Genomic DNA, 547,496 nt, shown 5'->3' with positions numbered 1-547,496 from the left:
TGGTGATGGAAGTCATATGCAGATATGGGGTTCCAGAAGTTGGTGAAAGTGATCAAGGTCCGGCCTTTTCTTCTCATGTGTACCAAAAAGTTCTGACAATGCTTGGATCCACTGTAGCCCTCTATACTCCGTACCACCCACAATCCAGTGGGGAAGTTGAGAGGTTGAATGGCACACTGAGGGGACAACTGACCAAAATGATGCAGGAGACTACGGCTCCATGGTCAGAGCTCCTACCCATTGTACTATACCACATTCATACTACCCTTATTGTAAAGCATGGCCTGTCCCCATATGAGATATTGTTTGGTACTAGGCCCCCAGTTGCAAATTTCCAGCCTCAGCAGTTATCAGAAGAGACTGACCGTGCTGTTCAATGTGTTATTCAGCTTAGTAAGAATCTTGCTAACACCTATGTTCTAGTTTCTTCTTCTTTTCCAGATTCAGCAGAAACTGACACCTGTCATAACCTGAAGCCTGGTGATTTGGTAGTCGTGAAGAGGCATGTCAGGAAGCACGGACTAGAACCCTTGTATGACGGTCCCTATCAAGTTCTCCTCATCACCCAACAAGCCAATAGCAAATAAAGGGGCATAATGTTTTGGTTTTTCGCATTTTCCATATTATTATTGGTAGAAGTTAAAAGTTAAAGTTAGAAGATATTCAATGACTCAGAGATCAATACGATAAAGACAATGATCGTACTAAGGACAGTTGGTGGTCAGAAACTTTCTCTTTTCTCAGTCCAGCCAATTGATTTAAGGGAATTGGGGGCTGGGTAGCTGGGATCTTACAAAGCTTGTGACACATTGCTGCCTGTATCTTTGTTGTATATGTGATACTAAAACTTGTTCTTTGGTGTATTTCTGTATGTATTAGGAAATTCTGCACTAAGACAGCTAATGATGATACCAAAGGTGTCGTTGCCCCTGCTCTTCGCTGCACCGATCTCAAAAGGCTACTTGATGAAGATGTTGAAGCCAAGCACATGGCTACCTACAAAAGATCTCCACCACCGTCATCAAAAATTGTTATTCGTGAACTGCAGTATACAGGGGGGACGGGTGCGCCGCGACAGCCATGACTGGTAACACAGCATCAGTCATGTGAAGACCAGTACCCCTCAAGCTGTTAGCTTGGGATAGCACCTCTGATGCTGCATATGTGTTAAAATTTATCTAGGGGGGGATGTGAAGGGTTAATACTAAAATCAGAGTTGAAGTTTCGTTTTATCCATTCTCTGGAGGTTTTGTTTCTCCGTTTTTGTTGTTGTAAGATAAATTTTTATAATTGGCATGGGCTGTCACGAAACCAGACTGTTCCCATCTGTATAAGATAAGGGAGGCGGGGGGTGTAAAACTCTGAAGAATATGCCATTATACTACTTCTACGCTAGGTACGGACATATATGTAGTTTCCGGTTTTCTTGCAATATTATTGGCTTACAAAGTGAAATGATGCTATTGGTACTTGAGAACCTTGCATAATTAAGCAAAAGATTATAAAAGATGTGACTAAAATAAAGGGGCTTAGTGATCTGCCTCGATCCTCCCATACAGAGACCCCAGTCTCCGTGTCGTCATTTGAGTTGCTAGCAACACTGGAATAATTTGGAAATCACTGGCTCAACCGTGAAGGGTTAATTTAGCCCTCCCAAAATAGCTACCTCGACAGTCTGATGAACTCCCTCTGCTGGTGAAGAGAGGTAGTGAAATTGATTGGGATGGGAAGAACCTGTCATCTGAACAGGCGGAGTGTGATTGGACATCTGGAATTTCTGAGTGGATATAAGGCAACCGACGCCCTGCAGGATTTGCTGGTGATCCTTTCTGCTCTGAGCTCTGGCATCCAGTTTTAGTTCCTGTCTACTAAAAGCTAAGTTTTTTCCCTACTATTATTCCATGAGATTTTGTCTGGGTTCCTTAGTGTTTGTATTCAGCCAGTCCTGGTTGGGATGGGCTGAATTCCATTTTTGTCTCTGATCAGTTGATCTCTGTCTTTGCTCTGTTTTCAGAATATACCTGAGTGCTGATATAGGGATTTTGAAGTCTAGCGACTTCAGGGCCTTTTTCCCTATCAGACGGTTGGGACATTTTTGGTAGGGTTTTTTTGCGGATTGCAGCCAGCATCTTTTCTGTCCTGTCCTATCTAGTTAGTTGGGCCCCATCGTTTGCTCAACCTATCTTTCTATCTGTGTGAGTGTTTTTTCATCTTGCTTCACCGTCATTATATGTTGGGGTCTGTCTATTACTTTGGGGTCTGCTCTGGGGCAGTTTAGATTTCCCCTTTCTTTCTTTAGGCTTATGTAGTTCTCCAGCTGTGATGAGGGGTCTAGGGCACTGTAGGAACCCCCCACGGCTACTGTTAGTTGTGGTGAATAGGATCAGGGGTCTGCAATCCGATAGCTACCAACCTCTCCGGTTTTCTGGACTTAGCTTGTATTTTTGTTTTCTCCTCCTCGGTGACTCATTCATATAATTCATAACCGGAAAGGATTAGGGGTTTAGAAAAATAGATGTAAATACTTATGTCCCCCCCAAAAATGAGAAAGGTATTCTGGGAGTGATCCCTTTATTGGCTGACCAGAGATGATAGCTGCAGCTTTCAGGCTCAGGCGGCCCCTTCATCAGGCATACAGTATACTGAGAAGAGACGGCACCATTTATATAGGAATTATACAAGGACCTGAGGTGATGCTGGAGACGGCTGAGGAAACCACATTAAGGTTTGTGTTACACATGCAGATGAGGTGGCAGTGTTCTATGAGAGATCTGAAGACCTTCTTGTGGAGGTGTGAGCTGTGTCCATGTAATGAGTCATGAATCCAGGGGTTACATCCTGTTGTTAGAGATTGAAACAGATTTATAAATTTGATCTCCCAGATTTTTCGTTCTCTGTCACTAGTGAAATGACCTTTCAATATTAGGACTTTTAGATCTGCCAAGCTGTATCCAGCTCTAGAGAAGTGTATCCCTCCGGGCGTGTCCAGCTCTAGAGAAGTGTATCCCTCCGGGCGTTTCCAGCTCTAGAGTAGTGTATCCCTCCAGGCGTGTCCAGCTCTAGAGAAGTGTATCCCTCCAGGCGTGTCCAGCTCTAGCGAAGTGTATCCCTCCAGGCGTGTCCAGCTCTAGAGAAGTGTATCCCTACAGATGTGTCCAGCTCAGTCTTTATCGTATGTGTATGCAGATTCATCCTTGTCTGTAGTTCTTGCTTAGTTTCCCCGATGTCTGTCCCTGCATTGCACCTTGTACACTGTATCATGTACACGACATTGGAGGATGCACATGAGTCCATGATCTTCTAGTCCTGACTTGTGTTGGGGACTTTATCTGTTGGTGATCTGTGGGTGCAGCTCTTGCATTTCTTACTGTTACAGGGGACTGTGCCCGTCTCTGGTGGTGATGTGAGGGCACTTCTGACCAGGAGATTCCTTAGGTTGGGCGGCTGTGTGTAGGAGAGCAGTGGCAGCTCTGGGAATATTGCCCTCAGTCTGTGGTCTCTGTGGAATATGGGTTGGAGGTCAGTGCCAATTTTCCTTACAATGCTCATGTGAGGGTTGTACGTGACCACAAGCGGCCCCCTGATGTTGTCCTCCTTCTGTCTGTAATCCAGGAGGCTGCTGCTTGGGATCCTTGTAGCTCTGTGGATCTGGTCATCTATGACCAGTGGATGATACCCCTGGTGTAGGAATGTTTTCCTCAGTGATAGTAGGGGTAGTTTTCTATCCTCGTACCTTAGAGCTTGACTGTAGATGATTGATTTTTGTGTCTCGGATGGAAGCTGTTCCATCTCAGGTATGCCGGACGTCCTGTGGGTTTATGGAAATGTGTTTAGAAAAAAAAAATGGAACCCTGGTCACCGCCCGTAATGGAGGGAATAATGGATTTAGTAATAAATTATATAAACTTTTGCGAGATATTTTATAAAACAAGCGAAAGAAAGGGACGGAGACTCGGGAGGCAGGAATGGTCCGGTCACATGACCGTCTGCAGCGCTGAGCCGAAATATCTGGGGTGGACAGCTGGAGGGGGGACGACATGCAGAGAGCAACACATGGAGATCACTCTGCTAGAAAATGGTTAAAGGGCACCTGTCACCCCCTCCAGGCGTTTTTCAGTAAAAGAGCCACCTTGTGCAGCACTAATGCTGCATTCTGTCAAGGTGGCTCTTTTACTTGGCCTCTGTTCCACCGCAGAAATAATCGTTTATAAAGTTGTTCCAAAATACCTGAAATCTGTCAGGTGGGCCGGACTTTCCTCCTCTGCCAGACGCCTCTCATCCTTCCTTTTAGACCTGGCACCGCCTCCTTAGTTTGCTTTTGAAAGTCTGGACAAGGTGGCTCTTTTACTTAAAAACGCGTGGAGGGGGGGTGACAGGTGCCCTTTAATCCACACCCGCAGTGGTCTCCATGTGGAATCTGCATATTGAACCACTTAGATGTTGCTCTTGATAGTTATAGCAGCATCTAGATGGTTAACAAATGGACTATGGGCTGAGAGGGTGGGCTCCACTATAACCTCAGGTGAGGTGGGCTCTCTCTGTAATCTCAGGTGGGGTGGGCTCTCTCTGTAATCTCAGGTGGGGTGGGCTCTCTCTGTAATCTCAGGTGGGGTGGGCTCTCTCTGTAATCTCAGGTGGGGTGGGCTCCCTCTGTAATCTCAGGTGAGGTGGGCTCTCTCTGCAACTCAGGTGAGGTGGGCTCCCTCTGTAATCTCAGGTGGGGTGGGCTCTCTCTGTAATCTCAGGTGAGGTGGGCTCTCTCTGTAATCTCAGGTGGGGTGGGCTCTCTCTGTAATCTCAGGTGAGGTGGGCTCTCTCTCTGTAATCTCAGGTGAGGTGGGCTCTCTCTGTAATCTCAGGTGAGGTGGGCTCCCTCTGTAATCTCAGGTGAGGTGGGCTCCCTCTGTAATCTCAGGTGGGGTGGGCTCCCTCTGTAATCTCAGGTGGGGTGGGCTCCCTCTGTAATCTCAGGTGGGGTGGGCTCTCTCTGTAATCTCAGGTGGGGTGGGCTCCCTCTGTAATCTCAGGTGGGGTGGGCTCTCTCTGTAATCTCAGGTGGGGTGGGCTCTCTCTGTAATCTCAGGTGGGGTGGGCTCTCTCTGTAATCTCAGGTGAGGTGGGCTCCCTCTGTAATCTCAGGTGAGGTGGGCTCTCTCTGTAATCTCAGGTGGGGTGGGCTCTCTCTGTAATGTCAGGTGGGGTGGGCTCTCTCTGTAATCTCAGGTGAGGTGGGCTCTCTCTGTAATCTCAGGTGGGGTGGGCTCTCTCTGTAATCTCAGGTGAGGTGGGCTCTCTCTGTAATCTCAGGTGGGGTGGGCTCTCTCTGTAATGTCAGGTGGGGTGGGCTCTCTCTGTAATCTCAGGTGAGGTGGGCTCTCTCTGTAATCTCAGGTGGGGTGGGCTCTCTCTGTAATCTCAGGTGAGGTGGGCTCTCTCTGTAATCTCAGGTGGGGTGGGCTCTCTCTGTAATCTCAGGTGGGGTGGGCTCTCTCTGTAATCTCAGGTGGGGTGGGCTCTCTCTGTAATCTCAGGTGAGGTGGGCTCTCTCTGTAATCTCAGGTGAGGTGGGCTCTCTCTGTAATCTCAGTTGGGCTGGGCTCTCTCTGTAATGTCAGGTGGGGTGGGCTCTCTCTGTAATCTCAGGTGAGGTGGGCTCTCTCTGTAATCTCAGGTGGGGTGGGCTCTCTCTGTAATCTCAGGTGGGGTGGGCTCTCTCTGTAATCTCAGGTAGAGTGGGCTCTCTCTGTAATCTCAGGTGGGGTGGGCTCTCTCTGTAATCTCAGGTGAGGTGGGCTCTCTCTGTAATCTCAGGTGGGGTGGGCTCTCTCTGTAATGTCAGGTGGGGTGGGCTCCCTCTGTAATGTCAGGTGGGGTGGGCTCTCTCTGTAATCTCAGGTGAGGTGGGCGAATCCCTACAGGCGTGTCCAGCTCTAGAGAAGCGTATCCCTACAGGTGTTAGGGATAGAAATTCTGAATACTTTAGGTATATAATGTTAGATCCGTCCCTGCATATAACTAATGCAATGGAACAGAGGGCCTTCTTAAAGGGATTTAAGTACTAAGAAATGGGGAAGAAAAACCTTAATAATAATAATAATAATAATTTTTATTTATATAGCGCCAACATATTCCGCAGCACTTTACAGTTAAGCGGGGACATGTACAGACAATAAATTCAATACCAGTTAAGACAATTTACACAGTGACATTAGGAGTGAGGTCCCTGCTCACAAGCTTACAATCTACAAGGATATGTGGGGACACAGTAGGTGAGAAGTGCTTGTTATTTCAGGTCTGGCAATTATAATAGGGCTTTTCATATAAAGCTGCATGATCCGGCCATCAGCCCGTGTGTTTAAGAACAATAGTCAAGTATCAAGTGCAGTTATCGTGTGCATGGAGGGTGTGGAGACAGATGAATAGTAGGGTGCAGATTCAGAATAATATTTGGAAGGAGGGAACAGGGCGAAGTTAGTTTACTGAGTAGTTGATGTGGTAGGCTTGTTTGAAGAGATGGGTTTTCCAAGTGCGCTTGAATAGGTCGGGGCTAGGTATCAGTCTGATCGTCTGGCGAAGCGCATTCCAGAGAGCTGGAGCAGCGCGAGAGAAGTCTTGGAAACGGAGGTGCGAGGTTCGGATTACGGGGGATGTTAGTCTTAGGTCACTTGTAGAACGTAGGGCACATGTAGGGCGATAGACAGAGGTGAGAGAGGAGATATTAGGCGGTGCAGAACAGTGGAGAGCTCTGTGGGTGAGAGAGATGAGTTTATACTGGACCCTGTGGCGAATAGGTAGTCAGTGTAATGACTGGCACAAGATGGAGGCATCGATGAAGCGGCTGGACAGAAATATGACCCTGGCTGCCGCGTTCAAGATGGATTGGAGAGGAGAAAGTTTGGTAAGAGGTTGACCGATCAGAAGAGAGTTGCAGTAGTCCAGACGAGAATGAATAAGAGCGACAGTAAGAGTCTTAGCAGTTTCAAAGGTGAGAAAAGGTCGGATTCTGGAGATGTTTTTAAGATGCAGGTGACAAGAGCGACTGAGTGATCGGATATAGGGAGTAAAGGAAAGTTCAGTGTCGAATATGACCCCAAGACAGCGGGCATGCTGCTTGGGAGTTATGGTTGAACCCTCCAGGGTTATTTCGATGTTAGGTAGAGTTAGGTTGGTAGAGAGGAGAAGGGGAGAACCTTAAAAAATAAAAATGAATTATGCAGTAAAAATGCCCCAGTTCCACGATTCTCCAGGCCGGCGCCATTATGGAAACACTAATGATAGTGGTTTAATAAAAAAATGTTACTTTTGTAAAAAATATAAAATGGTGACACAAACCCCAATTATTTAAGACTCGTAATCTTTTAATAAAAAAAAAAAATAATGCGAGGGCTTGAGGTTTTTTGTGGGGCGAGCCGGGGATTTTGTTAATGCCACTCAAGGGACGTAAGATGTTTTCATGTCTTTTTTTTATTGCGTTTCTTCTGATCGAAAAATGGCAAATTTGCTTTATTTTCTTTTTAAGTAATTTATTGCTCAGGTTCAGTCGTTCTGATTGACCGGACGGTACAGATACGGAGATAGAAAATACAGTGGGGAAAAAAAGTATTTAGTCAGTCAGCAATAGTGCAAGTTCCACCACTTAAAAAGATGAGAGGCGTCTGTAATTTACATCATAGGTAGACCTCAACTATGGGAGACAAACTGAGAAAAAAAAATCCAGAAAATCACATTGTCTGGTTTTTTTTCATTTTATTTTCATATTATGGTGGAAAATAAGTATTTGGTCAGAAACAAAATTTCATCTCAATACTTTGTGATATATCCTTTGTTGGCAATGACAGAGGTCAAACGTTTTCTGTAAGTCTTCACAAGGTTGCCACACACTGTTGTTGGTATGTTGGCCCATTCCTCCATGCAGATCTCCTCTAGAGCAGTGATGTTTTTGGCTTTTCGCTTGGCAACACGGACTTTCAACTCCCTCCAAAGGTTTTCTATAGGGTTGAGATCTGGAGACTGGCTAGGCCACTCCAGGACCTTGAAATGCTTCTTACGAAGCCACTCCTTCGTTGCCCTGGCGGTGTGCTTTGGATCATTGTCATGTTGAAAGACCCAGCCACGTTTCATCTTCAATGCCCTTGCTGATGGAAGGAGGTTTGCACTCAAAATCTCACGATACATGGCCCCATTCATTCTTTCATGTACCCGGATCAGTCGTCCTGGCCCCTTTGCAGAGAAACAGCCCCAAAGCATGATGTTTCCACCACCATGCTTTACAGTAGGTATGGTGTTTGATGGATGCAACTCAGTATTCTTTTTCCTCCAAACACGACAAGTTGTGTTTCTACCAAACAGTTCCAGTTTGGTTTCATCAGACCATAGGACATTCTCCCAAAACTCCTCTGGATCATCCAAATGCTCTCAAGCAAACTTCAGACGGGCCCGGACATGTACAGGCTTAAGCAGTGGGACACGTCTGGCACTGCAGGATCTGAGTCCATGGTGGCGTAGTGTGTTACTTATGGTAGGCCTTGTTACATTGGTCCCAGCTCTCTGCAGTTCATTCACTAGGTCCGCCCGCGTGGTTCTGGGATTTTTGCTCACCGTTCATGTGATCATTCTGACCCCACGGGGTGGAATTTTGCGTGGAGCACCAGATCGAGGGAGATTATCAGTGGTCTTGTATGTCTTCCATTTTCTAATTATTGCTCCCACAGTTGATTTCTTCACTCCAAGCTGGTTGGCTATTGCAGATTCAGTCTTCCCAGCCTGGTGCAGGGCTACAATTTTGTTTCTGGTGTCCTTTGACAGCTCTTTGGTCTTCACCATAGTGGAGTTTGGAGTCAGACTGTTGGAGGGTGTGCACAGGTGTCTTTTTATACTGATAACAAGTTTAAACAGGTGCCATTACTACAGGTAATGAGTGGAGGAAAGAGGAGACTCTTAAAGAAGAAGTTACAGGTCTGTGAGAGCCAGAAATCTTGATTGCTTGTTTCTGACCAAATACTTATTTTCCACCATAATATGCAAATAAAATGAAAAAAAAACAGACAATGTGATTTTCTGGATTTTTTTTTCTCAGTTTGTCTCCCATAGTTGAGGTCTACCTATGATGTAAATTACAGACGCCTCTCATCTTTTTAAGTGGTGGAACTTGCACTATTGCTGACTGACTAAATACTTTTTTTCCCCACTGTATGATTTTTAGTTATTTTTATTTATTTTTTATTTTTGTAAAAAGGAAAAAAAAAACCTTTTTTGGGTTTTTATTGACTTTTTCGTTATTTCACGTTATTTTACATCAATCATGTAAAAATAGAAAAATCACTTAAAAAAAAAAAAAAAGAACCCGCAACAGAAAAATGACGACCTCGGTGCTGCTACTAAAGCGGCTGCAGTAAGGAGAGCGCACAGCAGGTGGCGCTATCACCATGGTTATACGCGAGGGCCCAGCGGCGGCTTATATTAGGTGTATAGTCAGAATTTGCTCAGATTTTGGTTCGTCTTGTCTTATTTTCCGCCATTTTTTGTAATGAATAAATAAAGTGATTGGTTTATGGGTCGTTACAGAAGCGCTGATGACAATTACATTAAAAATCTTTCTATATTATCACTTTTTTTAAGGGAAAAAATAAGATTTTTAAAACTTTTTAGTATTTTTCTTTTTTTCTTTTGTTTTCCCACCGCAGGACCCGACCATAATAATATATAGTATTATCCCTATGAGTCCGTGTTCACACGCAGCGTTAACACTTTTTTTTCCAGAGATGTAAATACTTTTCTGTCCCAAAGTAAAAGTATTTGTGTATATGGGGGATGGGGTGAAGATTCCTATAGATAAGACTAGGAAATCAAAGTTAGGTGGTGGCAGTGATGGCGGAGTGGTCTGGTGTCCGTCTGGTGGAGGTGTGAACGGTGTCCAAGTACTGAGTCATAAATCCAGGTGTTACATTATTTATTATGCTTTGCTTATATAATTATATCATATTCCAGCATTTATAAACAAAATATACAAAAGATCTTACAAAAGGGAACAAAACAATTCAGCATATTGTATTACATGAAATAAAACAGGATTAACACTAGAGCTTACTGCACCGATCACAGAGAGGATTTAGCATTGACCACAGATCATAATTCGCCTTGATCTTTTATCAGAACCTGAGCTACACCCACACACCCCCTGTGATGACCTCAGGTGGGCCGAGTTGTGGGATGTCCTCATTCCTTCAGGATTTTGTGAATTTCCCAACTGATGCTATACTTCACTCCTGATGACTGCAGAGGTTTGAGATGGATGCCATATTTTTTACTTGGATTTTACCTTTCCTCAGAGACCAAACATGATCTTGCTGGTGTCAGTGATCTGCCCACTATTGATTTGTGGCTTATAGGCAGGGGTTACAGTTATGAGAAAATATGTATCTTCTTCCCCAATTCGTACTGAAACTGAAAATGTATGTCCCATCACTATAGGATCTATACATGCCCCATTATTCATAATTTTCTTTTGGAGACCCCATGTCTAGGTGGATCAATAGCTTCTTGCACTTCTTAATCTATGTGTAAACACATGTACCTTTGTTATCCAGCCCTCTTAAAGAACTTGTCCTAATTTAATTACCTGTTCAATCTACACTCACTGGCCACTTTATTAGGTACACCTGTCCAACTGTGTGTTAAGACTTAATTTCTAATCAGCCAATCACATGGCGGCAACTCAGTGCATTTAGGCATGTAGACATGGTCAAGACAATCTCCTGCAGTTCAAACCGAGCATCAGTATGGGGAAGAAAGGTGATTTGAGTGTCTTTGAACGTGGCATGATTGTTGGTGCCAGAAGGGCTGGTCTGAGTATTTCAGAAACTGCTGATCTACTGGGATTTTCACGCACAACCATCTCTAGGGTTTACAGAGAATGGTCCGAAAAAGAAAAAAAATCCAGTGAGCGGCAGTTCTGTGGCCGGAAATGCCTTGTTGATGCCAGAGGTCAGAGGAGAATGGGCAGACTGGTTCGAGCTGATAGAAAGGCAACAGTGACTCAAATTGCCACCCGTTACAACCAAGGTAGGCAGAAGAGCATCTCTGAACGCACAGTGCGTCGAACTTTGAGGCAGATGGGCTACAGCAGCAGAAGACCACACCGGGTACCACTCCTCTCAGCTAAGAACAGGAAACTGAGGCTACAATTTGCACAAGCTCATCGAAATTGGACAGTAGAAGATTGGAAAAACGTTGCCTGGTCTGATGAGTCTCGATTTCTGCTGCGACATTCGGATGGTAGGGTCAGAATTTGGCGTAAACAACATGAAAGCATGGATCCATCCTGCCTTGTATCAACGGTTCAGGCTGGTGGTGGTGGTGTCATGGTGTGGGGAATTTTTTCTTGGCACTCTTTGGGCCGCTTGGTACCAATTGAGCATCGTTGCAATGCCACAGCCTACCTGAGTATTGTTGCTGACCATGTCCATCCCTTTATGACCACAATGTACCCAACATCTGATGGCTACTTTCAGCAGGATAATGCGCCATGTCATAAAGCTCGAATCATCTCAGATTGGTTTCTTGAACATGACAATGAGTTCACTGTACTCAAATGGCCTCCTCAGTCACCAGATCTCAATCCAATAGAGCATCTTTGGGATGTGGTGGAACGGGAGATTCGCATCAGGGATGTGCAGCCGACAAATCTGCGCCAACTGTGTGATGCCATCATGTCAATATGGTCCAAAATCTCTGAGGAATGCTTCCAGCACCTTGTTGAATCTCTGCCACGAAGAATTGAGGCAGTTCTGAAGGCAAAAGGGGGTCCAACCCCTTACTAGCATGGTGTACCTAATAAAGTGGCCAGTGAGTGTATATGTCTTTGCCTACTCCCAATAGATATCATCCTTAACACTGCAGGGGTCTTTTGCATCAAAGGGAGATGCCTGCATTTTAATTAGGATTGTCACTTCACAACTATACCTAGTTTCCTTTAAGCCCCCGTTACACACTGCGATATCGCTAGCAATATCGCTGTAAAGTCACCGATTTTGTGACGTTATAGCGATATTGCTAGCGATATCGCTACATGTGATACTTACCTCCGACCGACTCCCCCGCTGATTATCGTTGGTCGCGTGAGAAGCTCCTGGTCCATTCCTCGTCAGCCACTTCCTGCGGCGCTTCCTGTGGCGCCGACGAGCGACATGTGGACGCGGGCGGGAGGACGTCAGGATCACCGCGTCTGACAGATAAGTAGCGATCCCCGACCGCTGCTATGTCGCTGGTGAGATCTGCCTGTGTCTGGCAGCTCACTAGCGACCACCTAGCGATGCACCAGCGATCCTGACCGCGTCATATCATTGTCGGGATCGCTGGTGCATCGCTAGGTGTAACGGTACCCTTATGTCAACAGGGCAATCCTATTTCAAGGCAGCTTAGATTGCAAGCTCTTATCCTAGGAGGAGGGAGGGGGGTGATTGCCCCTTCACTGCAGTGGCTTTAGAGACCTTAATATTTTCTATGACAACCATAAACGCACGTGACGTCCGGCACATCTGGAACAGCTTTCATCCAAGACACACACAAAATAATCCATCATCTATAGTCAAGCTCTGACAGATCTGTTTTGACAGTGAGGATAGAAAATTGAACCTGCTATCACTGAGCAGGGCTGGGACGAGGGGTAGGCAGGGTAGGGCTACCTCCTGCCTACCCAAGGGCAGGGGCGTAACTACCGGGATAGCAGCCGAAGCGGTTGCTTTGGGGCCCGGATCCCCGGCTCCGATCGGCACTACCTGGTAGTGCAAATGGGCGGACATACCGCTGCGGCCTGTTCAACCAGTGCTGCGATCCAAGAGGGAATAGCAGAAGCCAGGAGCGGAGCTGCAAGGGTCCATCCTGCTTCCTGCCCGGAGGCCCCGCTTCCTGTCTGACACAGGAGCGCCACTGAATGACGTCATCATTCAGCGGCCGCTGCAGCGAGGAAGAGCGGGCGATGCTGCGGACAGGTGAGAGGAGAGAGGTGGTGTATGTGTGTATGTCTGTCTGTGTGTGTGTATGTGTCTATATGTGTGTATGTCTGTGTGTGTATGTATGTATGTCTGTGTATGTATGTATGTATGTCCGTGTGTGTCTGTGTGTGTGTAGGTTAGCCTGGCCCTGGAGGAGATGGGGACATGAGGAGAAGACCGCGATGGGGAGAGAAGGCCATGATGATGCCTGGGGTGATGGGAGAAGGCCATGAGGGGTTAATGGGAGAAGGCAATGAGGGGGTAATGGGAGAAGGCAATGAGGGGGTAATGGGAGAAGGCAATGAGGGGGTAATGGGAGAAGGCCATGAGGGGGTAATGGGAGAAGGCCATGAGGGGGTAATTGGAAAAGGCCATGAGGGGGTAATGGGAGAAGGCCATGAGGGGGTAATGGGAGAAGGCAATGATGGGAGTGATGGGGTGATGGAGCAGGCAGTGATGGGAGTGATGGGGAGAAGGCAATGATAGGAGTGATGGGGTGATGGAGCAGGCAATGATGGGAGTGATGGGGAGAAGGCAGTGATGGGGTGATGGAGCAGGCAATGATGAGAGTGATAGGGTGATGGAGCAGGCAATGATGAGGGTGATGGAGCAGGCAATGATGGGAGTGATGGGGAGAAGGCAGTGATGGGGTGAAGGAGAAGGCAATGAGGAGAGGGCAATGATGGGGTGGTGGGGGAAAAAGAAATGATGATAGGGTGGTGGGGGAGAATGCAATGATGGTGGTGGTGGAGAAGGAGGAAATGATGGAGGTGGTGAAGAGGGCAATGATTGGGTGGGGGAGAGGACAATAATGGGATGCGAGGGGAGGAGGACAATGAGGGGTGTGGAGGATTGGGATTGGAGGAAGGGGGACTTATAATGGCCTTAGGAACAGGGGGAGGTGGAGGAAGACATTCTTATCGCTTTCTATGTCTAACACAGTCCCTTAGTATATAGTGTACTCACTAATTCTGTATAACACCATCCTTAGTTACATAGTTTCCTCTTTTATTATGTATAACACCATCCCTTATTACGTACCAACCTCTCTAGTTATATATGGTGCCGTCCCTTATTATATAGCTTCCTCTGCTGTTATGTATAGTGCTGTCTCTTACATAGTGTATTCTTGCTATTTACAGTGTCCTCTTTTATTACATACTCCTCTCAAGGGCCCCGCCACTCTGTACACAGCAGAATTCAGGCCAGGGTTCGCGGCAGAGGTCAGGTAAGCAGCTCCGCCGCGATCCTAATGTGACTCTAGTATGAATTATCGGTAAGAAGGTGCGTCTTGAAAGGGGTGTGTCTTTGAGGGGGCCCCATTTAAAAGTTTGCTATGGGGCCCAATCAGTTCTAGTTACGCCCCTGCCCAAGGGGGGCGCACTTTGAAAAAAAATGAAGAATGTTGGCACTTGCCTGACTTCCTGCGGTTGCAGACATTCAGCACACTGACACCGCTCACCCCACTCTCTGCCTGCTCCCTGTCTAATTCTAATGAAAGTGGTCATCAGAGTTTGCTATCGAGGAAAAAAGGGGAATCCAGCTCCAAGGAATAAAATCAATTTCTTTTATTTAATTCCAAAGATAAAAGTATGACAAAATCATACATCACTCAGATACCGGGTATACCGGTGAGAAAAAGTGCCTGGCTGACGCTGACCTGTGGTGGATAACCAATGAGCGGATTTAGGATTTTTTGGGGAATTATAAAATCTTGGAGGCGATTCCCCAAAGTGGGAGCGCGCCTAGCCACAATTATCATGCCACTTTTTAAAATAGCATCCCTGGTTTCATCATTTCTCAAAATATTTAGGTTGCCGTATATAATTTCAGAAGTAGCCTTGAAATGAGAGCTATCAGTAAGAACCAAAACAGGTTGTTTTGTAGTTCCATTATTCACGGTAGCATTTTTTTTCTAGTTTGTTGGAAATCGGATTGGTAAGACTCTCCCTGGTTCTTTTACCTACAATTTGAAAAAGCCCGATTAATGGTCCAGCTGGGGTGTTTCCTATTTGTAAGACGATATTTTATGCTATTCGTTTCAGCATTGAAAGAAGAAATACTACTACAGTTTCGTTTTAGGCTGTGTTCACATGTAGCGTTTTTTTCGCGGCGATTTTAAACGCACAATTTTGCAGCGAAAACGGAAAAAGAAAGCATCCAATGCAATCCTATGGCATTCCGCACATGCTGTGCTAATGCTGCGGATTTTTCCGCGGCGGAATTGCATCGTGGAAAAATACGCAGCATGTTCATTCTTTGTGCGGAATCGTGGGAAAATCCCAAAAATCCGCACCCATATGAATGCATCGTTCTGCTTACTTTCCGCATGTGGCTGTGCCCACCATGTGAAAAGTAAGCAGAACATGTGCGGATGGTACCCACGGTCCGGAGGAGAGGAGACTGTCCTCTGGGCTCCGGGCACCATATCCCTGTAAAAAATAGAATTGAAATAAAACAATCGTCATATTCTCACCTTCCGACGTCCCGCGCAGCGTCCCCAGGCCTCAACGATGCTCCTGGCAGGTCCCGTTCCCAGCGATGCCTTGCGAAAATGACCTTTGATAACGCCGCGGTCTCGCGGTACTGTAGCTGCCTCACGAGACCGTGACATCATCAAAGGTCATTGTCGCAAGGCATCGCTGGGAACGGGACCTGCTGGCAGCATCGCGATGATCGGGAAGGCTGCGCGGGACGCCGGAAGGTGAATATAACACGATTTTTTATTTTTTTTATTATTTTTAACATTAGATCTTTTACTACAGATACCGCATAGGGCGCCTCAATAGTAAAAAGTTGGTCACACTCGTCAAACACTATGTTTGACGAGTGTGACCAACCTGTCAATCAGTTCTCCAAGAGATGCTACAGATCACTTGCAAATCGCTAGGTTTTCCGCGGGAAATTAGCAGGAATTTAAAATGCGTTTTTCTCGCATACTTCCCGCGGAATGGAATTCCAGAATTCCCGCGGAAATTTCCGTGGCAATTCCGTAACGTGCACATAGCCTTACTCTCAATGTTTTCCTAATGGGATTGACTTAATTGTGTGGAAAGGGTGGAAACTCTGGGCATAAAAAATATATATGCAAGAAATATACAAAAAATGGACCTATATTAAACAAATATCAAAAACGCCAGATCAAGGTTGTTACCGTCCTTGTGTGTCTCAGAGGTTGAAAGCTGTGAGAGGCCTAGAGAGGTTGTTAGTGATAGAAGCTGGGATGCAGATGTGGAAGTAGGGCTGTTAATGGGGATGTTGAAGTCTCCAAGGATAAGAGTTGGTAGTTCTGAGGATATGAAGTGCGGCAGCCAGGCTGAAAAGTAGTCAAGGAGTGTGTGGGTGAGCCTGGGGGCTGGTATATGACCGCTACTCTGAGGGAGAGGGGACGGAAGAGCCTGATGGTGTGGACCTCAAAAGAAGGGAATGAGAGTGATGGAACTGGGGGTATGACCTGGAAAGTGCATTGTGGGGACAGGAGTATGCCGACTCCACCACCATGTCTGTTTGTGGGTCTTCGGGAATGAGAGAATTGTAAGCCACCATGGGAAATTGCAGCAGGGGAGACAGTGCCAGAACCTTGAATCTAGGTTTCAGTGAGGGCCAACAGATTAAGAGTTGTTCAGAAAGTAGTTGTGCAGGAAAGGAAGCTTGTTACAAACAGACCATGGATTCCAGAGGGCACAATTAAAAGATGTAGATGAGGGAGTGCAAGTAATATTGATAAGATTATTATGGTTTCGATATGAGGTAGGGTAGAGGTTGAGGTTGGGGGATGGTGGACCAGGGTTGGAGGAGATGTCACCTGAAATCAGTAGGAGTAGGAAGATAAAGAGCAAATAGTTGTTGGAATTGTAAGCAGTTTTTTTCTGCGCTGTGTTTGGGCAAGATGGGCTGAGGTTTCTCAGGAAGGTGAGAAGTGCATGAGAGCTGTATATGGGAGAGGGAAGTATAGAGGGGCTGATGTGCATGAGTCGTGATGGAGGGGGGATGGGGTGGTGAATGTAGATGGCAAGGGAGCACAGGAGGATAGGAATAAAGCACATGGTTAAAAGGGAAAGCAAAGTGTGGGTTACCTGACTCCTGCCCTGATTAACTGCCATGGATAACTGCAGTTTACTTGATGCTTAGCTTCTGTGATGCTTTGCTTATGGGATGCTTGCGTGCTGCACCCCAACACTTGCGTGCTTCCCCTTAGGAACTACTAAATATATAGGCCACACTACAGGGTCAGGAGAGCGGGATTGTGGGAGCTGGAAAGAGGGATTGTGGGACAGAATGATCTACTAGTGACTGTTCTGTGCCCGTCATTGTTTCTCAGCTGGTCTAGAGACCGGTAAACAAGCATCGGACAACTTCAATATTGTCGATCACACTTGTTTAACAGCTGGAACTGAGTGCATGTAAATAAAACCGAAATGCTTCTGTGTGATGTGCAATAAGTTAGCATTTGGGGGCCCCACTTTAAACTTTTGCCCAGGGCCACACTTTGTCTAAAACCGGCCCTGACAGTGTGTGTTTTCACGATGAGGAGAACTTTTCATCATCATAGTGCTGCAGGATCCCCCGCAGGTATACACTAGTGTCGAATAGTAACTCAATATGAACTTGAACAGAAGGAGCCAGCCATAGGGGAGTAAGGAGAAAGCAGAACTTGGGGAAAAGGGTAGGGGAAGGCAGAGCTTACTGGCTTTCTTTAGGAGTCATATTTACACAACTTTTTATATGAAAGTACAGAATGTAACCACATGAGATGATTTATCCTGAAGCATACCCCTTTCCAATCTATTCTATGTAGCCCTCACAATGAATGCCTAACACTGCCGCTATTTCGATTTAGACCATTTGGATGAATTGTATTCAACTTCCAAATCCAAAATGCCTCTTTATTTAACAGTGAGGTTTTTGGTAAGTGACATATTTCATCTTCTCTCAGGGTTTCGATCCCTTGAAACTGTAAATAACGTAGTTCACCGTTGTGGCGAGTTTGGAAATGCTCAGAGACAATAGAAGTATTTTCTGATTTTGGCTTTGAAATATCTGATGTGTTCCCAGATTCGTGTTTTCAGATTACGTTCAGTGTAACCGACATATCGCAGTCGGCACATTGTGCACGAGATTAAATATACCACATTTAATGAGTCGCAATTGATAAATTGATGAAGGTGATATTTTTCTTTACTTCTATAGGAGCAAAATTGTATTCCCTCCTCCATAAATTTACAAACCTTACATTGCCATGATTTACATTTATAACATCCATGTTCTTTTGAATGATTGCAGTTTTCCTTACAATCTAAAATGGGAGGTAAAAGTTCGCTGATGGCAAAAGGTCTCTGTGAAGCAGGAGTGATAAAGTATTTCTTCAAGTTACGCCGATCGTCTTCATTGTTTATCATGAGCTCTAGACTAATCTTTAAAGGCGAACGATTATATTCATCTCTGTCCTTTTTATCTTCTACTTCAATATTAAGTATCCTCTGTGTGTAGTCCTGGACCATCACACTTTGGGAACTCTCTGATTCTCCTGCTTCTCGCCCATTCATGAGACGTGTAATTGCCCTCTCCATATCTGGAGGATGGAAGCCAGAAGACATGTAGCTTTGCAGCGCCTCATTGCTTTCCACAAGTTTTAAAAACTGATAACGTAAATCTTCTATTTTCTCGCTTCCCATAATAATTATCTCCACAGCCGACCTTCCATACTCAGTCAGACTATTAGTGATCACTGATAAGTGTTGCACCTTCTGTATAACGCCCTGTGTGCATCACCACAAGTTTTGCCCTGCTATTGATAACGGGGGCACCAGAAGCCACTTCATATGGAAATGTTATAAGAGTTTTAGAATCTAATATTTTAAAATTATTATATATCGTTACCATATGGCTGAATGGAGGGAGACTCGGGTCCTCATGAAATTATTAATGTTGATCTCTGGACAATTTTCAATTTTCCTGCAAACTTCCTTAGAATTACCTATAACAGACAACGCTTCGTCTCCTTGTGGAGGTACCAAGATTTTTAATAATCCTGGACGTTTTAGAATAGGACTTTCCTTAACACGTAGAAATGCATAATCGTATTTCTTATCATGGAACACAATCTCGGCCGGTAAAAAACATCGCTCTGCTGCTATCGGATTAGAGTTGAAACTGATCTCAATTCTGTAATCAGGCGACGTCAGCACATCTTCCACCGCATGGAAACAGGTCAGGCCCAAAGATTCTGTCAGGAGGAAAAAATTGCCCGTGCTCACGACTTTGCCATTGTCTTTAACCAGGAGCAATGCAACATGATTACTGTATGCTGCAACAATCCCAATGTTTCTCGATGTTCTTGACTTACTATCCGCAGTGTTATTACAGGAATCCTTAATTTTGGTCTTGTTCTGGTCATTATACTGATCTCCAGTTGTTGTCTCCATCTTCTTGTAAGGATCTAATTATTTCGGTGGATCTATACCGCAGTGTTGGTGACTGGTTGTTTTAGAGCTGGTGAAATAGGTTTCTGTGAAATTTCCTGATATCTCCCAGTCGTCACAAGTCCGTCAGATTAATAATCGATCACTTAGAGAATAATTTGCTGCCTCTTCTCCTCCAGTTATAAATGTCTTATTGGACCCTAAATAAAAAAGTAAATCTTGTGTTTATATCGATGTAGAGTAAAATCTGTTATTTACTTACATTGTTCAAAGATTGTAAAACAATGATATAATATCAGTAGGGTTTCTATATCCATCCATTACAGTATATAACGGATACCAGCAAGGGCAAAAATAAAGAAAAAATAAAGTTTTGTGTAATGCGTTTTGCTGGAATTGTTGGGTGATTTTTATTCTAGAGGAAGATGTTGGATTTGTTTTCTTTTTGTAGCATGGAAATCTGGAAAAGCAGAGGAGTATGGGTGACGCAAAGGGGTATGAAGGTGGAAATAGAGGTCTAAACATGAAAGATAGGTCTGGTGGGAAAAGAGGAGACAGAAAAAAAGAACAGAGAGAGAGAAAGAGAAAGAAAGAAACAGAGGAAAGAAAGAACTGAGAGAGAGAGAAAGAACAGAGAGGGAGAGAAAAAGAAAGAAAGAACAGTGAGAGAGAAAGAAAGAGAAAGAAAGAAAGGGGAAAGAAAGAAAGAACAGAGAGAGAGAAAGAAAGAGGGGAGGGAAAGAAAAAAAGAAAGAACATAGAGATAAAGAAAGAACAGAGAGAGAAAGAAAGAATAGAGAGAGAAAGAAAGAACAAAGAGAAAGAAAGAGGGGAAAGAAAGAAAGAACAGAGAGAGAGAAAGAAATGAAAGAAAGAACAGAGAGAGAGAAAAAAGAAAACAGAGAGAGAAAGAAAAAGAAAGGAGAGAGAGAAAGAACAGCGAAAGAAAGGGGAAAGAAAGAACAGAGAGAGAGAAAGAAAGAAAGGACAGAGAGAGAAAGGGGAAAGAAAGAGAACAAAAAGAAAGAGGGGACAGAAATAAGAACAGAGAGAGAAATAAAGAAAGAAAGGGGAAAGAACAGAGAGGGAGAGATAAAGAAAGAGGAGAAAGAAAGAACAGTGAGAGAAAGAAAGAAATAGGGGAAAGAACAGAGAGGTAAAGAAAGAGGGGAAAAAAGAAAGAACAGAGAGATAGAGAGAAAGAAAGAGGGGAAATAAAGAAAGAACCAAGAGAGAGAGAAAGAAGGAAATAATGAGAAACGAGAGAGAGAAAGAAAGAAAAAAGGAAGAACAGAGAGAAAGAAATAGAACAGAGAGAGAAAGAAAGAAAGAGGGGAAGGAAAGAAAGAACAGCGAGAGAGAAAGAAAGAAGGGAAAGAACAGAGAGAAAGAAAGAACAGAGAGTGAAAGAAAGAACAGAGAGAAAGAAAGAGGGGAAAGAAAGAACAGAGAGAAAGAAGAAAGAACAGAGAGAAAGAAGAAAGAACAGAGAGAAAGAAGAAAGAACAGAGAGAGAGAAAGAAAGAGGGGAAAGAAAGAACAGAGAGAGAGAGAAAGAACAGAGAGTGAAAGAAAGAACAGAGAGAGAGAAAGAGGAAAGAAAGAACAGAGAGAGGGAGAAAGAGAGGAAAAAAAGAAAGAACAGAGAGAAAGAAAGAGAACAGGGAGTGAAAGATAGAGGGGACAGAAAAAAAGAACAGAGAGAGAAAGAAAGAGGGGAAAGAAAGAACAGAGAGAGAGAACGAGGGGAAAGAAAGAAAGATATACTTCCAAGGCGATCCGCATTGTCAGAGGAGGATGCGGTGATGGATCTGAAGCATTCCCTGAAGTGCCTCCATGGTTCCGTCACAATCTCCCAAAATTACCCAATTTCCGGTCCGCTTCTAGCATGTCATTTCCAGTAGAACATCACGTATGAGTTTTAAAGTGCTCCTCGGGGCTCCGCTGTATACTCCTGTGTCCGCAGAAAAAGTAAGCTCCCTGCTGGGACAGTGGGGAAGACTCTCAAAATCGGGACTGTCCCTCTGGATCCGGGAAGGTTGGGAGGTATGAATGCTCCCCACCATACACCTTGTACACGCATGGCGCCGCATACCTCATACACACACAGTTCCGCTGTGCATGCCTCATACACACATGGCTCCACTCCGTACACTCGCAGACACACACATGGCTCCACTCCATAAACCTCATACACACACGGCTCTGCTCCCCTCTCTACACACACGGCTCAGCTCTGTACACTTCGAACACACAGGGCTCCACTCCGTACACCCCATACACACATGACTCCGTACAATTCATACACACAAGGCTCCATTCCGTACACCTCGTACACACATGGCTCCGCTCTGCACATCAAGTACACACATGGCTTAGCTCCGTACACCTCGTACACACACAGCTCTGCTACATTTACACTGCAAACCTCTCCTGACCCCACACATAAACTTCCCCTCATCCAGCACCATGACAACCAGCACAGCAGAGTCCTGCACACACTGAGGCCCCTGATCATGTGAGCCCTGACTCCTCCCCTCCTGTGACCTCATCACAGGTCCTGTGTGCACAGAGCAGCACGGCGATGTCATTGCTGGGATTTATCAGTGAGGGGCTGCGGTGGGTCTCTGGGAGTGTGAGGAATGGATGGGGTCGGTGCATGGGGGGCGTGGTGGCTCAGTGCAGTGCCGCAAAGTAAAATCCTGGTCGGGACAGCGGGGCAGGCTGTGAAAATCGGGACTGTCCCGCTGGATTCGGGATGGTTGGGAGGCTTGCACCTGTGATTTCGTGCCTGCGGTCCCATACCTCGTCTGTCCACACTTGCGGTCCCGTACCTCGTCTGTCCGTAGTTCTTCCTGAATCTGTTCCAGTCCGTCCTCTCTGATCTTGGTCCTATTTGTCCTGTACCTGTTGCTGAACTGTTGTGGTGGTCCATGGCACAGTGGGTTTACGAACCACATGCAAGTATTACACTTTACACGTATTTAATATGTCCAAACCTGTGGATTAGTTTTTTTGTATACGAAAGGGGTGAGACAACAAATGTTGGGATATAAAGATAAGGTATGGAAATAATCTGCCAAAAGTGGAGTCTAGAGGGAATGGAAGCATCTGGTGTCTGCAGGAGGATGACAGAGGAGTCTGGAAGAGAGACAGATGAGTCATCTGGAGGAAACAGAGGAATCTAGAGGAGAACAGAGGTGTGGTTAGAGGATGAAACATTCTGGAGACTGAAGAGAAATCTGGAGAGGACACTGGTTTACAGTGAGATATAGAGAACCTAAAGATTTTGAAGAGTACAAAATCAGATGAGTCTAAAGGTGACAGAGGGGTGAGGAGAGTGGCATAGGAGTTTGAAAGGGATATACAGTTGAAACCAGAAGTTTCCATCCACTATATATAGACACATCTACAGGTTTTTCGCAATATCTGACATGAAATCAGAATAAACCTTTCCCGTTTTAGGTCAATTAGGATTACCATAATTATTAATATTTGCCAAATGCCAGAATAATGATAGACAGAGAATGTTTTAAGGCATTTTTAACACTTACTGCAAAGTCAAAAGTTTCCGTTCAGCTGCAAACTTTCGCTATGCAATTGACTGGATAAGGGGGAAGTCCCACTTTGCTAATGTACAGGTAGAGCAACAACTTTGTCATTAAATTTCATTAGCAGCCTTAATACACCTACATAACGAAGAAATTCCAAACGATGCTAAGGAACACCCAACAATCTGGTCCACAATTCTTACTTGGCGTAGGGATCAAAAACTATGTAGGCTTGATATCTACTCTTCCCCATTTCAGCCATTCATGGGTCATCCTCGATTTCTGAGAGGGAAACCTTCTTTGATATACAAAGTACTAGAGGCACAGGGTTGTACTAAGGCGGTAAATTTAATGAATGATGACTTTTCGCTGCTCACTTTCGACACGGCGTCAAAAAAAGGTTTCCAGTGCTTGAGGGTAAACCCTTTATCTTTCTACAGGCGCGTAACCTGGCGCGAAAAATTTGGAACCCAAATTAGGTAGGCATCTAGACACCTTTATTTAAGGAACTTTATCCCAAATTTCATCAACAAGCAAAATCTACTCAATAATAAGGATGCAAGGTCTTGGGAAGGGAAACTGAAGGGTCCAGTCAAGTGGAGAGAGGATATACCAGTATTTGAAATGGAATACTTTCTAAAAGCTACACTGACCCAAAAGAAAACAATAATAGCTACACTGACATGGCTCTGCTGATATTCTGCAGGGCATATATAACCCCTTACATACAATCAAAGATGTCTCCTGGGACTACCCATTCATGGTCCAAATGTGATTCAGCCAATACAGATATACTTCATCACTTGTGGGGGTGCATGCATATCCAAAAATTATGGAAAAGCATTCATTCATATATCCAAAATATTTATTGCATTACTTTTCCATTAACACCACAGTGGTCGGTTTTCAACATCCTGGCAGGTAGTCATCAAAATATATCGAGACAGATTAGATCATCACTAATTATTTGGGCCTCGGCTACGAGGAAGAGTATCCTCCATCATTGGTTAAACCCAGTGCCACCACCACTAACACTTATTCAATCTAAATTATATGTTTTTGTTTAAAATAGATTGGCTAGACACACTGACAAAGTAAAAATGACAGGGAACTCTTCGAAAGATGCCATCTATTCTGTGAAGTGCACCAACAACCCCACAACATGATATTGCCATGATACTGCCACCACCATGTTTCACAGTGGGGATGATGTTCTTAGGCTTCCAAGATTCTCCCTTTTTCCTCTAAATGTAATGATGGTCATTATGCCCAAAAAGTTCAATGTTAGTTTCATCAGACCACAGGACATGTTTCCAAAAATAAAGGTCTGTGTTCCTGTGCGCATTTGCGAACATAAATCTGGCTTTTTATGTTTCTTTTGGAGTAATGGCTTCTTCCCGGCAGAGTGGCCTTTCAGCCCATGTTGATAAAGTACTCGTTTCACTGTGGATATTGACACAATTTTAACAGCTTCAACTATCATCTTCACAAGGTCTTTGCTTTTGCCTTTTTGGGTTGATATGCACATGTTGGACCAAATCACGTTCATCTGTGGGACACAGAACCCATCTGCTTCCTGAGCGATATGATGGCTGGACATTCCCATCTTGTTTGTACTTGCGTATAATTGTTTGTACAGATGAACAAGGTACCTTCAGGTATCTTGAAATTGTACCCAAGGATGAGCCAGACTTGTGCAAGGCCACGATTCTCTTCCTGATATCTTGGCTGATTTCTTGAGATTTTCACATGATGCTTCACAATGAAGCAGCGTGTTTCAGGTGGGCATTAAAATACATCCACAGGTGTGTCTCTAATTTACTCAGATGTTGCCAAAAACAGAAGCTTCCAAACACATGACATCAACATATGGGCAGTCCAGAATTGTTTAAACGCATAGTAATCTTACTGTATGTAAACGTTTGACTTTGCAGTAAGTGATAAAAATGGCTGAAAACATTCTCTCGCTCTCATTATTCTGGCATTTGGCAAATATTAATAATTATGGTAATCCTAATTGACCTAAAACGGGAAAGGTTTATTCTGATTTCATGTCAGATATTGAGAAAAACCTGCAGATGTGTCTATATATAGTAGATAGAAACTTCTGGTTTCAACTGTAGTAGTCTGAGAGGGATAAAGAGGACTTCAGGGGCACCAATTAGATCAGAAGACTCTGAAGGGTGCAAAACCATCTGGAGAAAGACCAAAAAGTCTGAAGATAGCACAGGAACATGGAGGAGACAGTTTTCTAGAGGGAATATAGGAGTCTGGACGGTAATATAGCAGGCTGAAGGTGCACAGAAGTCTCTAGGAGGACAAAGCAATGTGGAAAGTACAAAGTGATTGGGAAAGGACAGAAAATTAGAGAGACAAAAGAAGTGTCTGGAGACAGTCAGATGAGTCTTTAGATAAACAACAATATGCAGAGGACAGAGAGGTCCTAAGACCTGATTCACACCTCCGTTTGTGACCATCAGTCGAGATCCGCCGATTTGAAAAAAAACGGATCCGCCATTTTACTTGGCGGATCCGTTTTTTTCCTCATAGACTTGCATTATCGGCGGATCTTGACGGATGGTCGTCCGTTTGATCCGCTTTTGTACGGATCCGCCAAGATTTTGGCGTCTGCTCAGCGGCCCGGACAGAGCATGTAACGTTATTTTGTTCTCCGGATCCGCTATTTACTAAATTAACCCGCATTTCTGCCTGGCTGCTGGATAAAATTCTCTCTCCTCCACGACATACTCCTCCACATCGCCGCTGCTGATCTCTCTCCTCCACATCGTCCACATCGCCGCTGCTGTCCCGCGAGATCTCTCTCTCCACGACATACCCCTCCACATCAGCGCTGCTGATCTCTCTCGTCCACATCGCCGCTGCTGTCCCGCGAGATCTCTCTCTCCACGACATACCCCTCCACATCAGCGCTGCTGATCTCTCTCCTCCACATCGTCCACATCGCCGCTGCTGTCCCGCGAGATCTCTCTCTCCACGACATACCCCTCCACATCAGCACTGCTGATCTCTTTCCTCCACATCGTCCACATCGCCGCTGCTGTCCCGCGAGATCTCTCTCTCCACGACATACCCCTCCACATCGCCGCTGCTGATCTCTCTCCTCCACATCGTCCACATCGCCGCTGCTGTCCCGCGAGATCTCTCTCTCCACGACATACCCCTCCACATCAGCACTGCTGATCTCTTTCCTCCACATCGTCCACATCGCCGCTGCTGTCCCGCGAGATCTCTCTCTCCACGACATACCCCTCCACATCAGCACTGCTGATCTCTTTCCTCCACATCGTCCACATCGCCGCTGCTGTCCCGCGAGATCTCTCTCTCCACGACATACCCCTCCACATCAGCACTGCTGATCTCTTTCCTCCACATCGTCCACATCGCCGCTGCTGTCCCGCGAGATCTCTCTCTCTCCACGACATACCCCTCCACATCGCCGCTGCTGATCTCTCTCCTCCACATCGTCCACATCGCCGCTGCTGTCCCGCGAGATCTCTCTCTCCACGACATACCCCTCCACATCAGCGCTGCTGATCTCTTTCCTCCACATCGTCCACATCGCCGCTGCTGTCCCGCGAGATCTCTCTCTCTCCACGACATACCCCTCCACATCGCCGCTGCTGATCTCTCTCCTCCACATCGTCCACATCGCCGCTGCTGTCCCGCGAGATCTCTCTCTCCACGACATACTCCTCCACATCGCCGCTGCTGATCTCTCTCCTCCACATCGTCCACATCGCCGCTGCTGTCCCGCGAGATCTCTCTCTCCACGACATACCCCTCCACATCGCCGCTGCTGATCTCTCTCCTCCACATCGTCCACATCGCCGCTGCTGTCCCGCGAGATCTCTCTCTCCACGACATACTCCTCCACATCGCCGCTGCTGATCTCTCTCCTCCACATCGCCGCTGCTTTCCCGCGAGATCTCTCTCTCCACGACATACTCCTCCACATCAGCGCTGCTGATCTCTTTCCTCCACATCGTCCACATCGCCGCTGCTGTCCCGCGAGATCTCTCTCTCCACGACATACCCCTCCACATCGCCGCTGCTGATCTCTCTCCTCCACATCGCCGCTGCTGTCCCGCGAGATCTCTCTCTCCACGAGATACCCCTCCACATCGCCGCTGCTGATCTCTCTCCTCCACATCGTCCACATCGCCGCTGCTGTCCCGCGAGATCTCTCTCTCCACGACATACCCCTCCACATCGCCGCTGCTGATCTCTCTCCTCCACATCGTCCACATCGCCGCTGCTGTCCCGCGAGATCTCTCTCTCCACGACATACCCCTCCACATCAGCGCTGCTGATCTCTCTCCTCCACATCGTCCACATCGCCGCTGCTGTCCCGCGAGATCTCTCTCTCCACGACATACCCCTCCACATCGCCGCTGCTGATCTCTCTCCTCCACATCGTCCACATCGCCGCTGCTGTCCCGCGAGATCTCTCTCTCCACGACATACTCCTCCACATCAGCGCTGCTGATCTCTTTCCTCCACATCGTCCACATCGCCGCTGCTGTCCCGCGAGATCTCTCTCTCCACGACATACCCCTCCACATCGCCGCTGCTGATCTCTCTCCTCCACATCGTCCACATCGCCGCTGCTGTCCCGCGAGATCTCTCTCTCCACGACATACCCCTCTACATCGCCGCTGCTGATCTCTCTCCTCCACATCGTCCACATCGCCGCTGCTGTCCCGCGAGATCTCTCTCTCCACGACATACCCCTCCACATCGCCGCTGCTGATCTCTCTCCTCCACATCGTCCACATCGCCGCTGCTGTCCCGCGAGATCTCTCTCTCCACGACATACCCCTCTACATCGCCGCTGCTGATCTCTCTCCTCCACATCGTCCACATCGCCGCTGCTGTCCCGCGAGATCTCTCTCTCCACGACATACCCCTCCACATCGCCGCTGCTGATCTCTCTCCTCCACATCGTCCACATCGCCGCTGCTGTCCCGCGAGATCTCTCTCTCCACGACATACCCCTCTACATCGCCGCTGCTGATCTCTCTCCTCCACATCGTCCACATCGCCGCTGCTGTCCCGCGAGATCTCTCTCTCCACGACATACTCCTCCACATCAGCGCTGCTGATCTCTCTCCTCCACATCGTCCACATCGCCGCTGCTGTCCCGCGAGATCTCTCTCTCCACGACATACTCCTCCACATCGCCGCTGCTGATCTCTTTCCTCCACATCGTCCACATCGCCGCTGCTGTCCCGCGAGATCTCTCTCTCCACGACATACTCCTCCACATTGCCGCTGCTGATCTCTCTCCTCCACATCGTCCACATCGCCGCTGCTGTCCTGCGAGATCTCTCTCTCCACGACATACTCCTCCACATCGCCGCTGCTGATCTCTCTCCTCCACATCGTCCACATCGCCGCTGCTGTCCCGCGAGATCTCTCTCTCCACGACATACTCCTCCACATTGCCGCTGCTGATCTCTCTCCTCCACATCGTCCACATCGCCGCTGCTGTCCCGCGAGATCTCTCTCTCCACGACATACTCCTCCACATCGCCGCTGCTGATCTCTTTCCTCCACATCGTCCACATCGCCGCTGCTGTCCTGCGAGATCTCTCTCTCCACGACATACTCCTCCACATCGCCGCTGCTGATCTCTCTCCTCCACATCGTCCACATCGCCGCTGCTGTCCCGCGAGATCTCTCTCTCCACGACATACTCCTCCACATTGCCGCTGCTGATCTCTCTCCTCCACATCGTCCACATCGCCGCTGCTGTCCCGCGAGATCTCTCTCTCCACGACATACCCCTCCACATCGCCGCTGCTGATCTCTTTCCTCCACATCGTCCACATCGCCGCTGCTGTCCCGCGAGATCTCTCTCTCCACGACATACTCCTCCACATTGCCGCTGCTGATCTCTCTCCTCCACATCGTCCACATCGCCGCTGCTGTCCCGCGAGATCTCTCTCTCCACGACATACCCCTCCACATCGCCGCTGCTGATCTCTCTCCTCCACATCGTCCACATCGCCGCTGCTGTCCCGCGAGATCTCTCTCTCCACGACATACCCCTCCACATCGCCGCTGCTGATCTCTCTCCTCCACATCGTCCACATCGCCGCTGCTGTCCCGCGAGATCTCTCTCTCCACGACATACTCCTCCACATTGCCGCTGCTGATCTCTCTCCTCCACATCGTCCACATCGCCGCTGCTGTCCCGCGAGATCTCTCTCTCCACGACATACTCCTCCACATCGCCGCTGCTGATCTCTCTCCTCCACATCGTCCACATCGCCGCTGCTGTCCCGCGAGATCTCTCTCTCCACGACATACTCCTCCACATTGCCGCTGCTGATCTCTCTCCTCCACATCGTCCACATCGCCGCTGCTGTCCCGCGAGATCTCTCTCTCCACGACATACTCCTCCACATCGCCGCTGCTGATCTCTTTCCTCCACATCGTCCACATCGCCGCTGCTGTCCCGCGAGATCTCTCTCTCCACGACATACTCCTCCACATTGCCGCTGCTGATCTCTCTCCTCCACATCGTCCACATCGCCGCTGCTGTCCCGCGAGATCTCTCTCTCCACGACATACTCCTCCACATCGCCGCTGCTGATCTCTTTCCTCCACATCGTCCACATCGCCGCTGCTGTCCCGCGAGATCTCTCTCTCCACGACATACTCCTCCACATTGCCGCTGCTGATCTCTCTTCTCCACATCGTCCACATCGCCGCTGCTGTCCCGCGAGATCTCTCTCTCCACGACATACTCCTCCACATCGCCGCTGCTGATCTCTTTCCTCCACATCGTCCACATCGCCGCTGCTGTCCCGCGAGATCTCTCTCTCCACGACATACTCCTCCACATTGCCGCTGCTGATCTCTCTTCTCCACATCGTCCACATCGCCGCTGCTGTCCCGCGAGATCTCTCTCTCCACGACATACCCCTCCACATCGCCGCTGCTGATCTCTCTCCTCCACATCGTCCACATCGCCGCTGCTGTCCCGCGAGATCTCTCTCTCCACGACATACTCCTCCACATTGCCGCTGCTGATCTCTCTTCTCCACATCGTCCACATCGCCGCTGCTGTCCCGCGAGATCTCTCTCTCCACGACATACTCCTCCACATCACCGCTCCTTTACGGCAACTTCTCCACAGCAGTGCACCTACTGATGCCGCGAACACCGCTGCTGCTCCCGCTACTTCACCGCTGCTGATCCCGCCGTGCCCACAGCTCCCGCGTCACCATGCCCGCTCCCGGACTGCGCTACATCGCCGGTATTTTTACTTTTTTTTTTCCACACGCGCGGTTCCTTTAATTTTTCAACTTCAGCGAATCCGTACATCTGCCGATCCGATGCCACCCGTTCCTGTCAGTCCGCCTGCGGATCCATTTTCCGCTATTTTGGCGGATTCAGATTGACAGGAAAAACTGAAGTGTGAAACCGGAGATAATCTGGAGATGGACAGGGGGATCAGGAATAGAACAGAGAAATCTGGAAAGGACAGAGCCTGAGAAGGACAGAAATGTGGAGGGGGATATAGTGGTCTGAGGATGACGCAGGAGTTTGAAGAGAACAAAGGTGTCTGGGAGGGAAGGAGGAGTCTTGGGGAGGTCAGATGAATCTGGAAAGGACATTGGAATCAGGAGAAGACATCTGAAGAGGACAGAGGAATCTGAAGGATAAAAAGGATTCTAGAGGGTACAGAGGAGTCTGACAATGAGCCTATCCAAGCATCCTGAAATGTTATCCCTGTGAGATCTTACACAGACAGCCTGACAGAGGGAGGAAAGCAATGCAGCCATCAGAAAGTGCACATAGCTAGATGTAGGGGGAAGAAGCACTCGCAATATTAGGTGCCGCACCCCAATAGAGAGGAGAAGTAAGAGCAAACAGCAAGTAGCTGCGACTTGCACTGACATTGGTGTCACTTGCTCCAAGAAGAGGAGACCTCCTGCTGGTACATGACCGGGCAGCTCATTGGGTTAAGAATGTGAAATATAAGAGTTAGAGGTTGTCGGACTATGTCCCAATCTTGGTAGAATTGAATGCGTCCCGCTATGCAGTCATACAAAATGTATCTTATAAGTAGATAACCGGATCATCAGGCATCCCAAACGAAAAGAACAGCAAATCCAACATCGAGTGTCAGATAAGGTGAATAATACCTCATAAGTAAAGGAAAAACTTGTGGACATTATAACCTATAAAATACAGGCAAAAAGATTAGAAAAAGTAAAAAAAAAACTATAAAAAAATGCCCAAATGGTACGATTCCTGTGTAATCCTCAGCCCTGGAGACCAGTCTATTACTGAAGGGCCCTCACAGATACAGATAATACATCAGCTGCAGATTATTATTATTATAATAATAATAATAATAATAATAATAATAATCTTTATATAGCGCTAACATATTCCGCAGCGCTGTACAGTTTGCACACATTATCATCACTGTCCCCGATGGGGCTCACAATCTAGATTCCCTATCAGTATGTCTTTGGAATGTGGGAGGAAACCAGAGAACCCGGAGGAAACCCACGCAAACACGGGGAGAACATACAAACTCCTTGCAGATGTTGTCCTTGGTGGGATTCGAACCCAGGACCCCAGCGCTGCAAGGCTGCAGCGCTAACCACTGAGCCACCGTGCCGCCCTATTATATTGGATAGTGAATAATTTGCGAGTTATTAATGTGCGGTGTATAATATATACATTATCTTATATATTATATGACTCCTCTCACCGCTCAGAAGAACCGTCCATCCATCAGTCACTCTCTGGCACCGGCTGCCTGTAACTTTCCTCAGAGTTGGGCGCTATATATCACTGTGTGTGAAGAGTGAACATACAATATCGTTGCTATGAAACCTCCATGTGTTACTGACCACAAACATGTGAACAATGGATAGAAAATGTTGGACATCTGCTAACTCGTTTGTATAGCGGGAGGTAATTTACTGTCAGGCTGTGGGCACACGTAGCGTTTTAAAAGCACAGTGAAAACCGGACTCCTTCCCAGAAATCGCGCGTTTTTTTCTGTGCGATTTTGCCGCGATTTTCGTGTGCAATATTCAAGCACTTTCCAAGCGATTTGAAGCATCGCTTGGAAAGTGATTGACAGGTTGGTCACACTCGTCATACATAGTGTTTGACGAGTGTGACCAGGTTTTTACTATTGAGGCGGCCTATGCGGCATCAATAGTAAAAGAAAGACTGTAAAAAATAATTAAAAAATAAAAAATCGGGGTATATTTACCTTCCAACGTCCCGCGCTGCATTCCCGGCCTCAGCGTTCCCAGTAATGCCTTGCGAGACCTGTGATGGTGTAGTCTCGCGTTACTATAGTGATCTCGCGAGACCACGTCATCACAGGACCTTGCCGCAAGGCATTACTGGGAACGTTGAGGCTGGGAAGGCAGCGCGGGACGCCGGAAGGTAAATACACCCCGATTTTTTATTTTTTATTCTTTTTTTTACAGGGGTATGGTACCCAGGGCCTGGAGGACAGTCTCCTCTCCTCCACACCGTGGGTACCAACCGCACATGAGACGCTTAACTTCGCGCATGGTGGGCATAGCCACATGGGGGAAGTGATTCTCATGCATTCCTATGGGTGCGGAATGGCGGCAATTCTTTGCGATTCCGCACAAAAGAATGAGAATGCTGCGATGCGGTTCCGCCGCGGAAAAAAGCGCAGCATTAGCACAGCATGTGCGGAATGCCATAGGAATGCATGGGGGGCGTTCTGTACACGATTTTTAAACGTTTTCGCGCCGAAAATCACGGCAAAAACGCTTAAAAATCGCATCGTGGGCACACAGCCTTAATGTTGTGTTATTGACCAATATGTCCATAAACGTATATATTTCCTTAGCTGTACATAATCCATAGTTACTGTTTATGCAGCAGAGAGATATAATGTACTGTAGTTGCATCGCTTTATATACTGGCCTCTGGCACTCGCCGGCAGGTTTCTGTTGACCGTGTTGTAATCATTGCCAGACCGGACTGCACTGGTTATTGAAGCACAAAAGTAATAAGACGCTCTCCACACATGCTCAGTGTCTCCTGGCCCCGGAGCTGATGGGGGCCAGACACGCTCTAAGGTGGGGATACTACATAGGGAAATAACTAGATTAATGGGCACTGACGGCGGGGAAAAAGAGGCCGCACATGGTAAAGGATCGAGAAGCATAACGAATGTGAAGAACTGGCAATAAAAGGAGATACAGAGTTTTGTATGCTAAAAGCAATAAACTAGGATTTTGTCAGATATGATTTGGAGAAGGGGAATAAATTCATCTCTCGAGTAGTGAAAAATTAAATGTCAAGCAATTTTATATTAAACTGTATGATATATTATTATTTTACAGACACACCAAACATGCATAGTTTTTGTTTTATTTAACTAGTGAAAAAAAAAATCTAAAAATTTGTAAAAAAATAAATTTTTCTTGTGACATCATTTTATAAGAGCCGTAACCATTTCAATTTTCAGGATATGGAGCTGTGTGAGGGCTTGGCTTTTTTGTGCCCTGAGCCGGTGTTTTTATTGACATAATAATGGGGCAGATACAATGTTTTTATCGCCTCTTATTACGTTTATTTGTTTTGTTACAGCAGCAGAAAAAACGCAATTCTCCCTTTTTAACCGTTTTTCTCATTACGCTATTTACCGATCTAATTAATTTATTTTATGTCTTGATAGATCAAACTTTTACAAACGCAGCAATACCAAATATGTATGTTTTTTTTTATTATTTTTAATGGGGGTGAAAGAGGGGTGATTTGAACTTTGTTAGGCTAGTTTCACACTTGCTTTTTTTTGCAGCGCGTTTTTCCCGCAAAAAAACGCATTGAAAAAACGCATACATAAGCATACAACTGCTGCGTTTTTTTCAAGCATTTTTATGAGCATGCATGAAAAAAACGCAGCATTTTTATGCGTTTGTATGCGTTTTTAGTGCGTTTTTACCGCGTTTGCGTTTTTTTCCAACATTTTTAGGTGGCCCCTCACACTACCCAAACCATGACTTTACTAACCCTAACCCTGACCCTAACCCTAACCCTAACCCTGACCCTAACCCTTAACCAAATCATACTTAACCCTAACCCAAACCCTAAACCCTAACTAACCCTAACCCTAACCCTGACCCTAACCCTAACCCTAACCCTGACCCTAACCCTAACCCTAACCCTAACCCTGACCCTAACCCTAACCCTAACCCTAACCTTGACCCTAACCCTAACCCTAACCCTGACCCTAACCCTTAACAAAACCATACTTAACCCTAATCCTGACCCTAACCCTGACCCTAACCCTTAACAAAACCATACTTAACCCTAACCCTGACCCTAACCCTAACCCTGACCCCAACCCTAACCCTAACCCTGACCCTAACCCTAACCCTAACCCTAACCCTGACCCTAACCCTTAACAAAACCATACTTAACCCTAATCCTGACCCTAACCCTGACCCTAACCCTTAACCAAACCATACTTAACCCTAACCCTGACCCAAACCCCAACCCTAACCCTGACCCTGACCCTAACCCTAACCCTAAACCCCCTTAACTAACCCTAACTCTAACCCAAACCCCTAAATTCCATGGTTTAAAAAAAAAATGCATATGCAAAAAAACGCATACATGAGCATGCCAGTGCGCACATATGCGCATCCATAGGCTATAATGGCCATTTTTAGCGCAAAACGTGCGCATATGTGCGCATGCGCTTTTTTGCAGGGCCAAAAAATGCAACATGCTGCGTCTGGAAAATACCAACGCACACCCCAAAAAAACGCAGCGCATGAAAATCGCATACATGCGCTTACAAGCGCGCAGGTATGCGCACCCATGTTAAATATAGGGGAAAAACGCATGCGCAGGTATGCGTTTTTTTCCAGCGCTAAAAAACGCAAATGTGAAACCAGCCTTATATATTTTTTTTATAGTTTGTAAAACTTTTTGTTTACTGTTTATAGTATTTGTTATTCCCCTTTGGGGACTTGAACCTACGACCATCTGATCGCATGTGCTATATACAGGCACTACACTACACAGTATTGCTGAATATAGCAAAAATTACGGGCTTCAAATTGCCAAAATGTCTTTAGAAGTTAAGAGGTCAGCGCTATACCCAATAGCAGGTTGAGTAATAAAGGCTGAGTATTACAAACGCTTTGTTAATAAGAAGCAGAACATTGCGCTGGTATTTATGCAACTTTTGAAACCTCCCTGGTAAATTTTCCATATTGGCATGGGGATCCAGGGATTTAAGGCATAAGATGCCTTACATTATATCCCAATTTAAAATGAAGAGGCAAAACATTGCATCTTATCCGTGAACATAAATTGTGGTGCTTTATCCCTTACATATAGTTCCATAGAACTCAAAATGCGATTCCATCGTAAATACATCTTCAGATCAGAATCCCGCCTAACCTGAGCCGAAATAACAAAACCCATAGTAAACCAAGGCATCAAGAACTCAGAAATCTTTACAGTAACATCTGTGATAAAACACTCCGGGATCGCCTTTGCTGGGGTCAAAGGTCACGTGCGTTCAGCATGAAACTCAGGCGCAGAGCTGGGATTCGTGTATAACTGACACTGGGTCAGGTTTATTAACGGTGAAAGCAATGCATAAAGAAATAAAACATAAAACAAATCCTTGCCTGTCCGGCACTAACTAAACAATGGACAACCTAACTACCAACTGGCGGGCTTCTCCCGTCCAGCCAAACCACAGTTGCAGTGGGCACTGCTTCCACTCACGTGTGTCTCTCACACAGACAAGCTCTCTGTGTTCCCAGGCTGAGACACTCACACAACCACCTGGCATCCTTTTATATCCGCCTCCCATTATTCATTAGTCACCAGGTGAGATACTGACCAGACTAGGCCACATAGGAAAGGAATCTGGGCGAGATATACCTGCCCTCATCCACTATTCCCACATGATTCTCACATATCCCCCCCCTCTGCTCAGACCACTCCGGTCGAGCAATGACACCCGCCAAACAATGCACCCGGGACAGGGCATCTGCATTCCCCATCTGTACCCCTGGGCGGTGCTCCACCATAAAAGTGTAGGCCTGCAGGGCAAGGAACCACCGGGTCACCCGGCTATTCCGTTCCTTGTGTAAGTGCATCCACTTGAGAGGGGCATGGTCAGTGATCAGCCTGAACTTTCGGCCCACCAGGTAATATTTGAGGGCCTCTAGAGCCCACTTAATGGCGAGGCACTCTTTTTCTACGACTGCATACCTTTGCTCATGTTTATTCAGCTTCCTGCTGAGATAGAGGACTGGGTGTTCCACTCCGTCCCTCACTTGTGACAGTACGGCCCCGATACCGGTATCAGAGGCATCCGTTTGTACCACAAACTCGCGCAGAAGTCTGGAGTCACCAGTACGGGTTGAGAGCAAAGTGCCCGTTTTAGGCTATGGAAGGCTTCTTCAGCCGCTAAACTCCATTTAATCATGACGGAGTCTTTCCCTTTGGTAAGATCCGTCAGGGGGTAGCGATGGCTGCAAAATTGGGTATGAACCGGCGATAATAGCCGGCGATCCCCAGGAAGGCTTGCACCTGCTTCTTGTTGACAGGTTGCGGCCAGTCCTGAACCGCCTGAATCTTATCGAGCTGGGGTTTAACAATACCCCTCCCAATTACATACCCCAAATACCGGGCTTCTTCTAGCCCGATGTGACATTTCTTGGGGTTCGCGGTTAGACCTGCATCCCACAGGTCGTCAATCACAGCTTGTACCTTCTGGAGATGAGTCTCCCAGTCCAAGCTGTAAATGACAATGTCATCCAAATAGGCCGAAGCGTACTGCCTATGTGGCCTCAAGACTCGATCCATCAGTCTCTGGAAGGTCGCCGGTGCTCCGTGCAGTCTAAACGGCATATACACATACTGAAATAGACCTTCCGGCGTAGCAAATGCCGTCTTTTCTCTGGCAGCCTCCGCCAGAGGGATCTGCCAATACCCCTTTGTTAGGTCTAGGGTCGTAATATACCGGGCTTTTCCTAACCGATCTATTAACTCGTCGACCTGGGGCATAGGATAGGCATCAAATTTTGAGACAGCATTCAGTTTCCTGAAGTCATTGCAGAACTGGATGGTGCCGTCCGGTTTAGGAATTAGCACAATCGGGCTGGACCACGCACTGTGCGATTCCTCAATGACTCCTAACTCTAACATTGCCTTCACTTCTCGGGAAACGGCTTCAAGGCGCGCTTTCCGGGATTCGGTAGGGTTTTACGGGAACTGTGACACCAGGTTCCGTTAAGATGTCATGTTTCATTACCGTAGTCTGCCCGGGTTTTTCTGAGAAAAACTTTTGGTTGTGAAGTAGAAACTGCCTGACCTCAGTCTTTTGCCGCTCCGATAGAGTCTCGGCAACCCGTACCTCCGGTACGGTATGCGAGCAGACAGGACGGGCTAGTTCCGCTGACAAGACAGACCGATCTTTCCAGGGTTTTATCAGATTTACATGATAAATCTGTTCAGGTTTCCGTTTACCTGCCTGGTATACTTTGTAGTTTACTTCACCAACTCTTTCCTTAATCTCAAAGGGGCCCTGCCACTTGGCTAGGAACTTACTGTCCACCGTGGGAACCAGGATCCGGGTGCAAATGTACGGATCTTGGCGCCCCTATCATAGATTCTTTTTTGGGCTCCTTGAGCCTGCATCATGTGTTCTTTGACGATAGGCATAACAGCCGCAATACGGTCCTGCATTTGGGATACGTGATCTATCACCGTTTTAAACGGAGTGACCTGACCCTCCCAGGTTTCTTTGGCGACGTCTAACAGTCCGCGAGGACGTCGGGCGTACAATAACTCGAAAGGCGAGAATCCCGTGGAAGACTGGGGCACTTCCCTGATGGCAAAAAGCAAATACGGAAGTAAATAGTCCCAGTTCTTCCCATCCTTGTCTATCACCTTTCTCAGCATCTGCTTCAGAGTTTTATTGAACCGTTCGTCCAACCCGTCTGTTTGAGGGTGATACACGGATGTGCGTAACGGTTCAATTTGTAACAATCGTCAGAGCTCCTTCATTACCCTGGACATAAAGGGGGTCCCCTGGTCGGTGAGTATCTGTTTTGGTATAACGACCCGACTAAACACATGCACCAGTTCCTTGGCAATCATCTTGGTAGCCGTGTTACGCAAAGGGATGGCCTCCGGGTAACGAGTGGCATAATCCAAGATGACCAGGATATGTTGGCAGACCATGGGAGGGGCCCAACTAAATCCATCCCAATCCTCTCAAACGGGACCTCAATAATAGGCAGGGGTACCAAATGGCTACAGAACCGGGGCTTAGGCGCAGAGGCTTGGCAGTCAGGACAAGACTCACAATATACACGAATATCGTGATGCATGCCGGGCCAAACAAAACAGTGTAATATCCTTTCGGTGGTTTTCTGGACTCCCAGGTGACCTCCCATCATATGTCCGTGGGCCAGGTCCAGCACCTGCCGCCGGTAGGGTTTTGGCACGACCAATAGTTGCACCGTGTCTTCCCCCTTTTTCTCTATCTGATAGAGTAAATCATTCTCCAGGACCATGTAAGGATATGCCAGCCTAGAGCCAGGTTCTACAGGTACCCCATTTATCACTTTTACATTTGTCCTAGCCTGAGAAAGGGTAGGATCCTTTATTTGCTCGCTTTGGAAGTCATCTTTCTGAACTTCCAAATCCAGCAAACGGGGAGGTGGACGGCTGTCGGCCTCCTCCTCTTCCCCGGTCTCCTCCGTATCACCCGCCATGACTGAAAATGGGAACTGCAGGTCATTTCCAGCAGACTCTTCCCCCGAGGCTTCCGGGGAGACCTCTTCCAGGGGTTCGGGACCCACACGCGCCCTGGGAGAAGAATCATGTACACTATCTTCAAAAAGGGGAAGAAGGTGGACCCAGGCAACTATAGGCCGGTGAGTCTGACTTCTATACCAGGAAAGATCTTTGAACAAATTATTAAACAACATGTATGTCAATACCTGGATAAGAATGAAGTGATTAAACAGAGTCAGCATGGGTTTGTAACTAATAAGTCATGTCAGACTAACTTAATTTCCTTCTATGACGGTATCACTGATTGGGTGGATCAAGGAAATGCTGTAGATATAGTATATCTTGACTTCAGCAAAGCATTTGACAAAGTCTCTCATACAATCCTTATTGAAAAAATGACTAAGTATGGAATGGACAAGGCAACTGTTAGGTGGATTCATAACTGGCTTAGTGATCGGACCCAAAGAGTGGTCGTAAATGGCTGCACATCCAGTTGGAAGAATGTCTCAAGTGGGGTACCACAGGGCTCTGTCCTGGGCCCTGTATTGTTCAACATCTTTATCAACGATTTAGATGAAGGAATTGAGGGTAAACTGATTAAATTTGCTGATGACACAAAGCTAGGAGGGATAGCTAATACTAGAGAAGAGAGAGAGAGGATTCAAAAATATTTAAATAAACTGCAGAAGTGGGCAGCAACTAACAGAATGGTTTTTAACAGGGAGAAATGCAAAGTACTACATCTGGGCAATAAAAATGAAAAAAGCATATATAGAATGGGAGGAATAGGGCTAAGTGACAGCACATGTGAAAAAGACTTGGGTATACTAATAGATCACAGACTGAATATGAGTCAACAGTGTGATGCAGCAGCAAAAAAGGCAAATGCAATTCTAGGATGTATTAACAGAAGCATACAGTCTAGATCACGTGAAGTCATTATTTCCCTCTACTCCTCTTTGGTCAGACCTCATCTGGAATATTGTGTCCAGTTTTGGGCACCACATTTTAAAAAAGACATCAACAAACTGGAGCAAGTTCAGAAAAGAGCGACCAGAATGGTGACCGGTCTGCAAACCCTGTCTTATGAGGAAAGGTTGCAGGATTTGGGAATGTTTAGTTTGCAAAAGAGAAGACTGAGAGGAGACTTAATAGCTGTCTACAAATATCTAAAGGGCTGTCATATTGTAGAAGGATCAACTTTATTCTCATTTGCACAAGGAAAGACTAGAAGCAATGGGATGAAACTGAATGGGAGGAGACACAGATTAGATATTAGAAAAAACTTTTTGACAGAGTGATCAATGAGTGGAACAGGCTGCCACGAGAAGTGGTGAGTTCTCCTTCAATGGAAGTCTTCAAACAGAGGCTGAACAGACATCTGACTGGGATGATTTAGCGAATCCTGCTTTGAGCAGGGGGTTGGACCAGATGGCCCAGGAGGTCCCTTCCAACTCTACCATTCTATGATTCTATGATTCTATTACCCTGGGGTATCAACTGATTCTCCCACAATTGCCAGAAGTGGGGAAAATCCCGGCCCAAGATAACATCATGCAATAACGCAGGGACGAGTCTGTGACGTCGCACTGCACGGGTTCAGTAGTGACCGGACAGTTCGCAGCAATGTGTCCCATCTCTTGGCAGCGGAAACACCTAACGGGCCCCTTGCTTAGACCAAAGTTCGTTACTCTCGGCCTCGCAGTGCGGGCAGTCCCGTTTTCCTCCCCCACTGTCTTAGGGATTTTTCCTTCTCCCCTACTCCCTGGAACAGTCTTACCGGTTCCACGTGGAGATGATGAAGAACGAGGTGGGGTAGCGTCGTCTCGGAGTCCTTCCGCCACGGAGTAACGTTCAACCAGATCCACAAGTTGATCTGCCGTCGTAGGATTTCCATGGCTTACCCACTTCCTCAGGGCTGGTGGTAGAACTCTCAGGTACTTGTCCATGACGACTCTCTGGATTATCTCTGGCGCTGTCAGCACCTCGGGTTGTAGCCACTTCTTCGTCACGTGGATCAGGTCGAACATCTGTGACCGCGGTGGTTTATCCGGCTGATAAGTCCATTGATGCACTCTCTGTGCACGGACAGCGGTCGTCACTCCCAGCCGGGCCAAGATCTCAGCTTTCAGTTTGTCAAAGTCCTGCGCGGCTTCAGGCTCTAAGTCATAATATGCCTTTTGGGCCTCACCGGAAAGAAACGGGGCAATCAGGCCGGCCCATCGTGCCTTCGGCCATTTTTCTCGCACCGCCGTCCGTTCAAACGTGGTCAGGTACGCCTCGACGTCATCTTCGGTCGTCATCTTCTGCCAGTACCGACTCACGTGAATCACTCTCGACTCGGCTTCCAGGTTAACCTCGGGTAAGCTTGCCAGGCGCTGCGCCACCTGCTGGAGAAGCGAACGATCGGTGTGATGGTGTGATATGTTATGTGGATGTCATTTTTTGTATATTCCTATTTTTAACAATTCCAGTTATTTTCATAGTGTTTTTCTTATTACATTGTAAGTCTACAGCCTCACTGTATCTGTCTCTTGATGCCCCCCTGTAGTGCATTAATCCCTAAAGCCTTTTGTTCTCCTCTGGGAGGCAACTTGTTGGACTACCCCTGGACAAGGAAGGGGGTGGGGGAAGAACAGCAGCTGGACAAGTCAGTTCCGGTATAGACATGATGGTGAAAAGGCTGCATTTCAGAGAGAAGGATCCATTTTTATCCTCTGAATGCTAGAGTTGTGGAATCTCGTTTCCCTGGACATTTTATCCTGATACTGGACTGCATTCTTATTCTGGACTATCTTATTCTTTGTGTGGTGGACTGAATATGGACCTTTTCGTATTTTTGCCTGAATAAAGGTCTTGGAATTGTTCACTCTTCGCTTGCTCTGTTGATTGTGTGATACCAGAGAAGGACCCCGTGACAACTGGTGGCAGCAGTGGGATGTGATGGAGGTGCCCCACTCTAGCTGGATGCGTTTGTTAGTGGGGCTCCTGAACGGAAGCTTGGCGGAGGCTTACCGAACCATTGATGCACTGCGGAATCGGGATTATAACATTGTAAAGCGGACTATCCTGGATTACCATGCTATCACCCCAGACTCATATAGGGCCAAGTTCCGAGACCTCCCATGCACCACGGGGGGATCGTTTAGGATGTATGCACATAAGATGTCCGAGGCATGTCGGAGATGGCTGGAAGCAGAAAACGCCTTTACTGTGGAAGATGTTATACAGGCGTTCCTTATAGAACAATTTCTTGCCAAGTGCCCTGCAGAGGTACGGGAATGGGTCCGGGAGCGCACGCTGTGTACCGTGGATAGAGCTGCAGCCCTGGCCGATGAAGCCCTTACTATCCGGCCGCAATGGAGGAGGCTTCTGGACAATGAACCACGGCCTGCTCCCGCTCCCCGTCCCCCTCCAATTATATCTGCCCTTCCACCTAGTCGCAAGCCGATGACAATCACGGCTCACAATCCTAGGCCCCAACAGTTCCGACCACGACCTGGGGGTATCACAGAGAGGAGGTGTTATGGGTGTGGGCAACCTGGACATTTGCAGTCTGGCTGTCCCTCCAAGATTCGGAGGGAGCCCCACGCAGCCCCACCTCGTCCAGTGCATCTTGTACATTCCACCACACCTGAGGAAGAGCTACCACCACCCCCACCAGAGTGGACCACCGACCACGGCACCATAGATACCCCTCCTGGAGTGTACGGACTCCGGCCTCTGTCCTTTAGCTACTCAGAGCAATGGCAACGCCACCTGCAGGATGTCTTTATTGATGGATACAAAGTGTCAGAATTTAGAGACACGGGGGCATTCTTGACTATCGCTGACCCCCGTGTGGTTCGACCCGAGGCAATTTACCAGGGTCTGGGAATTCCCATTGTCCTGGCGGGCGGTGCCCGCAAATATATACAGCGAGCTTCTCTGCGTTTGGATTATTGTTGTGCAGAAAAACTGTGTTGGATTGGAGTTATGGGAGGACTTCCTGCAGATATCCTCCTTGGGAACGACATTGGGGAGTTACAGTGCCAATTTGTGGGAGCAGTCACCCGACTACAGGCCCTTCAAGCACTACGTCATCCGGACCCCACCGGGGAGCAACCACCACGAACCGCATCAGAGTCGGTAAGCAATACTTTCGCTGGGAGAGTCTTGGGACAGAGAGGAGTTTAGGAGAGAAATAGAGGGTGACACTACCTTAGCAGCCCTTAGGCGAAAGGCAGAAACTGGGCACTTGGGAGATAATGGGGATGGCTTCACTCGAGAAAACGGACTGTATTATCGTGTAACAAAGGGCTGTGACCAGGGCAACCCTGACGCAACGACCAGGCATCTCATTGTCCCTCAGAAGTACAGGGCACAGCTACTTCAACTGGCCCATGACATCCCCTTGGCTAGGCATCAAGGGAGAAAAGGAACTGAAAAGAGACTCACCCAAAGTTTTTACTGGCCGGGCGTCTCGCAGTCTGTAGCGCATTATTGCCGCATATGTTATGTGTGACAGCGAATGCGGCATCCAGGAGCTCGACATAAGGTACCCCTGCAATCCCTGCCCATAATTGAGGAACCATTTCAACATGTAGCCGTCGACATCATAGGTCCTCTGGCCCACCCCAGCAGGTCGGGGAAAAAATATATCCTGACCGTGGTGGACTATGCCACTAGGTATCCTGAAGCTGTGGCCCTGTCCAGTATTACAGCAGTAAAGGTAGCCGAGGCCCTTGTTACCATCTTTACCCGGGTAGGGTTTCCTAGTGAAATATTGTCAGATCAAGGCACTCAGTTCATGTCAGATCTGGTCCAGTCCCTATGGCATACCTGTGGTGTTCGAGCCATTCGCACCACCCCATACCACCCGCAGACCAACGGACTATGTGAACGCTTTAATGGAACCCTAAAAAATATGCTGAGGGCTTTTGTTGATGTTGAAAAAGACTGGGAAAAGTACCTGCCACATCTCCTCTTCGCCTATCGGGAGGTTCCCCAAGAGTCCACAGGGTTCTCTCCCTTCGAACTACTGTTTAGCCGGAAGGTCCGTGGGCCTCTCACTCTTCTGAAAGAACATTTGGAGGGAGACATCTCTGATACCGGAATGCCCATCGTTCCCTATGTTCTAGAGCTCAGAGACCGTCTCGCCCAGCTAGCTACCTTCGCTAAAGAACATCAGCGAATGGCCCAGTCCAGACAAAAAACCTGGTATGACCGTAATGCCAGGAACCGGGAATTTATGGAAGGACAGCAAGTGCTCATGATTACTGCTTCCCCTGCCAACAAGCTTCAAGCAGTGTGGGAAGGCCCTTATCAGGTTGTCAAGAAAATTAATGACACTATCTATGTTATTGCCCTGGACTCTAGTGGTCGACGACAGAAAACCGTCCACATTAACATGCTGAAAGACTACCACGACCGATCTCTGCCTGTTCTAGCTGTCTGCCACCCCCCTAGTGATACCGCCGACGACGAGTATCTCCCAGATCTCCTCCAGGTTGCCCAAGCGGGAGGATCACTGGAACAAGTGCCCCTGGGCTCCCATTTATCGGATATACAAAAGGACGATATTGTCGCCGTACTAAGGCCGAGGGCTGCTGCTTTCTCCTCAAAGCCGGGGAAGACTACTCTCACCAGTCACCATGTGGAAACCCCCGGACAACGCCCCATCCAGCAGGCTGCCTACCGGGTTCCAGAGGCTGTTCAAGGCATGATAAAGAACGAACTGGAGGAGATGAAACAACTGGGAGTTATTCAGCCATCTCACAGTTCTTGGGCCTCTCCTGTCGTCCTGGTCCCCAAGAAGGATGGTACAACACGATTCTGCGTTGATTACAGACGACTAAATGATGCCACCAAGAGTGATGCTTATCCCATGCCCAGGATTGATGACCTATTGGATTGTCTGGCCAGTGCCCAATTTGTGACCACATTAGACTTGAGCAAGGGGTACTGGCAGATATCCCTAACGGAGGACTCTCGGGAGCGCTCAGCCTTCATTACTCCATTTGGGCTTTATGAGTTCCTGGGAATGCCCTTTGGGATGAAAACTGCCCCCCGCTACTTTCCAGAGACTGGTGGATCGACTGATACAACAATGTCAGGACTTTGCCTGTGCTTACTTAGACGACATCGCCATTTTTAGCACAACCTGGGAGGAACATCTTAAACACTTGGGCATAGTGCTGGATTGTATCCTTACTGCAGGACTGACCATTCGCCCTGATAAGTGCCAAATAGGGATGGCTGAGGTGCAGTACCTCGGGCATAGAGTAGGGGGTGGGACACTAAGGCCTGAGCCTGCCAAGGTGGAAGCCATTAGCAACTGGTGTAGACCCCAGACTAAAAAGCAGGTACTTGCGTTTTTAGGAACTGCTGGTTACTAACGCAAATTTGTTTCTAACTTCAGCACCTTGGCCAAGCCCCTAACCGACCTGACCCGCAAGAACATGCCTAGGAATGTGACGTGGACGACGGCATGCGAGGATGCCTTTTCAGCGTTAAAGACTGCCCTCGTCACTGCTCCTGTCTTGGCTTCCCCGGATTATAAACACAGGTTCCTTGTGCAGACAGATGCATCCACCTTTGGGATTGGGGCAGTACTTAGCCAAGTGAACACCGCCGGAGAAGAACATCCTGTTGCTTTTGCCAGTCGGAAACTACTGGATCGGGAAGTTGCCTATGCCACTATTGAAAAGGAGTGCCTTGCCATCGTATGGGCGCTAAAAAAATTGCAGCCCTACTTGTATGGCAGAGACTTCACAATTGTTACAGACCACAACCCCGTCACATGGCTGAACCGCGTATCAGGGGACAATGGAAGATTGCTACGGTGGAGCTTGTTCTTACAACCCTACAGCTTCTCCATCCAATACAAGCGGGGAAGCCAACACCAGAACGCCGATGGACTGTTTCGACAAGAAGAACCATAGGCTCCCCAGGCCGACCTACCCCTGCCACTGTACAAGGAACTATAAATAACTGAGCAATATGGACTAAAGTGAGCAGGCCAGAGGTCTGTGTAGACCTCATGGCGTGCTCACTCATTATGGGGGGGGAGAGGTTGTGATGGTGTGATATGTTATGTGGATGTCATTTTTGTATATTCCTATTTTTAACAATTCCAGTTATTTTCATAGTGTTTTTCTTATTACATTGTAAGTCTACAGCCTCACTGTATGTGTCTCTTGATGACCCCCTGTAGTGCATTAATCCCTAAGGCCTTTTGTTCTCCTCTGGGAGGCAACTTGTTGGACTACCCCTGGACAAGGAAGGGTGTGGGGGGAAGAACGGCAGCTGGACAAGTCAGTTCCGGTATAGACATGATGGTGAAAAGGCTGCATTTCAGAGAGAAGGATCCATTTTTATCCTCTGAATGCTAGAGTTGTGGAATCTCGTTTCCCTGGACATTTTATCCTGATACTGGACTGCATTCTTATTCTGGACTATCTTATCCTTTGTGTGGTGGACTGAATATGGACCTTTTCGTATTTTTGCCTGAATAAAGGTCTTGGAATTGTTCACTCTTCGCTTGCTCTGTTGATGGTGTGATACCAGAGAAGGACCCCGTGACAATCGGTAGCTGTCATGTCCACCAACTCCTTCAGCTGGGCCATCATCACCCGATTAGCTTCTTGCTGGACGGCGGTGGACTGTACCAGCGCTTTCACCACGTCCTCCATGCTCATGCTTCCAACGTGATGCCCGCGTTCTCCACCACAATGTGATAAAACACTCCGGGATCGCCTTTGCTGGGGTCAAAGGTCACGTGCGTTCAGCATGAAACTCATGCGCACAGCCGGGGTCCGGGTATAACTGACGCTGGGTCAGGTTTATTAACGGTGAAAGCAATGCATGAAGGAAAAAAACATAAAACAAATCCTTGCCTGTCCGGCACTAACTAAACAAGGTGCAACCTAACTACCAACTGGCGGGCTTCTCCCGTCCAGCCAAACCACAGTTGCAGTGGGCACTGCTTTCACTCACGTGTGTCTCTCACACAGACAGGCTCTCTGTGTTCCCAGGCTGAGACACTCACACAACCACCTGGCATCCTTTTATATCCGCCCTCCCATTATTCATCAGCAACCAGGTGAGATACTGACCAGACTAGGCCACATAGGAAAGGAATCTGGGCGAGATATACCTGCCCTCATCCACTATTCCCACATGATTCTCACACATCGGTAATATCCTATTTGCTCCTTGTAGGTTCTACTTTTTCCCAATAATATTTATAACATTTATTTTTGTATTTAATTGACATGAGCAAATCGAGTTGATGCAAATTGAATTCTTGTTGAATTTTTAGGAATTTACTTGTCCTGTTGAAATCAAACATTTTGTGATTTGTTTTGCGTGAATTGCCTAAAGTTGCCATTTTACACATGGCGGAAGAAAGCATCAAAAGAAGGCTCACATGACATTGGGCACGACCAGGCAGGCTAACCCTTAATGCCTTGCAGCTATCACATCACATGGTAGGGCACAGCAAATCAGGAGGGAATTTCATAGCCTGTATAAAAGCTAAAGAAGGGAATGCAGCAGCCATGTTAGGGTGACTGGATAGAGAGGACATCAGAGCTCAGCAATATATACAGGGAGAGAAGCCAGAAAACAAAGGATAATTTCAACAAGTAGTGTGTTGTCGAACAGCAGTGAAGAACAGTAGTGGGAGAGAGATAGGAAAGCTGGTCATAGTTGATTAGGCTTCTTGGATATTTTTTCTTTACAATTCCTGTCAAAGATCTTTGCTTTTTTATTGAAGTCTCCCAAAATCGTACAATTTTTCTTATAGGTTGGGATGATCAGAAAGAATATTAGGTCTCCAAGGTTTGTAATGTGCACTGTTCTATGTGATATTAATATTAATGTCAACTGACTTGAAACAAGTGATTTGCCGTTAATTGTGTCAATTTTCAATTTCAAAACAAAAATAATAATAAAAATTCAAAAGATATTGCATTTATAAATAAATATTTGAATGAAAATAAAGGTACACATATTTGGTATCGCCGCATCCACTATGACCCAACCTATAAAACTGTCCCACTAGTTAACCCCTTTAGTGAACACCATAAAAAATAAACGAGGCAAAAAACAATGCTTATCATACCGCCAAACAAAAAGTGGAATAAAACGCAATAAAAAAGACGAATATAAATAAACATGGTACCACTGAAAACGACATCTTGTCCCGCAAAAAATGAGCTGCCATATAGCGTCATCAGCGGAAAAATAAAAAAGTTAAAGCTCTCAGAATAAAGTGATGAAAAAATAATAATTTTTTTCCTTAAAATGGTTTTTATTGTATAAAACCGCCAAAACATGAAAAAAAGATAAATGAGGTATCGCTGTAATTGTACTCACCTGAAGAATAAAGCTGCCTTATCAATTTTGCCACACACAGAACAGTATAACTCCCCCCCAAAAAAAATCCCGAATTGCTGGTTTTTGTTCATGCTGCCTCCCAAAAATCGGAATAGAAAGCGATCAAAAAATGTAATTTGCCTGAAAATGGCACCAATAAAAATGTCAACTCGTCCCGCAAAAAATAAGACCTCACATGACTCTATCAGTCAAAATATGGAAAAATTATAGCTCTCAAAATGTGGTGATGCAAAAACTATTTTTTGCAATAAAAAGCGTCTTTTAGTGTGTGACAGCAGCCGAATATAAAAACCCAATATAAATCTGGTATCACTGTAATCGCACCGACCCGAAGAATAAAGTCACCTAATCACTTATATCGCACGAGGAACAGTGTAAAAAATAAATAAAACCAATTCTTCACCTGCTGTTGATTTTTTTTTTTCATTCTGCCTCCCAAAGATCACAGTAAGGCTCGGCGAACATTTATCATGAACTCTGCGGTGAGCGCTTGCAACAGGGTTTCCATGTAAATCTCTGAAATACATGATACAGGCAGATTCCCTATAATGAGGCAGATGCAGGCACTGTGGACGCCGTCTGACCTGTGATTTGGTGATGTCCTTCATTTTAGGATTGCATAAAAGTGCCGTCGGCCACAGTTTTGTGCACTTCTGAAAAGGACACTGAGGAACAGCGGCCAGATGGAGTCCAGATTAACTCTGCTGCCTCATTATAGTGAACAGATTCATCGAGGGTTTCAACTGAATCACGTAACTCAGAGATTTAGATGGAAACCCCAAAGTAAGAGGTCAACGTAGAGGGCCGGATAAATGTGATCCCAAATGTTATGTAAAATGTTCCCAATAAACTCTATCCACAAAAAAGCAAGTACTCACTCAGGTCCATCATTTGTTAATGGAAATATAGGCGGCTTCCACATTACTGGTAGTACAAAGGCTCTGGAAAAGCAAAATGGTTCCTCACTTGCCAAAAGAAATTCAGCAAATTCTGTGCTCCCGCTCAGTGGTATAAAATTCTGTGAGGCATATGTGATATCAATATGATCACTACACCCCTAGATGAATTCACTGGGAAGTGTAGTTTGTAAAATGAGTTCACATATAGGGGGTTTCTGTTGTTCTGGCACCTCAGGGGCTCTGCCAATGTGACTTGGCGCAAACCATTCCAGCAAAATCTGAACTCCAATATGTGAGGAAAATGTGATTTTATTATTTTCATGGCTCAACGTTATAAACTTCTGTGAAACACCTGGGGGTAATACACTGTGTTTCAAATTATTATGCACAAAGAGTTTGGGAGTGATAAGGTTAGAGTTTTTTTGTCCTTTACACTCATTGCTGGTGATGGGTGTCAGGGTCTTTATATCACTGAGAGCAATTGCAGACACCTGTGCACATTAGTTTGGCCGGTGTGTCCAAATAAAGACAAGACTACTGAAGAAGGCTGTTCCACATTATTAAGCAGCCGACATTTTTTGCCAAAATGGGAAAGAAAAAGGATGTGTCGGCTGCTGAGAAGAAACAAATTGTGGCGTATCTAGGTCAAGGCATGACTACAATCAACATTGCCAAGACACTTCATCGTGATCATCGCACAATCAAGAAGTATGTCGCTGATTCCCAGCACACACGTGTGCGGCTGATAAGGAAAAATGGAGGACTCTTTCCAACAGGCAATTGCGTCAGGTTAAAAGAGCAGCTGCAGAAATGCCTTGTCATAGCAGCAGACAAGTTTTTGAAGCTGCTGGTGCCTCCAACGTCCCCCGAACAACAAGATGCAGGGTCCTTCAGAGGTTTGCAGCTGTGCGTAAGCCATCCTGTCCACCACCTCTATCCACTGCACACAAGCAGAAACGGCTCCAGTGGCCAAACGAGACATGAAGACTTCCAAACTGTTCTGTTCCCCGATGAGCGCCGTGCAACGCTCGATGGTCCACATGGATGGAGTGGAGGATGGCTGGTTGATGGACACCCCATGAAAATACGGCTAAGGCGCCAACAAGGAGGAGGTGGAGTAATGTTTTGGGCTGGAATCATGGGGAGAGAGATTGTCGGCCCCTTTAGGATCCCTGAAGGGGTAAAGATGAACTCCATAATCTATGTGGAGTTTCTAAAACAGCACTTCCTGCCATGGTTCAAGAGGAAGAACCGTGCTTTCCACAGCAAGATCATTGTCATGCCTGATAATGCACCGTCTCATGCTGCAAATAACACATCTGCATCTCTGGCTGCTATGGGAGGACAAACTCATGGTGTGGCCACCATCTTCCCCTGACCTCAACCCCATTGAGAACCTCTGGAGAATCATCACAAGGAGCGTCTATGATGGCGGGAGGCAGCTCACATCTAAGCAACAGCTCTGGGAGGGTATTCTGTCCACAGGCAAAACAATGGAAGCACAAACCATCCAAAAACTGACAAATCCAATGGACGAGAGAGTTCAGAAGCTTCATTCCAACAAGGGCTCCTATGTGCAAATGTAACATCACCGAGAAGAAAGTTCTGACTTGAAAACTTTGATTTCATTTTGTAATAAGCTGATAATGCTTATCACTTCACAATTCACCATTTTTTTGTTCAAAATAAAAATAAAAAGGTTGAAAACTCTGCTGAGCATAATAATTTGGAACATGCATTTTGAGTGTTTATTATTTTTAAAAATATACTGTTTTCATAGGCAGTTTGTTCAAAGACATTGCAATTATACTAGAATATTAGATGACGGGAAAATAACAATGACGGCAATTCATTTAGGTAATTTAGAGAAAATAGGAGGAAATATTTTTTGCATAATAATTTGGAACACTGTGTAGATGCTCACCACACATCAAAATACATTCCTTGAAGGGTCTAGTTTCAAAAATGGGGTCAATCTTGGGGGGTTTCCACTGTTTAGGCACATCAGGGGCTCTCCAAATGCAATATGATGTCCACTAATGATTCCAGGAAATTTTAAATGACGCTCCTTCTATTCCAAGTCCTGCCGTGCGCCAAACAGGAGTTTTCTCCCTCATATTGGATATCGGCGTACTCAAGAGAAATTGCATAACATACTGTATGGTGCAATTTCTCATGTTACCCTTATGAAAATGCAATATTTTGTGCTAAAAACATATTTATGGGGAAAATTAGATTTTTTTTATTTTTACGGCTTAACGTTATAAATTTCTGTGAGGCACCTGAGGGTTCAATGTGCTCACCACACATCTAGATCAGATCCCTGAGGGGCATAGTTTCCAAAATGTTGTCACTTGTGGGGGATTTTAATTGTTTAGGCACATCAGGGGCTCTCCAAACGCGACATGGCAGCCGCCAATTGTCTCTGCAAATTTTGATTTCAAAAAGTTAAATGGCGTTCCTTCACTTTCAAGCTCTGCCTTGCACACAAACAGTGGTTTTCTCCCTCATATGGGGTATTGGCATGCTCAGGCAGGAGAAATTACACAATACATTTTGGGGTCCATGTTTTCCTGTTACCTTTGTCAAAATAAAAACCATTTGGATCTGAAGTCAATTTTTTGTGAAAAAAAAGTTAAATGTTAATTTTTTTTTTTCAAAAAATTCCTGTGAAACACCTAAGTTTAATAAACTTCTTGAATGTGGTTTTGAGCACCTTGAGGGGTGCAGTTTCTGGAATGATGTCAATTTTTGGAATCTTCTGTTATATAGACCCATCAAAGTGACTGGGAATGGGAGGAATAAGGCTAAGCAACAGCATGTGTGAAAAAGACTTGGGTATACTAATAGATCACAGACTGAACATGGGTCAACAGTGTGATGCAGCAGCAAAAAAAAGGCAAACACAGTACTGGGATGCATTAACAGAAGCATAGAGTCTAGATCACGTGAAGTCATTATCCCCCACTACTCCCCTTTGGTCAAACCTCATCTGGAATACTGTGTCCAGTTTTGGGCACCACATTTTAAAAAAATACATTGAAAAACTGAAGCAAATTCAGAGAAGAGCAACCAGAATGCAAGCAGTGTCCTATGATGAACAGTTAAAGGTTTTGGGTATGGTTAGTGTTATGAATTCTCTGGATCTGACTTCTGAGTCGGGGCTCCCTCTGGTGGTTACTGCTGGTAGTGGAGCTGGCCGAGTTGACAGAAGTCTGCCACCTGACGATGATGATTGGAAATCAGGGGTTACTGACTGGGAGGATAAGTGAGCAGGCTTCCCTCAGTTGTTGCTGGTGATTAGTTTCTTCCTGTGCATCTTGAGGTCTTCTGTCTCCTGCCTGATCCTGCATTTTTCAGTTAATTTGTTCATTTGCTAATCCTTTGCATCTGATTTGGTTTTGCCTCTTTCTGCTTTGCTGTTAGGGTTCAGCGTGCTCCCTGCTGGGGCTGTGCTGGACCCCGCTCCATATGTTACAGCTTGTGTTTGTTCAGTACCCTGTTATATTAGTCTCTTTTGCTTTGCTGCCAGTTCACACCAGAATGCTCATATAGTGGAGGAGAGGTGAAACCTGTGTTTTTGTGCACAGTGACACCATCTGCAGCAAGATGAGGCTGCCGGTCTTTGGAGGTGGTCTGTGGATTGTCCTTGACTGTTCTCACCATTCTTCTTCTCTGCCTTTCTGATATTTTTCTTGGCCTGCCACTTCTGGGCTTAACAAGAACTGTACCTGTGTTCTTCCATTTCCTTACTATGTTCCTCACAGTGGAAACTGACAGGTTAAATCTCAGACAACTTTTTGTATCCTTCCCCTGAAAAGCTATGTTGAATAATCTTTGTTTTCAGAACATTTGAGAGTTGTTTTGAGGAGCCCATGATGCCACTCTTCATAGGAGAATCTAATAGGAGAACTACTTGCAAGTGGCCACCTTAAATACCTTTTCTCATGATTTGATACACCTGGCTATGAAGTTCAAAGCTTAATGAGGTTACAAAACCAATTTAGTGCTTCAGGAAGTCAGTAAAAAGTAGTTAGGAGTGTTCAAATCAAGAAAATGATAAGGGTGCCCATACTTTTGCACCGGTCAAATTTTGTTTAAATGCAGATTGCACATTTTCTGTTAGTACAATAAACCTCATTTGAATCCAGCAATATAACTGAGTCCATCAGTTATTAGACATATGAAACTGAAATAGCTGTTGCAAAAAACAAAATTGTTATAAAGAAAAAAGGTTAACATTAATAGGGGTGCCCAAACTTTTACATATGACTGTATCTCTTATGTCCCGCTACGATGTTGACCCCAAGGAGAGTCACAGCTTCATTAATCAGTCTGATGCATTTCACGCTCCATTCTCATCTCTTGCCTTCTGACCAGACCAAGATAGCATTTATGGTCTACCTGCTGTCTGGACAAGCACTGGCCTGGGCTAACACCATTTGGGAGTGTGGAGGTCCTGAGACCTGCGATGTTGGGAAGTTACTGGAGATGTTATGAATGGTATTCAAGGTTCCAGGTTGCACCTCTTCAGCTGAGTCATCCCTGTTGTCTCTAAAGCAGAGCAGATACTGTGGTACAGTATGCCTTACCTTTCCATTTCTTGGTGTCGGAGCTGGCTTGTAACAAAGATGCCCTGGTGGCGACCTGACAGTACCTGTCTGGTCATATCAAGTATGATTTGGCTGGCAGAGACCTACCATCCTTGCTGGACATCCTTATACATCTGGCCATTAGGACAGACGTTTGCTTCCATGAGCGATCTCAGGAACAAGCTTCAGCATTTCCTTGTGCCAGAAGACCACCTAGACTGACTCCAGTCTTCTCATTCCCTTTGCTACCGCTAGTCGCATCATCAACCACTGAGCCGTTGTAGATTGAGCAGGCCAAACTTTCTGTACAGGAACGATAACGGAGGTGTAGAGAGAAAATTTGTATATACTATGTACTCCCGTCTTCAAGACTTTTCACGTGCTGCGCAATTTCTTTGGAATGCACTACCCAGGTTAATACGTTTAATCCCCAATCCCCAGTTTTAAGCGTGCCCTAAAAACGCATTTGTTCAGACTGGCCTATCGCCTCAACGCATTAATCTAAATATCTGTGTGACTCATTCATAATTTTTTACTATATCCAGGTTCCTCGCATCATGTTCTCACATGCTTAATGCATTTAATAGCCCTCTATGTCTGTACTGTTACATATATAGACTGTTAACTGGTTCATGCAGCAGCAGGAACTCCCAATTCTTACACTATGGCTGGTCCAAACAATGAAAGCAATTGTTACCATCCACCTGTCGTGTCTCCCCTTTTCCTTATACAGTAGATTGTAAGCTTGCGAGCAGCAGGGCCCTATTCCTCTTGGTAACTTGATCTGTGTGTTTATTGCTATGCTGTAATGTCTATTGTCTGTAGAAGCCCCCTCTATAATGTAAAGTGCTGCGGAATATGTCGGCGCTATAAAAATAAAATGTATTATTATTACTATGAAGGCAAGGGACATTTTGTTCCAACTGACCCTTGAAATCATCCACTGACTGTTGCCCCCATTAATGGACAACTCCTGGCACAACCAGTTTGATACATCACACTGCCAGTCATGCTGTGGTTTGCAGTCCTGTATAGTGAGGGTATTTCCTTCTACGTGCTACCCAGATCTGTGAATTCTGTTCTCCTAGGCCCTCCATGGCTGCGTCTAGATGCGCCAGTTGACTGGTCCTCTGGTCAGGTACTTAATTGAGGACCGCACCGTGCTTCCAACTGCTCAGTCAAGGTCATGCCCAAGATTCAGCCTCCTATCTCTTCAAACCTTGTTTTGCCGCCCATCCATTATTGTGCCCTTGCAAACGTATTCTGCGAAAATAAGGTTGAGGTTCTGCCACCCCATAGACTCTTTATATGATACCTCATATTTGCACACTGTCACCTTCTTGTTGCCCCTTGTGTTATGCCCTCAATTTCCTGGTATTTGTTCTCCACCTCACTTTGTTGTGTATTCCATGATAAATATTTCCATATATTGAATTTTTGCACATTTCTTTGGTTTTTTCCTTCGTTGATTATTACCAGCAGAACAGAGTAGAAGTCTGACACGTGGTGAACGACTGGAGAGGATGGTGCACAAGTATTTGGAGTTCAATATCAATGTAATCAAGGGGGATTTGGATCTTTTGGTCTTCAAAAATGGAAGAATGGTCTGAGTTCGCCTGTCACGCCTTGGGAGGTTTTGTCATGCCCGGCAGCCGGCATTTTCTCAGAAAGTGTCTTCAGCGCTGCTGCTGGTGTCCCGATGGATAAGCACATCCAGCTGTCTCCTCAAAGTGTAGACCGCCTAACTTTCATCAAAATGAACAAGCCATGGATCTCCGATGACATTTACACCCCAATCTGACAGACTAGGCCATGGTGTTGTTTTTAGTGCCATGTATTGATCTAGCATAGTTGCAGTCTGTGCCATCCTTGTGTCTTCCGTGCCTGCTGTTGCTACTGATGTTCCGAAAAATTTTTGGAAATGTGGAGACTGCAAGTTAGGTCTCCATCTTGTGGCTAGCCTGTAGTAGAAGGTGTGTCAGAGGCCTATATTGTTTCTACTGTGGAAATTGATGCCACTTTAGTGGTGTGCGACAATTAGTTTTAGAAATGTGGAGACACCAAATTGGGTCTCCATCTGGTGGGTTGCCTGTGTAAGTAGGGCTCCCACACAGGCAGGCTTGCACTTACTTTAAGTCAACAAGGAATTAATCCGCACAGCAAGAAAATGCATTCATTATGCATATGCCTGTGTGAACTGCCGCCTAGAAGAGCGTTCAGTATAAGAAGCTCTCCATGGACCGGGGTGCCACTCCAAAGCAATAAGCACAGCAACTTCACCAAAAAAGAAATACAGATGGCACTCACCGGTTAAAATCTGTCATGATCCAGGCTGGATCTGACAAGTTAAATGGACAAATTGAACTTATCTTCCTTTGGCTGTATGCCAAAGTGGTGTGATTGTCCCCGGTGGCCATTAGAATTATTACACGTGGTGTCGTTTGTTCTAAGTTGCCCCGGTGGTGGTGAGTGGTATCGCACTCTAGTACTTTGGTTAATGTGCACGTAATTATAAGACAGGTGTGAGGCTCTATAAAAGAGTGTCAGGTGTGTTTGATCACCGTTGGTGATAGTTAGTCATTCACAAGTAAGCCTGGGTGAAAGATGGAGCTGAACAAGAGTCCTGGGCAGCCCAGTCAGAGGGTTCGGGTAGCAGCTATGGAGTCTGCAAGAAGTGCTGGCATAGATTGGTGGAGTTCAACTATGATGTCTGCAAGAATGGCTGGCATGGCGTGGTGGAGTCGCAGTTATGGTGTCGGCAGGAAGTGCTTGCATGGCTTGGTGGAGTGGCAACTATTGTGTAGAGTTGCACTCACCATGCTGGACTTGGTTGCTGAAAGCTGAACTCAAGCATGCTTGACTTATTGGCAGAAAAGTTGGACTCGAGCATGCTCGACTTTTTGGCAGAAGCTGGACTCATCTTTTGGGCTCTGTTTACTGGACAGCTGCAACTGGTGGTGGACTCTGCTCCAAGGCTGCACTATGGAGATGGATCCGGTTGGAGGAGAAGATGCACCCAGGTTTTCCCCTTAGTGTAATATTGAAATTCGCCAGTTGGAGGCGGCGGCGTATCCAGCTGCACGTTTTATCATTTAAATTTGCCCCGCTGGAGGCGGTGTATCCAGGGTCATGCGTGTCATCTAAATCCACCATGCTGGAGGCGCTGTGTTCAGACACACGTGACCATGACAGTATCACCAACCCTACATTTTTTTTTTCTGGTGAGCCCTGGTCATGTGGAGACCTGTGAGCAATTGCCGTTGGGCCTCACTGAGGTGAGTGAGGAGCTGCATGGTATTGAAGCAGCTGCGGCAGCATTTATCAGGGTCTGGGGCCTTTGGCCATGTGGAGACCTGTGAGCAATTGCCGCTGGGCCTCACTGAGGTGAGGAGCTGCATGGTGTTGAAGCAGCTGCGGCAACAATTATCAGGGTCTGGGGCCTTCCCTCTGGCTCATCCAGAAAATCAAAATTGTGGCTCTGGCAATGAAGCCCCCTAGAGTCGCTGGTCGGGAGCGGGACTTGCTCATGCATGCGGAGGTACCCAGGCAGGTGGGAGGAGTTGGTGCCCACTGAGCTGCCTGGTATTCCCTGAGGTGAAGGGGTACGTGTTGTGAGTTCATTTTCCCCTTCACTACTCAGGCCCGATGAACTCCCTCTGCTGGTTAAAGAAGGTAGTGAGCCTGATTATCAAACATCTGAGACTAATGATGATGACTGGCTGAGTGGAGTCACTGACTGGATATAAGGCTGTCGACACCCTTCTGCCCTGCGGGTGATTTCTCTGTGGGATCCTTGGATACCAGTCTGTATTCCTGCTCTCCTAAAGCTAAGTTTTCTGCTTTGCCTTTTGCATTTGTGCTTTGACTTTTGTTTTGCTGGATTTTTGCCATTCCCTGCTGGGGTAAGCTGAATTCCTTTAGCTCTGTCTTCAGAAAATACCTGAGTGCTGATTTAGTTTTTGAAGCCTAGCTGCTTCAGGGCCTTTTTCCATATCAGCCTGTTGGCTTATGTATTTCATAGGGTTTTTGCAGATTGCAGACAGCAGCTCTCCTATCCTGTCCTATTTTAGTGAGTTTGGGCCCCATCGTTTGCTCAGCCTATCTTTCTGTCTGTGTGAGTGTATTTTCATCTTGCTTCACCGTCATTATATGTTGGGGGCTGCCTTTTACTTTGGGGTCTGCTCTGGGGCAGTTTAGATTTCCTTTTCTGTCTTTAGGCTATTTAGTGCTCCGGCTGTGATCGAGGGGTCTAGGGCACCGTAGGAACCCCCCACGGCTACTGCTAGTTGTGTTGTTAGGTTCAGGGGTCTGCAATCTGATAGTTGCCAACTTCTCCGGTTTTCTGGACTTAGCTTCTATTTTTGTGTCTGCCTCCTACGGTGACTCGATCATAACAGAATCACCCGCCATACCGCAGAACCTAGGGTACTCAATAGCAGGAAAGAATTGTAAAAAAAAAAAAAAAAAAGTGTGTATATTTTTTCCTCTATATCTCTGAGGCCGTATGGGGAATTTTTTTTTCTCTCAATGGAGATAAAGCAATTGTCTGATCGCGTGGAGCAGCTCGCTGCGGAAGTGCGGGGAATTTCCGCCTACCTTGCTCATTCACATGCTGCTGAACCAAAGATTCCCACACCTGATGTATTTTTTGGGGATCGGTCTAAATTTTTGAATTTCAAAAATAATTGTAAATTATTTTTTGCCTTGAAGCCTAACTCGTCAGGGAGCTCCGCGCAGCAGGTTAAAATTGTCATCTCTTTGCTGCGTGGCAATCCCCGGGATTGGGCGTTTTCTTTGAAACCTGATGATCCTATTCTGACTAATGTGAACGCATTTTTTCAAGCCTTGGGGTTGTTGTATGACGAACCTAATGCCATTGATCAGGCTGAAAAGACCCTGCTGGCATTGAACCAGGGTCAAGATTTTGCAGAATCGTACTGTCAAAAATTCCGAAAGTGGGCGGTACTTACTACCTGGAATGATAATGCCTTGGCTGCTCTCTTTCGGAAGGGTTTGTCAGAAGCCGTAAAAGATACTATGGTGGGATTTCCTGTTCCCTCTGGTCTTGACAATTCTATGTCATTAGCCATTCAGATTGATCGGCGTTTACGTGAACGCAGAGCTGCACGAGAGATGTTGCCACTTGTTGAACAAATGTCTGAACCTATGCAATGCGATAGAGTTTTGTCCAGAGAGCAGCGTCAGGAGTTCAGAAGGCGTAATAAGTTGTGTTTTTTCTGTGGAGATGCCTCGCATATTATTTCTGTCTGTCCTAAACGAGAGAAACGCCTTGCACACACGTTTTCTGTTGGTGGTGTTCAACCTAAGTTTCTTCTGGCTATTACTCTGATCTGCTCCCTGTCCACATTTTCTGCCAAGGCTTTTGTGGATTCGGGAGCAGCTCTAAACCTAATGGACTTGGATTTTGCTAAACGTTGTGGATTTTCGATGACACCTCTGCAGACGCCTATCCCTTTGAGGGGGATTGATGCTACTCCTTTGGCAAAAAATAAACCTCAGTTTTGGACCCAGGTGGTAATGCGGGTCGCCCCAGACCATCAAGAAAATTGCAGATTTTTGGTGTTGCATAATCTGCATGATACCATTGTTCTGGGGTTTCCCTGGTTGCAAATTCATAATCCAGTTTTGGATTGGAAATCTGTGTCTGTGGTGAGTTGGGGGTGTCGGTGTGCCTTTAGTGAGGCTCCGGTGTTTTCCACCTCTCCTCAGTCGCATGATGTTCCTGACTATTTGGCGGACTTTTATGATGTATTTAGTGAGAATGAGTCTGCGTCTCTGCCTCCTCATAGGAGTTATGACTGTGCAATTGAACTGAGCCCGGGGTGTAAATTCCCCAAGGGTCGGCTCTTCAATTTATCTGTACCCGAGCATGAGGCTATGCGATCCTATATTAAGGAGGCGTTGGAGAAGGGTCATATTAGACCATCCTCTTCACCCTTAGGTGCCGTTTTTTTTTTTGTAGCCAAAAAGGATGGATCATTAAGACCTTGTATTGATTATCGTGCCCTCAACAAAATTACTGTTAAATATCAGTATCCGTTACCCCTGATTTCGGATCTATTCTCTAGAGTTAAAGGTGCTTGCTGGTTTACCAAGCTTGACCTCAGGGGGCGTATAATCTTATTCGCATTAAGCATGGGGATGAATGGAAGACGGCGTTTAATACTCCAGAGGGACATTTTGAGTACCTGGTGATGCCTTTTGGGCTCACTAATGCCCCTTCAGTCTTCCAGTGCTTCATGAACGATATTTTCCGAGATTTTGTCGATAAATTTTTGATTATCTATCTGGATGATATTTTGATCTTCTCCAAGGATTGGGATTCTCATGTGGAACATATTCGGACTGTGTTCCGGATCTTGAGGGAGAATTCCCTGTATGTCAAAGGATCTAAATGCCTTTTTGGAGTACAGAGGATTTCTTTTTAGGGATTTATTTTGTCTCCGTCAACTATTGAAATGGACCCGGCCAAGGTACAGGCCATTTACGATTGGGTTCAGCCCACTTCTTTGAAGTCCCTTCAGAAGTTTTTGGGTTTTGCTAATTTTTATCGGAAATTTATAGCAAAATTTTCTAGTATTGCCAAGCCATTGACTGATTTGACTAAGAAGGGTGCTGATATGTTAAATTGGTCTCCAGAGGCTGTTTCTTCCTTTCAGGAGCTGAAGCGAAGATTCACCTCCGCCCCGGTTTTGCGGCAACCTGATGTCTCACTTCCGTTCCAGGTAGAGGTGGATGCTTCTGAGATTGGTGCAGGAGCTGTTTTGTCCCAAAAGGATACTGTGACATCTAAAATGAATCCCTGTGCTTTCTTTTCCCGAAAGTTCTCTCCATCTCAACGTAACTATGATGTGGGGAATCGGGAACTGTTGGCCATGAAATGGGCATTTGAGGAGTGGAGACATTGGTTGGAGGGAGCTAAGCATCAAGTCGTGGTCCTCACTGACCACAAGAATTTGATTTACCTAGAGTCGGCTAAGCGCTTGAACCCTAGACAGGCTAGGTGGGCCTTGTTTTTTACACGTTTTGATTTTGTGGTTTCTTTTCTTCCTGGAACTAAGAATGTCAAGGCAGACGCCCTCTCTAGGAGCTTCTTTGCTGATTCTCCTGTGGTGACCAAACCTGCTACCATCTTAGGCGAAGGGGTAGTTCTTTCTGCCATCTCACCCGATTTGAGACGTGCTCTGGAGGAGTTCCAGGAGGACAAACCTGAGGGTTGTCCCAGTGGAAAGTTGTATGTTCCTGACCAGTGGAAGAAGAGAGTGATGTCTGAAGTTCATTGCTATGCTTTGGCTGGTCATCCAGGTATTTTTGGTACTAGAGATCTGGTGAGTCGGTCTTTTTGGTGGCCCTCCTTGTCTCGTGATGTCAGGAATTTTGTGCAGTCCTGTGGGACTTGCTCCCGGTCTAAATCGTGTTCTCGCTCTAGTGGGTTGTTGATGCCTTTGCCTGTCCCCAAGAGGCCATGGACCCATATTTCAATGGATTTTATCTCTGATATGCCTGTCTCTCAGAGAATGACTGTTATTTGGGTGATTTGTGATAGATTCTCTAAGATGGTCCATCTTGTACCACTCCCTAAGTTGCCATCTTCCTCTGAGTTGGTGCCATTGTTTTTGCAACAGGTGGTTCGCTTGCACAGGATTCCTGAGAACATTGTATCTGACAGAGGAGTTCAGTTTGTGTCTAGATTTTGGAGAACTTTCTGTTCCAAGCTGGGAATTCAGTTGTCCTTCTCCTCTGCTTTTCACCCTCAGACCAATGGGCAGACAGAGAGAACAAACCAGACCTTGGAGTCATATTTGAGATGTTTTATTTCCGCTGATCAGGATGATTGGGTTTCATTTCTGCCCTTGGCCGAATTTGCTTTAAATAATAGAGCTAGTTCTGCCACTTTGATGTCGCCTTTTTTTGTAACTTTGGGTTTCATCCTCGATTTTCTTCAGGGCAGGTGGAGCCCTCTGCCTGCCCAGGTGTTGACACTGTGGTGGAGAGAATGCACCAGATCTGGAACCAAGTGGTGGATAAGTTATCTCTCTCCCAGGAAAAGGCCCAGCGGTTTTCCAACTGACATAGGACCATGGGTCCCCAGTTTAAGGTTGGTGATATGGTGTGGTTATCGTCAAAAAATATTGCTATGAAGGTGGCTTCTCCTAAGTTTAAGCCTAGATTTATTGGACCTTACAAGATTTTGGAGATTATTAATCCGGTCTCTTTTCGTTTGGCTCTTCCTGTCACATTTAAAATCCATAATGTGTTCCATAAGTCTTTGTTGAAGAGGTTTGTTGAGCCTGTTGTTCCGGGGATGGCACCTCCAGACCCTGTATTGGTGGAAGGTAACATGGAATATGAGGTAGAGAAAATACTGGATTCCCGTCTTGCTAGACGGAGACTCCAGTATTTGGTTAAGTGGAAGGGTTATGGTCAGGAGGATAATTCCTGGGTCTCTGCCTCTGATATTCATGCCAAAAGATTGGTGCGTGCCTTTCATCGGGCTCACCCTGATCGCCCTGGTGGCTTGGTTGAGGGTTCGGTGACCCCTCCTCAAGGGGAGGTACTGTTGTGAGTTCATTTTCCCCTTCACTACTCAGGCCCGATGAACTCCCTCTGCTGGTTAAAGAAGGTAGTGAGCCTGATTATCAAACATCTGAGACTAATGATGATGACTGGCTGAGTGGAGTCACTGACTGGATATAAGGCTGTCGACGCCCTTTCTTTCCTGCGGGTGATTTCTCTGTGGGATCCTTGGATACCAGTCTGTATTCCTGCTCTCCTAAAGCTAAGTTTTCTGCTTTGCCTTTTGCATTTGTGCTTTGACTTTTGTTTTGCTGGATTTTTGCCATTCACTGCTGGGGTAAGCTGAATTCCTTTAGCTCTGTCTTCAGAAAATACCTGAGTGCTGATTTAGTTTTTGAAGCCTAGCTGCTTCAGGGCCTTTTTCCATATCAGCCTGTTGGCTTATGTATTTCATAGGGCTTTTGCAGATTGCAGACAGCAGCCTTCCTGTCCTATTTTAGTGAGTTTGGGCCCCATCGTTTGCTCAGCCTATCTTTCTGTCTGTGTGTTTTTTCATCTTGCTTCACTGTCATTATATGTTGGGGGCTGCCTTTTACTGTGGGGTCTGCTCTGGGGCAGTTTAGATTTCCTTTCCTGTCTTTAGGCTATTTAGCGCTCCAGCTGTGATCGAGGGGTCTAGGGCACCGTAGGAACCCCCCACGGCTACTGCTAGTTGTGTTGATAGGTTCAGGGGTCTGCAATCTGATAGTTGCCAACTTCTCCGGTTTTCTGGACTTAGCTTCTATTTTTGTGTCTGCCTCCTACGGTGACTCGATCATAACAGGTACGTCCCAGTGGTCAGCAGACTGGTGTGATAGTCTGCGGGTTTACGCCAAATCTTTCATTCCACCTAAGCCGCCCCCTCCTGGTCGTTTGGAGGAAGGCGACCAGGGAGTGTATTTTTCCTCCATTTCCCAGGCCCTTCCCTCAACGGTGTGAGCAGCAGGTGTGCTGCGGGGGAGTGGGGGCAAATCTCAACCCTCGCCATTAGCCAACCCTGGGAGGTGCAGACCTCGTGGTGTATGGGGTTGGAGGGTGGTGTTCCCTTGGTGAATAGCGGGGGTGTGAGTGTGGTGACACAGGGGGACGCATCTGCTGTCGATCCTAGAGTGAGTTCACCGAAATATAACAAACGAATGTGTGGCAATAAATGTTCAGGTCCGGACCTGTGTGTGAACGAGCATGTATGGGTGGCCAGCAAAAAACATCCTGTGGAAGTGTGTTGCGGAGTCTTACTTGCTCATAACAAACATACACATACATAAACTCGTTCCCCAGGTCGGCGCTGTGGAGATGAGTGGTGCCTCCAGAACATGTATTGCCAATACCAGCTGTGCGTTTGTCATAAACCTGAAGTTTCAGGTGGTGGTGGGGTGAACCCAGGATCTGGGCGTCCCCGCTGTAGGTGTTTCCCTAATGAGGAGTGGTCATGAGGGTCCAGAGGCCCCTCAATAAGGAGGGGGTACTGTCACGATCCAGGCTGGATCTGACAAGTTAAATGGACAAATTGAACTTCTCTTCCTTTGGCTGTGTGCCAAAGTGGTGTGATTGCCCCCGGGGGCCATTAAAATTATTACACGTGGTGTCGTTTGTTCTAAGTTGCCCCGGTGGTGGTGAGTGGTATCGCACTCTAGTACTTTGGTTACTGTGCACGTAATTATAAAACAGGTGTGAGGCTCTATAAAAGTGTCAGGTGTGTTTGATCACCGTTGATGATAGTTCATATTTCACCCAGGCTTACTTGTGAATGACTGAGCTGAACAAGAGTCCTGGGCAGCCCAGTCAGAGGGTTCGGGTAGCAGCTATGGAGTCTGCAAGAAGTGCTGGCATGGATTGGTGGAGTTCAACTATGATGTCTGCAAGAAGGGCTGGCATGGCGTGGTGGAGTCGCAGTTCTGGTGTCGGCAGGAAATGCTTGCATGGCTTGGTGGAGTGGCGACTATTGTGTAGAGTTGCACTCACCATGCTGGACTTGGTTACTGAAAGCCGGACTCAAGCATGCTTGACTTATTGGCAGAAAAGTTGGACTCAAGCATGCTCGACTTTTTGGCAGAAGCTGGACTCATCTTTTGGGCTGTTTACTGGACAGCTGCAACTGGTGGTGGACTCTGCTCCAAGGCTGCACTATGGTGATGGATCCGGTTGGAGAAGATGCACCCAGGTTTTTCCCTTATTGTATTGATACGTGTAATATTGAAATTCGCCAGTTGGAGGCGGCGTATCCAGCTGCACGTTTTATCATTTAAATTTGCCCCGCTGGAGGCGGTGTATCTAAGGTCACGCGTGTCATCTAAATCCGCCCTGCTGGAGGCGCTGTGTCCAGACACACGTGACCATGACAAAATCTTCTTTATTCTATTTCTTTAAAACATCAGCATAGGGAGGATGGGAGCAGGAGTGGAGATGACAGCTGTTTTGCGCTGTAGTGGCGCTTCTACTGGTCTCCAAAAGAGATGTTTTAAAGAAATAGAATAAAGATTTTAACTGGTGAGTGCCATCTGTATTTCTTTTTTGGTGAACTTACTTTAAGTCAACTACCTGTGTTGCTTTCCTTACATTTTTCTACCAATAGTACTGTATGAAACTGATTGTGCAATCTGAGTGTGTCTGGATTAAAAAAAATTGGAGGTGTTGCATGAGGTATCAAGTCTCCCAACTAAGAAGTCTTACACTGCTCCCTTAACCACCAGGTCCTCATTAAAACTTTAAAGCTGTAAATGCTTGCCCTGACCCTAATACCTCATACATGGGCCAAAGCTGACTGCTTCTGTGCCATTATAAAAGGTCCTACTGTGGGTCCATTAATCAGTCAACAACCTGTGTTACTTTGCTTACATTTTTCTACCAATATTACTGTATGAAACTGATGTTTGTGCCATCTGAAAGTGGCTGGAATAAAAAAAATAATTGGAGGTGTTGCATGAGGTATCAGGTCTCCCAGCTAAAAAGGCTTACACCGCTCCCTTAACCACTACCGTGTTTCCCCGAAAGTAAGACCCTGTCTTACATTAATTTTACCCCAAAAAGTCCCACCCTGTCTTACTTTCGGGGGAGGTCTTACATTAGCCGAAAAAAAATGACAATTTCTTTTTAACCAATAAATTAACATTTATTAACATGCTGTTATACCCCATAACAGTGCCGTAACCCACTGCACACAGCCCCACACCCCATAACAGTGCCGTATCCCACTGCACACAGCCCCACCCCATAACAGTGCCGTATCCCACTGCACACAGCCCCACACCCCATAACAGTGCCGTATCCCACTGCACACAGCCCCACACCCCATAACAGTGCCGTATCCCACTGCACACAGCCCCACACCCCATAACAGTGCCGTATCCCACTGCACACAGCCCCATACCCTATACAGTACATGTTTCCCTACTTGGTTTTTAAATGCTGGACGTTTTCCTCTGCGGTGCGGCTGTGGGTGCGGAAGGCCTGTGCTGCAGGGAACGCTGTGCCAATCAGCAGGGAAACAGCGGTGACGTGGGGCTGGGGCGGCCAATTACAGCCCGAGCTGCTGGACCAATCAGTGCTCGAGCCGGGGGCCGGCGGTGACGTGGGGAACAGGGGCGGCCAATGAGCTGTTGAGCTGGGCGGATTGCGGGGTTAACACGGCGAGTTAACCCCATGAGCGCTGGACCCGCCCAGCTGCACCTGAGGACACCTCTGGAGCCTGGGGACCCAATGGGGGACAGCGGCGGCCCAAAGGTAAGGGCCTTACATTTCACAGCGGCCCCCAACCCTGCCTTACATTCGGGGGAGGCCTTACATTGAAGGACCCCCCCGTAACCCCCACCCTGTCTTACTTTCGGGGGGGTCCTACTTTCGGGGAAACACGGTAGGTCTTCATTGAAATTTCAATTCCAAGCTGTAAATGCTGGCTCAGACCCGGTCTCATGCATGGCCTATGCCTGACTGCTACGCCATTATAAAATTTCTACTCTGGGTCAATTGATGCCACTTTTCATGATGTCTGCCCTTACTTTTAGCTGTTTGAGAAGCATTTTGTCGCCTCTTAAGGTGTTGTCTATGCGTTTGTTTTTGCCTTCCATTGAATCTAATTTCATATCTATTCGCAAATGCTTCTGTGCTTTATCACCCTGATCCCAACAAGCAGTTTCTCTTGGAGGTAGATGCCTCATCTATAGATGCTGGGGCAGTAGTCCTCTAAATAACTTCTGGGAAATTCGTCTCTTGCACTTTTTTCTCCAAACTGTTTTCATCGGTTAAGTGCAATTATACTATTGGGGATTGTGAGCTTCTGGCTATTAAGTGGGCGCTTGAGGAATGGTAATATCTACTGAAGGGTGCCAGATCAATAAGAATACACACAGACCATAAAAATCTGACCTTCCTGCAGTCCGCCAAGCAGCTGAATCCTCGTCAAACCTGGTAGGCCCTCTCCTTCGCTCATTATAACTTTGAATTACACCAAAGTCTTGTGGAGAACGACAAAGCTGATGCCGTCTCAATCCTTTGATGTGAGATTCTCTGGATGAGCCTCATCACATCATTGCCCAGGCCAGGATTATTGAAGCAGCCCCAGTCCTTTTAAGAGACATTCCTCCGGGCACGACTTTTGTCCCTACTACTAAGAGGAGAACTCTGTCGGGGGATCACAAATCCAAGTTAGCTGGCCATATGGGCATACACATGTCCACTGAGCTGATTGCTTACTGCTTCTGGTGGCCCTCACTGGTGAAGAATATCCAGGACTTTGTCACAGGTTGTCCACAGTGTGCCAGGAACAAGTACTCTGATCCTGTGCTGCCTGCCCCGACCACAGGCCATCTAACTACGCCTGTTTGTGGTGCTAATAAAAATATGGATATCTTATAGCCTACATATTGTAATATATTGCTTATATGCTTTGATATAGTGTGGTCATTAGACCAAGGGTGGAAAGTATTGCAGATATGAAATATGGTTGTTTGAATCCAAACACTATATTGCAATATACTATGGTGTAATATCATTAATGCTGAACTTTGACACCGAGCCACAAAGCGTTTGCTGTGTCAATACCGTAAGACAAGGAATTGTTCTGTGGTCTTTGAAGCTCTGTGTTTCAAAGATTCATTATCCTGATTTGCAGGCAAGTGACCCCTGTTGACAAACAGTGATAGATACTGAATACTTTCACTTGGGGGGTGGTTGATGGAAAGAAGCCTTCCAACTAATTCTGTGTGGTATTCTAATATAAGAGTTGTGTGGTGCATTCTTACATATAAGCTAGGACAATAGGAATAACAACTGTATAGATAATGAATATTTATGCTGCTTGAACAAGGAAGTCCTGTGCTCAATAATAGTATGATTCTCGATTGACAAGAGACCAAAATGTTATGGTCTCATGTAGCAATATTGGGTCATGCATGACATCAATAATCGAGGACGGATTGTGATACACATCTTGACATGTATGAGTGTGTGTTTGAGTTACGATAGGTATCCAGTTTTCAGAATAGGTGATTATGGAAGTCATGCTGCCCATCTTAGAGCATTATGCTATGAGCATTAAGAGTTAACTTTATAACAAGCAAAATGTTGGACCTGGACAGGCAACATTGATTGTTAGAGGCAAACAGATCTTAGGTTATAATCAGTAGCAAAACAACCCTAATGCATTGTGCTATTGTTAAGAGACATGCTAATGGCAAACGAATCTCAAACAAACTAAGATTATAGTAGTCTACTGTATAACAAACAGACCTTGAGGTCTTGTGCAATTTCAAGACTGATGATTCAGCGTAAACATACTGCACAAATGTAATATGGGGGTGTTGTGTATAAAAAGGTGGACCCAGTTCAGTGAGGGGGGACATTTCCAGAAGCTATCGTGGGTGCACGGTTTCTGTGATGACAAGACCAGAGTATTTCCTTCTCATTTGACACTGTGGTCCCTCCAGAGGAGAAGTGATGTTGCAATACTACTTGGTAATGCATTGATGCTTATTTCTCTATGTAAACAAAACAGGGTACTATTATATTTGCCATTCCATAATTTAGCATTATCCTGATGTAATCTTAATAAATTGTTACATTATTGTTTTGCCATAAAACTGTATTCAGTGTGCCTAATTCGTATATTAGTGAGCGTTAAGTAAGTAAAGGCGTACCTGCCCTGTCACTTTGACTTGGCAAAACATAAATTGGCGTAGTCGGCAGGATACGCAGAACGCTCAGAAGTTTTTTTTTATTCTGTGTGATAGTGTGATATTGCGTATAACATGCCTGTCTTTAAGAAAAAGGTGTCTGTGTGTGAATCTATTGAGATTCCAGGCTGGACCAGGGCTCCATACAATATTATAGCACAGGAAATGCGTTTTTGTGGCTTGGCAGAACCCTGGGAGAATGAGGAGCTCAAAGGGTCAGCACCCACTGATGTTGTTGAAGTACTCAGGGGTGTCCCCGCAAAAGCGGGTGATGTAATGTCTTTAGGACGGCGTATGTGGATTTTACTCAGTGCATACCGAGATATTCATGAGCAAAACACCCATATGCAAATAAAGTTGTCGGAAGTGGAACAAAAATTGAAGGAAATCGAGGGGCAAAAAGTGGTACCGGAATGCAGCACTAGATTGCTCCCTGATAAGCTAGGACATTATCAAAACATTGCAGAAAGGGCTGCTGTAAAGGTAGCTCAAAGTATGTATAAAAAACAGCAGGAATTGGAATTACAGCTATGTGAGGCCCAGAATGCATTGGTGGTAGCACAGTGTCAGAATAAGTTAGTAATGGACAAATGTGTTGGAACTCAGCATGATGCAGAACAGACTGCTGCATGTGTAAAACAGTATAAGTGCAGAAAGAAGAGGGGGAAGGAGAAAACTTTGGCCATGGCCAGAGCAGAGATGGAGAGGAACCCAGATCAGTGGGATAGTGATGCACAGGAGTCAACTGACACCAACCCAGAACAGGGGGATGATCATTTTAATGGGGAGATGGAAATGGATCCTCTTCTTAACCCATTTAAAGCTCATCGTATTTGCCAGATCCCAGTTGTAGAGGCTACAGGGAAGCAAAACCAGAATGAGGTAGAAGATTGCAGTGTGTCTAATAGATCTGAGTTGCAATCTACCTTTAGTAGAAGAAATACTAGGGGTGGCAAGGCCCTGGCAAGGTTCAGATTCAGGCGATCTAATGATCCCATGTTGTTCTGTAGTAATTATTTGGCATTGTACAGAAATGTTTGCAATCATCCAGATATGTCTCAGAATAATCCTAGATTTCTATTTTCAATGGCAAATCATTGTAATGTAGATTATGCCACAAGAGTGTCTCTAAGAAATACCAGTTCATATGAAAGATTTGTAAAAGTATTAAATGAGTGGTGTCTTAAGTCAAAAGAGCAGGATGAAGTATCCGAGAATGTGTCTGCTGTTTACAGACCTAGGAATTGCTTTAAATGTGGGAACATAGGCCACATTAAACGTTATTGTAATACCAAACCGGAGAGCCATTCACTGCATAAGAATATTGATAGAATGGAGAATAAGGAAGAGCCTGCCATCTATGATACGGAATTTACATGTAAAAAAGCCGACTTTGCTACAACTGCACAAAAGTCGCAAGAAATGCAGATCCCAACGGTGGATAAGAGTGAGACTGGAAAAGAGCAGAATTTATCATATTGTAGACCCCAAAAAGATGGTGCTACTATTCCTGTGTTCTGTCTATGGGGCTGGATCATTTTTCCTTGGTCACCAGTCATTATTCCTGTGTTATTTTTTAAGACAATAAAAGGTATCCAGTGAGGTTGTTTGTTTGTTTTTGACCAGATAGGATAAGGGCAAAGTGCAGTATTTGCCTTGTATGTATTCTAACCTTCTCTTTGTATTTTCTTTTTCCAGACTGGACAAACCAGTTTTTCAGAGGAATCGGATTCAATGTATTTAGCTATATATATGTATATATAAGACCTGGGGGTTAGACAATGAGCTTAAAGGTAAAGGTTAAAATAATTGTTTGTAAACAATTACATTAGCTAAAAGTTGTGGTTTATTTTTATGTACGTTCTTAATCTTTATTTTCAATTAGGAACATAATAGGTTTGTAAAATCCATTTGTAAGACGTTTCACATTTCAATGAATGGAGGTAACGTGATAGATCAGATTTATCCAGTAACGTGATAGATCAGATTTATCCAGCAGAAATGTATGAATATTGAGTAATGTGATATGTCAATATTACAGAGAAAAGCTAGAATAGCTCAGTCAGTGGATTTCTAAAATTTGGTGGAATCAGGTGTCCTGAATCTACTCAAGTCATTTCTCAAGTAGCAGTCAATGATCTCAGATAATAATGTTTTGGTTTTCCCTTTAGATCAAAATCTGATCTGCAAGTGTTGTATTATTGCTTTCATCTTGTGCGACTGCTTTCAAGAGCCAAGCAATTTTCAGACAGATGCCAGCTATGGAAAGTGTGGATTTCTGAAAACCAAACAGAATCTATGGCTTTACTTGGCTCAGTGGACACTAGCAATTTTTGAAGGGCAAAGACCAAGAAGATGTGACCCAAAGTGTGAACTGTACTGGAGAAAATCTCTAATGGGAGAAATGATTAACAGAAGGATTCCAAGAATGATGCCAGCTGATCCATGCTGTCAGTGGACTTGTGATAAACATTTAAATATGATGAATCAGACTGGGGATGGGGAGAGGGCTATTATATGTGGCTCCAGTTCAGATAAAAAGTGCAAAAGTATGAGGGTGGAATAATATGACGTGTAACAGTATAGTGATCTCTCCATCATTTGCAGAACATGTAAGCTTGCCTAGAGGTGGGATGTTTTCCTTTGGAAATATCACTTTTCGTTATATTCCAACTAATGTAATAAATGTAATGTGGGGGTGTTGTGTATAAAAAGGTGGACCCAGTTCAGTGAGGGGGGGACATTTCCAGAAGCTATCGTGGTTGCACGGTTTCTGTGATGACAAGACCAGAGTATTTCCTTCTCATTTGACACTGTGGTCCCTCCAGAGGAGAAGTGATGTTGCAATACTACTTGGTAATGTATTGATGCTTATTTCTCTATGTAAACAAAACAGGGTACTATTATATTTGCCATTCCATAATTTAGCATTATCCTGATGTAATCTTAATAAATTGTTACATTATTGTTTTGCCATAAAACTGTATTCAGTGTGCCTAATTCGTATATTAGTGAGCGTTACGTAAGTAAAGGCGTACCCGCCCTGTCACTTTGACTTGGCAAAACACTGTTTCGCCCTCCTGTACCCCATACCCAAACCTCTGGCCCCCCAGTCAACTGCTGCAGACCCGTAATCTGCCCTGGAGTGTTACCTGGTGTCTACCGGCAGCCCAGCCTCACCATCAAAGGTTCTCGTGAATACACGGTAGACACTTAGTCACGCCCTTCTAGTGTAAGTCCGGCCCATGGCGCAGTGGGTCCTTATCAATCAGCGTTGATGTCACTGCTCTTTGCTGCTTATATAAGCAGTGCTCTTGTTCTGCATCATTTAGTACATATAATTGAATGATTAAGGCCTGGGTTGCTATACAATACCAAATCGGAGCTAGATCAAAGTTATATGGAGCAGGGAACTGATTTTGTTCTTATTTCACCCCCCCTCAAAAAAAAAAAAAGCTTTGTTCGAGTTTTAAGAGAAGATACATTAGGGAGAGTAAAGGAAGCAAATTAATTTTTTATTGTAGCATAAGAATATCAGAAATATAATCAGAAAATAAACCATCACTGATTTAACAAGCGACATATCCTTTGTGTATAGCAGAGAGATTCACATCAGTCCGGTCAGTTATCACATATACATGTTTTATTTAAAAAGGATCTGATAATTATGTAAAGGAAAGTTCTGGATTCTAGTAAATAGAGTTTAAAGGCTTAATCCCATCTTCATATATGGATATTTTTGGATAGTTAATGTAAAAACAAGCACTTTTGCAATTTAATATTTATTGAAATTCTTTTTGTGAACAGCTCATTGCCTAGGGAACAAATCACTGCTGTTATACAGTTTAAATGCACTGCACTCAGGCTGGCTGGAATTAGGAGGGTAATACAGTTGTGCTCAAAAGTATACATACCGCGGCAGAATTTTTGCTTTCTTGGCCTTTTTTTTTTCCAGAGAATATGAATGATAACACCAAGGCTTTTTCTCCACTCATGGTTAGTGGTTGGGTGAAGCCATTGTGACGGCCGTCTGTGAATCTGGGCTGCAGTAGGAACAGCACCCCGAGTAACCCCGAGACCCTTATACAGGGATCTGGAATTGTAGCAAGGCCCAGGGGGTAGCTGTTTAGAGGAGCAGTGGACCAGAGCAGGACGGCCGCCAAGGGGTCAAAACTAAAACCCGTAATCAAAGTCAGGAGTCAGAGGGCAGCAGAGGTGCGAAATCAGCAGTCAGAAGGAGAGTCAAAAGTCCAGGCCAGGGTCAGTAAAACCAGGAGGGCAGCAAGGTACAAAATCAGCAGGCAGAAGGAGAGTCGGGAATCCAAGCAAAGGTCAGCGTCAAAATATCAGAATAGAGGCAGAGGTACAAAAACGGCAGGCAAAAGAATGGTCAGAAATCCAGGCTGAGGTCAGAGTTTAACTATAGCAAATTACACAGTAGCACACAGGGGAACCAAGAATATATCCGGCACCTTGCAAGACCAGTCCCAAGGTATTTGAGGGATCAGGTTATCCCTCACAGGTTCCCGGACTGATGATGTAACCAGGACCGCCCCCAGGACCAGGCCAGACGGACATGCAGTAAGCCCTACATGATTGACAGAGGGGGGGAGCCTGCAGCCACCAGATGCCTGCACAGGGGCCTCTTCTCTGTCACCACCCTCCCCGAGGCGAACCACGGTGCCTCCCAGTGGTCGAGGCAGGAACAGCTGTCCCCGAGTCTGACGGCGACGTGACGGCCCGGCGCCTCCTAGTGACTGAAACAGCAGGCCCTGAGTCTGGCGGCGATGTGCCAGTCCGGCGCCTCCTAGTGGCCGAAGCCGGAACAGCAGGCCTTGAGTCTGACAGCGTACGTGATAGCCATTTATTGTCAAACTACTGTGTTTTCTCTTTTTAAATCATAATGACAACCCAAAACATCCAAATGACCCTGATCAAAAGTTCACATACCCCATTTCTTAATACCATGTATTGCCCCCTCTAACATCAATGACAGCTTGAAGTCTTTTGTGGAGGTTGTGGATGAGGTTCTTTATTTTCTCAGATGGTAAAGCTGCCCACTCTTCTTGGAAAAAAAGCATCCAGTTTCTGTAAATTCCTGGGCTGTCTAGCATGAACTGCGCGCTTGAGATCTCCCCAGAGTGGCTCAATGGTATTATATGGTGTATAGAGAAAGTGGTATAATGTACCATGACACATAAGTATCCACATTAGATGAGTGTTGGTTTCGCTGAGCCTAAGGCCTCTTTCACACTTCAGTTTTTTGCATCAGTTATAATCCGCCAAAAAGGCGGACAAGCGGATCCGTTCTCAACTGATGTGAACGGATGGCACAGGATCCGTTTTCAGACTGATCCTGAAAATGAAGAAATTTAAAGGAATCGCTGGCCGGGAAGGAAGGAGAGAGAGAGAGAGAGAGAGAGAGAGAGAGAGAGAGAGAGAGAGAGAGAGAGAGAGAGAGAGAGAGACAGAGAGAGAGAGAGAGAGAGAGAGAGAGAGAGAGAATTTTTTTTTTTTTTGTCCGGCACCCAGAAAGAAATTCGGGTTAAATCAGTGTTTGCAGGATCCGCCAGAGAAAAAAACGTTACAAGCTCCGTTTTGAAATTTTTGAGGATGGTGACGGACAGCAACTTTTGGCGGATCCTCACAAAAAACGGATGCAACGGACAGCAATCCGTCACAATCCGCCATTAATGCAAGTCAATGGGAAAAAAACGGATCCTCAAAAAAAATTTGAGGATCCGTTTTTTTTCAAAACCTGGCGGATTGTGACTGATTGTAAAAAACGGAAGTGTGAAAGAGGCCTAAGGGGTATTTCCAGTGTTGTGCAATATCCTTGTGCTGCGTGAAAGCATGTCCTCCCGTGACACGGCATCCACCGCTGGTCTATCCACCATATCATCAGCAGTCGGTAATTGAGGAAGGTCAATTTGACCGGAACGTTTTGTTGTTCACTACTTTCTTGTGAATGGCATTAAATATACCCTCTTAATCATAAGTTGAGTGCAAAGTTTATTTAATCTATATTTACGATATGGAAACCTGTGTCGGCACCAATTTCAGTAGTGCTTACGGTGTTTTTCTGTAATCAGACTGAGTGACTGCAGAAATTTATGAAGAGATCAGAAAATCCCTTTACATCAGTTGCAACAAAACAATATATCTGCATTTTTCAGACCAGCAGCTCTGGTACACTGCAGCTGCAGCCGGACTCTGCTCTTAATTTGTCCCATCTCTGTGGACATATTGTATACATAGGACTCCACATATATGGAGTAATGCAGTGATAGCCGGTACTTGTAGCCCGAGAGCTCAGCCTTCAGATGGTGCTGATATTAATAAACCACATAAAAGAGTTGCAAAAACATTATAACCTACAAATGTGATATAAAACAGAGAAATACACATGGGGGTATACGGACAATCATACATCATTGTTAACATCAGTTACATTCGCAGCTAAAATATTACAAAATCATACATATACACTCACTGGCCACTTTATTAGGTACACCTGTCCAACTGTGTGTTAAGACTTAATTTCTAATCAGCCAATCACATGGCGGCAACTCAGTGCATTTAGGCATGTAGACATGGTCAAGACAATCTCCTGCAGTTCAAACCGAGCATCAGTATGGGGAAGAAAGGTGATTTGAGTGCCTTTGAACGTGGCATGATTGTTGGTGCCAGAAGGGCTGGTCTGAGTATTTCAGAAACTGCTGATCTACTGGGATTTTCACGCACAACCATCTCTAGGGTTTACAGAGAATGGTCCGAAAAAGAAAAAAAATCCAGTGAGCGGCAGTTCTGTGACCGGAAATGCCTTGTTGATGCCAGAGGTCAGAGGAGAATGGGCAGACTGGTTCGAGCTGATAGAAAGGCAACAGTGACTCAAATTGCCACCCGTTACAACCAAGGTAGGCAGAAGAGCATCTCTGAACGCACAGTGCGTCGAACTTTGAGGCAGATGGGCTACAGCAGCAGAAGACCACACCGGGTACCACTCCTCTCAGCTAAGAACAGGAAACTGAGGCTACAATTTGCACAAGCTCATCGAAATTGGACAGTAGAAGATTGGAAAAACGTTGCCTGGTCTGATGAGTCTCGATTTCTGCTGCGACATTCGGATGGTAGGGTCAGAATTTGGCGTAAACAACATGAAAGCATGGATCCATCCTGCCTTGTATCAACGGTTCAGGCTGGTGGTGGTGGTGTCATGGTGTGGGGAATTTTTTCTTGGCACTCTTTGGGCCCCTTGGTACCAATTGAGCATCGTTGCAATGCCACAGCCTACCTGAGTATTGTTGCTGACCATGTCCATCCCTTTATGACCACAATGTACCCAACATCTGATGGCTACTTTCAGCAGGATAATGCGCCATGTCATAAAGCTCGAATCATCTCAGATTGGTTTCTTGAACATGACAATGAGTTCACTGTACTCAAATGGCCTCCTCAGTCACCAGATCTCAATCCAATAGAGCATCTTTGGGATGTGGTGGAACGGGAGATTCGCATCAGGGATGTGCAGCCGACAAATCTGCGCCAACTGTGTGATGCCATCATGTCAATATGGTCCAAAATCTCTGAGGAATGCTTCCAGCACCTTGTTGAATCTCTGCCACGAAGAATTGAGGCGGTTCTGAAGGCAAAAGGGGGTCCAACCTGTTACTAGCATGGTGTACCTAATAAAGTGGCCAGTGAGTGTATATTTCCAATAGTAATTCATATAAGCACACATTCTGAAGGCCCCTATGACTGCCATCTTGGTACTCCTGTGAAGCCCAGCCACACGATGGCCTTCATATGAGTGTGTGATGTACATTATTTATATAGCATTACTGTGATTTTGAAGTTTTGGGTATCACCAATCGAATGATCGCAGGTTCAAGCTCTCTAAAAGGATTAGAAAAAAGTTGTCAAAATAAATATTTTTTTTTTTTGTAATCAAATGTGGAGACAGACTCCTTTAAAAAAACAATAGCAGAATGGCTTTATTTCCCCATTTCATCCCAATTACATTTTTTTTTCCCATTTTCAGTACACTGAATGGTAAAATGAATGATGTCATTAAAACTACAACTTGTCCCGCAAAAACCAGTCCTCACACGGCGATGTCAACAGAAGAATAAAAAAGTTACGCCTCTGAAGTAGTGGAAGAAAAAACAGGATTTTTGGCTGCTTACCGTAAAATCTGTTTCTCGGAGCCTTCATTGGGGGACACAGGAACCATGGGTGTATGCTGCTGCCACTAGGAGGCTGACACTATGCAAATAAGAAAGTTAGCTCCTCCTCCGCAGTATTCACCCCACCGACTGGCGCTCAGTTACTCAGTAAGAAAGCAGTAGGAGAAGCAATAGAATATAGAGTAAACCAACAATTCAACTAGAACTATATTACATAGAACAAAGTACAGAAGTTGAAAACATGGGAGGGTGCTGTGTCCCCCAATGAAGGCTCCGAGAAACAGATTTTACGGTAAGCAACCAAAAATCCTGTTTTCTCTATCGCTTCATTGGGGGACATAGGAACCATGGGACGTCCCAAAGCAGTCCCTGGGGTGGGAAACAAAACTTCCATCAGGTCAGCGGACTCACCACCTGCAAGATACTTCTTCCTAGGCTGGCATCCGCCAAAGCGTAGGTGTGGACCTTGTAACATTTTAGAAAAGTGTGAACAGAGGACCAGGTTGCAGCTTTACAGAGCTGCATCGCAGAAGCCCTGTGGTGCACCGCCCAGGATGCGCCCACTGACCGAGTGGAGTGAGCCTTAATCCCAGAAGGGGGCACTCTGTTCTTTATCCGGTAAGCCCCTAAGATAGCCGATCTGATCTAGCGCGGAATAGTCACCTTAGAGGCCGACAAGCCTTTTCGAGCCCCATCTGGGATGACAAAAAGCGAGTCTGTCTTCCGGAACGCATTGGTTCTAGCCAAGTAGACCTTCGTCGCCCTGACCAGGTCTAGTCTGTTCAAGGAGCGTTCCCGAGGATGAACTGGAGCCGGGCAGAAAGAAGGTAGAACGATGTCTTCATTCAAGTGGAAAGCAGATACCACTTTGGGTAGGAAGGACGGTGGAGGCCGTAGAACATCTTTACCTTGGTGAATCACTAAAAAAGGAGGTTGACAAGAAAGAGCTGCCAACTCCGAGACACGTCGGATGGAAGTAATGGCCACTAGAAAGGCCACTTTCCAAGAGAGAAGAGATAGAGAAACCTCCTTGAGAGGCTCAAAAGGGGAACCTTGTAGAGCCTCTAGGACTAAATTGAGATCCCAGTGATCCACTGGAGCCCGATATGGAGGAACTGCATGGGCTGCCCCTTGTAAAAAGGTTTTTACCTGCGGCCGAGAGGATAGCGTCTTCTGGAAAAGAATTGAAAGCGCCGAAACTTGCCCCTTTAGAGAACTAAGGGCCAGACCCCCGTCCAAGCCTACCTGGAGGAATGCTAGAATAGAAGGAAGCGAGAAAGACATTGGTGAAACGCGATTGGACTCACACCAACGAAAATATGCCTTCCATGGTCTATAGTATATTTTGGAAGATGAAGGCTTCCTAGCCCGGATCATTGTGTGAATAACCCGATCTGAAAACCCTGACTTTTTCAGTACCGTGGTCTCAATAGCCACGCCGTCAAATTGAGCGACCGAGAATTGGGGTGGTAAATCGGACCCTGAGACAGCAGATCTGGTCTGTCTGGAAGTGTCCAAGGAGCGTCCTCAAGAAGGTTGACGATGTCCGCGAACCAAGACTTTCTGGGCAAATACGGCGCGATGAGGATGACTGGTACCCCTTCTGCCTTGATCTTCTTCAACAGCTTGGGAAGAAGAGGAAGAGGAGGGAACAGATAGGGGAGCGCGAACTGTGACCAAGGAATGGTCAGAGCATCGGCGCCCACCGCGAGGGGATCGCGGGCCCTGGATACAAACCGTGGAACTTTCTTGTTCGGGCGGGACGCCACCAGATCCACGCCCGGAGTACCCCAACGAAGGCAAATCTGATGGAAGACTTCCTGATGCAAGGACCATTCCCCTGCCGCGAGGCCTTTGCGGCTGAGAAAATCGGCGGCCTCGTTTTCCACACCCGGAATGTGTACGGTGGATATCGCTGGAACATTTCTGCCCAATTAAGTATCTTGATACTTCGGCCAGCGCCGAGGAACTCCAAGTCCCTCCCTGGTGGTTGATATATGCCACTGCTGTGGCATTGTCCGCCTGAATCCGGACTGGCAGACCTCTGAGCAGCTTGTCCCAATGAATCAGGGACAGGAAAATAGCCCGTACCTCTAGGATGTTGATCGGAAGAGACGCTTCCTGCCTCGACCAACGGCCCTGTACTGTGAGATGGCGAAACACTGCGCCCCAGCCCAGAAGACTGGCATCTGTCGTCACCACTTGCCAATGTACCGGAAGGAACGATCGGCCCTGGGCAATAAGAGGAGATGTTTGCCACCAATTGAGGGACAGCTTGACCCGAAATGAGAGTCGGATTGGATGATCCGGTGAGAAGACAGACTTGTTCCACTGTGACAGAATGGCCCGCTGAAGCGGTCTTGAGTGGAATTGGGCGAAGGGAATCGCCTCCGACGTTGCAACCATCCTCCCTAGAACTCTCATGGCTGATCGGAGGGAAATGATTCAGGGGCCCTGAAGCAAACGAACATCCCGCCGAAGAGTTACTCTCTTTTCGTCGGGAAGGAAGACCTTTGCCTGACGAGTGTCGAAAAGTATGCCTAGAAACACAAGGCGTTGTGTTGGAACTAGGCAGGACTTTTTTGTGTTGATTATCCACCCGAATCGAGCAAGTGTGTCGCAGACAATGGTCAGACTTTCGAGAGCCTGGGGCAAGGATGGAGCTTTGATGAGGATGTCGTCGAGGTACGGGAAGAGCACAAGACCTCTGATCCTCAAATTGGCCAACAATGCTGCCATGATCTTTGTAAAAACCCTGGGAGCAGTGGCGAGCCCGAACGGCAGGGCGACAAACTGAAAGTGATCCTGATGTATCGCGAAACGCAGGAACTTTTGATGACCCAGGAAGATTGGGACATGTAGATAGGCGTCTTGAATGTCTATGGAGCACAGGAATTCTTATGCCTCCATGGAAGCGATTACTGAACGAAGGGACTCCATCCTGAAATGTCGCAGACGGACCGTTTTGTTCAGTAGTTTTAAGTCCAGAATGGGCCAAACTGTGCCTCCTTTTTTCGGCACTACAAACAGGTTCGAATAGAAACCTGTGAATCGCTCTTTTTCTGGTACTGGAACAATCACTCCCGACTTGAGAAGAGAGGTGATGGCTGTAAAGAAACCCGGCACCAAGGCGGAGTCTTTCGGGGGTCGGGATTCGAAGAATCGATCCCGAGGACAAGAAACAAATTCTATTTTGTATCCTGAAGATACAACTTCTCTGACCCAAGCGTCTTCCACCGAGGCAAGAAGATGGCCGCCCACCTGGGAGCATGCTCCGGTGTTCTGATTCCAGTCATGCGGAGGAAGATCTTCCAGGTCTAGCTCTGGTAGATCTACCCTGGGAAGAATGAGATCGCCAGGAAGGAGTGGGCCTAAAAGAGACTCTCTTTCTATCTTGACGCGGTTGAGGCCTCTGCTGGTGGGAAGACGTATCTGCTGTTGTGAAGCAACGATAAGGCCGAAAGGGTCGATACTGACGTTTTGGAGGAGGCCGACGAGATTTTGACTGGGGAAGAAAGGAGCTTCTGCCCCCAGTGGCATCCTTAATGATTTCGTCCAGCCTATCGCCAAAAAGACGCGATCCCTGAAACAGTAAACTGGTGAGTGACTTTTTTGACAATAAGTCCGCTTGCCAAGCCTTAAGCCAAACTGTGCGCCTAATAGCCACCAAGTTGCTTGATGCCTGAGCTGCGCAGGATGCGGCATCCAAGGAGGCCGAGACCAAATAGTCATCTGCATGCGAAATTTGGTCGGCGAGATCTGCCAGCTGCTCTGGCTGGTCTCCGGTCAAAATGCCTTGGCGGAGGTCCATAGCCCATTTCGCTATGGCCTTAGAAGCCCAAGTAGAAGCGAAGGCTGGGCTTAGAACAGAAGACGCCGCTTCGAAGGCTGACTTAGCAAAAGATTCTATGACTCTGTCATTAGTGTCTCCTAGAGATGCTCCCCCAGAAATCGGAAGGACCGTGCTGTTAGATAGTCTTGAAACCGGAGGGTCCACGGCCGGTGAAGCTGACCAGTCTGCAATGAGTTCCGGCGTAAAAGGATTTAACACCACAAGGCGTTTTCCTCTTTGAAAACGCCTGGTCGGATTTTCTCTCTCTCTGGAAAGAATTTTCTGGAACTCCGAATGATGAGCGAAGACATTGGAAGGTGCCTAATATTAACAGGCTCGACCGGGGCATCCTGTGACCTGCTGGGTCCTGCAGAAGCCTGCAGTGGCAACTTATCCAGTACGGACACCAAGGTCTGGGACACCTTGGTGAGCTCCGCCACAGATTGAGACAGAGAGGAAACCCACCCTGGGATAGGGGCCTCACTTGGGACAACCGGGAGCTCCTGGGCGTTGGGTTCAGTGGGCTTGCTGCAGTCCTGACAGAGGGGAGAGGACTGACCTGATGGAAACTTGCGTTTGCACGAAGAACATGCAAAATGACTGACTACCACAGAAGAAGCAGAGCGAATTGGTTTAGAATTCGACATTATGAGCTAACCCACTAACAGTGCCAGACGGTTAGGGGACGGAGAGCTGAGGAGGGTGTCAGTCTGCAGCGCAGAGCTACTCACGGAACCTGTGTACACAGCACGCTGAAGCGAAGACGAGCAGCTGACAGGCTGAGTAAAAGCTGTGAGGTAAAAAGCGTGCTCCTGAAAGCTGTGGGCGGGAATCAGCTCACAAGAGAGGGGGCGGAGCTAACCGCTCTGTCAGGAGCATAAGAAAACTCCACTCACTCCTATAGGATGACTGGGAGGAGAGGGCGGGCCCCTGCGACATCTCTAGCCCTCAGTGAAGTGGTGGGCGGCGCCAGGCGTTCGGGACTGTTCCACAGAAGAAAAAAGCCCGCCTGAAAATGGGGGCGTGGCTTCGCCTCAGAACTAGGCCCGAACTGAAGATGGGGCCTAAATTAGAAACGGCGGCAGCCGGAGGGCGCGGAGGCCTAAAGAGAACCGCAGTTCCGCGGCGCTGAGAACGCTAAACACAGGTAATGCCGCCTAAGGAAGCTTGCCCGTTCCCCACCGCCCAGGGGGAATACTATCAAGGGAAGGAGAGAGGGGCCCAGCCTGCTGATACTTACCTCCTGCAGTCCTAACTTACCCCATATCCAGTTGCAGACCGTGTCTCCATCCACCGACAGGCTGTGGTAGGCGAGTGGGTGAGAGACAGAAGGTGAAAACGCATAAGTGTTCCTGGCCGGTAGACATATGAGGATACGGGGTGGCAGTACACGCCGTACTCATAGTCTCTTTGTGGGAATACAGATGTGATTATTCACTCTGTATCCCTCCGGAACCTGCAAAGAAACGACGAACACTGAGGTAGATAAGGGTCTAATGAAAGACCCGTGTCCACCTCCTACTGACACTAAGCTAAACTGAGTAATTGAGCGCCAGTCGGTGGGGTGTATACTGCGGAGGAGCTAACTTTCTTATTTGCATAGTGTCAGCCTCCTAGTGGCAGCAGCATACACCCATGGTTCCTGTGTCCCCCAATGAAGCGATAGAGAAAACAAAAATACAAAATGAAGAAAAAAAAATCACCTGATTCTTAAAGAGTTAAATAAACACAAGAATTCACATTTTTGGGGGTAAAATTCTTCCCAGTTAGGTCTGCGGTCTATTTATAATAATTTGGGGACGGGATGCTTTGGTGAAAATAATTATTTTGCATACTTATATTATGCAAGGTGCATGCAGCTTAATGAACACGGTGACTAGAACTCTAGGAAGGACATATTTTGCCCCAAAAAGCTGAGAAATGACTTAGAGGATGTTCCTATGTAGGCAAAACGCTGTTTTCTTCCGAGCAGGAAATCTGTTGAGTTTAGCAGTTCAAGTAGAGTGCATGTGATTTCATGAAAACTCCAGACACTTTGCATTTATGGAAGTGATGAACTGTGCATTTTTTGGTGCTTTTTTTCCACAAAGAAGTCTGAAAAACTCAGAATTTCTCTACTAAGGAATGCATAAAACAATGTTGCCTCAAAGACGCATAAAAAAGGGGGGAAATGCATCAAGAAATGGCAGCAAAAACGCAATAATCAGAGCAGATTGTTACTTTGTGTTTTGGAGCAAACACCAACATGGAAAAATGCAGCAGTTTTGCAAGTGGGAACAAAGCCTACAGAAGATCAAGTTAGCAGGTTATACAGTACATATTGGAAAGTCAGTTGAATGTATCCCCAAGCTACTTAGTACATGACTAATTCATGAGATTTCCATTGGTGAGTCAGGTATATCATCGACATCGACTCCAGGATCTGGCTCCATTTGGCTTTTACTTTCTTCCCCTGGCTCTATAGGCTGTGTGATGACTGGCTGCATGTTTTCTGGGTGCCCCTCAGGATCCGGCTCCAATTGGTTGTCGCTAACTTCCCCCAGTTCTACTGATTGTCTGACAACCAACTGCATCATTATCGGGTGACCCCCAGAATTCTGCTCCTCTTTCTTGACACTTTCTTCCCATAGCTTTTTAAGCTGTCTGATAACCGGCTGCATCTTTACCGGGTGGCCTCCAGGTTGCAGATACTTTGACAAATTTTCTTTTTTATTAACAAGTTTTCTGAAAGTGTCAGAAAGTTCTGGAATTTTAATGGCCCCGTGGATAATGATGTCCACGGCACTCCTTCCATACTCTATCACACTCTTCTTTTTTAGGTGTGTGTCAGCAGGATACCCCCCTGTGTGGACCGCTACAAGCTCTCCGTGATCATTCAACACTGGAGCGCCTGACGCTCCCCAATACAAGCAGGAATCGTAGGTCGTCAAGGTCTGGTCACACATACGTCTGAAGTTGTATTGTGTCAGTATGTGAATATAGGATCGGTCAGACAATAACGTGCCCAAAATCGATTCAGCACGCTGAGAAAAGGCGATCACTGAACATTTCGGATCGATTTGTTTGTGCTCGCCTCTGGGATGACCAATGATACAGACAGCACCCTCCTGTGGTGGAGGAGCTAAGTGTTCTAACAAGCCTGGAGGAGATGGGGATATCTCAATCCGCAGAATAGCGCAGTCAAGCTGCTCATTAAACCACAGAACCTTCTTGTATTTGCCATAGTATGGATTCGGATTTTCTTTACTTTCATAATTGAATATAACTTGAACATTTTTAGCGGTTCGTGACTTAATGAGCAATTTCACCACATGGTAACAGGTGAGACCCAGGGTCTCAGTAAGAAGGAAGAGGGTGCCTGATTTACTTCCACCATCAGTGTCATATGTGAGTAACGCGACATTGTCTAGATGCTGATACAGTAGTCGGAAGGTTGTCGCTGACATTGGATCCTTGTACAGAACATCTTTTGTGTAATCATTTAGAAGTCGAGACTGTAGCTCTTGCTGCCCAACGGTTGAAACAAGTTTTTGAAAATCATTTGAAAATTTGAAGCTGAGACGTGAAGAGACAAATTGGTCAGTGGGGTCCACACACGGCTCAGATCGAGGGGCTGATGTGCCAGGTAAGGGAGATGTGCGGCCCTCCTCCTTATTTTGTACATTTTTCTTTGCCAAAGTTTTGTTGGGTGATTTCTTATTAGGCTCACTAAATGTATCTCGTCTGAGCATGACAATGGTGTATATGTCAGATGTAAGAAGCTCAGATAATAATACATCACTGCTATGTCTGCCACATTCTGAATCTTCAAGGCTGAACTGACCATTTATTGTAAACCTTTTATCATTTTGAAGAGCCTGATTGATTGTCTGATCCCGGAAGCCAAAAACAGCCATGGGATTGTGGTTACAGTAGTACTGTTTCTTCCGGATGATTTTCACAGGTTGGCCCCCATTTGTCTTCCCATGCTGTTTCACTTTAAAAAATAAACCATTATGAAACGTGGGGTATTTAGAAGTTTCCGGGCCTACAATCTCATCAGTACCTGTTATTTTCTTGAAGCTTAACTCCAGTAGCTCATCTTTTTCTATGGCTCCACATGGCACCCAAGGGTTGACAATTGCGTTAAGTTTCTGGGCTAGGATAAAGAGGTAACCGAACTTTTTGGTTTGTGAACGCTTTGCTTTAAGAAGAGTTTTTTTTCCAAAGTCAATTATAGGTGTGTTAAAACCTGTAATGTCGTGCTCTTTGCCTTTGTTTTTCCATTTGTAGGACACACAGATTGCCCCCTTCTCTTCTGTTGTCGTAGGTTCAGTTCTCACTTTCTGCAACAAAACAAATGGAATATATAATCACGATTCAAATGTCTATTATTGTCATCAGGCTGTGATTGTCTGCAGCAGTGAGGGACAGCGCGTCAGAGAAACATCCGATGAAGCAGTGTTTAAGCCACGTCACTGCTGCAGTAATATATATATTATTAAGCCATTTATTCCATGGAGCTTTACATGTGAGGAGGGGTATACATAATAAAAACATGTACAGTAATCTTAAACAGTTTGGGCCGATATATGTTACAGCCATCGCCTTTCAGGGCTTATCTACAGGATTCTATAATGCTGTAGATAAGCCATTGATCCGACCTGCAAGAGAAGAAAAATAACTTTTATTATATCCACCTGCGCGGCGGTCCGGTCCGAGGGGTGTCGCTCTTCCTGGTCCAGCACCTCCCATCTTCTTACGATCCCTCCTGCTTGCTTCGTGTGCATGACGTGTCTTTGCGTCATCCACACTGGCTCACTAGCATCGTGCTCCTGCGCAGGAGTACTTATTTGGCAGAGCAAAATACAGCAGTGCACAGGAGCTGGGCCTCTCTGACCTTTCCCGGCGCCTGCACACTGTAGTACTTTGCTCTGCTCTCAACAGGGCAGATAAGTACACCTGCGCAGGAGTGCGATGCCGGGGAGCCAGTGTGGATGACGCAGGGATGCGTCATCCATATGAAGCAAGCAGGAGGATGGCAATCATAAGATGGGAGGTGCCGGACTAAGAAGTATGACACCCCTCAACCGGACGGCCCCGCAGGTGAGTATAATAAAAGTTATTTTTCTTCTCTTCCGGGTTGGAGGCTTATCTACAGCATTATAGAATGCTGTAGACAAGCCCTGAAAGGTGAGGGCCGTAACTTCTATAGGTCAAAACTGGTGACAGGTTCTCTTTAAACAATACAAGTCACGACTGTTCCAGGAGGAGAGAGGACCCTGCCAGTGAGGGCTCACAGTATACAAGGGATGTGAGAGGATACAGTAGATGGTCGTGGTCGTGAAACAGTTTGGTGGTTACTGCAGGCTGTAGGCATGTCGGAAGAGGTAGGTTTTCAGGTTCCTTTTCCTTTTGAAGGTTTCCATAGTAGATATCTGATATGTTGGGGTAGAGCGTTCTAGTGTACGGGGGATGTATGCGATTGTAAGAAGAGGACATGAGCAGAGTAGAGAAGGAGATCTTGTGAGGATGGGAGGTTACATGCAGGTAAGTACTGGGAGACGAGGTCGCAGATGTATGGAGGACACAGGTAGTGGATGGCTATGTATGCCATGGTTAGGGTTTTGATTTGGAGTCTCTGGGTAATGGGGAGCCAGTGAAGGGATTGGCAAAGGCCGGGGAATAGTGGGGGGGGATAAGTGGCTTAGTCGGACAGCAGAGTTTAGGATAGATTGGATGGGTGCGAGAGTGTTAGAGGGGAATCCACAGAGCAGGATGTTACAGTAGTCAAGGCGGGAGATGATGAGGGCATGGACTAGGGTTTTTGCAGATTCTTGGGTGAGGAATGTACGGATCCGTGAAATATTTTTGAGTCGGAGTCGGCAGGAAGTGGAAAGGGCTTGGATATGTAGTTTGAAGGAGAGATCAGGGTCAAGGATTACCCCAAGGCAGCGAGCTTGAGGGACTGGATAGAACGGGCATCCATTGACTATGATGGATGGGTCTGTTGGGGGAATTGTGTAAGATGATGGAAAGATGCTGAATTCTGTTTTATCCATGTTAAGTTTTAGAAATCTAGCAGAGAAGAAGGATGAAATAGCGGACAGACATTGTGGGTTTCTGGTTGGTAGGGAGGTGATATCCGGCCTAGAGATGTAGATCTGTGTGTTGTCAGCATAGACCTGATACTGAAAGCCATGTGATTCTATGAGCTGTCTGAGGCCGAAGGTGTAAATGGAGAAGAGCAGGTGCCCAAGGGCTGAACCTTGCATGACATCGACAGATAGGGGGCGCGGTGAGGTGGTGTGCGAGTAGGAGACGCTGAATGTCCGGTCTGTTAGGTATGACGCAATCCAAGATAGGGCCAAGTCTGTGATGCCAAGAGATGAGATATACAGTATTATATACATGCATGTATGTATATAGAGTATATCTGCACTGTTAAACACAGAAATTGCTAAATTGCAACACCAAGAAGGAAAAGCTGTATATTGTTATGGAAATCATAGGATTAATGAACATGTTAATGATATGCAAAGTGCATTTCTTGGGTCTGAAGTCTGTGCCTCGTGCACAAATCCCGACACTTCCAGCCTCGGCTTCTATCACTGAAGGCTATTAATGCCGCACTGAATGCACTTGGTCAAATCATCAGGATCCATTGTCGGCAGCTCCAGTGTAATAATGACCAATGTCGTTAATGATGTGATCGATGGGAGACAAGTCCGAAGATGCTGCAACCATGGGAGCAGGCTTAGGCCATGCGAAGTGCTGACAGTAGCATGAGGAACATGAAGCCTGGTGTTAATGTGTTGGGACGGCTCCTGGGACATTCTGAAAAAATGGCTGCACCACTGGTTCCATGACCAAATTAATGTAACAATGAAGCTTTAGTGGACCTGGAATGAAGACTAGAGGGGTTCAGCTACAGTAAATCATCCCACCTCGTACCATAATCCCAGGAGGTGGAATGGTGTCATGTTCCCTCGTAAAGCCCCTTCATGGCGTTGCCCATGTTGTCTCCAGACCAATCTCTGGCTTTCACTGGATCCAAGACAAAAGCGGGACTCATCACTGAAAAGGACAGACCTCCTGTCACGACACAGATGTCGTGTGACCTGGGACCAAGGGCTCCTTCCCTGTGCCTAACACTAGGGGGCGCCCTAGCTTGCCCTACTCCTCGGGATACATCTGAAGGTGAAGATGCCAGGGACTCCACCCTTGCCTTATCTTCTGAGTTAGCCCTCTATCGGTTCTCTTCCCCCACCCAGGGAACAGGAGCGCTACTTTGAATGTAGTACACCAATCCGACAAACAAGGCAACACAAACAAGGGTTAACAGAAAACTACAGACATACAAAATATTCACTAACATATAACAGAAGAAAGCACCGGATCGAGGAGATAGGGGAATAAACCAAAACAGAGAAGGATAAGGAATTACCACACACACAAACTAAGCAACAGTCACACATTACTCCTCTAACTCTCCTTTACTCCTCCAACTCTTCTTCTCATGAGAACTCCTCTCCTTCTGTTAGCCATGCAGTATATGCTAGCTCTGACAAGGATTTGTAATAGAGCACAGATTATAAAGGGGAAAGAAGTGGCTAACCAAGCTCAGTTGTGAACATAGGGATTTCCAACCTGGCCGATTAACCCCTGTTCTGCCAGAAGAAATAAACACATTTAAAATGAAGAAGTGCTTCTCAGCGCCGGAGTAGGAGCAATCAGACGCTGCGGTCTTATGGCTCCACACTGTCGCGGTAACCATGTGACACCTCCATTCCATCTCCTTTCTCCATCTGGAGACCACATGACCTTTGCTTGGCAGAACCTTCTTCAGACATTAACTATTAGTAACCTCAGTGATAGCAAACAAAGCTGTAGGTGCTGGGATTTCTGCACGTAGCTCAGGCTCAACACTGAAGACATTTTGAAAATGTTGTTTCCATTATTTCATAGTTTGCAGATCAGTGATGCGTCTAGCCAAATGTGATTTCATTCTTGGTATTGCAATTTTAATGCTGAGGCGTGTGTGCACATATTATATAAATATTTATATATGAATAAAAAATAATATGTATAATCATTAACAAATAAGTTGCACTCTGTAACGCTAAAGCATGCAAACATGAAATATATGAAATTGGAATAGCATTACTGCTGTAGAAAATAGGAAAAAACGAAGATACTTGGAGCATAAATTGGCCAATTCATGTATACCCATCAGTATCAGTCAGAGCAAGGCGATCTTTTTTAGGAACCTATCTAATGTGAATCCTATACTGGGTTGATAGCCTACATTTATATTGATATGATCCTACATGAAGTGGCAAATTTATATGCTAACAATTTTCATTTTTTCCTATTTTCTAGAGCAGTAATGCTATTCTAATTTCATATATGTCATGATTGCATGCTATAGCACTACAGAGTGGAACTTTATTTGTTAGTTATATATGGAGGTGGCTACTCTTAGAGAGCACTTGTTCACACCTGTTATTTGTTTGGAAGTGACAGGCAGTCTTTGATACTTGCATACATAGACTTATAGCGGTTTTAATAACAGAAGGATCCTACCTACCCATATAAATGTAGGCTATCAACCCAGGAGAGGATTCACATTAGAATAGGTTCATAACAAAAAAGACTGCCTTGTAATTGTCTGCTGGGCATACATGAATTGACCAATTTATGCACCATCTTTTTTTCTTCTTATTTTCTAGAGTAGGGGTGCATTTATGTACATGTAATCGAAGTACATTTGATCAAAGTACTGGCAGTTATACCATGGGACAATCTGACACTCATCTCTATTCTCTTCATACAGGTATTTAACTCATTCAATCTCCTGCACTGAATCCTGCATGTGTCAGCCATAGCTATTCATCTTAGCAAGCATATGAAATGGTATATGGTTATTTCAACTTACTCTGCTTGTCCCCTTATGCTGTGAGGTCAAGTAACTTTTTCAAAGTGGTTTATGATCCATGTAGGCCTGGACACTTGTTTATCTGTTCACTACATTTATTGTGTCCTGCTGTCTCAACTTAGTTTGATTGCTAATGAGAAAAAAAAAATGTGGATCACTTTGCCACCTGGCTTCCACATTTTCTCTCCTGTGACATTCCCACCATCATCATGGGTGATTTCAACATCCCCATTGCTCTTCCCCTCTCACCATCTGCTTCTCACCTTTTATCTCTAACCTCCTCTTTCGGCCTTTTGCAGCTCACTAACTCTTCTACACATGAAGATGGAAACTCCCTCGACTTGGTCTTCTCCCGGCTCTGCTCAGTGGATGATTTTACAAACTCTCCTCTCCCACTCTCTGACCACAACCTTCTTTCTTTCTCTATCAAGAACTGCCATCCCGCTCAGGTCACCCACACTTTCCAAACTTATAGAAACATACAGGACATTAACACCCAGAAACTTATGAAGAACTTGCAGTCATCACTGGCCCCTATCTCCTCCCTCTCATGTCCTGACTCTGCACTGAAGCATTACAATGAAACACTGCAAAGTGCCGTGGATGAAGCTGCACCTCCTATACATAGAACAACTCGGCACAGACGGCGACAACAGTGGCACACACTGCAAACACGCCAATTGTCTGTGGAGAAAACAATCTACCCGAAGATTTCATCCATTATAAGTTTATGCTTCGAACATACAACACTGCATTTCACCTCTCTAAACAAACCTATTTCAACACCCTCATCACTTCACTGTCCAATAACCCTAAACGTCTCTGACACTTTTCATTCACTATTCAACCCAAGAGTGCAGGCCCCAACCACGGATCTCCGCGCTGACTATCTGGCCAATTATTTTAAAGAAAAAATTAACCATATCCGACAGGAAATTATCTTCCAATCTCCTCATACCATGCACTGTCCTCCCTCCCCCACTGCATCTAGCTCACTCTCTGATTTTGAACCAGTCACAGAAGAAGTAATCATCTTCTTGCCCTACCACTTCCACCAGTGACCCCATTCTGTCACATCTCCTCCAGTCTCTTTCCCCTGCTGTCTCCACTCACCTAACATAAATATTCAACCTCTCTCTCTCTTCCGGTATCTTTCCCTCCTCATTTAAGCATGCCATCATACATCCACTACTTAAAAAGACATCCCTCGACCTAAACTGTGCCGCTAACTATAGACCTGTCTCTAATCTTCCCTTCATCTCTAAACTCCTGGAACGCCTGGTCCACTCCCGTCTTATCCGCTATCTCTCAGATAACTCTCTTCTCGACCCTCTACAATCCGGTTTCCGCTCTTTACACTCTACTGAAACTCCCCTCACTAAGTCTCTATTGATCTACTAACAGCTAAATCTAATGGTCATTACTCCATGCTAATTCTCTTGGATCTCTCTGCAGCATTCGACACTGTAGATCATTAGCTCCTCCTCACTATGCTCCGTTCCATTGGCCTCAAGGACACCGTTCTTTCCTGGTCCTCCTATCTCTCTGACCGCTCCTTTACTGTATCTTTTGCCGGTTCCTCCTCCTCTCACCTTCCCCTTACTGTTGGGGTCCCCCAAGGATCGGTTCTAGGCCCCCTCCTCTTCTCCTTGTACACTGCCCCTATTGGTCAAACAATCAGTAGATTTGGCTTCCAGTACCATCTCTATGCTGACGACACCCAATTATACGCTTTTCTCCTGAAATCAAGCCTGCCTTTCTAGAAAACACCGGCGATTGTCTAAACGCTGTGTCTAACATCATGTCCTCACTATATCTGAAACTGAACCTGTCAAAGACTGAACTCCTCATGTTTCCTCCCTCTACTAACCTACTTATGCCCGACATTGCCATTTCCATATGTGGTTCCACCATTACTCCCCAGCAACATACCCGCTGTCTTGGGGTCATACTTGATTCCAAGCTTTCATTCACCCCCCACATCTGATCACTAGGTCGTTCTTGTTATCTGCACCTCAAAAACATTTCTAGAATTCGACCTTTTCTTACTTTCAACTCTGAAAAAACTCTTATTGTCTCTTATTCATTCTTGTCTTGACTATTCTAACTCTCTACTAATCGGTCTTCCTCTTACCAAACTCTCCCCTCTCCAATCTGTCTTGTATGCTGCAGCTAGGATCATATTCCTCACCAATCGTTACACCGACGCCTCTACCTTGTGCCAGTCCTTACACTGGTTACCCATCCACTCCAGAATCCAGTACAAACTTAAACTTATTACCCTCACCCACAAAGCACTCCCATGGCTCAGCACCACCCTACATCTCCTCCCTCGTCTCAGTCTACCACCCTACCCGTACCCTCCGTTCTGCTAATGACTTGAGGTTAACATCCTCAAAAATCAGAACCTCCCACTCCCGTCTCCAAGACTTTTCAAGTGATGCACCAATTCTTTGGAATGCACTACCCAGGTTAGTACGATTAATCCCCAATCCCCACAGTTTTAAGCGTGCTCTAAAAACGCATTTGTTCAGACTGGCCTACCGCCTCAACGCATTAACTTAAATATCCCTGTGTGACCCATTCGAAATTTTTACCATAACCAGGCTCCTCGCATCATGTTCTCACATGCTTTATGCATTTAATAGCCCTCTGTGTCTGTATTGTTACATACTTAGGTTGATAACCGGTTCATGCAGCATTACATGAACACCTGATTCTTAAGGTACTGTCACACTTAGCGATGCACCAGCGATCCCGACCAGCGATGTGACGCGATCAGGATCGCTGGTGCATCGCTAAGTGGTCGCTAGTGAGCTGCCACACAGGCAGATCTCACCATCGACATAGCAGCGGTAGGCGGACGCTACTTACCTGTCAGACGAGGCGATCCTGACGTCCTCCCGCCCGCGTCCACGCGTCGCTCGTCGGGGCCACAGGAAGCCCAACAGGAAGCTGACGACGAGAAACGGTCCAGGATGTTCTCGCGCGATCAGCGATAATCAGCGGGGGAGCGGTCGGAGGTAAATATCAGACATAGCGATATCGCTAGCAATATCGCTATAACGTCACAAAAACCAGTGATATCGCTTAGTGTGACAGGCCCTTTACACTATGGTGATTGTTACCATCCACCTTTCGTGTCTCCCCTTTTTCCTCATAGATTGTAAACTTGCGAGCAGGACCCTCATTCCTCTTAGTATCTGGTGATCTATGTGATTACTGTTATGCTGTAATGTCTATTGTCTGTACAAGTCCCTTCTATAATGTAAAGTGCTGCGGAATATGTTTGGCACTATAGAAATAAAATTATTATTATTAAATAAAGGAGATAAACCAGGATCCACCATTCACAATAGGTGATGTCACAGCTCACCTCCTCCTCCTGTACAAAGACTGATAACACCTCTATATACTTTACAGCTGATAACACAGGATCCACCATTCAAAATAGGAGATGTCACAACTCATCTCTTCCTCTTCCTGTACAATGACTGATAACACCTCTATATACAACTGATAACACAGGATCCACCATTCACAATAGGTGATGTCACAGCTCACCTCCTCCTCCTGTACAATGACTGATAACACCTCTATATACAGTAGATAACACAAGATCCACCATTCACAATAGATGATGTCACAGCTCACCTTCTTCCCTCCCATCACAATGACTTTTGCACACACTCATTAGATTCTTCAATATAAAAACTAGGGTCAAACTCATTTTAAAATTTCGTGAAACAACAGAAAGTAGGAGTCTAAAGAAGCCACAATGGGCAATGTGATGTATATTTGTATAGTGCTGACACATTCCACAGCACTTTATAATTCAGAGGCAATTTGTACAAACAAGATAAGACATTACAGACTAAAGGCCCCTTTACATTTAGCGATGCACCAGCGATCCCGACCATGATATGACCCAGTCAGGATCGCTGGTGCATCGCCAAATGGTCGCTAGTGAGCTGCCAAACAGGCAGATCTCACAAGCGACGCAGCAGCGGTCGTTACTCACCTTTCAGACGCGGCGCCCATGACGTCCTCCGTCCGCGCGTCGCTTGTCGGCGCCAGCAGGAAGCGCCCGACGAGAAATGGACCTGCAAGATCTCGCGCGATCAGCGACAGACAGCGGGGGAGCCGGTCGGAGGTAAGTATCACACATAGCGATATCGCTAGCAATATCGTTGCTGCGTCACAAAATCGGTGACGCTTTCGCGATATCGCTATGTGTAAAGCCCCCTTAACACATAATTCACCTAGAGGGGTGAAGACCCTAATCACAAGCTTGTAATATGAAGGAAAAACATTGCCAAAATTAACAGGGAAATTCATTTAGGTTTCCCATACCACCCTTGACCAGCTGCTCCCAGTACTGCTGTAGCTAACTGACATGTATCTGCTGATATACAGACACGTACAATCATCTGCAGAAGCACTGGGAGCAGACCACTTTATAGTGTATTTTATCTGAAATGTCAGAGCTTTTCAAAGAAAAATATACTGGACTACAATTGTTTAAAAACACACATGAGCCATGCACAAAAAATGAACAAGTCGGTAGGACAGTGTTCACACCACCCAAAAGACTGTGATTTGGACCGCAATTGTGTCTGTCTCTGATGTGTGTATCTTCCGTGAAGGAGTACAGCAGCACTAACTTTTACTTTTGCCCTATAGACATACACGTAATTTTGCTCTGCCGATGACTGGCTGGGATCTTTTTCAGTCCAGTTAGTTTGGAGATCTGGTGTGCTCTGGTTACTATACAATATAACGGCTCTACCTTTTCCGTTGATTCATGTTTATTCACAGTCTCTTCCACTATGCCAGGACTAGGATGGCCTTGTTCCGTACTTTTCCTCAAGTTTGATGGATGACCCTAACATAAAAATAATAATAACAAATTTACAATATTGTAGGTATAGAATTAGGAAATCCTGTGTTTTTAAGGCTTTATTGTAATATTTTAAGCACAGAAACAATTCCTGATGTTTTCCTAGACTTGCGCTATGTAATAACACCATAGGCCATGTGCACCAAGCGTCCTTTAGAGAATGTCGCAGTTGCCGAGGTTTCCCTGTGGTCATTTTATTGAAGTGGCTTCACCAGAGGGTTTGCCATACTTCTTGCTGCATATTTCCCTTTGTGCTGTGAACAACAGAAGTCGTCCCAAGAATGAACATGTCACTTCTTTCAACCGCTTCAATGTTATGATTCTGAACAAAGAAGTGATATAAGACGGACATTTGCACAGTCGTTTTCACATACTGAATATAGATAGCTAAAGTGCACTACAGTATATATCATAAATAATAACTAGATAGGGGTACTTCATCATGTAGAGAAAGGACAATGTATATACATAAGAGAAAAAAGCACTGCATAGTGATGCGCACAGCTGAAGTTAACAAAACATAAAGATCAATTTTATTGGGAAATTTGGACATCTAAAAACTTTTAAGAAGACACATGCAATACACACCAAAACCAAAATCCTCTGATTGAAATATATAGATTACAAGCAACAGAAATAGTAAAAATAGGTATCGATATTACAGTCACAACTGTAATATCCCCCACAACAGATCACCGGTGGACGAGTTCACAATAAACGTGACCCAATGTATATCATGATAACAGTATACCTTACTTACAACAACATTATGATAGAAAAGGGTGTTGCACCTGGATGAATATTAACAGCACCTAGATACTGTCATTCCATATGATGTAGAGAGCCGCATGATCATAACAACTCTACTCTGTATGATAAAGAGCAGAATGTAGCACATAGACTGGACGTCCAGTACTCCGATATCCCTAGCTGCATGAGAAGATGGTAGTGATAATCACTTGATTCCCTATGAGTATATAAAATATGGTAGCATTGTTATACATTAAGTTAAAAACATGCTACAGTGGGGAAAAAAAGTATTTAGTCAGTCAGCAATAGTGCAAGTTCCACCACTTAAAAAGATGAGAGGCGTCTGTAATTTACATCATAGGTAGACCTCAACTATGGGAGACAAACTGAGAAGAAAAAATCCAGAAAATCACATTGTCTGTTTTTTTTTCATTTTATTTGCATATTATGGTGGAAAATAAGTATTTGGTCAGAAACAAAATTTCATCTCAATACTTTGTGATATATCCTTTGTTGGCAATGACAGAGGTCAAACGTTTTCTGTAAGTCTTCACAAGGTTGCCACACACTGTTGTTGGTATGTTGGCCCATTCCTCCATGCAGATCTCCTCTAGAGCAGTGATGTTTTTGGCTTTTCGCTTGGCAACACAGACTTTCAACTCCCTCCAAAGGTTTTCTATAGGGTTGAGATCTGGAGACTGGCTAGGCCACTCCAGGACCTTGAAATGCTTCTTACGAAGCCACTCCTTCGTTGCCCTGGCGGTGTGCTTTGGATCATTGTCATGTTGAAAGACCCAGCCACGTTTCATCTTCAATGCCCTTGCTGATGGAAGGAGGTTTGCACTCAAAATCTCACGATACATGGCCCCATTCATTCTTTCATGTACCCGGATCAGTCGTCCTGGCCCCTTTGCAGAGAAACAGCCCCAAAGCATGATGTTTCCACCACCATGCTTTACAGTAGGTATGGTGTTTGATGGATGCAACTCAGTATTCTTTTTCCTCCAAACACGACAAGTTGTGTTTCTACCAAACAGTTCCAGTTTGGTTTCATCAGACCATAGGACATTCTCCCAAAACTCCTCTGGATCATCCAAATGCTCTCTAGCAAACTTCAGACGGGCCCGGACATGTACAGGCTTAAGCAGTGGGACACGTCTGGCACTGCAGGATCTGAGTCCATGGTGGAGTAGTGTGTTACTTATGGTAGGCCTTGTTACATTGGTCCCAGCTCTCTGCAGTTCATTCACTAGGTCCCCCCGCGTGGTTCTGGGATTTTTGCTCACCGTTCTTGTGATCATTCTGACCCCACGGGGTGGGATTTTGCGTGGAGCACCAGATCGAGGGAGATTATCAGTGGTCTTGTATGTCTTCCATTTTCTAATTATTGCTCCCACAGTTGATTTCTTCACTCCAAGCTGGTTGGCTATTGCAGATTCAGTCTTCCCAGCCTGGTGCAGGGCTACAATTTTGTTTCTGGTGTCCTTTGACAGCTCTTTGGTCTTCACCATAGTGGAGTTTGGAGTCAGACTGTTTGAGGGTGTGCACAGGTGTCTTTTTATACTGATAACAAGTTTAAACAGGTGCCATTACTACAGGTAATGAGTGTAGGAAAGAGGAGACTCTTAAAGAAGAAGTTACAGGTCTGTGAGAGCCAGAAATCTTGATTGCTTGTTTCTGACCAAATACTTATTTTCCACCATAATATGCAAATAAAATGAAAAAAAAACAGACAATGTGATTTTCTGGATTTTTTTTCTCAGTTTGTCTCCCATAGTTGAGGTCTACCTATGATGTAAATTACAGACGCCTCTCATCTTTTTAAGTGGTGGAACTTGCACTATTGCTGACTGACTAAATACTTTTTTTCCCCACTGTATATTCGAAAGGTGAGTCCCATGATAGGGTATGGAGCCTCAGGAAACCTGTGCAAAAAGATGGAATATTACCTACTGGCACCTACGATGACAAGAACCTCAGAAGCAGGAATGAGCTAAGCAAGATAATAGCAGTAGGGTGAGATATGGATGAACCCACATGTATCACTGTGACACGCACAGCTTAGTTAGGGGAAATGCAGTCCATGTGACCCACACAACTTAAAGGTAACCTGTCATGTCCTTTTAGCGTGTAAACTGTCCCCAGTGCGTTGTTCGTGATGCAAGGTGCATCACTAAGGCTGGTTTCACATTAGAGTTTTTTTGCGCAGCGCATCGTGCGCGTCCATGCGCATGCGTACCTATGTTTAAGATGGCATGCGCATGGTCTTGCGTTTGCACTTGTTCGTCTGCCTTTTCGTGCCATTCGTATTTTCGTCGTGTGCGCCTAGGCGCGCAAGACGCAACCTGTTGCATTTTTGGGTCTGTTGAAAGGCGTCAAAAAAACGCTTGCGCACTGAATGCGATAAAATAACGCATTACAGTCTATGGGAGCGCAGGCGTGCGCATGGACATGCGATTGTTTGCGTTTTCGTGTGCATGCGGTTTTGGCGTAAATATGTGTAGACACTGGTTTTAACACCTAGAGAATGAATGCGCATAAAAAATGCAAATGATGCGCTTTTTGCATGCGTTTGTATTGCGCACGATGCGCTGCACAAAAAAAACGCTAATGTGAAATTAGCCTAACATGTTTTTTCAATAAAAACAGCGGTCTAATAATGTGCCAAAAAGTACTTTATATAGTTATCGGTACCTGCTCATTTAGTCATAGGGGTGTGCTTCATTTCATTCAGTCATGGCTGTCGCCACCCACGCAATTGCAATGATGTTCCCGGGGTTGTGCGGATGTCACTGAAATCCACCTTGAAAATTCCTGCGCTTGCGCAGTGTATCGTAGAGCCTGCGCAGTGTGGATAGGGGAGCTGCATATGCACCGTGACGAGTGGCTGTGTGCGCACTGAAGCTGTGTGTAGTACCCAGCTTCACTGACTGTGCGGCCGGAGCCGCTCGTTACGGCGCATGCATGACTCCCCGATCGATACTGCGCAAGGGCGGCTTTACAATACACTGCGCAAGCAAGGGATTTTTCAAAGAGGATTTGTTGTGTCCATAATATTGCCGCTGGAAACTTTAAGATTGTAAATTGGCCATACTTACAGAAATATCTGTTATAATAACTAGCGAGTCTGTGTTATATTTGGACCACTGGCTATCACAATGTCTGATTTTATGATCGGCCATTCTGAAGCATACATTTCTGCCTGATCACATTATTGATCTATGCAGACATGCCATGGGATTGGGGATCCTTTAGGCAGATCAATGCCATCTATGATACTTTTACTGACCACTGTGACAAAGTCACTGCCAAGGTGCTGGAAGGGAGATATGTTTCGCTGAGGTTAATGGCTTCAGTAATATAAAACCCAAATGTTTTCCTCCAGGACATTAAGTGTTGCGAGGAGTTAACTAGCCAATTTGTTTAAGGACTGGGTTTTTGTGGACATCCATAGAGTCCACCTTACGTCCACCCTAGGTTGTGGTCTGGGGCTTAATGCAACACGGTTCCTGGAGGCGGTACCACTGAGGAACTCCTCAGCCAGGAGTATAGCCCTGCTCATGTCCAAGGTAATGAGAGAGTTAAGTAAAGTCTTGCAGATTACCCAATTCAGGACATCTATGTACTATCCACAGACGGACAGCCTCGTAGAAAGGTCCAACAAGACCTTGAAGTCTATGCTTAAGAAAGTTGTGAAGGATGGTCAGGTCTGGGATTGCCTATTACCATACCTACTGTTCTCAATTACAGAAGTCCTACAGGTCTCTACGGGGTTCTCGCCGTTCGAGCTGTTATACGGATGGCACCCTCGGGGACTTCTGGACATTGCAGAGGAGACCTTGGAAGCGGAGGTAACACCCCACTGAAGCAACATCAAACATGTGGCCCAGATGCAGGACAGAATCGCGAAGGTGATGCCGATTGTGAGGGAGAGCCTCATTCAAGCTCAAGAGTCCCAGGCAAGGGTCTACAATCAGTCGGTGAGACTGAGACAGTTTAGCCCTGGAGACCAGGTGTTGGTGTTGATCCCCACGGTGGAAAGTAAGTTCCTGGCCAAGTGGTAAGGGCCAGACAAACTGGTTGAAAAACTGAGTGATGTCAACTACAAGGTCCACCAGCCAGGGAGAAGAAAGCCGTACCAAGTGTACCGCATCAACCCGCTCAAACCGCACCGAGACAGGGAATCGGTGGAAGATACATGCCTGGGGGCTAGACCTGAAGCCAGGGTCGAGGATTTCACAGTGGCAGAGACACTGTCACCGGCCCAGAAACAACTGTGTCATGAGCTGCATCAGCAGAACCGGGACCTGTTCACGGAGTTGCCAGGATGTACACAGGTTGTACAGCACAAAATCCTGAGTGAACCACATGTGAGGGTGAACCAAGGGCTGTATCGGATTTCTGAAGCCTGCCGCGAGGTGATCTCCAAGAAGGTATGGAGAATGTTGAGCCTGGGTGTCATTGAGGAGTTAAAGAGCGAGTGGTCCAGCCCTACTGTCCTTGCACTGAAGCTGGATGGAGAGTGGCACTGCTGTAACGACAGGAACTACAGGAAGCTAAATGAGATGTCCAAGTTTGACGCATATCCAATACCCCGGGTAGATGAACGCATTGAGAGGCTAGGGTCAGCCAGATACATCACCACCATGGACCTAACGAAAGGGTACTGGAAAATTCTCCTGTCCCCAAGTGCCAAGGAGAAGACTGCCTTCTCTACACTTGACGAGTGCTTTCAGTATACCAGGATGCCATTTGGACTACAAGGGAACCCCAGCTACCTTCCAGAGCGCCATGGACCGGATCCTAGCCACTCACAAAAAGTACGTTGAAGCATATCTGTACGACATAATGATTTTTAGCCCAGATTGGAGAAGTCACCTGCAGAAGGTCCAGGCGGTGCTGGATTCACTGAGGAAGGCAAGGTTTACCATAAACCCAAAAAAATGCACCTTGGGGAAAGAAGAGACAAAATACTTGGGCTAAGTCGTTGGAAGGGGCGAGATAAAACACAATTAGATGAGGTGGAGGTAATCCACACGTGACCGCAATTAGTCTCCAAAAAGCAGGTTAGGGCGATTCTGGGAATTGTGGGATACTATTGTCGATTTATCCCGAATTTCGCCATGATAGCCACCCCCTTGACTGATCTTCTCAAGGGCACAAAGACGTCGATGGCATTCTAAGAGTTGAAGCTCACCCTATGCAATCAGCCAGTCTTGGTCGCACCTGACTTCACTAACAAGTTCGTGCGCCAGACGGACTTCCCCGAGGTCGGTTTGGGAGCTGTGTTGTGCCAGGAAATAGATGGGGACGAACATCCAGTCCTATACTTGAGTAGGAAACTACTTTGAAAAGAACTATGCCATAGTAGAGAAAGAATGCGTGGCCATCAAGTGAGCAATCGAAACCCCGAGATACTACCTGTTATGCCGGAAGTTCAGGCTAGTGTCTGATCATGGGCTCCTGAGATGGATGCGGGAAAAGAAGGGGAAGAATGCCTGGGGATAAGGTGGTTTCTAGCGCTTCAGGACTTTAGTTTTCATGTGGAGCACAGGCCAGGGAAGTTACATGTTAACGCAGATGCCCTGCCCAGACTTTGCTGTTTAGTGAGTGAAGGTGCCAAAACCCCCTGACTTTGGACAGAGGGGGAGGGGATATGTGACAAAGTCACTGGCAAGGTGCTGGAGGGGAAATATGTTTCGCTGAGGCTAATGGCTTCAGCAATTTAAAACACAGAAGTTTTCCTCCAGCACATAAAGTGTTGTCAGGGGTTAATTAGTCATTTTGTTGAAGGGCTAGATTCTTGTGGACAACCATAGAGCGGGTGGGAGGTTGTCCACCTTATCTCCACCCCAGGGTCTGGTCTGGGGCTGAAATAGTCGGCCTCCAGAGGCAGCCAGTGTTCAGTAGGGCTGAAGAGAGGAACTTCAGCGTTTTGTGTCCTTAGAAGGAAAAACTGAACCTGTGGATGCTAAGTTCTCCGGAGCTGGCAGATTGCCGCACATGTAATTAGACTGTATATTACTTTGTTTTGCTTTTCCTGTTTTGCCAGAAGGGCTGTGTCTATTTTCACTTCAAGTTCTTTTATGCTGCCTGTATAGTAACGGAAGATGTAAAGAGAGGTGTTCCCGTTTCTACCTCCGTGTACCGCTGAGTGATCTATCTACCACACGTCTACGAGGATACTTTCTACACAAGTGTCCCTCTCTTCAAATCCCTCTCTGCACGAGTTACCACAGCGTGCAGAGCTACCACAGCGTGCTGTACTGAGGCCTCCCTAAGTCACTAATTGGGCAACCGCTCAAAAAGGGTGAGAACAGAGCCCAATGTAGCAACAACTTTCTGGTGGTCAAGAACAAAAGGGATGTCCTTACCTTGCCCATAATACATGGAAAAAGCAGCACCGCCACCACTGTACGAGGTAACACTACACAGGTCCCCAAGCCAGAATGTGCCATGTGGAAAACAAAAGTGTGATACAAGCAGCCAGCCATGCACATGGCACTGTTTACCAATTATATGCTATCACAATGTGCAGGCCAGACAGGCACAGTACTTCAGTTTTAGGACATAGTGATCACTGCCCTAATATTTGCCAATCAGGAAGGGGTGGGCCACAGTACTTCTGGAACTGAAAGTGACTGTATAGTCCCAGGAATACATTTCTTCAGAGAAGTCCCCAATTCTCTAAGGAAAGGAAGGTTGCAAAAAAGATGCAAAGTATGTTACAGAAGAGGGATAAGAAAGGAGACCATTTTTCCAGTATGAAACCTGCCCAGACAAACCTTGCCTTGAGTTACCACTCATCCATAGATTATTACTGTTTATTCCTGATTTATCTTGTTATTACACCATCCTATTACCCCCTGATGTACTCTGCACAACCTACATCTGCCACCACATTATATATCCAAATAACAATAAAACCCTATTTAACCCCTTCACCCCAAGCCTGTTTTCACCTTCATGGCCAAGCCAAATTTTACAATTCTGACCACTGTCACTCTATGAGGTTATAGCTCTAGAACGCTTCAATGGATCCCGGTGATTCTGAGATTGTTTTTTCGTGACATATTGTACTTCATGATATCCGTAAAATTTGTTCGATGTGACTTGCAAAATTTTTTTGAGACAAACAGAAATTTGTTGGAAAATTTTGCAATTTTCAAACTGTTAATTTGTATGCCCTTAAATCAGAGAGATATGTCACACAAAGTAGTTAATAGATAACATTCCCACATGTCTACTTTTCATCAGCACAATTTTTGAAACTTTTTTTTGTTAGGAAGTTAAGGGTTAAAAGTTGACCAGTGATTTCTCATTTTTCCAACAAAATTTACAGAACCATTTTTTTTTAGGGACCACCTCACATTTGAAGTGACTTTTGGAGTCTATAAGATAGAAAATACCCCAAAATTAACACCATTCTAAAAACTGTACCCCTCAAGTTGCTTAAAACCACATTCAAGAAGTTAATTAACCCTTCAGATGCTTTACAGGAACTAATGGAAGGAAAAAAACAAACATTTAACTTTTTTTCACAAAAAATATGGATTTAGACCCATTTTTTTACTTTTAAAAGGGTAACATGAGAAAATAGACCATACAATTTCTGGAGGGTTAACCAACTTCTTAAATGCATTTTTAAATATCGTGAGGGGTGTCGTTTTTAAAGTGGCATCATGTTTCGAGGTTTTATGACATATAGGACCCTCAAAGTCACTTCAAAAGAGAAGTGGTACCTAAAAAAATATGATTTGTAAATTTTGTTGGAAAAATTAAAAATTGCTACTAAATTTTTAACCCTTCTAAACGTCCTAATAAAAAAAAATAGGTTTTAAAATGACGCTGACATAATAAATAACATTTACCACAGGTCTGCTTTATTTATTTTGTGTGGTATGGACTTATCTGTTTTGAGGGCATAAAAATCTAATTCTAAATTTTCATTAAATTTCTCATATTTTCAGATACACAAATCGTGTCAACCTAAACTTACTGCTATTAAGAAGTACAATGTGGCATGAAAAAGCAATCTAAGAATCACTGGGACATGTTAGGCCTCTTTCACACTTCAGTTATTTGCATCAGTTAAAATCCGCCAAAAAGGCAGACAAGCGGATCCGTTCTGAACTGATGTGAACGGATGGCACAGAACTGCTGGCCGGGAAGAGGAGAGAATTTTTTTTTTTTTTTTTGTCCGGCACCCAGACAGATTTTGGGGTTAATTCAGTGTCTGGAGGATCCGCCGGCCAAAAAAACGTTGCAAGCTCCGTTTGGAAATCTTTGAGGATGTTGACGGACACTAACATTGTGGCGGATCCTCAAAAAAACGGATGCAACGGACGGCAATCAGTCAGGATCCGCCAATAATGAAAGTCAATGGGGAAAAAAACGGATCCGCAAAGAAAAATGGCGGATCCGTTTTTTTTCAAAATTGGCGGATCTTGACTGATTGTCAAAAACGGAAGTGTGAAAGAGGCCTTAGAGGTTTCCAGACTTATCACCACATTGACAAACTTGGCCTGATCAATATTAATAGAAGCGACACTTGTAGATTTGTTATTTCTATGTTGTATTTATCGTAACTTTTTTAATTTTCTGTCTATGGAGCTGTGTGAGTGTTTTTTTTTTTTTTACTCAGCAGGCTGATATTTTTATTGATACTATTCTGGGTGACATGTGATATTTTCATTTTATTGCATTTTTTTAGTGAAATATAGCGACCAAAAATACACAATTCTGATAGTTTGTAAAATTAGTCAGAATGGTAAATGCCCAAATAAAATAAAAAAATAGTAATTTTGTTAGAACAGACTTTTAAACCAAATGAACTTCTTATTCATTCTTTATTGTGTAATGATGAAAAAAAGGGGGTGGTTCATTATATATATATATTAAGTTTTCTTTTACCCTTTAAGGGATTTTAACCTGTGATTGAGCGCTTGTTCTGTGCACTGTAATATAAATGTACTGCAGTGCATAGAGAAAATGACGGTCTCCTATGAAGCCCAACCACGAGCCACAAGCTGGCCTTCTCAGAAGGACAATGACGAGCTGCAGCGCCCCAGGTGGCTGTGAAAGCCCATCAGCACCCTGTGATCACTTCTTTTAAATGCCGCAGTCAGTGACTGACAGCAGAATTAGGCCGGGGTCACACTGGCGAGGAATACGGGAGAGTGAGAGGCGCAAAAAGCACGCATTAGACACAGACCAATGATTCTCTATGGGGCAGCTCCCATCAGCCGAATATTTCTCCTCAGTATCCTACGCTCCGTGCCACTCGCAGCATGCTGCGATTGTCAGCGTACTACGCCCGTAATACGCCAATGCAAGTCTATGGGTGCGCAAAAAATACGGATTACACACGGACCACACGTGTGACTTGCGAGAAATACGCACCAGGTGTCTTTTAGCAAAGCCGGCAATTCAGTGCGCTATACAGTAAACTCACACTGACAGGTTTAATAAAGAAATGAAAGAATATATATATATATATATTGGGATGATATTGGGATGATTTAGCGAATCCTGCTTTGAGCAGGGGGTTGGACCAGATGGCCCAGGAGGTCCCTTCCAACTCTACGATTCTATGATTCTATATATATATATTCTATGTGTCTATATCTATTCTTTTGTTTCTTTATTAAAACTGTCATAGGGCTCCATTGTATGTCCATTTTGCAAGCCTGCGAGAAAATCTCAGCATACGGATTACATACGGATGCTTACATGCGCAAAATACGCGACCACACCTTGATTACGGATGACATACGGAGCACTGTTTAGGGGTCTGTCATCCGTATTACGCATGTAAAATACTGACCGTATTTTGCGCAGGTTAGTGTGACTCCAGCCTTAAAGGTTTACACTGCAGCGAGCAACACAGATGCCACCTGCCAGCTCATCTCATGAACCCACTCCATAGATGGGGACCCAACATACAATGCAATATTACGTGTTAAGTTGGGAAGGGGTTAAGTGATGTAAACATTGTTAATTCTTTTCATTACACCCAGAGTGACCCAGTGCTGGTCCATTCTATGAAGAGTCAGAGCCCTTGACACTTCTCCTGAGTTTTTGCTCTATTCCAGGTTAATACTTTTTACCTTTCCTGCTGCTTTTGCTCTTCGTGCTGCAGCCAACGGCTTTTTTCTTCTTGGGGTTTTCTCCACATTCTGAGTCTTTGGATAAAAAGATTCATGAGAATATGAGTGGCTGGATATTTCTACTCTGTCATCCAACAAAGATGATATTCACCATTTTTATCATATTAGTCATCATGTAAAATGGGCAGACACCAAATACACTGATAATGAGGGTAATACACAGTGAAATAAGGTGAAACACAAGTTGTATATAAACCCCTGTATATATGATAAGTGTGACAAAACACATTATTCCTGCGCTTCATGTGAAATAAGTCTTTGTACTTCCATCCCGTGACCCTCCTTACCCTGCAGAGGGGCCTTGTACAAAGAAGGCAGACATGGCGGCCTTTATTTTTCTCAGATTTGTGAAGTAAAACCACCTCGCTACATTCTCTCACCCAAACAATTCTTAGTACATTCCCACTTTGTGAAAACATGGATTTTTCTTCTGTGTATTTGCATGTGGAGAATCCTTAGCATACTTTACACACGGCAGAGAAAATCCGCTGTGTAAATTTGACTGAAATTGCAGTGACACCTTGTAACATTGGCTGTACTGTTTTCCTGTGATGTGCCATTCCAATGTGACACAAATGTTTCCCAATGTGTTACCTGTTCTGTTACCTGTTCTGTTGACAGTCGCAAGTCACACACAACACTTGCCATAGACTACAATATAAGTGGCATGTGACTGCGACTTGTATGTGGCTTATCTGTAACTTGGCCATTTTATTTTCCCCAGAATTATAGCTATACAATAGTTACGTGACAGGAAGGCGCAGACGGTTGCACAGATGTTTTCGTCAGAGCACTTCTGTCTCTATGTGGCTGTCGCCTGCAGAGAATCTCTCTCCACGCCCTGAATGTTGCCATGTACAGTGAATCCACCACCGAGCTACTGCTGAGACCATTTTACCTTTTCGCTCTTTTTTTCTTCAATCTTCTTTCTCAGCTCAGTTAACCAATTTGTATTATTTCCAGAATCGAGTTGTCCAGACACCTGAGGGGACATTAAATAACAAAAGGCTTTTGTATTCAATGGTGTGGTCCTATGAACCAATAATAAATACATAGATATCACAATCTGTGGCTATTATTTCGGATGTCTTTCCCCAGGGGTAAATTAAGCTCACCTAAAGTAAAGAAAAAAGAAAAAAAAAAAAAACAACTCAAAAAACAAATACGTCTTCTCCTCCCTCCTCCACGCCCTGGCCCCATGCAGTGAGTGGGTAGAAGTTGGTGAGAGGTGTAATCAGCTGTAGCCACTTCATTTATCTAGGCTATTATTCACACACGCAGTCATGCTACAGCTTTACAGCCCAGCATTTCCACTGTTTCCCTGCGCAATCATTTAATGGAGCATGGAAACGGCTGTTTTACATGAAAGATTCAGTGACTGTGCAAGAACACAGTGGAAAAGATGGATTTTAGGTTCTTACCGTAAAATCTCTTTCTTGGAGCCTTCATTGGGGGACACAGAATACCATGGTGTATGCTGCTGCTGCTAGGAGGCTGACACTATGCAAAAACAAGAAAATTAGCTCCTCCCCGGCAGTATACACCCACCGACAGGCACCAAGCACCTCAGTTGGTGAAAAAGCAGTAGGAGAAGCAACGAGAAAAACTCGAACCATATGTACCAACTCAACAAGGGACTCTAAGACCCAATACGGTACAACTTAAACAGGGAGGGTGCTGTGTCCCCCAATGAAGGCTCCAAGAAAGAGATTTTACGGTAAGAACCAAAAATCCATCTTTCTTTATCGCCTTATTGGGGGACACAGAATACCATGGGACGTCCCAAAGCAGTCCCAAGGGTGGGAACAGCAAAAAGGAACAAAAGTAACCGAAAGGCTCAGGTCGGCCGGTGAGCCACCGCCGCCTGCAGAACCTTCCTACCAACCACAGCATCAGACGAAGCCTGGGTATGAACCCTGTAGAACCTCGTGAAGGTGTGCAAAGATGACCAGGTTGCAACCTTGCAAATTTGCATGGCCGAGGCCTGGTGACGAGCAGCCCACGAAGCCGCCACAGCCCGGGTGGAATGAGCTCTTACTCCCGGAGGGGGCCGCTTTTCCTGAAGACGATACGCTTCCAGAATGGTAGAACGAATCCAGCGAGCGATCGTGGATTTGGAAGCCGGAAGGCCCTTCTGGCGACCTTCAGAGATGATCAGCAAGGAATCGGACAGACGAAAGGAAGAGGTCCTGGCAAGATAGACACGCAGGGCTCTAACTACGTCCAGTTTGTGGAGAGACTTCTCAAGAGGATGAGATGGAGCCGGACAAAAAGAAGGAAGGACGATATCCTCATTGATATGGAAAGCGGAAACCACCTTTGGAAGAAAAGAAAGAACGGGCCTGAGGACGGCTTTGTCCTGATGGAGAATGAGGTAAGGGGAACGACATGACAAGGCCGCCAATTCAGAAACTCTTCTGATGGATGAAATGGCGATCAAAAAGGTGACCTTCCAAGAGAGAAGGGACAAAGGAATGTCCTGGAGAGGCTCGAATGGCGCCTTCTGGAGCGCGCTAAGGACGAGGTTGAGATCCCACGGGTCTATTGGCGAATGATGAGGAGGAGCCACGTGGGAAACCCCTTGTAGAAAGGTCTTGACCTGTGGTAGAGAAGCTAGCTCTCTTTGGAAGAGGATAGAGAGAGCGGAAACCTGGCCCTTGAGCGTACTGAGGGACAGACCCGCGTCTAACCCAGCCTGAAGAAACCCTAGGATAGACGGGATAGTAAAAGACCAACGGAAAAAAGCCTTCCAGTACCTATAGTAAATGCGGGAAGAGGCTGGTTTCCTGGCTCTGATCATAGTTTGAATAACCTGACTGGACAGACCTGATTCCTTCAGAATTGCGGTCTCAACGGCCATGCCGTCAAACTCAGAGACTGAGAATTCTCGTGGTAAAGAGGGCCTTGCGAGAGAAGGTCTGGACGGTCCGGAAGCCTCCAGGGAACGTCCGCGAGCATGTTGACCAGCTCCGCGTACCAAGGCCGTCTTGGCCAATCTGGAGCGACTAGAATCACTGGTACGCCTTCCGATTTTATCTTTTTGACCACCCGAGGGATCAATGCCAGAGGCGGGAACAGATACGGAAGTTGAAACTGGGACCACGGAGTCACCAGTGCGTCGCATGCGACGGCTAGAGGGTCCCTGGACCTGGCTACGAACTGCGGCACCTTGTGGTTCATCCGAGATGCCATGAGATCGACATCCGGGGTGCCCCAACGGTCGCATATCTGAGAGAAAACCGCGGGGTGCAGGGACCATTCGCCGGACGCTAGGCCCTGGCGACTCAGAAAGTCGGCTGCCCAATTTTCCACCCCTGGAATATGGACGGCAGAGATCGTCGGAACGTAACGTTCTGCCCAGCGGAATATCTTGGCCACTTCTGACATTACTTGTTTGCTGCGCGTGCCCCCCTGATGGTTTATGTACGCCACGGCCGTGGCGTTGTCCGACTGAATACGGACCGGCTTGCCGGAGAGGAGGGGCTGCCAGTGAAGAAGGGCCAGGAAAATTGCCCTGATCTCCAAAAGATTGATTGGAAGGAGAGACTCCTGTGGCTTCCAGCGGCCTTGGGCCGCTTTCTGATGGAACACGGCTCCCCATCCTAGAAGGCTCGCATCGGTGGTGATGATTCGCCACTGAGGCGGAAGGAAGGACCTCCCTTGGAGAACTGACGCTGGCCGTAGCCACCAAGTGAGAGACTGCCTCACTCTGAGAGGAAGCCGAATAGGACGGTCCAAGGACCTCGTGGTCTTGTCCCAGGCTGATAGCAGAGACAGCTGGAGGGGGCGAAGGTGAAACTGCGCAAAGGGCACTGCTTCCATGGAGGCCACCATCTTCCCCAGGACCTTCATGCCGAACCGAATGGGAATGGGAGCAGGCCTCTTGAGAGTTCTGATGCCCTTGGACAGAGTTGTAAATTTTTCCTTTGGAAGAAAAACACGGGCTAGCTCCGTGTCGAATTCCATACCCAGAAAGGTCAGACGCTGGGTGGGGATCAGAATGGACTTCTCCTTGTTGACCAGCCAACCTAGGCGGCTGAGAGTGTCCAGGGTTATCTGAAGGCTCCGGAGACAGTCCTGGCGAGACGAAACTTGATCAAGAGATCGTCCAGATAAGGGATGATGAGGATCCCTCTGGAGCGAAGGATGGCCATGACGGTCGCCATCACCTTCGTGAAAACCCGGGGCGCTGAAGCCAGGCCGAAAGGAAGAGCTGTGAACTGAAAGTGGTCTCCCTGAAACGCAAATCGAAGATACTTCTGATGTCGCACACATATTGGAATGTGCAGATAGGCATCCCGAATGTCCACCGAGCAGAGAAATTCCCCGGGCTCCATGGAAGCAATCACCGACCGAAGAGACTCCATCCTGAAATGAAGAATCTTCACGTGGCGATTGAGCAATTTGAGGTCCAGAATAGGACGAAGAGAGCCGTCTTTCTTCGGGACTACAAAGAGATTGGAGTAGAACCCGGAAAACCGTTCGTCTGAGGGAACGGGAACAATGACTCCGGCGGAAAGAAGGGAGGAAATGGCCTGCAGAAAACCCGGAATCTGGGCCCGCTGTCGCGGAGGCCGAGACCGTAAAAACCGTCTGTTCGGGAGTGAAGCAAATTCGATTTTGTAACCGGATGCGACGAGTTCTCTGACCCAAGCGTCGTCTACAACGGACAGCCAAGCATCCGCGAAAAAGGAAAGTCTGCCGCCCACCCTGGAAGAAATTCCAGGTGGGGGTGACCCGTCACTTAGACGAAAATCTGCCGGAATTGGCTCCTGCAGATCTGGAATATTGTCCTCTAGATCTCCAGTGAGGAGCGGGTTTGTAGGAAGGTTTCCTCTGATCCCGCTCCCTGGTGGCAGGCGGCCGATCCTGTTGAGTGGCTCTCTCCGTGGCAGAGAAGGGACGAAAGGGCCTGAATGGTCGAAACCCCCTTCTGTTGAAGGGACGTTTTGGTCGAGACTGGGGAAGCGAAGTACTTTTACCTCCAGTGGCATCGGAAATTATCTGATCCAGCTTTGCTCCAAAGAGCCTAGAGCCATGGAATGGCAGATTGGTAAGCGACTTTTTCAAAGTAGTGTCCGCATTCCATGACTTTAGCCAAAGGACCCGGCATACAGCTACTATGTTGCTGTTAGCCCTTGCTACGCAGCCGGCCGCGTCCAAAAGGTATTTTCCCGCCTGGTTAATCTGATCTGCAAGATCTGCCAATTCGTCTTGAGGAGCTGACGCTAAGATGCCTCTGCGAAGAATTTTTGCCCAAGCGGAAATGACCTTCGTCACCCAGGCGGATGCGAAAATAGGGCAGAGAGAGGCGCCAGATGCCTCAAAGATAGACTTAGCCAGAGATTCAATCTGCCTGTCAGTAGGATCTTTGAGCGATGCCCCGTCTGGCAGAGAGAGCACCGTTTTAGAGGCTATCCGGGATACTGGAGGATCTACCTCTGGAGCCTTGGACCACTTTGAAAGCAGTTCTGCGTCAAAGGGGTATAGAACGTCCAAATACTTGCGGCCTGAGAAACGTTGCTCAGGGCGCTCCCAGTGTTTGGATAAGGTAGTATCGAAATCGTTGTGATTGGGAAAGGATCGGGACGGAGGTCTGGCTTGTCTAAGGAGAACCGAGCTTTCCTGAGCTGGAGCCTCATCCTGTTTAAGTTTTAGTGTTTGGAAGATAGCTGCAATAAGACTATCGACCATGTCCCGCGTTTTAGAAACGCTGTTCCCCTCTGAGCTAGCTTCCGAATAAGAATCATCGCCTGACTGAAGGCTGTCATCCGAGGAAGGAGAAGGAGGCCTGGGAGCGGAAGGGCCCTGCGAGCTCGAAGACGAAGTGGACAAAGCTCGCTTCCTAGAAGTCCTTCCCTGTCTGTCTCTCTGAAGGTCGCGGTCAGGTGCGGACGACTCACCCCGAGAGGTGGTCGGGGCAGAGGTGGCTGAGGATAGCTGAGGTAATCGTTCTAAGACCTGGACCAGCGACTGAGATAATTTTGTCAAGTCAGAAACAGACTGTGACATTGTAATGGCCCACTCCGGGGGGAGAGAGGAGGGAAGAGCGCCCTCCGCCCGGGACTCTGTGCGTTCCTGAGATGCTGACATATTGGAAGGACTGCAGGGGGGGCAGAATGGGGACGACTGACCCGATGCCCACTTCTTTTTACAGCGCGCACAGGCGTAATAGGTAGCGGTGGGCCTGAAGCAGAGATCCCCTGAAGGGTTGGGCATAAGTGAACTGCACTGAATGGCCGCAGAAATTAGGGAATAACTGCCGAGGAGAGCTAATCCCTGCCTCAGAGTCGAGCCTACTGAGATTCTGTGCGAGCAGCAGAAGAAACGCCGAAGTGTCCCCCAAGCAGCGCAGGAAGGAGTGAAAAACCAGGAAATCCTTGTGCTGGAAGATGGGGGCGGAGCTTAGCGGCTGCACCGTGATTGGCTAACAGCGACGGAGAGGGCATGACAGAAAGGGGAGGCTGGCATCTCAAAGAGAAAGAAGCCCTGTGATGGGCTAGAAAAGGCGCGCTGAAAAGAGCGCGCTCAGGAAGGGAGGAGGGAGCAGAGAAATTCCCCTCGGTCCGAGGATCGGATGCGATAAAAAAAAATCTGCAGGATGCGGGTACAGAGGACTCCCTTCCCCCCAGCGGCCTGCCGTTTCCCCGTGGGCCCCTGTTGTCATCCTCTTCAGGGACATCAGGTAAGTGCCTGTACGTTCCCTCCGGCCCCGCATAGGCTTCAGTTCATGGGAGAAGTTGGACCTTGGGATTACAGGTCCACAGTTTTTGAATCTCCCGCCCTTTCTGCCTGCCGTGCGCTCACACAGCTGTTTGCGTCCCTTCCCTTCCCCTTTTCTCGTCAGGGAGACTCTGTGGATCCCTTCACTCACCGCAGCAGCGTCGCAAGCAGGGGACCGCTGTCATATTGCTTCCTGAGCGCGGTATGTCGGGGTAGGCATAGAGTCACACACAACCAATAAAAAATCGGTCAGATTTTAACGGTACGAAATCGCACAAAGGTTTCTTGGCCAGATATCCGTCTGTCATCTCATTTTCCGGCGACGAACCGATTTTATTCGCATCTAGGCATCAAATTGACATCCAATGCCAATACCTGATGCTCTATCCTGTAGAGCTGGAAAAGTCTTGCGATTTTAATCGCAAGTCACACGTGTGGTGCGTTTTCCATGCGATTTTTTATCGCATCCATAGACTTGCATTGGGGAATCCGATCCGAAAATCGGTGACAATCGCAGCATGCTGCGATTGTCTCGGTCCGAGGATCGGATGTGATAAAAAAAAAAATCGCATGATGTGAGCTGCCCCATAGAATAACATGGGTTCGAATGCAATGCGATTTTTTATCACATTGCATTCGACCGTTTTTATCGCTAGTGTGACTCCGGCCAAAGAAGGAAAAACTGAAGAGATCCATAAAACAATCATTTTATTTAAATCTGAATATAAAAACCAAAGAAATAACAAAAAAAGCAGAATGTCTCAAATGAAGGACGAACCAGCTATCACACAAATAGACCAAAAAAAGGAAGTAATCCATATGAAAAAATACATAAATACTCTCAAGAGTTGAAAACACCCTTAATTAGACTATAGCCATAAATTATGCCATATAATTATACCCAATAAATAGAAATCAATAAAATGCATAGTGCAAACAAAAATCTCCGGCATAAAAATGGGAAAAATACTAAAGTCAGTACAGGGATGAAAGCCGAGGTAAGCCCTCACTTTGGGAGACAAATATTGAACATCATATAAAAAATAGGTCAAAAGCTATAATAAGCTAGAAAGGTAAATCACCTATAAGTGCCATTAGACTTATAATGCATACATGGCAAACACCCTCAATCAATGTAGGGTAACAATTCACCTTTATATGGAGCTGAGCTAAACGTCCATGCATTTGAGGCATTCTGCTTTTTTATTTGTTATTTCTTTGGTTTTTATATTCAGATTTAAATAAAATTACTGTTTTATGGATGTAACGGGGATGCGTGGGGCCAGCGGGAGACCAGCGATCAAAGAAATGTCCAGGGCTTTCCAAGAGCGATCAGCAATACCGGCAGCTGATCGCTGTGACACACACCGATCTCGCTGTTGCGTCACAAAACTTGTGACGGGGCCCTTAGGATTTGAGTATTTAATTTGGTGGTGAAGTGCCATTTTTTCATATATTTATTGGACATTATATTGATGGGCTGTAAATTTGTAGCATGAGCACCAAGTGTGAACACTGCCTTACACTGTGAGGATGTGTAATTGATGGCATCAGTATAGGGAGGGTCTCATACTGCGGCTTCCCCCATGATGAATGCTGAGTTTGTGGTAGCCTCTTTCTTGAATATTAATAAGCCCGTATATATCTTACACAGTGCGACTGCCCGAGCTTCTATGTCCCGCACAGTGCGGTGCCTGGGGGGTGAGAACGTGTCCCAGCGATTGTTCTTGGTGGTCTCTGACTCCCTGCACCCTGCTCCATCCCCTCAGGACCTGCACTTGGTATAACACATGTTGTCCAGAGCATTCCATTCAATGTTTATCTGTAAGGCTGGAGTCACACTAACCTGCGTAAAATACGGTCAGTATTTTACATGCGTAATACGGATGACAGACCCCTAAACAGTGCTCCGTATATCATCCGTAATCAAGGTGTGGTCGCGTATTTTGCGCATGTCAGCATCCGTATGTAATCCGTATGGCATCCGTATGGTGAGATTTTCTCGCAGGCTTGCAAAATGGACATATAATGGAGCCCTATGACAGTTTTAATAAAGAAATGAAAGAATAGATATAGACACATAGAATGCATATATATATATATATATATATATATATATATATATATATATGTATTCTATGTGTCTATATCTATTCTTTCATTTCTTTATTAAAACAGTCAGTGTGAGTTTACTGTATCGTGCACTGAATTGCCGGCTTTGCTAAAAGACACCGGGTGCGTATTTCTCGCAGGTCACATGTGTGCTCCGTGTGTAATCCGTATTTTTTGCGCACCCATAGACTTGCATTGGCGTATTACGGGCGTAGTACGCTGACAATCGCAGCATGCTGCGAGTGGCACGGAGCGTAGGATACTGAGGAGAAATATACGCCTGGTGCGAGTGACCCCATAGAGAATCATTGGTCCGTGTCTAATGCGTGCTTTTTGCGCCTCTCACGCACCCGTATTCCTCGCCAGTGTGACTCCGGCCTTAGGGTATGTGCACACGCTGCGGCTTCTGCTGTGGATCCACAGCGGATTTGCCTCCGCGGATCCGCTGCAGATTCGCAAATATTGTACAGTAAAATGTTATCCAATGGGTTTTCAAAACCGCAGTGCACATGCTGCGGATTTTTCTGTGCGGATTTGCTGCGGTTTTAAATCCGCAGCATGTCAATTCTTTCTGTGGATTGCACAGCGGTTTGACACCTGCTCCATTGTCCAGGTGTCAAACCGCAGGGGAAAACCACTGGCAAATCCGCAGGTAAACCGCAGGTCACTTTACCTGCGGTTTTACCTGCAAATCCGAGCGGAAAAATTCGCAGTGGAATCCGCACTGTGTGTACTCACCGTAATAATTCCTCAAATTAGATTTTATTTCCACATTATGTTATTATTATTTTTCTGACTTGTAATTGTACCTTTCTTGTAGATAGTGGAGAGTTTACCGCCAAGTTACATGATTGACTGTCCTATGGAAAGACAAGAAATACGATTATTGAGCGAAGGATCCTAAAGAAGATTCTACCCGTGGATTTACACTGACTGATGATTGGGGACCAGTGTTCCTGGGAACAATCGTTGCCCGACTAATGCCTCTTTCACACAACAGTTTTTTGCCATCAGTCACAATCTGTCGTTTTGTCAAAAAAACGGATCCAGCAAATGATTGTGCTGGATCAGTTTTTTCTCATAGACTTGTATTAGCGACGGATTCCCACACGTTTCATCCGTCGTCCGACGGATACGTCGGAAATTCTTTGTCCGTCGGCCGGAGACAACGGACAAAGTAATGTTTTTTGTTACGTCGAAAAGTCGTACAGTGACGGATCCAGCGCCATCCGTCGTTGGCTATAATGGAAGCCTATAGGCGCAGGATCCTTTGCTGTCTGTCGGAAAACGGAATCCAGTGACTGATTCTGTCTTTTAAAACTAAGCATGCCTGGAAGATTATCTTTTTCTTTATTTTAATCCCTATGGCTGCTTTTTCCATTCTGGCACAAAAAAAAATTCTCCCTTTCTCTCTGTTTTTTTGCAATCTTCACAGGATCCGTTTTTTTCACACTTTGACGGATTGTAACTGATGGCAAAAAACAGATGTGTGAAAGAGGCCTAACAGGATGTAAATAGGCAACAAATCATCCAACAAATAAGCAAAAACAGGATTTTTTAGGTTGCTTACCGTAAAATCTGTTTCTCGGAGCCTTCATTGGGGGACACAGAGACCATGGGTGTATGCTGCTGCCACTAGGAGGCTGACACTATGCACAAAAAAGTTAGCTCCTCCTCCGCCGTATACACCCCACCAACCGGCAGGAAATTCCTCAGTTAGTGAGAAAGCAGTAGGAGAAGTAACGGAATAGATTGAAAACAGAACGAACAACTCAACTGTAACCAATCGACAAACATAAGAACAGGAGTTGTAGAACATGGGAGGGTGCTGTGTCCCCCAATGAAGGCTCCGAGAAACAGATTTTACGGTAAGCAACCTAAAAAATCCTGTTTTCTCGTTCGCCTTATTGGGGGACACAGAGACCATGGGACGTCCCAAAGCAGTCCCTGGGGTGGGAAACAAACTTCCATCAGGCCAGTGGACTCACCACCGCGGCCTGCAGAATCCTTCTACCTAGGCTGGCGTCCGCCGAAGCATAGGTGTGGACCCTGTAGAATTTCACAAAAGTGTGAACCGAAGACCACGTTGCAGCTTTGCAAAGCTGCAGCGCAGAAGCTCTGTGGCGCACCGCCCAGGAGGCACCCACCGCCCGGGTAGAGTGCGCTCTGATCCCTGAAGGAGCTGCACGATGCTTGACCCGGTATGCCTCCAAAATTGCCGATCTGATCCAGCGAGCAATAGTGGCCTTTGAGGCTGGGTGACCTTTCCTTGCACCGTCTGGAATGATAAACAGAGAGTCTGACTTCCGCAAGGAAGATGTCCTGGCTAGATAGACTCTCAATGCCCTGACCAGGTCCAGCTTGTTCAAGGATCGCTCCCGAGGATGAGCTGGGCTCGGGCAGAAGGATGGCAGAACAATGTCCTCATTGAGGTGAAACGAAGATACCACCTTCGGAAGGAAAGAGGGCGGAGGCCGCAGAACTACCTTGTCCTGATGAAGTACCAAGAAGGGAGAGCGGCAAGAAAGGGCCGCTAATTCCGACACAAGTCGGATGGAAGTAATGGCCACCAGAAAGGCCACCTTCCAAGAAAGGAGGGCAAGGGAAACATCCCTGAGAGGTTCAAAAGGAGGACCTTGCAGAACCCCAAGAACGAAATTAAGATCCCAAGGATCCACGGGCGCTCGGTACGGAGGAACCGTGTGAGCCACACCCTGAAGAAAGGTTTTGACCTGGGGCCGGGAGGCCAGCGTCTTCTGAAATAAAATGGACAGTGCCGAAACTTGACCCTTAAGGAACTGAGAGCAAGCCCCGCATCCAGCCCTGTCTGAAGAAACGCCAGAACAGAAGCAAGCGAAAAAACCATGGCCGCAATGTCATTGGCCTCACACCAGGAGAAATAGGCTTTCCAAGTACGGTAATAGATCTTGGAAGAGGAAGGCTTTCTGGCGCGGATCATGGTATGAATCACTCGATCAGAGAATCCTGCCCGTTTCAAAACCTCGGTCTCAACAGCCACGCAGTTAAATTGAGCGACCGAGAATTGGGGTGGCAAATCGGGCCTTGCGACAGCAGATCTGCCCTGTCGGGAAGCTTCCAGGGGGCGTCCGCGAGAAGGTTGACAATGTCCACGAAGCAAGACCTTCTGGGCCAATGGGAGGGAACAGGTAGGGGAGCTCGAACTGTGACCAAGGAACGGCCAGAGCGTCGGCGCCCCCTGCCAGGGGGTCCCGAGACCTGGACACGAATTGTGGTACCTTCCTTTTGAGGAGAGACGCCATGAGGTCTACGTCCGGGGTTCCCCACCGACGGCAGAGCAGATGAAACACCTCCGGATGTAGGGACCATTCCCCTGCCGCGAGACCCTCGCGGCTTAGAAAATCGGCGGCCCAGTTGTCCACGCCGGGAATGTGAACCGCGGAAATTGTTGGAACAAAGGTCTCTGCCCATTGAAGAATTCTGGACACTTCCGCCAGGGCTGAGACACTCCGTGTCCCCCCTTGTCGGTTGATATACGCCACCGCTGTGGCATTGTCTGTTTGAATCCTGACAGGCAGGCCCTTGAGGCGCCGTTCCCAGTGGACGAGAGCCAGAAGGATCGCTCGTATCTCTAGGACATTGATCTGCAGAGCTGATTCCTGAGTCGACCATCGACCCTGAACAGTGTGATTGCGGAACACTGCACCCCAGCCGATGAGGCTGGCGTCCGTTGTGACAATCTGGGAAGAAAGGACCGCCCCGAGAGAATGAGGGGAGACGTCAACCACCAGTTGAGAGACCGCTTGATCCGGCATGAAAGACGAACCGGACGATCCAGAGACAGAGCCGACCTGTTCCACCTGGACAAAATGGCCTGCTGGAGGGGCCTGGCGTGAAAACTGGGCAAAGGGAACTGCCTCTATTGCTGCCACCATCTTCCCCAGAGTCCTCATGGCTGTCCTGAGAGATGAAAACCGTGCGATCTGTAGTGATCGGACGTCCTGCTGCAGGGAAAGAATCTTGTCTTGTGGGAGAAATACCCTTGACCGACGAGTGTCGAAAAGAAGGCCCAGAAACACAAGGCGTTGAGTAGGGATCAGACAGGACTTTTCCGGTTGACGATCCACCCAAAACTGGACAGGGTGTCTAGAACGATTGCCACACTTAGGCGGGCCTGATGAAAGGAGGGAGCCTTAATCAGAATATCGTCGAGATACGGAAAAAGAACAAGACCTCTAATCCTCAACAAGGCCATCAACGCCGCCATAATCTTCGTGAAGACCCTGGGAGCGTTGGCGAGCCCGAAAGGGAGCGCGACGAACTGATAATGTTCGTGGTGAATCGCAAACCACAGGAACTTCGGATGTCCGGGAAATATGGGCACGTGTAGATAGGCATCTTGGATGTCTATGGAACACATGAATTCCTGCTCCTCCATGGAGGCAATCACCGAGCGAACCGACTCCATCCGGAAGTGGCGGAGGCGAACTCTCTTGTTGAGTAACTTGAGATCCAAGATGGGTCGAACCGCCCCGTCCTTTTTCGGCACCACAAACAGGTTTAAATAAAACCCTGTGAATCGTTCCGATTCGGGAACGGGCACAATCACCCCGGAGCTGAGGAGAGAGGCGATGGCCGAACCGAACCCCGGGATCAAGGCAGGATCCCGTGGCGGACGGGATTGGAAGAAGCGATCCCGTGGAAGAGAAACAAACTCTATTTTGTATCCTGTCGATACAACCTCTCTGACCCAAGCGTCCTCTACTGAGGCGAACCAGACGTCGCTGAAGAAAAGAAGTCGACCTCCCAATTGGAAGGGACCCACGGAAGACCGATGATAGTCATGCGGACGTAGACCGTCCAGATCTAGATCTGGGTGGTCTTCCCTGGGAAGAGTGGGACCGCCAGGACGGAGTGAGCCTGAAGGAGACCTTCTTTCTTTCCTGACGTGCTTGTGGCCTTTGCTGGTTGGAAGGGTTTTCCGCCGCATTGAAACGGCGGAAAGACCGAAAGGGACGGAACTGACGCCTTGGAGGAGGTCTGCGAGACTTGGATTGGGGGAGAAGAGAACTCGTACCTCCGGTAGCGTCCTTAATAATCTGGTCCAATTGGGACCCAAAGAGACGCACTCCTTGAAAAGGCAGATTAGTCAGACTTTTTAGAGGACAAGTCCGCCTGCCAGGCCTTGAGCCAAATTGTACGTCGGATTGCCACGATGTTGCTTGACGCCTGAACCGCGCTAGATGCGGCATCCAAGGAAGCAGAAAGCAGATAATCCCCCGCATGGGAAATCTGATTGGCGAGATCGGCCAAATGCTCCGGTTGTGCCTTATCCAGAATGCCCTGCCGAAGGTCCTCTGCCCAAGCGGATATAGCCTTTGCTGCCCAAGATGAAGCAAAGACTGGACATACCGCCGCAGATGCCGCCTCGAAGGCAGACTTTGCTAGGGATTCTATGATTCTGTCATTAGAATCTTTTAGAGACGCTACACCCGACAGCGGAAGAACAGTATTATTAGAGAGTCTGGATACGGGAGGGTCTACTGAAGGAGAAGCGGCCCAGTTGTCCGTGAGCTCTTTAGCAAACGGATACAGCACGCCGAGACGCTTTCCTCTTTGAAAGCGTCTAGTCGGATCTTCCCTTTCCTTGGTAAAAATCTTCCCAAACTCGGAATGAAAGGGAAACACCCTGGAAGGTATTTCCGCCCGTCTGAACGAAACCTCCTGATCTGAGGATTTCGCAGGGGCGTCAGTGATGTCGAAGGTATGGTGAAACGCGGCAATGAGGTTCTGCACCGTAACCTTCATGTTCGCATCCTGATCCGAATCCAGCTCTAAGACCCCTTCAGATTCCGAAAGTGCTTCACTTGACTCGGGAGAGGAGGCCCGAGAGGGAGACTGCTGGGGAGTATGGGGTGAGGTAGGGCGAGGAGAGGACTCCGCCTGGAGATCCTGCCTGGGTCTCTTGCGACTGACACTGGCTGGCTCAGATGGGACGTCCTGGGACGTGCTAGGTCCCGCAGAAGCTCCCAAGGGCAACTTATCCAGAACGGCTACTAGGGACCGAGACACCTTGGTGAGGTCTGCCACCGACTGTGATAGGGAGGAGGCCCAACCCGGCAAGGGGGGCTCACTCACCCCTGGGGCTATGGATGGCTCCTGAGCGGCGTCGGGCTGTGCAGGGGAGGGCCGAAGAGCGGGTACGATCAGCCTTAGGGATAGACATTGTGAAAAACCTGAGGTAGTGCCGGAAGGTTGGGGGACAGAGGGCGGAGAAGGGTCAGTCTGCCGTGCAGAACTACTCACGGTCCGGTGTCCCCAAAAGCGATGCTGCTCGACCTGTCCGGGGATGCAGATCAGGGAGAAGTCCGGCTGGCCGTCCCAAAGAGGCAAAAAGCTGCTTGCAGAAACTGCTCAGGGGCTGGGGAGCCTCTCCAGCTGCGTCCGGCTGGCAGGCTGTGAAGATGGCGCCTGCCTGTAGAAAAGCGCGGGTCCCGGGGAAGGGCGGTCCTCGCAGGGTTAATAATTGCTGCCCTCTAGCCATAATATGCTGGGCAGGAGAGGGAAAGGCGGGGGGAGGGCCTGTGGAGAGTGGGAGTGAATCCCGCTTAGTAGAAAGGGGCGGGGGGCGTGGCCGCGACGCTGCGGTAGGACCGAACACAAGCCGGGGCCTAAATTAGTTGCGGCGGCCGCCTGTCAGCAGGGGGTCGGCGCGGAAGACGCGTCGCGACACCGGGCCGCGTCCCTGCCCAGAACTGCTCGACTCCAGCGCTACCCCTGCCGAGATGGAAAAAAGGGGGAAGCACAGAACGAGGCCCGTGAAGACCCGGGGCCTGCATGGATGCGGTGACCGTGGGGGGATGCGGGGCGTGCAGGGACCCTAACGTGGTCCCCTTGGCGACCGCTCCAAGAGAAAACGCCGGGGGAAGACTGACATACTCACCCAGGCAGGGGGCCTTACAATAAAGGTACCTGAAAATCCCACGCTGTCTGTCTCTATGAAATCCGCGCCTCATCCAACCTTCAGGCTCTGGTAGGCGAGAGGGTGGGAGGCGGGGGGCAAGGACCGTCCGTGCGGCTGGCACCTACTTGTGAGAGGCTCCTGGTCCTGCTCCGGAGACCTATGAGGATACGGGGTGGCAGTACACGCCGTACTCATAGTCTCTTTGTGGGAGTACGGATGTGACTGTTCACTCCGTATCCCTCCGGAACCTGCAAAGAAACGACGCACACTGAGGTAGATATGGGTCTAATAAAAGACCCGTGTCCACCTCCTACTGACACTAAGCTAAACTGAGGAATTTCCTGCCGGTCGGTGGGGTGTATACGGCGGAGGAGGAGCTAACTTTTTTGTGCATAGTGTCAGCCTCCTAGTGGCAGCAGCATACACCCATGGTCTCTGTGTCCTCCAATAAGGCGAACGAGAAACACTTGTTCTTCAAGTAAAATGATTTTCAAGCTTGCTTACGGGTATGTGCACACGTTGCGGATTCTAGTGCGAATCCGCAGCGGATTTGGCCCTGCGGATCCGCAGAAGAATCTCCTGCGTTGTACAGTACCATTCTATCCAATGCAAAGCAAAAAACGCTGTGCACGCTGCGGGTTCAATTCCGCAGCATGTCAATTCTTTGTGCGGATTCAGCTGCGTTTTACACCTGTTCCATTATAGGAATCCGCAGGTGTAAAAACGCAGGTGAAATCCGCAGATAATCTGAACTAAATCCGCAGGTAAAACGCAGGTCATTTTACCTGCGAATTTAGCAAAATCTGCGCGGAAATATCCGCAGGGTAATCCGCAACGTATGCACATACCCTAATAGTTCTTGGCAGCGCATGCTTGTGTGAACATGTGCTGCACAGAGCCTGATATTCTATGTGCACGTAACGATCACACATCGTGGGCTCAGCAGTGCGATCAACATGTATAAACAGCCTATTATACGCCGCGGGTTGGCTCATGCGTAGACGATCAGCGGTCTGATAACGGCCACAACTGACCAGTATACATGCAGCCTAAGAAATCATTTCTTTTTTATTGGAGATACCGACTTCAACTCTGCCCCTGCATCTTCCTGTAAGACAATTCCCAGCTTGCAAACTGTGAAATGACAATATACAGATGCAGTGGCGTAACGAGAGTCCCATGGACTCCGATGCAAAATTTGAACCTGGTCCCCACCTGCATGTTGGTCAGACGTATAGGGCTTTGTAGCGTTCTAGATGCTATAAAAACATACGTGTTCACAGTCTATGTAATGATGTCCCTATCCTGGCACCTTCCTGTAATAATCTCCGCCGTCCTGGCCCCTTCTGTGAAGGGTTAATACTAAAATCAGAGCTGAAGTTTCACTTCTCCATTTTTCCTGAAGGTTTCGTTTCTCCGTTTTTGTTGCTGTAAAGGCTTATTCACACGTCAGTATTTGGTCAGTACGGTATTTTGCATCAGTGTTTGTATGCCAAAGCCTGGAATGGAACTTACCAAGAAAAAAATATAATTGAAAGACTGATGTCTGTTCTTTGTTTTGGAGACACTGGCATACAAATACTGATGAAATACTGATCAAAAATACTGATGTGTCAAAGAGGCCTAAGATAAATTTTGTAATTAGGGAAAAATTCAAACTGTCATGAAACCAGACTGTTCCCATCAGGTGCAAGACAAGGGACGCGGGGGTGTAGAACTCTGAAGAATATGCCATTTGGATACGGACATATATGCAGTTTCCGGTTTTCTTGCAATATTATTGGCTTATATAGTGAAATGATGTTATTGGTAGTTGAGAACTTTGCATAATTAAGAAAAAGATTATAAAAGTGACTAAAATAAAGGGGCTTAGTGATCTGTCTTGATCCTCCCGTACAGAGACCCCCGTCTCCGTGTGGTCATTTGAGTTGCTAGCAACACTCTGTGGATTAATTTGGAAATCACTGGTACAACCGCGAAGGGTTAATTTAGCCCTCCCTAAATAGCTACCTCGACACTTCTTGGAATAATATGCCCTGTCCTGGTCTCTTTCTGTAAAAATGTGCCCCGTTGTAGCTCCCATCCTAGGCCTCATCCTGGTATAATGTCCCACTTTTTGTTATAATACCCCCCTATTCTATAACAATGTCCACTATCTTGGTAGAGAGTCCTTCATCCTGGCCCCATCCTGGTAAAGTGTGCCCTATTCTGGGCCCCTTCCTGGTATAATGTCCCCTACCCTATAACAATATCCACCATCCTGGTAGAAGATCCCTCATCCTGGTCCCTTCCTGGTATAATGTCCCCTATTCTATAACAATATCTACAATCCTGGTAGAGGATCCCTCATCCTGGTCCCTTCCTGGTATAATGTCCCCTATTCTATAACAATATCCACAATCTGGGTAGAGGATCCCTCATCCTGGCCCCATCCTGGTATAATATCCCCTACCCTATAACAATATCCATCATCCTGTTAGAGTCTCCCTCATCCTGGTCCCTTCCTGGTATAATGTTCCCTATCCTATAACAATATCCACCATACTGGTCCCTTCCTGTTATAATGCCCCCTATTCTATAACAATGTCCAGTATCGTGGTAGAGAGTCTTTCATCCTGGCCCTATCCTTGTATAGTGTGCCCTATCCTTGGCCCCTTCCTGGTATAATGTCCCTATCCAACAACAATATCCACCATCCTGATAGAGGATCCCTCATCCTGGTCCCTTCCGGTTATAATACCCTCCCATTCTATAACAATGTCCACTATCTTGGTAAAGAGTACTTCATCCTGGTATAGTGTGCCCTATCTTTGGCTCCTTACTGGTATAATGTCCCCTATCCTATAACAATATCCACCATCCTGGTAGAGGATCCCTCATCCTGGTCCCTTCCTGTAATAATGCCCCCCTATTCTATAACAATATCCACCATCCTGGTAGAGTCCTTCATCCTGTCCCTATCCTGGTATAGTGTGCCCTATCTTGAGCCCCTTCCTGGTATAATATCCCCTACCCTATAACAATATCCACCATCCTGGTAGAGTCCTTCATCCTGGCCTCATCCTATAAGAGTGTCCACCATCCTAGTAGAGTGTCCCTCATTCTGGACCCATCCTGGTATAATGTCCTCTATTCATGTGCAGCGTTCTCTTCTGTAGCCTACAGCTAACTTCAGTGTGCCAGCCAAAGGCGGCACATAACGTCACTGCCATGCAGTGCTTGTGACGAGCTCACCAACGTCTGATTGGACGATGACATGTATTGTAGTGCATGGCGCTGGCAGCTGTCTTCTCCTTAATACACTTCATCTGAATGTGCAACCTCGGAAGCACATGCAGCTGAAACAGGTTCTGGCGTCGGCAGGCCCCCCCTCTCACAAAAGCCTGATTGTACCTTCTGTGACTGCGATCGTAAGGCCGGGGTCACACTAACCGACGCAAAATACGGTCAGTATTTTGCATGCGTAATACGGATGAATGGCCCCTAAACAGTGCTCCGTATGTCATCTGTGATCAAGGTGTGGTCGCGTATTTTGCGCATGTATGCATCCGTATGTAATCCGTATGGCATCCGTATGGCGAGATTTTCTCGCAGGCTTGCAAAATGGACATATAATGGAGCCCTATGACAGGGTTTATAACAGAAACCAAAGAATAGATATAGACACATGGAATGCATATGTATATATATATATATATATATATATATATATATATATATATATATATATATATATATATATGTATTCTATGTGTATATATCTATTCATTCGTTTCTTTATTAAACCTGTCAGTGTGAGTTTACTGTATCGCGCACTGAATTGCCGGCTTTGCTAAAAGACACCTGGTGCGTATTTCTCGCAAGTCACATGTGTGGTCCGTGTGTAATCCGTATTTTTTGCGCACCCATAGACTTGCATTGGCGTACTACGGCCGTAGTACGCTGACAATCGCAGCATGCTGCGATTGGCACGGAGCGTAGAATACGGATGAGAAATATACGCCTGGTGCGAGTGACCCCATAGAGAATCATTGGTCCTTGTCTAATGCGTGCTTTTAGCGCCTCTCACTCGGCCGTATTCCTCGCCAGTGTAACCCCGGCCTTACACCCCTGTACAGATGCCTTATTTTGTTGTACATGTGAACAAATGAAAAAGCAAAGAAATAGCTCATCAAGAAATCTAGAGATACGCGTTAATGGGGCTACGCTGAAGTTTACCATAGAAGCACAAGACTCTCCAGCACTAATAATACTTAAGGCCTCATTTCGTCACATTTTAAATCCAAGCAATACAAAATAACAGGGTCTAATCTAATCTCCAATATAATGTCATCTCCAGGATTGGCTTCTGTGCTTTTTTTTTATTGCTTGGATTTTAATTGTGGTTTGAAAGTAGCCTCACGTTTTACTAAAAACTGGAGCTTCTCTTCAATCAATAATACACATTTTCTAGAATCAGAAACAGTTTGCACAAGACTGTGATGGAGGATTCCCAACTACTTAGTGACCAGAGATAAGGCTATAGCCTTCAGGACAGATCTTAGAGAATCACTATAATCAAACAACAGAAAGGATAATATTAGCAATTATCCAGTTATTTTATCTACTACAAGTCGTCCCCAGTATATACAGTACATCATAAAAAAAGTGAGATGACATAAAAAAAGATGATCGCTTTAAAGGGGTATTTCTTAAGTTCTTAAATTGTTTCTATTAGTGAGACAGCATGATAACCAACAGGATTGTAATTGACTTGCTTTTTTTTACCTGCTGTGTTCTCCTTCAATGATACTTTTTATCTTTTATAGTGTACAACTGGTTTCTATGGAGCTGGGCCACCAGAGGCCAAGAGTATCTAGAAGTTACATTCCAGGTGAGGAGTTAACTCTTAACACTCTAGTCATCTCTCTCCAGCCCACTGACTTCTGCACATCAGTTATCTGCTCACCCTCTCCTCCTCACTCACCCTAATAAAAACTTTGTAAGCTGTCAATTACAGTGGGTACGGACAGTATTCAGGCCCCTTTACATTTTTCTCTACTTGTTTTATTGCAGCTATGCTGTAAATTCAAAAAAGTTCATTTTTTTCTCATTAATGAACACTCTGCACCCCATCCTGACTGAAAAAGAGAAATGTAAAATTTTTTGCAAATTTATTAAAAAAAAGAATAGTATTCAGACCCTTTGCTCAGACACTCATACTTAAGTCACATGCTGTCCATTTCCTTTTTATCCTCCTTGAAATGGTTCTACTCCTTCATTGGAGTCCAGCTGTGTGTAATTACACTGATAGGACCTGATGTGTAAAGGCGCACACATGTCTATATAAGACCTCACAGCTCACAGTGCACATCACACCAAATGAGAATCATGAGGCCAAAGGAACTGGCCAAGGAGCTCAGAGACAGAATTGGGGCAAGGCACAGATCTGGCCAAGGTTACAAAAGAATGTCTGCAGTACTCAGGTTCCTAAGAGCACAGTGGCCTCCATAATCCTTAAATGGAAGAAGTTTGGGACCACTAGAAGTCTTCCTAGACCTGGCCGTCCAGCCAAACTGAGCAATTGTGGGAGAAGAGCCTTGGTGAGCAAGGTAAAGAAGAACCCCAAGATCACTGTGGCTGAGCTCCACAGATGTAGTAGGGAGATGAAAGAAAGTTCCACAAAGTCAACTATCACTGCAGCCCTCCACCAGTCGGGCCTTTATGGCAGAGTGGGCCGACGGAAGCCTCTCCTCAGTGCCAGAGATATGAAAGCCTGCATAGAGTTTGCTAAAAAACACATGAAGGACTCCCAGACTATGAGAAATAAGATTCTCTGGTCTGATGGGACGTAGATAGAACTTTTTAGTGATAATTCTAAGCGGTATGTGTGGAAAAAACCAAGCACTGCTCATCGCCTGCCCAATATAATCCCAACAGTGAACCATGGTGGTGGCAGCATCATGCTATGGGGGTGTTTTTCAGCTGCAGGGACAGGACGACTGGTTGCCATTGAAGGAAACATGAATGCGGCCAAGTACAGAGATATCCTGGATGAAAACCTCTTCCAGAGTGCTCTGGACCTCAGACTTGGCCGAAGGTTCACCTTCCAACGAGACAATGACCCTAAGCATACAGCTAACATAACAAAGGAGTGGTGTTATGAATGGGTCACCGAGGAGGAACAACAAAAAGCTAAGTCCCAGAAAACAGAGAGGTTGGTAACTATGCAGATTGCAGATCCCTGATCTTAACCACACAACTAACAGTAGCGCGTTCCTACGATGTTCCTAGACGCCTCGTCACCGCCGGAGGACTACATAAACCTAAAGCAAGAAAAGGGAAAACTAACCCAGAGCAGACCCCAAAGGAATAGACAGCCCCCACACATGTATTGACGGTGAAACAAGATGAAAACACAAACACAGGCAGGAAAATAGGCTGAGCAAACAATGGGGCCCGACTAACTAGAAAGGAAAGCCACTGTCTGCAATCTGCCAAAAAAACCCTACCAAAATAATGTCCAACACGTCTGATAGCAAAATTAACCCTGAAGTCACTAGACTTCTCCCACTATATCAGCACTCTGAAATATTCTGAAACAGAGCAAAAAGAGGCCAATCTAAAAAGGGACAAAAAGGCAAATTGGCAAATACAGATAAATAGGAGTGGAAGTTCAGCATAGCCCCAGCAGGGGCAAGCTGACCACACAAGAAACTGAACTGACCAACAAGCGCAAGTGTGAACATTAGCAAAAAACAAACTTAACTTGAGAAGACTGGAAGAGAGCTGAAGTCCAGGACCTGAGAAGCAGGCTGAATCACCAGCACCAAGATAGGCTGTCTTATATCCAGTCTGATACTCCAGAGATCCAATCGTTATCCTCCTCATCAGGTGGCAGATCACTACCACTTAAACCAACCTCACTACCTCCTGTCACCACCAGAGAGAGAACGGAAGGAGAACTCTCAACTGGTGGAGCAGAAAATGAGCTCATAACAGAGTGGCTTCAGAACAACTCTGTGACCATTCCTGACTGGCCCAGCCAGAGCCCTGACCTAAACCCAATGGAGTATCTCTGGAGAGACCTAAAAATGGCTGTCCACCAACGTTCACCATCCAACCTGATGGAACTGGAGAGGATTTGCAAGGAAGAATGGCAGAGGATCCCCAAATCCAGGGGTGAAAAACTTGTGGCATCATTCCCAAGAAGACTCATGGCTGTACTAGCTCAAAAGGTGCTTCTACTCAATACTGAGCAAAGGGTCTGTGTCATGATCCAGGCCGGGGTTTGTTTCTTGTTATTCTCTCTCTCTGGTCTGGTCATGCTGGGGTTAGCTTTCTCTGCCTCTTTTTGTGATCCGTTTAGCTATTTCAGTCCGCTGCTCCCTGCAGGCAGTGTCAGTTATGGTACCTGCCCCAGGCTGGAGAGGCTGACCCCGTTACATCTTGATTTGTCCTCTGCCCGTTCAATCAGACCATGTGCCTTCCCACTCCTGCTACCCCGCACATCTTAGTGTTTGCTGCTCCCCGTGCTGTGACCTCTTGGTATCTGATTCAGCTTGTCCTCTGACCTGTTTTACTGTCTCTTGTCTCTGGCTTCTCTGTTCTCGAATGGCTCCGACTTTTCTGGCTTGCATCTGACCACGTGTATTGCGGTTTCCCCTGGTACTGCGTTTTCCTGTCTGTTACTGACCCGGCTCGTCTGACCATTCTATCGCCACCTAGTGGTGCCTGCGCTGCCGCACTGTGCTGCTACGCTGTGAGTGCAACTTTTTCTCCCTCACCAGCACCCCCTGTTGAAGGTTGCGCAATACTGCGATGTGGCAGCATTACATTTTGAATACTTATGACCATGTGATATTTCAGTTTTTCTTTTTTAATAAATTTGCAAAAAATTCTATATTTCTGTTTTTTTCAGTCAAGATGGGGTGCAGAGTGTACATTAATGAGAAAAAAAAATGAACTTTTCTGAATTTACCAAATGGCTGCAAGGAAACAAAGAGTGAAAATTTTAAAGGGGTCTGAAGACTTTCTGTACCCACTGTATCTGTTTATATTCTCATTTCATGTATCTATAAACCATGAGGAATATCTGTGGATGTAAAAGATACTATTGCTTTTGTATTAATGGGGAAAATCATAGATGTCATTGGTTGTCATTTTTTTCTATTAAAGGGAAGGTGCCATCCAAAAACTTTTTTTTCAGCAATTGAAAAAATGTAAAGAGTTAATGTTTACATTTTCTTAAAAAAGATTATCATTTGTTTTTAATTTTGCAAAATATGAAAAATAATTTTAAAAAGTTTGGCATTTCCACTTGTTAACACTAGGGGAGCAGCTACTGAAATTTGACACAAAAAACTATTGTACAACTAGCTCACATTACTGCCCTGCAGTAATTATGGGCGGAATCTGCTGACATGGGTGTGGTGTCACTCCTCTCCTCCCCTTCTGGGTGTTTGCTAAGGGAAAAGAGAGGATGACATCTAGGAACACAGTGAGCAGCCATTTTGATGGGGCCTGCAAAGTTACTGACTGTCTTTGCATGCAAAGTCTGGATCAGAACAGGTCATCAATCAGCAGAAATGTTTCCTGGATTTCTGTGGAGCAGACAAGTAGACGGTCCATCCATGTGTATAAAACACAGCGCTCTATGTACAATCCCTGGCACCGAACAGGGTGCCCCCCATAGACCAGCACACTGCTCTCCTGAAATACTCTGTGCTGCTGTCACCCTGCTCCTTCCTACCATATATCAGGCCCCTGTCACCTCGCTTTCACACATCGCCAGGACAGGATCTGAGGAGAGGAATGGGGTCTTCGGTCACCGAGGATGGCAGGCAGCACAGAGTATTTCAGGAGAGCAGTGTGCTGGTCTATGGGGGGCACAGACCACAGAGGGAGATATATGGGGGAAGAGCAGGGTGACAGCACCACAGAAATCCAGGAAACGTTTCTGCTGATTGATGGCCTGTTCTGATCCAGACTTTGCATGCAAAGACCCCATTCCCCTCCTCAGATCCTGTCCTGGCGATGTGTGAAAGCGAGGCGACAGGCGCAGTCCGGGGTGACACTGGGAAGCAGGATGGGGGGAAATGTAGCCATTCAGTAACATTAAAAATGAGGCCCCTCTTCAGCTGCCTCACCAGCCCTCCCCTGACTGCACCTATTACCCCTGACCCGTGTGCAGGTGCTCAGCCAGAACCACCCTAGAATGGGTCCCCTTTTAGCAGATAATACTGCCATAGTATTCTCACATAATAGCGCCATATACTTCACACATAATGCCGCCATATAGATCATACACAATACCACCATGTAGATCACACATAAAACCAGCAGAGTGACAGCAGCAGAGTATTTCAGGAGAGCAGTATCACACGGGATAGGATTAGATACACGGCTCAGCAGTCAGTATCACACAGGAGAGGATTAGATACACGGCTCAGCTGTCAGTATCACACGGGATAGGATTAGATACACAGCTCAGCAGACAGTATCACACAGGATAGGATTAGATACACAGCTCAGAAGACAGTATCACAGGAGAGGATTAGATACACGGATCAGCAAACAGTATCACACAGGAGAGGATTAGATACACGCTCAGCACACAGTATCACACAGGAGAGGATTAGATACACAGCTCAGCAGACAGTATCACACAGGATAGGATTAGATACACGGCTCAGCAGTCAGTATCACACAGGAGAGGATTAGATACACTGCTCAGCACACAGTATCACACTGGAGAGGATTAGATACACAGCTCAGCAGACAGTATCACACAGGATAGGATTAGATACACGCTCAGCAGTCAGTATCACACAGGAGAGGATTAGATACACAGCTCAGCAGTCACTATCACACAGGAGAGGATTAGATACACGCTCAGCAGACAGTATCACACAGGAGAGAATTAGATACACAGCTCAGCAGTCAGTATCACAGGAGAGGATTAGATACACGGCTCAGCAGTCAGTATCACACAGGATAGGATTAGATACACGCTCAGCAGACAGTATCACACAGGAGAGAATTAGATACACAGCTCAGCAGTCAGTATCACAGGAGAGGATTAGATGTCCAGCAGATTGCCAAGTGTTTTGAAAGAGCAGGGAGCAGCTCCTCCTCTGTTTTGCAAGTGCAGGGGCTGCAGCTGGTCGGGTGTTTTGGAAAGAGCAGCTCGGTCCCCGGGAACTCATCCTGTATTCTGTCCTGCAGGTTGTATGTGCAGAGTGAACATCCAAGCTGTTATGCTGGAACAGTACAGCATCCAGGGCTTGCATCAGTGTGTAACTGGAAAGCACTGGGCTCTAATAAAATGGCGCCTGGCCACACCTACAGCAGTGAATTGAGCTGCCCACAGAGGCATGCCCAGTTCACAGCTGATGCTGCTGCAATGATACAGATAGGGGTCGGGAGCCGACTGTTATGTCTTATGCCCAGGGACTGCCGCAAATGAGCATGGAAAGTGTCGTTCAGCAGCCAGAAAGGTAAGATGGCAGCCCCCAGTGGCTGCATCACTACAGAAAAAAAAAAAAATCCATACACACCACTGAGTCAAGCTTAGGGGACAATAGCTTTTTATACTATTTTCTTTTTTACATTAAATTATGAAAAAACATGGCACCTTCCCTTTAAGCTTAGTGACATACTGGAATATATTGTACACCATAGTCCCAGGACATGTCCCTAACATAAAGCAACATACATTGCTTAAGAAAGTACTATTATTAATCAGGTTAAATCTGTAGCTATCATTTCGGTAGGACACTGTAACAAAAGTCAGTGGCCTTCAATGGTCACATCTTCTACATATTAGTCTTCCACAGAGATTATACTTACTTCTTCCATCCACATAAAACATAGTCGTATAGACTATTTCTTGATTTCAAAATTACTGATCCCCCATGTCAGCCCTTCCATTACTGGATGCTGGACTTAAGGCCCCGTCACACACAGCGACCGACTCCCCCCCCCCCCCCGCCGGGTATCGCTTATCGTGCAGGAGTGTCCCGGGTCATTTTTTGATCGTTGGTCTCCCGCTGGCCAGCACGCATCGCTGCGTGTGGCAGCGGGAGACCAACCATCAGCGAGCTCCTAGCGCTGTAAGCAGACACTGGGAGCTGGTATCCAAGGTAAATATCGGGTAACTAAGCGCACACGTCACTTAGTTACCCACTGTGTACCTTGGATACCTGCGTGCTGGGAGCTGGTATCCAAGGTACACAGCGGGTCACTAAGTGAAGCGCGTGCTTAGTTACCCGCTGTTTACCTGGATACCATCTCCCAGCGCGAGCACGCAGGTATCCAAGGTACACAGCGGGTAACTAAGCGACACGTACGCTTAGTTACCCGATATTTACCTTGGATACCCGCGTCCTCGCTGGTCCTGAACGCTGGTGAGAGCTGCCTGTTTGACAGCTCACCAGCGATCATGTAGTGAGGTACCAACGATCCTGACCAGGTCGTATCGTTGTCGGGATCGCTGGTGCATCGTTTAGTGTAACGGGACCCTTAGTCAGATCACGCTCCGATGGGAATCACAGTTCAAAGCCAATTCACCACCGGAAAAAGCTTTCTACATTGGATGTTGCACCCTGACCAGGTGCTATCGTGCTCCAGAAGTGTGGAATCGTAGGTGGGGAGCTGGATTTTTTCCCCTACCGCTTTACAACTAGTCTGGAGGCGTAAAATATCACCCGAAATTCTCCCTGAAAACCTCTCATGTCATCAGTGGATATATTTCCTTAGTAATGACAATACCCGTGTCTTCGATAAGGTCTTATCTACCCTATACCCTGGAACAACCGCAGTAGGTTGGAGATGTTAAAGGGATTCTCCAACAATCTAATAAAATGGCCCCTGTCACAATTCAAATGGCAGCTTGTCGTACTCATGTGTCAGGATGGGCTGTAGTCTAGAGAAACACAGCCTGTGTCTCAACTGACAGGAGCTGCATCGTACACACACTTACCGATGCCAGCGCTGCCTGATGGAGAAGTGAGTAACCGGAGAAGAAATCTTTTGCTCGGATGGCTGCGCATTCAGAACTGAGGTTGGAGAAAATATCCTTTGTGCCGTCAGCTGAGAGCACTGATTCTTGCCTCCCTCAGTTTGGACAGCATGAATCAGATGACAAGATCCATTTCAATTTGCGCAGTATTGAATGCAACCATTAAAATTGCATTGTGATATAGCATGATGCAGAAAGTTGTGCTTCCCGCATGAGATCACAGCATAAAAAAAACACATTTCAGGTGATCTGCCAATGTGGAACCCTGGTCTAAATCAGTGAAGGTGGAATCTCCCTTTAAAGTGGAGAACTTTTACCTGCAGAGGAGTTAGTATTGATGTCCGATTTGTTTGGTTTAGCTCCACTGAATTTGACTGGTTTTCCTTATCTAGGTGGGCACTTGGGTCCTATTCATGCATTAAAAGAAACAGAATCATTGTCTTGATCATGACTGTATATTATAATTTATAGATAAATCATATCTAACAAAGTCTCACCGGGTGGTTGCTGATGTGCTCGGCCATGAGGAAACTGTAAATTTTATTTGTGATGAAGACTGAAAAAGAACAAGAAAATGACATCAACTAAAAATGTAAAAAGAATCTGACACAAACGAAAGTTTCAATGTTACGAATAACAAAGTCCGAAAGCAGCGCTCAACCGGAGAGCGTCCATCAACTGAACTGACTGCCCCAGTATGAGAATATATTGTGTCAAATGTTGTAATATAGAGAGCGAATATCATAATGCAAAAAACAACAGTGCAGATGTCCAGGCGTGACGTTACATCAACGACTGTTATAAACATCATACAGTAGAGGGGCACAACCTGAGGACACCCTTCAGAGAGGCTGTGTGGCGGGAGATATTGTGGAGAGGGGCAGTGTATGGGGGGACATAATTGAGAGGGACAGTGTGGGGGGATTATATGGAGAGGGGCAGTGTGGGGAAATTTTATGGAGAGGGACAATATGGGGATAATATGGATAAGGGCAGTGTGGGAGAGGCATTATGGAATATTATGGAGAAGAGCAGTGTGTGTGAGAATATTATGGCGAGGGGTTGGGGGAATATTATGGAGAGGAGCAGTGTGTGTGAGAATATTATGGAGAGGGGTAGTGTGTGTGAGAATATTATGGAGAGGGGTAGTGTGGGGGGAATATTATGGAGGTTTTCATGCGAGAGACTCGCACAAGAATTGTGCAAGTCTCTTGCAAGTGAGTATGAGCCCTTTTGTTAGCGTGTGTTCACACTGATTTTTTTTTTTGGAGCAGAAACTTTCCAAATATTCAAAACTTGTCAGAAAACGCAGAGCATTGCAGTCTGTTTTGTATGAGGTAAGGCTGCAGCAGACCTGTCAGTGTGCCCATGCTGAGATCTATACACTACCTACATGCACATTATGACCATGGAGCAATGAAAGAAGGTGGCTTATAATGACTCCCGGTTTCCATCATGTGGACAGTCAGGGGAGTGCACATCACTCAGGGTACGTGCACACGCTGCGGATTGCAGTGCGTATTTGGCCGCGCGGTTTTTGTAAAATCCGCAGGTAAATAGACCTGCGGTTTTACCTGCGGATTAGCCTGCGGTTTTTCATCTCCACAATGGAGGAGATGGCAAACCGCAGCAGAATCCGCAGAAAGAATTGACATGTCAATTCTTTCTGCGGTTTCAAAACCGCAGAAAAACCGCGCGGAAAAATCCGCACCGTCTGCACTGCGGTTTTTTATTCCCATAGGGAATAATGGTACTGTACACCGCAGCAAAAACTGCTGCGGACCCGCAGCGGCCAAATCTGCTGCGGAGCCGCAGCAGAATCCGCAGCGTGTGCACACACCCTCACTTTGGAAAGAGATGAAACCAGGATGCAGTATGGGAAAAGGGGAAGATGGGGGAGACAGTATGATGGGGTGACGTTCTGCTGCCTTCATGTGGAGGTGACACTAATAGCAGCACCTTTAAGCAGGGGATAATGGTTGGTCAGGAAAAGTCTGAGGAACATGACAAATCAAGATGACTTGTCTGCAAATTCCAAGATCTCAAGCTGATCAATCAGCTGTGTGATTAAGCATTTAGTTATGGTTTATATCTTAAATTATACAATTCAACAGATTTGTCTTTACAATCTATTGTACGCAGTGAAAAAAATTCCGCAACAACATGTGAACGTACACCAAATATTCAAATATTTCCAGATGATCTCACCACTGAGATATTTGATATAGTGAAGAGGAAGGCAGGTTTTTCCACATCTGTCACTTACCCTACTCATAGTCACAGTCAGTCCGCCTAGCCAAAACGGCTGGTAACAAGGAGTAAAAGATTGTTATGATCTGTTCTACAGAAAGTCTATCCCCTGCCTCCAACTGCGGTTATTTGCACATAAAATGGGAGGCTGGTAAATCCTCTAATGTTAACAGGGTGAGTGGTTCACATTTACTATAACATAAAGCAGAATAGACTTTACAGTAAGGAACAAAGAAATGGGAGGTATAAGGGTGTGTGCACACGCTGCGGATTCTGCTGCGGTTCCACAGCGGATTTGGCCGCTGTGGATCCACAGCAGTTTTTGCTGCGGTGTACAGTACCATAATATCCTATGGATATTAAAAACCGCAGTGCATACAGTGCGGATTTTTCCGCGTGGTTTTCCTGCGGTTTCTAAACCGCAGAAAGAATTGACATTTCAATTCTTTCTGCGGATTCTGCTGCGGTTTGCCATCTCCTCCATTGTGGAGATGAAAAACTGCAGGGCAAAACCGCAGGTCTTTTGACCTGCAGATTTACCTGCGGATTTTACAAAATCCGCGTGGCCAAATCCGCACCCCATTCCGCAGCATGTGCACATTCCCTTAGTAATGGTAAAAATGCCAGGAATAAATAAGAATCAAAATTTGGCTTGTCAATTAAGTTGTAAATATTTTAAAGGGAACCTGTTATCAGGATTTATTCCTAGAAGGTAGTAGGAATGCTTTATCAGGCTCCTAATACATTTACATTACATTTAGCATTTAGGGCTAATACAAGAATCATCACAGAGGGTATTAGATACTGTCCAAATGCCTTCTAGGAGTAAATATTGAGGACAGGTTCACTATAACTTCGTTTTTAGTTAAATGAGGACATAGCACCAGCAAAATTGATTACGTTAAGGGGTAAAGTGCAAGACCACAGTGAGAACACTGCAGAAGCAGTGCACAATTTATAGCTCGCATTAAAATGAGAAATAAAGGTTTGTGACGTGAGCTCCCTCTAGTGGGGGTTGGAGATAGAACGCAGTACGCTCCCCCTAGTGGTGGCTGCAGACAATGCAGTGAACTTCCCCTAGTGGTGGCTACAGGTAGAGTGCAGTGAGACTCAGAGGACGTGGCTGCAGGTAGCATACATTATGTTTCTAAATCTGACACTTTACTATTTGATCACTCTGATAGCAGTATCGCAAGGATTTTGAGCTCTGTATCAGCTGTAACTCTTACATATGTTTTGCAATATCTCACCTTCCTTACAGTGATCATTCACTGTAGGTAACCGTGCTCCCTTCCTGGCAGCAATCTAATGTATACGCACTTTTCATGCTGGTGTCATGGCCGGTTTAGTCACCAGAAACCACAGTGCTGTCCCAGATCCATCGTACGGTCATGAATACGCCCCGTGGACCCAGTTTGGGATTCTAGACGTTTTTACGGTAAGAATAATGCCTGCCGGCTGTTCTTGCCATCAAAAGTGACATCAAGCCCAACTCATTGCAGTAAAGTGAACAGAGCGCAGTGGGGACGCCTGACCCCTTTATCCACAAAAGTGAAAGCTTATTTCCCTCTCCCCACTAAAAGTAGCAGAAGCTGCGTGATTATGGGGAGGTTGGGAGGAGAAATGAACCGCAGCTATTGATTAATCTTACCTGCCTGGAGTTTTGCCGCTGTCTGACACAACTCTGTATAGACTGAGACCCCGCTCTCAATCCGTCTTATAAGGCTGTGTGCACACGCTGCGGAAAAGGTGCGGATTCATCCGCGCGGATTTTGTACAATCCGCAGGTGAAACCGCAGGTCAAAAGACCTGCGGTTTTACCTGCGGATTGCTCTGCGGTTTTGCCCTGCGGTTTTTCATCTCCTCAATGGAGGAGATGGCAAACCGCAGGAGAATCCGCAGAAAGAATTGACATGTCAATTCTTTCTGCGGATTGAAAACCGCAGATAATCCGTGCGGAAAATTCCGCACCGTCTGCACTGCGGTTTTTGATTCCCATAGGGAATCATTGTACTGTACACCGCAGCAGAAACTGCTGCGGGTCCGCAGCGGCCAAAACCGCTGCGGAACCGCAGCAAAATCCGCAGCGTGTGCACACAGCCTAAGACCCAGGGCTAAACTGCATGAGCGGGAAGTTCAGATTCATAAGAAAGCCACACCTGCATCCACGGTCATGCTAATTTCTATGACTCAGCGACTGCTTACTGATGACTTATGTGTATGACAATTTAACCCCATATTATTCCACGTTTTAGACTCAGGTACTAGAAGACACACAATGCCTTCCTTTTTCTGTAAATGCTGCAGCTCTGTGGTGTTTGCTATGGTGTAATTATCAAAACGTGAATTTATTTCAGTTCTTCAGTACATAAAGTGACCCTTCTGTATTCTATAGAGTCATTACACACAGAGTGATCTATTCCACGTGTTTATTTCTGGTAATGTTGATGATTATGGCTTACAGCCAATGAAAACCCAAAAGTCATTATCTCAGTAAATTAGAAAACTTTATAACACCAGCTTGAAAAATGATTGTAAAATCTGAAATGTTGTCCTAATGAAATGTATGATCAGTAAATGCCCTCAATACTTGGTCGGGCTCCTTCTGCATCAATTCCTGCATCAATGCAGCGTGGCATGGAGGCGATCAGCCTGTGGCACTGCTGAGGGGTTATGGAAGCCCAGGTTGCTTTGATAGCAGCCTTCAGCTTGTCTGCATTGTTGGGTCTGGTGTCTCTCATCTTCTTGACAATGCTCCATAGATTCTCTATGGGGTTAAGGTCAGGAGAGTTTGCTGCCAATCAAGCCCAGTGATACTGTTGTGTGTACACCAGGTATTGGTACTTTTGGCAGTGTGGACAGGGGCCAAGTCCTGCTGGAGAATGACATTTCCAGCTCCATAAAGCTTGTCGGTAGAGGGAAACATGAAGAGCTCTAAAATGTCCTCCTGGTAGACGGCTGCGCTGACTTTGGTCTTGATAAAACACAGTGGACCTACACCAGCAGATGACATGGCTCCCCAAACCATCACTGATGGTGGAGACTTCACACTAGACCTCCAGCAGCTTGGATTGTGGCCTCTCCACTCTTCCTCCAGACTCTGGGACCCCTGACAACAGTCCAGTTCTTTATCTCCTTGGCCCAGGTAAGACGCTTCTGGTGTTGTCTATTGGTCATGAGTGGCTGACACAAGGAATGTGACACTTGACACAAGGCTGCGGTTATCCCGGTTGCTAGTGCACCTTTTTCTCCCACACTTTTTCCTTCCACTCCACTTTCCATTAGTATTCTTGGATACAGCGCTCTGTGAACAGCCGGCTTCTTTACCAATGACCTTTTGTGGCTTCCCCTCCTTATGGAGTGTGTCAGTGACTGCCTTCGGACATGTCAGGTCAGCAGTCTTCCCCATGATTGTGGAGCTACTGAAACAGACGAAGGGACCTTTATAAACTCTTAGGAGCCTTTGCAGGTGTTTTTTAATTATTCTAATTTCCTGAGATAATGACTTCTGGGTTTTCATTGGCTGTAAGCCATAATCATCAACATTACCAGAAATAAACACGTGCAATAGATCACTCTGTGTGTAATGACTCTATAGAATAGAGGAAAGTCACTTTTTGTGTTGAAGAACAGAAATAAATTCACTTTTTGATGATATTCTAATTTTGTGAGAAGAACTTGTATAAACTAATCTTTTTTAACCCTTTTGCGCCAGAGCCTGCTTTCAACTTTTGTGACCGGGCCAATTTTTACAATTCTGACCACTGTCACTTTATGTGGTAATAACTCTGGCGCTTCAAGGGATTCCACTGATTCTGAGATCATTTTTTAGTGGCATGGTGCACATCATGATATTGGTAAAATTTGTTCGATATGACTTGTGTTTATTTCTGAAAATATCGGAAATTTGGTGAAACTTTTAAAAATTTCACAATTTTCAAACTTTTAATCTTTATGCCCTTAAATCAGAGAGAGGTCACACAAAATAGTTAATAAATAACATTTTCCCACATGTCTCAGCACAATTTTTGAAACATGTTTTTAGTTACAAAGTTAGAATTGGTAAAAGTTGACCAGCGATTTCTCATTTTTTTCCATAAAATTTACAAAACCATTTTTTTAGGGACCACCTCACATTTGAAGTGACTTTGAGGGGTCTATATGACAGAAAATACCCAAAAGTGACACCATTCTGAAAACTGCACCACTCAAGGTGCGCAAAACCACATTCAAGAAGTTTATTAACCCTTCGGGTGCTTCACAGGAATTATTGGAACGTGGAAGGAAAAAAATGAACATAGAAATAGTGTAATCGTGGGCACCACCCAATGGTATAGGTATCAACCAAATGCATACCGTAAATACATACTACAGAAAAAAGAACAATAAGTGTGCATATAAAGGCATCACCATAAAAATCACAAAAATGTTATTAATACAGCAATATACATGCAAAAAAACCATACATTTAAAAAAAATTAAAAAGTCCAGCGGCTAAACAAATTCATGCCAAGAAAACCAAATAAAGTTGTAGTGAACCCTAAGACCAGAATATAACTTACCATGTGACATGCAAGGGTGTAAGTAAAAAACATACCGTATTTTTCGGACCATCAGGCTGGTTTCACATTAGCGCTTTTTAAGCGCACGCACGGCCGGGGGTAGCTCCGCCCCCGAGCCGGCTCTCTGCCCGGCGTGCCCTCCCCTTGCTTGTAACGCCGCCTCCTATCGCACAGCGGCGCCTGCGATCGGCGCACCCTATCTTTAGCATAGGGTGCGCAGATCGTACGCAGGCCGTGCGCTAGTTGCGCTTTGACCTGCGCTGCGCACTTTTGACGGTGCGCCGTGCGCGCCAAAATCAAACTTTTCGGATTTTGGCGCGCACGGCGCACCGTCAAAAGTGCGCAGCGCAGGTCAAAGCGCACGGCCTGCGCACGATCTGCGCACCCTATGCTAAAGATAGGGTGCGCCGATCGTAGGCGCCGCTGTGCGATAGGAGGTGGCGCTACAAGCAAGGGGCGGGCACGCCGGGCAGAGAGCCGGCTCGGGGGCGGAGCTACCCCCGGCCGTGCGTGCGCTTAAAAAGCGCTAATGTGAAACCAGCCTCAGACGCACTTTTTCCCAAAAATTTTTTTTGGGGGAAAATGGGGGTGCGTCTTACAGTCGCAATATACTTACATTCCTGTGGCTGGTGCAGGTGCAGCGGGGCTCTGTGGTGTGGTGGTGGCGGGCTGTGCTCTGGTGCAGTAGCAGCGGCTCTCTGTGCTTTGTAGGGGGCTCCACCGGCATTTCCTCAAAGCCCGGAGGCCCCCGCACATCCGTTGCTGCCATGTTGTGGTGGACTCCGGGAACATGGCCGCCTGTCCAGGGGCGGCACATGCTCAGGTTCAGATCTCGTCCCGAGAGACGACATTTCGTTGCCAAGATTTGAATCTCGTCTCCCGAGATCATGAATGACTAAGGGTGCTGTGACACCTAATACGTGTCGATAACACATCATATGCTGCTATCTATGCTGATACTTTTATCCTCCATGCTTGAAATATCAAGTGAATAAAGGATTGTTTTTTTTCCACTATATCGTGGAGCTGGATTTTTCCCTCATTTTGCTACGTTTTATGTCTTGACACGGCGGTTCCGTGCTCCGATTCCTGGGATGTCATAACTGGTGAGCTGGACTTTATTCTACTTAAGATTACCGTACTGTACTTGTATGTATTATGTATACCCCTCCTCACATGTAAAGTGCCATGGAATAAATGGCGCTATAATAATAAATAATAATAAAATTGTTCCACCATTATTTCATGGCATGTCATCATTGTTTATTGCTTTTTGTCTACATAAGTTATTATTCTTATATCACATTGCACTGTTCTTTGCACTTTTTGTTCACTACGTTCTTGTATTTTATATACGGTATTTTTTTTCTGCAACAGTATAACTTTCCTTGTAACCCTTAGGGTACGTGCACACGCTGCGGAATCCGCTGCGGATTAATCCGCACGGATTTTGCAAAAACCGCAGGTCAAAAGACCTGCGGATTATCTGCGGTTTTGCCTGCGGTTTGGTCCTGCGGATTCACTATCTCCACAATGGTGGAGATAGGAACCCGCAGTGGTTTCCGCAGAAAGAATTGACATGCAATTCTTTCTGCGGATTCAAAACCGCAGCAAATCCGCGTGGATTTTTCCGCAGCGTCGGCACAGCGTTTTTTTTTTCCCATTCATTTGAATGGTACTGTACACCGCAGCTAACGCTGCTGCGGGTCTGCAGCGGCCAAAACCGCTGCGGAAACGCAGCGGAATCCGCAGCGTGTGCACGTACCCTAATAGACCAGTTTCCCTCCCTAAGGCTGCGTTCACACGTTGCGTTTTTGCGGCAGTTTCTAATGCGCTTTTTGCCGCGAAAACGCAAAAAAAACCCCCAGCATCCCAATGGGATTCCGCAATGCTGTGCATTTTCCACCGGCGGAATCGAATCGCGGAAAAATATGCAGCATGCGGGGATTCCGCCCACATAGGAATGCATTGTTCTGCTTACTTTCCGCATGTGGCTGTGCCCACCATTTGCGGATGGTACCCACGGTCCGGAGGAGAGGAGACTCTCCTCTGGGCTGTGGGTATTATATCCCTGTAAAAAGTAGAATAAAAAATAAAAAAAAAATCGGGTTACATTCACCTTCCGGTGCCCGCGCAGCCTTCCCAGGCCTCAGCGCTGCTCCCGTTCCCAGTAATGCCTTGCGAGACCTTTGATGATTTAATTTTTTTAAAATTATTTTTAACATTCTATCTTTTACTACTGATGCTGCATAGGCCGCCTCAATAGTAAAAAGTTCTCCAAGCGATGCTACAGATCCCTTGGAAAACGCTAGCATTCTGAAAGCTAATTACGCTTGCAAATCGCTAGTTTTTCCGGCTTCCCTCATAACTTGGTATCCCTCGCTCTTTCCTCTGTCTATGGGCGCTCTGACTCTACTAGAAAGACTTATTTATCCTTGCTTGACACAGGGGAAAGTGCCAAACCGTTCCATCCTCTAACCTGCCACCTCCCAGCTGGTATATATGCCTAACTAATCCTCATTAACTGTAGCATATATACATGCACTATCCATTGTGTAATCGTGCTGACCCCAGAGGAAGACACACTTGTGGCGGTACGCGGGAGGGTTCTCTCCCTTCTGTGACCAGATCGTGCACTCGGGGGCTGTTTACTATGGAGTGGTAAGTATACATGCTGCCTGTTGTCTAGGGATATAGTGCCATTATTATTGCCTTCATTTGATTATGGTTTGATTCGTTTCCGGGGGTCTTCTGCTGGCATATTGCTGCTCTCCCTTGTACTGTGTGATTTGATTATTGTCTATATCCATTTAATAACATGGATGCATGTTACTGATATATGTTTTTTACTTACACCCCTGCATGTCATATGGCAAGTTAAAATATTCTGGTCTCTTTAGGGTCCACTACAACTTTATTTGGTTGTCTTGGCATGAATTTGTATAGTCGCTGGGTTTTTAAATTAATGTTTTTGCATGTATCTTGCTGTATTAATAAAATTTTTGTCATTTTATGGCGATCCCTTTGTATGCGTACCTTTTGTTTCTGTAGAAAAAAATGAACATTTGACTTTTTCCCACAAAAATGTTACTTTAGCGTCAAATTTTTCATTTTCACAAGGGTAATAGGAGAAAATGCACCATAAAATTTCCTGATTGCGCCGATACTCCATATGTGGAAGAAAACTACTGTTTGTGTGCACGGCTCCGGAGGGAAGGAGCGCCGTTTTGAGATTTGGAATGTGAAATTGTCTGGAGTCAATAGCTGATACGTTTAGAGAGCCCCTGATGTGCATAAAGAGTGGAAACCGCCCACAAGTGACCCCATTTTGGACCCCCTAAGGAACTTATCTAGATGAGTTGATGTTGAGCCGCGAAAAAAATTACACACACCTTTGACACAATAATGTTATTTTAGCCTCAAATATTTTACTTTCAAAAGTTAGCAAGAAAAAAATGGACCTTTAAGATTGTTGAGCAATTTCTCCTGAGTACGTCGATACCACATATGTGGGGGAAAACTACTGTTTGGGAGCACGGCAGGGTTCATAAGGAAAGGAGCGCCATTTGACTTTTGGAATACAAAATTGTCTTGAATGACTAGCCGAAGCCATGTCGTGATTGGATCGCCCCTGATGTGCCTAAATAGTGGAAACTCCCACAAATGACCCCATTTTGGAAGCTGGACCCCTTAAGGACTTTCTCTAGATGTGTTGGTGAGCACTTTGAACCCTCAGGGACGCCACAGAATTTTATAATGTGGAGAAGTGAAAATTAAACACATTTTTACAACAAAAATGTTGTTTTAGCCCCAATGTTTTTATTCTGACAAGGGTAACAGGACGAAATGGATGGCAAAATTTGTTGTGCAATTTTTCCAAAGTATCATTATTTACCTCACTGCTCCCCTGTACAGTGGCTTTCCCCCATTATTTACCTCACTGCTCCGCTGTACGGTGACTTTCCCCCATTATTTACCTCAGTGCTCCGCTGTACGGAGACTTTCCCCCCATTATTTACCTCACTGCTCCCCTGTACAGTGGCTTTCCCCCATTATTTACCTCACTGCTCCGCTGTACGGAGACTTTCCCCCATTATTTACCTCAGTGCTCCGCTGTACGGAGACTTTCCCCCCATTATTTACCTCACTGCTCCGCTGTACGGAGACTTTCCCCCCATTATTTACCTCACTGCTCCGCTGTACGGTGACTTTCCCCCCATTATTTACCTCACTGCTCCGCTGTACGGAGACTTTCCCCCCATTATTTACCTCACTGCTCCGCTGTACGGTGACTTTCCCCCCATTACTTACCTCACTGCTCCGCTGTACGGAGACTTTCCCCCATGATTTACCTCACTGCTCCGCTGTACGGAGACTTTCCCCCCATTACTTACCTCACTGCTCCGCTGTACGGAGACTTTCCCCCCATTATTTACCTCACTGCTCCGCTGTACGGTGACTTTCCCCCCATTACTTACCTCACTGCTCCGCTGTACGGAGACTTTCCCCCCATTATTTACCTCACTGCTCCGCTGTACGGTGACTTTCCCCCCATTATTTACCTCACTGCTCCGCTGTACGGAGACTTTCCCCCCATTATTTACCTCACTGCTCCGCTGTACGGTGACTTTCCCCCCATTATTTACCTCACTGCTCCGCTGTACGGAGACTTTCCCCCCATTATTTACCTCACTGCTCCGCTGTACGGTGACTTTCCCCCCATTACTTACCTCACTGCTCCGCTGTACGGAGACTTTCCCCCATGATTTACCTCACTGCTCCGCTGTACGGAGACTTTCCCCCCATTACTTACCTCACTGCTCCGCTGTACGGAGACTTTCCCCCCATTATTTACCTCACTGCTCCGCTGTACGGAGACTTCCCCCCATTACTTACCTCACTGCTCCGCTGTACGGAGACTTTCCCCCATGATTTACCTCACTGCTCCTCTGTACGGTGACTTTCCCCCCATTATTTACCTCACTGCTCCGCTGTACGGAGACTTTCCCCCATGATTTACCTCACTGCTCCTCTGTACGGTGACTTTCCCCCCATTACTTACCTCACTGCTCCGCTGTACGGAGACTTTCCCCCATGATTTACCTCACTGCTCCACTGTACGGTGACTTCCCCCCATTATTTACCTCACTGCTCCGCTGTACGGAGACTTTCCCCCATGATTTACCTCACTGCTCCGCTGTACGGTGACTTTCCCCCCATTACTTACCTCACTGCTCCGCTGTACGGAGACTTTCCCCCATGATTTACCTCACTGCTCCACTGTACGGTGACTTCCCCCCATTATTTACCTCACTGCTCCACTGTACGGTGATTCATCGTTTTCTGACAGTCTCGTTTCGCGCGCTTCGGTTTTGCAGTCATTGTGGATGTCTACCAGGAGGGGGCGCATTAGAGGGCGTGGTTTTTCCCTACAGCGGGCGTGTTTTCATGCCATGAGACCCCTCCCTCTGACCAATCGCTGGCCGTATGTCTCCGTGACGTCACGCGGAGCGGCTGTAGTATTTATAGATCGTATTTAAAGAGCCCCTGGGAGTCTCCGGCTGCGCGGCCTGGTGACTGGGCGTCCGGACGCGGCCTCGCTGTACCCTGTCTCCGGGCTGCTCTCACCGGGAGTGGACGGCTCCGCCACCGAGAGGAGTATGGACGTGTAGCCGGAGAGCGGTGAGTGCGCCGGGGGCTGAGGGCGGGTCAGTGCCGTGCTGCAGTGTGTGGGCGCAGGGGGCTCTGCTGCAGTCTCCCTCCTCGGAGGGCAGAGCGCAGGGGCCGCTGACTGCAGGGTGGGCGGCTCTGGCCCCGGCTGATCGGGCGATCATTATCCTGACTGGCTGGGTGATCATCTCCGATCTCCGATTTGTATTCAGCTGTGGATTCTGGAATCAGAAGTCCAGGTGGAAAATCTGCCACTGTGATTGGAGGCGCCCAGCTGAGGGTGAGGTGACAGGGCCCTGTGGGTCAGGCGATGGTGGGCCCCCAGCTGAGGGTGAGGTGACAGGGCCCTGTGGGTCAGGCGATGGTGGGCCCCCAGCTGAGGGTGAGGTGACAGGGCCCTGTGGGTCAGGCGATGGTGGGCCCCCAGCTGAGGGTGAGGTGACAGGGCCCTGTGGGTCAGGCGATGGTGGGCCCCCAGCTGAGGGTGAGGTGACAGGGCCCTGTGGGTGAAGTGATGGTGGGCCCCCAGCTGAGGGTGAGGTGACAGGGCCCTGTGGGTGAAGTGATGGTGGGTGCCTGGTGTGGGTGAGGTGACAGGGCCCTGTGGGTGAAGTGATGGTGGGTGCCTGCTGTGAGTCAGGTGATGGTGGCCCCCAGCTGAGGGTGAGGTGACGGGGCCCTGTGAGTCAGGTGATGGTGGCCCCAAGCTGAGGGTGAGGTGACGGGGCCCTGTGGGTGAGGTGGTGGTGGGCACCCGCTGTGGGTACTGTAAGAACTAGCCGTGCCATACTGGTAGGGGGACGCTCTGCGATGTGGCCAGAGATCGCGATTGACCACAGCACAATGTGACTGGCTGCGTTGTGACCCACAGGCTGCAAAAATATTTAATTGCAAGCATTGGTCCTATGTGTATATTGACTGCAGTCCAACCCGGTCAGGACGGGGCTCAACGTGCTATCCCGGAGGACGTCCGCACTTCCCGTCATCGCTAAGGATCTTCTGTTGGGTTCACAATAGTCTCTTATGTGCCAACGCTGATCTCCTCCATGCATTACTATAGATGATCTCTTATGGGCCGAGTGACGCTGATCTCCTCCGCATTACTATACATGATCTCTTGTGGGCCGACGCTGATCTCCTCCTCCGCATTACTATACATGATCTCTTGTGGGCCGAGTGACGCTGATCTCCTCCGCATTACTATACATGATCTCTTATGGGCCGAGTGACGCTGATCTCCTCCTCCGCATTACTATACATGATCTCTTATGGGCCGAGTGACGCTGATCTCCTCCTCCGCATTACTATACGTGATCTCTTATGGGCCGAGTGACGCTGATCTCCTCCTCCGCATTACTATACGTGATCTCTTATGGGCCGAGTGACGCTGATCTCCTCCTCCGCATTACTATACATGATCTCTTATGGGCCGAGTGACGCTGATCTCCTCCTCCGCATTACTATACATGAACTCTTATGGGCCGAGTGACGCTGATCTCCTCCTCCGCATTACTATACATGATCTCTTATGGGCCTAGTGACGCTGATCTCCTCCACGCTCTGTGGACGATTTCATGCAGAATGTCGCCTCTGGCGTGTCTGTCTCTGGGGTGGTCACAATCCACAAGAAACCCCTGTGATCACGGCTCTTGCTGTGGCTTATCGGTAGCAGCAGAAGCCATAAATCCAGCAAGACTTTAAATGTAAAAGGAGACCTCCACACACTCCGCCGACCTCTACATGGTCCGGGCTTCCAGTGATGCCAATCCAAGGCCGCAGTGGTCATGTCATCAACAGAGGCCAGGTTCACACTGCTGTGCAAGTGGTGTAAGCAGAAGAGGGTACATGTGACACCTCTGGCATTCACTACGCCCCATGAAGTTGTCACAGGCATCAACAATGCTGGCTCCAAAAATGAAGACTGCCAAGGAGGACCGGACGTATGTGTGATCCTACACTATTAGAATAATGGCACCCCCCGGTCTGTGTATTGTGGGCACAGGCAGTGCACTGGATTAGGCGACCCTAGAGATTGTTCTGGTGGATTTTCTATGAGCAGTGCCGCTCGCTGAGTCCGGAGGCCCACAATTCGGGCATAGCAGCGCTCTGGACACCGTTTATGTTCGCTGCGTACAAAGCGCTGCCGTCTGTTGACTACAGTTCAGTGAAGCAATGCGGATTTACCTGCACACATTCACCGCGTTTATACGTGCGGTCTGAAAAGACTCTGTAGACGCGAGATTTCTTGAAATCCCATCCACTATGCTGTAACAGCTGGCCGTAAGAAGTTTGACGCTCCAGAAGTACACAACGTCCAACCCGCAGCAACTCCGGATCGTGGGCACCTAACGGTATGCAATGTACTCCCTATTCTGCTCGGCTTGTGTGACTGAAAGTAAGTGACTTGCATAACAGCGGTCAGACTACGTTCTTACCTGCTTCTGTGTTGGTTCTTTTCCTGCAATCACATACTGGCAATCTGAGCCGAATCCTATCACTGCGTATATTACACACCTTTTGGGATTTGACAAGCGGCAATGTCCAAAATGTGTTGTGAGGTCCCAGATCCTGACCGTGATGCAGGGACCCAGCCCCAGGTCTCCTGCCACAAGATCATCAGCAGGGCCTATGGGTAGTCCGTGCCTCAAGGCCTAAGTAACGGCTGGTTTACACATCAGTGTTCAAAGTGCAAGACCTATGTGATCAGGAAATCTGTGTCGGGACTTTACAGACTTTTATGTAACTAGTAGTAATCTGACACGATTCCTCCGGCTTCGGTTTGCTGTCCTTAAAGTATATGAAGTGGTGTATGTCTTCTTGGCTAAACCTTGAAACCGATGGGGACTGGCGCATTTTGTGGTTTTAACTTCATATTGATTCCCTCATTGTAGATCACGAAGTGGGACAATGTGTTGGCGTAAAGAAAACTGCAAAATGCACAATATTGGGTCTGTTGCCTTACTAGCCTGATCTTTAGAAAGTGGACATTGCAGTGGTGAGATCTCGTGGCCACCAGGCTTGTGCAGAGCACAGAACGCTGCAGTTCCTCTGTGCTGCGGATAACCTGGGGACATCATGCTGATATGAGTTTCGTTCTCAGACTCTGTGTGGACCAGTTGGTCAGATACTCCAGTTTTATGATCGGGGAGGATCTGAGTATTCCTCTGTTACAATAAGATGATGGTTCAGTCATGTGTTTGGAGCATATGGCGCTGTGTGCATCAGGAGGATTCCCTAACGTGTTCCTCCAACAGATGCCAACGTGCGGGAACACCGTGACAGATGTCGCATGTAGGCCCGATATCAATGTTTGGCTGTATATATTCTGCCATATAGCTGAGTAACATTCCCTCCATCGGGTGAACGGGACCCTACGGACATGTCCAACATTTGTGCCAAGAGCTTTTCCGGAACAAGTGCTAAAAGTGACTACACTCAGATCCGCAGCAGACGAAAACACTTTGTATTTATGCAGGTGTAATCCACAGTGGAATATAGTAGCGGCAAGTGGGTGAGCGCATGGTAAACCCGTGCAAGTTAACCTGTGGTCCATCTCCACGTATCTGGTGGACTTTCTCTACAGACCCCACTAGAGCATGGCTACTCTGCATTAACGATAAGACCCCGCAGATCTGACTGCACGACGGGGCGCTGGGAGTATAGATGTGCTGCTCGCCAGCTCTCTGGTGTCTGCATCATGTGTCTGTGCAGGTGACCGCTTCACTCGTGGTCCATTATGAACATATAGTGGGGTCCGTGCACTAGCGATCTGTAGGATGCAGAGATGTGATGGTTGGTCACAGTGTCTTTTCAGAGTTCTGTTTAGATCAGAGAATTATACAAATGTAACAACCCCTCAGCTGTGGGAAGTATCGCATCAGCGCAGGATTTCTGGATGTAAACACTTGTTCTCATTCACTGACTGCACACAGCTGGTGAGGTTGAAGGCCCGCTGTGGAGCTCTGACCATGGCTTCTGCTTGCAGTCGCTGCTATGGCACTGCTATGTGTATATGGAGGTTTCTGGCTTCGACCGTGGCTCGTGTTGCCAGTGTACATAAACCGCGTAGTCTTCAGTGTGTGCCGGAGCCTGCTGAACAGGTTACCACGCCCGGCCTACACCTGTCTGCCACTCTTCCTGAAGTCGCAGGTGTCTCTAGCGCTCCCCGTCTACACATCGTGGTACGTTTACCCCCTGGAGAATCTTCAGTAAATGTCATCGGCAGGTGGTGTAACCAGAAAGCCTCCATCGCTGCTTCCCTTGTACAGAAGCTGGTCACCATGAACTCCGGGAACCGATCGCTGCGTGTTCCACTTCAGCTGTGGACTTTGTAACTGCACTTTCAGAAAGTTTCCGACGTGTCCAAGTGACGTGATAAGTTCTGATCCAAGGGGTCCGACATTGAAGCAGAAGCGCTTCGCTGTGCTCAGTCTTCTCAGGTGAGGGACTTGTCAGAAGTTTTACTTGCTGGCGGTCTGGATTAATTTGAGGGTCTGGAGCATCTACCTGGACTCTGATGTTTTTAGCAATTCGGAGGGGTCCTGAAATAAGAGCCTCCAACCAATCCAAACCTCTGACATGTTAAGTTTTCAGAAAGTCGGAGGTTTGTTTCCTTCTCGGATCCTCAACAAATCTGCCCCACGGGAAGTTTTGCCTGCAGATTTTTTTTTTTTTTTTTTTTTTTTTTCTTCCTGGATTGTGGATTAGATTTGGTACTCTTTCTATCGGGATTGAAAACTGCACAACATGTCTGCTCCGTGTGAATACAGTCTTTCAGGGGATTCTTGTATGACCATCGCAGCTACTTGTTGCCCATAAATCGACATCCCCAGTGATTAGGAGGGCAAGGATCCCTGGACATATGGGGCGCAGGAGCGGTGGCCGTCAGGATTATCACCTCACCTGGATGATTGTTGTTCCCTTGCACCCACAGTGTAACAATCTGGTCTGGAGCAGGGATGGGTTACATATATTCCCCATTGCATATGCCATAAATATGTGCCGAACTCCCATCCAACTGCTGAGGTGGCTATGTACCTGGACACTGGATGAAGATATGGCTGCCCATGGGTGCAGTTCTCTCCAATTTTCTTCAATGGGAATGACCATACCAAAGTCTCTATTTATTGACGGAAAGCAGAGAATGCATGAGGAGCATTAGTTGCTTTGTGTACAGAATTATGGCTATCCCCCCTTGTCTCCTGCCTGTCCTGGTGATGGCCCTATAATCTGCGCCTCCACCGCTCATGTGTGACCTTTGTCTGGGATCATGTGCTCACGGCGGAGACTTTGGAGTCCCCTACGGACCGGCTGCGGGTGGATAAGAAGCCTCAGGTGCTCGGGTTAATCTACAACGAGGATAATTGCGCCTCTCCACCATCTTCACTCCTGACTTTGGCTCGGCCGCGCTCTCCGACTCCAGGATGTTTCTGTTGCAGTTTTTCGGAATGACTGGTATTTAGTGAATTGGGTTTGGGGCTATTAGTAGGGTCCGGCCTGGAGGCACACGACGTCATGGCGTGATACAGTGATGCACTATTCTGGCGATATGATGTGCAATTAAAGGGGTTGTCCAGGACTAGTGATATTGATAACCTATCCTAAGGATATCACGGCAGGTGTCAAACACCACCTCCGCCAATCCAGTGGCTGCGCTCCTATTGCAGTTATGTGAACGGAGTTGCAGTACCAGAGACCGTCCACTACAGTGTGTGGCGCTGTGCTGTAAGGCTTCTTTTACAGAGCTGATCATGGACTCTGGTTTTCTCGATCAGGGGCCCGAACAAACCTAGGTTGTTGTCCACATCTCCCTCCACCCGTCTTTACTGTCACCATAGGACCCTCTGCAACCATTGCCTCACACTGGGCCCATTGATGGCGTCTCACCCTCCTCACTGTCCTGTGTACACGGCCGCCGCTGATTGCCGGGTGCACATTGCCTGTTTTCTGCATTTATAGACGATAATTGCAGCCGCTCCACTCTTCCACCTCCTGTTAACAGTGAGGGCCACATAGACCGCACCGTGGGCTGGGGCTGTATTAATAGAACTCGTCTTCCTGTTTTCTAGTCCTAATTTTACAACAGATTATTAATAACTTCTTTTTTTTTTTTTCTTCCAGATTGATCAAAAATGACAGAATATAAACTGGTGGTGGTCGGGGCTGGAGGCGTCGGGAAGAGCGCCCTGACCATACAACTCATACAGAACCATTTTGTCGACGAGTATGATCCCACTATAGAGGTGAGAGGCGCTGCCTATAGAACTCCTCATTATCTTGTCTTTTACTCCAGAGCTGCGATCACTATTCTGCTGGCAGCAGGGACGGGTTCTGGTTGTTGTTGACTTCATCCTCAGTCTTGCTGTTCTCTCTTCAGGACTCGTACAGGAAGCAGGTAGTCATCGATGGGGAGACATGCCTCCTGGACATACTGGACACTGCAGGTCAAGAGGAGTACAGCGCCATGAGAGACCAGTACATGAGGACGGGGGAGGGCTTCCTCTGCGTCTTCGCCATTAATAACACTAAATCCTTCGAGGACATTCACCATTATAGGTAAGGCTGGAAGAACATGAGGGAAAGCCTCTCCTATAACACGAGGGTCTCCAGGAAGCAGATATGTATGAACTATCCTGGACCCTGAGGGGTCTGCTGTAGGCAGCAGGTACTGGACACTGCGGGGGTCTGTCGTGGACGGCGGGTCCTGGACTCTGCTGTGGCAGGTGGTGGCTCCTGGACCTAGCACATGGTGTCCATCACCTTCTGTATTCTCTTTCCCTACAGGGAGCAGATAAAGCGGGTGAAGGACTCTGAGGACGTCCCCATGGTCTTAGTTGGCAATAAATGTGACCTTCCTTCTAGGACAGTAGACACCAAACAAGCTCAGGACCTTGCGAGGAGTTACGGCATTCCCTTTATTGAGACGTCTGCGAAAACCAGACAGGTAACGAGCGGCGCTGATGGGCGGCTTCAATGTACAGGGTGTGGGACGCCTCCTAATAAAGACAAATGACACTCGCAATGTGTGCTATGCATCTGACCCTCAGCACGTCTGTATCTGCAAATCCTGGGATAAATCAGTCTGCATGGGAGCTGTGTACACAATGTGGGAATCTGATCAGTGAAGGTGGGATTGTTTATATGATGCATTGGAAGCACTTTCTATTGGACCTCGTTTTTCCTTCTCTGCTTGTGGTTTTGCTAAGTGGAGGTGCAGAGATCCCCCACTAGACTTACAGAGGGGCAAAAGCTGCAGACTGACTCGACAGACGTTTTATCAAACCGGTCCTCAGTCTCTGCGGAGAACAAAGCTCCGCTGGGCGCTCCTGTCCTGCCATTTTAGCGATAGGGGTCTGGTGCTCTGCTGGGGCCCTTACTGGACATCGTCTCCCCATATGTGGCAGACTGCGGCGGATCCTGTTGCTATATTCCCCTGTAGTCTCCTGGTATATTGGGGGAGACATCCATTGCAGTGCGGGACATGCAGGGTCTTCAAAAGATGAAGATAGGTCTGGGCTCAGGGTAATGGGTGGCTCTCCTTGTGGTGACTGGCCCCAGAAAATCCTAAGATTTCCCAACTGTTTTCCCCGCACATCTCCTCGGTGTCCTGATATCTCGGTTAATGTGTGACTGATAATCCAGCGTCCTCATTAATGATTGGAGCGAACTGATAACTGTGCACGGGGCGGCCGCTGGCCCAGGGGAAGATAGTCACTGGGTAATGATCACTCGCCCGTACTGACCCTGTGCAGGTTACCGATGGACGATCAGAGACTGTATCTGCCAGAGGAGCTAAAGGGTCTGGCCAACGTAGCTGGGATGGACCGGGTTGGGGGGGGGGGGGGGACACTACAATATGGCACCCCCTGAAACTGAGTGTAAGAGGGGTAGAGTTTACCATGCTCCCTTATATAGTCCAGCCCTATGTAACGGCCCTGTGTTTCAACATCTCTGTTTGCTGTTGATTGGCATTATGCAGGAGGGTGGTCTTTCTCCTGCCTCTTATTCATGGCAGCCTCCTGCCATGTCCTTGCTGTATTGGGGCCTTAAACGCTTACTATCAGGTTTCCCTGCTGCTTTAACATTTGAGTTTGGTCAGAGCTGCAATCCCCTCTATGTTGTATTCGCTTTGGCCCTGACAGAACACTTTGCCCCCCCCCCCCCAGAAGGCTCCGACTTCCCTGTGTGATATCGGCTGCCGATATGAAAAATAGATTCAGCATTCCGACTTTGAATGCAGAAAATAAAAAAATACTCTAATACAGATATATCCACTGTATGGAAAACGTATGATGTTTTGGCCAACAACTAGGCCTTCATCGGAAATTGTATCGCCATCGAGATTAGAAGACATACAGGTCATTTTCAGCTGAGCAGTGTAATCTTCCTGGATCCGGTCTCGGATGGCGCTGCAGTAATGCACTGCCATGTCCACTGCACGGCACTGGATGTACCTGTATTGACAAAGTATTTTTTATTATCTGCATTCAAAATCGGAGTGCCTAATCTGTCTTTCATACTACTACGGAGTAGTATTGTATTCGTGCACCTTACAGAGGAGGGCCGCGCAGCCTTTTTAGACACTTGTCTCCAGGGCTGTGGAGTCGGTAAGCCAAACCTGCGACTCTGACTCCTCAATTTCCCTTACACCGACTCCACGACTCCGACTCCCACACATATTGCTTATATTTAAGTGAAAAATGTATTGTAGTGCAATGTGAACCTCAGACATTTAATCATTTCTATGATACAATAATCAAGACATTTAGATAGAACAGAATATATATTGGTGTACTACCCGGTTTTCATTCTTTTTGGTACAGATACGATATGGATAGACAGATATGGATAGATAGAGCAGATTTCTAATCTGCTTTTGCTATTGAAAACATTATCTATGAGCTCAAAAACCTTTCAGGTGATGCGGTTTTTTAAAAAGATGATCAGCTTTTGCAGCTGAAAAACGTATCCTCAAAAAACACAGGAAAAACGCTGTGTGTGAATGTAGCCTTAGATCAGGAATAGAACAGCCCTTTATAGGACATTTCATAACTTTCCCAAACTCCTATGAAAAAATATTCAGCACATCCTGCATTGAATTACTGTACCCAATTTATTATATATTTTAGGAGTCGGAGTCGCTCCATTTTATACCGACTCCAACTCCGACTCCACCAAAATGAGCACCGACTCTGACTCCACAGCCCTGCTTGTCTCCTGACATGTAATGAGTGGGGGGTCAGTGCTCCTCACTCTGGAGGTCACTTCTGTGCAGATGCATCTACCCTCCGTTTCCGTTCTGTGATTTCTGCTCTGGGGCCCTTCTCACTTTTTCTCTCAATAAATTCTATTCTCAGTGTTGTGTTTTTGTGGCTCACTTTTAAAGGAGGAATCCACCACTCACCCGGGGCAGCTGGGGTCTCAGAAACTGGATGCAAGGGGAAGCAGGAGCTTGATGCATACTACTGAGGGTCTGCACTCCCTCTTTAAAAGGGTCTTCCTGGCATAAAAACAAATACCGGGCAGCTGACTTCACTAGATAAGCCAGCCTCCTCTTTACATCAGCGGTGACGCAGGAGGAGGAAGATGGCTCATCTGTTAAAGTAAGCAGGCAGCCAGACCCCTTGATACCTCTCTTGTCACGCTCAGGGCACAAAGCTGAGCGGTTCAGGTGGATTTTTCCTTTACCAAGTTCATAACTGATCTGTTTCTTTATCATTGTGACCGCTCATGGGAATAATCGGGGTGACAACAGTGATCCTTGCTACTGATTGCATGACTGTCTAATCATAACTCAGGAGGCCCAGCCTCTCACTGGTGGGTACCTACGTGTGGGGCTTAATCCAGATGGCAGGGGGCTCTTCACTTTTGGGGGGCTCCAGCCTCGGAGGTGACACAACGGTGGGCTCTGCATTCTTGTATAATGATGATCTGCTTTGGCTGCACCTCCAATAATTCGCTGGGGTGATCTGATCGCAGCTCATGGTGTTTGGTCTTTTCTTCTGCTCTTCTCTCTGCATTGATAAAACACTCTGCTTCTCAATGATCCAAAGTCATCGAATCTCCAGCAACCTCGTAATTATCACTGGACCCTCCTGACACAAGCGGCCATGCACATGGGTGACTGCTGCATCAGAGCTTCAGCACTGCACAAGGAAAACTTATGCAACTTTCCAACGTAGTCCGTAATCTACAGTGGCATGTAAAAGTTTGGGTACCCATGGTCAAAATTATTGTGAACCGTTAAGGAAGTTGAACATGAACTGACACATTTCCTTTGTTTTTAAGGCAAAAATATATATCTTTTACCTATTTAACAATTACAAAATGGACCAATGCAAAAGTTTAGGCACCCTTGGAGACTTACATGCCTTGATAACTCTGATCAATGTTTCAGACCTTAATTAGCCTGTTAGGGTTATGGCTTGTTCATTGTTATTAGGAAAGGCAAATTTCCAACTTCATAAAAACCCAGCCTCCTCTAACCTTGTGCCAAAAACAGCTGCCGAGCATTCTGAAAATGGTGGAGGTCCACAAAGTCCTGTGGACGATGAGGATAAAATTAAATCTGTGGCCACAATGATCAAAGGTATGTGTGGAGAAAAAAGGCACAGAATTTCAGGAAAAGAACATCTCACCTACCATTAAGCATGGAGGAGGACCAATCATGGGTTGGGGTTGTTTTGTAGCTAATGGCACTGGAAACATTTCACGGGTCGAGGGAAGAATGGATTCAATGAAATTTCACCAAATTCTTGATGCAAACATAACACCAGTTGTAAAAAAGCTGAAGGTGAAATGAGGATGGCTGCTACACATGAACACACATCAAAATCCACAATAGATGACCGCAAAAGGTGCAAGATGAAGGTTTTACAATGGCCCTCACAGTCCCCTGATCTGAGCATCATTGAAAATCTGTGGCTAGACCTCAAAATAGAGGATGGCGGACGCCCCAGGAATCTCACAGAACGGGAGGAATTCTCCAAGGAAGAACAGAGGAAAATCCTGCAAACAAGAATAGGAAGACTCTCGTCTGGCTAAAAAAAGTGTTTACAAGCTGTGATCCTTGCAAAAGGTGGTGCTTCACCAGTAGGTACTATCCATGTAGGGTACAGAAACTTTTGCAGTGGCTCATTTTCATTTTTGTAATTTTTAGTGTGTCATCTGTAACTTTAGGCCTTTTTAGATCATTTCATTTTCAACTTGCTTAACTGTTCACAATAACATTACTTTTGACCAGGAGTGCACAAACTTTTCCATGTCACAGTACGTGATCTCTGCAGCCACCCAGCGGGTGCGAGATCCCTTCTGAGGACGGTAGAACATTACATATGAAATGTTAACAGGTGATGACCAAGCGCTGTCAGTCCACAGCGTGGAGTTAAAGCTCCTGCGGTATAGCAGGTCCCCAGTTGTCAGACACAGCCGGGGCCCCAGGGGCCAAGATGAAAGCTGTTTATCACCACTTCTATCTCCTCCCCCCCACTTCAGCTGCAGTGATGCATAGGAGAAAGTTGCAGAAGTTTCCATTCTGCTGGGATGAAACTTTCTACACACCGGAGATTGTCCACAGAGGGCGCTGCCGCTCAGACACGGCCTGACTCCCCCTGACCTCAGGATTGTATTTCCACCTAGGGAAGCAGGGTGCCGTCCAGTACGGCGGCCCCCCCGGGGTGGGACCGGTGCCCCCATGTGAGTGATAAGAGTTGTGTTTTACAATGCAGAGAGTGGAGGATGCTTTTTATACTTTGGTGAGAGAAATCCGACAATACAGATTGAAAAAGATCAGCAAAGAAGAAAAGACGCCCGGCTGCGTGAAAATAAAAAAATGCCTTGTAATGTGAGCCGGTAAGTGTCTACATCTGGGGGTGCGGGGAGGTCGTTGGGGGCTGCGGCGGCCGGTCCTTGGCTGTCGTACCCAGTAACATCACACACAGATTTCGGGGGCTGCCTTCTGCATGTAGTGGCGCCATCCCTGTCCACAGGGTCTATGTGGTAATGCAGCTCCGTACTCTTACCCAGCTGCAAGACCCAAGGACGGGGTGGCGCAGTTCCTGGAAGAAGGCAGCCATGTTTCTTCGAATCTCGGACTATCCCTTTAATGACTGGATACTTTTCTGCTACCCGGTGCTGTGCTAGGACAGTGGGCTTTGGGCTTAACTTTGTGCAGAACAACCCGCCGTGGCACAACCCCTTTTAAGATGCTTTCTGTCTTCATCCATATACGAGCTGGGGGTCTCTGGTTTTTGCCTTTTGCTGACCAGCCTCTCTTTTTTTTTTTTTTTTTTTCTGCCTTTTTTCAGGGGGTGGACGATGCTTTCTACACATTAGTACGAGAAATCCGCAAGCACAAAGAGAAGATGAGCAAAGAGGGCAAAAAGAAGAAGAAAAAAAACAAGTCCAAGTGTCTCATCCTGTGATCGGGGTCCGCTGCGTCCCCTCCGTGCCCACCTTGTACATTATACACTAAATTATTAGCATCTGGTCTCCCCCCACTTCTGGCGCTGCCCCCTGTGCCCATCGTGCCAGCATCATGGTGTCCGGGCGGTGGCGGTAGAAGACGTCTGTGCATGTACCGGGTGGCGCTCTGCTCGCCCTCCAGCTTCACACCCGAGATGGACTGAACCAAGACTTTATATCACATGATGTAGATGCCATCTCCGCTTGGGGGCTCATTGCACGAGACGTCTGGGACTTGTAGTGCTCCATCAGTTCCCTGCACGCCACCACTACAGCTGCATTGGTGACTTTATAACTTTACTAAATGTGCTCCTCACCCTCCCCCTGTACCCACAATGTGACACCGCGGTGCTAACGGCGATGATTGAAGCCTCGGGATTTATGCAGGATGGCAACACTCCACTCCTACAAAAGTCACAGCTTTGGTTTGACGGTTGGGTATCCATTATTGACCCTATTATATGCTCCAGAGCTGCACTCATTATTTCTGCTGGTGTCCATACGTTATCCTGTACATAGTCTTCTGCTGGTGAAGTCACTGAGTGCAGCTCTGCAGTAAAATACAGGATCAGTAATGCATGTACACAGTGACTGCACCAGCATAATAGTGAGTGCAGCTCTGGAGTATAATACAGGAGGTAACTCAGGATCAGTAATGTATGTACACAGTGACTTCACCAGCAGAATAGTGAGTGCAGCTCTGGGGTATAATACAGGAGGTAACTCAGGATCAGTAATGTATGTACACAGTGAATCCACCAGCACAATAGCGAGTGCAGCTCTGCAGCATAATACAGGATCATTAATGTAATGTATTTACACAGGGACTCCATCAACAGAAAGTGAGCGCAGCTCTGGTGTTTAATACAGGATAAATGTATGCATACGGTAACTTCAGCAGAATAGGGAGCGCAGCTCTGGGGGATAATACAATTACAAAGACAGCAGTGTAGGAGAGACTTTCGCTCTGCATTATGTATGATCCTGAGCATCTTGATACGTCTATGATATAATCTTACATCCATGCGGTCGGGTCACCAGCGGCAGCACTTCGTTATGCCCGGCTGCATGCGTCATGGTGGTACATTGGTCGCTGAGATTTCTTTTTTGGGTGGGGGCGGGGGGTCCGGTCAATCAAGTCTTCCATGATCTGTGCTGTTGATGTTGCGCCTCTTTCCTCCCCTCCCGGCAGGTACTTAGACTTGTGCCACTGAGTGTAGCCAGATATAGGACAACGCTCCCCGCCATTTTCTGTAGAGGAGGCTGGGAGTCGGGAAGATGAGCCCCCCATCGTTATGATCACATTTGGTGCCATTATCAGCTGTGTGTGCTGCGCTCCGCCGGGGGCCGACTCGCTGTGGGATGAATGGGATCGTCTGCCCTGTATACACTGTTGCATCCAGGGTGCAAAACTACAACTCCCAGCATGTCCTGACTACCACAGGCTCCTGAACTGTAGCCGGGGGTCTGCATCTACCTCACTGTAAGTATGACTGAGCACATCCTCTTAAAGGGAAAGTCATCAGTACATGCGGCCCAGCTCCGGGCGATGCTCACCAGCTGTAGCTAATCTTCATGATGGCGGCTCACCAGCGTTGTGCCAGCGCAGTCTCTGGCCAGCAGTCGCTGAGCTCTTCCAATAGGCTATTTCTCTCTATACTTTACACTGCAGCACTTCTTTATACAGGAAGTGTGTAGCCCACCATCCTTTACACTGCAGCCCTTCTCACCAGTACATCGAGAGCTGATCACATTACAGCAGGTGCAGAATGATCATAAACTGAAAGGAAGGATGTGATCAGGCATTGAATGACGATCACAGATCATATAGTGGGTGGAGTCTCTGGAGGGCGGGGGCTTGAGTTAAAGGCACAGTAAACTTTGGTTTTTTTCACATGTCCTTTATTAGCCTGTTAATCCAATAACTTAATGAGTTGGGGGCACTAATCTACCAATGGCTGATGTTTGTCACCGTGGATTACGGTAAATATTGGCATTTCTGGCTCTGAACGCAAGGACGTAGCTGCCGGGTGATACGTTGTAGGGTGACTGTAATAACACGCTGTCTCCCCTCCCCAGCTGTGCGTTTCGCTGTGTCTCGCTCATCCCCCCCCCCTGGAGATCCCAGACTCCATTTTCTTGGAATGTATTGAACTATTTTTGTATAGAACGTGCACATTTTGTACATTTGTGCTTTTTATTATCTGAGTGTGTTTTCATACTTTGTGGCCGCCGCGTGTTGTCATGACGGGACTACAGCCAGACAATGACCACTGTTTGTAGGGTTTTATAGGAGTTTGTTCCGTGGACGTCGTTTTATTTTGTCATTAACTGTAACGCTCCTATTTATTGTAACGTAATAAATAACTTCTGGTGACAGTGGCCGTGACGGTGGTGCTGATTCTCTGTGCTAAAGGCTGGATGGGAAAACCGAAGGAAAAAAACGAACTGTGTGGTCAAATAGACGTACAAACCAATAGGTGATAGTGTACAAAATGTATTGAAGACAAAAAAGGAAAGCAACAGATAAGACCACACTGTGTTACTGACACAAAGTGCGTACCTCCCCCCCACCAAAGACTTGATCCGAAACGTGCGTCGGGGTGGGTTCCTGCTAGTACCACCCAGACCACACAGGTATTTGCCCCTTACAGCATCTACTAGCTTTACTAAGCATTTTTGGCCATACCTGTCATTCTGTACTCCTATTGTACCTAGTCTCTGCACTGCGTTTAGGTTTTCCCACCATCATTATGGACATATGTATTTTTCCATTATGATTAGATCACCCACTTTAGTTTCACAATTGAATATGTCCATTGCACATGCACTTTATTTCTATCCTATACCTAGTGCCACTGCATTCATGGCTCTATGGATCCTTTCTGCCCTTTTATCATAACTAGGCTTAGGGCATATGACGTGCTGACATCCCATTTCATTTAGGCCTGTTTCACACATCCGTTTTTTGACGTCCATCAAAATCGGCTGTTTTGGAAAAAAACGGATCCGCCATTTTTATGGTGGATCCGTTTTTTTCCCCATAGACTTCATTAGTGGCTAAAGCGGATCCGTCCAAAAAATGGATCCGGTAGCATCCGTTTGTGGCAAAACGGAAACGGATCCGTGTTTTCACACTTTGGTGGACGTCAAAAAAACGGATGTGTGAAACAGGCCATACTCTTAAAGAGACACACGTACCCTTCTGTCTCCATTTGAATCTTTGGTGCCCTTTTTTTTTTTTTTTTACACTTAGGCTATGTACATATGGCTTATGATTATATTATCTTATCTCTGTGTACATGAAATCATAGCCTCCAGTTCCAGTAAATTCCTGGGCTGTCTATCATGAACTGCGCGCTTGAGATCTCCCCAGCTTGAGGTCAGGAGACTTAGATGGCCACTCCACAATCTTCACTTTGTTCTGCTGTAGCCAATGACAGGTCGACTTGGCCTTGTGTTTTGGATCATCATGTTGGAACGTCCAAGTACGTCCCATGCGCAGCTTCTGGGCTGATGATTGTAAATTTGCGTCCAGTATTTGATAACGTGCTGCATTCATCTTTCCTTCAACTTTGACCAAGTTTCCTGTGCCTTGTAGCTCACATCCCCAAAACATCAGTGATCCACCTCCATGCTTTACAGTAGGAATGGTGTTCCTTTCATCATAGGCCTTGTCGACCTCTCTCCAAGTGTAACGTTTATGGTTGTGGCTAAAAAGTTCAATTTTGGTCTCATCACTCCAAATGACCTTGTTCCAGAAGTTTTGAGGCTTGTCTCTGTGCTGTTTTGTAGGTGAGATACTTTGTATCATTTCCGCAGTAATGGCTTTCTTCTGGTGACTCGACCATGCAGCCCATTTTTCTTCAAGTGCCTCCTTATTGTGCATCTTGAAACAGCCACACCGCTAGTTTTCAGAGAGTCCAGTATTTCAGCTGATGTTATTTGTGGGTTTTTCTTTGCATCCCGAACAGTTTTCCTGGCAGTTGTTGGCGACATTTTTGTTGATCTACCTGACCGTGGTTTTGTTTTTATAGAGCCCCTGATTTTCCATTTGTTAATGCCAGTCAGCAGCGTTCAAACTGTGATTATCAGTTCCTTGGATATCTTTTTGTATCCCTTTCCTGTTTTATACAGTTCAACTACCTATTCCCGTAGATCCGGTGACTTCTTTTGCTTTCCCCATGACTCACAATGAAACATCAGTGGCTGGATGAAAGATGCAAGAGTCTGTCTGGATCCCAGAAACTCACTCAGCTTTTATGCGCACACACACTGATTACAAGCAAACAGGTCACAGGTGAGGATGTTACCTTTAGTAGCCATTCACACCCATGTGTGTCAACTTCTGTGCATGTTATCAGGCAAAAATCACCAGGGTATATGTGAACTTTTGATCAGGGTCATTTGGATGTCTTGAGTTGTCATTATGGTTTATAAAGAGAAAACACAATAGTTTGACAATAAATGGCTTCACCCAATCACTAACCATGAGTGGAGGAAAAGTTTTGGTGTTAACATTCATATTCTCTGAAAAAAAAGGCCAAGAAAGCAAAAATTCTGCTGGGGTATGTAAACTTTTGAGCATAACTGTATATTGTAACAAGCTGCACACAGGAGAGATGTCCACCACTGATACATTGTAACAAGTTTGCAGTATTAGGTCTCCTAGCCAAATCAGATCTCATGCTTTGCACTGATGAGGGCCAATACCCCGAAACACCGTGTCTCCAAATTGAGATTCTGATTTGACTTTTATACTAACGCACGTGATGAGGGTCGATATTGACTTTTAGGATTGCTACTTCCATCAGGTGGCGCTATTCTCGTAGTCTTCCTCTCCAAAGAGGCAATTTACACATTTAGTATTAGGATGTGCTCAGCCCTCTGAATGTAAATAATTGGAATCACTGACAGCAAGCAGACGAATAGTGGGAGCCGAGACCTCGGGGTGCAGTGATTGCGCTTTATTACCAATCTCTCGCCCCTGCAGACAATCGTCAGGCGATTTTTGCCTTTTACCATAATGCAGTTGGGCCGGGGCTACGCGGTGACTTTGGCCAACAGGTTTCAGTTTGCCGCTGCTACATCACAGAGCAGTAAGTGCAGAGGACGAGCGACGTGAATCCCTCAGGATGTGCGTCTCGCTGTACGTCGCTGGTTACATTGTGACTTCGCTCCTTGCACTGTGCTGTGATGTAGCAGCAGCAAACCGTGATCTGTGTCTCGGCCACAGTCGCCGTGCAACCTCGGCCGGGGGATGTAAGGCACATGGACCTTCCCTCCAGCCGCCGACCACTTCTGTGCTTTGGCCTCAGTTCACATCCTCATTTTCTAGGATCCGGGTCCGTCCTCGTAGTATCGCTGCTTCATCGCACGGTACTTGCGCAGGTAATATAACGCTTCCAGCTCTTTAATGACGAATTCCCCCCGAGAGATAAGTTCCCGGATCTTCTCCGGGTCGCTGACGTCCTTGTTCTTTATGAAGGCTTTCTTCAGTCGCTCCTTGAAGAAGGCTTCACCTTTGGGATATTCTCGTCCCAAGAAGAGAAGCTGCAGATGAGAAAGATGGATGGTCTTATACAGGGGAGGAAAGCTGTCGATGAGCTGACAACCACTAATGAGTGCCTGTAGGGGGCAGCACCCAGAATGGTGTATAAACCTGTATTATGTACAGTTACGCCCTCCAACCTGTGGTGTGTCAGTCTCCACTGAAGGCCTAGAATCCTATTTAAGACATACTCTGGACAAAGCACAGGTCAGGTCAGTCTGGAGCAGTAGAAACTGGCATACTATTCATGGGTCAGGAGGCTCTGGATGAGCAAGCTAAGGCAGTGGTAATTTCTGGGGGGCTTACATTCTTGTACAGCTTCACAACCTCTCCTCGCAAAGGATTCGCCATGTCCACACCTGAGGGACGGAGCTCTGCGGTCAGCACATCATGGAGGGTGCAGCTGAAAGAGAAGCAGATGGGTGTGAGGAGGAGGAAGGCGAGCCCGCCGGTGAATGCGCGGAGGAATAGTCTGCAGGAAATCTGCGCTGTGGATCACGAAAACCCACTCACTCGCAGGGGAGAAAACAGCGTAAACTGTCGGGCAGACTGTATGGACCCGGTGGGAGCGTTCCCTGCTGCTCTGGGCGGGGGCTGGGGTCTCCTACCACCCACGCTCCCATTGTTGCATCCTAAATCCAGAACGTTTGTATTTTTTTTTCGGCTTTTGCAGGATAAGTTACGTTTCTTGATATCACAATTTCTAGGTGATTAGAACTTATAATCAACTTTTATTAAGTTTCTAGGGAGTGACAAGAGTCAATTCATTGTTACTTTTTGTGCTTTTGTCCCTGGAATAAAATTGTTCCCAATAATTATGTCTCCTTCCTTATTTACTTGGCACCTTTCTTTATGTGAACTTGTTTTCATCTTTTATTCTTTCGGTTCAGCAGTACAGGGGTGATTTGGGGTATTTAGATTGTTTTAGCCTAATTTGATACAGGAAAGATATCTATCTTTGTACCGTGTTAGGCAGTAGATAGAAAAATATTCAGAAAAGTTATAAATCACTGAGGACTCAAATCTGAATATATTTTAGCCTAATTCACCATGTCACTTTTTAAAAAAAGACGCAAGTTTTTTTTCAAAATTGCGATAAAAAAAACCTGTTGTGTGACGTTTCTAATGCTCCAGGGCGCAGTCAGCGACCGTATAAATCAGAGATCATCCGCAATGCTCGGACTGGCCGGGTGAAATACATGAATCAGTCACACTCTGGTACGGAGAGCCGCAGCCAGTCCGAGCACTGCGGCCAGTCTGGAGAGCCACAGCCAGTCCGAGCACCGCGGCCAGTCCGAGCACCACAGCCAGTCGGGAGAGCCACAGCCAGTCCGAGCACCACAGCCAGTCGGGAGAGCCACAGCCAGTCCGAGCACCGCGGCCAGTCCGAGCACCACAGCCAGTCAGGAGAGCCACAGCCAGTCCGAGCACCGCTGCCAGTCCGAGCACCACAGCCAGTCAGGAGAGCCACAGCCAGTCCGAGCACCGCTGCCAGTCAGGAGAGCCACAGCCAGTCCGAGCACCGCTGCCAGTCAGGAGAGCCACAGCCAGTCCGAGCACCGCTGCCAGTCAGGAGAGCCACAGCCAGTCCGAGCACCGCTGCCAGTCGGGAGAGCCACAGCCAGTCAGAGCACTGCTGCCAGTCGGGAGAGCCACAGCCAGTCCGGAGAGCAGCAGCCAGTCCGAGCACCTCGGCCAGTCCGGAGCGCCGCGGCCAGTCCGGAGCGCCGCGGCCAGTCCGGAGAGCCGCGGCCAGTCCGGAGAGCCGCGGCCAGTCCGAGCACCGCGGCCAGTCGTGAGCAGCAGCCAGTCGGGAGAGCCGCAGCCAGTCCGAGCACCGCTGCCAGTCGGGAGAGCCACAGCCAGTCCGAGAGCCACAGCCAGTCCGGAGAGCCACAGCCAGTCCGGAGAGCCACAGCCAGTCCGGAGAGCCACAGCCAGTCGGGAGAGCAGCAGCCAGTCCGAGCACCGCGGCCAGTCGGGAGAGCCGCAGCCAGTCCGAGCACCGCTGCCAGTCGGGAGAGCCACAGCCAGTCCGAGCACCGCGGCCAGTCGGGAGAGCCACAGCCAGTCCGAGCGCCGCGGCCAGTCGGGAGAGCCGCAGCCAGTCCGAGAGCCACGGCCAGTCCGAGAGCCACGGCCAGTCCGAGAGCCGCGGCCAGTCCGGAGAGCCACGGCCAGTCCGGAGAGCCGCGGCCAGTCCGGAGAGCCGCGGCCAGTCCGGAGAGCCGCGGCCAGTCCGGAGAGCCACAGCCAGTTCGAGCACCGCGGCCAGTCGGGAGAGCAGCAGCCAGTTCGAGCACCGCGGCCAGTCGGGAGAGCAGCAGCCAGTCCGAGCACCGCGGCCAGTCGGGAGAGCCGCAGCCAGTCCGAGCACCGCGGCCAGTCGGGAGAGCCGCAGCCAGTCCGAGCACCGCGGCCAGTCGGGAGAGCCGCAGCCAGTCCGAGAACCGCGGCCAGTCGGGAGAGCCGCAGCCAGTCCCAGCACAGCAGCCAGTCCAGAGAGCCGCAGCCAGTCCCAGCACCGCGGCCAATCCGGAGAGCCGCAGCCAGCACCGCTGCCAGTCCGGAGAGCCGCGGCCAGTCCGAGAACCGCGGCCAGTCCGAGAACCGCGGCCAGTCCAGAGAGCCGCAGCCAGTCCAGAGAGCCGCGGCCAGTCCGGAGAGCCGCGGCCAGTCCGGAGAGCCACAGCCAGTCCCAGCACCGCGGCCAATCCGGAGAGCCGCAGCCAGCACCGCTGCCAGTCCGGAGAGCCGCGGCCAGTCCGGAGAGCCGCGGCCAGTCCCAGCACCGCGGCCAGTCCGGAGAGCCACAGCCAGTCCCAGCACCGCGGCCAATCCGGAGAGCCGCAGCCAGCACCGCTGCCAGTCCGGAGAGCCGCGGCCAGTCCGGAGAGCCACAGCCAGTCCCAGCACCGCGGCCAATCCGGAGAGCCGCAGCCAGCACCGCTGCCAGTCCGGAGAGCCGCAGCCAGCACCGCTGCCAGTCCGGAGAGCCGCAGCCAGCCCCAGCACCGCAGCTGATGTCTCTCCGGTATATACAGCTGACTGCGCCCTTATTCTGAGACATTTTACTTTTCTCTGGCACAAAACTGCCCTAAAAACACCCGTATTCGATCCTGCGCCCGTTCAGCACTCATCCTCCATACTCTGCGCCCTCCTGGTGACCAGTGATTGGCTGCAGCGCTCAGAGACTCTCAGGTTAGAGCACACAAGAAGGCTGCAGCCAATCAGTGCTAAATTAATGAAAACAATAATTGACCAAATTCCACTTTATTGTGGAATCTGAGAGATCTACAACTCCCAGCATGCCCCGGCGGCGGTGTGACCGGGGGCGGAGAGGAAGGATTTGGGGGCCGCTGCTCCCCGCACTGACCTCCAACCGACTTCCGGCAACAACGCGGCGCCTCCCAGTGACGTCACCGGCTGCGCCGAGCTCCCAGAAGACCCCGCGGTCTCTATGGCAACTTGGACGCTGCACCGAGAGTAAAGCAGCAACATGGTGAGAACGCGGGGAAGAGGAGGAATGTGGGGACGGCGGCCAGAAACCGGGGCACTGAGGGGAGAAAGCGGCCAGAAACCGGGGGACTGAGGGGAGAAAGCGGCCAGAAACCGGGGCACTGAGGGGAGAAAGCGGCCAGAAACCGGGGGACTGAGGGGAGAAAGCGGCCAGAAACCGGGGGGACTGAGGGGAGAAAGCGGCCAGAAAGCGGGGGACTGAGGGGAGAAAGCGGCCAGAAACCGGGGCACTGAGGGGAGAAAACGGCCAGAAAGCGGGGGACTGAGGGGAGAAAGCGGCCAGAAACCGGGGCACTGAGGGGAGAAAGCGTCCAGAAACCGGGGGACTGAGGGGAGAAAGCGGCCAGAAAGCGGGGGACTGAGGGGAGAAAGCGGCCAGAAACCGGGGCACTGAGGGGAGAAAGCGGCCAGAAAGCGGGGGACTGAGGGGAGAAAGCGGCCAGAAACCGGGGGGACTGAGGGGAGAAAGCAGCCAGAAACCGGGGCACTGAGGGGAGAAAGCGGCCAGAAACCGGGGCACTGAGGGGAGAAAGCGGCCAGAAAGCGGGGGACTGAGGGGAGAAAGCGGCCAGAAACCGGGGGGACTGAGGGGAGAAAGCGGCCAGAAACCGGGGCACTGAGGGGAGAAAGCGGCCAGAAACCGGGGGACTGAGGGGAGAAAGCGGCCAGAAAGCGGGGGACTGAGGGGAGAAAGCGTCCAGAAACCGGGGCACTGAGGGGAGAAAGCGTCCAGAAACCGGGGGACTGAGGGGAGAAAGCGGCCAGAAACCGGGGGGACTGAGGGGAGAAAGCGGCCAGAAACCGGGGCACTGAGGGGAGAAAGCGGCCAGAAACCGGGGGACTGAGGGGAGAAAGCGGCCAGAAACCGGGGGGACTGAGGGGAGAAAGCGGCCAGAAACCGGGGGACTGAGGGGAGAAAGCGGCCAGAAAGCGGGGGACTGAGGGGAGAAAGCGGCCAGAAACCGGGGCACTGAGGGGAGAAAGCGGCCAGAAATCGGGGGACTGAGGGGAGAAAGCGGCCAGAAACCGGGGGGACTGAGGGGAGAAAGCGGCCAGAAACCGGGGGACTGAGGGGAGAAAGCAGCCAGAAACCGGGGGGGGACTGAGGGGAGAAAGCGTCCAGAAACCGGGGGGGGGGACTGAGGAGAGAAAGCGGCCAGAAACCGGGGGACTGAGGGGAGAAAGCGGCCAGAGACCGGGGGGACTGAGGGGAGAAAGCGGCCAGAGACCGGGGGGACTGAGGAGAGAAAGCGGCCAGAGACCGGGGGACTGAGGGGAGAAAGCAGCCAGAAACCGGGGGACTGAGGGGAGAAAGCGGCCAGAAACCGGGGGGGGACTGAGGGGAGAAAGCGTCCAGAAACCGGGGGGAGACTGAGGAGAGAAAGCGGCCAGAAACCGGGGGACTGAGGGGAGAAAGCGGCCAGAAACCGGGGGGAGACTGAGGGGAGAAAGCGGCCAGAAACCGGGGGGGGACTGAGGAGAGAAAGCGGCCAGAGACCGGGGGACTGAGGGGAGAAAGCAGCCAGAAACCGGGGGGAGACTGAGGGGAGAAAGCGGCCAGAAACCGGGGGGGGGACTGAGGAGAGAAAGCGGCCAGAAATCGGGGGACTGAGGGGAGAAAGCGGCCAGAAACCGGGGGGGGGGGACTGAGGGGAGAAAGCGGCCAGAGACCGGGGGACTGAGGGGAGAAAGCAGCCAGAAACCGGGGGGGGGGGGGGACTGAGGGGAGAAAGCGGCCAGAAACCGGGGGGGGGACTGAGGAGAGAAAGCGGCCAGAAACCGGGGGACTGAGGGGAGAAAGCGGCCAGAAACCGGGGGAAAGAGGGAAGAAAGCGGCCAGAAACCGGGGGGAGACTGAGGGGAGAAAGCGGCCAGAAACCGGGGAACTGAGGGGAGAAAGCGAGAAAGCGGCCAGAAACCGGGGGGGGGAGACTGAGGGGAGAAAGCGTCCAGAAACCGGGGGGGGGGGACTGAGGGTAGAAAGCGGCCAGAAACCGGGGGGGGGGGGGGAGACTGAGGGGAGAAAGCGTCCAGAAACCGGGGGGGGGGGGGGACTGAGGGTAGAAAGCGGCCAGAAACCGGGGGGGGGGGGGAGACTGGGGAGAAAGCGGCCAGAGACCGGGGGGGGGGGAAACCGGGGGGGGGGGAGACTGAGGGGAGAAAGCGTCCATAAACCGGGGGGGAGACTGAGGGGAGAAAGCGACCAGAAACCGGGGGATACTGAGGGGAGAAAGTGGCCAGAGACCGGGGGGGGGGGGGAGACTGGGGAGAAAGCGGCCAGAAACCGGGGGGGGAAACCTGGGGGGGGAGACTGAGGGGAGAAAGCGGCCAGAAACCGGGGGGACTGAGGGGAGAAAGCGGCCAGAAACCGGGGGGACTGAGGGGAGAAAGCGGCCAGAAACCGGGGGGACTGAGGGGGAGAAAGCGGCCAGAAACCGGGGGGACTGAGGGGAGAAAGCGGCCAGAAACCGGGGGACTGAGGGGAGAAAGCGGCCAGAAACCGGGGGGACTGAGGGGGAGAAAGCGGCCAGAAACCGGGGGGGACTGAGGGGGAGAAGGCGGCCAGAAACCGGGGGGGGACTGAGGAGAGAAAGCGGCCAGAGACCGGGGGACTGAGGGGAGAAAGCAGCCAGAAACCGGGGGGAGACTGAGGGGAGAAAGCGGCCAGAAACCGGGGGGGGGACTGAGGAGAGAAAGCGGCCAGAAACCGGGGGACTGAGGGGAGAAAGCGGCCAGAAACCGGGGGGGGGGGACTGAGGGGAGAAAGCGGCCAGAGACCGGGGGACTGAGGGGAGAAAGCAGCCAGAAACCGGGGGGGGGACTGAGGGGAGAAAGCGGCCAGAAACCGGGGGGGAAACTGAGGAGAGAAAGCGGCCAGAAACCGGGGGACTGAGGGGAGAAAGCGGCCAGAAACCGGGGGACTGAGGGGAGAAAGCGGCCAGAAACCGGGGGACTGAGGGAAGAAAGCGGCCAGAAACCGGGGGGAGACTGAGGGGAGAAAGCGGCCAGAAACCGGGGAACTGAGGGGAGAAAGCGAGAAAGCGGCCAGAAACCGGGGGGGGGGGGGAGACTGAGGGGAGAAAGCGTCCAGAAACCGGGGGGGGGGGGACTGAGGGTAGAAAGCGGCCAGAAACCGGGGGGGGGGGGAGACTGAGGGGAGAAAGCGTCCAGAAACCGGGGGGGGGGGGGAGACTGAGGGGAGAAAGCGTCCAGAAACCGGGGGGGGGGGGACTGAGGGTAGAAAGCGGCCAGAAACCGGGGGGGGGACTGAGGAGAGAAAGCGGCCAGAAACCGGGGGACTGAGGGGAGAAAGCGGCCAGAAACCGGGGGACTGAGGGGAGAAAGCGGCCAGAAACCGGGGGACTGAGGGAAGAAAGCGGCCAGAAACCGGGGGGAGACTGAGGGGAGAAAGCGGCCAGAAACCGGGGAACTGAGGGGAGAAAGCGAGAAAGCGGCCAGAAACCGGGGGGGGGGAGACTGAGGGGAGAAAGCGTCCAGAAACCGGGGGGGGGGGGGGGACTGAGGGTAGAAAGCGGCCAGAAACCGGGGGGGGGGGGGGAGACTGAGGGGAGAAAGCGTCCAGAAACCGGGGGGGGGGACTGAGGGTAGAAAGCGGCCAGAAACCGGGGGGGGGGAGACTGGGGAGAAAGCGGCCAGAGACCGGGGGGGGGGGGGGAAACCGGGGGGGAGACTGAGGGGAGAAAGCGTCCAGAAACCGGGGGGGAGACTGAGGGGAGAAAGCGACCAGAAACCGGGGGATACTGAGGGGGGAAAGTGGCCAGAGACCGGGGGGGGGGAGACTGGGGAGAAAGCGGCCAGAAACCGGGGGGGGGGAAACCTGGGGGGGGAGACTGAGGGGAGAAAGCGGCCAGAAACCGGGGGGACTGAGGGGAGAAAGCGGCCAGAAACCGGGGGGACTGAGGGGAGAAAGCGGCCAGAAACCGGGGGGACTGAGGGGGAGAAAGAGGCCAGAAATCGGGGGACTGAGGGGAGAAAGCGTCCAGAAACCGGGGGACTGTGGGGAGAAAGCGTCCGGAGACCGGGGGGACTGAGGGTAGAAAGCGGCCAGAGACCAGGGGGACTGAGGGGAGAAAGCGGCCAGAAACCGGGGGACTGAGGGAGAAAGCGGCCAGAAACCGTGGGACTGAGGGGAGAAAGCGGCCAGAAACCGGGGGACTGAGGGGAGAAAGCGGCCAGAAACCGGGGGACTGAGGGGAGAAAGCGGCCAGAGACCGGGGAACTGAGGGGAGAAAGCGGCCAGAAACCGGGGGGAGACTGAGGGGAGAAAATGGCCAGAAACCGGGGGGGAGACTGAGGGGAGAAAGCGGCCAGAAACCGGGGGGGAGACTGAGGGGAGATAGCGGCCAGAAACTGGGGGGACTGAGGGGAGAAAGCGGCCAGAAACCGGGGGACTGAGGGGAGAAAGCGGCCAGAAACCGGGGGACTGAGGGGAGAAAACGGCCAGAGACCGTGGAGACTGAGGGGAGAAAGCGGCCAGAAACCGGGGGGGAGACTGAGGGGAGATAGCGGCCAGAAACCGGGGGGACTGAGGGGAGAAAGCGGCCAGAAACCGGGGGACTGAGGGGAGAAAGCGGCCAGAAACCGGGCGGACTGAGGGGAGAAAGCGGCCAGAAAGCGGGGGACTGAGGGGAGAAAGCGGCCAGAAAGCGGGGGACTGAGGGAAGAAAGCGGCCAGAAACCGGGGGGGGAGACTGAGGGGAGAAAGCGGCCAGAAACCGTGAGGACTGAGGGGAGAAAGCAGCCAGAAACCGGGAGGACTGAGGGGAGAAAGCAGCCAGAAACTGGGAGGACTGAGGGGAGAAAGCGGCCAGAAACCGGGGGACTGAGGGGAGAAAGCGGCCAGAGACCGGGAGTACTGAGGGGAGAAAGCAGCCAGAAACCGTGAGGACTGAGGGGAGAAAGCAGCCAGAAACCGTGAGGACTGAGGGGAGAAAGCAGCCAGAAACCGTGAGGACTGAGGGGAGAAAGCGGCCAGAAACCGGGGGACTGAGGGGAGAAAGCGGCCAGAGACCGGGAGTACTGAGGGGAGAAAGCGGCCAGAGACCGGGAGTACTGAGGGGAGAAAGCGGCCGGAAAGCGGCCAGAGACCGGGGGGGACTGAGGAGAGAAAGCAGCCAGAAACCGGGGAACTGAGGGGAGAAAGCGGTCGGAAACCGGGGGGAGACTGAGGGGAGAAAGCGGCCAGAGACCGTGGAGACTGAGGGGAGAAAGCGTCCAGAAACCGGGGGACTGAGTGGGAGAAAGCGGCCAGAAATGGGGGGACTGAGGGGAGAAAGCGGCCAGAAACTGGGGGACCGAGGGGAGAAAGCGGCCAGAGACCGGGGGGGGACTGAGGAGAGAAAGCGGCCAGAAACCGGGGGACTGAGGGGAGAAAGCGGCCAGAAAACGGGGAACTGAGGGGAGAAAGCGACCAGAAATCGGGGGACTGAGGGGGAGAAAGCGGCCAAAGACTGGGGGGACTGAGGGGAGAAAGCGGCCAGAAACCGGTAGACTGAGATCAGAAAGCGGCCAGAAACCGGGGGACTGAGAGGGAGGATGGCAGCCAAAAACCGGGGAGAGGAGAGGTTCAGGCACAGTCCGGGGGTCTCTCAGGTATTAGCAGTATTAATCTTGGGCAGGTGTGAGGGGTATTAATAGGTAGGGGGTCAGGGACAGTCCTGGGGTCTCTAGAGTATTAGCAGTATTAATCAGGGGGGAGATATGAGGAGTATTAATAAGGATGGGGTCAGGCACAGTCCGGGGGTCTCTCGGGGTTTTAGCAATATTAATCTGGCTGTAGGGATGAGGGGTATTTATAAGGAGGGGGTCAGGCACGGTCTGGGGGTCTCTTGGGTATTAGTAGTAATCTGGGGCAGGTATGAAGGGTATTAATAAGGGTCGTCGTGGTCACAGATGGAGAATCGTTAGTGATCGGTGGCGGTCGCAGGCTGTTTCTTTGGCTGCCGCTGATACTTTTTCTTTGTTCTCATTCATCTTTACTTCTTACTTTATTTCCTGATATTTAGATAAAGAAAAGGAAGGCGAGTAACGAGGGAGCGCCTGACACCATAAACATAGAGCCAGATACGAATAGTGATGATAGAAAGACGTCAGATCTGTGTCAGGCCGTGTTCACATGCAGCGTTTATTTCCTGCATTCAAGATGCCCGTTGTGCAGCATTTTTACTGTGTTTTTGCAGTGTTTTTTGGGGGGCAGTTTACATTTGCGCTTTATCTACAGTACATGTTTAATAAAGTTAGTTTTATGTGCTAAAAAAACACTGAAAATGCCGCAAAAAACATTGGTTGCGTTTTTGCTGCGTTTTTTCACTTTCTCATTGATTTCTATGAGTGAAAAAACTGCAGAAACGCTGAAAGAATTGAAGCGGCAGATTTCAAATTGAGTCAGGAAAAAGAATCCAGGCGCGTTGTGGATATTTCTGAGCTCTCGTACGTTCTGCTGGTCCAGTACAAAGCAGCTTTCAATCGCATGAAATAAAAGCTTCTGATCCGCTGCGTGTGAACATGGCCTTGTAACTCCATATAAACCGACTAGGGTTTTTTAGCACCAGCACAGTGGGCGAGGTTCCTGACGTTGCGTTCACACGCTGCTTAGCTTTTCCTTGCAGATTTGAAGCAGTTTCGTATTTGCAGCGATGTTTTCTTTCTGCATTTTCCCCCTTTTCTAATGATTTGGAATAAAAATTAATTTTTTTATGCAGCATTTTTCCTGCCAAGAGACACATTCTTGATGCAAAAATGTCTGCAACAAATACTTAACGTGTGCACATGTCCTTAGTGTGAAGTCATGGAGTCGCAGGCAGGTGTCTGGTGCATGTACGGGCAGCGACGTTTATCCTGTAAAGACAAGAATGACAGTCACAGACGCCAGAGATGACCCCCAAACCAGAGGCAGCCATAGTGCCTAACATAGTGCCAACCACTGCCCCATAATAGAGCCAGCCATACCACCTACTGTAACTGCCATAGTGTCATTATAACAGTGCCCGCTGCAGCCCCCCATAATAGACCAGCCATACCACCTAGCTGCCATAGTGTCATTATAACAGTGCCCGCTGCAGCCCCCCATAATAGAGCCAGCCATACCACCTAACTGCCATAGTGTCATTATAACTGTCCGATGCAGCCCCCCATAATAGAGCCAGCCATACCACCTAACTGCCATAGTGTCATTGTAACCGTGCCCGCTGCAGCCCCCCATAATAGAGACAGCCATACCACCTAACTGCCATAGTGTCATTATAACAGTGCCCGCTGCAGCCCCCCATAATAGAGCCAGCCATACCACCTAACTGCCATAGTGTCATTATAACTGTCCGATGCAGCCCCCCATAATAGAGCGCCATACCACCTAACTGCCATAGTGTCATTGTAACAGTGCCCACTGCAGCCCCCATAATAGAGCCAGCCATACCACCCCAGACTGCCATAGTGTCATTATAACAGTGTCCGCTGCAGCCCCCATAATAGAGCCAGCCATACGACCTAACTGCCATAGTGTCATTGTAACAGTGCCCGCTGCAGCCCCCATAATAGAGCCAGCCATACGACCTAACTGCCATAGTGTCATTATAACAGTGCCCACTGCAGCCCCCATAATAGAGCCAGCCATACCACCCCAGACTGCCATAGTGTCATTGTAACAGTGCCCGCTGCAGCCCCCATAATAGAGCCAGCCATACCACCTAACTGCCATAGTGTCATTATAACAGTGCCCACTGCAGTCCCCCATAATAGAGCCAGCCATACCACCTAACTGCCATAGTGTCATTATAACAGTGCCCACTGCAGCCCCCATAATAGAGCCAGCCATACCACCTAACTGCCATAGTGTCATTATAACAGTGCCCACTGCAGCCCCCCATAATAGAGCCAGCCATACCACCTAACTGCCATAGTGTCATTATAACAGTGCCCACTGCAGCCCCCATAATAGAGCCAGCCATACCACCTAACTGCCATAGTGTCATTATAACAGTGCCCACTGCAGCCCCCCATAATAGAGCCAGCCATACCACCCCAGACTGCCATTGTCATTATAACAGTGCCCGCTGCAGCCCCCATAATAGAGCCAGCCATACGACCTAACTGCCATAGTGTCATTGTAACAGTGCCCGCTGCAGTCCCCATAATAGAGCCAGCCATACCACCTAACTGCCATAGTGTCATTGTAACAGTGCCCACTGCAGCCCCCATAATAGAGCCAGCCATACCACCCCAGACTGCCATTGTCATTATAACAGTGCCCGCTGCAGCCCCCATAATAGAGCCAGCCATACCACCTAACTGCCATAGTGTCATTATAACAGTGCCCACTGCAGCCCCCCATAATAGAGCCAGCCATACGACCTAACTGCCATAGTGTCATTATAACAGTGCCCACTGCAGCCCCCATAATAGAGCCAGCCATACCACCTAACTGCCATAGTGTCATTGTAACAGTGCCCACTGCAGCCCCCCATAATAGAGCCAGCCATACCACCTAACTGCCATAGTGTCATTATAACAGTGCCCACTGCAGCCCCCATAATAGAGCCAGCCATACCACCCCAGACTGCCATTGTCATTGTAACAGTGCCCGCTGCAGCCCCCATAATAGAGCCAGCCATACGACCTAACTGCCATAGTGTCATTATAACAGTGCCCACTGCAGTCCCCATAATAGAGCCAGCCATACCACCTAACTGCCATAGTGTCATTATAACAGTGCCCGCTGCAGCCCCCCATAATAGAGCCAGCCATACCACCCCAGACCGCCATTGTGTAATTATAACAGTGCCCGCTGCAGCCCCCATAATAGAGCCAGCCATACGACCTAACTGCCATAGTGTCATTATAACAGTGCCCGCTGCAGCCCCCATAATAGAGCCAGCCATACGACCTAACTGCCATAGTGTCATTGTAACAGTGCCCGCTGCAGCCCCCATAATAGAGCCAGCCATACGACCTAACTGCCATAGTGTCATTATAACAGTGCCCACTGCAGCCCCCATAATAGAGCCAGCCATACCACCCCAGACTGCCATAGTGTCATTGTAACAGTGCCCGCTACAGCCCCCATAATAGAGCCAGCCATACCACCTAACTGCCATAGTGTCATTATAACAGTGCCCACTGCAGCCCCCATAATAGAGCCAGCCATACCACCCCAGACTGCCATAGTGTCATTGTAACAGTGCCCGCTGCAGCCCCCATAATAGAGCCAGCCATACCACCTAACTGCCATAGTGTCATTATAACAGTGCCCACTGCAGCCCCCCATAATAGAGCCAGCCATACCACCTAACTGCCATAGTGTCATTATAACAGTGCCCACTGCAGCCCCCATAATAGAGCCAGCCATACCACCCCAGACTGCCATTGTCATTGTAACAGTGCCCGCTGCAGCCCCCATAATAGAGCCAGCCATACGACCTAACTGCCATAGTGTCATTATAACAGTGCCCACTGCAGTCCCCATAATAGAGCCAGCCATACCACCTAACTGCCATAGTGTCATTATAACAGTGCCCGCTGCAGCCCCCCATAATAGAGCCAGCCATACCACCCCAGACCGCCATTGTGTAATTATAACAGTGCCCGCTGCAGCCCCCATAATAGAGCCAGCCATACGACCTAACTGCCATAGTGTCATTATAACAGTGCCCGCTGCAGCCCCCATAATAGAGCCAGCCATACGACCTAACTGCCATAGTGTCATTGTAACAGTGCCCGCTGCAGCCCCCATAATAGAGCCAGCCATACGACCTAACTGCCATAGTGTCATTATAACAGTGCCCACTGCAGCCCCCATAATAGAGCCAGCCATACCACCCCAGACTGCCATAGTGTCATTGTAACAGTGCCCGCTACAGCCCCCATAATAGAGCCAGCCATACCACCTAACTGCCATAGTGTCATTATAACAGTGCCCACTGCAGCCCCCATAATAGAGCCAGCCATACCACCCCAGACTGCCATAGTGTCATTGTAACAGTGCCCGCTGCAGCCCCCATAATAGAGCCAGCCATACCACCTAACTGCCATAGTGTCATTATAACAGTGCCCACTGCAGTCCCCCATAATAGAGCCAGCCATACCACCTAACTGCCATAGTGTCATTATAACCGTGCCCACTGCAGCCCCCATAATAGAGCCAGCCATACCACCTAACTGCCATAGTGTCATTATAACAGTGCCCACTGCAGCCCCCCATAATAGAGCCAGCCATACCACCTAACTGCCATAGTGTCATTATAACAGTGCCCACTGCAGCCCCCATAATAGAGCCAGCCATACCACCCCAGACTGCCATTGTCATTATAACAGTGCCCGCTGCAGCCCCCATAATAGAGCCAGCCATACGACCTAACTGCCATAGTGTCATTGTAACAGTGCCCGCTGCAGCCCCCATAATAGAGCCAGCCATACCACCCCAGACTGCCATTGTCATTATAACAGTGCCCGCTGCAGCCCCCATAATAGAGCCAGCCATACGACCTAACTGCCATAGTGTCATTATGACAGTGCCCACTGCAGCCCCCATAATAGAGCCAGCCATACCACCCCAGACTGCCATTGTCATTATAACAGTGCCCGCTGCAGCCCCCATAATAGAGCCAGCCATACGACCTAACTGCCATAGTGTCATTGTAACAGTGCCCGCTGCAGCCCCCATAATAGAGCCAGCCATACCACCCCAGACTGCCATTGTCATTATAACAGTGCCCGCTGCAGCCCCCATAATAGAGCCAGCCATACGACCTAACTGCCATAGTGTCATTATAACAGTGCCCACTGCAGCCCCCATAATAGAGCCAGCCATACCACCCCAGACTGCCATAGTGTCATTGTAACAGTGCCCGCTGCAGCCCCCATAATAGAGCCAGCCATACCACCTAACTGCCATAGTGTCATTATAACAGTGCCCACTGCAGCCCCCCATAATAGAGCCAGCCATACCACCCCAGACTGCCATTGTGTAATTATAACAGTGCCCGCTGCAGCCCCCATAATAGAGCCAGCCATACGACCTAACTGCCATAGTGTCATTATAACAGTGCCCGCTGCAGCCCCCATAATAGAGCCAGCCATACGACCTAACTGCCATAGTGTCATTGTAACAGTGCCCCCTGCAGCCCCCATAATAGAGCCAGCCATACGACCTAACTGCCATAGTGTCATTATAACAGTGCCCACTGCAGCCCCCATAATAGAGCCAGCCATACCACCCCAGACTGCCATAGTGTCATTGTAACAGTGCCTGCTGCAGCCCCCATAATAGAGCCAGCCATACCACCTAACTGCCATAGTGTCATTATAACAGTGCCCACTGCAGCCCCCATAATAGAGCCAGCCATACCACCCCAGACTGCCATAGTGTCATTGTAACAGTGCCCGCTGCAGCCCCCATAATAGAGCCAGCCATACCACCTAACTGCCATAGTGTCATTATAACAGTGCCCACTGCAGTCCCCCATAATAGAGCCAGCCATACCACCTAACTGCCATAGTGTCATTATAACAGTGCCCACTGCAGCCCCCATAATAGAGCCAGCCATACCACCTAACTGCCATAGTGTCATTATAACAGTGCCCACTTCAGTCCCCCATAATAGAGCCAGCCATACCACCTAACTGCCATAGTGTCATTATAACAGTGCCCACTGCAGCCCCCCATAATAGAGCCAGCCATACCACCTAACTGCCATAGTGTCATTATAACAGTGCCCACTGCAGCCCCCATAATAGAGCCAGCCATACCACCCCAGACTGCCATTGTCATTATAACAGTGCCCGCTGCAGCCCCCATAATAGAGCCAGCCATACGACCTAACTGCCATAGTGTCATTATAACAGTGCCCACTGCAGCCCCCATAATAGAGCCAGCCATACCACCCCAGACTGCCATAGTGTCATTGTAACAGTGCCCGCTGCAGCCCCCATAATAGAGCCAGCCATACCACCTAACTGCCATAGTGTCATTATAACAGTGCCCACTGCAGCCCCCCATAATAGAGCCAGCCATACCACCTAACTGCCATAGTGTCATTATAACAGTGCCCACTGCAGCCCCCATAATAGAGCCAGCCATACCACCCCAGACTGCCATTGTCATTGTAACAGTGCCCGCTGCAGCCCCCATAATAGAGCCAGCCATACGACCTAACTGCCATAGTGTCATTATAACAGTGCCCGCTGCAGTCCCCATAATAGAGCCAGCCATACCACCTAACTGCCATAGTGTCATTATAACAGTGCCCGCTGCAGCCCCCCATAATAGAGCCAGCCATACCACCCCAGACTGCCATTGTGTAATTATAACAGTGCCCACTGCAGCCCCCATAATAGAGCCAGCCATACGACCTAACTGCCATAGTGTCATTGTAACAGTGCCCGCTGCAGCCCCCATAATAGAGCCAGCCATACGACCTAACTGCCATAGTGTCATTGTAACAGTGCCCACTGCAGCCCCCATAATAGAGCCAGCCATACCACCCCAGACTGCCATAGTGTCATTGTAACAGTGCCCGCTGCAGCCCCCATAATAGAGCCAGCCATACCACCTAACTGCCATAGTGTCATTATAACAGTGCCCACTGCAGCCCCCCATAATAGAGCCAGCCATACCACCTAGCTGCCATAGTGTCATTATAACAGTGCCCACTGCAGTCCCCCATAATAGAGCCAACCATACCACCTAACTGCCATAGTGTCATTATAACAGTGCCCACTGCAGCCCCCATAATAGAGCCAGCCATACCACCCCAGACTGCCATTGTCATTATAACAGTGCCCGCTGCAGCCCCCATAATAGAGCCAGCCATACGACCTAACTGCCATAGTGTCATTATAACAGTGCCCGCTGCAGTCCCCATAATAGAGCCAGCCATACGACCTAACTGCCATAGTGTCATTATAACAGTGCCCGCTGCAGCCCCCCATAATAGAGCCAGCCATACCACCCCAGACTGCCATTGTGTCATTATAACAGTGCCCGCTGCAGCCCCCATAATAGACCCAGCCATACGACCTAACTGCCATAGTGTCATTATAACAGTGCCCGCTGCAGCCCCCATAATAGAGCCAGCCATACGACCTAACTGCCATAGTGTCATTATAACAGTGCCCGCTGCAGCCCCCCATAATAGAGCCAGCCATACCACCCCAGACTGCCATTGTGTCATTATAACAGTGCCCTCTGCAGCCCCCATAATAGAGCCAGCCATACCACCTAACTGCCATAGTGTCATTATAACAGTGCCCACTGCAGCCCCCATAATAGAGCCAGCCATACCACCTAACTGCCATAGTGTCATTATAACAGTGCCCACTGCAGCCCCCCATAATAGAGCCAGCCATACCACCCCAGACTGCCATTGTGTCATTATAACAGTGCCCTCTGCAGCCCCCATAATAGAGCCAGCCATACCACCTAACTGCCATAGTGTCATTATAACAGTGCCCACTGCAGCCCCCATAATAGAGCCAACCATACCACCTAACTGCCATAGTGTCATTATAACAGTGCCCACTGCAGCCCCATAATAGAGCCAGCCATACCACCCCAGACTGCCATAGTGTCATTATAACAGTGCCCACTGCAGTCCCCATAATAGAGCCAGCCATACCACCTAACTGCCATAGTGTCATTATAACAGTGCCCACTGCAGCCCCCCATAATAGAGCCAGCCATACCACCTAACTGCCATAGTGTCATTATAACAGTGCCCACTGCAGTCCCCATAATAGAGCCAGCCATACCACCTAACTGCCATAGTGTCATTATAACAGTGCCCACTGCAGCCCCCCATAATAGAGCCAGCCATACCACCTAACTGCCATAGTGTCATTATAACAGTGCCCACTGCAGTCCCCATAATAGAGCCAGCCATACCACCTAACTGCCATAGTGTCATTATAACAGTGCCCACTGCAGCCCCCCATAATAGAGCCAGCCATACCACCTAACTGCCATAGTGTCATTATAACAGTGCCCACTGCAGTCCCCATAATAGAGCCAACCATACCACCTAACTGCCATAGTGTCATTATAACAGTGCCCGCTGCAGCCCCCATAATAGAGCCAGCCATACCACCTAACTGCCATAGTGTCATTATAACAGTGCCCACTGCAGCCCCCATAATAGAGCCAACCATACCACCTAACTGCCATAGTGTCATTATAACAGTGCCCACTGCAGCCCCATAATAGAGCCAGCCATACCACCCCAGACTGCCATAGTGTCATTATAACAGTGCCCACTGCAGTCCCCATAATAGAGCCAGCCATACCACCTAACTGCCATAGTGTCATTGTAACAGTGCCCACTGCAGTCCCCATAATAGAGCCAGCCATACCACCTAACTGCCATAGTGTCATTGTAACAGTGCCCGCTGCAGCCCCCATAATAGAGCCAGCCATACCACCTAACTGCCATAGTGTCATTATAACAGTGCCCACTGCAGTCCCCCATAATAGAGCCAGCCATACCACCTAACTGCCATAGTGTCATTATAACAGTGCCCACTGCAGCCCCCATAATAGAGCCAGCCATACCACCTAACTGCCATAGTGTCATTATAACAGTGCCCACTGCAGTCCCCCATAATAGAGCCAGCCATACCACCTAACTGCCATAGTGTCATTATAACAGTGCCCACTGCAGCCCCCCATAATAGAGCCAGCCATACCACCTAACTGCCATAGTGTCATTATAACAGTGCCCACTGCAGCCCCCATAATAGAGCCAGCCATACCACCCCAGACTGCCATTGTCATTATAACAGTGCCCGCTGCAGCCCCCATAATAGAGCCAGCCATACGACCTAACTGCCATAGTGTCATTGTAACAGTGCTCGCTGCAGTCCCCATAATAGAGCCAGCCATACCACCTAACTGCCATAGTGTCATTGTAACAGTGCCCACTGCAGCCCCCATAATAGAGCCAGCCATACCACCCCAGACTGCCATTGTCATTATAACAGTGCCCGCTGCAGCCCCCATAATAGAGCCAGCCATACGACCTAACTGCCATAGTGTCATTATAACAGTGCCCACTGCAGCCCCCATAATAGAGCCAGCCATACCACCCCAGACTGCCATAGTGTCATTGTAACAGTGCCCGCTGCAGCCCCCATAATAGAGCCAGCCATACCACCTAACTGCCATAGTGTCATTATAACAGTGCCCACTGCAGCCCCCCATAATAGAGCCAGCCATACCACCTAACTGCCGTAGTGTCATTATAACAGTGCCCACTGCAGCCCCCATAATAGAGCCAGCCATACCACCCCAGACTGCCATTGTCATTGTAACAGTGCCCGCTGCAGCCCCCATAATAGAGCCAGCCATACCACCTAACTGCCATAGTGTCATTATAACAGTGCCCACTGCAGCCCCCCATAATAGAGCCAGCCATACGACCTAACTGCCATAGTGTCATTATAACAGTGCCCACTGCAGCCCCCATAATAGAGCCAACCATACCACCCCAGACTGCCATAGTGTCATTATAACAGTGCCCACTGCAGTCCCCCATAATAGAGCCAGCCATACCACCTAACTGCCATAGTGTCATTATAACAGTGCCCACTGCAGCCCCCATAATAGAGCCAGCCATACCACCCCAGACTGCCATTGTCATTATAACAGTGCCCGCTGCAGCCCCCATAATAGAGCCAGCCATACGACCTAACTGCCATAGTGTCATTATAACAGTGCCCGCTGCAGTCCCCATAATAGAGCCAGCCATACGACCTAACTGCCATAGTGTCATTATAACAGTGCCCGCTGCAGCCCCCCATAATAGAGCCAGCCATACCACCCCAGACTGCCATTGTGTCATTATAACAGTGCCCGCTGCAGCCCCCATAATAGACCCAGCCATACGACCTAACTGCCATAGTGTCATTATAACAGTGCCCGCTGCAGCCCCCATAATAGAGCCAGCCATACGACCTAACTGCCATAGTGTCATTATAACAGTGCCCGCTGCAGCCCCCCATAATAGAGCCAGCCATACCACCCCAGACTGCCATTGTGTCATTATAACAGTGCCCTCTGCAGCCCCCATAATAGAGCCAGCCATACCACCTAACTGCCATAGTGTCATTATAACAGTGCCCACTGCAGCCCCCATAATAGAGCCAACCATACCACCTAACTGCCATAGTGTCATTATAACAGTGCCCACTGCAGCTCCATAATAGAGCCAGCCATACCACCCCAGACTGCCATAGTGTCATTATAACAGTGCCCACTGCAGTCCCCATAATAGAGCCAGCCATACCACCTAACTGCCATAGTGTCATTATAACAGTGCCCACTGCAGCCCCCCATAATAGAGCCAGCCATACCACCTAACTGCCATAGTGTCATTGTAACAGTGCCCACTGCAGTCCCCATAATAGACCAGCCATACCACCTAACTGCCATAGTGTCATTATAACAGTGCCCACTGCAGTCCCCATAATAGAGCCAGCCATACCACCTAACTGCCATAGTGTCATTATAACAGTGCCCGCTGCAGCCCCCATAATAGAGCCAGCCATACCACCTAACTGCCATAGTGTCATTATAACAGTGCCCACTGCAGCCCCCATAATAGAGCCAACCATACCACCTAACTGCCATAGTGTCATTATAACAGTGCCCGCTGCAGCCCCCATAATAGAGCCAGCCATACCACCTAACTGCCATAGTGTCATTATAACAGTGCCCACTGCAGCCCCCATAATAGAGCCAACCATACCACCTAACTGCCATAGTGTCATTATAACAGTGCCCACTGCAGCCCCATAATAGAGCCAGCCATACCACCCCAGACTGCCATAGTGTCATTATAACAGTGCCCACTGCAGTCCCCATAATAGAGCCAGCCATACCACCTAACTGCCATAGTGTCATTATAACAGTGCCCACTGCAGCCCCCCATAATAGAGCCAGCCATACCACCTAACTGCCATAGTGTCATTGTAACAGTGCCCACTGCAGTCCCCATAATAGAGCCAGCCATACCACCTAACTGCCATAGTGTCATTGTAACAGTGCCCGCTGCAGCCCCCATAATAGAGCCAGCCATACCACCTAACTGCCATAGTGTCATTATAACAGTGCCCACTGCAGTCCCCCATAATAGAGCCAGCCATACCACCTAACTGCCATAGTGTCATTATAACAGTGCCCACTGCAGCCCCCATAATAGAGCCAGCCATACCACCTAACTGCCATAGTGTCATTATAACAGTGCCCACTGCAGCCCCCATAATAGAGCCAGCCATACCACCTAACTGCCATAGTGTCATTATAACAGTGCCCACTGCAGCCCCCATAATAGAGCCAGCCATACCACCTAACTGCCATAGTGTCATTGTAACAGTGCCCGCTGCAGCCCCCATAATAGAGCCAGCCATACCACCTAACTGCCATAGTGTCATTATAACAGTGCCCACTGCAGTCCCCCATAATAGAGCCAGCCATACCACCTAACTGCCATAGTGTCATTATAACAGTGCCCACTGCAGCCCCCATAATAGAGCCAGCCATACCACCTAACTGCCATAGTGTCATTATAACAGTGCCCACTGCAGCCCCCCATAATAGAGCCAGCCATACCACCTAACTGCCATAGTGTCATTACAACAGTGCCCACTGCAGCCCCCATAATAGAGCCAGCCATACCACCCCAGACTGCCATTGTCATTATAACAGTGCCCGCTGCAGCCCCCATAATAGAGCCAGCCATACGACCTAACTGCCATAGTGTCATTGTAACAGTGCCCGCTGCAGTCCCCATAATAGAGCCAGCCATACCACCTAACTGCCATAGTGTCATTGTAACAGTGCCCACTGCAGCCCCCATAATAGAGCCAGCCATACCACCCCAGACTGCCATTGTCATTATAACAGTGCCCGCTGCAGCCCCCATAATAGAGCCAGCCATACGACCTAACTGCCATAGTGTCATTATAACAGTGCCCACTGCAGCCCCCATAATAGAGCCAGCCATACCACCCCAGACTGCCATAGTGTCATTGTAACAGTGCCCGCTGCAGCCCCCATAATAGAGCCAGCCATACCACCTAACTGCCATAGTGTCATTATAACAGTGCCCACTGCAGCCCCCCATAATAGAGCCAGCCATACCACCTAACTGCCATAGTGTCATTATAACAGTGCCCACTGCAGCCCCCATAATAGAGCCAGCCATACCACCCCAGACTGCCATTGTCATTGTAACAGTGCCCGCTGCAGCCCCCATAATAGAGCCAGCCATACCACCTAACTGCCATAGTGTCATTATAACAGTGCCCACTGCAGCCCCCCATAATAGAGCCAGCCATACCACCTAACTGCCATAGTGTCATTATAACAGTGCCCACTGCAGCCCCCATAATAGAGCCAGCCATACCACCCCAGACTGCCATTGTCATTGTAACAGTGCCCGCTGCAGCCCCCATAATAGAGCCAGCCATACGACCTAACTGCCATAGTGTCATTATAACAGTGCCCACTGCAGTCCCCATAATAGAGCCAGCCATACCACCTAACTGCCATAGTGTCATTATAACAGTGCCCGCTGCAGCCCCCCATAATAGAGCCAGCCATACCACCCCAGACTGCCATTGTGTAATTATAACAGTGCCCGCTGCAGCCCCCATAATAGAGCCAGCCATACGACCTAACTGCCATAGTGTCATTATAACAGTGCCCGCTGCAGCCCCCATAATAGAGCCAGCCATACGACCTAACTGCCATAGTGTCATTGTAACAGTGCCCGCTGCAGCCCCCATAATAGAGCCAGCCATACGACCTAACTGCCATAGTGTCATTATAACAGTGCCCACTGCAGCCCCCATAATAGAGCCAGCCATACCACCCCAGACTGCCATAGTGTCATTGTAACAGTGCCCGCTGCAGCCCCCATAATAGAGCCAGCCATACCACCTAACTGCCATAGTGTCATTATAACAGTGCCCACTGCAGCCCCCCATAATAGAGCCAGCCATACCACCTAACTGCCATAGTGTCATTGTAACAGTGCCCGCTGCAGCCCCCATAATAGAGCCAGCCATACCACCTAACTGCCATAGTGTCATTATAACAGTGCCCACTGCAGTCCCCCATAATAGAGCCAGCCATACCACCTAACTGCCATAGTGTCATTATAACAGTGCCCACTGCAGTCCCCCATAATAGAGCCAGCCATACCACCTAACTGCCATAGTGTCATTATAACAGTGCCCACTGCAGCCCCCATAATAGAGCCAGCCATACCACCCCAGACTGCCATTGTCATTATAACAGTGCCCGCTGCAGCCCCCATAATAGAGCCAGCCATACGACCTAACTGCCATAGTGTCATTATAACAGTGCCCGCTGCAGTCCCCATAATAGAGCCAGCCATACGACCTAACTGCCATAGTGTCATTATAACAGTGCCCGCTGCAGCCCCCCATAATAGAGCCAGCCATACCACCCCAGACTGCCATTGTGTCATTATAACAGTGGCCGCTGCAGCCCCCATAATAGACCCAGCCATACGACCTAACTGCCATAGTGTCATTATAACAGTGCCCGCTGCAGCCCCCATAATAGAGCCAGCCATACGACCTAACTGCCATAGTGTCATTATAACAGTGCCCGCTGCAGCCCCCCATAATAGAGCCAGCCATACCACCCCAGACTGCCATTGTGTCATTATAACAGTGCCCTCTGCAGCCCCCATAATAGAGCCAGCCATACCACCTAACTGCCATAGTGTCATTATAACAGTGCCCACTGCAGCCCCCATAATAGAGCCAGCCATACCACCCCAGACTGCCATAGTGTCATTGTAACAGTGCCCACTGCAGTCCCCATAATAGAGCCAGCCATACCACCTAACTGCCATAGTGTCATTATAACAGTGCCCACTGCAGCCCCCATAATAGAGCCAACCATACCACCTAACTGCCATAGTGTCATTATAACAGTGCCCACTGCAGCCCCCATAATAGAGCCAACCATACCACCTAACTGCCATAGTGTCATTATAACAGTGCCCACTGCAGCCCCATAATAGAGCCAGCCATACCACCTAACTGCCATAGTGTCATTATAACAGTGCCCACTGCAGTCCCCATAATAGAGCCAGCCATACCACCTAACTGCCATAGTGTCATTATAACAGTGCCCACTGCAGTCCCCATAATAGAGCCAACCATACCACCTAACTGCCATAGTGTCATTATAACAGTGCCCACTGCAGTCCCCATAATAGAGCCAGCCATACCACCCCAGACTGCCATAGTGTCATAACAGTGCCCACTGCAGTCCCCATAATAGAGCCAGCCATACCACCTAACTGCCATAGTGTCATTATAACAGTGCCCACTGCAGCCCCCCATAATAGAGCCAGCCATACCACCTAACTGCCATAGTGTCATTGTAACAGTGCCCACTGCAGTCCCCATAATAGACCAGCCATACCACCTAACTGCCATAGTGTCATTATAACAGTGCCCACTGCAGCCCCCATAATAGAGCCAACCATACCACCTAACTGCCATAGTGTCATTATAACAGTGCCCACTGCAGCCCCATAATAGAGCCAGCCATACCACCCCAGACTGCCATAGTGTCATTATAACAGTGCCCACTGCAGTCCCCATAATAGAGCCAGCCATACCACCTAACTGCCATAGTGTCATTATAACAGTGCCCACTGCAGCCCCCCATAATAGAGCCAGCCATACCACCTAACTGCCATAGTGTCATTGTAACAGTGCCCACTGCAGTCCCTATAATAGAGCCAACCATACCACCTAACTGCCATAGTGTCATTATAACAGTGCCCACTGCAGCCCCCATAATAGAGCCAGCCATACCACCTAACTGCCATAGAGTCATTATAATAGGGCCCGCTGCAGCCCCCATAATAGAGCCAACCATACCACCTAACTGCCATAGTGTCATTATAACAGTACCCACTGCAGCCCCATAATAGAGCCAGCCATACCACCCCAGACTGCCATAGTGTCATTATAACAGTGCCCACTGCAGTCCCCCATAATAGAGCCAGCCATACCACCTAACTGCCATAGTGTCATTGTAACAGTGCCCACTGCAGTCCCCATAATAGACCAGCCATAACACCTAACTGCCATAGTGTCATTATAACAGTGCCCACTGCAGCCCCCATAATAGAGCCAACCATACCACCTAACTGCCATAGTGTCATTATAACAGTGCCCACTGCAGTCCCCATAATAGAGCCAACCATACCACCTAACTGCCATAGTGTCATTATAACAGTGCCCACTGCAGTCCCCATAATAGAGCCAGCCATACCACCTAACTGCCATAGTGTCATTATAACAGTGCCCGCTGCAGCCCCCCATAATAGAGCCAGCCATACCACCTAACTGCCATAGTGTCATTATAACAGTGCCCACTGCAGTCCCCATAATAGAGCCAGCCATACCACCTAACTGCCATAGTGTCATTATAACAGTGCCCACTGCAGTCCCCATAATAGAGCCAACCATACCACCTAACTGCCATAGTGTCATTATAACAGTGCCCACTGCAGTCCCCATAATAGAGCCAACCATACCACCTAACTGCCATAGTGTCATTATAACAGTGCCCACTGCAGCCCCCATAATAGAGCCAGCCATACCACCTAACTGCCATAGTGTCATTATAACAGTGCCCGCTGCAGCCCCCATAATAGAGCCAGCCATACCACCTAACTTCCATAGTGTCATTATAACAGTGCCCACTGCAGTCCCCATAATAGAGCCAGCCATACTACCCCAGACTGCCATAGTGTCATTGTAACAGTGCCCACTGCAGTCCCCATAATAGAGCCAACCATACCACCTAACTGCCATAGTGTCATTATAACAGTGCCCACTGCAGCCCCCATAATAGAGCCAGCCATACTACCCCAGACTGCCATAGTGTCATTGTAACAGTGCCCACTGCAGTCCCCATAATAGAGCCAGCCATACCACCTAACTGCCATAGTGTAATTATAACAGTGCCCACTGCAGTCCCCATAATAGAGCCAGCCATACTACCCCAGACTGCCATAGTGTCATTGTAACAGTGCCCACTGCAGCCCCCATAATAGAGCCAGCCATACCACCTAACTGCCATAGTGTCATTATAACAGTGCCCACTGCAGTCCCCATAATAGAGCCAACCATACCACCTAACTGCCATAGTGTCATTATAACAGTGCCCACTGCAGCCCCCATAATAGAGCCAGCCATACCACCCCAGACTGCCATAGTGTCATTGTAACAGTGCCCACTGCAGTCCCCATAATAGAGCCAGCCATACCACCTAACTGCCATAGTGTCATTATAACAGTGCCCACTGCAGCCCCCATAATAGAGCCAGCCATACTACCCCAGACTGCCATAGTGTCATTGTAACAGTGCCCACTGCAGTCCCCATAATAGAGCCAGCCATACCACCTAACTGCCATAGTGTCATAACAGTGCCAACTGCTGCCCCCCATAATAGAGCCAGCCATACCACCTAACTGCCATAGTGTCATTGTAACAGTGCCCGCTGCAGCCCCCATAATAGAGCCAGCCATACCACCTAACTGCCATAGTGTCATTATACAGTCATATGTAAAAGTTTGGGCACCCCTATTAATGTTAACCTTTTTTCTTTATAACAATTTTGGTTTTTGCAACAGCTATTTCAGTTTCATATATCTAATAACTGATGGACTCAGTTATATTTCTGGATTCAAATGAGGTTTATTGTACTAACAGAAAATGTGCAATCTGCATTTAAACAAAATTTGACCGGTGCAAAAGTATGGGCACCCTTATCATTTTCTTGATTTGAACACTCCTAACTACTTTTTACTGACTTCCTGAAGCACTAAATTGGTTTTGTATCCTCATTAAGCTTTGAACTTCATAGCCAGGTGTATCAAATCATGAGAAAAGGAATTTAAGGTGGCCACTTGCAAGTAGTTCTCCTATTTGCTTCTCCTATGAAGAGTGGCATCATGGGCTCCTCAAAACAACTCTCAAATGATCTGAAAACAAAGATTATTCAACATAGCTTTTCAGGGGAAGGATACAAAAAGTTGTCTCAGAGATTTAACCTGTCAGTTTCCACTGTGAGGAACATAGTAAGGAAATGGAAGAACACAGGTACAGTTCTTGTTAAGCCCAGAAGTGGCAGGCCAAGAAAAATATCAGAAAGGCAGAGAAGAAGAAAGGTGAGAACAGTCAAGGACAATCCACAGACCACCTCCAAAGACCGGCAGCTTCATCTTGCTGCAGATGGTGTCACTGTGCATCGGTCAACAATACGGCGCACTTTGCACAAGGAGAAGCTGTATGGGAGAGTGATGCGAAAGAAGCCGTTTCTGCAAGCACGCCACAAACAGAGTCGCCTGAGGTCTGCAAAAGCACATTTGGACAAGCCAGTTACATTTTGGAAGAAGGTCCTGTGGACTGATGAAACAAAGATTGAGTTGTTTGGTCATACAAAAAGGCGTTATGCATGCGCTGTATTGTTGACCGATGCACAGTGACACCATCTGCAGCAAGATGATGCTGCAGGTCTTTGGAGGTGGTCTGTGGATTGTCCTTGACTGTTCTCACCATTCTTCTTCTCTGCCTTTCTGATATTTTTCTTGGCCTGCCACTTCTGGGCTTAACAAGAACTGTACCTGTGTTCTTCCATTTCCTTACTATGTTCCTCACAGTGGAAACTGACAGGTTAAATCTCTGAGACAACTTTTTGTATCCTTCCCCTGAAAAGCTATGTTGAATAATCTTTGTTTTCAGATCATTTGAGAGTTGTTTTGAGGAGCCCATGATGCCACTCTTCATAGGAGAAGCAAATAGGAGAACTACTTGCAAGTGGCCACCTTAAATACCTTTTCTCATGATTTGATACACCTGGCTATGAAGTTCAAAGCTCAATGAGGTTACAAAACCAATTTAGTGCTTCAGGAAGTCAGTAAAAAGTAGTTAGGAGTGTTCAAATCAAGAAAATGATAAGGGTGCCCATACTTTTGCACCGGTCAAATTTTGTTTAAATGCAGATTGCACATTTTCTGTTAGTACAATAAACCTCATTTGAATCCAGAAATATAACTGAGTCCATCAGTTATTAGATATATGAAACTGAAATAGCTGTTGCAAAAACCAAAATTGTTATAAAGAAAAAAGGTTAACATTAATAGGGGTGCCCAAACTTTTACATATGACTGTAACAGTGCCCGCTGCAGCCCCTATAATAGAGCCAGCCATACCACCCCAGACTGCCATAGTGTCATTATAACAGTGCCCGCTGCAGTCCCCATAATAGAGCCAGCCATACCACCTAACTGCCATAGTGTCATTATAACAGTGCCCACTGCAGTCCCCATAATAGAGCCAGCCATACCACCTAACTGCCATAGTGTCATTATAACAGTGCCCGCTGCAGCCCCCCATAATAGAGCCAGCCATACAACCTAACTTCCATAGTGTCATTATAACAGTGCCCACTGCAGTCCCCATAATAGAGCCAGCCATACCACCTAACTTCCATAGTGTCATTATAACAGTGCCCACTGCAGCCCCCATAATAGAGCCAGCCATACGACCTAACTGCCTTAGTGTCATTATAACAGTGCCCACTGCAGTCCCCATAATAGAGCCAGCCATACCACCTAACTTCCATAGTGTCATTATAACAGTGCCCACTGCAGCCCCCATAATAGAGCCAGCCATACGACCTAACTGCCTTAGTGTCATTATAACAGTACCCACTGCAGTCCCCATAATAGAGCCAGCCATACCACCTAACTGCCATAGTGTCATTGTAACAGTGTCCACTGCAGCCCCCATAATAGAGCCAGCCATACCACCTAACTGCCATAGTGTCATTGTAACAGTGCCCACTGCAGCCCCCATAATAGAGCCAGCCATACGACCTAACTTCCATAGTGTCATTATAACAGTGCCCACTGCAGCCCCCATAATAGAGCCAGCCATACCACCTAACTGCCATAGTGTCATTGTAACAGTGCCCACTGCAGCCCCCATAATAGAGCCAGCCATACCACCTAACTTCCATAGTGTCATTATAACAGTGCCCACTGCAGCCCCCATAATAGAGCCAGCCATACGACCTAACTGCCTTAGTGTCATTATAACAGTGCCCACTGCAGTCCCCATAATAGAGCCAGCCATACCACCTAACTGCCATAGTGTCATTATAACAGTGCCCACTGCAGCCCCCATAATAGAGCCAGCCATACGACCTAACTGCCTTAGTGTCATTATAACAGTGCCCACTGCAGTCCCCATAATAGAGCCAGCCATACCACCTAACTGCCATAGTGTCATTGTAACAGTGCCCACTGCAACCCCCATAATAGAGCCAGCCATACGACCTAACTTCCATAGTGTCATTATAACAGTGCCCACTGCAGCCCCCATAATAGAGCCAGCCATACCACCTAACTGCCATAGTGTCATTGTAACAGTGCCCGCTGCAGCCCCCATAATAGAGCCAACCATACCACCTAACTGCCATAGTGTCATTGTAACAGTGCCCACTGCAGCCCCCATAATAGAGCCAGCCATACCACCTAACTGCCATAGTGTCATTGTAACAGTGCCCGCTGCAGCCCCCATAATAGAGCCAGCCATACCACCTAACTTCCATAGTGTCATTATAACAGTGCCCACTGCAGCCCCCATAATAGAGCCAGCCATACCACCTAACTGCCATAGTGTCATTGTAACAGTGCCCGCTGCAGCCCCTATAATAGAGCCAGCCATACCACCCCAGACTGCCATAGTGTCATTGTAACAGTGCCCACTGCAGCCCCCATAATAGAGCCAGCCATACCACCTAACTGCCATAGTGTCATTGTAACAGTGCCCACTGCAGCCCCCATAATAGAGCCAGCCATACCACCTAACTTCCATAGTGTCATTATAACAGTGCCCACTGCAGCCCCCATAATAGAGCCAGCCATACGACCTAACTGCCTTAGTGTCATTATAACAGTGCCCACTGCAGTCCCCATAATAGAGCCAGCCATACCACCTAACTGCCATAGTGTCATTATAACAGTGCCCACTGCAGCCCCCATAATAGAGCCAGCCATACGACCTAACTGCCTTAGTGTCATTATAACAGTGCCCACTGCAGCCCCCATAATAGAGCCAACCATACCACCTAACTGCCATAGTGTCATTATAACAGTGCCCGCTGCAGCCCCCATAATAGAGCCAGCCATACCACCTAACTGCCATAGTGTCATTGTAACAGTGCCCACTGCAGCCCCCATAATAGAGCCAGCCATACCAGCTAACTGCCATAGTGTCATTGTAACAGTGCCCACTGCAGCCCCCATAATAGAGCCAGCCATACCACCTAACTTCCATAGTGTCATTATAACAGTGCCCACTGCAGCCCCCATAATAGAGCCAGCCATACGACCTAACTGCCTTAGTGTCATTATAACAGTGCCCACTGCAGTCCCCATAATAGAGCCAGCCATACCACCTAACTGCCATAGTGTCATTATAACAGTGCCCACTGCAGCCCCCATAATAGAGCCAGCCATACGACCTAACTGCCTTAGTGTCATTATAACAGTGCCCACTGCAGCCCCCATAATAGAGCCAGCCATACCACCTAACTGCCATAGTGTCATTGTAACAGTGCCCGCTGCAGCCCCCATAATAGAGCCAGCCATACGACCTAACTGCCATAGTGTCATTATAACAGTGCCCACTGCAGTCCCCATAATAGAGCCAGCCATACCACCTAACTGCCATAGTGTCATTGTAACAGTGCCCACTGCAGCCCCCATAATAGAGCCAGCCATACCACCTAACTGCCATAGTGTCATTGTAACAGTGCCCACTGCAGCCCCCATAATAGAGCCAGCCATACCACCTAACTTCCATAGTGTCATTATAACAGTGCCCACTGCAGCCCCCATAATAGAGCCAGCCATACGACCTAACTGCCTTAGTGTCATTATAACAGTGCCCACTGCAGCCCCCATAATAGAGCCAGCCATACCACCTAACTGCCATAGTGTCATTGTAACAGTGCCCACTGCAGCCCCCATAATAGAGCCAGCCATACCACCTAACTTCCATAGTGTCATTATAACAGTGCCCACTGCAGCCCCCATAATAGAGCCAGCCATACGACCTAACTGCCTTAGTGTCATTATAACAGTGCCCACTGCAGTCCCCATAATAGAGCCAGCCATACCACCTAACTTCCATAGTGTCATTATAACAGTGCCCACTGCAGCCCCCATAATAGAGCCAGCCATACGACCTAACTGCCTTAGTGTCATTATAACAGTGCCCACTGCAGCCCCCATAATAGAGCCAGCCATACCACCTAACTGCCATAGTGTCATTGTAACAGTGCCCACTGCAGCCCCCATAATAGAGCCAGCCATACCACCTAACTTCCATAGTGTCATTATAACAGTGCCCACTGCAGCCCCCATAATAGAGCCAGCCATACGACCTAACTGCCTTAGTGTCATTATAACAGTGCCCACTGCAGCCCCCATAATAGAGCCAGCCATACCACCTAACTGCCATAGTGTCATTGTAACAGTGCCCACTGCAGCCCCCATAATAGAGCCAGCCATACCACCTAACTGCCATAGTGTCATTATAACAGTGCCCACTGCAGCCCCCATAATAGAGCCAGCCATACGACCTAACTGCCTTAGTGTCATTATAACAGTGCCCACTGCAGCCCCCATAATAGAGCCAGCCATACCACCTAACTGCCATAGTGTCATTGTAACAGTGCCCGCTGCAGCCCCCATAATAGAGCCAGCCATACGACCTAACTGCCATAGTGTCATTATAACAGTGCCCACTGCAGTCCCCATAATAGAGCCAGCCATACGACCTAACTGCCATAGTGTCATTATAACAGTGCCCACTGCAGCCCCCATAATAGAGCCAGCCATACCACCTAACTTCCATAGTGTCATTATAACAGTGCCCACTGCAGCCCCCATAATAGAGCCAGCCATACCACCTAACTGCCATAGTGTCATTGTAACAGTGCCCGCTGCAGCCCCTATAATAGAGCCAGCCATACCACCCCAGACTGTCATAGTGTCATTGTAACAGTGCCCACTGCAGCCCCCATAATAGAGCCAGCCATACCACCTAACTGCCATAGTGTCATTGTAACAGTGCCCACTGCAGCCCCCATAATAGAGCCAGCCATACCACCTAACTTCCATAGTGTCATTATAACAGTGCCCACTGCAGCCCCCATAATAGAGCCAGCCATACGACCTAACTGCCTTAGTGTCATTATAACAGTGCCCACTGCAGTCCCCATAATAGAGCCAGCCATACCACCTAACTGCCATAGTGTCATTATAACAGTGCCCACTGCAGCCCCCATAATAGAGCCAGCCATACGACCTAACTGCCTTAGTGTCATTATAACAGTGCCCACTGCAGCCCCCATAATAGAGCCAACCATACCACCTAACTGCCATAGTGTCATTATAACAGTGCCCGCTGCAGCCCCCATAATAGAGCCAGCCATACCACCTAACTGCCATAGTGTCATTGTAACAGTGCCCACTGCAGCCCCCATAATAGAGCCAGCCATACCACCTAACTGCCATAGTGTCATTGTAACAGTGCCCACTGCAGCCCCCATAATAGAGCCAGCCATACCACCTAACTTCCATAGTGTCATTATAACAGTGCCCACTGCAGCCCCCATAATAGAGCCAGCCATACGACCTAACTGCCTTAGTGTCATTATAACAGTGCCCACTGCAGTCCCCATAATAGAGCCAGCCATACCACCTAACTGCCATAGTGTCATTATAACAGTGCCCACTGCAGCCCCCATAATAGAGCCAGCCATACGACCTAACTGCCTTAGTGTCATTACAACAGTGCCCACTGCAGCCCCCATAATAGAGCCAGCCATACCACCTAACTGCCATAGTGTCATTGTAACAGTGCCCGCTGCAGCCCCCATAATAGAGCCAGCCATACGACCTAACTGCCTTAGTGTCATTATAACAGTGCCCACTGCAGTCCCCATAATAGAGCCAGCCATACCACCTAACTGCCATAGTGTCATTATAACAGTGCCCGCTGCAGCCCCCATAATAGAGCCAGCCATACCACCTAACTGCCTTAGTGTCATTATAACAGTGCCCGCTGCAGCCCCCATAATAGAGCCAGCCATACCACCTAACTGCCATAGTGTCATTGTAACAGTGCCCACTGCAGTCCCCATAATAGAGCCAGCCATACGACCTAACTGCCTTAGTGTCATTATAACAGTGCCCACTGCAGTCCCCATAATAGAGCCAGCCATACCACCTAACTGCCATAGTGTCATTATAACAGTGCCCGCTGCAGCCCCCATAATAGAGCCAGCCATACCACCTAACTGCCTTAGTGTCATTATAACAGTGCCCACTGCAGTCCCCATAATAGAGCCAGCCATACTACCCCAGACTGCCATAGTGTCATTATAACAGTGCCCACTGCAGTCCCCATAATAGAGCCAGCCATACGACCTAACTGCCTTAGTGTCATTATAACAGTGCCCACTGCAGTCCCCATAATAGAGCCAGCCATACCACCTAACTGCCATAGTGTCATTATAACAGTGCCCGCTGCAGCCCCCATAATAGAGCCTGCCATACCACCTAACTGCCATAGTGTCATTATAACAGTGCCCACTGCAGTCCCCATAATAGAGCCAGCCATACTACCCCAGACTGCCATAGTGTCATTATAACAGTGCCCGCTGCAGTCCCCATAATAGAGCCAGCCATACGACCTATGCCATAGTGTCATTGTAACAGTGCCCGCTGCAGCCCCCATAATAGAGCCTGCCATACCACCTAACTGCCATAGTGTCATTATAACAGTGCCCACTGCAGTCCCCATAATAGAGCCAGCCATACTACCCCAGACTGCCATAGTGTCATTATAACAGTGCCCACTGCAGTCCCCATAATAGAGCCAGCCATACGACCTAACTGCCATAGTGTCATTGTAACAGTGCCCACTGCAGCCCCCATAATAGAGCCAGCCATACCACCTAACTGCCATAGTGTCATTGTAACAGTGCCCACTGCAGCCCCCATAATAGAGCCAGCCATACCACCTAACTGCCATAGTGTCATTATAACAGTGCCCACTGCAGCCCCCATAATAGAGCCAGCCATACCACCTAACTGCCATAGTGTCATTGTAACAGTGTCCACTGCAGCCCCCCATAATAGAGCCAGCCATTTTGCCCCATAACTGCCATAACAGTGCTAACCACTGCCACCTTACCAGTGCCAGGCATCCCACCACATAACTGCTAGAATACTGTCTCAGCAGTGCCCGCTGCATCCGCCACACCGGAGCCCGCCATAGCACCAGCGACTATGCCCCAGAGATGCTCCTGGAGGCCGTGCCCTCTTTATGGAGGACCCATTCCTGAGTTCTCCACATTAGGACATGGACCCCCATCCCCTATGTAGATCCATATATCAGAGCCCCCATAGCCTCAGTTCTGTGCTTTTAGCCTCCGCCCGTCCTCCGCTCCGGCCTCTGTAGAAACGCTTTTTCCGTTTTCTGCTTTCCGGATTATTTTTCAGTTTTGTGTCCAATTTTCCGGATTATCAGACAGCAGAATAACATTGTTTTACCCCTCGTTTCCAACTAGTCATCAAAAGGGACATCGGCCTCTTCCCGGAAGAAAGGAAAACCCAGCAAAGCGGAGAAACAGAGGCTGCAGAAAGAGGAGGAGGAGCGAAGGCAACGAGAGGAAGGTCAGCGTCCGCACGAGTATCGGGGGGGGGGGGCTTTCCAGGGGGCTGCCCCCTATCAGATTATAAGATTTCACTCTTATTGGGTTTCCTACTTTGAGCTGTCGAGGCGTCACGTGACCTCATCACACCGCACTGATCATGTGATTATAATGCAGTCACTGGACCATGATGCATTGCTCCCTCCACACAGCCACGTGGCTCATACATTGCAGCAAACCTGCAGCTGTGAAAAGGGAATTAGGATCTGAGTGTCGAGAATGCTTACCTTCACTGACAACAAGCAGAGGATGTGATAACAGCCAGGTGTCACGATCCCGCGGCTGACACGGGTATGTCACGGACGGAGGGATGCGACGCACTGCCGACACACGGCTATCACAGGCTCAGTGGGGGCTTATCTTAGTTATCCCACCACTGACACCATGTGACAAAAACCACAGCAAGCTAGTCTTGCCCTAACAATTTATCGCAGGGCGGTTATTTTGGTTGTCCCACCACTGCTAACAATCTTCCACGAACTGCGGGGATTTATGGATATCCCACTTTCTCAGTTCCACTTTGGAACTCACAGCTCTCCGGCGCCCCCCTTATCCTCAGGTCAGTCAGGGAACTACACCTAGGATAATTAGTCGCCGGACAGGCTGCTTGTTGTGCACGGGCAATCAGGCCCGCTGCAGTGAGGGATTTATCAATACTCTGGCCACAGCCACCCAATCAGCATATAAAACCCTTCCGTCACTGCCAGCTAGCCCAACAAGCCAAAACACACCATGCCGCCACCAGCTCCAGATTTCTCTGCTTAAGTTATAGACTTAATAGAGGGGTTCGAAGCCAACCCAATCAGTAGCGTAATTATCTTAAAGGCGCTTAAGTTCGTTTCTTAGAGCGTGGAGACAGAGCTAATAAATTTTATAGTTTATTCCCCAAAAGGGGGCAGTGATTACACAGATAAAGATGTTATAAAGTTGAGACATTAAATATGTACATTGCAAATATAAAATAACAAGGATTAAAAAACAGAGATTAACACTTACAGTTGCTTAATGATCTTTAGGCAAGCCATGTGGCCGGAGGGGGATACTTAAAGCCAGACATTCCCGTTCATCTGCGAACCTCTAGGCATGAAGTCTCAGACAGAACTGACTGGTTTGTTCAAGGGAATGCCTTATGGCCTCTGTTGTGTGACATCACAGAAGGGGCAGTCTGGAGAGGGCCAGCTCCCCTACTCTGCAAGTTACAATCTACTTAAATACTTCTAACGATTATACCTCGCTGAGGGTAACTCGTATTGACCAGTACATGGTATCATTTTTCGTAGCTCGTTGAATATAATAATTCAAAACCAAACATGCAGTAGTTATGTTACACCGTTTGGGAGTAATCCATATCTCAGTTTCTGGGGGTGTTAGAACCATGAAAATTAGGGATCAGAATACTGGGTTCGTGCCCTACGCAGAGATGTGGTTTTTATATCTCTGTCACATATGGTTCATGCGATATGACTTCTTTTAATACTTCCCATAGCTGGATTCAAGCACATGGTTGAGAACAAAAGAAATCCTTTCACTTAGCTAATCAACATTCCTTGCAGGGGGGGGGGGGGGACAAATGCTTGCAGAGGAAGTGTCCGGTGTCCTATTACCAATGCAGACACAGAGCTGTAGGTGAATATGGTTGGTTTTCAGCTGTGGTAGGCAGATTTACTCATCAGTAGAGTAGCAATGGGAGATTCTAGAGTGTTCCAGCAGACAACTCTCACTTAACATTACACCAGGAATGTCCAGAAAGTTGTAGGTTTCATCGCTGGTGACGCCTCATTGACATAGGATATTTGGATTTAACCCTTTCCTCACCTTTGTCTCTGTGATCCCCAGATGAAGCTCGGTTTCTCGCTGAGCAGATTGAAGCCGCTCGTCTGGAGAAAGAGCGACTGGAAAGAGAAGAGCTTGAGCGCCTGGAGGCCAAGGTGAGATCCGGACGTAAAAGGGCAGGACCCAGCCATACTTAAAGGGGATGTCCGCCTCTTGTTTGTTTCACCAAGGGCCTGATAGTGCTGGAGCATTAGCGGAGTGTCCGGAATTAGTGACAAATGACAGTTATTGCCCCTCATTATTCTTATTTCTATAGCGCCATTGGTTCCATGGTGCTGTACATGAGGAGGGGTTACATACAAATTACAGATATCACTTACAGTAAACTAACAATGACAGACTGATACAGAGTGGAGAGGACCCTGCTCTTGTGGGCTTACAGTGTACAGGATGATGAGGAAGGAGACAGAAGGTTGGGGGTTGCAGCAGATCTGGTGTTGGTGAGGAGGCAACTTCGGTGGTGGTGAGGCGGCAGCTCCGGTGGTGCTGAGGTGACAGCCCTGGTGGTACTGAGGCTGCAGCACTGTTGTTGGTGAGGCGGCAGCTCTGGTGGTGCTGAGGTGGCAGCCCTGGTGATGCTGAGCTTGGAGCACCAGTGTTGGTGAGGTGGCAGCTCTGGTGGTGGTGAGGCGGCAGCTCCGGTGGTGCTGAGGTGACATCCCTGGTGGTGCTGAGGCTGCAGCACTGGTGTTGGTGAGGTGGCAGCTCCTGTGTTGGGTGAGGCGGCAGCCCTGGTGGTGCTGAGGCTGCAGCACCGGTGTTGGTGAGGCGGCATCTCCTGTGTTGGTGAGGCGGCATCTCCTGTGTTGGTGAGGCGGCAGCTCCTGTGTTGGTGAGGCGGCAGCTCCAGTGGTGGTGAGGCAGCAGCTCCTGTTTTGGTGAGGAGGCAGCTCCGGTGGTGGTGAGGCAGCAGCTCCAGTAGTGGGGAGGAGGCAGCTCCAGTGGTGGTGAGGCTGTAGCTCCAGTGGTGGTGAAGCGGCAGCTCCTGTTTTGGTGAGGAGGCAGCTCCGGTGGTGGTGAGGCAGCAGCTCCAGTGGTGGTGAGGAGGCAATGTGGTCATTGCAGGCTTTAGCTTTCTTGAAGAGGTGGGTTTTCAGGTTCCTTCTGAAGCAGCCGAATGTGTGGGAAAATCGGACATCTTGGGGCACAGAATTCCAGAGGATGGGGGCTATTTGGGAGACGTCTTGGAGGCGGTTGGGTGAGGAGCGAATAAGTGTGGAGGAGAGAAGGAGGTCTTGGGAGGATCGAAGAGGGAAGATATCGGGAGATTATATGAAGGAGACAGATTATAGGCGGCCTTGTAGGTCAGTGTTAGTAGTGTGAACCGGATACGCTGGGGAATTGGGAGCCAATGACGGGATTTGCAGAGGAGAGAAGCAGAGGAATAGCATGGAGAGGATGGACTGGAGAGGGGCGAGAGTGCTAGCAGGGAGGCCACAGAGGAGGATGTTGCAGTAGTCCAAGCTGGAGATAATGAGGGCATGTACAAGTATTTTAGTACGAGGGAAAGGGAGATAATTATTTGGTCATTATCACTATCGCTCACATCTCTGCTCCCATCGTATTACAGCAGCGAGAACACCGCGAGGAGGAGCTGGGAGAACACAGAGCGCTACTGGAAGAGAAGCTGGAAGCTGCCGCTCGGTGGAAGAAAGACCTGCGGACACGATCAAAGGTTCAAGAAATACCCTTGCATTGCTGCAGTCACTACAGAGTGCAGCGCTCGTGGACACCCGCAACCATTTTGCCCTCTTATATAAGTCAGCAGAACAGCGTGTCTCATCCAAAAGTCACTGTCCTGAGTGCAGCAGCACACACTGTATGGTATAGATGGTGCCTGTGTCCTGAGTGTGGCAGCACACACTGTATGGTATAGATGGTACCTGTGTCCTGAGTGCAGCAGCACACACTGTATGGTATAGATGGTACCTGTGTCCTGAGTGCAGCAGCACACACTGTATGGTATAGATGGTACCTGTGTCCTGAGTGCAGCAGCACACACTGTATGGTATAGATGGTACCTGTGTCCTGAGTGCAGCAGCACACACTATATGGTATAGATGGTACCTGTGTCCTGAGTGCAGCAGCACACACTGTATGGTATAGATGGTACCTGTGTCCTGAGTGCAGCAGCACACACTGTATGGTATAGATGGTACCTGTGTCCTGAGTGCAGCAGCACACACTGTATGGTATATAGATGGTACCTGTGTCCTGAGTGCAGCAGCACACACTGTATGGTATAGATGGTACCTGTGTCCTGAGTGCAGCAGCACACACTGTATGGTATAGATGGTGCCTGTGTCCTGAGTGCAGCAGCACACACTGTATGGTATAGATGGTGCCTGTGTCCTGAGTGCAGCAGCACACACTGTATGTTATATAGATGGTATATGTGTACTGAGTGCAGCAGCACACACTGTATATTATATAGATGGTACATGTGTTCTGAGTGCAGCAGCACACACCGTATGTTATATAGATGGTACCTGTGTCCTGAGTGCAGCAGCACACACTGTATGTTATATAGATGGTACCTGTGTCCTGAGTGCGGCAGCACACACTGTATGTTATATAGATGGTACCTGTGTCCTGAGTGCAGCAGCACACACTGTATGGTAAAGATGGTACCTGAGTGCAGCAGCACACACTGTATGGTATAGATGGTGCCTGTGTCCTGAGTGCAGCAGCACACACTGTATGTTATATAGATGGTATATGTGTCCTGAGTGCAGCAGCACACACTGTATGTTATATAGATGGTACATGTGTTCTGAGTGCAGCAGCACACACTGTATGTTATATAGATGGTACCTGTGTCCTGAGTGCGGCAGCACACACTGTATGTTATATAGATGGTACCTGTGTCCTGAGTGCGGCAGCACACACTGTATGTTATATAGATGGTACCTGTGTTCTGAGTGCAGCAGCACACACTGTATGTTATATAGATGGTGCCTGTGTCCTGAGTGCAGCAGCACACACTGTATGTTATATAGATGGTACCTGTGTTCTGAGTGAAGCAGCACACACCGTATGGTATAGATGGTGCCTGTGTCCTGAGTGTAGCAGCACACACTGTATGTTATATAGATGGTACATGTGTCCTGAGTGCAGCAGCACACCCTGTATGTTATATAGATGGTACATGTGTCCTGAGTGCGGCAGCACACACTGTATGTTATATAGATGGTACCTGTGTCCTGAGTGCAGCAGCACACACTGTATGTTATATAGATGGTGCCTGTGTCCTGAGTGCAGCAGCACACACTGTATGTTATATAGATGGTACCTGTGTCCTGAGTGAAGCAGCACACACCGTATGGTATAGATGGTGCCTGTGTCCTGAGTGCGGCAGCACACCCTGTATGTTATATAGATGGTACATGTGTCCTGAGTGCAGCAGCACACCCTGTATGTTATATAGATGGTACATGTGTCCTGAGTGCGGCAGCACACACTGTATGTTATATAGATGGTACCTGTGTCCTGAGTGCAGCAGCACACACTGTATGTAATATAGATGGTACCTGTGTCCTGAGTGCGGCAGCACACACTGTATGTTATATAGATGGTACCTGTGTCCTGAGTGCGGCAGCACACACTGTATGTTATATAGATGGCACCTGTGTTCTGAGTGCGGCAGCACACACTGTATGTTATATAGATGGTACCTGTGTCCTGAGTGCGGCAGCACACACTGTATGTTATATAGATGGTACCTGTGTTCTGAGTGCGGCAGCACACACTGTATGTTATATAGATGGTACCTGTGTCCTGAGTGCGGCAGCACACACTGTATGTTATATAGATGGTACATGTGTTCTGAGTGTAGCAGCACACACTGTATGGTATAGATGGTGCCTGTGTCCTGAGTGCAGCAGCACACCCTGTATGTTATATATATGGTACATTTGTCCTGAGTGCGGCAGCACACACTGTATGTTATATAGATGGTACCTGTGTCCTGAGTGCGGCAGCACACACTGTATGTTATATAGATGGTACCTGTGTTCTGAGTGCAGCAGCACACACTGTATGTTATATAGATGGTGCCTGCGTCCTGAGTGCAGCAGCACACACTGTATGTTATATAGATGGTACCTGTGTCCTGAGTGCGGCAGCACACACTGTATGTTATATAGATGGTACCTGTGTTCTGAGTGCGGCAGCACACACTGTATGTTATATAGATGGTACCTGTGTCCTGAGTGCGGCAGCACACACTGTATGTTATATAGATGGTACCTGTGTCCTGAGTGCAGCAGCACACACTGTATTTTATATAGATGGTACCTGTGTCCTGAGTGCGGCAGCACACACTGTATGTTATATAGATGGTACCTGTGTCCTGAGTGCAGCAGCACACACTGTATGTTATATAGATGGTACCTGTGTCCTGAGTGCGGCAGCACACCCTGTATGTTATATAGATGGTACATGTGTCCTGAGTGCAGCAGCACACACTGTATGTTATATAGATGGTTCCTGAGTGCAGCAGCACACACTGATGTTATATAGATGGTACCTGTGTCCTGAGTGCAGCAGCACACACTGTATGTTATATAGATGGTACCTGTGTCCTGAGTGCGGCAGCACACACTGTATGTTATATAGATGGTACATGTGTTCTGAGTGCAGCAGCGCACACTGTATGTTATATAGATGGTACATGTGTCCTGAGTGCAGCAGCACACACTGTATGTTATATAGATGGTACATGTGTCCTGAGTGCAGCAGCACACACTGTATGTTATATAGATGGTTCCTGAGTGCAGCAGCACACACTGATGTTATATAGATGGTACCTGTGTCCTGAGTGCAGCAGCACACACTGTATGTTATATAGATGGTACCTGTGTCCTGCGTGCGGCAGCACACACTGTATGTTATATAGATGGTACATGTGTTCTGAGTGCAGCAGCGCACACTGTATGTTATATAGATGGTACATGTGTCCTGAGTGCAGCAGCGCACACTGTATGTTATATAGATGGTACCTGTGTCCTGAGTGCGGCAGCACACACTGTATGTTATATAGATGGTACCTGTGTCCTGAGTGCGGCAGCACACACTGTATGGTATAGATGGTACCTGTGTCCTGAGTGCGGCAGCACACACTGTATGTTATATAGATGGTACCTGTGTCCTGAGTGCAGCAGCACACACTGTATGGTATAGATGGTACATGTGTCCTGAGTGCGGCAGCGCACACTGTATGGTATAGATGGTACCTGTGTCCTGAGTGCGGCAGCACACACTGTATGTTATATAGATGGTACCTGTGTCCTGAGTGCAGCAGCACACACTGTATGTTATATAGATGGTACATGTGTTCTGAGTGCAGCAGCACACACTGTATGTTATATAGATGGTACCTGTGTCCTGAGTGCGGCAGCACACACTGTATGTTACATAGATGGTACATGTGTCCTCAGTGCAGCAGCACACACTGTATGTAATATAGATGGTACCTGTGTCCTGAGTGCAGCAGCACACACTGTATGGTATAGATGGTACATGTGTCCTGAGTGCGGCAGCGCACACTGTATGGTATAGATGGTACCTGTGTCCTGAGTGCGGCAGCACACACTGTATGTTATATAGATGGTACCTGTGTCCTGAGTGCGGCAGCACACACTGTATTTTATATAGATGGTACCTGTGTTCTGAGTGCGGCAGCACACACTGTATGTTATATAGATGGTACCTGTGTCCTGAGTGCGGCAGCACACACTGTATGTTATATAGATGGTACCTGTGTTCTGAGTGCAGCAGCACACACTGTATGTTATATAGATGGTACCTGTGTCCTGAGTGCAGCAGCACACACTGTATTTTATATAGATGGTACCTGTGTCCTGAGTGCGGCAGCACACACTGTATGTTATATAGATGGTACCTGTGTCCTGAGTGCAGCAGCACACACTGTATGTTATATAGATGGTACCTGTGTCCTGAGTGCGGCAGCACACCCTGTATGTTATATAGATGGTACATGTGTCCTGAGTGCAGCAGCACACACTGTATGTTATATAGATGGTACATGTGTCCTGAGTGCAGCAGCACACACTGTATGTTATATAGATGGTTCCTGAGTGCAGCAGCACACACTGTATGTTATATAGATGGTACCTGTGTCCTGAGTGCAACAGCACACACTGTATGTTATATAGATGGTACCTGTGTCCTGAGTGCGGCAGCACACACTGTATGTTATATAGATGGTACATGTGTTCTGAGTGCAGCAGCGCACACTGTATGTTATATAGATGGTACATGTGTCCTGAGTGCAGCAGCACACACTGTATGTTATATAGATGGTACATGTGTCCTGAGTGCGGCAGCACACACTGTATGTTATATAGATGGTACCTGTGTCCTGAGTGCGGCAGCACACACTGTATGGTATAGATGGTACCTGTGTCCTGAGTGCGGCAGCACACACTGTATGTTATATAGATGGTACCTGTGTCCTGAGTGCAGCAGCACACACTGTATGGTATAGATGGTACATGTGTCCTGAGTGCGGCAGCACACACTGTATGGTATAGATGGTACCTGTGTCCTGAGTGCGGCAGCACACACTGTATGTTATATAGATGGTACCTGTGTCCTGAGTGCAGCAGCACACACTGTATGTTATATAGATGGTACATGTGTTCTGAGTGCAGCAGCACACACTGTATGTTATATAGATGGTACCTGTGTCCTGAGTGCGGCAGCACACACTGTATGTTACATAGATGGTACATGTGTCCTGAGTGCAGCAGCACACACTGTATGTAATATAGATGGTACCTGTGTCCTGAGTGCAGCAGCACACACTGTATGGTATAGATGGTACATGTGTCCTGAGTGCGGCAGCGCACACTGTATGGTATAGATGGTACCTGTGTCCTGAGTGCGGCAGCACACACTGTCTGTTATATAGATGGTACCTGTGTCCTGAGTGCAGCAGCACACACTGTATGTTATATAGATGCTACATGTGTTCTGAGTGCAGCAGCACACACTGTATGTTATATAGATGGTGCCTGTGTCCTGAGTGCAGCAGCACACACTGTATGTTATATAGATGGTACCTGTGTTCTGAGTGCAGCAGAACACACCGTATGGTATAGATGGTGCCTGTGTCCTGAGTGCAGCAGCACACACTGTATGTTATATAGATGGTACAGGTGTCCTGAGTGCGGCAGCACACCCTATATGTTATATAGATGGTACATGTGTCCTGAGTGCGGCAGCACACCCTGTATGTTATATAGATGGTACATGTGTCCTGAGTGCGGCAGCACACACTGTATGTTATATAGATGGTACCTGTGTCCTGAGTGCGGCAGCACACACTGTATGTTATATAGATGGTACCTGTGTTCTGAGTGCGGCAGCACACACTGTATGTTATATAGATGGTACCTGTGTCCTGAGTGCAGCAGCACACACTGTATGGTATAGATGGTACATGTGTCCTGAGTGCGGCAGCGCACACTGTATGGTATAGATGGTACCTGTGTCCTGAGTGCGGCAGCACACACTGTATGTTATATAGATGGTACCTGTGTCCTGAGTGCAGCAGCACACACTGTATGTTATATAGATGGTACATGTGTTCTGAGTGCAGCAGCACACACTGTATGTTATATAGATGGTACCTGTGTCCTGAGTGCGGCAGCACACACTGTATGTTACATAGATGGTACATGTGTCCTGAGTGCAGCAGCACACACTGTATGTAATATAGATGGTACCTGTGTCCTGAGTGCAGCAGCACACACTGTATGGTATAGATGGTACATGTGTCCTGAGTGCGGCAGCGCACACTGTATGGTATAGATGGTACCTGTGTCCTGAGTGCGGCAGCACACACTGTATGTTATATAGATGGTACCTGTGTCCTGAGTGCGGCAGCACACACTGTATGTTATATAGATGGTACCTGTGTTCTGAGTGCGGCAGCACACACTGTATGTTATATAGATGGTACCTGTGTCCTGAGTGCGGCAGCACACACTGTATGTTATATAGATGGTACCTGTGTTCTGAGTGCAGCAGCACACACTGTATGTTATATAGATGGTACCTGTGTCCTGAGTGCAGCAGCACACACTGTATTTTATATAGATGGTACCTGTGTCCTGAGTGCGGCAGCACACACTGTATGTTATATAGATGGTACCTGTGTCCTGAGTGCAGCAGCACACACTGTATGTTATATAGATGGTACATGTGTCCTGAGTGCAGCAGCACACACTGTATGTTATATAGATGGTACATGTGTCCTGAGTGCAGCAGCACACACTGTATGTTATATAGATGGTTCCTGAGTGCAGCAGCACACACTGTATGTTATATAGATGGTACCTGTGTCCTGAGTGCAACAGCACACACTGTATGTTATATAGATGGTACCTGTGTCCTGAGTGCGGCAGCACACACTGTATGTTATATAGATGGTACATGTGTTCTGAGTGCAGCAGCGCACACTGTATGTTATATAGATGGTACATGTGTCCTGAGTGCGGCAGCACACACTGTATGTTATATAGATGGTACCTGTGTCCTGAGTGTGGCAGCACACACTGTATGGTATAGATGGTACCTGTGTCCTGAGTGCGGCAGCACACACTGTATGTTATATAGATGGTACCTGTGTCCTGAGTGCAGCAGCACACACTGTATCGTATAGATGGTACATGTGTCCTGAGTGCGGCAGCGCACACTGTATGGTATAGATGGTACCTGTGTCCGGAGTGCGGCAGCACACACTGTATGTTATATAGATGGTACATGTGTTCTGAGTGCAGCAGCACACACTGTATGTTATATAGATGGTACCTGTGTCCTGAGTGCGGCAGCACACACTGTATGTTACATAGATGGTACATGTGTCCTGAGTGCAGCAGCACACACTGTATGTAATATAGATGGTACCTGTGTCCTGAGTGCAGCAGCACACACTGTATGGTATAGATGGTACATGTGTCCTGAGTGCGGCAGCGCACACTGTATGGTATAGATGGTACCTGTGTCCTGAGTGCGGCAGCACACACGGTATGTTATATAGATGGTACCTGTGTCCTGAGTGAAGCAGCACACACTGTATGTTATATAGATGGTACATGTGTTCTGAGTGCAGCAGCACACACTGTATGTTATATAGATGGTGCCTGTGTCCTGAGTGCAGCAGCACACACTGTATGTTATATAGATGGTACCTGTGTTCTGAGTGCAGCAGCACACACCGTATGGTATAGATGGTGCCTGTGTCCTGAGTGCAGCAGCACACACTGTATGTTATATAGATGGTACAGGTGTCCTGAGTGCGGCAGCACACCCTATATGTTATATAGATGGTACATGTGTCCTGAGTGCGGCAGCACACCCTGTATGTTATATAGATGGTACATGTGTCCTGAGTGCGGCAGCACACACTGTATGTTATATAGATGGTACCTGTGTCCTGAGTGCGGCAGCACACACTGTATGTTATATAGATGGTACCTGTGTTCTGAGTGCGGCAGCACACACTGTATGTTATATAGATGGTACCTGTGTCCTGAGTGCGGCAGCACACACTGTATGTTATATAGATGGTACCTGTGTTCTGAGTGCAGCAGCACACACTGTATGTTATATAGATGGTACCTGTGTCCTGAGTGCAGCAGCACACACTGTATTTTATATAGATGGTACCTGTGTCCTGAGTGCGGCAGCACACACTGTATGTTATATAGATGGTACCTGTGTCCTGAGTGCAGCAGCACACACTGTATGTTATATAGATGGTACCTGTGTCCTGAGTGCGGCAGCACACCCTGTATGTTATATAGATGGTACATGTGTCCTGAGTGCGGCAGCACACCCTGTATGTTATAGATATGGTACATGTGTCCTGAGTGCAGCAGCACACACTGTATGTTATATAGATGGTACATGTGTCCTGAGTGCAGCAGCACACACTGTATGTTATATAGATGGTTCCTGAGTGCAGCAGCACACACTGTATGTTATATAGATGGTACCTGTGTCCTGAGTGCAGCAGCACACACTGTATGTTATATAGATGGTACCTGTGTCCTGAGTGCGGCAGCACACACTGTATGTTATATAGATGGTACCTGTGTCCTGAGTGCGGCAGCACACACTGTATGTTATATAGATGGTACATGTGTTCTGAGTGCAGCAGCGCACACTGTATTTTATATAGATGGTACATGTGTCCTGAGTGCAGCAGCACACACTGTATGTTATATAGATGGTACATGTGTCCTGAGTGCGGCAGCACACACTGTATGTTATATAGATGGTACATGTGTTCTGAGTGCAGCAGCGCACACTGTATTTTATATAGATGGTACATGTGTCCTGAGTGCAGCAGCACACACTGTATGTTATATAGATGGTACATGTGTCCTGAGTGCGGCAGCACACACTGTATGTTATATAGATGGTACCTGTGTCCTGAGTGCGGCAGCACACACTGTATGGTATAGATGGTACCTGTGTCCTGAGTGCGGCAGCACACACTGTATGGTATAGATGGTACCTGTGTCCTGAGTGCGGCAGCACACACTGTATGTTATATAGATGGTACCTGTGTCCTGAGTGCAGCAGCACACACTGTATGGTATAGATGGTACATGTGTCCTGAGTGCGGCAGCGCACACTGTATGGTATAGATGGTACCTGTGTCCTGAGTGCGGCAGCACACACTGTATGTTATATAGATGGTACCTGTGTCCTGAGTGCAGCAGCAAACACTTTATGTTATATAGATGGTACATGTGTTCTGAGTGCAGCAGCACACACTGTATGTTATATAGATGGTACCTGTGTCCTGAGTGCGGCAGCACACACTGTATGTTACATAGATGGTACATGTGTCCTGAGTGCAGCAGCACACACTGTATGTAATATAGATGGTACCTGTGTCCTGAGTGCAGCAGCACACACTGTATGGTATAGATGGTACATGTGTCCTGAGTGCGGCAGCGCACACTGTATGGTATAGATGGTACCTGTGTCCTGAGTGCAGCAGCACACACTGTATGTTATATAGATGGTACATGTGTTCTGAGTGCAGCAGCACACACTGTATGTTATATAGATGGTACATGTGTCCTGAGAGCGGCAGCACACACTGTATGTTATATAGATGGTACCTGTGTCCTGAGTGCGGCAGCACACACTGTATGGTATAGATGGTACCTGTGTCCTGAGTGCGGCAGCACACACTGTATGTTATATAGATGGTACCTGTGTCCTGAGTGCAGCAGCACACACTGTATGGTATAGATGGTACATGTGTCCTGAGTGCGGCAACGCACACTGTATGGTATAGATGGTACCTGTGTCCTGAGTGCGGCAGCACACACTGTATGTTATATAGATGGTACCTGTGTCCTGAGTGCAGCAGCACACACTGTATGTTATATAGATGGTACATGTGTTCTGAGTGCAGCAGCACACACTGTATGTTATATAGATGGTACCTGTGTCCTGAGTGCAGCAGCACACACTGTATGGTATAGATGGTACATGTGTCCTGAGTGCGGCAGCGCACACTGTATGGTATAGATGGTACCTGTGTCCTGAGTGCGGCAGCACACACTGTATGTTATATAGATGGTACCTGTGTACTGAGTGCGGCAGCACACACTGTATGTTACATAGATGGTACATGTGTCCTGAGTGCAGCAGCACACACTGTATGTAATATAGATGGTACCTGTGTCCTGAGTGCAGCAGCAGCAGCACACACTGTATGTTATATAGATGGTACCTGTGTCCTGAGTGCGGCAGCACACACTGTTTGTAATATAGATGGTACCTGTGTCCTGAGTGCAGTAGCAGCACACACTGTATGTTATATAGATGGTACCTGTGTCCTGAGTGTGGCAGCGCACACTGTATGTAATATAGATGGTGCCTGTGTCCTGAGTGCGGCAGCACACACTGTATGTTCTAGACGGTACATATGTCCTAGTTCTTCAGTTTGTAGTGCTGTGTATTCACCACCAGGGGGAGACATAGCAGCACAAGTCTGTCCGCAGCACCATAATATCATCTTTATCATATTCCGCAGCGCTTTACAATTCATCAGTTCATACAAACAGTCATAAGTAGCAACGTTAACCATAATACAATAGTTAAAGCAAAGATAATGACGACCCTGCTCACAAGATCTTACAATCTACAGTGTGTATACCAGGCACAGAGACGGATGCACTACAGAGGGTGGTCTGGTGTCTGAGTGAGGAGCACAGAGCCAGCATCCCGTGTGCTGACACTCCCTGCACGCTTACACTACCATCACCCTGCACGCGTATACTCCCTTCATGCTTCCACTGCCACCCCCCTGCGCGCCTACACTGCCACCCCCCTGGACGCTTACACTACCCTCACCCTGCATGCTTACACTGCCATCACATCACCCTGCATGCTTACACTGCTATCACCCTGCACTAATACATTCCCTGCACGTTTATACTACCGTCACCCTGCACGCTTACTTTCTCTGTCCCCTGCCTTCTGCACTCTCGGCACCATGCACACTTATGCTCTCAGCTCTGTGCATTCTTACTACCATCCCCCTGCATGCTTCCACTGCCACATCCCTGCATGCTTCCACTGCCACCCCCCTGTGCGCTTACACTGCCATCCCCCTGCACACATACATTCCCTGCACGCTTACATTCTGTCCCTTGCCGTCTGCACTCTCAGCACCCTGCATGCTTACACTCTCAGCTCTCTGTCCCCTGCCCTCTGCACTCTGCACGCTTACGCTCTCAGCATTCTTACATTCTCTGTCCCCTGCCGTCTGCACGCTTACGCTCTCAGCATTCTTACATTCTCTGTCCGCTGCCGTCTGCACTCTTGGCACCCTGCATGCTTACACTCTCAGCACTCTGCATGCTTACACTCTCAACACTATGCATTCTTACGCTGTCAGCTCTCTGTCCCCTGCCGTCTGCACACTTACGCTCTCAGCATTCTTACATTCTCTGTCCCCTGCACTCTTGGCACCCTGCATGCTTACATGCTCAGCACTCTGCATGCTTACACTCTCAGCACTATGCATTCTTTCGCTCTCAGCTCTCTGTCCCCTGCCGTCTGCACACTTACGCTCTCAGCATTCTTACATTCTCTGTCCCCTGCCGTCTGCACTCTTGGCACCCTGCATGCTTACACTCTCAGCACTCTGCATGCTTACACTCTCAGCACAATGCATTCTTACGCTCTCAACTCTCTGTCCCCTGCCGTCTGCACTCTCCATGCTTACTCTCTCAGCTCTGTGCATTCTTACATTCTCTGTCCCCTGCCTTCTGCACTCTCGGCACCCTGCATTCTTACGCGCTCAGCTCTCTTACATTCTCTGCCCCCTGCTCTCTACACTCTCAGCACTCTGCATGCTTACACTCTCAGCACAATGCATTCTTACGCTCTCAACTCTCTGTCCCCTGCCGTCTGCACTCTCCATGCTTACTCTCTCAGCTCTGTGCATTCTTACATTCTCTGTCCCCTGCCTTCTGCACTCTCGGCACCCTGCATTCTTACGCGCTCAGCTCTCTTACATTCTCTGCCCCCTGCTCTCTACACTCTCAGCACTCGGCACGCTTACACTCTATAATCTTCATGCTTGCGCTCGCCTTCATCTCCCTTCTCTGCTCTAATGATCTGCCTGTCATGTTCGCAGTGGGATCGTTACATGCTGTGCAATGGGAGCCCTGATCCCACCGTCCCCCAGGAGATCAACACCTTCATGAGTCTGTGGAGCGATGAGACGGAGGAGGATGTGGAGTCCACGCTGAGGAGGAGCTGCCTGGTGCTGACTGTGAGTCCACAGCCACGGTGTGAGTTGGCAGGAGCCAGGCTGGTGTGAATGGCGCCTACGAGGAGGTGGCGGTCTCAGGACTTTAGTTTATCCTTCTGATGCCGGGGTCACTCATCGGAGCTCATGACCATGACTGACCTGATGGCGCCATTGCTTGTGGCATGTAGGGGTCGCCGAGAGGGGTCTGTGATCCCGGCGGTCGCGGTCATGATGGTGTCTGCGCAGTAAACTGACTTCTTGTGACTTCTCAGCTGATTGCGGAGCTGGAGTTCCTCCTCGCTGACACCCCCCGCGATGAGCTGGGAGAAGCCGGAGCCGCCGAGTACACGCAGACGACACGGCAGCTGCAGGCGCTTCTCCAGCGCAAATTCGATGACGCCACCGAGCTTCTCCTGAAGGTACCGGTGTACTGATGTGTTACTGTCCATGTCTGGCTCCGACTCTAGTCACTCCCAGAGCTGCAGGCAACACGCTGCTGCCAGACACAGACATGGCAGCAAAACACGTCGCCTACAGGGAGATGTATGTGCTGCCAGTGAGTGCAGCTCTGGATGTGACTGGAGCATCAGCACAGATGCGCAGCGCTCCATGCAGACATGTACTGATGTCCGTCCGTCTCTCCGCCCTGCAGAGCGCAGCCGCATTGTCAGACATCGATACGGGGAACATGCAGAAAGTTGTCAGAAATGAAACCGTCGCCCTCTGCATCTGGGCGAACCTGAACAAGAACCCCAGGTAAGACTCTCGGAGCAGTGCGGCCCCCCATGAGCGGTGCGGCCCCCCGCAGGGACTATGGTGTCAGGAGCGTTTACCGCCGTGTTCCCCTCCATGCAGGTTCCGGGGTCACCACTTCCAGGAGGTGGCGATGGCGTTCGATTTGCCCAAACCTCTGGCGCTGAGTAACATCGCCGTCCGCATCCTTCACACGGACTACGACCACCTGTCCTGTCTGAGCCGGACGTTCCTGCCGCCAGCGAAGGAGCCCGAGGAAACTGCCGCTGCCGACGTCCCGGAGGGCGAGGCCGGAGACTGGAGGCCGGCGGAGGACGACGGGAAACCTGCGTCAGAAAGTGACCCAACGGCGATGGAGGAGGTGACGTCCGAGGTGAGGAAGGTGAGGAAGACGAGACCACACGCATTGCTGGAGCAGACCTATGATGGGGCTCATCCTGAGCCTGCTGGTGCATCAGGCACACAGGGACAGCAGGGGAGGTCGCAGACCTGATGTATGGAGTGATTGCAGATTCTCCGCCTGCACTCACAGCAGCACAGAGGAGCTGAAACACAACGCATGCAATGCTTTCTGTACCGCAGAGCGTCCTGAGCGCAGCAACGGGCAGAGAAGACGTAAACGAGCCAGAGGAGAGGGAGAGTCCAGCGGGAGACCCCAGTGAAGGTGGGTGTACCCCTCCCGCCTGCTGACTGTTTCCCCAGCCCCCTGTAGGAGAGCAGGTCTGGATCTGATCGCTGTGCTGACTCCATTACATGAACTGAGTCACATCCCTCCAGTCCCTTCCAGAGCTGCATTCACAGTTTTGCCTTGTGAACAGCATTGGTGATATAGGAGGACAGGTAAACTGCTGAATTGTGAGCGCAGCTCTGTAAGGGGCTTATTGGGATGAAGTACTAGGACCAGGCGCTCGCACAGACCAACATTGATATCTGACCCCCAGAATATTCCATATGTGTTAGAAGTCCTGAAGTATCAGGTGCCGGATTAAAGGAATGTCGGTGTGTTATTCAGGACGCTCCCCGACACCGAACGAGGCCGAACACGAGGAGGAGACGCTGGAGGACGACGTGCTGGATCTGCGTCAGTTCTCAAGTCTGGGAGGAGTTTATTATTTCGATGTCCTCGTTCTCCCACCACAGTGCAAGCAAGTGAACGGCTGGAGCATGGTGCAGGTAACGGGAACATACCCCCGAAACACCCCCCCCACACTGAGCGCTGCTCTGGAGAGTAATACAGGAGAAACTCAGGAACCTCAGTAACGTATGTACGCAGTGACTGCACCAGCAGAATAGTGAGTGCAGCTCTGGGGTATAATACAGGAGGTAACTCAGGATCAGTAATGTAATGTATGTACACAGTGACTGCACCAGCAGAATAGTGAGTGCAGCTCTGGGGTATAATACAGGAGGTAACTCGGGATCAGTAATGTAATGTATGTACACAGTAACTGCACCAGCAGAATAGTGAGTGCAGCTCTGGGGTATAATACAGGATGTAACTCAGGATCAGTAATGTAATGTATGTACACAGTGACTGCACCAGCAGAATAGTGAGTGCAGCTCTGGGGTATAATACAGGATGTAACTCAGGATCAGTAATGTAATGTATGTACACAGTGACTGCACCAGCAGAATACTGAGTGCAGCTCTGGAGTATAATACAGGATGTAACTCAGGATCAGTAATGTAATGTATGTACACAGTGACTGCACCAGCAGAATAGTGAGTACAGCTCTGGGGTATAATACAGGATGTAACACAGGATCAGTAATGTATGTACACAGTGACTGCACCAGCAGAATAGCTCTGGGGTATAATACAGGATGTAACTCAGGATCAGTAATATAATGTATGTACACAGTGACTGCACCAGCAGAATACTGAGTGCAGCTCTGGAGTATAATACAGGATGTAACTCAGGATCAGTAATGTATGTACACAGTGACTGCACCAGCAGAATAGTGAGTGCAGCTCTGGGGTATAATACAGGTGGTAACTCAGGATCAGTAATGTATGTACACAGTAACTACACCAGCAGAATAGTGAGTGCAGCTCTGGGGTATAATACAGGATGTAACTCAGGATCAGTAATGTAATGTATGTACACAGTGACTGCACCAGCAGAATAGTGAGTACAGCTCTGGAGTATAATACAGGTGGTAACTCAGGATCAGTAATATATGTACACAGTGACTGCACCAGCAGAATAGTGAGTGCAGCTCTGGAGTATAATACAGGTGGTAACTCAGGATCAGTAATGTATGTACACAGTGACTGCACCAGCAGAATAGTGAGTGCAGCTCTGGGGTATAATACAGGATGTAACTCAGGATCAGTAATGTAATGTATGTACACAGTGACTGCACCAGCAGAATAGTGAGTGCAGCTCTGGGGTATAATGCAGGATGTAACTCAGGATCAGTAATGTAATGTATGTACACAGTGACTGCACCAGCAGAATAGTGAGTGCAGCTCTGGGGTATAACACTGGAGGTAACTCAGGATCAGTAATGTATGTACACAGTGACTGCACCAGCAGAATAGTGAGTGCAGCTCTGGAGTATAATACAGGTGGTAACTCAGGATCAGTAATGTAATGTATGTACACAGTGACTGCACCAGCAGAATAGTGAGTGCAGCTCTGGGGTATAATGCAGGATGTAACTCAGGATCAGTACATGACGATGTTGTGGAGTTGTTGTAGTGTTTTTTTTCCAGAGCCTTGATTTATTTCCTCTGATTTCTGCAGCTTCTGGCCGGAGGTTTGCAGAAATTCCCGTATCCTCAGGAGTCGCTCCTTTCCTCCAGTCTGGGGGTGTCGTTCCAGGAGAAGGATATGGAGGGTCTTCGCTCGCCCCCAGTTGGAGTTTCCATTAAAGTTCCCCATAACGTGATCTTTTTTGAGGATCCTCAGGTGGCTCGATGGGACCCAGAAAGTAATGTAGTGATTCTCTGTGTTGGTGCCTCTTCTGTCCGTCTCTTTTACATAGACTACTCCCAAAAAGATCAAGATATTTGGCTTTCAGGTAAAATTTTAGGAGGACCCTACATCAACCTCTCAGCTCTCCAGGAGAACCTAATGTGCCCGTCTACAATGCTGATTACATGTCCAACTCGTCGATGTCTCAGGAGTTTCTGCACAACTTGCTGTTCTCTAACAAGGAGTTTAATGGTAGAGTCACAGCAGGCGTTTGCTCCATGGATCGGCCGATACATTTCGGGGGTCACATAGAATTGGTATTAACCGTCCTCCTCATTATGAGACCATGAAGACACCAGACACCTGATCCCCGATACGTCACCATCACGAGGCCTCAGGAAGGATGTTCTCAGGTGGATGAGGCCACTGAGCTCAGAGAGTCATCAGCCGGGGACTACAGAGACGAAGAGTCACAGAGAGGCAGAGAAGTGGACGTTCTCTGCCACATCGAGGACTCTTCATTGTGATTGATGCCCTTCAGGACCGGATGATCAATGTCACACGGCTCCGGGCACATGTAAGGGAGAGTCAGAGGCCAGAAGAGTCACGTCCGACCATTGGAAACCGTTCACATCAGTGTGGTCTGCGTGCGGGACACCCTGCAAGGTACCTGACCTCATCACCACCAGGCATCATCTCCGCTGGATGAGGGACCAGCAGCCTCAGTAATCACTGATGAAAGGCGACTCACGCCGAGCAGAAACGATGGCGGCGACGTGAAGGACGGCGCTGTGCAGCAATCTGGCTTCAATACACAAATATCTCTGGAGCGAGAACTTTTTGTTTTCCATGATTTTCATTTGAAAGCCAAATATCCCTAAGTGTTTGTGAGCAGCGTACGTATCCGCCGCCGGCCATCACTGTCGTCCCGATTACACTCTGATCTTTATATATTCCAGGCCTGAATTGGAAGACGGACGGCATTATGAATGTGAGATACAAGGCGGAGGCGCGGGAGCTGAAGTTCAGCATGGACGCCTTCTCCACCTTCACCCTGGTCCAGGAGTCGCACCTGCACATGCCGTACGAGTCCTGGGAGCTGAGCCCCCGAGGCAGCAACGAGGCATCGCTGAGCATCGCCTCTGCCTGCACCGACATCCGCATCGAAGTCAAGGCCAGTCACATTCTGCATCTTTCTAACGGACGGCGCCTGTTGCCTTTACATCGTTTCCACCTCTGCTTGCTGACGCTGAATGATCACATTAGATCCATTTTCTTGTAACACCGTTTCGCTCCATCTCTCGTCTCACAAAATGTGGAACATATAAAAAAAAAAAAAAAAAAAAGGGGGGGGAGACAGGGCGCTTCCAATGCGTAGGTCTGTATGGAAAGTAGATGAGTGCACAGCAAGTGTTAGGCTCACCTGATAGGGTTGTGAGAGTCACGACACCTATAATTGCATAGAACAGCTGCAGCAGTCTGCACGAGGTCCAAGGACTTGGCATAAAGAGAAGGCTGGTAGTGCAATAAGAGACTGCACTGCTGTGGTAGAATTCAAGGTATCTTTATTGCCCTATGGCAATAAAGATACCTTGAATTCTACCACAGCAGCACAGTCTCTTATTGCACTACCAGCCTTCTCTTTGTACCAAAATGTGGAACATGTGATGGAATGGGCACAGGCGCAAGTCTCAAACTAAAAGGTTGTTTTTAAACTTTTTTTTATATTTTCGGATAGAGAAAAGCAAAGAAATAAAAATTAGTAACACTGCATCCACAAATAATTAAATCAAGAGAAAAATTTTTAATTAATGAAAGGTAAAAGGTTTTTTGTAACAATTTTTTCCCCCAGTAATTTGAATGGGTTAAAAAAAAAAAAATACTGAAAACTGGAGATGCGGAAAGAAAAACTGATGGTTCAATTCTGCAAGGAAAAACTAAGGTGATCTCAGAAAACCCCATTCACTTGGCTGAGACTATAAACACTCTCACCTAGGGAAAACAGCACAAAAAAAAAAAAGTATAAAACCGCCAAATACCCACAATAATTGTCAGCCTAAAGTGTCAGATGTTTCCATTAACCCCTGAAGGGCTGGCAGATTTTTTTTTTTTTTTTCCCCTTTCTTCCAATAGAATTATGTTTTATACCCATCACTGTGAAATAAACCAGTCCGACTGTGGGCCAGAGAAGTGGGACAAGTGTCATGCAATTTATCCTGAAAGTACAACCCATTTTTTTTTTTTTAAACACCTAGCATCCGATTTACAAGCGCGTATGATCCAACTGCAATGCGATTTTAGCATGAGCTTTTATCTAGAGAATTGCTCTGTTTAAGTTTACACAGTTTTCCAAGGAAATCTTCAAGATTAGAGAGATTAGATTTTTTTGTAGCTATCTTATATTTAATTTGTGCAGTGCTTGCATAGGATACTGTACTTTTTTTAGTAAATTATTTTTGGAAAAAAGCATCTTGGGGTTCTCTGACATTTTATTAACCAGCAGAGGAAAAGCAGACAGCTGTTTATAGCCTGGTTAGACGGTAAAACCCATGGAGCTTCCTAGTATTGTTAATATCATCAGCTTGCACAGCTGTGTACTTAGAATATTTTGATCATTAAAATGGGAGACCTCCCAAAAGAAAAAAAAATGCCATAGGATCCCCCTATAATTAATAACCGGTCTATGTTTTTAGTCCGGGATGGGGACTAATACCCATGGCCCCTTCCTAGGCTATTTATAGCAGCCTGACCCTGTCTATCTAGCCTTTGCAGGTTATTAATTTTAGGTGGACCCTGTGTCTTATTTGGAGCCCCCATTGTAATAACCAGTAAAGGCTAAGTATACAGCTGTGAGCTGATATTAAATAGCCTGGGAATCTCCATGGGTATTACCCCCCTTCCCAGGCTATAAACATCTGCCATCCGGTGTCAGCTTTCCCTCTGCTGGTAAATAAGATTTCAGGGATCTCACTCCAGTTTTTTTTTTTTTTAAAAGAAATTAATTTAGTAATAAAATACCATACATATACAGTTAGCTGCAGAAGCACTGTACTAATATATAGTAACAGAATAGATGTGGCTGGCATCTTTATATATGTATCTATTCTATCCTGTCGGGTCATGCTGTAACTTACTGTATGGGGCAGATGACATGTCGGGTTTCCTATTAGATGGGCGCGTAGTGTAAAAAAAAAAAAAAAAAAAAAAGCGATTGCACTTGTCCATTTTCCTCACAGATCAGTATGAGCCTTTTGCGACTACTCGTGGAGCCGAATGAGGTTCTGTTTTTTGTGGGAGGAGATCTACTTTTGATTGACACCATCTATTATACAACACATTAGAAGGCAGGCAAAAGACGGTTTGGTAAAAATAACCCAACCTCATTTCTCTCCAGGTCACTTTTTTTTTTTGTAAATTAAAACAAAGTTTTTGCACTTCTCCATTTTCCGAGTCCCGTAACATTTTAACTTTTGAGTGCATGGAGCTGCACGAGGTGACTTATTTACACCATTTTGGGGTAAAGCCGACATTTTGTTTGCTTTTTATTCTATTTTTTGAGTTTTCACTGGACAATGTCCAATACCAATAATGTTTAACCCTTAATGATGAGCACCATACATTGAGCAGGTGATAACAGGCAGATGATGGCTGTGCATCACAGCCAAGCACAACAGATAGCAGGCAGATGGTAGCCGTGCACCACAGCCGAACACAAGAGAGATAGCAGGCAGATGGTGGCTGTATAACGCAGCTGAGCACAAGAGATAGCAGGCAGGTGATGTCTGTGCACCGTAGCAAAGCACAACAGGCAGATGGTGTCTGTGCACCACAGCCAAGCACAAGAGAGAGATAGCAGGCAGATGATGGCTGGGCATCGTATTGTACAGCCATCACAGCTTTCAACTGGTTAACAGCAGCAGGTGATGTATAGCTACAGCTGTGAACTCTGTACATCGCCTGCTGCTGTTAACCAGTTGAATGCCACTGCCGATCAACATGATTCCATGGGTTCTGCTGAAGACCCCCCCATGCCATTATGGCAGTGCTTCTATGAGGACCAGCCTGGTGTTTCTGTTAAAGTTTAATCTATTAAAATCTATAATGTGATCGGGAATGGAAAAAAAAACACGTCAGAAACGTGCATTATTCTTGTTGCAGAAACACAAATTATGTATTTTTAGGTAGCGAAATTAAAAATGTATCTTGAGACCCCCAAACACTTGTGAGCCAGCCCCTATTGTGTATGCCCTCATCATTTCCCGCCTCGACTACTGCAACATCCTTTTCTGTGGACTCCCTGCTAACACCCTCGCACCTCTCCAGTCCATCCTTAACTCTGCCGCCCGACTAATTCATCTCTCCTCGCTACTCCTCCGCTTCTCCCCTCTGCAAATCTCTTCACTGGCTCCCATTCCCTCAGCATATCCAGTTCAAATTACTAATACTGACCTACAAGGCCATCTATAACCTGTCTCCCCATATGTCTCTGAACTAATCTCCCGATACCTTCCCTCACGTAATCTCCGGTCCTCCCAAGACCTCCTACTCTCCTCCACACTTATTCGCTCCTCACCCAACCGCCTCCAAGACTTCTCCCGAATAGCCCCTATTCTCTGGAATTCTTTGCCCCAACAAATCTGACTATCAACCACATTTGGATCCTTCAGACGGAACCTGAAAACCCACCACTTCAAGAAAGCCTACAGCCTGCAATGACCCCGCTACCTTCTCTCTCACCACTACCGGTGATATCACCTTAACCAACACCTGAACTGCTGCAACCCCCCAACCTACTGTCTCCTTCCCCACCATCCTGTAGAATGTAAGCCCGAAAGGGCAGGGTCCTCTCTCCTCGTATCAGTCTGTGATTGTTAGTTTGTTTACTGTAAGTGATATCTGTAATCTGTACGTAACCCCCTTCTCATGTACAGCACCATGGAATCAATGATGCTATATAAATAATAAATATTAATACTGTGTGTCCGGCGCAGGATGAGCAGTGCCGTTTGGCTGCCGTCTCCGGCGTGGACGCGGACCTGACGCACGTCCTCGGGAGGTGGACGACCCCGCTGTGCCTCAAGGCCGAGATGAGGAGAGTCGGCCTGAACATCTTCCCTGCAGAGGATTCTGGGAAGTATGTCAGCGTCAATAAAAAGGTAAGAAACGCCGAGCGCTTGTACCCGCCTGTAGTGACATCGGGGGCAGCCATGTTTGGTGACATCACCTTACACAACACGCTCTTGCCATTACAGCTGCCTATCGATATTTGCCGCCGGCGCTCGCTGCGTTACACGTTGCGGTATTTTACGACAACTAAATTTGTGGGTTTTTTCCTGACAGAATGAACAGGTGGAGACAATGGCATACAAGGAGATGGCGCTGCTGTCGCCATCATTCACCTTCGCCTGGAGCAAATGGAACCACAGCTGTGGCCACGAGCAGATCGTTGTGAAGGTGCGAGGCGAGCACGGAGTTGTCTCCTGCTCAGTAATCCGTGCGTCAGACTGTGGGGAAACCTAGCCCTCCAGTTACTTTAAGATTCCAGGAGTAATAATGGAGGAATAGCACAAGGTCTAAGAAAGGATTCAAGGAAAAGATCCTGCAGGAGTCAGTGCAGATGGGAAACACACTGATGGATCAAGGAAAAGGAGCGAGGGGCAAGAGGAAAAAGTAGCGAGGGGGAAGAGGCCGAGGGGGGAAGGGGCCGAGGGTGCCAGAGGAAAAAAGTAGCGAGGGGGAAGGGGCCGAGGGGGAAAGGGGCCGAGGGTGCCAGAGGAAAAAGTGGCGAGGGGGAAGGGGCCAAGGGTGCCAGAGGAAAAAAGTAGCGAGGGGGAAGGGGCCGAGGGGGGAAGGGGTCAAGGGTGCCAGAGGAAAAAGTAGCGAGGGGGAAGAGGCCGAGGGTGCCAGAGGAAAAAAGTAGCGAGGGGGAAGGGGCCGAGGGGGGAAGGGGTCAAGGGTGCCAGAGGAAAAAAGTAGCGAGGGGGAAGGGGCCGAGGGGGAAAGGGGCCGAGGGTGCCAGAGGAAAAAGTGGCGAGGGGGAAGGGGCCAAGGGTGCCAGAGGAAAAAAGTAGCGAGGGGGAAGGGGCCGAGGGGGGAAGGGGTCAAGGGTGCCAGAGGAAAAAGTAGCGAGGGGGAAGAGGCCGAGGGTGCCAGAGGAAAAAAGTAGCGAGGGGGAAGGGGCCGAGGGGGAAAGGGGCCGAGGGTGCCAGAGGAAAAAAGTAGCGAGGGGGAAGGGGCCGAGGGGGGAAGGGGCCAAGGGTGCCAGAGGAAAAAGTAGTGAGGGGGAAGGGGCCGAGGGTGCCAGAGGAAAAAAGTAGCGAGGGGGAAGGGGCCGAGGGGGGAAGGGGCCAAGGGTGCCAGAGGAAAAAGTAGTGAGGGGGAAGGGGCCGAGGGTGCCAGAGGAAAAAAGTAGCGAGGGAGAAGGGGCCGAGGGGGAAAGGGGCCGAGGGTGCCAGAGGGAAAAAGTGGCGAGGGGGAAGGGGCCGAGGGTGCCAGAGGAAAAAAGTAGCGAGGGGGAAGGGGCCGAGGGTGCCAGAGGAAAAAAGTAGCGAGGGGGAAGGGGCCGAGGGGGGAAGGGGCCAAGGGTGCCAGAGGAAAAAGTAGTGAGGGGGAAGGGGCCGAGGGTGCCAGAGGAAAAAAGTAGCGAGGGAGAAGGGGCCGAGGGGGAAAGGGGCCGAGGGTGCCAGAGGGAAAAAGTGGCGAGGGGGAAGGGGCCGAGGGTGCCAGAGGAAAAAAGTAGCGAGGGGGAAGGGGCCGAGGGTGCCAGAGGAAAAAAGTAGCGAGGGGGAAGGGGCCGAGGGTGCCAGAGGAAAAAAGTAGCGAGGGGGAAGGGGCCGAGGGTGCCAGAGGAAAAAAGTAGCGAGGGGGGAAGGGGCCGAGGGTGCCAGAGGAAAAAAGTAGCGAGGGGGAAGGGGCCGAGGGTGCCAGAGGAAAAAAGTAGCGAGGGGGAAGGGGCCGAGGGTGCCAGAGGAAAAAAGTAGCGAGGGGGAAGGGGCCGAGGGGGGAAGGGGCCGAGGGGGGAAGGGGCCGAGGGTGCCAGAGGAAAAAAGTAGCGAGGGGGAAGGGGCCGAGGGTGCCAGAGGAAAAAAGTAGCGAGGGGGAAGGGGCCGAGGGGGGAAGGGGCCAAGGGTGCCAGAGGAAAAAGTAGTGAGGGGGAAGGGGCCGAGGAAAAAAGTAGCGAGGGGGAAGGGGCCGAGGGGGGAAGGGGCCGAGGGTGCCAGAGGAAAAAAGTAGCGAGGGGGAAGGGGCCGAGGGTGCCAGAGGAAAAAAGTAGCGAGGGGGAAGGGGCCGAGGGGGGAAGGGGCCAAGGGTGCCAGAGGAAAAAAGTAGCGAGGGGGAAGGGGCCGAGGGTGCCAGAGGAAAAAAGTAGCGAGGGGGAAGGGGCCGAGGGTGCCAGAGGAAAAAAGTAGCGAGGGGGAAGGGGCCGAGGGTGCCAGAGGAAAAAAGTAGCGAGGGGGAAGGGGCCGAGGGGGGAAGGGGCCGAGGGTGCCAGAGGAAAAAAGTAGCGAGGGGGAAGGGGCCGAGGGTGCCAGAGGAAAAAAGTAGCGATGGAGAAGGGGCCGAGGGTGCCAGAGGAAAAAGTAGCAAGGGGCCGAGGTTCCAGAGGAAAAAGTAGCTAGGGGGAAGGGGCCGAGGAGAAGCGAGGGGGAAGAGGCTGAGGACGCCCGAGGAAAAAGTAGCAAGAGGGAAGGGGTCGAGGATGCCCGAGGAAAAAGTAGCGAGAGGGAAGGGGCCGAGGAAGCCCGAAGAAAAAGTAGCAAGGGGGAAGAGGCCGAGGTGCTAGAGGAAAAGGAGCGAGGGTGTGGGGCGGCAGAGGGACCCAGAGGAGGAGGAGTGTTGGGGGGGGGGGGGGGGGGGACAACAAAAAAAAAAAAACCCAAAAGAATCTGCTTTGCATGAGGTCTGTTCCCTTCCAGGTGAGGGAAGGCTCCGGCTCATGCAGTGAGGACGACTGGTCGCTGTACATGCTGAGCCCCCAGAGGACGCAGCGCCTGAAGGTGTCGGAGTCCAGCGAGAGCTTCTCGGCGGAGCTGTATGAGGGCAGCGAGTTCCACAGCTCCCTGTATCACATGCTACGAGACTACTGCAACCCCGAGGCCACGGCGCGTCTGGCGCACTCCCACCACCTCTTCATAGCCTGCATGTACGAGCTGCTGAGCGCCACCAGACTGCTGACCTTCTCGTAAGATAAAGCCAACTTTATTCAATAAATACCACAACCAACCACAGTCAGGAAAGACCCCGGCGGCCCTCCCCTCCCCCCAATAAAATAGTATATACACATAGGCTTAAATTAGATTCTATCCTGATACAAATGTACAAAACCTCAGCCCTGGAAAAAGTTCCTTGTACTTCATACCGGCGGGGGCGCGTTGTGCCGGAGGCCCAGATACGGCCACAGCAGCTGCTGGACAGAAGTCCACGACACGCCAGTGCCCGCCGGAGCGCCATCCACTGGTTTATGGAAGGAGAGGCCTGTGAGGAAGCTGAGCAGCGTGACCAGGAGGACGGCGGCCGTGGCCAGGACCACCAGGGGCTTATTGATGTTCACTATGGATCGTTTCAGGCCCTTCGCACAGGACAAGACTCTGCTGTAACTGCAGAAAAAACACAAATATAAAACAGACACAGGGAAAATATGAATCTGAAAAAATTCTCATATAAGATTTTTAAAAGTATAAAAAAATGTAAACAAAGAAAATTTGTAACAAAAAAAAAATAAATATAAAAACTTCAGAAAACTGAAATCCATGGAGATGGCAGAAGATACAGCCGGTTACTTTACTGCCCACATTTCATACTCCGGTCACATCCGTAGCTGCTCACTTCCTGCTCTCACTTAGCTCACATCTAAAGTGGGGCGCTCCACTTACGTGGTCTCAGTCGTGGCAGGCGGCAGCGGTTTCTGGACGTAGCTGGGTTTCCGGACTCGCTCTTCTTTGACCTCTTGTATTAGTTCCGCGCTCGGCTCGTCCCTGCGCAGGTAAACAGAGCGCGGTCACAGCGGCAATCGGACAGAATGTGATTGGGCGCGGCGGTCACTTACTCCTTAATGGCGGTCTCTTCGCTCGCCTCCGGTCGGGCGTATGTGTCCATGAAGCGCTGCAGAGTCGGGCGGTTATCATTCGGTCTGGAACCCACCAGCTTCCTGAGGGGGCACAAATAATATGGTTTCCTTAAAGGGATCATTTAAAGGGGACACGTCAGGAGAGAGACTCCTGTCCATGCTGTCTCACAGTCCAGCAGAGGCAGACCCACATCATTGCCCAGTGATCCCCCAATCACAGACCCCCTTACCAGCTGTTTGACCTCCGATGTTGTAGTTTTCCATCGATTCTGTCTCCTCCAAATAAATCCTGTGACGGTAAAAGTATAGAATGACTGAAGGAGACCCTCAGAGGATAACACTGAGGTTCTCCACACCTCGTGTGTCCCCGTATGGGATCTGCAGACCAACTACCACCCCATGCTGCCCCCGTAACCACCAGGCGGAGCCCAGACAATGGCGTCTGCTGGAGAACCAGAAGTTCTGTAACTTTCTGATAGATACTCGCTTCCAGTCAGTGAAGGTAACATTGAGCCTAGTCACTCTCTGGAACTGATTGTTTGTTACAATGAGTCAGCGCAGGCTTGGACTGGCCGACCGGGGAACAGGAAGATCCTCTGGTAGGCCGCTGTGAAGAAGTGCTAATGAATTGTGCAGAAAAAAAATTATCAAAGCAAACGAATCAGATTCGAAGTAAATGTGTTCACTGGGGTCAGGATATTGTATCACGTAGCGGAACAGTGGCCCCAAGAATCACCGTTACTGGTGGGTCTTTGCCAATCCATGCAAAACACAAGCCGCGGAGACACCATCACGTGTTTCTCAACGCAAGCAATGACTAGCCAGGTCTTTCCCCGGGAAGGAACAACCACGGGAAGGGCAGTCTCCAATGAAGGAAACCACCTATGCCAAAACATGGTATCCATCCACAGACAGCTGTTTCGGGGTATTGCCCCTCATCAGTGTGGAGTAGGAAACTGGCTAGTAGGAGCAATGCCTAGTAAAAGACTGTGAAAATGAGGATGAGTGACCTCGTGGAGATCAAACATCCAACACTGCGGAGACACCATCACATGTTTCTCAACGCAGTGATCTAGAGCACTGCCCCCATCCCTTATGGGAAATATGCAAAAACATGCAAAACACAAGCCGCGGAGACACCATCACGTGTTTGCCAATCCAGTCCGACACTGCGTCTGGGTACATTGTAACAGACCCTCAGAGCAGAATTGTTTTTTTAGCCCCTGAATGTAAACTCTGGCCTTCCCTTCACTGACACCAAGCAGAGATCTTGAGAACAGTAAGGAGCAGGATACAGTATAGAAGGGGAGATACCATGGGTGATCCGGTGCCTCTGGGGTACGCGGGCATGCTGACCCTCCTGGCTGGTGACACCTAGCACAGAGAAGGGAGAGGTGAAGAGACCGCGACCACCCCGGGCAGCGCTCTACCCCATCACAGGACTCACCTTACTGGCTATCGAGGACGCCAGCTTCAGGGCATCCTCTGTAAGAGCAGACATTACACGTTACCATTACCTCCTGCCACCAGGGGGCGCAATGACCGTACGCCATCCCCACACACGTCACCTCTCTCCGGGGGGTTGCTGGAACGGTCGTTCTGCTGCATGGCCTCCCGCAGCTCCTCCAGCTCCGCGTGCTCCTTGGCGTACATGCGCTTCAGGTTCTCAACGTGCTGGATCATCACCTCCACCGCCTTACTGACTCTGCTCTCCTGCAAGACAGACCGCCAATTCCATGGAAGCACCCTCTGCTTGCCGTCAGACCCCAAAACACCCAGAAAGCTGAGGGTTTGTTACACTGTATCCAGTCTGATCTCCAGGCTGCACCAATACATTGTATCCAACGATCAGAACATTGTGCAGCTGATGGTGGAGAATGGATACAATGTAACAAACCACCTGAATACTGTCCCTGTGCTGAGGGTTCGTGACATTGTATCTATGACGAGCTCAGAGCATTGAATAGACTCTATACAATGCGACAAACCCTCAGCTGTGAGAAAGCAGCCTGGAGTTCAGACTGATACAGTGTAACAAACCCCCAAAGCAGACAAAATACTCGTCAATGGTTTGTTACATTGATACAATCCGCAGATGACTGAAAACGTGTCCTGCCCGAAGACTTCTCACAGCTGACGGTTTGTCACTTTGTGTCCAGGCTGAATGGGAACGTTCATTGTTCCCCATCAGACGACGTCCCGCGCTCACCTGGTGAATGGCGCCCAACATCTCCGATCGGCTGGCGACGCGCGTCGTGTGCTGGGTCAGGAACTCCAGGCTTTTCTCCAGCCTCTTCACGATGTCGTGCGTCTGATTATCCTCCTCGCAGAGCGGCGTCAGCGCCTGTGACCCGGAGATCAGTAAATCGCAAGAATACGAACCACCAACCCCCCCGAGCCTCGGGACCACCACCGACATTCTCCAGTAAGGGATGGACATGGTCGGTCACGGCCACACAAACCTCCAGCAGCTTCTTGCAGCTCGCCAGTTCCTTCTTTAGATTTTCTTCTGCCAGATCTCGGGATCTTTCCTCAAGTCGCAGCCTCTTATCCAGCGTGAAGATGTCGCACTTGAACCCGAGAGAAAGACGCAAGAACTCCATCTAAGAGACGATACGACGAGCTCAGCAGAAGTATGAGTGCAGCTCTGGGGTTTGGGATTCCCAATTAGCTCTCTAGCTGGAAACACCCAAACATGACCCCGCCACCTCCTGCTGATTCAGTGTCTGCAGCAAACCGCTCTCTGCAGTGCGGGGAACAGCGAACCACAAACACTGAACATCTCAGCCAACCGCACTATGTGGATGCAGCTTTGGATGTGACTGGAGCTTGGAGCCTGAGGGAACTATTCATACTGGTCACGCACCGGTGCCATAACTGGACGCCGCACACAACTCACCTCCATTTCCTTCTCATTTGAGAGACTGCAAGAAAAGAAAAAGATTTCACATTTAGGAAAAAAGACGAATGTTCAGGAGCAAAAAACTGAGGAGTCAGCGACACTTACTGGTTCTCCTCCGCGGACTGGAGATTCCTCCCCGGAGTCCCAGCGGGAGGTCCTAATGTGTAAGAGAAAGGTGAATAAACACGGGGGGCCCGGAGTCTGGGGGCCACATGGCGGAATAGATCAGCAGTGACCGGAGGAGGAGTCTGGAGGCCACATGGCGGAATAGATCAGCAGTGACCAGAGGAGGAGTCTGGAGGCCACATGGTGGAATAGATCAGCAGTGACCAGAGGAGGAGTCTGGGGGCCACATGGCGGAATAGATCAGTAGTGACCAGAGGAGGAGTCTGGGGGCCACATGGCGGAATATATCAGAAGTGACCGGAGGAGGAGTCTGGGGACCACATGGCGGAATAGATCAGTAGTGACCAGAGGAGGAGTCTGGGGGCCACATGGCGGAATATATCAGAAGTGACCGGAGGAGGAGTCTGGGGGCCACATGGCGGAATAGATCAGCAGTGACCAGAGGAGGAGTCTGGGGGCCACATGGCGGAATAGATCAGTGACCAGAGGAGGAGTCTGGGGGGCCACATGGCGGAATAGATCAGCAGTGACCAGAGGAGGAGTCTGGAGGCCACATGGCGGAATAGATCAGCAGTGACCGGAGGAGGAGTCTGGAGGCCACATGGTGGAATAGATCAGCAGTGACCAGAGGAGGAGTCTGGGGGCCACATGGCGGAATAGATCAGTAGTGACCAGAGGAGGAGTCTGGGGGCCACATGGCGGAATATATCAGAAGTGACCGGAGGAGGAGTCTGGGGGCCACATGGCGGAATAGATCAGTAGTGACCAGAGGAGGAGTCTGGGGGCCACATGGCGGAATATATCAGAAGTGACCGGAGGAGGAGTCTGGGGGCCACATGGCGGAATAGATCAGCAGTGACCAGAGGAGGAGTCTGGGGGCCACATGGCGGAATAGATCAGTGACCAGAGGAGGAGTCTGGGGGGCCACATGGCGGAATAGATCAGCAGTGACCAGAGGAGGAGTCTGGGGGGCCACATGGCGGAATAGATCAGTAGTGACCAGAGGAGGAGTCTGGGGGCCACATGGCGGAATATATCAGAAGTGACCGGAGGAGGAGTCTGGGGGGCCACATGGCGGAATATATCAGAAGTGACCGGAGGAGGAGTCTGGGGGGCCACATGGCGGAATAGATCAGTAGTGACCAGAGGAGGAGTCTGGGGGCCACATGGCGGAATATATCAGAAGTGACCGGAGGAGGAGTCTGGGGGGCCACATGGCGGAATAGATCAGTAGTGACCAGAGGAGGAGTCTGGGGGCCACATGGCAGAATAGATCAGCAGTGACCGGAGGAGGAGTCTGGAGGCCACATGGTGGAATAGATCAGCAGTGACTGGACAAGGAGCCCGGAATCTGGGGGCCACATGGTGGAATAGATCAGTAGTGACCAAAGGAGGAGTCTGGGGGCCACACGGTGGAATAGATCAGTAGTGACCGGACGAGGAGTCTGGGGGCCACACGGTGGAATAGATCAGCAGTGACCAAAGGAGGAGTCTGGGGGCCACACGGTGGAATAGATCAGTAGTGACCGGAGGAGTCTGGGGGCCACATGGTGGAATAGATCAGCAGTGACCAGAGGAGGAGTCTGGGGGCCACACGGTGGAATAGATCAGCAGTGACCAGAGGAGGAGTCTGGGGGCCACATGGTGGAATAGATTAGCAGTGACCAGAGGAGGAGTCTGGGGGCCACACGGTGGAATAGATCAGCAGTGACCGGAGGATGAGTCTGGGGGCCACACGGTGGAATAGATCAGTAGTGACCGGAGGAGGAGTCTGGGGGCCACACGGTGGAATATATCAGCAGTGACCGGAGGAGGAGTCTGGGGGCCACACGGTGGAATATATCAGCAGTGACCGGAGGAGGAGTCTGGGGGCCACATGGTGGAATAGATCAGCAGTGACCAGAGGAGGAGTCTGGGGGCCACATGGTGGAATAGATCAGCAGTGACCAGAGGAGGAGTCTGGGGGCCACATGGTGGAATAGATCAGCAGTGACCAGAGGAGGAGTCTGGGGGCCACATGGTGGAATAGATCAGCAGTGACCGGAGGAGGAGTCTGGGGGCCACATGGTGGAATAGATCAGCAGTGACCGGAGGAGGAGTCTGGGGGCCACATGGTGGAATAGATCAGCAGTGACCGGAGGAGGAGTCTGGGGGCCACATGGAATAGATCAGCAGTGACCAGAGGAGGAGTCTGGGGGCCACATGGAATAGATCAGCAGTGACCGGAGGAGGAGTCTGGGGGCCACATGGTGGAATATATCAGCAGTGACCGGAGTAGGAGCCCAGAATCTGGGGGCCACATGGTGGAATAGATCATCAGTGACCGGAGGAGGAGCCCAGAATCTGGGGGCCACATGGAATAGATCAGCAGTGACTGGAGGAGGAGCCTGGACTACAGCCCTCAGTTTCTGCAAATGGTGGGGGTCTCAGCTGATCAACCTTTGAGGTGTCAGAAGTGCTGGTGATACAATTGTACAGTAGTGGCTCTTGTGTAATCTGCTCATTGGCCACCAGAGGTCAGCACTACAGTCCAGATCAGGATGGCAGTTTACAGCCTACGGTAAAGTTATTGCTTTTGGGGCGAGGGATGAGGGGCTGGTGCCCAGACTGCAGCCCTTCGTCCCTCTTTTCAGGGGTCTCCATCCCAGGAGCCAATACTCAACCTCACCTTCCGCTGGGGGCCGCCGCTCCTTCTCGCTCTCCGAATTAATGTGCGATTCCTAGAAAGAGAAGATCACAATTGTTAAGTGGAAACGTCTGGAGCCAAATATAATGGACCCCCCAAATCATATCCAGAGGGGCAATGTTCCCTCCAGCCCTGCTGGGGGTTGTAGTCCTACATGTAAGCCACAGTTCATAAGGTGATCAGCATTGGTCTACTCACAGCGCCGCCGTCTTTGGAACAGTCTTCGGTGTGGTGTCGTACGGATGAGGCTGCGAGGCAGAAATATTCAGCGTCAATCACGTCAATCCGCCATTAAACCGCGATCGATGGTGACGCTGGGGAGATCGGTCGTCCCTCCCATTGTGCTCCCTGCAGATTCTGGGGTCCTCCGCAGATATTTACCTTCATTCTCCGGGAAGCCGGAATCTTGTGACCGTTCTCCCGCATTCTCCTTTTCGGCGCCATCTTTACTTTCTGCATCAGAGTCGCCTTGTAGAATCGTCACCAAATCTGCGGCGGCTGCAAAGGGAATGTGATGGATCAATGTCTCGAGGAGAATCTGCTGCAGCCGCAAAACGTCGCCCGGGACTCAGTTTAATGGCGTCTTAGCCCATCCTGTTCCTGGGAAAGCTGGGTGGCACCGGATCGGCCGCCATGACAGCGTTCATACAACACGACATAAGCAGGAGACGAATGGAGTAAACGTCTCTGCAGAAGCTGCTCCCGGGAACAGACTCTGCGGCTCTGCTGCATCGCGCTGAGGATTAGGACGTGCGTCGGGGAAGTGTCCCGACGCCCCGGGGCAGCGCTCCTGTTTACAGAACAAATCGCGGTATAATCGCCGGCTAATTATCAGCTTTGTATTGTCACTAATAATATTGACGGGTTTAGAGATTTACGAGCCGGAAGAACCTTGTGAAGGAGCCGCGCACAATTATAGTTCAGGGCGCGCGCCTCTTCCCAAAGAGATGTAGAGATCCTGAGTTCCGTGCAGCCCCTGGATCCACTGGCTTCTCCAAGAATCTGCGGATCTCCGTCCCCAGACCAATGTGACCCACCAGTGTCCTGCTAAAGGGGGCGCTGCCATAAGGGGATCCGCTGCCATACAGCAGAGACAGTGCATCCACATGATGCCTGCAGAACATCACCACACTGCAGAGCCACCACTAGGGGGAGCTCACTGCATACAGATTTATACAGCCACCACTAGGGGGAGCTCACTGCATACAGATTTATACAGCCACCACTAGAGGGAGCTCACTACATATAGATTTCTACAGCCACCACTAGGAGAAGCTCACTACATACAGATTTATACAGCCACCACTAGAGAGCTCACTACAGATTTATACAGCCACCACTAGGGGGAGCTCACTACATACAGATTTATACAGTCACCACTAGGGGGAACTCACTACATACAGATTTATACAGTCACCACTAGAGGGAGCTCACTACATACAGATTTATACAGTCACCAATAGAGGGAGCTCACTACATACAGATTTACACAGCCACTACTAGGGGAAGCTCACTACATACAGATTTATACAGCTACCACTAGGGGGAGCTCACTACATACAGATTTATACAGCCACCACTAGAGGGAGCTCACTACATACAGATTTATTCAGCCACCACTAGAGGGAGCTCACTACAGATTTATACAGCCACCACTAGGGGGAGCTCACTATATACAGATTTAAAAAGTCACCACTAGGGGGAACTCACTACATACAGATTTATACAGTCACCACTAGAGGGAGCTCACTACATACAGATTTATACAGTCACCAATAGAGGGAGCTCACTACATACAGATTTACACAGCCACTACTAGGGGAAGCTCACTACATACAGATTTATACAGCTACCACTAGGGGGAGCTCACTACATACAGATTTATACAGCCACCACTAGAGGGAGCTCACTACATACAGATTTATTCAGCCACCACTAGAGGGAGCTCACTACATACAGATTTATACAGCCACCACTAGGGGGAGCTCACTATATACAGATTTAAAAAGTCACCACTAGGGGGAACTCACTGCATAGAGATGTACTCCCTTCTAAAACTGACAGACCACAATACATATTCCTCTCTAAGGATCCACTACCTACCCGATGACTCGAGGGTGTTATCAAGGGCCGCCCCAATGTCTGATATTTGAGAAATCACAGAAATGCTGCAAGAGATAAAAATAAATAATTAGAATAAGGAATAAACAAACTAATTTAGTTCCAAATTTCAGTTTTCTGACCTGGCTGTATCCGCAGACTCTGGATGATCGGCCCTGTAAATCTCCTGCAATATCAGAACATAATGAAGGGTTAATCGCCGCCATGATATTTCACAATCACAGCTGCATCTGTTCTGTTCCTGGGAGAAGTCACTCCGCTTACCCAGACCCCATTCAATACGGGGAGAATGCATCCATACCCGGGAAAGCTGGGTACTTTTTGGCCTTCTTTACTCTGGAGCTCCTGGTTTATTGGGGGGAGGGGGCAGCTGCAGAACTTGTGCGGCATTGATCCCACCACCTCCGGCAGCAGCCCCTTCCCTGATCTCACACTCGGCCTTTATATATCATTGTGCAAACTGGAAACTAAACACAATGTATTGTCAGGAAGTGACAGGAGCACCGGGAACCAGCGCACGATAATGGTGCGGACCACCCCGATAAGGTGGTCACCCCAAGAGCCAGGAAGTCACCCTGATCAGATCACCGCAAGACAGGACACTTTCTGATGTTCTCCTGTAAATATCTGTTCCTGGGAAAGCTAGGTGACGGCCAATACAGACCAGCTCATGTATCGACTGGTTAGAGGAAAGTTGGGTGAATTGATACTCGAGTGACAACAGCCACATTCTGTGTCCAGATCAGCGGCAGTGTCTAGTGGAGCAGGAGGTGGTCTGAGGTCCATCTACTGCCTCAGAGGACTGGAGAATAAGAGTCCTCCCTGCTTTACCCTCCAGCTTTGCTTGTTTACACTGGATGCTGTGTATTAGACCAAGCTCAATAGTACAGAGACTAAAGAGCAACGTCCACAGACTTCCAGTATCAGCTTCTGATGTAAAGTACTTTGTGATTCGTCCGTGCCGGAGCGCCGGCGTTCCATCTGTGCCGGAGCATTCTAAGGGTCAGACTTTAGGGTTACCGGCCCTTTAATAATGACACTTTGTTGTTTGTATTTAGGAGATGAAGCTTCAGAAAACAAAAGAGGAAGCGGTAATGACGCGAGGACGGAGTTCAGCGCTCATCATTCACTTCATGCAAATTCAGGCTATTTTTGCCGTCTGATTTGAATCTATACAGTCACAGGTGAGAATATTGTGCCGGATCCGTCACCGGGGGAGAAGCGGCAAAACCGGAGCCGAGGCGACCACCTGCCCTTTTATCTGCCCGACATGCAGATGACCAGTTGTAAGAAGGTGAATCATAGGCTGATTTTAGCCCGAGAACCGCGTCCGAGCCGCTCGCCGAGGACAATCCGGACTTCAGGAGCGAGATCTATATAGCCGCGGTCGGATTTTAGTCTAAGATTCCCCCCATTCCCAACACCTCTTCTCTCCGTCACCTCTTCTGCACCTTTCCCACAAAGCGTTAATGGCGTTCCGCCGTGGCGCCCCCTCCCCGGCACTGGAGGAATTCGTGGATTTCCATCCCTTTATGGCTCCATTACAGGACGGGGAGATTTACGCTCCTGACACAAGTAGCTGAAGTCGCGGCTCTTAGAGAGAAACACTTCAGATTATTACACTAAACAGTGATCATCGCCCCGGCCACGTTAACCCCTCCGCTGCCAGGGGCCCCACAGAGCCCGCCGCCGACAACCCCACAAGCAGCGGGCAGCGACTGAGCCAAAGGCCGGGTCCCCCCGCTCCGCTCTCCCATCGGCCGCTGCTCAGGAGGACTCCGCATTCAGCAGTGGCTGATAACTGCGAGCAATAGAAAATATCCCAGGGTAGTCCTACATAAAGAGTCACATTTCATCAATATGTCCCACGATGAAGCACCCAAACAATACGGACCCCTGCGCCCACCCGCGGTCACACCCATGAGGATAACACGGACCCTTGGCTGGAGAAGAGTCAAAAGATCTGAGGTTTAGTGATGGAAACTAAAAGCCGCAACCCCGAGCGTCCGATCCTCAACCAGCCCCCGATCCGCAACCGGCCCCCCCGATCCCTGCAGTGTTAGCGGTCACCGCGCTCATCGCCAAAAGGAGTCTCCACGGGAAGTAGATGGAGGAGTGGGGGGCTTTATTATACACTATTGGAAATAAAACCGCTATACACAGGCTTCTGGGACTGTAAACAGGAACGGGGGGACATCATAAATATAAAAAAAATAGCACTCGATCAACGGCCAAAGCAAAGATCACAGGAGTCAGTGACATGTTACTATACTTAGGAGCTGTATTATAGTAGTTATATTCTTGTATATAGGAGCAGTATTATAGTAGTTATATTCTTGTACATAGGGACAGTATTATAGTAGTTATATTCTTGTACATAGGGACAGTATTATAGTAGTTATATTCTTGTACATAGGGGGCAGTATTATATTGGTTATATTCTTGTACATAGGGGCAGTATTATAGTAGTTATATTCTTGTACATAGGGGCAGTATTATAGTAGTTATATTCTTGTACATAGGGGGCAGTATTATATTGGTTATATTCTTGTACATAGGGGCAGTATTATAGTAGTTATATTCTTGTATATAGGGGAAGTATTATAGTAGTTATATTCTTGTACATAGGAGCAGTATTATAGTAGTTATATTCTTGTACATAGGGACAGTATTATATTGGTTATATTCTTGTACATAGGGGCAGTATTATAGTAGTTATATTCTTGTACATAGGAGCAGTATTATAGTAGTTATATTCTTGTTTATAGGAGCAGTATTATAGTAGTTATATTCTTGTACATAGGAGCAGTATTATAGTAGTTATATTCTTGTACATAGGGACAGTATTATAGTAGTTATATTCTTGTACATAGGGGGCAGTATTATATTGGTTATATTCTTGTACATAGGGGGCAGTATTATAGTAGTTATATTCTTGTACATAGGGGCAGTATTATAGTAGTTATATTCTTGTACATAGGGGGCAGTATTATATTGGTTATATTCTTGTACATAGGGGCAGTATTATAGTAGTTATATTCTTGTATATAGGGGAAGTATTATAGTAGTTATATTCTTGTACATAGGAGCAGTATTATAGTAGTTATATTCTTGTACATAGGGACAGTATTATATTGGTTATATTCTTGTACATAGGGGCAGTATTATAGTAGTTATATTCTTGTACATAGGAGCAGTATTATAGTAGTTATATTCTTGTTTATAGGAGCAGTATTATAGTAGTTATATTCTTGTACATAGGAGCAGTATTATAGTAGTTATATTCTTGTACATAGGGGGCAGTATTATAGTAGTTATATTCTTGTACATAGGAGTATTATAGTAGTTATATTCTTGTACATAGGAGCAGTATTATAGTAGTTATATTCTTGTTTATAGGAGCAGTATTATAGTAGTTATATTCTTGTACATAGGGGCAGTATTATAGTAGTTATATTCTTGTACATAAAAGCAGTATTATAGTAGTTATATTCTTGTTTATAGGAGCAGTATTATAGTAGTTATATTCTTGTACATAGGAGCAGTATTATAGTAGTTATATTCTTGTACATAGGGGCAGTATTATAGTAGTTATATTCTTGTACATAGGGGCAGTATTATAGTAGTTATATTCTTGTACATAGGGGACAGTATTATAGTAGTTATATTCTTGTACATAGGGGCAGTATTATAGTAGTTATATTCTTGTACATAGGAGCAGTATTATAGTAGTTATATTCTTGTACATAGGAGCAGTATTATAGTAGTTATATTCTTGTACATAGGAGCAGTATTATAGTAGTTATATTCTTGTACATAGGGGCAGTATTATAGTAGTTATATTCTTGTACATAGGGGCAGTATTATAGTAGTTATATTCTTGTTTATAGGAGCAGTATTATAGTAGTTATATTCTTGTACATAGGAGCAGTATTATAGTAGTTATATTCTTGTACATAGGAGCAGTATTATAGTAGTTATATTCTTGTACATAGGGGCAGTATTATAGTAGTTATATTCTTGTACATAGGGGCAGTATTATAGTAGTTATATTCTTGTACATAGGGGCAGTATTATAGTAGTTATATTCTTGTACATAGAGAGTAGTATTATAGTAGTTATATTCTTGTACATAGGGGACAGTATTATAGTAGTTATATTCTTGTACATAGGGGCAGTATTATAGTAGTTATATTCTTGTACATAGGAGCAGTATTATAGTAGTTATATTCTTGTACATAGGGGCAGTATTATAGTAGTTATATTCTTGTACGTAGGAGCAGTATTATAGTAGTTATATTCTTGTACTTAGGAGCAGTATTATAGTAGTTATATTCTTGTACATAGGGGGCAGTATTATAGTAGTTATATTCTTGTACATAGGGGGCAGTATTATAGTAGTTATATTCTTGTATATAGGGGCAGTATTATAGTAGTTATATTCTTGTACATAGGAGCAGTATTATAGTAGTTATATTCTTGTACATAGGGGCAGTATTATAGTAGTTATATTCCTGTACATAGGGAGCAGTATTATAGTAGTTATATTCTTGTATATAGGGGCAGTATTATAGTAGTTATATTATTGTACATACGGAGCAGTATTATAGTAGTTATATTCTTGTACATAGGGGCAGTATTATAGTAGTTATATTCCTGTACATAGGGAGCAGTATTATAGTAGTTATATTCCTGTACATAGGGAGCAGTATTATAGTAGTTATATTCTTGTACATAGGAGCAGTATTATAGTAGTTATATTCTTGTACATAGGGGCAGTATTATAGTAGTTATATTCTTGTACATAGGAGCAGTATTATAGTAGTTACATTCTTGTACATAGGGGGCAGTATTATAGTAGTTATATTCTTGTACATAGGGGGCTCTATTATAGTAGTTATATTCTTGTACATAGTGGACAGTATTATAGTAGTTATATTCTTGTACATAGGGGGCAGTATTATAGTAGTTATATTCTTGTACATAGGAGCAGTATTATAGTAGTTATATTCTTGTACATAGGGGCAGTATTATAGTAGTTATATTCTTGTACATAGGGGGCAGTATTATAGTAGTCAATATCAGTTTCTTACCTTTGCGAATGTTTTTTCCATCTCTTCATCCGTCTGGACTCCAGTAGTTGTTAATATCAGCCTAAACATGGACAGAAATATACTAGTTATAATGTGATATTATGCGGTTTTATCTGTAATATCCTCCCTGTCCTACAGTCTATTACTCCCTGTTATCAGCCATTACGGGTGGCTGCAGTTTGTCGCTGTGACCGTGTAGTAATTCGAGGTTTTTACACTTTTCTGGTCCTGTCTTTAGTCCGGAGTTTGCCGCCTTGTGATTTTCAGCCGCTCGTCTTATTACGCTCCGGCTCCATTATAACTCATTTGCTCCTCACTTTTTCGTCTCTCACCGATTCCTCTTTCTACTTTGTTTTTTCCAATCTTACGGCCGTGAAGCTGAACAAACTGCAGTTGAAGATGTTTCAATAAAGCGGCTCCGAGATATAAGTGTAGCTGCAGCGCATCCAGCAGACCCCCCAGAAACCTGTATGGGGGTCCCGGGAGCACGTGAAGCGTCTTCTCTGTATAGCGGAAAGTTCTGTAACTCCGCAATAGATGAAGATCCAAATCCTGATCTTTAAGATATCCGCTTGCTGTCAGTGACTAGAATTACCCCGACCATGTCAGTGTCACAGCTGAGAGTTTGTTACAACGTATCAGTGCAGGTGAAATGTATCAGAATTATCTAGATGAGATACATTTGTGACAACCAAGAGTGCGACGGGCAAAGTATGGAGTTAAAGATCCGGACACTTGTGCGGCCTTTGTATCCGGCAATGACCCCTCCATGGCGTCCTCCGTACCGATACCCTGGTGCGCCACTCTATAGATGGTCACATCGGCTGGCAGCGGCCATCAGACGCGCGTCGGGGGGGGGGGGGGGGGGGGGGGGAACGTTTCCACCCAATTTGTTTATCTCCTCATTCTTTCCACACGGCGGTATCGTCTGCCGAGCTTTGCATGTGTTCAGCACGGTGCGCCCGGAGAAGAAGATATTCAAATCCCCCCCTCGGCCGTCACTGCAGGGTCCGGCGGGATATTAACAGCAGGAAGGGTCGCGCCATTAATTACACCGCCGTGAGCCACAGATTCCAGCTCTTCCCCCAAATCGTCACGTAAGGGATGAGATTTATCACTGGCGCCACTTTTGTACCCGCTGGTATGAATGGCACAAAGTGGAGGGGCGCCAGGGGCCAATGGTCCGCAGTGGAGTGGATTGGGCAGACAGAAGCGGGTGTTGCAAAAGTTTACATGCCGTCGCCCTTTACAGCACTGCTCCTGTCAGTCAGTAACATGTTACATCCAGTGCCCACGTGTACCAGGGGATGCCGCTTCCCACCATCCCACCCCGGTACAAGGCCGCGCTCACCGCCCAGGGATCAGTGACGCTTCTTCTGACGCTGCAGAGTCGCTCGGCCTCTTGTCCTCGGCTCTGGGGTCAGGTTTCTGCCGATCTGCCGTTGCCAGGTAATTTGGTGTTGGCTGCCCCCGCTCCGGCACATCTGAAAGGCAGATTAACCACTATAAGTCTGAGACTGGAGGGTTAAAAAGTCTCAAAAAATAAAGATCTAAATCCACCGAATCCTTCCCAGGGAATTGCTAGTAAGCAGTGACCCTGTATAAGGAGAACGGGTCTCCCTGCAGCCCCCCCCCCCCGAAATCTCTGCAGGGCGTATATAGATATATAAAGTATATATTCTCAGGGGGACGCAGCTACAGGAGCCACGGACTGGGGTCTACACAGGGAATCCAGCTGCACTCAGTCATATTGGCCCTTAGGGGGCGTCACCAGGGGCTCCTCTCCTCCCCGACAGCCAATCACAGGCAGACATGAATTTGGTGCCCCGATGGGTGATCAGCAAACAAGATTACTCCCCGCATCATCCGGTCCATTGTTAAATAATCCCAAATCTGACAAAGGAGTAGTAGATCCAAGGAGAGGGGATCTGGCGGAGGTGGTAGAAGGGGAACAAGCTGTGATCCCGCACTTTTATATAGTGACCCAGATGCATCTCAGCCTCCGGTTACCTAATGACGGTGTGTATCCGAGCTGCGTCTCCTCCCCGGGTGCGGCCTGGAGACGTCCGCAGATGCAGCTGGATTCTTGGGCACCGACCTCCTCTCGGATGGAACGTGTCTGGAGGAGAAGAGTTTGTATAATGCACAAATATTTATCCTGCGGACTCCCCCATAATCTCAGGTCTGGGCGGGAGGACCCCCGCTCCCCCAGGGTCCTATCGCAGCTGTTCCAGGCTGTGCAAGTTACCAGTCCATGCAGAGAAGCCTTACTGGGACGGATCCTGCACAGACTGGTTTACTAGGAGAGACGTTTATAGTGAGACCCCGTAACTCCACACCCACCGCTACTCCACGTACAGGGGGGTCTGACTCAGAGTGAGGAATCAGGACATCCAGGGTACTGGTGCAAAGTCTGAGTAAACTGCAACCAACTGCAGCCCACCGCCAAAGGCACGCCAACCCACCGCCAGAGGCACGCCAGCCCACCGCCAGAGGCACGCCAGCCCACCAGCCCACCGCCAGAGGCACGCCAGCCCACCACCAGAGGCACGCCAGCCCACTGCCAGAGGCACGCCAGCCCACCGCCAGAGGAACGCCAGCCCACCGCCAGAAGCACGCCAGCCCACCGCCAGAGGCACGCCAGCCCACCCCACCGCCAGAGGCACGCCAGCCCACTGCCAGCGGCACGCCAGCAGCACACCACCCCACCGCCAGAGGCACACCAGCCCACCGCCACAGGAACGTCAGCTCACCACCAGCCCACCGCCAGAGGCACACCAGCCCATCGCCAGAGACACACCAGAGGCACGCCAGCCCACCGCCAAAGGAACGTCAGCTCACCGCCAGAGGCACACCAGAGGCACGCCAGCCCACCGACAGAGGAACGTCAGCTCACCGCCAGCCCACCGCCAGAGGCATACCAGCCCACCGCCAGAGGCACGCCAGCCCACCGCCAGAGGCACGCCAGCCCACCGCCAGAGGCACGCCAGCCCACCGCCAGAGGCACGCCAGCCCACCCCACCGGCACGCCAGCCCACCGCCAGAGGCACACCAGCCCACCCCACTGGCACGCCAGCCCACCCCACCGCCAGAAACACGCCAGCCCACTGCCAGCGGCACGCCAGCCCACCGCCAGCGGCACGCCAGCAGCACGCCACCCCACCGCCAGAGGCACACCAGCCCACCGCCAGAGGAACGTCAGCTCACCGCCAGCCCACCGCCAGAGGCATACCAGCCCATCGCCAGAGACACACCAGAGGCACGCCAGCCCACCGCCAAAGGAACGTCAGCTCACCGCCAGCCCATCGCCAGAGACACACCAGAGGCACGCCAGCCCAGCGACAGACACACCAGCCCACCGCCAGAGGCACGCCACCAGAGGCACACCAGCCCACCGCCAGAGGAACGTCAGCTCACCGCCAGAGGAACGCCACCAGAGGCAGGCCAGCCCGCCGCCAGAGACACACCAGCCAACCGCCAAAGGAACGTCAGCTCACCGCAAGCCCACCGCCAGAGGCACGCCAGCCCACCGACAGAGGAACGTCAGCTCACCTCCAGCCCACTGCCAGAGGCATACCAGCCCATCGCCAGAGACACACCAGAGGCACGCCAGCCCACCGCCAAAGGAACGTCAGCTCACCGCCAGCCCATAGCCAGAGACACACCAGAGGCACGCCAACCCACCGACAGACACCAGCCCACCGCCAGAGGCATGCCACCAGAGGCACGCCAGCCCACCGCCAGAGGCACACCAGCCCACCGCCAGAGGCACACCAGCCCACCGCCAGAGGAACGTCAGCTCACCGCCAGAGGAACGCCACCAGAGGCACGCCAGCCCACCGCTGCACATTCATGACAATTTAAAAACCTTAAATTTGTAGAAGTGAAAAATGGTAAAAAATAAATTAATTGAAAAAAAATTCTACAGATTAATGAGATCAGATCGGGATCTACCTGATGATCCAGTATCCGGCCCTGCAGCAGATTTATAGTCTCTGAGGAAAAAAACAAGGTTAGATTTCCACGTTTAATACATTTTTCGTCTGACAGATTTGCTTGATATTAGGAAAAAATAAAATAACAACAACAATAATGCAACAATCACACCGAGCGGAAACAGAAAAGAATGAGAAGAAAAATGACAGAAAATATAAATGATAAACTGGAACCGGAGGGAAAGAACCAAGAAAACGTCTCTAGATTGGAAATTTTGTAGAAACTGAATAATTTGAGTTTCAATTTGTGATTCGCCGTCCGAGGAGACGACAGTCAGTGACTAGAAGTAAACTGCGCTCCGGGGTCATCCCTCCGGACGCCACCGCTCTCACCCTCCGGACGCCACCGCTCTCACCCTCCAGCTCGGTCGCCTTCTGCTCTCGGCTCCGGCGGTCGCTGGTTAACCCCTGCACCGCTGCCTGCAGCTCCCGCTGTTCCCTCCGGGCTTCTTCTAACTCTCTCTGCAGCTTTTCTGACTCTGACCGCACGGCGCGGAGAGAGATTTCCAAATCATCGATCTGCGGGTGACAGGAGACAGCAATAATAAAGAGGAAGCAAGTGTGCAGCCACAAGCCGGTGTCAGGGCCGGCGCACTGCCTGGTCTGCAGCCAATCAGGGGGAGAGGGCTGCGCAGAAATGCAGAACAGAAAAGTGCAATACACCAGAGAGGATACAAGGGCCAGAGTACAGCGTCCGTCTAAGGGCCAAGGGGGCCAGAGCACAACGCCCTCCGACGGCCCAGGAGGGGGAAGACCAGAGCACGACGCCCTCCGACGGCCCAGGAGGGGGGACCAGAGCACGACGCCCTCCGACTGCCCAGGAGGGGAAGACCAGAGCACGACGCCCTCCGACTGCCCAGGAGGGGAAGACCAGAGCACGACGCCCTCCGACTGCCCAGGAGGGGGGACCACAGCACGACGCCCTCCGACGGCCCAGGAGGGGGGACCACAGCACGACGCCCTCCGACGGCCCAGGAGGGGGGACCACAGCACGACGCCCTCCGACGGCCCAGGAGGGGGGACCACAGCACGACGCCCTCCGACGGCCCAGGAGGGGGGACCACAGCACGACGCCCTCCGACGGCCCAGGAGGGGGGACCACAGCACGACGCCCTCCGACGGCCCAGGAGGGGGGACCACAGCACGACGCCCTCCGACGGCCCAGGAGGGGGGACCACAGCACGACGCCCTCCGACGGCCCAGGAGGGGGGACCACAGCACGACGCCCTCCGACGGCCCAGGAGGGGGGACCACAGCACGACGCCCTCCGACGGCCCAGGAGGGGGGACCACAGCACGACGCCCTCCGACGGCCCAGGAGGGGGGACCACAGCACGACGCCCTCCGACGGCCCAGGAGGGGGGACCACAGCACGACGCCCTCCGACGGCCCAGGAGGGGGGACCACAGCACGACGCCCTCCGACGGCCCAGGAGGGGGGACCACAGCACGACGCCCTCCGACGGCCCAGGAGGGGGGACCACAGCACGACGCCCTCCGACGGCCCAGGAGGGGGGACCACAGCACGACGCCCTCCGACGGCCCAGGAGGGGGGACCACAGCACGACGCCCTCCGACGGCCCAGGAGGGGGGACCACAGCACGACGCCCTCCGACGGCCCAGGAGGGGGGACCACAGCACAATACTCCTACAACAGGTCCTCCATACAGGGGGCTGCACTAGATATTCTTATCTTCATCCACCCTCAAATTAACCACAATCAATGACAGCGTCTGTACAATTGGCGACATTGCTGTCTGTTCACTGAGGCTCTCACAGGTTTGGCAGATACCAGAGATTATAGCACAACAAGCTTCATAATTCTACAGGAAGAGCAGCGAGTTGGGCAATGACGACTTCCGCATAACTTCCCTTCCCAACTCCGACTGCCCAAAACTTCACAACCACAAAGAAGGCGACGTCCATTCCACCCACGCGGCGGGGCAGTGCCAGCGGGCGCACAGGGAGACGCAGTACCTGGCTGGTCAAGTCGTCTTGTTTGGAAGCCGAATCATGGAGCTGGGCTAGTACGGCGGCCTCCCTCCCCTCGGCTTCCTCCTGCAGATGCCTGGCGGCCTCTAGGTCTTGTGCTCTGTTCAATGAGTGGAAACCACAAGTCAATGACAAAGCTCAAAAGAAAAAAAATAAATAATAAAATTATAGATAGATAGATATATATATATATATATATATCTCTATCTATCTATCTATCTATCTCTCTCACAAGAAGCAGCGTAGAGGAGCGAGAGAGGTAGAGGGAGCGAGGAAGAGAGAGGGAGCACCTGTCTACAGGGTTCTTTGTTCCTCAAACCACGAAATGATGTCACATGCAAAAACCGAACAAAACAAACACGTCTCCGAAATAACTGCAGAGCATCGCACCGAGCATGAAAGAGAATCCAGGGAGAGACAGCGGGATCCGCACCCACAGGGGGACCAAAAAACCCACCCCAAACACCAGGGATCAAATCATGCCGGGTGCAGAAATCCACACTACAAATGTTCTCAGATCTCTTTATATAATGTCAAAATGCTCATCCCAACAGAAAATAAAGTTATCATAAAGAACACAACACCCAGACTATACCTAATATAATACTGCCCCCTATGTACAAGAATATAACTACTATAATACTGCTCCTATGTACAGGAATATAACTACTATAATACTGCCCCCTATGTACAGGAATATAACTACTATAATACTGCTCCTATGTACAAGAATATAACTACTATAATACTGCCCCCTATGTACAAGAATATAACTACTATAATAGTGCTACTATGTACAAGAATATATCTACTATAATACTGCTCCCTATGTACAAGAATATAACTACTATAATACTGCCCCCTATGTACAAGAATATAACTACTATAATAGTGCTCCTATGTACAAGAATATAACTACTATAATACTGCTCCTATGTACAAGAATATAACTACTATAATACTGCCCCTATGTACAAGAATATAACTACTATAATACTGCCCCCTATGTACAAGAATATAACTACTATAATAGTGCTACTATGTACAAGAATATATCTACTATAATACTGCTCCCTATGTACAAGAATATAACTACTATAATACTGCTCCCTATGTACAAGAATATAACTACTATAATACTGCCCCTATGTACAAGAATATAACTACTATAATACTGCTCCTATGTACAAGAATATAACTACTATAATACTGCCCCCTATGTACAAGAATATAACTACTATAATACTGCTCCCTATGTACAAGAATATAACTACTATAATACTGCTCCTATGTACAAGAATATAACTACTATAATACTGCTCCCTATGTACAAGAATATAACTACTATAATACTGCTCCCTATGTACAAGAATATAACTACTATAATACTGCTCCTATGCACAATAATATAACTACTATAATACTGCCCCTATGTACAAGAATATAACTACAATAATACTGCCCCGAAATACAAGAAAATAACTACTATAATACTGCCCCTATGTACAATACTAACTACTATAATACTGCCCCCTATGTACAAGACTATAACTACTATAATACTGCTCCTATGTACAAGAATATAACTACTATAACACTGCTCCCTATGTACAAGAATATAACTACTATAATACTGCCCCTATGTACAAGAATATAACTACTATAATACTGCTCCTATGTACAAGAATATAACTACTATAATACTGCCCCCTATGTACAAGAATATAACTACTATAATACTGCCCCTATGTGCAAGATTATAACTACTATAATACTGCCCCTATGTGCAAGAATATAACTACTATAATACTGCCCCCTATGTACAAGACTATAACTACTATAATACTGCCCCTATGTACAAGAATATAGCTACTATAATACTGCCCCTATGTGCAAGAATATAACTACTATAATACTGCCCCTATGTGCAAGAATATAACTACTATAATACTGCCCCTATGTACAAGAATATAGCTACTATAATACTGCCCCCTATGTACAAGAATATAACTACTATAATACTGCCCCCTATGTACAAGACTATAACTACTATAATACTGCCCCATATGTACAAGAATATAACTACTATAATACTGCCCCTATGTACAAGAATATAGCTACTATAATACTGCCCCCTATGTACAAGAATATAACTACTATAATACTGCCCCCTATGTACAAGACTATAACTACTATAATACTGCCCCATATGTACAAGAATATAACTACTATAATACTGCCCCCTATGTACAAGACTATAACTACTATAATACTGCCCCATATGTACAAGAATATAACTACTATAATACTGCCCCTATGTACAAGAATATAACTAGTATAATACTGCCACATATGTACAAGACTATAACTACTATAATACTACTCCTATATACAAGAATATAACTACTATAATACTGCCCCTATGTACAAGAATATAGCTACTATAATACTGCCCCTATGTACAAGAATATAACTACTATAATACTGCCCTCTATGTACAAGAATATAACTACTATAATACTGCCCTCTATGTACAAGAATATAACTACTATAATACTGCCCCATATGTACAAGAATATAACTACTATAATACTGCCCCTATGTACAAGAATATAACTAGTATAATACTGCCCCCTATGTACAAGACTATAACTACTATAATACTACTCCTATATACAAGAATATAACTACTATAATACTGCCCCTATGTACAAGAATATAGCTACTATAATACTGCCCCTATGTACAAGAATATAACTACTATAATACTGCCCTCTATGTACAAGAATATAACTACTATAATACTGCCCTCTATGTACAAGAATATAACTACTATAATACTGCCCCCTATGTACAAGAATATAACTACTATAATACTGCCCCCTATGTACAAGACTATAACTACTATAATACTGCCCCCTATGTACAAGAATATAACTACTATAATACTGCCCCCTATGTACAAGACTATAACTACTATAATACTGCCCCTATGTACAAGAGTATTACATATATATACACACATACACACACACACACACCTATAGAGAGGAAAACTAGGATGTTAAGGAAACCGTGCCGGAGGTGCCAGAGCCGTGAGGTCGCTCCTGGCTGTTGTCCTGGGATACAGCACAAGTTGCTCTAGAACACAACTTCATCATCCACAGACCAACACTCACATCATCCTGACAACTTAAGTCCTGGCTTAAATCCCTGGCAAAATCCGGAGAGCGCGCTGTAAACCGAGCAAAGGTCAGAAGAGGCGTAGGGCAAGACGCCGGCGTCACGAGAGTCCAAGACGGCACCGAGAGATGGATCTGTCTCCCCGTGTGAAGCCTCGCAGAGCGATTACATGGTGTTTACATACACATCATGAATACAGTACACAGACGCCACAAGGACAAGCACCGCAACACCTGCCAAATCTCCAGAACCCAAAGTGAGTGCCGCTCACTAACCCATTCATGGTGGCATCAAGATATTAGTCAGCCGACTGCTCACTGCCAAATATGTCCGTATTATCTACACCACACAGGACGAAAGCTGCCCCTATGTACAAGAATATAACTACTATAATACTGCCCCTATGTACAAGAATATAACTACTATAATACTGCCCCCTATGTACAAGAATATAACTACTATAATACTGCTCCTATGTACAAGAATATAACTACTATAATACTGCTCCTATGTACAAGAATATAACTACTATAATACTGCTCCTATGTACAAGAATATAACTACTAGAACACTGCTCCCTATGTACAAGAATATAACTACTATAATACTGCTCCCTATGTACAAGAATATAACTACTATAATACTGCTCCTATGTACAAGAATATAACTACTATAATACTGCCCCCTATGTACAAGAATATAACTACTATAATACTGCCCCCCTATGTACAAGAATATAACTACTATAATACTGCCCCCCTATGTACAAGAATATAACTACTATAATAGAGCACCCTATGTACAAGAATACAACTACTATAATACTGCCCTCTATGTACAAGAATATTACTATAATAATACTGCCTCCCCTATGTACAAGAATATAACTACTATATTACTGCCTCCTATGTACAAGAATATAACTACTATAATACTGCCCCCTATGTACAAGACTAACTACTATAATACTGCCCCCTATGTACAAGACTAACTACTATAATACTGCCCCCTATGTACAAGAATATAACTACTATAATACTGCCCCTATGTACAAGAATATAACTACTATAATACTGCCCCTATGTACAAGAATATAACTACTATAATACTGCCCCCTATGTACAAGAATATAACTACTATAATACTGCCCCCTATGTACAAGAATATAACTACTATAATACTGCCCCTATGTACAAGAATATAACTACTATAATACTGCCTCCTATGTACAAGAATATAACTACTATAATAGTGCCCCTATGTACAAGAATATAACTAATACTGCTCCCTATGTACAAGAATATAACTACTATAATACTGCCCCCCTATGTACAAGAATATAACTACTATAATACTGTCCCCTATGTACAAGAATATAACTACTATAATACTGCCCCTATGTACAAGAATATAACTACTATAATACTGCCCCCCTATGTACAAGAATATAACTACTATAATAGAGCACCCTATGTACAAGAATACAACTACTATAATACTGCCCTCTATGTACAAGAATATTACTATAATAATACTGCCTCCCCTATGTACAAGAATATAACTACTATATTACTGCCTCCTATGTACAAGAATATAACTACTATAATACTGCCCCCTATGTACAAGACTAACTACTATAATACTGCCCCCTATGTACAAGACTAACTACTATAATACTGCCCCCTATGTACAAGAATATAACTACTATAATACTGCCCCTATGTACAAGAATATAACTACTATAATACTGCCCCTATGTACAAGAATATAACTACTATAATACTGCCCCCTATGTACAAGAATATAACTACTATAATACTGCCCCCTATGTACAAGAATATAACTACTATAATACTGCCCCTATGTACAAGAATATAACTACTATAATACTGCCTCCTATGTACAAGAATATAACTACTATAATAGTGCCCCTATGTACAAGAATATAACTACTATAATACTGCTCCCTATGTACAAGAATATAACTACTATAATACTGCCTCAATGTACAAGAATATAACTACTATAATACTGCCCCCCTATGTACAAGAATATAACTACTATAATAGAGCACCCTATGTACAAGAATACAACTACTATAATACTGCCCTCTATGTACAAGAATATTACTATAATAATACTGCCTCCCCTATGTACAAGAATATAACTACTATATTACTGCCTCCTATGTACAAGAATATAACTACTATAATACTGCCCCCTATGTACAAGACTAACTACTATAATACTGCCCCCTATGTACAAGACTAACTACTATAATACTGCCCCCTATGTACAAGAATATAACTACTATAATACTGCCCCTATGTACAAGAATATAACTACTATAATACTGCCCCTATGTACAAGAATATAACTACTATAATACTGCCCCCTATGTACAAGAATATAACTACTATAATACTGCCCCCTATGTACAAGAATATAACTACTATAATACTGCCCCCTATGTACAAGAATATAACTACTATAATACTGCCCCTATGTACAAGAATATAACTACTATAATACTGCCTCTATGTACAAGAATATAACTACTATAATACTGCCCCTATGTACAAGAATATAACTACTATAATACTGCTCCCTATGTACAAGAATATAACTACTATAATACTGCCCCTATGTACAAGAATATAACTACTATAATACTGCCCCTATGTACAAGAATATAACTACTATAATACTGCCCCTATATACAAGAATATAACTACTATAATACTGCCCTTATGTACAAGAATATAACTACTATAATACTGCCCCCTATGTACAAGAATATAACTACTATAATACTGCCCCCTATGTACAAGAATATAACTACTATAATACTGCCCCTATGTACAAGAATATAACTACTATAATACTGCCTCTATGTACAAGAATATAACTACTATAATACTGCCCCTATGTACAAGAATATAACTACTATAATACTGCTCCCTATGTACAAGAATATAACTACTATAATACTGCCCCTATGTACAAGAATATAACTACTATAATACTGCCCCTATGTACAAGAATATAACTACTATAATACTGCCCCTATATACAAGAATATAACTACTATAATACTGCCCCTATGTACAAGAATATAACTACTATAATACTGCTCCCTATGTACAAGAATATAACTACTATAATACTGCCCCTATGTACAAGAATATAACTACTATAATACTGCCCCTATATACAAGAATATAACTACTATAATACTGCCCCTATGTACAAGAATATAACTACTATAATACTGCTCCCTATGTACAAGAATATAACTACTATAATACTGCCCCTATGTACAAGAATATAACTACTATAATACTGCCCCTATGTACAAGAATATAACTACTATAATACTGCCCCTATATACAAGAATATAACTACTATAATACTGCCCTTATGTACAAGAATATAACTACTATAATACTGCCCCCTATGTACAAGAATATAACTACTATAATACTGCCCCCTATGTACAAGAATATAACTACTATAATACTGCCCCTATGTACAAGAATATAACTACTATAATACTGCCTCTATGTACAAGAATATAACTACTATAATACTGCCCCTATGTACAAGAATATAACTACTATAATACTGCTCCCTATGTACAAGAATATAACTACTATAATACTGCCCCTATGTACAAGAATATAACTACTATAATACTGCCCCCTATGTACAAGAATATAACTACTACTAGCTGAAGAGCCCGGCGCTGCCCGGGCATAGTATCTAACTGTGGTTATAGCAAATTATAATTATCCACCATCCCATAGTCCCGTGCCCATATACCCATCATACATATATATTTTTCAAGCAGAAGATTGATAACATCAGAGACAGTTTTGGTCGACAACCCCCAGAGCCCTTCCTCCTAACTACTCAGGCCTCTCCTCCTCCAGAACCAGCTTCTCCACCATTACAGAAGATCGACTCTCCACTCTACTCTCAAGATCACATCTCACCACCTGTGCACTTGACCCGATCCCATCTCACTTCATCCCAAACCTCACCACAGTCTTCATCCCAACCCTAACCCATCTCTTCAACCTATCACTAACAACTTGTGTGTTCCCCTCAAGCTTTAAACATGCCTCCATCGCACCTATCCTCAAAAAGCCCTCTCTTGACCCATCCTCTGTATCTAGCTATCGCCCTATATCACTTCTCCCCTACGCCTCCAAGCTACTGGAACAACACGTCTACCTTGAACTGTCCTCCCATCTTTCTTCTTGCTCCCTCTTCGACCACTTACAATCTGGCTTCCGGTCATACCACTCCACTGAAACTGCCCTTACTAAGGTCACCAATGACCTCTTAACCGCCAAGAGCAAGCGACACTACTCTGTCCTCCTCCTCCTGGACCTGTCGGCTGCCTTTGACACAGTGGACCATTCCCTATTACTACAGACCCTCTCATCCCTCGGCATCACAGACTTGGCCCTATCCTGGATCTCATCATACCTAACAGACCGGACATTCAGCGTCTCCCACTCACACACCACCTCCTCACTGCGCCCCCTATCCGGAGTCCTGCAAGGTTCAGTCCTAGGGCCCCTGCTCTTCTCCATTTACACCTTTGGCCTGGGACAGCTCATAGAATCTCATGGCTTTCAGCATCATCTCTGCGGATGACAGATCTACATCTCTGGACCAGATATCACCTCCCTACTAACCAGAATCCCTCAATGTCTGTCCACTATTTCATCCTTCTTCTCCGCTAGATTTCTGAAACTTAACATGCACAAAACAGAATTCATCATCTTTCTACCATCTCACGTGACCCCCCCCAACGAACCTATCAATTACAGTTAATGACTGCCCACTCTCCCCAGTCCCACAAGCTCGCTGCCTCGGAGTAATCCTTGACGCTCTGCTATAAACCACATATCCAAGCCCTTTCCGCTTCCTGCTGACTTCAACTCAAAAATATTTCACGAATCCGTTCATTCCTCAACCAAAAATCTGCAAAAACCCTAGTCCATGCACTCATCATCTCCCACCTTGACTACTGCAACCTCCTGCTCAGTGGCCTCCCCTCGAACACTCTCGCACCCCTCCAATCTATTCTAAACTCCGCTGCCCGACTAATACACCTGTCCCCCCGCTATTCCCCAGCTTCTCCCCTCTGTCAATCCCTTCACTGGCTCCCCATTACCCAGAGACTCCAGTACAAAACCCTAACCATGACATACAAAGCCATCCACAACCTGTCTCCTCCATACATCTGTGACCTCGTCTCCCGGTACTTTCCTGCACGCAACCTCCGATCCTCACAAGATCTCCTTCTCTACTCCCCTCTTATCTCCTCTTCCCACAATCGCATACAAGATTTCTCTTGCGCATCCCCCTACTCTGGAACTCTCTACCACAACATGTCAGACTCTCACCTACCATGGAAACCTTCAAAAAGAGCCTGAAGACCGACCTCTTCCGACAAGCCTACAACCTGCAGTAACCACCGATCGACCAAACCGCTGCACGAACAGCTCTACCCTCACCTACTGTATTATCACCCATCCCTTGTAGATTGTGAGCCCTCGCGGGCAGGGTCCTCTCTCCTCCTGTACCAGTCATGACTTGTATTGTTTAACATTATTGTACTAGTTTTTATTATGTATACCCCTCCTCACATGTAAAGCGCCATGGAATAAATGGCGCTATAACAATATTATTATTATTTATTCTCCATCCCATAGTCCCATGCCCATATACCATCATACATATTCGCCATCCCATAGTCCCGTGCCCATATAACCGTCATACATATTCTCCATCCACTGCCCCTATGTACAACAATATAACTACTATAATACTGCCCCTATGTACAAGAATATAACTACTATAATACTGCCCCCTATGTACAAGAATATAACTACTATAATACTGCCCCATGTACAAGAATATAACTACTATAATACTGCCCCATGTACAAGAATATAACTACTATAATACTGCCCCTATGTACAAGAATATAACTACTATAATACTGCCCCCTATGTACAAGAATATAACTACTATAATACTGCCCCATGTACAAGAATATAACTACTATAATACTGCCCCATGTACAAGAATATAACTACTATAATACTGCCCCTATATACAAGAATATAACTGCTATAATACTGTCCACTATGTACAAGAATATAACTGCTATAATACTGTCCACTATGTACAAGAATATAACTACTATAATACTGCCCCCTATGTACAAGAATATAACTACTATAATACTGCTCCTATGTACAAGAATATAACTACTATAATACTGCTCTCTATGTACAAGAATATAACTACTATAATACTGCTCTCTATGTACATGAATATAACTACTATAATACTGCCCCATGTACAAGAATATAACTACTATAATACTGCCCCTATGTACAAGAATATAACTACTATAATACTGCCCCCTATGTACAAGAATATAACTACTATAACACTGCTCCCTATGTACAAGAATATAACTATAATACTGCCCCCTATGTACAAGAATATAACTATAATACTGCCCCCTATGTACAAGAATATAACTACTATAATACTGCTCCTATGTACAAGAATATAACTACTATAATACTGCTCCTATGTACAAGAATATAACTACTATAATACTGCTCCTATGTACAAGAATATAACTACTATAATACTGCTCCTATGTACAAGAATATAACTACTATAATACTGCCTCTATGTACAAGAATATAACTACTATAATACTGCCCCCCATGTACAAGACTATAACTACTATAATACTGCCCCTATGTACAAGAATATAACTACTATAATACTGCTCCTATGTACAAGAATATAACTACTATAATAGAGCACCCTATGTACAAGAATACAACTACTATAATACTGCCCTCTATGTACAAGAATATTACTATAATACTGCCTCCCCTATGTACAAGAATATAACTACTATATTACTGCCTCCTATGTACAAGAATATAACTACTATATTACTGCCTCCTATGTACAAGAATATAACTACTATAATACTGCCCCCTATGTACAAGACTAACTACTATAATACTGCCCCCTATGTACAAGAATATAACTACTATAATACTGCTCCTATATACAAGAATATAACTACTATAATACTGCCCCCTATGTACAAAAATATAACTACTATAATACTGCCCCCTATGTACAAAAATATAACTACTATAATACTGCCCCCTATGTACAAAAATATAACTACTATAATACTGCCCTCTATGTACAAGAATATTTCTATAATACTGCTCCTATATACAAGAATATAACTACTATAATACTGCCCCTATATACAAGAATATAACTACTATAATACTGCTCCTATGTACAAGAATATTACTACTATACTACTGCTCCCTATGTACAAGACTATAACTACTATAATACTGCCCCCTATGTACAAGAATATAACTACTATAATACTGCCCCTATGTACAAGAATATAACTACTATAATACTGCTCCTATGTACAAGAATATAACTACTATAATAGAGCACCCTATGTACAAGATTACAACTACTATAATACTGCCCTCTATGTACAAGAATATTACTATAATACTGCCTCCCCTATGTACAAGAATATAACTACTATAATACTGCCCCCTATGTACAAGAATATAACTGCTATAATACTGCTCCCTATGTACAAGAATATAACTACTATAATACTGCCCCTATGTACAAGAATATAACTACTATAATACTGCCCCCTATGTACAAGAATATAACTGTTATAATACTGCTCCCTATGTACAAGAATATAACTACTATAATACTGCCCCTATGTACAGGAATATAACTACTATAATACTGCTCCCTATGTACAAGAATATAACTATAATACTGCCCCCTATGTACAAGAATATAACTACTATAATACTGCTCCTATGTACAATATAACTACTATAATACTGCTCCTATGTACAAGAATATAACTACTATAATACTGCCCCTATATACAAGAATATAACTACTATAATACTGCTCCTGTGTACAAGAATATAACTACTATAATACTGCCCCCTATGTACAAGAATATAACTACTATAATACTGCTCCTATGTACAAGAATATAACTACTATACTACTGCTCCCTATGTACAGGAATATAACTACTATAATACTGTCCACTATGTACAAGAATATAACTACTATAATACTGCCCCCTATGTACAAGAATATAACTACTATAATACTGCCCCTATGTACAAGAATATAACTACTATAATACTGCCCCTATGTACAAGAATATAACTACTATAATACTGCTCCTATGTACAAGAATATAACTACTATAATACTGCCCCTATGTACTAGAATATAACTACTATAATACTGCCCCCTATGTACAAGAATATAACTACTATAATACTGCTCCTATGTACAAGAATATAACTACTATAATACTGCCCCATGTACTAGAATATAACTACTATAATACTGCTCCTATGTACAAGAATATAACTACTATAATACTGCTCCTATGTACAAGAATATAACTACTATAATACTGCCCCTATGTACTAGAATATAACTACTATAATACTGCTCTCTATGTACATGAATATAACTGCTATAATACTGCCCCCTATGTACAAGAATATAACTACTATAATACTGCCCCTATGTACAAGAATATAACTACTATAATACTGCCCCCTATGTACAAGAATATAACTACTATAATACTGCTCCTATGTACAAGAATATAACTACTATACTACTGCTCCCTATGTACAAGAATATAACTACTTAAATACTGCTCCCTATACAAGAATATAACTGCTATAATACTGCCCCTATGTACAAGAATATAACTACTATAATACTGCCCCCTATGTACAAGAATATAACTACTATAATACTGCCCCCTATGTACAAGAATATAACTACTATAATACTGCTCCTATGTACAAGAATATAACTACTATACTACTGCTCGCTATGTACAAGAATATAACTACTATAATACTGCTCCCTATACAAGAATATAACTACTATAATACTGCCCCTATGTGCAAGAATATAACTACTATAATACTGCCCCTATGTACAAGAATATAACTACTATACTACTGCTCCCTATGTACAAGAATATAACTACTATAATACTGCCCCTATGTACAAGAATATAACTGCTATAATACTGCTCCTATGTACAAGAATATAACTACTATACTACTGCTCCCTATGTACAAGAATATAACTACTATAATACTGCCCCTATACAAGAATATAACTGCTATAATACTGCCCCTATGTACAAGAATATAACTGCTATAATACTGCCCCTATGTACGAGAATATAACTACTATAATACTGCCCCTATGTACAAGAATATAACTACTATAATACTGCTCCTATGTACAAGAATATAACTGCTATAATACTGCCCCTATGTACAAGAATATAACTATTATAATACTGTCCCTATGTACATGAATATAACTACTATAATACTGCTCCTATATACAAGAATATAACTACTATAATACTGTCTCCTATGTACAAGAATATAATTACTATAATACTGTCCACTATGTACAAGAATATAACTACTATAATACTGCCCCATGTACAAGAATATAACTACTATAATACTGCCCCTATGTACAAGAATATAACTACTATAATACTGCCCCTATGTACAAGAATATAACTACTATAATACTGCTCCTATATACAAGAATATAACTACTATAATACTGCCCCTATGTACAAGAATATAACTACTATAATACTGCTCCTATATACAAGAATATAATTGCTATAATACTGTCCCTATGTACAAGAATATAACTGCTATAATACTGCCCCTATGTACGAGAATATAACTACTATAATACTACCCCTATGTACAAGAATATAACTACTATAATACTGCTCCTATGTACAAGAATATAACTGCTATAATACTGCCCCTATGTACGAGAATATAACTACTATAATACTACCCCTATGTACAAGAATATAACTACTATAATACTGCTCCTATGTACAAGAATATAACTACTATAATACTGCCCCTATGTACAAGAATATAACTATTATAATACTGTCCCTATGTACAAGAATATAACTACTATAATACTGCTCCTATATACAAGAATATAACTACTATAATACTGTCTCCTATGTACAAGAATATAATTACTATAATACTGTCCACTATGTACAAGAATATAACTACTATAATACTGCCCCTATGTACAAGAATATAACTACTATAATACTGCTCCTATGTACAAGAATATAACTGCTATAATACTGCCCCTATGTACAAGAATATAACTATTATAATACTGTCCCTATGTACAAGAATATAACTACTATAATACTGCTCCTATGTACAAGAATATAACTGCTATAATACTGCCCCTATGTACAAGAATATAACTATTATAATACTGTCCCTATGTACAAGAATATAACTACTATAATACTGCTCCTATATACAAGAATATAACTACTATAATACTGTCTCCTATGTACAAGAATATAACTACTATAATACTGTCTCCTATGTACAAGAATATAATTACTATAATACTGTCCACTATGTACAAGAATATAACTACTATAATACTGCCCCCTATGTACAAGAATATAACTACTATAATACTGCCCCCTATGTACAAGAATATAACTACTATAATACTGCTCCTATGTACAAGAATATAACTGCTATAATCAGGGCTGTGGAGTCGGTAAGCCAAACCTGCGACTCCGACTCCTCAATTTCCCTTACACCGACTCCGACTCCACGACTCTGACTCCCACACATATTGCTTATATTTAAATGAAAAATTTATTGTAGTACAATGTGAACCTCAGACATTGAATCATTTTTATGATCCAATAATCAAGATATTTAGATAGAACAGAATATATATTGGTGTACTACCCGGTTTTCATTCTTTTTGGTACAGATACGATATGGATAGACAGATATGGATAAATGGATAGATAGAGCAGATTTCTAATCTGCTTTTGCTATTGAAAACATTATCTATGAGCTCAAAAACCTTTCAGGTGATGCAGTTTTTTAAAAAGATGATCAGCTTTTGCAGCTGAAAAACGTATCCTCAAAAAACACAGGAAAAACGCTGTGTGTGAATGTAGCCTTAGATCAGGAATAGAACAGCCATTTATAGGACATTTCATAACTTTCCCAAACTCCTATGAAAAAATATTCAGCACATCCTGCATTGAATTACTGTACCCAATTTATTATATATTTTAGGAGTCGGAGTCGGTCCATTTTATACCGACTCCAACTCCGACTCCACCAAAATGAGCACCGACTCCGACTCCACGACTCCGACTCCGACTCCACAGCCCTGGCTATAATACTGCCCCCATGTACAAGAATATAACTACTATAATACTACCCCTATGTACAAGAATATAACTACTATAATACTACCCCTATGTACAAGAATATAACTACTATAATACTGCTCCTATGTACAAGAATATAACTACTATAATACTGCCCCTATGTACAAGAATATAACTACTATAATACTGCTCCTATGTACAAGAATATAACTACTATAATACTACCCCTATGTACAAGAATATAATTACTATAATACTGCCCCCCTATGTGCAAGAATATAACTACTATAATACTGCCCCCTATGTACAAGAATATAACTACTATAATACTGCTCCCTATATACAAGAATATAACTACTATAATACTGCCCCTATGTACAAGAATATAACTACTATAATACTGCCCCTATGTACAAGAATATAACTACTATAATACTGCCCCTATGTACAAGAATATAACTAGTATAATACTGCTCCCTATATACAAGAATATAACTACTATAATACTGTTCCTACTGCAACTAATGGAATTTGATATACGGATGGAAATGAACTCCTAGGCGGAAGGCACTTAAGGCTTCTGGATAAGGGCAGATAGCCGACCCGAGTATAACGAATGTTCATGATGGGCCAGGATCAAAGCCTCAAGGTCTTCTTGGTGCCGATATTACTTGGTCAAAAGGGAAAATCAAAAGCTGCAGAGATATAGAGTTTGGAGCTTAGTTCATGGTTCATACATTCCAAGGCAAACTCTACACTGTCAAAGCAGAAATTGACAGAAAAGGACTCGATCAGATGTCAATGAATCTTCTATTCTTACTATGATAACCGAAGAAGAAACTGTCACTTTTATTCTGATCAGTCACTGTCCTGAAGAACAATGCTGTCAGTGATGTCATCTCGATACAACTAAGAGCGCCAATCCAGGTCACAGCTATACAAGTCTACTCACCAACAACAGATGCCGATTAGGAGGATCTCCAACTTATCTACAATCAAGTTCAAGAAGAAATCAAGACGCCAAAACCAGACTTACTCATTATCATGGGAAACTTGAATGCCAAAGTTGGCCATGGCAAACATGGAACAGTTTTTGAAAACTTTGGACTTAGTTAACATAACGAGGCTGGAGGAAGATTCATTGACTTTTGTATCACAGTCAACTGTCCATCATGAACGCCTTCTTCCAAAATCACGAACGGAGACTCTACACATGGACATCACTGAATGGGGCCTTTAAGATTCAGACTGACCACATGTGTTTACCAAAGACCAAGGACCAAACTGTGGAACCGAGCATTAACTTTTGACATCAAAGATTAAAGTCAAGCTGTGCAAACTGACTAGACAACAGGCAGTTTCCAACTTTGACTAACATACCGGAAATTTTTGGAACCGACTTCACACCAGAGTTAGATCACTGGACATAGATGAAAGAAAGTCAGAGGAATAATGGATACATAAAGACTATTACTGAAGAAGCCAGGATAACAAACAAGAGGCAGAAGAGACCTGCGCAGCCATGGTTAACAGAAGAAACCCTAAGATCAAAGAAAAACGAATGGAAAGAAGGTAACAAGCAGGATGCAGTCATCAGTAAAAGACTAAAGAGCCATTTGAGCAGACAAAGAACTTTATTACCAAAAGATATGTACAGAGTCAGACAGCGAACATCTGAAAGGCAAGACAAGGAAGGCAAAGCAAAAGATCAAAGATACAACGAAAGTTGCTGCCAAGAGTGGGAATGTTGAAAGAAGCCAATGGGAACAAACAAACCGGGTCAGAACAGATCAAGGAACGGTGGAGAGGACAGAGCTCCTCTACAAGAACGACTCAGTGATACGGGAAGAAACAAAGATTGGAAAGGATAGCGAGCCGAACAAGCTGAAAGACAAAGTCGTTGCTGCGATAAAGCTTCTGTCAAACAACAAAGCGCCTGGATGTGATAATATTCCAATAGAACCAATACCACCATGGTTACTTACCGGTAGCCGGTTTTTCCGGAACCCATGACAGCACACCTGAGAGAGGGATCCCCGCCAGGACAGGAACCTACTGAGATATAAGGGGCGGCACCTCTCCCCTGCTTCAGTTGGTTACAGAGCATGAGAGGACTTCCCAGTTAGTTACATGTTAATCCAACACCACATCACAAACGCACCCTACTAATCGTGCACACCCATACGGTGAAAAGGGGGGGGGGAATATATGGGTGCTGTCATGGGTTCCGGAAAAACCGGCTACCGGTAAGTAACCATGGTGGTTTTCCCTTCACCCATGACAGCACACCTGATTTTTGGAGACTTCAAAACACCTTAGGGAGGGACCACCGCTTGTAGCACCCTTCTACCAAAGGTTAAGTCAGCCGAGGAGGATAGGTTTAATCTATAGTGCTTAAAGAAGGTTGAAGGTGAGGGCCCAGGTAGCGGCCTTACAAATTTGTTCAATCGATACCTCTGCCTTTTCAGCCCAGGAGGTCGCCACGGCTCTGGTGGAATGAGCCTTGATGCCGTCAGGAATCGGAACGCCACTAGCTGAACAGGCTACACTAATGGCCTCCCTAATCCATCTGGCAATAGTCCCTTTTGAAACTCCATAGCCTTTCCTGGCACCCTGAAAAGCTACAAATAGGGACTGGGACCTCCACTGGCTAGCGACAGATATATTCTAGCAGGGCTCTCTTAACATCCAAATTATGAAAGTTTTCCTCCCCTGGATTCTTTGGATTTTCGCAAAAAGATGGGAGGACAATCTCCTGACTTTGATGGAAATCTGATACTACCGTTTTTAATACCACCCTGTCCTGAAAAATGTGTGTATAGGGTGGATTCAGTGAGAGCCTGCAAGTCGCTTACTCTACGGGCCGATGTAAGGGCCACTAAAATTATCGTTTTTAGGGTCAGATATTTTATGGGTAGTTGTTGTAAAGGCTCATATGGTTCTTTTGTAAGGGCCTCTAGTACCAGGTTTAAATCCCACGGGGCTATTCTAGGTATTGGGATAGGCCTAGACCTATGGCAGGATTTGATAAATCTGGCTACCCATCTATTTGCTGCCAAGTTGCAGTTGTAGAGCGCACCTAGTGCAGATACTTGAACTGAGTGTTTACCGCTAACCCCAGCTGCAATCCTGATTGTAAAAACGCCAAGATGGCGCTAATCGGGGGCTCTTGTTCTAACTACTTACCTAGGAATTGCAGGAACTTATTCCTTGTTCTGCCATAGATATTAGTCGTCACCGGCTTCCTACTCTTTAGCAGGGTGGCCACCAACCCGGGAGAGAACCCTCTATCCGTTAGAAGCGACCTTTCAAATTCCACGCCGTCAGATGGAATCCCGTGACCTGAGCGTGGAATATTGGACCTTGAGCTAGTAGGTCCGGGATTTCTGGCAGAACCCATGGATCTGAGAGGGACATCATTCGTAGCATAGCGAACCAGGGCCTTTTTGGCCAAAATGGGGCTATTAGGATCACCCTGGCTTGATCGTTCCTGATCTTTCTGACAACTGTTGGGATCAGGGCCACTGGGGGGGGGGGGGGGGGGGGACGCATAGGCTAGTCTTAAGTCCCACGGAATCTGCAATGAGTCCACTGCCCATGGTTTTTCCCTCGGGTTTAGGGAGCAAAACCTCTCCACTTGCTTGTTGTTATTGTTGGCGAAGAGGTCTATCTATCCCTGGTTTCCCCCAAAGTTGTATTATTTTCAGCTGTATTATTTTTTTAAAAAAACAGACCGATTTAGAGCCCATTTTCCTTGCCTCAGTATTGCGGCTCAGGAAATCGGCCTCTATATTTTCTGCCCCCTTTATGTGCAAGGCCGTTAGAGAGAGTAGGTGCTGTTCTGCTCTGTGGAATATGTCGCTGGCTGCCTTAAGGAGTGTGATCTTGTACCCCCCTGGTGATTGATGCACGCCACCGTTACTTTGTTGTCCGACATAATGCGGACATTGCGGCCCCTGAGTAGGGGAATAAAGTCTCTTAGGGCTTTGTTCACTGCCCACAGTTCTCTCAGGTTGGAAGATGCACCCATCTCTTGAGGCCTCCAGGAATCCTGGGCCACATGACCCCTTAGGTGCGCTCCCCACCCCGAGGAGCTCGCGTCTGTCATTATTATATCGGTTGTCTATCTGTTCCATGGCATTTCTGAAGCCAAGTTTGTCCTGTCTAGCCACCAGTTGAGAGTCTCTGACCTCTAAGGAAAGCTCCAGTCTTCCTTCTAAACGCCCTCTCAGCGATCTTTGTGCTGACAGAACCTCCCCCTGAAGCAGTCAGGTGTGAAATTGAGCCCACCTGACCGCCGGAATACAGGACGTCAGGGTACCTAGTAGAGACATTGGGTTCCTCAAGGTCATGTGAGGTTGTCTCGGGCAGCCAAGGTCACCTTCTCCACCTTTTCTATCTTGGTATCCGATAGCAGACAAGCTTGCTGCTCTGAATCCAGGATAAATCCTAGAAAGGTCTGTTTTCTTAGGGGCTGTAGTCTCGATTTTTTGTAATTTACCATCCACCCTAGTTCCTGTAGGGTGTCGGTCACCCGGCTCAACTGTGCCATACAGTGGTCTTCTGAGCTGCCCACTATTAGGAAATCGTCCAAATAGGGTATTATGACTCTCGTGAATTCAGAGGAAGGCTCTTACCTCCGCTACGACTTTGGTAAAGACCCTCGGGGCTATAGATATGCCAAATGGAAGAGCCCAGAATTGAAAATGCCTGAGCACGCCCTGGATATAGAGAGCCACTCTCGTATTTTTGATAACCTGGGTGGATGGGGATGTGATAGTATGCATCCTTTAAATCGACTACAGCCATAAAACAATCTTGGTGTAGCAGTTTTATGGCTGTAGCTACCGATTCCATCTTGAAGGTCTGATTTTTATCCACTGATTGAGGCCTCTGAGGTTTATGATTGTCCTGAACGACTGATCTATTTTTTTTTTTAATCAGAAAAAGGGGGGGGAATAGAACCCCGCTCCCCCCTTCTGTATGTTCCGGATTTCCGAAAGGACCTGCTTGTCAACCAGGCTCAGATTTCTGATTCTAAGGCCAACTGCTCTTCGATCGCCTTCCTGATAGGGGTAACGACAAACGCCGCTTTTGGCTGGCGAATAAAGGGGATCTTCAGGCCTTCTCTTATGATGTATAGGATCCAGGTATTGGAAGAGATCTTTCCCCAGGCCTGAGAAAAGAGCGCTAATCTCCCCCCTCCCGGAATACTGGCGTCATTGTGGGGATTTTTTTGAAGTGGAGGTGCCTCCACCAAACATAAATCCAGACTTTTTTCTTTTATCTTCCCATCTTCTATCCGCCGGAGGACGACCCCTGTTGAATCTTCCTCTCCGAAAGGGCAGCCTTCTCTGATCTGCCGGGAATCTGGGAAAGCCTTTCTTTCTATCGCTTGCTTTCTCCAAGATATCATCTAAATTTTTCCCGAATAAAACAACCATCGCATGGGAGAGAGCACAGTTTAGCTTTAGACTGTAGGTCACCTGGACAGCCTTTAAGCCACAACGCGCGTCTGGCGGCATTTGATAATCCTGCCGCCCTATCTGTCAACCTCATTGAGTCCGCCAAGGTGTCCGCCAAAAAAAGCTGCTGCCCCGTGCAGAAGATACATATCTGCCAGTATTTTTTCTCTTGGGACTTGACGCTAGTCTCTAACTGCTGCAGCCAAACGATTAGGGAACACGCCGTGCAGGTGCCCACTATTGCCGGCTTCAATCTTCCTGCTGCTGCTTCCCATGCATGCCTTAGATAGGAATCCGCTTTTTTGTCTAGCAGGTCCCTAAGAACCCCTGAGTTTTCCAAGGGCAGAACCGATTTTTTTTTTAGAAGACCTGGACACCGCAGCGTCGATCTTTGGGACTTTGTCCCATATTTCTGCGTCCTTATGCTCAAAGGGGTACCGTCTCTTAGAGGAGGAGGGAAGAGCCCCTGATCTCTCAGGTTTCCTCCATTCTCTCTCAATGAGTGCTTGGACCTTTTCATTAACTGGAAAGGTCCGTTTTTTCCTCTCTTGTAGTCCCCCAAACATGACGTCCTCCAGGGACTTAGCCGCTTTTTCTTCCTGTAGGCCCATCGTTGCCCTGATGGCCTTGAGGAGAGCATCCATGTCTTCTACTGGAAAACATGGCTTACCACCCGTGTCACTCTTTGAGGAGTATGAGGAGGATGGGTGTTTGGTCTGAGACAAGGCCGAGGAGGAGCTTGACTTGGAACTAGGGGGATTCTTCCTACTCTTTTTTTCAACAAGGCCTTAATTGAACCTTCCATCTCTGACCTAATGGCAGATATAAGGTTGGTTGCGAAACTAGGCGCTTCTTCTGCCATGGTTCGCTGGATGCAACTGGCGCAGAAGTCTGCCAGTCTCTTGCTAGGGGTCTTTTACATATGGCACAATCCCTATTGTTCTTCTTACTCCCAGCTTTCTTAGGCTTTTAAACATACAACAGGGAACCCCTATTAACAGATTGCTAGCTTTCACGAAGATCACTCACCACCCGTAATCAAGGGTACCGGACTCGGAGGCTGTGTCGGAGCACGAGATCTGTGCTCTCTGGATCTTGAGGAGTCCCCGACCTGCGGCTGTGGCGACTGCTGCGACTGCTGCTTGAACGGCTTCCATGCTTGCGGCCAGAGGGCTGCGAGGGAGGCCGAGTCGGTGGAGACGGCAATCGCTCCTGCTCTGACTCCATGTTTGTCGGTCTGCCATGCCGCTCTTCCTGTTTAAATATACTGCCTCCGTCCTGGTGGGTGTCTTTTCCCCTCCCCCCTGCGACCGCCGGCTGACCGCTTCGGAAAAGCTGGCGTCACACCCGGCGCCATGACACCGTCGCCATGACACCGTCGCCTAGCTGACGTCAGCCGGCGCGGCCATGATCCCTTGCGCCGCTGACGCCAGCGGCCGGAAGACGCCTGCGGCTCTCCCTTGCTAGGTGCTCTGGGGGCGCGAGACCGCGGGCATGCACGGGGGGAGGGAGGCGCGGTGGAGCCTTCAGGAGCCGCCACGCACGCCCACACGAACCCGGAGCCCCAGGGATCACTGGGGACTGTGCTTCCAGGACCCGACGGCCGGCGCTACAGGTGAGGCACCCTGTTCTTCCCGCGCCAGGACGGGCCTGGGACCTTTAACCATGATAGGCACCGCTGACAGTGGGATTCCCTTCCAGGACAGGAACCCAACTGAAGCGGGGGAGAGGTGCCGCCCCTTATATCTCAGTAGGTTCCAGTCCTGGCGGGGCAGATCGCTCTCTCAGGTGTGCTGTCATGGGTGAAGGGAATAAGGTCTTCTGAAGCCGCAGTTGATGTCATCACACGCCTGTATCAACAGATATGGTCAACTGGTAAATGGCCCAAGGATTGGACAAGATCAACGTTTATTCCAGAGAAGGCAGATGCTACTGACTGTGGAAAGTATCAGACTATTGCGCTCATACCTCATGACAGCAAAATACTACAGATGATTCTACAAAGACGGCTACAGCCTTACTTATAAAGAACCGCCTGAGGAAGGAACAGGAGTCAGAAGGCCGAGGAACAAGAGATGGGATTGCTAACAGATGGATAATGGAAAAGTCCAAAGAATACAAGGAAATAGATTTTTTCTTCATCGACTACACCAAAGCCTTCCACTGTCGATCACTAGAAACTTTGTAATACCATGAAGGATATGGGTGAGCCGAACCAGCTGATCAGCCTCATTGGGAATGTTTACATCAACCACGAAGCAACGGTCTGAACGGGACACGGCATGGTTTAAAGTAGAGTGAGACATCAGACAAGGCGGCATCCTGTCACCATCTCTCTTCAGTTTACAGGAAGGCTGGGCTTGCCGAAAAAGAAGCAATCAAAATTGCTGGACAAATCATCAACAACCTTAAATACAAAGACGATACAACATTGGTAGCAACAAGCTTACACGAAATGAAGGACTTACTACGGAGTGACAAGATGGGAAGCTCGAGCATGGGACAACTAGTTACTCAATACAGGGAAGACAAAGATACTGACTACTGCCAGGTACAACCGGTACACATCCGAGATGGACGGCGATAAAATGTAAGCTGTAAAGAACTTCAGCCTTCTCAGATCGATGATCACTCAAATTGCAATGACGACACCGGAAGTCAAAAGGAGAATCGCTATGGAGAAATCAACAATGAGGTCACTGGACAAGGTCTCCAAATCCAGGAACATGGTGGTGAGGACACATCTGGTCTTTTCTGTGGCAACATATGGATGCAAAACCTGGAGGATAAAGAAACCAGACAAAAGAAGAATAAAAGCCTTCGAAGTGTGGTGCTGGAGAATGATGTTCTCAAAACCATGGATGGGAAGGAGAGCAACCAAAACAATCTTGGAACAAATCAAGCCAGACATGTCTTTCGAAGCAAGGATCACCAAGCTTCGACTTGTCTACTGTGGACACATCATACAAAGAGCAATAACTGGAGAAAAATATGGGCGGAAGAAGAGAAGGAACAAGGTGAAGAGGAAGACCAGCAACCCGATGGCTTGATACAATCAAGATAACTGTGGAGAAGACCCTGGTGACCTAAGGTTTCCGCAACATCAATCTTCCTACAGAGCGTTCATCCGTCACATCATCATGGCTTGAAATAGTCGAAGGCCATTAAAATAATAATGTTTGAGACTATAGCTGCGATAATACTGCCCCCCTATGTACATTATTACTACAAGGACGTGTATAATTTATTGGGTCATTGTTTTGCCCTTTGAGGTGTCGGGTTTAGGTCACCGTTGCCTCATAGCACAGGGCCGATGATCAGTTCTGTCTCACCTGGCGCTCAGCTCCTTCCTCAGGTGAAGTTGCTCCGTCTTCATCCTCCACAGATTTCCTGACAACTTTGCAAACTCCTTGTCCAGAGATTCCCGGTGCTGCTGCAGCTGCTGGAGTTTTTCTTCCCAGTTTTTCCTCCTTTCCCTCAAATCTTTTTGTATTATCTGAATAGAAGAATGGTAAAGTGGATGTCCCCGAGAGGTAAAGTGTCCAGTCCTGGCACTGCCATCTGCAGACACAACATGTCAATTGTTTACGTGTTTCTTTACTGCAGTTTTTCACCCATTTGAGATTAAATTGGATTAGGAAAAAAGAATCTACAGTTTTCAGTTTGTATCAATTCCTCATGTAGGAAAATAAAACACTGTTAGGAAAGCCCTTGTCTAGAAGCAGCTGCCCTTGTGATCCGTCGATCACCCTGATCAGTGATCATCAGCGGAAAGTTCTCTGCAGTGGCCACTACAGGCGAAATGTAGCATTACACAACAGATCATCATGGACTCCAGTAGTCGCCACTTTCTAAGATTCCTGAGTGATAACCTTCTCTTTTGTATCCTGTGTATCAGTGACATCTCTTAGTGCATTTCAATTTCCAGATCTCCATTGCCAAACATCACACAAGTTCGACCAAGACACAGTTTACCGTCATCTTCCCGGAAAGATCCTCCACGTTAATATCTGACTCCATCAGGTGTTGCAGGGGGAACAGCACTTGGTCAGCCATCACATTGGCGTCTTTTTGCTGGAACGGAAAAAAAAAAATTTAAAAAAACAAGATGGCTGCTGAAGATAAAAGGTAGCTAAATTACTCCATGAGAGTGTTTTATCTGGGCACTTTTAGGAGGGACCCAACCTGCCGCCACCACCCTCTTCAACCCAACCCGCCGCCACCACCCTCTTCAACCCAACCCACCACCACCCAACCCACCAGCCGCTACCATCCTCACCAATCCAGCACCACCACCACTCCAGCCAACCCCTCCCCACCAACCACCACTCTCCCAAACCCACCAGCCACCACCACTCACCCCTTCTCAAACCACCACTCACCAGCCCAAGGAGAATGGTCTTGAACTCTGAGGACATTTGTTCGTGACTGGGTTCTTGAAGCAACAGCAAAACCTCCCGATCCAAGGTGATGTCAAGAGAAGACATTCGTCCAGTAGAGCTCATCCAGTCAGGCGTAGAGATCTGGGCATAAGAAAGTGGGAATTGGACCTACCGGTAATGGTGTTTCCAGGAATCCATCCTGAAAGTACCATGGAGGACTTCCATCTCCTTACTGGGACAGGAAAAAATGAGAGGTTAAAAGGACCCTCCCATCTCCACCCTTCAGTGTCTTTTCCAAGTACCAAACCAGGATGGATGCAACAGAATATATTGACCATTCTTTATACAAATGTTTCGTCACAGAAGTATAGAATTTCTCAGAAGGAATGGAACTAGCCATGCTGTCAGGATGGATTCCTGGAAACACAATTACCGGTAGGTCCAATTACCATTTTCCAGGTCATCAATCCTGACAGCAGCATGGAGAATACCAAAGAATGGTGAACTAGGGTTGGACCACTGCGTGAAGAACCTTCCTACCAAAGGCCACTTGCCCTGAGAGTACATCTAGTTTGTAATATTTCGAGAAGGTACTCAGACTGAACCACGTTGTGGCCCTAAAGATCTGATCTACTAATGCCTCTCCTCTTTCTGCCATGAGGTGGCTATGGATGTAGTTGAATGGGCTCTTAGTGTCTCAGGAGGAGGTTTTCCTTCAGCCTCGTAGGCCAGACCAATCGTGGATCTGATCCACCTTGTTATTGTAGATTTTGCCGCCTTTTCACCCCTATCTGTTCCCTCATTCTGCACAAATAAGCTTGTGTCCTGTCTCCAGTACCTTGTTGCTTCCAGGTAGTGGAGAACCATCTGCCTAACATCTAGAGAGTGAAAGGACTGGTCTTTGGGGTTTCTATGGTGCTGGCAGAAGGAGGGAAGTAAGACTTCTGGGTTCATATTCTGGGTTGACACCACTTTGGGGAGAAAAGACTGGCTGAGCCTCAAGACTAATCGGTCCTCAAATATCTGCAGATAAGAGTCCTTGATAGACAGGGCCTGTAATTCTCCTACCCTCTTGGCTGATGTAATCGCAACTAGGAAAGCAGTTTTAAACGAGAGTCTGCTAATGTCCATACTGCTAACTGGCTCTTATGGATGCTTACATAGTGCATTGAGCAAAAGGTTCAGAACCCAAGGAGGGACAGATCTCCTCACCGAAGGTCTCAGCCTTTGTACTGCTCTGGAGAACCTTGCTATACAGGGGTGGGCTGATAGACCAAGTACCTTAAGTGTATTCTTCAACTCTCCCCAACAGTACAAATTTTCCATCCATGCAGAAATGCTTCCAGATCCTGTTATATATAGCTGAGGTTACAGGTTTCCTGCATGCTTGAAGGGTAGCGATCACTTCATCGGACAACCCTCTTAATCTCAGGACCTGCTTTTCTGGATCCATGCCGAAAGCTGTAGACTATCCGGATTGTGGTGGAACACTGGGCCCTGGCAGAGAAGGCATTTTCTTCTTGGAAGCAGAATGGGATCTTCCACCGACATCTTCCTCAGCAGCGGAAACCAACTCCTTTTCAGCCAGAGGACACCACCAAATTTATCTTCGCCCTTTCTTCCTGTACTTTCCTTAGTACTCTTGGAATCAGAGGAAGAGGGGGAGACGCATAGGACATGATTGGGATAGTGCATCAACACCGGCCAGATGGTTTAGAGGGAGGAAGAAAAAAAAAATAATTCCCTGGACCTTCACCTTTTCTCTGGATGTGAAGAGATCTACCCATGGAACTCCCCAGCGCTGACACAGCATGCCAAACACTTCAGCTCCCACTCTGTTGGAAATCACTTTTGCCTGCTCAAGAAGTCTGCCACCTGGTTCCTGGATCCTTCAAGGTGAACTGCTGAAATGGATAGCACCGTCCTTTCCACCCATCGAAAGATTTTCCCTGCCAGGTTTTGTAGGGAAGGATGTCTTGGACCCCCTTGATGGATGGCATAAGAACGCCACGGTTGTGTTGTCAGACAGGATTTTCACATGCCGCCCCTGACTACCGACTGGACCTGGAGTAGTACCTTCCATACTGCGTACAGTTCTCTGAAGTTTGAGGACCTGGCTCCAATTTCTGGGCTCCACGTTCCCTGGAAGTATCTTCCTTCCCTATGGCCACCCCAGACTCGCTGACTTGCATCGGTGGCGATTACTGTGCAGGGGGGAGAGAACCCAGGGAATTCCCGCCTGGAGGTTTTCCATAATGGTCCACCAGCGTAGAGATTTCCTCACCGAGCCGGATAGGAGCATCACGGTATCCAGGGACAGTTGTCATTTGCCCCAGGCCGATAGAATGACCCCTGGAGCCCCTGTGAGAGGAACTGACTGTACTGAATGCAGGGGATACATGAAGTCATTAGTCCCAGGATCCTCTTTGCCCCTCTGATGGAACAATGGCTTCCTGTAAATTGACGGATCCTGTCCCTTATAGCGGTCTGCTTCTCTAGTGGCAAAAAAAGATGTTCTTAGGTGGGAGTCTAGGAGAACCCCCTGGAACCTCTTCCTGGATTCTGGAAAGATATTCGACTTCTTCCAGTTTATCACCCATCCTAGTTTCTGTACCATGGAGACCGAGGTCTGGCAGTGCTCCATGAGTTGTTCCTTGGAGCTGGCTATGATCAGGAAGTTGTCTAGGTAGGGAACTATTAGGATTTCCTGTTTCCTTAGATAGGCGACCACTTCCACCACCGGGTTGGTGAACACTGGGTGCTGAAGCTAGGACAAAAGGAAGGCAACGGAATTGGTAGTGACGGACTCTTCCCTAGACACTTAGAGCAAACCTTAAGTACCGCTGGAAGGAAGCATGAATGGGAACGTGGTAGTACGCATTTTTTAAATCTAGAGTACACATCACCACGTTTGTCTATCGGGGATTGTAGACCTGATGGACTCCATCTTAAATCTTCTGTAATTTATCCAGCGGTAGTGGCCCTCGCATTTTTCTTGCTAGGGCACCGGGACTACTGCTCTGATCTTTAGGAGATCTTGGACATCTGATCACATGGGGGAAATGGCCGACTGGAGTCAGGAGTTTGTTATGAACCTCTCTGGTGGGGTCTGGGTAAACTATTGCCTAATCCCAAACACCCACTGATTTTCTGAGATCTCCTGCCAACATCCCAGGTACCACCCCTAGCCATACCCCCACTGATGGTGTCACTTTCTTCCTGAGCCTGAACCGAAGATGAGTCCTTGCCCCTACCTCCCTTGGGGTAGCTCCATCTGCCTGACTTACCCGTCCCCTTATATCAGCCCTTTCAGGCCTCTAGTTGGGTTGGGGTGTACGAAAGTCTTAGTTACTCACCGGTTAACGGTATTTTTCGGAGTCCATGACAGCACCACCTGAGAGAGGGGATCCGCCCTTCAGGAACAGGAAACCTACAGATACAAAAGGGCGGCACCTCTCCCACGCATCAGTTGGATTACAGAGCACAAGAGGACCACAATGGTTAATAGCATAATTTATATACAGTACTTTACACAACTATTCTTTACCGGTGTACATACAAGAGGAAGAAGTGAACACCCAAATTTAAACTAAAGGGAGGGAATATACGGGTGCTGTCATGGACTCCGAAAAATACCGTTAACCGGTGAGTAACTAAGACTTTATTCGGTCGTCCATGACAGCACCACCTGAGAGATTTACAGAGAGTAATAACTATTTTAGGGAGGGACTACAGCCTGCAGTACCCTTATACCAAAAGAGAGGTCTGTGGAAGCACCCAAGTCTAGCCTATAATGATTATAAAAGGTGCTCGGAGAGGACCAAGTAGCCGCCTTACATATCTGGTCAATGGAGACTTCTGATCTCTCGGCCCACGAGGACGCCATGGCTCTGGTGGAATGCGCCCTCACTTTTGCAGGTGCCGGTCTGCCCTTTGAGGTGTATGCAATTGAACTAGCCTCTCTAATCCACCTAGCTAGTGTATTTTTTGACACTCTACAGCCTTTCCTGGGACCTTGATGGGAGATAAATAGGGCATTCTCCTTTTTCCAGGGGTCAGTAACCGCTAGATATTCTTTAAGGCATTCTCTAACGTCTAAGGTGTGTAATTTCTCTTCCTTCTCATTAGCTGGATTAGGGAGGAAGGATGGAAGGACTATTTCCTGTGTTCTATGAAAGCTAGAAACTACCTTCGGTAAGTACGCCGGGTCAGGTCTGAGTATTACCCTATCGTCCTTAAACTGTAAATAAGGAGGACGCCTAGATAATGCCTGGATGTCGCTTACTCTACGAGCTGAGGTTAGAGCTACCAGGAAGGCTACCTTGAGGGACAGGTTTTTTATAGAGGCTGATGAGATGGGTTCGAATGGAGCTTCTGTCATGGCTGTGAGGACTAGGTTCAGGTCCCATGGCATGAATCTATCCTTCACCACTGGCCTGGATCTACCTGCTGCCTTGATGAATCTACTGACCCAGTAATTACCCGCGATGTTGCAGCTAAAGAGGGCCCCCAAGGCTGAAACTTGTACTTTGAGGGTACTAGTGGAGAGCCCCATTTCTAGACCTTTCTGAAGAAATTCTAAGATTTGATTTATAGGAGCCGAACCCCCAGCGACTACTCTAGAGTTCTTTAGGAATCTCTTCCAAATTCTGACATAGATCTTGGTAGTAGTGATCTTTCTACTTTTAAGTAGAGTGTCAACCAGGTCTGGGGAGAAGCCTTTATCTTTCAGCAGTGTCCGTTCAAACTCCACGCCGTCAGATGTAGGCCAGCCACCTGAGGATGAAAGACTGGGCCCTGGGATAGGAGATCCGGGATCTCCGGCAGGACCCAAGGATCGGACACTGACATGGTCCTGAGGCATGAGAACCAAGCCCTCCTGGGCCAAAACGGAGCGATCACTATAACTTTCGCTCTGTCTCTCCTGATTTTCCTCACCACTAGAGGTAATAGCGATAGGGGAGGGAAGGCATAGGATAGCCCGAAATCCCACTTTATCAGCAAGGAGTCTACCGCCAGGGGGTCTTCTCTGGGATTTAGTGAGCAAAACTGTCTTACTTTCCTGTTTTCTTTGGTGGCGAAGAGATCTATCTCTGGCAGTCCCCACTTCTGTACAATCAGGTCGAAGATAGAGTTTTTTAGGGACCATTCTCCTTGCCTTAAGAGATTGCGGCTCAGGAAATCTGCCGTGGTGTTTTCTTTCCCCTTTATATGTAGAGCTGTTAATGATAGGAAATGCTGCTCTGCTAGCTGGAACAGCCGTTCTGCTACATTCATCAGGGATTTGGAACGGGTCCCGCCTTGGTGGTTGATATACGCTACGGTGACCAGATTGTCGGAGAACACTCGCACATGATGGCCCTGTATATACACAAGCAGTTCTTTAGCCGCCAGCTCTACTGCTGTCAATTCTTTCAAGTTGGATGACATCTCTATCTGATGATGTTCCCATAGGCCCTGGACCAGAATTTCCCCCATATGAGACCCCCAACCGGAAGGGCTAGCATCCGTGGTGATTATGCGGGATATGTCATATTCCCAGGGAACCCCTCTGGATAAATTATTCTCATCTAGCCACCATTCTAGGGACTCCCTTGTGTTTCGGGACAAGGTTAGCTGGCCCTCTAAGTAACCCCCAAGCATTTTTTGATGCCTTAAGACCTCGCCCTGTAGAGTTCTTGAATGAAACTGGGCCCACTGGACCGCCGGGATACAGGAGGAAAGTGAACCTAGAAGGGACATGGCTTTCCTGAGGGACATGGTCGGGTTATTGGAAGCGTTCAGGACCTGATAGTGTAGGCGAAACAGCTTCTCTGGGGGCAGACGGCATTCCTGTTTTACGGAATCTAGGATGAGGCCCAAGAATTGTTGGATTCTCATCGGCTGTAACCGAGATTTTTTAATGTTAAGCAGCCATCCTAACCGTTCTAGGGCAGACCTTGCCCTTTGTAGCTGTTGCAAACAATGGTTAGCCGTTTTCCCTACAATCAAGAAGTCATCTAAGTAGGGAACTACTAAAATGTCTGATTCACGTAGATGGGCCATAACTTCCGCTACTACTTTAGTAAACACACGGGGAGCGACTGCTACCCCAAAGGGGAGGGCCGCATACTGGAAATGTTGAACTGACCCATCTAACTGCACTGCCACTCTGAGAAAACTCTGATGATCTGCATGAATGGGTATATGGTAGTAGACATCTTTCAAATCTAACACCACCATGAAGCAGTTTTGAAACAGTAATTTTATTGTTGAATTAATTGTTTCCATCTTAAATGGACGTGTGACCAGGAATTCATTGAGGGATTTAAGATTTATTATGGTCCTAAAGGAACTGTCTGGCTTGCGGACCAGGAACAAAGGGGAGTAGAAACCTTTCCCCCTTTCTTCCTCTGGAACTTTAGTTAGGACCTTTTTATGGCAAAGATCCCGAACTTCAGCTTCCAGGGCAGACTGTTCTGATGAGGATGACCTAAGAGGAGTGACCTTAAAACGATCTTGGGGAACCCGGGAGAATTCTAGTCGTAGGCCCGCAGTTACCACCCCCAGTATCCAGTTGCTATTAGAGATTAATGCCCAGGCCGGGTAGAAGGCAGCTAGTCTCCCCCCTACCGGAGCAACTAGTCATTGGGGCGGCTTTTTAGTGTCCCGTGCTGGACCTTCCTGGCGCCCCCCTCCTCCGAACATGAATCCAGTACCTCTCCTTCTTTTGTCGTCCCATCTGCCCTGATCCCTGGACGGCCTCCTACGGAAATATCCTTTCCTGGTAAAGGGGCGTCTAAAAGAGGGGTTCGGCAGGCTGGGGAACTTCTTTTTATCGTCCCCGGCCTTTTCTAAAAGTTCATCCAGGACGGGCCCAAACAGGTATTCGCCCTCACAAGGAATGGAACAGAGTCGAGATCTGGCCTGGATGTCTCCTGGCCAGCATTTTAACCAGAGAGCCCTTCGAGCTGCGTTGGATAAACCTGCGGTCCTGGCCGCCATCCTCGCAGAATCTGCTGACGCATCAGCCAGAAAAGCAGCAGCACTTTGGATAACTGGTAAGGCTTTTCGAATGTATGCTCTCGAGGTTCCATCCTTCAATTGGGAATCCAGCTGATCCAGCCAGACCATCAAGGATCTGGCCGTACATGTGGCCGCTACCGCTGGTCTCAATGCACCCGCTGACATCTCCCATGTTCCTTTCAGAAAAGAATCCGCTTTTTTATCTAGCGGGTCTTTTAAGGAGGCCATGTCATCGAAAGGTATGGAGGACTTTTTGGAGGCTTTGGCCACTGCCGCGTCCAGCTTAGGGGCCTTGTCCCATTTGGTTACCACTGGGTCATCAAACGGGTACCTTCGTTTGAAGGCAGGTGGCAAAGAACCTCTTTTTTCAGGCTTTTTCCATTCTCTATTTATTAGGTTCTGGACTTTATCATTCAACGGGAAGGATCTGCGCTTTCTGGGATCTAGGCCTCCGAACATCACGTCCTGTGCTGAAAGCTCCGGTTTTGTGTCTGCTACCCCCATAGTGGACCTTACTGCTTTAACTAACTTATCCATCTGGTCTAAGGGAAAGCAGAAACGGCTCGAGTCTTCCTCTGAAGATGATGAAGTGGAGGCCGGGGAATCTGAGGAGATATCGATTCCAGGTGCGGCCGAGGACTCTGAACCAGAGAGGTTAACATCTCTTCCCTTAGAGGAGTCTTTTCTAGATAGGGCCTTCATTTCTGTCCTGATTATCTCCCTCAGGCTTGTGGTGAAGTCCGGTGTTTCTTCCGCCACCTGTATGGACGGGGAAGAGTGTAAGGGCCTGTCAATCTACCCCTAGGGTACCCCTATCCAACCCCTACCGTTTGTCGCACGCATGGCTGACACAACTTTTTAGGGTGGCCGTCTGGCAAAGGGCAATTACAGAGGGCACATTCCCTGTGCTTCTGCTTCCCCGTAGCTTTCCTTGCCTGCGAAAGAACAAAAATAAAACACTGCATCAGGGTACATTCACGGAGATCTCTTACCCATGCAGATAAGGCAGGTACCGGGTCACGGAGGGAGGCAGGAGGGTCCTTTAGCCTGGAGGAACTTCTGTGGCTTTGTTCGCCCGTCCGTTTCCTCTTCTGCTGGCCACTCGCCTGTGAATTCACTGTGGCCTGTTTCTCTGGGCGCTCCTGCGCCTCGTCCTGCTGCTCTGTGGGGGCTTCTGTCGAATCCATTGCTGGGCCTTCAGAAGCACCCCAGCAGCGTCACCTCCTGCTTTTAATGCCTCCCACAGTGTCCGGGTCAGCAGGGCTCTGGCGCGGCACCTCCTCCCCCGGGTCCTCCCCCCCCCGTGACTCCCCCTCCCCACATGCCCCGTCCACCCCCCCCCTCCCCGGGTACCGCGCGCCGCCCCAGACCGCCGAGCACTGGCGGCGCATCCCGGAAAGCCGGCCGGCACCCGACTTCCGGTTTCGGCGTTCCCGGCCCCGCCCCTTCCGCTGCGTCACTTCCGCCGCGCGATCAAGACCGCGGGAGCGCGCGGAAAGGAGCCGGCACGGCGCCCCCGGCTCCGGAATGCCTGCCGCCCCCACATGCGCCGACCTGCGCCCGCCGCACAGGCGCGACCGCCAGCCCCCGGAGAGAGAGAGAGAGGAGCAAGCGGAGACCGGGGGGATGCAACAGGAGGGGTTCCAGGGGTCATACGTACCTTGTGCCGGCCCTATGGAGACGGCTGTCCACCGGACCCTCTGCTCCGCCTGCTCCAACCACTGTTGTGGTGACCTTCCCGGCCCCACCGTGGCGCATCCAGGGACCCGAGCTTGACCGAGGTAGGAGACCCCCCCGCTACCTGGGTCGGTCAGCCGGCCTGGGAATCCCTCGACGACTCCATGATGGACCATCTGTAGGAAGTCCCGTCCTATAGGAACAGGAAACCAACTGATGCGTGGGCGAGGTGCCGCCCTTTTGGATCTGTAGGTTTCCTGTTCCTGAAGGGCGGATCCCCTCTCTCAGGTGGTGCTGTCATGGACGACCGAATAAAGGGCTGATATTTCTTTGGTTTCTCCTCTGGGAACCCTTTCTTTTTGTCTGATGACTTTTCTAGTACATAATCTAGTACAGGCCAAACACTATTGCCCAAGAAGGGAATGGAACACAGCTTGTTTTGGACTGTGTATCCCCAACTATGTTTTTAGCCAATTAAACAAAGTATTTTTACACGTTTTATTGTGTTTTTCTGTGTTTCCTGTTTTTAGTCAAGTAGCTCTCCGGGGACCATTAGATAAGGACCTATTCATGGACGCAAATCTAATAGATTCTACCAATGCGTCAACCATGAATCCAGTCGCTAATTTTAGGAGGGGAAGGGATTTCAGGATAGTGTCCCTGACAGTTTTGGACATTAAGTGTTCTTCCAGGTCATCGACCCATAGATGCATGGATCGAGCCACCGAGGTCACGGCAACGTCGGCATGAATTTTGGCCGACGAAGTCTCAGATTTTCTTCAGGCGACCATCCGCCTACCGATCCATCAAGTCTTTTAGGTTAGAAGAGTCCTCGAAGGGGATTGAGATCCTCTTCACCACCTTGGCTATGGGAACATCGATCTTGGGGATGTCTTCCCAGGCTTGGATGTCCTCTGGCTCAGAGGGCAGGTGAAGCTTGAAGTCTCTTGGAATAATCAGCCTTTTTTCGTCATCTTCCCACTCCTCCATGATCATTGAATGGAAGTGGCTGTTGACTGAGAAGACTGTTCCTCCACTGGAACCTCAAACCACCAAACATCTCGTCCTGTATGGAGAGAGGCTTCTGGGTTTCCTCCACCTGCATAGTGCATTTACTGCTCGGAGGAGTTGGTTTGTGTCCTCAGAGGAGAAAAGGTATCTTCCCTCCCTGTGGCGGTCGGCAGACATTTCCCCTTCTTCCTGGTCAGATTTGCCTGAAAATATGTCTTCCTCAAGAGGACAACTCTCTTGGCACGGGGACCACCGTGTGGCTCTGGCTGCGAAGCATGTGTTTGGACCAGCCCAGAGATCGAGGCCTGGGCCTACTCTCTAATTATGAACCTTATATCCAACAGTAGAGATGACTGCTCCTCTGATGAAATGTTCACATAGATGCTTCTGCCAGGTGTCCAGTAGCTTACAGTTAGATAGCACATCTTCTACCCTTCCCTGCTTTCTTGCAATCAGAGCACATGCCATGTGTTTATCTGTGAGGTAAGGAATTTAAGTGGGTCTCACTAGTCTACTCTCATGCCCCTGGCTCTGTTCAGAGCTAGCCTCAGCTATGGCAGATTCCTCCATGTCCAAGCATACAGTAGGGATAGCCTACAGACATCTAGGACCCCATATGCAGGGTGCCGCTCGGATCCATGCTTCACCGGATTTCTCCCTGCGTTCCACTGTGGAACGTACTCTGGCTGCAACCCAGAAGTGCTCTGCCCGGCCTGCAGAGAGGAAGACGTCGATGGATTCAGCGTGTCGGAGGCAGAAGCCGGAGCCGAGAGCCGACCGGTAGGTGGAAGCCGCTCACTGCCCAGGAGCAGCACTCACAAGGTAGGCTGAGGGACCCCCATATCGGGGGATGTCGCCCACAGACCGCGGGAAGGTAGAGGCTGGACCCCCCCGATCTGCCCTGGGTCTGCCAGGTACAGCCAGGGATATGCAGGAGCTCTTGTCATTCCTATCCTTACTGGGACAGGAAAAACGCTGAGGGGCGGAGATGGGAGGGTCCTTTTAACCTCTCGTTTCCTGTCCCATTAAGAAGGACGTCCTCCATGGTGTTCTCAGGATTAACCTGGAAAAGTGGATTATTGGGACAAATAAGAGGGTTGGGAAGTCAGTAAGTAAAGATATGTGGAAGACGCTTAAAATTTGCTTTTGGGTTTCAGGCTGTGTGCTCACGTAGCGATTTTTAAGCGTTTTTGCCGCGATTTTCGGCGCGAAAACGTTTAAAAATCGTGTACAGAACGCCCCCCATGCATTCCTATGGCATTCCGCACATGCTGTGCTAATGCTGCGCTTTTTTCCGCGGCGGAATCGCATCGCGGAAAAAAATCGCAGCATGCTCATTCTTTTGTGCGGAATCGCAAAGAATTGCCGCCATTCCGCACCCATAGGAATGCATGAGAACCGCTGACTTCCCGCATGTGGCTGTGCCCACCATGCGGGAAGTTAAGCGTCTCATGTGCGGTTGGTTCCCACGGTGTGGAGGAGAGGAGACTGTCCTCCAGGCCCTGGGTACCATACCCCTGCAAAAAAAAAAAGAATAAAAAATAAAAAAATTGGGGTATATTTACCTTCCGGCGTCCCGCGCTGCCATCCCGGCCTCAGCGTTCCCAGTAATGCCTTGCGGCAAGGTCCTGTGATGACGCGGTCTCGCGAGATCGCTATAGCAACGCGAGACTACACCATCACAGGTCTCGCAAGGCATTACTGGGAACGCTGAGGCCGGGATGGCAGCGCGGGACGCCGGAAGGTAAATATACCCCGATTTTTTTTATTTTTTTTTAGCATTTTTAACATCCTATCTTTTACTACTGATGCCTCATAGGCGGCCTCAATAGTAAAAACCTGGTCACACTTGTCAAACACTATGTATGACGAGTGTGACCAACCTGTCAATCACTTTCCAAGCGATGCTTCAAATCGCTTGGGAAGTGCTTGAATATCGCACGCGAAAATCGCAGCAAAATCGCGGTGAAATCGCGCTGAAAAAAAACGCGCGATTTCTGGGAAGGAGTCCGGTTTTTAGTGAGCGTTTTAAAACGCTACGTGTGCACATAGCCTGAATGGGATTAGGAATGGTGTAATATGAAAGGTCTGGCTAGTCTCAACTAGGGGGAGTTCTATTAGTTTGTATACAGGGAGCTCCCCCTAGTGGTGACTGCAGACAGGATCTTATGTATCTCTGTATACAGGGAGTTCCCCCTAGTGGTGGCTGCAGACAGGATCTTATCATGTATCTCTGTATACAGGGAGTTCCCCCTAGTGGTGACTGCAGACAGGATATTATCTTGTATCTCTGTATACAGGGAGCTCCCCCTAGTGGTGATTGCAGACAGGTTCTTATCATGTATCTCTGTATACAGGGAGTTCCCCCTAGTGGTGGCTGCAGACAGGATCTTATGTATCTCTATACAGGGAGCTCCCCCTAGTGGTGGCTGCAGACAGGATCTTATGTATCTCTATACAGGGAGCTCCCCCTAGTGGTGGCTGCAGACAGGATCTTATGTATCTCTATACAGGGAGCTCCCCCTAGTGGTGACTGCAGACAGGATCTTATGTATCTCTGTATACAGGGAGCTCCCCCTAGTGGTGATTGCAGACAGGATCTTATCATGTATCTCTGTATACAGGGAGTTCCCCCTAGTGGTGGCTGCAGACAGGATCTTATGTATCTCTGTATACAGGGAGCTCCCCCTAGTGGTGACTGCAGACCGGATCTTATGTATCTCTGTATACAGGGAGCTCCCCCTAGTGGTGACTGCAGACAGGATATTATCTTGTATCTCTGTATACAGGGAGCTCCCCCTAGTGGTGATTGCAGACAGGTTCTTATCATGTATCTCTGTATACAGGGAGTTCCCCCTAGTGGTGGCTGCAGACAGGATCTTATGTATCTCTATACAGGGAGCTCCCCCTAGTGGTGGCTGCAGACAGGATCTTATGTATCTCTATACAGGGAGCTCCCCCTAGTGGTGACTGCAGACAGGATCTTATGTATCTCTGTATACAGGGAGCTCCCCCTAGTGGTGATTGCAGACAGGATCTTATCATGTATCTCTGTATACAGGGAGTTCCCCCTAGTGGTGGCTGCAGACAGGATCTTATGTATCTCTGTATACAGGGAGCTCCCCCTAGTGGTGACTGCAGACAGGATCTTATGTATCTCTGTATACAGGGAGCTCCCCCTAGTGGTGACTGCAGACAGGATCTTATCATGTATCTCTGTATACAGGGAGCTCCCCCTAGTGGTGATTGCAGACAGGTTCTTATCATGTATCTCTGTATACAGGGAGCTCCCTCTAGTGGTGGCTGCACATAGGATCTATGTATCTCTGTATACAGGGAGCTCCCCCTAGTGGTGGCTGCAGACAGGATATTATCTTGTATCTCTGTATACAGGGAGCTCCCCCTAGTGGTGGCTGCAGACAGGATATTATCTTGTATCTCTGTCTACAGGGAGCTCCCCCTAGTGGTGGCTGCAGATAGCAGAATTTTATACAGTGTCATCAGGGGATTTCAGGCTGCGTCAGTAAAGCTGAGCTTTGAGAACTAATAGAAGCCATGCTGAAAGATAGAGATTTAATTTAAAAAGGACTGTCAGCACAGAAAATGTTGAAAAAGTATAGGCGCTCGGTGTCTCACGGCATCCAAAAAGCTCAGTGCCCCTTGCCACCTACTAATTTCCCTTCCATCTCTGACCTCCTCTATTTTGACTGACAGCTCGGACTTAACCAGAGATGGTATGGGAAGGGGCACTGGACCGATGCACCGGGTGCCTGTGCTTTGTTTGCTCAGTCATTCTGTGCTGACAGTCCCTTTACATAGATGCGGCGATCACCTCCAGCGAATGTTGTGCGTACTCCAGCTCCGTGTGCAGCGAGTTCAGGCCGCCACTAATGATGCGGCTCAGCTTGTAGGTGATCGGGGAGTTGATCCCGTTCCTGGAATGGATACAGAATTATTGCAGGTTGGGGGGGGGGGGGGGGGGGGATCACGGTCACAGATCCGGGGTCTATTCTGTGGACTCACGACAGAAGCTCCTGCTCCATTTGCTGCAGGTCACTCTCCAGTTTATTCTTCTCAATTCTCAAATTCTGGGAATAAAACAAAGAAAAGTGAATGTAAGGAGGGACACCCACCATCATGACCTGGCACCACCAAGTCCTGAGGTCTGAAGCTTCCAGAGGGGGCAGAACAGTTTATTCTGGATACTGACAGCTGCCTGAGTTCAGGTTTACAGCCGAGTGAGAGTCAGTCACCGCAAACTAAAATGGTGCTCATTCTGCCCAAGACAGAAGAATCAGATTTAAAAGGAACCAGAAGCAGCTTTAAGTTTTGCAGTATACAAATGCAGACTATGGGTTGGTGCAACAGTACCCCTAAATATCCATACTGATCGCTCTGCGGGGGCGTGTACCGATCAGAAGTGCACGCACAGAGTACACACCCCTGAGGTTCTTCCTTCTTAGAAATAGTTAGAATTGCTCTATTGCCCCAATAACTGTCATCAGCATTAATAGAGCCCCCCACATAAAAGGAAACTAGCGTAGCCTGGAAAAGGTAGAGGTTGCCTGTAAGAACCCTTCCCCCCTTCTCTATATAATGTAGTTAGGTTTATACCTCAATGACTGAGCTGTACTCCGTCAGCGTAGACTTCATCTCTTCAATATAATGGTCTTTCTGTAATAAAGAGGCGACACTGGTGAAAACATTGACTGATACACTGTAACAGATCCTCAGCTGTGATGAGCATTAGATGAAGACAGGCTTTCAACTTCTAGATAAAAACTAGAATATTTCTATTTAATGAAAGGTAAGCAAAGGAATTGATAAAGTACCCAAGACGTTGCAGAACATTGGCGATCCCCCCCCCACCCCCTTATAAAGACCCCACAGTCTGGGCACTGACCACCAACAGTTCAGCGTCCTTCTTCTGCAGCGCGCTCTCAAAATCCGTCACCTGTAACTGGAGGGAAAGGATCGCAGAGAAGAATGAGAAAAAAAGTCTGCAAATTATAATCCCCCAACCCGCAAATTAACGGGTGCGAGGAGACCCCCAGCCGACAGAGCCGGACGATACCTGGAGTGCTGCAGCTTTATCTGTGACTTGTGACAAGGCTTTTCTGACCTCTTCAACCTCCAGGACGCTTTGCTGATTCTGTGAACGAGGTGTGAAAGATCAGAGGAACAGGTTAAAAAAAAGTGGCTAAAAATTCTGCGCGACGTTCTCCGCCCTCACGCCGCCTGCACAACGCTCTCCGCCATGCTCTCGCCGCCTGCACAACGCTCTGCCCTCGCGCCGCCTGCGCAACGCTCTCCACCACGCTCACGCCGCATTCACGACGCTCTCCACCACGCTCACGCCGCCTTAACGACGCTCTCCGCCACGCTCTCACGCCGCCTTCATGACGCTCTCTGCCCTCACATACCTCGTCCTGCAGGGAGCTGATCTTTTGAATTAGTGACAGATTCTCTTTTCCCTACAAAAGACAAAAAAAACCCTCAAAAACTGGACGATTCACCATGTAAAGGTGTAACCTGATTACCATCTGCTTGTTGTGGGCGACCAGCGTGGACTTAGACTCCTCCAGAGCCGACATGTTTAACTTTAACTCCTCAATGTCAACCTTCATGGTCCGCACTACAGAGACGGCCTGCTGAGCGCTGCAAGGAAGCGAAGAGCATGAAACCCTTGAAAAAGCCTGCGCAGCACGAGAGGCAGTTTACTGTACAGTAGCAAAAACAAGCCTGTGCAGCATGGAGAGGCAGTCTATTGTACAGCAGACAGAAGTTCCAGCACAGTAGGTATAAGCACCGGAATTTTAGTCACCAAGAAATCAAGTAATAAAGGAATTATGCAGAAAGTGAAGCGACGATAATGCAACAGGAGGAAGTTTGATTTCAGCTGTGAAGCCAAGAAACTTTGATAAATGCTGCGTGTTTAGATTTACATCATTTGGAAATAACGTAGAGCGACTAAACCTCAGTGGAGCCTCATCCGCGTCTTCACCTGCGGGTAACGGGAACGTCATTAACGTGGCCTGGAAATTACCTCTGCAACTGGCTCCGCAGCTCCTCGTTCTCCTCCAGGAGCCGATGATTAGACTCCTCCTGAGCTTCGCTCACTGCCTTCAGTTTACTCTGCTGCTCCTGTAGCTTCTGGTTATTGTACTGAAGATCAGCAATGCAAGTGATGAGGTCCGAAGTGTCACTGGGAAAAGAGGGAGCGGGAAGAGCGATCATGAGATCACCCTCATTGTACTCCCCAAAACTAGACACATTTATAATCCAGAGCTGCACTCACTATTCTGCTGGTGCAGTCACTGTGTACATACATTACATTACTGATCCTGAGTTACCTCCTGTATTATACTCCAGAGCTGCACTCACTATTCTGCTGGTGCAGTCACTGTGTACATACATTACATTACTGACCCTGAGTTACATCCTGTATTATCCTCCAGAGCTGCACTCACTATTCTGCTGGTGCAGTCACTGTGTACATACATTACATTACTGATCCTGAGTTACATCCTGTATTATACCCCAGAGCTGCACTCACTATTCTGCTGGTGCAGTCACTGTGTACATACATTACATTACTGACCCTGAGTTACATCCTGTATTATCCTCCAGAGCTGCACTCACTATTCTGCTGGTGCAGTCACTGTATACATACATTACATTACTGATCCTGAGTTACATCCTGTATTATACCCCAGAGCTGCACTCACTATTCTGCTGGTGCAGTCACTGTGTACATACATTACATTACTGATCCTGAGTTACCTCCTGTATTATACTCCAGAGCTGCACTCACTATTCTGCTGGTGCAGTCACTGTGTACATACATTACATTACTGACCCTGAGTTACATCCTGTATTATACCCCAAAGCTGCACTCACTATTCTGCTGGTGCAGTCACTGTGTACATACATTACTGATCCTGAGTTACCTCCTGTATTATACTCCAGAGCTGCACTCATTCTGCTGGTGCAGTCACTGTGTACATACATTACATTACTGATCCTGAGTTACATCCTGTATTATCCTCCAGAGCTGCACTCACTATTCTGCTGGTGCAGTCACTGTGTACATACATTACATTACTGATCCTGAGTTACATCCTGTATTATACTCCAGAGCTGCACTCACTATTCTGCTGGTGCAGTCACTGTGTACATACATTACATTACTGATCCGGAGTTACCTCCTGTATTATACTCCAGAGCTGCACTCACTATTCTGCTGGTGCAGTCACTGTGTACATACATTACATTACTGATCCTGAGTTACATCCTGTATCATACTCCAGAGCTGCACTCACTATTCTGCTGGTGCAGTCACTGTATACATACATTACTGATCCTGAGTTACATCCTGTATTATACCCCAGAGCTGCACTCACTATTCTGCTGGTGCAGTCACTGTGTACATACATTACATTACTGATCCGGAGTTACCTCCTGTATTATACTCCAGAGCTGCACTCACTATTCTGCTGGTGCAGTCACTGTGTACATACATTACATTACTGATCCTGAGTTACATCCTGTATCATACTCCAGAGCTGCACTCACTATTCTGCTGGTGCAGTCACTGTATACATACATTACTGATCCTGAGTTACATCCTGTATTATACCCCAGAGCTGCACTCACTATTCTGCTGGTGCAGTCACTGTGTACATACATTACTGATCCTGAATTACCTCCTGTATTATACCCCAGAGCTGCACTCACTATTCTGCTGGTGCAGTCACTGTGTACATACATTACATTACTGATCCTGAGTTACATCCTGTATTATACCCCAGAGCTGCACTCACTATTCTGCTGGTGCAGTCACTGTGTACATACATTACATTACTGATCCTGAGTTACATCCTGTATTATACCCCAGAGCTGCACTCACTATTCTGCTGGTGCAGCCACTGTGTACATACATTACTGATCCTGAGTTACCTCCTGTATAATACCCCAGAGCTGCGCTCACTATTCTGACACCTTTCCTGAGGTCCTGTAGTAGTTTGTTTTGTACTTCTGCAGTTTCTGGTGCGGACACCGGTGAAATGATCTAGAATGTGGCAGATTGTAGGTTCCCTAGGGGTTTAGTGAATGCTGCTCTGGAGGAGTTGGGATTATAGAACCACATTACTTAATTCAGCTGAAAACCTCAAATAGAGAAGGGACAGATGAAGTGCGGATGGGATGCGTCTATACCGCAGGGAGATCCGCTCTGCGCCCCCATACTTTATCACTGTTCTCTCTTTATTTGGGGGGAGCCTGCTTGGAGTTATTGCTGGAGACATTTTTTTCCTAAGTGTATAGTGCCCCCTGCTGGACCGTCTGTGCACAGCAGCACCACTGCTCATCCCTCCAGGCTGCTGGTTACCTGCACTGACACAGTGGAACAGACTGTCAGCTCTTTGAGCAGAAAATATAAACTCATTTCTACAGTTGCTCCTCAGCCCATAATATTAGCGCCTCCTGCCCAGGACTCGCCCCGATCAGCCCGATCGCTGTGTTTTCAGCCTCTCACCAGCAAATTCAGCCAGACCCCAGCGATATCTGACAGTCGGGGTTCTGCTGTAAGTAATGGGGTCACCCTGGGCTGAGACCCCTCTTATTGCACGTTTCTTAAGGGTGGGGGTCAGATTTGTGCAGCGAGGAGTGACCTAGAAGAAAACCGCACGTAACATTGTGCACTGGTGACGTGGCCACTCACAGGTCTCCTCTGGACACGTCGCCACCAAAAGCCTCCAAACTCCCATACGTCACGTTCATGGTGCTGCCGGAGACTCTGCGCCCTGAACACAGAAAATCAGTCATCTGAACATTCAGTGTAGAAATCGCACACAGCACAGAGTGGGCGCAGTCAGAGCGAGACTGCTCCGGGGGCAGAGTGAGCGCAGTCACAGAGAGAGGGAGACCGCTCCGGGGGCAGAGTAGGCGCAGTCAGAGAGCGGGACCGCTCCGGGGGCAGAGTGAGCGCAGTCACAGAGAGAGGGAGACCGCTCTAGGGGGCAGAGTGAGCGCAGTCACAGAGAGAGGGAGACCGCTCTAGGGGGCAGAGTGAGCGCAGTCACAGAGAGAGGGAGACCGCTCTAGGGGGCAGAGTGAGCGCAGTCACAGAGAGAGGGAGACCGCTCTAGGGGGCAGAGTGAGCGCAGTCACAGAGAGAGGGAGACCGCTCTAGGGGGCAGAGTGAGCGCAGTCACAGAGAGAGGGAGACCGCTCTAGGGGGCAGAGTGAGCGCAGTCACAGAGAGAGGGAGACCGCTCTAGGGGGCAGAGTGAGCGCAGTCACAGAGAGAGGGAGACCGCTCTAGGGGGCAGAGTGAGCGCAGTCACAGAGAGAGGGAGACCGCTCTAGGGGGCAGAGTGAGCGCAGTCACAGAGAGAGGGAGACCGCTCTAGGGGGCAGAGTGAGCGCAGTCACAGAGAGAGGGAGACCACTCTAGGGGGCAGAGTGAGCGCAGTCACAGAGAGAGGGAGACCACTCTAGGGGGCAGAGTGAGCGCAGTCACAGAGAGAGGGAGACCGCTCTAGGGGGCAGAGTGAGCGCAGTCACAGAGAGAGGGAGACCGCTCTAGGGGGCAGAGTGAGCGCAGTCACAGAGAGAGGGAGACCGCTCTAGGGGGCAGAGTGAGCGCAGTCACAGAGAGAGGGAGACCGCTCTAGGGGGCAGAGTGAGCGCAGTCACAGAGAGAGGGAGACCGCTCTAGGGGGCAGAGTGAGCGCAGTCACAGAGAGAGGGAGACCGCTCTAGGGGGCAGAGTGAGCGCAGTCACAGAGAGAGGGAGACCGCTCTAGGGGGCAGAGTGAGCGCAGTCACAGAGAGAGGGAGACCGCTCTAGGGGGCAGAGTGAGCGCAGTCACAGAGAGAGGGAGACCGCTCTAGGGGGCAGAGTGAGCGCAGTCACAGAGAGAGGGAGACCGCTCTAGGGGGCAGAGTGAGCGCAGTCACAGAGAGAGGGAGACCGCTCTAGGGGGCAGAGTGAGCGCAGTCACAGAGAGAGGGAGACCGCTCTAGGGGGCAGAGTGAGCGCAGTCACAGAGAGAGGGAGACCGCTCTAGGGGGCAGAGTGAGCGCAGTCACAGAGAGAGGGAGACCGCTCTAGGGGGCAGAGTGAGCGCAGTCACAGAGAGAGGGAGACCGCTCTAGGGGGCAGAGTGAGCGCAGTCACAGAGAGAGGGAGACCGCTCTAGGGGGCAGAGTGAGCGCAGTCACAGAGAGAGGGAGACCGCTCTAGGGGGCAGAGTGAGCGCAGTCACAGAGAGAGGGAGACCGCTCTAGGGGGCAGAGTGAGCGCAGTCACAGAGAGAGGGAGACCGCTCTAGGGGGCAGAGTGAGCGCAGTCACAGAGAGAGGGAGACCGCTCTAGGGGGCAGAGTGAGCGCAGTCACAGAGAGAGGGAGACCGCTCTAGGGGGCAGAGTGAGCGCAGTCACAGAGAGAGGGAGACCGCTCTAGGGGGCAGAGTGAGCGCAGTCACAGAGAGAGGGAGACCGCTCTAGGGGGCAGAGTGAGCGCAGTCACAGAGAGAGGGAGACCGCTCTAGGGGGCAGAGTGAGCGCAGTCACAGAGAGAGGGAGACCGCTCTAGGGGGCAGAGTGAGCGCAGTCACAGAGAGAGAGGGAGACCGCTCCGGGGGCAGAGTGGGCGCAGTCACAGAGAGAGACCGCTCTGGGGCAGAGTGAGCACAGTCACAGAGCGGGACCGCTCCGGGGGCAGAGTGGGCGCAGTCACAGAGGGAGACCGCTCCGGGGGCAGAGTGGGCGCAGTCACAGAGAGAGAGGGAGACCGCTCCGGGGGCAGAGTGGGCGCAGTCACAGAGAGAGAGGGAGACCGCTCCGGGGGCAGAGTGGGCGCAGTCACAGAGAGAGAGGGAGACCGCTCCGGGGGCAGAGTGGGCGCAGTCACAGAGAGAGAGGGAGACCGCTCCGGGGGCAGAGTGGGCGCAGTCACAGAGAGAGAGGGAGACCGCTCCGGGGGCAGAGTGGGCGCAGTCACAGAGAGAGAGGGAGACCGCTCCGGGGGCAGAGTGGGCGCAGTCACAGAGAGAGAGGGAGACCGCTCCGGGGGCAGAGTGGGCGCAGTCACAGAGAGAGAGGGAGACCGCTCCGGGGGCAGAGTGGGCGCAGTCACAGAGAGAGAGGGAGACCGCTCCGGGGGCAGAGTGGGCGCAGTCACAGAGAGAGAGGGAGACCGCTCCGGGGGCAGAGTGGGCGCAGTCACAGAGAGAGAGGGAGACCGCTCCGGGGGCAGAGTGGGCGCAGTCACAGAGAGAGAGGGAGACCGCTCCGGGGGCAGAGTGGGCGCAGTCACAGAGAGAGAGGGAGACCGCTCCGGGGGCAGAGTGGGCGCAGTCACAGAGAGAGAGGGAGACCGCTCCGGGGGCAGAGTGGGCGCAGTCACAGAGAGAGAGGGAGACCGCTCCGGGGGCAGAGTGGGCGCAGTCACAGAGAGAGAGGGAGACCGCTCCGGGGGCAGAGTGGGCGCAGTCACAGAGAGAGAGGGAGACCGCTCCGGGGGCAGAGTGGGCGCAGTCACAGAGAGAGAGGGAGACCGCTCCGGGGGCAGAGTGGGCGCAGTCACAGAGAGAGAGGGAGACCGCTCCGGGGGCAGAGTGGGCGCAGTCACAGAGAGAGGGAGACCGCTCCGGGGGCAGAGTGGGCGCAGTCACAGAGAGAGGGAGACCGCTCCGGGGGCAGACTGGGCGCAGTCACAGAGAGAGGGAGACCGCTCCGGGGGCAGACTGGGCGCAGTCACAGAGAGAGGGAGACCGCTCCGGGGGCAGACTGGGCGCAGTCACAGAGAGAGGGAGACCGCTCCGGGGGGCAGAGTGAGCGCAATCAGAGCGGGAGCAAAGCAGCAAAGATTGTGTGATGGCGAGCGGGATCTGAGTAGTACCGAGCGTTGAGTAGGTGCAGTAACAGTGGGATCAGATCAACACAGACAGGTGGATAGAGTGATGCAGAGTGGAGCAGCATCGGGTGTCGAGCAGAATCAGAGCACCACCAAACGCAGAGTAGACAGAGTGGGAGTATTGCAACTTCAAGGACCAAGCAGACAGTGACGGAGAGCGGCAGTGGAGCGGCACCAGGGGCCAAGCAGACAGTGACGGAGAGCGGCAGTGGAGCAGCACCAGGGGCCAAGCAGACAGTGACAGAGCAGCAGTGGAGCGGCACCAGGGGCCAAGCAGACAGTGACGGAGAGCGGCAGTGGAGCGGCACCAGGGGCCAAGCAGACAGTGACGGACAGCGGCAGTGGAGCGGCACCAGGGGCCAAGCAGACAGTGACGGACAGCGGCAGTGGAGCGGCACCAGGGGCCAAGCAGACAGTGACGGACAGCGGCAGTGGAGCGGCACCAGGGGCCAAGCAGACAGTGACGGACAGCGGCAGTGGAGCGGCACCAGGGGCCAAGCAGACAGTGACGGACAGCGGCAGTGGAGCGGCACCAGGGGCCAAGCAGACAGTGACGGACAGCGGCAGTGGAGCGGCACCAGGGGCCAAGCAGACAGTGACGGACAGCGGCAGTGGAGCGGCACCAGGGGCCAAGCAGACAGTGACGGACAGCGGCAGTGGAGCGGCACCAGGGGCCAAGCAGACAGTGACGGACAGCGGCAGTGGAGCGGCACCAGGGGCCAAGCAGACAGTGACGGACAGCGGCAGTGGAGCGGCACCAGGGGCCAAGCAGACAGTGACGGACAGCGGCAGTGGAGCGGCACCAGGGGCCAAGCAGACAGTGACGGACAGCGGCAGTGGAGCGGCACCAGGGGCCAAGCAGACAGTGACGGAGAGCGGCAGTGGAGCGGCACCAGGGGCCAAGCAGACAGCGACGGAGAGCGGCAGTGGAGCAGCACCAGGGGCCAAGCAGACAGCGACGGAGAGCGGCAGTGGAGAAGCACCAGGGGCCAAGCAGACAGTGACGGAGAGCGGCAGTGGAGAAGCACCAGGGGCCAAGCAGACAGCGACGGAGAGCGGCAGTGGAGAAGCACCAGGGGCCAAGCAGACAGCGACGGAGAGCGGCAGTGGAGCAGCACCAGGGGCCAAGCAGACAGTGACGGAGAGCGGCAGTGGAGCAGCACCAGGGGCCAAGCAGACAGTGACGGAGAGCGGCAGTGGAGAAGCACCAGGGGCCAAGCAGACAGTGACGGAGAGCGGCAGTGGAGAAGCACCAGGGGCCAAGCAGACAGTGACGGAGAGCGGCAGTGGAGAAGCACCAGGGGCCAAGCAGACAGTGACGGAGAGCGGCAGTGGAGAAGCACCAGGGGCCCAGACAGCGACGGAGAGCGGCAGTGGAGCAGCACCAGGGGCCAAGCAGACAGTGACGGAGAGCGGCAATGGAGCAGCACCAGGGGCCAAGCAGACAGTGACGGAGCAATAGTGGAGAAGCGCCAGGAGTCGGGCAGACAGATTGACAGAGAAAGGACAGAGCAGGACCAGGGGCCGAATGTATGTAGTGACAGAGAGGCAGTGGCACAGCATTGGGGCCGAGTGGGTGCGGAGTAGTACTGTGGGCTGACTGGATACAGTGATGGAGCAGTGATGTTCCTGGGCCTAGTATAAAGTGATGGACAGCAATGCAGTATCAGGTGCTAAGTGGGTGCAGTGATTGAGACTGACTGGCGCAGTATCAGGGGCCGACTGTATGAAGCATTGGGGGAGCACTGAAATACTGGGGCCAAGCGGATGAAGCGATGGGGACTGACCAGTTATAGTGACAGGAAGCAGCACAGTATCAGGGGGAGGTGACAACCAGGTGCAGTGATGGGGAGCGGCACACTACCAGGGGCCAACCTGGTGCAGTGATGGGGAGAGGCACATTACCAGGGGCCAACATGGTGCAGTGATGGGGAGCGGCACACTACCAGGGGCCAACCTGGTGCAGTGATGGGGAGCGGCACACTATCAGGAGCCAACCTGGTGCAGTGATGGGGAGCGGCACACTACCAGGGGCCAACCTGGTGCAGTGATGGGGAGCGGCACACTACCAGGGGCCAACCTGGTGCAGTGATGGGGAGCGGCACACTACCAGGGGCCAACATGGTGCAGTGATGGGGAGCGGCACACTACCAGGGGCCAACATGGTGCAGTGATGGGGAGCGGCACACTACCAGGGGCCAACCTGGTGCAGTGATGGGGAGCGGCACACTATCAGGGGCCAACCGGGTGCAGTGATGGGGAGCGGCACACTATCAGGGGCCAACCGGGTGCAGTGATGGGGAGCGGCGCACTATCAGGAGCCAACCGGGTGCAGTGATGAGGAGCGGCGCACTATCAGGGGCCAACCGGGTGCAGTGATGAGGAGCGGCGCACTATCAGGGGCCAACCGGGTGCAGTGATGAGGAGCGGCGCACTATCAGGAGCCAACCGGGTGCAGTTGTGGGGAGCAGCGCACTACCAGGGGCCAACCAGGTGCAGTGATGGGGAGTGGTACAGAACATAGTAAAGTGACCGCCATGAAGACGCTGTCTCACCAGCCAGGAGACTCTCTCGCAGTTTCATCATGGAGTCTTCCGCCAGCACAGATTCCTTGGTTTTGTTTTCTGCTCTGTAAAAAGTAGCTACAATGGTGAAGACGCAGGTGCTGCCGCCACCAGCCACAGGCCAGATGATGGGCAGACAATGGCACCGCTCGCTCACCCGTTGTTCCTGCAGTCCTCCACCCACTCCTTCATGATGGCATGATAGGTGTCCAGGTCCATGGAGATGTCCCTCCTCTCGGGGTCCAGCATGTGGCACAGCTCGCTCAGGCCGCTATCTTCAGAGCCGCGACTAGTCGTGTGCCTTAGGTAATCCACAATCTTGGACACCGCCACTTTACCTGTCACCGAGAAAGGGCATGATTGGCGCAAGAGACTCCCAGGACAATATGGCGACTCAGTCACGTGACCCATTCCCCACCTCGGTGCTCTGTGTCACATGCATGGAAGATGCTGTTCAACAAGTCCTCCTCGCAGATCAGGCTGACCTCCGAGGCCGCCTCCGACTTCTGCTCCGTCCTCTGTCTGAGACCTAGAGGACAGCGGCATGAAGTTAGAGCCCATGCATGCATCACTGCTGACAACGTACCTGTACTTTCTGTGAGAGGTTGTCAGCCCCAAGCCTGGAGGCGACATCACCGACTGTTACCTGCGCTCTCGCTCAGTGACAGTCTTTTCACCACCGGAGATCTCAGCATGAACTGATCGGACCTCCGGCCATAGTAGAAGTTGGGGTCGGGTTGCAGGACTCTGTCTTCCAGGATGACGTTTTTATACTCGGAACCAGGGAGGACGGACTGGAACTTTAAGTGAGTGTCGCGGGGTCCGACCAGGGGGGTGGAGCAGCTCTGTGAGCCACAGGTTGTCCACAGCTTTTTGTTCTGCTCCGTGGCGGCTGTGCAGGTGGAGTAGAGCTTGGTGCTGAACGGGGAGTCGCAACTCGTCACTTGCTGCACCGTGGGTGAGAAAGTGGTGCCGTTCCCCGGGCTGGAGAAGCTGATCAGGTTCTTGCTGGTGTTCTTCATGGTCTGGTTCTTCAGAACCTCCTCCAGGTTCTTCTTGGTGCTGGACTGAGGGCTGTCGAAATTCCGGGACTGGAACTTGGGGATCTGCAGATACTGGTTGGACTCCTGATTTCGCATCTCGATGGTTTTGATTTTGCGGCGGATACTGTCCACCGGGTTGTGACGCTTGGAGGCCGAGCCGGATTCAGTCATCTTTACTCCTGATTACCGGCAGAGGAAATTGGGACAAATCATTAGGACAGACACTAGGTGGCGACAAAAATAAGTTACATAAGCTCCTCCCATAGCGCCACCTCCACCACAGAAAGTCTGGTGTAAAGAGTCCTAGGGGCGGGGCCAAGAGCCTTCTCCCTCTGGAGGGGGCATCCAGGGAGCCCTATAGAAGACAATTGCCCCATATAGAGCAGCTCATATAGATCATTAACATCCCCTGGTGGAAGCTTCCCCTTAAATCAATGCTCCTGTGAGAGCAGGAAATAAAATCAGCCCCCGGACGTGAGCGGCAATTCAAGGACAGCTGAACTCTACATCATTTCATAACGCCAGAAGCCCACTCGCTTCTCCTCCAGGATGGACCCTTACTTCCCAAAATTCTCAACTCTCTGTACTCAGGAAAGATAGATTACTAAGAGATGACAGTTGGTGCTTATAAGATTCTATGGTGAGGAAGGGGGAGGAGCCACAAGGGCAGAAAATCTCCAGTTTCCACAGACTGTGGTGTAATGTATGAGAAGCTTGTTGTCCCCCAGGATCAGAGGCAGCTGTAGCAGGGCGCCCTCAGCCAGACGCACAGGGGGCCATCACCCACCCACACAGGGGGCACCCTCAGCCAGACGCACAGGGGGGCCATCACCCACCCACACGGGGGGGCGTCCTCACCCACCCACACAGGGGGGGCGCCATCACCCACCCACACAGGGGGTGCCCTCAGCCAGACGCACAGGGGGCCATCACCCACCCACACACGGGTGGCGCCCTCACCCACCCACACAGGGGGGGGCGCCATCACCCACCCACACAGGGGGGGCGCCATCACCCACCCACACAGGGGGGGCGCCATCACCCACCCACACAGGGGGCCCCCCCTTCACCCACCCCCCACACAGGGGGCCCCCCCTTCACCCACCCCCCACACAGGGGGCGCCATCACCCACCCCCCACACAGGGGGCCCCATCACCCACCCCCCACACAGGGGGCCCCATCACCCACCCCCCACACAGGGGGCCCCATCACCCACCCCCCACACAGGGGGCGCCATCACCCACCCCCCACACAGGGGGCGCCATCACCCACCCCCCACACAGGGGGCACCATCACCCACCCCCCACACAGGGGGCGCCCTCGGCCAGACGCACAGGGGGCCATCACCCACCCACACAGGGGGGCGCCATCACCCACCCACACAGGGGGGGCGCCATCACCCACCCACACAGGGGGGGCCCTCAGCCAGACGCACAGGGGGGCCATCACCCACCCGCACATGGGGTGCCCTCAGCCAGACGCACAGGGGGGCCATCACCCACCCACACATGGGGGCGCCCTCGGCCAGACACAGGGGGGCCATCACCCACCCGCACAGGGGGCCATCACCCACCCACACAGGGGGGGCGCCATCACCCACCCACACAGGGGGCCCCCCCTTCACCCACCCCCCACACAGGGGGCCCCATCACCCACCCCCCACACAGGGGGCGCCATCACCCACCCCCCACACAGGGGGCGCCATCACCCACCCCCCACACAGGGGGCACCATCACCCACCCCCACACAGGGGGCCCCATCACCCACCCCCCACACAGGGGGCACCATCACCCACCCCCCACACAGGGGGCACCATCACCCACCCCCCACACAGGGGGCACCATCACCCACCCCCCACACAGGGGGGCGCCATCACCCACCCACACAGGGGGCGCGCCATCACCCACCCACACGGGGGGGGCGCCATCACCCACCCACACAGGGGGGGCGCCATCACCCACCCACACAGGGGGGGGGCGCCATCACCCACCCACACAGGGGGGGGCGCCATCACCCACCCACACAGGGGGGGCCCTCAGCCAGACGCACAGGGGGGCCATCACCCACCCGCACATGGGGTGCCCTCAGCCAGACGCACAGGGGGGCCATCACCCACCCACACATGGGGGCGCCCTCGGCCAGACACAGGGGGGCCATCACCCACCCGCACAGGGGGCCATCACCCACCCACACATGGGGGCGCCCTCGGCCAGACACACAGGGGGGCCATCACCCACCCGCACAGGGGGCGCCCTCGGCCAGACACACAGGGGCGCCATCACCCACCCGCACATGGGGGCCATCACCCACCCGCACATGGGGGCCATCACCCACCCGCACATGGGGGCGCCCTCGGCCAGACACACAGGGGGGCCATCACCCACCCGCACAGGGGGCGCCCTCGGCCAGACACACAGGGGGGCCATCACCCACCCGCACAGGGGGCCATCATCCACCCGCACAGGGGGCGCCCTCGGCCAGACACACAGGGGGGCCCATCACCCACCCGCACAGGGGGCCCATCACCCACCCGCACAGGGGGCCCATCACCCACCCGCACAGGGGGCCATCACCCACCCGCACAGGGGGCGCCCTCGGCCAGACACACAGGGGGGCCCATCACCCACCCGCACAGGGGGCCATCACCCACCCGCACATGGGGCGCCCTCGGCCAGACACACAGGGGGGCCATCACCCACCCGCACAGGGGGCGCCCTTTCCTCAGCCCCATGTCCTTCTTTCCAGATCACAGGGTCAGGGGTCGCCATGAGAGAGTGAGGACCCGACAGACACCGATCTTTTAGCTACAACCACAATGTCCTCCAGTCATGGGGCGTCCACCATAACTCACAGCACAGTGGGGTAACGAGGGGCCGATGTCACCCTGCGCGGACACAGGAGGCCGCCACCAGCACACACTGCAGCCACAGAGCAGCGCCCCCCGCAGGACACAGCCTGGAATAACCGCGCACGGTGACGTTACACACGTATAGTGAGGGCGGCTGGAACAGAGAGGACATTTGTTACCGTTTGTGATTGGGCTTTTTACCAGAGCTGTAGCTTCACTATCTTCTGCTGTGCAGGGACTCACACTCCCATCACCTGCAGGGACTCACACTCCCATCACCTGCAGGGACTCACACTCCCATCACCTGCAGGGACTCACACTCCCATCACCTGCAGGGACTCACACTCCCATCACCTGCAGGGACTCACACTCCCATCACCTGCAGGGACTCACACTCCCATCACCTGCAGGGACTCACACTCCCATCACCTGCAGCGGAGAAGCCGGGCGCCTGCCCTCAGCGCCATAAATACTCCTGACAGCCCCGCCCCCATGAAAGACCTGTTGAGGCTGCCACCATGTGGACGGTGTGAGGTACTGCAGCAGCAAACAGCACAGAGGCTCCAACAGCTGCTGCCTCCAACATGGACTCATCTCAGGGCTACAACATGAGGTCTTCATTCTCAGCCATGAATGGCTGATAACAGGGGGCAGTATACTGTTTGGAGGACTATTTGGTGGCCATTATACAGTTTCGAAGGCTGTGTGGGGTCAGTATATTATTTGGAGGGCTATTATACTATTTAAGGGCTTTGGGGGACCATTATAGTGTTTAGAGGGTGTTGTAGGGGCCAATAGACTGTTTGTGGGGGTTATTAGACTGTTTGTGGGGGTCATTATACTATGTGGGGGCCGTTAGACTGTTTGTGGGGGTCATTATACTATGTGGGGGCCATTTGTCTGTTTGTGGGGGTCATTAGACTGTTTGTGGGGGTCATTATACTATATGGGGGCCAATAGACTGTTTGTGGGGGTCATTATACTATGTGGGGGTTGTTAGACTGTTTGTGGGGGTCATTATACTATGTGGGGGCCATTTGTCTGTTTGTGGGGGTCATTATACTATGTGGGGGCCGTTAGACTGTTTGTGGGGGTCATTATACTATGTGGGGGCAGTTAGACTGTTTGTGGGGGTCATTATACTATGTGGGGGCCATTTGTCTGTTTGTGGGGGTCATTAGACTGTTTGTGGGGGTCATTATACTATGTGGGGGCCAATAGACTGTTTGTGGGGGTCATTATACTATGTGGGGGTTGTTAGACTGTGTGTGGGGGTCATTATACTATGTGGGGGTTGTTAGACTGTTTGTGGGGGTCATTATACTATGTGGGGGCTGTTAGACTGTTTGTGGGGGTCATTAGACTGTGGGGGTCATTATACTATGTGGGGGCCGTTAGACTGTTTGTGGGGGGTCATTATACTATGTGGGGGCTGTTAGACTGTTTGTGGGGGTCATTAGACTGTGGGGGTCATTATACTATGTGGGGGCCGTTAGACTGTTTGTGGGGGTCATTATACTATGTGGGGGCCGTTAGACTGTTTGTGGGGGTCATTAGCCCTACAGTCTATGTTGGCTCATCACACTGTGCGTGTGGAGGGTGCTGGGTAGAAATTCACTGTGAGCACATCACTGTTTTTGGGGGGCACTTTTGTTGTCATCATACTTTTTGGGGGCCATGAAAGGGGTCTTAATGTGTGGGAGCACTGAGCAGGGGAACATTGCGTGGTCAGGGTGACCTTGTTGTGGGATACGCCGCGCTTCTGTGACTTCACCGTCTCTTTTCCTGTGGGGACTTCTGCTGCGGGGTCCCGTGATTTCTAGGCCCCCCGCGTGCAGTGGTCGTTGTGCCTCCCCCGACCTCTGTGTGCTGCAGTGACCCTGGCACCGTTTCTGGTACGCAGCACATGCTGCCCGCTGATAATATCCTGAACCTTCATGTCAGCTGACATTTAGTCTCCAGTGAATGGAGTCAGCTGTGCCGGCGCGTTAACCATTTCTGCACCGGTCTCCGCCTCGGCCGCCATCGTTCTCATTTATTGCGGTTGCGTTTATGATTTCTCGGAGCCTGGTGTTTCGCACTTTCACCACCTGGTGGTGCTGCTCTGTTGCTCCGTGGGTCATATTTCTGAGCTGTTTGCGCCTCGTGGAGAGAATGATGGCAGTGATCGGCCTCCATGTTGACTCTGAGGGGTGGGTGGAAGGTGTGCTGTGTGCTCGCCTCTCCCCCTGACAGCTGCCAATGTTTGGACTCGGGACCTTGACGTTATCGCACCTCCACAATAACAAGTCCCATAAAGGCAGGAGGCGCGGAGGGCGGACGGGTGGGTGTCATGGCGCTGACCGTGAACCCGTCCAGCGACACAAAAACACCGTCCATGTGCTCGGAGTAATATCAGAGGCGCCGTCACTTTAAGTGGATCTGACACCGGATCTAAGAGCGGCTGACAATTCATGTTACAGTGTATCGGTGCAGATCTCTCCTGTCCTGGGGGTTTGTTACAGCTAGGGGGCGCTGTGTGTTGTCCCCAGGATATGCACGGAGGCGTATTGAGGCTGTGGGAATGCGTTGCGGTCACAGGCGTAGCTGGGATTGATGTCACAGGTAGGGGGCGCTGTGTGTTCTCCCCAGGATACGCACGGAGGTGTATGAAGGCCATAGGTGTGCGTGGCAGTCACGGGCGTAGCTGTGACTGCGATGCAGACTGATAAAAGTGTAAGGGCAGGTTCACACTGCGGTATGGCAGTCCGTTTAACGGATGCGTTACAAAGCGGCATTAATGTGACATAACGCACCCATAGACTGCTGTAACCTAGCGCATCGCTAACGCGTGTCAAAATCGGCATGCGCTAGCGAAGTGCCGTTATGCTGTGACGGACGCGGTCTACAGTGCAGCGCAGGAGTAGCAGCTGCGCTAACGCAATCGCACAAATGCGATGAAAAGAAGAGTAGCGTTAGCGCATGCATTAAACGGACTGCCGTAACGCAGTGTGAACCTAGCCTTGGCCTTGGACATGTTAGTGTCCAAGACAGAGGTAGAGAAAACCTGCTCTGGATGTTGTGGATGAAGCAGACTGCAGGAGAGTGGAGTGTTGCAGTATGAGAGTGTTGCAGTCTGTTCCATCCTAAACCCAGGTTTTCTATGTGGCTGAAAGCCACAGGTTGCTGTGATAAATGCCCTGCAGGTAAGGGTTGGTAAGTCTGAGTGAGTCTCAGGTGTGTCAGGGCCAGAGTGAGGCCGGGTAACACGCAGTGTACACAGAGATGCAAGTTGTCCACGGTGACTGGTCTCGGATGTGGACAGTCCTGTGCCCGAAAGAAGACTGCCGTGTGTAACGATTGCAAAACAGGTGGATATGGTGCCGGCTGCGATCCGGAGGATATCCTGCACTGTGTGAGTAAAGAGACTGGTGTACAGCGGTGCAGGACCCCACGGGAACTGGTCAGAGGAGGACTGGCGTGTGTAGTGTCTGTAAAACGAAGGATGCAGTATAATTTATATGCTGCATGGTGATATGGATACTAGGTATCTGCACTCGTGGGGATTGGACGTTTATGTGCAGATAACACGTTGAAGAGACTTTTGTTTGAATTTTGTGGTGCTACCACTGCTTACAGTGTATCGGTGCAGACTCCCCTGTGATCAGCAGAGATCTCTCCGGTCCTGGTGGTTTGTTACAGTGTATCGGTGCAGACAATCCCCTGTGATCGGCACAGATCTCTCCGGTCCTGGTGGTTTGTTACAGTGTATCGGTGCAGACAATCCCCCGTGAGCAGCACAGATCTCTCCTGGTGGTTTGTTACAGTGTATCGGTGCAGTCAATCCCCTGTGATCAGCAGAGATCTCTCCTGGTGGTTTGTTACAGTGTATCGGTGCAGACAATCCCCTGTGATCAGCACAGATCTCTCCTGGTGGTTTGTTACAGTGTATCGGTGCAGACAATCCCCTGTGATCGGCACAGATCTCTCCTGTCCTGGTGGTTTGTTACAGTGTATCGGTGCAGACAATTCCCTGTGATCGGCACAGATCTCTCCTGGTGGTTTGTTACAGTGTATCGGTGCAGACAATCCCCTGTGATCAGCACAGATCTCTCCGGTCCTGGTGGTTTGTTACAGTGTATCGGTGCAGACAATCCCCCGTGAGCAGCACAGATCTCTCCTGGTGGTTTGTTACAGTGTATCGGTGCAGACAATCCCCTGTGATCAGCAGAGATCTCTCCTGGTGGTTTGTTACAGTGTATCGGTGCAGACAATCCCCTGTGATCAGCAGAGATCTCTCCTGGTGGTTTGTTACAGTGTATCGGTGCAGACAATCCCCTGTGATCAGCAGAGATCTCGCCTGGTGGTTTGTTACAGTGTATCGGTGCAGACAATCCCCTGTGATCGGCACAGATCTCTCCTGTCCTGGTGGTTTGTTACAGTGTATCGGTGCAGACAATTCCCTGTGATCGGCACAGATCTCTCCTGGTGGTTTGTTACAGTGTATCGGTGCAGACAATCCCCTGTGATCGGCACAGATCTCTCCTGGTGGTTTGTTACAGTGCATCGGTGCAGACAATCCCCTGTGATCAGCACAGATCTCTCCGGTCCTGGCGGTTTGTTACAATGTTTGGTGTCCAGGATATTTAGATTCCTGCAGTTGGCTGTCAGACTAGATACATTGTGACAAATCCTCAGCTGTACTAGGTCTGTTTAGCAGAAGTTTTGACCAAGGTGAGGAAGAGAAATGCAAAGTCTTTTAAGCAGATATTGAAATTGTATTAAAGGGGCGGTTCAGGTAAAACAGAACCACTGGTCCTGGCGAGATGGGAGGAGCATGACATGGGCTGTGCTCCGCCCACTTAATATTGCACAGTAGCGGTGTGGTTCTGTGCTGAGCGCACGGGTGACCCAGATTGGGGTGACGGGGGCTCTATAATTACAATCACTGTATCTTGGCTCTGCCTCTGGATTCTAAATCTGAGGGCAGCGGAGGACGGGGGGAATGTCAGGCGTTTTTGGAACAAGGCGCTTCCTGTGAATGGAGGGTGCAGCCATAGACATTATGTAAGGCAGATGCGGAGTGTGGCGCAATGTAGCCAAGGAATCGCTGCAAGACTGCTACACCCGGCCAGAGCACCCAGGGGTGGGGAGGAGAGACTACTACACCCGGCCAGAGCACCCAGGGGTGGGGAGGAGAGACTGCTACACCCGGCCAGAGCACCCAGGGGTGGGGAGGAGAGACTACTACACCCAGGGGAGGGGAGGAGAGACTACTACACCCGGCCAGAGCACCCAGGGGTGGGGAGGAGAGACTACTACACCCGGCCAGAGCACCCAGGGGTGGGGAGGAGAGACTGCTACACCCGGCCAGAGCACCCAGGGGTGGGGAGGAGAGACTGCTACACCCGGCCAGAGCACCCAGGGGTGGGGAGGAGAGACTGCTACACCCGGCCAGAGCACCCAGGGGTGGGGAGGAGAGACTGCTACACCCGGCCAGAGCACCCAGGGGTGGGGAGGAGAGACTGCTACACCCGGCCAGAGCACCCAGGGGTGGGGAGGAGAGACTGCTGCACCCGGCCAGAGCCCCCAGGGGTGGGGAGGAGAGACTACTGCACCCAGGGGAGGGGAGGAGAGACTACTACACCCGGCCAGAGCACCCAGGGGTGGGGAGGAGAGACTGCTACACCTGGCCAGAGCACCCAGGGGTGGGGAGGAGAGACTACTACACCCAGGGGTGGGGAGGAGAGACTACTGCACCCAGGGGAGGGGAGGAGAGACTGCTACACCCGGCCAGAGCACCCAGGGGTGGGGAGGAGAGACTGCTACACCCGGCCAGAGCACCCAGGGGTGGGGAGGAGAGACTGCTGCACCCGGCCAGAGCCCCCAGGGGTGGGGAGGAGAGACTACTGCACCCAGGGGAGGGGAGGAGAGACTACTACACCCGGCCAGAGCACCCAGGGGTGGGGAGGAGAGACTGCTACACCTGGCCAGAGCACCCAGGGGTGGGGAGGAGAGACTGCTACACCCGGCCAGAGCACCCAGGGGTGGGGAGGAGAGACTGCTGCACCCGGCCAGAGCACCCAGGGGTGGGGAGGAGAGACTGCTGCACCCGGCCAGAGCACCCAGGGGTGGGGAGGAGAGACTGCTGCACCCGGCCAGAGCACCCAGGGGTGGGGAGGAGAGACTACTGCACCCAGGGGAGGGGAGGAGAGACTACTACACCCGGCCAGAGCACCCAGGGGTGGGGAGGAGAGACTGCTACACCTGGCCAGAGCACCCAGGGGTGGGGAGGAGAGACTGCTACACCCGGCCAGAGCACCCAGGGGTGGGGAGGAGAGACTGCTACACCCGGCCAGAGCACCCAGGGGTGGGGAGGAGAGACTGCTGCACCCGGCCAGAGCACCCAGGGGTGGGGAGGAGAGACTGCTGCACCCGGCCAGAGCACCCAGGGGTGGGGAGGAGAGACTGCTGCACCCGGCCAGAGCACCCAGGGGTGGGGAGGAGAGACTACTACACCTGGCCAGAGCCCCCAGGGGTGGGGAGGAGAGACTACTGCACCCAGGGGAGGGGAGGAGAGACTACTACACTCGGCCAGAGCACCCAGGGGTGGGGAGGAGAGACTGCTACACCTGGCCAGAGCACCCAGGGGTGGGGAGGAGAGACTACTACACCCGGCCAGAGCACCCAGGGGTGGGGAGGAGAGACTACTACACCCGGCCAGAGCACCCAGGGGTGGGGAGGAGAGACTACTACACCCGGCCAGAGCACCCAGGGGTGGGGAGGAGAGACTACTACACCTGGCCAGAGCCCCCAGGGGTGGGGAGGAGAGACTACTACACCCAGGGGTGGGGAGGAGAGACTACTGCACCCAGGGGAGGGGAGGAGAGACTGCTACACCCGGCCAGAGCACCCAGGGGTGGGGAGGAGAGACTGCTACACCCGGCCAGAGCACCCAGGGGTGGGGAGGAGAGACTGCTACACCCGGCCAGAGGCCCCAGGGGTGGGGAGGAGAGACTACTGCACCCAGCCAGAGCCCCCAGGGGTGGGGAGGAGAGACTACTACACCCGGCCAGAGCCCCCAGGGGTGGGGAGGAGAGACTACTACACCTGGCCAGAGCCCCCAGGGGTGGGGAGGAGAGACTACTACACCCAGGGGTGGGGAGGAGAGACTACTACACCTGGCCAGAGCCCCCAGGGGTGGGGAGGAGAGACTACTACACCCAGGGGTGGGGAGGAGAGACTACTACACCCGGCCAGAGCACCCAGGGGTGGGGAGGAGAGACTACTACACCCGGCCAGAGCACCCAGGGGTGGGGAGGAGACTACTACACCCGGCCAGAGCACCCAGGGGTGGGGAGGAGAGACTACTGCACCCAGGGGTGGGGAGGAGAGACTACTACACCCAGCCAGAGCACCCAGGGGTGGGGAGGAGAGACTACTACACCCAGCCAGAGCACCCAGGGGTGGGGAGGAGAGACTACTACACCCAGCCAGAGCACCCAGGGGTGGGGAGGAGAGACTACTACACCCAGCCAGACTACCAGCAAGGGGATACTGACTACTACACCCAGCCAGTGCACCCAGGGGTGGGGAGGAGAGACTACTACACCCAGCCAGAGCACCCAGGGGTGGGGAGGAGAGACTACTACACCCGGCCAGTGCACCCAGGGGTGGGGAGGAGAGACTACTACACCCGGCCAGTGCACCCAGGGGTGGGGAGGAGAGACTACTACACCCAGCCAGAGCCCCCAGGGGTGGGGAGGAGAGACTACTACACCTGGCCAGAGCCCCCAGGGGTGGGGAGGAGAGATTACTACACCTGGCCAGAGCCCCCAGGGGTGGGGAGGAGAGATTACTACACCTGGCCAGAGCCCCCAGGGGTGGGGAGGAGAGACTACTACACCTGGCCAGAGCCCCCAGGGGTGGGGAGGAGAGACTACTACACCCGGCCAGAGCCGCACATGGGGTGGGGAGGAGAGACTACTATACCCGGCCAGAGCACCCAGGGGTGGGGAGGGGAGACTACTATACCCGGCCAGAGCCCCCAGGGGTGGGGAGGAGAGACTACTACACCTGGCCAGAGCCCCCAGGGGTGGGGAGGAGAGACTACTACACCCGGCCAGAGCCCCCAGGGGTGGGGAGGAGAGACTACTACACCTTCCAGTTGGAAGAATGTCTCAAGTGGGGTACCACAGGGCTCTGTCCTGGGCCCTGTATTGTTCAACATCTTTATCAACGATTTAGATGAAGGAATTGAGGGTAAACTGATTAAATTTGCTGATGACACAAAGCTAGGAGGGATAGCTAATACTAGAGAAGAGAGAGAGAGGATTCAAAAAGATTTAAATAAACTGGAGAAGTGGGCAGCAACTAACAGAATGGTTTTTAACAGGGAGAAATGCAAAGTACTACATCTGGGCAATAAAAATGAAAAAAGCATATATAGAATGGGAGGAATAGGGCTAAGTGACAGCACATGTGAAAAAGACTTGGGTATACTAATAGATCACAGACTGAATATGAGTCAACAGTGTGATGCAGCAGCAAAAAAGGCAAATGCAATTCTAGGATGTATTAACAGAAGCATACAGTCTAGATCACGTGAAGTCATTATTTCCCTCTACTCCTCTTTGGTCAGACCTCATCTGGAATATTGTGTCCAGTTTTGGGCACCACATTTTAAAAAAGACATCAACAAACTGGAGCAAGTTCAGAAAAGAGCGACCAGAATGGTGACGGGTCTGCAAACCCTGTCTTATGAGGAAAGGTTGCAGGATTTGGGAATGTTTAGTTTGCAAAAGAGAAGACTGAGAGGAGACTTAATAGCTGTCTACAAATATCTAAAGGGCTGTCACATTGTAGAAGGATCAACTTTATTCTCATTTGCACAAGGAAAGACTAGAAGCAATGGGATGAAACTGAATGGGAGGAGACACAGATTAGATATTAGAAAAAACTTTTTGACAGTTAGAGTGATCAATGAGTGGAACAGGCTGCCACGAGAAGTTGTGAGTTCTCCTTCAATGGAAGTCTTCAAACAGAGGCTGGACAGACATCTGACTGGGATGATTTAGCGAATCCTGCTTTGAGCAGGGGGTTGGACCAGATGGCCCAGGAGGTCCCTTCCAACTCTACGATTCTATGATTCTATGATTCTGGCCAGAGCCCCCAGGGGTGGGGAGGAGAGACTACTACACCTGGCCAGAGCCCCCAGGGGTGGGGAGGAGAGACTACTACACCTGGCCAGAGCCCCCAGGGGTGGGGAGGAGAGACTACTACACCTGGCCAGAGCCCCCAGGGGTGGGGAGGAGAGACTACTACACCTGGCCAGAGCCCCCAGGGGTGGGGAGGAGAGACTACTATACCCGGCCAGAGCCCCCAGGGGTGGGGAGGAGAGACTACTACACCTGGCCAGAGCCCCCAGGGGTGGGGAGGAGAGACTACTACACCTGGCCAGAGCCCCCAGGGGTGGGGAGGAGAGACTACTACACCCGGCCAGAGCCGCACATGGGGTGGGGAGGAGAGACTACTACACCCAGCCAGAGCACCCAGGGGTGGGGAGGAGAGACTACTATACCCGGCCAGAGCACCCAGGAGTGGGGAGGAGAGACTACAACACCTGGCCAGAGCACCCAGCGGTGGGGAGGAGAGACTACTACACCCGGCCAGAGCCGCACATGGGGTGGGGAGGAGAGACTACTACACCCAGCCAGAGCACCCAGGGGTGGGGAGGAGAGACTACTACACCCAGCCAGAGCACCCAGGGGTGGGGAGGAGAGACTACTACACCCAGGGGTGGGGAGGAGAGACTACTACACCCGGCCAGAGCACCCAGGGGTGGGGAGACTACTACACCCGGCCAGAGCACCCAGGGGTGGGGAGGAGACTACTACACCCGGCCAGAGCACCCAGGGGTGGGGAGGAGAGACTACTGCACCCAGGGGTGGGGAGGAGAGACTACTACACCCAGCCAGAGCACCCAGGGGTGGGGAGGAGAGACTACTACACCCAGCCAGACTACCAGCAAGGGGATACTGACTACTACACCCAGCCAGAGCACCCAGGGGTGGGGAGGAGAGACTACTACACCTGGCCAGTGCACCCAGGGGTGGGGAGGAGAGACTACTACACCTGGCCAGAGCATCCAGGGGTGGGGAGGAGAGACTACTACACCCGGCCAGAGCACCCAGGGGTGGGGAGGAGAGACTACTACACCCAGCCAGAGCACCCAGGGGTGGGGAGGAGAGACTACTACACCCAGCCAGAGCACCCAGGGGTGGGGAGGAGAGACTACTACACCCAGCCAGAGCACCCAGGGGTGGGGAGGAGAGACTACTACACCCAGCCAGAGCACCCAGGGGTGGGGAGGAGAGACTACTACACCCAGCCAAAGCACCCAGGGGTGGGGAGGAGAGACTACTACACGTGGCCACTGCACCCAGGGGTGGGGAGGAGAGACTACTGCACCCAGGGGTGGGGAGGAGAGACTACTACACCCAGCCAGAGCACCCAGGGGAGGGGAGGAGAGACTACTACACCCGGCCAGTGCACCCAGGGGTGGGGAGGAGAGACTACTACACCCAGCCAGTGCACCCAGGGGTGGGGAGGAGAGACTGCTACACCTACTACAGACTACTATATCGTCGGTGCCGGTCAGTCAGGGCAGGGTGGTATCCTCGGTGCCGGGCAGGGTGTCAGCAGGGGCCACTCCTCCTCCTCCTCCTCTCTGTACAGTGGAGCACACCCCCGGCTGATGTCATCCTCCGGCAGAGGCAGAGCTCAGTCACAGTCTCCAGACTCTGCAACGTGTCCCCGGCATCTCCCGGCAGAGAACAGCATGGAGGTAAGAGAGGACAGCCGGCATCACACACCGGGCAGGGAGGGGAGAGAGAGGACAGCCGGCATCACACACCGGGCAGGGAGGAGAGAGAGAGGACAGCCGGCATCACACACCGGGCAGGGAGGAGAGAGAGAGGACAGCCGGCATCACACACCGGGCAGGGAGGGGAGAGAGAGGACAGCCGGCATCACACACCGGGCAGGGAGGGGAGAGAGAGGACAGCCGGCATCACACACCGGGCAGGGAGGAGAGAGAGAGGACAGCCGGCATCACACACCGGGCAGGGAGGAGAGAGAGAGGACAGCCGGCATCACACACCGGGCAGGGAGGAGAGAGAGAGGACAGCCGGCATCACACACCGGGCAGGGAGGAGAGAGAGAGGACAGCCGGCATCACACACCGGGCAGGGAGGAGAGAGAGCGGACAGCCGGCACCACACACCGGGCAGGGAGGAGAGAGAGAGAGGACAGCCGGCATCACACACCGGGCAGGGAGGGGAGAGAGAGGACAGCCGGCATCACACACCGGGCAGGGAGGAGAGAGAGAGAGGACAGCCGGCATCACACACCGGGCAGGGAGGAGAGAGAGAGGACAGCCGGCATCACACACCGGGCAGGGAGGAGAGAGAGAGGACAGCCGGCATCACACACCGGGCAGGGAGGAGAGAGAGAGGACAGCCGGCATCACACACCGGGCAGGGAGGAGAGAGAGAGGACAGCCGGCATCACACACCGGGCAGGGAGGAGAGAGAGAGGACAGCCGGCATCACACACCGGGCAGGGAGGAGAGAGAGCGGACAGCCGGCACCACACACCGGGCAGGGAGGAGAGAGAGAGAGGACAGCCGGCATCACACACCGGGCAGGGAGGGGAGAGAGAGGACAGCCGGCATCACACACCGGGCAGGGAGGAGAGAGAGAGGACAGCCGGCATCACACACCGGGCAGGGAGGAGAGAGAGAGGACAGCCGGCATCACACACCGGGCAGGGAGGAGAGAGAGAGAGGACAGCCGGCATCACACACCGGGCAGGGAGGAGAGAGAGCGGACAGCCGGCATCACACACCGGGCAGGGAGGAGAGAGAGAGGACAGCCGGCATCACACACCGGGCAGGGAGGAGAGAGAGAGGACAGCCGGCATCACACACCGGGCAGGGAGGGGAGAGAGAGGACAGCCGGCATCACACACCGGGCAGGGAGGGGAGAGAGAGGACAGCCGGCATCACACACCGGGCAGGGAGGGGAGAGAGAGGACAGCCGGCATCACACACCGGGCAGGGAGGGGAGAGAGAGGACAGCCGGCACCACACACCGGGCAGGGAGGAGAGAGAGAGGACAGCCGGCATCACACACCGGGCAGGGAGGGGAGAGAGAGGACAGCCGGCATCACACACCGGGCAGGGAGGAGAGAGAGAGGACAGCCGGCATCACACACCGGGCAGGGAGGAGAGAGAGAGGACAGCCGGCATCACACACCGGGCAGGGAGGAGAGAGAGAGGACAGCCGGCATCACACACCGGGCAGGGAGGAGAGAGAGAGGACAGCCGGCATCACACACCGGGCAGGGAGGAGAGAGAGAGGACAGCCGGCATCACACACCGGGCAGGGAGGAGAGAGAGAGGACAGCCGGCATCACACACCGGGCAGGGAGGAGAGAGAGAGGACAGCCGGCATCACACACCGGGCAGGGAGGAGAGAGAGGACAGCCGGCATCACACACCGGGCAGGGAGGAGAGAGAGGACAGCCGGCATCACACACCGGGCAGGGAGGAGAGAGAGGACAGCCGGCATCACACACCGGGCAGGGAGGGGAGAGAGAGGACAGCCGGCATCACACACCGGGCAGGGAGGAGAGAGAGAGGACAGCCGGCATCACACACCGGGCAGGGAGGAGAGAGAGAGGACAGCCGGCATCACACACCGGGCAGGGAGGGGAGAGAGAGGACAGCCGGCATCACACACCGGGCAGGGAGGGGAGAGAGAGGACAGCCGGCATCACACACCGGGCAGGGAGGAGAGAGAGAGAGGACAGCCGGCATCACACACCGGGCAGGGAGGAGAGAGAGAGAGGACAGCCGGCATCACACACCGGGCAGGGAGGGGAGAGAGCGGACAGCCGGCATCACACACCGGGCAGGGAGGAGAGAGAGAGGACAGCCGGCATCACACACCGGGCAGGGAGGGGAGAGAGAGGACAGCCGGCATCACACACCGGGCAGGGAGGAGAGAGAGAGGACAGCCGGCATCACACACCGGGCAGGGAGGAGAGAGAGAGGACAGCCGGCATCACACACCGGGCAGGGAGGGGAGAGAGAGGACAGCCGGCACCACACACCGGGCAGGGAGGAGAGAGAGAGGACAGCCGGCATCACACACCGGGCAGGGAGGAGAGAGAGAGGACAGCCGGCATCACACACCGGGCAGGGAGGAGAGAGAGAGGACAGCCGGCATCACACACCGGGCAGGGAGGGGAGAGAGACGACAGCCGGCATCACACACCGGGCAGGGAGGAGAGAGAGAGGACAGCCGGCATCACACACCGGGCAGGGAGGAGAGAGAGAGGACAGCCGGCATCACACACCGGGCAGGGAGGAGAGAGAGGACAGCCGGCACCACACACCGGGCAGGGAGGGGAGAGAGAGGACAGCCGGCACCACACACCGGGCAGGGAGGGGAGAGAGAGGACAGCCGGCATCACACACCGGGCAGGGAGGGGAGAGAGAGGACAGCCGGCATCACACACCGGGCAGGGAGGGGAGAGAGAGGACAGCCGGCATCACACACCGGGCAGGGAGGGGAGAGAGAGGACAGCCGGCATCACACACCGGGCAGGGAGGAGAGAGAGAGGACAGCCGGCATCACACACCGGGCAGGGAGGGGAGAGAGAGGACAGCCGGCATCACACACCGGGCAGGGAGGAGAGAGAGAGGACAGCCGGCATCACACACCGGGCAGGGAGGAGAGAGAGAGGACAGCCGGCATCACACACCGGGCAGGGAGGGGGGAGAGAGGACAGCCGGCATCACACACCGGGCAGGGAGGAGAGAGAGAGGACAGCCGGCATCACACACCGGGCAGGGAGGGGAGAGAGAGGACAGCCGGCATCACACACCGGGCAGGGAGGGGAGAGAGAGGACAGCCGGCATCACACACCGGGCAGGGAGGAGAGAGAGAGGACAGCCGGCATCACACACCGGGCAGGGAGGAGAGAGAGAGGACAGCCGGCATCACACACCGGGCAGGGAGGGGAGAGAGAGGACAGCCGGCACCACACACCGGGCAGGGAGGGGAGAGAGAGGACAGCCGGCATCACACACCGGGCAGGGAGGAGAGAGAGGACAGCCGGCACCACACACCGGGCAGGGAGGGGAGAGAGAGGACAGCCGGCATCACACACCGGGCAGGGAGGGGAGAGAGAGGACAGCCGGCATCACACACCGGGCAGGGAGGGGAGAGAGAGGACAGCCGGCATCACACACCGGGCAGGGAGGGGAGAGAGAGGACAGCCGGCATCACACACCGGGCAGGGAGGAGAGAGAGAGGACAGCCGGCATCACACACCGGGCAGGGAGGAGAGAGAGAGGACAGCCGGCATCACACACCGGGCAGGGAGGGGAGAGAGAGGACAGCCGGCATCACACACCGGGCAGGGAGGAGAGAGAGAGGACAGCCGGCATCACACACCGGGCAGGGAGGAGAGAGAGAGGACAGCCGGCATCACACACCGGGCAGGGAGGAGAGAGAGAGGACAGCCGGCATCACACACCGGGCAGGGAGGAGAGAGAGAGGACAGCCGGCATCACACACCGGGCAGGGAGGAGAGAGAGAGGACAGCCGGCATCACACACCGGGCAGGGAGGAGAGAGAGGACAGCCGGCATCACACACCGGGCAGGGAGGGGAGAGAGAGGACAGCCGGCATCACACACCGGGCAGGGAGGGGAGAGAGAGGACAGCCGGCATCACACACCGGGCAGGGAGGGGAGAGAGAGGACAGCCGGCATCACACACCGGGCAGGGAGGGGAGAGAGAGGACAGCCGGCATCACACACCGGGCAGGGAGGGGAGAGAGAGGACAGCCGGCATCACACACCGGGCAGGGAGGAGAGAGAGAGGACAGCCGGCATCACACACCGGGCAGGGAGGAGAGAGAGAGGACAGCCGGCATCACACACCGGGCAGGGAGGAGAGAGAGAGGACAGCCGGCATCACACACCGGGCAGGGAGGAGAGAGAGAGGACAGCCGGCACCACACACCGGGCAGGGAGGAGAGAGAGAGGACAGCCGGCATCACACACCGGGCAGGGAGGAGAGAGAGAGGACAGCCGGCATCACCCTGTGATAAGCTGCACACTCTTGGTGTCACTGATCCATGGGAGGTTACTGTGTATATTTTGGGGCTCCTATATACAGAGTATATACAGTATCTCCTCCACTAGATACACCCTGTGCTCTGCAGTCATCTGCTGTATACAATGTATCTGTCTGCATCCCCCAGTAATATAACCCCCCCTGTACACATGCTCTGCAGGGACACATGTCCGCCACATGGCTCCGTATCCTGCCTATAATCATCTGCGGCTGCGCCATGTGACACAGATGGGGCTCACAATCTACATTCCCTAGTATCAGTGTATGGGAGCCACCATGCTACCCTATTGATATTACAGTGTTAACCACCGAGCCACCATTCTGATCTGTATATAATAGTGCTAACCACTGAGCCACGGAGCTGCCCTATATATAGTACAGTGCTAACCACTGAGCCACAGTGCTGCCCTATATATAGTACAGTGCTAACCACTGAGCCACGGAGCTGCCCTATATATAGTACAGTGCTAACCACTGAGCCACGGAGCTGCCCTATATATAGTACAGTGCTAACCACTGAGCCACGGAGCTGCCCTATATATAGTACAGTGCTAACCACTGAGCCACGGAGCTGCCCTATATATAGTACAGTGCTAACCACTGAGCCACGGAGCTGCCCTATATATAGTACAGTGCTAACCACTGAGCCACGGAGCTGCCCTATATATAGTACAGTGCTAACCACTGAGCCACGGAGCTGCCCTCCATATTCTCCAGGTTCTTCCTCCTCCATACACGGTGTATACATAGACTATAGACTCCCGGTTCTGCTCCGGGTCCTCAGCGCCGTCCTGTTACCCTGCAGCTGATCCGGGAGAATCCAGTGAGCATGGAGGAAGGACGTGGTGTCAGTGACCTTGATTGCAGAAGGGGAGCGGCTGCCAGATATTCACCACCTCTGGGTGCCAGCGTGAGGGATTATTTGTGTATCCTGGGACTCTGCCATAGAGCAATGACCTGGACCGGATGGGACCTGCTCAGCCACAATTCCGCAGGTTTCCCACCATGCCTCCTGGTGTGCAGAAGTCCTGACAACCAGTGACCCCACTACAGCTCCTCTGAAGAAAGGGCACATGTGAGTGGCAGCAAGAGATAAGACCCACTGACAATGTGAGATCGGCCTGATTAGACTCCCTGCATTCTGCTACCACACCCCTGTATATATACACTGCACAGTACCACTCCTCCTGTATATATACACTGCACAGTACCACTCCTCCTGTGTATATACACTGCACAGTACCACTCCTCCTGTATATATACACTGCACAGTACCACTCCTGTATATATACACTGCACAGTACCACTCCTCCTGTATATATACACTGCACAGTACCGCTCCTCCTGTGTATATACACTGCACAGTACCACTCCTCCTGTGTATATACACTGCACAGTACCACTCCTGTATATATACACTGCACAGTACCGCTCCTCCTGTATATATACACTGCACAGCACCACTCCTCCTGTGTATATACACTGCACAGTACCGCTCCTCCTGTATATATACACTGCACAGTACCACTCCTCCTGTATATATACACCGCACAGTACCACCACTCCTGTATATATACACTGCACAGTACCACCACTCCTGTATATATACACTGCACAGTACCACTCCTCCTGTGTATATACACTGCACAGTACCGCTCCTCCTGTGTATATACACTGCACAGTACCGCTCCTCCTGTGTATATACACTGCACAGTACCTCTCCTCCTGTGTATATACTCTGCACAGTACCACTCCTCCTGTGTATATACACTGCACAGTACCACTCCTCCTGTGTATATACACTGCACAGTACCACTCCTCCTGTGTATATACACTGCACAGTACCACTCCTCCTGTGTATATACACTGCACAGTACCACTCCTCCTGTGTATATACACTGCACAGTACCACTCTTCCTGTGTATATACACTGCACATTACCACTCTTCCTGTGTATATACACTGCACAGTACCCCTCCTCCTGTATATATATACTGCACAGTACCCCTCCTCCTGTGTGTATATATATATACTGCACAGTACCACTCCTCCTGTATATACACTGCACAGCACCACTCCTCCTGTATATATATACTGCACAGTACCCCTCCTCCTGTATATATATACTGCACAGTACCCCTCCTCCTGTATATATATACTGCACAGTACCCCTCCTCCTGTGTGTATATATATATATACTGCACAGTACCACTCCTCCTGTATATACACTGCACAGTACCACTCCTCCTGTATATATACACTGCACAGTACCTCTCCTCCTGTATATATACACTGCACAGTACCACTCCTCCTGTATATATACACTGCACAGTACCCTCCTCCTGTATATATATACTGCACAGTACCCCTCCTCCTGTATATATATACTGCACAGTACCCCTCCTCCTGTGTGTATATATATATACTGCACAGTACCACTCCTCCTGTATATACACTGCACAGTACCACTCCTCCTGTATATATACACTGCACAGTACCTCTCCTCCTGTATATATATACTGCACAGTACCCCTCCTCCTGTATATATATACTGCACAGTACCCCTCCTCCTGTATATATATACTGCACAGTACCCCTCCTCCTGTGTGTATATATATATACTGCACAGTACCACTCCTCCTGTATATACACTGCACAGTACCCCTCCTCCTGTATATATATACTGCACAGTACCCCTCCTCCTGTATATATATACTGCACAGTACCCCTCCTCCTGTATATATATATACTGCACAGTACCCCTCCTCCTGTGTGTATACATATATACTGCACAGTACCACTCCTCCTGTATATACACTGCACAGTACCACTCCTCCTGTATATATACACTGCACAGTACCTCTCCTCCTGTATATATACACTGCACAGCACCACTCCTCCTGTCCTGTATATATACACTGCACAGTACCCCTCCTCCTGTATATACACACTGCACAGTACCACTCCTCCTGATATATATTATATATATATATATAGCCCCTGTATCTCTTCACAGTGCCATGTTCCCTGTCATGTATTCACGTTGTAATACCGTTATCCCTCTGCACAGTACCCCGTCCCTTGTCCTGTATACAGGGTGTAAGCCCCTATATCTCCTCCGCACAGCACCACGTCCCCTGTCCTGTATACAGGGTGTAATCCCCTGTATCTCCTCCGCATAGTACCAGGTCCCCTGCTCTGTATACGGGGTGTAAGCCCCTATATCTCCTCCGCACAGTACCACGTCACCTGCTCTTTATACGGGGTGTAAGCCCCTATATCTCCTCCGCATAGTACCACGTCCCCTGCCCTGTATACGGGGTGTAAGCCCCATATCTCCTCCGCACAGCACCACGTCCCCTGTCCTGTATACGGGGTGTAAGCCCCTATATCTCCTCCGCACAGTACCACGTCCCCTGCCCTGTATACGGGGTGTAATCCCCTGTATCTCCTCCGCATAGTACCAGGTCCCCTGCTCTGTATACGGGGTGTAAGCCCCTATATCTCCTCCGCATAGTACCACGTCCCCTGCCCTGTATACGGGGTGTAAGCCCCTATATCTCCTCCGCATAGTACCACGTCCCCTGCCCTGTATACGGGGTGTAAGCCCCTATATCTCCTCCGCACAGTACCACGTCCCCTGCCCTGTATACGGGGTGTAAGCCCCTATATCTCCTCCGCACAGTACCACGTCCCCTGCCCTGTATACGGGGTGTAAGCCCCTATATCTCCTCCGCACAGTACCACGTCCCCTGCCCTGTATACGGGGTGTAAGCCCCTATATCTCCTCCGCATAGTACCACATCCCCTGCCCTGTATACGGGGTGTAAGCCCCTATATCTCCTCCGCACAGTACCACGTCCCCTGCCCTGTATACGGGGTGTAAGCCCCTATATCTCCTCCGCACAGTACCACGTCCCCTGCCCTGTATACGGGGTGTAAGCCCCTATATCTCCTCCGCACAGTACCACGTCCCCTGCCCTGTATACGGGGTGTAAGCCCCTATATCTCCTCCGCATAGTACCACATCCCCTGCCCTGTATACGGGGTGTAAGCCCCTATATCTCCTCCGCATAGTACCACGTCCCCTGCCCTGTATACGGGGTGTAAGCCCCTATATCTCCTCCGCACAGTACCACGTCCCCTGCCCTGTATACGGGGTGTAAGCCCCTATATCTCCTCCGCACAGTACCACGTCCCCTGCCCTGTATACGGGGTGTAAGCCCCTATATCTCCTCCGCACAGTACCACGTCCCCTGCCCTGTATACGGGGTGTAAGCCCCTATATCTCCTCCGCATAGTACCACATCCCCTGCCCTGTATACGGGGTGTAAGCCCCTATATCTCCTCCGCATAGTACCACGTCCCCTGCCCTGTATACGGGGTGTAAGCCCCTATATCTCCTCCGCACAGCACCACGTCCCCTGCCCTGTATACGGGGTGTAAGCCCCTATATCTCCTCCGCATAGTACCACATCCCCTGCCCTGTATACGGGGTGTAAGCCCCTATATCTCCTCCGCACAGTACCACGTCCCCTGCCCTGTATACGGGGTGTAAGCCCCTATATCTCCTCCGCATAGTACCACGTCCCCTGCCCTGTATACGGGGTGTAAGCCCCTATATCTCCTCCGCATAGTACCACGTCCCCTGCCCTGTATACGGGGTGTAAGCCCCTATATCTCCTCCGCACAGTACCACGCCTTGTGCTTGCAGTTATGTACAGATGTTTTTTCTCTTGACTGATCCTTGTAATTTTTGATCCGGATCCAGCAGATTCAGGAGGCGCAGATTCGGCTGTTCTGGTTGGAGGGCGTCTCTGGAGTGTAGACAAGTCTCTGCTTGCTGTTCAGAGATATGGGGCTGGAGGTTTTTTAGAGGGGTTCTGAGGTGACACTCTGCCCCTTGGGGGTCTTAGTTGTGACTCCACTTTATTCTGTTGAACTTCTTTCTTGTGTAATTCACATTCTTCAGCAGAACTTCGCTCCCTCCAATTATCTGCAAAAGAGACCTCCCATCGTTCATGGGGGGGCTTAAGGGGCCGAGCACAAAAAACATCACACTGCAGAAAATACCAGGGCACGGGGATAAGAACACATCCAGGTGATTGTGCCAAAAGCTCAATTCCTATCACAATTGTCAGCAACTCTTTACTAGATTTTACTTCTCCATTAATAACAGCAAGAAGAGATTCTGCAAATGGTGAAAATCTAAACAACATGCAGGATCTTATCATGTATCTCTGTATACAGGGAGCTCCCCCTAGTGGTGACTGCAGACAGGATCTTATCATGTATCTCTGTATACAGGGAGCTCCCCCTAGTGGTGACTGCAGACAGGATCTTATCATGTATCTCTATATTGGGAGCTCCCCCCTAGTGGTGACTGCAGACAGGATCTTATCATGTATCTCTGTATACAGGGAGCTCCCCCTAGTGGTGACTGCAGACGGGATCTTATCATGTATCTCTGTATACAGGGAGCTCCCCCTAGTGGTGACTGCAGACAGGATCTTATCATGTATCTCTGTATACGGGGAGCTCCCCCTAGTGGTGGCTGCAGACAGGATCTTATCATGTATCTCTGTATACAGGGAGCTCCCTCTAGTGGTGGCTGCAGACAGGATCTTATGGTGTATCTCTGTATACAGGGAGCTTCCCTAGCCAAGAATGTATAGTGTTCCTTCATTGCTTTTATCTTTATTGGCACTCAGACCCCATAGCGGCCGCTTGATCTGTATCTATTAGTGATACGCTACTGCATACAGGTTAGGATTGGATACATGGCTCAGCAGACCGTATCACACGTTAGGATTAGATACTTTAGGTCAGTTGCAGACTTAGCAGTAATGCTCTTTCCAATGAAATGACCTACAACCTCTCAGTGAAATCTTATCCATGAGGGCCAGTTCTTCCCCTCCCCCATCGGGCTCAGCATTCAGTACATCCCCAACTTGCAGAGCCAGGAAATGTCACATCCTGGAGCCGCCTGAAGGCACCAACTAATTACGGCCTCTATCATCGCTACTACTACCAGCACCATCATCACTGTTACTAGCTGCCGGTCTTGTTCCTCACCACAAACGTCTCATCGGAGGCGGCTGAGACCCCAGGACCGATCGTGGGAGGATACAACGTATCTTCTGTCTTCCTGTTACATTTGGGGGATCTCCGCGCTAGAGGCGCCAAGAGATATATATATATATATATATATATATATATATATATAATAAGATGCAGAAATATCTGGAAAGTGAACACGTTTTGGCATTTTAGCTTTTGAAAAGATCCAGTTCTATCCTGGGAGTAAAGTGCCGATTCTCAGCTGTAATCTGAGGGGACTCGCATCCTAATTGGGGGAAGGGTTAGGAATTACATCGCTTTAATATGGAGCTGCCTCTTATTAAAGGGACCAACAGTAATTGGACAACTATGTGAAATAATGCAAACCTCCCTGAGGAAGGAGACCGGAGTCTCTGAAACGCGTCGGGTAGCCTTTTTGGTCCATACCGCGATCCATAGCGGCTGCAGCCCAGCACATCACGCGCCTCTGACGTCACGCAGGTCCTGTGCTGACGAGCACAGCGTTCAGCACGCGCAACTTTTTTTCAGCCTGCATGTAGCGCTTGCTGCTGCCGCCGGCCGGGGGAGCACCGCTACCGTGACTATTGCAAGCGATAAGGAGAAAGGAATCATTTGGTTATTTAATAGAGGAGTGACCTCGATCCTAAAAGGACCCGTGGAACCTGTAACTTGGAATCAGCGGCGGCTTCATCCAAGCCTGCAGCCGCCTACTTCACTTGTGGCAGCCTCAACCCTCACTACTGATCCATGATCCATGTGCAATGTCTGTCACTGGGCACTTTGGTTCCAGCCTGAGTTCATTCTTTTTTTTTTTTTTTGTGTGTGGTACTTTAACCCCTACTGCAATAGGAGACAAGATCCAAAGGGATTTATACGACTAGTTTTGTGCTAACTATACTGTTTGTCCTAATTTGGTTATTCATTACTGGCTCATATATTTGTTTTTCCATTTTATTCATTTTACGACGACTCCAAGCGCAATAGTAATATTTTTAGTTTTATTAATTATGTGAAATGCTCTTTAATGTGACTCATGGGCTTTTCGCTAATTAATCCATCATCAGTGAAACAGGTAAAAGGTCTGGAGCTGATTCCAGGTGCGGAATTTACATTTGGAACCTGTTGCTGTGAACCCACCACATGCGTTCAAAGGAAGAGAAACCAACTATCATTAGGTTAAAAAAAGGAAATCCATCAGAGAGAACAGAAATGTCAGGAGGGGCCAAATCAACAACTTAGTAAAAAAACAAAACAAACGCCCTGGTGAGCACAGGATCTAAGAAAGGCTTGGACATCCTTGGAAGACACCAGTGGTAAATGATCGCAGAATCTTTCCCATGGTGAAGAAAATCTCCTTCACAACATCCCGTCAATAGAAGACCACTCTCTAGGAGGTCAGTATCCAAGTCCACCATGAAAAGACATCATGAGAGAAAATGCAGAGGGGTCTCCACAAGGTGCAAACCATTAATCAGCTGGAAAATAGGCCAGATTTGACCTTACCAAAAACATCTCAAGAAGCCACCAGTTCTGCAAAAACAAAAGAAAAACTAAGGTCAACCTACACCAGAATGATGGAAGAAGAAAGTCTGGAGAAGGCTCCCGATCCTCGGCACATCCTGTGTAACACATGGTGGAGGTGGTGTGATGGCGCGGGCATGCATGGCTGCCAATGGCACCAGGTCACTAGTGGTTATTGACAATGTGACTGAAGCCAGAAGCAGCCGGATGAATCCTGTGTGTACAGGGCGAGACTGTCTGCTCAGATTCACCCAAATGCAGCAGGGTTGAATACACGATGATTCACAGCACAGATGGACAATGACCCAAAACATCCGACAAAAGCAAAGAAGTGGAATATTCTGTAATGCCAGAGTCATCACCAGATCTCAGCCCATCGAGCCGCATTTCACAGGCTGAAGACAAAAATGAAGGCAAAAAGAGCTGCAATCAAGAGAGAATTCAAGTCACTGCAGTAAAGGCTGCAAAGCCTCACAGCAGAGCACCAGAGAAGACCAGAGACGGTGACTGCCATGGCCTCCAGACTTCAGGCCCCCATTGTTACAAAGCCTCACACTGGAGGAAACCAGCGATGGTGACGTCCATGGCCTCCAGACTTCAGGCCCCCATTGTTACAAAGCCTCACACTGGAGGAAACCAGCGATGGTGACGTCCATGGCCTCCAGACTTCAGGCCCCCATTGTTACAAAGCCTCACACTGGAGGAAACCAGCGATGGTGACGTTCATGTCCTCCAGACTTCAGGCCCCCATTGTTACAAAGCCTCAAACTGGAGGAAACCAGCGATGGTGACGTTCATGTCCTCCAGACTTCAGGCCCCCATTGTTACAAAGCCTCACACCAGAGTCCAGCAATGGTCACGTTCATGGCCTCCAGACTTCAGGCCCCCATTGTTACAAAGCCTCACACCAGAGACCAGTGATGGTGACGTCCATGGCCTCCAGACTTCAGGCCCCCATTGTTACAAAGCCTCACACTGGAGGAAACCAGCGATGGTGACGTCCATGGCCTCCAGACTTCAGGCCCCCATTGTTACAAAGCCTCACACCAGAGGAGACCAGCGATGGTGACTGCCATGGCCTCCAGACTTCAGTCCCCCATTGTTACAAAGCCTCACACCAGAGACCAGTGATGGGGACGTCCATGGCCTCCAGACTTCAGGCCCCCATTGTTACAAAGCCTCAAACTGGAGGAAACCAGCGATGGTGACGTTCATGTCCTCCAGACTTCAGGCCCCCATTGTTACAAAGCCTCACACCAGAGTCCAGCAATGGTCACGTTCATGGCCTCCAGACTTCAGGCCCCCATTGTTACAAAGCCTCACACCAAAGGAGACCAGCGATGGTGACGTCAATGGCCTCTAGACTTCAGGCCCCCATTGTCACAAAGCCTCACACCAGAGACCAGCGACGGTGACTGCCATGGCCTTCATGGACGTCAGGACGTCATTGCTGCAAAGGATTCTCCACAAATAGTTAAACATGGACATTTTATTTATGGGAAAGATAATTTGTCCAATTACTTCCGAGCCCTGAAATGAGGATACTGTAGGAAAATGGCTGCAATTCCTTAAGGTTTCACAGGAGCTTTCTGTACATCCACTTTAATTAACCCTGAACGTCTCCACTTCAGTCACATCTCAGTTGCAAAGAAGAAAACTGGAGGGCACCACTAAAAGGGATCTCCCGTTACACGCTAAGACTGTACACGTGTCAAGGAAAGAGAAAAAAGAGCATGGAGAACACGGGGATCACCATGTAGACAATTCAACAAACTTTATTAAAGTAACAACATTGCCAGGTCAAACACATGTAAAACAACATGTGACAACACAACAGCCCGTACCAGAGCGGTGCCCTCGTCATACCCCCAAATTCACAAGACGCCATGAATACATAATAGTGGCACCATCTAGACCGGTTCTGATCCGCACCGGTACTGGTGAGCACGATAGGGATGAATCAGTAAGATTGTCATACGTCCATAAAGTGCTGTCGTGGAAATCCTCCCACTGGAGCCACGTCTGCACGAATGTGTGACAATATATACTCCCAGAATCAGAGGGGTGCAGGCATGAAGGTAACAATGGCCAGAAGTGGATCATGGATCAGCACACCACCTGGTGTCATGATCCAGACCAGGTTTCTCTTTTTCCCGGTCTGGTCATTCAGAGGTTAGCTTTTCTCTGCCTGTTCTGGTGTCAGGTGGGCCATTTCTCTGCGTTGCTTCCTGCAGCCAGTGTCAGTTATATTTCCTGCCTAGGGCTGGTGTAGCTGACTCTGGAGAACCCCTGGTTTGTCCTGCTGCACTTAGCTGACTTTGCCTGTGTCTGTGTTGTCCGTCCCAGTGTGTTTGGATTCCCCGGTACATGACTGCTTTGGCTCTGACCTGCTCCTGTCTTTTGCTTCTGACCTTTTTGGCGTTCCTCTGACTCTGTTTGGTATTTCCCTTTGTACTGTGCTACTCTTTCTGGTATCGACGCGGCTTGTTTGACTAGTCTGCTGCCTCCTGGTGGCAGCCTCGCTGCAGGTCTGTTCTGAGCAGTATTTCAGTCTTCCCTCCACTCTGCTGCCATCTTGTGGAGTTTGCATTTACCTGCAGCGTGACACCTGGACATAGGCCAAATACAAGGAAGGATCCTGTAAGCAAGGAAAGTTATGCTGCAAGTAAGGATGGCGGAGGAGGGAAGGGCACAGGATGTGCCAGCACATGTCTCCAGATAAACTGGCTTCTTCAGGGGCATCTCCGTCGTTTCATTTTACATCCAAAATAGCAAAATATCGTCCTGCAGAGCTGAAATCGTGAGGATTCGTCACCGACCACAGCTTTCTGGACCTCACTGTATATATACGGCTCGTTTTGCTTTCTTAGTATTTCTTCGTCACAGGAAAGAATTTGGTTTGTTTTCTCCAAGAACCTTCATTGCCCAATAATGTGCAGACCCCCACTGCTCCCTCGCCGGCTCCGCTCTGCTGCACGTCCCCGTCATCTCCTCACATCTGATAAGTACATCAGTGATGTCATCTTTTTTATAGATAAACCCTTGATAAAGGCTTAGTTTAGCCGAAACGTTGGGGACTCTGTATTTTTCATGTTCCATGTTAATATTTTTCTGCAAAATTAAAAAATTTTTGTGCCTCAGGTTGTATATGTACCTCTCTGTGGTCACCTTCTGCTCCGCAGTGCAGAGGACGGGCGGCGGGCGACAGACTGTGGGCGATTGGTGGTGGGTTACACGGCGCTGGCCTGAGTGCCCTCACACTGTGGCCGGGAAGTTTGTGACCCTCCAGACTCTGACACATCTATAGAAATGATGTGGATGGAAGCGGCAGCGTGACAGGAGGGGCCGAGACCCCCGACCGCTGTGCAGGACTCCGCCAGCAGCGGGGGGCACATACTTCTGCCGCTCATGCGCAGGACTCCAGGGGGCACATACTTCTGCCGCTCATGCGCAGGACTCCGGGGGGCACATACTTCTGCCGCTCATGCGCAGGACTCCGCCAGCACTGGGGGGCACAGACTTCTGCCGCTCATGCGCAGGACTCCGGGGGGGCACATACTTCTGCCGCTCATGCGCAGGACTCCGCCAGCACTGGGGGGCACAGACTTCTGCCGCTCATGCGCAGGACTCCGGGGGGGCACATACTTCTGCCGCTCATGCGCAGGACTCCGGGGGGCACATACTTCTGCCGCTCATGCGCAGGACTCCGGGGGGGCACATACTTCTGCCGCTCATGCGCAGGACTCCGGGGGGGCACATACTTCTGCCGCTCATGCGCAGGACTCCGGGGGGCACATACTTCTGCCGCTCATGCGCAGGACTCCGGGGGGCACATACTTCTGCCGCTCATGCGCAGGACTCCGGGGGGGCACATACTTCTGCCGCTCATGCGCAGGACTCCGGGGGGGCACATACTTCTGCCGCTCATGCGCAGGACTCCGGGGGGCACATACTTCTGCCGCTCATGCGCAGGACTCCGGGGGGCACATACTTCTGCCGCTCATGCGCAGGACTCCGGGGGGCACATACTTCTGCCGCTCATGCGCAGGACTCCGGGGGGCACATACTTCTGCCGCTCATGCGCAGGACTCCGGGGGGGCACATACTTCTGCCGCTCATGCGCAGGACTGCGGGGGGCACATACTTCTGCCGCTCATGCGCAGGACTCCGGGGGGCACAGACTTCTGCCGCTCATGCGCAGGACTCCGGGGGGCACAGACTTCTGCCGCTCATGCGCAGGACTCCGGGGGGCACAGACTTCTGCCGCTCATGCGCAGGACTCCGGGGGGCACAGACTTCTGCCGCTCATGCGCAGGACTCCGGGGGGCACAGACTTCTGCCGCTCATGCGCAGGACTCCGGGGGGCACAGACTTCTGCCGCTCATGCGCAGGACTCCGGGGGGCACATACTTCTGCCGCTCATGCGCAGGACTCCGCTGGCACTGGGGGGGGGATGTGCCCGGTCGTGATGACGTAATCAGAGACAGCACGGCAGTGACGTCACATGTGCAGGTGGGGGGTGGCCTGCGGTGACGTCACAGCCGCAGTCACGTGGCGCCCTCCTCCGGGCTATAGCTGCCGCCGGTGACGTCACGCGCGCTATATACGGCCGCTGTGGCGGAGGAGGGGGCGGTCACGTGTCGGGGGCTTCTCTGGCGCAGGAGGTGGATGATGGAGTCGGTGACTGCGGAAGGCGCACACCAGGTAACACCGCGCTCCCCCGGCTCTGTTATCATCAGTGAGGCGCGGACTTCGCTGCCGGTGACGTCCGTTATTGGCCGGAGTGAGCGCCGCCGTGACCCGCAGTCCGAGCATCACTGACTGCCACACGCTGCGGGCCGCACACCTCCCGGGCTGCTACTCCTTATCAACCAATGAGGGCCGGGCTTTTGTGTTATTTCAGCCAATGAGGGCCGGGCTCTTACTATCTAGAGACAAATGATACAATTAGAGCCGGACTTTTACTCTCTAGCTGCAAATGAGAGCTAAGCTCTTATTACTTTGCTACCAATGATGTCCGGGCTCTTACTCCTTAGTAACCAATGATGTCCGGGCTCTTACTCCTTAGTAACCAATGATGTGCGGGCTCTTATTACTTTGCTACCAATGATGTCCGGGCTCTTACTCCTTAGTAACCAATGATGTCCGGGCTCTTACTCCTTAGTAACCAATGATGTGCGGGCTCTTATTACTTTGCTACCAATGATGTCCGGGCTCTTACTCCTTAGTAACCAATGATGTCCGGGCTCTTATTACTTTGCTACCAATGATGTCCGGGCTCTTACTCCTTAGTAACCAATGATGTCCGGGCTCTTACTCCTTAGTAACCAATGATGTGCGGGCTCTTATTACTTTGCTACCAATGATGTCCGGGCTCTTACTCCTTAGTAACCAATGATGTCCGGGCTCTTATTACTTTGCTACCAATGATGTCCGGGCTCTTACTCCTTAGTAACCAATGATGTGCGGGCTCTTATTACTTTGCTACCAATGATGTCCGGGCTCTTACTCCTTAGTAACCAATGATGTCCGGGCTCTTACTCCTTAGTAACCAATGATGTGCGGGCTCTTATTACTTTGCTACCAATGATGTCCGGGCTCTTACTCCTTAGTAACCAATGATGTCCGGGCTCTTACTCCTTAGTAACCAATGATGTGCGGGCTCTTATTACTTTGCTACCAATGATGTCCGGGCTCTTACTCCTTAGTAACCAATGATGTGCGGGCTCTTATTACTTTGCTACCAATGATGTCCGGGCTCTTACTCCTTAGTAACCAATGATGTGCGGGCTCTTACTCCTTAGTAACCAATGATGTGCGGGCTCTTACTCCTTAGTAACCAATGATGTTCGGGCTCTTACTCCTTAGTAACCAATGAGGGCAGGGCTCTTACTCCTTAGTAACCAATGATGTGCGGGCTCTTATTACTTTGCTACCAATGATGTCCGGGCTCTTACTCCTTAGTAACCAATGATGTTCGGGCTCTTACTCCTTAGTAACCAATGATGTGCGGGCTCTTACTCCTTAGTAACCAATGATGTCCGGGCTCTTACTCCTTAGTAACCAATGATGTCCGGGCTCTTACTCCTTAGTAACCAATGATGTCCGGGCTCTTACTCCTTAGTAACCAATGATGTCCGGGCTCTTACTCCTTAGTAACCAATGATGTGCGGGCTCTTACTCCTTAGTAACCAATGATGTGCGGGCTCTTACTCCTTAGTAACCAATGATGTCCGGGCTCTTACTCCTTAGTAACCAATGAGGGCCGGGCTCTTACTCCTTAGTAACCAATGATGTCTGGGCTCTTACTCCTTAGTAACCAATGAGGGCAGGGCTCTTACTCCTTAGTAACCAATGAGGGCAGGGCTCTTACTCCTTAGTAACCAATGAGGGCAGGGCTCTTACTCCTTAGTAACCAATGATGTGCGGGCTCTTACTCCTTAGTAACCAATGATGTGCGGGCTCTTACTCCTTAGTAACCAATGATGTCCGGGCTCTTACTCCTTAGTAACCAATGATGTCCGGGCTCTTACTCCTTAGTAACCAATGAGGGCCGGGCTCTTACTCCTTAGTAACCAATGAGGGCCGGGCTCTTACTCCTTAGTAACCAATGAGGGCCGGGCTCTTACTCCTTAGTAACCAATGATGTGCGGGCTCTTACTCCTTAGTAACCAATGAGGGCAGGGCTCTTACTCCTTAGTAACCAATGAGGGCAGGGCTCTTACTCCTTAGTAACCAATGATGTCCGGGCTCTTACTCCTTAGTAACCAATGATGTGCGGGCTCTTACTCCTTAGTAACCAATGATGTCTGGGCTCTTACTCCTTAGTAACCAATGAGGGCAGGGCTCTTACTCCTTAGTAACCAATGAGGGCAGGGCTCTTACTCCTTAGTAACCAATGATGTCCGGGCTCTTACTCCTTAGTAACCAATGATGTGCGGGCTCTTACTCCTTAGTAACCAATGATGTGCGGGCTCTTACTCCTTAGTAACCAATGAGGGCAGGGCTCTTACTCCTTAGTAACCAATGAGGGCAGGGCTCTTACTCCTTAGTAACCAATGAGGGCAGGGCTCTTACTCCTTAGTAACCAATGATGTCCGGGCTCTTACTCCTTAGTAACCAATGATGTGCGGGCTCTTACTCCTTAGTAACCAATGATGTCTGGGCTCTTACTCCTTAGTAACCAATGATGTCTGGGCTCTTACTCCTTAGTAACCAATGAGGGCAGGGCTCTTACTCCTTAGTAACCAATGAGGGCAGGGCTCTTACTCCTTAGTAACCAATGATGTCCGGGCTCTTACTCCTTAGTAACCAATGATGTGCGGGCTCTTACTCCTTAGTAACCAATGATGTCCGGGCTCTTACTCCTTAGTAACCAATGATGTCCGGGCTCTTACTCCTTAGTAACCAATGATGTGCGGGCTCTTACTCCTTAGTAACCAATGATGTGCGGGCTCTTACTCCTTAGTAACCAACGATGTCCGGGCTCTTACTCTCCGGGCTCTTACTCCTTAGTAACCAATGATGTCCGGGCTCTTACTCCTTAGTAACCAATGATGTCCGGGCTCTTACTCCTTAGTAACCAATGATGTGCGGGCTCTTACTCCTTAGTAACCAATGATGTGCGGGCTCTTACTCCTTAGTAACCAATGATGTCCGGGCTCTTACTCCTTAGTAACCAATGATGTCCGGGCTCTTACTCCTTAGTAACCAATGATGTGCGGGCTCTTACTCCTTAGTAACCAATGATGTGCGGGCTCTTACTCCTTAGTAACCAACGATGTCTGGGCTCTTACGCCTTAGTAACCAATGATGTGCGGGCTCATACTCCTTAGTAACCAATGATGTCTGGGCTCTTACGCCTTAGTAACCAATGATGTGCGGGCTCTTACGCCTTAGTAACCAATGATGTGCGGGCTCTTACTCCTTAGTAACCAATGATGTTCGGGCTCTTACGCGTTAGTAACCAATGATGTTCGGGCTCTTACTCCTTAGTAACCAATGATGTCCGGGCTCTTACTCCTTAGTAACCAATGATGTGCGGGCTCTTACTCCTTAGTAACCAATGATGTGCGGGCTCTTACTCCTTAGTAACCAACGATGTCTGGGCTCTTACGCCTTAGTAACCAATGATGTGCGGGCTCATACTCCTTAGTAACCAATGATGTCTGGGCTCTTACGCCTTAGTAACCAATGATGTGCGGGCTCTTACGGCTTAGTAACCAATGATGTGCGGGCTCTTACTCCTTAGTAACCAATGATGTTCGGGCTCTTACGCGTTAGTAACCAATGATGTTCGGGCTCTTACGCGTTAGTAACCAATGATGTGCGGGCTCTTACTCCTTAGTAACCAATGATGTGCGGGCTCTTACTCCTTAGTAACCAATGATGTTCGGGCTCTTACGCGTTAGTAACCAATGATGTTCGGGCTCTTACGCGTTAGTAACCAATGATGTGCGGGCTCTTACTCCTTAGTAACCAATGATGTGCGGGCTCTTACTCCTTAGTAACCAATGATGTCTGGGCTCTTACTCCTTAGTAACCAATGATGTCCGGGCTCTTACTCCTTAGTAACCAATGATGTCCGGGCTCTTACTCCTTAGTAACCAATGATGTCCGGGCTCTTACTCCTTAGTAACCAATGATGTGCGGGCTCTTACTCCTTAGTAACCAATGATGTCCGGGCTCTTACTCCTTAGTAACCAATGATGTCCGGGCTCTTACTCCTTAGTAACCAATGATGTGCGGGCTCTTACTCCTTAGTAACCAATGATGTGCGGGCTCTTACTCCTTAGTAACCAACGATGTCTGGGCTCTTACGCCTTAGTAACCAATGATGTGCGGGCTCATACTCCTTAGTAACCAATGATGTGCGGGCTCTTACTCCTTAGTAACCAATGATGTTCGGGCTCTTACTCCTTAGTAACCAACGATGTCTGGGCTCTTACGCCTTAGTAACCAATGATGTGCGGGCTCATACTCCTTAGTAACCAATGATGTCTGGGCTCTTACGCCTTAGTAACCAATGATGTGCGGGCTCATACTCCTTAGTAACCAATGATGTCTAGGCTCTTACGCCTTAGTAACCAATGATGTGCGGGCTCTTACTCCTTAGTAACCAATGATGTGCGGGCTCTTACTCCTTAGTAACCAATGATGTTCGGGCTCTTACTCCTTAGTAACCAACGATGTCTGGGCTCTTACGCCTTAGTAACCAATGATGTGCGGGCTCATACTCCTTAGTAACCAATGATGTCTGGGCTCTTACGCCTTAGTAACCAATGATGTGCGGGCTCTTACGGCTTAGTAACCAATGATGTGCGGGCTCTTACTCCTTAGTAACCAATGATGTTCGGGCTCTTACGCGTTAGTAACCAATGATGTTCGGGCTCTTATGCGTTAGTAACCAATGATGTGCGGGCTCTTACTCCTTAGTAACCAATGATGTGCGGGCTCTTACTCCTTAGTAACCAATGATGTGCGGGCTCTTACTCCTTAGTAACCAATGATGTGCGGGCTCTTACTCGTTAGTAACCAATGAGGGCAGGGCTCTTACTCCTTAGTAACCAATGATGTCCGGGCTCTTACTCCTTAGTAACCAATGATGTCCGGGCTCTTACTCCTTAGTAACCAATGATGTCCGGGCTCTTACTCCTTAGTAACCAATGATGTGCGGGCTCTTACTCCTTAGTAACCAATGATGTGCGGGCTCTTACTCCTTAGTAACCAACGATGTCTGGGCTCTTACGCCTTAGTAACCAATGATGTGCGGGCTCATACTCCTTAGTAACCAATGATGTCTAGGCTCTTACGCCTTAGTAACCAATGATGTGCGGGCTCTTACTCCTTAGTAACCAATGATGTGCGGGCTCTTACTCCTTAGTAACCAATGATGTTCGGGCTCTTACTCCTTAGTAACCAACGATGTCTGGGCTCTTACGCCTTAGTAACCAATGATGTGCGGGCTCATACTCCTTAGTAACCAATGATGTCTGGGCTCTTACGCCTTAGTAACCAATGATGTGCGGGCTCATACTCCTTAGTAACCAATGATGTCTAGGCTCTTACGCCTTAGTAACCAATGATGTGCGGGCTCTTACTCCTTAGTAACCAATGATGTGCGGGCTCTTACTCCTTAGTAACCAATGATGTTCGGGCTCTTACTCCTTAGTAACCAACGATGTCTGGGCTCTTACGCCTTAGTAACCAATGATGTGCGGGCTCATACTCCTTAGTAACCAATGATGTCTGGGCTCTTACGCCTTAGTAACCAATGATGTGCGGGCTCTTACGGCTTAGTAACCAATGATGTGCGGGCTCTTACTCCTTAGTAACCAATGATGTGCGGGCTCTTACGCGTTAGTAACCAATGATGTTCGGGCTCTTACGCGTTAGTAACCAATGATGTGCGGGCTCTTACTCCTTAGTAACCAATGATGTGCGGGCTCTTACTCCTTAGTAACCAATGATGTGCGGGCTCTTACTCGTTAGTAACCAATGAGGGCAGGGCTCTTACTCCTTAGTAACCAATGATGTCCGGGCTCTTACTCCTTAGTAACCAATGATGTTCGGGCTCTTACGCGTTAGTAACCAATGATGTTCGGGCTCTTACGCGTTAGTAACCAATGATGTGCGGGCTCTTACTCCTTAGTAACCAATGATGTGCGGGCTCTTACTCCTTAGTAACCAATGATGTGCGGGCTCTTACTCCTTAGTAACCAATGATGTGCGGGCTCTTACTCGTTAGTAACCAATGAGGGCAGGGCTCTTGCTCTTTATTAACCATTGATGTCTGGGCTGTCACTGCCCCTGATGCCCCCTAGTGTCCTCTGTGCACAGGTTTGTGGCGCGGTGTGTTGCGGTTGCTCCATTTCTGCTGTTTCCTCGCGCTGCCATGATCCGCCTGTGCTGTGTGGTGACCGGACCGTCCCGGCCCAGCGCTCATGTGACACCATCACTGGTAATGGCGCGTGACGGAGCCTGCGCCACTGTGGAGACCGGAGCGCAGAGCTAATGATTATAGGAATCAACCAAGTAGTGCGAGAGGGCGACTGCAGCTGCTGCAGAACCTCGTAATGCACCGCAGCTGCTGCAGAACCTCGTAATGCACCGCAGCTGCTGCAGAACCTCGTAATGCACCGCAGCTGCTGCAGAACCTCTCTAGCAATGGGTAACTTTTGTCAGTTATTGAGGCAGGTATAACCTGTATAAAAGAGGTTGTGCAGCAGCTGTGTCCGCATATCTTATGAGGCATCGCATGTGTGCTCAGCCAATGATCAGTGGGCGCAGAGACGCCATGTAACGTCAGGAGGGGGGCTCCGTGTAACGCCGTCAGGAGGAGGGGGGCTCCGTGTAACGCCGTCAGGAGGAGGGGGGCTCCGTGTAACGTCAGGAGGAGGGTGAGCTCCGTATAATGGTCGCTCCGCCGTCTCCAGACTCTTCAACGAATTCTTTTCTTGTTTCTTTGCAGAACTGCAAAAATGGCTGTGAGAACGGGAAGCCCGGGTGTGACGAGCGCGTGCCCGGAGCCTTTAAGGTGAGTGTGGTGTGTTCTGGGGTCGAGGCCGCTGACAACTTCTCACATGTATCTGGGCAGGTTGTCAGGAGTAGGACAGGACCGCCTATATCAGGGCTGGGCTCTGTATTGTCCCTGGTGGATGCAGGGGGATTTTCTCTGATTTTTGTGCTGCTGCTCTTGGTCTCTCGCTTTTGACACCTTAACCTGGATGTGGCTCCACCCCTCTCCCCGGTCTGTGTTGTGGCTCCACCCCTCTCCCCGGTCTGTGTTGTGGCTCCACCCCCCTGTCCCCGGTCTGTGTTGTGGCTCCGCCCCCTGTCCCCGGTCTGTGTTGTGGCTCCGCCCCCTGTCCCCGGTCTGTGTTGTGGCTCCGCCCCGGTCTGTGTTGTGGCTCCGCCCCGGTCTGTGTTGTGGCTCCGCCCCCTCTCCCCGGTTTCTTGCGTGGCTCCACCCCTCTCCCCGGTCTGTGTTGTGGCTCCACCCCTCTCCCCGGTCTCTGGCGTTGGCCCCCCTCCTCGGTTCATGGCGTGGCCCCTGCTGTAATTCATCAGTTTTCTGGTAGTCGGTGGATCCAGTGTCCCCGGTCATTGATCTTCTGCCCGTCACCAGATCTCCATCCTGCCGGGGGCACTGCCATGATGGGAGATGTCAGTCCAGTGGCGCAGAGGATGCACTGATGGCAGCAGTCTGTGACTGCAGTCATTCACCCATCCTGGTCGGGGTCTGAGGTGCGGGCAGCCTGGCTTCTCCGCTGACCATATCTGAGTGACATTCCCCCCCCCCCCGTGACCCCGCTGACCACTTCTGGCTGCTCCGCACATTCCTGGCCGTTATTTCTGGCTGCACTGATTATATCCTGCTCCTGATCTTCTGCCTCCCACCAGGGATTATCAGACCTCCGGCCACAGAAAGCGAGCGGCCGATACGCGAGGATGAATCCGAGGCTCCGCTGTTGTCCTCCGTTATCAGCCGCTTCTGCTCCGGACTTCATTTCATGCATCTCGGGATATTGCGGATTAATGGCCGATCTACTGTAGCGGAGCCGTTACGTTACAGCAGAGCCCTTGTAGCTGAGCCGTTACGTTACCACAGAGCCCTTGTAGCTGAGCCGTTACGTTACCGCAGGGCCCTTGTAGCTGAGCCGTTATGTTACCGCAGAGCTCTTGTAGCTGAGCCGTTATGTTACCGCAGAGCCCTTGTAGCTGAGCCGTTACGTTACAGCAGAGCCCTTGTAGCTGAGCCGTTACGTTACAGCAGAGCTCTTGTAGCGGAGCCGTTACGTTACAGCAGATCCCTTGTAGCTGAGCCGTTATGTTACAGCAGATCCCTTGTAGCTGAGCCGTTACGTTACAGCAGATCCCTTGTAGCGGAGCCGTTACGTTACAGCAGAGCTCTTGTAGCGGAGCCGTTACGTTACAGCAGAGCTCTTGTAGCGGAGCCGTTACGTTACAGCAGAGCTCTTGTAGCGGAGCCGTTACGTTACAGCAGAGCTCTTGTAGCGGAGCCGTTACGTTACAGCAGAGCTCTTGTAGCGGAGCCGTTACGTTACAGCAGAGCTCTTGTAGCGGAGCCGTTACGTTACAGCAGAGCTCTTGTAGCGGAGCCGTAACGTTACAGCAGAGCCCTTGTAGCGGAGCCGTTACGTTACCGCAGAGCCCTTGTAGCTGAGCCGTTGCGTTACAGCAGAGCTCTTTTTAGCTGAGCCGTTACGTTACAGCAGATCCCTTGTAGCTGAGCCGTTACGTTACAGCAGATCCCTTGTAGCTGAGCCGTTACGTTACAGCAGAGCTCTTGTAGCAGATTGTCATGGCAGATTTGTTGGTTCCCGCAGAAGCCTCTCAGATTGCACATGGCAGCCTCCTCTTTATGGCGGGGATGGCTTCCTCCTCTCTATGGCGGCCTCCTCTTTATGGCGGGGGGCGGCCTCCTCCTCCTCTTTATGGCGGGGCGGCCTCCTCCTCCTCTTTATGGCGGGGGGGCGGCCTCCTCCTCCTCTTTATGGCGGGGGGGGCGGCCTCCTCCTCCTCTTTATGGCGGGGGGGGGCGGCCTCCTCCTCCTCTTTATGGCGGGGGGGGGCGGCCTCCTCCTCCTCTTTATGGCGGGGGGGGCGGCCTCCTCCTCCTCTTTATGGCGGGGGGGGGGCGGCCTCCTCCTCCTCTTTATGGCGGGGGGGGGGCGGCCTCCTCCTCCTCTTTATGGCGGGGGGGGGCGGCCTCCTCCTCCTCTTTATGGCGGGGGGGGGCGGCCTCCTCCTCCTCTTTATGGCGGGGGGGCGGCCTCCTCCTCCTCTTTATGGCGGGGGGGGGCGGCCTCCTCCTCCTCTTTATGGCGGGGGGGGGCGGCCTCCTCCTCCTCCTCTTTATGGCGGGGGGGGCGGCCTCCTCCTCCTCTTTATGGCGGGGGGGGGCGGCCTCCTCCTCCTCCTCTTTATGGCGGGGGGGGCGGCCTCCTCCTCCTCCTCTTTATGGCGGGGGGGGCGGCCTCCTCCTCCTCTTTATGGCGGGGGGGCGGCCTCCTCCTCCTCTTTATGGCGGGGGGGCCTCTTTGTGGCGGGGGGGCCTCCTCCTCCTCCTCCTCCTCTTTGTGGCGGGGGGGCGGCCTCCTCCTCCTCCTCCTCTTTATGGCGGGGGGGCGGCCTCCTCCTGCTCCTCCTCTTTATGGTGGGGGGGCGGTCTCTTTATGGTGGGTGGGTGGTCTCTTTATGGCGGGGGGCGGCCTCCTCCTCCTCCTCCTCCTCCTCCTCTTTATGGTGGGGGGCGGTCTCTTTATGGCAGGGGGGCGGCCTCCTCCTCTTTATGGTGGGGGGGGCGGTCTCTTTATGGCGGGGGGGGCGGCCTCCTCCTCCTCCTCCTCTTTATGGCGGGGGGGCGGTCTCTTTATGGCGGGGGGGCGGTCTCTTTATGGCGGCCTCCTCCTCCTCCTCTTTATGGCGGGGGGGCGGTCTCTTTATGGCGGGGGGCGGCCTCCTCCTCCTCTTTATGGCGGGGGGGGCGGTCTCTTTATGGCGGGGGGGCGGCCTCCTCCTCTTTATGGCGGGGGGGCGGTCTCTTTATGGCGGCCTCCTCCTCCTCCTCTTTATGGCGGGGGGGCGGTCTCTTTATGGCGGGGGGCGGCCTCCTCCTCCTCTTTATGGCGGGGGGGGGCGGTCTCTTTATGGCGGGGGGGCGGCCTCCTCCTCTTTATGGCGGGGGGGGCGGTCTCTTTATGGCGGGGGGGCGGCCTCCTCCTCTTTATGGTGGGGGGGCGGTCTCTTTATGGCGGGGGGGCGGCCTCCTCCTCCTCTTTATGGCGGGGGGGCGGTCTCTTTATGGCGGGGGGGCGGCCTCCTCTTTATGGTGGGGGGGGCGGTCTCTTTATGGCGGGGGGGCGGCCTCCTCCTCTTTATGGTGGGGGGGCGGTCTCTTTATGGCGGGGGGGCGGCCTCCTCCTCTTTATGGTGGGGGGGCGGTCTCTTTATGGCGGGGGGGCGGCCTCCTCTTTATGGCGGGGGGGCGGTCTCTTTATGGCGGGGGGGCGGCCTCCTCCTCCTCTTTATGGTGGGGGGGGCGGTCTCTTTATGGCGGGGGGGCGGCCTCCTCCTCTTTATGGCGGGGGGGCGGCCTCCTCCTCCTCTTTATGGCGGGGGGGCGGCCTCCTCCTCCTCTTTATGGCGGGGGGGCGGTCTCTTTATGGCGGGGGGGCGGCCTCCTCCTCTTTATGGTGGGGGGGCGGTCTCTTTATGGCGGGGGGGCGGCCTCCTCCTCTTTATGGCGGGGGGGCGGCCTCCTCCTCCTCCTCTTTATGGCGGGGGGGCGGCCTCCTCCTCTTTATGGCGGGGGGGCGGCCTCCTCCTCCTCTTTATGGCGGGGGGGCGGCCTCCTCCTCCTCTTTATGGCGGGGGGGCGGCCTCCTCCTCCTCTTTATGGCGGGGGGGGCGGCCTCCTCCTCCTCTTTATGGCGGGGGGGCGGCCTCCTCCTCCTCTTTATGGCGGGGGGGGCGGCCTCCTCCTCCTCTTTATGGCGGGGGGGCGGCCTCCTCCTCTTTATGGCGGGGGGGGCGGTCTCTTTATGGCGGGGGGGCGGCCTCCTCCTCCTCTTTATGGCGGGGGGGCGGTCTCTTTATGGCGGGGGGGCGGCCTCCTCCTCCTCTTTATGGCGGGGGGGCGGTCTCTTTATGGCGGGGGGCGGCCTCCTCCTCTTTATGGCGGGGGGGGCGGTCTCTTTATGGCGGGGGGGGCGGCCTCCTCCTCCTCTTTATGGCGGGGGGGCGGCCTCCTCTTTATGGTGGGGGGGGCGGTCTCTTTATGGCGGGGGGGCGGCCTCCTCTTTATGGCGGGGGGGCGGCCTCCTCCTCCTCTTTATGGCGGGGGGCCGGCCTCCTCCTCCTCTTTATGGCGGGGGGCCGGCCTCCTCCTCCTCTTTATGGCGGGGGGCGGCCTCCTCCTCTTTATGGCGGGGGGCGGCCTCCTCCTCTTTATGGCGGGGGGGCGGCCTCCTCCTCCTCTTTATGGCGGGGGGGCGGCCTCCTCCTCCTCTTTATGGCGGGGGGGCGGTCTCTTTATGGCGGGGGGGCGGCCTCCTCCTCTTTATGGTGGGGGGGCGGTCTCTTTATGGCGGGGGGGCGGCCTCCTCCTCTTTATGGCGGGGGGGGCGGCCTCCTCCTCCTCCTCTTTATGGCGGGGGGCGGCCTCCTCCTCCTCTTTATGGCGGGGGGGCGGCCTCCTCCTCCTCTTTATGGCGGGGGGGCGGCCTCCTCCTCCTCTTTATGGCGGGGGGGGCGGCCTCCTCCTCTTTATGGCGGGGGGGCGGTCTCTTTATGGCGGGGGGGCGGCCTCCTCCTCCTCTTTATGGCGGGGGGGCGGTCTCTTTATGGCGGGGGGGGCGGCCTCCTCCTCCTCTTTATGGCGGGGGGGGCGGTCTCTTTATGGCGGGGGGCGGCCTCCTCCTCTTTATGGCGGGGGGGCGGTCTCTTTATGGCGGGGGGGGCGGCCTCCTCCTCCTCTTTATGGCGGGGGGGCGGCCTCCTCTTTATGGTGGGGGGGGCGGTCTCTTTATGGCGGGGGGGCGGCCTCCTCTTTATGGCGGGGGGCCGGCCTCCTCCTCCTCTTTATGGCGGGGGGCCGGCCTCCTCCTCCTCTTTATGGCGGGGGGCCGGCCTCCTCCTCCTCTTTATGGCGGGGGGCGGCCTCCTCCTCTTTATGGCGGGGGGCGGCCTCCTCCTCTTTATGGCGGGGGGGCGGCCGCCTCCTCCTCTTTATGGCGGGGGGGCGGCCTCCTCCTCCTCTTTATGGCGGGGGGGGCGGTCTCTTTATGGCGGGGGGGCGGCCTCCTCCTCCTCTTTATGGCGGGGGGGCGGTCTCTTTATGGCGGGGGGGCGGCCTCCTCCTCCTCTTTATGGCGGGGGGGGCGGTCTCTTTATGGCGGGGGGGCGGCCTCCTCCTCCTCTTTATGGCGGGGGGCGGCCTCCTCCTCCTCTTTATGGCGGGGGGGCGGCCTCCTCCTCCTCTTTATGGCGGGGGGGCGGTCTCTTTATGGCGGGGGGGCGGCCTCCTCCTCTTTATGGTGGGGGGGGGCGGTCTCTTTATGGCGGGGGGGCGGCCTCCTCCTCTTTATGGCGGGGGGGGGGCCTCCTCCTCCTCTTTATGGCGGGGGGGCGGCCTCCTCCTCCTCTTTATGGCGGGGGGGGCGGCCTCCTCCTCCTCTTTATGGTGGGGGGGCCTCTTTATGGCGGGGGGGCGGCCTCCTCCTCCTCCTCTTTATGGCGGGGGGGGGCGGCCTCCTCCTCCTCCTCCTCCTCCTCCTCCTCCTCCTCCTCCTCCTCCTCCTCCTCCTCCTCCTCCTCCTCCTCCTCCTCCTCCTCCTCCTCTTCTTCTTCTTCTTTATGGCGGGGGGGCGGCCTCCTCCTGCTCCTCCTCTTTATGGCGGGGGGGCGGCCTCCTCCTGCTCCTCCTCTTTATGGTGGGGGGGCGGTCTCTTTATGGCGGGGGGGCGGTCTCTTTATGGCGGGGGGGCGGCCTCCTCCTCTTTATGGTGGGGGGGGCGGTCTCTTTATGGTGGGGGGCGGTCTCTTTATGGCAGGGGGGCGGCCTCCTCTTTATGGTGGGGGGGGCGGTCTCTTTATGGCGGGGGGGCGGCCTCCTCCTCCTCCTTCTCCTCTTTATGGTGGGGGGGCGGTCTCTTTATGGTGGGGGGCGGTCTCTTTATGGCAGGGGGGCGGCCTCCTCCTCTTTATGGTGGGGGGGCGGTCTCTTTATGGCGGGGGGGCGGCCTCCTCCTCCTCCTTCTCCTCTTTATGGTGGGGGGGCGGTCTCTTTATGGCGGGGGGGCGGCCTCCTCCTCCTCCTCTTTATGGCGGGGGGGCGGCCTTGTCTCCTGCAGGGTCTCCCTGACTGATCGTTGGATGCACTTGCAGGAAGCTCCCCTTTAATTCTCGGCATTTTTTGGTGCGACCATCAGCACCGGACACAAACCTCATTTCATGGCGTGAATCTACAAAGAGCCGGTTGTTCCGGGATCAACCCGAAAACAAAGAGGGGATCACCTAAATCTGCGCCGAGTGATCCTATTACTGCCATAATCCCGGAGGTCACCGCTCGGATTATACAGGGCACCGGTGATTACCGCCAGGCCGGCCTCCCCGGGGTCTCACAGAGGCTGTGGCGTGGCTATATGAAGGCTTGCTGGGAGCAGTAGTGGCGGCCATATTGGTTGTCAATCTCCTTTCCTGGATAAAGATGCAGCGGCCTGAATAGAAGACGACTTAAAGGGGCGCTCCAGATGTGTCCCTGTGCTCCGGCCCGTCACCGACAGCGGCTCCCACAGCAGAAGGTCAGGAATAAGTAAAGGGGTCTCCTCCTCCTACAATGGTGCAACGCGTTACCAGACATGGTGGCCAGGAGCTGTAGGACCCCCGGCGTCAAAGATGGAGGAACTGAGACTTTATTCAGTGCAGGGGTGGACCTGTAACCTGGCAGCCGTATTGTGACTGTGTGAATCTGCAGACCACCAGGGATATCATTATTACCCCTTCTCTGCCCTCGACCAACAGTAATGTGACTATTAACCCTTCACTGCCCTAGACCACCATGGATGTTTTCTCTGCCCTCGACCAACAGGGATATTATTATTACCCCTTCTCTGCCCTAGACCACCAGGGATGTCATTATTACCCCTTCTCTGCCCTCGACCAACAGGGATGTGACTTAACCCTTCACTGCCCTAGACCACCAGGGATGTTGTTATTACCCGTTCATTGCCCTAGACCACCATGGATGTTATCTCTTCTCTGCCCTTGACCACCAGGGATGTTGTTACCCCTTCTCTGCCCTCGACCACCAGGGATGTTGTTGTTACCCCTGCTATGCCCTAGACCACCAGGGATGTCGTTACCCCTTCTCTACCCTAGACCACCAGGGATATTATCACCCCCTCACTCTGAGATGTCACTGAACCCTGCAGGGGAAATAAAGATGCCCTTCAATACATCAATTAGTAATAATTACTGTAATTGGGAGAGGACAGGAGGGGCCACAAACTTCATTTGCTCAGGGGCCCCAGGAGATCCTATGGGGGGCCCCTGAGAACCCTTCATTCTGAGATCTGAGTCAGGGGGTCCCATCGTGATATGACCTCACACTAGTGGTGGAAGACCCCTCTAATTATCGTTCCTTGTACAGGAGTCAGGTGTCAGAAGCGGCAGCTGGGAATGCGGCATGAAGGGACCCCTGGCCTCCATTAGTCTGCACCTGTGGGGGGCCAGGGTATATATCTGGAGTGGGGGATCCTTGCAGTGTCGGTGCGGACACCTCCCCCAGTGGCCGCTCCTGCTGGATCAGCTTTTATCGGTGTTCGTGTTCTTGGAGGTCCTCTCGAGGCCGCTTCCCTTCTGTTGACTCGCTGTCTCGGATTTTCCACCCGTTCGGGCTCCTTGGACGCCATAATGTAGAAGTGACCGGATCTGTCCTCTTATGTCCGGATGCTGCAGGAAGCCCCTGACAACCCCACCGCTCCTGACTACTGAGACCAGGGTGCCCCTAGGCTTTCTGCTATTCTGTAGTCAGAGTCCTTGGCTTAAAGGTTACTGATAAGATCCCTGGTGGCCAAGGGTCGTTCACAGTTGTGTAAAATGACCTTTGTGTTCTAGAGCTGGATTTACAGCGCAGGATTATCGGGCGCACCTAGAAAGCGAGTGTCAACAGGTCCCCCGACAACTCGTTCTACAACTGATCGAAGAACAGAACTAGAACAACATGGGAAGGGAAGCAAAAGACCAGAAAAAGCCATACACCTGACAAATGCTATTGAGAACTCTGCTATTAGAAGTGGAAAGGAAGAACAAAGACGAAAGAATCTAATTAATAAAATTATTGGAGAAAGAGAAACCAATCACAAACTAAAATGTTTCTATACTAATGCACAAAGCATGGGCAACAAACAAGGAGAATTGGAACTACTAACACAGGAACAGAAATATGATGTAATTGGAATCACTGAAACTTGGTGGGACAATACACATGATTGGAATACAAGACTAGAAGGATACAACTTATTTGCAAGAAACAGACTTGATAAACGAGGAGGGGGTGTCGCATTGTATGTTCGAAACGCGTATATCTGCACAGAGATTGAAGCTTCAGAGACTGGGAGTTCTGTGGAAACTGTTTGGGTAAGAATACAAGGACAGAACAATGGAAAGGACACCATTGTAGGCATTTACTACAGGCCGCCTGTGCAAGCTGAAGATATGGATGAACTCTTTATGCATCAAATGGCCAAGTTCTCCAAAAAATATGACATAGTTGTCATGGGAGATTTCAACTATCCAGACATTTGTTGGGAATCTCTCTCAGGCAAAACTAACAGGTCAAGGAAATTCTTATCCTCTCTTGCTGACAACTTTATCTTCCAAAAGGTAAGGGAGAAAACAAGGGGAACTGCTACCTTGGATCTAATCCTTATAAACAGGGAGGAAATGGTTGAGGAGGTAAAAGTGGCTGGGACCCTAGGAGGTAGCGACCATGCTATTTTAGAATTTTGGATTACTAGAGGTGGAAGACCTGTGAAGACTCAGACGTCAAGGTTAGATTTCAGAAAGGCAGATTTTAAGGGATTCAGAAAGAGAATTGGAGGGATCCAATGGCTGGATATCCTTAAAGACAAAAATGTCCAGGAAGGATGGGAAATCTTGAAAAATGAAATTCTCAAAGCACAGTTGTTAACAATTCCGAAAAGAGGGAAGAATAGGAAGCATTTAAGGAAACCAGGATGGATGAACACAGAACTTAAGCACATGCTAAAAAGGAAGAAAAAAATGTTTATAAAATGGAAAGAGGGAGGCATATCTAAAGAAGAATATAATGCTGTCTGCAGAACCTGCAGGGCACAAATCAGATTAGCTAAAGCTGAAAATGAACTGAGGCTTGCAAGAGATGTCAAAAGCAATAATAAAGGATTTTGGGGATATGTCAAAAGTAAAAGAAAAGTCAAAGATGCTATAGGATTTTTACAGGATGAAAATGATGAAATGGTAAGACAGGATGTTGAGAAGGCTGAACTTTTAAATTCCTATTTTGCATCTGTTTTCTCTCAGAAAGGAAATGCAACATCAACTGTTATTCACTGTCCTATTAAGGGAATAGAAGAATCCAGGATATCTATAAACAGAAAGATAGTGAGGAAACACTTAGCTAACCTAAATGAATTCAAGTCTCCAGGTCCAGATGAATTACACCCCAGAGTACTGAAGGAGATAGCAGAAGAAATTTTTGAACCCCTCTCCATAATCTTTGAAAATTCTTGGAGAACAGGAGAAGTGCCAGAAGACTGGAGAAGAGCAAATGTTGTTCCTATCTTCAAAAAGGGGAAGAAGGTGGACCCAGGCAACTATAGGCCGGTGAGTCTGACTTCTATACCAGGAAAGATCTTTGAACAAATTATTAAACAACATGTATGTCAATACCTGGATAAGAATAAAGTGATTAAACAGAGTCAGCATGGGTTTCTAACTAATAAGTCATGTCAGACTAACTTAATTTCCTTCTATGACGGTATCACTGATTGGGTGGATCAAGGAAATGCTGTAGATATAGTATATCTTGACTTCAGCAAAGCATTTGACAAAGTCTCTCATACAATCCTTATTGAAAAAATGACTAAGTATGGAATGGACAAGGCAACTGTTAGGTGGATTCATAACTGGCTTAGTGATCGGACCCAAAGAGTGGTCGTAAATGGCTGCACATCCAGTTGGAAGAATGTCTCAAGTGGGGTACCACAGGGCTCTGTCCTGGGCCCTGTATTGTTCAACATCTTTATCAACGATTTAGATGAAGGAATTGAGGGTAAACTGATTAAATTTGCTGATGACACAAAGCTAGGAGGGATGGCTAATACTAGAGAAGAGAGAGAGAGGATTCAAAAAGATTTAAATAAACTGGAGAAGTGGGCAGCAACTAACAGAATGGTTTTTAACAGGGAGAAATGCAAAGTACTACATCTGGGCAATAAAAATGAAAAAAGCATATATAGAATGGGAGGAATAGGGCTAAGTGACAGCACATGTGAAAAAGACTTGGGTATACTAATAGATCACAGACTGAATATGAGTCAACAGTGTGATGCAGCAGCAAAAAAGGCAAATGCAATTCTAGGATGTATTAACAGAAGCATACAGTCTAGATCACGTGAAGTCATTATTTCACTCTACTCCTCTTTGGTCAGACCTCATCTGGAATATTGTGTCCAGTTTTGGGCACCACATTTTAAAAAAGACATCAACAAACTGGAGCAAGTTCAGAAAAGATCGACCAGAATGGTGACCGGTCTGCAAACCCTGTCTTATGAGGAAAGGTTGCAGGATTTGGGAATGTTTAGTTTGCAAAAGAGAAGACTGAGAGGAGACTTAATAGCTGTCTACAAATATCTAAAGGGCTGTCACATTGTAGAAGGATCAACTTTATTCTCATTTGCACAAGGAAAGACTAGAAGCAATGGGATGAAACTGAATGGGAAGAGACACAGATTAGATATTAGAAAAAACTTTTTGACAGTTAGAGTGATCAATGAGTGGAACAGGCTGCCACGAGAAGTGGTGAGTTCTCCTTCAATGGAAGTCTTCAAACAGAGGCTGGACAGACATCTGACTGGGATGATTTAGCGAATCCTGCTTTGAGCAGGGGGTTGGACCAGATGGCCCAGGAGGTCCCTTCCAACTCTACGATTCTATGATTCTATGATTCTATGAACTCATTCCCCTGGCAAAACGATTATTAAGCTGACTTCAAGATGGCTGCTCTCGGCAGCACATCATCCTGTGTAACCAGCTCGTGCTGCAGAGAACCAGCGTGTCTTTCCTGCCTGAAGAAGGCTTGTAAATGTCCACCGGTTGGCAGACAACGAGCCGTGTTTACACCGTGGTCCGGCATGTGTTATACTGACCTAAGTCGCTGCGTTATTTGGTGGCCTCGGGTCAAGAGAGAATCTGGGGGGACGGTGAAGTTAATGGCAACATCCCTGGTGGTCTAGGGTCACAATAACATTAATGAACACACCCCTGGGGGTCTAGGGTCATGAAGGAATTTAGAGACATACCTGGTAGTTTAGGATCATGAAGGAAGGAATATAGACTCTCCTGGTGGTCTAGGGTCACTAGTATAGTAATTTAGACGTCTCTGGTGGTCGAAGGTCTTGAAGGAATTGAAAGATTCCTATTGGTCTGAGTCACTATGAAATTAATGGTGGCATCACTGGTGGTCTTTGGTCAGGAAGGTGACGCTGGCGACGTCCCTGGTGGTCTTTGGTCAGGAAGGTGACGCTGGCGACGTCCCTGGTGGTCTTTGGTCAGGAAGGTGACGCTGGCGACGTCCCTGGTGGTCTTGGCTGGGGATGGTGATAGTGGCGATGTCCCTGGTGGTCTTTGGTCAGGAAGGTGACGCTGGCGACGTCCCTGGTGGTCTTGGGCTGTATACTGCAGTTCGTGGGGATGGTTAACCATAGATGAGGTAGTGATGTTCTGACCTTGTTGGTGCTTGTAGTGCGTACATCGGCGTCCTCTGCATTATTTTTACCTCTCCTCTTCTCTTCTCCTTTCAGGCATCGGACTTAACAGTTGAGCTCACCAACTCCCCGAAGCAGAAGCCGGACCCGGCCACCCTGGTGTTCGGCACAGAGTTCACCGACCACATGCTGATGGTGGAGTGGTCTGCGGAGAAGGGCTGGCAGCGGCCGGTCATCAAACCTCTGCAGAACTTGAGCCTGCACCCGGCCTGCAGCGTCTTCAACTACGCCATAGAGGTGAGCGATATCCCCATCTGGGACCAGGGCTGACGACCTGCGTCAGGGTTGTGGGCAGACAAGCTGCGTCGGGGTCGTGGGCTGATGACCTGCGTCGTGGACTGATGACCTGCGTCGTGGGCCGACGACCTGCGTCGGGGTCGTCGACTGACGACCTGCATTGGGAGCTGACTACCTGCGTTGGGGTTGCGGGCTGACGACCTGCGTTGTGGGCTGACGACCTGCGTCGGGGTCAGGGGCTGATGACCTGCATACGGGTGGGTGGTTGGCTCTGGTGGGGCTCGTGTCCGCTGGGGGTCGTGGGCTGACGACCTGCATTGGGAGCTGACTACCTGCATCGAGGTTGCGGGCTGACAACCTGTGTCGGGGGCTGACGACCTGTGTCGGGGGCTGACGACCTGCATTGGGAGCTGACTACCTGCGTTGGGGTTGCGGGCTGATGACCTGCGTTGGGGTCGGGGGCTGACGACCTGCATACGGGTGGGTGGTTGGCTCTGGTGGGGATCGTGTCCGCTGGGGGTCGTGGGCTGACGACCTGCATTGGGAGCTGACGACCTGCATCGAGGTTGCGGGTTGACTACCTGTGTCGGGGGCTGACGACCTGCATACGGGCGGGTGGTCGGCTCTGGTGGGGCTCGTGTCCGCTGGGGGTTGTGGTGATGACGATGAGTTCTTTGTGCAGCTCTTTGAGGGGATGAAGGCGTATCGAGGAGAAGATGGGAAGATTCGCTTGTTCCGTCCTCAGCTGAACATGGAGAGGATGCTCCGATCCGCCAAGAGACTCACCCTGCCCGTAAGTGAGAGCGCCTGACATGCCCTGCAGGCATGACAGCACGAGACCCCCGTAAGGCTCCGGCGCTGTGATAAGGGGGTGACTCGGGTTCCTGCCATGTGTTGCAGGCGTTTGATAAGCGGGAGCTCCTGGACTGTATCCTGAAGCTGATCGATGTGGACCGCGCCTGGGTGCCGGAGTCCTCCGCCGCCAGCCTGTACGTCCGGCCCGTCTTCATTGGCACCGAGGTGAGTGGCCATGTGCGAGGAGGGGGTTAGATGTTGTGGTCAGGGGGTCTCGCTTTTATGACCTCTCTGTCCCCCGTTTCTCCAGCCATCTCTGGGGGTGAAGAGACCGTCCAAGGCCATGATCTACGTCATCCTCAGCCCGGTCGGGCCGTACTTCTCCAGCGGAGCCTTCACCCCAATCTCATTATGGGCCGACCCCAAATACGTCCGGGCCTGGAAAGGCGGAACCGGCGACAGCAAAATCGGAGGGTACGGCAAGTAGTTGTGAGAATTGTGTGACCGCCTCGTTATTACACAGCACCCCCGGTGGCAGGGAGGGTGATAGCAACCAATATTTAAGAGGGACTTATTAAAGGGGTTGCATTAGCCCCATTAATACAGGGTATTAAGACTCTCAGAAGCAGCAGATGTCTTGTGTTTAGGAATTATGGAAACTCCCTCTTCGCTCAATACGAGGCTCAGGGCTACGGCTGTCAGCAGGTCCTCTGGCTGTACGGCGAGGACGAGCAGATCACCGAAGTCGGCACAATGAATCTCTTCCTGTTCTGGACGAATGAAAACGGCGGTAAGAGGAAAAAAAAAATACCCCAATGATAACGGGATTGTAACACCGAAATCCAGTGCATTTTACAGCAGGTCGTAAAGCGATTTGTACCAAAATGAAATAAAGCAAAGGAATCTAATCCAAAAAGGGAACATATATTCCTGTAAAAATGACTCTTCATTGGAAATACTTAAAAACATGGTGTATTGTAGGGCTTTATGTGGTCTAGGCATTTTTGGGGTTTTCCGTTTTTCTTGCTCGCTGGGACAGGTGTTAAGTGTCTCTATTAAAGAGTCATTTTTATAGGAATATCTGTTGAGATGTTGGTGGTTGTGGTGACATCTAGTGGCCACTATGAAAACTGCGTTATGTGAGAAATCCCGTGATATGGATCTAAGGATCCTGCTATTATCACCGGCCTGCGCAGGCCGCACATACACGGATCTGTCCCCGGCCTGCCGCTGTCTGATGGCGGCACGTTAGCGGCAGATGGTCGCTGACGGCAGAACACAAATTACTTTTCAAATCCAATTTGTGTCTTAGATCTCATTCTCCTGCACAGAAAACATTATTATTTGTCCCACTGAGCTTGAGACTCCTCATCTGCCTCAGGGCCTCGAGGGTTAATGCTCTACATCGAGGACGGGTTTATATGAGACCGCCATCTGGGAGTAAAGTCCGATCTCAGGCTGAATGCAGCAGGCAGGGGCGCTAATACTTCTGTCATGTAGAATCTATAGTCAGTGGCGCGGCGTGAGGCATCAACTTACCAGGACTAGTACAGCTCCCACAGACGCTCTCTGCCCCCTGCTGATCTTCTGCTCGCTCTCTATCCCCCCCTCCTTGGCTGCTCTTCTGTCCCTTGCCGCTCTTGCTCTCTTTCTGTCCCCCGCTCACCCTCTGTCCCCTCCGCGCCCATTGTGTTCTCTCCCTCACGCTCACTCTCTGTTCCCCCCCCGGCTTCTCTTCTGCATCTCGCTTACTCTCTGCCCCCCCCCCCCCATGGCTGCTCTCTTGTCCCCTGCTGGTCTCCTGCCTCTCGCTAGCTCTTTCTCCCCCATGGCTGCTCTTCTGTCCCTTGCCACTCCCGCGCGCCCTCTGTCCCCTTCTGTGCCCTCTGTCCCCTCCCTCGCTCTGTCCCCTCCCTCGCGCGCGCGCTCTGTCCCCTCCCTCGCGCGCTCGCTCTGTCCCCTCTGTCCCCTCCCTCGCGCGCTCTGTCCCCTCCCTCGCGCGCTCTGTCCCCTCCCTCGCGCGCTCGCTCTGTCCCCTCTGTCCCCTCCCTCCCTCGCTCTGTCCCCTCCCTCCCTCGCTCTGTCCCCTCCCTCCCTCGCTCTGTCCCCTCCCTCGCGCGCTCGCTCTGTCCCCTCCCTCGCTCGCTCGCTCTGTCCCCTCCCTCGCGCGCTCGCTCGCTCTGTCCCCTCTGTCCCCTCCCTCGCGCGCTCGCTCTGTCCCCTCCCTCGCGCGCTCTGTCCCCTCCCTCGCACGCTCGCTCGCTCTGTCCCCTCTGTTCCCTCCCTCGCTCTGTCCCCTCCCTCGCACACTCGCTCGCTCTGTCCCCTCTGTCCCCTCCCTCGCACACTCGCTCGCTCTGTCCCCTCTGTTCCCTCCCTCGCTCTGTCCCCTCCCTCGCACACTCGCTCGCTCTGTCCCCTCTGTCCCCTCCCTCGCGCGCTCTGTCCCCTCCCTCGCACGCTCGCTCGCTGTCCCCTCTGTTCCCTCCCTCGCTCTGTCCCCTCCCTCGCCCCTCTCCATCCTCTTCTGGCATTTTGCGATGACGTCTTCTTATTTTCTAGAGTTGGAGTTGGCGACTCCACCGCTGGATGGCATCATCCTCCCGGGGGTCACCCGGCGCAGCATCCTGGACCTGGCTCTGCAGTGGGTCGGTTGATCTTGTTCTCTGGTTTCAGCCGCTGGCCATACGGTTAGACTGCAGCTGATGAGCACGTTCTTTGTCGCAGGGGGAGTTTAAGGTGTCGGAGCGATATTTAACGATGGCTGCTCTGGTGAAAGCGGTGAAGGAGGATCGAGTCAAGGAGATGTTCGGCGCTGGGACGGCGTGCGTGGTGTGTCCGGTGGGAAGGATCCTGTACAAGGACGAGGTAAGAGCTGTGGGTTGGGGGGGGGGGGGCCTGGCCTGGCGGCTCTGTTGTGGGCAGGGGGCCTGGCGGCTCTGTTGTGGGTTTGGGGGGGCCCCGGCCTGGCGGCTCTGTTGTGGGTTTGGGGGGGCCCCGGCCTGGCGGCTCTGTTGTGGGTTTGGGGGGGCCCCGGCCTGGCGGCTCTGTTGTGGGTTTGGGGGGGCCCCGGCCTGGCGGCTCTGTTGTGGGTTTGGGGGGGCCCCGGCCTGGCGGCTCTGTTGTGGGTTTGGGGGGGCCCGGTCTGGTGGGAGGGCGCTGTGTTTTTGGTGGGGGGCAGGGTTGCTCCTCCTTCTCATCTGTGCATCTTCTGTGCTTTCTAGAACCTGGATATCCCCACCAATGAGAACAAGCTGGCGGCCCGGTTCCTGAAGGAGCTGACGGACATCCAGGTGAGGGGCTCTCCCGCGCGGTCCCTCGTAGGCCGAGGTCGGCTCACTCCTCCTGAAATCCTCTGTGCTGCCTGGGACGCTGGTGCCTGTAGCTGAGCATAAGGCTACGGCCGCACTGTCAGTTTTTGTTCTCGGCATTTGTAGCCAAAACCGGGCGAGGAACCATCAGAGGACAAGGTATAATAGAGCCAGGGGCCCGGTTCTGCAGGTCTGACCCACTCCGGGTTTTGGCTTACAAATACCGATGTGACATCCTGCCGGGCTACGGCCAGCTCTAGATCTCCAGAGATCCCTGTCCTGCACTCCCCTGCCGTCCTCTGTGCTGACCCCGGTGTTTCTCTTTCAGTACGGGCGGACAGCGAGCGAGTGGCCGGTGCTGGTGGGAGAGCCGTAACCCCCGTCCCTGTGAGGCGGAGATCCACCGGCGGTCTGGAATCCCGGATCTCCTTGGTTTGTTCTGTGCTGTGACTCGTTACCATGTGTCCCCATCACAGACCGCAGATGGTCGCTCCTCTCCGCCTCTCGTCCTGACGGTGACGTTCTGCATCGCTGCTGATAAATCAGGAATTGTACATGTGACTCGCCAAGCGCCGGTGACCTGCATCACAGCCGTGTTCGGTCCCATCGCCGGATCCGGGAAACGTGCAATCGGGGCTTTCAGATTAACCACTAAATCGCTGACAAATCTCACAGAAATATAAAAAAAAAAGCCAAAAGTCGCATAATGGTGAGAAACGTCCGCAACACATCAGCACCACTCCAGATCAGCGCAGGATATCTTAACCTCCAGTCACCTCCAGAGCTGCGCTCACTATTCTGCTCTTACATCCTGTCTTATGCTCCAGAGCTGCACTCGCTATTCTGCTCTTACATCCTGTCTTATGCTCCAGAGCTGCACTCCTATTCTGCTCTTACATCCTGTCTTATCCTCCAGAGCTGCACTCGCTATTCTGCTTTTACATAGTGTTGTCTTATGTGATATAACAACAGAATAGTGACCGGAGTATAAGATGTGATAAGATCTGATAATTGCCCCGTTCCTGCGCTGACTTCTCTCTCCTCTCGGAGGCGCCGTTGCTCTGGTTCCGCCTCACTCTTGCTCCTTGCCCATTAATCATCTCTGATTTTCAGGTTTTTTTGTTATTACCAAAGAGCCGTTTATGATTCCAAATCCACATTATCCGGAGTGTAGTAAGTCCGGTGATCCAGAATATTCTGATCTGTTAGCCGTACCGGACTATCGGAATTACCATAGAATGTGTGGATGACGATGACCACAGAGCGAAGATCGTACTCCGCAGCGGTGGCATCTGGGCCCCGCCCCATTGTCAGTTTATGCAAATCCTTATTAGAAAACCTTAGGTGACCGGACCCCCGGTATTCAGTGCTCCGTGATCGTGACGTTTTACCGTTGTGTACAGTGTTGAGTCCGTCGCCATCGTGGACCCCGAGTTCTCCTCCTTCCTTTCTCCCTCCATATTATTGTGACGGATCGATGTCGTTATCATCGTTACATTCAGGGATTAGTAATGAAATATTGTAAAGAAATTGTGAGACCAAGAGAGAAAATGCAATAAATCCGTGTAAGAAACCACGTCATGTGTGTGTGATTTATAGGGGGCCGCACTGATAACGGGGGACGCAAACCACCGAGCAGTGATCTCATGATTGTCTCCCCCCGGTGGTCATATGTATGAACTGAGAAACGATTATTATCCACATCCCGGCTAACAAAGCACAAAAACGGGAAATATCACATGTGAAATACATTACTGCTCCGGAACACAGGAAAAACCGAAGAAACGTCACTGGTCATAAAGGCAACTCGTGTGTGAGCATCAGCCAATGAGGAGGCCGGGAACCTCACCCCAAGATATTCCACACGCGTAGCCGCCATTTATATGGATGGGTAAGATCCTGCTGCGATAAAAGCCTTTGGGACAGAGGGAAGTAATATTCTTGTATATAGGGGCAGTATTATAGTTATATTCTTGTACATAGGGGCAGTATTATAGTAGTTATATTCTTGCCCATAGGGGGCAGTATTATAGTAGTTATATTCTTGCCCATAGGGGCAGTATTATAGTAGTTATATTCTTGCCCATAGGGGCAGTATTATAGTAGTTATATTCTTGCCCATAGGGGCAGTATTATAGTAGTTATATTCTTGCCCATAGGGGCAGTATTATAGTAGTTATATTCTTGCCCATAGGGGGCAATATTATAGTAGTTATATTCTTGCCCATAGGGGGCAGTATTATAGTAGTTATATTCTTGCCCATAGGGGCAGTATTATAGTAGTTATATTCTTGTACATAGGGGCAGTATTATAGTAGTTATATTCTTGTACATAGGGGGCAATATTATAGTAGTTATATTCTTGCCCATAGGGGGCAGTATTATAGTAGTTATATTCTTGCCCATAGGGGCAGTATTATAGTAGTTATATTCTTGTACATAGGGGCAGTATTATAGTAGTTATATTCTTGTACATGGGGGCAATATTATAGTAGTTATATTCTTGTACATAGGGGGCAGTATTATAGTAGTTATATTCTTGTACAGAGGGGGCAGTATTATAGTAGTTATATTCTTGTACAGAGGGGGCAGTATTATAGTAGTTATATTCTTGTACATAGGAGCAGTATTATAGTAGTTATATTCTTGTACATAGGAGCAGTATTATAGTAGTTATATTCTTGTACATAGGGGGCAGTATTATAGTAGTTATATTCTTGTACATAGGAGCAGTATTATAGTAGTTATATTCTTGTACATAGGGGGCAGTATTATAGTAGTTATATTCTTGTACATAGGGGGCAGTATTATAGTAATTATATTCTTGTACATAGGAGCAGTATTATAGTAGTTATATTCTTGTACATAGGAGCAGTATTATAGTAGTTATATTCTTGTACATAGGGGGCAGTATTATAGTAGTTATATTCTTGTACATAGGGGGCAGTATTATAGTAGTTATATTCTTGTACATAGGGGCAGTATTATAGCAATTATATTCTTGTACATAGGGGGCAGTATTATAGTAGTTATATTCTTGTACATAGGAGCAGTATTATAGTAGTTATATTCTTGTACATAGGGGCAGTATTATAGCAATTATATTCTTGTACATAGGGGGCAGTATTATAGTAGTTATATTCTTGTACATAGGGGGCAGTATTATAGCAGTTATATTCTTGTATATAGGGGGCAGTATTATAGTAATTATATTCTTGTACATAGGAGCAGTATTATAGTAGTTATATTCTTGTACATAGGAGCAGTATTATAGTAGTTATATTCTTGTACATAGGGGGCAGTATTATAGCAGTTATATTCTTGTATATAGGGGGCAGTATTATAGTAGTTATATTCTTGTACATAGGGGGCAGTATTATAGCAATTATATTCTTGTACATGGGGGGCAGTATAATAGTAGTTATATTCTTGTACATAGGGGGCAGTATTATAGTAGTTATATTCTTGTACATAGGGAGCAGTATTATAGTAGTTATATTCTTGTACATAGGGGGCAGTATTATAGTAGTTATATTCTTGTACATAGGGGGCAGTATAATAGTAGTTATATTCTTGTACATAGGGGGCAGTATTGTAGTAGTTATATTCTTGTACATAGGGGGCAGTATAATAGTAGTTATATTCTTGTACATAGGGGGCAGTATTATAGTAGTTATATTCTTGTACATAGGGGGCAGTATAGTAGTAGTTATATTCTTGTACATAGGGGGCAGTATTGTAGTAGTTATATTCTTGTACATAGGACCAGTATTATAGTACTTATAGTCTTACACATAGGGGGCAGTATTATAGTAGTTATATTCTTGTACATAGAGGCAGTTGGAGTCACCGTAGGAGGCAAAAACAGAAGTACTAGCTAAGTCCAGAAAACCAGAGAAGTTGGCAGCTATCGGATTGCAGACCCCTGAACCTAACAACAACAACAACAACTAGCAGTAGCCATGGGGGGTTCCTACGGTGCCCTAGACCCCTCGATCACAGCCGGAGAACTACATAGCCTGAAGACAGAAAGGGAAATCTAAACTGCCCCAGAGCAGACCCCAAAGCAATAGGCAGCCCCCAACATGTAATCACGGTGAAGCAAGATGAAAAAACACAGATAGAAAGATAGGCTGAGCAAATGATGGGGCCCAAGCTAACTATATAGGACAGGATAGAAAAGCTGCTGTCTGCAATCCGTCAAAACCCTCTCAAAAACAAGAGCCAACAGACTGATAGGGAAAAAAGCCCTGAAGACGCTAGGCTTCAAAAAGACTATATCAGTACTCAGGTATTTTCTGAAGACAGAGCAAAAACGAATTCAGCTCACCCAGCAGGGAAAGGCAGACATCAGAAAAACAAGGCAAAACAAAACCAAAACACAAATGCAAAAAGAAGAGCAGAAAAACTTAGCTTTTGAGGAGCAGGAATCAGACTGGTCTCCAAGAATCCCTCAGAGAAATCACCCGCAAGGCAGAAGGGCGTCGGCTGCCTTATATCCAGTCAGCAATTCCAGTCACCATCATTCTGCTCAGGTGCTTTGTAATCTGCCTCACTACCTTCCTTCACCAGAAGAGGGAGTTCATCAGACCTCAATGGTGAAGGGGAAAATGAACTCACAACAGTACCTCCCCCTTGAGGAGGGGTCACTGAACCCTCATCCACGCCACCAGGGCGATCAGGGTGAGCCCGATGAAAGGCACGCACCAATCTTTTGTCATGAATATCAGAGGCAGAGACCCAGGAATTATCCTCCTGACCATAACCCTTCCACTTAACCAAATACTGGAGTCTCCGTCTAGCCAGACGGGAATCCAGTATCTTCTCTACCTCATATTCCATGTTACCTTCAACCAATACAGGGTCAGGAGGTGCCACCCCAGGAACAACTGGTTCAACAAACCTCTTCAACAAGGACTTATGAAACACATTATGAATTTTAAATGTGAAAGGAAGAGCCAAACGAAGAGAGACCGGATTAATAATCTCCAAAATCTTGTAAGGTCCAATAAATCTAGGCTTAAACTTAGGAGAAGCCACCTTCATAGCAATATTTTTTGATGATAACCAAACCAAATCACCAACCTTAAACTGGGGACCAATGGTCCTATGTCGGTTGGAAAACCGCTGGGCCTTTTCCTGGGAGAGAGAGAACTTATCCACCACTTGGTCCCAGATCTGGTGCATTCTCTCCACCACAGTGTCAACACCTGGGCAGGCAGAAGGCTCCACCTGCCCTGAAGAAAATCGAGGATGAAACCCAAAGTTACAAAAACAAGGTGACATCAAAGTGGCAGAACTAGCTCTATTATTTAATGCAAATTCGGCCAAGGGCAAAAATGAAACCCAATCATCCTGATCAGCGGAAATAAAACATCTCAAATATGACTCCAAGGTCTGGTTTGTTCTCTCTGTCTGCCCATTGGTCTGAGGGTGAAAAGCAGAGGAGAAGGACAACTGAATTCCCAGCTTGGAACAGAAAGTCCTCCAAAACCTAGACACAAACTGAACTCTGTCAGATACAATGTTCTCACGAATCCCGTGCAAGCGAACCACCTGTTGCAAAAACGGGCACCAACTCAGAGGAAGATGGCAACTTAGGGAGTGGTACAAGATGAACCATCTTAGAGAACCTATCACATAACAGTCAATCTCTGAGAGACCGGCATATCAAAAATGAAATCCATTGAAATATGGGTCCATGGCCTCCTGGGGACCAGCAAAGGCATCAACAACCCACTAGAGCGAGAACAAGGTTTAGACCGGGAGCAAGTCCCATAGGACTGCACAAAATTCCTGACATCACGAGACAAGGCGGGCCACCAAAAAGACCGACTCACCAGATCTCTAGCACCAAAAATACCTGGATGACCAGCCAATGCAGAGCAATGAACTTCAGACATCACTCTCTTCTTCCACTGGTCAGGAACATACAACTTTCCACTGGGACAACGCTCAGGTTTGTCCTCCTGGAACTCCCCCAGAGCACGTCTCAAATCGGGCAAGATGGCAGAAGGAACTACCCCTTCGCCTAAGATGGTAGCAGGCTTGGTCACCACAGGAGAATCAGCAAAGAAGCTCCTAGAGAGGGCGTCTGCCTTGACATTCTTAGTGCCAGGAAGAAAAGAGACCACAAAATCAAAACGTGTAAAAAACAAGTCCCACCTAGCCTGTCTAGGGTTCAAGCATTTGGCCGACTCCAGGTAAATCAAATTCTTGTGGTCATTGAGTACCACGACTTGGTGTTTAGCTCCCTCCAACCAATGTCTCCACTCCTCAAATGCCCATTTCATGGCCAACAGTTCCCGATTCCCCACATCATAGTTACGTTCAGATGGAGAGAACTTTCGGGAAAAGAAAGCACAGGGATTCATTTTAGATGTTACCGGATCTTTTTGGGACAAAACAGCTCCTGCACCAATCTCAGAAGCGTCCACCTCTACCTGGAACGGGAGTGAGACATCAGGTTGCCGCAAAATCGGGGCAGAAGTGAATCTTCGCTTCAGCTCCTGAAAGGAAGAAACAGCCTCCGGAGACCAATTCAACACATCAGATCCCTTCTTAGTCAGATCAGTCAATGGCTTGGCAATACTAGAAAATTTTGCTATAAATTTCCGATAAAAATTAGCAAAACCCAAAAACTTCTGGAGGGCCTTCAAAGAAGTGGGCTGAACCCAATCATAAATGGCCTGTACCTTGGCCGGGTCCATTTCAATAGTTGACGGAGACAAAATAAATCCCAAAAATGAAATCCTCTGTACCCCAAAAAGGCATTTCGATCCCTTGACATACAGGGAATTCTCCCTCAAGATCCGGAACACAGTCCGAATATGTTCCACATGAGAGTCCCAATCCTTGGAGAAGATCAAAATATCATCCAGATAGATAATCAAAAATTTATCCACAAAGTCTCGGAAAATATTGTTCATGAAGCACTGGAAGACAGAAGGGGCATTAGTGAGCCCAAAAGGCATCACCAGGTACTCAAAATGTCCCTCCGGAGTATTAAACGCCGTCTTCCATTCATCCCCCTGCTTAATGCGGATAACATTATACGCCCCCCTGAGGTCAAGCTTGGTAAACCAGCAAGCACCTTTAAGGCTGTGTTCACACACAGCGTTTTTTTAGCGGTTTTTACCGCGGTTTTCACTATAAAACCGCTAAGAATAAGCTGCACAGTCATTTCTATGCATTTTGCACTTTTTGTGCACATTGATGCGTTTTTTACCGCGAAAAAAAGGCATCGCGGTAAAAAACGCAGCATGCTCATTAATTTTGCGGATTTTTCCGCGGTTTTGGCTTCTCCCATGCGTTTAGAAACCGCTGTGGTAAAAATCGCATCAAAAACGCATCAAAACCGCGCAAAAAACGAGCAAAAACCGCCGCGGAAAAATAGGTGCGGTTTCTGGGAAGGGATTCAGGTTTTTGTGCAGAAATTTTCTGCAACGTGTGCACTTAGCCTAACTCTGGAGAATAGATCCGAAATCAGGGGTAACGGATACTGATATTTAACAACAGTAATTTTGTTGAGGGCACGATAATCAATACAAGGCCTTAAAGAACCATCCTTTTTGGCCACGAAAAAAAACCAGCACCTAAGGGTGACGAGGATGGTCTAATATGACCCTCCTCCAATGACTCCTTAATATAGGATCGCATAGCCTCGTGCTCGGGTACAGATAAATTGAAAAGCCGACCCTTGGGAAATTTACACCCCGGGCTCAGTTCAATTGCACAGTCATAACTCCTATGAGGAGGCAAGGACGCAGACTCATTCTCACTAAATACATCATAGAAGTCCGACAAATAGTCAGGAACATCATGCGACTGGGGAGAGGTGGAGAAAACAGGAGCATCACTAAGGGCACACCAACAACCCCAACTCACCACAGTCACAGATTTCCAATCCAAAACTGGATTATGAATTTGCAACCAGGGAAACCCCAGAACAATAGTATCATGTAAATTATGCAACATCAAAAATCTGCAATTTTCTTGATGGTCTGGGGCGACCCGCATTACCACCTGGGTCCAAAACTGAGGTTTATTTTTCGCCAAAGGAGTAGCATCAATCCCCCTCAAAGGGATAGGCATCTGCAGAGGTGTCATCGGAAATCCACAACGTTTAGCAAAATCCAAGCCCATTAGGTTCAGGGCTGCTCCCGAATCCACAAAAGCCTTGGCGGAAAATGTGGACAGGGAGCAGATCAGAGTAATTGCCAGAAGAAACTTAGGTTGAACACCACCCACAGAAAACGTGTGTGCAAAATGTTTCTCTCGTTTAGGACAGACAGAAATAACATGCGAGGCATCTCCACAGAAAAAACACAGCTTATTACGCCTTCTGAACTCCTGACGTTGCTCCCTGGACAAAACTCTATCACATTGCATAGGCTCAGACACTTGTTCAACAGGTGGCAACACCTCTCGTGCAGTCCTGCGTTCACGTAAACGCCGATCAACCTGAATGGCTAATGACATGGAATCGTCAAGACCAGAGGGAACAGGAAATCCCACCATAGTATCTTTTACGGCTTCTGACAAACCCTTCCGAAAGAGAGCTGCCAAGGCATTATGATTCCAGGTAGTAAGGACCGCCCACTTTTGGAATTTTTGACAGTACAATTCTGCAGAATCTCGACCCTGGCTCAATGCCAACAGGGTCTTTTCAGCCTGATCAATGGCATTAGGTTCGTCATACAACAACCCCAAGGCTTGAAAAAATGCGTTCACATTAGCTAGAATAGGATCATCAGGTTTCAAAGAAAACACCCAATCCTGGGGATCGCCACGCAGCAAAGAGATGACAATTTTAACCTGCTGCGCGGAGCTCCCTGACGAGTTAGGCTTCAAGGCAAAAAATAATTTACAATTATTTTTGAAATTCAAAAATTTAGACCGATCCCCAAAAAACACATCAGGTGTAGGGATCTTTGGTTCAACAGCATGCGAACGAGCAAGGTAGGCGGAAATTCCCCGCACTTCCGCAGCGAGCTGCTCCACACGATCAGACAATTGCTTTATCTCCATTGAGAGAAAAAAAAAATTCCCCCTATGGCCTCAGAGATATAGAGGAAAGAATATACACACTTTTTTTTTTTTTACAATTCTTTCCTGGTGATTCTGTTATGATGAGTCACCGTAGGAGGCAAAAACAGAAATACCAGCTAAGTCCAGAAAACCAGAGAAGTTGGCAGCTATCGGATTGCAGACCCCTGAACCTATCAACAACAACTAGCAGTAGCCGTGGGGGGTTCCTACGGTGCCCTAGACCCCTCGATCACAGCCGGAGAACTGCCTAGCCTAAAGACAGAAAGGGAAATCTAAACTGCCCCAGAGCAGACCCCAAAGCAATAGGCAGCCCCCAACATATAATGACGGTGAAGCAAGATGAAAAAACACTCACACAGATAGAAAAATAGGCTGAGCAAATGATGGGGCCCAAGCTAACTTAAAAGGACAGGATAGAAAAGCTGCTGTCTGCAATCCGTCAAAACCCTCTCAAAAACAAGAGCCAACAGACTGATAGGGAAAAAAGCCCTGAAGACGCTAGGCTTCAATAAGACTATATCAGTACTCAGGTATTTTCTGAAGACAGAGCAAAAAGGAATTCAGCTCACCCAGCAGGGAAAGGCAGAAATCAGAAAAACAAGGCAAAACAAAACCAAAACACAAATGCAAAAAGCAGAGCAGAAAAACTTAGCTTTTGAGGAGCAGGAATCAGACTGGTCTCCAAGAATCCCTCAGAGAAATCACCCGCAAGGCAGAAGGGTGTCGGCTGCCTTATATCCAGTCAGCAATTCCAGTCACCCAGTCATCATTATTCTGCTCAGGTGCTTTGTAATCAGCCTCACTACCTTCCTTCACCAGAAGAGGGAGTTCATCAGACCTCAATGGTGAAGGGGAAAATGAACTCACAACAGGCAGTATTATAGGAGTTATGTTCTTGCACATAGGGGGCAGTATTATAGTAGTTATATTCTTGTACATAGGGGGCAGTATTACAGTAGTTATATTCTTGTATATAGGGGGCAGTATTCTAGTAGTTATATTCTTGTATATAGGAGCAGTATTATAGTAGTTATATTCTTGTACATAGGGGCAGTATTATAGTAGTTATATTCTTGTACATGGTGAGCAGTATTATAGTAGTTATATTCTTGTACACGGGGGGCAGTATTATAGTAGTTATATTCTTGTACACCGGGGGCAGTATTATAGTAGTTATAGTCTTGTACATAGGAGCAGTATTATAGTAGTTATATTCTTGTATATAGGGGCAGTATTATAGTAGTTATATTCTTGTACATAGGAGCAGTATTATAGTAGTTATATTCTTGTACATAGGAGGCAGTATTATAGTAGTTATAGTCCTGTACATAGGGGGCAGTATTATAGTAGTTATATTCTTGTACATAGAGGCAGTATTATAGTAGTTATATTCTTGTACATAGGGGCAGTATTATAGTAGTTATATTCTTGTACATAGAGACAGTATTATAGTAGTTATATTCTTGTACATGGGGGCAGTATTATAGTAGTTATATTCTTGTACATAGGGGCAGTATTATAGTAGTTATATTCTTGTACATGGGGCAGTATTATAGTAGTTATATTCTTGTATATGGGGCAGTATTATAGTAGTTATATTCTTGTACATAGGGGCAGTATTATAGTAGTTATATTCTTGTACATGGGGCAGTATTATAGTAGTTATATTCTTGTACATAGGAGCAGTATTATAGTAGTTATTTTCTTGTACATAGGAGCAGTATTATAGTAGTTATATTCTTGTACATAGGGAGCAGTATTATAGTAGTTATATTCTTGTACATAGGAGCAGTATTATAGTAGTTATATTCTTGTACATGGGGGCAGTATTATAGTAGTTATATTCTTGTACATGGGGCAGTATTATAGTAGTTATATTCTTGTACATAGGAGCAGTATTATAGTAGTTATATTCTTGTACATAGGAGCAGTATTATAGTAGTTATATTCTTGTACATAGGAGCAGTATTATAGTAGTTATATTCTTGTACATGGGGCAGTATTATAGTAGTTATATTCTTGTACATAGGAGCAGTATTATAGTAGTTATATTCTTGTACATAGGAGCAGTATTATAGTAGTTATATTCTTGTACATGGGGGCAGTATTATAGTAGTTATATTCTTGTACATAGGGGGCAGTATTATAGTAGTTATATTCTTGTACATAGGGGGCAGTATTATAGTAGTTATATTCTTGTACATAGGGGCAGTATTATAGTAGTTATATTCTTGTACATAGGAGCAGTATTATAGTAGTTATATTCTTGTACATAGGGAGCAGTATTATAGTAGTTATATTCTTGTACATGGGGGCAGTATTATAGTAGTTATATTCTTGTACACCGGGGACGGTATTATATGATCTCACCATTAGGCGGTATAGACCTATATGATGTGTATTCTATAGATATCCTTTGTTCTATAGTTTTTCCTGTGTGCAGATCTCTTTAGTAGCGGACCCCACAGCTGTGCAGGCGATATCTGATCACTCCGTTGTGTAATAATCCCTGTGCAGATGTCCATGACTTCTGTGGATACACAAGTGCGGTGTAATTGCTGCTCTCATTGTGGAGCCGCAGACAATGTAGAAGTTTTCGATTAGTAGAGCGCCGCGGTGATTGCAGCCTTTGTGCGCCCACATAAGACGGGCGGCTGCAGATGGCTCGTGGGGAACAAAGGCTTTATGTGTTTTTAATTGTGCATTTACTAAACCTGCGAATGAGGTAGCGCTGGTGCCAGCGGTGAATCCGGCTGATTACCCGTCTGTCTGGGTTACGCCGCACTCTCGTGCATTGTCCGCGACTATTACAGAGAAGAAAATGGTCTTTGGAGATGGCATCTAATGTGTCATTTACTTCCATTGAAACACTCGGTGCAGAAAACATTGCGGCGTGTGAACAATGGCGTCAGTGCGAGCGCTAATTGTCTGCACTGTTGTTTGAAGAAAACAACGAGATTTAAACAAGTCGCCGCCGATTATGAGGACGAGGCAGAGACGCCATCACATAGTACCGCAACCTCGCGTAACCACGTACTCCGCTCCATCCTGTGTGATACCTGGTGTATCCAATCCTCATCTGTGATACTGTGCCGACCTGGTATATCTAATCCTCATCTGTGATACTGTGCCGACCTGGTGTATCTAATCCTCATCTGTGATACTGAGCCGACCTGGTATATCTAATCCTCATCTGTGATACTGTGCCGACCTGGTGTATCTAATCCTCATCTGTGATACTGAGCCGACCTGGTGTATCTAATCCTCATCTGTGATACTGTGCCGACCTGGTGTATCTAATCCTCATCTGTGATACTGAGCCGACCTGGTGTATCTAATCCTCATCTGTGATACTGTGCCGACCTGGTGTATCTAATCCTCATCTGTGATACAGAGCCGACCTGGTGTATCTAATCCTCATCTGTGATACTGTGCCGACCTGGTGTATCTAATCCTCATCTGTGATACTGTGCCGACCTGGTGTATCCAATCCTCATCTGTGATACTGTGCCGACCTGGTGTATCTAATCCTCATCTGTGATACTGTGCCGACCTGATGTATCTAATCCTCATCTGTGATACTGAGCCGACCTGGTGTATCTAATCCTCATCTGTGATACTGAGCCGACCTGGTGTATCTAATCCTCATCTGTGATACTGAGCCGACCTGGTGTATCTAATCCTCATCTGTGATACTGAGCCGACCTGGTGTATCTAATCCTCATCTGTGATACTGTGCCGACCTGGTGTAGCTAATCCTCATCTGTGATACTGAGCCTACCTGGTGTATCTAATCCTCATCTGTGATACCGGCCGACCTGGTGCATCTAATCCTCATCTGTGATACTGTGCCGACCTGGTGTAGCTAATCCTCATCTGTGATTCTGTGCCGACCTGGTGTATCTAATCCTCATCTGTGATACTGAGCCGACCTGGTGTAGCTAGTCCTCATCTGTGATACTGAGCCGACCTGGTGTATCTAATCCTCATCTGTGATACTGTGCCGACCTGGTGTAGCTAATCCTCATCTGTGATACTGTTTCTAATCCTCATCTGTGATACCGCGCTAACATGGTGTATCTAATCCTCATCTGTGATACTGTGCAGACCTGGTGTATCTAATCCTCATCTGTGATACTGTGCCAACCTGGTGTATCTAATCCTCATCTGTGATACTGTGCCGACCTGGTGTATCTAATCCTCATCTGTGATACTGTGCCGACCTGGTGTATCTAATCCTCATCTGTGATACTGTGCCGACCTGGTGTAGCTAATTCTCATCTGTGATACTGTTTCTAATCCTCATCTGTGATACCGGCTGATCTGGTGTATCTAATCCTCATCTGTGATGCTGAGCTAACATGTATCTAATCCTCCTCTGTGATACTGTGCCGACCTGGTGTATCTAATCCTCATCTGTGATACCGGCTGACCTGGTGTATCCAATCCTCATCTGTGATACTTTTTTCTAATCCTCATCTGTGATACCGGCCGATCTGGTGTATCTAATCCTCATCTGTGATACAGGACGACCTGGTGTATCTAATCCTCATCTGTGATACATGACGACCTGGTGTATCTAATCCTCATCTGTGATACCGAGCTAACATGGTGTATCTAATCCTCATCTGTGATACTGTGCCGACCTGGTGTAGCTAGTCCTCATCTGTGATACTGAGCCGACCTGGTGTATCTAATCCTCATCTGTGATACTGAGCCGACCTGGTGTATCTAATCCTCATCTGTGATACTGAGCCGACCTGGTGTATCTAATCCTCATCTGTGATACTGTGCCGACCTGGTGTAGCTATTCCTCATCTGTGATACTGAGCCGACCTGGTGTATCTAATCCTCATCTGTGATACCGGCCGACCTGGTGTATCTAATCCTCATCTGTGATGCTGTGCCGACATGGTGTATCTAATCCTCATCTGTGATACTGTGCCGACCTGGTGTATCTAATCCTCATCTGTGATACTGTGCAGACCTGGTGTATCTAATCCTCATCTGTGATACTGAGCCGACCTGGTGTATCTAATCCTCATCTGTGATACTGTGCCGACCTGGTGTATCTAATCCTCATCTGTGATACTGTGCAGACCTGGTGTATCTAATCCTCATCTGTGATACTGTGCCGACCTGGTGTATCTAATCCTCATCTGTGATACTGTGCCGACCTGGTGTAGCTAATTCTCATCTGTGATACTGTTTCTAATCCTCATCTGTGATACCGGCTGACCTGGTGTATCCAATCCTCATCTGTGATACATGACGACCTGGTGTATCTAATCCTCATCTGTGATACCGAGCTAACATGGTGTATCTAATCCTCATCTGTGATACTGTGCCGACCTGGTGTATCTAATCCTCATCTGTGATACCGGCCGATCTGGTGTATCTAATCCTCATCTGTGATACAGGACGACCTGGTGTATCTAATCATCATCTGTGATACCGAGCTAACATGGTGTATCTAATCCTCATCTGTGATACTGTGCCGACCTGGTGTATCTAATCCTCATCTGTGATACTGAGCCGACCTGGTGTATCTAATCCTCATCTGTGATACTGTGCCGACCTGGTGTATCTAACCCTCATCTGTGACACTGAGCCGACCTGGTGTATCTAATCCTCATCTGTGATACTGTGCCGACCTGGTGTAGCTAGTCCTCATCTGTGATACTGAGCCGACCTGGTGTATCTAATCCTCATCTGTGATACTGAGCCGACCTGGTGTATCTAATCCTCATCTGTGATACTGTGCCGACCTGGTGTAACTAATCCTCATCTGTGATACTGAGCCGACCTGGTGTATCTAATCCTCATCTGTGATACCGGCCGACCTGGTGTATCTAATCCTCATCTGTGATACTGTGCCGACCTGGTGTATCTAATCCTCATCTGTGATACTGTGCCGACCTGGTGTATCTAATCCTCATCTGTGATACATGACGACCTGGTGTATCTAATCCTCATCTGTGATACTGTGCCGACCTGGTGTAGCTAGTCCTCATCTGTGATACTGAGCCGACCTGGTGTATCTAATCCTCATCTGTGATACTGTGCCGACCTGGTGTATCTAATCCTCATCTGTGATACTGTGCCGACCTGGTGTAGCTAATCCTCATCTGTGATACCGAGCTAACATGTATCTAATCCTCATCTGTGATACTGTGCCAACCTGGTGTATCTAATCCTCATCTGTGATACTGTTTCTAATCATCTGTGATACCAGCTGACCTGGTGTATCTAATCCTCATCTGTGATAATGAGCCGACATGGTGTATCTAATCCTCACCTGTGATACCGAGCTAACATGTTGTATCTAATCCTCATGTGTGATACTGTGCCGACCTGGTGTATCTAATCCTCATCTGTGATACTGTGCAGACCTGGTGTAGGTAATCCTCATCTGTGATACTGAGCCGACCTGGTGTATCTAATCCTCATCTGTGATACCGAGCTAACATGTATCTAATCCTCATCTGTGATACTGTGCAGACCTGGTGTATCTAATCCTCATCTGTGATACCGAGCTAACATGTATCTAATCCTCATCTGTGATACTGAGCCGACCTGGTGTATCTAATCCTCATCTGTGATACTGTTTCTAATCCTCATCTGTGATACCGCGCTAACATGGTGTATCTAATCCTCATCTGTGATGCTGTGCCGACATGGTGTATCTAATCCTCATCTGTGATACTGAGCCGACCTGGTGTATCTAATCCTCATCTGTGATACTGAGCCGACCTGGTGTATCTAATCCTCATCTGTGATACTGTGCAGACCTGGTGTATCTAATCCTCATCTGTGATACTGTGCTGACCTGGCGTATCTAATCCTCATCTGTGATACTGTGCCGACCTGGTGTAGCTAATTCTCATCTGTGATACTGTTTCTAATCCTCATCTGTGATACCGGCTGACCTGGTGTATCTAATCCTCATCTGTGATACTGAGCTGACATGGTGTATCTAATCCTCATCTGTGATACCGGCTGACCTGGTGTATCCAATCTTCATCTGTGATACTTTTTTCTAATCCTCATCTGAGATACCGGCCGATCTGGTGTATCTAATCCTCATCTGTGATACAGGACGACCTGGTGTATCTAATCCTCATCTGTGATACATGACGACCTGGTGTATCTAATCCTAATCTGTGATACCGAGCTAACATGGTGTATTTAATCCTCATCTGTGATACTGTGCCGACCTGGTGTATCTAATCCTCATCTGTGATACTGAGCTGGCCTGGTGTATCTAATCCTCATCTGTGATACAGGCCGACCTGGTGTATGCAATCCTCATCTGTGATACCGGCCGACCTGGTGTATCCAATCCTCATCTGTGATACCGGCCGACCTGATGTATCCAATCCTCATCTGTGGTATCGACCGACCTGGTGTATCCAATCCTCATCTGTGGTACCGGCCGACCTGGTGTATCCAATCCTCATCTGTGATACCGGCTGACCTGATGTATCCAATCCTCATCTGTGGTACCGGCCGACCTGGTGTATCCAATCCTCATCTGTGGTACCGGCCGACCTGATGTATCCAATCCTCATCTGTGATACCGGCCGACCTGGTGTATCCAATCCTCATCTGTGATACCGGCCGACCTGGTGTATCCAATCCTCATCTGTGATACCGGCTGACCTGGTGTATCTAATCCTCGTCTGTGATACCGGCTGACCTGGTGTATCCAAGCATCATCTGTGATACTTTTTCTAATCCTCATCTGTGATACCGGCCGACCTGGTGTATCCAATCCTCATCTGTGATACATGATGACCTGGTGTATCTAATCCTCATCTGTGATACCGAGCTAACATGGTGTATCTAATCCTCATCTGTGATACTGAGCCGACCTGGTGTAGCTAATCCTCATCTGTGATACCGGCTGACCTGGTGTATCCAATCCTCATCTGTGATACCGGCCGACCTGATGTATCCAATCCTCATCTGTGATACCGGCCGACCTGATGTATCCAATCCTCATCTGTGATGCTTTTTTCTAATCCTCATCTGTGATACCGCACTAACATGGTGTATGTAATCCTCATCTGTGATCCCGAGCTAACATGGTGTATCTAATCCTCATCTGTGATCCCGAGCTAACATGGTGTATCTAATCCTCATCTGAGATACTGTGCTTTCCTGGTGTAGCTAATCCTCATCTGTGATACCAAGCTAACATGGTGTATCTAATCCTCATCTGTGATACTATGCATAATCCTCATATGTGTGATACTGTATCTAAGCCTCCCTTATGTTGTCTGCTGACTTGCTGTATCTAAATGTGTGATACAGTTTGTCTGCTGTACCTGATTCTCATGTGGGTATCTGTCTGCTGATCCCCTGAATCTAATCCTCATCTGTAAACCTCATCCGCTGTATATAATCCTTCCTTGTGCTGCTTTCTCTGACCTGCTACATGTAATTCTGGTGTGTGATGTTCTGAGTTGACCTGCTGTATCTAATCCTCACGACTGTCAGCTGAGCTACAAGTGCTTCTCTCAAAATTAGAATATAATCAAAAAGTGAATTTATTTCAGTTCTTCAACACAAAAAGAGAAACTCATTGTCAGGAAATATGAAGTATTTCCTATTGTTCTAGTTACACATACAGATCCCCCTGTTGCTCCTACCTCAAGTTGGTTCCTGTATTCTCACACATGCGAGAAACACGGCCGAGTCTGGCATCTTAATACCCGGCACTGCCGCCGGCTCTCGAATCGGAGCGTGCGACCACATAGCAATACATGCAGCTGCACGCTCCGCACCCGAGTGCCGGCGGCAGTGCCGGGTATTAAGATGCCAGACTCGGCCGTGTTTCTCGCATGTGTGATCCCGGCCTAACACTGAGCCTCTCGAGCTGCAGCCCCCTCTTCCAACCTCCCGCTTTCTCCCTGTTGGAATGGCACATAGCTGCAGTCTCTCTGCCTGTGGGTAATTCCATCCCACCCTTTCCCCCCTCCCTCGGGAATGTGGCTTATGACCAGCTAAATCAGGCTGTGTTTGAAGCACATGTCTCCTTTGTTCATGCCAACTCGAATATAATAACACAGAATCACCATACAGGCAGGAAACTCAGATTTTTGGAATCTACATAGTTAAAGCTATTCACAGCGGTGTTTTTGGGCTTCGGCACCCACCAGAAATCGAGTAAAAGGTATATGCTTCCCAGTACCACATAGATATACAACGTTTGGTATCAAAAGAAAGGTAATAATTTCATAATAAGAAAAATGATACTCCTGTTGACACTCTGGGAGCCTCGCAGCCAGAGTTATGGCACTTATAAGGTTGTTAGTAACTTTCAAAAGGGGAGTACATTCCCTAGATCCTCATACCCAGTGAGGTCAGCGAAGGAAAGCTATAAAGCTCAGATGCTGACTCAGTGGGGTGTCATTTGCCCGGGGTGCCAGCTAGGAAGCTGTGCTGATAGACTATTTTCCCTTGGGGAAGGTGACCCTCCCCCCTCCTCCTCCACACGGCGTGCCATGGACTCATAAGTGTAAGTTCTTATTTTAATAGCCTTTATTTTGTAATTGTCTGTATATACTGTATCTTGTCTTTTTTTGTAACATCTTTTATATTTTTGTAAACACTGCCTATCCTTTCTGGAGTAAATCTATAAATTTAGTATCTTCGTTTCTCCTTGCTCTATAACGTACCGCTACGACCTCCGCGCTAATTACGCTACCGAGTGGTTTGGCTCCTGACCCGATATTGATTTTAATGTAGAACGAGGAGCTGGTGGCAGAAGAGTGTTCTAGGGTATTTGGGAGACTCTGGCAGTGACGGAGCGAAGGTTTTATGTTCTAGGGTATTTGGGAGACTCTGGCAGTGATGGAGCGCAGGTTTTATGTGTGTATTACCCGCCCTGGGTCTGGGGACATACACACCGCCCTCATTGCAGAGTGCCCAATAGCAAATACACGGCACGGCAGCCACGGCAGCCTTTCTGGCGACTATTTTTCCTAGGTGTAGTTCCCTGACAAACCTGAGGGTAAGGGGGGCGCCAGAGAGCTGCAAGCTCCGAAACCAGAACTGAAGGTGGAAACAAACGTTGTGGGTGGTTATATGACCCACGACTACTAATAAATAGTACATTTGTGGCAATTGGTGGGATATAATATCTCCCTGACAACTGGGGGCAACCTCACTCCCCCAGTTTCATGACATTCATTATATTCTATAGAGTCATTACACACAGAGTGATCTATTTCACGTGTTTATTTCTGGTACTGTTAGTGATTATGGCTTACAGCCAATGAAAACCTAAAAGTCATTATCTCAGTAAATTAGAATAATTAACAATAAGCCCCTGTAAAGGTTCCTAAGTGTTTATAAAGGTCCCTTAGTCTGTTTCAGTAGCTCCACAATCATGGGGAAGACTGCTGACCTGACAGATGTCCAGAAGGCAGTCACTGCCACACTCCACAATCATAGGGAAGACTGCTGACCTGACAGATGTCCAGAAGGCAGTCACTGACACACTCCACAATCATGGGGATGACTGCTGACCTGACAGATGTCCAGAAGGCAGTCACTGACACACTCCACAAGGAAGGTAAATTTTGCATTTCATTTGGAAATCGCTGTCCCAGAGTCTGGAGGAAGAGTGGAGAGGCCACAATCCAAGCTGCTGGAGGTCTAGTGTGAAGTCTCCACAGTCAGTGATGGTTTGTGGAGCCATGTCATCTGCTGGTGTAGGTCCACTGTGTTTTATCAAGACCAAAGTCAGCGCAGCCGTCTACCAGGACATGTTAGAGCTCTTCGTGCTTCCCTCTGCCGACAAGCTTTATGGAGATGGAAATGTCATTCTCCAGCAGGACTTGGCCCCTGTCCACACTGCCAAAAGTACCAACACCTGGTGTACACACAACAGTATCACTTTGCTTGATTGGCAGCAAACTCACCTGACCTTAACCCCATAGAGAATCTATGGAGTATTGTCAAGAGGAAGATGAGAGACACCAGACCCAACAATGCAGACGCGCTGAAGGCTGCTATCAAAGCAACCTGGGCTTACATAACCCCTCAGCAGTGCCACAGGCTGATCGCCTCCATGCCACGCCGCATTGATGCAGTAATTGATGCAAAAGGACCCCGGACCAAGTACTGAGTGCATTTACTGATCATACATTTCAGGAGGACAACATCTCAGATTTTACAATCATTTTTTCAGCTGTTATACAGTATTCTGGACATCAGTCAGGTCAGCAGTCTTCGCCATGATTGTGGAGTGTGTCAGTGACTGTTTCTGGCCAACTGTCAGGTCAGCAGTCTTCCCCATGATTGTGGAGCTACTGAAACAGACTAAGGGACCTTTATAAACACTTAGGAGCCTTTACAGGTGTTTATTGATAATTTATTCTAATTTCCTGAGATAATGACTTTTGGTTTTTCATTGGCTGTAAGCCATAATCATCAACATGACCAGAAATAAACCTGTGACATAGATCACTCTGTGTGTAATGACTCTATAGAATAGAGGAGAGTCACTGTCTGTACTGAAGAACTGAAATAAGCTGTGTATCTCATCCCACCAGGTCTGACACTGTCTGCTGAGCTATGTATCTCATCCCACCAGGTAGCACTCCCATCAGTAGACGCCTGTGACCAGAGGTAAGCTTTTTACCTCCGGTCACAGCTGCGGGCTTACGCTGTCATCTGTGTGGTAGCCGCGGCTCTCTGACTGGCGGTAATGATTTTACCGCTGCTCGGAGTCCGTGCTTGCTGCACTTTTATGCAGGTGACAGCACGGCAAAAACTGGGTGTTCGGGTCCCCATTGATCTGAATGGAGTCTGGTCAGGTGCTGTTCTGGTACCCGAACCAGACTTTTTGTTAACTGTTCGGCTGCACTACTGCCTCCACACATGTCTGGACCATGGGGACGATTTCCCTGTCTAGCCTAACCAAAGATCTGCCACTGTTTGAGTCTCAGAACTCTGCAAAGGAATACGTGGATTTCGTCCGCGCTGCCCAAATGATGAAATTCCAGAAGGTTAATAAAGTTTGACAGTGGTTTACTCTACGCGTTTCAAGGCTTTTTGCAACCTCTTCTTCAGGAAATACCTGAAGAAGAAGAAGAGGAGGTTGCAAAAAACCTTGAAATGCGTAGAATAAACCACTGTAAAACTTTAACCTTCTGGAATTTCATCATTTGGGCAGCGCGGACGAAATCCACGTATTCCTTTGCAGAGTTCTGAGACTCAAACAGTGGCAGATCTTTGGTTAGGCTAGACAGGGAAATGGCACATTACATCAGTAGGCGGAGAAGAAGATCTCATCTAGGTAGGCTAAGAAGAAGATCTCATCTAGGTAGGCTGAGAAGATCTCATCTAGGTAGGCTGAGAAGATCTCATCTAGGTAGGCTGAGAAGATCTCATCTAGGTAGGCTGAGAAGATCTCATCTTGGTAGTCTGAGAAGAAGATCTCATCTCGGTAGGCTGAGAAGATCTCATCTCGGTAGGCTGAGAAGATCTCATCTCGGTAGGCTGAGAAGATCTCATCTCGGTAGGCTAAGAAGATCTCATCTCGGTAGGCTGAGAAGAAGATCTCATTTAGGTAGGCTGAGAAGATCTCATCTCGGTAGGCTAAGAAGATCTCATCTCGGTAGTCTGAGAAGAAGATCTCATCTTAGTAGGCTGAAGAGGTGATGATGTTACCTGTGTAGGTTGATGATGTATTCTAGGTAGTTTTACAGCATAGCAATGCCATCATTGTAGGTTAAGAATGGGATGATGTCATCCAGACAGACTGAGTGGATGATGTCATCTAGGAATTCTGAGAGAAGGATGATGTCATGTAGGCAGACTGAGTGTTGGTGAGATTGAAGGACCTTTGCAGGAGGTCTTACAGCCCCACTGGTGTGGTGAGAGTGGTCTTCCCATCCATATACTGAGTGTCCTCCATCTTGTTGGCAATGGAGTATGGCAGAGTTTTGAAGACCCAGGATCTGCTGATAAGACGTAAAGTGATGTCCTTGTGACCGCATCCCCAGATACTTCCGGAGGCCACATACATATTCATAATGTAAGGGAGCCAAACATTGGTCCCCAGCCTCGTGCTGTCAGCCTTTACCCCGAGGTCACCTGGCCGACCCCAGGATCTTCTGGGAAAAGTCTGTAGAGATGATGCTCGGAATATGCTGAGACCATGTAATGTCACCATGGACGGTGACAAGTTCCTACGTCAGAGACTTCGCTGCTCGGGGCTTTGTACCATGTCACATTTCTGTGTCCTCCTTTTCTTCGGTAATGATGTTGAATGTTCCAGCCAGAGGGCAACCTACAAGCATCTCCATCCGCCAATGTGAGATCGGACAGGACTGTGGAGTTGGACGTTTTTGAGCCTCATGTAGTAAATAAACCTTTCAATAACACTCTGTCCTACAGATAATGAGTATCACAGCAGGCTGTAAAGTGAGAGTATATTCTGGAGTGTAAACTGCTTAACTGACATCTAGTGGCCAAAAGTAAAACTGCAATAATTCCAGTACTAAAAATTACGTAACCAGCGACTGGTATGTGTTGGCTTTTGAGAGCAGTGTCCCATTAAGGGCAAAGGATTATATGGTGGGCACCGTTCCAAGGCGATATATCGTCAGTGTGTATATTGACAGCGAGAAATGGATTTATGCCCCATAGTTCTGGACATATTGATGTGACCCCACATTCATCTCTTTATCATAAAAGTGAATTACTGACCCGGAGTTTAATGGATTGGAAACCTTGGCAGTAAGTGGTCGGACGGCAGAAAGTGGTCGGACGGCAGAAAGTGGTCGCGTCACAGATGTCCTGCGCCCAGAGGAAGAACTTACACGGTTATTGCATTAGGGGTTTATGGCTTCAAATAAGAAAAAGGTTCTAGAAATGGGATCAATGTCCCCGAGGAATCATCAATCAGCAAGAGAGGTATAGATGAGGATCTGCGTGCACTGTGGAGGATACCACTGTATGGCAGGATTGTGTGAGCACTATGGAGGATTACTACCACTGTATGGCAGTATTATGTGAGCACTATGGAGGATACCACTGTATGGCAGTATTATGTGTGCACTATGGAGGATACCACTGTATGACAGTATTATGTGAGCACTGTGGAGGATACCACTGTATGACAGTATTGTGTGAGCACTATGGAGAATACCACTGTATGGCAGTATTATGTGTGCACTATGGAGGATACCACTGTATGGCAGTATTATGTGTGCACTATGGAGGATACCACTGTATGGCAGTATTATGTGTGCACTATGGAGGATACCACTGTATGGCAGTATTATGTGTGCACTATGGAGGATACCACTGTATGGCAGTATTATGTGTGCACTATGGAGGATACCACTGTATGGCAGTATTATGTGTGCACTATGGAGGATACCACTGTATGACAGTATTATGTGTGAACTATGGAGGATACCACTGTATGGCAGTATTATGTGTGAACTATGGAGGATACCACTGTATGACAGTATTATGTGTGAACTATGGAGGATACCACTGTATGGCAGTATTATGTGTGCACTATGGAGGATACCACTGTATGGCAGTATTATGTGTGCACTATGGAGGATACCACTGTATGGCAGTATTATGTGTGCACTATGGAGGATACCACTGTATGGCAGTATTATGTGTGCACTATGGAGGATACCACTGTATGACAGTATTATGTGTGAACTATGGAGGATACCACTGTATGGCAGTATTATGTGTGAACTATGGAGGATACCACTGTATGACAGTATTATGTGTGCACTATGGAGGATACCACTGTATGACAGTATTATGTGTGCACTATGGAGGATACCACTGTATGGCAGTATTATGTGTGCACTATGGAGGATACCACTGTATGACAGTATTATGTGTGAACTATGGAGGATACCACTGTATGGCAGTATTATGTGAGCACTATGGAGGATACCACTGTATGGCAGAATTATGTGTGCACTATGGAGGACACCACTGTATGGCAGTATTATGTGTGCACTATGGAGGATAAACACTGTATGGCAGTATTGTGTGAGCACTATGGAGGATACCACTGTATGGCAGTATTAAGTGTGCACTATGGAGGATTCCACTGTATGGCAGTATTGTGTGAGCACTATGGAGGATACCACTGTATGGCAGTATTATGTGTGCACTATGGAGGATACCACTGTATGGCAGTATTGTGTGAGCACTATGGAGGATACCAGTGTATGACAGTATTATGTGTGCACTATGGAGGACGCCACTGTATGGCAGTATTATGTGTGCACTATGGAGGATACCACTGTATGACAGTATTGTGTGAGCACTATGGAGGACACCACTGTATGACAGTATTATGTGTGCACTATGGAGCATACCACTGTATGACAGTATTGTGTGAGCACTATGGAGGATACCACTGTATGGCAGTATTGTGTGAGCACTATGGAGGATACCACTGTATGGCAGTATTATGTGTGCACTATGGAGGATACCACTGTATGACAGTATTGTGTGAGCACTATGGAGGACACCACTGTATGACAGTATTATGTGTGCCCTATGGAGGACACCACTGTATGACAGTATTATGTGAGCACTATGGAGGACACCACTGTATGACAGTATTGTGTGAGCACTATGGAGGATACCACTGTATGACAGTATTATGTGAGCACTATGGAGGACACCACTGTATGACAGTATTATGTGAGCACTATGGAGGATACCACTGTATGACAGTATTATGTGAGCACTATGGAGGACACCACTGTATGACAGTATTATGTGAGCACTATGGAGGACACCACTGTATGACAGTATTGTGTGAGCACTATGAAGGATACCACTGTATGGCAGTATTATGTGAGCACTATGGAGGACACCACTGTATGACAGTATTGTGTGAGCACTATGGAGGATACCACTGTATGGCAGTATTATGTGAGCACTATGGAGGATAACACTGTATGACAGTATTGTGTGAGCACTATGGAGGACACCACTGTATGACAGTATTATGTGTGCACTATGGAGCATACCACTGTATGACAGTATTGTGTGAGCACTATGGAGGATACCACTGTATGGCAGTATTGTGTGAGCACTATGGAGGATACCACTGTATGGCAGTATTATGTGTGCACTATGGAGGATACCACTGTATGACAGTATTGTGTGAGCACTATGGAGGATACCACTGTATGGCAGTATTATGTGAGCACTATGGAGGACACCACTGTATGACAGTATTGTGTGAGCACTATGGAGGATACCACTGTATGGCAGTATTATGTGAGCACTATGGAGGATACCACTGTATGACAGTATTATGTGAGCACTATGGAGGACACCACTGTATGGCAGTATTATGTGTGCACTATGGAGGATACCAGTGTATGGCAGTATTATGTGTGCACTATGGAGGATACCAGTGTATGGCAGTATTATGTGAGCACTATGGAGGATACCACTGTATGACAGTATTATGTGAGCACTATGGAGGATACCACTGTATGACAGTATTATGTGTGCACTATGGAGGATACCAGTGTATGGCAGTATTATGTGTGCACTATGGAGGACACCACTGTATGACAGTATTGTGTGAGCACTATGGAGGATACCACTGTATGGCAGTATTGTGTGAGCACTATGGAGGATACCACTGTATGGCAGTATTATGTGTGCACTATGGAGGATACCACTGTATGGCAGTATTGTGTGAGCACTATGGAGGATACCAGTGTATGACAGTATTATGTGTGCACTATGGAGGATACCACTGTATGGCAGTATTGTGTGAGCACTATGGAGGATACCACTGTATGGCAGTATTATGTGTGCACTATGGAGGATACCACTGTATGGCAGTATTATGTGTGCACTATGGAGGATACCACTGTATGGCAGTATTGTGTGAGCACTATGGAGGATACCAGTGTATGACAGTATTATGTGAGCACTATGGAGGATACCAGTGTATGACAGTATTATGTGAGCACTATGGAGGACGCCACTGTATGGCAGTATTATGTGTGCACTATGGAGGATACCAGTGTATGACAGTATTATGTGTGCACTATGGAGGATACCACTGTATGACAGTATTGTGTGAGCACTATGGAGGACACCACTGTATGACAGTATTATGTGTGCACTATGGAGCATACCACTGTATGACAGTATTGTGTGAGCACTATGGAGGATACCACTGTATGGCAGTATTGTGTGAGCACTATGGAGGATACCACTGTATGGCAGTATTATGTGTGCACTATGGAGCATACCACTGTATGACAGTATTGTGTGAGCACTATGGAGGACACCACTGTATGGCAGTATTATGTGTGCACTGTGGAGGATACCACTGTATGGCAGTATTATGTGAGCACTATGGAGGATAACACTGTATGGCAGTATTATGTGTGCACTATGGAGGATACCACTGTATGACAGTATTATGTGTGCACTATGGAGGATACCACTGTATGGCAGTATTATGTGTGCACTGTGGAGGATTATTACCACTGTATGGCAGTATTATGTGTGCACTATGGAGGATACCACTGTATGACAGTATTATGTGAGCGCTATGGAGGATACCACTGTATGACAGTATTATGTGTGCGCTATGGAGGATATCACTGTATGACAGTATTATGTGTGCGTTATGGAGGATACCACTGTATGGCAGTATTATGTGTGCACTATGGAGGATACCACTGTATGACAGTATTATGTGTGCGTTATGGAGGATACCACTGTATGGCAGTATTATATGTGCACTATGGAGGATACCACTGTATGACAGTATTATGTGTGCGTTATGGAGGATACCACTGTATGGCAGTATTATGTGTGCACTATGGAGGATACCACTGTATGACAGTATTATGTGTGCGTTATGGAGGATACCACTGTATGGCAGTATTATGTGTGCACTATGGAGGATACCACTGTATGGCAGTATTATGTGTGCGTTATGGAGGATACCACTGTATGGCAGTATTATGTGTGCACTATGGAGGATACCACTGTATGACAGTATTATGTGTGCACTATACAGGATACCACTGTATGGCAGAATTATGTGTGCGCTATGGAGGACACCAGTGTATGACAGTATTATGTGTGCACTATGGAGGACATCACTGTATGACAGTATTATCTGTGCACTATGGAGGATACCACTGTATGACAGTATTATGTGAGCACTATGGAGGCTACCACTGTATGACAGTATTATGTGAGCACTATGGAGGATACCACTGTATGGCAGTATTATGTGAGCACTATGGAGGATACCACTGTATGACAGTATTATGTGTGCACTATGGAGGATACCACTGTATGGCAGTATTATGTGTGCACTATGGAGGATACCACTGTATGGCAGTATTGTGTGAGCACTATGGAGAATACCAGTGTATGGCAGTATTATGTGTGCACTGTGGAGGATACCACTGTATGGCAGTATTATGTGTGCACTGTGGAGGATAACACTGAATCGCAGTATTATGTGAGCACTATTGAGGATACCACTGTATGGCAGTATTATGTGTGCACTATGGAGGATACCATTATATGACAGTATTATGTGAGCACTATGGAGAATACCAGTGTATGGCAGTATTATGTGTGCACTGTGGAGGATTATTACCACTGTATGGCAGTATTATGTGTGCACTATGGAGGCTACCACTGTATGGCAGTATTATGTGTGCACTGTGGAGGATACCACTGTATGGCAGTATTATGTGTGCACTATGGAGGATACCACTGTATGACAGTATTATGTGTGCAATATGGAGGATACCACTGTATGGCAGTATTATGTGTGCACTATGGAGGATACCACTGTATGACAGTATGATGTGAGCGCTATGGAGGATACCACTGTATGACAGTATTATGTGTGCGCTATGGAGGATATCACTGTATGGCAGTATTATGTGTGCGTTATGGAGGATACCACTGTATGGCAGTATTATGTGTGCACTATGGAGGATACCACTGTATGACAGTATTATGTGTGCACTATACAGGATACCACTGTATGGCAGAATTATGTGAGCGCTATGGAGGACACCAGTGTATGACAGTATTATGTGTGCACTATGGAGGACATCACTGTATGACAGTATTATCTGTGCACTATGGAGGATACCACTGTATGGCCGTATTATGTGTGTACTATGGAGGATACCACTGTATGACAGTATTATGTGTGCACTATGGAGGACATCACTGTATGACAGTATGATGTGAGCACTATGGAGGATACCACTGTATGACAGTATTATGTGTGCACTATACAGGATACCACTGTATGGCAGAATTATGTGAGCGCTATGGAGGACACCAGTGTATGACAGTATTATGTGTGCACTATGGAGGACATCACTGTATGGCAGTATTATGTGTGCACTATGGAGGATACCACTGTATGGCCGTATTATGTGTGTACTATGGAGGATACCACTGTATGACAGTATTATGTGTGCACTATACAGGATACCACTGTATGGCAGAATTATGTGAGCGCTATGGAGGACACCAGTGTATGACAGTATTATGTGTGCACTATGGAGGACATCACTGTATGGCAGTATTATGTGTGCACTATGGAGGATACCACTGTATGGCCGTATTATGTGTGTACTATGGAGGATACCACTGTATGACAGTATTATGTGTGCACTATGGAGGACATCACTGTATGACAGTATTATCTGTGCACTATGGAGGATACCACTGTATGGCCGTATTATGTGTGTACTATGGAGGATACCACTGTATGGCAGTATTATGTGTGCACTATTGAGGATACCACAGTATGGCAGTATTATGTGAGCACTATGGAGGATACCACTGTATGACAGTATTGTGTGTGCACTATGGAGGATTACTACCACTGTATGGCCGTATTATGTGTGTACTATGGAGGATACCACTGTATGACAGTATTATGTGTGCACTATGGAGGACATCACTGTATGGCAGTATTATGTGAGCACTATGGAGGACACCACTGTATGACAGTATTATGTGTGCACTATGGAGGACACCACTGTATGACAGTATTATGTGTGTACTATGGAGGATACCACTGTATGGCAGTATTATGTGTGCACTATGGAGGATACCACTGTATGACAGTATTATGTGTGCACTATGGAGGACATCACTGTATGGCAGTATTATGTGAGCGCTATGGAGGATACCACTGTATGACAGTATTATGTGTGCGCTATGGAGGACACCAGTTTATAACAGTATTATGTGTGCACTATGGAGGACACCACTGTATGACAGTATTATGTGTGCACTATGGAGGACACCACTGTATGACAGTATTATGTGAGCACTATGGAGGATACCACTGTATGGCAGTATTATGTGTGCACTATGGAGGATACCACTGTATGGCAGTATTATGTGTGCACTATGGAGGATACCACTGTATGACAGTATTATGTGTGCACTATGGAGGATATCACTGTATGACAGTATTATGTGTGCACTATGGAGGATACCACTGTATGGCAGTATTATGTGTGCACTATGGAGGATACCACTGTATGACAGTATTATGTGTGCACTATACAGGATACCACTGTATGGCAGTATTATGTGTGCGCTATGGAGGACACCAGTGTATGACAGTATTATGTGTGCACTATGGAGGACATCACTGTATGGCAGTATTATCTGTGCACTATGGAGGATACCACTGTATGGCAGTATTATGTGTGCACTATGGAGGATACCACTATGACAGTATTATGTGTGCACTATGGAGGACATCACTGTATGGCAGTATTATGTGAGCACTATGGAGGATACCACTGTATGACAGTATTATGTGCGCACTATACAGGATACCACTGTATGGCAGTATTATGTGTGCGCTATGGAGGACACCAGTGTATGACAGTATTATGTGTGCACTATGGAGGACATCACTGTATGGCAGTATTATCTGTGCACTATGGAGAATACCACTGGATGGCAGTATTATGTGTGCACTATGGAGGATACCACTGTATGACAGTATTATGTGTGCACTATGGAGGACATCACTGTATGGCAGTATTATGTGTGCACTATGTAGGATACCACTGTATGACAATATTATGTGAGCACTATGGAGGATACCACTGTATGACAGTATTATGTGTGCGCTATGGAGGACACCACTGTATGGCAGTATTATGTGAGCATTATGGAGGATACCACTGTATGACATTATTATGTGTGCACTATGGAGGATACCACTGTATGGCAGTATTATGTGCGCACTATACAGGATACCACTGTATGGCAGTATTATGTGTGCGCTATGGAGGACACCAGTGTATGACAGTATTATGTGTGCACTATGGAGGACATCACTGTATGGCAGTATTATCTGTGCACTATGGAGAATACCACTGTATGGCAGTATTATGTGTGCACTATGGAGGATACCACTGTATGACAGTATTATGTGTGCACTATGGAGGACATCACTGTATGGCAGTATTATGTGAGCACTATGGAGGATACCACTGTTTGACAGTATTATGTGTGCGCTATGGAGGACACCACTGTATGGCAGTATTATGTGTGCGCTATGGAGGACACCAGTTTATGACAGTATGATGTGTGCACTATGGAGGACACCACTGTATGGCAGTATTATGTGAGCACTATGGAGGATACCACTGTATGACAGTATTATGTGTGCGCTATGGAGGACACCACTGTATGGCAGTATTATGTGTGCGCTATGGAGGACACCACTGTATGACAGTATTATGTGTACACTATGGAGGATACCACTGTATGGCAGTATCATGTGAGCACTATGGAGGATACCACTGTATGGCAGTATTATGTGAGCACTGTGGAGGACACCACTGTATGGCAGTATTATGTGTGCACTGTGGAGGATACCACTGTATGGCAGTATTATGTGAGCACTATGGAGGATACCACTGTATGACAGTATTATGTGTGCACTGTGGAGGATTATTACCACTGTATGGCAGTATTATGTGTGCACTATGGAGGCTACCACTGTATGGCAGTATTATGTGTGCACTATGGAGGCTACCACTGTATGGCAGTATTATGTGAACACTTTGGAGGATACCACTGTATGGCAGTATTATGTGAGCACTATGGAGAATACCACTGTATGGCAGTATTATGTGTGCACTATGGAGGATACCACTGTATGGCAGTATTATGTGAACACTTTGGAGGATACCACTGTATGGCAGTATTATGTGAGCACTATGGAGGATACCACTGTATGACAGTATTATGTGTGCACTATGGAGGATACCACTGTATGACAGTATTATGTGAGCACTATGGAGGATACCACTGTATGGCAGTATTATGTGAGCACTATGGAGGATACCACTGTATGGCAGTATTATGTGAGCACTATGGAGGACACCACTGTATGGCAGTATTATGTGAGCACTATGGAGGATACCACTGTATGGCAGTATTATGTGAGCACTATGGAGGATACCACTGTATGACAGTATTATGTGTGCACTATGGAGGATACCACTGTATGGCAGTATTATATGTGCACTATAGAGGATACCACTGTATGACAGTATTATGTGTGCACTATGGAGGATACCACTGTATGGCAGTATTATGTGAGCACTATGGAGGATACCACTGTATGACAGTATTATGTGAGCACTATGGAGGCTACCACTGTATGACAGTATTATGTGAGCACTATGGAGGATACCACTGTATGGCAGTATTATGTGAGCACTATGGAGGATACCACTGTATGACAGTATTATGTGTGCACTATGGAGGATACCACTGTATGGCAGTATTATGTGTGCACTATGGAGGATACCACTGTATGGCAGTATTGTGTGAGCACTATGGAGAATACCAGTGTATGGCAGTATTATGTGTGCACTGTGAAGGATACCACTGTATGGCAGTATTATGTGTGCACTGTGGAGGATAACACTGTATCGCAGTATTATGTGAGCACTATTGAGGATACCACTGTATGGCAGTATTATGTGAGCACTATGGAGGATACCACTGTATGACAGTATTATGTGAGCACTATGGAGGCTACCACTGTATGACAGTATTATGTGAGCACTATGGAGGATACCACTGTATGGCAGTATTATGTGAGCACTATGGAGGATACCACTGTATGACAGTATTATGTGTGCACTATGGAGGATACCACTGTATGGCAGTATTATGTGTGCACTATGGAGGATACCACTGTATGGCAGTATTGTGTGAGCACTATGGAGAATACCAGTGTATGGCAGTATTATGTGTGCACTGTGAAGGATACCACTGTATGGCAGTATTATGTGTGCACTATGGAGGATACCATTGTATGACAGTATTATGTGAGCACTATGGAGAATACCAGTGTATGGCAGTATTATGTGTGCACTGTGGAGGATTATTACCACTGTATGGCAGTATTATGTGTGCACTATGGAGGATACCACTGTATGGCAGTATTATGTGTGCACTGTGGAGGATTATTACCACTGTATGGCAGTATTATGTGAGCACTATGGAGGATACCACTGTATGGCAGTATTATGTGTGCACTGTGCAGGATACCACTGTATGGCAGTATTATGTGAGCACTATGGAGGATAACACTGTATGGCAGTATTATGTGTGCACTATGGAGGATTCCACTGTATGACAGTATTATGTGTGCACTATGGAGGATACCACTGTATGGCAGTATTATGTGTGCACTGTGGAGGATTATTACCACTGTATGGCAGTATTATGTGTGCACTATGGAGGATACCACTGTATGACAGTATTATGTGAGAGCTATGGAGGATACCACTGTATGACAGTATTATGTGTGCGCTATGGAGGATATCACTGTATGGCAGTATTATGTGTGCGTTATGGAGCATACCACTGTATGGCAGTATTATGTGTGCACTATGGAGGATACCACTGTATGACAGTATTATGTGTGCACTATACAGGATACCACTGTATGGCAGTATTATGTGTGCGCTATGGAGGACACCAGTGTATGACAGTATTATGTGTGCACTATGGAGGACATCACTGTATGACAGTATTATCTGTGCACTATGGAGGATACCACTGTATGGCCGTATTATGTGTGTACTATGGAGGATACCACTGTATGACAGTATTATGTGTGCACTATGGAGGACATCACTGTATGGCAGTATTATGTGAGCACTATGGAGGATACCACTGTATGACAGTATTATGTGTGCGCTATGGAGGACACCAGTTTATGACAGTATGATGTGTGCACTATGGAGGACACCACTGTATGACAGTATAATGTGTGCACTATGGAGGACACCACTGTATGACGTAATATGTGTGCACTATGGAGGATACCACTGTATGACAGTATTATGTGTGCACTATGGAGGACACCACTGTATGACAGTATTATGTGTGCACTATGGAGGACACCACTGTTTGACAGTATTATGTGTGTACTATGGAGGATACCACTGTATGGCAGTATTATGTGTGCACTATGGAGGATACCACTGTATGACAGTATTATGTGTGCACTATAGAGGACATCACTGTATGGCAGTATTATGTGTGCGCTATGGAGGACACCAGTTTATGACAGTATTATGTGTGCACTATGGAGGACACCACTGTATGACAGTATTATGTGTGCTCTATGGAGGACACCACTGTATGACAGTATTATGTGAGCACTATGGAGGATACCACTGTATGGCATTATTATGTGTGCACTATGGAGAATACCACTGTATGGCAGTATTATGTGTGCACTATGGAGGATACCACTGTATGACAGTATTATGTGTGCACTATGGAGGATATCACTGTATGACAGTATTATGTGTGCACTATGGAGGATACCACTGTATGGCAGTATTATGTGTGCACTATGGAGGATACCACTGTATGACAGTATTATGTGTGCACTATGGAGGATATCACTGTATGACAGTATTATGTGAGCACTATGGAGGATACCACTGTATGACAGTATTATGTGTGCACTATACAGGATACCACTGTATGGCAGTATTATGTGTGCGCTATGGAGGACACCAGTGTATGACAGTATTATGTGTGCACTATGGAGGACATCACTGTATGGCAGTATTATGTGTGCACTATGGAGGATACCACTGTATGGCAGTATTATCTGTGCGCTATGGAGGATACCACTGTATGGCAGTATTATGTGTGCACTATGGAGGATACCACTGTATGACAGTATTATGTGTGCACTATGGAGGACATCACTGTATGGCAGTATTATGTGAGCACTATGGAGGATACCACTGTATGACAGTATTATGTGTGCGCTATGGAGGACACCACTGTATGGCAGTATTATGTGTGCGCTATGGAGGACACCAGTTTATGACAGTATGATGTGTGCACTATGGAGGACACCACTGTATGGCAGTATTATGTGAGCACTATGGAGGATACCACTGTATGACAGTATTATGTGTGCGCTATGGAGGACACCACTGTATGGCAGTATTATGTGTGCGCTATGGAGGACACCACTGTATGACAGTATGATGTGTGCACTATGGAGGACACCACTGTATGACAGTATTATGTGTGCACTATGGAGGATACCACTGTATGACAGTATTATGTGTGCAATATACAGGATACCACTGTATGGCAGTATTATGTGTGCACTATGGAGGACACCACTGTATGGCAGTATTATGTGTGCACTATAGAGGATACCACTGTATGACAGTATTATGTGAGCACTATGGAGGATACCACTGTATGACAGTATTATGTGAGCACTATGGAGGATACCACTGTATGACAGTATTATGTGAGAACTATGGAGGATACCACTGTATGGCAGTATTATGTGTGCACTGTGGAGGATACCACTGTATGACAGTATTATGTGTGCACTATGGAGGACACCACTGTATGACAGTATTATGTGAGAACTATGGAGGACACCACTGTATGACAGTATTATGTGTGCACTATGGAGGACACCACTGTATGGCAGTATTATGTGTGCACTATGGAGGATACCACTGTATGACAGTATTATGTGTGCAATATACAGGTTACCACTGTATGGCAGTATTATGTGTGCACTATGGAGGACACCACTGTATGGCAGTATTATGTGTGCACTATGGAGGATACCACTGTATGACAGTATTATGTGAGCACTATGGAGGATACCACTGTATGACAGTATTATGTGTGCACTATGGAGGATACCACTGTATGGCAGTATTATGTGAGCACTATGGAGGATACCACTGTATGACAGTATTATGTGAGCACTATGGAGGATACCACTGTATGACAGTATTATGTGAGCACTATGGAGGATACCACTGTATGGCAGTATTATGTGTGCACTATGGAGGATACCACTGTATGACAGTATTATGTGAGCACTATGGAGGACACCAGTGTATGACAGTATTATGTGAGCACTATGGAGGATACCACTGTATGGCAGTATTATGTGAGCACTATGGAGGATACCACTGTATGGCAGTATTATGTGAGCACTATGGAGGATACCACTGTATGGCAGTATTATGTGTGCACTATGGAGGATACCACTGTATGACAGTATTATGTGAGCACTATGGAGGACACCAGTGTATGACAGTATTATGTGAGCACTATGGAGGATACCACTGTATGGCAGTATTATGTGTGCACTATGGAGGACACCACTGTATGACAGTATTATGTGTGCACTATGGAGGATACCACTGTATGACAGTATTATGTGTGCACTATGGAGGACATCACTGTATGGCAGTATTATGTGAGCGCTATGGAGGATACCACTGTATGGCAGTATTATGTGTGCACTATGGAGGATATCACTGTATGGCAGTATTATGTGTGCACTATGGAGGACACCACTGTATGACAGTATTATGTGAGCACTATGGAGGATACCACTGTATGGCAGTATTATGTGTGCACTATGGAGGATACCACTGTATGGCAGTATTATGTGTGCACTATGGAGGATACCACTGTATGACAGTATTATGTGTGCACTATGGAGGACACCACTGTATGACAGTATTATGTGAGCACTATGGAGGATACCACTGTATGGCAGTATTATGTGTGCACTATGGAGGATACCACTGTATGGCAGTATTATGTGTGCACTATGGAGGATACCACTGTATGACAGTATTATGTGTGCACTATGGAGGATATCACTGTATGACAGTATTATGTGTGCACTATGGAGGATACCACTGTATGGCAGTATTATGTGTGCACTATGGAGGATACCACTGTATGACAGTATTATGTGAGCACTATGAAGGATACCACTGTATGGCAGTATTATGTGTGCACTATGGAGGATACCACTGTATGGCAGTATTATGTGTGCGCTATGGAGGACACCAGTGTATGACAGTATTATGTGTGCACTATGGAGGACATCACTGTATGGCAGTATTATCTGTGCACTATGGAGGATACCACTGTATGGCAGTATTATGTGTGCACTATGGAGGATACCACTGTATGACAGTATTATGTGTGCACTATGGAGGACATCACTGTATGGCAGTATTATGTGAGCACTATGGAGGATACCACTGTATGACAGTATTATGTGTGCACTATGGAGGACATCACTGTATGACAGTATTATGTGTGCACTATGGAGGATACCACTGTATGACAGTATTATGTGTGCACTATGGAGGATACCACTGTATGACAGTATTATGTGTGCACTATGGAGGACATCACTGTATGGCAGTATTATGTGAGCACTATGGAGGATACCACTGTATGACAGTATTATGTGTGCACTATGGAGGATACCACTGTATGACAGTATTATGTGTGCACTATGGAGGACATCACTGTATGGCAGTATTATGTGAGCACTATGGAGGATACCACTGTATGACAGTATTATGTGTGCACTATGGAGGACATCACTGTATGACAGTATTATGTGTGCACTATGGAGGATACCACTGTATGGCAGTATTATGTGAGCACTATGGAGGATACCACTGTATGGCAGTATTATGTGTGCACTATGGAGGATACCACTGTATGACAGTATTATGTGTGCACTATGGAGGACATCACTGTATGACAGTATTATGTGTGCACTATACAGAATACCACTGTATGGCAGTATTATGTGTGCGCTATGGAGGACACCAGTGTATGACAGTATTATGTGTGCACTATGGAGGACATCACTGTATGGCAGTATTATCTGTGCACTATGGAGGATACCACTGTATGGCAGTATTATGTGTGCACTATGGAGGATACCACTGTATGACAGTATTATGTGTGCACTATGGAGGACATCACTGTATGGCAGTATTATGTGAGCACTATGGAGGATACCACTGTATGACAGTATTATGTGTGCGCTATGGAGGACACCACTGTATGGCAGTATTATGTGAGCACTATGGAGGATACCACTGTATGACAGTATTATGTGTGCACTATACAGGATACCACTGTATGGCAGTATTATGTGTGCGCTATGGAGGACACCAGTGTATGACAGTATTATGTGTGCACTATGGAGGACATCACTGTATGGCAGTATTATCTGTGCACTATGGAGAATACCACTGTATGGCTGTATTATGTGTGCACTATGGAGGATACCACTGTATGACAGTATTATGTGTGCGCTATGGAGGACACCACTGTATGGCAGTATTATGTGTGCGCTATGGAGGACACCAGTTTATGACAGTATGATGTGTGCACTATGGAGGACACCACTGTATGGCAGTATTATGTGAGCACTATGGAGGATACCACTGTATGACAGTATTATGTGTGCGCTATGGAGGACACCACTGTATGGTAGTATTATGTGTGCGCTATGGAGGACACCACTGTATGACAGTATTATGTGTGCACTATGGAGGCTACCACTGTATGACAGTATTATGTGTACACTATGGAGGATACCACTGTATGGCAGTATTATGTGAGCACTATGGAGGATACCACTGTATGGCAGTATTATGTGAGCACTGTGGAGGATACCACTGTATGACAGTATTATGTGTGCACTGTGGAGGATACCACTGTATGGCAGTATTATGTGTGCGCTATGGAGGACACCACTGTATGGCAGTATTATGTGAGCACTATGGAGGATACCACTGTATGACAGTATTATGTGTGCACTATACAGGATACCACTGTATGGCAGTATTATGTGTGCGCTATGGAGGACACCAGTGTATGACAGTATTATGTGTGCACTATGGAGGACATCACTGTATGGCAGTATTATCTGTGCACTATGGAGAATACCACTGTATGGCTGTATTATGTGTGCACTATGGAGGATACCACTGTATGACAGTATTATGTGTGCACTATGGAGGATACCACTGTATGGCAGTATTATGTGAGCACTATGGAGGATACCACTGTATGACAGTATTATGTGTGCGCTATGGAGGACACCACTGTATGGTAGTATTATGTGTGCGCTATGGAGGACACCACTGTATGACAGTATTATGTGTGCACTATGGAGGCTACCACTGTATGACAGTATTATGTGTACACTATGGAGGATACCACTGTATGGCAGTATTATGTGAGCACTATGGAGGATACCACTGTATGGCAGTATTATGTGAGCACTGTGGAGGATACCACTGTATGACAGTATTATGTGTGCACTGTGGAGGATACCACTGTATGGCAGTATTATGTGTGCGCTATGGAGGACACCACTGTATGGCAGTATTATGTGAGCACTATGGAGGATACCACTGTATGACAGTATTATGTGTGCACTATACAGGATACCACTGTATGGCAGTATTATGTGTGCGCTATGGAGGACACCAGTGTATGACAGTATTATGTGTGCACTATGGAGGACATCACTGTATGGCAGTATTATCTGTGCACTATGGAGAATACCACTGTATGGCTGTATTATGTGTGCACTATGGAGGATACCACTGTATGACAGTATTATGTGTGCACTATGGAGGACATCACTGTATGGCAGTATTATGTGAGCACTATGGAGGATACCACTGTTTGACAGTATTATGTGTGCGCTATGGAGGACACCACTGTATGGCAGTATTATGTGTGCGCTATGGAGGACACCAGTTTATGACAGTATGATGTGTGCACTATGGAGGACACCACTGTATGGCAGTATTATGTGAGCACTATGGAGGATACCACTGTATGACAGTATTATGTGTGCGCTATGGAGGACACCACTGTATGGTAGTATTATGTGTGCGCTATGGAGGACACCACTGTATGACAGTATTATGTGTGCACTATGGAGGCTACCACTGTATGACAGTATTATGTGTACACTATGGAGGATACCACTGTATGGCAGTATTATGTGTGCACTGTGGAGGATACCACTGTATGGCAGTATTATGTGAGCACAATGGAGGATACCACTGTATGACAGTATTATGTGTGCACTGTGGAGGATTATTACCACTGTATGGCAGTATTATGTGTGCACTATGGAGGCTACCACTGTATGGCAGTATTATGTGTGCACTATGGAGGCTACCACTGTATGGCAGTATTATGTGAACACTTTGGAGGATACCACTGTATGGCAGTATTATGTGAGCACTATGGAGAATACCACTGTATGGCAGTATTATGTGTGCACTATGGAGGATACCACTGTATGGCAGTATTATGTGAACACTTTGGAGGATACCACTGTATGGCAGTATTATGTGAGCACTATGGAGGATACCACTGTATGACAGTATTATGTGTGCACTATGGAGGATACCACTGTATGACAGTATTATGTGAGCACTATTGAGGATACCACTGTATGGCAGTATTATGTGAGCACTATGGAGGATACCACTGTATGGCAGTATTATGTGAGCACTATGGAGGACACCACTGTATGGCAGTATTATGTGAGCACTATGGAGGATACCACTGTATGGCAGTATTATGTGAGCACTATGGAGGATACCACTGTATGACAGTATTATGTGTGCACTATGGAGGATACCACTGTATGGCAGTATTATATGTGCACTAAAGAGGATACCACTGTATGACAGTATTATGTGTGCACTATGGAGGATACCACTGTATGACAGTATTGTGTGAGCACTATGGAGGATACCACTGTATGGCAGTATTATGTGAACACTATGGAGGATACCACTGTATGACAGTATTATGTGAGCACTATGGAGGCTACCACTGTATGACAGTATTATGTGAGCACTATGGAGGATACCACTGTATGGCAGTATTATGTGAGCACTATGGAGGATACCACTGTATGACAGTATTATGTGTGCACTATGGAGGATACCACTGTATGGCAGTATTATGTGTGCACTATGGAGGATACCACTGTATGGCAGTATTGTTTGAGCACTATGGAGAATACCAGTGTATGGCAGTATTATGTGTGCACTGTGGAGGATACCACTGTATGGCAGTATTATGTGTGCACTGTGGAGGATAACACTGTATCGCAGTATTATGTGAGCACTATTGAGGATACCACTGTATGGCAGTATTATGTGTGCACTATGGAGGATACCATTGTATGACAGTATTATGTGAGCACTATGGAGAATACCAGTGTATGGCAGTATTATGTGTGCACTGTGGAGGATTATTACCACTGTATGGCAGTATTATGTGTGCACTATGGAGGCTACCACTGTATGGCAGTATTATGTGTGCACTGTGGAGGATACCACTGTATGGCAGTATTATGTGAGCACTATGGAGGATAACACTGTATGGCAGTATTATGTGTGCTCTATGGAGGATTCCACTGTATGACAGTATTATGTGTGCACTATGGAGGATACCACTGTATGGCAGTATTATATGTGCACTGTGGAGGATTATTACCACTGTATGGCAGTATTATGTGTGCACTATGGAGGATACCACTGTATGACAGTATTATGTGAGCGCTATGGAGGATACCACTGTATGACAGTATTATGTGTGCGCTATGGACGATATCACTGTATGGCAGTATTATGTGTGCGTTATGGAGGATACCACTGTATGGCAGTATTATGTGTGCACTATGGAGGATACCACTGTATGACAGTATTATGTGTGCACTATACAGGATACCAGTGTATGGCAGTATTATGTGTGCGCTATGGAGGACACCAGTGTATGACAGTATTATGTGTGCACTATGGAGGACATCACTGTATGATAGTATTATCTGTGCACTATGGAGGATACCACTGTATGGCCGTATTATGTGTGTACTATGGAGGATACCACTGTATGACAGTATTATGTGTGCACTATGGAGGACATCACTGTATGGCAGTATTATGTGAGCACTATGCAGGATACCACTGTATGACAGTATTATGTGTGCGCTATGGAGGACACCAGTTTATGACAGTATTATGTGTGCGCTATGGAGGACACCACTGTATGACGTAATATGTGTGCACTATGGAGGATACCACTGTATGACAGTATTATGTGTGCACTATGGAGGACATCACTGTATGGCAGTATTATGTGAGCACTATGCAGGATACCACTGTATGACAGTATTATGTGTGCGCTATGGAGGACACCAGTTTATGACAGTATTATGTGTGCACTATGGAGGACACCACTGTATGACGTAATATGTGTGCACTATGGAGGATACCACTGTATGACAGTATTATGTGTGCACTATGGAGGACATCACTGTATGGCAGTATTATGTGAGCACTATGGAGGACACCACTGTATGACAGTATTATGTGTGCACTATGGAGGACACCACTGTATGACAGTATTATGTGTGCACTATGGAGGATACCACTGTATGACAGTATTATGTGTGCACTATGGAGGACATCACTGTATGGCAGTATTATGTGAGCACTATGGAGGACACCACTGTATGACAGTATTATGTGTGTACTATGGAGGATACCACTGTATGGCAGTATTATGTGTGCACTATGGAGGATACCACTGTATGACAGTATTATGTGTGCACTATGGAGGACATCACTGTATGGCAGTATTATGTGAGCGCTATGGAGGATACCACTGTATGGCAGTATTATGTGTGCGCTATGGAGGACACCAGTTTATGACAGTATTATGTGTGCACTATGGAGGACACCACTGTATGACAGTATTATGTGTGCTCTATGGAGGACACCACTGTATGACAGTATTATGTGAGCACTATGGAGGATACCACTGTATGGCAGTATTATGTGTGCACTATGGAGGATACCACTGTATGGCAGTATTATGTGTGCACTATGGAGGATACCACTGTATGACAGTATTATGTGTGCACTATGGAGGATACCACTGTATGGCAGTATTATGTGTGCACTATGGAGGATACCACTGTATGACAGTATTATGTGTGCACTATGGAGGATATCACTGTATGACAGTATTATGTGTGCACTATACAGGATACCACTGTATGGCAGTATTATGTGAGCACTATGGAGGATACCACTGTATGGCAGTATTATGTGTGCACTATGGAGGATACCACTGTATGACAGTATTATGTGTGCACTATACAGGATACCACTGTATGGCAGTATTATGTGAGCACTATGGAGGATACCACTGTATGGCAGTATTATGTGAGCACTATGGAGGATACCACTGTATGACAGTATTATGTGAGCACTATGGAGGATACCACTGTATGACAGTATTATGTGTGCACTATACAGGATACCACTGTATGGCAGTATTATGTGTGCGCTATGGAGGACACCAGTGTATGACAGTATTATGTGTGCACTATGGAGGACATCACTGTATGGCAGTATTATCTGTGCACTATGGAGGATACCACTGTATGGCAGTATTATGTGTGCACTATGGAGGATACCACTGTATGACAGTATTATGTGTGCACTATGGAGGACATCACTGTATGGCAGTATTATGTGAGCACTATGGAGGATACCAATGTATGACAGTATTATGTGTGCGCTATGGAGGACACCACTGTATGGCAGTATTATGTGTGCGCTATGGAGGACACCAGTTTATGACAGTATGATGTGTGCACTATGGAGGACACCACTGTATGGCAGTATTATGTGTGCACTATGGAGGATACCACTGTATGGCCGTATTATGTGAGCACTATGGAGGATACCACTGTATGACAGTATAATGTGTGCGCTATGGAGGACACCACTGTATGGCAGTATTATGTGTGCGCTATGGAGGACACCACTGTATGACAGTATGATGTGTGCACTATGGAGGACACCACTGTATGACTGTATTATGTGTGCACTATGGAGGATACCACTGTATGACAGTATTATGTGTGCAATATACAGGATACCACTGTATGGCAGTATTATGTGTGCACTATGGAGGACACCACTGTATGGCAGTATTATGTGAGAACTATGGAGGATACCACTGTATGACAGTATTATGTGTGCACTATGGAGGATACCACTGTATGACAGTATTATGTGAGAACTATGGAGGACACCACTGTATGACAGTATTATGTGTGCACTATAGAGGATACCACTGTATGACAGTATTATGTGTGCACTATGGAGGACACCACTGTATGACAGTATTATGTGTGCTCTATGGAGGACACCACTGTATGACAGTATTATGTGAGCACTATGGAGGATACCACTGTATGGCAGTATTATGTGTGCACTATGGAGGATACCACTGTATGGCAGTATTATGTGTGCACTATGGAGGATACCACTGTATGACAGTATTATGTGTGCACTATGGAGGATACCACTGTATGGCAGTATTATGTGTGCACTATGGAGGATACCACTGTATGACAGTATTATGTGTGCACTATGGAGGATATCACTGTATGACAGTATTATGTGTGCACTATACAGGATACCACTGTATGGCAGTATTATGTGAGCACTATGGAGGATACCACTGTATGGCAGTATTATGTGTGCACTATGGAGGATACCACTGTATGACAGTATTATGTGTGCACTATACAGGATACCACTGTATGGCAGTATTATGTGAGCACTATGGAGGATACCACTGTATGGCAGTATTATGTGAGCACTATGGAGGATACCACTGTATGACAGTATTATGTGAGCACTATGGAGGATACCACTGTATGACAGTATTATGTGTGCACTATACAGGATACCACTGTATGGCAGTATTATGTGTGCGCTATGGAGGACACCAGTGTATGACAGTATTATGTGTGCACTATGGAGGACATCACTGTATGGCAGTATTATCTGTGCACTATGGAGGATACCACTGTATGGCAGTATTATGTGTGCACTATGGAGGATACCACTGTATGACAGTATTATGTGTGCACTATGGAGGACATCACTGTATGGCAGTATTATGTGAGCACTATGGAGGATACCAATGTATGACAGTATTATGTGTGCGCTATGGAGGACACCACTGTATGGCAGTATTATGTGTGCGCTATGGAGGACACCAGTTTATGACAGTATGATGTGTGCACTATGGAGGACACCACTGTATGGCAGTATTATGTGTGCACTATGGAGGATACCACTGTATGGCCGTATTATGTGAGCACTATGGAGGATACCACTGTATGACAGTATAATGTGTGCGCTATGGAGGACACCACTGTATGGCAGTATTATGTGTGCGCTATGGAGGACACCACTGTATGACAGTATGATGTGTGCACTATGGAGGACACCACTGTATGACTGTATTATGTGTGCACTATGGAGGATACCACTGTATGACAGTATTATGTGTGCAATATACAGGATACCACTGTATGGCAGTATTATGTGTGCACTATGGAGGACACCACTGTATGGCAGTATTATGTGAGAACTATGGAGGATACCACTGTATGACAGTATTATGTGTGCACTATGGAGGATACCACTGTATGACAGTATTATGTGAGAACTATGGAGGACACCACTGTATGACAGTATTATGTGTGCACTATAGAGGATACCACTGTATGACAGTATTATGTGAGCACTATGGAGGATACCACTGTATGACAGTATTATGTGTGCACTATAGAGGATACCACTGTATGACATTATTATGTGAGCACTATGGAGGATACCACTGTATGACAGTATTATGTGTGCACTATGGAGGATACCACTGTATGACAGTATTATGTGAGAACTATGGAGGACACCACTGTATGACAGTATTATGTGTGCACTATGGAGGATACCACTGTATGACAGTATTATGTGAGAACTATGGAGGACACCACTGTATGACAGTATTATGTGTGCACTATAGAGGATACCACTGTATGACAGTATTATGTGAGCACTATGGAGGATACCACTGTATGACAGTATTATGTGTGCACTATAGAGGATACCACTGTATGACAGTATTATGTGAGCACTATGGAGGATACCACTGTATGACAGTATTATGTGTGCACTATGGAGGATACCACTGTATGACAGTATTATGTGAGAACTATGGAGGACACCACTGTATGACAGTATTATGTGTGCACTATGGAGGACACCACTGTATGGCAGTATTATGTGTGCACTATGGAGGATACCACTGTATGACAGTATTATGTGTGCAATATACAGGTTACCACTGTATGGCAGTATTATGTGAGCACTATGGAGGACACCACTGTATGACAGTATTATGTGTGCACTCTGGAGGACACCACTGTATGACAGTATTATGTGTGTACTATGGAGGATACCACTGTATGGCAGTATTATGTGTGCACTATGGAGGATACCACTGTATGACAGTATTATTTGTGCACTATGGAGGACATCACTGTATGGCAGTATTATGTGAGCGCTATGGAGGATACCACTGTATGGCAGTATTATGTGTGCGCTATGGAGGACACCAGTTTATGACAGTATTATGTGTGCACTATGGAGGACACCACTGTATGACAGTATTATGTGTGCACTATGGAGGACACCACTGTATGACAGTTTTATGTGAGCACTATGGAGGATACCACTGTATGGCAGTATTATGTGTGCACTATGGAGGATACCACTGTATGACAGTATTATGTGTGCACTATGGAGGATATCACTGTATGATAGTATTATGTGTGCACTATGGAGGATACCACTGTATGGCAGTATTATGTGTGCACTATGGAGGATACAACTGTATGACAGTATTATGTGAGCACTATGGAGGATACCACTGTATGACAGTATTATGTGTGCACTATACAGGATACCACTGTATGGCAGTATTATGTGTGCACTATGGAGGATACCACTGTATGACAGTATTATGTGTGCACTATGGAGGATATCACTGTATGACAGTATTATGTGTGCACTATGGAGGATACCACTGTATGGCAGTATTATGTGAGCGCTATGGAGGACACCAGTGTATGACAGTATTATGTGTGCACTATGGAGGACATCACTGTATGGCAGTATTATCTGTGCACTATGGAGGATACCACTGTATGACAGTATTATGTGTGCACTATACAGGATACCACTGTATGGCAGTATTATGTGTGCACTATGGAGGATATCACTGTATGACAGTATTATGTGTGCACTATGGAGGATACCACTGTATGACAGTATTATGTGTGCACTATGGAGGACATCACTGTATGGCAGTATTATGTGAGCACTATGGAGGATACCACTGTATGACAGTATTATGTGTGCGCTATGGAGGACACCACTGTATGGCAGTATTATGTGCCAGTCTACCTTGTGCCAGTCATTACACTGGCTACCCATCCACTCCAGAATTCAGTATAAACTTATTACCCTCACCCACAAAGCCCTCCATGGCTCAGCACCACCCTACATCTCCTCCCTTGTTTCAGTATACCACCCTACCCGCGCCCTCCGTTCTGCTGATGACCTGAGGTTAGTATCCTCAATAGTCAGAACCTCCCACTCCCGTCTCCAAGACTGTACACGTGCCGCGCCAATTCTTTGGAATGCACTTCCCAGGTCAATACGATTAGTCCCCAGTCCCCACAATTTTAAGCGTGTCCTGAAAACGCATTTATTCAGACTGGCCTATCGCCTCAACACATTAACCTAACCTATCCCTGTGTGGAAGAGCCAAAAATTTTACCATAACCAGGTTCCCAGCATCATGTTCCCACATGCTTTATGCATCCATTAGCCCTCTGTGTCTGTACTGTTACACACTTAACATTATGGCTGGTCCATACAATCAGGGCAACTGTTACCACCCACCTTTCGTGTCTACCTCTTTCCTCATAGACTGTAAGCTTGCGAGCAGGGCCCTCACTCCTCTTGGTATTTGTTATAATCTACTGTATGTGATTATTGTTATGCTGTAATGTCTATTGTCTGTACAAATCCCCTCTGAAATGTAAAGTGCTGCGGAATATGTCGGCGCTATAAAAATAAAATTTATTATTATTATTATTATGGAGGACATCACTGTATGGCAGTATTATGTGAGCGCTATGGAGGATACCACTGTATGGCAGTATTATGTGTGCGCTATGGAGGACACCAGTTTATGACAGTATTATGTGTGCACTATGGAGGACACCACTGTATGACAGTATTATGTGTGCACTATGGAGGACACCACTGTATGGCAGTATTATGTGTGCACTATGGAGGATACCACTGTATGACAGTATTATGTGTGCACTATGGAGGATACCACTGTATGACAGTATTATGTGTGCACTATGGAGGATATCACTGTATGATAGTATTATGTGTGCACTATGGAGGATACCACTGTATGGCAGTATTATGTGTGCACTATGGAGGATATCACTGTATGATAGTATTATGTGTGCACTATGGAGGATACCACTGTATGGCAGTATTATGTGTGCACTATGGAGGATACAACTGTATGACAGTATTATGTGAGCACTATGGAGGATACCACTGTATGACAGTATTATGTGTGCACTATACAGGATACCACTGTATGGCAGTATTATGTGTGCACTATGGAGGATACCACTGTATGACAGTATTATGTGTGCACTATGGAGGATATCACTGTATGACAGTATTATGTGTGCACTATGGAGGATACCACTGTATGGCAGTATTATGTGAGCGCTATGGAGGACACCAGTGTATGACAGTATTATGTGTGCACTATGGAGGACATCACTGTATGGCAGTATTATCTGTGCACTATGGAGGATACCACTGTATGGCAGTATTATGTGTGCGCTATGGAGGACACCAGTTTATGACAGTATTATGTGTGCACTATGGAGGACACCACTGTATGACAGTATTATGTGTGCACTATGGAGGATACCACTGTATGGCAGTATTATGTGTGCACTATGGAGGATACCACTGTATGGCAGTATTATGTGTGCACTATGGAGGATACCACTGTATGACAGTATTATGTGTGCGCTATGGAGGATACCACTGTATGACAGTATTGTGTGAGCACTATGGAGGATACCACTGTATGACTGTATTATGTGTGCGCTATGGAGGACACCAGTGTATGACAGTATTATGTGTGCACTATGGAGGACATCACTGTATGGCAGTATTATGTGAGCACTATGGAGGATACCACTGTATGACAGTATTATGTGTGCACTATGGAGGACATCACTGTATGGCAGCATTATGTGAGCACTATGGAGGATACCACTGTATGACAGTATTATGTGTGCACTATGGAGGACATCACTGTATGGCAGTATTATGTGAGCACTATGGAGGATACCACTGTATGACAGTATTATGTGTGCACTATGGAGGATACCACTGTATGACAGTATTATGTGTGCACTATGGAGGACATCACTGTATGGCAGTATTATGTGAGCACTATGGAGGATACCACTGTATGACAGTATTATGTGTGCACTATGGAGGATACCACTGTATGACAGTATTATGTGTGCACTATGGAGGACACCACTGTATGGCAGTATTATGTGTGCACTATGGAGGATACCACTGTATGACAGTATTATGTGTGCACTATGGAGGACATCACTGTATGGCAGTATTATGTGAGCACTATGGAGGATACCACTGTATGACAGTATTATGTGTGCGCTATGGAGGACACCACTGTATGGCAGTATTATGTGTGCACTATGGAGGATACCACTGTATGGCAGTATTGTGTGAGCACTATGGAGGATACCACTGTATGACAGTATTATGTGTGCACTATGGAGGATACCACTGTATGACAGTATTGTGTGAGCACTATGGAGGATACCACTGTATGACAGTATTATGTGTGCGCTATGGAGGACACCAGTGTATGACAGTATTATGTGTGCACTATGGAGGACATCACTGTATGGCAGTATTATCTGTGCACTATGGAGAATACCACTGTATGGCAGTATTATGTGTGCACTATGGAGGATACCACTGTATGACAGTATTATGTGTGCACTATGGAGGACATCACTGTATCGCAGTATTATGTGAGCACTATGGAGGATACCACTGTATGGCAGTATTATGTGTGCACTATGGAGGATACCACTGTATGACAGTATTATGTGTGCACTATGGAGGATACCACTGTTTGACAGTATTATGTGTGCGCTATGGAGGACACCACTGTATGGCAGTATTATGTGTGCGCTATGGAGGATACCACTGTATGACAGTATTATGTGTGCACTATGGAGGACACCACTGTATGGCAGTATTATGTGAGCACTATGGAGGATACCACTGTATGACAGTATTATGTGAGCGCTATGGAGGACACCACTGTATGGCAGTATTATGTGTGCACTATGGAGGATACCACTGTATGACAGTATTATGTGAGAACTATGGAGGATACCACTGTATGACAGTATTATGTGTGCACTATGGAGGACACCACTGTATGGCAGTATTATGTGTGCACTATGGAGGATACCACTGTATGACAGTATTATGTGTGCAATATACAGGTTACCACTGTATGGCAGTATTATGTGTGCACTATGGAGGACACCACTGTATGGCAGTATTATGTGTGCACTATGGAGGATACCACTGTATGACAGTATTATGTGAGCACTATGGAGGATACCACTGTATGACAGTATTATGTGTGCACTATGGAGGATACCACTGTATGGCAGTATTATGTGAGCACTATGGAGGATACCACTGTATGACAGTATTATGTGAGCACTATGGAGGATACCACTGTATGACAGTATTATGTGAGCACTATGGAGGATACCACTGTATGGCAGTATTATGTGTGCACTATGGAGGATACCACTGTATGACAGTATTATGTGAGCACTATGGAGGACACCAGTGTATGACAGTATTATGTGAGCACTATGGAGGATAACACTGTATGGCAGTATTATGTGAGCACTATGGAGGATACCACTGTATGGCAGTATTATGTGAGCACTATGGAGGATACCACTGTATGGCAGTATTATGTATGCACTATGGAGGATACCACTGTATGACAGTATTATGTGAGCACTATGGAGGACACCAGTGTATGACAGTATTATGTGAGCACTATGGAGGATACCACTGTATGGCAGTATTATGTGTGCACTATGGAGGATACCACTGTATGGCAGTATTATGTGAGCACTATGGAGGACACCACTGTATGACAGTATTATGTGTGCACTATGGAGGACACCACTGTATGACAGTATTATGTGTGTACTATGGAGGATACCACTGTATGGCAGTATTATGTGTGCACTATGGAGGATACCACTGTATGACAGTATTATGTGTGCACTATGGAGGACATCACTGTATGGCAGTATTATGTGAGCGCTATGGAGGATACCACTGTATGGCAGTATTATGTGTGCGCTATGGAGGACACCAGTTTATGACAGTATTATGTGTGCACTATGGAGGACACCACTGTATGACAGTATTATGTGTGCACTATGGAGGACACCACTGTATGACAGTATTATGTGAGCACTATGGAGGATACCACTGTATGGCAGTATTATGTGTGCACTATGGAGGATACCACTGTATGGCAGTATTATGTGTGCACTATGGAGGATACCACTGTATGACAGTATTATGTGTGCACTATGGAGGATATCACTGTATGACAGTATTATGTGTGCACTATGGAGGATACCACTGTATGGCAGTATTATGTGTGCACTATGGAGGATACAACTGTATGACAGTATTATGTGAGCACTATGGAGGATACCACTGTATGACAGTATTATGTGTGCACTATACAGGATACCACTGTATGGCAGTATTATGTGTGCACTATGGAGGACATCACTGTATGGCAGTATTATCTGTGCACTATGGAGAATACCACTGGATGGCAGTATTATGTGTGCACTATGGAGGATACCAGTGTATGACAGTATTATGTGTGCACTATGGAGGACATCACTGTATGGCAGTATTATCTGTGCACTATGGAGAATACCACTGGATGGCAGTATTATGTGTGCACTATGGAGGATACCACTGTATGACAGTATTATGTGTGCACTATGGAGGACATCACTGTATGGCAGTATTATGTGTGCACTATGGAGGATACCACTGTATGACAGTATTATGTGAGCACTATGGAGGATACCACTGTATGACAGTATTATGTGTGCGCTATGGAGGACACCACTGTATGGCAGTATTATGTGAGCACTATGGAGGATACCACTGTATGACATTATTATGTGTGCACTATGGAGGATACCACTGTATGGCAGTATTATGTGCGCACTATACAGGATACCACTGTATGGCAGTATTATGTGTGCGCTATGGAGGACACCAGTGTATGACAGTATTATGTGTGCACTATGGAGGACATCACTGTATGGCAGTATTATCTGTGCACTATGGAGAATACCACTGTATGGCAGTATTATGTGTGCACTATGGAGGATACCACTGTATGACAGTATTATGTGTGCACTATGGAGGACATCACTGTAAGGCAGTATTATGTGAGCACTATGGAGGATACCACTGTTTGACAGTATTATGTGTGCGCTATGGAGGACACCACTGTATGGCAGTATTATGTGTGCGCTATGGAGGACACCACTGTATGACAGTATTATGTGTACACTATGGAGGATACCACTGTATGGCAGTATCATGTGAGCACTATGGAGGATACCACTGTATGGCAGTATTATGTGAGCACTGTGGAGGATACCACTGTATGGCAGTATTATGTGTGCACTGTGGAGGATACCACTGTATGGCAGTATTATGTGAGCACTATGGAGGATACCACTGTATGACAGTATTATGTGTGCACTGTGGAGGATTATTACAACTGTATGGCAGTATTATGTGTGCACTATGGAGGCTACCACTGTATGACAGTATTATGTGTGCACTATGGAGGCTACCACTGTATGGCAGTATTATGTGAACACTTTGGAGGATACCACTGTATGGCAGTATTATGTGAGCACTATGGAGAATACCACTGTATGGCAGTATTATGTGTGCACTATGGAGGATACCACTGTATGGCAGTATTATGTGAACACTTTGGAGGATACCACTGTATGGCAGTATTATGTGAGCACTATGGAGGATACCACTGTATGACAGTATTATGTGTGCACTATGGAGGATACCACTGTATGACAGTATTATGTGAGCACTATGGAGGATACCACTGTATGGCAGTATTATGTGAGCACTATGGAGGATACCACTGTATGGCAGTATTATGTGAGCACTATGGAGGACACCACTGTATGGCAGTATTATGTGAGCACTATGGAGGATACCACTGTATGGCAGTATTATGTGAGCACTATGGAGGATACCACTGTATGACAGTATTATGTGTGCACTATGGAGGATACCACTGTATGGCAGTATTATATGTGCACTATAGAGGATACCACTGTATGACAGTATTATGTGTGCACTATGGAGGATACCACTGTATGACAGTATTGTGTGAGCACTATGGAGGATACCACTGTATGGCAGTATTTTGTGAGCACTATGGAGGATACCACTGTATGACAGTATTATGTGAGCACTATGGAGGCTACCACTGTATGACAGTATTATGTGAGCACTATGGAGGATACCACTGTATGGCAGTATTATGTGAGCACTATGGAGGATACCACTGTATGACAGTATTATGTGTGCACTATGGAGGATACCACTGTATGGCAGTATTATGTGTGCACTATGGAGGATACCACTGTATGGCAGTATTGTGTGAGCACTATGGAGAATACCAGTGTATGGCAGTATTATGTGTGCACTGTGAAGGATACCACTGTATGGCAGTATTATGTGTGCACTGTGGAGGTTAACACTGTATCGCAGTATTATGTGAGCACTATTGAGGATACCATTGTATGACAGTATTATGTGAGCACTATGGAGAATACCATTGTATGACAGTATTATGTGAGCACTATGGAGAATACCAGTGTATGGCAGTATTATGTGTGCACTGTGGAGGATTATTACCACTGTATGGCAGTATTATGTGTGCACTATGGAGGATACCACTGTATGGCAGTATTATGTGTGCACTGTGGAGGATTATTACCACTGTATGGCAGTATTATGTGAGCACTATGGAGGATACCACTGTATGGCAGTATTATGTGTGCACTCTGCAGGATACCACTGTATGGCAGTATTATGTGAGCACTATGGAGGATAACACTGTATGGCAGTATTATGTGTGCACTATGGAGGATTCCACTGTATGACAGTATTATGTGTGCACTATGGAGGATACCACTGTATGGAAGTATTATGTGTGCACTGTGGAGGATTATTACCACTGTATGGCAGTATTATGTGTGCACTATGGAGGATACCACTGTATGACAGTATTATGTGAGCGCTATGGAGGATACCACTGTATGACAGTATTATGTGTGCGCTATGGAGGATATCACTGTATGGCAGTATTATGTGTGCGTTATGGAGCATACCACTGTATGGCAGTATTATGTGTGCACTATGGAGGATACCACTGTATGACAGTATTATGTGTGCACTATACAGGATACCACTGTATGGCAGTATTATGTGTGCGCTATGGAGGACACCAGTGTATGACAGTATTATGTGTGCACTATGGAGGACATCACTGTATGACAGTATTATCTGTGCACTATGGAGGATACCACTGTATGGCCGTATTATGTGTGTACTATGGAGGATACCACTGTATGACAGTATTATGTGTGCACTATGGAGGACATCACTGTATGGCAGTATTATGTGAGCACTATGGAGGATACCACTGTATGACAGTATGATGTGTGCACTATGGAGGACACCACTGTATGACAGTATTATGTGTGCACTATGGAGGACACCACTGTATGACGTAATATGTGTGCACTATGGAGGATACCACTGTATGACAGTATTATGTGTGCACTATGGAGGACACCACTGTATGACAGTATTATGTGTGCACTATGGAGGACACCACTGTTTGACAGTATTATGTGTGTACTATGGAGGATACCACTGTATGGCAGTATTATGTGTGCACTATGGAGGATACCACTGTATGACAGTATTATGTGTGCACTATAGAGGACATCACTGTATGGCAGTATTATGTGTGCGCTATGGAGGACACCAGTTTATGACAGTATTATGTGTGCACTATGGAGGACACCACTGTATGACAGTATTATGTGAGCACTATGGAGGATACCACTGTATGGCATTATTATGTGTGCACTATGGAGAATACCACTGTATGGCAGTATTATGTGTGCACTATGGAGGATACCACTGTATAACAGTATTATGTGTGCACTATGGAGGATATCACTGTATGACAGTATTATGTGTGCACTATGGAGGATACCACTGTATGGCAGTATTATGTGTGCACTATGGAGGATACCACTGTATGACAGTATTATGTGTGCACTATGGAGGATATCACTGTATGACAGTATTATGTGAGCACTATGGAGGATACCACTGTATGACAGTATTATGTGTGCACTATACAGGATACCACTGTATGGCAGTATTATGTGTGCGCTATGGAGGACACCAGTGTATGACAGTATTATGTGTGCACTATGGAGGACATCACTGTATGGCAGTATTATCTGTGCGCTATGGAGGATACCACTGTATGGCAGTATTATGTGTGCACTATGGAGGATACCACTGTATGACAGTATTATGTGTGCACTATGGAGGACATCACTGTATGGCAGTATTATGTGAGCACTATGGAGGATACCACTGTATGACAGTATTATGTGTGCGCTATGGAGGACACCACTGTATGGCAGTATTATGTGTGCGCTATGGAGGACACCAGTTTATGACAGTATGATGTGTGCACTATGGAGGACACCACTGTATGGCAGTATTATGTGAGCACTATGGAGGATACCACTGTATGACAGTATTATGTGTGCGCTATGGAGGACACCACTGTATGGCAGTATTATGTGTGCGCTATGGAGGACACCACTGTATGACAGTATGATGTGTGCACTATGGAGGACACCACTGTATGACAGTATTATGTGTGCACTATGGAGGATACCACTGTATGACAGTATTATGTGTGCAATATACAGGATACCACTGTATGGCAGTATTATGTGTGCACTATGGAGGATACCACTGTATGACAGTATTATGTGAGCACTATGGAGGATACCACTGTATGACAGTATTATGTGAGCACTATGGAGGATACCACTGTATGACAGTATTATGTGAGCACTATGGAGGATACCACTGTATGACAGTATTATGTGAGAACTATGGAGGATACCACTGTATGGCAGTATTATGTGTGCACTGTGGAGGATACCACTGTATGACAGTATTATGTGTGCACTATGGAGGACACCACTGTATGACAGTATTATGTGAGAACTATGGAGGACACCACTGTATGACAGTATTATGTGTGCACTATGGAGGACACCACTGTATGGCAGTATTATGTGTGCACTATGGAGGATACCACTGTATGACAGTATTATGTGTGCAATATACAGGTTACCACTGTATGGCAGTATTATGTGTGCACTATGGAGGACACCACTGTATGGCAGTATTATGTGTGCACTATGGAGGATACCACTGTATGACAGTATTATGTGAGCACTATGGAGGATACCACTGTATGACAGTATTATGTGTGCACTATGGAGGATACCACTGTATGGCAGTATTATGTGAGCACTATGGAGGATACCACTGTATGACAGTATTATGTGAGCACTATGGAGGATACCACTGTATGACAGTATTATGTGAGCACTATGGAGGATACCACTGTATGGCAGTATTATGTGTGCACTATGGAGGATACCACTGTATGACAGTATTATGTGAGCACTATGGAGGACACCAGTGTATGACAGTATTATGTGAGCACTATGGAGGATACCACTGTATGGCAGTATTATGTGAGCACTATGGAGGATACCACTGTATGGCAGTATTATGTGAGCACTATGGAGGATACCACTGTATGGCAGTATTATGTGTGCACTATGGAGGATACCACTGTATGACAGTATTATGTGAGCACTATGGAGGACACCAGTGTATGACAGTATTATGTGAGCACTATGGAGGATACCACTGTATGGCAGTATTATGTGTGCACTATGGAGGATACCACTGTATAGCAGTATTATGTGAGCACTATGGAGGACACCACTGTATGACAGTATTATGTGTGCACTATGGAGGACACCACTGTATGACAGTATTATGTGTGTACTATGGAGGATACCACTGTATGGCAGTATTATGTGTGCACTATGGAGGATACCACTGTATGACAGTATTATGTGTGCACTATGGAGGACATCACTGTATGGCAGTATTATGTGAGCGCTATGGAGGATACCACTGTATGGCAGTATTATATGTGCACTATGGAGGACACCAGTTTATGACAGTATTATGTGTGCACTATGGAGGACACCACTGTATGACAGTATTATGTGTGCACTATGGAGGACACCACTGTATGACAGTATTATGTGAGCACTATGGAGGATACCACTGTATGGCAGTATTATGTGTGCACTATGGAGGATACCACTGTATGGCAGTATTATGTGTGCACTATGGAGGATACCACTGTATGACAGTATTATGTGTGCACTATGGAGGATATCACTGTATGACAGTATTATGTGTGCACTATGGAGGATACCACTGTATGGCAGTATTATGTGTGCACTATGGAGGATACCACTGTATGACAGTATTATGTGAGCACTATGAAGGATACCACTGTATGGCAGTATTATGTGTGCACTATGGAGGATACCACTGTATGGCAGTATTATGTGTGCGCTATGGAGGACACCAGTGTATGACAGTATTATGTGTGCACTATGGAGGACATCACTGTATGGCAGTATTATCTGTGCACTATGGAGGATACCACTGTATGGCAGTATTATGTGTGCACTATGGAGGATACCACTGTATGACAGTATTATGTGTGCACTATGGAGGACATCACTGTATGGCAGTATTATGTGAGCACTATGGAGGATACCACTGTATGACAGTATTATGTGTGCACTATGGAGGATACCACTGTATGACAGTATTATGTGTGCACTATGGAGGATACCACTGTATGACAGTATTATGTGTGCACTATGGAGGACATCACTGTATGGCAGTATTATGTGAGCACTATGGAGGATACCACTGTATGACAGTATTATGTGTGCACTATGGAGGATACCACTGTATGACAGTATTATGTGTGCACTATGGAGGACATCACTGTATGGCAGTATTATGTGAGCACTATGGAGGATACCACTGTATGACAGTATTATGTGAGCACTATGGAGGATACCACTGTATGGCAGTATTATGTGTGCACTATGGAGGATACCACTGTATGACAGTATTATGTGTGCACTATGGAGGACATCACTGTATGGCAGTATTATGTGAGCACTATGGAGGATACCACTGTATGACAGTATTATGTGTGCGCTATGGAGGACACCACTGTATGGCAGTATTATGTGAGCACTATGGAGGACATCACTGTATGGCAGTATTATCTGTGCACTATGGAGAATACCACTGTATGGCAGTATTATGTGTGCACTATGGAGGATACCACTGTATGACAGTATTATGTGTGCACTATGGAGGACATCACTGTATGGCAGTATTATGTGTGCACTATGGAGGATACCACTGTATGACAGTATTATGTGTGCACTATGGAGGACATCACTGTATGGCAGTATTATGTGAGCACTATGGAGGATACCACTGTTTGACAGTATTATGTGTGCGCTATGGAGGACACCAGTGTATGACAGTATTATGTGTGCACTATGGAGGACATCACTGTATGGCAGTATTATCTGTGCACTATGGAGAATACCACTGTATGGCAGTATTATGTGTGCACTATGGAGGATACCACTGTATGACAGTATTATGTGTGCACTATGGAGGACATCACTGTATGGCAGTATTATGTGAGCACTATGGAGGATACCACTGTTTGACAGTATTATGTGTGCGCTATGGAGGACACCACTGTATGGCAGTATTATGTGTGCGCTATGGAGGATACCACTGTATGACAGTATTATGTGTGCACTATGGAGGACACCACTGTATGGCAGTATTATGTGAGCACTATGGAGGATACCACTGTATGACAGTATTATGTGTGCGCTATGGAGGACACCACTGTATGGCAGTATTATGTGTGCGCTATGGAGGACACCACTGTATGACAGTATTATGTGTGCACTATGGAGGCTACCACTGTATGACAGTATTATGTGTACACTATGGAGGATACCACTGTATGGCAGTATTATGTGAGCACTATGGAGGATACCACTGTATGGCAGTATTATGTGAGCACTGTGGAGGATACCACTGTATGGCAGTATTATGTGTGCACTGTGGAGGATACCACTGTATGGCAGTATTATGTGAACACTATGGAGGATACCACTGTATGACAGTATTATGTGTGCACTGTGGAGGATTATTACCACTGTATGGAAGTATTATGTGTGTACTATGGAGGCTACCACTGTATGGCAGTATTATGTGTGCACTATGGAGGCTACCACTGTATGGCAGTATTATGTGAACACTTTGGAGGATACCACTGTATGGCAGTATTATGTGAGCACTATGGAGAATACCACTGTATGGCAGTATTATGTGTGCACTATGGAGGATACCACTGTATGGCAGTATTATGTGAACACTTTGGAGGATACCACTGTATGGCAGTATTATGTGAGCACTATGGAGGATACCACTGTATGACAGTATTATGTGTGCACTATGGAGGATACCACTGTATGACAGTATTATGTGAGCACTATGGAGGATACCACTGTATGGCAGTATTATGTGAGCACTATGGAGGATACCACTGTATGGTAGTATTATGTGAGCACTATGGAGGACACCACTGTATGGCAGTATTATGTGAGCACTATGGAGGATACCACTGTATGGCAGTATTATGTGAGCACTATGGAGGATACCACTGTATGACAGTATTTTGTGTGCACTATGGAGGATACCACTGTATGGCAGTATTATGTGTGCACTATGGAGGATACCACTGTATGGCAATATTGTGTGAGCACTATGGAGAATACCAGTGTATGGCAGTATTATGTGTGCACTGTGGAGGATACCACTGTATGGCAGTATTATGTGTGCACTGTGGAGGATAACACTGTATCGCAGTATTATGTGAGCACTATTGAGGATACCACTGTATGGCAGTATTATGTGTGCACTATGGAGGATACCATTGTATGACAGTATTATGTGAGCACTATGGAGAATACCAGTGTATGGCAGTATTATGTGTGCACTGTGGAGGATTATTACCCCTGTATGGCAGTATTATGTGTGCACTATGGAGGCTACCACTGTATGGCAGTATTATGTGTGCACTGTGGAGGATACCACTGTATGGCAGTATTATGTGAGCACTATGGAGGATAACACTGTATGGCAGTATTATGTGTGCACTATGGAGGATTCCACTGTATGACAGTATTATGTGTGCACTATGGAGGATACCACTGTATGGCAGTATTATGTGTGCACTGTGGAGGATTATTACCACTGTATGGCAGTATTATGTGTGCACTATGGAGGATACCACTGTATGACAGTATTATGTGAGCGCTATGGAGGATACCACTGTATGGCAGTATTATGTGTGCGTTATGGAGGATACCACTGTATGGCAGTATTATGTGTGCACTATGGAGGATACCACTGTATGACAGTATTATGTGTGCGCTATGGAGGACACCAGTGTATGACAGTATTATGTGTGCACTATGGAGGACATCACTGTATGACAGTATTATCTGTGCACTATGGAGGATACCACTGTATGACAGTATTATGTGTGCACTGTGGAGGATACCACTGTATGGCAGTATTATGTGTGCGCTATGGAGGATACCACTGTATGACAGTATTATGTGTGCGCTATGGAGGATATCACTGTATGGCAGTATTATGTGTGCGTTATGGAGGATACCACTGTATGGCAGTATTATGTGTGCACTATACAGGATACCACTGTATGGCAGTATTATGTGTGCGCTATGGAGGACACCAGTGTATGACAGTATTATGTGTGCACTATGGAGGACATCACTGTATGGCAGTATTATCTGTGCACTATGGAGGATACCACTGTATGGCAGTATTATGTGTGCACTATGGAGGATACCACTGTATGACAGTATTATGTGTGCACTATGGAGGACATCACTGTATGGCAGTATTATGTGTGTACTATGGAGGATACCACTGTATGACAGTATTATGTGTGCACTATGGAGGACATCACTGTATGGCAGTATTATGTGAGCACTATGGAGGATACCACTGTATGACAGTATTATGTGTGCGCTATGGAGGACACCAGTTTATGACAGTATTATGTGTGCACTATGGAGGACACCACTGTATGACGTAATATTATTATTATTATTATTATTATTTATTGTTATAGCAGCGCCATTTATTCCATGGCGCTTTACATGTGAGGGGGGTATACATAAAAACAAGTACAATAGTCTTAAACAATACAAGTCATAACTGGTACAGGAGGAGAGAGGACCCTGCCCGCGAGGGCTCACAATCTTCAAGGGATGGGTGATAATACAGTAGGCGAGTGTGCACTATGGAGGATACCACTGTATGACAGTATTATGTGTGCACTATGGAGGACATCACTGTATGGCAGTATTATGTGTGCACTATGGAGGACACCACTGTTTGACAGTATTATGTGAGCACTATGGAGGACACCACTGTATGACAGTATTATGTGTGCACTATGGAGAATACCACTGTATGGCAGTATTATGTGAGCACTATGGAGGACACCACTGTTTGACAGTATTATGTGAGCACTATGGAGGATACCACTGTATGGCAGTATTATGTGTGTACTATGGAGGATACCACTGTATGGCAGTATTATGTGTGCACTATGGAGGATACCACTGTATGACAGTATTATGTGTGCACTATGGAGGACATCACTGTATGGCAGTATTATGTGAGCGCTATGGAGGATACCACTGTATGGCAGTATTATGTGTGCGCTATGGAGGACACCAGTTTATGACAGTATTATGTGTGCACTATGGAGGATACCACTGTATGACAGTATTATGTGTGCTCTATGGAGGACACCACTGTATGACAGTATTATGTGAGCACTATGGAGGATACCACTGTATGGCAGTATTATGTGTGCACTATGGAGGATACCACTGTATGGCAGTATTATGTGTGCACTATGGAGGATACCACTGTATGACAGTATTATGTGTGCACTATGGAGGATACCACTGTATGGCAGTATTATGTGTGCACTATGGAGGATACCACTGTATGACAGTATTATGTGTGCACTATGGAGGATATCACTGTATGACAGTATTATGTGAGCACTATGGAGGATACCACTGTATGACAGTATTATGTGTGCACTATACAGGATACCACTGTATGGCAGTATTATGTGTGCGCTATGGAGGACACCAGTGTATGACAGTATTATGTGTGCACTATGGAGGACATCACTGTATGGCAGTATTATGTGTGCACTATGGAGGATACCACTGTATGACAGTATTATGTGTGCACTATGGAGGACATCACTGTATGGCAGTATTATGTGAGCACTATGGAGGATACCACTGTATGACAGTATTATGTGTGCGCTATGGAGGACACCACTGTATGGCAGTATTATGTGTGCGCTATGGAGGACACCAGTTTATGACAGTATGATGTGTGCACTATGGAGGACACCACTGTATGGCAGTATTATGTGAGCACTATGGAGGATACCACTGTATGACAGTATTATGTGTGCGCTATGGAAGATACCACTGTATGACAGTATTATGTGTGCGCTATGGAGGACACCACTGTATGGCAGTATTATGTGTGCACTATGGAGGATACCACTGTATGACAGTATGATGTGTGCACTATGGAGGATACCACTGTATGACAGTATGATGTGTGCACTATGGAGGACACCACTGTATGGCAGTATTATGTGTGCACTATGGAGGACACCACTGTATGACAGTATTATGTGTGCACTATGGAGGACACCACTGTATGGCAGTATTATGTGTGCACTATGGAGGACACCACTGTATGACAGTATTATGTGTGCACTATGGAGGATACCACTGTATGACAGTATGATGTGTGCACTATGGAGGACACCACTGTATGACAGTATTATGTGTGCACTATGGAGGATACCACTGTATGACAGTATTATGTGTGCGCTATAGAGGACACCACTGTATGGCAGTATTATGTGTGCACTATGGAGGATACCACTGTATGACAGTATGATGTGTGCACTATGGAGGACACCACTGTATGACAGTATTATGTGTGCACTATGGAAGATACCACTGTATGACAGTATTATGTGTGCGCTATGGAGGACACCACTGTATGGCAGTATTATGTGTGCACTATGGAGGATACCACTTTATGACAGTATGATGTGTGCACTATGGAGGATACCACTGTATGACAGTATGATGTGTGCACTATGGAGGACACCACTGTATGGCAGTATTATGTGTGCACTATGGAGGACACCACTGTATGACAGTATTATGTGTGCGCTATGGAGGACACCACTGTATGGCAGTATTATGTGTGCACTATGGAGGACACCACTGTATGACAGTATTATGTGTGCACTATGGAGGATACCACTGTATGACAGTATGATGTGTGCACTATGGAGGACACCACTGTATGACAGTATTATGTGTGCACTATGGAGGATACCACTGTATGACAGTATTATGTGTGCGCTATGGAGGACACCACTGTATGGCAGTATTATGTGTGCACTATGGAGGATACCACTGTATGACAGTATGATGTGTGCACTATGGAGGACACCACTGTATGACAGTATTATGTGTGCACTATGGAAGATACCACTGTATGACAGTATTATGTGTGCAATATACAGGATACCACTGTATGGCAGTATTATGTGTGCACTATGGAGGACACCACTGTATGGCAGTATTATGTGAGCACTATGGAGGATACCACTGTATGACAGTATTATGTGTGCACTATAGAGGATACCACTGTATGACAGTATTATGTGAGCACTATGGAGGATACCACTGTATGACAGTATTATGTGAGAACTATGGAGGACACCACTGTATGGCAGTATTATGTGTGCACTATGGAGGATACCACTGTATGACAGTATTATGTGTGCAATATACAGGTTACCACTGTATGGCAGTATTATGTGTGCACTATGGAGGACACCACTGTATGGCAGTATTATGTGTGCACTATGGAGGATACCACTGTATGACAGTATTATGTGAGCACTATGGAGGATACCACTGTATGACAGTATTATGTGTGCACTATGGAGGATACCACTGTATGGCAGTATTATGTGAGCACTATGGAGGATACCACTGTATGACAGTATTATGTGAGCACTATGGAGGATACCACTGTATGACAGTATTATGTGAGCACTATGGAGGATACCACTGTATGGCAGTATTATGTGTGCACTATGGAGGATACCACTGTATGACAGTATTATGTGAGCACTATGGAGGACACCAGTGTATGACAGTATTATGTGAGCACTATGGAGGATACCACTGTATGGCAGTATTATGTGAGCACTATGGAGGATACCACTGTATGACAGTATTATGTGAGCATTATGGAGGATACCACTGTATGACAGTATTATGTGAGCACTATGGAGGATACCACTGTATGGCAGTATTATGTGTGCACTATGGAGGATACCACTGTATGACAGTATTATGTGAGCACTATGGGGGACACCAGTGTATGAAAGTATGATTTGAGCACTATGGAGGATACCACTGTATGACAGTATTATGTGAGCACTATGGAGGATACCACTGTATGGCAGTATTATGTGTGCACTATGGAGGATACCACTGTAAGACAGTATTATGTGAGCACTATGGAGGACACCAGTGTATGACAGTATGATGTGAGCACTATGGAGGACACCACTGTATGGCAGTATTATGTGAGCACTATGGAGGTTACCACTGTATGACAGTATGATGTGAGCACTAAGGAGGTTACCACTGTATGACAGTATGATGTGAGCACTATGGAGGATACCACTGTATGACAGTATGATGTGAGCACTATGGAGGACACCACTGTATGACAGTATTATGTGTGCACTATGGAGGATATCACTGTATGGCAGTATTATGTGTGCACTATGGAGGACATCACTGTATGGCAGTACTATGTGTGCACTATGGAGGATATCACTGTATGGCAGTATTATGTGAGCACTATGGAGGACATCACTGTATGGCAGTACTATGTGTGCACTATGGAGGATATCACTGTATGGCAGTATTATGTGAGCACTATGGAGGACACCACTGTATGGCAGTATTATGTGTGCACTATGGAGGATACCACTGTATGACAGTATTATGTGTGCACTATGGAGGATACCACTGTATGACAGTATTATGTGAGCACTATGGAGGATACCACTGTATGGCAGTATTATGTGAGCACTATGGAGGATACCACTGTATGACAGTATTATGTGAGCACTATGGAGGACACCACTGTATGACAGTATGATGTGAGAACTATGGAGGATACCACTGTATGACAGTATTATGTGAGCACTATGGAGGACACCACTGTATGGCAGTATTATGTGTGCACTATGGAGGATATCACTGTATGGCAGTATTATGTGTGCACTATGGAGGACATCACTGTATGGCAGTATTATGTGTGCACTATGGAGGATATCACTGTATGGCAGTATTATGTGAGCACTATGGAGGACACCACTGTATGGCAGTATTATGTGTGCACTATGGAGGATACCACTGTATGACAGTATTATGTGTGCACTATGGAGGACACCACTGTATGGCAGTATTATATGTGCACTATGGAGGATATCACTGTATGGCAGTATTATGTGTGCACTATGGAGGACACCACTGTATGGCAGTATGATGTGAGCACTATGGAGGATACCACTGTATGACAGTATTATGTGAGCACTATGGAGGACACCACTGTATGACAGTATGATGTGAGCACTATGGAGGATATCACTGTATGACAGTATTATGTGTGCACTGTGGAGGATACCACTGTATGACAGTATTATGTGTGCACTATGGAGGATACCACTGTATGGCAGTATTATGTGTGCACTATGGAGGATACCACTGTATGGCAGTATTATGTGAGCACTATGGAGGATACCACTGTATGGCAGTATTATGTGTGCACTATGGAGGATACCACTGTATGACAGTATTATGTGTGCACTATGGAGGACACCACTGTATGGCAGTATTATATGTGCACTATGGAGGATATCACTGTATGGCAGTATTATGTGTGCACTATGGAGGACACCACTGTATGGCAGTATGATGTGAGCACTATGGAGGATACCACTGTATGACAGTATTATGTGAGCACTATGGAGGACACCACTGTATGACAGTATGATGTGAGCACTATGGAGGATATCACTGTATGACAGTATTATGTGTGCACTGTGGAGGATACCACTGTATGACAGTATTATGTGTGCACTATGGAGGATACCACTGTATGGCAGTATTATGTGAGCACTATGGAGGATACCACTGTATGACAGTATTATGTGAGCACTATGGAGGATACCACTGTATGGCAGTATTATGTGAGCACTATGGAGGATACCACTGTATGACAGTATTATGTGAGCACTATGGAGGATACCACTGTATGACAGTATTATGTGAGCACTATGGAGGACACCACTGTATGACAGTATGATGTGAGCACTATGGAGGACACCAGTGTATGACAGTATTATCTGTGCACTTTGAAGGATACCACTGTATGACAGTATTATGTGAGCACTATGGAGGACACCAGTGTATGACAGTATTATGTGAGCACTATGGAGGATACCACTGTATGGCAGTATTATGTGAGCACTATGGAGGATACCACTGTATGACAGTATTATGTGAGCACTATGGAGGATACCACTGTATGACAGTATTATGTGAGCACTATGGAGGATACCACTGTATGGCAGTATTATGTGTGCACTATGGAGGATACCACTGTATGACAGTATTATGTGAGCACTATGGAGGACACCAGTGTATGAAAGTATGATGTGAGCACTATGGAGGATACCACTGTATGGCAGTATTATGTGTGCACTATGGAGGATACCACTGTATGACAGTATTATGTGAGCACTATGGAGGACACCAGTGTATGACAGTATGATGTGAGCACTATGGAGGATACCACTGTATGACAGTATTATGTGAGCACTATGGAGGATACCACTGTATGACAGTATGATGTGAGCAGTATGGAGGATACCACTGTATGGCAGTATTATGTGTGCACTATGGAGGACACCACTGTATGGCAGTATTATGTGTGCGCTATGAAGGACACCACTGTATGACAGTATTATGTGTGCACTATGGAGGACACCACTGTATGACAGTATGATGTGAGCACTATGGAGGATACCACTGTATGGCAGTATTATGTGAGCACTATGGAGGATACCACTGTATGGCAGTATTATGTGTGCACTATGGAGGACACCACTGTATGACAGTATGATGTGAGCACTATGGAGGATACTACTGTATGGCAGTATTATGTGTGCACTATGGAGGATACCACTGTATGACAGTATTATGTGAGCACTATGGAGGACACCAGTGTATGACAGTATGATGTGAGCACTATGGAGGATACCACTGTATGACAGTATAATGTGAGCACTATGGAGGATACCACTGTATGACAGTATGATGTGAGCAGTATGGAGGATACCACAGTATGGCAGTATTATGTGTGCACTATGGAGGACACCACTGTATGGCAATATTATGTGTGCACTATGGAGGATACCACTGTATGGCAGTATTATGTGTGCACTATGGAGGATACCACTGTATGACAGTATGATGTGAGCACTATGGAGGATACCACTGTATGACAGTATTATGTGAGCACTATGGAGGATACCACTGTATGGCAGTATTATGTGAGCACTATGAAGGATACCACTGTATGACAGTATTATGTGAGCACTATGGAGGACACCACTGTATGACAGTATGATGTGAGCACTATGGAGGATACCACTGTATGGCAGTATTATGTGTGCACTATGGAGGATACCACTGTATGACAGTATTATGTGAGCACTATGGAGGATACCACTGTATGACAGTATTATGTGTGCACTATGAAGGATACCACTGTATGACAGTATTATGTGAGCACTATGGAGGATACCACTGTATGACAGTATTATGTGTGCACTATGAAGGATACCACTGTATGACAGTATTATGTGAGCACTATGGAGGACACCACTGTATGACAGTATGATGTGAGCACTATGGAGGATACCACTGTATGGCAGTATTATGTGTGCACTATGGAGGATACCACTGTATGACAGTATTATGTGAGCACTATGGAGGACACCAGTGTATGACAGTATGATGTGAGCACTATGGAGGATACCACTGTATGACAGTATAATGTGAGCACTATGGAGGATACCACTCTATGGCAGTATTATGTGTGCACTATGGAGGACACCACTGTATGGCAATATTATGTGTGCACTATGGAGGATACCACTGTATGACAGTATCATGTGAGCACTATGGAGGACACCACTGTATGACAATATGATGTGAGCACTATGGAGGATACCACTGTATGGCAGTATTATGTGTGCACTATGGAGGATACCACTGTATGGCATTATTATGTGAGCACTATGGAGGACACCACTGTATGACAGTATGATGTGAGCACTATGGAGGATACCACTGTATGGCAGTATTATGTGTGCACTATGGAGGATATCACTGTATGGCAGTATTATGTGTGCACTATGGAGGATATCACTGTATGGCAGTATTATGTGTGCACTATGGAGGACATCACTGTATGGCAGTACTATGTGTGCACTATGGAGGATATCACTGTATGGCAGTATTATGTGAGCACTATGGAGGACACCACTGTATGGCAGTATTATGTGTGCACTATGGAGGATACCACTGTATGACAGTATTATGTGTGCACTATGGAGGACACCACTGTATGGCAGTATTATGTGTGCACTATGGAGGACACCACTGTATGGCAGTATTATGTGTGCACTATGGAGGATATCACTGTATGGCAGTATTATGTGTGCACTATGGAGGACACCACTGTATGGCAGTATTATGTGAGCACTATGGAGGATACCACTGTATGACAGTATTATGTGAGCACTATGGAGGATACCACTGTATGGCAGTATTATGTGAGCACTATGGAGGACACCACTGTATGACAGTATGATGTGAGCACTATGGAGGATACCACTGTATGACAGTATTATGTGAGCACTATGGAGGATACCACTGTATGACAGTATGATGTGAGCACTATGGAGGACACCACTGTATGGCAGTATTATGTGTGCACTATGGAGGATATCACTGTATGGCAGTATTATGTGTGCACTATGGAGGACATCACTGTATGGCAGTATTATGTGTGCACTATGGAGGATACCACTGTATGACAGTATGATGTGAGCACTATGGAGGATACCACTGTATGACAGTATTATGTGAGCACTATGGAGGATACCACTGTATGGCAGTATTATGTGAGCACTATGAAGGATACCACTGTATGACAGTATTATGTGAGCACTATGGAGGACACCACTGTATGACAGTATGATGTGAGCACTATGGAGGATACCACTGTATGGCAGTATTATGTGTGCACTATGGAGGACACCACTGTATGGCAGTATTATGTGTGCACTATGGAGGATACCACTGTATGACAGTATGATGTGAGCACTATGGAGGATACCACTGTATGACAGTATTATGTGAGCACTATGGAGGATACCACTGTATGGCAGTATTATGTGAGCACTATGAAGGATACCACTGTATGACAGTATTATGTGAGCACTATGGAGGACACCACTGTATGACAGTATGATGTGAGCACTATGGAGGATACCACTGTATGGCAGTATTATGTGTGCACTATGGAGGATACCACTGTATGACAGTATTATGTGAGCACTATGGAGGACACCAGTGTATGACAGTATGATGTGAGCACTATGGAGGATACCACTGTATGACAGTATAATGTGAGCACTATGGAGGATACCACTGTATGACAGTATGATGTGAGCAGTATGGAGGATACCACTGTATGGCAGTATTATGTGTGCACTATGGAGGACACCACTGTATGGCAATATTATGTGTGCACTATGGAGGATACCACTGTATGACAGTATCATGTGAGCACTATGGAGGACACCACTGTATGACAATATGATGTGAGCACTATGGAGGATACCACTGTATGGTATTATTATGTGAGCACTATGGAGGACACCACTGTATGACAGTATGATGTGAGCACTATGGAGGATACCACTGTATGGCAGTATTATGTGTGCACTATGGAGGATATCACTGTATGGCAGTATTATGTGTGCACTATGGAGGATATCACTGTATGGCAGTATTATGTGTGCACTATGGAGGACATCACTGTATGGCAGTACTATGTGTGCACTATGGAGGATATCACTGTATGGCAGTATTATGTGAGCACTATGGAGGACACCACTGTATGGCAGTATTATGTGTGCACTATGGAGGATACCACTGTATGACAGTATTATGTGTGCACTATGGAGGACACCACTGTATGGCAGTATTATGTGTGCACTATGGAGGATATCACTGTATGGCAGTATTATGTGAGCACTATGGAGGATACCACTGTATGGCAGTATGATGTGAGCACTATGGAGGATACCACTGTATGGCAGTATTATGTGTGCACTATGGAGGATATCACTGTATGGCAGTATTATGTGTGCACTATGGAGGACACCACTGTATGGCAGTATTATGTGAGCACTATGGAGGATACCACTGTATGACAGTATTATGTGTGCACTATGGAGGACACCACTGTATGACAGTATGATGTGAGCACTATGGAGGATACCACTGTATGACAGTATTATGTGAGCACTATGGAGGATACCACTGTATGACAGTATGATGTGAGCACTATGGAGGACACCACTGTATGGCAGTATTATGTGTGCACTATGGAGGATATCACTGTATGGCAGTATTATGTGTGCACTATGGAGGACATCACTGTATGGAAGTATTATGTGTGCACTATGGAGGATATCACTGTATGGCAGTATTATGTGTGCACTATGGAGGACACCACTGTATGGCAGTATTATGTGTGCACTATGGAGGATACCACTGTATGACAGTATTATGTGTGCACTATGGAGGACACCACTGTATGGCAGTATTATGTGTGCACTATGGAGGATATCACTGTATGGCAGTATTATGTGAGCACTATGGAGGATACCACTGTATGGCAGTATTATGTGAGCACTATGGAGGATATCACTGTATGGCAGTATTATGTGAGCACTATGGAGGACACCACTGTATGGCAGTATTATGTGTGCACTATGGAGGATACCACTGTATGACAGTATTATGTGTGCACTATGGAGGACACCACTGTATGGCAGTATTATGTGTGCACTATGGAGGATATCACTGTATGGCAGTATTATGTGAGCACTATGGAGGATACCACTGTATGACAGTATGATGTGAGCACTATGGAGGATACCACTGTATGACAGTATTATGTGAGCACTATGGAGGATATCACTGTATGACAGTATTTTGTGTGCACTGTGGAGGATACCACTGTATGACAGTATTATGTGTGCACTATGGAGGATACCACTGTATGGCAGTATTATGTGAGCACTATGGAGGACACCACTGTATGACAGTATGATGTGAGCACTATGGAGGATACCACTGTATGACAGTATTATGTGAGCACTATGGAGGATACCACTGTATGACAGTATGATGTGAGCACTATGGAGGACACCACTGTATGGCAGTATTATGTGTGCACTATGGAGGATATCACTGTATGGCAGTATTATGTGTGCACTATGGAGGACATCACTGTATGGAAGTATTATGTGTGCACTATGGAGGATATCACTGTATGGCAGTATTATGTGTGCACTATGGAGGACACCACTGTATGGCAGTATTATGTGTGCACTATGGAGGATACCACTGTATGGCAGTATTATGTGTGCACTATGGAGGATACCACTGTATGACAGTATTATGTGTGCACTATGGAGGACACCACTGTATGGCAGTATTATGTGTGCACTATGGAGGATATCACTGTATGGCAGTATTATGTGAGCACTATGGAGGATACCACTGTATGGCAGTATTATGTGAGCACTATGGAGGATATCACTGTATGGCAGTATTATGTGAGCACTATGGAGGACACCACTGTATGGCAGTATTATGTGTGCACTATGGAGGATACCACTGTATGACAGTATTATGTGTGCACTATGGAGGACACCACTGTATGGCAGTATTATGTGTGCACTATGGAGGATATCACTGTATGGCAGTATTATGTGAGCACTATGGAGGATACCACTGTATGACAGTATGATGTGAGCACTATGGAGGATACCACTGTATGACAGTATTATGTGAGCACTATGGAGGATATCACTGTATGACAGTATTTTGTGTGCACTGTGGAGGATACCACTGTATGACAGTATTATGTGTGCACTATGGAGGATACCACTGTATGACAGTATGATGTGTGCACTATGGAGGATTACTACCACTGTATGGCAGTATTATGTGAGCACTATGGAGAATACCACTGTATGACAGTATTATGTGTGCACTATGGAGGACACCACTGTATGGCAGTATTATGTGTGCGCTATGGAGGACACCACTGTATGGCAGTATTATGTGAGCACTATGGAGGACACCACTGTATCGCAGTATTATGTGAGCACTATGGAGGATACCACTGTATGGCAGTATTATGTGAGCACTATGGAGGACACCACTGTATGACAGTATGATGTGAGCACTATGGAGGATACCACTGTATGACAGTATTATGTGAGCACTATGGAGGATACCACTGTATGACAGTATTATGTGAGCACTATGGAGGATACCACTGTATGGCAGTATTATGTGTGCACTATGGAGGATATCACTGTATGGCAGTATTATGTGTGCACTATGGAGGACATCACTGTATGGAAGTATTATGTGTGCACTATGGAGGATATCACTGTATGGCAGTATTATGTGTGCACTATGGAGGACACCACTGTATGGCAGTATTATGTGTGCACTATGGAGGATACCACTGTATGACAGTATTATGTGTGCACTATGGAGGACACCACTGTATGGCAGTATTATGTGTGCACTATGGAGGATATCACTGTATGGCAGTATTATGTGAGCACTATGGAGGATACCACTGTATGGCAGTATTATGTGAGCACTATGGAGGATATCACTGTATGGCAGTATTATGTGAGCACTATGGAGGACACCACTGTATGGCAGTATTATGTGTGCACTATGGAGGATACCACTGTATGACAGTATTATGTGTGCACTATGGAGGACACCACTGTATGGCAGTATTATGTGTGCACTATGGAGGATATCACTGTATGGCAGTATTATGTGAGCACTATGGAGGATACCACTGTATGACAGTATGATGTGAGCACTATGGAGGATACCACTGTATGACAGTATTATGTGAGCACTATGGAGGATATCACTGTATGACAGTATTTTGTGTGCACTGTGGAGGATACCACTGTATGACAGTATTATGTGTGCACTATGGAGGATACCACTGTATGACAGTATGATGTGTGCACTATGGAGGATTACTACCACTGTATGGCAGTATTATGTGAGCACTATGGAGGATACCACTGTATGACAGTATTATGTGTGCACTATGGAGGACACCACTGTATGGCAGTATTATGTGTGCACTATGGAGGATATCACTGTATGGCAGTATTATGTGAGCACTATGGAGGATACCACTGTATGGCAGTATGATGTGAGCACTATGGAGGATACCACTGTATGGCAGTATTATGTGTGCACTATGGAGGATATCACTGTATGGCAGTATTATGTGTGCACTATGGAGGACACCACTGTATGGCAGTATTATGTGAGCACTATGGAGGATACCACTGTATGACAGTATTATGTGTGCACTATGGAGGACACCACTGTATGACAGTATGATGTGAGCACTATGGAGGATACCACTGTATGACAGTATTATGTGAGCACTATGGAGGATACCACTGTATGACAGTATGATGTGAGCACTATGGAGGACACCACTGTATGGCAGTATTATGTGTGCACTATGGAGGATATCACTGTATGGCAGTATTATGTGTGCACTATGGAGGACATCACTGTATGGAAGTATTATGTGTGCACTATGGAGGATATCACTGTATGGCAGTATTATGTGTGCACTATGGAGGACACCACTGTATGGCAGTATTATGTGTGCACTATGGAGGATACCACTGTATGACAGTATTATGTGTGCACTATGGAGGACACCACTGTATGGCAGTATTATGTGTGCACTATGGAGGATATCACTGTATGGCAGTATTATGTGAGCACTATGGAGGATACCACTGTATGGCAGTATTATGTGAGCACTATGGAGGATATCACTGTATGGCAGTATTATGTGAGCACTATGGAGGACACCACTGTATGGCAGTATTATGTGTGCACTATGGAGGATACCACTGTATGACAGTATTATGTGTGCACTATGGAGGACACCACTGTATGGCAGTATTATGTGTGCACTATGGAGGATATCACTGTATGGCAGTATTATGTGAGCACTATGGAGGATACCACTGTATGACAGTATGATGTGAGCACTATGGAGGATACCACTGTATGACAGTATTATGTGAGCACTATGGAGGATATCACTGTATGACAGTATTTTGTGTGCACTGTGGAGGATACCACTGTATGACAGTATTATGTGTGCACTATGGAGGATACCACTGTATGGCAGTATTATGTGAGCACTATGGAGGACACCACTGTATGACAGTATGATGTGAGCACTATGGAGGATACCACTGTATGACAGTATTATGTGAGCACTATGGAGGATACCACTGTATGACAGTATGATGTGAGCACTATGGAGGACACCACTGTATGGCAGTATTATGTGTGCACTATGGAGGATATCACTGTATGGCAGTATTATGTGTGCACTATGGAGGACATCACTGTATGGAAGTATTATGTGTGCACTATGGAGGATATCACTGTATGGCAGTATTATGTGTGCACTATGGAGGACACCACTGTATGGCAGTATTATGTGTGCACTATGGAGGATACCACTGTATGGCAGTATTATGTGTGCACTATGGAGGATACCACTGTATGACAGTATTATGTGTGCACTATGGAGGACACCACTGTATGGCAGTATTATGTGTGCACTATGGAGGATATCACTGTATGACAGTATTATGTGAGCACTATGGAGGATACCACTGTATGACAGTATTATGTGAGCACTATGGAGGATATCACTGTATGGCAGTATTATGTGAGCACTATGGAGGACACCACTGTATGGCAGTATTATGTGAGCACTATGGAGGACACCACTGTATGGCAGTATTATGTGTGCACTATGGAGGATACCACTGTATGACAGTATTATGTGTGCACTATGGAGGATATCACTGTATGGCAGTATTATGTGAGCACTATGGAGGATATCACTGTATGGCAGTATTATGTGAGCACTATGGAGGACACCACTGTATGGCAGTATTATGTGTGCACTATGGAGGATACCACTGTATGACAGTATTATGTGTGCACTATGGAGGACACCACTGTATGGCAGTATTATGTGTGCACTATGGAGGATATCACTGTATGGCAGTATTATGTGAGCACTATGGAGGATACCACTGTATGACAGTATGATGTGAGCACTATGGAGGATACCACTGTATGACAGTATTATGTGAGCACTATGGAGGATATCACTGTATGACAGTATTTTGTGTGCACTGTGGAGGATACCACTGTATGACAGTATTATGTGTGCACTATGGAGGATACCACTGTATGACAGTATGATGTGTGCACTATGGAGGATTACTACCACTGTATGGCAGTATTATGTGAGCACTATGGAGGATACCACTGTATGACAGTATTATGTGTGCACTATGGAGGACACCACTGTATGGCAGTATTATGTGTGCGCTATGGAGGACACCACTGTATGGCAGTATTATGTGAGCACTATGGAGGACACCACTGTATCGCAGTATTATGTGAGCACTATGGAGGATACCACTGTATGGCAGTATTATGTGAGCACTATGGAGGACACCACTGTATGACAGTATGATGTGAGCACTATGGAGGATACCACTGTATGACAGTATTATGTGAGCACTATGGAGGATACCACTGTATGACAGTATGATGTGAGCACTATGGAGGACACCACTGTATGGCAGTATTATGTGTGCACTATGGAGGATATCACTGTATGGCAGTATTATGTGTGCACTATGGAGGACATCACTGTATGGAAGTATTATGTGTGCACTATGGAGGATATCACTGTATGGCAGTATTATGTGTGCACTATGGAGGACACCACTGTATGGCAGTATTATGTGTGCACTATGGAGGATACCACTGTATGACAGTATTATGTGTGCACTATGGAGGACACCACTGTATGGCAGTATTATGTGTGCACTATGGAGGATATCACTGTATGGCAGTATTATGTGAGCACTATGGAGGATACCACTGTATGGCAGTATTATGTGAGCACTATGGAGGATATCACTGTATGGCAGTATTATGTGAGCACTATGGAGGACACCACTGTATGGCAGTATTATGTGTGCACTATGGAGGATACCACTGTATGACAGTATTATGTGTGCACTATGGAGGACACCACTGTATGGCAGTATTATGTGTGCACTATGGAGGATATCACTGTATGGCAGTATTATGTGAGCACTATGGAGGATACCACTGTATGACAGTATGATGTGAGCACTATGGAGGATACCACTGTATGACAGTATTATGTGAGCACTATGGAGGATATCACTGTATGACAGTATTTTGTGTGCACTGTGGAGGATACCACTGTATGACAGTATGATGTGTGCACTATGGAGGATTACTACCACTGTATGGCAGTATTATGTGAGCACTATGGAGGATACCACTGTATGACAGTATTATGTGTGCACTATGGAGGACACCACTGTATGGCAGTATTATGTGTGCGCTATGGAGGACACCACTGTATGGCAGTATTATGTGTGCACTATGGAGGATTACTACCACTGTATGGCAGTATTATGTGAGCACTATGGAGGATACCACTGTATGACAGTATTATGTGTGCACTATGGAGGACACCACTGTATGGCAGTATTATGTGAGCACTATGGAGGATTACTACCACTGTATGGCAGTATTATGTGAGCACTATGGAGGATACCACTGTATGACAGTATTATGTGTGCACTATGGAGGATACCACTGTATGGCAGTATTATGTGAGCACTATGGAGGATACCACTGTATGACAGTATTATGTGAGCACTATGGAGGATACCACTGTATGACAGTATTATGTGAGCACTATGGAGGACACCACTGTATGACAGTATTATGTGTGCACTGTGGAGGATACCACTGTATGACAGTATTATGTGTGCACTATGGAGGATACCACTGTATGACAGTATTATGTGAGCACTATGGAGGATACCACTGTATGACAGTATTATGTGAGCACTATGGAGGACACCACTGTATGACAGTATTATGTGTGCACTGTGGAGGATACCACTGTATGACAGTATTATGTGTGCACTATGGAGGATACCACTGTATGACAGTATTATGTGAGCACTATGGAGGATACCACTGTATGACAGTATTATGTGTGCACTATGGAGGATACCACTGTATGGCAGTATTATGTGAGCACTATGGAGGATACCACTGTATGACAGTATTATGTGTGCACTATGGAGGATACCACTGTATGACAGTATTATGTGAGCACTATGGAGGACACCACTGTATGACAGTATTATGTGTGCACTGTGGAGGATACCACTGTATGACAGTATTATGTGTGCACTATGGAGGATACCACTGTATGACAGTATTATGTGAGCACTATGGAGGATACCACTGTATGACAGTATTATGTGAGCACTATGGAGGATACCACTGTATGACAGTATTATGTGTGCACTATGGAGGACACCACTGTATGACAGTATTATGTGTGCACTATGGAGGATACCACTGTATGACAGTATTATGTGTGCACTATGGAGGATACCACTGTATGACAGTATTATGTGAGCACTATGGAGGATACCACTGTATGACAGTATTATGTGAGCACTATGGAGGATACCACTGTATGACAGTATTATGTGTGCACTATGGAGGATACCACTGTATGACAGTATTATGTGAGCACTATGGAGGACACCACTGTATGACAGTATTATGTGTGCACTATGGAGGATACCACTGTATGACAGTATTATGTGTGCACTATGGAGGATACCACTGTATGACAGTATTATGTGAGCACTATGGAGGATACCACTGTATGACAGTATTATGTGTGCACTATGGAGGATACCACTGTATGACAGTATTATGTGTGCACTATGGAGGATACCACTGTATGACAGTATTATGTGAGCACTGTGGAGGATACCACTGTATGACAGTATTATGTGAGCACTATGGAGGATACCACTGTATGGCAGTATTATGTGAGCACTATGGAGGATACCACTGTATGACAGTATTATGTGAGCACTATGGAGGATACCACTGTATGACAGTATTATGTGTGCACTATGGAGGATACCACTGTATGACATTATTATGTGTGCACTATGGAGGACACCACTGTATGACAGTATTATGTGTGCACTATGGAGGATATCACTGTATGACAGTATGATGTGAGCACTATGGAGGATACCACTGTATGACAGTATTATGTGTGCACTATGGAGGACACCACTGTATGACAGTATTATGTGTGCACTATGGAGGATATCACTGTATGACAGTATGATGTGAGCACTATGGAGGATACCACTGTATGACATTATTATGTGTGCACTATGGAGGACACCACTGTATGACAGTATTATGTGTGCACTATGGAGGATATCACTGTATGACAGTATGATGTGAGCACTATGGAGGATACCACTGTATGACAGTATTATGTGTGCACTATGGAGGATACCACTGTATGACAGTATGATGTGTGCACTATGGAGGACACCACTGTATGACAGTAGTATGTGAGCACTATGGAGGATTACTACCACTGTATGACAGTATTATGTGAGCACTGTGGAGGATACCACTGTATGACAGTATTATGTGAGCACTATGGAGGATACCACTGTATGACAGTATGATGTGAGCACTATGGAGCATACCACTGTATGACATTATTATGTGTGCACTATGGAGGACACCACTGTATGACAGTATTATGTGTGCACTATGGAGGATATCACTGTATGACAGTATGATGTGAGCACTATGGAGGACACCACTGTATGGCAGTATTATGTGTGCACTATGGAGGATACCACTGTATGGCAGTATTATGTGAGCACTATGGAGGATACCACTGTATGACAGTATTATGTGAGCACTATGGAGGATACCACTGTATGACAGTATGATGTGAGCACTATGGAGGATACCACTGTATGACAGTATTATGTGAGCACTATGGAGGATACCACTGTATGGCAGTATTATGTGAGCACTATGGAGGATACCACTGTATGACAGTATTATGTGTGCACTATGGAGGATACCACTGTATGACAGTATGATGTGAGCACTATGGAGGATACCACTGTATGACAGTATTATGTGTGCACTATGGAGGATACCACTGTATGACATTATTATGTGTGCACTATGGAGGACACCACTGTATGACAGTAGTATGTGAGCACTATGGAGGATTACTACCACTGTATGACAGTATTATGTGAGCACTGTGGAGGATACCACTGTATGACAGTATTATGTGAGCACTATGGAGGATACCACTGTATGACAGTATGATGTGAGCACTATGGAGGACACCACTGTATGACAGTATTATGTGTGCACTATGGAGGATATCACTGTATGACAGTATGATGTGAGCACTATGGAGGACACCACTGTATGGCAGTATTATGTGTGCACTATGGAGGATACCACTGTATGGCAGTATTATGTGAGCACTGTGGAGGACACCACTGTATGACATTATTATGTGTGCACTATGGAGGACACCACTGTATGACAGTATTATGTGTGCACTATGGAGGATATCACTGTATGACAGTATGATGTGAGCACTATGGAGGACACCACTGTATGGCAGTATTATGTGTGCACTATGGAGGATACCACTGTATGGCAGTATTATGTGAGCACTGTGGAGGACACCACTGTATGACAGTAGTATGTGAGCACTATGGAGGATTACTACCACTGTATGACAGTATTATGTGAGCACTGTGGAGGATACCACTGTATGGCAGTATTATGTGAGCACTGTGGAGGACACCACTGTATGACAGTAGTATGTGAGCACTATGGAGGATTACTACCACTGTATGACAGTATTATGTGAGCACTATGGAGGATACCACTGTATGACAGTATGATGTGAGCACTATGGAGCATACCACTGTATGACATTATTATGTGTGCACTATGGAGGACACCACTGTATGACAGTATTATGTGTGCACTATGGAGGATATCACTGTATGACAGTATGATGTGAGCACTATGGAGGACACCACTGTATGGCAGTATTATGTGTGCACTATGGAGGATACCACTGTATGGCAGTATTATGTGAGCACTGTGGAGGACACCACTGTATGACAGTAGTATGTGAGCACTATGGAGGATTACTACCACTGTATGACAGTATTATGTGAGCACTATGGAGGATACCACTGTATGACAGTATTATGTGAGCACTATGGAGGATACCACTGTATGACATTATTATGTGTGCACTATGGAGGACACCACTGTATGACAGTATGATGTGAGCACTATGGAGGATTCCACTGTATGGCAGTATTATGTGTGCACTATGGAGGATACCACTGTATGACAGTATTGTGTGAGCACTATGGAGGACACCACTGTATGGCAGTATTATGTGAGCACTATGGAGGACACCACTGTATGACAGTATTATGTGTGCACTATGGAGAATACCACTGTATGGCAGTATTATGTGTGCACTATGGAGGACACCACTGTATGACAGTATGATGTGAGCACTATGGAGGACTCCACTGTATGGCAGTATTATGTGTGCACTATGGAGGATACCACTGTATGACAGTATTATGTGTGCACTATGGAGGACACCACTGTATGACAGTATGATGTGAGCACTATGGAGGACACCACTGTATGGCAGTATTATGTGTGCACTATGGAGGATACCACTGTATGACAGTATTATGTGTGCACTATGGAGGATACCACTGTATGACAGTATTATGTGTGCACTATGGAGGATACCACTGTATGACAGTATTATGTGTGCACTATGGAGGATACCACTGTATGACAGTATGATGTGAGCACTATGGAGGACACCACTGTATGACAGTATTATGTGTGCACTATGGAGGACACCACTGTATGACAGTATGATGTGAGCACTATGGAGGACTCCACTGTATGGCAGTATTATGTGTGCACTATGGAGGATACCACTGTATGACAGTATTATGTGTGCACTATGGAGGACACCACTGTATGACAGTATGATGTGTGCACTATGGAGGATACCACTGTATGACAGTATTATGTGTGCACTATGGAGGATATCACTGTATGACAGTATTATGTGTGCACTATGGAGGATACCACTGTATGACAGTATTGTGTGAGCACTATGGAGGACACCACTGTATGACAGTATGATGTGAGCACTATGGAGGATACCACTGTATGGCAGTATTATGTGTGCACTATGGAGGATACCACTGTATGACAGTATTATGTGTGCACTATGGAGGACTCCACTGTATGGCAGTATTATGTGTGCACTATGGAGGATACCACTGTATGACAGTATTGTGTGAGCACTATGGAGGACACCACTGTATGACAGTATGATGTGAGCACTATGGAGGATACCACTGTATGGCAGTATTATGTGTGCACTATACAGGATACCACTGTATGACAGTATTGTGTGAGCACTATGGAGGACACCACTGTATGACAGTATGATGTGAGCACTATGGAGGATACCACTGTATGACAGTATGATGTGAGCACTATGGAGGACTCCACTGTATGGCAGTATTATGTGTGCACTATGGAGGATACCACTGTATGACAGTATTATGTGTGCACTATGGAGGACACCACTGTATGACAGTATGATGTGAGCACTATGGAGGACTCCACTGTATGGCAGTATTATGTGTGCACTATGGAGGATACCACTGTATGACAGTATTGTGTGAGCACTATGGAGGACACCACTGTATGACAGTATGATGTGAGCACTATGGAGGATACCACTGTATGGCAGTATTATGTGTGCACTATACAGGATACCACTGTATGACAGTATTGTGTGAGCACTATGGAGGATACCACTGTATGACAGTATTATGTGTGCACTATGGAGGACACCACTGTATGACAGTATGATGTGAGCACTATGGAGGACACCACTGTATGACAGTATTGTGTGAGCACTATGGAGGACACCACTGTATGACAGTATTATGTGTGCACTATGGAGGACACCACTGTATGGCAGTATGATGTGAGCACTATGGAGGACACCACTGTATGACAGTATTATGTGAGCACTATGGAGGACACCACTGTATGACAGTATGATGTGAGCACTATGGAGGACACCACTGTATGGGAACGCCAGTAGCAGCCGTGGTCAAGCTGCATGTCCTAGATAAAGGCAGCCACAAGCCTGCGGACGACGTCATGCAAAATGGAGGACCTGCTCAAGCATGTGGTTATCGCGCAGCAGCGACAACAGCTGCAACATCAGGAGACGGGTAAGTTGCTCATCCAGAACCTGCAGCATCATCAGGACCAGTTCAGACAGCAGCAGCAGATCGTGGGAGACCGGAAGCCCAGGAGTCCAGGTGACGACGACACGCACGTCCGGAAGGCTGTAAGGCGAGCAATGCAGACAATGACCCCGGGTGATGATATTGAGGCATTTCTGACTGTTTTTGAGTGGGTAGCGGAGCGGGAGAGACTGCCGCCAGTCCAGTGGGCGGAGCCGAGGTGCTGGCCCCCTATCTATCCGGCGAGCCTCAGAAGGCTTATCACCACCTGGCTTTATAAGATGCCCGGGAGTATGCCAAGCTAAAAACCGAGATACTGGCACGCTCAGGGGCGTCCGAGCACAAAGGGTTCATCACTGGGTGTACTGCGAGAATAAACCTCATCGCTCACAAATGGTCAACTTGCTGCATCTGGTGCAGAAATGGCCGCAGCCAGAGTCCTCCACCCCAGACCTCTTTATCCATTCCCTGCCAAGGCCGGTGCAGACATGTGTGGCCCAGGGGATCCCCGGAATGCGGATAACCTGGTGGGCCTGGTAGAAAGGTTCTAGGTAGTCGACAGGTCCCTAAGGAATCCGGGAGGGTGGTGCATCTCCATACTGGGGTACCCAGCGGGAGCCTGTGTCCCAAAAAACGGGTCGCAGAGCCACCACAGGGGGAAGTCCGAGGACCCAAGGAGCCGTTGAAGGGTTGCAAAAGACTGCTGGTAAAGAGCTGACCTGTTGGCGGTGTCACAGTCCTGGACACATCGCTGCCCATTGTCCTTTGTCTTCCCAGCAGATGGACTGCAGCCTCGGCCGGCGCTGCTTGTAGTTTGTGTGGCGCCCCTTAGGCTTCAGTCTCCACAGAGGTACTGCACCTTCTCCTAAGGTGTAGTGCCCCACCATCCAGGGAAGGTGGGAACTCCTGACCACGCTCCACACCTGCACCCCACACACAGGATAGTTCAGCAGGGACCCATCTATGCTTTATGCTGGAAAGGTCATAGGGTGCCTTTTGTGGTCCCTGGCTTCGTAACACGAGAGGTGCTGGGGAGGTGGGTGGAGTTAGATATAAAAGAATGGGAAGAGTGAAAGTTAGTTGGTTAGAGGAGAGAGAAGAGAGAAGATGGGTGTCTGAGGGACGTGCTGCAGCAGGTCCCAGTGATCTGGGCTGCTGGCACAAGAAAGACCAGAGAAAGAGACTGATAAGATTGATAACCTAACCTTCTATAAGAGAGAGAGAACAGATCGGAACGAAGGAGAATAGAAGGACGGTGGGAAGCTGGTTGAGAAAGAGAGAGAACCCTTCCAGTCCAGAGAGCGCAAAGGCCGGGGCCCGGTCCCCGAGGTTGACTGGATCTTTATGTCCGGCAACAGACTCCGGAGGAGTAGTGAGCCGCTAACGCCTTGCTCCCATCATAGACTTGGGACACAACAGCAACTGAATAGAGAGCCGGGACGCAGAGTGGAACCAGCCAGTTTCCTACTCCACACTGATGAGGGGCAATACCCCGAAACAGCTGTCTGTGGATGGATACCATGTTTTGGCATAGGTGGTTTCCTTCATTGGAGACTGCCCTTCCCGTGGTTGTTCCTTCCCGGGCAAAGACCTGGCTGGTCATTGCTTGCGTTGAGAAAAACGTGATGGTGTCTCCGCGGCTTTTGTTTTGCTTGCTCCCATCATAGACTTGGGACACAACAGCATCTGAATAGAGAGCCGGGACGCAGAGTGGAGTCCCCGAAGCAGGCTACAGCTGTCTGTCATACAAGTAGAGACTAGGAACACCTAGAGAGAGGCATTCCAGGGTAACTAAGTACTGGAGTGCTTCCCACCTAAAGGCGCATTGGAGGAGTCGTTCAGGAAGGTACATGTTGGCGGAGTGTGGAGGGGAGAATCCTATCCTGCCTGGAGGTTGGCTGGAGCCCTGACCTGGAGAGCACAGTGTGGAGGCAGGCAGTTGTGTGAACTGCAAACAGTGAGTAAAGCTTTGGAACCGCATACTCTGGTGTCCTCCAGTTATTTCAGCACCGCTACACCTGGGTACCAGCCTCCATACCATTCTGCGCCTCTCCTCATCCATTGCACCTACACTGCCCTGGGACTACAGCTCCACCTGTGGGGAGCTACACCATCTCTGCTGCACCACACCATCAGTCCCAGAGGATCTGCATGCAGCGTTGGCTCAACATCTTACTTGCCAAACACCACGGGTGGCGTCACGAACTATTCAAATAAACTTTAACACCATTAACATCACCGCCATTGATATTGGGTGCCCAGGGCCATGGACCGGGTCACCGCTGCTGTGACACATTCCCGCTTTGACACCGTCCCGGTACCAAGTACCCCGCTGCCCTTGGTGTGCGAGGGCGACCCATTTGCTTATCAGCCTGGAGATGGGCCTCCATCAGGTCCATAAATGGGGTGCTGGTGTCAGGACTATTGAACTCGAGTAGTTTTGTGACTCTGATAAGGGCCACACTTCCCCACCAGTTGATCCCAGGGAAACACGTGGGCATCCGTTGTATCCACGGCGATGCCAAGGACTACCCCGTTGCCGGAGTGTAGATAAAACCAAACTGTGGTCCCATGAGGTGGGGTTGTGAGAGACTAGCTACACCCTGTGATAATCGAGTAGGACCTGTTTTGGGGCTTGTGAGAGAAGGTTGGGATGATAAGTGACTCCGTCACTGCCCGAGGTGGAGGAGTTCCCCTTGTGTGTCCTGATGGGTGACGAGACGGCGATCAGTGAGGCCGAAGTTCCTGATCGGGGCATTTCTGGGGAAGCGGGATCTTACCCTAAAAAATGCATTTGAAAATGTGTCTGTGATGGACGGGGTTTCTCGGGAGTCGGGGGCTGACACCAGGTTCCCACACTGTGCCGTGAATGGCGGGTTACTGTATCAGGCGATCACACGGAGGAGAGGGGGTGAGATAGTGGAGCCGCTCTTGGCTCCATGCCCCTACCGGCGGAGGGCTCTAGACATCACCCAGTCACATGTTTTGGGACAGCTGGGGGTAGAGAAAACACAGGAAAGAATAGTGCAGAGGTTCTGTTGGCCGTGGTGTTACCGGGACATCCCAAATCTCTTGTTTTCTTAGTTGTTTTTCCTGTTTTAGCGGGAAAGGCTGCGGTTATTTCCCCCACGGGTTGGTTTATGCTGCCTTAAAATAAACCAATGAGGATTTAAAGAGACAGTGTTCCCATTTTCTACCTCCGCATACCGCCACCGTGAGTTGAACTACCACACACTGTATAGCAGTATTATGTAACCACTGTATGGCAGTATTATGTGGGCACTGTATGGCAGTATTATGTAGCCACTGTATGGTAGTATTGTGATGGCACTGTATGGCAGTATTGTGATGGTACTGTATGGCAGTATTATGTGGGCACTGTATGGCAGTATTATGTATCCACTGTATGGCAGTATTGTGATGGCACTGTATGGCAGTATTGTGATGGTACTGTATGGCAGTATTATGTGGGCACTGTATGGCAGTATTATGTATCCACTGTATGGCAGTATTGTGATGGTACTGTATGGCAGTATTATGTATCCACTGTATGGCAGTATTATGTGGGCACTGTATGGCAGTATTATGTATCCACTGTATGGCAGTATTGTGATGGCACTGTATGGCAGTATTGTGATGGTACTGTATGGCAGTATTATGTGGGCACTGTATGGCAGTATTATGTATCCACTGTATGGCAGTATTGTGATGGTACTGTATGGCAGTATTATGTGGGCACTGTATGGCAGTATTATGTGGGCACTGTATGGCAGTATTGTGATGGTACTGTATGGCAGTATTATGTGGGCACTGTATGGCAGTATTATGTTGCCACTGTATGGTAGTATTGTGATGGCACTGTATGGCAGTATTATGTGGGCACTGTATGGCAGTATTATGTAGCCACTGTATGGTAGTATTGTGATGGCACTGTATGGCAGTATTGTGATGGTACTGTATGGCAGTATTATGTGGGCACTGTATGGTAGTATTGTGATGGCACTGTATGGCAGTATTATGTATCCACTGTATGGCAGTATTATGTGGGCACTGTATGGCAGTATTATGTATCCACTGTATGGCAGTATTGTGATGGCACTGTATGGCAGTATTGTGATGGTACTGTATGGCAGTATTATGTGGGCACTGTATGGCAGTATTATGTATCCACTGTATGGCAGTATTGTGATGGTACTGTATGGCAGTATTATGTGGGCACTGTATGGCAGTATTATGTGGGCACTGTATGGCAGTATTGTGATGGTACTGTATGGCAGTATTATGTGGGCACTGTATGGCAGTATTATGTTGCCACTGTATGGTAGTATTGTGATGGCACTGTATGGCAGTATTATGTGGGCACTGTATGGCAGTATTATGTATCCACTGTATGGCAGTATTGTGATGGCACTGTATGGCAGTATTGTGATGGTACTGTATGGCAGTATTATGTGGGCACTGTATGGCAGTATTATGTATCCACTGTATGGCAGTATTGTGATGGTACTGTATGGCAGTATTATGTATCCACTGTATGGCAGTATTATGTGGGCACTGTATGGCAGTATTATGTATCCACTGTATGGCAGTATTGTGATGGCACTGTATGGCAGTATTGTGATGGTACTGTATGGCAGTATTATGTGGGCACTGTATGGCAGTATTATGTATCCACTGTATGGCAGTATTGTGATGGTACTGTATGGCAGTATTATGTGGGCACTGTATGGCAGTATTATGTGGGCACTGTATGGCAGTATTGTGATGGTACTGTATGGCAGTATTATGTGGGCACTGTATGGCAGTATTATGTTGCCACTGTATGGTAGTATTGTGATGGCACTGTATGGCAGTATTATGTGGGCACTGTATGGCAGTATTATGTAGCCACTGTATGGTAGTATTGTGATGGCACTGTATGGCAGTATTATGTGGGCACTGTATAGCAGTATTATTTAACCACTGTATGACAGTTTTATACGGGCACTGTATGGCAGCTGTATTCATACATTATTCACTCCAAAGACATACTGATAGGGAATTTAGATTGTGAGCCCCATGAGGGACAGTGATGAAAATGTGTGCAAACTGTAAAGCGCTGCGGAATATGTTAGCGCTATATAAAAATAAAGATTATTTATTATTATTATTATTACACAGATTTCAGTACATTTCTTTTGTCCTGAGGCCGCCACCATCATTGACCCGTCCTTGTGCGCACTGCTGCTATGTTGCTGGTATGTGGCCCCTGCAGGCCTGCGCTGATTATGGTGCCTCTGGGGTCGGGGTCTCCTGGGGTTTATGATCTGTATATTAGGACATGTTGCTGATTTTCCCATTTATAGAAGTTCTCGCCGTCCTGCACTTTCCAGGTCGGTGGAATATCATCAGATTTTATTTCCACAGAATGTGACAATATTTACTCATCATAAATCAGAGGGAAGAAGTGGCGGGAGATAGAGCAGAACAGGGGCGCAGTGTTCACGCTGGGAGGGTCCGCACCGCCGGCGCGAGGAGCGCAGCTCACATGTGGCTGTGAATTCTTGCCCAGCGGAAACCTGCTGAAAACATCCCAAGAAGCAAACAGTGGTGAGCGGCCGCGACTACCGTCAATAATCCAGCTGCAACGAAAGGTGATGTCCCAGGCACAACTACCCTGGTAACCCGGCCGCAACTACCGACGGTATCCCGGCAGCAACTGCCAACAATATCCTCTACAGACGGTATCCCGGCCACAACTACAGATGGGATCCTCTACAGATGGTAACCAAGCTGCAACTACCGCCGGTACAGTTGTGTGGAACTTTTGAGGACCTTTTGCTCTACTTCACGTGTGTCAGGCAGGTCCTATTTAAGTGATTTCTTGATTGAGAACAGGTGTGTCAGTAATCAGTCCTGGGTGTGGCAAGGGAATGCGAACTCAGCTTCCCAAAGATGTGATAAACCACATATAATTTGTGTTTTATGGAGGTTTGGGGGGCAATCACTTTATCACACAGGGCCCTGTAGGTTTGGATTTCTTTTACCCTTAATAATAAAGACTTTCATTTATAAATTGCATTTTGTGATTTTTTTTTTGTGTGTTATCTTTGTCTGTTTAATTAATGTTTGATGATCTGAAACATTTAAGTGTAAGAAAAATGGAAAAGAATATGAAATCAGGAAGGGGGCAAACACTTATTCACATTACTGGTATCCTGGCCGCAGCTACCGACGGTATCCCAGCCTTACGGGCATAAGTTATATATCTGCAACATATTCCATCGCACGGTGCGGAGAAACCTCTCACAGCTGCTCTTTGCCAGCGGATTATGGCCTCATCTAACATTAAGGGGCTGCCGCTTGTAATGTCGCATTATTCCTGTCCGGATTGCGGTTGCTCCAAAATATTGCAACTTTGGGTGTTGTGACGCCAGTCCCGGCTGGCGCCGCCAACTTTATTAACGCTGGCAGGAGCGTTGCAAGAGGGGTCGAGGTCAAAACCACCAAACGCTGAACATCTAAAAATCAGAAAAATTCACACAAGCCGGTAATCGACTACTTGAGGAACGATGCGACTAAGGAACGGCGTCAGACAAGTGCTGGTGGGACAGCGATGGTTACATGGTGCACTGTTCACACACGGTACTGACGGTGCGTACAATGCTGAGATCACACAGGTGACACCGTCTGTCTGGAAAATGTAAACTTCTAACGTTTTCTGCAAACTTTTCCTGATCTTATAGAGATAATGTCATTGAATTAATGTGAAAATGTTCTGGATGATGGGAATCTTTGCTCCATCCGACGCTCCGGCGGTTCCCGAGCGATTCTCTGTCTCCGGATGGAATCAAACCGCACAGGACGTGAATTTCCGTCCCTCCTTTTCTTGGTGTAATCGAGGAAAGAGGGAACAGTCTTTTTCACGTTACACAATTATCGGAACGAGGTGGCGACACTGTTAGATATTGTCAGATTATCCGCTGGTGTGAATGCAGCTTAAGTGCAGATCTGAGCTGGAGCAGCAGGGGGAGACAAAGATCCATGAAAGTGTCAGCAGCTGAAAATCCAGTCCTGCAACAATGTATCAGCAGCTACATAAGTGTGTAACATTGTATATAAAGTGTGTAGTCCTGCTGTATGGCATCCTGAGTGTATGGAGTCTGGCTACATTGTATCAGCAGCTACATAAGTGTGTAACATTGTATATAAAGTGCATAGAAAGCACATCATTCCACTGTTCTACTAAAAATGCGCAAAGAAAATAACATACTACCTACAGTCAGATATGATGGAGGCTCAAAGATGTTTCGCTGCCTCTGGCACTGGGTGCCCTGACTGTGTGCAAGGCATCATGAAATCTGAAGATTAGGATTAGATACACGGCCCAGCAGTCAGTATCACACAGGAGAGGATTAGATACACGGCTCATCAGTCAGTATCACACAGGATAGGATTAGATACACGGCTCAGCAGTCAGTATCACACAGGATAGGATTAGATACACGGCCCAGCAGACAGTATCACACAGCAGAGGATTAGATACACGGCCCAGCAGACAGTATCACACAGGATAGGATTAGATACACGGCTCAGCAGTCAGTATCACACAGGATCACACAGGAGAGGATTAGATACACGGCCCAGCAGACAGTATCACACAGGATAGGATTAGATACACGGCTCAGCAGTCAGTATCACACAGGATAGGATTAGATACATGGCTCAGCAGTCAGTATCACACAGGATAGGATTAGATATATGGCTCAGCAGTCAGTATCACACAGGATAGGATTAGATTCACAGCTCAGCAGTCAGTATCACACAGGAGAGGATTAGATACACAGCTCAGCAGTCAGTATCACACAGGATAGGATTAGATTCACAGCTCAGCAGTCAGTATCACACAAGATAGGATTAGATACACGGCTCAGCAGACAGTATCACACAGGAGAGGAATAGATACACGGCTCAGCAGTCAGTATCACACAGGTTAGGATTAGATACACGGCTCAGCAGTCAGTATCACACAGGAGAGGATTAGATACACGGCTCAGCAGTCAGTATCACACAGGATAGGATTAGATACACGGCTCAGCAGTCAGTATCACACAGGAGAGGATTAGATACACGGCTCAGCAGTCAGTATCACACAGGATAGGATTAGTTACACGGCTCAGCAGTCAGTATCACACAGGAGAGGATTAGATACACGGCTCAGCAGTCAGTATCACACAGGTTAGGATTAGTTACACGGCTCAGCAGTCAGTATCACACAGGATAGGATTAGATACACGGCTCAGCAGTCAGTATCACACAGGAGAGGATTAGATACACGGCTCAGCAGTCAGTATCACACAGGAGAGGATTAGATACGCGGCTCAGCAGTCAGTATCACACAGGAGAGGATTAGATACGCGGCTCAGCAGTCAGTATCACACAGGTTAGGATTAGTTACACGGCTCAGCAGTCAGTATCACACAGGATAGGATTAGATACACGGCTCAGCAGACAGTATCACACAGGAGAGGATTAGATACACGGCTCAGCAGTCAGTATCACACAGGAGAGGATTAGATACACGGCTCAGCAGACAGTATCACACAGGAGAGGATTAGATACACGGCTCAGCAGTCAGTATCACACAGGAGAGGATTAGATACACGGCTCAGCAGACAGTATCACACAGGAGAGGATTAGATACACGGCTCAGCAGACAGTATAACGCACTGTAGTTTTATTATTATTATTCCTGCATACTAAGCCCATGGTCAGACACTGCTGGGACTTGTAGTTCTTTGTATTGCAGCCACTGTGGATATAGCAGAGTTGTTAGAACTCGTGTATCTGAGCTGAGACGGTGTAACAGGCCAGATTAACCCCCCCCACCCAGAATATACCTGGGGTTAGAGTGGCCTAGGCCAGTTTATACCCCTCCGGGTCAGAATATACCCCAACTGCTGTAGATCAGATTTTTCACGCTTTTGAGAATCATCAAAAACGGGGCCCCAGGCAGCGCACGGGGCCCCAGGCAGAGCACAGGTTCCCCTGGCAGCACACGGGGGCCTCAGGCAGCGCACAGGGCCCCAGGCAGCACACGGGGCCTCAGGCAGCAGACGGGGGCCTCAGGCAGCACACAGGGGGCAGAGACAGGGAACAGGATCCCAAGCAGCACACGGGGCACCAGGCAGCACACGGGGGCCCCAGGCAGCGCACAGAGGGCAGAGACAGCGAACGGGGTCCAAAGCAGTACACGGGGCCCCAGGCAGCACACGGGGACCCCAGGCAGTGCTGGGGGCCCCAGGCAGTGCACAGGTTCTCCTGGCAGCACACGGGGGCCTCAGGCAGCACACAGGGGCCCCAGGCAGAGCACAGGGACCCCAGGCAGAGCACAGGGGCCCCAGGCAGCACTCCGGGGCCCCAGACAGCGCACAGGGTCCTAGGCAGAGCACAAGGGCGCCAGGCAGTGCACAGGGCCCCAGGCAGCATACGGGGCCCCAGGCAGCACACGGGGGTCCCAGGCAGAGCACAGGGGCTCAAGCAGCGCACACTGGCCCATCCCTGGCAGCACACGGTTCCCCAGGCAGCACACCTTCACTGTGTGCTGCCAGGGGCCCCTGTGCGCTGCCTGGGGCCCCGTGTGCTGCCTGTTACCCCGTTCACTGTCTCTGCCTCCTGTGTGCTGCTTGGGGCCCTGTGTGCTGCCAGGGGCCCCTGTATGCTGCCTGGGACCCCGTTCGCTGTCTCTGCCCCCTGTGTGCTGCCTGGGACCCCGTTCGCTGTCTCTGCCCCCTGTGTGCTGCCTGGGACCCTGTTCACTGTCTCTGCCCCCTGTGTGCTGCCTGGGACCCCGTTCGCTGTCTCTGCCCCCTGTGTGCTGCCTGGGACCCTGTTCACTGTCTCTGCCCCCTGTGTGCTGCCTGGGACCCTGTTCACTGTCTCTGCCCCCTGTGTGCTGCCTGGGACCCCGTTCGCTGTCTCTGCCCCCTGTGTGCTGCCTGGGACCCCGTTCGCTGTCTCTGCCCCCTGTGTGCTGCCTGGGACCCCGTTCACTGTCTCAGCCCCCTGTGTGCTGCCTGGGACCCCGTTCGCTGTCTCTGCCCCCTGTGTGCTGCCTGGGACCCCGTTCGCTGTCTCTGCCCCCTGTGTGCTGCCTGGGACCCCGTTCGCTGTCTCTGCCCCCTGTGTGCTGCCTGGGACCCCGTTCGCTGTCTCTGCCCCCTGTGTGCTGCCTGGGACCCCGTTCGCTGTCTCTGCCCCCTGTGTGCTGCCTGGGACCCCGTTCGCTGTCTCTGCCCCCTGTGTGCTGCCTGGGACCCTGTTCACTGTCTCTGCCCCCTGTGTGCTGCCTGGGACCCTGTTCACTGTCTCTGCCCCCTGTGTGCTGCCTGGGACCCCGTTCACTGTCTCTGCCCCCTGTGTGCTGCTTGGGGCCCTGTGTGCTGCCAGGGGCACCTGTATGCTGCCTGGGGCCCCGTTCGCTGTCTCTGCCCCCTGTGTGCTGCCTGGGACCCCGTTCACTGTCTCTGCCCCCTGTGTGCTGCCTGGGACCCCGTTCACTGTCTCTGCCCCCTGTATGCTGCCTGGGGCCCCGTTCACTGTCTCTGCCCCCTGTGTGCTGCCTGGGACCCCGTTCACTGTCTCTGCCCCCTGTGTGCTGCCTGGGACCCCGTTCACTGTCTCTGCCCCCTGTATGCTGCCTGGGGCCCCGTTCGCTGTCTCTGCCCCCTGTGTGCTGCTTGGGGCCCCGTTTTTGATGGTTCTCAAAAGCGTGAAAAATCTGATCTACAGCAGCTGGGGTATATTCTGACCCGGAGGGGTATAATCTGGCCTAGGCCACTCTAACCCCGGGTATATTCTGGGCGGGGGTTAATCTGGCCGGTTACACCGGTTGTCAGATGATGATGTGTCGCTCGCCTATAACTTGTAGCGTTCGTGGCCCCCAGTTGGCGCAGTGAGCAGCAGGTGGCGCTGTGGCCCTGCGGACCCCGGCGGTGACATCGGAGCCAATCTATAAACCTGCGGAGTGTTCAGACTGCAGCCGCACGATGCCCATTATGGTGGAGAATGAGGCCTCAGTGCCCATGTGGCCTCTATAAATAGGGCACTGAAAAGCAAACAAAGTTTCCCCCGGAGCCGCGAGCAGGGACAGGAGCGCTCAGTGCGGCGGCTTCTCCTCACACAGGGAGGTTTGTGCTGCCGCCACCTGCACAGATTTTTCCCCGCGGCCTCAGAATGCCCGTCCCGTCCTCCACAAACACGGAGAACAAGGCCCGGCTGTCGCTGCCTCCCAACAACCAGCAAACTTTCTCCACAACTTTTTTTTATTTCTAAAAGTTTCAGCCAAGTCCTCAGATCACTCGCTGGGCGGAGGCGATTGCTGTTCTTCAAGTCTCGGACAGGTCCGCGATTCCTGGACAACCCCTTTAAGAGCTGGGAGTTGGCCCCTTTAAGAGCTTGTACCGCACAGTGGCAGGAAACATTCACACTTGGCTGCGCTCGGTGCTGACAGGAGGGTGAGCCCCCCGGAGCCGTCATACGGCGGAGTGTGGGGGTGTGAGAGATCTCTCCACCATTCCTCTCCCGCCAGCTGTCCGTAACTCCCCAATATGTCTCCACGATCACACGCGAGGACGAAAAACCTCAACAGTGTCACCGGCGACGGTGTGACCCAGAAGCCATCTCCGGAGCCGCCTCCTGCGCCTCACGCCTTACAGGGTCTAGTTGGCACAGAATCAGCCCTTGTTTTCAGCCCCGCCCCCGAGGAGCCAGCACCAGGGACATAAAGAGTTAAAAGAATCTCCCGTGTTTTGTACAGATTTGCTCAGTTCAGGAATTCGATTTGTATTCGGTAACTTTAATCCAAATTGGACCTGCCGGGAAGAATCCAGTGCATCGGTCTCCCCCCTCCACCGATCCTGCGATCAGTCTCCCCCCCCACGGATCCTGTGATCAGCCCCCCCCCGGGGATCCTGCGATCAGTCCCCCCACCGATCCTGCGATCAATCTCCCCCCCACGGATCCTGCGATCAGCCTCCCCCCCCCCCCGGGGATCCTGCGATCAGTCCCCCTTCCCCCCGCGGATCCTCTGATCAGCTCTTTTCTCATCTATCTATCTATTGATCTATCTATTATCTATCTATCATCTATCTATAATCTATCATCTATCTATCTATCATTTATTTATCTGTCTATCTATTATCTATCTACCTAATAGCTATCTATTATCTATTTATCTATCTATCTATCGATCTATCTATTATCTATCTATTATTTATCTATCATCTATTATCTATCTATTATCTATCTATCATCTATCTATCAAATCTATCATCTATCTATTATCTATTTATCTATCTATCTATCTATCTATCTATTATCTATCTATCTTTTATCTATCTATCTATTATCTATCATCTATCTATCTATCTATTATTTATCTATCATCTATTATCTATCTATCTATTATCTATCTATGTATCTATCTATCTATCTTTATATCTATTATCTATTATCTATCTATCATCTATCTATCTATCATCTATCTATTATTTATCTATCATCTATTATCTATCTATTTATCTATCTATCTATTATCTATCTATCTATTGATCTATCTATTGATCTATCTATCTATTGATCTATCTATCATCTATCTATCATTTATTTATCTATCTATTATCTATCTATCTATTATCTATCTATATATTATCTATTTATCTATCTATTATCTATCTATATATTATCTATTATCTATCAGTTATCTATTATCTATCTCTTATGTATTTATTATTTATCTATTATCTATCTTCTATCTCTTTTCCAGCCATCCGTCTCGTTTTCTCTCCATTGCCCATCTGTCCCGGACCATCACTCCTATCGCCTGCACAGTAGAGATGATGAAGGGTCGGGGGGCTGTGATAGGCCGGGGGGCCGCGTTTCTTCCCTCCGCAGCTCTGCTGGACCCATAGAAGGGTTAACCCTGCGCTCCCCACGTTCTGCCTCCCGCGCAGCTGAATGCTTTGCGCCTTTTAGGAGCTATTATGCAGCATTAGGGGAATGTGAATACTCTAATCAATGCTCCACGACTCCAGATAAATAGGTTCTCGCGTCGCCCGGTCCCCGACCTTCCCCACAAATGATGGCAAATTTATTGAATCCATAATGGTGAAACAATGACTTGTAATGTCTTTTGTTTCTGGAGCACTCGGCGCAGCGAGGGGCAGAGCGGGTTCTGCGCTGAGAGCGACTGCAGAGGCTGCAAACCAGGTTATGACTCAGAAACAAATAAGCGCACAAAAGTCGGCGGCGCGCAAGGATTTAACCAATTCTTGTGTCTTCAAAGCCTGGAAATGACGCTCATGATGGAGATAGGAATGGCGTCTCGGCGCTCAGTGTTACGTCTGGATGAGGCGAGAGCGAGGAAAGTAGCAACTTCTACAATCAACAACATGCAAGTTTTTGCAACATTGTAGTTAAGTTCAGCAGTAAACTAGTTGTACGCAAGCACCCTCATGGAGGTCTCGGCACCCACATCACATGTGTATGACCTCTTCGGTGGTCCGAAGTTCCATGTTGAAGATCCCACCACCCAATTATGTGGGCTGGTTACCTGCCCTGTTCTGCCATTTGTAGGACTTTTTAGAATTGGGTAATGAGTCTACCAAATCTCATTCATGGCATGGATTCCTGCATCTCCTCAAGTCTCCCCCAAAAACGGGGTGATGGATCTACACATCTGTGGAATGGAAACATACAACTGGTTTCTGCCATATGTCGGGGACACTGGTCCACAGTGGTCTCTTCTTTGTGGTGATGGATCAGCGACACTTCCTTCTATAGAACTGATGATGGAGACTCAAGACCAATCTCTAGTAAAAGGGAACTGATCCTCACGTCAGAAGCAGCAGTCATAAAGCTAAATAGGGGACATGTGTAATGGTCTCCAGACCATAGGAGGTCCCAAGACTGAAGAAACCCAAATGGAAGTCATAGCAACTGGTCAAGAGACTTGTAGTTGAGATGGACACCTGGTACCAGGTAACCACGGGCATTCTTAATGGTTGTCTCATGTTCATGGGCTCACAGCAGCAAAAGAAACCCAACTACTATAGTAACATACAAAGGATGCTTAGAGGGTCCATAACATTTGAGGGAGCCAAGCCCCAACAGGAGTCTTGGTACTGATGAAGGACTTTCATGTGAAAGTAGCATTGAGTCAGGGATTTCCTGCTAGTTAATCAGTGTTCATGAGATCACTGCAGCAAAGTCATCCCAACTACCACATTGGCATCTAAGGAAGGATGCTTGGAGAGACCACAAGGTAGCACAAGCCTTGAAGCAGCCCAACTGCAACATGAGCCTTGGTGTCCCAGTGATGGACCTCCAACTGAAAGTGACATGGAACGAGGAGATTACTTAAAGGTTGTTCAATGTCCATGGGATCACAGCAGCAAAGGAAGCCCAACTACCACCTTTGTATCCATAGATGAAGGCTCAATAGGCCAACACAAATTTTGAAGAAGCCCAACCACAACCTGAGCCCTGGTCTCAGAGTGGGAGACCTTCAAAGTTAGTGAAACTAACTTTGAACCAGTGTTCATGGGCTCACAGCAGCAAAGCTGCCCCAATAAACATGATTTCATCCATTAAAGGAGGCTTAAGGTGTCCACAGGATAACACAAGACCTAAAGAGCTCAAACCATTCTAACCTCTGATTCTAGCTAGTGAACCTTCAATGATTATCTAGTGTCCATGATCTTGCAGCAGCAAAGCCGACCGTTACCACCATTGATTGACGAAGGCTTAGAGGGACTACAGGCCAACAGAAGACCTGAACAAGAATTCTGGACTTCTGGTGGTGGACCATCATCTAAAAGTATCATGGAACCGTGAGCTTTGTTAATGGTTGGTCAATGGTCATGAGCTCACAGCAGCAAAGTCCCCACAACGACCACAACTGCATAGTAGGAGTTTTAAAGGGCCCACAACGTTAAAAAAAGGCCAACTTCAATACGAGCCCTCTAGTGTTCTTGTAGTTCACTTCTATCTAGTGGCATTCCTAATGGTTGGCCAGTGTCTATGGGCACACAGCCGCAAAGCCTCCCGGCCACCACTGCCACCATGGCATCCATGGAAGAAAGCGTGGAGAACAACAGGCCAATGCCATGGTGGTCTGGAGGTGGACCCCTGTCTTATGGTAATTGTGGCTATGGCGACTTGTCTCAGATCTTGTTATGGTCCATTGTGCCCCCCCCCCTCGTGCAGTATTATCCCCCCGGGGAGTCATCCAGTAATATCCTATATCCAGCTCGGAGATGATGATGGTCTCACTGACCCGAGGAGGCCCATATAATTGCTCAGACAGGATAATTCTACATCGAGCTAAATTTGACCCATCAAGGGGAAAGCTTGACTGACAAAGAACTAAATCTGCATCTCGTCATTCCCGGAGCCTGACAGCCGCTCATTTCCCACAGATATTAATAGCAGCCACATATTCGGCTTCATGGTGACGTCTGGGTGCAAAGCTCCTCGTATCCCCCCATAGACGGAGCTCTCACCATGCAGCCCCCCGGACCTGCGCTCAGCCACTCCGGAAATATTGGGAAAAAAATGTTTTATATTCTAAAATTGCTGAGAAATGATTTCATTATTTGGAGGATTTATCTTTAAATGTTGAATTAAAAAAAAACAAAACATAAAACTAAAAAAGACAGAAATGAAAAAAGGAAAATAAAAGTCAGAGATGAATGAAATAATAGGAAACGCGACGATATAAATCCTGATATTCTACAAAATGGAACATTGCTCTACAATTTACTAGAGAAACTTTTCTGCAGGATTTGTTACATTTTTGTTTTTCTTTTAATTTTATTTTTTTAAGAGATGGAAGCAAAAGAAAATAAACAGGTGACTCCTGTGCAGTCCGCGTAGGGGCGTCAGCATCAAGAAACTTATGTGTCCGCGCTGCACCAGAAGGATATACACATTGCACACCGGGGGGACGAGCGAGGACTGCGCACAGGGGGCTAAGGCTCTCTACAATTTACTCACCTCGTTTTCCTCTTTTTCTTTCTTCTTTTTTTTCTTTCTTTTTATGTCTTTCTTTTTTGTTTTCTTATTTTTCTCTTTTGTTTATCTCTTTCTTATTTTTTTTCTTCCTTCTCTTTCTTTTCTCTTTCTATGTCGATCTTTTTTCTTTCTCTTTCTTTTCGTTCTTTTTTTCGCTTTCTTTCTCTTTTATGTCTTTCTCGCATTCTTATGCTCTCTTTATCTTTTTCTTTCTTTCCCTTCTTTCCTATTCTTTTTTCTTTCTCTTTCTTATTTTCTTTATTTCTTCCTTTATCTTCTCTTTCTTGATTTTTTTCTTTTCTCTGTCTTTTTTCTTACTCCTCCTTTTTTCTTTTTTTATGTCTTAATTTCCTTCTTTTTCTTTCTTTCTTTGCTTGTTTTTCTATCTTTCCATCGTTTTTATGTTTTCTCTCTTTCTTGCTTGCTTTCTTTCCTCCTTCCTTCTTATTTTATCTTTCTTTCCCTTCCTGGGGCTCCATACTCTGTGCAGCCATATATTGCTCGATATAGACCCGTATGATGTAGTTACGTTGTAAGACAAATCGACCTGAAAAAAGACACAGTGCAGAACTCTACAATGGAGCAATAAAAGGGGAACATCTGTGGGCTCCATACGAGGGGATAGCTGGGCACCATATGGGGGGATAGCTGGGCACCATACAGGGGGATGGCTTGGCACCATACGAGGGGATAGCTGGGCACCATACGGGGGGATGGCTGGGCACCATACGGGGGGATAGCTGGGCACCATACGGAAGGATAGCTGGGCACCATGCTTGGGTATAGCTGGGCGCCATATGGGGGGAGAGCTGAGCGCCATACGGGGGGATAGCTGGGCACCATACGGGGGGATAGCTGGGCGCCAAATGGGGGGATATGGCTGGGCACGATATGGGGGGATAACTGGGCCCCATACGGGGGCATAGCTGAGCCCCATACGGGGGCATAGCTGGGCACCATACGAGAGGATAGCTGGGCACCATACGGGGGATACCTTGGTGCCATAAGGGGGGATAGCTGGGGGCCATATGGGGGATAGCTGGGCCCCATACGGGGGATAGTTGATCGCCACATGGGGGGATACCTGGGTGCCATACGGGGGATAGCTGGGCACAATACGGGGGATAGCTAGGCACCATGTATGGAGGAAGGCCGGGCTGCGGGTACCTGTGCAATGTCGGGTCCGGAACTGTTGAGGCTGCGTCCAGTGTTGCCGGCAAAAAGAATGGGGAACCGGACAGGACCCATGACCTGGTGAGAGGGGGCGTGGTGAGACCGGGGTGAGAGCAGGAAGCGCGGGAAAAGAGTTCAGTTTCCCGCCGGCAGGGAGAGGAAGCAGAAGTGTACCGCGCTCCGCAACGAGAGAGAGAGAGAGAGAGCGGTGCCACTCCCCGGCAGAGGTTACGTGAGGACCCCCCAACAGTCAGTGAGCGCGCAGAGCGTTGCGCACTCAGCCAAACAGTGTGCGGTGCTCGCATTGAGAAGCGAGTGCCAGGTGAGGTGCGTTCCCCCTCCTTGGCAGGCTTGCAGCGGAGCACGCACCGGCAGAGACTTCTACTTCCCATCTCGGCATCACAGATTGATGGACTAGGGGCTCAACGGGCAAAACAGGTGACCACCCGTTGCTGCCAGAAGCTGGACCATTTGTTGGCAAGTTGCGCCTGAGGACGCCGTGCCGGCCGTTGCCGGTATTACAACTCTCATCTGACTGCATGCGGTTAAGGAACAGAGAAGACATGATAAGTGACGTTTATTAATAAGACTGTTGTGTTATATCACAATTCTACTGTTAATTAACTGTTTCCTCCCTGCGAGGAGTCCACTATTGTTATAAATTAAGCGACACTGTTGTTAATCCTTGTTCTGCAATCCCTGCGTTACTGCATCCTCGTACCTGCTTCCATTTGGCATAGTCGGCAAGATGCAGTCTACAAGCGCAGAGGCAGCAGACCAATCCGTCATGAGTGCCCCGAGGTCCAGCTTGCCACTGGGCCATGCTCAGAAATCTCTCAAAATTCATGGGGAGTAATTTAATGCTGTGGGATAGGACTGAGCGGGTTAAAGGCATGTTAAGGATGCATCCTATGACCCCGCTATGCAAGCAGAGATTGCTGTGATGGCCCTAGACGGTGAGGCTGGGTGGTCTGTAATGTTTCACCTCCCCTCATGAGCGGGACACTCTGAACAAGGTGTTGCAGGTTTTGGAAGAGATGCATGGGGATCCCACCAATATTGGGGAATTATGGATGCAATCCTTTTGCCGTGTCCAGAAGGAGGGGGAGTCTGTGACTCAATACATTAATGCGTTGCAAGAGGTGAATGCGCATATCACCAAACGCGATGATGTGGGGGTAATAGGAGTGGGACCCCCCGATGTGATATTGAGGGATCAGTTTGTGGCGGGACTCAGGGACACGTTTTTTAAGCAAGCCTAGCGAGAGCACTTGGGTTCCAAACCGCATATGACCTTCCTAGAAATTGGGGCGGAAGCACTGTGAGAGAGCAGGAGCAGGGGACAGCAGCCTTGGCAGGGATGGTCTGGAGCAATGTGGTACCCGCCTCGCCCGCGGCTGAACCAGAATGGGCCCTAGAGATCCGGAAGGAAATACGGGAAATGCAAGAAGAGTGGTCCAGCCTCAGGAGAGCCCCCATTGTAGCTCAAAATATGCCCAGAGACAGGAGTGACTCCAAGTCCCGCGTGCTCGTCAAACATCGCCAGGGAATGGGACAAGCTCGTGCAGAATGAAATCTGACTTTTCAAGTGTGGGAATGCTGGACACTATGCCCGCGGGCGGTTTCTACCTTGGCAGCCATTAAACTAGTGGGCTCCGTGGCAGGGGGACGCTGCCCGGAGCCTGAGAGACCAAGAAGGAGAGAGAACAGTCCCGAAAGTTTGATTTCTATGAGCCCTACCGTCTGGGCTGAAGTGAATGGGCGAGCCGTCCGTTGCTTGATTGATACTGGTTTGCAAGTGACCACCATGCCAGAAGCGTAATTTATACGTCATTTTTCAGAAGTATCGCGGCCAGAGTGGGGTCCAATGATCAGACTGATGGCGGCCAACCAGTTGCCCATCCCGTTCGTGGGTGGAGATTAAATGAAATGATGTGGGCTGAAAAGGAGTCATGTTGTTTGACGAAGATGACGGCAGCGGGCCTTTGTTGACTCTCGGGATGAGCGTACTGAAAGAAATTGGAACTCTCCTGATCGGTGAGCCGCAAGAGGTCTTTCTGGACTGTTGGAGCCCCCGAACCCCCCCAGAGAAAGGTATTTCAGCAACTGATAAGGGCTGCCCAGGCCCAGGAAACGTCAAGAGAAGGGAAAGTTCTGGGAAAGGTCAGACTGCTCACGTTGCCAGTACGAGCCTGTATGCCTCTCGAGGCAGTGGAAGTGCCAACATTGGTGGATCAGGTATCCCCAGGACTCCTCGTCGCTCGGACATTAGCCACAGTCCATGATGTGGTGTGGTGCGTTAACCTAGGAGAAGATAATCTTACCATCCAGCCTAAGAGTAATGCCGGAAGAGTTGGTGCAACTGGAGGCTGTACAGCTGGCAGTAATGCAAGGAGATCCGTGGACCTTAGCTGCTAAAATAACACCGGAACATCCGCTTGGAAACATGAAGGAGGGTCGTTGAGTCTTGGAGCAGATGCAGGCTGAATTGATTGGACTCTCGCCGCAACAGGTGCAAAAGGTGGAAGCTGTACTAGAGTGCTACCAAGAGGTCTTTGCTCGCCATGAAGATGACTTCGGGTACAACCAGGCTATTGCTCATGAGATCCCCATGGGAAATGCTGCACTAGTCCGGGAAAGATATCGACAGATACCGCCTCAGATGTACAAGGAAGTGAAGGAAATGCTGACCCACATTCTGCGGAGTGGAGTCATCAGGGAGAGTCAGCATGTGGGCAGCTTCCATTGTTCTAGTTCGGAAGAAAGATGGAACCATGCGCTTCTGCGTTGACTATACACGATTGAATGCTTGTATGGTGCGGGACTCCTATCCATTGCCCAGAATTGAGGAATCATTGTCTGCCTTGGGAAAGGCGATGTATTTTTCGACCCTTGATCTGACCAGCGGGAACTGGCAAGTGTCCATGGCTGAACACGACCGGCCGAAGACAGCGTTTATACTGCCCATGGGATTGTTTGAGTTTAATAGGATGCTCTTTGGCCTGACTATCGCTCCTGGGACGTTTCAGCGGTTAGTGGAAAGATGCTTGGGGGACTTTAATTTCGAGGCAACAATCATCTATCTGGATGATATTATTGTCTATGCGGCCACCTTTGAAGAACATCTCCGGTGGCTGGAGCAAGTGTTGAGTCGGCTGCAGAAGCATGGCCTGAAAGTGAAACCCCAGAAATGTCACCTTTTTCGCAAACAGTACCTGGGACACGTCGTATCTGCTGAAAGAGTGAGATAGCAGCGCTGCAAGAATGGCCCACCCTGAAAACAGTAAAAGACTTTCGGGCCTTTCTGGGGCTTACCGGAAGGTTTGTAAAGTATTTCACCTGTCTCAATTTGTTGCTGGAACTACTAAAGGGAGTTCCATCTGGTTCGAAGAATCAAGCTATCCAATGGGGAAACAGCCAGAAGGAAGCCTTCAGAGCCTTGAAAATTGCCTAGACCGAGACCCCAATACTCGCCTATGCAGATTTCTCACAGCCCTTCATCCTTCAAACTGATGGAAGTCTACATGGTCTGGGGGCCGTTCTATCTATCAGAAATGCAGGAAGGGAAGGAATGAGTGATTGCCTATGCGAGTCAGTCTCTTCACAACTCGGAATGAAACCCGGACAATCACAGCTCTTTTAAGTTGGAACTGCTGGCGTTGGTATGGGCCATGAGCCATGACCGAAAAGCTTGCAGAGTATTTGTCGGGTTCTGAAGTCCTGATGTGAACTGATAATAATCCTCTGGCCCACCTGGAAAATGCAAAATTGGGGGCCTTGGAACAACGGTGGGTGGCCCGCATGGCGAAGTATTGGTACAAGATCTCTTATCGGGCTGGGGCAGAGAATACACACGCTGATGTTCTCTCGAGAGTGACTCATGAGCGGCCTGAATGCCACCGAGATGAAGAATTGGAGGCAGAAGAGATTCTTGGTTTTCGGGACCTTGCTAAGTCATTGATGGCGATGCAGGGACAGATCGGTGAGGTTTCTGGAGAACAAGTGCTAGGATGACCTCGGGATGATTGGGTGCAACTTCAACAAGCAGACAAGGAACTTGCCCAGCTGAGACAGTGGGTGGCCCTGAAGCAACTTCCCAGTCGGCGAGAGAGATGCTCTGTCCTCAGGAGCTCTGCAGATTCTGAGACAGTGGGAGAGACTTCAGTTGGAAGATGGATTGCTATGTAGAAGAATACAGCTGGTGCGGGAATTGGGGGTCACTTGGCAAGTGGTGTTCCCAGAAAGTTGATCCATGTGGTGGCTACGGAGGACCATGAGAGAGGGGCTCACTTTGTTCTGGAGAAGGCGTTCTAGTGGTTACAGAAGCTGGTGTATCACCCCCGATTGAGGACTGCAGTAGAGGAGGCATGTCGTCGATGTCAGAGCTGTGAACTAGCCCAACCTCCAGAGCAGAGAACTCTGGCACAGATCATCGTGACTTCTGCCCCCTTAGAGCTATTGATGATTGACTACCTAGCTGTAGGCCCGGTACATCTCGGGTATGAATATTGTCTGATGATGACCGACCACTTCACCAAGTTCGTTGTAGTGACACCAACCCGGGACCAGACTGCTGAGTCAACTGCACAGGCCATCTGACGAGACTTCTTTCGGGTATACGATTGCCCGAAGAAGATTAATTCAGACCAAGGCGCTTGTTTCCAAGGTTGAGTGATGGAGGAGTTACACCGTTTGTATCAGATTGAGAAGTCGAGCACTATGCCCGATTATCCTCAGGGAAATGGAGCCTGCGAACATTTCAAATGAACATTGATTCAGATGCTCCGAACATTGGAAGAAGATCGGAAAATACGGAGGCCTGAGTTCGTGGTTGAATTAGTCTGGGTGTACAACAATCGAGTGCACAGTACAACAGGAGAAACTCTGTATACTTTGCTGTTCGGGCAAAAGGGACGAGAGATCACAGAGCTAGAGTTGGATCCGGAAGAAGACTACCCATGGACGGTGGTGTCTTTCTGGATCTGAGAATTTCAACATCGACTACAGACTCTTCGGCGGCTGGTACAGACGAAGCTCCGAGAACTACAGCACCATGAAATGACACCTATGCGAGGGACAGCTCTAAGGCAGGAGATCGGATTTGAACCAGGACAAGCGGCCTGGGGGAAAGCTGGAACATCGATGGGAGAAGACCCCGCATCGAGTGAAACACCGAGCCTGAACGGGAAGAAGGCGCACCTACCCGGATAGTTTATCGCAGTATGTTATGACCCTGTCTGTCACAGGGTCCTGAGGAAGGAGAGTGCCGAACACCGGTCCCAGGGAAGTGCTCGGACCTGAAGCAACAGAGGTGGCAGATTCATTGGACCAAAATGTTCTCCCGCTTCCTATCAATCAACCTGAATTATGCCAGTCGGAGCGAATGATAGCCGGAGTACCTCCTACTTGTTATGGACAAAACCAATTTATTTGACAATGAATAATTCAAGGAGTGGAAGAATGTGAACGTCTGCTGAAGGAATTCTCGCACGTGAAATGGCGCATTAAAGGAGGGCGGGAGTGTAAGGAGGAAGACCGGGCTGCAGGTACCTGTGCAATGCTGGGTCCAGAACTGTTGAGGTTATGACCAGTGTTGTTGGGGGGAAAAAATGGTGAACCGGACCCATGACCTGGTGAGAGGGGTCATGGTGAGCATGGGGAGAGAGCAGGACGTGCGTGAATAGAGTTACTTCCCATCAGTAGGGAGAGGAAGGAGAGGTGTACTGCGCTCTGCAGAGAGAGAGAACAGAGCCGCTTCCCGGGACAGATTACCTGAGGATCCCCAAGAGTCAGTGAGCACGTGGGGTGTAGGGCACTCAGCCAAACTGTGTGTGGTGCTCGTATTGAGAGGCAAGTGCCAGGTGCAGGATCGTGAGGTGCGTTCCCCCTCCTTGGCAGGTGTGCAGCAGAGCACGCACCCTACAGAGACTTCTACGGCACTTCCCATCTTGGCGTTACAGATTGATGGACTAGGGGCTCAACAGGCAAAATCGGTGACCGCCCATTGCCGCCGGAAGCTGGACCATTTGTTGGCAATTTGCGCCTGAGGTCTCCATGCCAGTCGTTGCCGGTATTACAACTCTCATCGGGCTGCATGCGTTTAAGGAACAGAGAAGACACGATAAGTGAAGTTTATTAATAAGACTGTTGTGTTATATCATAATTCTGCTGTTAATTAACTGTTACCTCCTGGCGAGGAGTCCACTATTGTTATAAATTAAACCGCACTGTGTTTGACCTTGTTCTGCATTCCCTGCATTACTGCATCCGGGCACCTGCTTATAACCATACTGGGGGATAGCTGGGTGCCATATGGGGAGATAGCTCGGTGCCATACTGCAGAATAGCTGGGCTCTATATGGGGGGATAGTTGGGCTCCATACGGGGGAATAGCTGGGCTCCATACAGTGGGTAGCTAGACTTCATACCGGATAGCTGGGCGTCATGTGAGGGGATAGCTGGACTCCATACCAAGGGATAGCTGGGCGCCATACAGGGGATAGCTGGCTGCCATACAGGGGGATAGCTGGGCAGCATATGGCAGGATAGCTGGGTGCCATATGGGGGATAGCCGGGCTCTATATGGGTGGATAGCTGGGCTCCATACAGTGGGTAGCTGGAATCCATACCCGTGGATAGTTAGGCGCAATATGGGGGATAGATGGGCTCAATATTGGGGGATAGCTGGATCCATACCGGGGGGATAACCGAGCGCCATACAGGCGATAGCTTGGCTCCGTACAAGGGGATAGCTGGGCACCATATTGGGGATAGCTGGATTCCTTCCATACTGTGGGATAGCTGGGCTCCATACAGTGGGTAGCTGGAATCCATACCCGTGGATAGTTGGGCGCAATATGGGGGATAGATGGGCTCCATATTGGGGGATAGCTGGATCCATACCGGGGGGATAACCGAGCGCCATACAGGCGATAGCTTGGCTCCGTACAAGGGGATTTCTGGGTGCCATATGGGGGATAGCTGAGCTCCATATGGGGGGATAGCTGGATTCTATACTGGGGGATAGCTGGGTCCATATGGGGGATAGCTTGGCTTCATACAGGGGGATAGCTGGGCTCCATATGGGGGGATAGCTGGGCTCCATATGGGTGGATAGCTGGATTCTATACTGGGGGATAGCTGGGCTCCATATGGGGGATAGCTTGGCTTCGTACAGGGGGATAGCTGGGCTCCATATGGGGGGATAGCTAGGCTCCATATGGGGGGATATCTGGGTGCCATATGGGGGATAGCTGAGCTCCATATGGGGGGATAGCTGGATTCTATACTGGGGGATAGCTGGGCTCCATATGGGGGATAGCTTGGCTTTGTACAGGGGGATAGCTGGGCTCCAAAGGGGGGATAGCTGGACTCCATACCAGGGGATAGCTGGGCGCCATTCAGGGGATAGCTGGGCAACATATGGGGAGATAGCTGGATTCCATACTGTGGGATAGCTTGGCTCCATATGGGGGGATTTCTGGGTGCCATATGGGGGATAGCTAGGCTTCATATGGGGGGATTTCTGGATGCCATACGGAGGATAGCTATGCTCCATACTGTGGGATAGCTAGGCTCTATATGGGGGGATTTCTGGGTGCCATACGGGGGATAGCTAGGCTCCATATGGGGGATTTCTGGGTGCCATACGGGGGATAGCTAGGCTCCATATGGGGGATTTCTGGGTGCCATACGGGGGATAGCTAGGCTTCATACTGTGGAATAGCTAGGCTCCATATGGAGGGATTGCAGGGTGCCATATGGGAATATCTGAGCTCCAAATGGGGGGATAGCTGGATTCCTTACTGGGGGATAGCTGGGCTCCATATGGGGGGGTAGTTGGGCTCCATACAGGGGGATAGTTGGGCTCCATACGGGGGGGATAGCTAGGTTCCATATGGGGGGATTTCTGGGTGCCATATGGGGGATAGCTGGGCTCCATATGGGGGATAACTGGATTCCATACTGGGGGATAGCTGGGAGCCATATAGAGGGATAGCTTGGCTTCGTACAGGGGGATAGCTGGGCTCCGTATGCGCGGATAGGTGGTCTCCATATGGGGGGATAGCTGGGCTCCATATGGGGGGATAGCTGGGCTCCAAATGGGGGATAGCTGGATTCCATACTGGGGGATAGCTGGGCTCCATATTGGGGGATAGCTGGGCTCCATATGGGGGGATAGCTGGATGCCATACTGGGGGATAGATGGGCTCCATACAGGGGGATTGCAGGGTGCTATATGGGGGGATAGCTGGGCTCCATAAGAGGGGATAGCTGGGTTCCATATGGAGGGATTGCTGGGTGCCATACGGGGGATATCAGGGCTCCATATGGGGGGATAGCTCGATTCCACACTGGGGGATAGCTGGATTCCATACTGGGGGATAGCTGGGCTCCATATGGGGGGATTGCAGGGTGTTATACGAGGGGATAGCTGGGCACAATACAAGTGTTACACCTTATATAGGCCACTATACAGGCATGAGACTGTGACAAAAGAAAATGCACAAAATATAATAAATAATGATGACATTGTAGTTGGAGCTTTATGAAATATTTAGTATAAATATGTAAAACCCTGTAGAGCCATAATTATAAATTTGTATCTGACGCTGATTGATCTGTAAACTCTGATGATATCACAGTGAGATAATAATTCACACATTTAATTTGTGTGGGAGAAAAATAACTTATTTTTTCCAGAACTGAGTGACTAAAGCCAATTAGATTTTATGTGAAGGTCGTCTCATTTGCGACATGATTTTGTTATTTTTAATTCAATTTTGCAAATCCATCCCCAAATTCTTTTAATTAACCCAGAATGGTTTCTGTTCATTTCTATTTGATCTACATTTTCACTAGTGATTAAATACTTCATAGGCGGGGCTTCTTATTAACTCTGCCCACGAAGAACTGAAACTCTAGAAACATTCATCTATGCCAATGTTTCTGCAATGCATTTCTTTTTTATCTTTGCATTTTTGTTCCCTATTGTGACTAACTCTATGTCCCTGATATAAGACCCTCCTAATGCTGCACTATATGGTGGTGTCCGTGGCCTCTGGGTGATCTCCGGGCAATGATATCAACCTTTTGCAGAATCCTGTAGAATGAATTTGTATATTACGCCCTGAAATTTCCTTGCTGAAGGTTTCATCCACTGGGAATGATATAATTTTATGATCATCAGACGTCAGGCACTTTTATGGTCTCTCATCTATCTCTGATGTAGCTCTGCCGGTGACTGCAAAATACTATGTAACATTTATGTCCTTGAAAGATCCAATATAATGGCAGAATTATATTTACCTGCAGTCCTCTTCTCCACAATCTGAATAGCCTCTTCATGTCTCCCACCCTACTGTATATTGGCCCCCTCCCACAAGCTGACTGGATGCTTACAGGACACCTTTTCATCCTCCCTCTTATCCATTGTTTGTGGGGAGGATATTTGTTTTATTATATATAAACCATTGCTGTATGGGTTGCAAGAATAAAAGGACCTGGTGTTGGGGGGGACTCATATAAAGAGACACCAGTACTATGAAAGGCACATGGCAGGTGAGTGATGGGGAGAAAAGATGAATAAACCAGTCTTTGGGTAATAGATTGTAGCCGCTACGCCATTGTCTATGGATGAAAATGAAAAGTCTCAGCTCCTCCCCCGAGGAGCTTGATATAAAATATATTGAGACATTAATTCCAGGCTTGGCACAGACATCTTGTCTCATCTCGCCTGTCCTCTATTCTCCTCCCTTGTATTCATTTTTTCTCTGCTTTCCGCTCCTCTCCAGCTCTATTCTCTTCACTCCTAACTTTGATTCCATATTCTCTTCTTTTTGCTCCTCTTTGCTCTTCTTCTTCACTCGTTTATTTCCTCTCCTCTCCATCCTCTCCTTTTTACTTTTCTTTTCTACACTCTTCTCCTGTCTATCCTTCTAATTTCTTTTTTCCTGTCCTCTCTTCTATCTCTACACTTCCTTTTTTCAAGTTCTCCATTGTTCTTGCTTCTTCTCTTCTTTCTTGCTATTTCCTCTCTTCCTCCCCTTCTTTCTCTCCTTTTCCCCACCAATCTTTCTTGTCTTCTTCTCTTTTCCTCTCCTTTCCTTTCTTCCTTCTCTGCTCTGCTGTTCCCGAGCACTCTTCCCCTCTTTCCTCTCCTACCCTCTTCTCATTTTCTCTCTTCCTCCCTGTCCTGCTCTCTCTTCCACACTGCTTTTCTTGCTTCCCCACTCTTCTTTCCTCTCCTTCCCTTGACTTCTCCTTTCCTCTCTTCCTTCCGATCATTCTCTGCTGTTCCCCATTGCTCTTCCTGCTTCTCATCTCCTCACTTCTTTCTTTCCTTCCCTTTTCTTCTCCTTTTGTCCTCTTTCTCTTCCCATCTTTCTCTGATATTCCCCATCACTCTACTTGCTTGTCCTCTTCTCTCTTTCACACTGCTCTCTCTTTTCTTCTCCTCTCCTTTCTTCTCTTCCTCCTCATCCTTCTCTGTTGTTCCCCGCCACTCTTCGTGCTTCTCCTCTCTTCTTCCCTTTCCTTTTCCTCTATTCTTCTCTTCCTTCTCTTCTGTCCTTCACTGCTCTTCTTGCTTGTCCTCCTCTCATTCACTCTCCTCTCTCGATTCCTATTCTCTCTCCTTTCATTTCGTTCCTTTTTCTTCCCCTTTCCTCTCTTCCTTCCCATCCTTCTCTCCTTCTTCTCTTCTACACTCCTCTCTTTTCCTCTCTTCTCCTTTCTCCTCTTCCTTTCCTTCCTTCTCTGCTTCTCCTGTTCTTTTTTCAATCTCCCCTCTCATTTCCTCTTGTCTTCTCTCTTCTTCCTCTGCTTTTCTTCTCTACTCTCTTTTTTCCTCTCCTTCCATTTGTTACCCCTTTCCTCTCTTCCCTCCCATCCTTCTCTGCTTCTCCTCTTATCTTTCACTCTCCTCTCCATTTTCCTCTCCAACCCTTTTCATCCCCTTTCTTCACTTTTTTCCCTTTCTTCTCTGCTTCTTCTCTCTTTCACTTTCCGCTCTCTTTTCCTCTTCACTCCTCTCTTATTTCCTCTCCTTATCTTTTCTTCTCTCCACTCTTTTTTCCTCTCCTTCCTTTTTCTTATTTTCCTCTCTTCCTTCACATCCTTCTCTGCTCCTCCTCTTCTCTCTCTTCTCTTTTCCTTTTCTCTCCACACTTTTTTCCTCTCCATCCCTTTTCTTCTCTCTTTCCCGTCCTTCTCTGCTTCTCCTCTTCTCTACGTCACTCTCCCGTCTCTTTTACTCTTCTCTTTTTTCCTCTCCTTTCCTATTTTTATTTTCTTCTCTCGTTTCATGTCCTTCTCTGTTTCTCCTTTTCTCTCCTTCACTCTCCTCTCCTTTCTTCTTTTGTCTCCTTCCCTTTTCTTTTTCTCTCTCACTTTCCATGCTTCTCCACTTCTCCTTTTCTCTCTTTCACTCTCCACTCTTTTTTCCTCTCCCCCCCTTTTCTTCCTTTCCTCTCTTCCTACCCATCCTTCCCACCAGCCCCTCTTCCATTTTTCATTCTCCTCTCTTTTTTCCTCTCCTTGCCTTTCCTCTCTTCCTCTCCTCCCGATCCTTCTCTGCATCTCTTCTCTCTTTAACTCTCCTCTCTCTTTTCCTCTCTTTCCCCTTTCTTCCCTTTCCTCTCCTCCTTCCGACCTTTCTCTGCTTCTCTTCTTCTCTCCTTCACTCTCCTCTCTTTTATCCCTCTCCTTTCCCTTTTCTTCTTTTCATCTCTTCCTTTCCATCCTACTCTGCTTCTCCTCTTCTCTCCTTCAATCCCTCTTTTCCTTTCCTTCCCTTTTCTTCCCCTTTACTTTCTTCCTTCCTATCCTTCCCAGATTGCCCTCATCACTTTCACTCTCTCCTCTCTCTTTTCCTCTTCTTCCCCTTTCCTCTCTTCCTTTTCATCCTTCCCTGCTTCCCCTCTTCTCTCCTTCACTCTCCTCTTTTCTCTTTTTCACTCTCCTCTCTTTTCCTCTCCTTCCCTTTTCTTCCTCTTTCCTCTCTTCCTTCCCATCCTTCTCTTCTTCTCTCCTTCACTCTCCTCTTTTCTCTCTTTCACTCTCCTCTCTCTTCCTCTCCTTCCCTTTTCTTCCCCTTTCCACTCTTCCTTCCCTTCCTTCTCTTCTCTCCTTCTCTCTCCTCTCTCTTCTCTCTTTTCCTCTCCTTCCCTTTTCTTCCCCGTTCCACTCTTCCTTCCCATCCTTCTCTTCTCTCCTTCACTCTCCTCTCTCTTTTCTCTCACTCTTCTCTCTTTTCCTCTCCTTCCCTTTTCTTCCCCTTTCCACTTTTCCTTCCCATCCTTCTCTTCTTCTCTCCTTCACTCTCCTCTCTCTTCTCTCTTTTCCTCTCCTTCCCTTTTCTTCCCCTTTCCACTCTTCCTTCCCATCCTTCTCTTCTCTCCTTCACTCTCCTCTCTCTTTTCTCTCACTCTTCTCTCTTTTCCTCTCCTTCCCTTTTCTTCCCCTTTCCACTCTTTCTTCCCATCCTTCTCTTCTCTACTTCACTCTCCTCTCTCTTTTCTCTCACGCTTCTCTCTTTTCCTCTCCTTCCCTTTTCTTCCCCTTTCCACTCTTCCTTCCCATCCTTCTCTTCTTCTCTCCTTCACTCTCCTCTCTCTTTTCCTCTCCTTCCCCTTTCCACTCTTCCTTCCCATCCTTCTCTTCTTTTCTCCTTCACTCTCCTCTTTTCTCTCTTTCACTCTCCTCTCTCTTCCTCTCCTTCCCTTTTCTTCCCCTTTCCACTCTTCTCTCCTTCACTCTCCTCTCTCTTCTCTCTTTTCCTCTCCTTCCCTTTTCTTCCTCTTTCCTCTCTTCCTTCCCATCCTTCTCTTCTTCTCTCCTTCACTCTCCTCTTTTCTCTCTTTCACTCTCCTCTCCCTCTCCTTCCCTTTTCTTCCCCTTTCCACTCTTCCTTCCCATCCTTCTCTTCTCTCCTTCACTCTCCTCTCTCTTCTCTCTTTTCCGCTCCTTCCCTTTTCTTCCCCTTTCTACTCTTCCTTCCCATCCTTCTCTTCTCTCCTTCACTCTCCTCTCTCTTTTCTCTCACTCTTCTCTCTCTTCCTCTCCTTCCCTTTTCTTCCCCTTTCCTCTCTTCCTTCCCATCCTTCTCTTCTTCTCTCCTTCACTCTCCTCTTTTCTCTCTTTCACTCTCCTCTCTTTTCCTCTACTTCCCTTTTCTTCCCCTTTCCACTCTTCCTTCCCTTCTCTTCTCTCCTTCACTCTCCTCTCTCTTCTCTCTTTTCCTCTCCTTCCCTTTTCTTCCTCTTTCTTCTCTTCCTTCCCATCCTTCTCTTCTTCTCTCCTTCGCTCTCCTCTTTTCTCTTTCACTCTCCTCTCTCTTCCTCTCCTTCCCTTTTCTTCCCCTTTCCACTCTTCCTTCCCATCCTTCTCTTCTCTCCTTCACTCTCCTCTCTCTTCTCTCTTTTCCTCTCCTTCCCTTTTCTTCCTCTTTCCTCTCTTCCTTCCCATCCTTCTCTTCTTCTCTCCTTCACTCTCCTCTTTTCTCTCTTTCACTCTCCTCTCTCTTCCTCTCCTTCCCTTTTCTTCCTCTTTCCACTCTTCCTTCCCATCCTTCTCTTCTCTCCTTCACTCTCCTCTCTCTTCTCTCTTTTCCTCTCCTTCCCTTTTCTTCCCCTTTCCACTCTTCCTTCCCTTCTCTTCTCTCCTTCACTCTCCTCTCTCTTCTCTCTTTTCCTCTCCTTCCCTTTTCTTCCCCTTTCCACTCTTCCTTCCCATCCTTCTCTTCTCTCCTTCACTCTCCTCTCTCTTCTCTCTTTTCCTCTCCTTCCCTTTTCTTCCTCTTTCCACTCTTCCTTCCCATCCTTCCCCTCTTCTCTCCTTCACTCTCCTCTCTCGTTTCCTCTTCTCTCCTTTTCCCTCCTTCTCGGCGCTCTTTTCCGCGACAGACGCGTTTCGCAGCACAACATGTCAGAGCGTGAGCGCTGATGACGGGTTGAGAGTCGGCTGACACTTTGTTGATGGACTGATTGTCAGTTCCCGTCACGGCTCTGTGATATCTGATCGTATGATGCCAGGAAGGAACATCTTGGATGAAGTTTGCACAGATCCACTATGTGCAGCGGTGCCCCCCCCCGCAGATCCCACGAGCTGTTATCCTTGTAATATAAGCCCGTCAGATCCCATAGACGCCGTAGTCTCCCAGTGATCTGGATACAATGGATCTAATCCCTTTTGTTCCTTGTGAGCCCTGCTCGTCTCTTTGCTCAGCGCCGTCTCTGGCGCTTTGTGCGATTACGTCTCCACAGACAGCGCACTGGAAATGTCACTTCTCACTCACAGCCCCGTCATGATTACAAGGGGGCGAGAATAAAGTCCCCAAACCTCCCCAGCCCCACGTCCTCTGCGCCCGAGACTTATGATTTATGCGCGGTGTAAATTATTGTTTGTGTTAAATTGTTTCTCCGAAGCCATTGAGGAATGCGAAGTCGTCAGATTAACTGCGGCCGCTTCATTAGGTGAGCATAATTTTATATCCCCTCTTGGAAATCTAAATCGCAGCGATTTCCTCCCCAAACAGGGCGGGAAACAAAGACCCCATTCACAGACAGTGGGCAACTCTGTATCGCGCTTTGTATTGTGAAACAAGCTTGTTACTAAGAGCCGAGAAGCCGCAGCGGCCGCACAAGAAAGGCGATTCTGTCGGAATATTCGCTCCGCTCTTTATTATTAATTACTGGATGTTGATTCTTGAAATTACCAAGTTTGCGCTGAAAGACGCCGCTTTATTAATTTCCATTTACATATTCGCCGGCAGCTGAACGACAATTCAGGATTTTTTTTTTTCGCATTTGCATATAAAATTGTAATCAAAAGAAATGCAAAGCGGTGTTACTTAACGGGCTATTATCCCACCACCGTCTCCTGTCTGGGGTCTAATAATCCCGTGGCAATCAAGGGTCATACACGGCCTTCGGAGCCGGGCGCCGGCTGTAATCGTGTGCCGCTCAATGCCGCCTAATTGTTGGATTTCGCAACAAAAGTCCGCATGGATTTCTCTTCCGCCGTTATCAATATTTTTGTTTGTTGTGAATGCTTTTGATGGGAGAATTATGGTATTAAAATGGGAGTGAAGGCTTTTCTTCTGGGTGTATAGAAGGACCGGGCGTCTTGTCGTATTCCCGGAGCGATCCTTGCACGGTTAGCGTTCGGTGCGCAGGGATTCGCCGCCTACGTCTTCCTCTTAGCTTCATTGGTCGCTGACAATGGATACAAAATAACAAGTCATATGGATCACGGCACGCAGGCTCCCAGCCCAGAAATGGCCCCATGGGATTCATGGAGGACTCCAGGGATCCTGAACCCAGACCAGGAGCAGCCATTATTCCTTGTCAGCAGAGATGATAATGAACTCATCGCTTATCATTTATTATCCCGACCCCCAGCACCTGTATATTCAGCCTCCAACACCCCCACACAGCACCGGGGAAGAGCGTCAGAACGCCCCCCACAAATAACCTAAGGGATGGGAACCCAAGTGTGGAGGGTGCAGAGAAGAGAGACAGCGGAAGAAAAAGAATAAAGAAGGAAGGAAGGATACAAGAGAGAGAGGAAGGAAGAGAAGAAAGGAAGGAAGAAAGGAAGGAAGAGAAGAAAGATACAAGAGAGAGAGAGGAAGGAAAGATACAAGAGAGAAAGGAAGGAAGAGAAGAAAGGAAGGAAGGAAGGAAGGAAGAAAGGAAAGAAGGAAAGAAAGATACAAGAGAGAGAGGAAGGAAAGATACAAAAGAGAAAGGAAGGAAGAGAAAAAAGGAAGGAAGGAAGGAAGAAAGGAAGGAAGGAAGGAAAGAAAGATACAAGAGAGAGAGGAAGGAAAGATACAAAAGAGAAAGGAAGGAAGAGAAAAAAGGAAAGAAGAAAGGAAGGAAGGAAGGAAAGAAGGAAAGAAAGATACAAAAGTGAAAGGAAGGAACAGAAAAAGGAAGAAGGAAAGGAAGGAAGGAAAGATATACAAAAGAGAAAGGAAGGAAGGAAACAATGAAGGAAGGATAGAAAGATACAAAAGAAAAAGGAAGGAAGGAAAGAAGGAAGGAAAGATACAAAAGAGGAAGGAAGGAAACAAGGAAGGAAGGATAGAAAAATATAAAAGAGAAAGGAAGGAAGGAAGGAAGGAAAGAACGAAGGAAAGACACAAAAGAGGAAGAAAGGAAGGAAGAGAAGGAAAGAAGGAAGAAAAAGAAAGGAAGGGAGGAAAGATACAAAAGAGAAAGGAAGGAAGAGAAAAAAGGAAGGAAGGAAGAAAGGAAAGAAGGAAAGAAAGATACAAAAGTGAAAGGAAGGAAGAAAGGAAGGAGGAAAGGAAGGAAGGAAAGAGATGCAAAAGAGAAAGGAAGGAAAAAAGGAAGGAAGGAAACAATGAAGGAACGATAGAAAGATACAAAAGAAAAAGGAAGGAAGAGAAAAAAGGAAGGAAGGAAAGATTCAAAAGAGAAAGGAAGGAAGGAAAAAAGGAAGGATTGAAAAATATAAAAGAAAGGAAGGAAGGAAGGAAAGAACGAAGGAAAGACACAAAAGAGGAAGAAAGGAAGGAAAGAAGGAAGAAAAAAGAAAGGGAGGAAAGATACAAAAGAGAAAGGAAAGAAGAGAAAAAAGGAAGGAAGGAAGGAAGGAAGGAAGGAAAGAAGGAAGGAAAGAAGGAAAGAAAAGAAAGAAAGATACAAAAGAGAAAGGAATTGAAGAGAAAGGAAGGAAGGAAGAAAAGAAGGAAGGAAGAAAAGAAAGATACAAAAGAGAAAGGAAGGAAGAGAAAAGGAACAAAGGAAGAAAGAAATTAAGGAGAGAAGGAAGGAAAAAATGATGGCAAAAGGAATGAAGGAAGAGAAAAAAGGAAGAAAGGAAGGAAGGAATGTGCTGCTCAGTTCGTAACAAATGATGAGGAATGATAAGTGATAAAAGATAAATAATGAGAGATAGATGATAAAAGAGAAGTAATGAGTAATACATGCAGAGTGATAAATGCTGAAAAATAAATGATGAGTGTTAGGTCAGGAACGGAAAATTGTAAGTAAGAAATGTGTAAAACACAAGGAATGAAAAAGTGATGTATGATGAGGGGTGAATAATAACGTACATGATAAATGATGAAATAAATGTAATTCATTAAGATTAATGTATAACGATGAAGGATGAGTAATACATGATGGCTGATACATGAGGAGTCATATGCCTGATATGTGATTGGTCGGTCTTTAGGGCGTGTCTTTTTGCTCCTCGGGGGAGGGGCCGTGGTCACTCTGGTCTGATCATACAGGGCTGATATTCTGTAATGCTGCAGGACAGGAGCGCTTTGCGCCCGGACTATGACACGTCTTAGTTTTTAGCCCGGCTTTCACATTGTTTTTCTGTCTGCACGTGTTCCTGAAGTTTTCCCCATCCACATCCTTCCTCCTCCTCACGTCTGTGACACATGGATATCGTTTTAATGGAGGGATATTGATTATTATCAGTGCGACTCCGCAGAGTAAGATGGGCCTGGTAATGCTAAGCCTTAGTCTGATCAATAGGAGAGCGCCCAAGTGTATGGAAGGAATGGAGGAAAAATAATTAATCCCCGTCAGCCGCTAGGGGGCCGCGATGTGTTAATGGTCTCCAGTCGCTTTGGGACAAATCCAATCCAGAGAAGCGAGCGTCCTGTTCAGAGCAAAGTGATGGCGAAGGATTCATTCTGAGAGGAAAGTGTTCACAGCTGGATGGGGAGAATGTTGTTACAATGTGACATCTGATCTCTTCATTGTGTCTCATTCGCCATTTACTATAAAGTAAGGAGCACAGGGGCTCCAGGGGAGGGGGGGCGAGCAAGGAGCGTCCGGGGATCATCTGCTACATACACCTCTGGCAAAAATTAGGAGACCACTGTACAGTTGTATAAGAACCCACTTCTCTCCATGTCTGACAGCCATTCCATTCCAGAGTCAGCGGAATTCCATCCAGAGTCCACCTCATCCTACTTAATGTGCTTCTGATTAGTGATCACCTGAACCAAATCTTATCTAACGAAGGAAAGTATAAAAACCCTGCTGTGGTGTTCACAGTCCTCCTGCAATAGGACAAGCTGGACGGCAAAACAAGTGCTAGCAATATCCCAAAAGTAATAGGAATGACAAAATAACTTTTAACAGTGCCAAAGGAGTAGAAAAGAAAAGTCTTGAGTGAGGAAAAGAAGGGCTCAATTCTGGCTTTACTAGCAGAGGGATACAGTGAGCGTCATGTTGTGTCCATCCTTAAAATTTCTAAGACGGCAGTCCATTACAACAAGGTCAAGCAGCAGATATTGGGGACAACAAAGCTACAGACCGGCAGAGGGTGAAAGCGACTCTCCACTGACCGGCATGACCGTCATCTTATTCGAATGTCACTCAGCAACTGCAGGATGACATCAAGTGACCTACAAAAGGAATGGCAAATGGCAGCTGGGGTGAAGTGCATGGCAAGAACAGTTCATAACAGGCTCCTAGAGGAAGAGCTCAAGTCATGTAAAGGTAGAAAAAAGCCTTTCATGAGAAGCAAAGGAGAGCCAGGCTGAAGTTTGCCACGGGTCTCTTCAGCCCCTCAGTGAGGAAGGTTGGGCGCTGAAGAGACCCCAGGAATCTGTGTCCACCTATGGCTCTCGGGCCATGAGCCACCTCCGTGTGTATGAAGAAGTAAGACCATGAGGAGGCTCCGGGAAGAGCTGCACTGCACAAGCACCAGGCGGAGGTAAGAAGGCTCAAACATGAGCTTAACCCCTTAAGCCCCAAGGGTGGTGTGCACGTTCATGACCGGGCCAATTTTTACAATTCTGACCACTGTCCCTTTATAAGGTGATAACTCTGGAGCTTCCATGGATCCCGGTGATTCTGACACTGTTTTCTCATGACATATTGTACTTCATGTTAGTGGTAAAATTTCATTAAAATAACTTGCGTTTATTTGTGAAAAAAACGGAAATTTGGCAAAAATTTTGAAAATTTCGCAATTTTCCAAATTTGAATTTTTATGCCCTTAAATCACAGAGATATGGCACACAAAAAATGTAATAAGTGACAATTCCCACATGTTTACTTTACATCAGCACAATTTTGGAACCAAAATTTTTTTTTGTTAGGAAGTTATAAGGGTTAAAAGTTGACCAGCGATTTCTCATTTTTGCAACACCATTTTATTTTTACGGACCACATCACATTTGAAGCCACTTTGAGGGGTCTATATGATAGAAAATACCCAAAAGTGACACCATTCTAAAAACTGCACCCCTCAAGGTGCTCAAAACCACATTCAAGAAGTTTATTAACCCTTTAGGTGCGTCACAGGAATTTTTTGAATATTTAAAAAAAATGAACAACTAACTTTTTTTCACAAAAAAAATACTTCAGGTTCAATTTTTTTTTTTACCAAGGGTAACAGGAGAAATTGGACTGCAAAAGTTATTGTGCAATTTGTCCTGAGTGCGCTGATACCTGATATGTGGGGGGAAACCACTGTTTCGGCGCATGGCAGAGCTCAGAAGGGAAGGAGCGCCGTTTGACTTTTTTTCAATGCAAAATTAGCTGGAATTCAGATCGGACGCCATGTCACGTTTGGAGAGCCCTTGATGTACCTAAACAGTGGAAACCCCCCACAAGTGACACCATTTTGTAAACTAGACCCCCCAAGGAACTTATCTAGATGTATGGTGAGAACTTTGACCCCACAAGGGCTTCACAGAAGTTTATAACGTACAGCGGTACAATTGAAAAATCATATTTTTTTCCACAAAAATGATCTTTTCACCCCCAATTTTTATTTTCCCAAGGGTAACAGGACCCTAAAAGTTATTGTGCAATTTGTCCTGAGTACGCTGATACCCCACATGTGGGGGTAAACGACTGTTTGGGCGCATGGCAGAGCTCGGAAGGGAAGCAGCGCCATTTGACGTTTTTGGCTAGAATTGAGATGTCGCGATTGGAAAGCCCCTGATGTACCAAAACAGTAGAAACCTCCCACAAATGACACCATTTTGGACACTAGACCCCCCAAGGAACTTATCTAGATGTGAGGTGAGCACTTTGAACCCCCCCAGTGCTTCACAGAAGTTTATAACGACCGGCATGAAAATAAAAATATCGTATTTTTTCAACAAACATCATCTTTTAGTCCCCATTTTTTTTATTTTTCCAAGGGTACCAGGAGAAATTGGACCCCAAAAGCTGTTGTCCAATTTGTCCTGAGTGCGCTGATACCCCAAATGTGGGAGACGACTACTGTATGGGCACACGTCGGGGCTCGGAAGGGAAGTAGTGAGGTTTTGGAATGCAGACTTTGATGGAATGGTCTGCGGGTGTCATGTTGCCTTTGGAGAGCCCCTGATGTACCTAAACAGTGGAAACTCCCCACAAGTGACCCCATTTTGGACACTAGACCCCCCACGGAACTTATCTAGATGTGTGGTGAGCACTTTGAACCCCCAAGTGCTTCACAGAAGTTTATAACGCCTGGGCGTGAAAATACAAAAATCAATTTTTTGCACAAAAATGATATTTTTGCCCCCAATTTTTTATTTTCCTAAGGGTAACAGGAGAAATTGGACCCCAAAAGTTGTTTTGCAATTTGTCCTGAGTAGGCTGATACCCCATATGTGGGGGTAAAACACTGTTTGGGCGCATGGCAGAGCTTGGAAGGGAAGGAGCACCATTTGACTTTTTCAACGCAGAATTGGCAGTAATTGAGATCAGGCGCCATGTTGCATTTGGAGAGCACCTGATGTGCCCAAACAGTGGAAACCCCAAATTATAACTCCAACCTGAACCCCAACACACCCCTAACCCTAATCTCAGCCCTAACCCTAGCCCTAACCCTAGCCCTAGCCCTAACCCTAGCCCTAACCCTAGCCCTAACCCTAACCCTAGCCCTAACCCTAATAGGAAAATGGAAATAAATACATTTTTTTTTATTATTTTTCCCTAACTAAGGGGGTGATAACGGGGGGTTTGATTTACTGTTTATGGCGGTTTTTATTTTTGGCAGCTGTCACTAAAAGACGCTTTTTATTGTAAAAATACTTTTGGCATCACCACATATTGAGAGCTATAATTTTTCCGTATTTTGACCCACAGAGTCATGTGAGGTCTTATTCTTTGCGGGACGAGTTAACGTTTTTATTGGTACCATTTTTGGGCATTTTTTGATCGCTTTTTATTCTGATTTTTGGGACGCAGAATGAACAAAAACCAGCGTTTCATGAATTTCTTTTGGGGGGGTGCGTTTACACTGTTCCACCTGCGGTAAAATTGATAAAGCGGTTTTATTCTTCGGGTCAGTACGGTTACAGCGATACCTCATTTAGGTCTTTTTTTATGTTTTGGCGCTTTTATGCAATGAAAACTATTTTATGTAAAAAATAATTATTTTTGCATCGCTTTATTCTGCGAGCTATAACTTTTTAATTTTTTCACTGATGATGCTGTGTGGCAGCTCGTTTTTTGCGGGACAAGATGACGTTTTCAGCGGTACCATGGATATTTATATGCATCTTTTTGATTGCGCGTTATTGTACTGTTTGTTCGGCGGTATGATAAATCATTATTTTTTGCTTTGTTTTTTATTTTTATTTTTTAAGGGGTTCGCTAAAGAGGTTAACTAATGGGACAGTTTTATAGGGCGGGTCGTTACACACACGGCGATACCAAATATGTGCACTTTTATTGTTTTGTTTTTTTATTTCCAAAAAATTAATTTATTAGGGAATTTCTTTTTTTTTAAATTTATTTAGCGATTTAAAATTATTTTTACACTTTTTTTTTTGTTTTAACTTTATTACATTGTCCCAGGTGGGACATCACTGTCCTGTGACAGATCGCTGATCTGTCACATCACAGATCTCTGTGACAGATCAGCGATCTGTCACAGGCAGTGCAGCAGACTTCCTCATGCCTGCGCTTTGCAGTGGGGGGCTCAGGGAAGCACGGAGGGAGCCCCCTCCCTGCCGATGCTTCCCTTTAACCCCCGGTACACCGCGATCGTGTTTGATCGCGGTGTACAAGGGGTTAACGTGTTGGGGGTGGTCCGTGACCGCCCCTGACACATTGTGCCGGGTGTCAGCTGTGATAATCAGCTGACACCCGGCCGCGATCAGCGGCGCTCACCACGTGGGCGCCGCTGATTGCTATGACGTACTATCCCGTCCCTGGGAATTAAGTCCCAGGGCACATAGACGGGATAGTACGTCTCATGGCAGAAAGGGGTTAATGAGCTGAAAGTCAGAAAAGCCTTTATAAGAGGGAAGAGTGGTCCATTCAAGGAAAAACTTCTGAATGAGGACAGATTTAGAGAAATGGCTGATAACAGAAAGCCAAGGCAGATGGGGCTGCAGCCTGAGAGCCAGGTGGATGATGATGATGACCAGCAGAAAGTCCCACCTGGCAGCCTGCAGAGTTGCCCGCAGGCCACGTGCAGTGAGCTCCCTGCTGGACAGGCGACATTGGCATCTGGTCGCAGTTCTGCTGCCTCTGGGGAGGACAGTGACAACAGCGGCCAGGGAGGGGCTCTAATGGCGGAGATCAAGCTCCTGGAGTCCCAAGTGTGCCTTCAGAACTTCCATCTTGGTGATGATTTACCAGAGGAGGCACCTGGGGGCCAGAAGAAAAAGGCAAAGAACAAGCCGAAGCTCCAGGAAGTGGTAAGCTATGTATATGCCCCCTCCCTGTACCCCCTGAGTCAGCTGCAGGGTTAGCTCGCTGTATAAGCCCCGTTGCCCAACCCAGCCCGGGTTCTGCTGTGGATCCGGTGCAAAAGCGCAGGGAGAGTACAGAGCATGGTAGTGAGGCACAGAGCTCCGTCTCTGCTTGTGGTAGCAGGAGGTGCATCAGCCGAGAGAGTGGACAGTGAGGGCATCCTACTTCGCCCGGAGGTGACAGTGGCATAACTGTGACATAACAGTGTCTCTTTATGAGGATCAAACCCTACCTTTTTACAAGTCGGCAGGTTGTCTGGAGGGGACTTCAATACTGTCACGAGGCCCCGAGATAGAGGAGGTTCCAGAGACAAGCTGGCTTATGATAGTGTCGCCCTTAATTGTATAGCTAGTGAGGCTCGCCTGGTGGATGTCCACATTCGGCACACCCCAGGCCACAAGGGGTTCACCTATCATAGAGGCAACTGTAGGTCCAGAATAGATAGGTTTTATTTAAAGGAGGAAGCTGTCTCTTCAGCAGTGTCTGTTGTTGAGGTGGAGTTCTCAGACCACTGTTTAAATTTGTTTTCTCTGAATGTTACAGAGACCCTCCGGATGGGAAGAGGCTTTTGGAGGCTCAATTCATCTCTCTTGGAAGAAGCGGATATAAGACAGTCCTTTGAGGATTTTCTTCAGAGCCAAGTACCCTTACTGGATCTTTGTAGTAGTAAGTCAGAGTGGTGGGAGATGTTCAAGAAAAGGTGGTGACATTCTTCTGCCAGCTCTCGAGCCTCAGGAGTCTGAGCAGCTACCGCCTGTATCAGGGTCTGAGGAGGAAACTCGAGCATCTTGTCTCAACTGGAGGTAGCGGCGAGGAGATCTCCAGAGTGAAATCTTTGCTCATGAGGTGTCAGTACGACAGACACACATCTTTGGTTTTTGAGAGGAATTATGGGAAGTACCGCTCGCCTGACCTTTACAGAAACTGCAAGATGTCAGTGAATAGTAAAGTGGTTACAGGATTGATCGACACTGCGGGGTCCATGAGGCGATCCAGATCAGGGATCCTGGAGGTTGTCAGATCCTTCTACTCGCACCTCTTGGGGAAGAGGGATCTTGATTGGGATGAGATGTCGGCTTTTCTGACTGAAACCGTCCCCGAACCACAAGTAGACCCCTCTCTTGACGTTTTGACAGAGATGATCAGGGAAGAGGAAGTTAAGTTGGCGATTGAAGGGCTTGCCCCAAAAAATTCGCCCTGTCCAGATGGCTTAACATCTGAGTTTTATAAGACCTTTAAGGACGCTTTGGTTCCCCTCTTGACTGAGGTATTCAAAGAGTGTCTTTCCTCGGGCACTCTGCCAAAGTCAATGAGGAGGTCTGCCCTGATCATCTTGTCAAAGGGTAAGGACCCATCATGCATTGAGAATTGGCGTCCCATAGCGCTTCTCAATGCATACAGGAAGGTTCTGGCAAAGGTGCTGTTTAATTGGCTGGTGAAACTGGCACCGCGACTCCTTTCGGAGGCCCAGCATTGCTCTGTTCCAGGTCACAGCACATTTAGTGCAGTGCTTTGTGTCCGAGAGGCAGTGGAGCATGGTAGGGCTGGTCACTGGAAGGGTACTTGCTGTCACTGGACCTGGCAAAAGTGTTTGATCGGGTTAATCACGAGTACCTCTGGTCTGTCCTTCTGAGATATGGCCTGCTGGGGCGTTGTTGATTGGCTTAAGGTGGGGCAGAGAGTTTCTCACTTGTAAATGGTTGGATTGGCAGCTCTTTTGAGGTTGGATCTGGTGTTTGCCAGGGTTGTCCCTGCTTGTGGTAGCAGGAGGTGCATCAGCCGAGAGACTGGACAGTGAGGGCGGCCCGGCACCAGGCGAATGGTCAGGCCACGATGCTGTGGTGGGCTCCTCCGTGGGAGGGGGAGTGGCCCAGTGTCGCCTCGGCGCCCCTGAATACTGTTGCCGCTGATCACTTAGTTGAGGAGTGGCGGCAATGTGAGGGGGTTACCGGGATCGGTAGTTCCGTTCCTCCCAAAGTCCTATTCCGGGTTGGCGCTGCTGGTCAGCAAGATCCTGATATAAAGAATCAGTGGCGACTCACAGCAGCAAAAGATCAGCGGCACCGGGTATCAACAGTGAAGCAACGAAAATTACCAGCTGATGATGTGGAGGGCACACGTAAGTCCAGGGGTGAGGTCGCTTCAAATTATGTGGAGGAGACTGAGCCCCTTGTGCCTGATGATGCGGAGGGCACCCGTAAGTCCGGGGGTGAGGTCTCCTCCAGTTCTGTGGAGGAGACTGAGCCCATTGTGCCTGATGATGCGGAGGTCAAAATGTCACCCCCTGTTGTCACTGGTCCAGCAGGAACGAATGTGGTGGGAGGTGTGGATGAGGAAAATTCTTTGTCTAGTGGTGTGTTTGCTGGTTTGGTGGAGGGTGAGGGGGTTATGGAGGTGGGTAATAGTGATACTATTGGTGTTGATGTGGTCACTGGTCCGGTTGCCCCCCCAGTGGTGGCAGAAACCATCAGGAGTTATGCCACTGTCACCTCCGGGGGAAGTAGGATGTCCTCCTCGTCTTCGAGCTCTAGGGACGGCATGTTGCAGTGGCACCTCCTGGAGACTTTAAAGAAGGGGGAGAGATCACAAATGGTAGAGCGTCGAGATGTTGATCTATCCTTCTGGATAGAGAGGCATGGCCTCAGGGTCTTCTGAGAGCAAAAAGGGGGGGGATGCAGTGTGGTCCCTCCCAACAGCCGGGCCAGGTAGTGTGCATAGGAATGTGGTCCGTCTTCGGTGGATGGGCAGTGATGCATGTTCTCCAAGGTCTAAGGTTGTGGAGCTCCTGCTGAAGATGGGCTTCAAGGCAATTATCATCTACACCTTAATACATCCCTATACCATGCCTGAGTTTGATGTCAGCTTTGTTCTGCCAGAGGGGCTTGAGCTATGCTGGTCAAATTATGAGTTGGCAAAAAATGAAATGTGCATTGTGTGGGGATATCAGCCATCTTGCTGCACCTTGTGTGGAGATTAGATGCCACCTGTGTGGTGACTTAGGTCACCTATTCAGCCATTGTCCTCGCTCCTTCGCTAATGCAGTTGTGACCCCGTTGGGAGAAAGCCGTGAGGCTGATTCTGCTGGGGAAGGTACTAGCAGGGGTGAGGGAGCTGGGGGGCCAAGGAGGAAAATCAATAAAAAGACACCTGCCCAGCTGAGGCGTCTAGACAAGCGCAGACAGGAGAGGGAGCTGTGCAAGCCCCGGGCTACTGAGGTGGCCCGTGTCCTGGATGCCAGTCTTGCTGCTGAGGCCCCAAGGGATAATGAGTTGGATGAGGAGGTCAGGAGAATCCACAGGGAGGAAAAGTGCTATTGTCTCTGAATCCTCACATTATGAAAGTATGGATGAGGATAATAGGCAGTGGCTAGAGGACAAGCGTAATCTCGGCACCAAAAAGAAGAGAAAGAAGGGAGATAAAACATCTCCCACTCTGACCAAGGTACCTAAGGAAGGAAAAACTGACTCCCCTCTGCTTGGTCTTTCAAACCGGTTCCAAACCCTTGAGAACATCTCTTCCTCTGAGGAGGAGGCTGAGGGTGAGGTTCCGGCTTCGGCGGAGCTTACAGGTGGTGCCGAGTCTTCTTCTTCTGGGAATGTAAGCTCCTTTGAGGGATGGACTGGCCCACAGTCCGGAGACGAGGACGACAAAAAGAAAAAACACGCGGGAATGGACACTTCTGTGTCATTAAAGAGGGGGGAGGATTCCTCCTCTGAGGCAGAGGATAAGGGGAGTGGAAAGAAGAAAGCCAGCTAACTCAATCACCAATGATGGCGGCACCCACTCCGTTGACGCTGGCGTCCATTAATGTCGCCAAGCATAAAGTCAAATACAGCCAGATTTGCGGCCTTTGATTTTCTCAGCCGTGTTGAAGCTGACATTTTCTTTTTGCAAGAGACCAGGCTGCCAAACATGGCAGACGTGTTTAAAGCTAAGAGGGAGTGGAGACTCGGGCCCTCCTATTGGTCTCTTGAGGCCGGACCGTATAGCGGAGCAGCGGTCCTTTTTACCACACCGGTGAAATGCCGATGGGTTATTGAGTTAGAAATGGGGAGGTGCCTGATCTTAGATGTCCTCATGAAGGGACAAAGCTCCGGCTTATTAACATCTGTGGTCCCCAATCTAAGTGGGACTGGAAGTGTCTCTTTATGAGGATCAAACCCTACCTTTTTACAAGTCGGCAGGTTGTCTGGAGGGGACTTCAATACTGTCACGAGGCCCCGAGATAGAGGAGGTTCCAGAGACAAGCTGATTTATGATAGTGTCGCCCTTAATTGTATAGCTAGTGAGGCTCGCCTGGTGGATGTCCACATTCGGCACACCCCAGGCCACAAGGGGTTCACCTATCATAGAGGCAACTGTAGGTCCAGAATAGATAGGTTTTATTTAAAGGAGGAAGCTGTCTCTTCAGCAGTGTCTGTTGTTGAGGTGGAGTTCTCAGACCACTGTTTAAATTTGTTTTCTCTGAATGTTACAGAGACCCTCCGGATGGGAAGAGGCTTTTGGAGGCTCAATTCATCTCTCTTGGAAGAAGCGGATATAAGACAGTCCTTTGAGGATTTTCTTCAGAGCCAAGTACCCTTACTGGATCTTTGTAGTAGTAAGTCAGAGTGGTGGGAGATGTTCAAGAAAAGGTGGTGACATTCTTCTGCCAGCTCTCGAGCCTCAGGAGTCTGAGCAGCTACCGCCTGTATCAGGGTCTGAGGAGGAAACTCGAGCATCTTGTCTCAACTGAAGGTAGCGGCGAGGAGATCTCCAGAGTGAAATCTTTGCTCATGAGGTGTCAGTACGACAGACACACATCTTTGGTTTTTGAGAGGAATTATGGGAAGTACCGCTCGCCTGACCTTTACAGAAACTGCAAGATGTCAGTGAATAGTAAAGTGTTTACAGGATTGATCGACACTGCGGGGTCCCTGAGGCGATCCAGATCAGGGATCCTGGAGGTTGTCAGATCCTTCTACTCGCACCTCTTGGGGAAGAGGGATCTTGATTGGGATGAGATGTCAGCTTTTCTGACTGAAAACGTCCCCGAACCACAAGTAGACCCCTCTCTTGACGTTTTGACAGAGATGATCAGGGAAGAGGATGTTAAGTTGGCGATTGAAGGGCTTGCCCCAAAAAATTCACCCTGTCCAGATGGCTTAACATCTGAGTTTTATAAGACCTTTAAGGACGCTTTGGTTCCCCTCTTGACTGAGGTATTCAAAGAGTGTCTTTCCTTGGGCACTCTGCCAAAGTCAATGAGGAGCAGGGTGGATAAAAATCAATGTTTTTTTAAAAAAATCAAAAAAATCGGATTTTTTTTATTTAAATCGGATTTTTTTGATGTAAATCGGATTTTTTTCAATAAACTGCTTTTTGAGGAAAATATTTTACCATCCAAAGGTTCTTCCATCATGAGATAAAGCTGAGTTGTTTAACTCAGTAGAATAAAGGCTGTATATGTGTAACATTCACAATGCCATGCTCTTCCAGAGGTTTCTGTAGGATTAGTGGGCAGTTTCTCTCCTATATTATCACAGACGCTCGCTTTACTTACGCAGTTCTCAAAACTGAATTTGACTCCGCAGAGGTCCCAGCCTCTTCTTCACGGCAAATATGTTACAACATGAACAGAGTTGAGAAAAAGACCTTAATCCTATTCTGCAAACCTATGAATACAGAATCAACCCCTTCAGTGCCAAGTCCAAGAAGTTAGACAATATGTTTCTGATTGTTTGGAGTGGAATAGATCTGCACAACACAAGAAGAATGTGAATCTAAGTGTGAGGAGGAGGAAGGGCAAGCATACAAGAAAATGAAAGTGAAACTTTGAGCACAATACTGCAGCATAGCCACAGACAGACAAGTCTGGATCTGTTTGTGTGTACGATCTGAGGTTTATTACATTCTTTCCTTATAATGGCAGCAGGCCGTAAAAGAGACCCAGTTTGGGAATATTTTAATGAAGCTCCTTCGCCTATCGGTAAGGCAGGCATGCGTGCAAAATGCAAATGATGCAACAAAGAGATGCAAGGCCTGGTGGCGCGAATGAGGCAACATCATGAGAAGTGCGGTGATGAAGATGACCAAAGAAACACTTCTGAACAGGCAGGATCTTCAGGTTGGTAAACATTTTTATTGAATCCTATTTCTAAAGACTGAACTGTCATGTGTGAGAAAAATTATATTTCTTATTATTACTGCATGTTACTGTCATTTGGTACAGTTATGAAGAAAAACAAATATTCTTTTTGGGGCAGGGGCAGTGATGTGTTGTGTACAAGAAGCAGAAATTGTATAAACAATAAAATAACAGCATTGACTTTTTTTGTTTAGGGGAATTCATGGATTCTGGAAATTATCCACCTCCAAGATCACCATCATCCTGTTCTACAGTTTCAGAGTTATCCATCCAGGATAGTGCTTCATTAGCAGCAGCAGCATCATCATCAGACACCCACAGCCACATATCACCATCACCCAAAAGGAAGAAAAAACCTTTACCTCCTGGAACCACCATAGATAGGTTTGTGATAAGAACTAGCAGATTAGAAAAAGAGTTGATTGATGAAAAAATTGCCCAGTTTATTTATGCAACAAACTCTTCTTTCCGTCTGACTGAGAACCCACATTTCATTAATATGGTTCAGTCACTGAGACCAGGATACAGTCCACCCAGCAGAGCTGATGTTGCAGGGAAACTGCTGGATCAAGTGTATGACAGAGAAATGGAGCAATGTGCAACAGCTCTGGAGGGTAAAATTGTTAACCTAAGTATTGATGGGTGGAGTAATGTCCACAATGATCCTATTGTATGTGCTTGTATAACAACAGAAGAAGGTAAAGTCTTCCTTGCACAAACAACTGATACGTCAGGAAATGCACACACAGCAGAATACTTACAAGAAGTGGCAGTAAAAGCTATAACGACATGTGAACAAAAATTCAAATGTCTAGTACGCAGTTTGGTCACTGACAATGCTGCAAACGTATCCAAGATGAGAAGAGATTTAGAAGAGCAGGGAGGGAATACAAAGCTGCTAATAACATATGGTTGCAGTGCTCATTTGCTGCACCTCTTAGCCAAAGACTTAAGTGTTCCAGAAATAAAGGCTAATGTTGTTGAAATTGCTAAATACTTCCGTAATAATCATTTTGCTGCAGCAGCTCTGAAAAGGATGGGTGGAACCAAGCTAACGCTCCCACAAGATGTTAGATGGAACTCTGTGGTGGACTGTTTTGAGCAGTATATCAAAAACTGGCCTATTCTGATGACACTTTGTGAAGAAAATCGAGATAAAATAGATGGCACTGTCACGGCCAAAATCCTCAACATTGGGCTTAAGAGAAATGTTGAACATATTCTGAGCTTCCTGAAACCCATCTCTCAAGCTTTAAACAAAATACAGAAAAATAGCTGTTTTATTGCGGATGCTGTTGAAATTTGGAAGGAACTGAGTGAACACTTAAAAACAGAACTACACATGGACAGAATTAAATTACAAGCAGTAAACAAACGAATGGGACAAGCACTGACTCCAGCTCATTTTTTGGCAAATATTGTCAATATCCAATATCAGGGTCAAAACCTAAGTGCTGAGGAAGAGGAGTTAGCTATGACATGGGTATCCAGCAATCATCCATCTTTAATGCCAACTATAATAAACTTCAGAGCTAAGGGGGAACCATTCAAGAAATATATGTTTGCTGAAGATATTTTAAGGAAGGTCACACCAGTAAACTGGTGGAAGTCACTTAAGCGCTTGGATTTAGAGACTGTTCAAGTAATGATTTCACTTTTAACAGCAGTAGCTTCTTCTGCAGGCGTTGAAAGAATATTCTCTTCCTTTGGACTCATTCATTCTAAATTGAGAAATCAGTTGGGACCCAATAAAGCAGGAAAGCTTGTTTTTCTTTTCCAGCTTATGAATAGGAACAAAGAAGAAGATGATGATGAAGATGACGACAAGTGAGCTACAGAGGACAGCAGGGACAGTAGTATTTAAGTTTTTCATGTGTCGGCTGGGCTGACAGTCTAAGTTTCTTAAAATATATTTATATTTTGTTTAGCCAAATTAGTTAACAAACATGGATGTTTGTTTAAGCAAATAACTTATGCTGTAATGTTGTTATTGTTTCAGTTGAATAAATCTATTTAAATTGTTATTAAGGTCAGGATTATTTTTCTCCTTCCTAAGTACAACAGAACAGTGGTGTCCAAATATGAATGATTAACCCATTAAACTGGGGAGAAAAAAGTAATATAAAAAGTGATTCTAAAAATCTTCATCTACTTGCATGTTAAAGTAGCAAGAACTAGTTTAGGTAGAAACTTTGATTTAAATCACTGATTTAAATCAAGCCTTACTGACTAGTGATTTAAATCGTGATTTAAATCGTGATTTAAATCAGTTAGATTTAAATCAAATCCACCCTGATGAGGAGGTCTGCCCTGATCATCTTGTCAAAGGGTAAGGACCCATCATGCATTGAGAATTGGAGTCCCATAGCGCTTCTCAATGCATACAGGAAGGTTCTGGCAAAGGTGCTATTTAATTGGCTGGTGAAACTGGCACCGCGACTCCTTTCGGAGGCCCAGCATTGCTCTGTTCCAGGTCACAGCACATTTAGTGCTGTGCTTTGTGTCCGAGAGGCAGTGGAGCATGGTAGGGCTGGTCACTGGAAGGGGTACTTGCTGTCACTGGACCTGGCAAAAGCGTTTGATCGGGTTAATCATGAGTACCTCTGGTCTGTCCTTCTGAGATATGGCCTGCTGGGGGGTTGTTGATTGGCTTAAGGTGGGGCAGAGAGTTTCTCACTTGTAAATGGTTGGATTGGCAGCTCTTTTGAGGTTGGATCTGGTGTTTGCCAGGGTTGTCCCTTGAGCCTGCTGCTGTACGTGTTTACGATTGACCCACTTCTTAGGAGGGTGGAGCGTGGACCGTTGGCCGGGATCGGGATGGACTGTGCAACACCGGAAGTCACTCTGAAGGTGGTGGCGTATGCTGATGATGTCACTGTTTTTGTTTCCTCTCACGAGGGGGCAGGGTGGCTTATGTCAGAGGTAGATCACTACTCGGAGGTATCCAGATCCAAGCTCAACCGGGATAAGTGTGAAAGTCTCTGACCGGGAGGAGGAGATCCTGGTTTTGATCTCCTGGACACCCTTCCAGGACCCAAAGGCTCTGTAAAAGTCCTTGGCATCGAATTTGGCCAGGGGGATTACCTCAAACAAAATTGGGACAGCAGGATAGAGATCGCCACTCAGAAGGTGAACCAATGGAAGGGTTGGTCTTTGACCCTAAGGGAAAGGGTAAACCTGATCAAAACTTACCTGTTCCCATTACTGATTAATCTGGGCAGTGTGTGCATCTTGCCGGAGTCTCTCTGGACTCGGGTCTACAGTTTGTTCTTCCAACTGTTATGGGGGAATAGACTGAACCTGGTCAAAAGGGGGGTTACTTACCGTACAAGGAGACTAGGAGGGTTGGGTATGGTCAACCCTGTGGTATTTGTCATGTCTGCCATGTTTGTCATGTCTGCCATGTCTGTTTTGTCTCAAGAACTCCTGGAGCGATGTGCATATCTTGTCTGCTGTCCTGCATGTTCACTAGAGCAGTGTGCACACTCACCTCATGTCTGAGCTGCAGGATGCCTGCGTTTCTGCTCTGCCTGTGATCTTCTTGTCATGTCTAGGATTCCTGATCATGTGTTCCTGCCTGGATCCTGCACTGTCTGGTTCTGCAATCATCTCGTCATGTCTGAAACTCTGATCATGTGACCTTTCCTAGGATCCTGCACTGTCTGGTTCTGCAATCGTCTCGTCATGTCTGGAACTCTGATCATGTGACTGCGCTCTGTGATCCTGTGGATCTGAACCCGGAAGTGCTCCCCTGGTCCTGATCTGGAAGAGGAGGTGCTATCCCTATATCAGGCCGCCCCTTCCTATGCTCAGGGCCTGAGTATTGTGTTGCTTCCCTGCATGGCTGCTTGGTTTGTGGGGCACTCCCTCTATTCTGTGCCCTTGCACTTGCTCTGTCGTGCGTCTCTGCACACGCTCCGTGCTCGTACTCCATCTCTTGTCCCGTGCCTTGTCTTATGTTTGTCTGTTGTGCCATGTTGGTCCTTGTCCTGCTTGGACTTGTATTCCTTCTGTTATTCTCTGCCTTGCCTGTTTTCGCTATGCCTTGTTCCGTACCTTGCCTTGCTCTGCCTTGTTCCTCCCTATGGTCTTTTCTTGCTCTGCCTCGCTCTCTCCTATGGTGCTCTGTTGTGCTCCCTGGCACACGCACCCTTCCTCCTCTCTTTTCCATGTCTAGTCCCAAGGTTCTCCCTTGGCCCGGTTCTGGGCTTCGCCTACGCTCCGCTGCTAGACTCTTTCCTATTTTGCTCTCTTGCATGTTTCTAGGCTAGTCCCAAGGCTCTCCCTTGGCCCGGCTCTGGGCTCCGGCCTACGCTCTGCTGCTAGCTCTGTTCTTGCTCTGTTCTTGCTCCGTGTTTCTGCCTATGCTTCCATTCCTGCTTCTGTACTCTGCCTAAGCTCTTCCTGGTTTCTTGTCTTGTCTTCCCTTTCTGCTTCGTATGCTCTTTGCATACGCCTGGCCTTCCTAGCCTCCTGTTTGTGCCTCAGCCGTGCCCGCCCTAGCGTGCCCGCCTGCTTGTGCCTCAGCCGTGCTCGTCGGTCAGTGACAGCTGTGTCGCCTGCCATGCCTCAGCCGGGTTCGCTGGAGTCTTGCCCGTCTGTCAGTGCCGCAGCCCGATCAGCTAGCCAGTGCCCCAACTGTGCCCTCTGTGCTCCCTTGCACTTCACGCTGTTTCCGCACTGTGCTCTGCGTGCTCTCTAAAGCACGCGCAGGCCCTCGCCTGCCCTTGGCATACCTCCCCGTGCTTCTGTAAAAGTACGCGCAGGCTTTGCCATGTCCCCAGTCGTGCCCTCTTGCACGCACAGGCCCTAACCCTGTCCTGGAACCTGTCCCTGGCGTGCCTCTCTGCACGTGCAGGACTCTGCCTTGCCTGTCCCTGGCGTGCCTCTCTGCACGCGCAGGACTCTGCCTCGCCTGATCCTGGCGTGCCTCTCTGCACGCGCAGGACTCTGCCTTGTGACCTTGTGCCTTGGCGTGTCTCTACACGCACCCTGTCTTGTACCTTGTGCCTTGGCGTGTCTCTACACGCACTCTGTCTTGTACCTCGTGCCTTGGCGTGTCTCCACACACGCACCCTGTCTTGTTTTGTGAACCCTGGCGTGTCCCCTACACACGCACCTAGTCTTGAACCCTGGCGTGTCCCCTGCACACGCACCTTGTCTCGCACCTAGCTTTGAACCCTGGCGTGTCCCCTACACACGCACCTTGTCTCGCACCTAGCCTTGAACCCTGGTGTGTCCCCTACACACGCACCTAGCCTTGGACCTTGGCGTGTTCCCTAACACGCACCCTGCTTGGATATCTGTCGTGCCTCCTTGCCTGAAACCTGGTTTGCCTGCCGAATGCCCGGAACCTGCCGATCGCTGCCAGAGATCATGAGCTGGATGACTGCGGCCTGACGTCCGGAGCTGATGTCCGCAGCCTGATGCCTTGATGATGTCGATCGTTGCCAGCAGTCCGGAGTCCGATGCCATCGTGCCATTACCTGTACCTATGTAAGAACAAAAACGTTGGCACAACCCTGAGAATTGTAGGTGGTGCCCAAGTAGGATCCCAATCACCTTTCTGCATCAGAAACCTTTGGTGTGTGCCAAGTCTATATATATTACCTGTACCTAGGCGTGCCACCTGGCACGTACCATGCTATGGACCTTGGCGTGCCCACACACGCACCTTTCCGTGTTTGCTTTCTCACATTTTTGCACTGTATGTGATCCTGAGTTATCCTAATGAAGATACCTTGCACCTACGTCTTGTCTTGCTTCTTGCTCGTCCTGTTGCCAGACACTCAATAGTGTCCCCTGAGCCGGAAGTCTGGTCCCAGCAGTCGTGGTGGCTCACCCCCTTGGTCTTGCCCCTGACGCTCCCTGTATAGGGGGTGGTTTCTCACAAGGTAAGCTCGCCCTAGGTGGGTGGGTGCCACGACCCAGAGGGTCCACTCAAAAGATGGGCTCAGCAGGAGCTGAGTCCGTCACAGTATTCTTTGTGGAAACCTTCATTAAGATCAATATTGCAAACCTCTGGAAAGAGAGGGCTCCTCCATGGGTATTCTCCTGTAGGGTATGTGGGTCGCCCTCACACCCAGGGCTGTGGGGTACTCGTTACCGGGCCCGGTGTATCTCAATGGGAGTTGTCACGGTAGCTGTGGCCCGGCCCGTGGCCCTGGGCGCCCATTGTAAATGTTCAATGTCAATGTGTAAGTCGTGACGCCACCTGTGGTGTTCGGCAATGTAGATGTTAGGCCGACACTGCAGACAGATCCTCTGGGACAGATGGTGTGGTGCAGCAGTGATGGTATAGCCCTCCACAGGCAGGGCTGTTGTCCCAGGGCAGAGTAGGTTTGGTGACACTTAGGTGGTGTAGTGTCAGGCGCAGGGGATGTAGCAGTGCCGGGCAGGTTGACGCAGGAATAAGTGGAGGACACCAGAGCATGTAGTTCCAAAGCTTTACTCACAGTCTGTTGTACAAACAGGTGCCTGCCTCTGTGCCATGTCCTCCAGGTCTGGGACTCAGTCAACCTCCAGGCAAGATGAAGCACTCCTTTCCAACACTCCGCCAACTTGTGCTATTCTGAACATCTCCTCTTATAGCGCCTTTAGATGAAGTACTCCTAGTACTGAGTTACACTGGAGTTCCTCTCGTCTGATGTTCTATGAACTCTACTTGTACGGCAGACAGCTGTAGCCTGCTTCGGGGACTCCTTGCTACTGAGTTCCGGCTCACTATCCAGTTGCTGTTGTGCCCCCAAGCCTTATGTGGGAATAAAGTGGTCACTACTTCTATTCCTCCGGTGTCTGCTGCAGGACCATTAGTATCCGTACAACCTCGGGGACCGGGCCCCGGCCTTGCGCTTAGAACTTCTAGGAAGGGTTCTCTTCTCACCCACGTCCTCTGTTCTCTTTTACTCCTCACGTTCCGTACTAATCCTTTCTTTCTATGGAGAGCCAGGCTTTCAGTCTATGTTGCTCTCTTTCTCTCTTTCCCGTGCCAGCAGACCCAGGTCACTGGGATCTGCTGCAGCACTTCCATCCATCTATCCCTCTCTCTAGGGATCTTCTTCTCTCTCCAACCAACTACTGACTGACTAACTTAAACTCTTCCCGCTCCTTGAAATGTAATCTAACTCCACCCACCTCCCAGCACGTTTCGTGTTCCAAGCAGGGAGCCACCAAGGGGTGCTTTGCTATACTCCAAGCAGGGAGCTGCCGAAGGTGCTTTGCTACACTACTTTGTGGTGTGGGGTGCAGGTGTTGGAGCGTGGTCAGGAGTCTCCACCTTACCTGAATGATGGGATACCACACCTCAGGTGGAGGTGCAGTACCTCTTTGGCGACTGAGCCTCAGGGGAGCCACAGATGGTTTCAGCCTTTCTTCCAGGAATGGGAGACAGGAGGGCAAGTGAAGGATCTTCGCACAATACATGGACATCTTCCGGCTTACACTACCTTGGTTCTGAAGGTAATTCGCCGGTGGGGTCTGGGAATGTGGGAGATCAGAACTCTGCCAAGGAAACTCCTTGAGAATAGGGTTCTGTTGACCCATTTCCAGAGGCCCCTGGTGCTCAGGGATTGCCCAAGTCGGGACCTTGGGGTGGGTTTGCATCTTTTGAAATCTATCAGGATCCCCTCAAAGTTTTGGGACTTGGCTTGGTGCTGCTTCCATGGGAAACTGTGTGTGAGGGACAATCTGAAGTGTAGGAGCTCTGAGGACAAGAACTGTCCTCGGGAGCATTGTAGTACCGTGCTGGAAAGCATGGACCATTTCCTGCTTCATTGTCCCTTCAACACAGAGGTGTACAACAGGGTGGGCGCCTCCATTGGCTGGTCTCGGCTGGCCGATCTCTCCTATGCGGAATGGGCCTATGGAGCATTCGGAGACCTTGGTGGCCATGACCGCATGCACCTTATTTCTAGTTAGCTCAGTGGTTAGGTATCACACGTGGAACGCACGGTGAATCATCCCAGTGGACGATGTGTTTAGGACCATACTCGGTGATCTGGTGAAGGTGCGCTCTCTGGAGTATGGGAGACTGGGCACACGTAGGGCCGCTCTCCTCTGGAGGGGCTTTTCTTTTAGTGTGTCCTAGTCTGGTCCTCTCCTTTCCTGGTGGTGGGCTGCCGCTGACACTGTAGATTTTTGTTTTGTGATTGGTATACAGTGATGTAGGGCTGCAGGCGCCGAACTTGGGATTTGTGATTTGTGGGTGTTGTAGTGTTTATTTCTGTATATATTGTGTATAGGAATATATATTTGTGTGTAGGTGTGAGGTTGGGTGGTGGGAAAAGGGGGGAGGTGGGTTTATCTTGTGGGACTATGGGACACTGGGGTGTTTGGGGAAACACTGGCACTGCCTGATCTGGCCTATGGATGTTGGACATGGACTGAGGCATGAGACGCTGGACCAACTCTCAGGTCAGTGCGGGGGTTGGGAATGGTGGGCTTGTGTGTGGGGGGTTTAGTGTAGTCCTGTATATATTTGTATAGTTTGTGTTTGCATGTGTGTATGTATATATAAAAATAAAATAAATTATGTATATAGTTTTTGTTTGCTATTTATTTTTACTTGTTTGTTATTAGTTTGTTGGTGACCGGACCGTAAGGTGTAAGTTATTAGTTATTATTCTGTATATACGTGTAATATGCGTGAGAGGAGAGAATGAGCGACCGGACCAGTGTTCAGTATACGGAGTATTGTCTGGCTGATATTCCTGTTATGTTTCTGTTATTATTATTGTTATGTTTTTCATTTTTATAATAAAAGATCTGCACGAGGTAACTCAGGATCAGTAATGTAATGTATGTACACAGTGACTGCACCAGCAGAATAGTGAGTGCAGCTCTGGGGTATAATACAGGAGGTAACTCAGGATCAGTAATATATGTACACAGTGACTGCACCAGCAGAATAGTGAGTGCAGCTCTGGGGTATAATACAGGATGTAACTCAGGATCAGTAATGTAATGTATGTACACAGTGACTGCACCAGCAGAATAGTGAGTGCAGCTCTGGGGTATAATACAGGATGTAACTCAGGATCAGTAATGTAATGTATGCACACAGTGACTGCACCAGCAGAATAGTGAGTGCAGCTTTGGGGTATAATACAGGATGTAACTCAGGATCAGTAATGTATGTACACAGTGACTGCACCAGCAGAATAGTGAGTGCAGCTCTGGAGTATAATACAGGATGTAACTCAGGATCAGTAATGTAATGTATGTACACAGTGACTGCACCAGCAGAATAGTGAGTGCAGCTTTGGGGTATAATACAGGATGTAACTCAGGATCAGTAATGTAATGTATGCACACAGTGACTGCACCAGCAGAATAGTGAGTGCAGCTCTGGGGTATAATACAGGATGTAACTTAGGATCAGTAATGTAATGTATGTACACAGTGACTGCACCAGCAGAATAGTGAGTGCAGCTCTGGGGTATAATACAGGATGTAACTCAGGATCAGTAATGTAATGTATGTACACAGTGACTGCACCAGCAGAATAGTGAGTGCAGCTCTGGGGTATAATACAGGAGGTAACTCGGGATCAGTAATGTATGTACACAGTGACTGCACCAGCAGAATAGTGAGTGCAGCTCTGGGGTATAATACAGGATGTAACTTAGGATCAGTAATGTAACGTATGTACACAGTGACTGCACCAGCAGAATAGTGAGTGCAGCTCTGGGGTATAATACAGGATGTAACTCAGGATCAGTAATGTAATGTATGTACACAGTGACTGCACCAGCAGAATAGTGAGTGCAGCTCTGGGGTATAATACAGGAGGTAACTCGGGATCAGTAATGTATGTACACAGTGACTGCACCAGCAGAATAGTGAGTGCAGCTCTGGAGTATAATACAGGATGTAACTCAGGATCAGTAATGTATGTACACAGTGACTGCACCAGCAGAATAGTGAGTGCAGCTCTGGAGTATAATACAGGATGTAACTCAGGATCAGTAATGTAATGTATGTACACAGTGACTGCACCCAGCAGAATAGTGAGTGCTGCTCTGGGGTATAATACAGGATGTAACTCAGGATCAGTAATGTAATGTATGTACACAGTGACTGCACCAGCAGAATAGTGAGTGCAGCTCTGGAGTATAATACAGGATGTAACTCAGGATCAGTAATGTAATGTATGTACACAGTGACTGCACCAGCAGAATAGTGAGTGCAGCTCTGGAGTATAATACAGGATGTAACTCAGGATCAGTAATGTAATGTGTGTACACAGTGACTGCACCAGCAGAATAGTGAGTGCAGCTTTGGGGTATAATACAGGATGTAACTCAGGATCAGTAATGTAATGTATGTACACAGTGACTGCACCAGCAGAATAGTGAGTGCAGCTCTGGAGTATAATACAGGAGGTAATTCAGGATCAGTAATGTAATGTATGTACACAGTGACTGCACCAGCAGAATAGTGAGCGCAGCTCTGGAGTATAATACAGGAGGTAACTCAGGATCAGTAATGTAATGTATGTGCACAGTGACTGCACCAGCAGAATAGTGAGTGCAGCTCTGGGGTATAATACAGGAGGTAACTCAGGGTCAGTAATGTAATGTATGTACACAGTGACTACACCAGCAGAATAGTGAGTGCAGCTCTGGAGTATAATACAGGAGGAAACTCAGGATCAGTAATGTAATGTATGCACACAGTGACTGCACCAGCAGAATAGTGAGTGCAGCTCTGGGGTATAATACAGGATATACAGTAACTCAGGATCAGTAATGTATGTGCACAGTGACTACACCAGCAGAATAGTGAGTGAAGCTCTGGTGTATAATACAGGATGTAACTCAGGATCAGTAATGTAATGTATGTACACAGTGACTGCACCAGCAGAATAGTGAGCGCAGCTCTGGAGTATAATACAGGAGGTAACTCAGGATCAGTAATGTAATGTATGTACACAGTGACTGCACCAGCAGAATAGTGAGTGCAGCTCTGGAGTATAATACAGGATGTAACTCAGGATCAGTAATGTATGTACACAGTGACTGCCCCAGCAGAATAGTGAGTGCAGCTCTGGGGTATAATACAGGATGTAACTCAGGATCAGTAATGTATGTACACAGTGACTGCACCAGCAGAATAGTGAGTGCAGCTCTGGGGTATAATACAGGATGTAACTCAGGATCAGTAATGTATGTACACAGTGACTGCACCAGCAGAATAGTGAGTGCAGCTCTGGGGTATAATACAGGATGTAACTCAGGATCAGTAATGTAATGTATGTACACAGTGACAGCACCAGCAGAATAGTGAGTGCAGCTCTGGGGTATAATACAGGATGTAACTCAGGATCAGTAATGTAATGTATGTACACAGTGACTGCACCAGCAGAATAGTGAGTACAGCTCTGGGGTATAATACAGGATGTAACTCAGGATCAGTAATGTAATGTATGTACACAGTGACTGCACCAGCAGAATAGTGAGTGCAGCTCTGGAGTATAATACAGGATCTAACTCAGGATCAGTAATGTATGTACACAGTGACTGCCCCAGCAGAATAGTGAGTGCAGCTCTGGGGTATAATACAGGATGTAACTCAGGATCAGTAATGTAATGTATGTACACAGTGACTGCACCAGCAGAATAGTGAGTGCAGCTCTGGGGTATAATACAGGATCTAACTCAGGATCAGTAATGTATGTACACAGTGACTGCCCCAGCAGAATAGTGAGTGCAGCTCTGGGGTATAATACAGGATGTAACTCAGGATCAGTAATGTAATGTATGTACACAGTGACAGCACCAGCAGAATAGTGAGTGCAGCTCTGGGGTATAATACAGGATGTAACTCAGGATCAGTAATGTAATGTATGTACACAGTGACTGCACCAGCAGATAGTGAGTGCAGCTCTGGAGTATAATGCAGGATGTAACTCAGGATCAGTAATGTAATGTATGTACACAGTGACTGCACCAGCAGAATAGTGAGTACAGCTCTGGGGTATAATACAGGATGTAACTCAGGATCAGTAATGTAATGTATGTACACAGTGACTGCACCAGCAGAATAGTGAGTGCAGCTCTGGGGTATAATACAGGATCTAACTCAGGATCAGTAATGTATGTACACAGTGACTGCCCCAGCAGAATAGTGAGTGCAGCTCTGGGGTATAATACAGGATGTAACTCAGGATCAGTAATGTAATGTATGTACACAGTGACTGCACCAGCAGAATAGTGAGTGCAGCTCTGGGGTATAATACAGTTGTAAAGGTCTCTATGTAATGAGATCAGAATAAGATGAGTTAATATTTTCAACATCGTAGACTTTTAACCTATTTTTGACCAGACCTGTGTGAGCTTTCTCGGACATCAATTTTTTTTTCATTTTTTTCCACCGTTTGTGACATTTTTATCTCTGTTAGGGTCTGTGCTCATGATCCGGACTTGCTGCGGCTTTGATGCTGAGAACTTATGTAGCGTCAACCCCGCAGCGTCCATCTGTGACAGAACAGTAGATGGGATTTCAAGAAATCTCCCACCCACTATGCTTCCACATACCCTGGCAGCTCACCCACGGACACTGGCATGCGGTGCGTCTCTCCAGTCCGCAGCTTGTCTACTTCACCAGTAGAATGTACTGGACGTGGTGAATCCGCACGGTTCAGTGATCACACAGGATTCATCTATGTTCAATAGACGGCAGCGGACATACTCAGCACCCAAAGCGTCTGCAAGTTCCGGATTGTGGAGACCGGCCTTAAGGATTTTGGTTGCAGATATTATATCAGCAATTCTTGGGTCACAAAAAGGACAGGACCCCAATTGTTTTCCCTAATAAAACGTTTTGGGGTGGTAATTATTTATTCATAGAATCCTAGAATGTTGGAGTTGAAAGGGACCTCCTGGGTCATCGTGTCCAACCTCCTGCTCAATGCAGGAGTCACTAAACCATCTCAGACTAATGTCTGTCCAGCCTCTGAAGACTTCCATTGAAGGAGAACTCACCATCTCTTGTGGCCGCCTGTTCCACTCATTGATCACCCTCACTGTCAGCCTTCTAATATCTAATCTGAATCTTCTGCCTTTCAGTTTCATCCCATTGTTTCTCGTATTTCCATGTGTAAATGAGAATAATGATGATCCCTCTACACTATGACATCTCTTCAGATATTTGTAGACAGCTATTAAGTCTCCTCTCAGTCTTCTTTTTTGCAGCTAAACATTCCCAGATCCTGTAACCTTTCCTCATAGGACATAGTTTGCAGCCCACTCACCATCCTGGTCACTCTTCTCTGAACTTGCTCCAGTTTTTCAATGTCTTTTTTACAATGTGGTGCCCAGAACTCGACACAGTATTCCAGATGAGGTCTGGCAAAAGAGGAGTAGAGGGGATAATTACTTCATGTGATAGAGATTCTATGCTTTTCTACATCCTAGAAATGTGTTTGCCTTTTTTGCTGCTGCGTCACACTGTTTACTCATGTGTAGTCTGTGATCTATTAGTACACCCAAGTCTTTTTCACATGTGCTGTTGCTTAGTTCTATTCCTCCCATTCTGTGATGTATTTTTTTTGCTTTTCTTGCCAAGATGTAGAATCATGCATTTCTCCTTGTTAAATACCATTCTGTTAGTCACTGCCCATTGTTCAAGCTTATCTACATCATTCTGAATCCTTGCTCTGTCTTCTCTAGTATTAGCTGTTATTTTTTTATTATTATTATTATTATTATTATTATTATTATTATTATTATTTTTATAGCACCATTGATTTCATAGTGCTGTACATAAGAAAGGTTTACATACAAATTACAGATATGACTTACAGTAAACAAACTAACAATGACAGACTGATACAGAGGGGAGAGGACTTTGCCCTTGCGGGCTTACATTACACAGGATGGTGGGGAAGGAGACAGTAGGTTGGGGGGTTGCAGCAGCTCCAGTGTTGGTGAGGCTCTAGCTCGGGTAGTGGTGAGGAGGAAGCGGGGTCATTGCAGGCTGTAAGCTTTCCTGAAGAGGTGGGTTTTCAGGTTCCGCCTGAAGGATCTGAATGTGGTTGATAGTTGGACGTGTTGTGGCAAAGAATTCCAGAGGATGGGGTATATTCGGGAGAAGTCTTGGAGGCGGTTGGGCGAGGAGCGAATAAGTGTGGAGGAGAGAAGGAGGTCTTGGGAGGACCGAAGAGGTGCAAGGGTGTTAGCAGGGAGGCCACAGAAAAGGATGTTGCAGTAGTCGAGGTGGGAGATGATGAGGGCATGCACAAGCATTTTAGTAGATTGAGGGTTGAGGAAAGGACGGATTCTGGAAATATTTTTGAGCTGGAGGCGACAGGAGGTGGAGAGAGTTTGGATGTGCGGTTTGAAGGACAGGGCAGAATCAAGGGTTACTCCGAGGCAGCGGACTTCTGGTACTGGGGAAAGCGTGATGTCATTAATTGTGATAGATCAGGTAAGGAAGATCTGTGAGATAAAGGAAAGATGATTTCAGATTTGTCCACATTGAGTTTGAGGAAGCGAGAGGAGAAGGAGGATATGGCTGATAGACACTCTGGGATTCTGAACAGTAGATAGGTGACGTCTGGGCCAGAGAGGTAGATCTGAGTGTCATCAGCATAAAGGTAAACATAACATGAAGCTATCAGACAGTTCCCCATCCTCATCCTTCTCGACCTGTCCTTTGCCTTTGACACAGTTGACCACTGCCTACTGCTACAGATTTTTTCTTCCCTTGGCATAAAAGACCTCGCCCAGTCCTGGATTCCTCATACCTTTCTGACTGCACATTCAGCGTTTCCCACTCCCACACCACCTCCTCATCCCGCCCCCTCTCTGTTGGAGTCCCCCAAGGCTTTGTCCTGGGGCCCCTACTTTTTTCCCTCTATACTCTTGGCCTAGGACAACTCATAAAGTCCCATGGCTTCCAGTACCACCTGTATGCAGATGACACTCAGATCTACCTCTCTGGCCAAGATGCCACCTCTCTGCTGTCCAGAATCCCAGAGTGTCTATCAGCCATATCCACCTTTTTCACATCTCGCTTTCTAAAACTCAACATAGACAAAACTGAACTCATTATCTTTCCTCCATCTCACGTATCTTCCCTACCTGATCTGTCTATTATGGTAAATGGCATCACGCTCTCTCCCGCACCTGAAATCCGCTGCCTTGGAGTAACTCTCGACTCTGCCCTGTCCTTCAAACCGCATGTCCCAACGCTTGCCACCTCCTGTCGCCTCCAACTCAAAAATATTTCCAGAATCCGTCCCTTCCTCAGTCCTCAATCTACTAAAACTCTTGTACATGCCCTCATCATCTCCCGCCTTGACTACTGAAACACCCTCCTCTGTGGCCTCCCTGCTAAGCTACCTCTCTTGCACCACTCTAGTAGTCTGTCCTCAATTCTGCTGCCCGACTAATCCACCTCTCTCCTCACTACTCCCCTGCCTCTCCCCTCTGCAAATCCCTCCACTGGCTCCCAATTCACCAATGAATCCAGTTCAAACTACTAACACTGACCTACAAAGCCATCCACAACCTTTCCCCTCCCTATATCTCTGAACTAATCTCCCAATATCTTTCCTCACTTACTCTTCGATCCTCCCAAGACCTCCTACTCTCCTCCACCCTTATTCCTTCCTCACACAACCGCCTCCAAGATTTCTCCCGAATATTCCCTATCCTCTGGAATGCCATGCCTCAACACGTCCGATTATCCACCACCCTTGGATCCTTCAAACGGAGCCTGAAAACCCATCTTTTCAGGAATGCTTACAGACTGCAATAACCATTCTGCCGCCTCACCACCGCCTGAGCTGCTGCACCCCAACCTTCTGTCTTTTCCCAGCTATCCCGTAGAATGTAAGTCCGCAAGGACAGGGTCCTCTCCCCCCTGTACCAGTCTGTCATTGTAAATATGTTGTGGAAACTTGTTTACTGTTGATGATATCTATAACTTTGTATGTAACCCCTTCTCAAGTACAGCACCATGGAATTAATGGCGCTATATAAATAATAATAATAAAGGTGGTACTGGAATCCATGGCACTTTATGAGTTGCCCCAGTCCAAGTGTATAGATTGAGAAGAGTAGGGGTCCTAGAAGAGAGCCTTGGGGGACTCCAACAGAGAGAGGGTGGGATGAGGAGGTGGTATGGGAGGGGGAGTCGCTGAATATGCGGTTTGAGAGGTATGAGGAGATCGAGGATAGGGCGAGGTCTTTGATGCCAAAGGAGGAGAGGATCTGTAGTAGGAGGCAGTGGTCAACTGTGTCAAATGCAGCGGACAGGTCTAGAAGCAGGAGTATAGAGTATTGTCCATTTGACTGTAAGTAGGTCGTTAGTAATTTTGGTCAGGGCTGTCTCAGTGGAGTGATGGGGGCAGAAACCAGATTGAAGATTGTCAAAGAGTAAGTTAGATGAGAGGTGGGAGGAAAGTTCAGCGTGGATGTTCTGCTCCAGGAGTTTGGAAGCAAATGGGAGCAGCGATATTGGGCGATAGGTGGACATAGCGGTTGGGTCGAGGGTTGGCTTTTTGAGGATAAGCGTCATTGTGGCATGTTTGAAAGCAGAAGGGAAGGTACTGGACGTTAGCGATAGGTTGAAGAGGTGGATTAGGGATGGGATAAGACTGGTGGTGAGGCTGGAGAGGAGGTGGGATGGGATGGGGTCAAGTGCACAGGTGGTGAGGTGTGATTTGGAGAGGAGACAATTAAGCTCCTCTTCAGTGATGTTGGAGAGGGAGGTTATGGGGTTTGGGCATTGGTCTGGTATACAAAGGGGTTGTGGTGGTTGAGTGATGAAGACTTGCCTTGTTTGGTTGATCTTATTTTTGAAGTGTGTGGCAAAGTCCTCAGCAGAGATGAGGGAGGTTGGAGGAGGCAGTGGTGGGTGGAGGAGGGAGTTAAAAGTTTTGAATAACTGTTTGGGGTTGTAAGATAGGGAAGATACGAGGGTTGTGAAGTAGGCCTGTTCAGCAGAGGTGAGGGCAGATTTGAAAGCGAGTGTTGCCTGTTTGAATGTGGTGAAGACATCTTGCGAATTTGTTTTCTTCCAATGACGCTCTGCAATCCTGGACACTTGCTGGAGATGTTTAGTGGTGTTATTGTGCCAGGGATGCCAGCTAATATGTCGCACTCTGCCATGAACGAGAGGGGCGACCGTGTCAATAGCTGATGCGAGAGTGGCATTGTAGAAAGCAGTGGCACTGTCTGTGTCGTAGAGTGAGGATATGGATGCCAGTGGTAGAATAGAGTCAGAGAGCGCGTGGGTGTCTAGGTGTGCGAGGTTTCTGCGGGGGTGCGCATGTTGCTGGACATGGGTGCCAGGAGAGGAGGACAGGGATGAGAATGTGAGTAGATGGTGGTCAGATAGAGGGAGAGGGGAGGAGGTGAATTTAGATAGAGAGCAGAGGTGGGTGAAGACCAGGTCTAATGTATGTCCATCTGTGTGGGTGACTGAGGAGGACCACTGAGTAAGTGCAAAGGATGAAGTAAGGGACAGGAGTTTGGAGGCTGCTGACTGAAGGGTATCAGTGGGGATATTGAAGTCACCCATTATGATAGTGGGGATGTCAGTGTAAAGAAAGTGAAGAAGCCAGGTAGAAAATTGGTCAATAAAGGCAGTGGTCGGACCCGGAGGTCAGTATATGACAGCCACTTGGAGGTTGGAGGGAGAGTAGATGCGGACAGAGTAGACTTAATAATAATAATAATAATAATCTTTATTTTTATATAGCGCTAACATATTCCGCAGCGCTTTACAGTTTGCACACATTATCATCACTGTCCCCTGATGGGGCTCACAATCTAAATTCCCTATTAGTATGTCTTTAGAATGTGGGAGGAAACCGGAGTACCCGGAGGAAACCCACGCAAACACGGGGAGAACATACAAACTCCTTGCAGATGTTGTCCTTGGTGGGATTCAAACCCAGGACCCCAGTGGAAGGCTGCAGCGCTAACCACTGAGCCACCGTGCCGCCCCACTTCAAAAGAGGGGAGGATTAGGGAGGATAGAGGTGGGATTGGGTTAAAGGTACAGTTAGAAGAAAGGAGAAGACCCACTCCTCCAACGTGTCTGTTACCGGGGTGAGGAGTGTGGGTGAAATGGAGGCTGCCGTAACACAGCGCAGCAGGGGAGGCAGTGTCAGAGGGTGTCAGCCATGTTTCTGTGAGGCCGAGGAAGGCAAGATTGCAAGAGAGAAAGAAGTCATGAATTGTAATGCCTGCTGCAGCGCAGTAGCACATAACCTCCACCAGGGGTTCGGGTGAAGGAAAAACAGGTACACTCGCAGTGAAACCACAGAGCAGCAGGCAGGAGCCACTAGGTGGTGGAAGAGTAGTCAGAAAAGCCGGATCAGCAACAGTACCAGAGGTCACAGCAAGACACATGGTCAGAAACAAGCCAGAGAATCAGCAACAGTCGGAAGCGGATAAGACAAAGACAAAAGACAGAAGCAGGTCAGGATGCAAGCCAAGTCAAAACCAGGGAGTCCGCACACTAAAGGGAAACACTAAGTCAGGATGGGAATAGGGGAAAGCAGAGACACAGGATCAGAGAGCAAATGCAGCAGGACCAATCAGAGCAATCAGAGTCAAAGAGGGAGAGCAGGTGGGAGAAAGAGAGTGGCCGGCTTGTTTTATGTTTCATTAGGAGAGAGCTGAGGTTGAGGTGCAGGTCAGCGGAGGTCAGGTGGGGAGGTAAGAGGGGCAGGGAGATGATTATTTGGTTAGAGGGTGCTGGGGTTTGGGGATAGCGAAGCAGAGTGAGAATTAATGGAGCAAACACTGTGAGGGCATATGGAAACATGGTGAAGGAGTAAGATGATTTAAAAGAAAAGCTAAGTCCAAGTAATAAGAAGTGCCTCCTATCCCTCCTAGCTTTGCATATGTGCTGTACCTCCATGTCCCGCGTGCGGGCCCGGGGCTGTGTGCTCTTATGTGTTATTATTGGGGAAATTGGAATTTCAGGAGTGAAGTTGTGCAGAAATCCATCTGGATACATAAGAGGAGAATTCAGAATGGAAAGACCCCGAGAACAAAGACCCCGCGCTTCCAAACACATTAAGAGCCTTGTAAAGCAATCACTGTGTTTATGGCAACACGGAGAATAATTAGTAACCGGAAAGGATGGTGAATGTCTGTCATAGACGGCCATGGAAGCTGACTGCCCAGAATTCAGCTGCAGAGCTGCAATCTCCCAGAATACAGTGCAGCATTGCATTGTGGGAGCTTAGTACTGCCTTATTATGTGCCTCTATTTGAGTGCCTCATGGTCATTCTTCTCCAGTGTTTACAGTCGCTGGTTGCATTTTTCTCCCTTTTGGTCAGTTCTGCTATCGGCTATTAGGACGGCTGAGATTTTCCTGTATGTCACTGTCATTGGGAGGAGGATATTATCACAACAGGACTCGACCGTTTATATCTATCTATCTATCTATCTATCATCAATCTATCATCTATCTCTCTTATCTCTTATCTCTTATCTATCTATCTATTCTATCTATAGCACTTCTACAATGATACAATCTTGTGAAAGAAAAGATACAATGTAGCAAATGTATCAATAAGTCAAACACTGCACAGAAAACATCCTGAATCATGGCAGGTGCAGAATGAGACCATACTCTTCAGAGACTTGGACACGGTTCATTATTGCATTTGCGCCTGTTAGTTGCAGATTTTTTTGCGTTTTGCTCCTTTCTTTGCGCCGCATTCATCTTTTGTCCCTGTTTTGCCGTCTGTTTTATAATTGTTCACCTGTTGTTTTTTTAGTTCACTATTATCGACGTGGTTTGAGGTTTTCAGATAATTCAGCCTGATTCATCATTTTTCCAAAAAATGTATCAGATATATACAGTACTTCATTCCCCATGTGAGTGGTTTTATGAACATTAGCTAATTTGCTGCATTTTTGTGCCCTTTTGGGAAATCTGCAAATTTTTGTGCTAAAAGGGAGCAGGAGGAAGAGGCCAAAAACAGCTGAAGAGGGAGCAGGAGGAGCCTCAGATATTTCCTGGTTTTCAGGCGTGTACTCCACTGCACCTTGTGCTTGAATTCTGGTGCCTTGTCATATAGGTGGTGCTCAGGTTGAGAATATTTATGAGCAACTTCAATGCCTGATTGCACAGCATGCAAACCACCTGTCTCTTTTCATCAGCACATTGCCTGAAGAAATGCCACAGGAGGGAGCTCCTTTGAGCTGGCTTTGGTGTGCTCAGTTCGTCGGCATGGTGGGCAGTGGCAGCCGACATAATGGCTTGGGCCCCCGATCTCTGTGCTTTTGCCCCGGCTCCCTCTTTTGCTGTGCAGTTTGGTCAGCGTGGCCAACCTCCTCTTCCTCTGAGTTGAGCATGTCACACACATGGCCTTTCTCTCCATGTGGGGTCTAGGACCTCATCATCCCCCGAATTATCTTCCACCCACTCCTCACCCCTGCCCTTGCCGATCTGCACACTACAGAATGAAGCAGCAGTTGGCAACTGAGTTTCATCATCTCACATGTGCTGCGGTAGTCCGGTGACCATATGCTCTAACCCTCCCACGTACTCATCCTACAACTGATCAAGAGGTTGGGCATCAGTGCACTCAGTCTCTTCCACTTGTGGGCCAGGGCCAGGTGCATGTGCCATGGAACCACAGCCAGCGGATTCATCAAACAGCAGGAGAGAATGGTCCTCAGACTGCTACCTGAGATGAGGTGATTGTGAAGTAAAAGACAGATGCACATGGTTTGCAGGTACCAACTCTGCAGTGGTCCTGGTGGAAGACAATGTGAAGGAACTGGAGGCACTCTCAGCCATCCAATCTAAAACCGCCTCTACTTGTTCTGGCCTCACCATTCGTGCAGCGGCACTCGGGCCTACAAAAGGATGCATAACGTGCTGTTGCCTGTGTGCACTAGAGGAAGGTGTTTCATTTGGGCACTTAGAAGGCACAGAACCACGCCACCACCAGCAGCACCACAGCCACGACTTTATTTATATGCTCTCCTCATTTTTTCAACCCCAAAAAAGTGCACAGTAGAGAAGAGAAAGAGGCTTTTTGACAGAGTACTCCCACAAAGACAGGTGCAGAGTACACACACCAGCTGTTTGGCACAGTACACACAGAGATTAGTGCAGTGTACACACCCTTATTGGCAGAGTACTCCTACAGACACATGCACAGTACAAACACAGACTTTTTGGCAGTGCACTCCCACACCGATGGGTGCAGAGTACAGATGAGCGAATTTGTTCGGATTCGGTTCCGAATACAATCGGAATCAAATATTGCTTTTGCAATATTTGTTGAACACAGCCGAATGTCATTAGAGTCAATGGAAGTAGAAATTACAGAATATGTTCGGAACCGATCATAAGACATACATTCAGCACAAATAATGTTAGAATATGGCTCGAATATGTCAAAATCAGAATCGGGGACAAAATCTTAACAAATTCGCTCATCTCTAGTGCAGAGTACACAAACATGGTTTTTGGCAGAGTACTTCCATGGAGATATGTGCTGATTACACACACAGGTTTTTGGCAGTATATTCCCACAGTGATGCATGCAGAATGCACGCACAGAGGCTTTTTGGTACAGTACCCCAAAGAGACACGTGCAGAGTACACACACAGACTTTTGGCACAGTACTCCCACAAATATGAGTATAGATAACACACAGATGCTTTTTGGCACAGTACTCCCACAGAGATGAGTGCAAAGTACAAAGTCTTTTTGGCAGAGTGCTCCCACAGAAATAAGTGCGGAATACACACACAGGTTTTTTGGCAGAATACTCTCACAGAGGCGTGAGCAGAGTACACAAAGGCTTATTGGCAGAGTACTCAAACAGAGATGGGTGTAGAGTACTTACACAGGCTTTTTGGCACAATACTCCCACAGTGATGCATGCAGAGTATACACTCATGTCTTCACGTACCTTCCTGTATCTTCTTATACCTTCCATGTATTTCTCTTTACTTTCTGATATCCTTCCTGGTTTTTCTCATATCTTTCTTGTTTCCACATGTCTTCTCATACCTCCATATTTCTTCCTGGAACTTCCTGTATTTTCTCATATCTTCCTTCTATCTACTCTCATGACTTCCCATACCTTCATGTATCTCTCTTTACCTTCATATATTTTCCTGATTTTTCATTTATTTTCATGTATATTTGTTGGCAGCGGATTATTTGGGATACTCTCCAAGTGTGTGACAACATAGCTTCTTTATTCAGGAACAAGCAGGAACAATATATCATAAGCTTATTAGATCAGGAATAAGTCATTTGTCTGTCTCTATCTGTGCAGCATCTACAGCAGGCTGCTTCTCTCATACACAGACACAGGAAAACAGGAAATACAGTCACGTGCTCTCCCTGTGTGAGCCTCTTGGAGTTTTTTTTTAACTTTATAAACAGTATACAAATCTAGCAACTAAACACTCATAGACAGGAATGGAGTTGTTGCACCAAACATATTCCAACACCCCCACTCAACAACTACTTATCCTGTTAGTCCCATTGCGGTTCTGAAGTCCACAAATTTGGCTCTTGATAATGGCTTTATCATACCATCAGCTATCATCTTGTCAGACTCGCAATAAACAAACTCGAGTACGCCACGTTCCACTAAGTCACGTAAGTGGTGATGTTTTACATCTATGTGCTTAGTCCTTGCACTAATCTTCTCACTTCTGGCAAGTTTAATGCTTCCTTGGTTATCCTCCTAGATAACTGTTGGCTGAGCTAATGGCTTGCCAAAATCTTCCAAAAGTTGTTACAACCAAATTACTTCTTGACTTGCATAAGCAGCAGACTTATATTCTGCTTCTTTAGAAGATAATGCGACTGACTCTTGTTTTCTGCTGGAACAAGAAATTGAATTTTCTCCTGATTAGAACAAGTAACCATTTGTTGATTTCCGATTACTTGAATCTCTAGCCCAATCTGCATCCAATAACCTCTGAGAGGGAGATCTCCTGATCCAGATATCTTAAGATTTAGCCTGTGAGTTTCTTTAAGACATTGAAGAATTCTCTTAATTGCATTCCAGTCTCTTTGGCGTGGGTTGCTTACACGTCGGCAGAGAATTCCGACTGTGGCTGTGATATCCGGACGCATTGTGGTTGCTATTTACAGAAGCGTCCTCACTGCTTGTCTGTAACTCTCATTGTTGGGTAGCAGATCTTCTCCTTCCAACTTTAAGTAGGACAGATCCATCGGTTGTTGACGCACCTTTGGCTTCTGACATTCCAAACTGGTTTAGGACTGCGGAAATTTTAGAACTTTGGTTGAGAAGAAAACTCCCATCTTCCTCTCTCTGGATTCGGATTCCCAAATAATTTGTCACATTTCCAAGGTCCTTAGTCTCAAAGTGCTGGTTGAAAATTTCACCTAGCTTTGCAATTTCTTTTTCATCTTGGATTTCTCCTTCTGCGAGAGTGTGACCCTTCTTTGAAATGATGCAGCTGTTAACTTTAAATGAAACTAAATGCATTAATGCAGTTTCAACACATGCAGAATCTTCCTTTACAGCTGTTTCCCTTTGATGACTGTTCTGTTTTTTAAGCTGACTCATTCTTGCTTTCCAAATTCTGCAGTCTGCTTTAAAGGTACTGTCACACTTAGCGATGTACCAGCGATCCCGACCAGCGATATGACGCGGTCAGGATCGCTGGTGCATCGCTAAGTGGTCGCTAGTGAGCTGCCACACAGGCAGATCTCACCAGCGACATCGCTGGGGACAGGGGTCGCTACTTACCTGTCACACCAGGCGATCCTGCGTCCTCCCGCCCGGCTCCACACGTCGCTCGTCTTCACAGCAGGAAGCGCCGCAGGAAGCTGATGACGAGAAACAGTCCTGAACGTTCTCGCACGATCAGCGATAAGCAGCGGGGGAGCGGGTCGGAGGTAAGTATCAGACACAGCGATATCGCTAGTAATATCGCTATAACGTCACTAGTTATAGCGATATTGCTAGCGATATCTCTTAGTGTGACAGGCCCTTAAGTTGGCCAGGCTTTTTACAGACAAAACATTCACAAGTTTCTCTTAAGGGCCCGTTACACATAGCGATATCGCTATAACGTCACTGGTTTTGTGACGCAGCAGCGATATTGCTAGCGACATCGCTATGTGTGATACTTACCTCCGACCGCTCCCCCGCTGGTTATCGCTGATCGCGCGAGAACGGCCTGGGCGGTTTCTCGTCGTCAGCTTCCTGCTGGGCTTCCTGCTGTGGCGGCGAGCGACGCGGGCGGGAGGACGTCAGGATCGCCTCATCTAACAGGTAAATAGCGACCGCCGACCGCTGTATCTGCCCTTATCTCTTTATCTTCCCATGTCTTCCTGTATCTGCCCTTATCTTACTTGTTTCCGATTTCATGTCTTCTCATATCTTCCTGTATCATTCTTTATCTTCCAATATCTTCCTTGTATCCATTCGTAATTTCTCATATCTTCTTGTGTCTTCTGGGAATTTCCTGTATTTGCCAATATATTTCTTGTATCCACTTGGGTCTTTTTTAATACAATTTTACAGATGGGGTATTTTGGTTAATAGAAAAATCATAGAAAAAAAACCCTAAAAATATCTTTTACTGGATGTATATTAAAAACCACCAAATCGGTTCTGAGTGGTGTTTCCACTTGGGTCTTCCCTTATTTCTGTGTATTGTTCCGCATCTCTCTTTAGTTTCCTGTATCTTCCTTTATCCCCTCAGGTCTTCCCATATTTTCCTGTGTCTTCCTGAATCTTCTTATATCTTCCTGTATTTCTTTATCTTCCAATATCTTTCTTGTATCTGCTTGTGTCTTCAAACATCCTCCCCTGTCTTTTTGTATCACTCCTTACCTTCCGTATCTTCTCATATCTTCCTTATATCTTTCTGCATTTTCCCTTATCTTCCTTATATCACTCAATTCTTCCTATATCTTTCTGTCTTTTTGTACCACCCTTTATCTTCTGCATCATCCTTTACCTTCCTTAAATCACTCATTTCTTCCCATAGCTTCCTGTGTTTTTACATCACCCCTTACCTTTCGCATCTTCACATATCTTTCTGTATCTTCTCTTATCTTCCTTATATCACTCATTTCTTCCCATATCTTCCCATTTTATTGTTTCACCCTTTATCTTCCGTATCTTTCTGTATCTTCCCTTATCTTCCTTATATCACTCGTTTCTTCCTATATCTTCCCGTTTTATTGTTTCATCCTTTATCTTCTGTATCTTCCCGTATCTTTCTGTATCTTCTCTTATCTTCCTTATATCACTCGTTTCTTCCCATATCTTCCCGTTTTATTGTTTCATCCTTTATCTTCCGTATCTTCCTGTATCTTTCTGTATCTTCTCTTATCTTCCTTATATCACTCGTTTCTTCCCATATCTTCCCGTTTTATTGTTTCACCCTTTATCTTCCGTATGTTCCCGTATCTTCCTGTATCTTCTCTTATCTTCCTTATATCACTCGTTTCTTCCCATATCTTCCCGCTTTATTGTTTCACCCTTTATCTTCGGTATCTTCCGTATCTTTCTGCATCTTCTCTTATCTTCCTTATATCACTCGTTTCTTCCCATATCTTCCCGTTTTATTGTTTCACCCTTTATCTTCCGTATCTTCCCGTATCTTTCTGTATCTTCTCTTATCTTCCTTATATCACTCGTTTCTTCCCATATCTTCCCGCTTTATTGTTTCACCCTTTATCTTCGGTATCTTCCGTATCTTTCTGCATCTTCTCTTATCTTCCTTATATCACTCGTTTCTTCCCATATCTTCCCGTTTTATTGTTTCACCCTTTATCTTCCGTATCTTCCCGTATCTTTCTGTATCTTCTCTTATCTTCCTTATATCACTCGTTTCTTCCCATATCTTCCCGTTTTATTGTTTCACCCTTTATCTTCCGTATGTTCCCGTATCTTTCTGTATCTTCCCTTATCTTCCTTATATCACTCGTTTCTTCCCATATCTTCCCGTCTTATTGTTTCATCCTTTATCTTCCGTATCTTCCTGTATCTTTCTGTATCTTCTCTTATCTTCCTTATATCACTCGTTTCTTCCCATATCTTCCCGTCTTATTGTTTCACCCTTTATCTTCCATATGTTCCCGTATCTTTCTGTATCTTCCCTTATCTTCCTTATATCACTCGTTTCTTTCCATATCTTCCCGTTTTATTGTTTCATCCTTTATCTTCCGTATGTTCCCGTATCTTTCTGTATCTTCCCTTAACTTCCTTATATCACTCGTTTCTTCCCATATCTTCCCGTTTTATTGTTTCATCCTTTATCTTCCGTATCTTCCTGTATCTTTCTGTATCTTCTCTTATCTTCCTTATATCACTCGTTTCTTCCCATATCTTCCCGTTTTATTGTTTCACCCTTTATCTTCCGTATGTTCCCGTATCTTTCTGTATCTTCTCTTATCTTCCTTATATCACTCGTTTCTTCCCATATCTTCCCGCTTTATTGTTTCACCCTTTATCTTCGGTATCTTCCGTATCTTTCTGCATCTTCTCTTATCTTCCTTATATCACTCGTTTCTTCCCATATCTTCCCGTTTTATTGTTTCACCCTTTATCTTCCGTATCTTCCCATATCTTTCTGTATCTTCTCTTATCTTCCTTATATCACTCGTTTCTTCCCATATCTTCCCGCTTTATTGTTTCACCCTTTATCTTCCGTATGTTCCCATATCTTTCTGTATCTTCTCTTATCTTCCTTATATCACTCGTTTCTTCCCATATCTTCCCGTTTTATTGTTTCACCCTTTATCTTCCGTATGTTCCCGTATCTTTCTGTATCTTCTCTTATCTTCCTTATATCACTCGTTTCTTCCCATATCTTCCCGCTTTATTGTTTCACCCTTTATCTTCGGTATCTTCCGTATCTTTCTGCATCTTCTCTTATCTTCCTTATATCACTCGTTTCTTCCCATATCTTCCCGCTTTATTGTTTCACCCTTTATCTTCCGTATGTTCCCGTATCTTTCTGTATCTTCTCTTATCTTCCTTATATCACTCGTTTCTTCCCATATCTTCCCGTTTTATTGTTTCACCCTTTATCTTCCGTATCTTCCCGTATCTTTCTGTATCTTCTCTTATCTTCCTTATATCACTCGTTTCTTCCCATATCTTCCCGCTTTATTGTTTCACCCTTTATCTTCGGTATCTTCCGTATCTTTCTGCATCTTCTCTTATCTTCCTTATATCACTCGTTTCTTCCCATATCTTCCCGTTTTATTGTTTCACCCTTTATCTTCCGTATCTTCCCGTATCTTTCTGTATCTTCTCTTATCTTCCTTATATCACTCGTTTCTTCCCATATCTTCCCGCTTTATTGTTTCACCCTTTATCTTCCGTATGTTCCCATATCTTTCTGTATCTTCTCTTATCTTCCTTATATCACTCGTTTCTTCCCATATCTTCCCGTTTTATTGTTTCACCCTTTATCTTCCGTATGTTCCCGTATCTTTCTGTATCTTCTCTTATCTTCCTTATATCACTCGTTTCTTCCCATATCTTCCCGCTTTATTGTTTCACCCTTTATCTTCGGTATCTTCCGTATCTTTCTGCATCTTCTCTTATCTTCCTTATATCACTCGTTTCTTCCCATATCTTCCCGTTTTATTGTTTCACCCTTTATCTTCCGTATCTTCCCGTATCTTTCTGTATCTTCTCTTATCTTCCCTTATATCACTCGTTTCTTCCCATATCTTCCCGTCTTTTTGTAGCTTCTTCCCGTATGGTGCCTGTTTCTCCTCCCCGCATTTCGCCGCCTTGGCATGTATCATAGCACCGTGTTGTACTCTGCTCATGATTAGACCATGCACATGTCTTATTCCACAAGATGCTTATTATTTTTAGCACTTGAAGACACACAATGTGTAACCCTTCTCTTTGTCAGATCATTGTTCCACCGCTACATTTCACGCACGGCGGTGATGTTCGCTCTTGACAAGGCTCCTATTGTGGCCTGTGAATAGCAGCTAATGTGAATGTCGGCATATATTATGTATCTTATAGAAATCCTTGGAGATGCGCCACTCCATGATGAGGCTGTTTAAAACCAGAGACTAAAAGGCAACAATGGTAACCAGGAAAAGTGTAGTGTTTGTTTGTAATGAGGTAAGACCTCTCCATGGGGGGGAAAAGTGACTGAAAGCAACGCGCCGACATTAACGAGAATTGTGCCATATGGATTACTGAAGAATCCACCGGTGGGGGGGCAACAAGAAACGGCCAACGAGGAGCAAAAAAGAAAAATATCGGAAAGGCAATGGTGCAGTATCCAATGGTGGAGAAGAAAGTCGTGTTCACGGACAAGCTGTTACCAGGTTACAGGTGACATCTATCGCATGCGCCATTTACAACACTCGGACGTCCTAGATACCAGGTGTAACGGGAAAATCTGCATTGGTAATGGTTTCACATGGCAAAATAACGACGACCATCTGTTATTGTGAGAATTAATAGCAAACCGCGCAATGTACAAAATCATTTCTAACACTTACATAGATCTCAGGACGATATAGTATATATATAGTAATATGGCCTCATCAGTGTGATATAGTAATATATATAGTAATATGGCCTCATCAGTGTGATATAGTAATATGTACAGTAATATGGCCTCATCAGTCTGATATAGTAATATATACAGAAATATGGCCTCATCAGTGTGATATAGTAATATGTACAGTAATATGGCCTCATCAGTATGATATAGTAATATATACAGAAATATGGCCTCATCAGTGTGATATAGTAATATGTACAGTAATATGGCCTCATCAGTATGATATAGTAATATGTACAGTAATATGGCCTCATCAGTCTGATATAGTAATATATACAGAAATATGGCCTCATCAGTGTGATATAGTAATATGTACAGTAATATGGCCTCATCAGTGTGATATAGTAATATGTACAGTAATATGGCCTCATCAGTATGATATAGTAATATGTACAGTAATATGGCCTCATCAGTGTGATATAGTAATATGTACAGTAATATGGCCTCATCAGTCTGATATAGTAATATGTACAGTAATATGGCCTCATCAGTCTGATATAGTAATATGTACAGTAATATGGCCTCATCAGTGTGATATAGTAATATGTACAGTAATATGGCCTCATCAGTCTGATATAGTAATATGTACAGTAATATGGCCTCATCAGTATGATATAGTAATATGTACAGTAATATGGCCTCATCAGTATGATATAGTAATATGTACAGTAATATGGCCTCATCAGTCTGATATAGTAATATATACAGAAATATGGCCTCATCAGTGTGATATAGTAATATATATAGTAATATGGCCTCATCAGTGTGATATAGTAATATGTACAGTAATATGGCCTCATCAGTGTGATATAGTAATATGTACAGTAATATGGCCTCATCAGTATGATATAGTAATATGTACAGTAATATGGCCTCATCAGTCTGATATAGTAATATGTACAGTAATATGGCCTCATCAGTGTGATATAGTAATATATATAGTAATATGGCCTCATCAGTCTGATATAGTAATATGTACAGTAATATGGCCTCATCAGTGTAATATATATAGTAATATGGCCTCATCAGTCTGATATAGTAATATGTACAGTAATATGGCCTCATCAGTGTGATATAGTAATATGTACAGTAATATGGCCTCATCAGTGTGATATAGTAATATGTACAGTAATATGGCCTCATCAGTCTGATATAGTAATATGTACAGTAATATGGCCTCATCAGTGTGATATAGTAATATATATAGTATTATGGCCTCATCAGTGTGATATAGTAATATATATAGTAATATGGCCTCATCAGTGTGATATAGTAATATGTACAGTAATATGGCCTCATCAGTGTGATATAGTAATATGTACAGTAATATGGCCTCATCAGTGTGATATAGTAATATATATAGTAATATGGCCTCATCAGTATGATATAGTAATATGTGCAGTAATATGGCCTCATCAGTCTGATATAGTAATATGTACAGTAATATGGCCTCATCAGTGTGATATAGTAACATATATAGTAATATGGCCTCATCAGTGTGATATAGTAATATATATAGTAATATGGCCTCATCAGTGTGATATAGTAATATGTACAGTAATATGGCCTCATCAGTGTGATATAGTAATATGTACAGTAATATGGCCTCATCAGTGTGATATAGTAATATGTATAGTAATATGGCCTCATCAGTGTGATATAGTAATATGTACAGTAATATGGCCTCTTCAGTGTGATATAGTAATATGTATAGTAATATGGCCTCATCAGTCTGATATAGTAACATGTACAGTAATATGGCCTCATCAGTGTGATATAGTAATATGTATAGTAATATGGCCTCATCAGTCTGATATAGTAATATGTACAGTAATATGGCCTCATTAGTGTGATATAGTAATATGTACAGTAATATGGCCTCATCAGTGTGATATAGTAATATATATAGTAATATGGCCTCATCAGTATGATATAGTAATATGTACAGTAATATGGCCTCATCAGTGTGATATAGTAATATGTACAGTAATATGGCCTCATCAGTATGATATAGTAATATGTACAGTAATATGGCCTCATCATTATGATATAGTAATATGTACAGTAATATGGCCTCATCAGTATGATATAGTAATATGTACAGTAATATGGCCTCATCAGTATGATATAGTAATATGTACAGTAATATGGCCTCATCAGTATGATATAGTAATATGTACAGTAATATGGCCTCATCAGTCTGATATAGTAATATATACAGAAATATGGCCTCATCAGTGTGATATAGTAATATATATAGTAATATGGCCTCATCAGTGTGATATAGTAATATGTACAGTAATATGGCCTCATCAGTGTGATATAGTAATATGTACAGTAATATGGCCTCATCAGTATGATATAGTAATATGTACAGTAATATGGCCTCATCAGTCTGATATAGTAATATGTACAGTAATATGGCCTCATCAGTGTGATATAGTAATATATATAGTAATATGGCCTCATCAGTCTGATATAGTAATATGTACAGTAATATGGCCTCATCAGTGTAATATATATAGTAATATGGCCTCATCAGTCTGATATAGTAATATGTACAGTAATATGGCCTCATCAGTGTGATATAGTAATATGTACAGTAATATGGCCTCATCAGTGTGATATAGTAATATGTACAGTAATATGGCCTCATCAGTCTGATATAGTAATATGTACAGTAATATGGCCTCATCAGTGTGATATAGTAATATATATAGTATTATGGCCTCATCAGTGTGATATAGTAATATATATAGTAATATGGCCTCATCAGTGTGATATAGTAATATGTACAGTAATATGGCCTCATCAGTGTGATATAGTAATATGTACAGTAATATGGCCTCATCAGTGTGATATAGTAATATATATAGTAATATGGCCTCATCAGTATGATATAGTAATATGTGCAGTAATATGGCCTCATCAGTCTGATATAGTAATATGTACAGTAATATGGCCTCATCAGTGTGATATAGTAACATATATAGTAATATGGCCTCATCAGTGTGATATAGTAATATATATAGTAATATGGCCTCATCAGTGTGATATAGTAATATGTACAGTAATATGGCCTCATCAGTGTGATATAGTAATATGTACAGTAATATGGCCTCATCAGTGTGATATAGTAATATGTATAGTAATATGGCCTCATCAGTGTGATATAGTAATATGTACAGTAATATGGCCTCTTCAGTGTGATATAGTAATATGTATAGTAATATGGCCTCATCAGTCTGATATAGTAACATGTACAGTAATATGGCCTCATCAGTGTGATATAGTAATATGTATAGTAATATGGCCTCATCAGTCTGATATAGTAATATGTACAGTAATATGGCCTCATTAGTGTGATATAGTAATATGTACAGTAATATGGCCTCATCAGTGTGATATAGTAATATATATAGTAATATGGCCTCATCAGTATGATATAGTAATATGTACAGTAATATGGCCTCATCAGTGTGATATAGTAATATATATAGTAATATGGCCTCATCAGTGTGATATAGTAATGTGTACAGTAATATGGCCTCATCAGTGTGATATAGTAATATGTACAGTAATATGGCCTCATCAGTGTGATATAGTAATATGTACAGTAATATGGCCTCATCAGTGTGATATAGTAATATGTACAGTAATATGGCCTCATCAGTGTGATATAGTAATATATATAGTAATATGGCCTCATCAGTGTGATATAGTAATATGTACAGTAATATGGCCTCATCAGTGTGATATAGTAATATGTACAGTAATATGGCCTCATCAGTCTGATATAGTAATATATATAGTAATATGGCCTCATCAGTCTGATATAGTAATATATATAGTAATATGGCCTCATCAGTGTGATATAGTAATATATATAGTAATATGGCCTCATCAGTCTGATATAGTAATATACTGTATATAGTAATATGGCCTCATCAGTCTGATATAGTAATATGTAGAGTAACATGGCCTCATCAGTGTGATATAGTAATATGTAGAGTAATATGGCCTCATCAGTCTGATATAGTAATATGTACAGTAATATGGCCTAATCAGTGTGATATAGTAATATGTACAGTAATATGGCCTCATCAGTCTGATATAGTAATATGTAGAGTAATATGGCTTAATCAGTGTGATATAGTAATATGTACAGTGATATGGCCTCATCAGTCTGATATAGTAATATGTAGAGTAACATGGCCTCATCAGTGTGATATAGTAATATGTACAGTAATATGGCCTCATCAGTGTGATATAGTAATATGTACAGTAATATGGCCTCATCAGTCTGATATAGTAATATGTACAGTAATATGGCCTCATCAGTGTGATATAGTAATATATATAGTATTATGGCCTCATCAGTGTGATATAGTAATATATATAGTAATATGGCCTCATCAGTGTGATATAGTAATATGTACAGTAATATGGCCTCATCAGTGTGATATAGTAATATGTACAGTAATATGGCCTCATCAGTGTGATATAGTAATATATATAGTAATATGGCCTCATCAGTATGATATAGTAATATGTGCAGTAATATGGCCTCATCAGTCTGATATAGTAATATGTACAGTAATATGGCCTCATCAGTGTGATATAGTAACATATATAGTAATATGGCCTCATCAGTGTGATATAGTAATATATATAGTAATATGGCCTCATCAGTGTGATATAGTAATATGTACAGTAATATGGCCTCTTCAGTGTGATATAGTAATATGTATAGTAATATGGCCTCATCAGTCTGATATAGTAACATGTACAGTAATATGGCCTCATCAGTGTGATATAGTAATATGTATAGTAATATGGCCTCATCAGTCTGATATAGTAATATGTACAGTAATATGGCCTCATTAGTGTGATATAGTAATATGTACAGTAATATGGCCTCATCAGTGTGATATAGTAATATATATAGTAATATGGCCTCATCAGTATGATATAGTAATATGTACAGTAATATGGCCTCATCAGTGTGATATAGTAATATATATAGTAATATGGCCTCATCAGTGTGATATAGTAATGTGTACAGTAATATGGCCTCATCAGTGTGATATAGTAATATGTACAGTAATATGGCCTCATCAGTGTGATATAGTAATATGTACAGTAATATGGCCTCATCAGTGTGATATAGTAATATGTACAGTAATATGGCCTCATCAGTGTGATATAGTAATATATATAGTAATATGGCCTCATCAGTGTGATATAGTAATATGTACAGTAATATGGCCTCATCAGTGTGATATAGTAATATGTACAGTAATATGGCCTCATCAGTCTGATATAGTAATATATATAGTAATATGGCCTCATCAGTCTGATATAGTAATATATATAGTAATATGGCCTCATCAGTGTGATATAGTAATATATATAGTAATATGGCCTCATCAGTCTGATATAGTAATATACTGTATATAGTAATATGGCCTCATCAGTGTGATATAGTAATATGTAGAGTAACATGGCCTCATCAGTGTGATATAGTAATATGTAGAGTAATATGGCCTCATCAGTCTGATATAGTAATATGTACAGTAATATGGCCTAATCAGTGTGATATAGTAATATGTACAGTAATATGGCCTCATCAGTCTGATATAGTAATATGTAGAGTAATATGGCTTAATCAGTGTGATATAGTAATATGTACAGTGATATGGCCTCATCAGTCTGATATAGTAATATGTAGAGTAACATGGCCTCATCAGTGTGATATAGTAATATGTACAGTAATATGGCCTCATCAGTGTGATATAGTAATATGTACAGTAATATGGCCTCATCAGTCTGATATAGTAATATATATATATAGTAATATGGCCTCATCAGTGTGATATAGTAATATATATAGTAATATGGCCTCATCAGTGTGATATAGTAATATGTACAGTAATTTGGCCTCATCAGTGTGATATAGTAATATGTACAGTAATATGGCCTCATCAGTGTGATATAGTAATATATATAGTAATATGGCCTCATCAGTGTGATATAGTAATATGTATAGTAATATGGCCTCATCAGTGTGATATAGTAATATGTACAGTAATATGGCCTCATCAGTCTGATATAGTAATATGTATAGTAATATGGCCTCATCGGTCTGATATAGTAATATGTACAGTAATATGGCCTCATTAGTGTGATATAGTAATATGTATAGTAATATGGCCTCATCAGTGTGATATAGTAATATATATAGTAATATGGCCTCATCAGTCTGATATAGTAATATATATAGTAATATGGCCTCATCAGTGTGATATAGTAATATATATAGTAATATGGCCTCATCAGTCTGATATAGTAATATATATAGTAATATGGCCTCATCAGTCTGATATAGTAATATATATAGTAATATGGCCTCATCAGTATGATATAGTAATATGTACAGTAATATGGCCTCATCAGTGTGATATAGTAATATGTACAGTAATATGGCCTCATCAGTGTGATATAGTAATATATATAGTAATATGGCCTCAACAGTCTGATATAGTAATATGTACAGTAATATGGCCTCATCAGTGTGATATAGTAATATATATAGTAATATGGCCTCATCAGTGTGATATAGTAATAGTAATATGGTCTCATCAGTGTGATATAGTAATTAGTGTTGAGCATTCCGATACCGCAAGTATCGGGTATCGGCCGATATTTGCTGTATCGGAATTCCGATACCGACTTCCGATATTTTTTCAATATCGGAAGTCGGCATCGGAATCGGAAGTTCAAAGTTGATTGAGAGCCAAAATGACGTCATCATGATGCGCGGTGTGTGCGCATCATGATGCGCCGTCATTTCGGGCCTTCCGGGGGTCTCTGCCGGCCTGCCGGGGGGCTGTGCCGGCCTGCCGGGGGGCTGTGTGGACTGCCCGGGGTCTGTACCAGCCTGCCGGTGGTCTGTGCACCCTGTGGGGGTCTGTACCGGCCTGCCGGGGGGCTGTGATTGTCATGATTTGCAATCTTGCCCTGTCCTGTATTTTGTATAATATGTCATTTAACTTTCCTCTGGTTCATTTGCTGTAAATTAACCATGTCTCCTTCCCCCAATACTTGCAATGTCTTGTGATGTACCTGGACCATAATCTAATTTAGGCTTGTGTCAACAGCTAGTGGAACTTTGGCTATTGTTTTCCTAAGCAGAAGATAACCTACAATACACATCCTGTAGACTAAGTGGAGCCCTTACATTTCTAGAATCTTCTGATGGACCAAACCATTGAATAGTAGGTGTGACCCCTACCCCCCTTCAGATGGACTGATCCCAGGAGCCCTGACAATACATTCTTGCTTTAAGATCAGATGTGAGTTGGATGCTAAAAGAGAAGGACGAGGCTGTCTGAGGAAGCTTCGGCCTCTGTGTGATCGTGGTGGATTTCTGGGACTCTTAAAGGACTATGGTTTTGTGATCTGGCACAAGGATTGTCGGGAGGTGCCCCCGAATCAGTTTCCTGTGGACTTATTTTGGGACTCTGCAAATTACCTTCGTGTTGTTCCTGTTTTTTGGTCAATAAATCTGTTGGATTATTCCCAGGCCTGTTGTCCCTCCTTGCTCTGGAGAATACTCCCGTCACAAACTGGTGGCAGCGGTGGGATCAGAGCAGAAGGAATGGAGGACAACGGCCCATCAACATCTGGAACCAGCACCGCAGAGTACAAGAACTGGACTGCGGTGAACCTACAAACAAAGGCCCGTGAACTGGGAGTCAGCTACAAGGGACTCTCCAAGGAGCAGCTGATTGAGGCTTTGGAAGCAGTTCACCTGCAAGATGATGCTGAGGAAGGATCCTCACAGCAAAGAGAGGAAAGGCGGCAGTCGGAGGTAAATACCCAAAAAAGTCAGTGGGTTGTGTGGTACGAGGAGGAGATGGCCTTGCTGGGAGAAGAGGCTACCATAGAAGATAAGAGGGAGGTCATGCGCACAGCCAAGGAGAGGCAGCTCAGGATGGAGGAGAGGGCAATGCTGGAGAGGGAGATCACTTTGGAGGCAGCGAGAAGCTCCAGACAGACTGTACCCACAGCATCCCCCATGAGGGAACTCCCCAGAGTGTCCCGCAAAGACTTCAAGCCGTTTAATGAGGCTTCCGGTGACATTGAGGGCTTCTTCCTGGACTTTGAGCATCAGTGTCGATTAATGGAAGTCCCGGAAAGGGAGCGCGTCCGACATCTTGTGGGGCTCTTAGAGGGTGGAGCTGCCGCAGCCTATAGAGCTATGGACCCTCGGTTGAACTGTGAGTATGCGGAGATTAAACAGACTATTCTAGAACATTATGCTGTGACCCCAGACACTTACAGGACTCAGTTCCGTACTTTAGCCTGTGATGAGGAAGTGTCCTTCAAGATGTATGCTCACAAACTCAAACATATATGTCATCGCTGGCTGGAGGCAGAGGAGACAATAACCTGGGAAACGTTCCTGCAGGTCATCCTAACAGAGCAGTTTTATTTTAAGTGCCCCGCTGAGATCCGGGAATGGGTGCGTTAAAGGAGACCAGCAACAGTGGAGGAAGCTGCAGCTCTAGCTGATGAGGCTCTCACCATCAAGCCTCAGTGGAAAAAATTACTACTCAGGGAGAAAAACACTACCAGCCCCCCAACGCTGGCGGCCCCTGGTCCTTCTGCCTCCAATATTCACCATCCCACTAGACCATCAACTCATGGTGACCTTCGTGTGACTGTGCCTCGCATTACTCCTGCTCCACCTTTGGGACTACGACGTGGAGGAAGAATCCCAGAGCGCAGATGCTATGGATGTGGGCAGCCCGGGCATATGCAATTCCAATGTCCAGGTGTACGGAGGCAGAACACCTACAGACCGCCTTTGCCTGTTCATTATCTACAGACCCCCTCACCTGGAGAAGAGATGGATTCAGTGCCTGATGACTTGCCAAGTGACTCTGATATCCTGGCTTCCCTACCAGGAGTCTATGGGGTGTGAGCCCCAGCCACCTGTTCTTCTGATCTTCAGCACAAACATCTACAGGAGGTCGTGCTGGATGGTCAAAAAGTTGTTGGCTTCCGTGACACTGGGGCTTTTCTCACCATAGCCGATCCCCGAGTAATTCAACCAGAAGCAATTCAAAAGGGACCAGGAATTGCCATTGAATTGGCTGGAGGTACCCAGAGATATATTCCAAGAGCGAGTGTGACCCTGGATTATGGCTTTGGGGCCAAACAATGCATGGTCGGTGTGATGAGCGGCCTCCCTGCAGACGTTCTTCTAGGAAATGATGTGGGGAATCTTCATTGCCACTTTGTCGGTGCGGTAACCCGAAGTCAAGCCAAGAGAGCAGCAAATGTGGACGTGTACAACCCATCCATGGAAATGAGGCCACCAGAACTGCCGTCACAGCCGGTGAGTGATTCTTCTTGTGGGGATAATATGAATGTTACCTGGGATAAAGTTCAGTTTAGACAAGAAGTGGAGACTGACCCCACCCTAGCTAGTTTTAGAGCTCGAGCTGAAATAGGGCAGCTAGGGGAGAATGGAGAAAGAATTATCAGAGAAAATGGACTTCTGTATCGGGTTACCAATGCCGACTCCCTAGATAAGCCCTGGACTTATAGCAAACAGCTGATTGTTCCTCAGAAATACAGAATTCCCCTATTACACCTTGCTCATGATATTCCTACTGCTGGCCATCAAGGCAAAACCCGCACCGAGAGGCGATTGACTCAATCTTTCTATTGGCCTGGGATTTCCCAAGCAGTGGCGCATTTCTGCCGAACTTGCGACATATGTCAGCGTAGAGGGCGACCCGGAGATCACCCAAAGGCACCCCTGCAACCGCTCCCTATAATAGAAGAACCCTTTCAAAGAGTAGCTGTTGATATCATTGGACCTCTGGCTAAACCAAGTAAATCTGGAAAGCAGTACATTCTCACTGTTGTGGACTATGCCACCCGATATCCAGAAGCGGTGGCCTTGTCAAGTATTTCTGCAGCCAAGGTGGCCGAGGCCCTGGTTACCATTTTCACCAGAGTAGGATTTCCCAGTGAGATCTTGTCGGACCAAGGCTCCCAGTTCATGTCAGAGCTGGTCCAGTGTCTGTGGCGCACCTGTGGAGTACGAGCGATCCGCACGACCCCGTATCATCCCCAAACAAATGGACTTTGTGAACGATTTAATGGCACTCTGAAGAATATGCTGAGGGCCTTCACTGACAGAGATTCAAACTGGGAGAAGTACCTACCCCATCTCTTGTTTGCCTATCGGGAAGTTCCCCAGGAGTCCACTGGGTTCTCCCCCTTTGAACTACTCTTTGGAAGAAAGGTCCGAGGACCCTTAACCCTGCTCAAGGAATACTGGGAGGGGCAAGTTGAAGATACAGGGGCCCCTGTTGTCCCTTATGTCCTAAAGCTGCGAGAAACCCTGGCCCAACTTGCTAGTTTTGCCCAGAGTCATGTGCGGATGGCTCAAACCAGACAGAAGACATGGTATGACCGTAAAGCACGCTACCGGGAGTTTGTAGAAGGACAACAGGTCTTAATGATTGTTCCCCATCGGCAGAATAAACTGCAGACAACATGGGAGGGTCCCTTCCGGGTTCTCAGAAAACTGAATGACACCAATTACCTTCTTGCTTTAGATGATCAGGGGCTAAGACAAAAGACTGTCCATGTGAATATGATTAAGGAGTACCATGACCGGACCCTTCCAATGATAGCAAGCTGTCGGCTAGCTTCAGAGGACGGTCAAGAGGATGAGGACTCCCTACCTGATCTTGTGGAAGCAGCGAGAGCCCCATCCACTGTGGAACAGGTTCCTCTGGGAGATCACCTGGATTCCTTACAGAAAAACCAGATGCTGGGAGTGCTTCAACAGAGACGTGCTGCTTTCTCATCCCAACCAGGTCGAACCACCGTCACCCAACATCATGTGGACACTCAGGGCATCCGTCCCATACAACAGGCTCCTTACCGGGTACCTGAATCAGTTCGAAACACCATGCAGCACGAACTGGAGGAGATGCTACAGCTTGGGGTAATCCAGGCCTCCCATAGCCCTTGGGCCTCTCCTGTGGTGTTAGTACCCAAGAAGGATGGGAGTACTCGATTTTGTGTGGACTATCGACGACTAAACGACCATACCGTCAGTGATCCTTACCCAATGCCTCGTATTGACGAACTTCTAGACCGACTGGCTGGATCCCGATATGTCACTATCTTTGATCTCAGTAAGGGATACTGGCAAATCCCTCTGACGGAGGAGGGGAGAGAACGGTCCGCTTTTATAACCCCCTTTGGTCTGTATGAATTCCTAAATATGCCCTTTGGAATGAAGAATGCCCCGGCCACCTTCCAGAGAATGGTGGACCAGATCCTCCGGGGATGTGGTGACTTTGCTTGTGCCTACTTGGATGATATCGCTATCTTCAGCCAGACGTGGGAGGAACATCTGAACCAAGTAGCCGTTATTCTTGACCTGCTTCTTGCAGCAGGCCTAACCATTCGACCAGATAAATGCCAATTGGGGATGGGTGAAGTCCAGTACCTAGGGCATAGAGTAGGAGGAGGGAAGCTCCGTCCCGAACCTGCCAAAATCCAGGCTATTAGAGACTGGCCTGTACCCCAAACTAAGAAACAAGTTATGGCTTTTTTGGGCACTGCCAGTTATTACCGAAAATTTGTTTCTCATTTCAGCACTGTGGCCAAGCCTCTTACCGACCTGACCAAGAAAACGATGCCCCGGCTGGTGATCTGGACTCCAGCCTGTGATGAGGCTTTTAACCAGCTGAAGGACGCTCTGGTCTGTGACCCTGTTCTGGCTGCTCCAGACTACAAGAGGAGATTCATTGTGCAGACGGACGCCTCTGCTTATGGACTGGGAGCTGTCCTCAGCCAGGTGAATGCAGCTGGGGACGAGCACCCCATTGCCTACCTCAGCCGGAAACTGCTGGACCGAGAAGTGGCCTATGCAACTGTTGAAAAAGAATGTCTGGCTGTAGTGTGGGCCCTTAGGAAACTAAGGCCGTATCTGTATGGACGAGAATTCACTGTCATTACTGATCACAATCCCCTCACCTGGCTGAACAGAGTCTCTGGGGACAATGGACGCTTACTACGATGGAGCCTGGCACTGCAGCCCTATAACTTTACCATACAGTATAGAAGAGGCAGCCAACACCAAAATGCAGATGGACTGTCCAGGCAAGAGGAGCCCTGAGTCCTGTCAGCCATGCCTGTGTGTACTTAACCAGTGACCTGTAGAGGTCCCTAGTACGTACACAAATTGGGAGGGGAAGGGATTGTCATGATTTGCAGTCTTGCCCTGTCCTGTATTTTGTATAATATGTCATTTAACTTTCCTCTGGTTCATTTGCTGTAAATTAACCATGTCTCCTTCCCCCAATACTTGCAATGTCTTGTGATGTACCTGGACCATAATCTAATTTAGGCTTGTGTCAACAGCTAGTGGAACTTTGGCTATTGTTTTCCTAAGCAGAAGATAACCTACAATACACATCCTGTAGACTAAGTGGAGCCCTTACATTTCTAGAATCTTCTGATGGACCAAACCATTGAATAGTAGGTGTGACCCCTACCCCCCTTCAGATGGACTGATCCCAGGAGCCCTGACAATACATTCTTGCTTTAAGATCAGATGTGAGTTGGATGCTAAAAGAGAAGGACGAGGCTGTCTGAGGAAGCTTCGGCCTCTGTGTGATCGTGGTGGATTTCTGGGACTCTTAAAGGACTATGGTTTTGTGATCTGGCACAAGGATTGTCGGGAGGTGCCCCCGAATCAGTTTCCTGTGGACTTATTTTGGGACTCTGCAAATTACCTTCGTGTTGTTCCTGTTTTTTGGTCAATAAATCTGTTGGATTATTCCCAGGCCTGTTGTCCCTCCTTGCTCTGGAGAATACTCCCGTCACAATGGCCTCATCAGTATGATATAGTAATATGTACAGTAATATGGCCTCATCAGTGTGATATAGTAATATGTACAGTAATATGGCCTCATCAGTGTGATATAGTAATATATATAGTAATATGGCCTCAACAGTCTGATATAGTAATATGTACAGTAATATGGCCTCATCAGTGTGATATAGTAATATATATAGTAATATGGCCTCATCAGTGTGATATAGTAATAGTAATATGGTCTCATCAGTGTGATATAGTAATTAGTGTTGAGCATTCCGATACCGCAAGTATCGGGTATCGGCCGATACTTGCTGTATCGGAATTCCGATACCGACTTCCGATATTTTTTCAATATCGGAAGTCGGCATCGGAATCGGAAGTTCAAAGTTGATTGAGAGCCAAAATGACGTCATCATGATGCGCGGTGTGTGCGCATCATGATGCGCCGTCATTTCGGGCCTTCCGGGGGTCTCTGCCGGCCTGCCGGGGGGCTGTGCCGGCCTGCCGGGGGGCTGTGTGGACTGCCCGGGGTCTGTACCGGCCTGCCGGTGGTCTGTGCACCCTGTGGGGGTCTGTACCGGCCTGCCGGGGGGCTGTGCTGATGTCCGGGGGTCTGTGCAAGCATCGTCCGATGGGACTACAAGTCCCATCTGGCGATGCCTGCTACCATGACAGTGATTGACACATTAGCCAATGATGGGACAGTAGTAGTCCCATCATCCGGCTAATGTGTTAAATGTTAAAAAAAAAATAAATATATATATACTACATACATACTACATACATACTACATGCTACATACATACCACATATATACTACATGCATGCTACATACATACTACATGCTACATACATACCACATATATACTACATGCATGCTACATACATACTACATGCTACATACATACTACATATATACTACATGCATGCTACATACATACTACATGCTACATACATACTACATATATACTACATGCATGCTACATACATACTACATGCTACATACATAACACATATATACTACATGCATGCTACATACATACTACATGCTACATACATACTACATATATACTACATGCCTGCTACATACATACTACATGCTACATACATACTACATATATACTACATGCATGCTACATACATACTACATGCTACATACATAACACATATATACTACATGCATGCTACATACATACTACATGCTACATACATACCACATATATACTACATACATACTACATGCATGCTACATGCTACATACATACCACATACATACTACATACATACTACATACATACTACATGCATGCTACATACATACTACATGCTACATACATACTACATATATACTACATGCATGCTACATACATACTACATGCTACATACATAACACATATATACTACATGCATGCTACATACATACTACATGCTACATACCACATATATACTACATACATACTACATGCATGCTACATGCTACATACATACCACATACATACTACATACATACTACATACATACTACATGCATGCTACATACATACTACATGCTACATACATACTACATATATACTACATGCATGCTACATACATACTACATGCTACATACATACTACATATATACTACATGCATGCTACATACATACTACATGCTACATACATACTACATATATAGTACATGCATGCTACATACATACTACATACATAACACATATATACTACATGCATGCTACATACATACTACATGCTACATACATACCACATATATACTACATACATACTACATGCATGCTACATGCTACATACATACCACATACATACTACATACATACTACATACATACTACATGCATGCTACATACATACTACATGCTACATACATACTACATATATACTACATGCATGCTACATACATACTACATGCTACATACATAACACATATATACTACATGCATGCTACATACATACTACATGCTACATACATACTACATACATACTACATGCATGCTACATGCTACATACATACTACATATATACTACATGCATGCTACATACATACTACATGCTACATACATAACACATATATACTACATGCATGCTACATACATACTACATGCTACATACATACTACATACATACTACATGCATGCTACATGCTACATACATACCACATACATACTACATACATACTACATGCATGCTACATACATACTACATGCTACATACATAACACATATATACTACATGCATGCTACATACATACTACATGCTACATACATACTACATACATACTACATGCATGCTACATGCTACATACATACCACATACATACTACATACATACTACATGCATGCTACATACATACTACATGCTACATACATAACACATATATACTACATGCATGCTACATACATACTACATGCTACATACATACCACATACATACTACATACATACTACATACATACTACATGCATGCTACATACATACTACATGCTACATACATACTACATATATACTACATGCATGCTACATACATACTACATACATACTACATGCTACATACATACCACATATATACTACATACATACTACATGCATGCTACATACAATACATACATAGACATACAGTACATATAACATAGAGTAACATACTTACCAATACTTGTCACATTGTTCCCCGAAGCCATTGTCTTTTACGGAATAAATATTAACATAACAAACCACAAAAATACTCACCCATGATCCGAAGCAGTCCACGAGTGTGTCCCACGACGATCTTGGGTAGAGAACTGCAGCATCAGCTGATGCTGCCGTTCTCTACGGGCTGCAGGAATCCAATGACGGAAGGTAGGTATCCTTCCGCACTGTATTCCTCCGCCACTTAAAAAAAAAAGTCCCTAGTCTCACTTTATGCCATTGCTGCGTGGGAATTTCCCACGCAGCAATGGCATAAAGTGAGACTAGGGACTTTTTTTTTTAAGTGGCGGAGGAATACAGTGCGGAAGGATACCTACCTTCCGTCATTGGATTCCTGCAGCCCGTAGAGAACGGCAGCATCAGCTGATGCTGCAGTTCTCTACCCAAGATCGTCGTGGGACACACTCGTGGACTGCTTCGGATCATGGGTGAGTATTTTTGTGGTTTGTTATGTTAATATTTATTCCGTAAAAGACAATGGCTTCGGGGAACAATGTGACAAGTATTGGTAAGTATGTTACTCTATGTTATATGTACTGTATGTCTATGTATGTATTGTATGAATGTATTGTATGTAGCATGCATGTAGTATGTATGTAGTATGTATGTAGCATGTAGTATGTATGTAGCATGTATGTAGTATGTATGTAGCATGCATGTAGTATGTACAGTGGGGCAAAAAAGTATTTAGTCAGTCAGCAATAGTGCAAGTTCCACCACTTAAAAAGATGAGAGGCGTCTGTAATTTACATCATAGGTAGACCTCAACTATGGGAGACAAACTGAGAAAAAAAAATCCAGAAAATCACATTGTCTGGTTTTTTTTCATTTTATTTGCATATTATGGTGGAAAATAAGTATTTGGTCAGAAACAAAATTTCATCTCCATACTTTGTGATATATCCTTTGTTGGCAATGACAGAGGTCAAATGTTTTCTGTAAGTCTTCACAAGGTTGCCACACACTGTTGTTGGTATGTTGGCCCATTCCTCCATGCAGATCTCCTCTAGAGCAGTGATGTTTTTGGCTTTTCGCTTGGCAACACGGACTTTCAACTCCCTCCAAAGGTTTTCTATAGGGTTGAGATCTGGAGACTGGCTAGGCCACTCCAGGACCTTGAAATGCTTCTTACGAAGCCACTCCTTCATTGCCCTGGCGGTGTGCTTTGGATCATTGTCATGTTGAAAGACCCAGCCACGTTTCATCATCAATGCCCTTGCTGATGGAAGGAGGTTTGCACTCAAAATCTCACGATACATGGCCCCATTCATTCTTTCATGTACCCGGATCAGTCGTCCTGGCCCCTTTGCAGAGAAACAGCCCCAAAGCATGATGTTTCCACCACCATGCTTTACAGTAGGTATGGTGTTTGATGGATGCAACTCAGTATTCTTTTTCCTCCAAACACGACAAGTTGTGTTTCTACCAAACAGTTCCAGTTTGGTTTCATCAGACCATAGGACATTCTCCCAAAACTCCTCTGGATCATCCAAATGCTCTCTAGCAAACTTCAGATGGGCCCGGACATGTACAGGCTTAAGCAGTGGGACACGTCTGGCACTGCAGGATCTGAGTCCATGGTGGCGTAGTGTGTTACTTATGGTAGGCCTTGTTACATTGGTCCCAGCTCTCTGCAGTTCATTCACTAGGTCCCCCTGCGTGGTTCTGGGATTTTTGCTCACCGTTCTTGTGATCATTCTGACCCCACGGGGTGGGATTTTGCGTGGAGCACCAGATCGAGGGAGATTATCAGTGGTCTTGTATGTCTTCCATTTTCTAATTATTGCTCCCACAGTTGATTTCTTCACTCCAAGCTGGTTGGCTATTGCAGATTCAGTCTTCCCAGCCTGGTGCAGGGCTACAATTTTGTTTCTGGTGTCCTTTGACAGCTCTTTGGTCTTCACCATAGTGGAGTTTGGAGTCAGACTGTTTGAGGGTGTGCACAGGTGTCTTTTTGTACTGATAACAAGTTTAAACAGGTGCCATTACTACAGGTAATGAGTGGAGGAAAGAGGAGACTCTTAAAGAAGAAGTTACAGGTCTGTGAGAGCCAGAAATCTTGATTGCTTGTTTCTGACCAAATACTTATTTTCCACCATAATATGCAAATAAAATGAAAAAAAAAACAGACAATGTGATTTTCTGGATTTTTTTTTCTCAGTTTGTCTCCCATAGTTGAGGTCTACCTATGATGTAAATTACAGACGCCTCTCATCTTTTTAAGTGGTGGAACTTGCACTATTGCTGACTGACTAAATACTTTTTTGCCCCACTGTATGTAGCATGCATGTAGTATATATGTAGCATGTATGTAGCATGCATGTAGTATGTATGTAGCATGCATGTAGTATGTATGCAGCATGTAGTATGTATGTAGCATGCATGTAGTATGTATGTAGTATATATGTAGCATGTAGTATGTATGTAGCATGCATGTAGTATGTATGTAGTATGTATGTAGCATGTAGTATGTATGTAGCATGCATGTAGTATATATGTAGTATGTATGTAGCATGTAGTATGTATGTAGCATGCATGTAGTATGTATGTAGCATGCATGTAGTATGTATGTAGCATGCATGTAGTATGTATGTAGTATGTATGTAGCATGCATGTAGCATGCATGTAGTATGTAGCATGTATGTAGTATGCATGTAGTATATATGTAGTATGTATGTTACATGTAGTATATATGTAGTATGCATGTTGCATGCATGTAATATATATGTTGTATATATGTTGCATGTAGTATATATGTAGTATGAATGTAGCATGTATGTAGTATGTAGTATGAATGTAGCATGTATGTAGTATGCATGTTGCATGTAGTATATATGTAGTATGCATGTTGTATGTAGGTAGCATGTAGTATATATGTAGTATGTATGTAGTATGTATATATGTAGTATGTATGTAGCATGTAATTTTTTTATTTTTTTTATTTTTTTTTTACATTCAACACATTAGCCGGATGATGGGACTACTACTGTCCCATCATTGGCTAATGTGTCAATCACTGTCATGGTAGCAGGCATCGCCCGATGGGACTTGTAGTCCCATCGGACGATGCCTGCACAGACCCCCGAAGCCTGCACAGCCCCCCCGGCAGGCCGGCACAGCCCCCCGGCAGGCCGACACAGCCCCCCGGAGCCTGCACAGACCACCGGCAGGCCGGCACAGCCCCCCGGCAGGCCGGCACAGCCCACCGGAGCCTGCACAGACCCCCTGGCAGGCCGGCACAGCCCCCCGAAAGGCCCGTACAGACCCCAGAGAGGCTGTACAAGGCAAAAACAGGGTTTTTCTTATTCCGATACCGGAAGTCCCATAGACTTGAATGGGACTTCCGGTATCGGAATCGGCGATACCGATACTTTTTTTTAAGATCGGCCGATCCATTCCGATCCGATACTTTGAAGTATCGGACGGTATCGCTCAACTCTGACAGTAATATATATAGTAATATGGCCTCATCAGTGTGATATAGTAATATATATAGTAATATGGCCTCATCAGTGTGATATAGTAATATATATAGTAATATGGCCTCATCAGTGTGATATAGTAATATATATAGTAATATGGCCTCATCAGTGTGATATAGTAATATATATAGTAATATGGCCTCATCAGTGTGATATAGTAATATGTACAGTAATATGGCCTCATCAGTGTGATATAGTAATATGGCCTCATCAGTGTGATATAGTAATAGTAATATGGCCTCATCAGTGTGATATAGTAATATGTATAGTAATATGGCCTCATCAGTGTGATATAGTAATATATATATAGTAATATGGCCTCATCAGTGTGATATAGTAATATATATAGTAATATGGCCTCATCAGTGTGATATAGTAATATATATAGTAATATGGCCTCATCAGTGTGATATAGTAATATGTACAGTAATATGGCCTCATCAGTGTGATATAGTAATATATATAGTAATATGGCCTCATCAGTGTGATATAGTAATAGTAATATGGCCTCATCAGTGTGATATAGTAACATATATAGTAATATGGCCTCATCAGTGTGATATAGTAATATATATAGTAATATGGCCTCATCAGTGTGATATAGTAATATGTACAGTAATATGGCCTCATCAGTGTGATATAGTAATATATATAGTAATATGGCCTCATCAGTGTGATATAGTAATAGTAATATGGCCTCATCAGTGTGATATAGTAATATGTATAGTAATATGGTCTCATCGGTGTGATATAGTAATATATATAGTAATATGGCCTTATCAGTGTGATATAGTAATATATATATAGTAATATGGCCTCATCAGTGTGATATAGTAATATGTACAGAAATATGGCCTGATCAGTCTGATATAGTAATATATAGTAATATGGCCTCATCAGTGTGATATAGTAATCTTTATAGTAATATGGCCTCATCAGTCTGATATAGTAATATGTGCAGCAATATGGCCTCATCAGTCTGATATAGTAATATGTACAGTAATATGGCCTCATCAGTGTGATATAGTAAAGTTTTGGTCAACAACCCCCAGAACCCTTCCTCCCGACTTCCCAGCCCTCCACCTTCAAAACCAACTTCTCCACCATTACAGAAGATCGACTCTCCACTCTACTCTCAAGATCACATCTCACCACCTGTGCACTCGACCCGATCCCATCCCACTTCATACCAAACCTCACCACAGTCTTCATCCCAACCCTAACCCAAAGACTTGGGTATACTAATAGATCACAGACTGAATATGAGTCAACAGTGTGATGCAGCAGCAAAAAAGGCAAATGCAATTCTAGGATGTATTAACAGAAGCATACAGTCTAGATCACGTGAAGTAATTATTTCCCTCTACTCCTCTTTGGTCAGACCTCATCTGGAATATTGTGTCCAATTTTGGGCACCACATTTTAAAAAAGACATCAACAAACTGGAGCAAGTTCAGAAAAGAGCGACCAGAATGGTGACCGGTCTGCAAACCCTGTCTTATGAGGAAAGGTTGCAGGATTTGGGAATGTTTAGTTTGCAAAAGAGAAGACTGAGAGGAGACTTAATAGCTGTCTACAAATATCTAAAGGGCTGTCACATTGTAGAAGGATCAACTTTATTCTCATTTGCACAAGGAAAGACTAGAAGCAATGGGATGAAGCTGAATGGGAGGAGACACAGATTAGATATAAGAAAAAACTTTTTGACAGTTAGAGTGATCAATGAGTGGAACAGGCTGCCACGAGAAGTGGTGAGTTCTCCTTCAATGGAAGTCTTCAAACAGAGGCTGGACAGACATCTAACTGGGATGATTTAGCGAATCCTGCTTTGAGCAGGGGGTTGGACCAGATGGCCCAGGAGGTCCCTTCCAACTCTACGATTCTATGATTCTATGATTCTATGATTCTAAATCCATCTCTTCAACCTATCACTAACAACTGGTGTTTCCCCTCAAGCTTTAAACATGCCTCCATCACACCTATCCTCAAAAAGCCCTCTCTTGACCCATCCTCTGTATCTATCTATCGCCCTATATCACTTCTCCCCTACGCCTCCAAGCTACTGGAACAACACGTCTACCTTGAACTGTCCTCCCATCTCTCTTCTTGCTCCCTCTTCGACTGCTTACAATCTGGCTTCCGGTCACACCACTCCACTGAAACTGCCCTTACTAAGGTCACCAATGACCTCTTAACCGCCAAGAGCAAGCGACACTACTCTGTCCTCCTCCTCCTGGACCTGTCGGCTGCCTTTGACACAGTGGACCATTCCCTATTATTACAGACCCTCTCATCCCTCGGCATCACAGACTTGGCCCTATCCTGGATCTCATCATACCTAACAGACCGGACATTCAGCGTCTCCCACTCACACACCACCTCCTCACCTCGCCCCCTATCTGTCGGAGTCCCACAAGGTTCAGTCCTTGGGCCCCTGCTGTTCTCTATTTACACCTTCGGCCTCGGACAGCTCATAGAATCTCATGGCTTTCAGTATCATCTCTACGCTGATGACACACAGATCTACATCTCTGGACCTGATATCACCTCCCTACTAACCAGAATCCCTCAATGTCTGTCCACTATTTCATCCTTCTTCTCCGCTAGATTTCTGAAACTTAACATGGACAAAACAGAATTCATCATCTTTCCCCCATCTCACGTGACCCCCCCAACGAACCTATCAATTACAGTAAATGACTGCCCACTCTCCCCAGTCCCACAAGCTCGCTGCCTCGGAGTAATCCTTGACGCTGATCTCTCCTTCAAACCACATATCCAAGCCCTTTCCACTTCCTGCCGACTTCAACTCAAAAATATTTCATGAATCCGTTCATTCCTCACCCAAGAATCTGCAAAAACCCTAGTCCATGCCCTCATCATCTCTCGCCTTGACTACTGCAACCTCCTGCTCTGTGGCCTCCCCTCAAACACTCTCGCACCCCTCCAATCTATTCTAAACTCTGCTGCCCGACTAATCCACCTGTCCCCCCGCTATTCCCCAGCATCTCCCCTCTGTCAATCCCTTCACTGGCTCCCAATTGCCCAGAGACTCCATTACAAAACCCTAACCATGACAAACAAAGCCATCCACAACCTGTCTCCTCCATACATCTGTGACCTCGTCTCCCGGTACTTTCCTGCACGCAACCTCCGATCCTCACAAATTCTCCTTCTCTACTCCCCTCTTATCTCCTCTTCCCACAATCGCATACAAGATTTCTCTCGCGCATCACCCCTACTCTGGAACTCTCTACCACAACATATCAGACTCTCACCTACCATCGAAACCTTCAAAAAGAGCCTGAAGACCCACCTCTTCCGACAAGCCTACAACCTGCAGTAACCACCCATCCACCAAACCGCTGCACGACCAGCTCTACCCTCGCCTACTGTATTTTCACCCATCCCTTGTAGATTGTGAGCCCTCGCGGGCAGGGTCTTCTCTCCTCCTGTACCAGCTATGATTTGTATTGTTTAAGATTATTGTACTTGTTTTTATGTATACCCCTCCTTACCTGTAAAGCGCCATGGAATAAATGGCGCTATAACAATAAATAATAATAATAATAATAATAATGTGCAGTAAGATGGCCTCATCAGTCTGATATAGTAATATGCAGAGTAATATGGCCTAATCAGTGTGATATAGTAATATGTGCAGTAATATGGCCTCATCAGTCTGATATAGTAATATATATATATAGTAATATGGCCTCATCAGTGTGATATAGGAATATGTACAGTAATATGGCCTCCTCAGTGTGATATAGTAATATATATAGTAATATGGCCTCATCAGTGTGATATAGTAATATGTACAGTAATATGGCCTCATCAGTGTGATATAGTAATATGTACAGTAATATGGCCTCCTCAGTGTGATATAGTAATATATATAGTAATATGGCCTCATCAGTGTGATATAGTAATATGTACAGTAATTTGGCCTCATCAGTGTGATATAGTAATATGTACAGTAATATGGCCTCAACAGTCTGATATAGTAATATGTACAGTAATATGGCCTCATCAGTGTGATATAGTAATATATATAGTAATATGGTCTCATCAGTGTGATATAGTAATATGTACAGTAATATGGCCTCATCAGTGTGATATAGTAAAATATATATATATATAGCAATATGGCCTCATCAGTCTGATATAGTTATATAGTAATATGGCCTCATCAGTGTGATATAGTAATATGTATAGTAATATGACCTCATCAGTGTGATATAGTAATATATATATATATAGCAATATGGCCTCATCAGTCTGATATAGTAATATATATAGTAATATGGCCTCAAGAGTGTGATATAGTAATATATATATATATATATATATATAGCAATATGGCCTCATCAGTGTGATATAGTAATATGTATAGTAATATGGCCTCATCAGTCTGATATAGTAATATATATATAGCAATATGGCCTCATCAGTCTGATATAGTAATATGTACAGTAATGTGGTCTCATCAGTGTGATATAGTAATATGTATAGTAATATGACCTCATCAGTGTGATATAGTAATATATATATAGCAATATGGCCTCATCAGTGTGATATAGTAATATGTACAGTAATATGGCCTCATCAGTCTGATATAGTAATATATAGTAATATGGCCTCATCAGTGTGATATAGTAATATATATAGTAATATGACCTCATCAGTGTGATATAGTAATATGTACAGTAATATGGCCTCATCAGTCTGATATAGTAATATGTACAGTAATATGGCCTCATCAGTGTGATATAGTAATATGTATAGTAATATGGCCTCATCAGTCTGATATAGTAATATATATAGTAATATGGCCTCATGAGTGTGATATAGTAATATGTACAGTAACATGGCCTCATCAGTGTGATATAGTAATATGTACAGTAATATGGCCTCATCAGTGTGATATAGTAATATGTATAGTAATATGGCCTCATCAGTCTGATATAGTAATATGTACAGTAATAAGGCCTCATCAGTCTGATATAGTAATATGTATAGCAATATGGCCTCATCAGTGTGATATAGTAATATATACTGAATAGTAATATGGCCTCATCAGTCTGATATAGTAATATGTACAGTAATATGGCCTCATCAGTCTGATATAGTAATATGTATAGTAATATGGCCTCATCAGTCTGATATAGTAATATGTACAGTAATATGGCCTCATCAGTCTGATATAGTAATATGTACAGTAATATGGCCTCATCAGTCTGACATAGTAATATATATAGTAATATGGCCTCATGAGTGTGATATAGATATATATATATAGTAATATGGCCTCATCAGTGTGATATAGTAATATATATAGTAATATGGCCTCATCAGTGTGATATAGTAATATGTATAGTAATATGGCCTCATCAGTCTGATATAGTAATATGTACAGTAATATGGCCTCATCAGTCTGATATAGTAATATATATAGTAATATGGCCTCATCAGTCTGATATAGTAATATATATATAGCAATATGGCCTCATCAGTGTGATATAGTAATATGTACAGTAATATGGCCTCATCAGTCTGATATAGTTATATAGTAATATGGCCTCATCAGTGTGATATAGTAATATGTACAGTAATATGGCCTCATCAGTGTGATATAGTAATATGTATAGTAATATGACCTCATCAGTGTGATATAGTAATATATATATAGCAATATGGCCTCATCAGTGTGATATAGTAATATGTACAGTAATATGGCCTCATCAGTCTGATATAGTAATATATAGTAATATGGCCTCATCAGTGTGATATAGTAATATATAGTAATATGACCTCATCAGTGTGATATAGTAATATGTACAGTAATATGGCCTCATCAGTCTGATATAGTAATATGTACAGTAATATGGCCTCATCAGTGTGATATAGTAATATGTACAGTAATATGGCCTCATCAGTGTGATATAGTAATATATACAGTAATATGGCCTCATCAGTGTGATATAGTAATATATATAGTAATATGACCTCATCAGTGTGATATAGTAATATGTACAGTAATATGGCCTCATCAGTCTGATATAGTAATATGTACAGTAATATGGCCTCATCAGTGTGATATAGTAATATGTACAGTAATTTGGCCTCATCAGTGTGATATAGTAATATGTGCAGCAATATGGCCTCATCAGTCTGATATAGTTATATAGTAATATGGCCTCATCAGTGTGATATAGTAATATGTACAGTAATATGGCCTCATCAGTGTGATATAGTAATATGTACAGTAATATGGCCTCATCAGTGTGATATAGTAATATATAGTAATATGATCTCATCAGTGTGATATAGTAATATGTACAGTAATATGGCCTCATCAGTCTGATATAGTAATATGTACAGTAATATGGCCTCATCAGTGTGATATAGTAATATGTACAGTAATTTGGCCTCATCAGTGTGATATAGTAATATGTGCAGCAATATGGCCTCATCAGTCTGATATAGTTATATAGTAATATGGCCTCATCAGTGTGATATGGTAATATGTACAGTAATATGGCCTCCTCAGTGTGATATAGTAATATGTACAGTAATATGGCCTCATCAGTGAGATATAGTAATATATATAGTAATATGGCCTCATCAGTCTGATATCGTAAAATGTACAGTAATATGGCCTCATCAGTCTGATACAGTAATATATATAGTAATATTGCCTCATCTGTGTGACATAGTAATATGTACAGTAATATGGCCTCATCAGGCTGATATAGTAATATGTACAGTAATATGGCCTCATCAGTCTGATATAGTTATATAGTAATATGGCCTCATCAGTGTGATATAGTAATATGTACAGTAATATGGCCTCATCAGTCTGATATAGTAATATGTACAGTAATATGGCCTCATCAGTCTGATATAGTTATATAGTAATATGGCCTCCTCAGTGTGATATAGTAATATGTACAGTAATATGGCCTCATCAGTGTGATATAGTTATATATATAGTAATATGGCCTCATCAGTCTGATATCGTAATATGTACAGTAATATGGCCTCATCAGTCTGATATAGTAATATATAGTAATATGGCCTCAAGAGTGTGATATAGTAATATATATATATATATATAGCAATATGGCCTCATCAGTGTGATGTAGTAATATGTATAGTAATATGGCCTCATCAGTCTGATATAGTAATATATATATAGCAATATGGCCTCATCAGTCTGATATAGTAATATGTACAGTAATGTGGTCTCATCAGTGTGATATAGTAATATGTATAGTAATATGACCTCATCAGTGTGATATAGTAATATATATATAGCAATATGGCCTCATCAGTGTGATATAGTAATATGTACAGTAATATGGCCTCATCAGTCTGATATAGTAATATATAGTAATATGGCCTCATCAGTGTGATATAGTAATATATATAGTAATATGACCTCATCAGTGTGATATAGTAATATGTACAGTAATATGGCCTCATCAGTCTGATATAGTAATATGTACAGTAATATGGCCTCATCAGTGTGATATAGTAATATGTACAGTAATATGGCCTCATCAGTGTGATATAGTAATATATACAGTAATATGGCCTCATCAGTGTGATATAGTAATATATATAGTAATATGACCTCATCAGTGTGATATAGTAATATGTACAGTAATATGGCCTCATCAGTCTGATATAGTAATATGTACAGTAATATGGCCTCATCAGTGTGATATAGTAATATGTACAGTAATTTGGCCTCATCAGTGTGATATAGTAATATGTGCAGCAATATGGCCTCATCAGTCTGATATAGTTATATAGTAATATGGCCTCATCAGTGTGATATAGTAATATGTACAGTAATATGGCCTCATCAGTGTGATATAGTAATATGTACAGTAATATGGCCTCATCAGTGTGATATAGTAATATATATAGTAATATGACCTCATCAGTGTGATATAGTAATATGTACAGTAATATGGCCTCATCAGTCTGATATAGTAATATGTACAGTAATATGGCCTCATCAGTGTGATATAGTAATATGTACAGTAATTTGGCCTCATCAGTGTGATATAGTAATATGTGCAGCAATATGGCCTCATCAGTCTGATATAGTTATATAGTAATATGGCCTCATCAGTGTGATATAGTAATATGTACAGTAATATGGCCTCCTCAGTGTGATATAGTAATATGTACAGTAATATGGCCTCATCAGTGAGATATAGTAATATATATAGTAATATGGCCTCATCAGTCTGATATCGTAAAATGTACAGTAATATGGCCTCATCAGTCTGATACAGTAATATATATAGTAATATTGCCTCATCTGTGTGACTTAGTAATATGTACAGTAATATGGCCTCATCAGGCTGATATAGTAATATGTACAGTAATATGGCCTCATCAGTCTGATATAGTTATATAGTAATATGGCCTCCTCAGTGTGATATAGTAATATGTACAGTAATATGGCCTCATCAGTCTGATATAGTAATATGTACAGTAATATGGCCTCATCAGTCTGATATAGTTATATAGTAATATGGCCTCCTCAGTGTGATATAGTAATATGTACAGTAATATGGCCTCCTCAGTATGATATAGTAATATGTACAGTAATATGGCCTCATCAGTGTGATATAGTAATATATATAGTAATATGGCCTCATCAGTCTGATATCGTAATATGTACAGTTTTATGGCCTCATCAGTCTGATATAGTAATATATATAGTAATATGGCCTCAAGAGTGTGATATAGTAATATATATATATAGCAATATGGCCTCATCAGTGTGATATAGTAATATGTATAGTAATATGGCCTCATCAGTCTGATATAGTAATATATATATAGCAATATGGCCTCATCAGTCTGATATAGTAATATGTACAGTAATGTGGTCTCATCAGTGTGATATAGTAATATGTACAGTAATATGGCCTCATCAGTCTGATATAGTAATATGTGAAGCAATATGGCCTCATCAGTCTGATATAGTTATATAGTAATATGGCCTCATCAGTGTGATATAGTAATATGTACAGTAATATGTCCTCATCAGTGTGATATAGTAATATTTATAGTAATATGGCCTCATCAGTCTGATATAGTAATATGTGCAGCAATATGGCCTCATCAGTCTGATATAGTTATATAGTAATATGGCTTCATCAGTGTGATATAGTAATAAGTACAGTAATAAGGCCTCATCAGTCTGATATAGTAATATATATAGTAATATGGCCTCATCAGTGTGATATAGTAATATATATAGTAATATGGCCTCCTCAGTGTGATATAGTAATATGTATAGTAATATGGCCTCATCAGTCTGATATAGTAATATATATATAGTAATATGGCCTCATCAGTGTGATATAGGAATAAGTACAGTAATATGGCCTCATCAGTCTGATATAGTAATATATATAGTAATATGGCCTCATCAGTGTGATATAGTAATAAGTACAGTAATATGGCCTCATCAGTCTGATATAGTAATATGTACAGTAATATGGCCTCCTCAGTGTGATATAGTAATATGTATAGTAATATGGCCTCATCAGTGTGATATAGTAATATATATAGTAATATGGCCTCATCAGTGTGATATAGTAATATATATAGTAATATGGCCTCATCAGTGTGATATAGTAATATGTACAGTAATATGGCCTCATCAGTATGATATAGTAATATGTACAGTAATATGGCCCCATCAGTGTGATATAGTAATATATATAGTAATATGGCCTCATCAGTCTGATATAGTAATATATATAGTAATATGGCCTCATCAGTGTGATATAGTAATATATATATATAGCAATATGGCCTCATCAGTGTGATATAGTAATATGTATAGTAATATGGCCTCATCAGTCTGATATAGTAATATATATATAGCAATATGGCCTCATCAGTCTGATATAGTAATATGTACAGTAATGTGGTCTCATCAGTGTGATATAGTAATATGTACAGTAATATGGCCTCATCAGTCTGATATAGTAATATGTGAAGCAATATGGCCTCATCAGTCTGATATAGTTATATAGTAATATGGCCTCATCAGTGTGATATAGTAATATGTACAGTAATATGTCCTCATCAGTGTGATATAGTAATATTTATAGTAATATGGCCTCATCAGTCTGATATAGTAATATGTGCAGCAATATGGCCTCATCAGTCTGATATAGTTATATAGTAATATGGCCTCATCAGTGTGATATAGTAATAAGTACAGTAATAAGGCCTCATCAGTCTGATATAGTAATATATATATAGTAATATGGCCTCATCAGTGTGATATAGTAATATATATATAGTAATATGGCCTCCTCAGTGTGATATAGTAATATGTATAGTAATATGGCCTCATCAGTCTGATATAGTAATATATATATAGTAATATGGCCTCATCAGTGTGATATAGGAATAAGTACAGTAATATGGCCTCATCAGTCTGATATAGTAATATATATAGTAATATGGCCTCATCAGTGTGATATAGTAATAAGTACAGTAATATGGCCTCATCAGTCTGATATAGTAATATGTACAGTAATATGGCCTCCTCAGTGTGATATAGTAATATGTATAGTAATATGGCCTCATCAGTGTGATATAGTAATATATATAGTAATATGGCCTCATCAGTGTGATATAGTAATATATATAGTAATATGGCCTCATCAGTGTGATATAGTAATATGTACAGTAATATGGCCTCATCAGTATGATATAGTAATATGTACAGTAATATGGCCCCATCAGTGTGATATAGTAATATATATAGTAATATGGCCTCATCAGTCTGATATAGTAATATATATAGTAATATGGCCTCATCAGTGTGATATAGTAATATATATAGTAATATGGCCTCATCAGTCTGATATAGTAATATGTACAGTAATATGGCCTCATCAGTATGATATAGTAATATGTACAGTAATATGGCCTCATCAGTGTGATATAGTAATATGTACAGTAATATGGCCTCAACAGTCTGATATAGTAATATATATAGTGTAAGGTAGCGCCTATTGTTCATTTTGGGGAACACTCACTTGGCAGCAGATAAACCAAGTTCGGCACAGGCTTTCATATATAACAGTCCATGCAGTTTATTGTGCAGCATAAACCATAGCAGCATGAGGAAAAACGATAAGTCTTACAGCAGACAAAAACGAATGTTCATATTGGAGCTCCACTCCCTTACCCCTGTGGTCACACAGGCTGTGCTTTATCCAGTCATCAGGCTTTACAGTCTCTCAGATAATTCCCCCCTCTGTCTGGGGTTACCTCTTAGCTGCTTCTCAGTCCTGACGTCCCTATCCTCCTGGGGACTGGCCAGCACTCACAGGCTATTACACAGGCACACACGGTCAGCGGCATCCACATGTGCGCATCAGGAAGGTAGCACACCTCCTAGCACGTCGGCCTTCCGGGACCTTCCACACGGACCAATCAGATCCAGGCATTCATGTGACCTACCCTGGTCACCTTATATGGTCCATAACCACGCCCACAGCATCACATGGCTATGACCTCATTGCAGGTCTTTCAGATTCACAACCACACACATAGGCTTTACTTCAGACACACGCCCCTGGCTGGGTTTGTAGGTGACTGGTCCCACCCGTCTCACCAGCCACCTGGAAGCTCTTCCCTGACACACTGTAACAGAAACCTCAGCAGTATGTCTGCTGATTATTAGCGATCCAGCTTCCATCACAAGGCCGCCCTTCTCCTTAGTGTGATATAGTAATATATAGTAATGTGGTCGCCCTTCTCCTCAGTGTGATATAGTAATATATATAGTAATATGGCCGCCCTTCTCCTCAGTGTGATTTAGTAATATATATAGTAATATGGCCGCCCTTCTTCTCAGTGTGATATAGTAATATATATAGTAATATGGCCACCCTTCTCCTCAGTGTGATATAGTATTATATACAGTAATATGGCCTCCTCTGTGTAATATTAGTATATGTACAGTAATATGGCCGCTCTTCTCCTTAGGGTGATATAGTAATAGGCCCTTCTCCTCGTTAAAGGCCAGTTGGAGATGTTTTCCTCTTTCCAAGAGACTCTACAGGATGCCAGCTTAGGGGTCCACGGTCCCAGATGGAATACAGATCTGCGTCGTTGACTATCACTGATACTCCAGAGATGTCTTAAAGAATCCAGGTTGGGACAATCGAGTCTCTTGGGCACATATCTCACTGCTCTCGGATAGCTTCCTAAGCTTGCCATCACCTCCTTGCCGTGGGGGCCCGCCGAAAGCGGGGACCACTGCTAGGGCTATGCGACACTGGAAGCAGCTCTATCCTCGGTGAATCAGCAGAAGGGTGAGACGGTAGTTTGCACCTGTCACGAACCCACCGCTGACACGGGTTTGTCAGCGGACAGAGGGATGCGACGCACTGCCGACACAAGGCTATCACAGGCACAGTGGGGGCTTATCTTAGTTATCCCATTGCTGCCACCAATATGTCACGATCCCACCACTGCCACCAATATGTCACAAACCCGCCGCTGACACCGGTGTGTCACGGACGGAGGTATGCGACGCACTGCCGACACACGGCTATCACAGGCACAGTGGGGGCTTATCTTAGTTATCCCACCACTGGCACCATGTGACAAAAATACAGCAAGCTAATCTTGCCCTAACAATTTACCGCAGGGGGGTTATTTTGAGTGCCCCACCACTGCTAACAACCTTCCAAGAACTGCGGGGATTTATGTATATCCCACTTTCTCAGTTCCACTTTTGAACTCGCAGCTCTCTGGCGCCCCCCTTAGCCTCAGGTCAGTCAGGGAACTACACCTAGGATAATTGGTCACCGGCCGGCTGCTTAAATGAGGTCTGGCCACCCGGCACGCTGCAGTGAGGGAATTATAAACGCTCTGGCCACAGCCACCCAATTAGCCTATAAAGTCCCTTTCCATCACAGCCAGCAGTGCCTGGGGTCCAAATCACACTTCGCTGCCACTAGCTACGATTTACTTTATCAATGAGTTAATTAAGAGGGTCCGTAGCAAACCCCCAAATTAGTAGCGATTATCTTAAAGGCACGTGTTCGTTTCTTAGAGCATGAAGACAGCTAATAAGTTTACGATTTATTTCCCAAAGTGGGGCAGTGATTACACAGATAAAAGTTGTTACAAGGTTGAGACATTAAATATGTACATGGCAAATATAAAATAACAAGGATTAAAAAAAACAGAGATTAACACTTACATGTGCTTAGTTGGTATTAGGCAAACCATGTGGTCGGGGATGGGCAGCAGCAGCCATACATCCCCAGACATCTGGTAGGTCCTTTCAGCATGAAAACTCCAGCTTAACTGAAGAATTTTAAGGGAGGGATATCTTATAGCCTAGGGTCGGTTACATCACGAAAGGGGCAGTCTGGAGAGGATCAGCCCCCCTTTCTCCAAGTTGCAATCTCACTGTAAAACTTATAATAACTATATCTTGCCGGGGGTAACTTGTATAAACACGTATATGGTATCATTTTTCCCAGTTTATCGAAAACAATAAAACAAAATCAAACATGCAGTCGTTCGGACACACCATTTGGGAGTAATCCATATCTGTTCCTGTAGGGGTTAGAACCGTGAAAATTAGGGATTAGAAAGTTGGTTTTCTTGCCTACGCAGAGATGTGAGTTTTATATCTCTGTCACATATGGTTTTTGTGATATGACTTGTTTTAATATCTCTCATTCATAAGCTTGCCCTGCATGGCTCGAACAAAGAAACCCTTTCCCTTAACTAATCAACATTCCTTTTTGTGGAGAGGAGTCAAATGCTTGCAGAGGAAGTGTCCTATTACCAATGGGGACACAGAGTTGTTAAGGAGGGGGGGAAGGGGGGGATCGCAGGAGCTGACAGTCTACAATGTCATCAGTAGAGTAGCAATGGGAGATTTCTGAAATGTTCCAGCAAAATCATATCTCACAGTACATTACAGCACCATCTTGGGGTATTTGCTGGGACTGATCTGTTTGCTATTGTGTTGGTGGTACAATAAATAATTGCCGCACTGAGTTACCCTCACCCTGTGTTGTCTGAGTAGTGTTCTGCCCACGGGGAGAGAGTGTGCGGGCGTTCAGTGGGACGATCCCTGCTCCATGTGGTCTTTGTAGGGACAGCTGGGCCAGCGGACGAGAGCTCCCACTAACCCTGCATCTCTACAGTGTCCTATAAACAGGCTGCCATCATTGTGTCCTGGGGTCTTGGGGAGGAGCTCGGGACCACTGTCATGGTCTGATGTGACTTCTTAGGACACTTACCGTTAAGACATTTTTATCCCTTTATTCCACACAGTTTTCGAGGTGACACCTTGAATCCACTTCTATTTTTTGACGATATGTCCCTGATCCCGAGGAGGGTCTTCTTGTCCCATGTTTGAAGCTCACTGGCTGCAGACAAGTGCGGATCTGTAACTGAGCAAAGAGAGACAGAGCGCGCGACCAGGACTGCGGGCGATCAGCAGAGGACGCCAGGAGGAGCAGACGCTACGTACAGCGCACACAACCGCACAACTGCAATCGCCTCTGCAAAGATCATGACTAACAACATAGAAGTAATCGACGAACATCACGGAGCGTGATAATGAAGCTACTGACATTTACCCAGCTAACACTCGTAAGACAGCGGGGCTGCAGGTTCTACTATGGTGTTACATAGGACTGCAAGTGACATCTACATCATCTGTACTCAGAGAGAGTTATCACTGTGTTATCTGTGGTGTTACATAGGACTGCAAGTGACAGGTACTACATTATCTGTACCCAGAGAGCTATCACTGTGTTATATGTGGTGTTACATAGGACTGCAGGTGACATCTACTACATTATCTGTACTCAGAGAGTTATCACTGTGTTATCTGTAGTGTTACATAGGACTGCAGGTGACATCTACTACATTATCTGTACTCAGAGAGTTATCACTGTGTTATCTGTGGTGTTACATAGGACTGCAATTAATATGAGTAGGAGAGTAAGTGTGGATGAGAGTACATGAGTATAAGTCTGCGGGACAGTTTCTGTGCCTGAGAGAACATGTGGATAAGAGAATCTGAATAGGAACATGAGTGAATGAGAGATTTTAAAAAAGTGAGTGAGAGAATGTGAGAAGGGGAGTGAGTGTGGCTGGGGGTGTCTGGTCAAGTGAGTGAGTGTCAATGAGAATACATGAGCAGGATAGTGAGTGTGGATGACAGTATGTGTATAGGAGAGTACGTTGGGTGAGAGTACATGATCCAGAAAGTGAGTACGGGTGAGAGAGAATGAGTAAGAGAGTAATTGTGGAGCAGGAGAGTGGGTGTGAATGAGAGAAACCAAGCAAGGGAATGTGAAGAGTTGATAGTGTCTGAGCAGGAGAGTGAGTGTGAGCGAGAGAAGCCAAGTAAGAGCGTGAGTATGAATAATATCTGAGCAATAAAGTGAGTGTGAGTAAAGGGCCTGTCACACTAAGCGATATCGCTAGCAATATCGCAATAATGTCACTGTTTTTTGTGACGTAGCAGCAATATCGCTATGTGTGATACTTACCTCCGACCGGCTCCCCCGTTGGTTATCGCTGATCGCGCGAGAACGTCCTGGGCCGTTTCTCGTCATCAGCTTCCTGTGGCACCAAAGAGCGACGCATAGACGCGGGCAGGAGGACGTCAGGATCGCCGTGTCTGACAGGTAAGTAGTGACCTCCGACCCCTGTGATGTCGCTGGTGAGATCTGCCTGTGTGGCAGCTCACTAGCGACCACTTAGCGATGCACCAGCGATCCATATCGTTGTCGGGATCGCTGGTGCATCGCTTAGTGTGACAGTACCTTTAGAATATCTGAGCAGGAGAGTGAGTGGGGATGAGAGTCCATGAGTAAGGAAATGAATGTTGTAAGAGAAGTCAAGTAGGAGAATAAGTTTGAATGAGGGTTACGGTGCCTGAGAGTATCTGAGTCGGAAAATGTGTGTGTTTGAGAGTATCCCAGCAGGAGAGGGAGTGTGTGAGGGTATTCCAGCATGAGAGTGTGTGAGGGTATCCCAGCATGAGAGGGAGTGTGTGAGGGTATCCCAGCATGAGAGGGAGTGTGTGAGGGTATCCCAGCATGAGAGGGAGTGTGTGAGGGTATCCCAGCATGAGAGGGAGTGTGTGAGGGTATCCCAGCATGAGAGGGAGTGTGTGAGGGTATCCCAGCATGAGAGGGAGTGTGTGAGGGTATCCCAGCATGAGAGGGAGTGTGTTAGGGTATCCCAGCAGGAGAGGGAATGTGTTAGGGTATCCCAGCAGGAGAGGGAATGTGTTAGGGTATCCCAGCAGGAGAGGGAATGTGTTAGGGTATCCCAGCAGGAGAGGGAGTGTGTGAGGGTATCCCTGCAGGAGAGGGAGTGTGTGAGGGTGAGGGTATTCCAGCAGGAGAGGGAGCGTGTGAGGGTATCCCAGCAGGAGAGGGAGTGTGTGAGGGTGAGGGTATCCCAGCAGGAGAGGGAGCATGTGAGGGTGAGGGTATCCCAGCAGGAGAGGGAGTGTGTGAGGGTGAGGGTATCCCAGCAGGAGAGGGAGCATGTGAGGGTATCCCAGCAGGAGAGGGAGTGTGTGAGGGTGAGGGTATCCCAGCAGGAGAGGGAGCATGTGAGGGTATCCCAGCAGGAGAGGGAGTGTGTGAGGGTGAGGGTATCCCAGCAGGAGAGGGAGCATGTGAGGGTGAGGGTATCCCAGCATGAAAGGGAGTGTGTGAGGGTATCCCAGCCTGAGAGGCAATGTGTGAGGGTAGCCCAGCATAACAGGGAGAGTGTGAGGATATTCCAGAAGGAGAGGGAGTGTTTGAGAGTATACCAGCAGGAGAGGGAGTGTGTGAGGGTATCCCAGCAGGAGAGGGAGTGTGTGAGGGTATCCCAGCAGGAGAAGGAATGTGTGAGGGTATCCCAGCAGGAGAGGGAGTGTGTGAGGGTGAGGGTATTCCAGCAGGAGAGGGAGCGTGTGAGGGTATCCCAGCAGGAGAGGGAGTGTGTGAGGGTGAGGGTATCCCAGCAGGAGAGGGAGCATGTGAGGGTGAGGGTATCCCAGCATGAAAGGGAGTGTGTGAGGGTATCCCAGCCTGAGAGGCAATGTGTGAGGGTAGCCCAGCATAACAGGGAGAGTGTGAGGATATTCCAGAAGGAGAGTGTTTGAGAGTATACCAGCAGGAGAGGGAGTGTGTGAGGGTATCCCAGCAGGAGAGGGAGTGTGTGAGGGTATCCCAGCAGGAGAAGGAATGTGTGAGGGTATCCCAGCAGGAGAGGGAAAGTGTGAGGGTATCCCAGCAAGAGAGGGAGTGTGTGAGGATGAGGGTATCCCAGCAGGAGAGTGAGCGTGTGAGGGTATCCCAGCATGAGAGGGAGCATATGAGGGTATCCCAGCCTGAGAGGCAATGTGTGAGGGTAGCCCAATGTGGTATTTGCAGCCCCACTCTGATCAGGCGCACCGCCGTCTGCGCTCGGAGACTGCATCCTGCCGACTACGCCAAATGTGGTATTTGCAGGTACGCAGGATGCAGTGACAAGTCGCGAGACAATTTGGTGCTTTCTAAAATAACGTTTATAAGACTAGAGGGAACTTTCCTCAGTCACAGCCTGAACACCAACAGGGGTAACACGGGTTGCCCTCGCAGGGGCTCTAAACAAGTAAACACAAATAGGTAGAACACGACTACTTCCAGCAATAGCCGGTCACTATAGGGCCGCGGTATGGCCGATTACGGGTCCTTAATGGTAAAGTCAACTTAGCTGTCCAGACGTCCCTCGCCGTTCGGGTTGGTAGTCTTTTGGCGTAGTAGTTGCTGGGCCCAGTTGCTTAGGCGTTGACGGAGTCTTCACGCCCTCCGGCGCGCTGGTGACACTGGAGCCCCACAGGCCCCGGCGGAGTCCTTGGACGGGTGGGCCGCAGGCCCCGGCCTGGGGCAAGCGGTAGCGATGGGTGGTGGCGAATGACAGGCCACCTGCGCAGCTAGCGGCTGCGATGGGGAGTTCGTCAGCCGGGTCCCGGCCCCTGCTGCGGACCGGAGTGGGACAGTGATGGCCGCTGACAGCATGGTACTTGCCGCGGCCACGGGCGAGGGTGGGGCGGCTGCGGGCGGCGGGGAACAGGCCACAGCCGCAGGCTGAGGGAAGGCGGCAGCGGCCGCGGGTGACTGCAGGTAGGCTACAACCGCGGGCTGAGAAGAGGCGGCAGCGGCTGAGGGTTGAACTGAGGCCGCAGTGGCCGCGGGCTGGAGCGGGGCAGCAAGTCTCGGCTGGTCGCCTTGGCACCGTCCCCCTGGAGTCCTCTGTGAGCGTCCTCTCTGGCACTGGTGGGTTGTTCTAGCTTCCAGTCGCTCCCACGCTCTGCTGCAGTCTCTGTCCCGGTCTGCTGACTCATCGCCCAGGGAATTCCCCGCCTCTTTTATACTGGTCCCTCCCCCAGCCCATCTGTTTGTCAGAACGGTCCGTCCCCAAATTCTGTCCCCCCGGGGACAGTTTCCCCCGGAACCCAGATGACGGCTCCTTTGGTTCCGGCCCGGACACTCGACGGGGGCTGTTCCTCCCACACCAGCATAACAGGGAGAGTGTGAGGATATTCCAGCTGGAGAGGGAGTGTGTCAGGGTATCCCAGCATGAGAGGGAGTGTGTGAGGGTATCTGAGCAGTTGAGTGAATGTGAGTGAGAGTACAAAAGCAGGACAGTGAGTGTGAATAGGGTATCTAAGTAGGAGAGTAAATGTGGATGAGCGTATCCAAGCAAGAGCTTGAGTGTGTGCGTGAGTGTATCTGATCAAGTGAGTGAGTGTCAATGATAATATCTGAGCAGGAAGATTAGTGTGGGTGAGAGAATTGTGGCGCCCCTGAGGCTCAGTCGCCACAGAGGTACTGCACCTCCTCCTGCGGTGTGGTATCCCACCATCCAGGTAAGGCCTGTTTCACACATCAGTTTGTCAGCATCAGTCAAGATCCGCCGATTTGCAAAAAAAACGGATCCGCCATGTTTCTTGGCGGATCCGTTTTTCCCCCCATAGACTTGCACTATCGGCGGATCTTGACGGATGGTCATCCATTGGATCCGATATTTTGCGGATCCGCCAAAATTTTGGCGTCCGCTGACATCACTTGACGGGCACTGCAACGTTTTTTTCACCGTCGGATCCGCATTTTGGCTTTTCCAGGAGATTTAACCCTAAATACCGGCAGAAGATTCTCTCTCTCTCTCCTTACCGCTCCCGCGAGATCCACATGCCCGCTCCCGCGAGTTCCACATGCTCGCTCCCGCGAGATCCACATGCCCGCTCCCGCGAGATCCACATGCCCGCTCCCGCGAGATCCACATGCCCGCTTACCCGCGAGATACACTTGCCCGCTCCCGGAGCCCGCTACATCGCCGGTGTTTTTTATTTTTTTTCCCAGGCGCGGTTCCTTTAACATTACCATATCGGCGGATCCCAGCGCACCAAGACCGTTGGTGTTTCGTCGGCCACAGATCCGTTTTCCGCCATTTTGGCGGATGTCAAATGACCTGAAAAACTGATGTGTGAAATAGGCCTAAGGTGGAGACTCCTGACTACGCTCCAACACCTGCACCCCACACCACAAAGTAGTGTAGCAAAGCACGTTCGGCGGCTCCCTGCTTGGAGTATAGCAAAGCACCCATTGGTGGCTCCCTGCTTGGAACACGAAACGTGCTGGGAGGGGGATGGAGTTAGATTACATTACAAAGAGCAGGAAGAGTTCAGAACAACAGGTAGATAGTTGAGTGAGTCCGTTGGTTAGAGAGTGGGAGAGAAGAAGGTCCCTGGAGAGAGGGATAGATGGATGGAAGTGCTGCAGCAGATCCCAGTGACCTGGGTCTGCTGGCACGGGAAAGGAAGAGACAGAGCAACATAGACTGAAAGCCTGATTCTCCAGAAGAAAGAAAGACTAGTATGGAACGTGAGGAGTAAAAGGGAACAGAGGACGTGGGTTAGAAGAGAACCCTTCCTAGAAGTTCCAAGCGCAAGGCCGGGGCCCGGTCCCCGAGGTTCTATGGCTACTAATGGTCCTGCAGCAGACACCGGAGGAATAGAAGCAGCGACCACTTTATTCCCACACAAGACTTGGGGGCACAACAGCAACTGGATAGTGAGCTGGGACTTAGTAGCAAGAAGTCCCCGAAGCAGGCTACAGCTGTCTGCCGTACAAGTAGAGTTCATAAGAACATCGGACAGGAGGAACTCCAGTGTAACTCAGTACTAGGAGTACTTCATTTAAAGGCGCTATAAGAGGAGACGTTCAGAAAGGCACATGTTGGCGGAGTGTTGGAAGGGAGTATTCCATCTGGCCTGGAGGTTGATTGAGCCTCTGACCCGGAGGACACAGCACGGAGGCAGGCACCTGTGTGTACAACAGACTGTGAGTAAAGCTTTGGAACTACATGCCCTGGTGTCCTCCACTTATTCCTGCGCCAACCTGCCCAGCACTGCTACATCCCTTGCGCCTGACACTTCAACATCTACGTGTCACTTCACCTACTCTGCCCTGGGACATCAGCCCTGCCTGTGGAGGGCTATAACATCACTGCTGCACCACACCATCTGTCCCAGAGGATCTGTCTGCAGCGTCGGCTTACATCTTCATTGCCGAACACCACAGGTGGCGTCACGACTTACACATTGACACTGAACATTTACAATGGGCACCCAGAGTCACGGGTCGGGTTCCAGCTGCCATGACATCTCCCAATGAGGACCATCGGGCCCGGTACCGAGTACCCCACTGCCCTGGGTGTGAGGGCGACCAATTTTTGGCGTCACGAACAGGATAACGAGACCCGATGCCATTGGGTTCTGTGTGCCTAAGACTTAAAACTGTTGGAAATGTGCAGAAGACCTAATTTGATAGACTGTGAAATGAATGTTAAAAATGGCCGCTGGCGTGGTGAAGGGTGTGACAGCCTGGGTGGTCCTAAGAAAAGACCGCGAACTGTCCTGGGCCTCCCTTGTCTGAACTTCTATGCGACAGCAACATGGCCCACCCCCCGAGGGGTTCGTATACTGGCTTGGTATGGAGGAGTAGGAAAAAGACGCCGCCCCCAGAAAGAGGAGTGGAAGCCAGTGGCGGGAAAAGAGCCGAGGCAGGAAGAACACCAGAACGCCATGATGGAAAGAGAAAGGAGGCCTGAAGAGCGAAGGGAGGTTGAGCTGAATCTCCCAGGCGCAGCAACTGAAGGCTCCGATCTGGCTTCCACAATGAACCGCCGGCAGCTGGAGGAGGAAATAGCCCAGCTGACAACCCGTCTGCGGCTGAGGCAGGAGGCCTTATGGAAGTTGAGCGGGCAGCACGCCCAGGAGGGGCCAACACCACCGGCACACCGGACCCGGTACCCGTATCACCGGTACCTGCCACCGCTGCACCGGACTATCCTCAGGCAGCGCAAGTTTATACCTCCACGCTGTCTATACGGCTGGTTGTGGCCTGTCCGGAAGAGTCACCGGAGACCCCGGGACCTGAAGCCGTGCTCCCGCCTGGACCTAGCGCGGCCGTGCAGGTCCCATCGGAGACCCCCCGCGGACCCGGAGCCGCCATCTGCTCCACCACCGTCTCCGATATCTACCCAGACGGCCACCTCCACCACCGCTGCCACCAGGAGCCACACCGAGTCTGCACCGGAGCTGCGACACCACCGGGAGACATCAGGTATGACCGTCGCCCCTGCAACCGGGTTGCCCCCAGAGTTCCCGTACACTGCTTGCAACAGGCCAGTACTCCGCATGGGAAAAATGGAAGAGCTGTGTTCCCAATTCAAACGTACCAAGCTGACTGCGATGGGGAAATGGAAGAAGTCCCTGCTGAAAAGAGTAAGGCTGGAACAAGCGCGTCCCATTCAACATCTTCTGATCTCAGCAGAAGAGGCTGAGCAGCTGAGGGGTGTCACCGTACATCATAGGTTTCCTTTGCCACAAATTCAGGACCCCCGCCTCAACCCCTACAAGCGCCCACAGACACCGCTACCACCAGATGTAAGGCCAAAAATCAAGACTGTGGTACCATCTGGAATTGAGGAACCACATTCATTGGTACCCATTGCAACTGCTGCAGAATCACTGGTAGCAGGAATACCATCATCAGCAGCGGAAATGCTACCTTCACAAGCAGATACCAATTTAACTCTTTGGGAAAAAGAGTACCTACAATTTGTAGACCGCCAACAGCAGGAAGAAGATATCAAGAAATTCTTCCATGGAAACAGCAGCCAAGAAAACCAGCTTCCAGTACCTCAGGAGGGGACCCCCAATAAAGAAACATTCCATTGACTCTCGTTACCCAGGAGGGTATTTGCACCGTTGTGCCTTATTTGTTTATCATGGTTCTTTTTCTGTTTTCCAGTTTTATTGCCCAGCTGCATTGGCAGCATATTTTTCATAATCATAATTGAACTGTGGAGATCATGAACACTGAGTGATCCGAACTGTGTTTGTAAATAGTTTGCACCTCTTTAGGTGCCCTTTCTTGGTTTTACATAGACCTTTTGAAGATAAAGACTAACTCACCTGGAGCATAGCTCCAATCA

The 547,496-nt window shown here is 47.6% G+C and overlaps 8 protein-coding genes and 1 pseudogene across 20 annotated transcripts; 4 read left to right on the top strand and 5 right to left on the bottom strand.

Moving 5' to 3' along the window:
• Positions 1-76,365: 76,365 nt before the first annotated feature.
• LOC141048453 (serine protease FAM111A-like) lies at positions 76,366-145,191 on the bottom strand. 2 transcript variants are annotated; one of them, XM_073544009.1, is made up of 8 exons: positions 145,052-145,191; positions 133,428-133,486; positions 133,248-133,337; positions 114,796-114,846; positions 106,050-106,133; positions 105,092-105,166; positions 94,122-94,217; positions 76,366-84,740 (listed from the first exon to the last, which is right to left on the bottom strand). In XM_073544009.1, exons 2-8 carry the CDS (start codon positions 133,452-133,454, stop codon positions 82,785-82,787), a joined length of 2,379 nt encoding a protein of 792 aa, XP_073400110.1. In that variant the 5' UTR covers positions 133,455-133,486; positions 145,052-145,191; the 3' UTR covers positions 76,366-82,784. The 2 variants fall into 2 exon arrangements, with proteins under 2 accessions (XP_073400110.1, XP_073400111.1); XM_073544010.1 differs by lacking the exon at positions 145,052-145,191 and adding an exon at positions 144,846-144,866.
• Positions 145,192-145,278: 87 nt separating this feature from the next.
• Positions 145,279-160,256, top strand: KRAS (KRAS proto-oncogene, GTPase). Of its 4 annotated transcripts, XM_073544021.1 has the most exons (7): positions 145,279-145,424; positions 151,533-151,654; positions 151,789-151,967; positions 152,196-152,355; positions 157,139-157,254; position 157,400; positions 157,718-160,256. In XM_073544021.1, the coding sequence occupies exons 2-7, from the start codon at positions 151,544-151,546 to the stop codon at positions 157,832-157,834; spliced, it is 684 nt and encodes a 227-aa protein (XP_073400122.1). In that variant the 5' UTR covers positions 145,279-145,424; positions 151,533-151,543; the 3' UTR covers positions 157,835-160,256. The 4 variants fall into 4 exon arrangements, with proteins under 4 accessions (XP_073400122.1, XP_073400119.1, XP_073400121.1 ...); XM_073544018.1 differs by lacking the exon at position 157,400 and having other exon boundaries at positions 145,281-145,424; positions 157,139-157,262; XM_073544019.1 differs by lacking the exons at positions 145,279-145,424; position 157,400 and adding an exon at positions 145,547-145,692 and having other exon boundaries at positions 157,139-157,262.
• A 2,570-nt stretch (positions 160,257-162,826) lies between these two features.
• Positions 162,827-166,893, bottom strand: ETFRF1 (electron transfer flavoprotein regulatory factor 1). Its single transcript, XM_073544022.1, has 3 exons — positions 166,802-166,893; positions 163,732-163,828; positions 162,827-163,427 (listed from the first exon to the last, which is right to left on the bottom strand). The coding sequence occupies exons 2-3, from the start codon at positions 163,774-163,776 to the stop codon at positions 163,209-163,211; spliced, it is 264 nt and encodes an 87-aa protein (XP_073400123.1). The 5' UTR covers positions 163,777-163,828; positions 166,802-166,893; the 3' UTR covers positions 162,827-163,208.
• Positions 166,802-225,409, top strand: DNAI7 (dynein axonemal intermediate chain 7). Of its 2 annotated transcripts, none has more exons than XM_073544012.1 (15): positions 166,802-166,927; positions 197,663-197,768; positions 199,643-199,734; positions 201,210-201,314; positions 213,339-213,476; positions 213,728-213,874; positions 214,108-214,211; positions 214,311-214,581; positions 214,791-214,872; positions 215,221-215,381; positions 216,958-217,144; positions 218,088-218,302; positions 222,120-222,284; positions 222,469-222,582; positions 225,045-225,409. In XM_073544012.1, the coding sequence occupies exons 1-15, from the start codon at positions 166,925-166,927 to the stop codon at positions 225,312-225,314; spliced, it is 2,160 nt and encodes a 719-aa protein (XP_073400113.1). In that variant the 5' UTR covers positions 166,802-166,924; the 3' UTR covers positions 225,315-225,409. The 2 variants fall into 2 exon arrangements, with proteins under 2 accessions (XP_073400113.1, XP_073400112.1); XM_073544011.1 differs by having other exon boundaries at positions 214,311-214,590.
• Positions 225,312-297,961, bottom strand: IRAG2 (inositol 1,4,5-triphosphate receptor associated 2). Of its 5 annotated transcripts, none has more exons than XM_073544004.1 (39): positions 297,852-297,961; positions 294,352-294,927; positions 294,124-294,234; positions 293,863-294,043; positions 293,697-293,770; positions 287,940-288,021; positions 285,264-285,422; positions 284,758-284,875; positions 284,641-284,691; positions 284,292-284,369; positions 284,121-284,177; positions 283,832-283,891; positions 283,241-283,305; positions 283,050-283,152; positions 269,525-269,665; positions 269,118-269,216; positions 268,475-268,638; positions 245,094-245,208; positions 243,475-243,637; positions 243,078-243,118; positions 241,134-241,242; positions 240,475-240,607; positions 239,124-239,184; positions 234,153-234,196; positions 234,013-234,077; positions 232,291-232,407; positions 232,108-232,157; positions 231,892-231,943; positions 229,203-229,254; positions 229,095-229,119; positions 228,658-228,798; positions 228,405-228,539; positions 227,764-227,908; positions 227,643-227,680; positions 227,510-227,569; positions 226,426-226,484; positions 226,175-226,276; positions 226,002-226,103; positions 225,312-225,725 (listed from the first exon to the last, which is right to left on the bottom strand). In XM_073544004.1, the coding sequence occupies exons 2-39, from the start codon at positions 294,917-294,919 to the stop codon at positions 225,482-225,484; spliced, it is 4,164 nt and encodes a 1,387-aa protein (XP_073400105.1). In that variant the 5' UTR covers positions 294,920-294,927; positions 297,852-297,961; the 3' UTR covers positions 225,312-225,481. The 5 variants fall into 5 exon arrangements, with proteins under 5 accessions (XP_073400105.1, XP_073400109.1, XP_073400106.1 ...); XM_073544008.1 differs by having other exon boundaries at positions 228,658-228,765; XM_073544005.1 differs by having other exon boundaries at positions 297,799-297,942.
• A 2,888-nt stretch (positions 297,962-300,849) lies between these two features.
• BCAT1 (branched chain amino acid transaminase 1) lies at positions 300,850-349,860 on the top strand. Of its 4 annotated transcripts, none has more exons than XM_073544017.1 (11): positions 300,850-300,991; positions 331,860-331,925; positions 343,978-344,178; positions 344,861-344,971; positions 345,079-345,198; positions 345,284-345,447; positions 345,621-345,763; positions 347,536-347,621; positions 347,701-347,841; positions 348,198-348,266; positions 348,613-349,860. In XM_073544017.1, exons 3-11 carry the CDS (start codon positions 344,068-344,070, stop codon positions 348,658-348,660), a joined length of 993 nt encoding a protein of 330 aa, XP_073400118.1. In that variant the 5' UTR covers positions 300,850-300,991; positions 331,860-331,925; positions 343,978-344,067; the 3' UTR covers positions 348,661-349,860. The 4 variants fall into 4 exon arrangements, with proteins under 4 accessions (XP_073400118.1, XP_073400117.1, XP_073400115.1 ...); XM_073544014.1 differs by lacking the exon at positions 300,850-300,991 and adding an exon at positions 308,214-308,422; XM_073544015.1 differs by lacking the exon at positions 300,850-300,991 and adding an exon at positions 324,986-325,093.
• A 108,495-nt stretch (positions 349,861-458,355) lies between these two features.
• On the bottom strand, positions 458,356-460,019 carry LOC141048574 (uncharacterized). The gene is made up of 2 exons (XM_073544290.1): positions 459,678-460,019; positions 458,356-459,206 (listed from the first exon to the last, which is right to left on the bottom strand). Exons 1-2 carry the CDS (start codon positions 460,017-460,019, stop codon positions 458,871-458,873), a joined length of 678 nt encoding a protein of 225 aa, XP_073400391.1. The 3' UTR covers positions 458,356-458,870.
• Positions 460,020-461,373: 1,354 nt separating this feature from the next.
• Positions 461,374-462,171, bottom strand: LOC141048573 (uncharacterized; annotated as a pseudogene).
• Positions 462,172-462,875: 704 nt separating this feature from the next.
• Positions 462,876-467,237, top strand: LOC141048572 (uncharacterized). The gene is made up of 3 exons (XM_073544289.1): positions 462,876-462,913; positions 463,983-464,435; positions 464,817-467,237. The coding sequence occupies exons 1-3, from the start codon at positions 462,876-462,878 to the stop codon at positions 465,250-465,252; spliced, it is 927 nt and encodes a 308-aa protein (XP_073400390.1). The 3' UTR covers positions 465,253-467,237.
• The last annotated feature ends 80,259 nt before the right edge of the window (positions 467,238-547,496 follow it).

This window comes from Dendrobates tinctorius, unplaced genomic scaffold (assembly GCF_039654945.1).
Source record: "Dendrobates tinctorius isolate UK_male_01 unplaced genomic scaffold, ASM3965494v1 ptg000136l, whole genome shotgun sequence".
NCBI classification, from domain to species: Eukaryota; Metazoa; Chordata; class Amphibia; order Anura; family Dendrobatidae; genus Dendrobates; species Dendrobates tinctorius.
This window is presented reverse-complemented; position numbering and strand designations above follow the sequence as displayed.

Excerpts from the sequence above, each read along its gene's own strand:
- LOC141048574 (XM_073544290.1), bottom strand. The coding sequence starts at position 460,019 with ATGCAGAGAAGGATCGGGAGGAGAGGAAGAGAGGAAAGGCAAGGAGAG. Across the intron at positions 459,207-459,677 it reads AGAGTAAAAGAGACGGGAGA|GAGAAGCAGAGAAGGAAGGA; the intron begins GTGACGTAGAGA and ends AAAAAAGAACAG.
- BCAT1 (XM_073544014.1), top strand. The coding sequence starts at position 308,333 with ATGTCATCCTCCGGCAGAGGCAGAGCTCAGTCACAGTCTCCAGACTCT. Across the intron at positions 308,423-331,859 it reads CGGCAGAGAACAGCATGGAG|AACTGCAAAAATGGCTGTGA; the intron begins GTAAGAGAGGAC and ends GTTTCTTTGCAG. Across the intron at positions 347,622-347,700 it reads TGGACCTGGCTCTGCAGTGG|GGGGAGTTTAAGGTGTCGGA; the intron begins GTCGGTTGATCT and ends TCTTTGTCGCAG.
- LOC141048572 (XM_073544289.1), top strand. The coding sequence starts at position 462,876 with ATGCGAAGTCGTCAGATTAACTGCGGCCGCTTCATTAG. Across the intron at positions 462,914-463,982 it reads AACTGCGGCCGCTTCATTAG|GAAGGAAGGATACAAGAGAG; the intron begins GTGAGCATAATT and ends AGAATAAAGAAG. Across the intron at positions 464,436-464,816 it reads AAGGAAGGAAGGAAACAATG|GAACGATAGAAAGATACAAA; the intron begins AAGGAAGGATAG and ends GAAACAATGAAG.
- ETFRF1 (XM_073544022.1), bottom strand. The coding sequence starts at position 163,776 with ATGGCGAATCCTTTGCGAGGAGAGGTTGTGAAGCTGTACAAGAAT. Across the intron at positions 163,428-163,731 it reads TTGTGAAGCTGTACAAGAAT|CTTCTCTTCTTGGGACGAGA; the intron begins GTAAGCCCCCCA and ends TCTCATCTGCAG.
- DNAI7 (XM_073544011.1), top strand. Across the intron at positions 199,735-201,209 it reads TTGAGCGCCTGGAGGCCAAG|CAGCGAGAACACCGCGAGGA; the intron begins GTGAGATCCGGA and ends ATCGTATTACAG. Across the intron at positions 214,212-214,310 it reads AACCTGAACAAGAACCCCAG|GTTCCGGGGTCACCACTTCC; the intron begins GTAAGACTCTCG and ends CCCTCCATGCAG.
- IRAG2 (XM_073544004.1), bottom strand. The coding sequence starts at position 294,919 with ATGACTGAATCCGGCTCGGCCTCCAAGCGTCACAACCCGGTGGACAGT. Across the intron at positions 226,485-227,509 it reads GAGGCACCGGATCACCCATG|GATTTATTTGGAGGAGACAG; the intron begins GTATCTCCCCTT and ends TTACCGTCACAG. Across the intron at positions 225,726-226,001 it reads CCTGCCACGACTGAGACCAC|TTACAGCAGAGTCTTGTCCT; the intron begins GTAAGTGGAGCG and ends TTTTTTCTGCAG.
- KRAS (XM_073544021.1), top strand. The coding sequence starts at position 151,544 with ATGACAGAATATAAACTGGTGGTGGTCGGGGCTGGAGGCGTCGGGAAG. Across the intron at positions 151,968-152,195 it reads GAGGACATTCACCATTATAG|GGAGCAGATAAAGCGGGTGA; the intron begins GTAAGGCTGGAA and ends CTTTCCCTACAG. Across the intron at positions 152,356-157,138 it reads CGTCTGCGAAAACCAGACAG|AGAGTGGAGGATGCTTTTTA; the intron begins GTAACGAGCGGC and ends TTTACAATGCAG.
- LOC141048453 (XM_073544009.1), bottom strand. The coding sequence starts at position 133,454 with ATGGCCGAGCACATCAGCAACCACCCG. Across the intron at positions 114,847-133,247 it reads CAATACTAACTCCTCTGCAG|GACAGTCAATCATGTAACTT; the intron begins GTAAAAGTTCTC and ends GTCTTTCCATAG. Across the intron at positions 94,218-105,091 it reads GAGCAAAAGCAGCAGGAAAG|GGTCATCCATCAAACTTGAG; the intron begins GTAAAAAGTATT and ends TTTTTATGTTAG.